Below are 512,500 nucleotides of genomic sequence, written 5' to 3'. Positions count from 1 at the left end.
AAGGGACCCTCCTGGAGACATTCTAGTGTTTACTTTTGTTTGTACAGAATGAAAAATCACTCAGGTGTAATTAAAAAATTCTGGTTGGGACCGCCCCTACGGTTCAGTCCCTGCCCTTCAAAGCTGTAAAAATGATGTTCGGAATTCACAGCGTGAATGTAACAAATTTTAAATATCAACAAAAGCAAATTAATAACAATCTAATTGGTTAAAGAAAATCTTCGTTATTCTATTATTGATTAAAAGAAAAGGCATGGATGGATAAAAGGAAAGAAACAGAGTAAGATGCAAAGAAAGGAGAGGGAGAGAGAGAGGAAGAAAGAAGGGTTAGTTGAATAATTGATATTTGCTGAGAGCGATATGAGTTTTCTTAATGTGCCTCACAGCATTAGCTAAGAGTGCCGCTGTTAGCGTCCAACACCACAGGGCCAAAAACAGACCCTCTCAAAAACACTTCAGCCGCGCGCTTAGTCACGCGCGCGCACACACACACACAAACATTAAAATGCATTAAATCTGTGATCTAATATGTATGAACATTCACAAACTTCATGAACATTTTACAGGCAAATGGTGAAAAATGTATTGGGAAAAACACAAGACATGCAATGAACATACACAGAAAGTTGGATAAGACCTGAATTATTAATTAATATACAGTACCATTCAAAGGTTTCATTTTGAATGAAATTAATACTTTTATTCAGCAAATATGCATTAAATAGACAAAAAATTATAGTGAAGACATTTATATTTGCTACAAAATATTTTAATTTAAATAAATGCTGGTTTTTTTCTGTTTTTTTCAAATAACCCACAATACAATGTATCGCGGTTTCCACAAAAATATGAAGTGTTTATAATAATAAATGTTTCTTGAGCAGCAAATCATCATATTAGAATGATTTCTGAAGGAGCATGTGACACTGAAGACTGGAGTAATGATGCTGAAAATATAGTTATGATCACAGGAATAAATTACATTTTAACATATATTACAATAGAAAATATTATTTTAAATTGTAATAATATTTCTGTTTTTACTGTATTTTTGATCAAATAAATGCAGCCTTGATGAGCAGAAGAGACTTCTTACATTAAAAAAATATTTTTTTTATTTTTTTTAACAGACCAAACTTTTATTGTCCTGATATTTTTTATTAAAACTAGAAAAGAGATGTTTTAGTAATCAGTGTGTTCAAACAATGTGGCTTACGGTTGTATCTTATTACAATTACTAATGTAGTTTTAATATAGCTTGTCTTTTTATCTCACCCAACATAAATACAGATAGAATTATTAGAATTATTATTACATTTTCTTATCATTATAAAGCATTCACAGAGGACCGTCAGAAGAGTGTGTATGTGTGTAATCTTCTTTGATAAATGTGTTGATATTAAAGTAATGATGTACCCTGTGAAAATGTATTACTGCACAGCTGGATCGCTGTATTGACCCAGCAGCATGTGTGTGTGTGTGTGTGTGTGTGTGTGTGTGTGTGTGTTGGCCTAAGGTTGCTCTCTCTGACTCATAATGAAGTTGAGCTGTCATGCTCACAGATGCCTGAACATACGGACACACAATCTCTACTTCATCTTCAGGTTCACACACACACACACACACGCACACACACAAATACAGTTCATTATCTTCAGGTACACACACACACACTGAATCAGTGAGCGGTTGAAAATAATGTGGAAAAAAGTGCCCAAGGAAATCTTCCAGTGCTCAGAGGATGCTCTTTCATTGCTCAAAAGACTTTGTGCGTTTCATTTATATACTTCGTTCATTAGGAGAAATAAAAAGACACAAATGAGACTTACAAAACCTATCAAATGAATGTGGATGGCAGCTCAGATCATGCAATCTTCTGAGCAATTATTGTTAATATTGCGATCTCGAACTTTGCAAACTTCTTTTTTAACAATTCTGAGCACAGTTTGAGACATTTCTTCTTAAACTCCAGAGGAGATTAATGTGTGATTAGGGTTTATTTTTCTCAGATAGTCCATGCAAGTCATGAACAAGTCATGCACTGCGAAAAATGATTTCCTTAATTGCGTTGCCAAGTAAAGTAATTCTTAAAATATTTGTCGTAAAACAAATATAAAACATCCTAATGTTGTTTTGGAGCCTCCAACAATAGGTTTACATGCATCCAAGGTCAAAAAGCACTTTAATTTTCTCACAGTGTCTGAAACTGTTCAATAAAGGATTCGGTCTCTCTAAACCCCTCCTGACTGAGACTCTGCTCTGATTGGTCAGATGGCCCCGTCTGTTGTGATTGGTCTACTGCTTAACCTACATTAGCATATCTGAATTTCAACACAAACCAAACTCTTCTAGTCTCAGCTACAGAAACTTTTACATTCAAAAACAGCCATATTACACAACATGTGAAAGGTAACATCCGAAAAAAGCATAACTGGGGCACTTTAAGAAGAAAAATGACTTAAGATAGCACACCTTGTTTAAAATTTAAAATGTATCAAAACTAAGTGAGTTTATGATTAAAACAAGAAACAATATCTGTCAGTGGGGTAAGAAAAATTAACTTAATTCAAAGGGAAAACAAGATTATTTTTCTTTCCCCACTGACAATTTTAAGCATAAACGTACTCAATTTTGATAATTGTTTCAGAAAAAAAGACTTCATATCTTAAGTAATTTTCCTTCTCAATTAAACGTATCTTGATTTAAGAATTTCTAGATATTTATAGCGGAAAAGTACAGAGCCCCTAAAGGGACATTGGTGGGGAAAAACATGAGCTGAAAGGAAAAAATAATAACTCAATGCTTTTGCTTTCCCGCGAGAAACTTTGCTTTCACTCGCAAAACGTTGTGCGTTCATCCAAGAAACTTTGTGAAACCTTTTGAGCTCTTTGCGAGGGAACGCAAAGTTTATTGGCACAACGCGAACATTTTTTGCGAGGGAGCGCAAAAAGCACAGACAAAATTTACATATATTTTTTATTCATCATGTCCCTTTAGGCGCTCCGTAGAAAACAAAACAAAAATACCAAGAAAATCTCACAGACTTAAATTTGGGTCAGTTCCTCGCTCAAATATATTACATGACTTATAGTGTACGGGTCATATAATGCTTTTTATGTTTGTTAAATGACGAAACATGACGGTGAGTCAATGACAGAAATGTCATTTTTGAATGAATTACTCCTCGTAAAAGCCCTATGTTGAGCCCGCAACAGAAGCAGGGTTTCCGGCTTTCACCTATAACTGGTAAGTTTCCTCAGTCGCCCCCTCTCTCTGTTTCCACAGATGGTTAAGCCCTACGGATCCCGCTGTCACAGTTCATCTCCTCTCGTGTGTCTGACAGCACGCCTGATCCTCCAGGAGCGGCTCAACCCCCCCTACAAACACACTGACATTTCTCAAAGGACCTGTGCTCATAAACACTCACAAACCATCGCTCTCTCTCTGTCTGAACGCGTGACACATATCGGTCACTGGGATCCTTCGGTGATGTGATGACATTAGCTAATTCCACATTAAATCATGTATTTAACAGACCCGAAACATGGCGGACTTCCATTGTGCACAACGCAAATAATGACTTTTCTTTATCAAAATAAGTATTTTAAGTCGTTTTCGTAAAAAGGATCCGATGACACTTTATTTTAAAGTGTCCTTGTTACACATAATTACTATAGTAATAACTATAAATCATGCATAACTACATGCAATTAAACCCTAACCCTATGTAGTTAGTTAATATTACTCAGTATTTAAATGTATAATTAAGGACACCTTAAAATAAAGAGTAACCAAAGATCCTCAAAACAATTGTGTATAATATTCAGCATTAATTGTGATGTTGTTCTCCTGTTTATTAATGTGAATTGTATAAAGTGCTATATAAATAAATGTGACTTTACAGCATAATCTTGTGACAAAACACATTTTGCATACGTAATTTAATTTAAATTGTTAATTAATTATTTTAATCCAATTCAAGATACACTCTGACAACAAGTCTTAATATATTATGCAGTTTTGCTTCTCAAATAAATTTACACTTTATTTTAGTGTCTTTGATACAGTTACATGTTGTATATTAAAAACAGTAAATTATGTATAATTACATGCAACTAGCCCTAAACCAAACCCTAATCCTAACCGTTACCCAATAGTAAGTACACGTTGTCAATTAATATTACACTTCATTGTATAATTACAGTGTAACAAGGACACCTTAAAAATAGCCTTAAACTTTCAATTGCATATTCACTTTTTTTTAAATGCCACATGCTAATACATGTGAGCTTAAAAAAATTATAAATAAACTTTGACTTTGACGTATATAATTCCCTTTGATTTTTTTATGCTACATTTTGAATAAATGTTACAAAAATGACTTGATAAAAGAATTTGACAAAACTGTGTCATTTACATCAAGTTATCTGACTACTGTACTCTAGATCAAACATCATCTCTATTTCCTCAGAGACAAACATTAACTCCTCACAGAGATGTCGTTTTTAACTATTGCAGTCGAGAGTGAATTTTGTGGCTAGTTTGCGTTAAAGATATTAAATTATGTAGGTTGTGGAGAGAAACCACTGCATTACGTTGAGAACCACAGATGGACACGACCGCAGAAACACTGATGAGAACGATACTGAAACATCTCAAATCTTTTAGGTTATTCAGAAAGCTTATTTTCATAGCTACCTTCAAGCTTTCTCCATCCAAACCGCATATATGTAATTAATGATTGATGGTGGCTGGCCTTTATTTACAGATCTGTCATGCACTGTTAGCAATGCACATTAAAACTTGATTCTGCAGCTTTATGCTCGTCTACGGACAAAAACTGGGTCAAACCGCAAACGCAGAGAGAGAGAGAGAGAGAGAGACAGAGAGAAGTCCATAAAGTAATGTTTCTGATGGAGACATTACATTTCACTCCTGCTCAAATGACAACGCTCACTCAAAAATCAATCATTTACTCACATTAATGTCGATCCAAACCCGTGTGATTTTCTTTTTCCTGTGGCACAAAAAAGGACATAAATTGTCATAAATTTATTCTGCCTTAGAATAAAAGTCAATGGCGAAAAAATACATGACAGAATTTTTTTTTTTTTTTGTGAACAATCGCTTTAAATGTTGCAATTTCTATGTATTGCTGTTAAATTTGCTAGTTGTTAATATTTTATTATTATTTATAAATTTTTATTAAATATTTATTTAATTTAATTTTAAAGTAAGTAATTTAATTAAATGTAACTATATCTTTAAATATGGTTTAATTTTAATTGGTAAAACCTTTTTTGCACTGCTTTTGGCATACAATATTTTCTTTAATGTAATTTTTTATTTAAATTTAAATATGGCTATATTTTAATAACCTTTTAGGACTACTTTGCCAATATAATATACATTTTTAATGTATTATGCTTATGTAAAATGCTTATCATACAATGAATACAATACAATATCTAATTTAATGTTTTTTAGTTTGTTTGTTTTTTAAACCTTTTTGCACTGCTTTTTCCAATATAATATTTAATAAAAAAAAATTAAATACAGTATTATATTAATTTGAAAGTTTATTAAAACTTTTTTTGCACTGCTTTTGCCAATATAATATTTAATAATAATAAAAAATTAAATACAGTATTATAATAATTTTAAAGTTTATTAAAACTTTTTTTGCACTGCTTTTGCCAATACAAATGAACAGTTCTTGTTATGGCAATAAAACACACTAAACTGAAACTGAGAGCTGCGTTAAGGCTGCTAAAGTTTCCACCAGTGACTTTAAATTGCACTGCGGCCCAATTAAGTAAACCGTCCCGCCACAGCGAGCCCGAAGTGTCTCGCCTTCTCCTTAATGGACTGAAGCGGGCAGGTTTCCTCATTTGGACCCACTTGAGCTTGTGCCAATAGCAGGGGAGGCAGGAGGGGCCTGTGCCTGATTGTACTGCCCCAAGGCATCCCTCCTAGAGAATATATATATCTGCCTCTCTCTCTTGTTCATCCATGTGTGTGTGTGCGCGCATGCATCTCTCTCCCCTCATAAAACACCGAACGCACATCAGCGGCCGCCTCTGGAACACAACATGACACAGACGCACAGCAGGTAAGTCAAGCCGTTATCTGCGGATAAAAGTTATTATGACATAAGTTAAGAGCTTTCTGTGTGCTACTGTACCGTTCTAAACATCTCATCTCAAGGTGAACTACTGAGATGCCAAAGGAGTCTTGATTCACTATTTTTTTGAAAAGGAGCTGTATGTGATGATATTATGTGACATAATGTGAAAATATGTAATATGATATGCTACTAAATGTGTAAAATAGACTTCAGGGATATAGTTGTTGCGTGTGTTTTACAGTATCTCTATATAAGGTTTTGAGTAAAAAGTCTGATTACACAATCTAAGAGTGGTTTTGTGTGTTGGTTTCAAATGTAAAGTTCAAAACTATCTTTAAATGGAATAATTGTGTAAATTCTATGTGGAAAACTAAAATTCCATAGTTCATTTTTGTAATATTTCTTGTGAACAACTGAGTATAATTAAATTACATGTGGAATACAAAGTCAGGTTCATCTGTATTTCAAAAGTTAATTCCAAGCAAAAAGTTTTTATTTTTTTCCATAAATGTTTGGTCGGGCCACATTGTCAGATTTATATGGGGCATGTTGTCACATCCGTTTCAAATGTTGCAACTGCATAGAATTAAGCACAATATTTGTTGACTTTTATTCTGCTGTTTCATTTATTTCATACTTGTCTTTCTGTTTAAATTTTGCTGTAATATCTAGTTTGTTTAATGGCAATATGTTCAATAGCAGCTTTTTACAGGCATGTATGCAACCATACATAAAACAAAAAGATCCGTAGAAATATTTACTCGAGTTAATATTCAAAGAGCCCTGGGCTCTTTATATGAAATACATAATAATCTATCTGACATTGTTAATAAATACATGAAACTGGCCATCATGGCCTTTAAAGAACAATACAGAATTTCAAAATTAATACCTTGTTTTTAATGAATTGATCTGCATTTATTTTATTATTAAATACAAATTTTAATTCATAATTAATATAAAAACGTATTGTTGTAATCAATCACATACTTGAGATAGAGTGATGAGAGATTGTTTAACATTAAATCTAGACTAAATACTTAAATCAAATATGACCGAATCAAAGCTGAGATTAATTTTAGATACTCGTTTATTTTCCAGATTCTGCATAAAGAGTCAAATTAAGAAAACTTCAAGTGTCATGATGCAACTCATTCTGCTGAACCACTGTGGAGGTACGACACACACACACACACACACAATTTCAACCTATTCAAACATGCTGTGCCTCACCATAATTCACACAAAGAGCGTCCAAAACAATGCTCTAATTTCAAAACTTTCAAATACATTACATGCCAATATATCTTAAATAGACAATTGGCATTTCAATCAATCCATGCGTTTTGTCTGCTGTTGCCCTGTGTTTGTGTGTGTTCTCAGTTCTTGGATCCCACCACAGTATGTCGATGCTTTTAGCAAGCGTCCCTATTTAAACGAGACAATACATATTTAACACACAGCGATCAGAGTGTGTCCACGCGAGCGTCATTGGCCAGCGTCCGACCGGACCCCGAGGGCCTTAAAACTGACACACACATGCACACCACAAAGAACGTCCCGCAGTGAGAACAACTCTAAAATAATTCTATTGATTAACGCTAACAGCAGCATTTGATGTCCAGTTAAAACCACAGAACGGGTTGAGCATAACTGCAATATGACCAAAACACACACACACTGTAAATTAACATGCAAAACTCCCATAGATCCGCTGTTAAAATACAGCCAGGATTTAAAGACAGACGGATTGCAGCAGAAAGTTGCAGAAGTGATTTCACTATTTCTTTGAGTGCTGTAATAGATGAAAGATCGGTGAAATTCCTCGCCACTCGTCTTCTTTAAACCGAAATCACTTCGGGCTCTCGTTGTCTCAACACCGCGAGACACGAGCAGCAAAACTCATGCCTCACAGCGGGACATTTCATCCTCCTCCTTCTTTCCTGCCTGTAATGTGCTTCATTTTCCTCTCTTTTCATTCTCTCTTTCCACCCAAAGGAAAATGCCAGAAGCAAAAAATAAATAATCAAGAATAAAGAATATTTTTATCATAACAGAGAGGCGTTTGAGAGATATCATAGCCTCATGCGCTTCTCCTTTAATTACACCATTATTTAATTGCTTTCACCATCTCCTATTCTTAATGCTTTTATTAATAACAAAAAATAGTAGTTAAATTACATCAGTCTAAGTTGGTTCTTTCTGAAAGACTGTAGATGTAACAATTAAATGTTGCTAATTAAATAGTTTTGCATTGTACAATAGTATACTAAACTGCAATACAATTAAATTCCAATAGAGTGTTAGAGTGTTAATAGACTTCTGATTCTTAATTGTGAATGAAAATATTTAAAACATTTTTAAAAAAATAGAAACCTGAAAAGATATGTAATGTAAATGTAATGTAGAGTAATGTTAAAATAAGTAAAATGGAATATAATAATAATGTAAATATAATACATGAATTAGTCAAATTAATTAGTTTTATTTAACAAATGATCTTATATTTGAAAACCAACGATCAGATAATCTTTAAGGCATTAATGCATGTTATGTGAAGTTGAATATTTTAAGACATGATAATAGATTATACTATGAAAAAGAAAAAGTAATTCAGTAATGCTTTATAATCTTTGGGGGGGAAAAAAGAAAACTCAAAGAATGACTTTCCTCTTATCTGATACATTCAAAATGCAGGATTAAAGTAATTCCCTTAGAACTTCTTTGATTGTAGAAGACAAAGAGAGTGTGAAACAAACACAAACACAAACACACTCTGCAGGAATGAGGAGGAACAGAGAGACGCACGAGAGAGAGACAGATGATCGTGGTGGACAGACTGATAGAGAGAGTGGGCAAACGAGCAGTCAATCTGCCTTGACCCACATTCTTCCGCTAACGATGCCTCGCGGGCCTGATGCCAATCTCTCATTAACACACACACACACACACACACACACACACACACACACACACACACGGGTCCCTCTGCCCTTTGTCAGGATGTGCCTATAGCTGACCTTCAGGGTCCTGCTGTAAATACTACACTGAACACAGGTGCAGACCCCTCCAGAAACACACACACACACACACCTCGCTGGTGCAACCCTGGACGTAATGAAAGGTGGCAGATAGAGGACTTTCGGCAGTTCTGAGAAACCAAAACGTCTCTCATCATCTCTTCTCTTTGTTAAAGTCTCTGTGTAATCAAAACTGGCTCTATTTACTTTCATACGACACGTTCTGGGGCTCATTGTGAACAATTCATCAATACACAAGCTTTCATCAAAATGTAAAAACTTCAGAAGTTACTTTTCTGGTGTCTTCAGTTCAGACCTTATTTTTCAACCACCTGTCACACAGAGACACTTCTCAATGTGCAATCAATTCATAATTAATAAACTCAAATCCTGTCCAAGTATCCAATATCACATGACGAAAGTAAAATGGGTTGCAAACGCTATAGTTTCACAATGACTTTAACTTACAATCTTTTAAATCTGATTCTGATCATGAAAATAAATATTTCATTTTCTACTGTTGTCTTTGTTTAATAATATTCTCAAATTTAAAATATTACTACATTATTAAAATATTTACCTGTAAAAATATTTAATTATTAAATACAATAATTTAGAATATTATTAAATTATTAAAGTAATAATATTTTGTTTTTATAATGATCTGAATAATTAAAAATAATTATTTAAAAAAAAAAATAATTATAATATTTGTTTTATAATATTCTAGATTATTAAATATAACAATTGAAAATATTTAAGTAATAATTAATTAAGTAATAATAATATCTTATCAAAAGTTTAATCATATATTTTCTTGATTTTCTCAACAGCTGAAATCTGATGGCTGCGTTCCTGCGTCCCAGTCCTGACCAAACACAAGTTTACTGTTCACACACAATTCATCCTACAAACACACACTCAATGTAAACCTGTCCTCAAACGCACACGTAAACAAACACACAAGCCCCTCAGAAATTTAGCTTTGAGAGAAACCTGTTTTCATATCTGGGACTGATTCTGATCGCGCGCCATGTCGAAGGACGACTGTAAGGTGGGCTGTAAACACAAGGAACGCAAGCCCAAAAAGCCTCACTACATCCCGCGGCCGTGGGGCAAACCCTACAACTACAAATGCTTCCAGTGCCCGTTCACGTGCATGGAGAAATCCCATCTGTACAACCACATGAAGTACAGCCTGTGCAAAAACTCCCTGTCGTTGCTCATCGAGTCCGACTGGCCGTATAAAAAAGAGCAGCTCCGGCTCCAGCAGGGGGGCGTTCGCTCCCGTAGCCCCGCCAAGGCTCACGCCGAACAGGCCTCGATGGCGGACGAGCCCTCGCATTCGGCGGCGAGTCTGGAGGTCGATGAGGCTGAGAAAAGAGAAGCGGAGAAAGACGACGAGGCAATGGAGACAAACGGCTCGGCGGTTGTGAGTCCCGAACCGGCGGAAACGTGTTCCCGAGGGAGCAAACGATCAAAGCAAGAAGCCGAACTCGTGATGTCCGATGTGTTCTCGCTCGAGGAGCAACTTTTACGAGCGCGCTCAGTCGAGGTGGAGTCGAAACTGAGACATTATAGGCTGTCGAAAACGTGTCTGTCGGGATCGGCGGCGTTGCTTTCAGAGCAATGGCGAATCCTTAGCAATCAGACTTCTGGAGCAAAGCCCAAATCAGACCCGGTGGCGTCTTCGTTGCCCTGTTACCCTCCACCGGCGTCAACGGGTCAACTTGAATGCCCCGACACAACAGGTTTCAATCTGTCTTTGCTTGGCGTTGGATACCCACTGGCTCCTGGACTCCTTTCATACCTAAACCCGGCCCTTACGACAGCGAGCGCAAACGCACAAATGCCTTTCTTAGCATCAACCGCGCAGCTCGCACACGCGCAAAGACACTCAGAGCGTCCTTTACTTCCTCCTCACCTGTATTATCCGTTCCTCTGCGAGCACACCTTTGGTGCTACACCCTCTTCTACGTCCTCCGAGACGAGTAAACTCATCAAACCACCCGCCGTAAGCCTTCCGCCACCTTCGTATCCTCCTAAACTAAACCTGTGGAAGGTCCCGGCCCTGCGGCCCAGCCAGACCTCGCCCGCAGCCTGGCCATCTCCCATGTGCTCCTCCCCGGAGCCGGGCCACGCCGTAAAGGAGAGGATACGACCGAGGGAAGGGAAGACAGACTGGCAGCAAGACGCTTCCTTCATCAGAGAGCAAAGTCTGAAGAGATCGGCAGCATCACTGGACTCCCATGGTGCACCTGGAGAGAAGAAACCTGCACTTGAGTTTGCCCTCGACTCTCTGAAAAACACTCACAAATCTACATCCATCGCCTCCCTGGTGTCCAGCAGGATGTCTATACACAACAGGTAAGACAAGAACCCTAAAAATGAAAAGATTTGAGGCCTATGTGATCCTGATCACAGTTAAGGGACAAAATTATTGACTACAGTGGGACTTTAAATTTAAGTACAATCAACTTGGATGTTTAAGTCATTTCAACTTAAATTACATTAAACTGACTTTGTATAACTTATCAAAATAAGTTAAGCAAGTAATAATAAAAATAAGTAAACTCAACTCAACACAACTTTTCAAACTCAAAACCATTAGAATGGACCAAAGTGCTGTCCATAAATGGTAAATAACTCTAAAATACAGAGAAACATAAAATAATATCAAAACATGACACCAAGAAAAACATACAACCAATCACTCACAGTTCGCAGACCTTATAAAAGCTATCAAAAACCTTAAGACCAAAAACCAAAAACTTAAAATAAGATAAAAATACCCATGCTTGATGAGGATTTTAAAGATAATGGCAACACTGTAAAAAAAGATAAATATATGCATTACATCTGGTATGCGTATTCCTTCTGTCTATGCATTACACACTCAGGACAGCCTTGATGAATGTTATTTAGATTCAACAAAACTGTGTTTCCGCAGCCCCCGCAGTGACGTGTCGTCCCCGCTGCACATGTCTGAGCATCTGGAGGCGAGACAGAGAGGGATGGAGAGAGACGTGGACCCGGCAGCTGCTCTCCTGCAGGATTTCTCCACGTTACTCCAGCAATACCAGAACACAGAGCAGCGCGTCACATCTCTGCCTGAGCAGTGCCACCTGTGGGCTCACCTGGGGAAGATCCGCTCCGAGCTGTCGCACATCCAGCAGGCGCTCGAGCGCACGGCTCGCACCAACGAAGGCCCGCTCGATCTATCCCTCAAAAAAAAAACTGTGGGAATCACAAACAGAGGCGTTTTGGGAGACACAGGAGATGAAAACTGCTCAGAGAGCGAGGAGGAAGAAGAGGAGGAGGAAGATAAAGACGACAGAGACACGGAGGAACGAGGAAGCAGTTTTAAAGAAAGGCAGAAGTGCTCTCTGGACGCGCTGATGAAGCTGAATCCCGTGGTGAAGACGGAGGTGCTGTCCGACGGTGGGATGGCCTTACGGGCCGGGACGGCCGAAGCTCTGTGGCACAGCAGAACCACGAAGTGTGAAGCCGACTCAAGTGTCCTTCTCTGCTCCAAAACACCCAACAGACCTCCGTCCATTCAACATCTGGACACGCTGTGTCCAACCAGCCCCTTAACAACCACCGACACGATGGTGTAGCGAACATCCACAGGAGGACAAACATGAACTTGCAGAACATCATTTACATGTTTGGAAACAATTGACTGACATGTTTCTTCTTATGATCATAAAACTATCTGATCTAAAGGCTTCTATTGTGAAGCCTTATGCATTCAAAAGTTTGGGGTTAGGGAGATTTTTTTTTTTTGTTGTTGTTGTTGAAAGAAATTCAGCAAGGATGCATTAAATTGATCAAAAATGACATTTATAATGTTACAAAAGATTCTATAACAAATAAATGCTCTTTTGAACTTTCTATTAATCGAAGAATCCTGTAAAAATGTGTCACAGTTTGCACAAAAATTGTTTTCAACATTGATAATAATCAGAAATGTTTCTTGAGCAGCAAATCATCATATTAGAATGATTTGTGAAGGATCATGTGACACTGAAGACTGGAGTAATGATGCTGAAAATTCAGCTTTGATCACAGGAATAAATTACATTTGTAAATATTTTACAATAGAAAACACGTATTTTAAATTGTAAAAATATTTCAAAATTTTTACAGTATTTTTGATCAAATAAATGCAGCCTTGGTGAGCAGAAGAGACTCACAAAATCTGACACACTCCAAACTTTTGAACAGTAGTGTATATAAGTACACTGTAAGATTAATATGCTATATAAAACGCTATTCCATATACAAAATAAACGGTAGAAATGACTATGAAATAGTCTGTTATGAAATATCAAGTAAAGCGAAGACAAAATCAAGCACCTTATGCCAAAAAGAGCGGATGGAGAAGGACAAATTACATGCACTGACTTGATTATTATTTGATTATTAAAATGATTAAGGGTCATGGAACTACAACAGTATTTAATGTATGTTTGTAATTTATTTTTATTTTTTTGACATATTTGGCACATATTTAATTTATTTATTTATTTATTTATTAAGCATTTTATTACTCAGTTCTGCCATTATTTTTCTAGGACGTTATGTGTTTTAAGACTTCTTGTCTTCTGTAAATAATCAACATTTTAAATAAGATAATCTAAAGAGATGATTGTTTCACTGTCACACGGACGATACTGCAAATCTCACATTATTGTTTCATCAGTGTGCATTAAGTGTTCATTTAAGATGCTTACAAATCTGTACATAAAACATCCTGCAATAAATATTTCAAATTATATTATTGCTTGTGTGAATTTTCTGCGTTGTAAGACAGCGGTGGAGGAAAAGATTTAGGTGAGGTGCGGTAAACAGTTTGACTGGCTGACACACAGAATATATAGTGATGGACAGATTATGTGAAAGAGGTTAATGTTCGGGTTAGGAGGGCTCTGGATGTGGGGTAATGCGGTTTGAGCTAATGCGTGGTGATACGGTGCTTACAGGTCTACTGTATAGGTCGTGACGTGTTGCTCTGCTGTGATAAAGGTGAACTCTGACCGTGAGCCGTACCTGAGCCGAAGCTCCTCCACACCGAAAGGTCAAAGCTTCAGGGACGAGCATCACACACCCGACCCGACACGACCCGACACATGCACCTGAAAGGTCACCTGCCACAAACACAAGAGTCAAAGTGCAGGTGAAACACAGACGCCATCTATGATTATTATTATTATTATTATGAATCTGGCATCAGTAAAAACTTTCTTACTTTTATTTTAATAAAGTCAGTTAAGATTAATGTCTCAATATGTTTAACTTTAGAACAATTATTTACTACAGAAAATGTAAAAGAACTAAAACTGATTTGACATTTGCCAAGGCAAATTGTTAAAAACATTAAAATAAATTTGATTTTAAACATTGTAAACATAATACAGCAAACTTTAAACCGGTTTCAAAAAAAATATCTAAAGAATAATCAATTATAATAAATAAATAAATCGTAATTTTTCTCTTTGTGGTTTTAAATTGATAAAACAAAACTAATTAGATTATTTTCGCTAAAAAAAAACCCCTAAAATTCTCTATAAATAAATTTCAATTACAAAGAATCGTCAACCAATTGAAGAAAAAAAAAACACAACAACAGAGAACAATATAATCTGGTATAGAAGGACCTTTCATAGTAAAGCGTAATGCTGTGGCATCTTCTTCATTAAATAAGACAGAAAATATCGATAAAATATATAAATATAGCAATACATAAGATAGCGTAGATATATAGGCCTAGCCTACAACATAAACTCATTTTCTGAACATTTAACATGTAAAATACATGTAAAAGGTGGTACAACAACATTTTATCAGCCTAATGTTTTCCCCTTTGGTTTTAAGGGTATTGTTTAGTAGCCCTGAATAATAATAATTAATCTTTACGACTTTCCTGAGGTAAATATTCATGCTTACCTGATGCAGGTTGTGAACAATAAAGCTCAATCGCACCCTCTAGTGCACATGAAGTGAAGAGGTCCAGCATTTGCCAAAGCTCAAATAACCCGTCATGTTTTAGATGTATTTTCTGAAAGTATCACATATGAAACGGTTTAACTATACGCTACAACAGTATATATAACTTTAAATATCTATACACGCCTCTGCGTGACTCTATGCGACTGTGTACATTTCTAAAATTCTCCAAGTTTCCAATATCACATATCAATCGCGTTTCATACAGTGAAGTTATAGCATTAATTTGTAGCCACGCGAGATGACAACCATTAGAAGCACATTTCTGAAACTTGAAGGTTTTCAGGTCTTCGATATTGGGTGTTCAACGCATTGTTTATGTCTTTTTCATGTTTTATTTTGCAGTCACCTTGTTATTCCACCACAGTGCTGTAGAGGGCGCTGCAGATATATACCTGCGGTCACCCACCAACAGTACAACACTCGTTTCCGGCGGCCTTTTAGGGGGAAATAATCTCTTAAAATACATTTTTCACACTCTCAATAGTTTACTTTATTTGTCTACAAACTATAAACATTCACCACAGGGCAATTGTGTCGTATTTAGTCAATTTTTCCAAAGAAAAATTTCCAGCACATCTAAAATTATTTATTTTGTTGAACACGTTCTGAGGATAGAATATTAAATAGAAATACTCATTCGTCTTTTTACTAGTTATGATTTAAACTTTTAATGTATCTAAATACACACAAGTATTGATTAAAACTGTAATTTGTTTACTTACAGTGCTGTTTGTGATGGTTGATGCCACAACTAAAGGAAGATACAGTGTAGGCCTATTGTTGTAAATCACTTAGTTTGAAAAGTAGCAAAAATATGAAGGCATAGAAGAGTCTGAACTGTTTAAATTAGAGGAGTAAAAAAGACGTAAGTTAACCCTCATGTGTTGTTTCTCTTATGTGTTGATCAATCCAATCATCCAGGAATCATGTCCGAAAGGGTTTTCAAAAGATTAAATGGACTCCAGGCTTCTCCTTTCATTTAAACTGGCTCCAGATCTGAAAGACAAAGAGCAAAATGTGGTTTATGGTAGAGTATCAATGTCAAAAACCATAACTTAAATCTCCAAGCATTCAGTCCTTTGAAAAGACTTGAGAAAAATGGAGCATTCTGGATGATGTATTCACATTTCACTTTAAGAAAAGAAACTTAATAGATGGAATTTCTATAATCACATCTCTACAGATCACATTAAGATTCTGTGCACAAAACAATTATCATGTGTGTCCAGTTCAGCAGCAGGATTAAGACTCTGATCCCATAAGCAAACACACACATAAACATAGACACGCACTGTCATTGTGATCTGCACAGCTGTGATGTTCAATCCCCGGCAAATCCCCCAAAACGCCAAGGCCTCAATTCTAGATTTGCAGAATCACGTAAAAGAACTGACACAGCAGACATTTATAACATCACCATGATGGATATTCACATATACATTACATACATTACATCTCTCTTATGTAACATCTCTCAACTAAATCATCTCAACCCTTGGCAAGTTGTTGTTTAGGTAATTAACACTGTACAGTTTCATGTTCTGTAATTGAAATAAATATACATTTTAGATGAAAAACTTAAATGAAAATTTTTAACTAACTGGTAACTAACTGAAATAAGTTTTGAATAAGATGAAGCTATAGACATATTTAAGGAAAACTATAAAAAATAACAAAAGCACATAATATTTCAAAAACGTATATAGCAAAACATAGCAAAATCAGAATATTATGCAAACCTGCAAAAATTAATTGTTAAATTACACAAATATACTTTATGTATTTAATCTCACTTTATTAAGCAATGTCTTTGCTGCTGACCTTCGATGATCCAATTCAACCATACGAATAAGCAAAAGTGACTTTAGTTAAACATCACATTTGTGTTTCATTTTTTGTTTTTATTGCTGAAGAGTGTTGAACTTTGTGAATTTGCATTTCCTTCAGCCTGAGGCTTATTCAGTTCACTTTTAGTGTGAAAGGGCCTTTACATTTGCCAAAAATTGAACTTTTTTGGTTGTTGTTATTAAAAAACAAACAAGAATGCATAGCCCAGAAGAGGAAAAAGCAACACAAAAGTAATTTAACAGATTACTTTCCATAAAAAGTAACTACGCAATTAGTTACTTTTTTAGGGAGTATCGCGAAATATTGTAACGCATTACTTTTAAAACTAACTTTCCCCAACACTGCCCCAAGTATAGCTAAGTAAACCCACACACAATAAGCTCCCAAACCCTGCCGTGTTCATACTTTTGAACTTTTGCACACAGACTGTTTCCTTGAAAACTGGAGGAAGGAAAGAGAAAAGTCTGTTTCTGTCCGTTTGGCACAGTTTCAGGTAATCATGCTAATCTCAACAAGAGGTGCCACTTCACTGAGCAGGACACACAAAAGACTGAGTGTGTGTGTGTGTGTGTGTGTGTGTGTGTGTGCGTGCGTGTGTGTGTGTGTGTGTGTGTGTGTGTGTGTGTGTGTGTGTGTGTGTGTGTGTGTGTGTGTGTGTGTGTGTGTGTGTGTGTGTGTGTGTGTGTGTGTGTGTGTGTGTGTGTGTGTGTGTGTGTGTGTGTGTGTGCGCGCGCTTTGGCAGCCTGACAGAATGTGACGAACGGCTCATTCATTGACACTCATTCAAGTATCAGAGTGTTTCATCAAATCAAAGTGTTAATTCACTTCAATCTCCATTGACTGAAGGACAGTGTGTTCAAATGCATCCAGCTCTCAGTCATGTGTGTTTTTGTGAGCGTTCTGGCATGAGTTTTTCCTTCCTGTACTAGCGAGGGGTCACTTCTGCCCTCAGCTGTGGAGTCAAAGGTCACACACACCCTCTAATTAATGTTTCCTGTTTAAGGAGGAGTATAAAAACTCCCTGCCCTGGGGAGACGCTTTCAGTCACACCGATCGAGCGCTCACGTTGGTTTATTAGTGAAGCTTGCTAAGACAAGCATCCCTTTTATTAGTGCTCACAATTAGGGTTAGTGATTTGAACAAACCCTAGACCCTGAGGATTAAAATTGATGGGTGAAAATACCTACAACTAATCATTTACACAACTTTTTTTTTTTTTTTGGCTTTTAAAAAAGTTAAGCAACATTTAAAAAAAAAAGAATGCACAATGAAAAAAAAAATTCCCCAACACATGCATGCAATCATATAATTAGAACAATATTAGAATTAAATCACACTGTGTACGTATAATTATACCTCACACACAAACACACCGAACACAAAGATAGCAGGATTCATTCACAATAAGGAGGGAAGGGAATTCCCTCTAAAACATGAGCCCATCCCCAACACACACACACACACACACAGAGAGAGAGAGAGAGAGAGAGAGAGAGAGAGAGAGAGAGAGAGTGAGTTCCAATTAGAACGTAGATGTTTCACATTCTGATGTCACTTTCCAGTTCTGTAAGTAATATTATTCTCTTGTTCTTGAGAAAACATCTACTATTAGTGTTTTAAAGAAACCAGAAACAAAAACACCGACCTGAAGTATCTGAATAACGAAAAAACTAAACACAATTATATATTGTATATATTGTAAAAGTGACAATTAATCAGCAGCCAGATGCAACAAACCCCTTCATTTAATACTGGTCACAATACACAATATACAGATTTCTTAACTTAAGGGTTTGATGCATCTGCACACAGAGAATTAATAATTGGTAACACCTCCATTTAAAGCTAAAGCTTGAGAACCAATAAGAACATTCAAAACAAGTGCCAAGACCTTTTCAAGACAAGTGACGTGTTAAAGTTAAAACACAGTTTAAATAAGTAGTTGATATATCTATATATATGTTTATATATGATAGAATGATTTCTGAAGGATCATGTGACACTGAAGACTGGAGTTATCAAATAAATGCAGCCTTGGTGAGCATAAATGTTAATTATTCCAAATATTTGACAACATGAATATATCTGTGCAATAGGATTGTGAATGCATTTTAAAACTAATGCATGTCAACTTCAGCTGTGTTAGTTGGTCGAGCAAGAACATTATTTGTGATTGTGGAGATCAAGGCGGATCTACGTTTCAGTTAATAATAAAAAAAACCTGGACCTGGGCAGGACATCATTTCAATACACTAACTGATGTATTTGTGTATCAGCTGTTTATAGCAAACGATCCACACAACACAAGCTTTAGTCAGGTCAATTGAGCTTCCACTCTTGTACATTGTAAATGTGACAAAAGAAGCTCTCTTTCAGTTTGCAATCTTTTCAGAGGTGTTTTCAGAAAGAGTGGCGGTAGCATCTCTCCCCCGCTGTGTCTGCAGCGGTGAGCCCCTGTGAGGCTAAACACACACACACACACAGTCGTCTAAAGGAGGTGTGTGTGTGTGTGTGTGTGTGTGTGTTTAGTCCTTGAGGGAGGCGGCTGGGCCGATGAATGAGAATAGACATTTTGGAGGGAACTTCTTGTCGAGTCAGAAACACAAAACACACCCTTATAAACACACACACACACTGTTGTGTCTGGTCAGACAGGGGTTTGACCCTAAGGGCGCAGTGTATGTGTGTGCCACAGATGTGCTATCGGTTTCCCTCCAAAATTTACTGATTTACAATGTATCAATGACAAAAGAGTCAGTCAGTCACACAACACAGGCCGAATGAAGGAATAACAGGCAGAAAACGAGGGTTCAAAAGAGCCGAACATCTGATATTCTCTGTTGTTCTCGCTGTCAAACTTTATCACCGACTGCTCTCCAGCTGTCAGGACATTCATTAGCATCATCTCAACATTTTAATCTTCATTTAATGACATCATGGAGGGAAAAATACACTGCCGATCAAAAGTTTGTAATATTTTTTTTTTTTTAATGTTTTTGAAAGAAGGCTTTGTTTGTTTGTTTGATTAAAAATGCAGTCAAAACAGTAATATTGTGGAATATTATTACAATTTAAAATAAATGTTTTCAATTTGAATAAGGTTAAATGTAATTTATTCCTGTGATCAAAGCTGAGTTTACAGCAGCTGCAAAGAAAAACAATTATTTTAAATTGTAATAATATTTCACAATAAATAAAATAAAGAGTATTAATAAACACAAATAAACACAAAAAGAGTGATCAGAAAAGTGTCAGATATTATAATTTTGAGACTGCTTAAATCCTTTTAATTAAAATACACTGATGAGCCGATAAGCCAGCATTCTCAATCAATGAAGTAATGTTCATTAAATATTTTAAGAATCAAAATTCACACAATTGTTTTGGTTGCCCACAATCTCACAGCCATGATAAAATCTTCAGTGTGAGCATCTGTCAGATAAAGTTTAAACTAATAACCTAAATATGAAACAATTTAAATATTCCTTACGGAATTGGAAAGTGAAACTGATGTGAGTTTAAATCCAAAGGATTGAAGACGAAAATACGGGACATTCAAGACAAATTACTTGTATATCTCAAAATCAACTTGCTGTTAGACATTTCTCTCAGAGAAGCAACTGTGAAGTGGTTTTGTGACGGAGATATTCAGTGTTACAGTCGCCCGTCCGTCTCTCTCTGCTACATTATATGAGTCTCGGTCTGTAATTCAACACCACTGATGAAGCTCCTTTGAAGAGCTTAAACACCGTCCTGGTAATTGGTCTTAAATGAACATCTATTCCTTTTGAAACTATACTTGTTCTCCAAGAACAGGTTGCTTTATAGTGCAAAAAAGAGGAGAAAGTATAGAGAAAGAATAGAGAAATTGAGAAAAAATAATAAAATGAAATAAAATAGACAGACATACAAACAAGTAGCCTATACAAAAAAATAGACAGGCATACAAAAATGCAAAACAAAAGTACACAAAGAGTAAAAAAAAGTAAAAAACAAAATAAAATAAAATAAAATAGACATACATACAGATGTACAAAAGAATTTAATAAATAAATAAATAAAATAAACATGCATACAAACAAACATACAAAAAGTGCACACAAAAATATATAAATGAAAAAAATTACATAAAATAAGAAAAATTTAAATAAAAGAAATAAAATATTAAATAAAAAATTAAATAAAGCACAAAACTAAAACAAAATAATAAAACAAAGCTAATTAATAAAACAAAAACACAGTACACAAACCATAAACAACAAATAAACAAATACAACAAATAAAAAATAAAAAAGTTAAATTAAATTAAATAAATAAATAACTAAAAAAATAATAAAATTATTATAAAATAAAATAAAATAAAATAAAATAACTAACAATTGACTCATTTGAGTAGATTTATCCAGGGACTGTAAAGGAAAAACCTCAGGAGTTTCTTTAGCTATATGAAAAAGCAACATCAGCACTATAAAACTGGTAACTTTTGGTTAATTTAGTAACTGAAAAAAAAAAAAACTGTTGAGGAATAAGGAATTAGCGTGGGATGGTGTTGATTGTGTCTTTGAGCAAAGGACTGTTTATATTCTGTCCTCAAAACACATTCAATCCAACCCAAACAGAGCCGGGAGTGTGTAGGTGTGTGTGTGTGTGTGTGTGTGTGTGTGTGTGTGTGTGTGTGTGTGTGTGTGTGTGTGTGTGTGTGTGTGTGTGTGTGTGTGTGTGTGTGTGTGTGTGTGTGTATGAGTGTGTGTGTGTGTGTGAGGCTCTTTCACATCTTCAAAAAATGCGGCAGAATGTGTTTTCTGATTGGCTGATAATTAGATAAATGAAACGCACTGACAAGTGATCTTTGTGCAAGTCGGCCAGTGTGTGTGTGTGTGAGTGTGTGTCTGACTAATGATCTCTGACAACACAGACTCAGGGGTCAGTCGGGGTCAAGGCAGGAGGTCAAAGGGCAGCTTTTCAGAGACACTCAATTGCACTGTCATTAAATCGTGACATGCTACCATTACCTATCGTGAGCGAGTGTAATTCTTGTAAAATCGTATTCTCTCAAAAACAAGGTTTATCCTCCTGCACTTCACCTTGCATCCCCTCGTTTCTTTCGTTCAATCTCAGCTCTTGCGTTTTGCCCGGCCAGCTCTTTTGTGCTATTATTGATCAACTCAAGCACAAACACACTCAAATCCCCAGGGAATCCCGGGCAATCTATTCCTGAATTCCTCAGGAACTCAGAAATGGCGGTAAAATGGTCTTCTGGGTTTGAAATGACTCTGACTGACTCTTTCAGCGTCTCGTCTTTGTATCCGAACCCCTTCCATACGCATTACCATCACAAACACCAGAACCTCGCTGACCTCCGTCACAAAAATGAGGCGCTCCATTAGAAAACACACACATATGCACACACACACACACACCAGTTTTGTTGGTCAATTCGGTGGAAAAATATTTGGCTGAATTGAGAAGAAATGGCGGCACAATAATGAGTCTCAGGATCAGGCCGTGACTAAATCAAATAAATGATTGTCTTAAGCATGTCGCCTTCATTTACAAAACCACGTCTGATGAACTACACTGTAAAAAAAAAATGTTTTACATTAAAATTATATTTCAGTCTTTCTACTTCAAAATTTCATGTTTAATTCAATCTCATTTCTTTGTAATTATTTGTGAAATTCACAAGCAATATCGGAAGTGAAAATTGTTTCAAAGTAACAATTTTCAGTGTAGAATGAAAAACAGAATGTTTGCTTGTTACCAGGGTGTTGCTATGCAGTTGCTAAGATGTTCTGGGTGGTTGCTTGGTAAACACTCAAGATCTCTGTGATCTCTTTTAATGTGTGTGTGTTTTTATTTTTTTATTTTTTATGTTTTATGGTTCAGAAGGTGAAAGTGGTGCATCTGATCACTTAAAGTAACAGCACAGTTCTCAACAACACATGATCTGAGGAATCATCTATATTAGATTCTGTATCAGTCTTTCTTGAGGCTTTTGAATCTCACTTAAAAATCTCTTTTCACTGTTTAATCTGTGTAATATATGCATGCATTTGTTCTGTACTTGGCCTCATTGTTAGGTCCTGGTATGAAAAGCACTTTGGCCAGCATATGTTGTTTTTAAATGTGCTTTAGAAATAAATGTGATTGATTGACGAATGTATGGAGCAAAAACTGGTTTCACAGAGGTCCTTTACAGCTTATGCAACACCTTATGTTTTATTTCTGCTCTGCTTGTGTGAAAAGACCACCAACTTGCAAGGAAGTCTTTGCAAGAAAAGGTCCTGATAATGGTTTAAAAAAAAAAAAAACACTCACATAGATGCATTATTAATTGCCAATAATAGAAATGCATCTTACATTATTTAAAAAGCACAAGAAAGTTTACTGGGCAAAAGTACTCATTTCAAAGCTTCATTACCAGGAGAAAGTTGCTCTCTCAGCTCAGAGGACTTAATGTAGTCCTCAGTTTCATTTAAGTCTCTTGGTCTCAGATGTTTCTCCTAATGGAGACATAAGAACAGACACGAATGAGTCAGTTGAATAACATACAGTAAGAGTATAAAGATACACTCTTGAAAATAAAAATTACGTAAGAGGGCATTCTCAGTGATGGCATTAAATAACCATTTTCATTCTTATTGTGAAGAGGATTTTTTTGTTTGTTAAATATACAGAAACTTTTTTCCACTATAAAGAATGTAAAGGTTCCATGGATGTTTGAGGTTCTTTATGGAACCATAAATGCCAAAAAATATAATTTATTTCTGAGAGTGTACATGTAACTCAATGCTCTGTTTTGGTTTAGTTTCATTGTGTTTTGGTTCTGTTTTCCCTGTTCCTGTTTGCCTGTGTTCCTTGTGCCTGGTACACATTGTAGGATTTTGTGCACTCCCAGAGGAAAGATGACCAATCGTGTTGATTTCTGTGATCATGGCTCCTAAACGCTGGTCCTACGTAATACAGTGAGAGATTTGTCACGGTCTTCCGACCAAAGATAGTCTGCAATAATTTACTGAGAGTGTCATTAATTCAGCACGATCATCACAGCGTGTTTGCTGCTACGACCTACATCTACAGACTAGCCAATCAAAATGCAACATGAAATGGCACTTAAACTTAAAACTACTTACACCTCAAGCTCCATTTACAAAATTGCATAACGAGTTGGCCTCTTTTCCCTATAACGACCGTGTCCATATTCGCTTCCTCTTTCAGCGCACAAAAACCACAATCGCCAAAGTGTGATTCATCTTGATGTATTTGTTTACCACTAGCACACTGATGATGTTTTATTCTTAAACTTGCGTCGTATTCAATAGATGGCTGTACAGTCTGCATACATGTCGTACAGTGTGGTTTATAATGATCTTATAGGACAGAATCGCACAGCACTAGTTCATTTACTTGGTTGTTAATTAGTTCTACACACCTGTTCCACTTTATCTTGATTACTCTCATGTATTTAAGCCCTGAGTTTCTTCAGTTTGTTTGTCCGTTATCATCTATCTATGTTAAAAGTGGTTGTGTTCACGTTTTCTCCTAACCTGGAAATCCAGACCTAAATCTGAAAGATGAATGGTCTGGCATCGACTAATGAAAATCGGCCAGCTCGAGGGGCGGCACCAAGCATGCATTTGAAAATCTCACTGCACGCAATTGGATAACACTACGACCAATCACAACAATAAACCCCATACGCTTAGCTACCAGTGGAGCTAACTGGTAGATTAGACTCTTGCCGTATCCGGTCGGCAAAACAGCAAAAACGCCCTTCTTGCAAAGGAACGATTCGAGCGCCGTCTTCTGTTCCTGTTTTAGATAAAAAGCCAAGTCTAACTCGCTCATTGTAGCGGCCAAAGCCGTTTCAAACAACTGGTGTTCATCCATAGCCATCTTGCAATGTTTACTAATGACTGTCGTCTTCTGTTTAGCTCGCCTCTGGCCGCTTATATCAGATAACCCGATGTGATTGGTGCAGCTCGGATACAAGGGCATATTTAATGAGCATCATTACTCGACGCCAGAGTAAACTCGCTGAGCAAATTCAACTTGTGCTCTCGCGAGAACTCTGGATTTCCAGGGTAGTTTTCTCCTACGATCTCCTGAGTTTTCCATTGTGGATTTAATAAAAACTGGATTTAATCGTGCGCTCTCTATATAGCCATACATGACAGTACAAAAACAGCAGCATTTGGTGTAAAATGTTTGAGCTCATATTGAACATTTTTCAATTGCACATTTTGGGATCTTGGAAAATCTGAGCATATCGTTGAGATCTCTTCTGAAACTCTAAATGAGATACATCACTAAGGTCTTTTGCTCAGCAGGACACTTATGCATGTGTTCAGGAGATGTTGAAAAGATCATTTGTGGCGTCTTGCTGATGCGGCTTGTGTAAAGAATCCTGACTGACTTTTCTCTCAAAAGACTGAAGATATTTTATACGGCGGCGCTGACGGCAGGGGGAGGAGATGCGGGTCAAATGGCATGCGTTCATTGTCCCTGAATACGGCTGTGTGAACGTGTGTGCGAGAGGGTGTGAGCTAATCATGCTTAATGTGAACCGACACACAATGAGAGAGAAGAGTCCAGACTGAGGGAGGGACGCGGAGAGAGAGAGAGCAGAGATATATCCGTCTGAGTCAATGAAGAAGAAAATGAGTGAATGCTGGAGGGGGAGGGATAGAGGATGGGAGGATGGGTGGACACACTTAAACTGATGAAATGCAGAAATACAGCTTTAGAGACATGGGGGAGATGGAGGGAATGATGAGACACAACTAAACTTAAGAAAGATCCAAGGAGTTTTTCCCTCATATTTTGTTTGCGTGATGAAAAATAAATGGGTGCAAGAAATGCTGTTTAAAATTGCTAAATAAATTCAGCAAGGATGCATTAAATTGTGTAGTAAATATATTTATGATGTTACAAAAGTTTTCTATTTCATGTAAATGTGTTTAAGTGAATTCATCAAAGAATGCTGAGAAAATGTATCACGGTTTCCACAACAAATATGAAGCAGCACAACCGTTTTCAGCATTGATAATAATCATAAATATTTCTTGAGCAGCAAATCATCATATTATAGTGATTTGTGAAGGATCATACTGGAGTAATGATGAGTAATTGATCACAGGAATAAATTAAATTTTAAAATATATTACAATAGAAAACAGTTATTGTAACAATATTACTGTATTTTTATCAAATAAATGCAGCTTTACAAACATTTTTTACAAACTTTTTGCATGGCAGTGTACTTCAGTTACTACCCAAAAATACATTTTTCAGACTCTAAATTCTGACTGGTTGCACCAAGTTGGTTGCTACATTTCGCATATAAACTACATTACCAGACAGAGTAATTGTTGTTGTTTTTATTATTATTATGATTAGGAATAATATAGTTTACTATTATTTAACAATGGGGTTACACTTTATTTTAAGGTGTCATTGTTACAGTGTAATTATACATGTAAGTACTGAGTAATATTAACTACATGTACTTACTATAGGGTTAGGGTAGGGTTTGGTTGAGGGTTAGTTGCATGTAATTATGCATAATTTACTGTTATTACTATGGTAAGTACATGTAACATATGTAACAAGGACACTGTAAAATAAAGTGTTACCAACAATGGTTATGGGGATTTTTTAACCAGTGTCAAAGCAGTAATAAATCTAAATAAATAAAGTTTATTTATTATTTATTTATAATAAGTTGTTTCCTTTTTTAAGCTGGATTTCATATAAGGATTGTAATATTAAATGTCATGCAAAACCAGTGGATGTCCTGCAGCTGTGTGTGAAATAGTTTCTTCATGATTGACAGCGATGTGCTAAAGTGAGATTAAACATTCTTACAACATTTAAGAGGAAAGAGAGTAAAGAAACGTGAGCGCACAGCTGTGGTGTGTATCTGTGAAAGTACACTATTACACATGTGTTAGTGTGAGTGTGTGTGTTTAGTGTCGGTTGTGTGTACGGAAGTTTGGCCTTCTCGTCTCTCCCGAGCTCTTGTTTACACACTCACTCATTTTCCCGAATCAAAAAGCAGTGTTTGAAGTTCTCAAACACACTATCTATCACACAATCACATCTAAATGTGCTTTTCAGACTAAGAAATGTCCTGAGAGAAATCTATATCCATATTTAGTCAAACATCACTTTTACAATTGCTCATATTAAGTTTAGTGATTTCAAAGCAACTATTAACATCAAGTATTAAACCTCAGATGCAAATGCATAAATGTTAATGCAAGCAATCAGACTTGGGACATGATAAAACAGTGGGGGAAAAAACACATTGACTAACACTGAAGGAGAGGCAACTATACCTAGCAACCACCCAGAACACCCTAGCAACCACAAATTAACACACTTTAGCATCTGCATAGCAACGCCCAAGTAACAGCATATCAGAATGATTTCTGAAGGATCATGTGACACTGAAAACTGGAATAATGATGCTGAAAATTCAACTTTGATCACAGGAATAAATTACAATATATTCACATAAAAACAGTTATTTTAGATTGTAATAATATTTCACAATATTACTGTATTTTGGTCAAATAAATACAGTCTTGTTGAGCGTAAGAGTTAAGAAACTTCTTTCAAAAACATTAATAAATCTTATTGACCCAAACTTTTAACATATCTACTGTACGTACAACTCTGTACAGTAATAAAGTTACCCATAAGCCAAAATGCATCACATAAAGTTGTACCCAGTGTTATGGTTTTCAACAAAAGAATTAAAAATGTTCTTGGCTGAAAAATATAGGCTAGACAAACTTTTAAGCCTAAAAAGTTTAAGCCTTTGTAACTTTACACACAATGGAAGTGAAACTATAAACAGAATCTTTCTGCCCTTTCTACTATATATATATATGACCCTTCTCTCAATCTCACTGTCTCTCCGTGTCCTTTAATCTTTCCATTATAGCAGCGTAAGAAGTGCTTTCATTGAGGAAACACACACAGTGCTGTATTTGCTGGCAAACCCCTATGAGAGAGCTGTGAAAAATGACACTGTTGTTCTCATTGCTCTTTCTCATGTGAGTGTGTGTGTGTGTGTGTGTGTGTGTGTACGACTGCAAACACAGCTGGATCAAGATCTGAGGAGACCAACACTATTGCACCCCCAAACACACACACACAAACCAATAATCAGACTTGAGGAACATGCTTGAATGAGAGTGATAACACAGACCAATCATATTAAGGATCGAGAGCATTTAGAGTTTAAATAATGTCTAAAGCTTATTTGTTGAGGGCCTAGATTTGAGTGATCGATCGCTTGACTTTGAAAATGTTGCAAGCGAGTTCTCTCAAAAATCAAACCATCCTTAAAAAGCTATGATAACATATATAATGTATCAACATCAATGATCACAGTTAAGTTGTATTTCACTATTCCACTGATAATCAGAGCATCATATTTCTTAGTTTGCAAAAGATTTATGTGTGCAAATATTGGAAACCGAGACTATAATGATCAAAAACTCTTGCTAAACATACAGATGCACACAAAGATGCACACATGCATGCACGTTCACGTTAGCTTTCATGTGTCTATTCTTTGAAGTGGCCACTAGAGAACAAAAGCCTCAGTTTATACACAGCAGATCAGCAGGGAACACAAAACACACACACTATATACACACCTCAGCAGGGCTACTGGACATGAGGCTTTGAATATGTCAAAGGTCCTGTCATAACCACATCAAAGGCACATACTCGCGTACACACACATGCACACTATCCATAAAGATAGATTGCAGTGGTGATACAAAAGAATATTTGATTTGCTTATAATGCAGTAAGATGAAAGAGTCCCTCAGCATGGGCCACAGAGAGGGCAGGCGTCACGCGGAGCGCTTCATTTACCCCCGACCAACCCGGCCATCCCCCTCTCCTCTACCTCTCTCCAGAAGTTTAAGTCGTAACATTAGAGTGGATTATCATGCGTTCAGCTGATTCCAGCTTCAGCTTTAAACGGATCTTGCAGTTTACTATTCAGTTTTCAAGCACTTTGCATCTTGTTTTTAGACTAAGAGAAATTAATCAACTTCCAGCCATCTTAATTAGATTATAATTAAGATCGATTGCATTACAATTGAACTTTTAACTACATGGTAATGTAAAGCCGTTAACCGTGTTAAATCAAACTGAAAGGATTCTTGCATTTCGCTCTTACAGTCCCACTGAAGTGCCTTGAAATGCACAGCATTATTCAATGTGTTGACGTAATTTCCACTGAAACAGGGACATATTGAACAGCTCCTCCCATTTTTTTAAAATAGCCAATAGTGTTACGTTTATATCACAGCTCGGCCAGAGCCGTTGAGCTCGGTAAAGCCAAAGTTTCCTCCTAATCTCTTCCATAACGCTTTAAAATATAGCATTCTGTGCAGAATTCAAATGTATTCGATTTGTTTCGTGGTCTGCGCCGACTCGCGCATATGATCCGCTCTGTTAATGTTGCTTGACGCTAACGTGAAACCAGACTTCATTCGCCCCAATGGCAAACATATTTACACGGTCTGAATCGTTCCCTATCCCCTATAGTGGACTATGTGCCATTCATCATGTAGAAAATAGTAATTGTGTGAACAAGTGACCGATTTCAGCAGCAGCAGCTTCATAGTCTATTTATAATGTAGGGGGCGGAGCTTCTGATTCTAGAGAGCATTTGATTGGACAGAAAATCTGATGAGAAGCTGAAGTGCAGAATGATGTCATCAAAATCATTGATCCATATTGGCGGAGGAGAGAATGCTTATAACTTCTAAATGCGAATTTTGTCATTGTTTTGGAGCACACTAGCTTATAGACAACAAAAGGCTAACATATTCATAATAAAAGCAAAAAACAAAACAAACAAAAAAACTTCAATTTTGATTTCATGTGGAATTTAAAGCTGTAGAGGAAACACAAAATGTGAGGAAAAACTACTGATTTGTCAACAACATTTTTTTTAACCGACTATAAAAACGATTCTGTTACGATTCTGTTGGAATAGACAAGCATTTGTTTGCAAATGACTGACTTAGTATTAACAATTAACATTCTTGATTAAATATTAATCATATTGGGAAAATGCTACCGTTAATTTTGCCGTTAATATCATTTAGAAACAATAAACAACACAAATTCAACGCAATTTTAAAACAGTGATAAAAAAAATTGTATCTAGGGATATGGCGAAAAAGAATTGGTGAATCATTTAATCGGTTCATTGAACAAACCGCACGAACCAAATGATTCGCTAAAATGATTCAGTGCTACTGCCAACCCCGTGTTATGTTTCAAAATCCTTCACATAGCCTACATTCAGAAGAAGCTGATTAAATATTCTTCTGTCGTAATCCTTTACCCAGTGTGAATAGACGAGATGCCATTCATTAGTCTCAGCCTCAGACGTCACGCCCACGGAACGTTGGCTGAACGTCTGATGCATATGGCACACTTTTCTGGAAACACTTCAGGAGTTTCGAAGTCGCGAACTGATTGGTTGAATTCTACAGGATGTCCGGGAGACGTGTGTGTCGCATTCTTTATCGGCCCGCCTGGAAACAAATGCTGTGATGCCAAAACCCCTCGTGGAAGAAGAAAGCCGTTGTGTTTACAACTGTGGCAATGAGCGCTTGCCAGGATCAATTAAACGCTGGATTTTCAAAAAGTATATGAAGTTCGCGGCTCCATTGTTGCAGTAAACTTGCACAACGTTCTTGAATGAATAATTTATTAGGTGCACACCGGTCTGTTATTGTAGGGACGTCGACATTATATTGCCACGCCCCTAAACATGACGCGGAACAAAGCGAACTGTGATTGGTTGCGTTACATGTCAGTCAAACGTCCTCTTGGGCGGTCCTTGGCCAAGAAAAGCTGCGATAGAGTCCAGACCTTCAGCCGTCAGTCTGAAGGTCTGGCTACGCGAGACTAGCCATTCATTGGACTTTAACTGCGGTGAAGCCACGCCTCCTCCTGCTGGTGTGGGCGGGGCTTAAAGTTTAGTCCCGTTCTCAAACTCTTGCGCTGGAACTCAGTCAGTCAGTCAGCAGTTGTGCACGCGCATTGTCAGGCAGCTCACTGCTCAAGCCGTACGGACTGATCTGCAGAAAGAGAGGGAAAGTTTAGTTTGGACAGGTCTTTTACATCAAACAACAGTATGGAATCAGTAGTTTTTTGTTGTGTTTAAATATAACTTTGTAAAAGCAACGAAGAGAAGGAGTTGACGCACGCGCCTCTGGATAACCGTAGCGTCTCTGCGCAGTGATGGAGGTTTTGGGCTTTATGGATTTTGCGCTTTGGATTTCATTTCTCACGGGCTTCACGATGGCCAGTTACTCCGAAGACCAGTGCAGCTGGAGGGGAAGGTAAACTTCATCAACACAGAGTTAAATGCTTTCTGCTGGTTTTTAATTAATTGAGAATATTTTTACGCTTTTTTTCTGGAATGCATTGATTTTTCCTGCTAGCTTGCATGATTTCTGTGCAATTTTAAGAGTGCAAAAAGCATGCAAATATTTATAATAGTAACCATTAGTAAAATGTTTTGTATAATGTAAGTGCAATACTTAAATCTATCTATCTATCTATCTATCTATCTATCTATCTATCTATCTATCTATCTATCTATCTATCCAAGCATAGTTTGTGGATATAGTCAAGTTTGGATTATCATTTTGTGCAAATGGCAAGGGTAAATGTGCGCAAAAAGGGTAATGTGAACACTTAATTTATAAAATATAAGGAAGAAATAAAAAAATATAATAGGAAATGTGATATGAGAGTTGCAACGTCTGTTTCTATTAGTGCGGTAAGTTTAAAAGACTGCAGTGAAAGTAACCAGTAGGAGGCGTTGAACTTTTCCTGCAACTTCAATACCCGCTGGACAAATCCAAGCTTCAAGTTTCAAGTTTATTTGTCATGTGCACAAAAAGTCAGTGACAAATAGTAAATTGAACTGCTTGTGGTGAGGCACGGGTATTCTTACAGCAACACAATACAGGGAAAACATCAGAAGATATCAGAATTATGACTCAACTTTTCAGACCTCTTTCCAAACTCTGATTGTATATATATATGCGCATATATATAGTGTGTTTTCCCAATGGAGAAAGATTAAGTTGTGTATATAGCCTGTAAATGTGGGGCTGAGTATAGACCTAACTATCCATTATGTTATAAGAGGAGCAAAAAATAAACAAGATATAAATAAACAAATCTTGATGCATTTACTTGTTTTGTGGACAGTTCAAAATAATTTGACAGTCAAATAGAGAACTTAAAGGGATGGTTTACCCAAAAATGAGAAAAAGTAATTGAACTTTTATGATAGTTGTATGCTTGCACCATATTTAATGTGGATGAAGGAGTGTTTTGGTGCTGCTCTGGTTAACCTCTGGTTTGCATCTCTGCAGTGGTCTCTCTCAGGCGGTGAAGAACGTGGAGCAGGTTTGGTTGAGGTGTGCGGAGGGTTCGGTGGAGTGGCTTTACCCCGCTGGAGCGCTGCGTCTCACACTCTCGCCCCGTCTGCCGTGGAGCGCCATGGTCCCAGGAGAGTCCAGCAGGAGCCCGGTGTCGGCCTGCGTCAAGCCGGACCAGCACTGGGGTGGAGCTCAGCTTTACCTGGAGAGAGACGGGGTCCTGGAGCTTCTGGTGGGAGACGAGACATCCGAGACGCCCGGCCCGGTCCAGGTGCGCTGCTTCAGTGCCATGCCTGGGGAACGAACAGCCCTATTCCTGCAAGCAACGCCTCACCAAGACATCAGCAGACGCATCGCAGCGTTTCGCTACGAGCTGAGAGGGGATTGGATGGCGCAGCCGTCAGTCAACACGGATCCGACCGGCAGTGAAGGTGAAGATATAGTAGTGATATATAATACAACAATGAAATTGCTGAAAAGATTAAATAATCTTTACATGGTCATTTCTGAGCATTAAAGGGATAGTTCACCCAAAAATGAAAATTATCCTCATCCTCAGTGTATATGGTGTATACAATCAGAGTTATATTAAAAAAATGTCCTGGCTCTTCCAAGCTTTATAATGGTAGTGAATGTCCGTTTCTGTTTTGAAGTCCATAAAAGTTCATTTTTATGATGGATAGATGCACTTTTATGATGGATGGATGCACTTTTATGATGGATAGATGCACTTTTATGGACTTCAAAACAGAAACGGCCATTCACTGCCATTATAAAGCTTGGAAGAGCCAGGACATTTTTTAATATAACTCTGATTGTATTTGTCTGAAAAAAGAATGTCATATACACCGAGGATGACTTGAGGGTGAGTAAATCATGGGCTAATTTTCATTTTTGGGTGAACTATCCCTTTAACCTGCAGACGAGTCCTCAACCCATTCAAACACTATGAAACTATGCAAGGTTGGAGATGAAGTTCTCCAAAATTATGCTGAGTTTGAGTTGCCCTTTGACCTTTGGGAGGATGGGGGTGCAGAACGAGGATCATGAACAGAGCATTCATTCAAACTTTAACGAGACTTGAACTTTAGAGTAATGCAGTTTAGAGTAGATCCACCATGTGAAGAATCCCACAACTTGCTTCTTGAAAAGCACCAATTCGTCACTTTTACTTTTTAACCTGTAATCGTAGCATTGCAATGATTTAAATGTAACGTTTTAGGTCATCTCAGCTGGGCAGCTCCTTCCAGCCAGTTGTGAGAAATGGGGGAGGGAGCGTTCGGATTCGAGGAGCGGAAAAGACGAGGGGGGAGGAGGGGGGAGGGAGAGAAAGACAAAAGCTTAGTATTGGGGGGGTTTGTCTCCATAGTGAGCCATTTCAGAGAATTGCATGAGAGCACAGTCGCCGTGGTAACGGGGGGGTTGGGGGGGAAACCACACAACTGAAAAGCGGATCTTTTGTTCTGAGTTTTGGGAGCAGAGAGGAGACAGGGAAGGACGTTTAAAGTTTTAAAGGGCCAACAACTTTCTCTGTCTCACACCCACACGGACACCTGTTGCTCAGTGTGAAAGTGCACATGTGGAGAAATGAGCTCGAGCTGCAGTCGTTTCAACTTCTAATAATCATGACTTTAGTAGTGAAGCCTTGAAGTATGGCCGATATCTAGAGTGCAGAATGGATGCTGAGTTGAGAAAATGTTATCAGTGCCAATAATTTTTATATATATATGTATATAATTTCAGCTTGTTTCTCATTTTGGTTAATTTCATGACCTAAAATTGTAATAAAAAGGAATATAAACTTTATAGACATAAAAAACACTAATAAAAATGACAAAAACAATCAAATTACAGAAAATTTTACTAAAATTAAAATGGAAAATATAAAAATAAAAACCAATTAAAAATATTAATAAAAACTATGATAGTATATCAATGATACTAAAATAACTCTGATTCAAGAATGTGTGCCAAAACTACTTAGCACATATTAATTTGTGGTAATTTTAACAACTACAACAACAAAAAAACAAATTAATTTGAAATTAATTTTGGAACACTTTCTGAATCTTATATATTTCAAGTTCTTAGAAGTTTCAATGTTGACAAATATGAAGTTGAAACAAAAAAACATACATGTGATCGAAGACATTTAGATTAGCATAGCCTATTGTCTCATTTTCATTTGTTTCAAATGAATTCAGCCATCTACCCTGACCTAAAGTCTGGTGTTTTGACTAGAAACTATAGTTATCATGGTCAATTTTTGTAAACGCATCTATACAAACATCCTGCATCTTCCAAAGATGGGTTTTAAAAGATCAGCTGTTCAGTTCGCCTACTTTACGAGCCCATATAGATCAGCTGAAGGAACAATAGAGAGGAAGAGGGAAGTGTTAGTGATCTGGATTCATCACACACCTCTCTCATGAGCTTTGATGAGGTGAGATGGCTCACACCGATCAGAAGGTCATTCACTCCATCACACCTCCACCGTAAAGTAGCAGCTGTGTGTTACACCTCATCCCGAGCTGTTCCTGTTCTCCGGTCTCATTCTTCTCCTCTCTCTCTCTCTCTCAGGAGCCTGCAGGCCGTGCAATAACACCGAGATTCTGATGGCTGTGTGCACTAGTGACTTTGGTGAGTATTTGAATTTAGTTTTTCTTCCACTTTATTAGGATAGAGGCGTCTTTATCCAGGACGTTTCCACTAAGGGTGGAGAGCAAAAACCTCAAATCTACAACCTTAAAGGGATACTCCACTTTTTTTGGAAATAGGCTCATTTTACAACTCCCCCAGAGTTAAACAGTTGAGTTTCACCGTTTTCGAATCCATTCAGCCAAACTCCGGGTCTGGCGGTACCACTTTTAGCATAGCTTAGCATAGATCATTGAATCGGACAGGACCATTAGCATCTCTCTCAAAAAAATGACCAAAGAGTTTCGATATTTTTCCTATTTAAAACTTGACTCTTCTGTAGTTACATCGTGTACTGAGACCGACGGAAAATGAAAAGTTGTGATTTTCTAGGCTGATATGGCTAGGAACTATACTCTCATTCCTGCGTAGCCATATCAGCCTAGAAAATCACAACTTTACATTTTCCGTCGGTCTTAGTACACGATGTAACTACAGAAGAGTCAAGTTTTAAATAGAGGCTTTTGCATCTGAACTCTTCATATATAGTCAGTCTTAGTTTTTTATATTTCAGTTTAAGTTATTTTTGTATTTTATTTCAGTTAAAGTTGATTTTATTTCAAATAATGCAAATAGTTTTTAAGGTTTTAGTTTTAGTTTGCTTCACAGCATTACTCCTTCCAAACTTGGACTGTAAATTGCTTTGGATAAAAGGCGATTTTCTGATTTATTCGCACCAAACCCAATCTGCATTAATCCAATGGGTTCATTTAGCCTCATCCAGCTTTAATTTCTGGTTTGGAAGGAAATCGTAAACCAACCAAAGTAGCAAAAGCTCAAATTTGATGTTAATTAGCAATATGTAAGGTTTATCAACAATCCATCCATACTAATGGAGCTTTCTGTGTTTTTAGTGGTCCGAGGGAACATCCGTTCAGTGGAGACGGACTCGAATCTGAAAGCGGCAGTGATCAAAGTGAGCGCAACTCGAGTTTACCGGCAAAAGTTCTCCTTGTTCCCTGAGTCGGGGCGTCTGACACGGTCCGGGGAGATCCGGACACCTCTGCAGTGTGGCGTTCGTCCCGGCGCGGGGAGCTTTCTCTTCACCGGGCGTGTGCACTTCGGGGAGGCCTGGCTCGGCTGTGCTCCACGCTATAAAGACTTCCTGAAGGCGTACGAACAGGCCAAACAATCCCTGATGATCCCCTGCACTCTGGTGAACGACTGACGGAAGAAGAGCGAGCGCGTGCCAAACGTGACGGACCCTTGATTCCGATTCGCAGGGTCTGGGATGAAACTCCTGAACGCAAGACAGAAACAAGTTCAGGAGAACGGAGAAAAGACACTGAGACAGAAACAACCAAGAGGAATTCTCAGAGCCGATCACTGGATCAAGATGGACATCGGAATAAGGACATCTGGGGTTACCGTGTGTCTGAATCCACCGGTTTAACCCTGATTTCGGAGCCTCTTTTTTTAAACTCAGGAAATCGTGTCTTTGGACACTTTGATATGAACGTCATATCATTGAAATATCCAAAGTCCTCATGATGTTGGGGACAAACTCTGTTCCCATCTTGTGGGTTGAGTTGGTAAATAAGCTGAACGCAATGCATGTAGCGCAGTCGTCTTTCGCAGTATTTGACGCCACGAAAAAAAAAAACCCTATTGATCTGTCATCCTTTATATGAAAAAGTTTTTAAAGATTTTAAACACTGTTTTTGTATTGAGAGTATATATTTTTTCCACATTTTTCTAAATAATAAAAAAAAAGCATCTATTTTCTAAATTTGCACTGGTGAAAGGAAGGGAACTGGCGATACCTGGATGCTGCAAGCACTGAGAAACCAAAACGCATCTATATGTAGCATAGCAAAAGATGTTTTATATAAATATATTCTATAATATGAAATCAGCTTTGGTTTATATGCTAACAGGCTGAGAATAGAATGCAGCTAACACGAAGTAATGATACAAAAGCGGATACAATAGCAATAGTATATTAATTATTCCGTGTCTACGGATAGCATGTGCTGATTACCTCATGGTTAACGTCAACACTCGTTCGCTTTGATGTTGCTAATGTTATCAAGCCGATAGCATTTACCAGTCGAGTTCAGAGCACTTTTACTCTGACTCTTCTGTTACGAAAAAAGTGCGTTCACACTCGCAACCGAACATCAACGACTTTTGCAGACTGTTTGCGTTCGGACAAAGTTGAGCAGTTTATGCAAATGAGCAGCGGCGCAATGACCAATGGGAGTGCAGATAGAGAAGGTCATGTGATGCTGTATTCTAACCTCTCACGATTAATCTGTTGTCAGTGTGAACGCACATTAACAGGGTATGCTCACAAATCTGGATTTTAATTTTAGTTAAAATGTGCCTGTGATATAATCTATAAAGATAATTTAACTTTAAAGCTAAACGTCTGAAATAACACTCATTTGCTGCCTCTCAAACTCTCTAAAGCTTGTCGACACGCTCAAATTGTGGACTTGTGTACCAAAACATTGACTGCTGGTCTCAGGCTGGACTGCAAGCACTGTCCTGTTTCTAATTCTGGTTATCTGCTATTGTTTATGTCTTTATTTTGTTCTTCACATCCATTCACTGTCAGCGATGTATGTGCACTAAACAAACGAGTGGAGAAACCAAACGTGGAGAGCGAACCGACATGCCAAGCTGCCATATTTTATGCTGTCCGTGTTTGTTATTAGTGTGTCTTTAAAACCAATGTGACTGCTGTGTGTAAAATAAATGTATATGTGTGTTTATGTGTCGATATCAATGTATATAAGATGTTTTAGAGTTTTAAAACTGGATGGAGAAATATTCTGTTAACATTGTAGAGTTTGTATGAAAGTTTGGTTAAAGAATATACAATTATAAAGAACAAAAATCAAATTGAATTTGTGTTTGTCTGGTTTCTGAATTACTGAGTTGTGTAGTAAAAAAACAAGGTGTGATATAGTCTGAAATATCACAGTATTTTCTAATATTAAATAGAAAATTACTTGAAATAATATAGTGTTAAACTAAATACTTAGATTTAGCTGCAGTGTGAATATTATCCATACATATACACTTTTCTATTGTTTTTGAACTCTCACAAAGCTTGTATTTATTTGATAAAAATAAGTAATGTTGTGAAATATTACATTTTAAAATAAGTTGTTTTCTATGTGAGTATATAGTAAAGTGTAATTTATTCCTGTGATCAAAGCTGAATTTTCAGCATCATTACTCCAGTCTTCAGTGTCACATGATCCTTCAGAAATCATTCTAATATGATGATTTGATGCTCAAGAAACATTTATGATTATTATTATCAGTGGTGAAAAAAGTTGCTTCATATTTTTGTGGAATTTTCTTTCTTTTTTCAGGATTCTTTGATGAATAGAAAGTTCAAAAGAACAGCATTTATTTTAAATAGACTTTTTTGTAACATTATAAATGTCTTTACTGATCAACTTGATGCATCCTTGCTAAGTAAAAATAATCCTGACCCCAAACGTTTGATGGGTATTGTAACTATAAAAGGATGTTTGTCAGCCGCTGTCACACTGACCATGTTTCACTTTATTATTATTAGCATATGTATAACCTTATACTGTAGTTTTAAGGTGAATAACAGGAAAATGAGGAAGGGTGTTGGTGAGCTGTGTAGGGTGTGTGTGTGTTCAGGTGTACAGTGTGTGTGTGTGTGTGTGTGTGTTTGGCCTTTGAAGAGTTCCAGAGATAGAACAGGAAATGAGTGCGACCCAACCCGCAGACACGAGCTCTCTGACCTGGATTGTGTTCATTTATATCTACAGACACACACACAATACAGACACAGACAAACACACACAATACACATACACACACACACACACACACACACACACACACACACAGACAGACACAGACACAAACACAGACACACACACACACAGACACAGAATACAGACACACACACAATACACAATACACAATACACACACAGACACACACACACACAGACACAGAATACACACACAGACACACAATACACAATACACACACACACAATACACAATACACACACACACACACACAGACACACACAACACACACGCACACACACAATACACATACAGACAGACACACACACACACACACACACACACACACACAGACAGACAGACAGACACACACACACACACACACAACACACACACAATACACACACAGACATACACACACACACACACAAAGACACACACACAGACACACACACAGACACAGACACACAAACACACACAGACACACACACACACACACACACACACACACAGACAGACAGACACACACACACACACACAGACACAGACACAGACACAGACAGACACACAGACACAAATATACACAAATATACACACACACACACACACACTGAAAACTTTGATCACAGGAATAAATTACATTTGAGAATATATTCACATAGAAAACACACAATCTTTTACAATATTACTGTTTTTACAATATTTTTGATCAAATAAATGATCCTTGGAGAGCAGAAGAGACTTCAACTACAGACCCTAAACTTATAAGGCTATTAGATAAATCAGATTAAGATATTACAGATGCAACACAATGTTTCTCTACACTGCAGTTGGGAATAATCATGATTTGGGTTATCATGAATATCTTCTAAAGGCACTAGATCCCTGCTGTGTGTTAGTATGGTGACAACACTTCAACCCCCAAGAGAACACAACTTCTCCAGAAACACACTTTTGTTCCTGAAGGGTCTGCAGATGGCTCTAATCCCATTAAAATGCGGAGGGAAACCCAAGTGTGTGTGTGTGATTAGCAGAGCTCCTCGGGTCGGCGTGGGCAGTGTCTTTCTTATTTCCCGCCAAAATTACTCTAATTATCACCTCACACAAAATATGCATTTAAGTATGTTCATATAGTCCTAAAAGTCACGACACAAAGCGCATATACAGACACAGCTTTCTTCTGGTATCCCAATTTCTTTAAATCTTTAGATTTACTTTTTCTCACCTCAATCTTATATAAATGTATCATCTCATAGATGAATAATTGTGTAATCATAAACATATTCCCTCTCCTTTTCCACTGACATTCATTCAACAACTACCCTAATATTAAAAACAACACTGTCTTCCAACTTCCACAAGAACTTATCACTCAACGTCTCAAAAAAAAAAGAAGCTTTTATGTTGACAAACATCCTTTAATACCCATCAAACGTTTGGGGTCAGATTTTTTTAAAGAAATTAATATTTTTATGTAGCAAGGATGCATTAAGTTGATCAGTAAATATAGAAAATGCTATTCTTTTCAACTTTCTATTCATCAGAGAATCCTGTAAAAAATAAATCATGTCCCTTTAAGGAACAACGGTGCTGAAAAACCTCTCTGAGAAAACATTTTTTGGCTTGTGTTACTGTTGCCACAATATTTAAATAAATAATAAAAAAAACATCTGACATATACAGCGACAGAAGATGAAATCAGATGCACAAAAACTGCCATTAAGAGTTAACAAAACACACTAAACACGTCTGTTACAAATCTTATCCATTCATTTATATTTTCACATGCAATTTTTCATTAGCCAGCCGATTTTATCCAAAGCGACTATAACAAGCAATGCCATCTTAATAATTTAAGTGTTATTTTGCAGCATAAAGATGATAGTCCAGTCATTTTATGAAAAAAGGTTGAACAAATTGCAACAGAAGCAAATTTTGTATTCTCAATATGTCCTGAGTAAGGAAAAAAAAAGTCCTGAAGAATCCCATTAGGGGAAAGTTTCGAAAATTTTCGAAAAATTTTAACCTTTAGATATCACCATGAAAATTACTGAGTTGATTACTTATATTAAGACAAACAAAAAATATATTACAAGTTTTTTGAAATTGTTTGTTAACATGGACAAACGGTGCACAATCTAATTACGTATGTGCTAATTTGCATAAATACCACAACAGATCTAAACATTGGGTCTAGCCAGGTGAAAATGTCTTGTTGAATCTTGTTGACACATAACAGTAAAATACTTAATATTAAGGTCTGAATGGAGCCCATTTAGGCTACCCATGAGCATTAATACATAGAGGCAGGAAGAAGCACTTTAGACCAGCCTTTATTAATTATTATTGCAGAGATGGGGTTTGGGGCTGGGTCCGTGGGACTGTTTCTGGGGATTCACTTTTTATTTTGCCTACCTTTTGTCTTCTGCATTCTCCTTACCATTGTCTCCTGTTCTTCCCTCAGACTCGTCCCCCAGAAACAGTCGGACCCAGCCCTAAACCCCATCTCTGCAATAATAATTAATAAAGGCTGGTTTCTAAAGTACTTCTTCCTGCCTCTATGTATTAATGTTCATGGGTAGCCTAAATGGGCTCCATTCAGACCTTAATATTAAGTATTTTACTGTTATGTGTCAACAAGATTCAACAAGACATTTTCACCTGGCTAGACCCAATGTTTAGATCTGTTGTGGTATTTATGCAAATTAGCACATACGTAATTAGATTATGCACCGTTTGTCCATGTTAACAAACAATTTTAAAAAACTTGTAATACATTTTTTGTTTGTCTTGATGTAAGTAATCAACTCAATAATTTTCATGGTGATATCTAAAGGTTAAAATTTTTACCCTATTCACGTAAGAAAAAGAATGCATAGGCGTATGAATAGGATATATTTGGGTCTTTTTCAAAACTTTCCCCGGGACTTTTTTTCCTTACAAAGGACATATTGAGGATACAAAATCAGTTGAGTTTGCTTCTGTTGCAATTTGTTCAAGGTTGACCCCCATTTTGGATTAAAATGACTGGACTATGAGATCAGTGTTTAGTTTAAAAACTCTTTACTGTAATATAATGAAAAAATAGTGATTTATCAAAACTCACTGCAAATTTTTAAATGTCCAGCAACAGAAAAAGATGATTTTTCAGTGTGTTACGATATTAACCGGCCAAACCTTGATCTTTTTTTCATCATCATAATCATCATCTCTCACCCAAAATTGCAACTTGAATAAGCCAATCGGGTGAGATTTGAGCGGAACTAGTGTTTAAGAAACCTGTCAGGAAACAGTCGGTGCACAAATTAAACGTGCAGTGTTTTAACATCACTGTGCGTTTTAATTCAACCAATTGATGTACTATAAAAACACGAGCACTGATGGGAAACGTGAGCTGATGCTACCTGTTTCTCAGGTCAGAGAGAGAGAGAGAGAGAGAGAGAGAGAGAGAGAGACTACACCAGTTTTATGTCCGGCATCCGAAAGCCGTCAGTGACAGACAGAGGCAGATCTGCGGTACGGGTGTTTAAGAGTTTCCCTGAGGTACAATCACTGAATCACTGCGATAATGGACAGAATGTGTGAACACATGCAAACGGACTGTGAGAACAGGAACACAGCCAAGACATGAGGAGCGCTCCACGTTCTGTTCATGTGCGTTCGAGAGAGAAAAACCTCTGTTCTTTGTCGAGGGGCTACAGGAGGGCGTCTGAATTTTGTCCTAATGATGACACGGATTAAACCACAGAAGTGTGGGAAAAACGTTCACACCCCCTCCTCTCTCCTGCCCGTGTACTTTCAAACTTTCCTTCAGGTTATTTTCCTCTGGTTCCCTTGAACCGCTCAGCATGTCATTTCTCTCTATCTCTTCACTCAATCTCTTGATGTTTTGTATTTTTTCTTCTGTCCTCAGCGTTATTGTTGTTCCTCCCCTTTATCCACTCGCTCCTCAACTCCTCCAGACACGCTAAAGAGCTGAAAATCCCTCTGAACGCTTGAAATCAGCCAGCAGGTGTTTCTGACAGCGAGAGAACGAGAGGAATCACAGCTAAAGTCCCTCATCACTGCTGAATAAAGATCCGAACAATTATTTTATAAAGCAACAGGGCAGTTTCTAGACGATTCAATATTTCATACCTGAGCATAACTAGAAAAATATATAGACTATTTAAATTTGCATTCATTTTATAATTAATTAAGATTTTATTAATTCCTGATGACATTTCAAGGGCTGAAAATCACAAGTTTCCTGTGACCATGGGAACTGTATATGAAATGCTCAAGCTAGACAATTCACTTACATTTACATTCAAATGATTTGTTTCTGGAAAGGTAAAGGTTCATTCATTTTTTTTTTCCTGGTTCTCAGCCTGTCTGTCTGAATTCACACACTCATTAATTTGATAGTGAGTTCTTCTGTCTCTGCTCACATTCCTCTCTCACGCGTCCCACATTCTTTCGCTTTTGTCACTTTTTTTCTTTCCTCCGTCTCTCCCCCTCCAGCCTGTTCTCATAAATTACTGCCGTTCACAAGGCTTGTCCCGTCCACTTACACACACACACACACACACACACACACACACACACACACGGCCTGCCAAAGTTTATTAGACACATATCAACCTATCATTAAAAATGACAAAACCAAACAAACAGCTAAAGCAGCGCTTCTCACACACACACACACACACACACACACACACACACACACACACACACAGGTTTATAATTGTGAAGTACTTCCCGTTGAAGACGTACCAGATACCCAGCTGGAATATTCCCTGGCATTCCACATTTTCCCACAGCTCGTGGTTTCAGACACACATTCCGAGTTCATCTCGATGTCACTATGGGCTCAAACGATTAGAGCTGGATGATTCATGAATGTAAAGAATGGTGAAAACTACTATATTATACTATATTGATGTTTTACTAAATATAAAATAATATTCTAAACAACAACATAAAAAATATCATATAAAATATTCACATGTAAATATTTTAATATTTATTAATGTTAGTGTTAATGATTTTTTATATATTAAATATATTTTTTATATTATTTATATTATTATAATTTTATTTATTTATTATTAATTGAATCTAATAGTGTATATATAGTGTGTGTGTATATACTGTATATAAATATTTTTCTATAAAATACATTCAGTGAATTGAAATCTGCCAAAAACAGTGAGGTATTTAAACCACTTTGTTCTTTCTCTTTCTTTCTAGTTCTCTCTGGTGTAACGTTCTCATGATGTCAACGTGCCGGTGCGGATGCCACCCAGTGTGAGCTGGCACACAGTCGGCCGGCCGGCCGGCCCCCGAAACCCCCCACCAATTACCCTCTCTACCCAGAACCCCCTCCCCGCTCGTTTCCCAGGGGTTCAGGGGCCACTGTACTCACTACACCCCGCTTCCCATACGCATAATCGCCATTTTTCCCCCCGGCTCATAAAGAGGCGCTCGAACCCTCTTAGTCTGCAGCCCATTTCCCAAACACTCTCCCTTTATCTGACAAGCCCACAACTCTTTCTGTCTCGCTCGCTCTCTTTCTGTCTTTTCCACGCTCTCTTTCTCTGGGTAATCCGTGCTAGTTTTTTCTTTCCAGTAATATGCTTTCAAGTTTGCCCTGCAGTATTTCCAACTAGGATAGATTCATGTCTCCTTCACCACAGTTTTAACTATATGTTTGCATCTCTATTTACTATAAAAATAAGAATTTTATATTCTAACAACACTAAACTAAAACTATTTATCAAGTGTGAAAATCACTAATATGACTAGCTCTGATCTCTATTAATTATATGTCCGAATAACATGTCTGTCACTCAGTGTGGTGTGTTTCTCAGGGATCCGCATGTGTGTGTGAACTACATGCTCTGTAATTAAATTATCTTAACCCGTCAGACAATTAATTGTCAGCAGCCTTTCATTCTCGCGGCCCGTAAAATTGACATAAGCTTTACAAACATTCCACGCATAGTTTCTCAGGAAGGAAGAGCAAATTCAGTCGCACACACACACACGCATGTGCTAACGGAGTAAAACACAGCAGTGCAAGACATATTACTGTGTTTTATTTTGATAATTTAACTATAAACGCACACAATCAATAACAAAATAGCAATAGTTAAATATCAACTATTTAATCTGAATCAGCAAGTGGAAATCCTAATAAACAAATCTCTTGAAATAAAACAGTGAGCTAAGCATAAATGCACTTTAAATGCAAATGACGGCATTAATGAGTGTTTACATGTACAACAAAATGCTGATAATGATCAAAAAATCCCGTTTTTAGGGTTTACATGCAAATCAATGAACTGACAAGATAGCCATTAAACTTAAACAGATGATAAAGGTGTTTACATGCAAAACAAAATTGAAATAACAGCAAAAGATCTACATGTTACTAAAATATAACTTTTCCCTGATAAAATGTAATTTGGTGTAAGTTTGTGCATGTAAACACATGTGCTCATTGATTGGCTAACACTGCTTACAATTGCTTAAGAAATCATATTACACCATTATACTTTCTTATTCTGAGCTGAAATTGATATTTGAATCATTTTTTTGCCAGGTGCAAAAAAACGGCATTAACACAATTTCAGCTGATTATTTCATAACTGCTGTTGTTGATTGATTTACAGAGTGGGTGGAGCTTATGTAATGTAGTAACTCATAAATGTTGTTGATTGATTTATGGAGTGGGTGGGGCCAATGAAAAAACATATTTTTAAACTGCTGTTTTGACTGATTTATGGAGTGGCTTATGGATTGCTGCTCTATATTTCATAACTTCTGTTTTTGAAAGACTTGTGGAGTGGGCGGGGCTTATGGACTCGTGCACTATTAGATCTTCCCTCCTGTGATCCCAGAAGCCTGCGCAGACGCGTAATCTCCAGTTTATACCTGCACAAAGACGCCACACCTGAAGACCACACACCACCTATAAAGTTTTTTCCATATTCTCACGGGTGTGTGTTGAAATACCTGCCCAGGTGATTGTCCACATACTCCTTGAGCTCAGACACCTGCTCCTCAGCAACCGTCGCTCTGGTGATCAGAAGGACACGCTCCTTCTCTTGAGATTCCTGCAGGAAATTTACTGTGATTACCAGTGTGATGATAGTGAAGCTGTTGTAATAATTATATGTGGGGCTACTTGTGTTTGCTTAGATTATATACTGATATATTTCATAAGACTGCTGCTATTGGATATGGTTAATTGGGTTATACTGTCACATATGGTTTGACAGGTACTTTGATTCCCATTATATCACCAAATAGGACATGATCTGGATCAATGTCGCTGTTTTCTATACGATTTTAGGGTTAGAGTTCAGCTCAGGGTTATTATTGTTAACTAAAACTGAACTAAAACATGTAAAACTTTAATTAGAAACAGAAATAGGTTTAAGTTGAAGCACTAAAATTACTAAGTGGGGGAAAAAAAATCTAATATAAACTGAAATAAAAATAAATTAAACCTAATTAGTAATATTTAAAGATGATATATATTAAAATGAAAACTGAAAATATAAAAATCAAAGCTAATTCTAAATAATAATAATAATACTAAAATACCACGGGTTCAGCTTAGACTGAAGGCTGGGGTTGGGGCTTGAACACGGTCCAAATGAACCAATCATTTCCATCAGGGTTTATGGGTAGTTAATGGTCAGGGTTTGGAAATCTGACTGTTTGACAGAAATGTTGTTCCAGGACTAACTGGTTTCAGTTTGTATTAATTACCTGTGTGGAGTTGGTTATTTCTCTGAGCTGCTTTTTAACATCATTCCAGGCTTCTTGGGTTAGTCCAGCCCTGCACAAATGTTCAAGTGCAACACATAAAATAAGCCAGTAAACAGTATTGTTACAATATTTTTAACTGATACTCACCTCTGAGAAGACTCTGACAACACAGCCATCTGAAATACCAAGCACATAATCAAGTCACAGAACTAATCCATTAAATAGCACACACACACACACACACCTGTTCTCGAGCCAGTTTCAGTTGGCTCTCCAGGCGGGCTTTGTCCTCTCTCAGTCTATGTATCTCTCTCTCAGTGTCTCCTCTCGGTTCGGGCCCCGCGGGACAGAAGTGGGCCTCAGGGGGTCCGGCCTCTAAAGCGTGTTCAGGGAGTGCCAGGATCTGCTCACGTTGCAGTCTGGGACACAGAGACACTACTTATCAGACCCAATCAGATCTAGTGTGTGTGGGAGCAGGCTTTGCTTTTTATACGGGGCTGAAATGTCTGAAAATGTCGCAAGATAATTTGCAAAACCTGATCAAACTTAATCCAATATCATTTGATGAACCCTATGATTTTAGGGTTAGGGTTCAACTCAGGGTTATTATCGTTAACTAAGTATTAAAAACATTTTTGTAAATAAAAATAAAATCCAAATATTAGATGAACTAGACGGTAGAGCATGTTTTGCGTTTAACACAGGGCTGAAATGTCTAAAAAATGCCACCACAAAATGTGCAAAACCTGCACAAAAAAATTGAGAAAAAACTAAACAAAAGTGTGATTGAGTGGATGTTCATGCACCTGTAAGCGATGAGTAGCTGTTGAAGGGCATTGCTCAGACCCTGTATGCGTTTGCGGTATGTTCTGGCGGCTTTGGTGAGCTGTTCCTCTCTGGAGCGATAGGATGTTTTCACCTCCTCCAGCATGGACTCAACAATCCCCTTCAACTTCAGTCCCGAATCCCCCCCACCGGCTGCAGTTACACACTCCTACAGGCCCAGAAAACACACCACATCAAAACACTCTTTAAATACACTACCACTCGAATGTCTGCTGCAAGGAAGATTAAAAAATAGAAATTAAAGCAACACTAAGGAACTTTTCCTCTTCGGTCGCCCTACAGGTTGGAAGCGGAATTGTCCATTACCGCTGTCGTAAATAATTTCGCCTCCCGCAGCCTAATGTCACACACACACTCGCTGTTTATCCAGCACCGGCTTTGGAATGAACGATGTCCACAGACAAGGTAGAGTATGTTGCATGATTTCATGAAAGTATGATGTATTGCGACATCAGAAACGAAGGAAAACTAAATAATGACTATTGTAACGCTTGCCGTAAAGCAAGTCAAATTTGTAGTTTTCTTATGCCTCATTCGAACTACAGAAACGCGACCCGGTCTGGCAATCTTGCATAGTGTGGTTATAGCAGATATAGGGCTGCAAAGCGAATCCAGAAGTGCCTTTCACCCTGTTACGACTTGATGAACCACTGATATGATTTTGGAAACATTATTTTAAGGTAAAAAATGTTCCTTAGTGTTGCTTTAATACTTTTATTCAGCAAGGATGCAGTAAAGTGATAGTAAAGACATTTATAATGTTACCAAGATTTTCTATTTCAAATAAATGCTGTTCTACTGAGTTCTATTCATCAAATAATCCTGAATTAAATGCATTAGGCTTCCACAAAAATATTAAGCAACTGTTTTCAACATTGATAATAATATTAAGAAATGTCAGCAAATCATCATATTAGAATGATTTGTGAAGGATCATGTGACACTGAAGACTGGAGTAATGATGCTGAAAATTCAGCTTTGATCACAGGAATAAATTACACTTTACTGTATATTAAAATAGAAAACTAAAAAGAAATTGTAATAATATTTCAGAATATTACTGTTTTTATTGCATTTCTGATCATAAATTCTGCCTTGGTGAGCATGAGAGACTACTTTCAAAAACATAAAAAAACGTAATTATTAAAAAAAATTGACAACTCAACTTTTTCTGACATAAATGCACCATTCATTTAACCAAATGTCTGCTGGCTTGTACACATACTGTAACATCCTGAATATAGTGTGTAAGTCGGGCCCTGTACTCTCTGTTGAGTTCCTTCAGATGATTTTGTAGTTCAGAGACCTCAGTCTCGGCCTCCTTCAGCTGATGTTGGGATATGATCAGTGTCTGCATGCAGACGGGAACAAATCAGTAATCAGAAACACACATACAGCATCTCTGTGTGTGACTGATAATGTACTCACTGCAGACTGCTGGGATAGCTCGTGTCGGGTGTTTTGAATGGCTCTCTTATTCTCCTGTTGTTCTCTGCCCATGGCCACACTGTGAGAGAAAGACAACACACACTCATCAGCTGACCTTCACCGCCCACGTTTCATGACTAAACCAGTGACCACATGTATCAAAGATTTTCCACTCATAAAGATAAAAGCTCCACCACATCACTCCTGATACAGCAGGTGCACAGAGTTTGGTTTCACTAGGTCAAACTTTAAGCAGACACCATTGTGCCCTCGTCTGAGTGTTTACACAAAACCCGCCTCGGCCAAACCGGTCGCAGGTGGTCAGGTGAGAGAGATGCTATTAAAATACGTCTCCTGTGATCATTTCAGATCAGATTTCGAAGAAAGGGTCTAGGATTTTGTGACTACAATCAAGTATTATTTTAGTATTATATATATGATATTCTAGTACTGATAAAAACTGAATTATCTATTATATGACAGTTCAAAAGAACAGCATTTATCTGAAATAGAAAGCTTTTGTAAAATAAATGATCCTTTTGATCAATTTAATGCATCCATGCTGAATAAAAATATTCTAACATCAAATTTTTGAACGGTAGTGTTTAATGTTACAAAAGTTTTCAGAAAATGTTGATCTTTGGAACTTTCTATCAAAGAATCCAGATTTTTTTTTTTTTTACACAACTGTTTTCAACACTGATAATAATAAGAAATGTTTTTGAGCAGCAAATCATCATATTAGAATGATTTCTGAAGGATCATGTGACACTGAAGACTGGAGTAATGATTTTCCAGTAATTGTAGTACTATTTTATTTCAATAAGCTGCAAAGGCAACATTTCTAAGTTCAAGTTTAAGTTTTTCATCTAGTATTTATATTTTGTTTATTTCAGCTTGATTTCAATTAATGAAAACGATTTTTAATAGTTTTGGATTTAGGTTTACAACACATGCATGCATACATCACTTATTACATCACTTATTGCATCAGCACGCTGGGGCCGTTCACACAGAACGCATTTTTCCATTCCACTTCGTTACTTTTCCATTGTTTTTCACTGTAAATATGCGCTAGACGGACGTCTGTAACTGATGTGCTTTTGTCTTGCATCTTTTGCAGCATCTGGTGCATGACACAGCATTGTAAAAATGCGGCACTCCAGTTAAAAGAAGTTCAACTTTTAAAAACGCGTCTCTAGACCGTGCACTTTTATCCATTTCACTGACCTGCGTCCTGCGGTTTTAACAGCAATAACATGTTTTTTTCCACAGCTCATGTTGTTTTGTCTAATGACATTTCTTGGAAAGATTTTTTTCCAGTTTTTCTTCAGCAGAACAATCCAAAAACATTAAATAACAGTACAACCAACCGAAGAGATGAAAGTCTTTCCCTCACAGCCTCGCTTTCATTCCCGTTAAAAAGATGGCTCTGCTGTGAATAAGGTCTGTAATCTTTTGCATGAATATGTATTTGTGCTTTACCAAATGTTTTCGACAGAAGGAAGTTTTCTTTTACAACAGTTACCTTAGCACAGTCGCTCCTTTGTTTTTGTACACGTCTATTGGGTCACATGTATTTCTGACTACATCCAAATGCGGATTCAGAGATCACAGAACATTCTGGGCCCTGCTTTCATGTGTATTAAGTGTTTGTAACCCAAGACGGGGCTTGTAGGCCAAACGTCAGCAGACGTCATCGTGTGTCTCACACTTTCTCCTCTAGTTGTTGTTGGTGCCCCTCGTAGCTTTTCCTCAGGTTTTCTAGCTCATCCCTCAGGTTATTCCACGCTCCCTGCATTGAAAAACATCACACATGTATTAAATCACCACCATATTACAGAATAACTAGAGAACCATTCGCACTACTGCCAGTACTTTGCACCACAACTGTATCTTTATCGACATCTGTAAAACACAATGCTTTATTAACAGTTCTTCATACTATACTGTATCAGTAAAACACTTTTCATCACTAGTATTATTATTATTATTGTATTTTACACTGTGTACAACTGCACTGCAAACCTTGTGAAATGACATTACGCTCCACTGTATATGGCCAGAATGACAATAAACTCTAATCTAATCTAATCTATAGGCATATTACAACAACAATAAATATTATACTAAAAATATGTCACAAAATGTAGACTATAATGCCCTGCTATATCTGGATATATGGATATATATTACATACAACTTTACACGCATACATACAGTACACTAACAATATATACTATGTAGCAAATCTCAGATGCGTGATCATATATATTTTCGCAAAATATAAACTGTGTAGTCACCCAACAATATATTTAAAGCTGGATATTTAGTACATCCAACTTAATTTGCATTCATATATTATACTTGTGTTAAGGGATATATGCTTTATAGCAAATCTCATTATGTCATTGCAGAAAGTAAAGTATCTTATTGCACAGATCTAATCTGCAAAATGCAACTATAAGGCATGAAGGTATTAAGCTAAAAACATTAACATCACGATTTTCTGTAAAGCTGCTTTTCAACTCTGTGTATTGTGAAAAGTGCTATACAAATAAAATTGGTTACACTTTATTTTAAGGTGTCATTGTTACAGTGTAATTATGCATTAAAGTACTGAGTAATATTAAGCAACTACATGTACTTACTATAGGGTTAGGGTTAGGGTTAGGATTCGGTTTAGGGTTAGTTGCATGTAATCATGCATAATGTATAGTTATTACTATAGTAACTACATGTAACGTGTAACAAGGACACTGTAAAATAAAGTGTTACCATAAAATTGACTTGTTAAACAAATAACATACTGATGATTTTCTTACGTTTTTTTCCAGTGGGCTCTTGCTCTGTTCAAACTCCTCTGGCTGTTAAAATAGACATCAAAAACAGAGTATTTAAATATATAACTTCTAAATGCACTGTAAGTATTAAAGGCATAGTTCATCCAAAAATGAAAATTCGGTCATTATTTACTCTCCCCTCATGTCGTTCCAAACCCGTAAGACCTTCGTTCATCTTGGAAAACACAAATGTTCATCTTTTTGATGAAATCTTGAGAGCTTTCTGTCCCTCCACTGACAGTCTACACAACTAAAGAAACATAAATTTACATAATACATTAATCTTTACTGAAAGTGTCAGTTGCGTAGACTGTCAATGGAGGGACAGAAAGCTCTCAGATTTCATCAAAAAGATCTTCATTAGTGTTTTCCAAGATGATAAAGGCAGAATTTTCATTTTTGGGGTGAACTAACCATTTAAACTACAGCGTGAGCTTCAATATTTGTGTGGCCTTTTAAACTCAATTGTATTCAGTGCCCTGTAAAGAAACAAACTTTGCTAGCGGAAGTATTTGATAAAGCTGAGCATGTGTGTGTGTCTCACGCTGACTCTGTTCTGTGACGCCCTGCTGATGAGCGCTCGAACCCTCTCCACCTCCAGCGTGTGTCTGTGCGTCCGCTCTCTCTCCTGCAGGAGTGTGTCGTATGTGTGCGCGAGGGCGAGCAGCTCAGCGCTGAGCTCTTCGGAGTGTGTGCGTTCTCTGTCATAAGCACTCCTCAGCGACAGGAAGTTGCTCTTTAGCACTGCGTACTCTTCGGCCAGGTCACGCTCGTTCCGCTCAACGACTTCTAAGTGGGCGGATGCTGCGGACACTTCCCTTCTGAGCCGATCACACTCCGTCTGAAGAGAAGAGGCCGTTCCCTCCTGAGATAAAACCTGGGAAAGAGAGCATGACATATAAATGTAGAGCTGCTTTGTAGCTGGATTGAATTTGTTTCATATTTGACAAATTTTGCAACATTGGCAGGAGATATGCTTCCATCCAAAGTTGCAAATTTAATTTATGCGGAAAATTGGATTATCGCATAAAACATTTGCAAAGAAAGCACTGTTTCCATGTGTTTAAAAGAGCAAAATCGTCACTTCCTGGGAAATTGTCCCAAAATATCTGTAATAAAAACAGAAGTTGCTGCAATCGGGGAAGCCAGAGTGGCTCTTTTTCTTACATCACAAAAAGACGAAACACACTAAACGCTGTCATGTTATCTTGAGTTCGGAAACTGATGTTCGGGAACTTTTTATTACATTACAGGCATTTCAGAATGATCAAACCAACATTTGAGATGATGTGCGATGCGATTGGTCCACTGGTCCACTCAATTTATCCAATCACATCCTCTGTTGAGGCAAGGTCACGTGAGTTTTTTGTTGCGCATCGAGGGATTTATTCGGTAAATGTGTTTCCATCATAGTTTATGTGCATGTCTTCTTATCGGATAAAAAATTATACGCCTCAAATGTTTTTTTATGGGCATTTTTAGAATTCATGTGCATCTTTGCATTTTCATCCAGCTTTTTTATGCAATAACCCAAAATTCACATAAAAAGAGTTGAGTTATTGATCTGAATAAATACTGAACTGACACTATTGTCTTTTTAGAGTTGCTTTACAGCTGAATTAGTCTCATATTTGATGAAGTTTGCAGCACTGATTCTGTTATTTCCCTGTTTATTACTGTGAAGCTGCTTTAAAACCATGTGTATTGTATAAAGCGCTTTATAAATAAAGATGATTTGACTACTTTATCTGCTCATTGATCATGAGTGTGTTCTGCACTTACCATGTTTTTCAGTTCAAAGATCTCTGCTTCATACCTCTCTCTCATTTTATTGGCCTCAATCTGCACATCAACAAGGTCTTTTGAGATCTGAAACACATACACATCATAATATCAGGAAAATCCTGAGTGCAGATCCCGTATTTCCAGGCTTGTTTCAGTTCTTACCTTCAGTTTGTCTTCCTCACACTGGACCAGTTTGACGGACAGGTCGCTCTTTGACGCAGTCTGCTGGCCCAGTTTGTTCTGGGTCGAGTCAAGCTTACTAAACAGCACTTCATTTCGTTCCCGTAGCTGTCCCTGTACAGTATATAAATCAGTGCAGTTAACACTATAATCAACATTCAACATGATATGGTTTAGTGCAGGAGGTGTCAACCTTTACAGACCATACAGTACCATTACAATTTGGGGTCAGTAAGACTTTTTTCCAAAAGCTTTTTTTAATGTTTTTGAAAAAAAGTCTCTTATGCACCAAGGCTGCACTTATTTGATCAAAAAGGCAGTAAAAACAGTAATATTGTGAAATATTATTTCAATTAAAAAATGTTCCTATTTGAATATATTTTCAAACGTAATTTATTCCTGTGATGCCAAGCTGAATTTTTAGCATCATTGCTCCAGTCTTCAGTCACATGATCTTTATTTTGCTGCTCAAGAAACATTTCTTATTGTTATCAATATTGAAAGATCTAACAGCATTTATTTGAAATAGAAAGCTTTTGTAACATTAAAAATGTTTTTTCTGTCACTTTTCACCAATGTGCACATGCTTAATAAGAGTATTAAGATTAAAGAAACACTTTTGAATGGTATATCTTTCTCACTGACTGACCTGATTAAATACACTGCGTTTATAGCGCACTATAATATTACAACCGAATTATTTCCTTCATATGACAAGAAAATAACTTACATTTTCGTCAGTCAGAGAGCGAATTTGCTCTTGAAGTTCGTTAATTGAGCTCTGTTTACTCGTCGAGTCCATGTTCTGCAGCTGTCAGAGGTGTGTCTGGTTTCTATAAACACACGAGTCTCCATGGGCGTTTATAATGAACTTCACTCTCACAAGGAAACAGCAGACTGTGTAAGGGAGCTCCATGATTCTCATTAAAGTTGCTAATTTAAATTCTGTTAAAGTCCCTCTGTGGTAAAAATCAAGATTTTAATGTTGTTTATTATACAGGTGAAACTCGAAAAATTAGAATATAGTGCAAAAGTTCGTGTATTTCAGTAATTCAAATCAAAAGGTGAAACTAATATATTTAGTATAACTATATGCATTATTATACTTTTCAGAGGGCCGACATTTTAATCCTTTTTTTTATTGATTTCATGTAATATTCTAATTTCCTGAGATTTTGAATTTGGAGTTTTCATAAACTGTAAGCCATAATCATCAAAATGATAACTTCTGCACGATATTCTAATTTTTCGAGTTTCACCTGTATGTCTATGTGGTGTTTTTAATATGCTTAAAGACAAACCATGTGCAAAATCATAAGACAACACCATTGCTTTTTTCCCCCTTAAAACTGCAGTGAACCAAAGACAGTCTCTCAAAAACACCGTTTGAAATTGCTGGTGTTTCTGACGTCACAAACTACCTTTTAACCAATCACAGCTGCTTTGAGTGGAGGCGGGGCTTATTTGCATATTCATAAAACCGTGTATAACTAAATGAGGTGTAGAGTTACAATCAAGCTATTTTAAAGCATGCAGAATATTTTTTTCCCTTAACAACAGGGGGGCTTTAAAAATAGACACGTTTATCAATATTCGCAACCATTCCATAAACATTTAAAATATACCAAAAGTACATGAAGTAAATGCTTGGAGGAGCAGAATGTAGTCAAATCAGACTGTAATTACATTTACTATCAGCTCTGTTTGTTGTGGAAATAGTTTTACTGAATTGTTCATTCTGTTTGGTAAATGTAATATGAATCAATGACTCTTGTGAAAGCTCAAAACCTCTTTGTCCTTTACAGTGTAAACGGGTTGTAAATCCAGAGCATTTATTGTTTAGTTTGACTGCAGGCCTATCGTTAACCTGAATCGTGATAAACTGACACTACTTGAAAAATCTTGATTCTTGGTATATTTGCCTTGTTAATGCATGAAAGTGAATTAATTGTGCTAACAATTTTGGGTATATTGACTCTTTGAATCTATTAACTGAACAGATTAATTGAAATCAAATTTGGTTAACGGAATCCCAGTTGTGTAAATATCTTTGTCCAGTTTTAAGGTTAAATACAGTTTAATTTGAACACATGTATTAAAACTAGAAATTCAAAATCGAACACGAATTTTCAAAAATAGGTTCTGCAACAAACTGAACTGAAATTACAATAAAGCCCATTATTAATAAAAACGTATTCGGAAAAAATAAAGGAATAACTGAATCACTTTTGAAAATTTTTTAGAAAGACCCTCCTCGCTGAAAAGGATTTGGAAAAATGGGATACGATACGACCACGACCATTACCGTTCAACCATCGTCTACGAGGAACAAGATCTATCGCGATCTACTTCAACTGATGCAACATGTTCTATATCTTACACAAAAATTTATAAACTTCTTGTACATTTGACTATGAGAGATGTATTGTAATTCACTCAAAAAAGCAACATGATTAAGTAAATGTGTAGAAAATTTATTAAAATGTATACAAGATATATGATACAAAGGTAGCAGAACAAGTCTGGTCATTAAATAATTTGTAAATTGTACAAAATGACAAATATAGTGGTCCAGCTGGATTGTTGTTGAAAAGGCCACACACACATCACATACATAAGTGCATCCTGGGCATTCACACACAAGCTACTCTACTTAAGGCAGCCTGCAAAGCAGCTTTAATGAAATCACACATCATCTTTCAAAGACGTCCCATTTACTGGCCGTCCCATAGAAATATGGCACGTTCTTTAAAAATGGGGCAACAAACCAAGACTCAGACAGGCAGACTTCTGCAGGCTAGTCGTGTGCATTTTTGTATGCATTGAGAAATGTGTGTGATTATCTGCAGGTATCTTGATGACCACCCTTCTAAGTCGATCTCTCAGTGATTGATGTTCTCATCTTCCTCCACCTCTTCATCATCATCGGCAGCATGGGCAGCGTTTGTATTTCCGTAGACCAGGCGGATTCCAGCAGCGTTTTGTAGAGCCTCCAGACTGGTTTGACTCACATATAAGCTCACATTTATGTTGGGACGTGTTGCTCTCAATTCCTCTACTTTACTCCATGCCTAATAATACACATAGAAAAATTGGAAATGAATATTAAAGAAATAGTTCATCGAAAATTAACTATAAAAGTAGTACACAAAACTTGTATTTGTAACTTCAGTGTGCATGGCTTCCGGCGTAATGCGCTTATTATTATTTTAGTCTTGATAGTGGAGACTTGTATTTGTTATTATATTATTTTAATTTATTAGCGTAAACATAAATACTGGTTTGTAGTGCAAGTAGTTTTACCATTGACTGCACTTGTTATTCTTCTAGTTATTTACCTATAGAGGCTAATGAATCTCGCACATTCACAGAAAATATTTTGTGATTTGCGTGAATATATAAACAACTCAAACTTGGATCGGCACTTCTTTAGGAAGTAAGGTAAAATGTGCATGCTTTTGAGCTGATGTTATTAATTCAATGAAACATGTAGGGGATGACAGTGGTGATGATTTACCTTAGATGTGAGTGAGAGTGAGCGTTCAGTGTAATAGTGCAATAAAAGCAGCTAATGAATGGGTCGCTATGAGCCGACTCCTTAAAGAGACCATTTGCAAGCAGCAAAAAGCCACTTTCATGTGACACACATGAAGTACGTGTTTGTAATGATGCAAGATGAATGCAAATGCACTAAGTTTCGATAGAATCAACCAGACCAATGGGACGCCGGGAACAATCGTACTCGGATTCGGACTGAAATCTCCATAAAACACAACATGTCATAAACCTCAATGTTTAGATACCTGCTGGAAGTTGCCATGATGGCAGTAGTATTCCACCAGGAACCCATACACATCTCCAACACGCACTGCAGGGTCCAGATCCTTCTCTTCCAGCAGAGACTCGCACACACGCACCGCTTCTACTGGATCCTCTTCATGCATCCTTGACACACACACAAATACATTTGCAAATGCATGCATGGGTGTTGAAAGAATGCACAAACTAAATGCTAGTATTTCATCGGTACCTGCGTGCCTGAATGAATCTCTTGATGAGTCCGAGTTTGTGTGTCAGTATGAGGATCCTGCTGTCAGCCTCGTCTCCACTGCGACCCTTTGCTTTAGTCAGACACTTGCATGCCTCCGTCAGAGCTCCATACGCCTTCTCATAATTCTGATAATCATCGATTTCCACCTGTAAACAAACACCGCAGTAAAGTAAAGTCATCACTGTGTTTAAGAATCACTGACAGTGCTGCTGGACACACACTGGCTCTCAGTACCTCAGCACAGGCCTCATAAAAGCCAGCGAGCAGGTCGAGGGCACGTCCTTTTGTGTAGAAGCTAATGATGTTCTTCATGATCTCCGGGTCGTTCCTCCAGTCTAGAGACTGCAGGTAGTTGGCTGCCATTATGTAAATTTCCTTCTGTCTGGAAACGCCTGCGAAAAACACTATTTTCTCTGTGTCGCCGGATTTCAACAGCGCTCGCATCGCCTGTCAAAGACAAGAACAGATAAGAAGAGAAAAGCTGGATATCTTTGCTTTTAGAAGAGGCTGGTGAAGACCTATTTCAGGATGAGAGAAGATATGAATGGATATAGATATAAACAAGAAATAAACAGCTGGTGAAAATGCATCAATTTTATCTTAGAGGTCCAAAATGTGCAAATAAAATGCAATTTGGTGCTGATGTTTTTGATTATACTGGCAAAAAGTAAGATTAAATTTTGATAACATTTCAATATGAAACAGACTACTTGCATAAAATACATATATTTTGCAGTTATCATTCAAAATCTCTCAATATATCTTATTAAGATTATATAAATGCTTAGTTTAATGATCAAATTTCTGTAGCTTTAATAGTGTGTGTGCTGGGGTGGGGCACACATAATGCAAAGCAATATAAAGATGATTGAGAGATAATAAACATTCTTCAACAAACAAAGTTTTGATCATTTGGATAATTTAGAGGCCTTATAAATTCATGTATCAGATATGATACAGTAGAAGGTTTTATAGTGTTAATTTGAGCAGAAATTATTTTAATTGAAGAAGTGATTAGGAAGAATGTGAAATGATATGAGTAACATGAAACTAGCTCAGTGTAGGAAATTGATTGGGAAAAGGTCAATAATATTTAGCATCATTATATAAAAATATTTGACCGCAGAATGCCATGATTGACCAATCAGAATCATGTATTCCAGGTCATAAGATTACGCAAAATGACAGATATTTGATCTACTCCAATCTTTGATGATTAAATCCTCTGTTGATCTGAGCAGAAGCCAAACCTTGATCTTGTTTCCAGCTTGTGTGTATTTCTTAGTCGCTAGGTGGTAGTTGCCCTGGCGCATGCAGCAGTCTGCGATTTTCTCCAGCAGCTCCTTTCGCTCGGCCTCAGACAGATGGGTCGAGTCTTTCGACACCGTCAGACTTTCCGCCAGATCTTCTGTGATGTTCAAACTCTGGTCCAAACACAACTGGAGCGCCTCATGGTACTACACGCACAAATTCATATGCATACAGTTAGAAAACACTCCTACAATTAAAAAGGTTCTGTTTGCATGCATAGATGTTATGAATATGACTGGATGTATGACAGTACGTGGTCTGTGTTAACCTTTTTGGCAGCCACCAGCAATTCCACAGCTTTCTGGTACTGAGCATGTTTTATGAAGAAATCTGAGCAGCGTGCTAGTAAGGTAGGGTCGCTGGTCTCATTCAGGTCCTCTGCGATCAGCTGCAGAGCTCCAAACTGCTCTGTGGCAAAAGCTAGCTCTAAAGCCTTAGAGACGTGTCCTGCCTGGAACGGTGGAATGAACATGTGTTACATAAGTGATCAGCACCATCTAGTGGTAAAGTTTGACACAACACGTATCTGAATGTAAAATGACACATCATAGTGAGAAAGTACCTTATGATAAAGCATAACAGCTCGGTCCATGTGCGTTCCTTTCTCTTCATAATACATGGCCGTGTCCATCATGTCTTCTGGATTGCTAAGCAGCGCCAGATTCATGAGTTGCTCGTCCAAGTTATTCTCTTTACACAGTCGGATGGCGTTGTTATATGCTTGTGCTCGCGTGTAGAAGTGCACCGACTGGCTGATTTCATCCTGTCCCTCGTACTGTCGTGCAACATGATAAGATGCCGCTCTGTTCCCCGTCTCATTGGCTATCTCACTCGCCTGAGAAATATACAGATCAGCATGAAGCATTCAATACATCAGGGAAACCTCAATCAAATTCATTAAACATACCTTCTGAATGTTTCCTAGATAACAGTGCACGCGCACTTGAGACAGGTAGTCCTGAGCGAAGGCGTAGTAATGCAGCGCAGCCTCCATGTCTGATTGGCTCTCCAGATAATGACCCCACCACTTATACAGATCCCTATCCAATCACACACACCAGACATCGGACAGTGGGAATATGAAAAACAAGGTCAGACTGCAGGGGCCATAATCATGAATCATCTCTGCATAGTAACTCACTTGTCTTTCATTTTATTGATGTAGATCTCCAATGAAACATTGTCATCCATCAGCATTCTCGGAACTTCAAACCGATGTGTGTCTGACTTCTCAAAACTATCGAGTGAAAAAAAGAAAGAAAAAAAAAGTAACAGACCACAGAGATTTTACTTATTTTTTCTATCTATCTGGAGAAGCAAATCAGCATATCAGAATGATTTCTGAAGGATCATGTGACACTGAAGACTGATGTAATGATGCTGAAAATTCAGCTTTGATCACAGGAATATATAACATTTTACTATATTTTTACATAGAAAACAGTTACTTTAAGTCAACATGTACCACTGCCAAATTTTCCATGTATTTTAATAATTATGTTCACAACTTGTAATAAATACTTTAATGAGCTCATTGTTTCTGCCAAAAATGAATACATAATGTTATCTAACTGCATTTGTATTATCTTAGAACTGTACATTTCTGACACCTCTGATAACAAATCACTCTAAATTGTAAAGTAGACAAAGCTGCTTTGAAATGATATGTATTGTGAAAAGCGCTATCCAAATAAATGTGAATTAAATTTGTACATTATTTCATTACTGTTTTTGCTGTATTTCTGGTGAGCATAATAGACTTCTCTCAAAAACATAAAAAAACCTTTTTTTAATGGTAGTGTTTTGAACTTCTGAATGGTAGTGTATGGTGTCCCATGGCATTCTGATTTAATAAAGAAGTTACAAAATATAAATTTTGCACAAAAAACAAATCCCTTTGTCCCTCAGTGTGCATGTCAGCAGTGATTGTGTGTGAACGTGACACTCACTACACCAGCGCTAGGTTCTTGTCCCCCATGGCCTCCAGGTGTTTGGCGTAGCTGTAGTATGTGGTTCGGAGATGAATGCGGTCGTGTGTTTCTGCCGTCTCTACCGCCTGTTGCCACTGACCCGCTGCCTGATGAAACTTATTCAATAAATCAAACCTCCCGCATGACTTATACAAATGCTCGGCATCCTCCTGCGAAAAAAAGAGAGAGATGCTGTGATAAACCCAAATGTTTAAATCCAAATGTTTAGTTCTTGTTATTGTACTGAACGAGACAGAGAGGCTCCAAGGGCACAAGGTTTATTTAGATAACGCTGTGTTTGTGCTTGTGTGATTTAAACAGCTTCCATAATGTGACATACCTCAGAGTGAAACATACACTACATAAAAGTTGTTCCAGAGGTGGAGAAAGTTATTAGATATTAGATACAAGATTATGATAACAAACTTGCCTTTCTTTAATAATAATGCATACTTCTGAATGTGCAAATGAGAACGGGAACATTTATTAGGTTAGCAAAATAGGTCATATTTGTCAAGCTTTGTCAATTTTTGTGTCTTACCAGCATGCCCAGCTGTGTCGCCAGCACGGCCACCTGTGCCTCCAACTCCGGCTCTTTTTCAGCGTCCCTGAGAGCACGAGCAGCCCGTGCGTTACCCATGTTCCCCAGACACACACGCGCCACGTCCAGGCGACGACTCTTCACACACATACGCGCCATGTTCTCCCACACCGCCTCACTGGAGATTCAATCATGTACATGCACACATTTTACATTAACATGTCTGCATTTGGCAGATGCTTTTATCCAAAGCAACACTGCATTGAAGGTATATATTTTATTTCATGCATTCCCTGGAAATCTAACCTATGGTCATAGGTTCATTACTATTGACATTCTCTACTGTTTGAGCTATAGGAATTAAAGGGATAGTTCACTTTGAAATTAAATCTCTACACAACCACGTCCAAGTGATCTGAGGGCGCGCACGCTTCCTGGTGTGTGACGTGTGCGCGCGTTCTGGCTTAGTCTGCGCAAGCGCCGAAAAGTGTACAAGAGGTAAAAACGATATAAATACTGTTCGTTTTCTCACACAAACCGCTCGTTTCGTGTCTTAGGCCATCAATGTGTAATTTGGACTTCTCTGTGCATGCTCTCTGAGGTGGTGACCATAGACCTGCATTATATGACTGACAGACAAGAACGGTTTGACCTAAAAATATCCAAATTGAAACTACTGCGGAAACAAAGACACCTACATCTTGGATGCCCTTGAGGTAAACTAAAACATACCAAAATTTAATTTCAAAGTGAACTATCCCTTTAAAAACAAACAAACCAAAAAAACATTATATATAATATTCAATGTCTTTTTTCTCATCACTTTAAGATCTGCACTGTATTAAAGTGTGGATGCATGCACTGAAACATAACATGAAACATCAGACCTGTCTTAAAATGGTGTGAGGATGTGTTAAAGAGTATATTCGCGCAGTCTTTTGTCTCTTCAGCACTCAGCAGCTGCACTTTGAGTGTTTCTGCTCTTTCTCCTTTCGTTCCACCTCATGAGCGAACCGTTTCAGCTATGCAAGGAATGACCCCATCAACACCCAACACTCTCTCTCCCACATTCCCTCTCTCCCACTCACTTGGCCCTTCGTGCCCTCGCTCCTTTTTTCATCCAGTCCCATCTGGTCTTTATTTATCCAAAATCCCCCTGTTCTCTGGTCTTTTTCGCTCCGTTCGGCTTTAGTAGATACAGATGTGGGCTGTTTATTAGAGTTAAGCAACAGGAAATTCCCTGAATCTTTAGGGGCCCAGAACTGAGCAAGAAACAACAGAAAAGTAGAGAGAGAAGCAAATCCAACCAGGATGATTTATGATTCTCCATTTTATTGGATAAAAATGTAGAAATTAAGTACATTTTTACATTGTTCTGGGTATGTGGCTTCTTCAATGTACATCTGTAGGATTTCTTCACTTCCCAGCAAGCAATTTTACGTTTAAAAGACATCTAATAGCCGTCCAAACACAGCTCAGACGTCTAGGCTAAAACAAGGGAAAATTCGGGCTTAATTTTATAGACGTCTAAACCATAGCCCAAGAATAGACTAGTCATCAATTAGATTACAATGAAATGAAATGAGTAAAGAAATGAAACCAGACGCCTTGTAATCACTGTTTACTTTGCTTACATGATGGAATATCATACATCTCTCAAGTTATTTTGGCAAAAACAACATGTAACCAAATTCAAGGTTATTTTGGCTAGAAATGGGTAACTCATAGCCGGACTATATCGGGTGTATAGTTAACCTAGACTGTGAAATGACGGCTATTGCTTGCTGGGTTGTTTTATGGTCCAGCAGGTGAAAATGGTTCATTTGATCACTATAACAGGACAGCTCTCCTCAACAACACACTATCTGAGGAATCATTCATGTCTAGAGTGCAAACGTTGCAGGACGATGCACAACTTTAATACGGAGTGCTACAGGTAGATTTCACTAAATACATGATATTACATCTCTCGCTCCATTAATAACCAGCTCACTGAGTCAAAGAGAGAAAGGGGACGGCGTTGCATTCTGTTCTGTCTGTTTTCCTTCCAGGAAACACATCCTGTAGCTGGAGTAACTCGTTTGCCACAGAGAGAAAGAGAGAGAGAGGTATTCCCAAGTACTCCCTACCCTCCCAGTTCTTCTGAGCTTTTCAGGGATGAAGTGCACACGCTCGCACGTGAACATGGGAAACTGCTTAGGATGAGTAATCAGAGATAAACGAGTGAAGAAAGAGTGTGAGAAAGAGCAAAAAGCACAGAGACCGCATCACACAGACATTCCTCAGCGTTCCCAGCAGGGAGACGTGGAGAAAAAACGACCCAGCGCACATCTGCAGGAGAAAGGGGGAGGAACAGACCTTAGAGCCGGAGACAGAGAAAGGACGAGGATTTAAAGAAAGCGTGCTTGTTTATGTGATGGCCTTGGAGGTCCAGTGTACAGCCCTACGAGCAGCATCGGTCCCGGACTCTGAGGAAGAGGGCTAGAGACTCCTCAGGACACAAGAATGAGTGGCGATGTCCTCTAGCTAACCTCTTACAGCGTTCATGCCGCTCTGCGTTTAGCGTGCACGTGTACCCGTGGACGTTTCAGGTATTTGAGAGGCGTATGGCCGTTCGCAGGCTGGTGGTGGTGGCGGCGGCGGTGGCCCTGCTTTCTCTGGTGCTCAATAACGTGGCGACGTTCAGCTCAAACTGGGTGTTACAGGTGCTGGAGGACGGACGCAGGAGAAGCGTTGGGCTCTGGAGAGCATGTGCGCACGAGGACACACACACTCACGAGCTCACACCCTGCCAGAGACTCAGCTGGGGATCGGAGTTTGCGGGGTACCAGGAGTCACGCAGCACTGTCAAACGTGAGTCTCCGTGATACAGCGAGAGCGTGTGTACTGTGTGTAAGGGAATAGACTTCTGCAGCAAATCAAGAGAATTACGCACTTTTTAATGCCCTTTGTTCCTAAATTTAACAGAAAAGGTTAACACTTTTATTAAGAAATATTATATTAATATAATAATTTTCAACGTAACATGTACATTAAATTAGAAATGTTACTAAACATAAATCAATATATTTTATCTATATAATTTCAGTGCCAAGCATGATACAAAATTAATGTCTTATGGAAAGACATTAAACACTGAAAAAAAAAAAAAAAAACACTTAAAATGTGACTAACAAGTACATAATTTTTAGTAGATCATTTGTGAATACATTAAAAATTATATAAAATGTCATTAGTGTACATGTTTCATAAATATATTTCAAATTTAAGTGAACATCAACTTTGCTAATATGTTTAATAGAATGTTACTTTAAAATAACTTTCAGTAAGTAATTATTGAAAGCGTTACCACTCCACAAAATGTTTTAAATGTTATATATATAATTTTGTGAAGGGGTAACGCTTTCAAGAGCCACAAAATTTGCCAAAACGTGTTAAAAAATTGTACATACATTTTGTGTATATGATTGCGTGCTCTTTTATTTAGAAGTTTGGCTAGTATTAAACAATGGCAACTATCACTGGAAGAACCTGGCAGATTTGCTGTAGCATGCAGCCTGGCACGTCTGTCCATCTATCCTGATTTAGAAATAGGAAACGGATGGACACAGTGAAGGATTGTGTCTTTCAGGAAGTGACACCCACATTGGCAAAGTTGTGTCTTATGCACATCTGCAGCTGGATCTTCCTTACAATGATTCAGATGTTCTACCCACACACACCCACACATCTGCTCATACACAATGTAAAACATGTTTTTTTTAAAAAGTTATAAATAAAAGATTACAGGAGTTCGTTTTACAAGAAAATACCATTTCATTCTTTAGATTTCATGCTTAATTGAATGTGTTACTTGCCATTTCTTTGTAATGACTTGTGAAATTTCTGAGTGAATTTTATTTTCAGTGCATGTACATGTTGGGTGTGAATCACTTAAAAACCACTGAGCAATAATATTTTTTCTTTTCTGTTTACAGTTCAGTTTGACATGATGCGGGCATGTAACCTGATGGCTACGGTGGCTCTGACCGTGGGTCAGCTAATCTTCCTGTTTGGGTTATTGGAGATAAGCCACATTACCCAGGATTCTCAGTGGTGGGAGGAGGCCATCGCAGCCCTGTTCCAGTTAGCCAGTGAGTGTTCAAGTCTGTTTGTACAGTCAGTAACAAACACTAACAGCCTCTTTGAGGAGCTTCAATAAGCCTGGCAGAAATACAACACGCCCACCCTCAAATAACACATTAATTCTTCAATATCTAAGCCGTCTGTCCTTAGAGATACGGTCTCTATTGTCCTATGTTTGTTGTTCTGCATTTTGGGAAAGGAAAGATGGAGCTTTGTGGATCTATAACAGAACAAACATCAAAAAAGCACAGCAGTCTGAGCGCAGCGACTACACACAATTCAACAGGAAACAACAGAGTCCTAGCCAGAGGCCCGCTGACAAATTAAATGAACTCCCATTTGGGACGAACGCAGGCCCGTCTCTTTAAAACTTGCTGCTGATGTCCCATGAAAGTGTGCTGGCCGTGATGTTATCTCGTTTTATCACTTTGAATGGTTTGCCATTCATCTGCATGGATGTTTAAATGCTGACTGGCATTCTTAATGTAAAGCCATGCTTGTTGATGGGTTACTAGTGAATGTGTTAGTTGTGAGTGTTGTAAGTAATGATCTGCAAATAAAAGAAAATTACAAAACACCCAGAACATTCTAGCAACACCCAAGCAACCGCTCAGAACACCCTAGTTACATACTAGCAACCACCCAAAACACCCTAGCAACCACATAGAACATTCCAGCAACACTCTAGCAACCTCCCAGAAAACCCTAGCATCCACCTGACAACGCCCTATTACCCACCTAAATCACCCAACGTGGTGTATCTTATAAATAAATAAAAGAACATTACAAAACACCCAGAACATTCTAGCAACACCCTAGCAACTCCATAGCAACCACACTGAACACCCTAGCAGGTGCAACCACTTAGAATACAGAAGCAACTGCCCATAAGACCCAACCAACAACCTAGCAACTGCCCATAACAACACCCTAGCAACAACCTAGAACACTCTAGCAACGTCTTACTAATGACCCAGGATTACATTAGGATTAGACAAACAAGATTTGGGGGAAAAATCTAATTGCAATTTCATATTTTAATTACTAGAATTTTTATTAGTAATACTACATATAATATAATATAAATATTTGTTTAATTAAATCATAGCCGTGGCGATTTAATTATTCGCACTAAGCCATGTTGTGATTTTAGTTTTATTTTAATTAAACATGCTGCCCTACTACAGCACCCTAGCAAGCACCTAGCAACACCTTAGCAACCACCCAAAACACCCCAGCATGGGGTGGCACCAACTTTTGCACAGGCAAGCACGACTCACGTTTTATTTATACATGTAAAAATGTAGTTAATAAGAATTCTTTGATCACAGCCACTGTTTTCTTAACCTCGGGTCATTTTTTATAGCCACCCTGTACATTTCCTGTGTTATTAGAAAAGGTTATTTTCAAAGATGTTTGTGACTCCATGGTCTGGCTTTTGTGATGTAGTGCTTCGATGGTGGTCTGCTACTAGTGTAGTATATCAGTACAGCAAATAGTGCGCACTGCATGTGTATGTGTGCGTTGTTTTAAGTGTGACAATAGTTATATTTAGCTAAACAGGGTCCAGAGCACCAGCGGCTGCCGCACAGTTCCAGAGAACGACAGTCAGGCGCCAGGATATCCCTGTTCAGGACGAGGAAGTGTCTGTAACTACCTGTTATGCAAACCCAGAGCCGCAGAGGAAAGACGGGGAGGGGGTGTGTGACAGTAAGGAGTGGGGTGGCCGAGTGTCAGAGTTATTAGACATGGACTTGAACGGGAATTTATATTTTAAGAAGCGCAGACCGATAGAGAAGAAAGAAAAATGGATGTGTGTGACGCCACGGAGGAACATGTTTCATCAGGACAGTTCCACAATCTCTCAAAAAGTAGTGTGTGTGTGTGTGTGTGTTATGGGTGGAGGAAACAAGTGTCCTGATTAACTGTCCCTGCAATACTGTGTCTGTTTACACAATCTCAAGGAACCGACTATGTCTGACAAAATGAAAACAATTATGTCCTCGTACTGCCATATCAATTATAAACAAGCACAAACTGCTTCCCTGAAGTAAACGGGGGAAACCCAATCAGATGCAGGCAAACCATCAAGTCTTTATAAACATCTATACGTAACCCAGACTTTGCAACTGTAACATACAGCACATGCAAAGGCAGTTTGCATAGTTTAAGTGCGCTGACTAGACACATTCACACAGCGGTGTCACTGAACAGGGACTTTCCCCAGGACAGTTGCTCAAGGGCACAGTGATGATTGTTCAAGGCTAGTTTCTTGTGTCCTTAATTTCAAACTCATTATAGAGCACTTTGTGTAATATTATCCCATTATTTACTCACCCTGAAACCATCCTAGGTGTATATGAGTTTCTTCTTTCAGACAAACACAATCTGAGCTATATAAAAAAATATTCTGGCTCTTCCAAGCTTTATAATGGGAGTGAATGGTACCACAGATTTTGAAGCCCAAAAAAGCGCATCCATCCATCATAAAAGTAATCCATATGACTCCAGTGGGTTAATAAAGGCCTTCTGAAGCAAAGCCATGTGTTTTTGTGAGAAAAATACCCATATTTATAACTTTATAAACTATAATCACTGGCTTCAGGTAACGGCCGTACACGAGTCTAGGTCCGGTGGAAGAGTGACCTCTGACCCGACGCATGATGTACGCGGAAGCGTAGTGGATAGAGCAAAACAAAACACTGGTCACAAATTAGAAATCTAAAATGTGAATTTTTAAAGAGAATTGTCGGAGGATTTCGATATAAGAGAAGAGGACCGCGAGAGGCGTCTACTCTCAACTAAACTTACGCTACTCCTACATCCTTCGTCATATGTCGGGTCAGAGGTCACTCTTCCATCGGAGACTAGACTTGCGTACGACCGTTACCGGAAGCCAGTGATTACCTAGGACAACAACAGAATTGTGACATCCTTATGCAAGAAAAATGATAAAGAACATCTGATTGATGTTTGTCTGAATGCTGGGCTGTTTTAACCCAATTTTGAGTCAAATATGGACAAACCCAAACATTGGGTTAAAAACTTTCATTTAAAAATTTAACCCAACGGCTGGGTTTGTCCATATTTGACCCAAAATTGGGTTGAAACAACCCAGCAGTTTTTAGAGTGTGGATAGAACACCCTAGCAAAGTCCTAGCAACCACCTACAACATAGATGCTTCCATCCATAATGGCTGACAGGAAGTCAAGTGCGTCCCAATTAGTTAGAAAACATCCTGTTTTCGGTCGAAGTCCACAGTAGTCGATTGTCGAGTTCACGCGCGTGATCATAGATAACTAAACCTATGCGCGTGAACTCGACAATCGACTACTTTGGACTTCGACCGAAAACAGGATGTAAATACAGGTATGTGCGCTGGCTGAATTAACATCACTTTTATTCATATCTTTCACATCTACTGCAGTCAGATTCACCCGTGTTCACTCTGAAGGAATCATCTAACATGGCTGTGCACTTGTAATGACACATCAAGGATGTTAAGAGGCTAAAAGCAGGTTTAAAACTTGCCCCACTGAAGTCAACAGGGTGCAAATTTTAAAAAGAGGATAACACGGTGTAGGCAACACCGATTTTTGTCATTGTTCTCTGTATTGACAGCACTCCAAATTTACAAAAAAATGAGCTCAATGTTAAAATTGACCGGAGTTCTCCTTTAATTAACTGAAAAAACGAAGTGTGGAATATTGGACACTTCATGCACTCGACTGACACAGCTTTAATTATGTAGCGGAGGGGGAATGACAAAATAACCTTATAAAATTCATACACTATTCGATTGAGTACATAGTGCATAAGCACACTGTGTATAGTGTGTCATTTTGGATGCAACTAATGACTAACTAAATGTAATATTACTTCATGAAAAATCAGTCGAATAAAAAACTATAAAAAAAATCTGATTTATAAGCAGTGTAATCTACAGGACAGAATTAAATACATTTGTTCAGACAATGTTCGGTGTATCTACATTATAGTTATAAAAGAGAAATTTCATCATGTCTAGTCCATCATGACATCTCACCACAGTACTAAACTCATTATGTGAATTAGACAACATAAGTGTCAGAGTCTCCATTTACATTTTGCAACTGAAACCACACACCTGTTCTCCAATTCAACTTTAAATACACACTGAATGCCACATGAGTGTAAAAGAGTGAATTCAGACAACTGTATATACGACTGCACTCTATGTGTGATGTTAGGGGTCATGTCGTGCCAAAATGACAAAAAACTTGAAATATAATCTGACGGAAACACATTTCTAAAATTGGACTAGGGTGGATATATGGATGTGATTTGGATCAGGTCTGATCAGGACTACAGTCTACAAACAACTAAACAGATCTGAAAGGGGTTTTCTTTTGATATATCAAAAACAAAGACCAATTTTTGCTGTCTGTCTCAACAAAACTGATCAAGAATAAACAATCCATGAGAAAGAAAGTGAGGGAGAGAGAGAGAGAGAGAGAGAGAAAGAAATATGTAAAGCAAAGAGAAAAACATCTGCTCCTGATATAAATTTAATCGAGCCTGTTATTGTACATCATGTTCTAGTTCAATTGTACGAGTGTGTGTGGGTAAGAATCGTCAAATGAAACTGAATGAAATGGAGGGAAGGAAGGAAGAATGGAAGGATAGAGCAGAAAAGGAAGGAAAGGGGATGACATCGGGCCAAAAAAAGCTGCATTCAGAATAAAAACAGAATGAACAAATGACTCGCTCGCTCTTGTTTCTGCCTAAATAAAACGCGCGTAACATGATCTGAATCCTGTAACTTTTTCCATTCCATTGCTGAGATGATTCAATTCATCTCACATCCTCTGCGTTCTGTATTTCTGGGAATCTACCGTTGTGTTTTCAGGCCGCAGTTATTAATAACACATGTACTCGGAGTCTTTACAGGAAGTGGGAGACGTACTACTCCTATTAGCCAAAACCAGCTCAAATCAATCAAAAGGGAAGAAGATTGAACTATTATTGTGGTTGTGATGAATTAAAGGAATGTTTCAGGTTCAGGCTCTGTGGTCAGCTATGTGACATGCCGTCTAATACCAAAGAAAATAATTCAGTTAGTAAAAAAACAAATACAAATGGTGTTTACAGTAATGCACTTACAATAAAAGTCTATTGAGAAACAGCTTCAGGAGTGTGTAAAAGAAAAATGTGCAGCTCAAAAATATGTGCTCTCACTTAACTGAAGACCAACATGGTATACGTCAAGTGAGCATATCACAAGAAATACAAGCTATGACATTTTGATTAAAGTTTTTCATATATATATATATATATATATATATATAAACTGCACGGAAGAATTGTTCACAACAAGACCAGTAACATGCATTAAGAAAAATAAATCTGAAGAATATTAATTTATAAAACTGTATAAAAGTGCAAATTTCCCAAATTTTAAAAGTTAAAAAAGTTCAGGCAAATTAATTATTTCAAAAACCTTAAAATCTAGGAAAAGGCCATTAAAGAAATATGGTCAGAATTTTTTTTCTTTGATCGCTCCCTTAAATATGATGTCAAAAATATCCTTTTAAATGAGGAAGTATGATATTCAACACCCTTAATTCAATAAAAGCCTAATTTAGGTATAATTTGATTTGTTTTATTCTATATAACCTATTGCAATTTAATGGTGATATTTGTACAAATCGACTGATTTTAATGATATATATATATATATTGTATTTTAAAAGTTATTTTGCATTACACATTAAAGAAGAGCTAAATCTATCAAATAATGTGCTAAGTCGGCATGAAATGAAAATTCACTCTATTTTCTAAATGCATGCATCCTAAAAATTACAATTTACAAATTACAAATGATGCTTTGGCTATACTTTCTTCTGAAACTAAGTCCTGTCTCTCTGTCTCTGCAGGTTTTGTGCTGGTGATCGGCCTCGTGACATTCTACAGGATCGGCCCCTACACTTACCTGTCCTACTCTTGCTACGTAAACATCGCTGCGTGCTTGTTTGCCACGCTAGCAGCCGCCATGCTAATCTGGAATATTCTGCATCGCCGTGACGACTGTCTGTCACCGCCTGTCATTGTCATCAGTCGATCTTTGACCACACCCTTCAGGCCACGCCTAGACAATGACTACGTAGAGTCACCGTGCTGACACACAAAGACACATCTCACCTGAGACAAAAGGCATGATGGATATTTAGATGGGATGGACACAAAAGCCCATGGAGAGGATTTCAATCATTTTATGTGAAATTCATCTTCTGCTTAAAGGGACAGTTTACGCAAAAATGAAAATGTGCTGTTAATTTACTCGCCCTCAGGCCATCCCATCTTTTTTCTTCAGTAGAACAGTCGAGGATTTTTAGCTGAAACTGAAGTCATTGGTGATTCATATAATGTAAGTCAATGGCTACCGTCACTTTGAGTAAAAAAGAAAAAACACATACAGGCAAAACAAAATTAATACCAGTGGCTCCTGACGATACATTGAGGTCTTATGAAGCGAAACGATCGGTATTTGTTTTTTTGACTCTCAAAGTGACGGTAGCCATTGACTTGTACATTATATGAATCACCAAGGACTTCGGTTTCAGCTAAAAAACCTTTTTAAAGTTCTACTGAAGAAAAAAGATAGGCCTGAGGGCAAGCAAATTAACAGCAAATTTTCATTTTAGGGTGAACTGTCCCTTTAAGGACAAGGGTATTGATCATGTGACTGAAAAAAGTGACCTTGCTTCAGACTGAATGGAAGACTTGGAATGGAAATTCCTTTAAACACAGAAGAAGGACTGTGGATTGTAAAGAATATAACTGACAGATAAAGATCAAGCTGGATCTTGACACGTTTATGTTCATAAGTGCACTTATGAGAAAGTAAAAGCACATGTATCTATTATAGTTCTATGAAACATGGAGCATCAGATTTCAAAAGAAGTCTAGCATTGAATATTGCTCCCAGGTCATTTGGATATAGTCATTTACAGACCGGCATGGAATCTGCACTTCTATACACATTTTCAGTGCTAATTTAAGAGGACAAATCTGCAGGATGCATTTAAATTGGTGAATTTCACACATATTTTATGTCCATGCCCAATCACATTTTGCTCCAAAAAAAAAAAAAATGTCATAAAGAAAATAAAGTCTATTTTAGGACTATTTAAATTAAATTTGTTTTTCCAACTTTTCAGGTAGAAATTTTGACTAAATTTGATTAATTGCTTCATTTTGTTTAAACAAAATTTTCATCTTTTCTTTACTGTGAGGAGATATGACACCCAAATATGGTAAAATGTGTTAAACAGAGTTGATAGTATTATCAAATTATTCCAAAATATTCAATCTAATATGTGAGAAGATGAGATGGAAATCTGGTGGAGCAGATTCTGTGCAGGTCTGGGCATTTGGTACCAAAATTATTTTAGTGACTTCTGCCTGTTCATTTATCTCCATACATCTCCATGTGACGATTCATCAGATATTATATAATCTACAAGACACCAATGAGGAAACTCTGCATAGTAACCATTAAGAAGGAGATGATCTGAAACTGGTCATAATTGTATGATAAACTGGAACTATATCAGTTCAGTATACAGTAGACACAATATTTGTTAACCTGTGCCTGTGGTACCCATATATGTGTATAATACAGAGGTATATTAAGTATATTATTAAAATTTCACATTTCACCCTGAGCGGGACTGATATAATATTATTGAAGTAATAAACAAAGACATTCAACACACAAAAGGGTTGTTCTGGGATTGACTGTGTGTGTGTGTGTGAGATCGGTGAGCACAGAGTCAAGGACAGTCTGAATGAGAGGAAATGAATGGACACACACACACACACACACACACACACACACACACACACACAAACACGCATACACTAAGGTGACCCCCAGATTCCAGACTGACACTTGGATGACGATAACATGAGGCTAATTAATGTTACTACGTGCGCAGAAACTATTCGCATTATTAAGGGATAGTTCACCTGAAAATAAAAATCCTATCATTATTTACTCACTTGCATGTTGTTTCAAGTCTGTATATAAACAACATTTTTGATTTTTAGGTGAACTATCCCTTAATCATGCACAAAGTTTTTTAACAAAATGTTTCACGTTTCCCACAAGTATATTAAGCAGCACAACTGTTTTCAACATAATAATAATAATAGTAATGTTAAAAAACATTATTAATAATAATAAGAAATGTTTCTTGAGCAGCAAAACATCATATTAGAATGATTTCTGAAGGATCATGTGACACTGAAGACTGGACTTTGATCACAGGAATAAATTACATTTTAAAATATATTACAATAGAAAACACTATTTTTTTAAAGTGTAATAATATTTAAAAAAATATTACTTTTTTACTGTATTTTTGATAATAGACTTCTTTTAAATAACATAAAAAACTTTTAAATGGAGCTGTATATAGACACATCATACATTCATATAATTAATATATGCATATGTAGAACATTACATGAATGTATGAGGTGAACTGATATTCCTGCTTTTTATTCTTAGTTATTTTATTGACAATTTATCAAGAAATCAGCTTTGGTCAATTTTTTTGTATTTTATTGTATTCACACTTGCTCTTTCCCATACAGTGAAAGCATGAAGTCACCAGGGTTTGTCTTGTCAATCTCCAAATAAGACAAAAAAGCACCAAAACATATAATAAAAGTGGTGCATATGACGCGTGCATTATATTCCAAGTCTTTTGAAGTCATACAATAGCTCTGCGTGAGAAACAGACCGAACTTAAACATTTATTTTCTGTTGTAATTCTGAAACCTTGCTTCCTCATTCATACATGGCATGGCGAAATGACTTGCAAATATGATGTATCTTGATATGCCATATTGAATATATCTGTGTATTACTTATAGGAATATAGCACACAAGTCATAAGGAAAATACTTTTATCATACTTTAAAGGTGCCTTTTAATTCTTATTTAGAGCTTCACAGCTTCTGATCACTTGCTTTTATTGTTTCGAGAAAATCATACAGATTTGAAATGATATGAAGGTGCATATATAAATGACCGAATTTTCACTATTAGGTGAACTAACCTTCTACAGGGGTGCAAACACATGTATGGTCAAAAAAGAGAGAGGTAATCGAAGCCCTCGTCCCGCGGCAAATATCCAGATACTACATTGCCACCATCCCCAACCCACCCCTATAGGCACATGAAAATTTAGTTAAATGAAATTTAGAAAAACTATCTTGCACTTCTTCTTGCTTTACTGCTACTTCCTGAAAACAATTTCACCTGATGATTTGAATAGCTCTTTTTGTAAAGAATTAATAATTCTAGGATGATTGGGGTAATTGTGTAGGGTAGGCCTAGTGCATTTGCATAAAAACTAATAAACAAAATACAAATATAAATACAATAAAACACAAATACACGAGAAATAAAGCAGTGCTTTATGTTTTTCAGGTAAATTAACTGTATTAAGTATTAATACAGTTTATCTTTTGACAAAACGTGATTTTTCTCTTTCTCTTTTGTTGTTTGATTAACTTTGGTGACACAAACAGCTGCAGGTATATTGGGTGCTGTCCCTTTAAGACGAATGCGCGTATCTAATACCGGTAATGGCACGCATCCGTTTTATTTTGACTGCGTTTACGGGGAAACTCGTTGAGACGGACACTGGCTTATTTTTTCGTGCACATGTCTGTTCAAACACAAATAGATAAGAAAGAAAAGGGAATTCGGTGTTCACGAACTTCACGTGCTGTCTGCGACTGCGTGGCTCTGTGCGCCGACAGACCATCTACATTTGGATGTTAAACATATTATATAGCCTGATACAGCAAAGACAACGTCGGCTGTTTTAAGGTCAAAATAGGCTACAGAATATTTCGTTCTGTAGGCCTATTGACAGGGGCAATATTTGAAAATCGATAATTAGGCCTATTTTTTAAATTACAATTATATATGCATTTGTCAAAAACCGAGAGACTTTCAAGCATCAAAATGTAATTTATTAATATGTTTTTGCGCCTTCTGTTTTGTCTGAAAACTTCCAACACTCTTGCGTGTCGCGTGAAAAATAGGCGTCGGTTGCGGTTCTATTTCTAGCACGCGGTTTCGGCGCGGCTCGAGAAGTGTGTGTGTCACGCAGGCATTGTGCTCTAACCAGTTAACATGAGAGCCGACATAAAAACGGACACTCCACGCCACGCAGAGAGAAATGTGATGCAGTGGCAGATCCAGAGTGAGACAGAAACACTAGTGGTTCACGCTTGCGCACATACTGCTTGTTTGGCGCGCAGTGTTCTGATTCGCTTATTTCCTATTTACTTGTTGGTGGACACAATCCAGAATTACTGTTGGTTAAATTATAATCAGACCCTCTCAAACCACCCCACCCCCCTCCTTAAAAAAAAAAAACTTCGGATCTGCACGATTCACACAAGTCACCCAAACTGACGTGAAAAAAGCGGGAGGCGCCGAAAAGCGCGCTGTTTGCACCCTGCCCTGCTTCTAAAGAAGGCCATTAAAAAAAATCTGCCAGTATGTGTTACAGGGATCCGTCACAGTTCTTGAGAATTTAATTGTTAAAGATAGGAATCAATAGATCACTCAGCTCAAGCTCTTTTCCTCTCCTCCGCATTTCATCTGTTGCTAAAATGAACTAAAACAATACAGCCGGAATGTACAGTACACACACCCCATACAGTCATGGAAATCTGTGTCTTTTACGGTAGTGCTCTCATACACACAAGGCGTCTTTTAGGAAGCCGCTACACACACCTACATATAAACACCAGTAACCTTACAAGCACGCGAAGTACAATTACAATTCCCATTATAAACATGAAACACACAAAGCCCTTTCTGTGTATTTGATTTAAACCGGGAGACGGCAGTGTGTGTGCGTGTCTGTTTAGATCACTATATCCTCTCTGGAAATATGACTGGAACTGCATTTTGTATTGTCTGAAACCAATGACAACACACATACAATATATATGCCTGGCTCACCGTTACCTCATTTATCATTAGTAAATCATTTTTATGATAAAGATCATTTTCATAACATCTCCCTTTTCACTGTAACGGCTGGTCAATGGTAAGCATGCCATCTGGCACGTCCTCCTCCTCACACACCCAGAATGCAGGCAGGCAGAACGCAGAGGATGTTTCACTCACTCACAGCGACTCGTGTTTGTGTTTCAAAAACTAGAAAATATTTCGATTTTTTGAGATTATTAGCATCAGCCAATTACCTTTCATCTGCTGACATTTTTAAATATTTTGAGAATTCTGAGCAGTGTTACTTTACTATCATTTATATAATACTATATTATGTAGTATTTTGAATTAGCTTTTTTTATTTACATATATATATAAATACACATATATTTATATTTAGCATTAACTGATATTTATTTCTTTTTTTACTTCTAACATTTTATATCAGTTAGTTATCAAGGAAACATTTGTAATTGTTAAGCTTTTAGGTTTTTCATCTAATCTTTATTTTAATCAAAGACATTTTTAATAGTTTTAAGTTAACAATAACACTGATTTTGAGTAATTGGCAATCGATCATCCTGCTCTATACATATCAGAATCTTCCACTATAGTAGTTTTTTGGCCATTAAATTCATGTATGCAGCTCACTAGGTATAAAAACACAACATCTATTATCACACAACTATAATTTCATATACTAAAGGTCACACGCATCTAGTCTTTGATACGTAGTACATTAGTAGAAGTACTTTGATATGTACAAAAAATAAGTGCTGACATCTGAAGCAGTTTGGCGCTGTTAAATGGAAAATAAGGTGCGGTTTTTTAAACTACTTTTAACCTGACATGGCGTCTTAAAATGCAGTATTCATGCACAAGGCGCTGAAAAGAAGTCGAAGACATCTTTCTAGCACGTTTACATAGAAAAACAATTAAAAAGTAGAGTAGGCTGAATGAAAAAAAGTGTCCCTAAAAGTATGAAATCTGATTACTTATTATTTAAAAAAGTGATTAAAAATACCTTGAAGTGACTTGGACGTACACTTCTTATAGGTTCTGTTGTTTTGGAGTAACCTGAGGTTGTATCTTGATCAAGGTCACAAGTTCACAGATCAGCTCTTGTGAGGTTTGAACATACTCTGATCAACTCAAAAGCTCAAACACTGATAAAGCTCATTGCTCTGGTTGGTAAGATGTGAGTGCACGAGTACATGTACCTTTTGATGAGTTTGATGGCTTTAAATGCTTCGTCCATGTCCCCTATAGTGAGGTAGAAGCTGAAGTTCAGCATGGCGTCTCGGGTCTGCTTCTCGCAGCTCTCCAACCCCACAAAGTCTCGTAGGGCTCGTCGTACCACCATCTGAGGGGCCGACGGCACCTGGGGCGCTTCGGCAGGAGTTGAGACCGCCTGGCCCTGATCTCCACCCTCACTCAGCTGAGAGGACAGAGAGAAACATTCATTAACGATAAACCTTTAGCAAAACGCAAACACTCTTTTTGAACCAAATTCAGAAAGGTGAATGAAGAGAGAAAGAGCGACGTGAATCAAATGGATGATTCTTTTGCCAAATGACCGCTGGGCGATTGTGATGGTACTCACTTCAGGGAGAACGAGTCCTCCCCTCCGAAATAAGAGCTTAAGAGCAGCAGGACAGTCAGAAGGAAAATCAGAATAAGAAAAATAAAAGGATGCATGCAAGAAATACAGAAAAATGTATGTAAAGGGGTGAGAAATAGAGATGCATAAAGATTCACAGAGAAGCAGGAAGAGGGGAATGAAGGGTTCCTGTGTGTTCATACCTTACAAATATAATAGTAATACGGTGTATCTAGAGCCAGCAGAGAGAGCAGCGCAGCTGGTTTAGGCTGCGAGTCCTGCAGGAGGAGACCGTGTTCCTGTGTCACAAAGAACGTCACCACCATCACGTCCTCCTGTCAGGGAAAACAAAAAACGTTTTAAGTATATTTTAACTCATTTATTTAGCCCTCATAATGCCTTCAGTTTTAAATTTTCAAATTCCAAGAAATAAAATTAAAATGTCAAAAAATTATATATATATATAAAGACCAGCTAACAGGTTAAACTAATTCATTTCATTTTCATTATGTAGTGGTTTACCTTCTCTGTTTGTGATTGGCTACTTCTGAGGAGGTCAGAGTTCACAGGAACTGTTTCACACACAAACAGACGTGGCTCATTCTCGTCCCAGAACTGAGAAACAGGGCAGCGGGCGGCCAACTCCCCCTCGCATCGAGTTCTTAAATTTAAATAATTTTTCACAATGAAAGATTGCTTATTTTTATGCACTTGCATCATCTCTATTCCTGTGAGACCACGCAACGGTACCTTTGACTGTCGTCGGACAGTGCGAGACTGCTCTCTGGCCTCCCTGTGAAAAAGTCGAAGTAAGACAGCGTGTCCAGCTCGATGTCATAGAAATACACTTTGTTATCTGGCCGCCCGTTCACCTACGATGCACAAAACAAAACATAGACATATTAAAGGATCTATCTATCTAACTATAGCGTGTTTCAAGCTCCGTTTGGCAGCCGGTTTTTGAGTCTGTCAGTAATGTGCTTATCTCAATGATTAAGACATGCAGGTGTAATTGTGAAAATAAGTGTAAATACTTGCATTACTGACGTTGTATCAAGAGGATTGATCCTTACATAATAAAGTGATACCAAGTGTTAACCTTTAATTTTCTTACCTGGACAGCATTCAAAGTGAATGTGCTAAATAAACTAAGTGCGGGTAAAATTAACTGACAGATTTCAATTATACTGTAATGTTACAAATTTCATCCCTAGAAATTGAGAAAAAATCCATTTAATAGAGACATCAGTAGCAGTATTAGTTCTCTATACTTCATAATATTTCTTAAAAAGAAGCCATTAAACAAATATTCAAAATATACCATCTTCATCAATTAATTACAGAAAAATGTGCGATTAATTAGTTACATTTTTAATTGGTTGACAGCACTAAATTAAATTATCTAAATCACACAATGTTTATTTTTTATTATTTAGTCAAGGTTTCTTACAGCCATGATTAAGTTTTTCATGACCATTTTCAACTTGCTGCATTTCTGCAGTTTAGTTTAGTTGCAGTTTAGACCAAAATTATCTTGGTCGACTTTCATTGTGAGCATCAAACTTGTAATTCAAAAGAGCAAAATCCTGTTTTCCATTATATACTTTTTATATACAGGTACTTTTTCTGTACCTGTGTAACGAGGACGCTCAGTTGACTGCCGCTGGCGTTGCATTTGACTGATCTCAGAGCGCCCAGGTCAGGAATGAGCTCACAGAGGTTCTTTGTGACGCCCAAGGGTTTGGCCTCCCTGTGCACACAAACACACACACACACACATTATACACACATATATACATTTACACATGTTTGTGTAGAACTGAGTGTGTGTGTTTACCTGCGTGTGAGGTTAAAGACTCTGACGTGAGACGTATCTGTTCCCACAGCCAGGTGAGACCCACACACACTCAGCAGTGTCGGGTTTCCTTCCACTTCAGAAAACACCAGCAACTGTTTCACTGTGCCCTGGACACACACACATACACTTAAGAAACACAAACTTGGAAATGTGAACATTCACTGTGTACAATGTGTATTTTCATATGTTAAAGAATGTGTACGTGAGTGTAGAGTTTGTGTGCATAAGTGTGTTTAAGAACATCACTTCTGTGTGTGTGTGTGTACCTGTGGTGTGCGGATCTGGACGCGGTTGGGTTCTATGGTATAAATGTTTTCATCATGTAACGCAAGAGCAGCAGACTCACACTGGAAAGAACCTGATGAAAAAACAACAGAATTCATCAGAAAATGAGTTCACAGTGTGGTGCTGCACATCTGTCATGTGGTATTAGTACCTGTGCTGTGTAGTGTTTGTCCTGATGGCTCATACACTGTGATACATTTCCCATTCCACACCGCAACCAGATCCTGTAGAAACACAAATAATGTGGATTTATTTATTTATTTTGCATATAAATACATATTAAATATAATAAATGTATAAATGTTTTATTTTATATATAAATTTATTTTCTTGTTCTGCAAAATTGTGGAAATAAATTTCACTGATCTGGCATTAAAAAAGACTGAGTCTACAATATCATCTTGTGAACAATGATGCTGACTCTTGAATGTTTATGGTAAAGTCATTACAATATGTTTGTAGAATGAGGTGATAATTAGAACGAGGAAAGACTAGAAAAGGGATTTGCGTGAATGTGTTACCTTGGTGACTTGCACGGCTCTGATGTGTGTGTCTGTGTGGAAGGTGATGTGTGTGTTGGTGTTGAAGTTGGCCAGGCTGAGCTGTGTTGGTGTGAGCTGCACTGCTGCTATCTGCTGGCTGTAATGAGAACACATCACATGTTCTGACAGAATCACCACACAGCTGCTGCTGCACACGGCCAACAGATGAGAGCTCGAGCCCCACTGCAGACAGACAGACACGGGAGAGAGACTTCAGACATGCTAGTAATTCATGTTATATTTATAATGAGTTTATATACATTATTGGTATTTTTAACAGGAAATATTCCTGAATACACCTCAGAAGGATGCTGTACCTGAAGCTGTGAGATGTTTCCTTCCACCTCTGCTGGTGTCTGGAGTTTCCACTGTGTTTTTGTGTCACCTTTCTGATCGCTCACCGTCACCATGTGCCACAGAGCAACACGGCCCATGCTGGTACCTGCCGCAAGAACTTCTGCAAATGAAGATCAGATTAGTTCTGAATAAAAACACATAGCCTTAAACATTTCCTTATCCCATTCAAATTAAACATACAAGGCTGCAAGTCAAGCATGTCAAAATGGTGAGCAGAAAATCATATGCACATTTACATAATATTTTATCTAAAGGTATATACAGTGAATTTAAGCTATATGTTTTATCAGCACAAGCACACCCTGGGAATCAAACTAATGACCTTAGCGTTGCAAGTACAATGCTTTACCAGATCATAAAGAACTCATTCTATCAAATATGATATTTTTGTGATTTTTTTTCAGTACAAATATCTAAATATCTTTAAAACAAGACATATTTACTTGATAAACTAAACTACATAATACTTTTTTTCTTGTTTTTGCAAAACATTTATCAAAACTTGTGTTTCAACTTTTTTCTATTTCAATATTTTACAATTTTATTTTTTAATCCAGTCTTCAGTGTCACATGATCCTTCAGAAATTATTCTAATATGATGATTTGATGCTCAAGAAACATTTCTGATTATTATCAATGTTGAAAACAGTTGTGTGCAATTTTTTTTCAAGATTCTTTTAATGAATAGACAGTTCAAAGCATTAAATCTTTTGTATCCTTGCGGAGTAAAAGTATTCATTTCTTTCCAAAAATGTTTTTTTATTAAAATTCTTCCTGACCCCAAACTTTTGAACAGTAGTGTATAATGTTACAAAAGCTTTCTATTTCAGATAAGTGATGTATAGAGATAGAGTTGTCACAGTGAAAGTCTTACGTTTAGAAATGCAAAAGGACACACAGTTGAGCAGCTCTCCTTTCTCAAAGCCCAGAGACTCATCCAGCGACAGAGCGTAATGATCGTCCAACTCCACATCCCACAACCTATACAAACACACACACCATCATCAGAACACTGAGAACATTTCAGGGCATCTGTTGAGAAACTATGAAATACTTTTATATACACTGTAAAAGCAAACACAGAAGACTAAAATTTTATGATAACCTGATGTGTTGTTCTCCTGATGCTGTGATGAGCAAACCATTTTCTGTCCACACAATGTCTGTGTGCTGCCCACCTCTGCTACTGAGCTTCACCTGCACACACACCAGGGTTATTATAGTTAACTAAAATTGAAATAAAATATTAAAAAACAAATTTAAACTTATTATTGAGATACTATAACAGTATCTTAATACTATTAAAATAACACTAACACACACACACACATTTATCTCAGCAATCTGATGTTTGTCTGGTTTTTGCAGCAGTATACTGATATCTGATTCGTAAAGCCCTTGTATATGAGGTGTTATCTGATTGGTTGTTACCTTACTGATCTCCTGAGTGAACCCTTCTGGCCCAACACTGAACTGAGAGAGCAGCAGAGATTCAGTCACCACGGCGAGAACAGCTCTCCTCTTAGAGTACCACATCTTCTGTACCGCACTCTCAACAGACAGCAACGCCACACTGCGCGCCTGCTCATCCACGCTGTACACGCTCCCTAAAACACACACACACACGGTTAGAACAAACCCAGAGTGACTGCACATCATCATCAGTAAACGTCCTGTGTCTCTCACCATCAGCTGCACTGATGTAGAAGGCCAGTCCTTCCTGTGATCCCAGCGCAAACACTGCTCCTTTATTGCTCTTCTTCCAGTTAAACATGTCCAGAGCGCTTTCATCCCCGCTAACAGCAGCGCGGGCCAGCATCGCCACATCCCTACAGAAAAATTTAAACACACTCAGTAGGATTCTTATAACGGATAGATACTTTCTTACCAAAGCAACTAACAATAAGAAGTGGATACACAGTGTAGCAACCCTTGTGAAAAAGAGGTAAACTGTAGCATACTTTTAAAAAGAGTACTTAATATACTTTAAAAGAAACTTAATGTAATGTTTTCAGACACTCAATTGAATGTTACTTTCAATTAAATGAAGACGTATTATAGTTTGCATTTATATAAAATGCAATTAGCTGAAATTTAGATGGCTTTTTGACCCACTTACAGTAACACTTAAGTCTATATTAAGGTGTAATTACATAGTTACTTCTATTGCTTTTGAAATATGGTTAAAGTGTACAGCCGAATATACTGAAAAGCATTTAAGGTTAACTAAAATATATTTGAATGTCATTCCAATTAAAACTTGTCTGTCATGTATTTACATATATTTGTAATGGCACATTTGTATGATCAAGTTGCAATTTAGTACATTGACAAAATATTAACTTTACATGTAATATAAAAAAACACAGTTAAAATTATAATCAAGTACTTTACATGTGCTTTAGTATGTTAGTCAATGCATTTAAATAAAAGCATGGCAAAAAGATTATTAAAACATAATGATTTAAAATGTACTTATAAAAAGTGCACTTTGTAATAATTGTCAAATGAAAAGTTTTACTTTAAAGTGTTCTTAAGTGTGTTAAGTCATGAGAGTGTAGTCTAAGTACATGGAGGGACAGAAAGCTCTCAGATTGCATTAAAAAGATCTTCATTTGTGTTCTGAAGATTGGAACGACATGAGGATGTGTAATTAATGACAGAATTTTCATTTTGGGGTAAACTAACCCCTAAAGTGGCCTTTTATTTCATTAATATTATATTATCTGCAAGTATATATTTTTTTAAAATACATGTTTAAGGTACACAACAAGTGCACATTCAATTATGCACTTCTTTTTCACAAGGGAAACTAAGGTCAAAGATCCAGTCAGTTCACAGTAATGATTCATATGCAATTTAACTGAAATACAACTTAAAACTTCCTCTCTAGTCCAGCTAGAACATTACTGACACTAAACTGTTCATGGTATTGATGTGGTTAAACGAGACTCACTCAGCAGGCGCTGTAGGTCTGAAGATGCAGCACGTCAGTGGTTTACTGTAGTCATGTTTAATCAGAGGAGATCCCTGCAGTTTCCCTCTAGCGTCCACTCTCCACACCGCCATTACACCTGCCTACAACATACACTCACTTTAGCATTTATTACATTATATATATTTAAATATACGTATGGAATGGAGGTGAATGTGTGTGACCTGATCCCCCGTGACCAATCTGCTGCCGTTACTGCTCCACTCCAGCACTGTGATGCAGGCGGTGTGTGTGTTGTTGGGCAGGGGTGTGTGTTCTCCGGAGGGGTGTGAGAGGAGAATGGTCTCGCCCGTCTCCCACCCCACCGCCAGCAGGGGTTTAGTCGGGTGCCACTGCAACAACGAAGGGCTGAATCCCCGTTCCACATGACACAGCTCAACATGCTCTCCCTAATGACACAAACAGACACACACAGATATTACAGAGCACATTCAACGTCATCACTGATACTATTTCATAAAAGAATTTTGGACCTTTATTATAAAATAAAACATTCAAATTGAAAAGAGCAATCTCTGGTTAACTATTAAATATTACGTTAACTATTTATTTATTTAGGTTAGGTCTGAAATAATAAAACAATACATTCACTACTGATCAAAAGTTTGGATTATTCAAGTTTTTTTATGTTTTTGAAAAAAGTCTCTCATGCTCACCAAGGCTGCATTTATTTAATCAAAAATACAGTAAATACAGTAATATTGTGAAATATTATTACAATTTAAAATAACTGTTTTCTATGTGGATATATTTATAAAATGTAATTTAGTCCTGTGATCAAAGCTGAATTTTCAGCATCATTACTCCAGTCTTCAGTGTCACATGATCCTTCAGAAATCATTCTAATATGATGATTTGCTGCTCAAGAAACATTTATTATCAATGTTAAAAACAGTTGTTGTGCTACTTGATATTTTTATGGAAACTGTGATATATTTTTCTCAGGATTCTTTGATGAATAGAAAGTAAAAAACAGCATTTATTTCCAAATATAATCTTTTGTAACACTATGAATGTCTTTATTGTCACTTTTTATCAATTTAATGGATCCTTCCTGTATTTCTTAAACATAACCCAAACTTTTTAATGTATACCACAGTTTTCACACAAAAAAATATATATTTTGATCACAGGAATAAATTACATCTTAAAAAACATTCACAAAACAGTTATTTAAACTGCAATAATTTTTACATTTTTGATTAAATAAATCTAGTAGACATCTTTTAAACAGCTGTGTATTTACTGTATTTCTGAAAACGTACATTATTGTTTAGTTTATAAAGTTGCCTGAGTATTGCAGAGAATGCATGAACAAGCAGTGAGTGTGTGTGTGCAGAGATCATCTCACACCTGTTGCAGGTAAAGATCCACACAGCCTCCGCTAGAGGCATTCACAGAGCCCACGGCCAGCACACACACACTGGAGTGCCATGAGATGAGGACCGCTGCTCCACTGCTGTCAGGGGCCTCCACACGGTGATCAAAATACACAGCCATGACTTACAGATCTACAAAAATAATGATTAGCCTGTATTATAAAGCACAACTTACAGCAGTCATCTGCTATTGATAATATTAATTGAGAACCTAAATATGACAGCTACTACATCTCTAGATGGTTTAGTGTGGCTAACTGCCCAAATTGAAAAGTACTGTAGTGGTACTATGGTACAGTGAAGGAATCAGATGATAACGTTACCATGGTATTTTGATACATACTAACTGTGTGTTTACCATATCCATACACATCCGTATTTACATGGTTCTGTAGTGTACTTAACATGGTTTCTTTATATGGTAGTATCCAAAAACATGATATTAGCATGTTACTATGAGCAAAACATGGTAACGTTATTTCTACATAGGTGTGACTCCTCAAGTTAACGGTTTGCTGCTCTGATAAAGTTGTAGATAAGATGCATTTCTACAGCTGGGGAAACTATTGTGGAGATATCTTGTGATTTTTTTTAATGTCATTGGCGAAATGTAATGCAGAATGTTGTTTACATGTGTTTAATGTTAGTAAATCTACCGCTAGCTGTGTTAGCTAATCCACACCGAGGCCTGCCGCTTTAAAAACGCTTTAAATAACGACTGTTTAAATAATTTACCTGAGACCTCTTTCGCTCAGCACTGCCGTTATGACCGTGTGTTTTTCGCGCAGCATATGTATGATTTTGACAGTAAAAAAATGAAATTAGCCCTTCGAAGTTTACGACGCGCCTTTAGCCGTGAAGCGTCTTTTTCGGTTGCCCAGACAACGCCGAGAGGAAGAAGCGTATGGCAAGCCGTTTTAACTTTTATCAGAGAATGTCTAATAGGAAGAGAATTGGCACTCTCTGGTTACTTCCGGTTTCTGGACTGGCTGCAGTAACAAGTCTCTGTCCATGCGGGGGCCCTCGCAGGCGAGTGCAGAATGAATGGAGGTCTATGGCGCTATACCCCTCAAAATCCACTTTTCTCAGGATATAATTTTTTGTCTAGTAATTTGAATGTTGTATTCAAAAGGAGATGCAAAGAAATTACACATTGCTGGGTGTTAGATTTTTTAGAGTCACTTATTTGCTTTAAAAAGTCTTTTAAAGTGTCAATGACGTCATACACATCGTACGACCAGAGATACTGCTTTGCGGCAATCCTTCAGTCGCTTTGGTGCTTTCGCGCTCTGCACTTTCTTTTCTCTCGAGGCATCGACAACACAGCTGACACAGGTAAATACACGTGCTAGACGAGTTTTTGTTTTGTTTGTTTCTGTTCCCGCTTTGGATGCCACGATGCCATCAAGCGGTATCTCTGGTCGTAATCAGTCCTTCACTGACCAATCAGCGTTCATTAGCAGAATGCTAGCGTGTTATGGGCAACAACAACTCAACCTGTAAGAAATCTGCAAAACCTACAATAAAATCTGAGATTTCTCAACGGCAATCGGGTGAAAGAGACAAATTTAGCCGTATAGCCCCATTGACTCCCATTCAGTCTGCACTCGCCCGCGATCACCTCCAGTGGAATTCTAATGGAACTGCAACCAAGATCTATACAATAGGACTTAATAGGAAGTGCCAAGGCTCTCCGTAGACAGGCTCTGCTTTTATTAATTTCCAGGATATGAATTCTTGATATCAACAATTCAATTTTCACTAGTTCAAATTATAGTTACTGATATCAGGAATTAGATTTATACTAGTAGGCTAACAATTATTAACAATTAATATTCGTTTTTTACTAGTAAAAATTCAATTGTAGAGCTCTCTAATTGGAATTGCTACTAGTAAGAATTGAATTGTAGAGCTCACTAATTGAATTGTTACTAGTAAAAATGCAATTACCGGTACGACGAGTAACGCTGGGTACAATTTAAGCTAAAACGGCTTGCCATAAAAGAATTGTATTTCTGATATGTGAAATTGGAATTTCAACTAGTAAGAAATCAATTCTTGATATCAACAATTGATTTTGAATGGCAGCCTATGGTGACATTTCACTAGTGAAAATACAATTACAGAAATCAAGAATTAGCATTGTTACTAGTGGAAATGTAATTTCTGATATCAAAAATTGCCATTGTTACTAGTATAAATCTAATTCCTGATATCAATAACTATAATTTGAACTAGTGAAAATTGAATTGTTGATATCAAGAATTCATATCCTGGAAATTAATAAAAGTTAAAACGGCTTGCCATAGGGGCTAAACGCGTGTGTTGCGTCTCAACCAATGAAGTGAAGCGAGTATAATGGCTAATTGTTATTATGGTTTCAGCACATGTGATTCGGAGTCAGAACAAATCTAATCGGATTCGGAGGGCATTAGGGTAACCAGGAGATTAGATTAGACATCACCAGAGTGAATTTGAGTTACAAATAAAGTCGTCCTGTGTGAAATAGTGGAGATTTACAGATTTCAGTAACTTGTTACGCTGTTGTCGGATTTGCTGACCCTGCTGTATGACTGTTGCTTTTCACATCAGAGCAAAATGCTTTTTAAATATATTAAATATAGAAGGTTAGACATCATTAGAGTGAATTTGGGTAACAATAAAGCTATTCTATGTGAAATAAAGGGGGGTAACGGATTTCGGTAATCTGTTACACTGCCAATTTTGGAATTGGTGAACTTGCTATTTGTATGCTACTGTGCACATCAGACTAAAATGATTTCTAGGAAATAAAATAAATAACGTTACATCACCAGAGAGAATTTGGGTAACAAAGTAAAGCCATTCTGGAAGAAATGGTGGGTAACAGATTTGGGTAACTTGTTATGCTGCCTTGTCGGATTTGGTGACCCTGCTGTATGTCTGTTGCTAAAATGCTTTCAGAGAAATATGCTTTCTAGTACAAAAAAAAAAAAAAAGGAGGTTAGGCATCACCAGAGTAAATTTGAGGAGCACTACAGACAGTCCGTCCAGTATAATAATAATAACAACAACAACAACCTAAATTAACAATTTAAACTCCCAGCTTCATCTGGATGGACTTGACCATTTTAATGCATTTCATGTATAAATAACAATCAGAAAAGTAAAACACAAACAGAAAACAAATAAAATAATAATAATAATACAATCATAATGACAGAGCAAGCAATAGCACTCAGAAAGCTTGTCTAATTTCTTGAGGTACATTAGCCGGTTTGAATTGAAAGTTAAAAAAAATAAAATTCTAAATTAATGTAATTTCATATTCTTATTGCATTCATACTTCGGGGTCCAGAAGTATGACATCACAATTGAAAATGCCTTAATTTTACTTTCTTTTCTAATTATTTTTCTTTTTCCATCAGCACTGGAGCTCAGCTACATGAACAAAACCTGATGATCGTGTGTTCAATCATGATTTGAGAATATTTCAAACAGCATTTTGAGCTTCAGCAAGAACCTCTGACCTTCTGATCTAGAAATCTGTGTAGTAATCTGAACTCTCTTTTACCATTTATAAAGCAATTATGGAGATTTTTCCCTAAAAATCACAGCACAAAAATGTAAAAAATTGTTTTGAGGGCAGAAATATTAATGTCCATAAAGAGTTCTTTATTTTACAGTCACTAAAACATTAAGTACAAAAACAAAGTACATGAAATCCAAAGAGCAATGCCACATAAATTATGGATGCATCAGGTCAGAATCATAAAATCTTCCAGATCTTCACAACTCCAGACAAGTGTGTGATATTATCAGCATCTCTAGAACAAATTCCCCTGTTATTCTTGCCACGTGTGATAATATATCTGAGGCATCAGAAGTAGAGAGATGCACTCGTCATGTTTCCGTGTCTGGGATCTGCAGCTGAGATTTGAGGTTTTTGTCCAACAGTATTAAACTCTGTACCGCCAAACTCCTGCAGTCTGCGTCACAATCATTCTCTGCCACATCTGTACACAATAACACATTTATTATAACATACAAATACTCACACGTATAAAGAGTCATAAAAACCATCTCTACCTGCTAGCCAGGCTCTGGTCTCCATCAGGTCGTCACCGAGCTCGGTGAGTAAGTTCTCACTGGGCATGCTCAGAAACACAGCACACACTGCGAACATAACACCCCTCCTCACCATCCTACAGTTAAAGCAAGAGAGAGCATGAGATGACATGTATACTGTATGCTTATAATATAATGCATACTGGAACACAACTTACTGGTCAGTGTGGAAGCGCACAACCCAAACAAAATCCAGTAGAGCTCTGCCCATTTGAGATGCAACCTGACAAAAAGACGCCAATGATTATATGAAGGATATATCGCTCATAATAGGGTTGCATGATTTGAGAAAAACAATAAAAATTTGATCAAAATTGCATTTTAAAGAGACCATATTAGGTCATTTTTCAAAGTCTTGATTTTGTTTCTGGGCTCTACTAAAATAGGTTTTCATGGTTGAATGTACAAAAAACACATTATTGTTTTACTAAATATCATGAGCTGCTCATGTGTAAAACACAGCGCCACGCTTCACTCTGAAAGACGCAGTGCATATACTGTATTTCATTAAGTTGCAGCCTTTGCAATTTGATAATCACTCTAAATCCATATTGCCATTTTGGTTTTATTTCAATTAATTATACAGCCCTAACATTCATTTATTTAATTAGCATTCTATAATACTGCTCATAATTAATACTGTGAGTGTGCACGGCATGCAAATCTTTTTTATGCATGGAAAACCCTATCATTTACAAAAAGGTGCAGTAAACATTAACATAGCATACTATGTTGGAAGACTGTATCCCACAATGCAATGTGCTTGATCTTCCTAAATAACTGCATTCATTTCCAAAATGATAACTGGAATGATGTTGGAAGACTGTATCCTGTAGCTTGTTTAAATGTGTACATATTGTGTAAAACATATTGTGTTTGTGTATGCTTTTACAGGTGCATTGATGGCCAGGTGCATGAGCAGCCCAAGTGTGTGCAGCAACCTTCCTAGCACCAGATGATCACTCCCCAGAAGGTCAAAGGTCACCTGCGACCTATAAGAGACATGAAATCATTGCGATAATGCTTGTTTATTTAGCACTATTCTAGATGATTATCACATGGTTCTTCACAATATTTAACCACTAAGAGACCTGTCATAATTCCTGAGCAGCGGGAAGAAGAAAAATCCAGCGACTGGAGCATAACCGTTGGGAACAGCTTGGACGGGTTGAGTCCCACCCTGAGCAGAACAAACACAACACATTATTAGACATCAAATCGCTGTTGATGTGCAATAAGCACCTTTCTGAAGCTGTCTCACTTTGCTAATTCGTCTGGTTTTGCTCTGGATCCGTTTTTCCACGATCTGCCGCCAGTGTGTGATGTCATCACATCGCTCTATAGCTGCTGCTGCAGTGATTGGCTGAGCTCCAGTGTGCTTATTCCTGATTGGCTCAGACAGTTCCTGGGCAGAGAGAGCAAGGACCTGAAAGAGTAGAGGTGTTCGTTTAGTTAGTTTAGGTTGCAGGTACAATAAATCTTGTTCCATCACAATAAAAACAGTAATATTGTTAATATTGTTAAATATTGTTAAATATTACTACAATTCAAAATAACTGTGTTCTATTATAGTATATTGTAAAATGTAATTTATTCCAGTCTTCAGTGTCACATGATCCTTCAGAAATCATTCTAATAGGAGGATTTGCTGCTCAAGAAACATTTGTGATTATCATCAATGTTGGAAACAAGTGTGCTGCTCTCTCGATATAAGCATCAGTAATTAAAATTAGCCTAATCTAACATTTAACTATCATTGCAAACATGAATTATGAATAAATATGGCATTTTAGGATGAAAGTATGTCAGTTGTCTGTGTGCATTCATTTTGACATTAGTCTGACCTCCAGAATGTCCAGTCTCTGTCTCAGGTTGTAGTTGAGAGAGTAGAACTCTGTCGTCCAATAATCTACAACCTACAGAGAGGAAAAAAGGTCACTTGCATCTGCATCTATGTAGAGCTGAGCTGATGTACTCGTCTGTCTGATGTCTTACTGGTTTAATGTCGGTAACAGTGAGGGCCACCATGGCGTTCTGCCGCAGCGAGTGGAAGCGCGGCGTGTTGAACCTGTCCTCCAGGTGGAGCAGCACTTTACTGAACTGAACACTGACCTATACCACACACACACAGACAAACCAGTGAGTAGTGAGATACACAAGAGATTCAGTCATTACAAGTCTGCTGTGATGACCTCTGACCTCTTGTGTGGCCTTCACGTTCTTCCTAAGAAGAGAGTCCAACACTTGCAGACTGAGTTCAACCTTGTCAGCATCATCAGACGACATTAACGCTGCAAATAAAACATACGGCCGATACAATAACCGCAGATAATATTCTCAGACAAAACGTGAATTACAAGTAGACTGTTCTTTGATTGCAAGGTTATTATCATTAATTGTGTGTGTGTGTATATTTATTTACATTTATTTATATATTTATTTATATATATATATAGACATATATATATATATATATATATAGATATATATATATATATATAGATACAATATATATAGAGATACAATATATATAGAGATACAATATATATAGAGATACAATATATATATATATATATATATATATATATATACACACACACACACACACACATACATATATATATACACACACACACACATACATATATATATACACACACACACACATACACATACATATATATATATATATATATATATATATAAGATGAACAATAGTAGTAATAATAATGATAAATAAATAAATAAACCTAATAGTAATATTAAAAAGAAAAAAAAAAACTAATAAAATTGACAAAAGCACATAACAAAATTACTTAAAATTAAACTAAAAATAAATTGAAAACTGAAATAATATAATATATAAAAATAAAATCTATTAAAAAAAAAACCTATAAAAGTACATAAATAATTTTAGATCACCTTCCAGACAGTCCCTGACATAGCGGGGCGGAGATGATTCCTTCTTCTCCTGATCAGCTGACATGTCATATGGAGTCAGATCATCATCACTTAAAAAAGAATAGTGATGTCGTTTCAAGTTAAGTGTTATGAGCGAGAAAGGTACAGTTCTCATGTGTTTTTAGGGTAGTGTAGATGTACCTGTCCAGTTCAGAATCACTCCCTCGACCCGGCTCTGATGTCACTGACCGACCCTCTGAACCCTCAACTTTGGGCTCTGGTTGAAGACTGGAACAAATTACAAGTCATACAGATGTCAGAAAATAAGTTACACTTGGTCAAAATTGCAAAACAGAGAAGTCGCATCAGTATGCAAGTCACATTTTATTATTATAACTTATGCCACTATAATTTATGCTTGTTTTTACTTGTATTGTTCTTTTGTGAATACTGTTAAATAAGATTTGTTGCAGAGTGAGGGGAGTATAAGCTGCAGCACATTTCAGATTCAACTAATAAACCAGAAAATATGGTAAAGTGAGGTGTGTGCTTCTACCTGCTGGAGGCATCAGGCTGATGTTCCTCGTCGTCCTCCTCAACAGATGCAGACTCCATCAGTGACTTCAGCTCTCTGATCTCCTCATCCGGCTCATACTGACACAGAACAACAGCTCAATTAGCATTAAAACAGTCAAACGTTTCATTCCCTCTATGAACCACACAGGGAATGAAACATTAATATATCTCAAGTTCACAGTTGTAATGATGGGCACGTCTAAAACTTTAGCTTGCTGCAAATATGCAAGATGCTTTCAGGTTTGGTAAGGATCAGTAATTCATCATCAGAAGAGGTTTTCATTGGCTGTGTCTGAAATCGCCCCTATCTCCTTAAACAGGACACTATTTGACAGTCATTTGTAGTGGTGTCCGAAACCATAGTGGATGTTATCGAGTGCACTCATTTAATCCCATAATGCACCGCAACAACGAGTGCACAACTGATGTATGCTCAACGGCTAGAGAATACCCATAATGCACTGAGAGAGTAGCGAGACAATGAATGAATTCCCTTGTCTGACCAGAAGATGGCGCCGCAGATGAAACATCCATCCATTCATTTTACAAACCACTGGTCTACTGCCAAACAGGTTAATTATGTTTAATTGCTTATTAAATAGGTTTATATATGCTAGTTTCAATGGCAGAGTGCAAGATAAATCTTTTCATTACTTCTGGAGCTGCCAGTTTGCTATGTTTCAAATGATTATTAACAGCAAGAACAGACTATGGAAAAGTGGAAGCACTTCCGCCGCATTCAGTGTCCGAAATCGCTCACTCGTTTTCATTCACTTCTTCAAGTGGACTATATTAGTGGAGTAATGTAGGGAATAGTGAATGAGATTCAAACAGTTTAAAAGTGTCTCACCTGAAATTTTAATTGTGATCCAGGTGTGTCTAATTTATGGCTAAGACACTCGCCCACGGCCATACCCATCCGACGAATACGCACAATATTGCTATCCAGACGACACTGGACACCTCCCAGCATGCACTGCAGCATCTCTGTTGAACAGAAAACCTCATAATACACTAGAACGGAGCAGTTAAAAGTCTGGTAAGTGGAAAAATATCCTTGTAAATAATTTGGATACAACTTTATTTGAGATCTACAAACACTTGTGCATTACCTTGTCGTAGTTCTTGTATTTCAGAATCGGTGAGTAAAGCCACACACAGCAGTAAAGCTTTACTGACATACAGCTGCTGTTCCACAGACGTGTGTTTCACGGCACTGCTGTTACACCACACCTGACACACACTCCGAAGGACCTACACACACACACTTCTCATTAAGCAACTTCTTTTGCATTTCATACAAAAATGACTGATTAGCACAACTAACACGGTAGATCATCACACCTGTTTAAGCAGCATCCGGCGCTCGGAATCCAGAGCCAAATAACCAAGAACAGACTTTACCAACCGAGTCTGAGATCAAGGGTACGGGAGAACGAGAGAGACAGGAAAAATAAGAAATGTCCATGTCATGCAAATAAAGAACATCTTATTAATCTCATGCACATGTACACTATCATTCAAACGTTTGTGGTCAGTAAGATTTCCTTTCAAGAAATGCTTTCATTCAGCAAGGATGCATTAAATTGATCAAAAGTGACAGTAAAGACATTTATAATGTATAATGTTACAAAATATTTCTATTTCAAATAAATGCTGTTCTTTTGAACTTTCTATTCATCAAAGAACCCTGAAAAAAAAAAAAAAATAATTCCACAAAAATCTGAAACTGAAGAATGATTTCTGAAGGATCATGTGACATTGAAGACTGGAGTAATGATGCTGAAAATTCAGCTTTGATCACAAGAATAAATTGTATTTTAAAATATATTACAATAGAAAACAGTTATTTTGAATTGCAATAATATTTCACAATATTACTGTTTTACTGTATTTTGATCAAACAAATATAGCCTTGGTGAGCAGAAGAGACAATAAAAAAAATCTTAGCGACCCCAAACTTAAGTTATGCTTTCAAAATTGAGAAATTATGGTATCTGAATACCATGGTACTTTGATGTAAATATGAAGGTACTGAATACCATAATCATATACCATAGTATTTACATAGGATCATATTACTATTATGATGGTGCCTGTATTACTTTTTAGTAAAGGTTGTAAGATTTGAAAGAAGCATTCTTGTTTATTAATAATATGTTCTGCGGTTAGAGACATTTAATATTTTCTGTTGCCACTCACTGGATGCTGGTACTGCTGCAATAACAGTTTATGAGTGAGAACAAACTGAGCTTTCTTATTGGTCACCACCAGGTTTCCCATCAACCTGGACGCAGCAGTGGCCCTGAAACACACATATGAGTTAGAGTCGACTAACAAACAACTATTCATTCTGCTCTCTGGAATCAAGCACACTCTCTTACCCGCTGAGGCAGCGTATGAGTCCTGTGATGACACACTCCGTGCACCTCTCCGGAACGTTCTCCAGGAGTCTCTGCGTCACACGCTGCCACAGCGGGTCCACGCGGGTCAGAGACGAGAGCCGGGGGGCCAGTATTTCAAATATCTGAGCTACAAAAACATGCACACAGAAACAAATGCAGGTTGACATATAATTCAGTGGAAATATGAAAATAAATGAATTAGTTTCACTACAATCAGTGCAGCTAACCTACTAAAGTTTAAAAAAGAAACTTACAGCTGTATCCTTGAATACACACTTTTCCCAACACCTGAGCAACAAACTCGAGAGAGCAGTCCCGTCCCGCTATATCAGAGAGATACACATGAGTGAGGCAAAATAAGACGGATGGACAACAAATATGCATTCATATATGCAGTGGTCGCAATGATGCGTTAAAATATGTAGTGGTCGCAATGACGCATTAAAATATGCAGTGGTCGCAATGACGCATTCAAATATGCAGTGGTCGCAATGACGCATTAAAATATGCAGTGGTCGCATTAAAATATGCAGTGATCGCAATGACGCATTAAAATATGCAGTGGTCGCAATGACGCATTAAAATATGCAGTGGTCGCATTAAAATATGCAGTGATCGCAATGACGCATTAAAATATGCAGTGGTCGCAATGACGCATTAAAATATGCCGTGGTCGCAATGACGCATTAAAATATTCAGTGTTCGCAATGACGCATTAAAATATGCAGTGGTCGCAATGACGCATTAAAATATGCAGTGGTCGCAATGACGCATTAAAATATTCAGTGGTCGCATTAAAATATGCAGTGGTCGCAATGACGCATTAAAATATTCAGTGGTCGCATTAAAATATGCAGTGGTCGCAATGACGCATTAAAATATACAGTGGTCGCATTAAAATATGCAGTGGTCGCAATGATGCATTAAAATATGCAGTGGTCGCAATGATGCATTAAAATATGCAGTGGTCGCAATGACGCATTAATATGCAGTGGTCGCATTAAAATATGCAGTGGTTGCAATGACGCATTAAAATATGCAGTGGTTGCAATGACGCATTAAAATATGCAGTGGTCGCATTAAAATATGCAGTGGTCGCAATGACGCATTAAAATATGCAGTGGTCGCAATGACGCATTAAAATATTCAGTGGTCGCAATGACGCATTAAAATATGCAGTGGTCGCAATGACGCATTAAAATATTCAGTGGTCGCATTAAAATATGCAGTGGTCGCAATGACGCATTAAAATATGCAGTGGTCGCATTAAAATATGCAGTGGTCGCAATGATGCATTAAAATATGCAGTGGTCGCAATGACGCATTAAAATATGCAGTGGTCGCATTAAAATATGCAGTGGTTGCAATGACGCATTAAAATATGCAGTGGTCGCATTAAAATATGCAGTGGTTGCAATGACGCATTCAAATATGCAGTGGTCGCATTAAAATATGCAGTGGTCGCAATGACGCATTAAAATATTCAATGACGCATTAAAATATGCAGTGGTCGCAATGACGCATTAAAATATGCAGTGGTTGCAAAGATGCATTAAAATATGTGTTCCTTCTTTTCCGCCCTGAACATGTGATACCTCTGAGAGCGTGGCATGTCTTCTCCAGTGTGTCCAGTATGCTGGCGGCCAGCAGTGGGTAGTACTGCTGTGGCAGGAAGGCGTCAGGTGTGTTTGTGTGCAGATGGTTGGAGGTGATGGAGGGTAAAGCTGCAAGGTGGCCAATGATAATCTCTCTCAGCTGAGGAGTGTCTGCATAGGAACCACCTCCCTCACATCTGGACCACAGCAACACCTGGAGACGACCAGCAGAGAGGAACTTCTCCAGTACAGACACACATCGCTCCAGACCCGCACTCTCACTGTGTGTACGAGACAGAACACATCATGAGTATATCATTCAAACCTGTCCATCAAAGGCAAATGTATGACTAATTCATAAATAATAAAGGATATCTTAGACAGATAGATGGATAGATGGGTAGACCAATAGGACAGACAAATGATGGATGGATATATAGATAGATATATAGATAGATAGATAGAAGGACAGACAGACAGATATAGATAGACAAACAGACACAGATAAACAGACAGACAGATAGACAGATCTCTCACACACACCTTGTGGAGCTGATGGTGTCCAGCAGAAGCAGGAGTGTCTGGTCCGGTGGACCCTTGAGGAACATCTCATCCCAGAGCTTCTTGATCTCCTCATCATCATCACGTGATCTGTTGAACCAGTGCGAGCTCTGCGCGCTCACCAGCACCTGAAGCGCGCGAGTGTAGTGTAGGCGCGTGAACTCGTCGTCCTCCAGGTAGTGCGTGAGTGTGCGCAGCGCGTGCACGATCTCCCCGGAGTCTCGTGAGCTGGAGAGAGTCCTCAAACACGAGCACACCTGCAGTCGCACCTCGGACCCCATGACGTCACGGAACCGAGGTCCAGTTTAATGCAGCATCACTTTGACAACATAATATACAAAATGTCACTGTGTGCGTTTGGCAGGTGGACTCATATCCTGATCATTCTAACCTCTATGTCAAATAATCATTTAAATTAACAAATAAGATGAAACCATTGATTTACATTAACTTAAGAATCAGAGCTGCAGATGTACAAACCTCATATAGAATAACCAAATACACCCTTTATAAATAGCAAAATGTAACATAAATTATATAGTTGCAGCGACTCCTGCCTTCAGTTTGTTAAAGGTTTAAAGTCATTCAGATATAGCAAAATATGAAATAACTCGCAGCATCAGTCGTGTTGACAACCCCATGTGATTGCGCTCTAATATGTGTCCGTGTAGATGCAGATAGCCAGAACAAAGGTTCCTATCGGAAACCATTTATTCCATAATAGTTCACTAGATGGTGCAACAGGGCATGTTAACCTTCTTAAAACCATAGATATCATATAATAAAGGCTTTATTATATGATATCTATGCTTAAAACCACATCACGAAATGGACTATAAATCTTTTTTAAATAAATGTTGCATGCCAATTCATTGTTAATAAAAAAATTAATCGTTTATGTTATATTATATTGTTTAACTTATTGTTTGCTGGAAAGCACTTTAACGGCTGTTGTTTTAAATGTGCTATATAAATAAAATTTTAATTGTAGCTATTGCATTTACAAAGTTTATTAACATTAAGTTAATCAATCCTTATAAAAACATATTTGATCTCCCAAAAACTGAACAGCACTTCAAAATAATCCCTTTTTCATTTCTACAAAATAAGAGGAATCATAAAAACTGCATGTTTTTTATTTATTTAGTACTGTCCTGAATAAGATAGTTTAAAAGATGTCTTGTGGTCTACATGTAAACATCTTTTATGTAAAATATCTTATTCAGGACAGTACTAAATAAAAAATAACAAGTAGCCTATGTTTTTATAATCCCTCGTACATTGTTAAAATAATTAACATTTAATAGATTCTGCAAGGTGTATGTAAACTTTTGACCACAACTGTATGCATGTATATATATATATATATATATATATGTGTGTGTGTGTGTGTGTATATATATATATGCACTACATACATGTGCATTCTATGATGGACATCAGCATTCATATATGATATAATAGGACTGAATACAACAGAACCCATGTGATTTTTATGAAAGTAAACAGCTGTTCAAGTGCTAATTTTAATTTAAATGTGGTTATAAATATAAAAAATAATAATAATACATGAAGTATGTTCTAGAATATGTGCTTTGTTTAAGTTGTATATCCAGTCCATTCTATTCTTGTTTAATGTGCATGTATAGGCTCACACAAATGAAGCATTTAAAAATGACCAAAACATCCACAAAGAAATTATTTGCACTTAATTTATTGGTGACTAATTTTCTCACTTTTCTTTTAACCTTCATATACAATAATTTGAAAGACCCCGTACAGTAAAAGATACATCTTAGAGGGGCATCCTCAAAATAAAGCAAAACATTCAACAAAAGACAATACTGATATCTCTCATTTATACAGTAACCTCAACAATTAGAGTAAACATTTTTACAATTGTCTCCTTCATTACAAGGAGTCCTTCAGTCATATTTTTCTTTTGTATTAACAACTATTTATAATTATTATTAGTCTTTTAAAGTCTAAGTGGCAAGCAGAACTCCTAAACTGTGAATTTTTGTCTTTGGACATATCTTAAATCATATACAACAGCTGTTTAACATCAGACAGATCAAGAGCAGTGGATTCAGATCTTCCCTTATTATTGTCTCTGCAGAAACAGCAAAAAAGCACACGACGCGTGCGCGCGCACCCACAGTTCACAGAAGCAAGGTTCCCGCGCTTTAATGTCCAGTTACAGTAGCTCGAAAACAGCAGAAGAGGCAGAATCGTCCTCAAATGTTCTCCAGCATCGTCGTGTATGAAGAACTGATCGGACGAGTTTTAGCAACAAAAACGAAGAGAAAAGAAAAAACAGAATATAAACTGCAGCGTGCTTTTCCACAATCCAAAAAGAGGAAAGGAGGAGGATTAAGTCTCCATAAAGGTTTGAAGTGGAAATCAAACATGCTCGTCCCAGAGGAGAGGAAAGTCCGCTGGAACAGACGAAAAGAATCAATCAAGTGGAAGACAAAATGAAAAGGAATCTCATTTCCTGCTTGCCATAAAAATATGATTCCAAGAACGAAAGTTACAAACGTTCTAGATTGATATTTACATCCAAAATCATCAGAGAGAGAGAGTGTTTTAAGATGCAGAAATGAAGCACAAGTTTTTCCCGCGTTAAAGGTTTTCGTATCCGTCAACGGCTCGATTTCCCTTCAGTGCTTGAGTGTCCGCTTCTTTTTTCCCGCCAACACTGATAAAACAGCGTCACAATGTTTTTCTTTAAAACTATTTAAATAGCAAACAATACTTCCCTTAAAAAATAAAATAAATCAGAGTGCAATGAACATTTCCAGTGTGTTTTGAAAGAGTCTTTTCTACAAGTTTTTTGGGAAATAATCCAGGAAAGGAGACAGACGAATATCCTCAGCGAGGAATCACGCTGGACCAATTGCCTTACCCACAATGCAACACTGCAAACTCCCTTGGTGGGGATCGGTCTCGCTTGATCCTTTGCGTTCCGCATCATCATCGTAATAAATAAGAATTTGAAGGAAAAACAACATTAGATAACTAACATTCAGCAAAAACTCGTTCACGAGTTAAATTGTTCGCACACGCTCAACCCTCAGGTCAGCAAATGTCCCTCACATAGGCTAACGGTGTGACTGCTTTACCCAGAATTACACTGGTAACTTAAACTGGTTTCTTACACTGAAATTCAATTTATGAATCATAAACATACATATACAGAGAGAGGGAACGGGCGCCTCAATCCCAAAACTCTGGGAAGTCACAGGAACCAGAAGACAGGGCTAATCTCACACACACACGCACACACTCACACACACAGTGCTATGGATTATTAAATCATTTGATCAACATAGTGATTGTATTCTCCACTTCCTCTCCAGACTCATTCAATACGCCTGTGTCAGTTCATAAAACAGGAAAGGTCGTCGTCATGGCGATTATTTGACCTCCAGGATGGAAGGATTGGACTCCATGATGGCGACGATGATGCGGTCGATGTAGTCCTGCAGACGGAAGTTGATCTCCTCCTGTTTGTGTATGGCCTCCATCAGCTGCACACACACACACACACACATTAAATATCACACAGCATTCACATTTAAAGCAGAGATAAGCGTGATGGTGTGTGACACTGACCTCAGTGCGGGAGACGTTGTTGATCTCGGCGGCGAGCGACTCGGAGAGAGACTCGGTAAAAAGGCTCTTTGCTCCCTGGATGCTCAGATTAATGATCTGTCCGTTCAGCTCATCGTTCTGCTCCTTCAGACTGCGGTTATCCTGCACACACACACACACACACAGAACCAAACCCGTGTTTAAGACCAGTCTTGGTTCAGTCTTTTCCTTTTTTAGACTGTGTTGACTAATTTTAGTCCGTCTACCTGTTTGAGTCTTGAGTTTGTCTACCAGTTTGAGTCTGTCTTGGATCTAGTCTGTTGACTAATGTGAGTGTGTGTTTAAGTTTATCTGTTTGAGTCCGTCTTTACTAGTTTGAGTCTGTGTTTTCAGCCTGAGTCAAGTGTTAATCTGTTTGTTTTAGTCTGTGTTGACCCGTTTGAGTCTATGTTTGAGTTTATTTTGACCTATTAGAGTCCGTTGACCAGTTTGAGTTGAGTTCAGATCTTTACCTGTGTGTGTCTGTATTTCAGTCTGTTTTTACCCAAGTCTTTTGAGCCTGTTTACCTGTTTTTTAGTCTGTGTTGACCAGTTTGAGCCTGTATTTATGTCAGTTTTCACCTGTTAGTATCCACCAGTTTTCTTAACTAATTTGAGTCTGTCTTTATCTTTTTGAGCCTATTTTTTTTTTTTTTTATCTGTTTGAGTCTGTTGATCTGTTTGAGTCTTTTTAGTTTTAACCTGTTTAAGTGTGGTTTTTTTACTAGTTTAAGCCTGTTGTAGCCAGGTTGAATCTGTTTTTACAAGTTCAAACCTGTGTTTGAGTCTGTTTTTACTTGTTCGAGTCTGCTTTTAACCAGTTTGACTCTGTTTTACCAATTTGAATATTTTTCATAACCTGTTTAAGTCTGTATTTACCAGTTTGAGTTTTTACCCATTTGAATCTGTTTTTCATAACCTGTTTAAGTCTACATTTACCAGTTTGAGTTTTTACCCATTTGAATCTGTTTTTCATAACCTGTTTAAGTCTACATTTACCAGTTTGAGTGTTTTTACCCATTTGAATCTGTTTTCATAACCTGTTTAAGTCTACATTTACCAGTTTGAGTGTTTTTACCCATTTGAATCTGTTTTCATAACCTGTTTAAGTCTACATTTACCAGTTTGATTGTGTTTTTACCCGTTTGATTGTGTTTTTACCCGTTTGAGTGTGTTTTTACCTGTTTGAGTCTGCGTATCTCCTGCTCCAGTTCGTTCTCTCTCATGTGAGTGTTGTATTCCTGTAGGCCGGAGCTGGCTGATCTGCCTCTTCTCGCTTCAGTCTCCAACTTAAACAGCTGCAGGTGTTCCAGCTGCTTTCTCAAGTCCTCTATCAACTACACACGCAGAGAAGCCATTAACAGAGACGAACACACACACACGACTCCACCTATGAAGACAAACAGAAGACCTCTCACCCCCTGAGTGCACTCCTTCTCTTTCTGGTTCGTATGACGTTCATGGCTCATTTTGTCTGACATTTTCGTGCGAGATTCGATTTCTTCATTCAATCGATCTGTGACGTCTTCCACCTCATCCTGAAGTTTCCTCTTTTCCTGAAAAAATTACTCCATCTCAGAGATCTTTTGGACAATTCTTTGCAGGGTCGGCATCAAATTAATTTAAAATACTGAGTTAAAATGAAGTGAAAAACTAATTTTTACTGGTTTGATGGCCAATAACTATTCTTAATTCACTCGTCTTTGGCAGAAGTGATAAAAAGGACATCTCTGAATGTGATCTACAGATGTGTATTAGACTGTGTGTGTGTGTGTGTGTGTGTGTGTGTCAGGTACCTCCTCCAGTCTCTCGATGTTGGCTCTCAGACAGGGAACACATGACCTCAGCTCACTGTTCTCCTCATCCAACTGATGCAACCTGAACACACACAGGCACACAGACAAAAATGTACCGTGATATTTTCTTTTTGGGCAGAGTGCACAATGAAAACAATAATGGGTGTGAGGAAACAAAAGTCTCTGTTAACACAGCCGGATTGTATTAAACGCTGAGCCAAGTAATCTCAGAGCTCCTTTGGGCAATCAAATCAAATTTCTGCTGTTCTCCACTAGATGGCAGACAGATCTTACCCAAACACAGAAGAGCTGGACAAAATAACACAGACATCATTAACTGTCTGATGGCTTCATTATTTCTCTGCTGTTATGAGACACTGAAGTTACCTGAGCTAATGAGTTCCTCAGCCACAAAACACTGTTGTCGTGCAAATGAACGGCCAGAGCACATTAAAAGTTTTCTGTTTTCAGTTAAAACGGTGTCGTGTATGCTAATGAAACTAATGATCTTTGCAACGGAAATGAATCAATCAAAAACGAACTTTATTCTAGAGCTGCTGTAAAGCCAAAACAATCTCTGTTACTTTAATTTCCTATGATCACTGTAAAGCTGCTTTGAAACAATCTATATTGTTAAAAGCGCTATATAAATGAAGGGGGCTTGACTCAGGAGGAGCTCATAAAAAAATAAAATAAAATAAAAACTCTCAAATGGGCTCAAAGGATTGTCATCATTTGCTCACCCTCATATTCTTCCAAACCTGTTTTTTTCCTCCTTAAAATACCACTCTACATTAATCATAAATGATCCATTCTGTCCGCACTCACCTGGCCTGGAGGTTCTCGATCTCCAGGTCTCTCTCTCGCTGGAGTTTGTTCAGTGCATCTCTGTGTTTACGGGTGTATGTGAGTAAATTCTCCTCTGTGCGCAGCTCTTGCTCCTTCAGCTGTTCCTCCAGAGCGTTTGCACGGTGGACGAGAGTGAGATTCTCCTGCCGCAAGCGCGCGTGCTGCTCTTCACTCTCAGCTGAGTCCTTCTCCAGCTCACACACACGCTTCTCCAACAGCAACACCTGCGGGACAGACACTTGTTCCTCACGCAAATCACTTCTGCTGTTGTTCATGCATTTACAAAACTATCCGTTATTCTATTCCATCTATGGAATCATGTTAACTGCATATTTTTTCATGGTAATATTACCATTTATTAAAGTGCTTCTATTATGCTTTTTCGGATATTACCTTTCACGTAGTGTGTAATATAGCCGCTTGTGATTGTAAAAGGTGCAGATAAATGGAGTTATTGTCTCCCAAAAGGAAGAACCGATTTCTCATTTGATGACGAAACTAATGTACAGCACAAACTAAAGCCACAAAACCAGAAGTCCACATCAAATGCACCATTTGAACCAGGGTCAGAAATGTAACACAAATTGGATGCAAGTTTGATGCAAAATATTCATATTAGTTTCCGAACCTTGTCTGTGATGTCACGATCCGCAAGGTCCAAAATGTCTGGAGTCAGATCTCCCATGACATCCAGATTGATGGACTGCTGCAAGTGTCTGAAAAACACAAAACACTGTTTAAACATATGCAACATTTTTAACATGTTCCCTGCTAAATGTGCATGCAGCAAAAACTTTTTGCTGTTTTTTTTAGTTGGTGGACCAGCAAACTTAGACTTAGTCGACTAGCATGATGCTGATTGACCAATAATGTTTTGTTGGTTAATCTAGTTGGATGCTGGGAAAACCAGCAGACCAGCATCCAAAATGACTCATCAAAAAACATTGCCAAAGTTTTGAGTTTTCAAAATGATGAGTTTTCAATTTCATTGTGTCCTTAAATTGATGTTTGGTGCATTTAGAGGGAGGATCTCACCTTGCTGCTTTCTTACTGGACATCCTTTTGCTGGAACTGTAAAAGAGAGAACAAACAGGAAATGAGTCAGGAAGAGAACGGGAAAAAGGGAACAAACTCTCTTTCCATTCATGACCTGTGAACCACAGGTCAAAAACACCCAGTGAAGTGCTGAAGTTTGGGCCGTCAGCTCTTTCTGGTGGTTGAAGGCTGAATCAATGCTCTTCTTTCAATGGCCATGACCTCAAAGCACACGGAAATAAACACACTGTTTTATGGAGGTGTAACATGGATGCGTGAAAGGAGATTCTGTTCCTGTTGAGCAAGTCTGAAGACAGAGAAACTGCTTTGAACAGACTTACATCAACTGTTCCATCCTGGTGCCTGGGACAATCCAGGATTTTCCATGAACAAAACACCATTTATTAATATGTTAACATAAACTGGACTCATATTAAAGTTGGAGAAGTTATGTTTCCTAATTTAGGAAAAGGCTTATTTCCTTTGGTTTTGGAAAAACAGACCCATGCAAGACAACATTGAATATTTAATCAGACACGTCAAAAAGTCTCTAAGAAACTTTCTTACCTGTGAGTTCTTACAAAACGCTCTTTTACTTGCATTTGTATTATGTAGACTACTGTATATTATACTGTTAATATTTACCTCACTAACAGTTAGACTATTGTGCATGCATCAAATACACACACATAAACAACACACACCACAGCAGAGCATCTATGTTCACCACACACTTCACCTACAGATTGTACAAACACTGAGCTTTGACACCAAAACCAACAAGAGTAATGTGACACTGCATATTAATGAAGCACACACATGCAGAAAGTGAATGTGTGTGTGTGTAGTGGTCAAATTCAACACACGCAAGGGAGGCATGCACACGCTGTGAGCGCGTTACCTATTCATCTCTAGTAACTGCAGTCGCGTGGACAGATCCTCCAGACGACTGATCTGCTTATGACAGTGAGTGCAGAAAAACTCCAGCGACTCCGACTGAAGGAAACTCTGGAAACTAGCAGGAAAAGAGCTGGGGCTGAGGAGACCAAAGGAGAGGAGAAGAGGAGGAGATACAGCGAGAGAAATGAGGAGAAATGAGCAGAGGAGATGAGAAATAAAGAGAGTGGAGGAGAAATGAGTAGAATAGAGGAGAAATTAGGAGAAATGGGTAGAGTAGAGGACAAACGAGTAGATGAGAGAAGAGGAGAAATTAAGTGAGATGATGATATGAGCAGAGGAAAGGTGAAATTATGAGAAATAAACAGGAGGATAGGAGAAAAGAGGAGATGAAACAACAGGAGAAGTGTGTACAAAAGAGCAGAGGAGAAATGAAGCGAAAAAATATTGACAGGAGAAATTAGTAGGAGAGGATAAATGGGGGGGAATTAGGAGAGGAGAAAACACAAGTAGAGAAATGAGGAGAAATTATCAGAGGAAAAGAGAAATTAGGAGAGTGGAGAAGATACGAAGGCCCAGGATACGAGTAGAGGATACATGAGGAGAAATTAACAGACGAGAGGAGAAAGTAGAAGATATGAAGGGAGAAATGAGTAGAGGATCAATGAGGAGAAATGTAGGAGAAATTAGAAGAGAGGAGAAGACGTGTTGGGATAAATAAGTAGAAGAAAAATGTGGAGAATTTAGAAGAGAAGATATGATGGGAGAAATGAGTAGAGGAGAAATGAGCAGAGGATAGGAGAAAGGAGGAGAACGTAGAAGATACGATAAGAGAAACGAGTAGAGGATCAATGAGGAGAGGAGAAATGCAGAGAGAAGAGAAGATATGATTGGATAAACGAGTGGAGGATCAATGAGGAGAGGAGAAATGCAGAGAGGAGAGCGTGTGTGTGTTAAAACGAGGATGAGCAGAGGAAGGCAGAAAACGGGGAACATTCAGTTGAGCCGGTGAAGGGCAGGAGAGGCGAGTACTACAGTGCAGCAGGAGCGGTGTGTGTGTTTATCTCAACAGGTTTGAAAGTGTATCGTGTTTCCATGCTCTTTTCTCTAGTGTATGAGTGTGTGTGTGTGTTGGACCTCATACGCCTGACAACACCAGCACTGCAGTAAAACAATAACCACAGTAACTCGACCTTTACCCAGCGATAATAATATTTCACTACGGAAATAATGATACATACATCATAACGTCTCAAGAGACACACAAACCCCCATACGCGTTTTGTTTTGTCTATCACACACAATCTTTGTCGTCTGTGGTCAGGATGTCGCTCTACAAGGTCTCATTATGCACACGACTTTCGGCTTACACAATGTGCTGACTCACATTCTCTTTCCCAGTGTGGAAACTCAAAATAGAATGTATTTCTATTTGTGTCTGCAGTCAAGGTGCTCATTCAGTAAAGCCCAGATAAACATTTACAGTAACTATGTTTATTCTTGCCAAGTTTAGCTCAAGATACATCAGTCTTATAAATATATGGAGTGTATCAACAACACAATTCTTAAGAAATATGTGAAACTTCTGCTTTAAATAATCTAGTATGTTTGTTTGTTTGTATGGGTTACCTAGGTGACAGCAGCATTAGTGGGCGGGGCAGTGGGCTTTCTGAGTGTGGGAGGGGCTCTTCATCTCCCTCCCCATCTGGCCCCGCCCTTCCCTCTTCCTGATTGGCCAGCAGCAGGTCTGAAGAGTTGTTACTCTCACCGAAATCCTCAAAGTGCTCCTCCTCTCCTCCAATCACGGCCACCACGGTGTGACCATTCAAATCAGAGCCCAGTGTGAACCTATCACAGAAGCACATGGAAAATAATGTGTTATCAGTGCATATTTAATTAAACACTGTGAAAAACAACAGGCTAATATTTTCTTTTTAATAAGGATGTTTAATGTTTAAATCTGCCTGGACATGGAGGATTCACTTTTTGTGAATAAAACATTAATTTTAACATAAAAATAAACATACTACTGTTCAAAAGTTTGGGGTCGTTAAGAATTTTTAATTGTTTAAATGAAAGAAGTCTCATCTCAACAAGGCTGAATTTATTTGATCAGAAATACAGTAAAACTGTAATATTGTGAAATATTATTACAATTTATAAACAGTTTTTTATTTTAATATATTTTAAAATGTAATTTATTTCTCAGCTTTTAAGCTGATTTGCTGCTCAATTTGTTTGTGCTTTGGTGCTCATCACTATGATCTTAATGTTTTATTCAATTTTAATAACTTTCTTGAGTCTTAAGGAGAAATCATAAAACTTTACCACATCATATTTATAATGTCTTTAATATCTTTATTATTTAAACAGATTAACTGTTTGTTCAATGTCTGATCTTTTCTATTCTTACTATAAAAAAATATAGAACAACTTCTTCTTAGTGTTTTTGTGTGCGAGACAGAATTTGAACAGTTTGTCTTTAGGATGATAATCTGATAATTCACTTTAATCTCTTGGCAACCTTAAAAACGTCTGAGGAATTCCAGATTAAATGAAAGAACAGCGTAAAACATAAACAATTCACACAAAAACAGCACATCATCACTGGTGTCTTGATAGACAGCCCAGTGCATGTGTTTGATTGGTGAACTCAGTGACCGCACTGTTTAGGCTCAAAAAGATTAAAAAAAAAATTAAAAAAAATTAATACTTTGATTCAATAAGGAGGCATTAAATTGATTAAAAGAGACAGTAAAGACATTTATAATGTTACAAAATATTTCTATCTTGAATAAAATACTGTTCTTTTAAACTTTGTATTCATCAAAGAATCCTGAAAAAACAACATTTTCAACATTGATAATAATAATAAATGTTTCTTGAGCAGCAAATCATCATATTAGAATGATTTCTGAAGGATCATGTGACACTGAAGACTGGAGTAATGATGCTGAAAATTCAGCTTTGATCGCATTAATAAATTATATTTCAAAATGTATTAAAATTGAAAACAGTTAATTAAATTGTAATAATATTTTACAATATTTTTACTGTATTCTTGATTAAATAAATGCAGCCTTTCTGAATACAAGAACACACACAAAAAAATGATTTCTGAGTACAAACATTTGAACATTTTAAGAAATAAATGAAAGATAAATGAAGGTTATACGCACTCACACACAATAAAAAATAACTGTAACTGATTCAACTTTTTTCTACATTAGCTTTATATCCAACAATAAATCCCTCAAAGACTTACCCTCGCTTCACTGTAACATTGCGGTTGGTCACACAAAGCACGCGTGAAGATGGCGACCGCATCTTAAAGCGATTCGGTCTTTCTTTGGCGATTCTGAGCAACTGGGCACACAGCGTGTCAGAGCAAACTAAACTCCCACAATCGATATTAAACTCTATTTACATGTAGTTTCCCAGTTTCCCCTGTAGAGTTCAATCCACCGGACATTCCTGCCGGACGTTTGTGACCCGGTAGATCTGAATTAACAGCCAAAATCTCCTGTGCAAGCAAAACTACATATGCTTAAATCGTACGTCTGTGTGGCGGTGTGTGTGTGTGTGTCTAATCAGATTTAGAGCTCAGTAACGGTGACTCAGTGTGTGTGCTAGCATGCTTTACAAGAACAAGCATCTGTTTAATCGGTTTAATCTCCATATGCAAGAACTTACATCGCCCGGCTGACACTCAAACACATTAAACACAGAAGCACATCACTCAGGACTTATAAATTATTAATAATGCAACAAAACTGACTAAACAAAACATGGATAACCAAGGCTAATCTTATGGATCTGAATAAACCACAAATGCAAAGTTTTGACATCTGAACCAGGATGTCAGAGTTCCAGAGAAAGTTATAGTAAAATTAGATGACGCATTTTTCCACAACTCTGTACGTGAGTTTCGGAAGAGTCAGCGCTGGCGAGACGGCGTGACCCTGACACAACAGGAACGCTAAATCAAGAGAAACACACGAGGGCTGAGAGCCAGGATATTTTACAATGACAGAAGCAAGTAAGAGAGCGAGAGAGAAACAGACCCTAGAGAGTGAAAGATGGATAAGCTTTGGGCAGCAGGAAGGCAGAAAGAGCAAACTCCACACTTCCTCCGACTGGGAAACAGGAAAATAAAGACTGACACCGATAACACGGGAAACAGGAACACCTCGGTCAGCTGACCTGATGTTAACGGCTCTTGGGGGGAAAAAAAACTCTAGTCAGCAGATTCTTGCATAAACATAAATAAACAGGCCTTACTTGTGTGCGCAACAACACTGAGCACAATTGCATGGCACAAAACTTGCAATGCAATAAAATAAAATGCAAAATTAAGGAGGATCTTGGTCGTGATCTAGTTCCGTGTTATATCCAGACACCTTTACTTAACACTTGTGTGGCATTAAAGTTGTTTTCGTGATGCTTGCGTCATAAGACCACAAAAAGTGAAACACCAGACGGTGTTTTTGTAGAGAACACCGTGTCCTGAGTGGACACACTGTATCAGGAAGTTGTTTTATTTGTTAAGATTATTGCGGATACATTCAAGGCTACTAAAACATGAAGTTATGACATTATTACTTTTATAGTTTATATAGAAGCCATTAACATTGAGAGGAACAACACTGACTCTTTCAATTCTTGCTCATTTCCTGACCAGTGATTTGTGATTAAAATGGTTAAGACCATTAAAAGACTAAAATACACTCAATATTTTGCCATTTTTTGCCCAGGTGTGTGTATAATATATATTTATTTACACTTTATTTCAATTTACTTTTTAGTTTTACTTAACAATAACAACAACAACTGCATTTATGGGTAATTTTGAGTGATTTATGAACCCAGTCTCTTGGTGCATGTTATTTGACAGCTGTGTATGGGTGCGTTACCTGTTGCGGTCGTCTCCATCTGTGAGTGTGTTTTCAATGCCGCTGTCAGTCTCCACGTCCTCATGGAGTTCTGGATGGACCAGAGCCGTCGTGTCCTCGTCCGTGAAGGTTTCACACTCGCTGTATGCGCTCTCAGAGCCGAGATACGCACTGTCAGAGACCTCCGCCTGCTGCAAACAAACACACACTGATTACAAAACTTTTATTGCTATGAAGTTGGAGACATAATGGTGTTCTTGGTTATGAGGTTTCTCCACAAAAAAAAAAAACCCGATTAAATCACACTGACACACTATGAGTCTAAACCTATAAAATGAATGTGGATAGATTTGGGAGAAATGTTTGAGTTCATAATGAGATTTTAGACCTTTTAATGCAGACTTTGCATTGCATTTTTGTCCATTCTACCTGCTCATGCTATTTAGAAGCACCGACATGCAAACACACACGGGCTTGAAGGTTATGAATGTGTGTGATGAATGTTTAAGGAACAATATGATCCGACGCGTTCAGAAGTGGTTAAAAAAATGTGACCGCATTGCATTTGTTGTGTAAATGCCAATCCATCCCGATGTTTTCCAGATAACAGTGAAGGACCGCCTACTCACCTGTCAATCATCCACTGCACTAAAACAAAGGTTTTAAACTTTAAAAGACCCTCAAAAGACATACAAACCTTTGCTGTTATTTTTTGCTGAGTTTGCATGTTCCTTGAAGATGCATCTTGTCTAACGTGACTATTTACATAACTTCATGTGAGATTATAGAACTCTGCCTATAATACAGCCGTACAAATCATAATAATAACAGTAAATGGTAATTTTGGTACATTACAAAGATCTAGGAAAAAAAAAAAAGAAACGCAACAATAACAACCTGGAAAACTGTGAAACTTAATGTTCAACAGAGCGTATACTCTGTACCCTTGTTCTACTGTTTATTATTATTCTTTTTTTCCCTTTTTTATATGTAAAACATTTTTCTCTTGAAAAATCAATGTTACAAATAAAAATCAGACCTTGATCTACTGTTTATTTTTCCTTCAGTTTTATACTATGCAAAATTTTCTTGAAAAATCAATAATAATATAAAAGTTACAAATAAAAACAGAATGCAAACCCCATGTTCTACAGTTTATATTTTCCTTTTCCCCCTTTTTTATACTATACACAGCAGCCAAATAACTGGGTTAACATCCCAGATATTATGATGAACATTACAAATGATTAAATTCAAGAGTGAACCTCAAACCTTCAGTTAGTCAATCGGTTCTGACCAAAAGAACAAACTCCATCAGAAATCCACTTAAACCTGCATCTCAGAAACGTACCTGTTTGAGTCCGAGAGGAGCTCCTAGAACAGGAGAGGCCATTCCCAGAACCATTCTCCCTACTTGAGTACCACCACACGGGAAAAACAGGTTCACCAACTAACCGCAAGACTAACAAATGCTTCCTGTCTCTCCACACAGAAAGAGTCAACAGAGATATATATTACTCCTACTCCGCTTCTTTGGAAAATGAAGAACAAAGTCTGAAGGGCACCAGGACCAGAAATGGGTGGAGTCTGTGCCCGTAACCACGCCCCTTTTCACCCTCATGTGCCAACAGAACATCTCAACACACGTCTAAACAGCATGTGTGCATATATTGTGTGGATGTGACTCAAAACCTAGTGAGCTGCCGACTTAGTATTTTAGTGCATCTATGATGACCAAAACTGATGTCTAGTTAGACGGCTCACTAGGTTTAATGACACAGACTATTGCTGTTATTCATCTGTTCCCAACTTCCCATGTAGCAAAACATTAACGCTTCACACCCAACACACACAAACACTTATTCAGTGTTGCATGTGCTGACACAATCATATGTTCTGATGAATGAAAGGTGCGTGTGTTATAAAAAAAATCTATCACCAGCCTGTCCTGTATATTGTCAAGCATATGTGTGTGTAAGTGTGTTTGTTCCTCTGGATGAGGTGCTACACACACCACCTCGGCCAGTGTGTTTTGAAAGCAAACATGGAAACAGCACAGCCATTCATGACCAACAGGAAAACACACAGGTGTGTGTGTGTGTGTGTGTGTGTGTGTGTGTGTGTGTGTGTGTGTTTCATTAGAAGTGACGGGAAGACCGGAATGAGAAAAAGGAAAATCAAATCGCGAAAAACAACACTCCGAAGTAGCACATTTCTATATTTACAGAATAAATATGCTAAATATTCCTGTGAATAATGAGTTGCATATGCATTTTGGAAAAGAGTTTGTGTTTCTGTAAACACAATTTATGAATTTACTACCAAATTATAACTTTAAAGGCTAACTCCTCATTATAATTAAAGCTTATGATAGTCAGGTCCATAAACACTGAGGGGTACATGTTAGGATAAACATAATTTAATATAGTGAAACTAGTCGAGCTAGCCTAAAATATGTTTCCAGAGAATAAATATATAATGATAAATCAAAAACATAATTTACCATCACAAAAAACTAAAACAACATGATTACTAACAAAACAATAATAATAATTACTTTAAAACCTTAAATAGCCGTATTTAAAATAGAAAAACCTACATAAGAGACACAATTTCTATCACAAAAACACGTTTTTGAATGAACCTCATGAATCTCAACAAATCAAAATTTAGAGGAAAATACTAAAATGAACTAAAAACCTAGAATACACCCTAATTTTCATAAATGAGTTGCAAATATAGTAATGAACAACAGCATTTACCAAGAAATTTCACTAAAAGAACGGTTTCATGGACCGTAATGCAAAATAGTGTTTTTGCTACGTGTTGAAAAAACCAAAATCTGCTGAGCTAAACCAGCAGGTGGCGCTGTGGCGGAACAATGCACATGCTCTGCTTCTCATGTTCTCAGCAGCTCGTCTGTGGTCTTTCAATCTTTTGGGGAATGTGTGGAATGTGCTGGTCTGGATTCCACCATTCTGCAATAATGGGGTCCTAAAATTCTGATTTATTATATTTATCATGACAAGAGGGAAGGAGAAAACGGGCCAAATAACCACAACCAATGTGTATTACCTCGTCGTATTCCTCTGGAGGTCCATTGGCTTCCACTGCGCTGAGATGAGTCTTGTAGAGGTCTGGATCAGAACCTGATTAAGAAACAAAAAGAAAAGCATTTCCTATTTAAAACTTACGAGTTATGGCAGTGGACTGATGGACAAATGTTTGTTTAAAATGGATGTATAGAAAAAACAACTACTGGGTTGATCAACATCACCATGATTTGGAGAAACAGAGGTTTATGACACATTAACCCCCGGTTTCACAGACGAGGCTTAAGCTAGTCTCAGACTAAAATGCATGTTTAAGATGTTTTAACTGAACGCAATTTCCGCTGACAGATCTCAAAATATGCCACTCAGAGCCATTGTTTTGTCTCAAGATGCACATCACATCAGTAATGTTCTTTTCTAAGGCACGTTTATTAAAGCTACTTAAATGTCCTAATCCTGGCTTAATCTGAATCCTGTCTGTGAAACCGGGTCTATATTTTTCATTTGTAAACAGTCACCATGGATGGATTACACGGAGCATTTGGCCTGTCTGGAGTCCAGGAAACTTTATTTATGTAAAGTCTTTTTCAGATAGCTGGAATATTCATGAATGAGAAGAGGCTGGATAGAAAAAAGCATATGTTTTGGTCTGGATTCAGACCCACATAAAAAATAAAAAAATATAAAAAAAAGACCTCTACTGTAAAACTGTTACATTTACATACAAAAGTACAAAATTTCCCTAATGTATTTCCCTTTTACCCAAATGTATGCTTCTTGCTATGAAGAAAGCTAACAACACGGTCCAGGGGTGCATTTCCCAAAAGTATCGTTAGCCAACTATAGCCGTAAGGTCCATCATTCCCAGAATAGATTAATGATTCTGTGTTTCCTGAAACCACAGACCCAATGAACATTCACAAACAGCATCACTCAAAAAGTTGTAAGTTGTGTGGTTGGAACTCCAGCTCTCTAGCTATAGAGTTAGAAGCATAGTTTCTTGTTGAAATGACATTTGGACCTAAATAAGCAAAACAAGCAAGCATAACCTTGAGTACTTTCTATATCTTTCATTCCAAATATATACAAATCCTGTTATACTTCTTTTAGTTAGTCAAGAGAATGAAAGGCCTGATTTTAAACAGCTCAAGTCATTAGTCATTAACTATACTGTTGAACCAATGTGATTTCAATTGATGGATGTGCGACAAAGTTACAATGTTTTCGGGAAACAGTCATGACTAGCTAGTGCATCGATGCATCGTACTGGTGGTTAAGCAGCGAGTTACGTCTTTGTACCCCAGATTAGTTCATTTGAGTTCAGTTGTAGATCCTCCTAATGGTGTGATTTTGCCGCCACTGATGCGTGTTTATTTAGTTGGTTGGCACACCACGGCAACTGTTTTTTTAACACATAAAAGCAAGAGTTCAGAAATGCACAGCCACGGAAATATCTCAACCATCATTTCTAGCAAGCATGTTATATAATTTCCACCTTAAAATGTTGTTTTCCATGACCTGGTAAATGCTATTGAGCACAAATTGACAAGCAGAGAGAGGTAGATGCTCCAGTAACTCATCCATTAGTGATGAGCGAAATCTGACTCGTGAAACACAGAGCGCCGTTAGAAACATGACCTCATCCTCATTACTGAAGTGATATCAGTAGAAAACCCAAGCAAAGTGCTTCAAACTATTCCACCATCATCATGATCAATCTAAAGCGAGATGGGGAGTGTATATAATAGTGAGAAGCCAACATAGACCACATTTTAAGGAAATAAGCATGTTTAAATATTTGATACAAATGCTTTTTATGTCTACTACCTAGATAGTACTTTAAGTCTAATGAACTCAGACTAACTATTCTGAAGGTTTAGAGCAGATTCAAATGTACAGCATCTGTGTCTAATCCAGGTGTCTTCAAGAAAACATCTGAGGATGATCAGACCAGGTTCTGTCAGATATGTTGGTGTGATTTCACTATGCCTTTCGTTTGAATGTTTAATCTAGCTATTAAAGGTGCATTGTGTAATATTTGGGAGGATCTGTTGACAGAAATGCAATATCATAAACATAACTATGTTTTCAGTGGTGTATAAAGACCTAACTTAATGAACCGTTATGTTTTTATTACCTTAGAATGAGCCATTTCTATCTACATGCACCGTGGGTCCCCTTACATTGAAATGAGCCATCATGTTTCTGTGTTTCGTCACTATGTTGTTCTTCGTGCAAAGAAGCTAGCTAAAGTCAGCGGATGAAACACTGACTCAATGATGAACAAGTAACAATAATATTCGCAATAACATATCGTTTTATTGAATAATTAGGTAAACCTAATTTCTTAATTTATCTTTGTAAAGAAACCTCATTGGTTAACTGGCTTCACTCTGCTGTCTCAGACGACGACATCACTTCCTGTCGGCCACCGTAACTTCTGATGGTTGCAATTCGCAACCTTAGCACTAGATGCCGTTAAAAATTACACACTGCACCTTTAATACTCTTAATATCAGTATTGTTAATGCTTCTGTGCGGATTTTGTTTATCAGCAATTGAGACTCTTTCTCCAAAGAAATTCAAAATTCCCAATTGAGCAGCGTGATTCACTGTGCAAAATAATGAGTCAGAGCATCTGTGAATTACTCACAGTGTTTTTCTACACAGTATTTCAGGAGATGTTTTCATCTGAAAAATCGTTTTCAAATAGTGTCAGATTATGATTTCTGACTCTGCTATTCTTTTGAGGACAGAACTGATGATGAATTTCCTGGAGATGATGAACTCCTTTTGGAGATGAAAAAATTAATAAAATGAATTAATGCTGCATAAAGGTTCAAAATATATTTTTCTTCTGTTCTGAAAATGACGAAAGTTGTATTTTAGAGTTTTGGTTAGACTATTATATAATTAATCTGTAATTAAGAACAACAGATGTTAATGGAAACTCCCAGCGTGATTTAAAACACGACTTGAGTGTGTGTGTGTGTGTGTGGCTGTACCTTCATTGCTGATAGCACTGATGCCTCTGTGGAAATCCTCAAAACTGATCACACCCAGACCGCTGGGATCCAAGAACCGTGTCAGATCCTTCACCTGAAACCACAAGCAAACTATTCATCTTACACAAACAAACTATCCATCTTACACAAACAGAGCAGAGATAGCGATGTTATCATGCAGTTATTGACAACAAAACACACTTAAATTGATTTACCCACAAGATAAAGAATGAAAAACGTAGGAGAAATTTGTAATCTTAAAAGTCTTTCTTTTTCTTTTTCATTAAAAAAAAAGAGGATTTTTGAGGATTTAATATGTAAAGATGTTAACTTCTCCAGCACAAATTAAAATAATCCAAAAGATGTCAAGTGAGAATAAGAGACAGTTTATGATATTCAATAAAAGTGACACGGGCTCATTTAGTATTTTTCTTATCCATCTAACCTTCTATTTAGGAACAAAACATTACTATGATATCTTTTTTGTAACTTACGGACAAACAAAACACAGACAAAAATCTGTCAATCCCTAACATATAGTGACAAAACACAGAACACACATTCCTCCCCCCCCTCTCTCTCTCACACACACACAAGCTACACTCCAGTGAACAGACACAATTGCACAGTCGGTAACCAGGCAACAGCAGAACTTACAGTTGTGAATTCTAAAATCAAAGTTCTCAGAGAACACAAGTGAAGAGAAACACCAAACACGCTCAAATACCTCCGACTGGGAAATCAAAACATGAAACTGGTGCCTACACATTTACCTCTGATTGTGTGTGTCATATTTCAGCCCTAATGTCATCAAATTACACAACTACTTATCAAATACACACACACACAAACAAACATTACTTTGAGTTTAAATTACCATGTAGGAAACTGTTGGACTAACTGAAGTGCTAAATGAGCTGCAAAAATCTGCATCATAGGATCATACACTCCTGGATGATATCAGCTCATTTCAAGTCAGGCAAATATTCCTTTAATTAACCAAGCGATTGCTTGAGGTAATGAGTAAGTGTAATGTGAGTCAGCTTTTTTAACCCCAGTACAGAAGCATCTCAACTCAAGGCCTGAAATATGGCGAATCACGAGTCAGTTGAATTACAGATTAATTATTCTACCTTTATTACATTTTAAAATGCACTGTATCAGCTTTCTCATAGATATGGACTGAGTCACACATGGACATTTTTGCACAGTAACCTGATGCCAATTACAGTTCCTTCCTGGCAAATACTATTTCCGGGTAAGAATTTGCATCTAACATCATGCAAACCCATAGCAACCGTACCATTAAAAGATAAAATGACATGGAAACAACATCATAGTGTATAACAAGCACAGACACAATCACTCTCCAGTGTGTACAGTACTTTTGATCAGTTTCGGTCTACCTGTCTCTCTCCAACTCTTCAGTCATAAATCATCTCAGTGAGCCAACCAGCTGAGCAAGCTCTTATAATGTACACTTGAATCACGAGAAGAAATATCTGAAGATTTGAGTCCAATCACTGTCACGCAGACAAAGGAATGACCCTTGAGGCTAGGACTTAATTTGGCGTGCAGTTTCCTTCCTGAAACCATAAAATACCTTTTAAAGAACACGCAAACTTGCTTACAGTTGCAATTATGTGATGCTTTTTCACATAACAGGGGAGTTAAATTTTAAACCTGTATCACACGGTCACAAGCTCATTACAAAATAAATCTGAGAAACTCAAAAATTACAATTTTGCACAAAGAAAGAGGTCATATGAAACTTTAAATATGTACAGTGCAAGGTGCATCTGAGGAAAGATGAAAAACAATGACGAAAGACAAATAAAAGCGTGCATTTGTACATGCACCCTCCCTGACGTTCATCTGGCCGTTTAACCTTTCAGCTGATCGGATCAGCAGTTTTAACAGTCACAAAAGATACAGACTTCCGGCATCAAATCCATCCTCTCTTAAACGCACAATGGCGCATGTCTGGGGGATCAGGAGTTAAAGGGAAACGCAAATCTATATTCTGATCTAAATGGCAAAAATAACCACAGAGGGATTTTAAAATTGGTAATCAGTGCTTGACGTTATATGTCTAAAAGTTTAAATATAAGGTACACCCTAATGAATATACAGCATCACTCATCTACTGACCTGCACAGACATGAAGCCCATCTATAAACATTAGTGTGCAACATCATTAACACTACTCAAACAGTAAAGATCACATCACAAACACAAACCAATTCATACATTCCAACTATTATTGATTTACCTTCAGTTTAGGTGTCAGTGAGGTGACATCCAAACTCAGTTAAACGGGTTTTAAAAGTAATTACCTAAAAGTAATATTCCTGTTTTAGTACAAAAAATGAAGCACAATCGACAGAACCTGTGAATTAATATCAATAATAATAACAAAAAACTGCCACTTTTTCTTTAAAATAAGAAAATATTGTGACACTTATAATGGAAGTGAATGGGGCCAATTAATAAATGTTGCAATATTCTGTTTCAATAGTATAGCCACACAAAAAAATACGAGTTTTAACATGATTTCAGTGTAAAAAAAACAAAACTTGCAAACTATTTTTATGCAAAGTTATACCCAGTTGTACAACTTTAAATAAAATGTCTGTAAAAACTATGATTTAAACTGTTTGAAAGCTCAGACAAGTTTTAAAAGAAATGAAAAAACTAAGCTTCACATTTCTGCTTTTAAAATTTCAATTGCAAATGCCTCTACGTAATCAAAATTTGCTCTTTTTTTAATTAAGAAATAACATAGGACAAATCAAAATATTGTCAATTGAGCTTAGCTGGTATTGAACATGTAATATTCCTTTAAACAGTTTTTGTTCAAGTTAAAGTATAGCAAAAACAAAGTCACGACGTAACTAAACGAAACGAAGGTAAGAGAAAAATACCTCAAAAGTTGCAAAACTTGGGTATGAAGTTTGAGTGATTATTACAAGGCACTGAAAAGTGTATTAACACTGTTAAAACTTATGCAAAGCAGCTGATAGTTAAAACAGGACAGACTCCATGAGAGATACAGGGCAAGAGTTGTATTCTGAGTCTTTGAGGGTTTGAATAATAAAAGAGCAGTTCTTGGGTGTCACCACGATCAAGTTTCACTTGGAGCTTTGGGACTCAAGGGAAGACACACACTGTCCTGTAATCATAAAGCATGTTTATAACATTCACCCCCACCTCCACCCACCATTTATCCACCCACAAACTCACACAAATAGACAAAGATACACCAAACACTGACCTGTTCAGCTCCATACGCTTTCGCGAACTCGATGAACTCCTCAATATGGACAAATCCATCTCCGTCCTGATCCAAAGCCTGGAAAACTGCTCGGAGAGCCGACTGCTCCTCGCTTCTATGGGCTGTTGTGGAAACTATAGGCACGTTTATCAAATCCACGGGGACCCTCTGGTCATGATGCGATTTGGTTGGCAGCGAGTCTGAGGCCTTGCACAAATCCAGAGTCATTTCTGCATGTTTGGAAATGTTGGAAGTTTCTGGAGTATTTTCCATCAAGGTCAGGTAGGCCTCCCCATCAAGGCTGGATCCGCAGGGAAAGACATTTCTATGCAAGGGAGGAGAACTGGGGGAGACTGAGCTCACTTGTTGCTCTTGTGCCAGGTCTATTGGTGATGGTGTCAGCTGATGGAAACCCTCCTGATGTGTAAACTGAGCTGCAAACCCCACCTCTCCCTCTTCTGTAGCTTCACACAATTGGCTTGGAGTTTCTGTGTTGTCGGTAAGATCCGGCCCCACAAGTCCACCCATCAGAGTCAGCTGATCACACACACAGGTAAAGGGAGTGGACTCTAAAGAATCAGGATTACTGGCACAATGAGGAATGACTTCATTCTGAGTTGACATTCTGCAATCCAGTTCCTCCCCTCCCTGTAAAGACATTCTTTGAAGTTTCTCTTTGACTTTGAGTGGTGTATTATTACTGTCACGGTGAGCTGACACATTTCCTTCAGGCGTCTCTATTACAATTGCACTTGATTTTGGAGTCAAAGAGTCATTCAGTTGGTCAACAAGTGTGAGGTTTTCCACGAGTACACTCTCTTTATGTTGAGCATGTTCCTGACAGGCTTCTATTGTTGCATTCAGTTCTTGATTGTTGTCAGATTTACTGCGATCTAGATTTAAACAATCATTTTGCAAGTTGTCCGACTTGTTTTTCAGATTGGTTGCCACTTGATTTTGATGCAAATCTGAGGTCTCCAAAACTTTGAGTGTGTCTGGATCCTCTGTGTTTTCTGTTGTATCGTCTCCATGCCTCTCCGTTGCCTCATGGTCATCATCTAGGTTGCCTAGGTTGCCTGTTTCTACACTTGCTATACTATCCTGAAATTCAAGTGTGAGTGCATCAGGTGAGTCTGCATCACATTGTTCCTGATCTGTTAGCTCAAAGGCATCCGTCACAGATGGACTTACAACGTCTAAAGATGGTAAAGCTTCACAAGAGACGCTGTCTGTTAAGATCTCAAACATGGCAACAGGAATAGGGTCTCCATGATGCGCCTCAGATAAGGCTTCAGCCTCAGGTGAGTGTGTGGGCTGGCTGTGATCCTCAGGTAAGATGTCATCTTCTGGTGAGAGCTCAAGTAAGGCATTATGCTCAGGTGTGTGGACCGGTAAGGCTAATGTGGACTCTTGTCTGTCTATATCAAGCAGGCTCTCAGTTGAAGGACCTTCTGCTTGTAAATCTATAAAAGCAATTGGTGTGAGTTCTGTTTTAGCTTCAGAAAAAACATTATCAGGTCTAGCGCTGGGCACAGCCTCCTCTCTTACCTCTTCGCCAACCGTGTCCAATTGTACACCAAATGAGCCTTCTGTGGATAAATCACGTAATGTTTCTTCACAAAGTTCAGGTGATATGCAAGACTCACCTAATGGACTCATACAGGCAGTCTCTGCTTCAGAGGATAGTTGTGTTGTTTCTATGTTAGCGCCGGTTGTCTCTTGGCTCTGAAGATAATCATCATGGGTGTCGTTGCTAGCTGAGGGTTTACTACTCTCCTGTTCAGAGTACAGACCTCCAGCCAGCAGCTCGGGTAACAACATCTGTCCCTCATCCATTTGAAGGGGTGCATATGGTGAGCCAGGTGGATCTGAACATGTCATCGAAGGGATTGGCTCATGGGAAATGGCTGAGGATGGGAGGTAGATGTCTTTAGACGTAGCCTGACAAATAATTGAAGGCTTGGGATTTGAGTTTGTATCCATACACGCCACCTCCACGGGAGAAACGGGCAACAAACCTTCAGATAACAGAGTGAAATGAGTCCCGTGTGGAAGGAAGCTCTGACCGTCTTCAAATGTCTCAAATGTTCTGTCCTCTAGGGAATTATGCTTGAACTCACAGTTTGTTAAATGCGTGTCCTCAAGATTGAGGTGAGTTTCTTGTAATAATGTTTTGTCAGTCTGAATGGTAGGGTTGTTAATAACCAGCTCACCTGTGTACACATCTAGAGGGTTTAAAGTGGCAGTAACCTTCTCCGGTTGCAGGAAATCAGGCACCTGTTCAGGATGATTGTAAAAGTTGTTTTGATTCTGCATGGGTAAGTTTGAGAACGTAGGACTAGTCGATCTAGAATTAAAACTGATGAGATCTCCATCCACAATTTCCAAACTTCCAGGAGAACCCTCTCCTTTGAGATCTTGGGAAGGAGGTGGCGGAGTCTTCCATTCGGGATAGACACATTCCAGATCATTTTCCCAGGAATACGTCTGCCCAGAATACTGAGAAGCCCAAAATAAGTCATCAAGGTTTATGGCGTTCTCCTGAAACATTTCATTAGTAGAATCACCAACAGAACTGTTATCTTTATCCATAAGGAGAAATCCAAGGGGATTCTGTTCGGATTCCCACTCGGCTTTCCCACTCACCTCCCACTCAGAACACCCCTGAGGGCTGGAGAGAACTTGCTCCATTGAAAAGAAGAGTTCTCTCCTCTGACAAATGGAAATATTCCAGAAATTCCTTTGTTATGATCCCACAAGGTAATGTTCGGAATTCAAAAGTAATTGATGGCCTCTTCCAGCATACGCACCAAAAGAAATATCCTTGTCGAGACCCATGCGTAAGCGTCCACCTCCCTGTAAATGATCAACTACTGTTTACTTTTGCGGACACAAGGATAATGTTTCACTGCGTAACACAGCTCCATGTGGTGCTGAGATATTTTTTTCCGATATGCAAACCTCTCCATGAATAAAAAGGTTGGCCTTGTTTCCCTGTTCTGCATTCAAACTCACATCTAATCCATTTAACATAAGACTTCTCAAAGCGTGTTGATCCACATCCCAATCAACACATAATAACAACAGGATTACTGCAGTATTTAAGATTACCGTCCATAAAAAACTCAGAAATTCATAATGAAAAATACAATCTTAGAATAGAGAATACATGAAACTACATAAAATAGAGAGTTATATCATTGCAAATATCACAATGCACATCCAAATTACACGAGTTGATTTTGTCAGCCTTCAACTTCCTAATGTTAAAAAACTGAGCCTGCCTCATAAGCAAATCATTTATAAGGTTACATTAATGGTTTGACACTTCCCTGGAATAACAACCAAGTATTAAAGTCTGGTTGTAATGAATAACACCCTGTAAACAATTAATCATGTTATGGGGCAGTGTGTTCAATCATTTCACTCAGATAAACAAGGTTGTCTTGCAATCTGAGAGAGTAAAGCTTAGCATATATGTAATTTTTAATGTTAATACAACACGCTGTACTTTAAACAGCTGTCATTGTGTTGTCAGACTTAAGAAAAATAAAATAAAACCCTTAAATCATAGAATGATCTAGCGCGGTTAGCATCAGCATCCTCCACAACTGATGTAAACCCAATGGCCGACTAGCTGGCCCAAACGACCCCCTCTCATTTTAATTTCCAGTTTGAATAAAATAAAAGCCTTGATATGTTTCTGGTCCACCGTCAGAGTTGATTTAATCCCTTAATTTGATTTGGTGCTGGGTGATTTATTCTTCAGTTTATCCTTAAACAGGCCAACATCCAGGTCGAGTCTTACGAGTCATCCACCTGCGCTTGTTATTAGCCTGTTAGCGGGGATAAAATCAGCTCGAGACCCCCGATAATCCCACAAATCCTTCGGCGGCGATTTATCCGTTAATCTGAAATCCGAGATTTAAAATGAGCTCGTGAGATCTTGTTTTTTTTTTTAGTCGAAGAATGATGTTTCAGTTATATCTGTCTCTCGCTCTCTCATCAGCAGCCATACACAACCTCTGCTGTCTCATTCACACATACACACTCGCGGGTACACACACACACAAACCGACGTCAGCAACACGCATGCGCAGCGCCGGCGCCGCAGTCTACAGCTTTAAACCACAGGCGTCAAGAATCTATTCCTCGCGCTGTTATCTGTGCATTTGGTTGCTTTGGTGATGATGGAATGTAGATTTATAACGGCATTTTTATGTCACATTCACGCGCCTCTGTTAACTGGCGACTATAATGCCATAATTTGTTATTAAAAAACACTCCTGGAGGTAAAATAGTGGCTAACATTATCGAGAGAGTTCGCCAGAATTAAATTAGATAATCGACTACTTAGAAGAAATGCTTATTTGTGTTATTTTCAGTAATTTAATGTGATTTTCTTGCGCCCCCTTGTGTCCGAACAAAGCATTACAGCTAATAACATAGATTGAAAAAGTAATATGAGCATTATAAAAGATTTATTATGAAAACTGTTAAGTATATACTGTAAGAATACAATATTTACCTTTCTTCACAATGTTTTGTAGCTGAAAATTAAAAAAGGCACTCATTTACGTAGTGCTTAGAGTGGTTATTCATGCCATCAGAAGTAAAACAGACATTTTGATGTATTAAAATTACTAATACTTTGTGGTTAAACATAATTGAAATATATGACAACTGCTATGTAATAAGAATGCACAGTTCAGAGGTATCTATAAATAAACCAGGTGACTCAGAGTTTGGTCAAGAACACATCTTTCATATCTCACCTCAAAATCAAAAGAAAATTTGAAAATATATTTGCATGAACTGCAGTCTATTTTCTCATTACCACGAATGAGAGAAAAAAATAATGAATCGGATTAAAATTGTAACATTCATAATTCATAGTTTTATTTGTTGTTCTGACATTAATTTAAGCCTTAAATCTCATGATTAATAATTAACTCAAAAAGTATAACAGAGCATTATGAAAATTAGAATTGGGGCGGAAATCTACTTAATTTTAAAGTTTAAGTTTTTAATCGTCCTAAAAATAGGCTTATTTTTCTTTATGCAGAATATAATTTCTCTTTTTTTCTTTGGTTTTTGAGGGTGAAAATAATCTGGGCATGTTTTTGTGAGCTTCAACAATATCTTCATACAAGATGTTGGCCTGATCACAACTGGTCCATTGCGGTTATTTCATCCACTTTAGTCGTGCTATTTATCCTTTCTTTTCTCTGCAGACCAAAAACCTAGAAACACAAGGGAAAATAAGTTACAATGAGTTACAATCCACATATTTACAGGTCAATCATACAGTGGCAGAAAAATGGTTAGCAAATATGATTATTTTGCTCACCAGAACACATATTTGGAAAAGTAATTCTCATAATTGTGTTTGAGCCTTTGAATAATTATAATTAATTATATTAAATGATTTTAGTTAAGATTCTTATAAAACACCTGTCTTCTACCTCACACACACACACCTGTGTGCGGTGTTGTCTGTTCATAGTTTTGCAGAGCGAGATGAGATAATACCCAGCATCCGTTCCATGTCATTGGCCGAGGTAAGCCACGCCCCTCCGTCGGCGACCAGTATAGTTCCAGTGACGTATGAAGCAGCGCGGCTGGCCAGGAAAAGAACCGCATGTGCAATCTCCGTCTTATTGCCGGCTCTTTGCAACGGGATGCCGCGGAAAGCCCCTGCTGTCTCGGCATGAGAACCACCTGAAACAAGAGGAGGATAAAAATTGATAGTGAAAAAGAAACAAAGACACTAAAATTTGGCTACACACACAACTGGTCTTACCCAGTCTACGGTATCCCTCTGTGCCAGAGATGGGCCCTGGGGCCACTGTGTTCACCCTCACACCACTGGGGCCCCACTCCACCGCCAAGTGCCTTGTCATGGCATCTACAAACACACATACATATGCAGATAATTAGTCATTTTTTTCAGCCTATAGAATATTTCATATCCTTAAAGGGATAGTGTGTATCTGTCAATGGAGGGACAGAAAGCTCTCAGATTTCATCAAAAAGATATTCATTTGTGTTCTGAAGATGAATGAAAGTGTTACGGGTTTGGAACGACATGAGGGTGAGTAATTAATGACAGAATTTTCATTTTTGGGTGAACTATGCCTTTAACAGTCAACATGAAAAAAATATTGCAACCAACATTATGGGGTCAATTATTATTATTTTTTTAATATATGCATGTATGAATCATTCACAATAAGACCAGCAACATTAATTAAAATAAATAGATAAATGGGGGTAATTTTGATTTTAATCACCAGATGTAATATGGTTTTATTTAATTTACATTTTTTAATTTAGTAGACGCTTCTATCCAAAGTGATTTGGAGTAACATCACCCTTCATACTACCTTGATGTATTAATCTGCATACTATTGTTGTCTTATTGTTGTAACACTGTTAGTCATATAATACTTGAATACTATATATTCTAACATTTATAAAAGCAATCATACGACTTAATAAAGCACTCAAACAGACACTTATACCAGAGCATCAACCAAAAAAGGACACTGACCATTTGCAGCCTTTGCTGACCCAGCATGCACCTGGAGAGCCTGACCTCTGTACCCCAGTGTGGCGGAAATGTTGACGATGGAGCCGCCATGATCCTGAGGGAGAAAAATAAAGCCACAAAGTATGAGACACTGACTATTAATCACTGCTCGATACAAAGTGAGGAACAAGTGAGGAAAAAAGTCAAGATGCAAGATATCTTGGTAATAAAAATTCTTGGTTCTGCAAAGGTCAATGTACATCTTTACCTTGAACCATTTGTCAAACACCACTTTACTAGCATTGAAAGTTCCCATGGTGTCGATCTCCATTACTGTCTTGAAAGCGTTAAATGACAAGGATGTAGCTGGGCACAAGAAATTACCAGCAGCATCTGAGAAAGAAAAATACAATCCACAAAACATACATAAATAATATATGTATGCATGCATGAATGTATGTATGTATGCATGTATGTGTGTATGCATGTATGTGTGTATGCATGCATCCATGCGTGTATGTATGCATGCATGTATATATATATATATATATATATATATATATATATATATATATATATGTGTATATATATATATATATATATATGTGTATATATATATGTATGTGTATATATATATTATTATTTTAAATATATATTGGAAACAAATCCATGACTGTGACATGACGTTGTTACGGCATGCATGTATTGAATATTTTTTTAATATGAAAGTAATGGAAGAAACTGTCTATACTATAACTACTGCATTAAAGAAAAAATAATTGATAAATGTAATTTTTCTGGAAAAGGAGTCCTGATGTAAGAGTACCAGTAGACGGCCTAACTACGTACACTATATTATGTAATCACATTAGAGAATGATAAAAGAAACTTGGTCAGAGGGTGTTAGCTGGTCCATATCTATATCTATCTCAAGATCTCTTTTTGTTAAGGCACTGTGTTTGACCTCTGGTAACTTCTAACTTAAGCCTTACTGTTAATAAGTACGTCAACACGTCCAAATGTCTTCAACGTTTCATCCACGGCAGCAGTAATTGTCTCTGGTTGACGCACATCCATTACTATCGGCAAACATCGCTTGCCTGTAGCGCTGGTTAACTTCTTTGCTGCCTAAAACACACAAACACACACACACACACACACACACACACACTCAAAGATTAATAACTCTTCATCAAAGAAATTCCATAAATGAGTTTGGAGATTTGATGAGACAGTACCTCAGAGAGTTTCTCCAGATTTCTGCTGGCAATGACCGTGTCACACCCATGCCTGAATGAATTGTTAAAGGAAGAAAAGTAAAAAAATACAATAAATAAATAAATAAACTTCAAATAACTTTTGCAAGAACATCAGAAAACATATTCTGATGAATTTGAAGATGCAGGCTTGAGAAAACTACATGCTACCGAAGGTCACTCACAAAGGTTAAAGATAAAAGGTAAGTGAGTGAGTGAGTGAGTGAAAGTGTCAGATTAAAGGTTCAGTCTTGACAAAGTGTTGACAGTGAGAAACCAGTGGAAAATTACTGAAAACTCACCGCATAAGAATTTCTGCTATTCTAAATCCAATACCTGAGCCTCCGCCGGTTATGAAGGCAACCTGATCACTGGGCAAACACACAAAAAACTATCATTATAAAAAGTATTATAATTATACTGTAAGAATATATATATATATATATATATATATATATATATATATATATATATATACATATATATATATATATATATATATACACACACACACACATATATATATATATAAACAAATACAAAAATAGAAATAATACATAAATATGGATTTATTAATTAATATTCAAACACTATACTATAATCAAATACTATAAATACTTATACTATATATGCATATATTAGAATGCCCTCATTAGTCTTTGAGCAATAGGGACTTACAATGCAAAAATGAAAACTCAAAGTAGCTTACATGAGCAGATCAGGGCTGTAGATGTGTGTGTATGTGCGCAAACACTCATCAGTCCCGATGTCCTCTGGCGAAATACTGACCAGCTGAGGTTTCTCTGCCATGATGCTTCTAAATAACCACACAAACCCATAAAACCATGTAAAAACTCATCTTTTGCTCACACCGCATTAGCAAATAACAGTTGAACTACTAAAAATCCGCATCTACTAAAAGTAAGATGTGATTTTGCACCAGCTCACTTACACGACCGTGAGGGGAAAAGTCACAACAAAGCGTGAAATAAAGTTCAGAGTTACATTACCCAAAATGTGAATCCGTTGACGATCAGCTCCCTCGCTGTTAATGAAATTTAAGCAAAAGTTGTTTTCATTCTGCACGATGGACTTCTGTACCTGCCGAGATGCGTGTGACGTCAAAGGAACGTGCAACGCACGGCATTATGGGAAATGTAGGCCAATGTTACCAGCGGTGGATGTGACGCCAAGCGTAAAAGTTATGTATTATTTGAACGTTATTATTAAAAAAAAAACTGTTTACATTGTGCCCAGTTAATAAACATAAATGCTCTCCTGAACGACTTATCGATTTAGGAACAAACCGTGTACGTTCCTTGAGATTAAACCTCATAAAAGTACTGATGGCATCAGTATGATTAGCACATTCATGTACCATGGTATTTACATAAGGCAAAATAATATTAATGTACTACTACCATGGAAGTTAGCTAACCTAGTTACATTTTAAGACATGATTAAAAAACAACACAGCCAATGGGTAAAAAACAGTAATCATTTTATTACATGGAATGTCAAGTTTTACATATACAAACTAAGACATTATGACTACTCATTTGAATGGGTGAAAATGTATAATTTATACAGAGACAGAAAACGTTTCATTTTGATGTTTTGTTTAATGATCGGGTCCATCACAGCATCTGGACGACCTGTTTGGCTCTCTGTTGCCTCTTTTCAGCATCTGCTGTATCTGCCTCTTCCCCTTGTCCTTCCCAACGCACAATCGCTTCAGCTTTCTGCAGTGTGGAGGATCGTGCCAATCCTTGTAGACCGTCGATATACGATAACAGCATCTCAAAATGATCATCAGACACCTGAGAGAGAGAGAGAAATGCATATGCATTTTTGCCACAAAAAAAAGAATATGATCGCTGTGATTAGGAAAGCATGTGTTCCATTTTTTATTACTGTAAAAAGTGTGTAAAGCTGTAGATGATTGATGTTTCTCATACCTTCACGCTGTCATACATGTGTTGCAATAACCACGTTTGCCTGGCTTTATTAAACTTCCACGCTTCTCGTTTCTTAGACCAGCTAACAAACATAAAATAAATCAGTTAAAACAATATTTAACAATCTCCGATAGAATAAGGAAACATTTACACATATGAAAATAACTGTTTTTGTACTACCATGCGAGGTATTCCAGCGCCTGCGTCTCTGCAACATTGGTCTTAACCTTCTCTGATTTTATGTTTTTGCCTTCTTCCTTCAGCTTCCTCTTCTCCTCCTTTTTCAGAATCTTCTTCAACTTCCTCTCCAGCACTCGTCTCTCCTCAGGACTCAGTTCTTCCTCTCCATCGAGGCCGTTTTCATCCTCCACTCCAGATGTGTTCACATCTCCAGAACTCTGAAAAATCATGTGCTGTTTAAAATTCACATCGCTTCAAGATTCACTGATAAATAGAAAGATCTAAAGAACAGCATTTATTTGAAACAGAAGTCTTTTGTAACATTATAAATGTCTTTACTGTCACTTTTGATCAATTTAATGCGTCATTGTTGAATATAAGTACTTTTTTTTTTTTATATATATATTATCTTACAAACCCCAAAATTTTGAATGGTATTCACATGTCAAAGAAAGCAAAAAAGCATTTGTTTTATAGAACTGCTTAATTACATTAATTGCATTTATTCCTCAATTTCTGAATGATTATCATATTCAAATACCATTTACAAAACATTTATTCATAAAGCAGATGCTTTTATCATAAGAGCCGAAAATAGTCAAAGTATCACTCTAAAAAATGCTGGGTTGTTTAAACCCAATTTTGGGTCAAACATGGACAAACCCATATGTTGGATTAAAAATGCATTATAAAAATTTAACCCAACAGCTGGGTTTGTCCATATTTGACCCAAAATTGGGTTAAAACAACCCAGCATTCTTTAGTGTACACACAATGTGAAGTTTAAGACGTTTAAGATCGAAGCCAGTAATATTTGAGTATTATTTCTACACTATTATAGTATTTTTTCATATTTTGTATACTTTAGTTTTTACTTTTATATTTTCAGGTTTGTTTTAATTTTAGTTACATTTTTGGTAATTTTGTTGTGCTTTTGTAAATTGTACTGTTTAAAATAGAAGGTTTTAGTTATGTTTAGCACTTCAACTTCAACTTCAACTTATTTCATTTCAGTTTGTTGCCAAGACATACAAGTTTTTTTTGTTTAAAGATTGACCTATTGTTAGTGTAACTAAACTTTATATTAATCTTGTCTAAAATAACTGAAGGAGAACAAAAATAACCAACACAGTTAGCCAAGAAATTATATATACAGTGAGGAAAATAAGTATTTGAACACCCTGCTATTTTGCAAGTTCTCCCACTTAGAAATCATGGAGGGGTCTGAAATTGTCATCGTTATGTCCACTGTGAGAGACATAATCTAAAAAAAAAAATCCAGAAATCACAATGTATGATTTTTTAAAACTATTTATTTGTATGATACAGCTGCAAATAAGTATTTGAACACCTGAGAAAATCAATGTTAATATTTGGTACAGTAGCCTTTGTTTGCAATTACAGAGGTCAAACGTTTCCTGTAGTTTTTCACCAGGTTTGCACACACTGCAGGAGGGATTTTGGCCCACTCCTCCACACAGATCTTCTCTAGATCAGTCAGGTTTCTGGGCTGTCGCTGAGAAACACGGAGTTTGAGCTCCCTCCAAAGATTCTCTATTGGGTTTAGGTCTGGAGACTGGCTAGGCCACGCCAGAACCTTGATATGCTTCTTACAGAGCCACTCCTTGGTTATCCTGGCTGTGTGCTTCGGGTCATTGTCATGTTGGAAGACCCAGCCTCGACCCATCTTCAATGCTCTAACTGAGGGAAGGAGGTTGTTCCCCAAAATCTCGCAATACATGGCCCCGGTCATCCTCTCCTTAATACAGTGCAGTCGCCCGGTCCCATGTGCAGAAAATGTTCCTCCAAACACATTTAGTGGAATTATGACCAAAAAGTTCTATTTTGGTCTCATCTGACCACATGACTTTCTCCCATGACTCCTCTGGATCATCCAAATGGTCATTGGCAAACTTAAGACGGGCCTTGACATGTGCTGGTTTAAGCAGGGGAACCTTCCGTGCCATGCATGATTTCAAACCATGACGTCTTAGTGTATTACCAACAGTAACCTTGGAAACGGTGGTCCCAGCTCTTTTCAGGTCATTGACCAGCTCCTCCCGTGTAGTTCTGGGCTGATTTCTCACCTTTCTTAGGATCATTGAGACCCCACGAGGTGAGATCTTGCATGGACCCCCAGTCCGAGGGAGATTGACAGTCATGTTTAGCTTCTTCCATTTTCTAATGATTGCTCCAACAGTGGACCTTTTTTCACCAAGCTGCTTGGCAATTTCCCCGTAGCCCTTTCCAGCCTTGTGGAGGTGTACAATTTTGCCTCTAGTGTCTTTGGACAGCTCTTTGGTCTTGGCCATGTTAGTAGTTGGATTCTTACTGATTGTATGGGGTGGACAGGTGTCTTTATGCAGCTAACGACCTCAAACAGGTGCATCTAATTTAGGATAATAAATCGAGTGGAGGTGGACATTTTAAAGGCAGACTAACAGGTCTTTGAGGGTCAGAATTCTAGCTGATAGACAGGTGTTCAAATACTTATTTGCAGCTGTATCATACAAATAAATAGTTAAAAAATCATGTGATTTCTGGATTATTTTTTTTTGATTATGTCTCTCACAGTGGACATGCACCTACGATGACAATTTCAGACCCCTCCATGATTTCCAAGTGGGAGAACTTGCAAAATAGCAGGGTGTTCAAATACTTATTTTCCTCACTGTATATAAAATAATACATTTCTCTGGTTTTGAGAATTTGCCCATCACACACACAAATAATCGAGTTCTCCTTCACTGTGCAACTTTATATCTTCAGGGGATCTAATGGAGCATTTATCCATCATATTGTTTGGTGTAAACAAAGGCGGCCATTGTCCGTGTATAACCTGGCCGTCCTGTATTTACATATTTGTACATGAGACAGCGAGAATTCACCGGGAGAAACGTCTGCAGAACGAAGGAGGAGAAGGAGAAGAACGGAGGAAAAAACAGAAACAACAGCAAATGTCAGACTTCTACATTTATTTCTCCATGACCTTAAAGGATATACACATGTATACAAGAACAAACCAGGACAACTTAAAAAATATGGATAAAAGTCTAATACAATACACACGGTAAGATCATTATTTTGACTATTTCATTTCAAACTATCAGCGGATTACTAGTGAAAATAAACAGAAAATCAGAAAAATGCACATTAGTAAAATTCTGCAGGCAAATCCATTGTCTGTTGTAAATAGCGTAGAGATGTATAAAGTGCAGCTCGCATAGAAGGCACTTTCAAACCAAGCAGCTTTCTGTTGGTCAGCGTGAAACATTCATGTGAACGACTTGAAAATGTGCGAAATCTGCATGGGGAATATTTTCACCCTTTTGCAAAACTACCAATCGCACGGATTCCTACTGGAATAACTGGATATCGCCAAGCATAGTAAATGTGACTAACTAAAATTAGTATTAACTAATAATTTTTAGATTTATGATTTTACATTTAACATTAACAAATAATTAATAAATGCTGTAGAAGTATTGTTCACCATCAACTCACCGAGCAACAGTAAATGTGACTGCAACTTAAATACACATATTTTGAAACCTGCATCAAGATTAGTAGTTTAACATCAATGTGCATGTGTCTTTGTGCATTTTAGTACTTGAAAAAGAGAAGAAAATGCAGAAAGCTCCAGTAAATTTCCACACTATGTGACAATGGAAGTGATAGAAGGGAAGATGATGGAAGATCCGATGACCTTTGACCCCACCGTTCGACCGAATCACTCCAGCCTGCACTGGCCAGTTATTGACGTCAACGAAACGAACTCCACTTTCCCGGACACCTACTCCATAAATCTTCTCCTCTCCTGCATCTACACCGTCCTGCTCTTCCCGCTCGGCCTCGTGGGTAACATCCTGATTCTGCTGGTGAACTTTGACCCTCGTCAACGCATGAGCCCCCCTGACCTCTACTTCACTAATTTGGCTCTGGCTGACCTGGTGCTGGTGCTGGACTCGCTCATCGAGGTGTTCAACCTGAGCGAGCACTACTACGACGACGCAGTGCTGTGCTCCTGCATGGCCATCTTCCTGCAGGTCAACATGTACAGCAGTGTGTTCTCTCTCACCTGGATGAGTCTGGACCGGTGCGTTGCGCTGACCGGCCTCAGCACGCGTGCGCTACCCGAGCACGTTTCCGTCTCACACCATTCGCGCGTCGCCCGTAGGGCTTGCGTGACCATTTGGGTGGCGGCCACCCTGTGCACGCTGATCCCATTCGCTACTGCGCACATGCATCACGGCTGGGGGCGTGGCTTCTGTTTTGCGGGTGTGGCCGAGGTGCAATGGCTGGAGGTGACGCTGGGATTCGCCCTGCCTTTTTGCGTGATGGGCATCTGCTACACCCTGATCGCACGTGTGCTTCTGCGCTCTGATAGGCCGCAGCGAACCAAAGCCCTGCGCATGATCGTCGCGGCCGTGAGTGTGTTTTTTGTGTGCTGGCTTCCGGAGAATGTTTTCATCAGCGTGCATCTCCTGAGTGGCGACACTGAGGCCTCACGGCGGAGAGGAAACCACACATTATGGCAGCGCTACCCGCTGACGGGACATGTGGTGACCTTGGCGGCCTGCGCCAACAGCTGCCTGAACCCGCTCGTCTACAGCCTGCTGGGAAACACGTTCAGACAGAAACTGCAAGTGTTTGTCACACACCACATGCGCTGCCTGCCTACATGCGGGCAGAATTTGAGCACGACGCCACCCTGTCTATGCGTCGCTTGCACAAACGAGCACCATTCGTGCTCGCATGAGAATAAGGAGGAAGAGCGAGACCTCAGGAGCGGCGAGGAGGGTCGAGAGTTTGTGTGTGACAGAGTGGGATAAACAGTCATGTTGTAATGACACGGGACAAGTTCTTGATTTTATCCACTATCTTTGTAAAAACTTTTTTGACAGAAAATAATACTTATATTAAGCAAGGATGCCTAAAAAGTGATTGAATATGACAGTAAAAACACTTATATTGATTCAAAACATTTCTATTTCAAATAAACGCTGTTCTTTTGATCTTTCTATTCATCAAACACTCCTGCTCATGGTTTCAACTAAAATATGAAGCAGCACAACTGTTTTCAACATTGATAATAATCAGAAATGTACTCACCTCGGCTGTACTTTTCTTTCTCTTCTTCTGTTTCTTCTCTTCAGTAGTGTGTGTGTTTGTTTCTTCTTCCTGTGGCGTCACCGGATCTGATTCAGGAACAACAGCTTCAGAGTCCTGCTAATTCAAAACATCTATTACAATATATATTCACAGCATTCAAATTAAATCATATATAAAATATTAGCTCACAAACAGCAATTTAATTCACCCAGAGAACCAAATGGATTAGAGAGGACTAGAAAATATGAATGCTTCTGTGTCGTTATAATAGCATCAACTCTCTTGATAGCATTTCCCATCATTCTGAAACTTTGACAAAAATAAAATATAAAAGCAAAGTATTTCTCATCACCTTGTGTTTCTTTTTCTTTTTCTTCTTCTCCTTTGTGTGATCTTCCTGCTTGTGTGTTTCCTCCATCGGTTCATTGTCCTGCGGTTCCTCTGTGATGTTTTCTACAGGAACACATACCTGAAAACACACACACAAGAGAGATCATTTCATATATATATATGCTATGTCTATTAAACCTTTGACAAGTATGATCACAGTGAACATTCAGATCTGCTGCTGATCCAGAGAGAGCAGTAGTCATCTATAGATGTGAAACGGCTTCACAAACATTAACAGTGCATGTCGGAAATGAAACCCCCATTACCATATCTGAATTTAAGCTCTTCATCAGCACGTGACACACAGTGATACGAACAGTAACGATTGCGTTGGTTTTAGCGTATCAATTCCATCCTTTAAAGTGGATTTGCTTTAGAAAGAAAACAGTTTCTTCTCAACGTGTCAAAAACACGAACTAGGCTCTTCCAGTCTCAGCAACAACTACAGTGTTTGAGGGGGCGGGGCAAAGTAGGCATTGTTCGCAGGCAGCCAATGAAAACCACAGGCTGGCATTATGCAAATTTGTTACAAACCTACATAGGTTTGTGCAGGAAATAAGACTGGAATTCCTGACGACTCGTTACAGGCAATCTATTCAGAATCAGTTCTTTATTTTAGGAGACAATAACTTGATTTATTGTGCACTTCGATACTTTGCAGACCTTTACAAATCACAAACAGCTCTATTACACACTGCAATAAAGATAGTATCCAAAGGGGTGCTTTAAAATTGAGAGCATCATTTTTGTTGTAGAAAAAAAACGTTCAAATATCTTCAAGTAGTGTTCACCACAGACATTATGTTGTACTCTTAAATTGAAGTTTCTGAGAGAACTCATGCATGGACGATTAGCCTTCCAGTGTGCCTACAAACTCACATCTGAACATTGTTGGTTTTATATATGAATAATGATATAAGTGACATAACAGTATAATGAAAGTGACACACTGATTTATCCATTGGGAAAACAAGCTTTACAAAATTACATGTTACAGGATATGTTCATATTAGACATGTAATATAATAATATTTTATGCATATTACATAACTACTACAAACTAATCAAGTACATTATTATTATGTTGCCTTTATCATACATGCTAAACATAGACATATAGTGGTAAAGGATGGGAAGGAATCAGTTTATTTGAACTCACCTCAGCTGTACTTTTCTTTCTCTTCTTCTGTTTCTTCTCTTCAGTAGTGTGTGTGTTTGTTTCTTCTTCCTGTGGCGTCACCGGATCTGATTCAGGAACAACAGCTTCAGAGTCCTGCTAATTCAAAACATCTATTACAATATATATTCACTGCATTCAAATTAAATCATTTATAATATATTAGCTCACAAACAGCAAATCAATTCTTCCAGAGAACTAAATGGATTAGAGAGGACTAGAAAATATGAATGCTTCTGTGTCGTTATAATAAAGAGATTCATGCATTTTACAGCACAAGTATTCAGCATCAACTCTCTGGACAGCATTACCCATCATTCCAAAACTATGACAAATATAAAATATAAAATAAAGTATTTCTCATCACTTTGTGTTTCTGTTTCTTTTTCTTCTTCTTCTCCTTTGTGTGATCTTCCTGCTTGTGTGTTTCCTCCATCGGTTCAGTGTCCTGCGGTTCCTCTGTGATGTTTTCTACAGGAACACATACCTGAAAACACACACACACACACAAGAGAGATCATTTATATAAATATATATAAATATATATATATTATATTATATATATTGTGTGTATGTATGTATATAGATATGAAACGGCTTCACAAATAGATTTTTCAATCGCATCAGTATTATATCAATTACAACAAGTAACAACATTTGTCATTCAATCATTCCAGGAGATTTGTTCAAAAACACTGATTCATCCAGTAATGAAACAAGTGAAGTCTTTATGAGTGAGTCATTGAATCATTCATTCAAACAGATTTTTTTTTAAATCTAGGGTTAATCTAATTAATTAAATATTTTTTAAATAGACTGCAGCCATTTACATTTTGTCAGAAACTCTAGTAAATTACATTTTATTTTGTATAGTTGTCAAAATCGTGACCTCTGTTTTAAACAAACTAAATTGTGATACTCAATTTATCCAGAATCATGCAGCTCTAATATTATATATATATATATATATATATATATATATATATATACATACACAAACTATATGGTGGTTTATATTTATGATATTCATATGCAGTCATATAATACATCCTTTAAAAAGGGAAATCACTTTCACTCACTTCAGACTTCTTTTTCTTCTTGCGTATATTCTCTTCTCGATCTCCATTTAATTGTGTACTTGTTTCAAGCCCCTTTCATTTCCAAAAAACAAATAAATATAGTCATGAGTGCACAATATTAAACGCAGAGTAAGCTTCTAACATTAATTTAAACAATCATATATACATGCAGAATAACAGCCAGTTACCTCAGCTTTACTTTTCTTCTTCTTATGTTTGCGTATCTCAGTGTTTTCCTCAGTAGATTGAATCATCGGAATATTCTCCTCTGAAATGTTTTCTGTATCTTCACACACCTGAGAATTATGAACATCAAACAAATATTGACTTGCATTATCAATATGCATTATGAAAAAAATCATCTTCTGGCTTATAGCTCATTTGATATGTGGATATATCCATTATTATCCAACATTAGATGGAGTACTATTATAACCACACACCTCATCGTTAGCCTTTCTCTTCTTCTTTTTCTTCTTTCCATTCATCTCCTCCTTTCTCTCATCTTGTACACATGTGATTTCTTCTACATTGAGTTTAAGTTTCTTTTTCTTGTGAGAATCAAACTGAGGTACAAGAGCTTGACTCTTCGTCATGGCGCCAAATCTGAGTGGAAAAGAATAGCACATGTTAATTTGGATTTGATTACAACATACATTTACTGTACAAAAGTGTAGAATTTGTCACAAAAGTGACAGACATCTATAATGTTACAAAAGATTTATATTTCAATTAAACACTGTTCTTTTGAATTTTCTATTCAGCAAATAATCCTGAAAAAATGTATCACGGTTTCCACAAAAATATTAAGCAGCACAACTGTATTCATCATTTATAATAATAATCAGAAATGTGCAGCAAATCTGCTTATTAGAATGATTTCTGAAGGATTATGTGACACTTAAGACTGAAGTAATGATGCTGAAAATCACAGGAATAAATTACATTTAAAAATATATTCAAGTTATTTTAAATTGTAATAATATGTTACATTATTACTGTGTTTACTGTATGTTCAAATAAACGCAGCCTTAGTGAGCCTTCTTTCAAAAACACTTAATAAATCACACCACCCCCAAACTTTTGAACAATAGTGCATATAAACCAAATTAATCCAAACATATATCAAACTGTAAGTAAAAATAATCATAAACTGCTTCTTAGATGCACAAACAAGATGTTGTTTTTGTAGGTCAATGATGATTTAATCATATAGTAATATAGCAGTAGAAATGCATTCATGGACTTTAAACCACCCAGCACACACAAACTAATTTACTAGTCGAGTAAGTTAATAGTTGCGTGTTAAGTTTACTTACAAGTCAAACAAAAAAAAATCTTCCAATGCTTCCTCAGATTCACGTGTGAACGGACAGCGCCATGAAAACGGAATCTGGACCACGCGTGATGACGTTTCTGGAGCTATGCAAAATATGCATCGCTGATTGGTTGATACTCAGAGCTCTGGGTAATGTAGTTCTTAAATTCTCTGTCACGTAATCCAAGAATACACTTTATTACATTTACACTTTATTAGAATACGATGATGTTTTTATAATATTTGTATTATGAGCAGCCCTATAGTATATTTGAAGTGATTAGACAAACTATTCTCTTAAAACGTCTAAAGATGAAAGCGGAACTACATTTCAGTGAATTGTAGTTTCCTCCCGGGTGGAGTTTACAGTAGCACTCGTTACATGACCTGGGAGAGTTACGTTTCTTTTACTGTCTATGGTTACGTCTGATATGAATAAGCTCTGAAGATGTCAAAAGCCTGCTTTCATTTATCTCGAATTTCTTTAAGTCACAATGTTTTTACAAGGCAAAGGAATGTGAATTTAAGGCAAGTGAATATTTTGTCCTTGTATTGATTATGAAATAACAATCATTCACCTCGATAGGGTTTGTGCTGTCAAATTGCTCTGCGTTGGACATTAATGAAAACTTTTAGTTAATTGAAACATTTTTGTTGATCATTGAAATGTATTTCTTAAACAGATTTCTTTTTTTTCGTTTAACACTCTTTAATGATCTCTTAAATTGTCAGCTGACCTTGGCTGGAGGGATATCACAATCAGTGGTACATCATTGTTTTTGACAAAAATAAGCACTGGTTGTATTTATAATATCTCTAATGTTGTGATATTAAAAAAAAAGTAATGTGTTTTATTAAATGTTCATTACTTTTAAACCTGTAGACCATGTGCCACAAGGATGCTGTCCATTACATCACAGCTTTATGCAAAGTCCAGAAAACCTCCGGATGACGATGAGGATGATGAAGTAATATCCAAGCCCATCAAGTTCTCAACGAGCAAAGCCAGTCACCGCACCTGGAATGTGGACCGTTCCCTGGGGAGCAATTACCAGCGTCCCTGGTGGAAAGTTGTACCCATCAGCATCTTTGGAGTGGGGTTCCTCCTCTGGTGCGCGTTCAGGAAAGAGACCGAGATGGACAAGACTCTGGATAAAAACCTGTACGAACATTTACCAGGACTGCTGTCCGATGATGAACAGGAGCAAGTCGCTGTCAAAAACAAACCATCATAGTGGCTTAAGAGACATTTTGCATTTGTGATGTTTATTTATCATTGAATGATGCCTTCAGAAGTAAAAATGCATTCTCCAAAGAGTCGGAAATAAGAAAAATTGAAATATCAAACTGACCGTCCAGACACTACGAGTGCAGTGAACCTGTAGTTAGATTTATATTGAAAAGTCAGATAGGAAGCTAATGGAGAAACTTCTGAATTGCAATTGTGGTGTAACTCCCAATCAGGGAAACTCATGATCAAACACATTGAGAATGGGTCTTCATAAAGTAATGCTTGATCTGTATAATAAAGAGTGTAAACTTATTTTAGTACTTGGTTTTTACTTTAAGGCCTGGTTTCACAGACAGGGATTAGATTAAGTGAGGATTAGGCATTAGTTCAACTAGGACATTTAAGTAGCTTTCATATACTTGCTTTAGAAGAAACATTACTGGTGTGCATCTTGAGACAAAACAATGGGTCTGACATTAAAGCTACACTGTGTAGGATTTTCTCCCGACTAGCGGTGAAATTGTTTACCAACTGAATATTACTTTCTAGCCCCTCCCATTCCGAGGGCTTTTTAACTCCTACGGTGGCCGTATTATTTCAAATCAACAGGTGTTGTGCCAAATTATTACCCCCCTAGTATTGGTAGGTTTAGGATTAGTTGTGGGGGAGGGGTTAGGATTAGGCAATCAGGTACTGACTTCAACGAGGGGGTAATAATTCGGCACAACACCTGTTGTCGCGAGTAATCTCCCCCTCGCATTTGTCACAGTGCCACTGAGTATCAAAACGCGAAAGGTGAAGCTTGAATTTCCAGGTATGTCCCTCTTTGGCTAATGTATTTTCAAGATGGAGGCGCAACATGGCTGCCGCCATTCAAGCGACTCACTCGTATGTATTCTAAATGGCAGATTCTACGCTTATGAGAATACTTGATTAGTTGGTAGAAGTAATTACACATTGAGCACTCATTTTGAAAGAACAGTGTTTTTTGCTAAGAATCAACTTAAATTACACTGTAGCTTTAAGATATGAGTTGCTTCCAGTTAAAACTGGAACTTTATTCTGGGACTAGGCCTAAGCGTTGTTTGTGCAACCTGGGGTAAATGACATTGAATTTTAAACTAAAACATGACTTGACCCATTTTCAGAACCTAGAGGGCATCAAGTCCAAGTAAACTCAATTTTATTGGAGCTTTGAAGACATTAGCATCTAGATCAGGGTTCACCAGTCTCGGTCCTGGAGGGCTGCTGTCCTGCAGAGTTTAGCTCCAACACACCTGTTTGAAAGTTTCTAGCACGTCTAGTGAGACCTTGATTAGCTGGTTCAGGTGTGTTTAATTGGGGTTGGAGCTAAACTCTGCAGGACAGCGGCCCTCCAGGACCGAGATTGGTGAACCCTGATCTAGATCATGGAAGTGCAACTTGGGCCAACTTTTGTAATCACACCTGAACAAGCCAATCAAGGTCTTCAGGATTACTAGAAAAGATATAGGAAGGAGCGTTATCAGGGTTGGAGCTAAACTCTGCAGGACAAAAGTTCTTGATCTAGACATCCATGATCTAGATGCCTCAAACCTCAAAAATATGCCAAAAGAAAAAAAAGACTGACATGTGAAACCCAACTAAAGACAAAATGAGCAGCAAGATTGAGGTAGTGGAAAGTTTATTTACAACCAAATGGCCACAATAGAAGAGAAACCCAATATAATAACGATAGAAATCAAATGGACATTCTAATTCATCATGAAGCATGCAGACTAGGCAGAGGTATATGAAAGTCTAAAATACAAACTTTAAAACCCTGAGGAGCTCCCGGAATGTTCTGACGCTGCCCCCCCTACTATCAGCTTTAACCACAAGATACCCCTCCCCTACCGCAACTACCAAAAAATACAAAAAATAAACTTAAACTACACAGGCATTTATAGTCAAGAGCATAAGAACCCCAATGCCCCTCCCACCCAACCCACCCACACAACAAACCCATCCCTCATATCTTCCTCCACACACAAAAATAAAGTTGAGTAAATGGTAAAGTTTAAGCACGCTCTCCACGGATTCGACGGGCCAACTGGATGTCTTTGGGCATGATGGTGACACGTTTGGCGTGGATGGCGCACAAGTTAGTGTCCTCAAACAGACCCACCAGATATGCTTCGCTTGCCTCCTACAAATCAAAGACAAAACATTAGGAGAGAACAAAAACAAAAAAACTGAAGCATTAGGTCAGTGGATCTCAGGGTCCACTAGGGGGCCTCAAACTGAATTAAAATGAGCCAAAACTACAAAAAAATAAATAAACATTTGGTTATTTTAATAAATATACAACTTTGTAGTTATGCCAAGCTCTAAAATATTTTATTGGGTAGAAATCGAGTACAGGGGGCTGTCAAATATTGTGGACACTGGGACAAAAAGGTTTCGATCTGCTCCATTAGATGGAGCTATACAAAATCCACAACTAGAACACACACCTGCAGGGCACCAATGGCAGCGCTCTGGAAACGCAAGTCAGTCTTGAAATCCTGAGCAATCTCACGAACCAGACGCTGGAACGGAAGCTTGCGGATCAGCAACTCGGTGGACTTCTGGTACCGACGGATCTCACGAAGAGCCACAGTTCCTGGACTAGAAAAAAAAAAAAAAAAAAAAAAAAAAAACTGCATTTAGTATCTATTGGGATTTTTACAAAAATGCAAAGTACCATTTATACACATTATGCAATATACATGCAAGAAATTATATGCAATGGTTTACATGTACATATGCACTATATACATAAAGCATACATGCTAGGGGTGTAACGGTACGTGTATTCGTACCGGACCGTTTCGGTACAGGGCTTTCGGTTCGGTGCACGCGTGTACCGAATGCAATATTTTGTGTGCGGAACATAGGTACATTTTCGGGTTTCCACACGAACATTAAGTGGCGTAAGTCTCCGCGTTCAGCGCAAATCCCGTCCTGCAGCTGATTCTAAAGTTTTACCCGTCATCACTGTAACCTAAACCAATGAAATCGACTGCAGGGCGAAATTGGCACTGTAGTTTTGTTAAAAAGCTGTGGTATGACGTCTCTGTGTTTATCACAGAAAAGGTGCTCTCTAATTTTATTTTGCTTTTTGAAAATGTAGTTTTTGGATATTTTACTCAGGATAATGCGAATAACGAAGCCTTTGTTATTAATCTGTTTATTCTTTTAGTTAAGTTTCACATCCATAAGTGTAAATTTTCTAATAGAAAACCCTGTTTTACAGTGTGGAAAGTGGAAAATTACTTTTGTACTATTGCACTAATAGAAAGGCTATTAAAACTGTCCGTTTATGTTCGGTCTTCAAAATATTTGAGTAATGTAAAGGTCTTGCCTTTTTTTTTCCCCTTTTCTTTTTTTCTTTTCTTTCCTTTACTTTCCTGGCTTTATATTGTCTGCTGTATTGTTCTGTACATGTTGTTTAAGGCATAATAAAAAAATAAAAAAGACTGCAGGGCGAAAAAAAGCTTTTCCGCTCCGTGTGCGCAAATCATGGACCGATCACGCACTAGAAAAGCAAAGTCCGCTCAAATAAGGTGAAATTTCTCAGTAGTAGACTTCTGTTTGCTGAGCTGGTATAGTCATGCTGGCAACAATGGTAAAATGACCTGCTCTGATCACATGCTATGGTAATAATAGCTTTGTAGGACTATATTTTATTTTGATAATTAGTAAAAAAAAGAAAAAACCTTAAATTGATTATGTTGATTGATTATTGAAAAATAATAATACATTAATGTATGCATGTTTAATATTTTAATATAGGGCTATTTTCTGTTCCTTTTTTCCCCCGGTGTTTCATTTAATTAGGTGATTCTAAGTTTAATTATTGATTACAAGCTTGGAGGAATTGCAGTTAATTACAGCAAATTGTGAAATTAATTAGTTCTTTTTTTTAATCGATTCCCAGCCTTAATTTTTAAATATGAGCAGGCCTACAAGCTGGGATTGGTAATGCTGCACTGTAATCATAGTTATTTATTTAAATTTCTCATTAAATGTATTATGTGATATTGGTTTGAGACAGAGTATTTTATTTAGTGGAGAACTTTGCAGCAGTATTTTATTTCTTATTCTTTTTTATTTTATATATATTTTATTAAAAAGTTTTTTTTTTTAAAAGTGTAAACAAATTGTTAAAAAAAAGTTTATAGTAATAAACAACCTGCAGTTTAATGTTTGCATTTCTTTCCCTTACTGTACCGGAAATAAACCGAACCGTGACTTTTGCGTACCGTTACACCCCCAATACATGCATATACAAACAATATATTACACAATGCATGCAAGTGTATACACTTGCATAGTAAAAATGTGAATAAATGTACATGCATATAAAAAAATTCTATAAAATGTTTACACATACAAGCACATGCATATATAAACAACTTGTGTCTCTCACCGGTATCTGTGGGGCTTCTTGACTCCACCTGTAGACGGCGCACTCTTCCTGGCCGCTTTGGTGGCCAGCTGCTTCCTGGGGGCTTTACCACCGGTGGACTTACGGGCAGTCTGTTTGGTACGTGCCATGGCACTCTAATGAAGCGGTCTAAAGAGGAACAAGAGCCGATGAGAACAGCAGCCGCGGGGAACTACGCATGCAATGACGCAATCAACAACAAAACTCTTTCGGTCCCGCCCATAATAAAGTCATGCATAAAGAATTTACGGTTTAGGGAAGGACCGTAGCAAATTAGCAATAACGTTACCCTATATGCTAATGTACAACTTGCTGGCGCCATTTAGGAGATCGAATATAAACGTGAACTTTAAAGCTGGCAAAATAATTTATAATTTTAAAAACGTACATTTTATGAATTAATTTGCGAGTAAATTGGATAAATAAGCAGGTAACGTTAAGTTAGAAACGCGTGTTGTAGCGAAACAATAAGCTGAACAACTCACAGTGGGACACTGGGTCACACACACACATAACCGAGTCCCATTCAACGCACACACATTGCCTGAAGGCAAATATCTTCAACGGTAGTCGGTTTCATTCAACCATTCAGCAACTAGTACTACAAATACGCCATGTCCGCTTCGATTTTAGCGAAAGAGATGAGAAACAACCGGCAAATTGAAATATAGAAGCGCTGATTTATGCAGTAGTGAAGTCCACCATCTCAGGATGAGACACATACACGTTTCTGCCTTTATGTGTAACATGGCGCCCAAGAACACCAATTATAGCCTTCTCTTTGTCTACACCGATAATTCAGTAACTCCATATAAAAGTGTTTAAATGAAAAACGACACGTGTTGTTAGATTACGTACTAAAAACACATAATTAAGGCTAAAATAGCGAAATAACTTATAAAAATAAAGCACAAGTAAGTATGAACTCACGCTCGTTAGCTTAGCTTGTTGCTACCGCGACAAAAAGGATCTAAAACCGTCGCTTGCGAATTCAAACACCGAAAACAGACTGAAACATTACCGGTGTTCTAAAAATATTATACATACGATCTTTAGTGTGTTAAATACACGATACTATAGGCGCTTATTAGTTAAAGACCGAATGTTAAAGATACTTACGATTTTTTGTTTCGGTTAATCCGTCAAACCCAAAACAAGGAACGTCGGTCACGCGCAGAGAGAGCTGCCCTTTATTTATACAGGCACTGACGTCTGTGCGCGCGTTGGGCCACGCCCACGCCGTCGCTCATTGGCTGAAGGGCCGAGGGGGAGATTTTACCCTTCTTTAGTATTTATTTATATTAGTTATAGCGCGGTTTTGATGTAATTGTTTAAACCCTTTTCGTCTTGTTTCTGCAGATGAATTCATATTGTTTAAACAGTTAAGTGTTTTCAAATGGCTTTATGACTATTTATCAACACTCTTCATGAAACATCGGCGTTAGATGCTTTTAAAAAGCTTTTCATTTCTAGTCATGTTGGTGTCGATTACATAACCATCGTGTAAGAACAACCGTCCCTACGATTCCTTATAATAATAACTAATACAAAATATTATTGATACATTATTGCAACAATCGTTGCCCTGAAAACAATGAAGACAAATGCTTTTGAGATCATCTACTTTTTTTAGTGCAGTCTTTGTGTGTTACCATTGTAAATTATATCACGCTGCTGTAGGAACGTTTGGAACAGCGGATTTGTTATCGGCGGAACCCTTTGATTGGTGCACACACATGGGATATTAACCCACGAGTATTTTATATTTGTAAACATCATGCATTTAAAATTCATAAGTAGTTACCTGACTCTGTCACATTTCTGTTAATTTTTTTCCTTAAGTGCTGCACACTTGATAGTTGATCGTTAGTGTGCAGACTACGAGTGTATTTGGTTTTCAGAAGATTAAAACTCCAGCTATGACAGAGTCGTCAACTGAAACAGGTAAGATTTCTCTGCAAAGCAGATCATAAACCATTCAAGGTGAATTTATTGAATATACGTGCAGACTTTTATTTTTAATTTATCTGTATGGCTTAGTAACATCCACATAAATGCTCTCAATTTGTGTATTCTTTCCAGGAACACCCAGAATGTTGGGAAATGAGAAAAGCACGGAGGGCAAGAGTGGAGAGGCAGAGACTGACACAGTGCTGGACCCCAAAACAGCTGAGGCTCCTGCCAGTGCTAAGAAACACAAGAAGAAGAAGAAGAAGAAAACAGCAGCAGACGGGAAAGACGGTCAGCAGAAAGGAATAACAAGCACAGCTGATGAAACATCGAAACAAGAGACTACAGAATTAGTAAGCACAAACACAATTGCATGCTTTTAAAATTGAGCATGCACGCAATCATTTTCATTAGGAATCGTTAAGGACTGTATAGAAAATATATAAAAAATATGTACATGATATTTACAAATACTTTATGTATACATTATTTATCAGTGTGTTTGCATGTATAAGCTGTGGCAAAGAGAGTTAAATAAGTTGGACTTTATAACTGTGTGTGTTAGACTCCTGATGAGCAGCTGAACCGAGAGCTGGACTGGTGCATCGAACAGCTCGAGCTGGGCCTGAGAACTCACAAAACATCCAGCAAACAAAGTGAGTGTGACTGACAACACTACAAATACAACATATATATATATATATATATATTTACACAAACTCTGGACAAAAATACTGGACTTCTCGCTATACATATGCTGCGCTCACGCCATGTCGTAATTACTGTAATTTAGAAATTGTCAGACTGGGAATGTTACGTTCCTACAGCACCACTATCAACAACCTAAATGAATCTGCAGCAGTCAGGTGGTACAGCGGTCAGGTGGTACAGCGGTCAGGTGGTACAGCACACAGGTGGTACAGCGATCAGGTGGTACAGCGGTCAGGTGGTACAGCGGTCAGGTGGTACAGCGGTCAGGTGGTACAGCACACAGGTGGTACAGCGATCAGGTGGTACAGCGGTCAGGTGGTACAGCGGTCAGGTGGTACAGCACACAGGTGGTACAGCGATCAGGTGGTACAGCGGTCAGGTGGTACAGCGGTCAGGTGGTACAGCGGTCAGGTGGTACAGCAAACAGGTGGTACAGCGGTCAGGTGGTACAGCGATCAGGTGGTACAGCGGTCAGGTGATACAGCGGTCAGGTGGTACAGCGATCAGGTGGTACAGCGGTCAGGTGGTACAGCGGTCAGGTGGTACAGCGGTCAGGTGGTACAGCGATCAGGTGGTACAGCGGTCAGGTGATACAGCGGTCAGGTGGTACAGCGGTCAGGTGATACAGCGGTCAGGTGATACAGCGGTCAGGTGATACAGCGGTCAGGTGGTACAGCGGTCAGGTGGTACAGCGATCAGGTGGTACAGCGGTCAGGTGATACAGCGGTCAGGTGGTACAGCGGTCAGGTGATACAGCGGTCAGGTGATACAGCGGTCAGGTGGTACAGCGGTCAGGTGGTACAGCGGTCAGGTGGTACAGCAAACAGGTGGTACAGCGGTCAGGTGGTACAGCGATCAGGTGGTACAGCGGTCAGGTGATACAGCGGTCAGGTGATACAGCGGTCAGGTGGTACAGCGATCAGGTGGTACAGCGGTCAGGTGGTACAGCGGTCAGGTGATACAGCGGTCAGGTGATACAGCGGTCAGGTGGTACAGCGATCAGGTGGTACAGCGGTCAGGTGATACAGCGGTCAGGTGGTACAGCGGTCAGGTGATACAGCGGTCAGGTGATACAGCGGTCAGGTGATACAGCGGTCAGGTGGTACAGCGGTCAGGTGGTACAGCGGTCAGAACGTACAAGTTGGACCTCTCAGAAAATTCCTATCTTGTGCCCGGTACACATTGTAGGATTTTGGACCGTCCCAGATGAAAGATGACCAATCATGTTGATTTCTATGATCATGGCTCCTAAACGCTGGTCCTATGTCATACAGTGATGGAGTTTCAAAGACGGCCGTTGTCACGGTCTTGCGACCAAAGATAGTCTAATTTACTGAGAGCATAAATTCAGCATGATCATCTCAGTGTGTTTGCTGCTACGACCTACGTCTACAGACTAGCCATTTACAAAATAGCATGCCAAGTTGGCCTCTTTTCCCAAGCCATGACCATATTCTCCTCTTTCGCTTCCTCCTCTTCTTTTCAGCGCACATAAAAACCACAATTGCCAAAGTGCGATTCATCTTGCTCTATTTGTTTACCACTAGCACACTGATGATGTTTTATTTTTCTATTCTAACCTGTGTCGAAGCCTACGATTCTACATAAGTCTACATACATGTCGCACCCAAGTTTACTAGATCCATGTCATGCAGTGTGACTTGTAATGGTCTTGTAGGATTGCCGAAATCGCACAGTCTGTAGCAGGCATTACAAGTTGTAATTTCGAGCGCTACGAGGACATGAACTCTTTTTACGGTAATTACGACATGGCGTTAACGCACCTTATATGTCTCTGTTTAGGGGAAGAAGCAAGTCGTGCTCTGAAGACGTTACGAAGCTCCAAAGCTCCTTTGGTGAAGAAGAGGCAGGTAATGCGAGCGATCTCTGGAGACTACAGGAAGAAGATAGAAGAGGAAAAAGCCAAGCAGTTCAAACTCATACAGTCAGGTAAGGCAGCGGCATACATCTACATTTATATATTTGTATATATTTTTTTTTTTTTTTTGTGGTGTAATTTACAACAGGGTTTTTTGATGGTTTACATGCCACAAATGGACCCCCAAATATCCTTGTGTGAGAGACAGATATTTTCATGTATCAAAAATAAAGGAACATATTTAGTTTCTATTATGTTTTTTAATGTTTTTTTTATGTTCACTGTAGTACTGTGCTGTTAGGTATTATTTATTTAAATAATTTATTTCACCATTTACTGTTAATTTCCTTTACCAGGGCTGTCAACTCTCAAAATACAAAAATACATAGAGGAGCAAAGAGGAAACTGACAACTTGCTGATAGAGAGCAGTTTACTTTTGATATAAAACTAATTTTATTACGAAATTCAAACAATAAATGTGTTCTTTAATGTGGCGTGAGAGATCGCTGTATCTCTTCCTCTTTTCTGTAGTTATAGATTAAAATAAACATGAACATGATCAGAAGGTTTGCTGAAAGATACAGTACAACTTATTGAAAAGTCTCATGTAATCATGTTTCAGCAGCGGAAAATAAAACAGCTTTAAACAATGTAACGTAACTTTACATTTACCTCAAGAAAAGCCACTCAGTGTCCATAGTATGTTAGAAAGATTAGATAGAAATATGATCTCTAGAGAGGAGCATTTTGCACACACACACAAAAAACAACGCACTATATTACATTCCTTATATCAATAAAAAGTTATTATTATAAAAACTGCCTTATATGCAATTGTATACAAATCTGTTGTTAATTTTAACTTTTAAAGGGATAGTTCACCCAAAAATAACGTACTGTACCTGATATACAGTATCGAAATTAAATTGAATCAACATTGAATCTAATTGAAATCGAGATCGGAATCGAATCAAATTGTGAAATTTGTGTGAATACTATAATTCTCACTCTAAGCTGAACTAAGTTGGCAGCCCTGCTTTAATCATTTTTTTTAATCATTTTTTTTTTTTTACATTAATCTATTTAGGTTATTATATCTTCTTCTTCTTTTTTTTTCTTTCTTTTTTTACATTTGATTTTTTACATAGTTTTTTCCCCTAAATTTGTTTACTGACCCCTTGCACTCTTTTGTGGCCCCTGAAACCCCTGACAGTATGATATTAAAATTGCTGTCTCTGTTTCCATAGCAATGACCTCGGCCCGGGTCACCACTGTCTCTGAGTGCAAACCAGTGTTCCACCGGAGAGCTGAGAGGAACACACAACCCACAGACAAAGCAGACCCATCTCAAGAGCTCCGGGAGACAGATGAACACACAGAGACTGATGACGGCACAAAACCTTTTGTTTTCACTAAAACACATGAAGAGTTTTGCTTCAACTTCAATTTGTGACTGTACCCATTAACATCAACCAGCAGGATTTGTGCCTTATGTAGACACGTGGTACTTCTATTGCATGATTTTGCTGTACATTCTTTATGAATTTCATTAAGAATAAAATTTTGCTAATCATGTTTTACGTTTAAAATTTACAAGCCATTGAAAACAACCATGGAAAAAATGCAGTTAAAGTGAATACAACCAAAGCTTTGCTCACTTTGTGTGAAAAGTTTAATACTATATATTTTTATATAATATTTATTATATATACCTTGTATAATTTATTATATGTACCTTTTTTCTTTAGCAAATACTATTAGTATTAGCAGCTATATCTGTGGCAGCGTGTTGACGATGTAGTGTAAGATGCTATGACAACGTATTTAAAAGGCTTAACGTTACAATAGAATTATCGGCTTATTTTAAGTGCGTTATTTCACCTTAAGTCAACCCTTTTCGTGAAAACAAACCTTTAATTTTATGTGTAAAATTCCTTTGCAGTTTATCAACAAACGTGTTGCTGTTTGAAGTCGTCAGGCACGTAAAATAGCAGTGCCGGAGCAGAGGCTCATGGGATATGCAGTCCTCCATTGCGCACTTGCGGTTCATACTGTATTATGGGAAACAAACAAAAGACTACAATTCCCTGTGTGCTCCATACTACATATTCAACAACACTGCCCGGTTGGAACACAAAACTTCCTTTGAGTTGCCGCTGCTGTTGCGATTTCTGAAAAAAACTTTGAATATTGCAAAGTTTTAATTATTTCAAGGTTTGTACGCTTTTAGTTGTAGGGTGCTTTATTTAGTTATTGGGTTAAGCGTTTATGGCATTAACTGTTGTTGTAAAAAGTTGTAATTTCCATATTTAGTGTTTGGTTTAACTAACTTTCAGCATCATAACCATGATATAAACATAATATGGATATGGATACGAGTATGAGATAGCATAATTGAGTTGAATTGATGCACGGACAATAGCCCTTTAAATGTCCGAGACCAAATAACGGAATATTATTTCACTGAATAAACTGCAAATTATTTGGAGAGAGATAAAATAAATAATAACATATACATACTGTAAATATCAAAGCTCATTTGCAGAGGAGCATGTCTGAACTGAGCGACGAGGCCAGCAGTGAGTCGGACCAGTTGGGCGCGAGTCTGTCCGTGTGGCTGGCGGACGGTGGAGATGCTCTGATCGGCCCGGAGGAGCTCAACGTGCCGCTGGATCTGCACACCGCCTGCTCTATCGGACAGTATGATGTGGTGACCGAATGCATTCGCAGGTAATATTGAACACGTTTGATGTTCATGCATGTTACCTAGCTGGCCGTATTTTGACTTGTTTTAGTACAGTGTGCTTTAAGAAATAGATTTAAAAGAAACAGTCCTGGTTCTCAAAACGTTAGTTTTTGGTTGTAAAAAATAAAACCTAAAAAAAAAACATTAATGTTAAAACTAACAATCAGGGATGGCTGTGTGAATACAAACAGTGGAGAATAGATACATGCACTGTTATCATGTTTCAGAATCAGATGCTGCACTGTAAAGTACATGAAACCAAAACTGACAATTCTTTTTTGATGGAATATTGCAGAATTTATTATAAATAATTTATCCGTGCATATCATTATTTTTTATAATTCATGTGCCCTCTAATCCTTAATCAAAAATAGTCCCCTCCCTCTTGCAGCAACATTTCTTCTCTGATGACGTGTTTACTGGCGCGAGGGCGGGGCAGCCTGTCACTCACATGAGATCCACCAATAGCAAACCACAACCATCCAATCAATTCCCCATTGACCCGCCCTACTTTTTTTTCTCATTCAAGAAGCCATTTCACTCTGATATACCTCACAATTGTGAAGAAAAGACGTTCAAGACTTTAATCAAAATAGATTTTATAGAAAAGGTTCGGTCGTCAGAACGTTTTTGGTTGTAAAAACAGGGTTTCTGTGGGTCTTAAAAAGTCTTAATCCTCCCTCACATTATTAATTAAGACCTTAAAAAGGAAAACTAACTGGAAGACAATTTTTTTAAAAACTTTTTTTTGCCATGTGATCAGAAGATACAGTAAAAGTAATTTCCATATTCTATTGGTTGGGAGCAGAGCGATTCAAGCTACTTCTTTGTAAAATGAATTAACAAGTTTTATTTTCAAACTTTGAAGTCTAAAATGACTCACTGTGTTTTACATTTCGAGAACATATTGACGTATTGTGTTCCCTTAAATCTATTCCTTACATTTTCTTTACTTGGTCTTAAAAAGATCTTTAAAATGTCTTAAATTTACCTTCATAAAACCTGCAGAAACCCTGAAAAAAAAAAAAAAAAACCCTGAAAAAAAAATTCCTACAATGTTAACATTAATGTTAATACTTACATTACAGCTGTTATTCAGAATCTATTCAGTACATACAAACAATGCACTGTTATCATGTCTCAGATGCCACACTTTAAAATTTGCCCTAATAAGGTTAATTTACCAAACGTCACCAAATACGACAATAAGACTTATTTACAAAATCTCCACTTTTTTATTGTTTCCAAATGTTATTTCAGGGGAGACGTGGATTTGGATGGGAAGAACATTGGTGGTTGGACTCCTCTGATGTACGCAGCGTATATCGGTCACGATAGCATCGCTAAGCTGCTGCTGGAGACGGGCATCAGTGTCAACACCACCACGTCTAAAGGACTCACACCCCTGATGCTCGCCGCCAGCTGTGGAAACGAGAGCATCGCCCACTTCCTACTGCAGGTGAGATTCATGTTGAGAATTTGTTAACAGCGACAAAGAAAAGTTGTGAGTTGAATTATGCAGTTATTATATTATTCTTAAAGCCACTGTCACTGTACAATACTGGATGAATCGTTCTCTCTGTACAGCAAGGAGCGCAGCTTGAATGTAAGGATGTGCACGGATGGACGGCTTTGTTGCACAGCACGGCTACTGGACATCAGCAGATGGTCAAATTCTTATTAGAGCATCACGCCAATGCAAATGTCAAGTGAGTTAAATTCGCATTCATTAATACCATCCTACAAGCAAATATAATATCCTTCTATAATATCCTTCTTACTTTCTTACACACGCAAGCTTGGTTCAGAATAGCAGACAATACTGCTTTTGTAGTATTTATACTTTGCACAATATACACATTTTCTGTTGCATGGGACATTTTAAAATCCCACAATGCAGTGTGCCCTAGACATTGACTTTTCAGTTTGGATATGATGAATAAATTGAAGGTGATATCTTCAGTATCTTGACCTATTTTTTTATCTGATTTATTTTTAATTTTTTTGTGAAATGATACACTGGCTGTCTAAAGTTTGGAATAATTAATATTTGTTGATGTTTTGAAAGAACCCTCTTCTGCTCACCAAGGCTGCGTTTATTTGATCAAACATACTGTAAAAACAGTAATATTGTGAATTATTATTACAATTGAAAATAACTGTTTATTTGAATATATTTTAAAACGTAAACTAATTTATTCCTGTGAAGAATGGAGTAATTATGCTGAAAATTCAGCTTTGCATCAGTGTCACATGACCCTTCAGAAATCATTCTAATATGATGATTTGCTGCATTTACAACAATACAAAGTTCTGTCATGAAACTCTAGATGGCTCACTGATAGGTCCTTAACTCAATCTGCTTGTAATCACGTTGTTCTCTATAGGGCACAGCTGATTGGTTCCTGCTGTATCAGTAGCCAATGAGCTCGCTGCTCATCCTTCAAAAACTTGCTTTCAGAAAACCTTCTCCTTCCCCAGCTCCACCTGTATAGATCTGCTACGGGTAGTTAATGTACTCTATATTGTACAGCGGCAGCATGTCTTACTCGCTCACAGCAGTGTGTGTGTGTGTGTGTATTGACAGTAGCAAGTCCCGTACTTGTTCTGCAGCAGATCTGAGCAGATCTACTCCGCCAAGACCAAACATATCAACATCATCATATCCATTACCATGCCAAACACTCAGAGATGTCATGACAGAATTACAGTTCATACATTAACAATACATAACTGTCAGTAAACACGTGTCCGTTTGAGAGCCAATGAATGTTTGACCTCTGTCCTCACAGAGAGCCGCTGTCAGGATTCACACCGCTCATGGAAGCAGCAGCGTCAGGCCATGAAATCATCGTTCAGTACCTCCTCAACCATGCAAGTGTGACTTTACTATGAAATATTATAGATTTAAAATAAAAAACTGTATTTTTTATAATAATTTTGGTTGTGCATTAGTCTGACAAAGAAAACTCTATGCATCCATTATGAAAAATGATAATCGAGACCTATTTCCCCTGATCCAAATCTACTTTTTTAGTATGAACTGTCCCTCTAATTATTCTTCGCATAGTTTTAAAAAGTTATACTACATTGAACAAAAATAAATAAAATCAAACCAAATTGTGACTGAATTTCTTCTTTCATGATATCTCACAATTCAATTATGAGTCTGTACTAAATGATGCAAGAGCATATATTTACACCCCTTATATGAATATAATAAATGCATGTATGTTTTTCAGTATTCTTGATTCTGTGTATGATTCAGGGTGTACGAACAGAGGAGAGGAACATCAAGGGAGAAACGGCGAGAGCTCTGGCCATGTTGTACGGACACACTAAGGTCGCCAGCCTCATCGACATGCACGTCATGAGAGCCAAATCATGTCAGTCACACACCTTAGCGTTTGTAATCTTCCTTTTTCATCACACATGCAGAGAATAACACAACCTGATCTCTCTCTGTAGCTCAGTATGAGGAGCTGAGTTCCTCTGAAGAGGAAAGTTCGAGTCCTCGAGTCCGTTCAGCTCGCTGTAGAACCAGAGGACCCAGCATTCACGACGGCCCTCAAGCTATCGCACGCTTCAGAGTCGGCTCCAGACACGGTACTCAATACACGTGCTCAAAAGTTTGGGGTCGGGAAGATTTTGTTTTTGTTTTTTAACAGATGCCGCCTCTCCTCACTGCATTTATATGATCAAAAAAAAATTGTGAAATATTATTACCATTTAAAAGAACTGTTTTCTATTTGAATATATGTTCAAATGTAATTTATTCCTGTGATGTAAAGCTGAATTTTCAGCATCATTACTCCAGAAATCATTCTAATATGCTGATTTGCTACTCAAGAAACATTTATGATTATTATCAATGTTGGAAACTGTTGTGCTGCTTAATGTTGCTGGAAATCGTGATAATTTTTTTTTCAGGATTCTTTGATGAATAGGGTTAAAAGTTCAAAAGCACAGTGTTTATTTCAAACAGAAATCTTTACTCTCACTTTTGATCAATTTAATGCATCTTTGCTAAATAAAAATATTAATTTATTTTTTCTTTTCTTTTTTTAATCTTCCTGACTCCGTTTAAAAAGTTTGGGGTCTTTTAAACAACGAATCCTGAAAAAAAATCAGTTTCCACAAAAATATGAATCAGCACAGCTGTTTTTACAGCATTGATAATAATCAGAAATGTTTCTTGAGCATCAAATCATCATATTAGAATGATTTCTGAAGGATCATGTGACACTGAAGACTGGAGTAATGATGCGTAACATTCAGCTTTGCATCACAGAAGTAAATAATGTAAATAATAAATAACCTTTTAAAATATATTCAAATAGAAAACAGTTTAAATCGTAATAATATTTCACTGTTTTTACTGTAGTTTTGATCAAATCAATGCAGCCCTGATGAGCAGAAGAGACTTCTTTCAAAAACGAACGGTAGTGTGCGAATGTTCTTTGATTACAGAGGTTCCTGCGGCTCCACCCGGGTACATGACCTCACGTGAAGCTGGCGATCAGAGCGAGGGAATCTGCAATCGTGACGTCACTTCCCCCATCAACGAGCTGGACGGCCAGAGCAACAGCAGTAGAGGTGAGCGGTTCAGCGAGATGTCCATCATTCCCACCGATGCATCCGCTAGAATGTGATCTCTGTCCACTGTCTGTGTAGACGAGCTGATCTTTGATCACGACATGCCCACCATGAGGAGCTCCAGCAGCAGCAGTGAAGGTCTGTCTCATCTCCTCGGACTCAGCAGAGAGGCGTCGCTGGAGAGCAACGAGGTCCGAACCATCATGCATCACTGCAGATCACAACACGCATCTCCGATAACTGTTCATGTAACATCTCATTCATGTTTGCAGGACTCTGATCAAGCAAAGAGGAGTTGTCCACGTCGGTCCAACAAACTCCAGCACTCCAAAGGCAGGATTCCCCATAACAGCTCAGGATACCGTGAGGCGCCGTGTTCCTCTGGAGCTCCTCCTTCATACACTGGACCCAAGGTGTGTGTGTGTTAGTCACTTGCATGTGGGTGTTATGTAGAGATGTGTCCCTGACCTGTAAAGTGTGTGTGTGTGTGTCACAGGATCTAGCAGAGTTTCTGGAGCAGATCGGGTTCAGTAAGTACCTCCCCCTGCTGGAGGACCAAGACATCGACCTGAGAATCTTCCTCACACTCACTGAGAACGACCTCAAGGAAGTTGGCATCACGTGAGTCTGCCTTCACAGATTCAGCAACCCTTCATTTAATTCAATTATTTATTTATTTTATTTTTTTATTTTTATTTTCTTTCTTTTTTTGTTCCAGCATCCCTATGTTCCTACATGGTGCAAATGGTTTAGAGAATGGATGGATGGAAATTGATTTGATTGATTGAACTTTACTTTTTTTTTATTATTATATTAAAATGTATTTGATTTTATTGTATTTTTTTTAATTAAAATTGTATTTGATTTATTTAATTTGATTAAAACTTATTTTATTATATTAAAAATGTATCCCATTTAATTTTATTATTTTGTATTTTATCACAAATGTATTGTATCTCATTTAATTTTTATCATATTTAATTATTGTATAAAAACATTTTTTTCATTTTTTACATTTTTTTTAAATTATTCAGATTAATTGTTATTTTATTTTATTGTACTTAACTAGTTGTGCTTTTCTTTTCATAGTCTATTTGGTCCTAAGAGGAAGATGACATCAGCAATAGCCCGTTGGCATAGTAACGCCCGGCCGCCCAGTGATGCGTTAGAGCAGGCGTACGCCGACAAACTGGAGGCCGAGATGCAGGAAATGGCCATTCAGCTTCATAAGGTACTGACCGCATCACTTCCTTTCACATGAGCCAGTGTTATGGAAACTAAAACTACAAAAATAGTTGAAATAAATTAAAATATTAATATAAATAAGACTTTAAAAAGTTGTAGTACTAAAAAAAGTTGTAGTACTAAAATTACTGATACTGAAATTAATATAAATTAAAGCTAATTAGAAATATATATATATATATATATAAAAAACCAGACAAAAGCACATACAAAGCAACTAACATTTTGAATTTGGACTGAAGTATCCATTTAAACCACTAGCTGTCAATATTACAAACAGCACCTTTAAAACATAACAATAAAAGCTCATTCAAAATACTTCTGTATATACTATTACTATAAAGCAACACTGGCATGATCTTTACTTCATAAAGCTCATTTGCATGCAGAGGATTTTAGGGCCGTAGATTCTGTCAGGAATGAGAATTAAAATCGTCTTGTAATTTGCACCTAGCTTGCTATTATTTAATGCACTTTAACATCAACAGTGTCAAAAAAAAAACCGAGATTGCAGTGACAAGCTTCTGTCCTCTAGTGCACTTGTTGACCTTCTAAACCTAATGTTCACACACTAATGTTATAATTGTTAAATGTTAACAGGGAGTGTTCAGGTAGCTTCTTGTTATATAACCGTATTGTTTATATGGTTTAACTGCTTTTAAACGAATCAAATCTTAGAGCATAACTGTACTTTTATATTCATTTAGTTGTGTAACAGGTCACAATAAAACAAACAACATGCTATAAAATATATCCATTCAAACACGTTAAGATTAAAGTTTGCCATGCATACAATTGAAGTTGTAAAAAACGCTGTTCTGGCAACAATTTAGTTTGCTTTAGTTATTGTGTGTGTGTGCGTGTGTGTGTAGCAATGTGTGGAGGTGGAGTCTCTACAGGCTCAGGTGTCTCAGGAGAAGGAGCTGCGTGCCGTGATGGAGGGATGTCTGATGGAGGAGAAGATGTCGTGGAAGAGTGTTCAGGCAGAGCTGCAGGAGAACACACAGCGCGTTCAGACGCTGAGCGGGAAACTACACACACTACGCAACACTCACACACAGCTCACGCAGGAAGACACGCGAGCGGCGGGGAAAGGTGTGCAGAACCTGCCAGTGCTTTTATTGAGGAAAGCTATAAATCCATGTACAAGAGGACATTCACTAATTACTTCCCAGAATGCATTGCAATCTAAACACAGTTGTAAAAATGTTATTGAAATCACACCAGATTATGGTTTTATAGAGTATGAAGTATGCAGAAAAATATTTGCATGCAAAACTACTAATAATTTTGTTTAAATAAAAAAAATAAAATATTTATTGATATATTTTGTAATGGCTTGCTGAGAGTTTTGCTTGAGAAACTATTTTCAGTTCATTATTTTGCAATAAAAAATAAAAAAAAGGGAAAATCATTGGTGTTTTTGCTTGCAAAAAATAAATAAATAACAGTAAATTAGATACACAATATTAACTCCAAACCACAGAAGCATATTAGCACTTGCTACATGCATCTCATGCTTGATCCATCTTGAAAGTTGTGTCATTAACACTTTCATTTTTTGGTAACACTTTAAATCAGGGTCCAATTCTCACTATTAACTAGTTGTTTATTAGCATGCATATTATTACTAGGACATTGGCTGTTTATTAGTACTTTATAAAGCACATATTAATGCCTTATTCTGAATGACCATATTCTACATCCCTAATCCTAGCCAATACCTAAACTTAACAACTACCTAACTAGCTATTAATAAGCAGTAATTAGGAGTTTATTGAGGGAAAAGTCGTAGTTAATAGTGAGAGTTTTTTTAAATAGAGATTTGAATGGCGTTTTCTTGTGAGCAGACTGATGAGCTAACAGAAGTGTAACAGAAGTGTCATGTTGTCTGAAGTCTCTGAGGCTGTTTGGATGTCTCGATCTTTCAGACCTCAGTGTTTTAATAACCGCTGTGATGTTTGTGTCGTAGGCGACGCGTTAATGTGCTCTCAGCTGCTGTCTAACATGGAGTCTCACATGGCAGAGCTTGGTAAGACTTATGTGTGTGTGTGTGTGTGTGTGTGTGTGTTTCCTTCATGTGGATGTGTGTATTCATATTGTGTGTCTCTGTCCAGCTGACAGCCTGAAGGAAGTTCTCCACAGTCTCCAGCGTCTGAGCGCTTCAGAGAAAAGCTCACACAACTGGGAAGAATCCTAGTGGCTGCCAATGGGTCAGTTTCACACACACACACACACACACACACACACACACACACACACACACACACACACAGCCTCAATCAACATTATGTGTGCATAAACATTTCTACGAAGCAAAACAATGGGGCAAGTGTACACAAACTCTTTTGACAGTATTTCTACAAGATTAAGAAATTAATACTTGTTCAGCAAGAATGCATTAAGTTGATCAAAAGTGACAGTAAAGACGTGTTACAAAAGATTTCTAACTTTCTATTCATCAAAGAAACTGTTTATTTAAAAAAAATATATATATATATATTTTATATACATTGTTTGCTAAAGCACTTTTAATTTGAAACCTTTGGATGGGTCGGCTGTAAAACTGAATTGCCCCCTTGGGGACTAATAAAGGTATCTGAATCTGAATCTGTTTTCCGCATTGATAATAATGATACACGTTTCTCGCAGCAAATCATCATATTTGAATGATTTCTGAAGGATCATGTGACACTGAAGACTGGAGTAATGATGCTGAAAATTCAGCTTTGATCACAGGAATAAATTACATTTTAAAATACATGCAAATAGGAAAGTTATTTTTAATTGTAATAATATTTCATATTTTTTTACTGTATTTTTGATCAAATAAATGCAGTCTTGAACATAAGAGACTTTCAAAAAAAATTTTTTTTTTAAATCGCACAAACTTTTAGAAGATTTTTTTTCTGAATTATTTTCTACCTGATCTGTTTATCCTTGCAGGACACTCGCTTTTACTGACGGAGGGTGAAAAACCACCCTGAACACACAAACGGCCACAGGAACGGGCCAGAGAGAACGACTCGTGTCGGTCCAGTGTGACATGAGTTCGGATGGAGATGACAGGCCGAACGAGGAGCAAAGGGTGGCCAAAAATGACAAGCAGGTCATCTCACCTGTGCTCCAGTCACATGGTACATAACTGCATCATGAGAACTGACCAATCACAGACAGAGCTGTGTCGGACAGGGCGGAGCCAGAGAATCTGCCTGTCAGGAATTCAGTGTGAATAACACAGAAATACATGTGTGTGTGGACACTGCAAGCACAGATGCTGTTTATTGCTGTACAACCAATCAAACCTCTTGATTAGATTTGTTTTATGCCTATTTAAAGCCTAATAATGTCTTCTTTTTTTAATTTTTTCATATACTCTCATTGGGTCTCGACCTGCCATATTCAGTTCAATTCAATACAGAAATGTGCACAGAAATTAATTTATCTGGTGTTTCATGAATAAGGCCACAGCTGCACATCCAGGTTTATGGTTGTATTGCTGGAGCTACTGTCAGTTTTATATTTTTAAAAGAGCTTATTGTCTTTAAAATGTGTAAAAATACAATGAATATCAATTTTATATGATCATTTTTTTAAATGTAAATCTGCTTGTTTGTCATTATTTCTCAATTATGAAAAAGTCTGTTTTGTAATTATGTCACATGATGTACATAAATCGAGTCTGGAAATAAAGCATTTAAATCTGTAGGACATATTGCATAGCGTTTGCATGAGCATCAAACTCATTGCATAACAAAATATGAAAGAATAATGAAAAATATGAAAAAATATATATATATATTATATAATCAGCAAACATTCAGATCAAATTCTGCCAAAGAAAGTCACTTTAAAGTCCTCATGTTCACAGAATGGCACAGATGACTAGCAAAGACTGGCTTTATTGTTTATTTCATGTGTTGTTCATTTACACAATTTTCCAGAGTATTTTCAATGTGAATGAATCATATTCCCAAAGCCAAGTGCATCTTGAGTGTAATTCAATTACATACATTAGATTGTATTTATAAAACAAAATCTCCAAAAACTAAAAAAGCTTACTGATTGTTTTAGCACACATTCGAGTGAACAGATTCCCTTATAAGTGTTTGATTATCATCAGATCATTAGTTATGAGTAGCAGCCTGATTGGTCCTGTGTTTAGAGTGTCCAGTGTTTGACGTCAGGTGTGTGTGGTGTCAGGTGTATTCACACAGGTGTCCACAGCCGGCCGGACAGTGTTTCGACTGTTTCAGCCACTCCATCACATGTTCCAGGTGTCCTCCGTGACTGCAGCCTTGACACCACACAAACAAGCCTTTGACCACGTGATGGCAAACCGCACACACACTCGCACACTGGTGGCACCTATGGAGGGTTACAATACACAACATAATATTAGAGAGATATATATATATATATATATATATATATATATATGTATATAGATAGATAGATAGATAGATATAGATATAGATATATAGATACACACACATATACACACCCTTTGGGTCCACTTAGTAAATAAATAAAATGAAAGTATTTCATTTTAAATTAAAATTTACATTATAATTATACATTATTATAAATGTATTTATTATAACTTATTTACTATTATATCATTTATTATTTAATTTTATTCCATTTATTTTTATTTTAAATTATACATTAAAATATCATTTGGAAATTTTACGAAAATGTATATGTATATGTATATGTATATATATAAGCATTTTTTGTTGTTGCCATTTTTCCAAATGATAGTTTTTTTAAAATAAAGTAAATATAATGAAGTAGTAAATGATATAATCATAAATAAACAACAATAAATATATTTGTAAAAACGTATATTTACAAATTAAATGTATAATTACAATTTAAAATATTAATTTTATTTATTTATAAAGCACTTTTAAACTACAATGAAAACCCAAAGGGCTAATATCGATATATTGATATACTATTATAGTTTTTGTTAATATTTTTAATCAAATTTTATTTTTATATTTTCTGTTTTCATTTTAATTTTGGTAAAGGTTTTTAGTAATTTTGTTGTGTATTTTATTTAAAAAAAAAAACTAAATGAACTAAATGATTTTGAACTGGACAAGGAGAAAGACCAGGTAAAAGCCAGAGCTTGGAGGTCGTACCTGTCACAAATCCAGCCCTTGTTGCTCATTGGTCGCTTGCAGTTGCTGCAGTTGATGTGTAAAGTGGTGGACGTTTGATTGAGACACATGATGGCGCCGCACGTGCTCAGTTTGATCACCTCGTTGCTGACGTTCCACAGCTCAAACCGCTGCAGCAGATCGATGTAGGACATGTACCAGTGTTCCTGAAACACACACACAAACACACTGAGTAAACCATCACACGAGTGAGGGATCATGTTACCATGAATCAAAATGGACAATTCTTATTTTTTCAAATGGAATATTGCATTATTGCATCACTGAGTGCATCATTATTGTTTTTAAATTAATGTAATCTTCTCTCTGACGTCGTGTTTATTGGCACGAGGGCGGGACAACCTGATACTCACAGGAGATCGACCAATAGCAAACCACAACCATCCAATCAATTCCCCATGGACAAAATCAAGCCCCGCCCTACTTTTTTCCTTGTTCGAGAAGCCGTTTCACTCGCATGTATGTCACAACAGGGAAGAAAAGACTATCGCAACTTCTGTTTTATGCTGACTTTAAGAGATAACGTACCATCGTATCACTTACACAGATTTCCATCACATAAATAATGACGGGGACATGAAATATTGGTTTGAGAAAAAACATTCCTGATTATTATCCATTATCTTATAATCCATTAGTGTACAAAAATCATTTTAGCAACAAGACAAACACTTCAACAATACTACCGTAAGTCTACTGAAGTATTTCAACATTTCTTTTCCGCTGAACCCTTTTGCAGTTGCACAAGTTGCAGGGAGGTTAAAGGGATACTTCACAGATTAGCATTAAGCTTTGTATCAGTAGAAACCCGGTAGTATTTTCGAATGACCGTGCTTCCCTCCCTCATGTCCCCCTGAGACGAGAGATTTCTGGATTGTGTGTCTGGAAAAAAAACTCTGATGACACAAAAATTGTCATTTAGCATCACTGGAGGCTTTTCTGTCCAGAGGCGAGAGACTCCAGCCAGTAGGAGGAGCTCGTCCCGCATGTCTTCAACCCGCCCATAGGGGGATCTCACGATAAAACACCGTCTTTTCAGTTTCGAGTCGACTAGTCGCCTAGCTGTATAATTTCTCCCGATACTGCCCTCTGTAACCGGTAGGCGTGGCTTGGGCGTGGTCTCGTAGGGCAGCGAAGCAAGTGCATTCTGGGAGTTGCTGTCTTTCATCCACATGAGCCAAAAATAGATTTTCTGGCTTTTCTCAGTCTAGAAGGCACCAACTTCTAAAATAATTTCACATTTCTACTACATAAATGACCCAATTTAAATACACATTCATCTTTCCAGTGGTGAAATATCCCTTTAAACTGTAAACATGTGACGTGTCCTACTGGCTGGAGTCTCTCGTCTCTTGGTTAAACATGCCCATCTAGTGTGTTTGCATAGAAAAACAATGGAAAAGTAGGTATGATACGAAAGACATGGAAGAAGCGGCGGCCTCAAATACCTGGATGAGCAGTGATTATACAGCTATTGACGAGGATCATTATTAGGGAATAACTGACCTCAGAATGTTGCGACTGACCAATCAGAATTAAGCATTTCAGAGAGACATGCAATGAAGAAATCTACAGTTTCTTCAAGTTTTTTTTTTTTTAAATGCTTATATTTTGTGTGCTTGTATGGTTTCCTTTTATGCTTTCCTTTTATATGCTAATTTTTTTATTGTACAGCACTTTGGTGCAACTCTGTTGCTTTTAAATGTGCTATAGATATAAATGTTGACTTGACTGGCAGTTCTTAGACACACATGCTCTTCCTCACCTGCGTGAGCTCGTCGATCTCCTTACGGATGCGATCTCCCAGCACGATCAGCACAGACACGGCCATCTGCACGTCGCCCTGCTCGGCGTAGTAACACAGCATCTCCTTCACAATGGGGCAGAAGAACTTGGGCGGCAGGTGGGGCGAGAAAAGCAGCTGCGAGACAGAAATGAGACTGATGGACTCCATGGGAGTCAGGCACATGCTCTCGGCCTCGCTGCCGCTCACGTGGGGCGACTCGGGCTTCTCCTGCACCGGCTCCGGGGCCGAGGGATGGTCCATGATCTCGTGGCGTAACGGGAACGCCTCCTGAGGGAGCAGGTACTCGGGCTCCTCGGCTGGAGAGACCCAAATCTTGTTTTTTCTCTTTGTATATCACGGATCTATGAGATGTGTTGGGGTGTTGACTGACCTGCCTGGTTATCGTGCTCCATGCTGTAGAGATCATCATCATCAAGTTCAGCATCTCCAAACAGATAATCCTGCTGACCCTCGCTGCCCTCCGTCTCCTCGTTCTCTGCGCACAGAAACACAGATCTTTATCTACAGCTTTAGTGTTTGTAAGGTTTTCCTGGCAGCTGAAGAGACCGTGAAGCATAATTACAAGAATCAAAATCTGAGCCAAACCATTATCCCTGGGGTGTTTAAAGGGTTAGTTCACCAAAAAAAAAAAAAGAGACAATTCTGTCATCATATACAGGTTGTTTCCAACCTGTATGACTTTTTGTCTTCTGTGGAACAAGTTTAGATGAAAGTCCAAGTTGTTATTTTCAATAAAATGAAAGCATACAGTACCAGTCAAAAGTTTGGAAACACTACTATTTTTAATGCTTTTGCAAGAAGTCTCTTATGCTCATCAAGCCTGCAGTTAAAAACAAAAAAAAACAAAAAAAACAGTAATATTATGAAATATTATTACAATTTAAAATAATGGTTCTCTTTTTTAATATACTTTAAAATGTAATTTATTTTTGTGATGCAAAGCTGAATTTTCATCAGCAAGTACTCCAGTCTTTGGTGTCTTATGATCCTTCAGAAATCATTCTAATATGATGATTTGATACTCAGTTATTATCAATGATGGAAACAGTTGTGCTGTTTAATATATTTTTTTGGAATACTTTTTTCAGGATTCATTGATGAGTAAAACGTTAACAGCATTTATTCATAAAAACAGCATTTATTCAAAATAAAAACATTTCTAACAATATAAATCGTTACCATCACCTTTTATCAATTTAACGCATCCTTGTTGAATTAAAGTACTAATTTCTTTTAAAAAAAATAGATATTGTTCCCAAACTTTTGAACGGTAGTGTATATTGTTACAAAAGATTTCTATTCTAAATAAATACAGTTCTTTTTAACTTTTTATTCATCAAATAATCCTGAAAAAAGTATCTCAGGTTATAAAAAAATATTAAGCAGCACAACTGTTTCCAACATTGATCATAAATCAGCATATTAGAATGATTTCTGAAGGATCATAAGACACCAAAGACTGGAGTACTTGCTGATGAAAATTCAGCTTTGCATCACAAAAATAAATTACATTTTAAAGTATATTAAAAAAGAGAACCATTATTTTAAATTGTAATAATATTTCATAATATTAGTTTTTTTTTGTTTTTTGTTTTTTTTAACTGCAGGCTTGATGAGCATAAGAGACTTCTTTCAAAAACATTAAAAATAGTAACGTTTCCAAACTTTTGACTGGTACTGTATATGGATTGCTTTTCTAGAAGAACAGACTGAAATTTAAAGGAACATGCCGACTTTTTGGGACTTTAGCTTATTCACCGTATCCCCCAGAGTTAGATAAGTCCATACATACCCTTCTCATCTCCGTGCGTGCCGTAACTCTGTCTGACGCACCCACCGCTAGCCTAGCTTAGCACAAAGACTGGAGGTAAATGGCTCCAGCTAGCACACTGCTCCCAATAAGAGACAAAATAACGCCAACATTTTCCTATTTACATGTTGTGATTTGTATAGTCACAGCGTGTACGAATAACAAGGTCACATGAGACACAGCCATCTTCTAACCGTATACACACTGGGAACTATATTCTCAGAAGGCGAAGCACTGCTACTTGGGCGGAGTGATTTGCTCGCTACTAGCTAGCTAGTCACGTTGGTTTTGTTGACGGTGACGGGCCTTTTCAGGTGTTGCGCTAATCACTCCGCAGAAGTAGCAGTGCTTCACCTTCTGAGAATATAGTTCCCAGTATGTATGCGGTTAGAAGATGGCTGTGTCTCATGTGACCTTGTTATTCGTACACGCTGTGACTATACAAATCACAACATGTAAATAGGAAAATGTTGGAAAACGTAAATAGGAAAACGTTATTTTGTCACTTATTGGGAGCTGTATGCTAGCTGGAGCCATTAACCTCCAGTCTTTGTGCTAAGCTAGGCTAGCGGTGGATGCGTCAGACAGAGTTACGGCACGCACGGAGATGAGAAGGGTGTGTATGGACTTATCTAACTCTGGGGGATACGGTGAATAAGCTAAAGTGCCAAAAAGTCTGCGTTTTCCTTTAAGACATTTCTCAATGACAATCATGATGTAGGTTTGGAACAACATGAGTATATTCTTCATAAAAATGCCCATGGAGTTTTAAGATTTTATTAATTGACTTTTCTTTATTCCAAAAGGACATGGTGATGGAAAAATGAATTTCAAAAATAGAAAAAATATATAGGAAAAAAATATTTCAATGCGTTCTCTTTCGCATTCACTCAAAACTTTGCACTCGCTCACAAAACTTTTGAGTTCATTGCGAGAAAGTGCAAAGTTTCTTTTAGTGCAAGCGAACACAAAGTATTTTGGTAAAAGGCAAAGGTTTTATGAGAAAGAACAAGGTTTCTCAGGGAAACGCAAGGGTTGTGCAAACAAATGCAAAAGTTTCTGAGGAAAGGCAAAGGTTTTGGAAGCCAAAGCAAAGTTTCTCTGGGAATCACAACATTTTGTAAACAAAAGCAAAGTTTCTTGGGGAAACACAAAAGTTTTGAGAGCAAGCACGAGGTTTGCACTGTAAACACAATCTAACTGAGTATAACTTGGTAAAAAAATCAACAAACAAGTGGCATTTCCATCCTGGTTACTCATCAGGATGCAGATGCTTCCCTGCATGTTATACATCTGTCTCACCGTCATTGTTGTTGAGGTTGGTCTCCAAGCTGTGTATGTTGTCTTGTCTGTTTTCCTTGTTTCTCTCATTGAGAGCAGCGCTCATCTCCTTCATACTGAAGCTACAGTGCAGGATGCAGGGAAAAGACACAACTGAGCAACCATGAACAGTATAAGAGGTTGGGATTCAGAAATCCAAAATCACAGGTTAATATCAGTACCTGTTGACGAGTGGAAGGTTTCCTGACTTATTCAGATTGTGATTGGTTGACAAGGACGGATTAGCCGGCTCGGAAAACATAATTCGCAGCATCGTCCATGTGGTCGATTCCTGTATAGCACACAAACACAAATCAAAACTCATTAAAAGTCCTCTAAAATGGTTTATGAGGAAACTGCAGGGCGGTTGTGAATTGATGAAAAGCTAATAATTAAAAATGACAAAAAATATATTAATATTTATTTTGTAAATATTTGCTTCATTTTACTTTTAAAAATAAAAAATGATCACTACAATAACAAAACTTTAAATCAAAATGATACACTAATATGAAATGTTTTATTTGTTTATCTGCATGTCATGCGACATCAGAAACATCAGAGCTGGTGAACATTATACATTATACGATTTATCAGCAATGACAAGTTTTGATTTATTTAGGAAAATATGGAAGCCTGTATTAAACCACTAGAGAATATACTCTTATGAACTGTATAAGATTTTGTAACTTTTTACATTTTCTATTTATTTATTTATTTTTTATTTAGTTCATCATGTTTTTTGTTTATGTCTTCTTGATGTACCTTTTAGTATTTTACGTATCAGGGATATTTTTGGCAATTTGACAACTTTGACAATTTTTACATTATTCTATTGCCACATTTGATATGTTAGAATGTACCGTACTGTTGTTTCACATTTTTGGACCTCATGTTTGTTAAAGTGTATGCCTTATCAGAAAACTAAGTAAAGTTTAAAAATATAGAAAAGAAAACCATCACTAGAGAACCTTGAACATGTGAACGTGTTGTTAAATTATTACAAAACCAACGTAAAATCTCAGGGGGGACTTTAAGTTAATATTTTTAAGACAAATGGCGGTTACACTTTATTTTAAGGTGTCATTGTTACAGTGTAATTATATATTTAAGTACTGAGTAATATTAAGAAATTACATGTACTACCTATAAGGTTAGGGCAGGATTAGGGTTTGGTTGAGGGTTAGTTGCATGTAATTATGCATAATTTACTGTTATTACTATGGTAAGTACATGTAACATATGTAACAAGGACACTGTAAAATAAAATGTTACCAAAATGGCTTCAGCGGCCAAAACAAGTTTAAACAATACAACAACAAAAAATCTGTGTGTACCTGCAGTCTGTTGAGTCTCTTGGCGACCTGAGCGTTGTGCTCACAGAGTTCGGCGAAGGGTTTTCCACTAAGTAGGTAACTCTGTGCAGTGTTAATGAACCAGTCCATGCCGATGCTGCTGCCCGCTTCACTCTCAAACACACTGAGCGCGCTGGACACCTGCGCAAACTGCTCCGTCACATCGGGCTTCTTGAAGAAGAAGATGGGGTACCGCCGATCGCCTCCTGGGTAGGTTTTACGCCCCACCTCCCCTACAGAAGGGGGAGCTATGAAGAAAGACAATATTCTAATAAGAAATCAATGTCGATAAAGAATTTAAAGGTGCAGTCTGTAAGAATGACAACTAGTGGTCGAAATAGGTACTGCAGTCCAATTCAAAATATCGGAGATCGTCGTTTCTCCCGCCACCTGCTCCTCAGACTGGACGGCGCTCACATGGGTTGCCAGTTTGAGCACACGCAACAGGAACGAGTGCAATGGACAATGAAAATTGGCAACGTGCAGTATCACACAGATCAAAACAATAACAAAGCCTGGAAACGCACATTTCAAAGTAAAATAACTGGCTGCAAAAGTGTTTTTCAGAGAAACGAGTATGTGAACTTAGCATGTTTCCTCAATATATGCAAACGTATTATGGTATTTTTATGCTTTAGTAGAGTGAAAAGGTTACATACAGCACCTTTAACTGAGTCACACGGGTCACTCACCGGTCATCAGACTCTCTTTAGCAGCAAACGCCAGGTCGCCGAACAACCCGAAGCAGAGTCCTTCAGGGTTGGCGCGGTCGACGGGCCTGCTGGCGTCTTTAAACATGTGCTGGTACAGCGTGCTGTCCTTGGACCCCGACAGAAGGAAGTAGGGGTCATGCTGGTGCCGCCACACGATTCCTGTAGTAACGTCTTTGTGCTCCTCGAACGTGGCGAAGGGGATGAATGGCCGACGGACGTCCCACACGTAGATGTTGTGGTCCACCATCATGGAGCAGGTGGCTAAGTGAAAGCGCCGCTCCGGACGCCACTTCACCCTGGCCACCGACGCAATGGTCTGAACGCAGTAGATCTCCTTCACGCGACTGGTCGACATGTCCCAGACTTTCACCATCTTGTCACGTCCGCCTGTTGCGAGCCAACCCCTACAAGAGACAGACGGGACTTATATATATATACACACACACACAACTGATCCAAAAAGAGTGAGAAAGTTAATGTGTAACCTTTTACCAATTGAAATTAGACAAAAAAACATTTTTTGACCGTGAACCAAAGACAGTCTTCAAAAATGTGGTTTGAAATCGCTGGTGTTTCTGACGTCACAAACTACCTTGTAACCAATCAGGTCAACGTGTGATCGTCAACGAGTGGATCTCTGAGCTGCTGTGAGTGAGTGGAGGCGGGGCTCATTTGCATATTCATAGTGCTGGCAAGGGTGTAGAGTTACATTCAAGCTATTTTAAGGCATGAATAAATTTTTTTTTTAAGGAAAATCTTTTAAATATGTCCTTTTGGTGATCAAAGATGAGTTTTAAGGCATAAAATTGTTGACTACAGGGGGACTTTAAGTCAAGCACACACACCTGTCCTCAGGGTGCCAGTCACAGCAGAAGACGGGGCCGGTGTGAGCGGTGAACATCCTCTCGTAACGGTCGGGTCTGCGGATGTCCCACAGCTGCACGTTTCCATTCTCGAACGAGGCGGCGAACGTGAAATAATCCTTCATACTGAACTGCACATCTCTCACGCTCTCAGACTGACCTGCACAAACACAGAATGATGTTCACATTGTGCACAGCTTCCATATCTCTGTAGCGTCCAATCAAAATCTGTTTAGTGTCTAAGAAGCTGCAGATTTGCTTCTCATATTAAAATGCATTGAAAATAGCTGCTCGGATGGCTTCGTAGAGTGAATTATTACTTTTAAATGATACTTTTTTGCATTGCCTAAGCAGTAAATGCTTCGACTTGTGCCGATGTTGTAGAAAACTCAGAGATGCTCATCTGCACAAGTTTGTACGTACCAGAAAACGTGCTGACGCTCTCCTTCTTTCGCAGGTCAAAGCACTTCATGAACCCGTCCTGAGAGCCGGACAGCAGCATGTTGACCTCAGTAGGGTGAAAGCAGACCTTGTTGACCGTGCGCTTGTGTTCTGTGAACAGTTGCTCCTGTTTGTTACGGCACGGGCGCGCCAGGTTCCACGTCACCACGGCTCCATTGGTGGCGGCGGTGGCCAGCAGGTTCTCCTCCATCTGATGCCACATGACGTCTGCGCAGCTGAAGTTCAGCGAGGGTTTGCGTCCCACGCGCAGGTTCAGACGCTCCACGAAACCATCTTCCTCCAGACCGTATATCTTGAAAATATTCCGCCCTGCAACCACCACCTGAAACATGTGATCAATCACAAGTTCACTGTATCTAATGACATTACCCAAAAATAGAATTTTAAATATATGAATATTTATTACTGACAATTTATTATTGATTGACACATTGAATATTAATTTACATATTAATAACAATATAAATTACAAATAAAAATCTAATTACTTAATATTAATTAATGCATTAACTAACAATAAGCATTACAATAATCTTTATTTAACAAACATTTAACATAAATGTTAGCTCAAGTCCATTAAATAACAATTACTGATACAACTTTTAGATTTTAATAATGTATTAGTAAATGTTGAAATTAACATTAACTAAGATTAATAAATGCTATAGACGTGTTGTTCATTGTTAGTTCAAATAACAAAAGGAAAAGAGAAAATCATTCACTGCTCTTGACTGAATAACTTTTCTAGCTTTAATAAAATTTATCTATATTTAATTGATAATTTATGTAGTGAAGACTGCTAAGGGTTTGATAACTTTATTCATTTTCTGTAAATGTCCTGACTGTTAGATCAAATATTTAAAGCATACTGTCTTTATGTTCGTTCCACATTAATTTGGAGATTAAATGTTAAATTATTACAATATAACAATATATTAACTTCAATGTTAGGTGCAATCAATCACGATTAATTACAGAAAAATGTGCGATTAATAATTATTTTTTTTAATCTAGTGACAGCACTAAAAAAAGTTAAATAAATTAAAATATTGTTAAATTATATAAATAAAAAACATAAGAATAATTTCATCTTGTTCCCTTTATTTCACTTTTTTTTTCTTATTCATAATTAGTTCATAAAAAGTGAACTGCCTGGAGTAAGTTTTACAAGAAAATACCATTTCAGTCTTTCTACTTCAAAATTTCACATTTAATTATATGTTACTTTCTTTGTAATTGTTTGTGAAATTTACTAGCAACTAGTGCAAAATCAGTTTTTGTGTGTGTTTTTAGTAATTGTTGGTTTGGTGCCCGTGAAAGAGACTGTGAACGCATTGAATTCAGGGAGCAGGCTAGGTTACTACAAATGATGGCCGTGAATAAAATATAATATTCAGAAGTAAACAGTGTAGCTGACTGAGTGTTTATGTCAGAATGTTTTTTTTGTTTTGTTTTTTTAAACAACAATTTTATTTGTTAAAAATTGTCACACAAGTTTAAACAGTGTTTCCATTTTCCATTACAACTGGATAAAAAAAAAATATATAATAATAATAATAATAATAATAAAAATAATAATAAAAAATAAAAATAATAAAATAAATAAATAAATAATAATAATATATAAAAAAAAACATTAAAAAAAAAAACATACAGCAATAACATAGGCTGCTTGTCTATATACTCTCAATGTCCATCAGTTCCACGAAGGAGTCACCATCTAGACTCTCCAAAAAGTTATAAAACACTTTCCAGATGGACCAAAAGGTATGTGGCTTATTTTTCAAAAAGTAGGTAATTTTTTCTAAGGCAAGGTGTGAGATCATCCCCTTTATCCATTGAGACACGCCGGGACTTTCTTCTTTTTTCCAAGTACATGCTATTACACGTTTAGCTTCTAGCAAACAGAGAATTAACAATAATCTTTATGTCAGAATGTTTATTTTTAAACCACAACCTTCTAAGTGCTTCTTTTACCGATATATTTAAGAAAACGCTATGCTTGAGCAAACAGCTTGTGAATAGGCAACTACAAATGATGCCCGTGAAAGAGACTGTGATCGCATTGAATAGGATATGTTTAGTTGGTGAATAGCATAGGCTACTATTACACAGTAGCGATAACGTTAAGCGCACCAGAATCTATCTATAAATTACAGAAGTAAACAGCATAGCTGACTTACAGATTCAGTTTACATCCACAAATGAATATGAATTACATCCACAATGAATTACATCCACATCCGTCGATCCAGGGAGCAGTGCCCGTGCAAAATCAGTTTTGTGTGTGTTTTTAGTAATTGTTGGTTTCTTGGTAAAGAAACAAAATCAGTTTTTGTGTGTGTTTTTAGTAATTGTTGGTTTCTTGGTAAAGAAAACTATAATATTCAGAAGGAACCAAACTATAATATTCAGAAGTAAACAGTGTAGCTGACTGAGTGTTTATGTCAGAATGTTTATTTTTAAACCACAACCTTTTAAAAATGATATATTTAACAATATCTTTAGCATTTCTCATCCAAACAACGTCAAACTTGGCACTGCACTTACTCGTGCCCGTGGCAAGACACCTGTCGAATTTGAAATCCATCGGACTAACGGTTCGAGAGATATGCGGTTAACAGACACACACACACACACACACACACACACACACACACACACACAGACAGACAGACAGACGTTTCTGTAATTTATAGATAGATATCTAGCTTTTTTTGGTGTACCATTGCTTCTATTTTAAAATGGGCTACATTTAAAAAGTCATGTAAACAACCACTTAAAATTTATATATGAGCTTGTGGCGAAAGAAACATAGTGTGATTTTCACCTGCGTAGCATCCCGACACACACTGATGGCGTTGGCAGGAGCATCCAGGTGACAGAACATGGTACGGCCACTGATGGTGTTGACCCTGTTCATCTTCTCCATCTCAAGCTGAAAGACACCGAGAGATGAAGCTGCTGCAGATCCTTCTCTGGCCAGCAGGTGGACAGCAGATTCATCAACTCCAACATCTCATGGTGGACGTGCATTTATCAGATCTTATTCATTTAGCAACACATGTCAAAGCATACATGAATATGATAAGCAGTTCACACTTACGCTTTGTGTGTTGAGAAAAACACTTCAAATAACCTCCAACTTTCTCATTCGCTCCACGCTAAGACCTGTGGGAAAACGAGGCCAGAAACAACAAACACATTCCATCAGTGTGTTTATTATTTAAACACAAATATACATGAATGATTAAACTATGCTTTATAGATTATATCTGAATAAGCAGATCATTTAGATGTTTATATAAAAAAGACTATTCTAGAAATGATTAGTGGTGGTAAAATGACAATCATCTAAGGGATTATTAATGTTATTGCAACATGACTTTATATACAGGTATTTTATCTCACCATCTGTGTTCGTCACGCACAGCTCAAGACGAAAACTAATCCACTTCACGTGACCGTCTGTGCGTGACGTCACGCACACATCCACACCAACGAGTTTAACATCTTCATATGGAATTACACACTGACCTGCAGAACAGAAACAAGGCAGCAATATCACTAGCAGAGAAGCAATATTAATGAAACAATGCAATTTTAGAAATCATATTAGCAGTAAAACTTAATGAGATGTTTTTAGATTTTATAAAACCTTTTTTATCTTTTATGCAATTGATATAATCTGAATCATGCCATTTATTTTTAATAATAATAATAAATATCTTGTTCAGATTATATTACGGTTATATAATGACCATATTTATTTTTTTCATTGCATGTTGTACATCTGCTGCTGTCTGCCTGCAATTTTAAGGCACTGCAATTCAGGTTTATATATTATTTATTACTGTTATTCTTATCAATTTCTATAGACTGCAATGTAGGTTTATATATTATTACTGCTATTCTTATCCATTTTACTGCACTGCAATATAGGTTTATATATTATTATTGATATTCTTATCTATTTTACTGCACTGCAATATAGGTTTATATATTATTATTGATATTCTTATCTATTTTACTGCACTGCAATATAGGTTTATATATTATTACTGTTATTATTATCCATTTTACTGCACTGCAATATAGGTTTATATATTATTACTGTTATTATTATCCATTTTAAGGCACTGCAATATAGGTTTATATATTATTATTGATATTCTTATCTATTTTACTGCACTGCAATATAGATTTATATATTATTATTGATATTCTTATCTATTTTACTGCAATGCAATATAGGTTTATATATTATTATTGATATTCTTATCTATTTTACTGCAATGCAATATAGGTTTATATATTATTATTGATATTCTTATCTATTTTACTGCAATGCAATATAGGTTTATATATTATTATTGATATTCTTATCTATTTTACTGCACTGCAATATAGGTTTATATATTATTATTGATATTCTTATCTATTTTACTGCAATGCAATATAGGTTTATATATTATTATTGATATTCTTATCTATTTTACTGCACTGCAATATAGGTTTATATATTATTACTGTTATTATTATCCATTTTACTGCACTGCAATATAGGTTTATATATTATTACTGTTATTATTATCCATTTTAAGGCACTGCAATATAGGTTTATATATTATTATTGATATTCTTATCCATTTTACTGCACTGAAATATAGGTTTTTATATTATTACTGTTATTCTTATCCATTTTACTGCACTGCAATATAGATTTATATATTATTATTGATATTCTTATCTATTTTACTGCAATGCAATATAGGTTTATATATTATTATTGATATTCTTATCTATTTTACTGCACTGCAATATAGGTTTATATATTATTATTGATATTCTTATCTATTTTACTGCAATGCAATATAGGTTTATATATTATTATTGATATTCTTATCTATTTTACTGCACTGCAATATAGGTTTATATATTATTACTGTTATTATTATCCATTTTACTGCACTGCAATATAGGTTTTATATTATTACTGTTATTCTTATCCATTTTACTGCACTGCAATATAGATTTATATATTATTATTGATATTCTTATCTATTTTACTGCACTGCAATATAGATTTATATATTATTATTGATATTCTTATCTATTTTACTGCACTGCAATATAGGTTTATATATTATTACTGCTATTCTAATCCATTTTACTGCACTGCAATATAGGATTATATATTATTACTGTTATTCTTATCCATTTTACTGCACTGCAATATAGATTTATATATTATTATTGATATTCTTATCTATTTTACTGCACTGCAATATAGATTTATATATTATTACTGTTATTCTTATCCATTTTACTGCACTGCAATATAGATTTATATATTATTATTGATATTCTTATCCAATTTACTGCACTGCAATATTGGTTTATATATTATTACTGTTATTCTGATCAATTTCTCTAGACTGCAATGTAGGTTTATAAGTATTACTATAGTTATTTTTTATTATCATTAAGCAAATCAACGCAGTGTTTTCTGTGTGTTATTGTAATGCACAGAAAGGTCAATTAAATGCGATTTTCTATAAGGATTTGAACTATTGTTATTCACCATGTTAACTGTCCGATTGGTGCTTCGAGATAATAAAAATGTAATTAATCTTGCAATACTATGACATTACAGCTGTACTATTTGTAAATGGAATAATATATATAATACTGAATATGAGTAAGTTTGTCTTTTAGAGCTCGTCAATAGAAGTGTCACACTGCTCCAAAAACACCTCAGTACAGCAGTAACAACTCGACAGCATAATTCAGCTTATCATGTTTCCAAACATGAATGTTCAACTGTAATATGAGTTTGGATATCGCTGGAATAACCGCGCAGAACTTACCCTTTTAAACACAAGTGTGTCCGTTCATGTGAAGCGGATGTAGAATTATTGTTTACGTTTGTCGCTGCCGTCACTTCCCCTCACGAGGCGCGCGCTGCTTCAGTCACGCCGCTCGAGTTTGTCACATTGCAGGAGGACTGGATTTTTTTTTTAAACGCCGTTAAAAGGAATATTTATCATAACATATCCTGGTATGATAATATGCTGTTATTTTACGTGCTTGTTTGAGATCTGCAGTAAATGTTATAAACTGTGCGCGCATTATCTCTCTCAGTCATGCCTGTGGATGCGAGACTGTTTACCTGTGAAGATCCCGCTGTGTGGAGAGGGGTTTATGGAAAATACTGGACTGTGATACAAGCTAAATCTGCTGGAAAGGGAAAAGCTTCTGGAAAGCTCCTGCAACTGGACAAATGGTTTGAGTTCTTACAAACACAGACGAAAAATGTCTTTTTATGTTCATTATTGTATTTGCACCAGAATTAAATTGAATATTTATTTATATATTAATAATCCAATCAATTACAAATATAAATGTCTAAAATATATACATGTAAAATAATAATAAATTGTATAAAATAAAATACTGTTAATTCTAAATTATATAGATTTTAATTCATAATTTGTGCCTAACTGCCTACCATCATAATTAGACAAATTATGCAATTTGACAACTAGCATTGCCTCTATTTGATATGGAAAACATTTAAATGTTCACATGACATGAACAACTACAAAAAATATATATTTTGAGTTCCTAAAATGATATGAATGATAAATTATAGTAATTAAAAAAGGGTTAAATTATACATTTGAAAATATTTGTATTCATTTTTTCGTTAATTTTATTTCATGTTTGCCTACTTATAATTACTATCTAACATGCAGTTTGACACCTTAAATGCAGCTTCACTCGAAAAACAACCACAAAAATAGACTTGAGTTCTCAGAAATACACACCTACAGTGTATTTTTTGTTCATTGTTGTATTTGCATCATAATATAATACAATTGCAGGAAATCTTAGTGACGTTGTCTGTTTTTCCCAGGTTTCAGGAGGAGCTTCCCGCAGCAATCTCAGCTCGATCCCAGCATTCCCTCACACATGCTGAGCTCGTCAAGATCATGGAGTGGAAACTGACTGTAAGCACAATAGAAATAGATTCATGCCCTGCGTAATTAGAGAGAAACACAGAAATAGGCTAGTGGCTCATTGGCTGCACGCAGTGACGATCACTCCGTTTCACACACATATATGACTCTTATGCACAAAATGCATTGCTCTCTTTGATGATGATGATGGCTGCTTCCTCTCAGAAAGGGAAGTTCAGGCCACGTTTGCAGCAGCTCATTGGCTCGAACAGCGAGGAGGCGGTTCAAAGCTCCACCAGCAAAGCATTCGGTTTGTTGCCCGATGTCCAAGCGGCCATTACAGAGCTGTGCAAACTCAAAGGTGTCGGGCCAGCAACGGCCTCAGGTACACACACACCTATCCAGTCATGCAATAACTGTAATAAACCACATTTAAACCGCAGCAAACTGTCTCCATCAGCCGTGTTGGCGGCCGGCGCTCCAGGTGAAGTGGCCTTCATGGCTGATGAAGCCGTGGAGAGCATCGCAGAGCTCAGACCGGTCGAGTACACGGCCAAACATTATGCACTTTTCCTCCAGAAAATGCTGCATAAATCATCCCAGCTTAATAAAGGTACGATACACACATTAAGCTTAAATATTTCTTTATTAGGATCTTACTATAGTATTTATTTCCGGTCTAGTGGACGGTCAGCAGGACTGGACTCCTCACCGGGTGGAGCAGTGTTTGTGGGCATGGGCCGTGGCCAGTCAGATTCAGCCCTCATTAATACAGGAGTTCAATCTGATGGATGCAACACAAGCAGTGACCAATCAGAAGCCAGAGAAGAGGAAGACTGCTGATGAAAAGCCATCAAAGAGACAGAAGAAAACTTAAACTCAGAACTGTGCACTTCTCTGAATTTTCCTAGTATATAGTACATGTAATATTAGTTAGAGGGCGTTGTCAAAATATTCCTATGCAAAAGTATCTCTGTGTTTTTGAGGCACTACTTCAAGATCACGAAATGCAACATTTCACAATTGCTCTTCTGAATTTGTAATTGTTTATGTATAGATGTTTTAATAAAGCAATATTATAAATGATATTTTCTTTCATTTATGAGAAACTAATAACAGGGTTTATATATATATATATATATATATATATATATATATATATATATATATATATACACACACACCTAAAGGATTATCAGGAACACCATACTAATACTGTGTTTGACCCCCTTTCGCCTTCAGAACTGCCTTAATTCTACGTGGCATTGATTCAACAAGGTGCTGAAAGCATTCTTTAGAAATGTTGGCCCATATTGATAGGATAGCATCTTGCAGTTGATGGAGATTTGTGGGATGCACATCCAGGGCACGAAGCTCCCGTTCCACCACATCCCAAAGATGCTCTATTGGGTTGAGATCTGGTGACTGTGGGGGCCATTTTAGTACAGTGAACTCATTGTCATGTTCAAGAAACCAATTTGAAATGATTCGAGCTTTGTGACATGGTGCATTATCCTGCTGGAAGTAGCCATCAGAGGATGGGTACATGGTGGTCATAAAGGGATGGACATGGTCAGAAACAATGCTCAGGTAGGCCGTGGCATTTAAACGATGCCCAATTGGCACTAAGGGGCCTAAAGTGTGCCAAGAAAACATCCCCCACACCATTACACCACCACCACCAGCCTGCACAGTGGTAACAAGGCATGATGGATCCATGTTCTCATTCTGTCTACGCCAAATTCTGACTCTACCATCTGAATGTCTCAACAGAAATCGAGACTCATCAGACCAGGCAACATTTTTCCAGTCTTCAACTGTCCAATTTTGGTGAGCTCGTGCAAATTGTAGCCTCTTTTTCCTATTTGTAGTGGAGATGAGTGGTACCAGGTGGGGTCTTCTGCTGTTGTAGCCCATCCGCCTCAAGGTTGTGCGTGTTGTGGCTTCACAAATGCTTTGCTGCATACCTCGGTTGTAACGAGTGGTTATTCCAGTCAAAGTTGCTCTTCTATCAGCTTGAATCAGTCGGCCCATTCTCCTCTGACCTCTAGAATCAACAAGGCATTTTCGCCCACAGGACTGCCGCATACTGGATGTTTTTCCCTTTTCACACCATTCTTTGTAAACCCTAGAAACGGTTGTGCGTGAAAATCCCAGTAACTGAGCAGATTGTGAAATACTCAGACCGGCCCGTCTGGCACCAACAACCATGCCACGCTCAAAATTGCTTAAATCACCTTTCTTCCCCATTCTGACATTCAGTTTGGAGTTCAGGAGATTGTCTTGACCAGGACCACACCCCTAAATGCATTGAAGCAACTGCCATGTGATTGGTTGATTAGATAATTGCATTAATGAGAAATTGAACAGGTGTTCCTAATAATCCTTTAGGTGAGTGTATGTGTATATATATATATGTATGTGTGTATATATATGTATGTGTATATATACGTGTATATATATATATATATGTATGTGTGTATATATATGTTTATTTATGTATATTTTTGTACATGTATATTTTTGTACATGTATATGGGGGCGACAGTGGCTCAGTGGTTCATGTAGGTTATCTACAAACCGGAAGGTTGGTGGTTCAATCCCTGGTTCCACCTGACCAAGTGTCGAGGTGTCCATGAGCAAGACACCTAACCCCAGCTGCTCCCGACGAGTTGGATGGCGCCTTGCAGACTAATTATATTTTATACATTTAAAATACATTTATACATTTATTTTCTGAGTTGACTAATCCATTTCTGACGGTTGAGCACAATTTCCTGAAAAAAAAGTTAAGTTCACGAGGAGATTCAAGTACTTCATACCTCATCGGTGGAAAGTGTCTGACTGTGGGCACACAAACACACGCAGACGTCTCTCACAGTATGTTCTTTATTTCATACAGCTGAGAAATGAAAGCAAACACAAAACCATACAAAATAAAACTACAAAAAACAAATTGCCTCAGGTCCCAATATTTCATAAGTACAATACATCATGAAATGATAAAGAATTTAATAGAAACTATCAGTATTTACATCTTTTTTTTTTTATCTTCATCTGATCCAGAGAAAACTATTAGCCTTATGTTATATTTTTAGTTTTAACTTCTTTTTATGTAAACAGAATATTTCACTGCAAGAGTCGTCATCTCTCGTATTTTGGCACCATTTTGAAGTCTGTACATGGACTACGATTCTCAGTAGGACTAGAGTTGTGGCGGCAACACAGACGCAGCGATGATCTCAAAGCAAAACTACACCTACATCATGGAGAAATTAAACTCCGGACACCATGATCTGCGAGAGCAGCTATTGGCTGGGAAGTAATGTGGGCGGGAATAAGGGGAGGCCCTTGGTAAATAGGTTTGTTCCCAGTTTCAAGAGGATTGATTGAGCACACTTCTTCACCGAGAGTATGTTCAGAGTGGCATACTACTATACTACCCATACTATATGCAGGATGCAAATCCTCAGTGTGAATGGCATACGTGGACGACTTATCTGTAACATTTGCTAAAATGTGCAATATACAACAGCATAAATGTAAAACTATCCCATGATGCAATGTGCTTGACTTTACATTCTGAAACAGTATTAACTAAAGCTATTTTTTGGGAATGAATAAAGCTGGAATTAAAAGTTTTGCATTCTCCCAAGTAACTGTGTTCGCTCGCAAAAACTAAAATGGTATGTGAGAGAATGCAGAAACCTTGAAATATAATTTTTTTCTCCCATCTCATATTTTTTTGTCCTTTTATGGGCTCCGTATGTATGAAACCAGTGCCTAACTAACCGTAGCCACACCTGCCAATGGCTGGAGACCTGAAAATGTACTGGCCATAAATATTTTTTACCATAATTATTCCTTATTAAAGTTACAAAAGTTATTTAGTCTAGAGCATTGAGTGATTGTTTTTTGTCTTTTGTTGTCTGATTAACATTAAAAAACACAGACAGTCACAGGAATATTAGGCTGCTGTCTCTTTAAGAGCGGATGCACGGATCCAATATACTGATATACACATGCGTTTACTTTCTCAGCTGTTTACGTTCACTTAAGACATAACCGACTGTGTATACAAGGATACTTGCCGGGTATTTTGACATAATTTGTGTGGATTTGTCCGTTCAAGCGCAAGAAGAAGTTAAAGAGAGCTCAATTCAGTATTCACGGCTTTCTGAGTGATGAATTGAGTCCCCTTTCACGTCTTTTCGCGCATGGATATTTAAATTGGCAAGGCTTAAACCTTCGTGACGATGCAGCGCTGTCCCGAGCGTTGTTCCCGTTCATGTTCTCACAGTATTGCATTGTTAGAATTCATATAAATGCTACCGGCCAACGGCAGTTTTTACATTTTAGGCCCTGTACGAAACAAAAAAAGTGTAAAATGCATAGTTCCACATAATATTCTTTAAAATTAGTAGGCAGGATACTGTATAAACTGCAAAGTATGCATTCAGTATGCTAGTATTCCACTCTGAACACATCCCAACTGTTTTAGACCATGGTCAGTGTTTCCCACACTCACCTAAGACACACACAGACTACTGTGTGCTTGTAACAGTCTGAAAACCAACAATGGTCATACAGCACATTAAAGCATGTTTAACACACACACACACACACACACACATACACACACACACTTCCAGAATCCATTTGATGAGTGTTCAAAAATAATACATCCATCATTCGCTGTTTTCTCTCCATTTTCCATCATTTTATCAGCTATTTCTCGCCTTATTTTCTTCTATCACACATCCCAATACAGCTCTTAGCTTTTTCATTACATTTCTCTCTCTCTCTTTCTCACTGTTTATATGCGCGTCTAATAAATATTCATCAGCTTTTCATTTTTCACCTGTCTAAAAGTGCCAGCCAGGTGGATATTACAGGAACTCTATAAATTTCACTATGGTGCGACTCTTGCATGCTGGATCAGAACATTTAAAGTCAACTCGAAACCAAACTTGACACTATTTAATTTATTAAATCATTTTCTGCTGTACTCTCTTTATCCTTTTCACTTGCAAATATCTCACAAGTATGGCAAGAAAATGCGAGTGCCGTTTCATGCCGACTAAATATTCAAGTGACTCACTTGTTCCCTCAAAAGTATTCATGTTCTATGTTACATAACCGTGACCTTTGAGCACAGCAAAGCCAGTGAGAATGTATTAATTAAACATTTCATATTGTTCATTTTCTTTGCATTGCATCTTCCAGCACTTTCTGTTTCTGTGGGTGACTATGTAAATGCATTTCATCTAGAGGTTTGAATCATCAGTCTAAGACCATCTTTATACACGCCACAATCCAACAACGACAGCCACTCGGGAATAAATATAAATATAGGACTATGGCATAAAAATCCACAACATTAAATAGACACACGGTCGAGCTTTTCGAAAATGAAAAGAAATCAACTCAGAACACAGCAATCTTTCCAATAGCTATTTAATCAATTCCCCTTAAGTATCTTTTAGCAGCTTAGCGAATGATAACTTGGCACCACTGAATTGTGTCATTATTTGCTTTGTCTTAGGGTTAAGGGTCATAAATGACTCTGTGTCTATCTTCTCTCATCTTTCGCAGTCTTGTCATGAAAAGGATTGTGGGTTGTATTTTTCCATTTTAAAACTAAATATCCAGTCTTAAGCATCATTATTCTTTCACTGAAAATGTAGGCAGACAGAATTTCCCCATGACATACGGTACCGGTGGTCGCCACATCCGTTTCTATGTTGAAAGCATCTTTAATCGTGTTATGGCAGTTACCATAACAACTGCAATCTGCACAGCAATAACTGAAGTATTCATTACTGTGTGGCACAGACATATTGTCTTGTAAACTTCTAGCTCACTCACTGGCTTTTGTTTATGTGATCACTGAAAATATTTTAATAAGTCAAGATAAAAGGTCAGGTGTGTACTCTGTTCCAAAACCTAGTGAGCTCCCTTGTTGTTCACTGCCAACATAGGCTAATAAAACAATTAATAAGCATAAAAATACAAATATTATTAGGCAGAATAGTTCATTTTTAAGTAGTTCAAAAGTGTGAGGACAGTAATTTAGACTAAATTTAGACTTCTTCAGCAAGGATGCATGAAATTTATAATTTATAATATTTCAAAGATTTCTATTTCAAATAAATGCTGCTCTTTTTCAAAATATGAAGCAGCACAACTGTATTCAACACTGATAATAATCAGAAATGTTTCTTCTTGAGCAGCAAATCAGCATATCAGAATGATTTGTGACTCCGAAGACTGGAGTAATGATGCTGAAAATTCATCTTTGATCACTGGAATAAATTATATTTTACTATATATTCACATAGAAAATCGGTATTTTAAATTGTAATTATATTCTACTGTTTTTACTGTGTTTTTGATCAAATAAATGCAGCACTGATGAGCAGAAGAAACTGAAGAGACAGAAGAGCAGAAAATATTACGGTAGTGTGTATATATATATATATATATATATATATATATATTATACACACACACTTTGGAGCTTGTTGCAATGAATTCTGGGATTGCTTTCTCTGACATAGAATGCTACGTTCACATTTAGCAAAAAGAAGTTATCTTAGAAGGCAACATAATGTGCACATGATGCCTACATCGACAGCCCACTATGATTTGGAACAGAGATAATGTTGGACCAGAGTAGGAACAGATGAGGAAATGAGGAACAGAGTAAAAATGAGGAACTTCATCAGAAACATCACTTTTTACCCTTGAAACAAGTTGTAGCTTGTTGAAAAAGAATACTATTCATAATTATCCAACAACAAACATCAACCCCCTACCTCAGTGAGGACTTTACCGTGTCTTCAAGCGTAAGGCTTTGTTTTTAGTCAGCGAGATTCCTGGATTCAAGTAATGGCGTTTCATCTACTATGGATGTTATCTGTAATGCATAACAGGCTTAGATGAGGCAACAAATCAAAACAATACAGAAAGGCATCATGAACGAGCCTTGGGCTGAAACTCGCACTCAGAGAGCAAAACAAATCTGATGTACGTGTGTGTATATGTGTGTGTGTGTGTTCAAATAAGCTCACCGGACCCTTGAGCTGCCTTGGAGTGTTCATTAAAATACCACGCTGTTTATGTTGGCTGCTTCTGTATGGAATGTGAGTTTGCGTTTTTCATTTCACACCTTCCATGTTTTTACACCCTTTTCTCCGCTGCTGGTCGAGTGGAGTAGATCGAGGTCGGGCCTGTGTCGGACAGGGGGCGTGGCTTTCTGCACCCGCCAGGGGGTGTGTCATCAGGGAGGGGTGGGCGTGTCATCAGGGAGGGGGCGGGATCTGAACCCCGAGCAGCTCGTAAGCGAAAATGTTCCAGAAGATGGCGAAGAGGAGGAAGGTGATGAAGGAGAAGATGAGCACCCACCAGGAGCACTGTTTATGCAGAGATTCCTCATAGCTCCGCAAGATCAGCAGCCCCATGCTGATGCCCACCACTGCGCCCGACAGATGAGCCATGAAGCTGGGCTGCGGACCGGAAGAGGGCAGCGGCGGAGAGAAGCGCAACCATACGGCACGACCCACCTCAGAACTCACTGTTGAAGACAGAGGGAGAGATTGGCAGATGTTTGGAATAGTAGCATAATGCCATTTTACTTATACTATCGCTGCTCACTAAGGATGCATTTATTTGATCAAAAATACAGAACAAAATATTGTGAAATATTATTACAAAATAACTTTTTTCTATTTGGATATATTTTAAAATGTAATTTATTCCTGAATTTTCAGCATCATTACTCCAGTCTTCAGTGTCACATGATCCTTCAGAAATCATTCTAATATGCTGATTTGCTGCTCAATAATTATTTATTAAAAATATATGTAGAGGTCATGTGAAAACAATGTTGCATACCACTATTTGAAATGATTATCATTGCATTGCATTGCATTCATATATATTACTATTTTTTTAAATAGTATGCAGTATTTAGTGCATATTTAGTATTTAGGTAGTGTGTACTGCATAGTATGCAATACAAACTTCCATTCTGAATATAGAAAATAAACAATAGTACACAGTAACTGGCTAGTATGCTACTGTGAATTAAGCCATTGCCTATTTAAAAAAAAAAAAAATAGTATTCAGTATTTAGTGTATACTGCATAATATTTAACATGCTAGTTTTCCATTGCGAATATAGGTAATTTCAGAAAAAAACAATAGTACATACTAATTTGCTAGTATGCTATTGTGAATTCAGCCATAGCCTATTTTTTAAATAGTATGCAGAATTTAGTATTTACTTCATAGCATGCAATATGTTAGTCTTCTATATTGTAGGCAGTAATAGTATATACTGTGATGAAAGCTGTGTAGTGTGCAGTATGCAATAAAATGTCCGTTCCAAAACAAGCTTTACTGAACTGAAAGGCAACTCATAAACAGAACAAAACAAGTGTTTGTGTTCAGTCTGTTCCTCTCAGATGTTGCTTATTTAGCACAAATTTAGAGAACTAAAATTACTTACTGCAAACAAGTGCAAGAATCATCCGCAGCAACTTGTATGGACACTTCATACCGGCCCAGTTCTGAAACACAAACACATGCGTGTTAAAAGGCGTTATGAAAAACCTTAAAGTCGTCATGACACATGATGTACTGTATGCCACTTCTTTTTTTAAAGCAAAAATGTGAAGCTATTGTAAATTGCAATCACTAAAAATATAAAAAATTATTTCGGTAACTGAAATAAAGCTGAAATCAAATCAAATATTAAAACAAAAAATTTAAACAAAAATTGTAAAACTAAATGAAATAAATTGCATTTAAGTTGAAGTACTAAAACTGAAATAAAATAAAGCTAAATAGAATTTCTTTCTTTTTTTAATGGCAAAAGCACACAATTGAACTACTGTAATCTAAAATAAAAATATAAAATCAAATTCAAAATACTATAATAGTATAAAAATAATACTAAAATAACACTGATTGCCAATGCAATCCATTTTTACTTTCATAATATGATATTTTCTAGTAAAACAGAATGTTCAATGATAAAGCTGTACGTCAAAATGACTAAATAGCTATTTGGCTACACATGCACTGATGAATTGTTTTCAATAAGACCAGAAACATGTAAAAGTCCATTTTGATTTCATGCTGAATTTGTGCTTGTATTAAGTCTCATGCACAAAAATGTGTTATTTGAGCTGTAAAGCTTCTAAATCGTCCTTAAATTCCCCACACACAAATGAAAAGGCACTTATATTCCCATAAGAGGACGTTCAGAGCCATCCGTCAGCACACACAGACGCTGAAGAGACTTTAGGACTCTCGCAGGCCTGTTTGTATGTGCGAGTGATTACAGACTCTTTGATCTTTAGGGAAGCCGCAATATAAAGCATCCGGAGAGATTTATCCCTCTGCCTGATTCCTCCTTTTCATTCATTCTGACACAAGTCGCCATGGCAGCAGTTAGTTTGGGTTACCATGACAACGTTGGCGAGATGTGCCGAGCAGAGAGCATAGACCCCGCCGGACCCACCGACCACTGGAGCTCGCATATCTGTGATGGACACCGTCAGTGAACCTGAGGAAACACACCGGCACAGGTTTAGTCTTCACTAATGACAAACAGTGGGAGTATGCATTATATTCTGTCTTGCAAATCCCCCCACCAAGACAAACTGTAGTGAATTATGACATCATGTGAATCGATACATTTGAAATTCCAGTATGCGATACATTGTTTCCTTTGATTGTGATTCTGTGTAAATGTACCTTTGTGTGCGACATTACAAAGTCTGTTTGTTGCTTTCATGAGGCTTTTATCAAGTAAACTTTCTCCTGATAGGCAAATTTAATGTTAATATAATTGGCTCATAATGACATGAGGGGGTCCCTCCTGTACACTAGTGACGCACACCCATTTTTCTGGATTATTTGAAGTTTAATAGAGAGTGTCTTACTGTCTTTAAAATAATTTATAAAAAAACTAAATTAGAATTTAATAAGGATTGTATTCATTAAAAAAAAAATCTATTTAATATTTTTTTAATATTGTAAAATGTGATAAAATAATTTAATTCAATACATTTACTTTTTATTTAATTTAATAAATGTATTTAATTTAATACATTTAATAAAAATCATTTTAAATTACATATATATACACATCAAACTTAATACATTAAAATGACATGCCAAAATTTGTCAAATAAAATGTAATAAAATAAATAATTTAATTTAATACATTTAATATATATAATACATTTTAAAACATCATAAAAACCCCTACTGACCTGTATTTCTGCATTCCTGGCATCACTGTTGTTGACCCATTTAATGAATGTAATAAAGGTAATTAATAGTTGTCATGTAATTATAGGATAGAGCTGCTCTGCTGCAGACTAACACTAAAGCACTACAGGAACTACATTTCGACAACCTACCGCCATGATGCTAGGGTGTTGCTTTTAGTACATTGCGATGTGGTTGCTAAGGTGTTGTGGGTTGTTGCTAGGGTGTTCTAGGTGGTTTCTTACTAGCCCAAGTGAAAAGAGTCCACCTAATTTAATACAGAACATTCAAACCCACAGCGGCATAAAACACACCCAATAAAGCTAATTCTGCACTGTAAACTAAAACCTCATTGGAAAGCGAACATGCATGCAAAACGGGTGCGATAATTGAATATTGGCAATTCCTGTGTGTGTGTGTGTTAGATCGTCTACACACTGAGCTCTGCTGCGCTCAGCACTTTACCTCTACCACCATCTTCATCATCCTTCTCTTTTTTCTGTTTCGTTTTCTTGAAACTCTTTCTTCTCGACATCCCTCTCACTCAAATCCTCACATTTTCCTTGTCTTTTCATCTCTTTCTCACATACAGTCTCTATGACTCTCCTCATCTGTTCTTGCATACTCTATTTTCTCATTCCTTTAATTTCCATCTGACTTTCTCTGTCCTCAACATGGACACTTGCTCGTACAGTATGTCAAAACAACACGTGTGTGTTGTAGGTAGTGATGATTTGGCATTTGTAATGGTTTTTGAGTAAATATGATATAACACAAGTGTGTATTTAATTTCATCATATTAGTGTTCATCTCATTTGCTATAGTTAAGCTGTATTATTCTATATCACGGCTATTCGAGTCTGTTCCTGGACTGGAGGGTCACGTCCTTCAGGGTTTTGCTCTGACTCTAATTAAACAGACCTGAACCAGCTAATAAAGGTCTTCAGGATTACTTAATTACACACAACTGTTTGATTAGGCTCTGAACTCAGCAGAACACGGCCCAGGAACCAAATTAAACAGCACTTTATATGACTTTATATCTCCTACAGGTGAAACTCGGAAAATGTGAATATCGTGCAAAAGTTAATTTATTCCAGTAATTAAACTTAAAATGTGAGACTAATATATTATATAGACTCATTACATGCAAAATGAGATATTTCGAGCCTTTATTTGTTATATTTTGATGATTATGGCTTACAGCTTATAAAAACCCCAAATTCAAAATCTCAGAAATTTTGAACATTTTCATAAGCTGTAAGCCATAATTATCAAAATTATAACAAATAAAGGCTTGAAATATCTCACTTTGCATGTAATGAGTCTATATAATATATTAGTTTCACCTTTTAAGCTGAATTACTGAAATAAATTAACTTTTGCACTATATTCTAATTTTTCGAGTTTCACCTGTATATCACACACACACACACACACACACACACAAAATAAATGAAAAGAGAAAAAAGAAAGAAAATGATTTACAATAAATAAAAAATTATTTCATAATAAATAAATCATTTCATTACAAATTTATTTGAATTGAATCGGAATTTTATTTAATTAAATTAATATTTTAATATGTAACAAAATATGTAATTTTATTCATATTTAAAAAAATAAAATGTAATAAACATTCATTTATAGAATTTACAAGGTCAATACTATTTATATTATTGCTTTATTTTAATTTATTTTATATAAAGTTTATAATAAAGTTAATAAAAATACATTTTAATTTAATAGGATTTTATTTAGTGTGTGTGTATATGTAAGCCTAATCATACACACTTGCCCTGAAGACCTTTAATTAATTGGTTTGGGTGTGTTTAATTAGGGTTGGATTAAAACTCTGTAGGACGCGTGTGTGTGTGTGTGTGTGTGTGTGTGTCTGTCTGTCTGTCTGTCTGTGTGTGTGTGTGTGTGTGTGTGTGTGTGTGTGTGTGTGTGTGTGTGTGTGTGTGTGTGTGTCTGTCTGTCTGTCTGTCTGTGTGTTTGTGTGTGTGTGTGTGTGTGTGTGGCTGTGTGTGTGTGTGTGTGTGTCTGTGTGTTTGTGTGTGTGTGTGTGTGTGTGTGTGTGTGTGTGTGTGTGTGTGTGTAAATAATTCACAGATTATTGATTAGGTCATTGCCCACTGGTGACATGTCCATCATAAATATGAGCACATTCTCCTGGTGAACTTGTCACAGTGCAAGGACAGCAAGAATTATGCGGACACACACACACACACACACACACACACTAACTCACCAGCGACGACTCCTGCCATATACAGCAGACTGATCCTCAGGATCCCATGAACCATCTCCAGAGGAACTCCAATCATAAGCTGGAGAAGAGCGTTGAAGCCCAACTGCTCTAACCTGCACAGACACACATCCAGAACGAGAGACATCAGCTGTTCTGGACGGCTAAACACAGACTGAGGAACACATGAGATTCTCATCAGCCTCAGAACAAAGTCAACTTTTGTCTCTCATCTTTTAAAAACCTTTCTAAGTTCCCCTGGAATACCTGACAGAACTGATCCTGCTGAGCAATCAGAAGAGCACTTCACATCTACTTCAACAGTGTCATTTTTCTTCATTAGAAAGAGAGATTTGTGATGAAATTTCTTTACTTTACAAACATATGTTATGCTCTACAATATGTTTCTTGCATTAACGCAAACTGCATGTGGTGCATTTAAAGTAAACATGAATGTGAAATAGGGTTCACACTCACAGCCCATTTTACTTTTGTATTTCTCAGTTTAAAAAAAAGATATTCTTAGCGAATAATGTGGGCGGGAGCCGCGGGACCTAATTTAATCCATTAGGAATTCATTGCATGGTAAAAAAGTATCTCAATATGACATGATTGGAGGAGATGGGTTGAACAATGGTTTTCATGACATCAGTTGATAAGTAAAATCATTTCAGAGGTGGAACATTTTGATAAAAGATGACAAAGACACACTGTTTTCTTTAAAATAAAGTGCACAATAAGACCAGAAACAAAGTATTTCACATTTGAGTTCATGTTGAAATGTAAAGCTTGTAAAACTCAAATAAACAGATTCTAAACATGGATAAACAGTTTATCCAAGGAACAGTTTCCAGTTGCATAATACAGCTGATACTCATTTATCTATAAACGGAGATCTAAACACTAGTTTGGGAGGAGTTTGTTCATCCGTCTACTTACCCAACATGCATGAACATGTAGCTGAAGAACCTCCAGATCTGCGCGCGGTGTCCGGGATGATACACCAGCGGACTCTTCATGAAATCCGGCTGGTAGGTTTGCAACACCCATTTATTGAGCATCACACCGTAACACATGAACACTATGATCTGGAACACACAAACACACAGACGTTCAACAGTCTTGACCCTGTGAATGATGACATTTATTGAGCATTTAGACAAAATACTCAAATAAATCTTTAAAATGTTTGCATGTGTTCTATGATGTTGAGAATCATATTTGATACAGTACATCAGGGCTTTTATGGCTCTTTAAGTATGATATAGGAGAATATGGAGATCACACTCGAGGAAAAACACCTTAGTTTTATTTAAAATATGCAGTTTAGTGCAGTTGTTATTTGCATTGCCAAAAAGTAAGATGAAATTCTGATTGCTTATAATATAAATCAATGATTGAATCAGACTACTTGTATAAAATGCATATGAGATTATATTTACATGCTTAGTTTTATGATCAAAGCTCTTTAGTGGAGGGGGGAGGGGGGGGGGGGTAAAACATATAATACAATGCAATACAATTATGATTGAGAGATGAACAAATAAACATTCCTAAAAAGATCATATTTGATACATCTTGTCATTTATTATGATAAAACAAAACAAAAAAAGATGTATAATCAAGTAAACCTAAGCTGCTTCAGGCCAGTAAGTGTTCATCTTGAAATAATACAAAGATATTAAAGCTATTATGTTTGTAAAGATTTCACAGTAAAAAAGACAATAACTATAAAACCCGAAGGGGGACGTTTTTAAAATGATGCCTTTTATTTGCTTAAAAAAGTATGAACTATCAATCAGATGACAGAAGGCATGAAAAGTTTTGATCATCTTGATAATTTAGAAATTAGTTTAGTTTAAAAAAATAAGGTTCCAATTACAACCTTTGGTTACACTTTATTTTACGGTGTCATTGTTACAGTGTAATTATATATTTAAGTACTGAGTAATATTAATTAAGTGCATGTACTTAATATAGAGTTAGGGTAGGATTAGGGTTTGGTTGAGGGTTAGTTGCATGTAATTATGCATAATTAACTGTTAATACTATTGTAAGTACATGTAACATATGTAACAAGGACACTGTAAAATAAAGTGTTAGAAAGCTTGTGATGTAGTTACATTGTATTTACACAAATAAGTACTGAGTAATATTACTTTACTACATGTACTTACTATAGAGTTATGGTTAGGGTTTGGTTTAGTTGTATATGCATAATTTACTGTTATTACTATAAGTACATGTAACTACGTCCCCTCTAGTTCTTTAGAAAACCTACAGACTGGTGTATTAAAGAACGAAGAAACAAATGAGCTGATCTGATGAACCTATAATGCAACCTGAAGTAGAAAGAGCCTTTAAGCAGCTCAAGAGTTCAGTGAGTGTACCTGTACTATGGTAATGATGGCCATGAACACAGGGGGGGGGCAGATTCTGTTCTGATGGAAGTACCACCGGCGGTCCGTCTCACATGGCAGAATCTCATAGGCCACATAGCGCACAAAGCGCTTGTACACGCCCAGCCCCGTCTCATCCAATAGGATCTCTCGCTGCAGTGTGCGACGCCCATTTGCAATGGCTCTGCGAAAACTACTGGAGCGCTTGCTGTTCAGCTGAGAGAGACAGAGCGAAGAGCTGTAATATCTACAGAATGGCTTGCTTAACATATGTACATCTGTTACAACATTTCATGGCGCACACTTCATTAAATCATTAAATGAGAATGTTTACATAAAAACATAAACTTAAACAAAACTTTTAAATATATTGATAACCTCAAATGCATCAACAGTAGACAACTTATCAAAGTGTCCTCTCCAGTGTTATACCAGCTAACACAAGCCTCCATCAGGGCAACACATGGCACTTAAAAATGCTATAAACATTAACTAAATAACAGTGTATACAATACCCTAATAGGCAAAACTAACAACAAAGCTTTTTTTTTTAATTAAAATGTAAACAAACTTGATGAACCTTTCAAGGATTCTGGCAATGCGCCCTACATTAAGTATAAGGTATTAAAAGGTATAAATAAAAAACATGCATTAAATAATGTCATTTTATTCTATATTTAATATTTTTTATATATTTTAAAATATAACTATTAATTCATTAATTTATATATATTTTATATCTAAAATATTATTTGATTATTTCTTGTACTGTCTTTTAAAATAAATACTTTTTCACCACGTATGATATGATGACTTACGGTTGGGTTAATCAATTAAATTTAGAATTTTAATCGGAATTTTCCAAATATAAAATTTCTAACATTTTTTACATTGTATTTATGTGTGATTGTGTATATACAGTCTTAAACAGACCTCACAATAGCCACATTTTAATATTTAATTGTTAAAAACAGTATTTACAATTACTGTATTTACAATTAATATATATATTATGTACTTTCTTTTAAAATATATCACCAAATATTTTTCACCAAATATGATAGCTTGCAGTTAATCAATTAAATTGAGCATTTTAATATCTGAATTTTCCAATTATAAAATTCTAGTGTATTTCCTTGTGATATATAATATATACAGACACTTTAACAGACCTCACAACAGCCACACACACACACACACACACACACACACACACACACACACACACACACACACACAATCAGAGACATGACCAGTTTAATACTGTGACTTTCTTACAGATTACTCCATGTATGCAGGATTTCTCACACTCTCTTCTTTCTTTTCCCTGTTTCCTTCATCTCCCTCATGCCCCAGATTTACACTTCACCCAAATCCTTTTAAATTCATTGCTTTCTCTCCGGCTCAGTCTCAGTCTCTCTTCCTGTAGAACATGGTTTTAAATCAACGTATGTCTTGAATTCCAGCAACAGAAAAGTGCCATGCATCTTCGTATCATATTTCTGAATGAGTCTAGCTAGATCACCAAAACTGTCAACACAGAGCACCGCAGTCATGTGTGTGTATGTGTGTGTGTGTGTGTGTGTGTGTGTGTGTGTGTGTGTGTATTAAAAGAGCCTGCGGCAAAATTGATTCAACTGTCTGTGCCAGAGTGAAAACACTTACGCCCCCTCGTATCAAGAGTGAGGGAGTGAACAAGGTCCTGAGAGGAACACAGTTGGGTTTGTAAAGGAAGCACGTGGAGGTTCAGCAATTACAGAGCTGAGACCTGCAGTCTATTACTGACTGTGAGAGCTTTTCATTCATGAACACACACACACACACACACACACACACACACACACACACACACACACACACACACACACACACACACACGCAAACGGCATTCATCTGCTCTAGGTCTCATAGAAATAACGTGACAATCAAATATCACACTCGATATTTGTGCATCAGAGAATCCATATGGTTGCATGAGCTCACACAAACACTCTGCAATGTGCATGTATGTGCAAATGTGTTTCTAAACTAGCACTAAACTAGCTAAATCGATACTAAAGTGCTAATTCGATCACTAGTTAAATGACTTCCAATACACAACACTGATATATAATAGATAGATATAATAATATCTAATATATATATATATATATATTACCATTCAAAGTTTTGGGGTCAGTAAGATTTTAATTATTTTTAATGGTAATTTTTTCCCACAAGGATGCATTAAATTGATAAATAAATTCAAAAGCAAGAGTAAAGACATTTATAATGTTACAAAAGATTTAAATTTTAAATAAATGCTGTTCATTGAACTTTCTATTCATCAAAGAATCCTGAAAAAATGTATCACTGTTTCCACTAAAATCTGAAGCAGCACAACTGTTTTCAACATTGATAATAATAATAAAAAATGTTTCTTAATCATATTAGAATGATTTCTGACGGATCATGTGACACTGAAGACTGGAGTAATGATCCTGAAAATTCAGCTTTGATCACAGGAGTAAATTACAGTATAAAACATATTCAATAGAAAACAGTTATTTTAAATCAAAATAATATTTCACAATTATTCTGTTTTTAATGTAGTATTACTGATTAACTAAATGCAGCCTTGGTGAGCATAAGAGACTTCTTTCAAAAACATTAAAAAAATATTTTAAAACACTTTTATATGGTACTGAAGCTCAGAAAACAAAGCAGAACATTTGTGGATATCTAGTTTATGTGTGACTCTTGCATGACTCAAAATGAGTGCAGTCCATATCCGCAGTGCATGCTTATAATGCACACAGTAACACAACTGTGTTTCTCAGCAGACATATCCAAAAATCCTGGAAGTTGCATGTGTGCGTCTCACCAGTTCTATGAGCTCCTGGTAGCAGACGTGTCCGTGTTCGTTGCTCTGTACCAGCGCCAGCAGCATCTCCAGTTTACTGGGGTCCAGCTGTAACTCATGGTGCTCAGCTAGACTGGTGAAGTTTTCCACTGCTATGAAACCAGTCTGCTCTGGGTCCAGCTGAACACCAACAGAAAGAGAGAAGCGGCACATGATTAGTTTATACGCATGCACATACAGTAAACATTCAGGACTACCATGCACAAAATAAACGTAAAATGCTCCATGTGCTTTGCATTTGCTTTATATTTGTTATACAAAAACCATGTGATCAAATTGTAACAGTATGATTCAACATTACACTAAGGCATAACTGGAATGACTCCCAGTGGGTGAGCAATGAAATCTTTTTGCAGTACATGGGTGAATCTGAGATGGATAAACATACAGAACGCTCTCAACAGAATAACAGCAAGATGTCTTTATAGTGCATCAAACTGTTTGAGCAAGAAAAAGAGAAAATCCTGTTTTCCATGATATGACCTCTTTAACATGGATACACACACGGTTTGTTCGAGCAACTGCGGTTGTGACTCAAACGAAGTCATTCTGCACAATTCATCTGTCAGCTACACACACAAACACACACAGTCGAAGATTCTGTAACCATTACCGTGTGAGTGTGTGTGTGTGTGTGTAACTATCAGCCTGAAGCTTTTCCCTAACAGATCCAAGCAGGAAAGACAACCCAGGAGAACACAAACACGGCTATTTACTCTGAATTACTTCTGTATGCTATATTTAAATTTCAGAAGACAGATGGGGTAAAGATGTGGTAAGAGGAAAAGGAAGGGGAGGAAGAAAGGGAACACGGTAAGAAGAGAAAGGAAGGAGCCTAGGAAATTTAAGGAAAGCAATGGAGGAAAATTATGGAAGGAAGGAAGGAAGGAAGGAAGGAAGGAAGGAAGAAAGAAAGAAAGAAAGAAAGAAAGAAAGAAAGAAAGAAAGAAAGAAAGAAAGAAAGAAAGAAAGAAAGAAAGAAAGAAAGAAAGAAAGAAAGAAAGAAAGAAAAGGAAAATGTGAGTAAATTAAAGGAAGGGATGGAAGAAAAGGGCGGAAGGACGGATGGACAGACAAATGGATGTAAGGAATGATGGAAGTAAGAAAAGAAGGAAAGAAAGGTAGGAAAATCAGGAATAAAATAAAGAAAAGATAAGGAAAAGGAAAAAAGGAATGAAAGTCGGAAAGAATGAAATGTGGGAAATGAGTAAATGAAAGGAAAGGGAAGGAAGAAAAGGGTGGAAGGACGGACTGATGGATGGAAAGAATGAAAGAAAAGAAGGAAAATTTGTGGATATTAAAAGAAAGAAAGAAAGTAAGGACAGAGGGAAATAAGGAAAGGAGGGAATAAAGTAAGGAAAGAATGAAAGGTAGTGAAAGGAGTAAGAAAGAAAAGAAAAAGAATGGAAATGAGGGGAAATTAAAGTAAAGGGAAGAAACAACGGACGGAAGGAAGAAATGAAAAAGGAAGGAAGGAAGAAATTGATAGAAAGATAGAAAGGAAGGAAAAGGGAGGAAAGGAAATTAATTTTAATGAGAGGAAATAAAAGAAATGAAGGGAGAAAATTATGGAAAGAAGGAAAGGAAGAACTGACAGATGGAAGGAAGAAATTAACAAATGAAAATAAGAAAAGAATAAGGAAAAAAGGGATGGAAAGTAAGAAGGGAAGGAAATGAAAGGAAGGAAGGGGAAGGAAGGAAGGGGAAGGAAATAAGGAAGGAAGGGAAGGGAGGGAGGGAGGGTGGAAGTAAGGAAAGAAAGAAAGAAAGAAAGAAAGAAAGAAAGAAAGAAAGAAAGAAAGAAAGAAAGAAAGAAAGAAAGAAAGAAAGAAAGAAAGAAAGAAAGAAGAAAGGAAGGGAAGAGAAGGAACAGAAAAAGAAAGAAAGAAAGACAGACAGACATGCAAACTAATAAGTCATCTGCTTGGCTGTAATGATGTAGACACAGACAGGAGAAAGAGGGAGAGTGAATGTGAGGGGTCTGTTTAATGAGAGGAGGATGAAGGATGGAGGGATGAGAGCAGCAGACACATGTGGAGAGAAGGATGGAAGTGAAAGAATCATTTAGTGAGGCGATTCAGCACATAGAGCCGCTGCCGTGTCACCATGGTTACAAATTACCAATGTCACCATGAGAAAGACTGACACTGTGTGTGTGTGTGTGTGTGTGTGTGTGTGTGTGTGTGTGTGTACACCGCCAGCGACTGATCTAGTTCTGTCACCTCACTCCACATGATCATGTACACAAATCACAAGCGTCACAACACACCACGTTACAACCACAGCTCTAGCATGTAAATACCATGATATCTGAACACAGTAATCACTGAAGTGTGTGTGAACAACATCTGTGTATTATTACAGCTGTGCCAAAATATCAGGCCAGTGTCCGGGGTCACGTCGCTGAGCTCAGTGCATCTGATGGCCTGGTCATTGATTACATGAGCGAGAACAAAGCCTGTCGTTCGGCTAAATGTGCTAAAAAGAGCCTTACTGTTGCCATGGTTTCTGATAATACACACCATATGGCTGAGCGCAGAAACATCTGAGCAATGATATGGTGTTAGTAGTAAAATATGTCAGCTTTCTCATTACAAATGATCTTAGTTTTACACTGTAACCCTTACAAAACAGCACCGGGGCGGTACCACGGTAAATATCATACTACTTTGATAAATACCATGGTTTGTGTATTTTGAAATAGAAATCTATTAGCAATTTAGATCGTTGGATCTGGAAATGAGATATATTGAGATCTCATTTTGAAACTCTAGAGGAGTCACTTTACGGGGGTGTTTTTCTCAGGAGAAACATCTGAGAACCAGGAGGTCAATTCAAGTTCTTTTCTTCTATCATTGCATCTGGTCATAGAGGAAGAGTCTTAGAGGACGAACCGCTGCTGTTTTATGCTAATATAATGCTAAATATGGTGCGGCAATCCAACTATCAACTGCCCTCTTTCTCTCCGAACAGCTGGTGCCAAAGAAAATACTGCTTACACACACACACACACACTCACAATATCACACACATACTCAGAATATCACACACATTCATTCATTCACTCACTCACTCACTCTCACACACACACACACACTCACAATATCACACACATACAGAATATCACACACACTCACCCACACACTCACCCACTCAAACTCACTTATACTCACTCACTCACTCACTCACTCACTCAAACTCACTTATACACACTCACTTACTCACTCACTCACTCACACACACACTCACTTACACACACACACACACAATCACAAACTTACTTACATACTCACTTACACACTTATTCACTCACACACACACACACACACTCTCACTCACACACATACGCACACACTGACTCAACTCACACACTGACTCACTCACACACACACACACTCACTCACTCACACTTACTCACAAAATCACTTATACACACTCACTCACTCACACACACACTCACTCACTCACACACACACTCTCTCACTCACTCGCTCACACAAACTCTCTCACTTGCACTCACAAACATACACACACACACACACACACCTTGACTTACTCACACACACACACACACACACACACCCACTCAAACTCACTTATACACACTCACTTACTCACTCACTCACACACTCACACAATCAAACTTATACATACTCACTCACTCACACACACACACACACACACACACACACACACACACACACTCTCACTCACACACATACACACACACTGACTCACTCACACACACACTCTCTCTCTCACTCACTCACTCACACATACACACACACAAACACACTGACTCACTCGCTCACACAAACTCTCTCACTTGCACTCACAAACATACACACACACACACCTTGACTCACTCACACACACACACACACACACGCACACACACACACACTCACTCACTCACTTACTCACTCACTCACTCACTCACTCGCATACACACTGACTCACTCACACACTCGCAAACAATGAGATTTTTACACCTTCTGAACAAAATGTCGACTGTGCAAAAGTTCCTGTCACGATGCTACGGTGTTGTGAGTGGTTGCCAGGGTGTTGCTATGCAGCTGCTAAAAATACTCATCGATGCGCTTTTCAGATTTCAGCTAATGATTTGATCATTTTTAATATGAAAATTAATGCGTAAAAGTGAACAAAAAAATAGTGTGAGCAAATATGTAGAATAGGAACATTATAGGATCCACAGTATAGGACAGACCACAGTCGTCGGTCACATGACAACATCATCTGCCGTTATACAGTCGGGCTCCAGAAGTAATAACTCATAATTAATTTTCTCTAGAGGGAAACTTAAGGTTAGTAACTAAAGTAATAGTAAGTATAAGCAATCGCGATGCTTACCTTCACAAGCACCACTAACTAAACTCCAGTCGGTGAGAGAAGACACTGCGTAATTCACTCATTTAGAGCTGTCTTCCATTAATTCAGTTTATCACACATTGCGTTGAGTGTGTGTGTGTGTGTATGTGTGTGTGAACTGTGTGCGTGTGCATTCGAGCCAGAAATAGTCTGAGCTCAGCACTGCTTCCTGCAGCAGAAAATAAAAAAAATCATAATAAACTGAAAGGTTAAGCATCTTGCCTTCACACAAACACACACACACACACACAGTGGCTGCAACACACTCACACCATATGTACACGAACACACACACACCCACACAACACAACAAAACAGTCAGGCATCGTATCCGTCTGAGAACACACTTACTGTACACACAAAATCAGAAGCACAGCACATGTGAAAACATATGAAACACACCCACACAATAACAACACACACACACATACACACTGAACTGATGACTGTGTGTCCCTCGTCCCCTGAAGGCAAAGATCAATTCTGCCCCTCCGACTGAATGATTGCCTTTCCTATCCATCAATCAACCTAATCTCACAGCATCAGCATAGATTAGACAGCAAAATCAAACACACACACATTCACATTCACACACACACACACTGATATTGCCTGATATAACTTCCAGCATCCTCAAATTATTGCTTTAGAAATACAGTGTGCATTTACAATTCATGTACAAACTCTTCTAAGTTTTATGAGAAAACACACTTATTATATGACTGATTATTTAGAAAGCATGGATATATGAAGTGGCCACAAGGGTTCTAAGATGGTTGCCGGGCGTTGCTACTGTGTTGAGAATGATTTTACACACCTTAGATTAACACTTATAATAAGGGGAGTGTTCATAACACTAACTCTAAGTATGTGCAACAATAGTAACCAATATCAATCACACATCAGTTACACTCTAAAATATTTTGAGCTGCTACATTGTTTGGTGGGTTAATGAATTAAAAAAATATTCAAATTATTATAATCATTATTAAGTAATTTGGAGAATGTATGAATGATGCATATTATTATTATTATTATGCATCATTCATACATTCTAAAAACTACTTATAATAATAATTATGTTTTTTGTTTTTATTCAATTATTCTATATTAAACTAATATATAAATATACACTCACCTAAAGGATTATTAGGAACACCTGTTCAATTTCACATTAATGCAATTATCTAATCGACCAATCACATGGCAGTTGCTTCAATGCATTTAGGGGTGTGGTCCTGGTCAAGACAATCTCCTGAACTCCAAACTGAATGTCAGAATGGGAAAGAAAGGTGATTTAAGCAATTTTGAGCGTGGCATGGTTGTTGGTGCCAGACGGGCCGGTCTGAGTATTTCACAATCTGCTCAGTTACTGGGATTTTCACGCACAACCATTTCTAGGGTTTACAAAGAATGGTGTGAAAAGGGAAAAACATCCAGTATGCGGCAGTCCTGTTGGCGAAAATGCCTTGTTGATGCTAGAGGTCAGAGGAGAATGGGCCGACTGATTCAAGCTGATAGAAGAGCAACTTTGACTGAAATAACCACTCGTTACAACCGAGGTATGCAGCAAAGCATTTGTGAAGCCACAACACGCACAACCTTGAGGCGGATGGGCTACAACAGCAGAAGACCCCACCGGGTACCACTCATCTCCACTACAAATAGGAAAAAGAGGCTACAATTTGCACGAGCTCACCAAAATTGGACAGTTGAAGACTGGAAAAATGTTGCCTGGTCTGATGAGTCTCGATTTCTGTTGAGACATTCAGATGGGAGAGTCAGAATTTGGCGTAAACAGAATGAGAACATGGATCCATCATGCCTTGTTACCACTGTGCAGGCTGGTGGTGGTGGTGTAATGGTGTGGGGGATGTTTTCTTGGCACACTTTAGGCCCCTTAGTGCCAATTGGGCATCGTTTAAATGCCACGGCCTACCTGAGCATTGTTTCTGACCATGTCCATCCCTTTATGACCACCATGTACCCATCCTCTGATGGCTACTTCCAGCAGGATAATGCACCATGTCACAAAGCTCGAATCATTTCAAATTGGTTTCTTGAACATGACAATGAGTTCACTGTACTAAAATGGCCCCGACAGTCACCAGATCTCAACCCAATAGAGCATCTTTGGGATGTGGTGGAACGGGAGCTTCATGCCCTGGATGTGCATCCCACAAATCTCCATCAACTGCAAGATGCTATCCTATCAATATGTAAATGTAAATAATTGTAAATAATTTAATTATAATTTAATAATTGTGTATGTACAGTATGTATGTACACACACATATTGTATATATATATATATATATACAAACCGTTATGTTAGATGTGATTAATAGCAATTAATAAATATATTAGTGCTGTCAAATTGATTAATTGCAATTTATATATATATATATATATATATATATATATATATACAGTATATCAATATTTACATACGTGTGTGTGTTGTATTATATTATGTATTATTTTAGGGAAATAATCAGTAAAGAGCAGAGAACTGATATCACTGCGGATGAATTATCAATGCAAAGCAGATATAAACCAAGACCAGAAAGCGTAACCTTTATTCACACTCCTTAAAGCCTTACATTTCTGTCAGAGGAGCTGCTTTTGCTCCTAAAACTAAACCAATTAGCATATACTCATGCATATGTATTCAAACAAGCTGTTGTCCGAATCCTGATGAATTTTGAGTGCAAAAATTGTGCTGCCAGGACTTGGAAAGAGTTTTCAAATGTTAGTTTTGCCAAGAAAACTCAGTGAGAAGAAGCACTTATCCAGCCCATCTGAACATTAACCGCTCTCACAGCAAACTCTGGAGAACTGTTCGTCAGAGCTCTTCCTGAAGCACTGTACAGTGTCACTGACCTCACTGTATTTCTTCTGTTCCTAGAGAGTAATGCATTCTGCAAGCTGGGAGGTCAGACTGACGGGATAAATAAGTCATGTTTTTGCACACAAACGGATTGTAACCTGCCAGGTGGTAAAAGAATAAAACAAAACAATGTGCGATCTTGTCATTTCGTGACTAAACATATTTTCATATTTCTTGGTGTCTGTTGCTTACACTAAATCTCTTGAAGTGCTCTGCTCTTTTCTGATCAATGGCGACTTCTTTTGAGTGTTTCAAGGTCTCCTCTTTGAGTTTCCCTCCTTTCACTGAAGGAGTTTTTCCTGTTCTTATCCAGTGGATGGACTGGACGTTTGTGAGCGCACGGCTACTCAAGAGACAATCTGTGTTATTAAAAGCATCAATGAAACTGAACTGAAATGTCAATATCAACATTAAAATGACCAATAGAGTTCAGTGCCACTTTTTCAGCGGCGTTGGTTCGGAAAGTATTTTTTCCATTCACTTCTCCCAGAAGTCTTCATTAAAAGCGTTATAAGCCAATAAGCAATGATGTAAATCATAATATATTTCAAATATTTCAGTATTTTGAGAGTATAGGGAGACGCAGTGCTTCATGAAAATGGGTTTTTGAGGCGTGTTGCTTGTTTGGTGGAATTTTCTGTACAGCATCATGGGTAATGTAGTTTTTCCACCATGAATTCTGCTGTTAAACATGATTTTCACACTGAGTTGAAACGATGGGGGCTGACGGCTTCAACAGAAATAAATAAATTTGATTTGAACAACCTTGTGGCTCACAGTAGGGCTGTTTTTAAAGGTTTATCATAAAAACAATCTATTTCCCTATGGAGAAAATGAAGTGTGTGAAGAATTTAACTGAAATGGGCTGAATTTAACAATCAATATTGTGAAAAGACATGATGAAGTTTAATTGAACTGATCTAAATGGAATCGAGTTGAGCAATCTATACTGTTAGAAGTGCTAACGAGTCAGACTGACCTAAGTGAACTGAACCGAATTAATCTGATCTGAAATTTCAAGTCACCAAAAAAAAAACCCACACACACACCCAAAAAGCTGCATCACCACATCCTTGGATTTAATATCTGCCAGTTGCAGCTTTGAAAATGATATAGGAACATATATCATATTGAAAAAATAAATACTTTAATTCAGCAAGGATGCATTAAATTGCTCAAAAGTAACAGTAATGACATGTATTATGTTAGAATGATTTCTAAAAGATCATGTGACACTGAAGACTGGAAAAATGATGCTGAAAATTCAGCTTTGATCACAGGAATAAATTACATTTTACGCTATATTTAAATAGAAAATGGTTATTTCAGCAGTATTTTTGATCAAATGAATGCAGATTTGGTGAGCTTAAGAGACTTCTTTCACATACATAAATAGCATCCATATAAGTGTAATTTCCATATATCAGCAGACACAGAACCAAGCGAGTGTCGAGCATCTTCAGGAGCAGTGCTGATGTCTAGTGTACTACTACCAGAGTAACAGCCACTGACTGAACATGAGGACCTCTCTCAGTCACACACACACACACTCCTGTACTCATTCATTCCAACTGTCCGTCTCGCTCCGTATCGGCCTAGAAACACATGCACACACATGCACATCGACGCACGGGAGGATGCAGTAACCATAGCAACCTGCTGCTGCTTACCTGCTCTTGTATGAGCTGAAACAGAGAGCTTCTATCCATATACTGGGCCCTGGTGCACACACAGCCACAAAAAGAAGGACATAGGGGGATTTCACACACAGAGACACGTCCACACACACACACGTTCGTCCGTCTGTGCGGCACGCCTCCCCAACGGGGACAGAGACCCCTTGCACACACTCTAGCGAGGGCCAGGGGTGTATCTGCAGGATTCCCTCCAGTGAGGTTTGGTCCAGCTTTGGTTGATCCCAGATGGGTTAAAATCCAAAGTCCCAGTCAGCATCCAGAACCCATAGATCTTTGTGACACTTTTGCACCCGCTTCCATCCAGCTAAAAAAAAAAAAAATCACCTTCAGCTTGCAGTCAATGCACTTTCTGTCCCTTTCCTTCCTCTACTCTACCCTTCCGTCCCTCTCCGCTCGCCCGTCTCGTTGTGCTCGTGTCGCCTTTACCTATGTAAATCTCTCCCTCTCTCGCCCTCTCTCTCCTCTGTCCTCCACAAAGACTGTACTACCTGAATACCAATGAAGGAGGGGAAGGAGGCGGCGGTCTGCGGCCAATCAGAGGCCAGGGGGGCGTGTCCAAAGAGCTGCAGCTCTCCATCTACCCTGCAGGAGTCTTAAAGAGAGACTAAACACACAAACACACATTCACTGCAGTGCACACACACACACACACACACATACACACACAGCGCAAGCGCACTCAGGATTCCTAAATCAGACATTTATCACACGCAGCAGATACTACAAACCCTAAAACACGCTGTTCAGTCACAGCTTGTGCTTGTAATATCCCGGTGATGACATACATATACTGAAGTCATTTGGCTTAGTTATTATCTCTGAGGACTGTTTAACTGTGGTAATAAATGTAAAGATGAATCTCTAAAGTCCAAAATGCATCCGTGTTATTCATGATGAAAGTAATCTAGTTGATTTTTTTATGGCGGTCTAATGTTATGGAACGTTTAGAGGATTATTATCATCAGTTGTGCAAAAGTGTGGGATTTAAAAAAGAAATATATTAGGTTTGCTTATGATGAGGATCTGGTCTGGTTAGCAGTAGTACTGACCCCTCGTGTGAATATACTGCTCTTCTTGGATATCTGGGTCATGATTTTAACACAGTTTGTTTCAGATTGACTCAACTCAGACTAGGAAGCAGCCAAACTGGTAAAAAAATAAATAATAATCTTTGCATTAAAGCCTGTAAAAAATCTCAACAGATTTTCACCCGAGGCTAAACAGGCTGTGCAGATTTTCTTATTAGACACAAGACTGTATGACAATACGCTCTAATTGTTGGTGATTTTAAAGCTCACAATGATTTGATTTGACATACAACAAAAAATATATAATTATTTAAATATATAAAAATATAATATATATATTTATATCAAAGTATACAAATATATATATATATATATATATATGTGTGTGTGTGTGTGTATATATATATATATATATATATAATATAGATTTTAAATTATTTTTACATAAATATATTTCCAAAATTTTTTGTCCATTTTAATATAATTGTAATATATTAGAATAATTTAAAATATATATATATAAATATATAAAAATATACTATATATCTCTAATATAGATTTTAAAATACATTTACATATATATATATTTATTTTATTAGGAAAATAAAATAAAAAAACTGAAAAAAATATACTGTTTATATACTTTAAAAAATAAGTGTTAAAAACTATACTTTTTGCCGAATGGGTTTCTGTAGCACAAACGGTTTGGGATGAGCTACACACCAAAATCACTGTGTTAGGGGTTTATTCAAATCTCTAACCCTAATCATGAACAATGTCGTGATGCCAGTCTCAGCAAACACCACTGACAATCACAACAGATTTTAACCTGGAGCTAAACTGACTGTGGAGATGTTCTTCTTATACAGAAGTGTTTATGACAACACGCTCTAATTGTTGGTGATTTGACAGCTCACATGGAAATAAAAACACTATCTTGTGGGTTCACCATTTCCTGGTCTCTTCTAGAATGAACATAAGCCAGAATTTTGATTATACGCCGATCATGATCATCTTTATGAATATGTCTGGTGTGATTGAGACTGCTGTAACACCTGGCTGTTACATCTACAGCGTCTCCATCAGGTGTCACGGTGGATCAATGACGCTGACGGACACTTCATCAACTAAAGAGTCCATTTGTGACTTATAATATTCATTCTTACTGATACTCGTGTGCTATCAATCCATTACTGGCCTCATGTTTATGAACTTCATGACCTTCACGACTCCGGTTGCATAATATAAGACAGACAGTACTGACCTTGATCAATGAGCATAAATCTGTTTTTCAGAGGAAGTATTAATCAATATATTTTCCTGCATGTAATCACATTAGCCCGCTGACTATGAGGTGTGGATTCAAAGTGCATCAGCAAAATTGCCACATTTAGATTATTTATATGCATATTTTTTATTTGTTGATTTGTAAGCAAACTAATTAAATAAAATATATTGTTAGAGCCAATTAGAGAGGGAAATTATCATTTTTTAATCTCCTATACTAATGCCTCACTTACACACACAGTAATCGCTGCAGAACAGAGCAGTGCTGCCCTCTCTTGCTCAAACTAATGCAAGTCATTCTCTACACACCATATAGGACACAAAGACTTTTATTACACACTTGCATGCACACATTTCTCTTTCTGGACATTTTAAAGACATATAAGTATGACGCTGATCAAATCAAAGTTTTCAACCCAATATCCCCTGATCAATTCACGATATTAAATTAGCAGGGTCCAGTGCATTACAAAAATCTTTGAGTCCTTTATAATACTGCTTTCTTCAGTCTGTTCATATATATACACACTATTGTTTGTGTCATATGCCTATTCTCAATCTGTAATTTCATGTATTTTACCTACTGTTAATAACTAACTTTTAACAGACCTGAATTGATAAGCTTTTGTGCTTTATGTGCAATTCCATACTGCACAAAACCATATAATTTTAAAAGAAGACATTTTTATATAGAAAATTGCACTTTTGTCATGTAGATATAAGCCATACCGTATTTAACAGGTATCTCACGTGACGGCTGCCTTATAGTCTGATGTCATGCAGTGATGTAAGTGCTCATCTGCTACAGATCTGCCTAGATAGGAAATAAAATTAAAAAATGTTAATTACAGCATATTAAATGGCAAAATACAATAATTCTGACATTGAAACTACAGTACTCAGTGGTCAGTACACTGGGTTATTATTGCCATTACAGTAATATGGCAATATTACTGTAGTAATATTAGAGTAATAGAGTAAATATAGGCCTAATAATGAAAAATGCATATATGTAATTATTACCTGGAGCAGTTTACCTTGGTATTTCTAGTCCTACTGTTATTATGTCAACATGTGATATGTGCATCTATCTATCTATCTATCTATACATATGATATATTCATCTAATTGACATGGGTTGAGTGCACAGACTGAGGGAAGGTGCTGTTTTTAGCACTAGACACCTTACACTATGTCACAATGAGAAGCTGTACGTACAAGCCTGTATCAAACACACACACACACACACACACACACACGGGAATGACAGTGACAGTGATCACAGGTGTGCGTCATGTGCACTGAGTTTAATACCTAGGCTACTATGATGCAATTCTGTTACAATAATCCAGTGCAAGTGTAACAAAAGAAGCCATATCTTTAAGAGTTCATGGCTGTCTAGCAGAAACTAATAATCAATATGATAATAAAATCATTTTTTTTTCCATTTTGAATGTTATTCATGAGAGAAAACTGCCTGCGCGCAAGAGTTAAAGCGTCACGCGCTCAAACTTGAGTACAAAGTTCAAATAAAAAGGCTATTAATCTGGTTCATCAACTTAAGTTTAATTACAAATATGTAGTAGTCTAATTAAAAGTTTTGTAAAGCGGGCTTACAATAGATGTGAACAGAAAACCCTGAAGTGAAGAGATTCAAGATGGCGTTCTGACTGAAACACCATCCAGCCTGAAAATGTGAATAACAGAACAAGCAGGAGCGATAGAAATATAACTGTGCATCAGCCCGATAAGAGCCTGAACTAAATTGATGACTTAATAAGTGAACAGTGGGAAAATAAGGGAAAATAAACCGACGGGGTACGTGCTTCCCTGCCAAACGGAGAGATAACAAAAGAATGCGCGAGCGTTTAAAGCATCCAGCCCAGTTTGATCAGTCTTAATATGTTTATCGGATCCATAACGCACAAACCACCGGGAATGCATACACAGATCGATATGTTGAACCTGACCATGGTACCGGTGGGTTCTGGTCGGTAAAGCTGGTCTTTGGGTCGTTGGCAACTTTCCTAACATCCGAGCTCTTCTCCCAGAACACTCAGCATAGGAGCTGCTTCTTTATATACTATAACGTTTTACTCGTTTATATCTATAGCTCATACATTACACCGACACCCCTTAAAATGTGTGAATATGACCCACAATATGAGAGCCACTTTATTTCGCGCACATTTCATTTATAGAAGGTTTAACAATAAATAATCGGAGAAACGTCACGCGGACTCAGTGGCCAGACTGTGTTAGTTCGTCAACTACTTCAGCTTATTAAAAACGAAAACGACGTTTTATATGAATCAAACCCACCCTGTCCTCCAGTGTGTTGATGGGGCTTTCATATACATTCGGTGTTTTCCGGCTCGGTTTCGTTGTTTTGGGCTATTTTTACGCGAATTCTGCAAAATCCATCACCACGCTCGCCGGTTTGAGCTGATTTTCAGGGAAAAAAAGTTCATGGCGCAATGAATTCAGGCTAAAACGACACACGCACATGAAGCCCAAAGCCTCCCCTCTCAGACCGTGGCGTTGGGAGGGTCGGTATCAAACGAGTCCGGCTGAATTCGGCCTCAGTTCGAGGAGGAAGAAACACAAACCAGCCCGCGCAGATTTCATGGAAGCCCGCTTGATCAGCTGCTGGCAGTTGGTGTTCTCAATCACGTCCGCGTGGAGGCTTCATATATAGTACAGGCGCACTTCGGCGAATAATATACACACTTTCAACGGCACTCATTTGTAGCTTATTTGAATAAATATTTTAATTCAAAACTAAACAAAGACCAAGGTGTGACGCGAAGGTAATTTCATTAATTTTTAGCAGCTCCTCAAGAATTTCCTCTCACTTTCTCGTGAGAGTTTTTGACAGTTGTGTTTTTTGTCTGAAATCCTCCAGGATCGACCATGGCTGAGACGGCAGCTACCCCAGCATCCAGGCCCAAGAAGGCGAAAAGCTCCAAGAAAGCGGCGTCGCATCCCAAATACTCTGACATGATCAAAGCGGCCATCGCCGCCGACCGGAGCCGCAGCGGCGCGTCGCGTCAGTCCATCCAGAAGTACGTCAAAAACCACTACAAGGTGGGAGACAACGCCGACTCCCAGATCAAACTCGCCCTGAAGCGTCTGGTGGCCGGCGGGCTCCTTCGCCACACCAAGGGCATCGGAGCTTCGGGATCCTTCAAACTGGCCAAAGCTGACGACGTCAAGAAGCCAGAGAAACCCAAACCAGCAGCCGTGAAAGTCAAGAAGCCAGCCAAAGCCGCTGCCAAACCCAAGAAAGCCCCCAAGCCCAAGAAAGTGGTGAAATCCCCAGCGAAAACTAAGAAAGCAGCCGAGAAGAAAGTGAAGAAGGTGGCGGAGAAGAAGAAATCGCCTGTCAAAGCCAAGAAAGTTGTGAAGAAGGCGAAGGTGGCCAAACCTGCCAAGGCGAGCAAAGCCAAGAAGGCGAAAACGGCGAGACCCAAACCCAAAACATCGGCCAGGAAAACGGGGAAAAAGAAGTAAAGTGATTTACAACCGACCGGACTGATTCATTCAAAACTCGGTGTAAATAAAACTTTTGGAAGCAAATGTTTTTTGGTATATTGTTATTTTTCTAAGGTCTTTGTGCGCGGACTTTTACAGCGTGTTTCTCCAGAAACTTTTTTTGTGCGCAATTGTGACTCTATAAAGAAGATCCGAGACATCGAAACGGCTTAACTATTTATTTTTTAAACTTTTTTTTTTTTTTTTTAAACTTCTTTATTAAGTTGAACTGTTGCACATTATTATCATCCTCATCCAGAGACATACTAATTAATTTGCCAATTAGATATGTCAATATATTCTTATTTTAGGTCATTCTAGGACTGTGAAGAACAATAATAACATGTCTTTGTATGAAGAACGGTGACTTATATGATGACGATGTACAGAATCAACTTGTGACGTGGACTGTTGTAATCTAGCTCCATTGCTGTCCATACTGTGCATCAATAAACTTCTCTCATTTGAAAAGCAGTAGTTTGTCTGGTGTTTTCATGGAGTGCGAGCAGATTAAACGGGTACTATGACACTCTGGTGCCGCGAGAGATGGGGGTCTTCAGGACAGGGACCGCAACCTCCAGTTCATCTCAGAGCGAAAGGTGAAGCGCATCTTCGGGTTTGACTCACTGCTGCCCCCGCGGTCTCATCGGGGAACTGCACCTGTCAGTGTCATCCTGGGGCACATGCAAATGGTTTCATGACGTTAATGCGGTGACACGCAGGGTCATTGTCGAGAAGTACAATCCAAATGAAAACAATTTCATTTGAAAACAATGAAAACAGAAAAAAAGAGTAAACTGAAAAAAAAAAAAAATGCAAATATTAGTTTTAGTTTGATACACAGCAACATGATGATAAAATAGTTTGAAGTGCTACATATTCTTCTTAAAGACTTAGATGTATTTCTTTAAAATAGTTCAATTAAAATAAAATGTACCGAAACTTATATATAAAAGTATAAAACACACACACACACACACACAAAACTAAAGACCAAACTGAAAATAAAACTAACTATAAAAAGTAACTATAATTCTGCATTATATACTATTTTGAACATAAAATCTTCATAAACATAAACATTCATTTGTGATACTGCATGACTATTCAAGTAAACTCCAAAAACAAAGTGATTAAAAAAGCGAATGTAAAATAAATGTGCTTTCCCTTATACATTTACAGTAGCCTAGTCAATCCAAAACAGATTTTTTTTTCAAATAATCCTGGAAATATTAGTGGTGGTTGAATATGATTTCACTTTTCTAACTTTAGTTAGTGTGTAATGTTGCTGTTTGAGCATAAACAACATCTGCAAAGTTACGACGCTCAAAGTTCAAAGCAAAGGGAGATATTTGCTTTTAAAGAAATCGCTTTTTAAGGACTACAACAAACGGCTGGTAGAGACTACACGACATTCCTCCCGGGTTAGTGACATCACCAACCCTAGAATTTACATAAACCCCGCCCCTGGGAACGCGATTTATAGATTATCAAGACAGAATATGCTAATCAATGACTAAAAGATAACCTTTACGTAAGATAAATACACATAAGCTACATAACTTCATCAAATAACCATTCAGAAATGTCTACATGTCTTCTTGAGTCTCTCCATCACTGTCTGAATCCGGATTGAACATAAAAGGCTAAAAGTTTTTGAAATTTCCAGTGCATGTGTGTGTGTGTGAGGTAAAAGGAAACAAGCTGTTGTAGCTCCGCCCCCTGTGCCGGGAACAGCAGCTCATTTGCATTTAAAGGAACAGACACAAAACGGTGCGTTTTTGCTCTCCCTCAAAAAGTGACTTTAACATGCTATATACAAATACTGTGGGGTATTTTGAGCTAAAACTTCACATACACACTCTGGGGACATCACAGACTTATTTTACATCTTGTGAAAAGGGCATTATAACACCACTTTAACTTTTTGAAACAAATTAAAATCACATCACGTTGAAATATTTCAGATTTCTGTCTCAGTACATCTGTACAGATGGTCAGATTTTCTTTCTTCCACTGAAGCTCAAGATGCTCTTTAGAGTTTAGATCATCATAAATCAAGCTGGAGAACATGATCATCAGCTTTTGTTATTAAACACTTTACTCAAAAGTTTATGCCAATAATTTAATTTATCTCAGATGTTTGGACACCCCTGTATAACGTATAGACGTTATATCTTTTATTCTTGATGTTGGACACAAGTCAACTTTCCAAACTCGCATCAAGCATCTCTCTATGTATTTTGCAGTGTTCTTGAAACATGATTCTGTATCCAGTCTGAACAGAAATGAGATACTGATACGAGAGGGCCTGTATCAGGACCTGCCTGACACATTTATGCATTAAAAGTTGATTTCAATTACAGAAATATATAAAATAGCTGAATGGTAATGACACAAAACAGAATAACATGAAAGACCTCAACGAGAGGTAATCAGCCAATCAGCGTCTTGGGCTCAGAGTCATGTGATCAATCAAAACACACCATTTTCCACATGCTGATGTCATAGAGCACAGTAAACAAAATCACCAGAAAAAAATGCTAGTTTATTACAAAATATTTCTATTCAAACATTCTGGCTTCATTCCAAGCATCTCATTTGATACTGAAGCTGGGAGATCATGTCAGACGAGACACAAGCCTGGGGGATTTTAAAGTTGAGCTCACCATTTTTAATACTGGGCATTAATACTGAACAAAATATTGAAATTATGAAAATTAAATCAATGAATCAGGACATCCACAGTCAGATCTGAATATCTTACCATGCAAATTCTCATGAATAAGTAAGACAGTCCTTCAGTGTGGGGTAAATGTTTTTAGGCTGAAATAAAACCTTTTTTTTTTTACTATTTGGCCCAATAAACAGTAACAGTTCTGAGATTAATCCAGTTTGGACAATATTATAATTAAATACAGTCAGCCAAATCATCCTCTACGGTCTATCCTGATCTATAGGACGGCCAAAGCATCAGAGCATTTCCTCTTCTTAAAAGATCATTTAAAATACACTTATAAACACCATCCATCCCTACTGCATTTTTAAACGAAATCTGAGATCATTCACCCCTACAATCAATATAGGCAAAGCAAGATTTTGGGCCCAGTTTAGCGATGACAAAAATCAATAACGGGTTTTGCCTCGGCATCTTAAAAAAAATAATAATAATAACAGTAATTTGTCAGTCATGGTCCATGCATATAAACAGCAATCTGAGGAACATGAAATGGAAATTTATTCCGCTTTAATATCAGCCAATTTAGAAGATGCACTTCATTTAGTTGATTGCTTCCTTTAAATGGGTTAAATACAAGTGAAACCGAGTCAAAATGGTTATTTTCAGTTGACATCATCCGTAGCATATAACTAGAGCTCAACTTCTATTTCACCCAGAAGTTACTTCAGCTTCTCATGAATTAAATTGAAGTGCATTTCCTGAACTGGCTGAGAAAAAAACTGAATTGAACCCGACACTGTTTCAGAGTTTGAATACATTCACATGGAATATATTCTTGATCTATACTGATTTCCCAAACTTTTAAATACATTACAAACTCTGTACAATTCAAAACATAACCTGTTATATCATTTCTTAATATTGTTCCTCTCGAAACATGTTGGAAAACGTCCCTTGGGGTCGACCGGTGCAGGTCATACAGTAAAGTCGGCAAGTTTTCGTAGTGAAAGCAAAGCATGTGTGTGATACTTTAGTCCAGCTGGAAAAGAAAAAGAAAAAACAATGGACTGCTTAATTGGGTTGTTGTCACTGTAACTAGCAGGGCTTCACACCCTTGATAAGCCACAATGACTCTGTAAGGCCAAGACAGAGTGCCGGAAATGAAGGAGTGTGTGTTTATCTGTATTGCGTAAGAAACGCGTGAGCATCATTTGTGTCGGCTGAAGGCTCTGAACAGAGCGAAGCCCAGCATGGCAGCTATCGTGGCACCCAGAGTCACACGCAGCCAGAAAGACGTGCTGCTCATGTCTGATCCGTTCAGGTGCCTGCAGACAGACAGAGAGAGAGAGAGAGAGAGAGAGAGATTTAAATACACGCAGTATTTCTAGTGACCTTGATGACACACAAACAGTCAAGCAGGCTAATTTTAGTCTGGTATCCGCAAATCTTTGAAGTCAACATGCAATGTTTGTAAGCCATTTTACTCAGCAGAAATATTTACGAGTGGCTTGTGATATTCAAATAAAAAAAGAAGGTTGTTTTATGCAACAGGAATTGACTGGATCATGAGAAGTGGGCGTAAGAATGATGCTTGGCATCAACTCGAGAGAGAAAAAAAAAGCAGGTTCTAAGTCGGAGCAAGTCATAACTTTTTATTTTCATGAAAGGAGTTTAATTCAAGTGCAATTAAGCAACTTAATTAAAAATGTAAAAAATTATTTATATGCATGTATATTTGTTTTTATGACTCTACAAGTTTGATTAAACCATCAAAATAGGAGTAAAATATTTTATATTCTTTTAAATATTTTAAATATAAAGGTAGAACAAAACACTAAACTTGGTTAAGGTAATTTATTTGGCAAACTACAGCTACATGTTTTATGTTTGCTATGAAAAAAAAAAGCATAGAAAAACAAAAAGCTTACATTGACAACAACATAATCGGTTATTAATATTTCATTGGTTCTCTCGTTTTTCATGTTTTCATAGTTTCTTTGCATGACAGCCTGGCCAAACACTATGACAATTTGACGTTTCATTGCGTTATCAATAAATAAAACAATTGACTCCAAGCACAATATGTTTATAAAATCTTTAACACATTTTTTAAATAATATTTGAATAAAGGGTGAAGTTGTCAATTTTGGCTTCTTGTATATATTTAAAAATAAATGGTAAGATGCGCGTGTACTTACGGGTACATGGCGGCCCAGATGAGCTTGCTGTAAATGTGTGTGTGAGTGTGTGTGAGCAGCGTGGAGAAATGGAGGGGTGAAGGCAGCCGGTGTTTGTAACAAAACTCAGACGGGCTCATCCCATGATGCTGTTTGACTTCTATCAGATCAGCTTTGGAGCCCACCACCACACACGGGATCCCGCTGTCCATATAGTGCTGCTGCAGGGGAATCATGCAGAAATGTCATTGTTGGATTTAGTCAGCTCTATTGGCACTTAAATCAGAAACCCTGTTAAACCATCTGTGGTTTATCACAATGACAACGAGGGATCACAGACCTAGTTTAATGACATGGACTTTAGGAAACTCAATAGTCAAACACCACACACATTAAAAATGTGCCATTTAGTCATTAATAAAATTGAATTTCTGTCATCATTTACTCGCCCTCATGTTGTTAGGGTTAGACTTTTGTTCATCTTTGGAACACAAACTAAATTATTTTAATGAAATCTGAGAGCTTTCCGTCCCTCCATTGACAGCTAGGCAACTATGCTTCAAAAAGAGATTGTAAAACTAATCCATATTAATTGAGCGCTTTAGAGACTCGATCGCTTTATATGATGAACAGATTGAATTTAGGCTTTTACAACGGGTGAGCAATTAATGACAGAATTTTTATTTTGGAGTGAACTATCCCTTTATGCTGAAAGAAAATATTAATTCCTTTAAAAAAAAAAAAATCTTACTGACCCCAAACAGTAGGTTATGTAATTTAATTTTTACAAAATTCTGTGAAATGCACTATTTAAGGCCCAAGAGATCATTTCAGCTTTCTATCAATGAAGGCCATCAACATGATGAGAGTTCAGTCCAGATCATTAGATGGGCCATACATTTATTTAATAACTTAAAGTGCATGTTAGCCAAACTGGTGAAATTAATAACTCATATCATCATATATTATTCACTGACAGATGCAGGTCATTATGGGTTATTAAATCATTTGGATGATCTGATATTTAAATGTGATTAATGATTATGAGCAAGGAGTGTGTCAGAGTTTGCCAAGCATTACTCCACAACTAAAGCATCTTGTTTCTTACCTTATATATACTAGCACAATAGTTGAACGAGTCCGGGTCGCTGACATCATACATGAGACACGCCACATCACACGCTGCATCTGCTGCTTTTAGAAACTCTGTTTCCACGTCCACCTCCTCCAGCTGCGAGCAATAACACGCACGTCAGGGGGGAGACCAATAAACTAGGGCATGTGTACAGCTTGAGGCGGCACTTACGATGAGGTACTTCTCCTGATTGGCTACTGAGATGGTGTTGATGGTGTATATTGAAGGGGGAACAGGGTCACAGTCGTTTCTCTGAAAATAAACACATCATCAGCATTGTAAATATTTGGTGGATCTAAATGAGACTACTGGGAATCACACAATGGATAATTATTTCCTAGACAGACTATAAAGTTGAGGAGGAATACCAAAAGTAAAGCAAGAAAACCTCTTTCTAGAGTAAAACCCGTCACAAGTGCTGTTCTCTCGGGCTGTGCACTAATAGTCGACAAAAAAAAGTAAAAATAAAGTGTGGAGATGACGAATGAGCATTGTCAACTTTATCTTTGCAGCTGACAATGACTCTACACTAGTTTATTAATAAATTATTAATGTTCAGACAGTCTCATTTGTTTTTTATGGACACATTCATAATCATTACTTTTGCCAGTGTCGCTGTTGCAAGCTTTATGTGTGTGTTCAAGTGCTTAATTTATATAAGGCTCATTGTTATGGTCTATAATTTCTCTGTAATATAGAACAATGTTAGCAATGTTAATATGCTTTCTTCCTGTAGCCCTGAAACTCATTTTCCAATGCAACCTCCTATAGTATATACAGTATTTATGTAATTAAATTAATATTATAAATGTGCGACTAGTCGACTAATGGCTTAAATGAATGACTACTAGTCGACTAGATAAATCTTTAGTCGGGAGACAGCCCTACTTTTTTGTGCTCATATTAATATTAATGTTCTTTCTTTACTGTAAAAATCTTTGTTGTGTGTTTTAATTTGTACAAATTAAAGAAGTCCAAACATTTGCTTGATAAACAGTTGAAAATCCACGATAAAGCAACCTTTTGTATTTAATGCATCAGCCAGAGGTGAAATCTCATTGGTCCATTAAAATATATTAAACATTATATACGTTTTGATTCGACTGCAGTTTGTTGTGACTATACACAGCAAAATCCCCAGTGTTAAATTAATACCGCTCAGTGATTATATAATCCACACTCAGAGTGTTATAAGAAACACTGAAGCAGTGTTAAAGTCAATGAGATAATTAAGTGATTAATTGAGTGATGATTGAGCATTATTGAAGACACCTGATGTTAACAAGCAGAAACACTGAATAAGAAAATAAAAAATTGTAAGTCGTCATTATGATGATCAGTGTTTGCTTTAGTTGGGCTCAAGACCTTTAAATTATTAACTTTAGATCTAGTTTGGCTGCTCTAACTGAGTTATAACAGCTAGATGAACAAAGAGAAAATCTGATGGTGTTTGTTGTGTTTTAACAATCATTAATTCACAATCATTTGACCTGAATCACTAAAATCATATAGAGCATAATTTCTGAGTTAGGTTTACTTTATTGATTATAGCAGTACTGTCCTTGAACAGCATAATTTAACATTTACAATGTAATCCAAATGATTTCTTAAAAATGTTTTTTTTTTTTTTAGAGACAGACATCAAGAATCAGCCTGTGAATCTCAACAATGGTGACAATTATAAAGCATGTTGCAGTGCATTCTGGGTGCCACCAATCAAAACTCATTCATGGCTCCCATCATGCATTGCTGCATGAATAAATAATGAGCTAATGTTTAGAGTTGATCTCTTTATCTGAATATACGGTTTGTCACCATTGCTGAGATTAATACGCTAATTCTTGATGTCTGTGTGTGCCTACATGAAAGATTTTTTAGAAGTTTTTTTTGGTATCAGACTATTAAGAAGAAATCATTTAGATTTCTTTGAAAAAGCAAAAAATGTTAAGCTATACAAGGACAGTGCTGCTATAATCAAAAAAGTAAACCTAACTCAGAAATTAGGCTCTCAATGAGTTCAGTGTTTCAGGTCAAATAATGATTATGTTAAAACACAACCAACACCATCAGATCATCATAATGGTGACTCACAAATTAAAATTTTCTTATTCAGTGATTCTGCTTGTTAACATCAGGTGTCTTCAATAATGCTCAATCATCACTCAATTAATTACTTTATCTCATTAACTTTAACACTGACTCAGTGTTACTTATAACACTCTGAGTGTGGATTATATAAACACAGAGCAGTGTTAATTTAACACTGGGGATTTTGCTGTGTAGCTTCATGCAGAATTTTGCAAAGTAAAATTACAAATAAAAGTTTTGCTTTCAAGCCATTCTCTCACCTCAGTGCTTCGCTGCAGAAAAGCTCGAAGAAAGTCTGTCTTTCCCGTTCCGCGTGGACCGATCACTTTGCAGAGGAAAACCGTTCGCTGTGTCTGTCTCTTGTCCAGGTCTAATGCCTTTTCTCTTGTTACTAATATACACACACAGAAAAAAAACAGAAATATTCTTTAGTATCCACTTGATTAAACATAAGTGGAGTTTAATCAGGTCTGTGTGTGGATCTCATTACCCGTGATGGCGGAGGTCTGGGACTCTCGCTCCATTAGAATCGGATACCCGAGGTATCCCAGATGCTCCAAACACCGGTGCACATCCAGATAAGCAGACAACCTGCAGTTCATCCAATAACACATCATATTTAAAGGAATGTGGAATAATAATACAGAAACGTTTTCATAAAAAAAATTTGTTCTGTTTTTAGATTATGAGTCAGATACAAATTTTGGATTAAACGCAACCTCTTGCACCACTCCTGCTGAATCTACAGGCAAAATACGTCTAATTTTACCCAAGTTTGCAATTCAAATTTAATGTGAAATGAGAATACCAAAAAAGATGGCATGAACACAAATCTTAATATAAAGCTATAATAAATATTTCAGCAATTAACAAACAATTCGTTTTTAGTGGTCCAAATACACACAGGGGAACTAGTCTGATAAAAAATATTGTTTTTTTGTAGAAAGTCATATATTGTACATACGGTGCAGCCAGTGTAGTCTGATTCGTGAATCATAAAAACAGATTAGTGAATGATAAAAACCGAGCAACGAGTGTAGTCTAATTTACAATCAGTTTTTTTCTGGGAAATCATAAACTTACAGCACCGCCTAGCGTAGTCTGACTCCTGAACAAATGACTCTTAAAAACTGGTTATTTTTAGTGAATCATAATAAAGATCAAGTGTAGTCAGTTTCACAAATTAATGACTGTTATTAACTGGTCCTTTTTAGTGAATCAATACAGCACAGTGTAGTCTGATTTACAAACAAATGACTCTTTCGATCAGGTCCTTTTAATGAATTCTTCTAAAATACAAAACACAAGAATTACTCTGATTCAGTCTGGTGATTTACTGAATGATTTCGACACAGTGGAAATTGATGGAGTATTTAAAATAAAAGAATCAGAATTTAATAGAACAGGTTCAATGTGTATCAATACCATCAGCTCTTGTGGGAAAGGGCACAAAATAATCATAAAAAAACTAAAAAAGTGACTCTCAGAAAGAAAAATGCTCTATTTAAACGTGTATTGTGCAGTTTGAACGTCCACTCACATCCATTGGCAGAAGTAGCCGTGTTGGGAGATGTAGTTCTCGTCTGTTAGAGGGACATTACTGTACACCGCTGAGCCCCAGGGCATGTAGGGTAAAACACTAAACAGATTCTTCAGCTCTGCGGGAGACAGGGCTGAATCCTTATCCTGCAGGAGGACACACACAATCATAAGCCCAATGAAATTCTAAGCACGCAAAGTTCATTAGAGGATCAAATCCATCACCATCGTCGCTTACCTCATCATACTTATCAAAGAGCTTCTGGAGGAACTGATGGCCCAGATGATTCAGCTCCGTCGTACAGCCCACCGATACTCGCAGTCTGTGAACACACACATAAAGGTCACTTAAATGCTGATTTCCGTTCATGCAATCATATGCTTTAATATGCACAGACGTACGGTGGGTAGAGGTAGTCATCCGTCAACTCAAGCGTGTCATCATAGCCGAATTTACGCAGGATGGTCCAGGTGGTCTCGTGACGTCCCCTCTGGATAAAGAGAGTGTTCAAGAACAGGAAACCTACGGAAAACACACAAAAGCAAGAGTGTGTAAATTATAATTAAGATACACAAGAGAGTGTGCGTAAGGAATATGAATATACATGTGATGTGTGTTACCGTTGAGTGTGAGTCCGTTGTCCTGGACTCCTTCACTGGTGTTCTTCCACACGACTGTTTTCACGTCCTCCAGAGCCTGAGGAGCCAGTGGATTCCCGAAACACAATTTCTACACAAACACACACACACACATTGGGTTTCCATGTTTTATAGGGACTTTCTATAGACAATGATTTTTATATTGTACAAACTGCATATTCTATGTTACCCTGAACCTACCCATCAAAAAAAAAATCTGAATTTTTTAATTTTCAAAAAACATAATTTTGTATGATTTAAGCTGTTTTCCTCATGGTGACAAAAAAAATTCAAAAGGTCAAAAATTAATGGTATTATTAGCCGTGTGGGGACATTTGGGCCATATAACGTAGGGTTTACCAGGAACGAACACACACACACACACACACACACAAACACGCACACTGCCATACAAATATACTGTATATATCACTGCTGTTATTGTTAACTGAAACGATTAAATTTATTTTTTTCGTTAATTGAAATAAAGCTGAAATAAATAAAAGCTAAATATTAGATGAAAAATAAAACTTTCAAAACTTAAACAAAAATGCAAACTGTTGCCTTAGCAATTAAATGAAGTAAAATTAGTTTAAGCTGAAGTGCTAAATTTACTAAAACAAAAATTGAAAAATTAAAGCTAAATAGAAATTTAAAAAGAAATTAATAAAAATGACAAAAGCACATAACAAAATTTCTAAAACGTAAACAATTTAAAATGAAAGCTTAGAAATGTCAACATTTTTCATAATATTTCATGTAACTGTAATAACTTTGTGTACCTTTTAAACAAGTTTTCTGCTGACTGATAGGCGAGGGAAAAAACGTTTAGTAAACTTCACATGTTTGATTCAATCAAATCCTGATGGCTAAAAATCCTGCCTCACATTATTTTCTGCTGTATAACTGGCCACATTTAAAAAGTGAAACGTGTTGTGGATGTTGTTTGGTGTTTGTTAGCTCACCTGAAAGCAGTTGAGCTCAGCGTCACTGAGTATGTGGTCATTATCCTGATCAGAGATGCTGAAGATTCGACTCAGAGCTCGAACACACTGCGGCTTCAGCTACACAAACACACACAAACATTCATAATGCCGTATGTACTCGCAAGGAGAGATGTAGTGTGAGTGTGTGTGTGCGCACCTGTTTGTCTTCGGGGTCGTAGAGCGGAGCAGTCGGGTGTAGAACGGCCTTCTGGGCGTAATAGAATAGCTCAGAAATATTCTTTAGATTCTTAGCAGAGCACTGCGGACACAAATACATCATCATGTAATCATATATAACCATATACAGTACTCTTGGCCACCCAGACTAAAAGGCTGCCGTCTAAGCAGACAGCTCACTAGGTTTTAGTCACAATGACATCAAAATTGACAAATCTATCTTTTTTTAGGGTATATTGTGTATTTATTATGATTATTAAATGTTTAAATATTTATTAAATGATTTATTCGTGCACATCATTCTTTTTTTAATTCATGTGCCCTTGTAATTTATAATCAAAATATCTTCCTTTCGCTCTTGCAGCGATATCTCTTCTCTGATGATGCGTTTACTGGCGAGAGGGCGGGGCAACCTGTCACTCACATCAGATCCACCAATAGCAAACCACAACCATCCAATCAATTCCCCACGGACAAAATCAAGCCCCACCCGCATTGGTTCTTGTCCCAGAAGCCGTTTCTATCGGATATACGGGAAAAAATGATATATTGATGTATATTATTTCAATAAATATGTTTAGCAAAAAAAATTATTAATGAAATAATATTGAATTATGATATTTATATAAATTATATTTTGAATTGTGAATTTTATTATGAATACATATTTTATGAATATAATTGTATATATTTATTTATTTTATATACATGCTACTAAAATTGTTAAAACTAAAATAAAAATAAATTCAAGATTAAAAAAATAATAATAATCTAAAACCCCCCCAAACAAAACAAACTAATAAAAACGACACTTTAAATTCCAGAAAGTCTAACAAGTCACGCAGAGTTGAATGAATGATTGTGGTTGCATATGCTAATCTATACACTATGCTGCAGATTATATAGTTTAAGAGTGTTGGAATAGGATTTTGATGCATTAGCTCACAGCTACGGCAATCCAGCGGGTCATGTCACGGAAAACAAGGGTTTCTTGCGCTTTTGAAACACTAGTTTAATGTATTAATCCACAGCAGCAAACGAAGTTTGTGTAATTCTCGTCATCAGAGAGAGGTCATCATGGAAAACTTAATTATGACTTTCTAATGCAGGAAACATTGACCAATTTCTTAAGATGACTTCAGGGGAAAACTAAACTAGAATAAGTGTGATAAACAACCCCTTTCACACATTCATGTGTGTGTCTATAGGAGATGTGTGTGTTTGAGTGGTCAGTGGTTCAAACCTCTACACAGGTCTCAATCTCCGAAAACTGGTTCATGATTGGCAGGATGGTTTCCATGGAGCTGCCGGAGCGCAAGTCAGACTTGTTGCCCACGAGGATGATGGGAATCCTACAGCAAAAAAAAATTGACATTTTTCATGGAAAGTCCAAAAAAACACAGGTGTATTTACATGGGCATCAGAGACATACTTGCTTCCTTTCTCAGCGCCGCCATTGACCAGCGGAATCCATTTAGTCCTGATCTGAGAGAAAAGACAACGATAAAATCAGTTCAGAGGAAATAAAAGATAAAAATATAGTGATAATGTTAAAGGACACTGTGAAAAATCCAATACCTTGTCAATGGTTTCCTCTTGTGTGACATCATAAACCACACACACGACATTGGCCTACAAATGAGAAATCAATCATCTTCATACAGTCAACAATCATATATACATACACTACTGGTCATAAGTTTGGAATAAGTAATATATTTTAATGATTTTTAACATTTTTAATGATTTCATAATCAGAAACATTTCTGATTATTATCAATATTGAAAACAGTTGTGCTGCTTCACTCCACTCAAAAGTTTGGAGTAAAAAAGAAATTAATACTTTTATTCAGCAATAAGGAATTAAATTAATCAGAAGTAACAGTTAAGCCATTTATAATGTTACAAAAGATTTCAATTTTTTTAAAATGCTGTTTTTTCGACACAAAAGTATGGAAGCTTGTTTCCGCCACAGAGTGAAAAATAAAAAAAGGTAATTGCGACTTTTTAATCTCACAATTCTGACTTTTTTTCTCAGAATTACATGATATAAAGTCGCAATTGCAGGTTATAAAGTCAGAATTACGTGATATAAAGTTGCAATTGCAAGAAATATACTTGAAATTGAAATTCAGAATTGCATGTTTATATCTTGCAATTCTGACTTTATAATACGCAATTGGGAGATATGAAGTCAGAATTGCATGATATAAAGTCGCAATTGCGTGTTATAAAGTCAGAATTGTGAGATATAAACTATTCTGAAAAAAAAAAAGTCTGTCTTTTTTTTTCCTTAGAATTGGACTTTATATCTCACAATTCTGAGAAAAGATGTCAGAATTGCGAGATATAAAGTCGCAATTGCGAGAAAAAAAGTCAGAATTCTGACTTTATTTCACGCAATTCTGACTTTATATCTCGCAATTCTGACTTTATTTCACGCAATTCTGACTTTATATCTGGCAATTCTGAGAAATAAAGTCAGAATTGCGAGATGTAAACTCGCAATTGTGAGATAAAAACTCGCAATTATGATTAATGATTTGTGAAGGATCATGTGACACTGAAGACTGGAGTAATGATGCTGAAAATTCAGCTTTAATCACAGGAATAAATCAGTTCAAAATAACATAATTAGGACACGTCTTACCTTTACAATTTCCTCCCTCAACACTTCATCAGTCTGTTCACTTTCTGAAGAGAGACACTGAGTGTTAGTAAAATGCTAAAGGGCACGTTACATGTCATCTAACACACACACACACACACACACACACACACACACACACACACACACACACACACACACACACACACACACACACACACACACACACACACACACACACACCTGAGTAGTCGACTATATGTGTGGGCACTTTCTCAGGCGTGACGTCAGCAGGTATGGTGATCTCCTCCGCCCGGAGAGGAACCTGACGGCACAAACAAGTGAGCTTCCTCTTACTGCACCAGTCCAACACACTACCAGAGAGGCTCATGGGTAAACTCACCTGCTCCGGAAACTCCTCTCCGACCAGAGACATGATGAGAGAGGTCTTTCCCACTTTGGCTAGTGGATGACAAAGAATAGAATAAAAGTTATTCCCAATAAATGCATTCCCACCGATTCATTCAACTCTGGATTTGTGAAACGTCACATGATCAACGGCCGCACCACAAGCGCAAACTCTTCTGCTGTGATTTCCTTTGCAAATCAGTGTGGCGTGAGTTTGATTTCCAGTTTTATTCTAATGAATCTCAGTCAGGCTGCACACACGACATGTTTTGGGTTAAAATTGTAGCCACTGTCAAACTTTTATAAATGTTGCTCTTAACAAGCGCTCTTCAAAATAACGGGTCACTCCTACAGGTGTTGTTCACCTTGAGCTTATAAGGTCAGATAAGAGATAATACTAATAAGGACACCACTTGAGCCCAGCAGGCATGGAATTAATATAACACTAATGCTGAAACAAAGCATGTGTGTGTGTGCTGCCAAAGAAATGACACTTATATATAGGCTATACAATTTATGGAAGCATGTTTCTGACACAGAATAAAAATTAGAATATAATATATACAGTACAGGCCAAAAGTTTGGAAACATTACTATTTTTAATGTTTTTGAAAGAAGTTTCTTCTGCTCATCAAGCCTGCATTTATTTGATCAAAAATACAGAAAAAAATGTAATATTGTGATATATTATTACAATTTAAAATAATTGGTTTTCAATTTATTATACTTTAAATTATAATTTATTTCTGTGATGCAAAGCTGAATTTTCAGGATCATTACTCCAGTCTGTCACATGATCCTTTAGAAATCATTCTAATATGATGATTCATTATCAAAGTTGGAAACAGTTCTGCTGCTTAATATTGTTTCATAACCTGTGATACTTTTTTAGGATACTCTGATGAATAAAAAGTAAAAAAATAAAAATAAAAATAAAAAAAAGAAGCAAATTTTTTAAAAATAGAAATCTTTTGTAACAACAATATACACTACTGGTCAGTAATTTGGGGTAGTAATTTTTTTTCTTTCTTTTTTTGAAATAAATCAATACTTGTATTCAGCAAGGATGTGTTAAATTGATAAAAAGTGCTAGTAAAGAAGATTTATACTATTAGAAAATATTTTTTTATTTCGAATAAATGCAGTTCTTTGAACCTTTTATTCATCAAATATATTAGGCAGCAGAACTGTTTCCAACACTCATAATAAATCAGAATATTAGAATGATTTCTAAAGGATCATGTGACAGACTGGAGTAATGATGCTGAAAATTCAGCTTTGCATCACAGAAATAAATGATAATTTAAAGTATAATAAATTGAAAACCAATTATTTTAAATTGTAATAATATATCACAATATTACATTTTTTTCTGTATTTTTGATCAAATAAATGCAGCCTTGATGAGCAGAAGAAACTTATTTCAAAAACAATAAAAATAGTAATGTTTCCAAACTTTTGGCCTGTACTGTATATATATATATAGTATGCACATTTCTTATTATCAATGTTGAAAATGTTTTTGCTGACAGTTCACCCACAAATACATCATTATGCGACAGGAAGCTCTGAAGGATTACAGGTAATAATGTTGTAAATAATGTTCAGTTTATATGTTCAGACTGATCGTTTCACTTCATAAGATATCAGTGTGTTATCAGATCAGGAGCCACGGGTGTTTTGCCTGTACATGTTTTGACTCTCAAAGTGACGGTAGCCATTGACTTGCATTATATGAATCACAGAGGACTTCGGATTCACCTAAAATCCTCTTTAAAGTTCTACTGAAGAAAAAAAGACACCAACATCTCGGATGACTTGAGGACGAGCGGATTAACAGCACATTTTCACTTTTGGGTGATCTGTCCCTTGGATATTTTTTGTAGAAACTGAGATACACTACCGTTCAAAAGCTTGGGGTAGCAAAAAAAGATTTGTTTCAGCAAGGACACATTCAATTGATCAGTGACAGTAAACTTTTTTATTGTTTATTATTGTGTTTATATTTGAAATAAAAGCTGTTCTTTTAAACTTTCTATTAATCAAATAATCCTGAAAAATGTATCGAGGTTTCTGTAGTAGCATAAACTGTTTTCAGCGTTGATAATAATAATCAGAATGTTTCAAATCATCATGTGACCCTGGACCACAAAACCAGTCACGAGTCGCACGGGTATATTTGTGGCAATAGCCAACAATACACTGTATGGGTCAAAATTATTGATTTTTCTTTTATGCCAAAAATCATTAGGATATTAAGTAAAGATCATGTTCCATGAAGATATTTTGTAAATTTCCTACCGTAAATATATCAAAAATTTATTTTTGTGAGTGAATTTAGCACAGTCGCGAACATAAATGGACAACTTTAAAGGAGATTTTCTCAATGTTTCGATTTTTTTACACCCTCAGATTCCAGATTTTCAAATAGTCATATCTCGGACAAATATTGTCCTATCCTAACAAACATACATCAATGGAAAGCTTATTTACTCAGCTTTCATATGATGTATAAATCTCAATTTTAAAAAAATGTACCCATGTGACTGGTTTTGTGGTCCAGGATCACATATTAGAATGATTTCTGAAGGATCATGTGACACTGAAGACTGGAGTAATGATGCTGAAAATTCAGGATATAAATGAAAACTTCAAAAATATTAAAGTAGAAAACAGTTATTAAATTTGTATAATATTCCACAATATTTGTACTGTATTTCTGATCAAATAAATGTAGCCTTGGTGAGCAGAAGAGACTTCTATGAAAAACATTTAAAACACCAGCTCAGTGTAAATGCTCAGCATTATCATCAGGTTGAAGTCTCTCTCTATGAATACGTGCATTGTGTCACAGCAGCAGGAGGATGTGTTTACTCGTCACTACACACACCTTGATAGTTACCATGCCAACACCATTATCAATCACTCACCGAAGAATTAATGAGCAGATTCGGACTGAATCTGCTCATTAATTCTTCGGTGAGTGATTGATAATGGTGTTGACACGGTAACTATCAAGATGTTCTAATATAATAATTTTCTATATAATTAGGACACGTATATAATATTCTAATATAACCAAGAGGTTGGAGAAATAAAATAAATAATAAATTATTAATTAAATCTGTCAAAATGAGCAAAACTACTCAAGACAATCGATACTTTGATGTGTCATGACATGAGTTTAAAAAATATGAATATCTATCACATGTAAATATCTATTAAATAAAACATATATGCGGGTGTTTAATTAATCAATATATAGTGTCTAGCTCAACTTCTAGAACTGTCATTAGCCTGTAACATGTGTTAAGAACTTGCTCGCTTGTTAATAAAGTTAATTTTCGTGTGTTTTGATTTTGCATGATTGCAAACCACAAAAAATGAAAGCACTAAATGAACGGATGATTGAAGAGTGCAGTGTGTTTACTTCAGATCATTCCTGCAGCAGCTCAAGGTTGAGGGTTAGCGCTCTCTAATCATGCTAACTTTCATTAAACTGTCACATTTATTTCCCTTGATATTTAATAGACAAAATCATATCTTACGTTCCCCCAACAGCAGTATCCGGACATCGCGTTTCATTTCACTCCACTCTCTATTGAACTCTGCGGAAAGCTGCGTCTATCTTTTCCAAAAACTTCAAATTCAATTCAAAGCTCAGTGCTAGTTTATGACTAGCCCCATTCCAGTCAGAGAAACTGGCACCGCTGAGGACTTCCGGTTGGAGCCCAAATGGAGCGCCCTCTACTGGGCATTTCCGATTTACTTCAACTTATTTAATATCATTATTTATTTTCTATATTTCTGCATTATAAGTACAATATTAAACAATTATGTCTTATAATCTTATTTAATTATATTATATTATATTAATTAAGCTTTGCTGATTCTGACCGAATTAATCATTTAAAATGAATTAGATTAATATCTTGGATATATTGGCCCATACTGGTAGTAATTTATGGAAAAATACTTTATAATTCCATTAAAACATTAATCATTCATATAATACTGCATTATATTAAAAAATAATATTTTATATAAAATGAAAAATATAAAAAAAAAAACATTTCAAAAACAAGCTATATTATATTCTTATCTTATTTGAATTTACATGAGCCAAAGGTCTGTGTTGCATTATATAATGTTTGTTAAGGACATATTAATGAAAGTTATTTTGTAAGTGTAAAAATAAGGTTGTTTTACTGTAACTGTGTGCCAATGGCTTTATTTAATGCAGACACGAGTACTTCAGATTTTTTTATGAATTTTATTTATCAAAGTGCATGACAATTTCACGGTATTTCTTACTAGCAAAATAATTTTAAACAGAGTAAAAAGTATTAGTAAAGTACAAAGTTTTTTGAAATATTCAAAAAAATATGAAAAACAAATTAAAAGACTACAAAAACTGTTAATTAACAAAAGTTCAACTGGATACAAAACTGCCATGTTTGCTCTGCAATGCAACATTTCTACTGAACAAAGAAGTAAAATCTGAAATCGGAGTAACTACTGCAATCCAAACTATTAAACCCTGTGGATGAGCAGCAGCATTAGTGTTCTCCTGACATTATAAGCCGTGTACAGCCCACAGTAAGAGCTCATTATGAGCAGCAGTGAAGAGCTGAGATCCAGACCAGCTGAAGCTGCACACGTGAACCGAGTCACTATGAGACGGGAAATCCTGAAAACGACCGCTGGAGGAATGGATCAGCTTCAGGACGCGCTCTGAAACACAAGGCAGCGCTGTTAGATGACTGTATGACTCTCAAAGACTTTGCTTTCATGTCGTGAGTAAACACTGACGGTTTGATCCAACAGCGAGCAGCCTTCCAGTCGAACACAGACTGAGACACAGAGCCCAATCGGCCAGAGAGATCGTCCTCAAAACCTAGAAAATAAAACACCAATGCATCATTATCTCACAATCTCTCAGGATGACTTCAATTGGCCAATGAAACTGTGTGGAGAGACAACTGAGGTGTACGGTCATGTACAGTCATGTGTTGTTTTACATCAGTCCATCAATGTTTGAGAACCTGTTTTTTGTAAAGACAGTAAAAGATGATCTCTTTTTCCACAGCGTAGCCGGTGTAAACCACCACTCCTCTCTCACTGGGGCTGAACGCTGCCAGACTGGGAGGTAATGCAAGTACATCCTGATTTAAAAGACAAAGTTGGGCCAAACGTTACTTCTTAAGACTTTTCAACTACATTAGTAACCTCTGAATGATCAGAGCAGCTCAATAAGACAAAGTGTAACTGTACATAATATATGAACACGGTCAGGGCATATTTATTGGCTTGATACTCATGAATATTCAGTGTGCCAATCACCTCTGGTGGGGTGGGTGCTGGGAATGTCAGCCAATCAAGCAGCTCGCATTTATCCTTCGTCCAATCAGCAGCCCAGATGCTGACACGCCTGTCTGAGCTCACGGCCAACCAGAGCTCATTTCCTTCCAGACCAAACTCCTTATACTAGAAGACATTTATATCAGCACACACACACACACACACATTAAATCACTCAGAAGTAGAGCTGCACGATTTGGGTAAAAAATACAATTGTGATTTTTCTGATAAAAATTGTGAGTGCAATTTAAAATGTGATTTTAAAAAAGCTACAAAATTGCTGGGCTTGTTTGTAGGGCTGCACAAATGTTTGATAATATATTAATATGACTATAATAATAATAATAATAATAATTACTATTATTATTAAAATATAATAATAGTATCAATAATAATTCTAAAATAAAATAAATACAAAATACTAAATAAGAATAACTAAAAACAAATATTTATTATTATTATTGTAATTATATATTAACATTATAGTAGATAAATAAACTATAAATAAAAATAATTATAAAAATAATAAGAAATTATTGTTGTTATAATAATAATAATAATAATAATTATAATTATAATAATTATTATTATTATCATTATTATTACAATAACAATAATTAACTTTGACATAAATAAACAGCAAATAAATAACATTCTTTTTATTCAGAAAATATTAAACAAAACAAGACATTTTACTATGGTAATATTTCACAGTAAAATAAAATAAAAACTAGTATTTAAAAATAATACTATTATAATAATATCATTATTATTTTATTTTTCAATACAACTGGTACAACACTCATATTTATGGCTGTTTTCATTTCTTTCTTTTCAAACGTTAAACCATTGTGAGCTGTAAAAACACAGTTCTGCACTTCACTTGAAACACACAGAGCATATATTTATATGATTAAATCACAGCCTTTGCAATTAGATAATGTGATTTCGGTTTAATTCTGACTGCAGCTCTACTCAGCAGTTCATTCAATGACCCTGTAAGTATTTGGACACTTAAGTAACACTTAATTGTAACTGCCATTGTATATATATATATATATATATATGTATCTCTGTGTCTCAAATGCTGCAGAATCTTTTCTCTTCGCTAATGTTCACTTTTCTTCTTCACGTTTGAGGTCTTAATGTCTTTGAATAAAATTCATGCATTTCTTTTTTGTGTGACTTAAGTCCTCAGATACCTTTTGGGTATGGCCCACAATTCCACATCATAATGTTGAGTCATTTGCCTTGCAAAACAGAAAACTAAGGACACGCATACACGCACAAACCTGTTTGCTGGTGCACTGCACTGTAGTGATGTGCGCCCCCTTGTGGTCACTGATGGTGCGTACAGTGACTCCAGTGGCAGGACTGCTGACGGTAATGAGACCATCATGACCAGCGGACAACAACACATGACCTACACACACATGCATATAGTGAACATAAACACACAAACACGACCAGACACAGGACACTGAGTCTCACACACACACTCTCTCACCGTAGTGCGAGTACTGCAATGCACACACAGACATAGGCTGAGGCTGTAGTTTCAGCACCATTTCGGCCGACTCCAGAGAGAAGATCCTCACAGTACCGTCACTGTAACCGCCTGCAACACACGTGTGGCCGCTCGGCTCATACACACCCCTCGGAGGAGTCCAACACACACACTCACAGCTCTGCAATACAGAGAAATCACCACATTCAAACACACAATTAAACAATAACTGCGATGAAAAAGAACTTGACAGGAGATAAGAGAAAGATCATTAGCAGTGTTTCACTACCGGATTTAGCTTCGATTTTTTAATGTTTTTGAAAGAAGTCTCTTCTGCTCACCAAAGCTACATTTATTTGATCAAAAATACAGTAAAATCAGTAATATTGTGAGATAATATTACAATTTAAAATAACTGTTTTCTACTTTAATATTTAATAAGTTGTAATTTATATCCTGTGATCAAAGCTGAATTTTCAGCATCATTACTCCAGTCTTCAGTGTCACATGATCCTTCAGAAATCATTCTAATATGATGATTTGCTGCTCAAGAAACATTTATGATTATTATCAATGTTGAAAAACGGTTTTGCTGCTTTATATTTTTCTAGAAATCATGATACATTTTTTTAGGATTCTTTGATGAATAGAATGTTCAAAAGAACAGAATTAAAAAAAAAAATCGTTATAAATTATACATTATATATGCCTTTACTGACACTTTTGATCAATTTAATGCATCCTTGCTGAATAAAAGTATAAATTTTTTTGTACTGACCCCAAACTTTCGAACAGTACTATACATCAAAGTAGAAGGTTACGAGACGACTTATGCAAATTTTAGATTATCGCATTAAAAAACGCTGGATGGAAACACCGAAATCTGAATAAAATTTGCATTAAAATCTTGTTTGAGGCGGATACATTATTCAGTACGAAGTCATGCACAAAAGTAGGTTGGAAAGCCTTTAAAGGGATACTCCACTTATTTTGGAAATAGGCTCATTTTACATGATATGACGCCTGAAAATAGTCCCCTGCTCGGTAACTTCCAACATGACCGGGACTAAGTTTGTCTAACCTATTTTTTTTATTAGACCTATTTTCAGGCGCTGCGTCATATCATTACGCCTGCTGGACTCATGGTACGACAGCAAAGTTTCTTGATTATTACGCAGGAATGAGATTTTCAGCCTAGAAAATCACAACTTTTCATTTTCCGTCGGTCTTAGTACACGGTGTAACTACAGAAGAGTCAAGTTTTAAATAGGAAAAATATCGAAACTCTTTGGTCATTTTTTTGAGAGAGATGCTAATGGTCCTGTCCGATTCAATGATCTATGCTAAGCTATGCTAAAAGTGGTACCGCCAGACCCGGAGTTCGGCTGAATGAATTCGAAAACAGTAAAACTCAACTGTTTAACTCTGGGGGAGTTGTAAAATGAGCCTATTTCCAAAAAAAGTGGAGTATCACTTTAAAAAAATCTAGGATGGCATTAAAAAAAAGAATAATGATTGGCTACAATGAAGAACTGTTGCCATCCCAGACACAAGGCATCTAACATGGAGTTCATCAGTGTTTTGTGAATTCATTTTAAAGTGTGGCGTCCTGCACACATATAGCATCAGTCAGCAGGCGTGTTTTCATTACAGATTTGCACAAAACTCTTGCGATTTTTTCTAAATGTCCACAAAAAACTAATGCGAAATGACGGTGTTTCCATTAACCGATGTTATGCGATCTTAATTTTTTCCTCTCGCAATAGATACGCCATTCCAAAAATCATAGCAACAGACGTTGGTAGGTTTATGTATATCTCAGCCGCAGCACTAGCCATTATTATTAATCAAAGGAGACGTATATGTGTGTTATCCAATCATTAATGGCAAGGAAAGACCCTTATACTTTGAGAGCGGCACATATGAGGTGTTTCTGGGTGTTTCTCACTCATTTCTGCTTCGAGGTCTTGATTGTGGCATTTCTTTGAGGTTTAGAATCCATTATTCCTGTAATTCTTCTGTCTTTTATGAATTTAATAAAGAGCTCTGTCTCGTATTCTGTCCAAACACACCGCGTCATCTACGTCAGGTGACCTGTAAATGCGCAAAAACTGTTTCCATTGCAGTTTTGCGAAATATTTCTTTTTCGAATTGCCTGAAAAACCTCCTCATGCGAGCGTAAAAACTTGTTTGCGATAAATGGGAGTTTTTGCAAAATTGACGCGTTTCCATTGGCCGTATTTTCAATCCGCGCAGTTTGAAGGGTAATGGAAACGCGGCTAGTGTGTTTATCCTCACCTGGTTCAGCACCTGAAACTGCACCAGCAGCTCGTGGCTCTGCAGCGCCCAAACTCTCACACTGCCGTCCTGCCCACACGTGACGAAATGCTCCTCATCTGGACTACAAACCACTCCGTTCACCTGGGGGAGTTTGAGTAGAAGTAGCTGCTTTAGAATCGTTTCGGATTCATTTCAACTTTCTGTTTCTGGAAGGTTTTGCTATGGATGAACTTAAGGCTATAGGTGAATAGGGTAAAAATTTTAACTAGCAGATATCACCATGAATATCACCCAGTTGATTTACCTACATTAAGATGAGAAAAAAATGTATTACAAGTTTTCTGTAATTTAATGTTTAAATATGCAAATTAGGCAATATCTAATTAAATATGCACTAATTTGCATATAGTTTAAAAAAACGAAATCTGAGTATTGGATAAAGCCAGGTTAAAAATTATTTTTTCATTGTGTTCACATATTAGATGGGAAAAAAATTACAGAGGGATTTATGGATATCTACTTTTGTTATCCTGTAAATCAGAATATACTGTCAATAGCCTTAAAAAAAAAGATTTTCGCCATGTTTTTTGGAATAAAATGTTATAAAAAATCAGGCTAGGAATAATATATTTACAAATCCCTCTGTAAATGTCTTCATAATATAACTAGGTACAAGACTGGAAAGTTTTATATAGGTGCTACTGAAGTGGAGATTTCGGACTTTGAGTATGAGAGAAAAGTCATTTTGAGAAAACGGGCTTTAAAGATTTATCATCAGCCAATGAGATCGCGCATTCAGCCCTTTTACTTTCAGGATTGGTTGCTGATAAAAAGGAAATGACCATATTTGGATCCGACAGGATTGTACAGGAGAGAGAGAGCTTCCTAACGGTGCATGTTGTTGATTAAGAACGCCAACTTTTGTTGAATTTATGAGAAATCTACAGACGCAAACATACAAAGTGTAATAAAATAAAGACCTAAATGTGTATTTCAGACTTTTTTTTCACCACAAGTCTGAAAGAAGACATGTTATTGAAGACAAATATCCAAAAATCAAAAAAAAAACAATGTTTTTGCCTGCCGTGTCTCGCCGTAACAGCTAAAAGTAGGTCTAATCAGATTGGCAGGGATAAAATGTACCTTGCTCTTATGCCCGCTGATCAGACGTATACTGGTGCTGTCGGCCCAGTTGATGTACCACAGTGTTCCCGCTGTCGTTCCCACGATCCCCATGTCCATGGCATCATCAAACGCTGCACTGACCACTGTCCCATCCAACAGCAGCTCTTGCTCTAGCTGCACCTGAGCTCTTCCGGGTTCAAAACAAGTGAAGCTCGTTATAATTGTTTGTAAAAAAGTGAAAGTGACATTTTTTCTACAAAAAATAATACAAAATGTATTTCTCATAATCATCATGACTATATTTCACAATGTAACACTATTTTGACTTTGAATTTTTGCATTGCAACTTTATTTCTCATGATTGAGATTACAATTACATTTACATTTTTGTCTACAGAGGTGGAAATGGGTTTCCATGTGTAAAATGCATTACCATTTAAATGTTTGGGGTCAGTAAGATTTATTTTAAATAAATTAATAGTTTTAAATTACATTTTAACATGTATTCAAATCGAAAACAGTTATTTTAAATTGTAATAATTTTTCACAATATTGCTATTTTATACCAAATAAATGCAGCCTTGATGAATCTTAATTTAAAACCATTATTATTATTATTTTTTTAATCTTACCGACCCTAAACCAAACAGAAGTGTGTATCTACAGAGAGAACCTAAAGCATTGTTGAAGGAGATAAAGTGAGTGTTTGCATGTTTACCCATCATCCCGTCCTGCGCTGCTCTTGTTATTTGGGTTACTGAGTTTCTGGACTGAAGCTACAGACCACAGTCTCAATTTTTTGGTGTTACTCCCTGTGACCAGCTTATTCCCACGGCAAACTACCACACCTACACAAATGCACACAAAAACACTTATTTATGATCACTTCCCATTCCCAACGACCCAAATGCGATCAACATTTCTCACACACACCTATCTCTCCACCGTCTGCTTCCCAGGTCACAAAGCAGCGCTGTGTGTTACAGTCCCACACACACACGTGGCCGCTGTTTGTGCCCGTGTACAAGATATGGTGCGTGTTATAGCACAGTGATGTCACCTCTGCCTGCCCTACTGCATCCGGTAAGCCAACTTTCTGCACCTTCAGGAGGAGGAAAGCTTTTTACCAACTTACTTCTTTGCAATGGTGTATGCATGTGTGTATGCAGAAGGATTCTTTTCATGTATACAGTGCCAGTACATACCCGAAGTTCAGTGCCGTTATCGCGTGTTTGAATGTGTGTAAAAACAACAGCACTGCTGCCGACGAGCGTCAGCTCATTAGCAGTAAACGGGCAGAAAGAAGCATCATGCAGCGGGACGGATATCTGAACGGTACAGAGCAGCTCAAATGATCGAGTGCTCCACAGCGCCACCACCGGCTCCGAAAAATCACCTAAGAGCATATTAAACCACATCATTACACATGATTCATCATAAAAGACAAGATTTATAATCTGTCTGTACTGAAGAAACTCAATTGATTTGCAAGGAATAAAATGTGGTTCTAGATTTTGAAAATTTTTAGACATGTTTTTCCTTTCAAATTAATTTACAATTTATCTTAATTTTAATTTTTTAAATAAATAACGTAACTACAGTAAGCAGGATTTGTTTTGTCCCAGTATATAATATGCTGTCGACTGTTACTAAAGACTTCCAATATAAGTGCATTAATGCATAATGTTTTTAACAGGGCTCAACAGTTCGAGCATTTCACTTACTAAAAATAGATGTGTGAAAACTGTCAAATATTTTTAGAAGCATGTGTGTGAATAAAAAGTAGGTCCCCTGGGTCCTTAGAAAGTCATCGGTTCAGATTTTTTTTCTTTCCAAAATTAAAAAGACTTAAACATCTTGAATGGTTTAACAGAAGTCTTTAATATAATTTTAAGAGGTCTTAAATTTGGGGTTGGAAAACAGAAATGCTATGATTTCATTAAATAAACGTAAGCGCTGCAGTTGAATAGCGCAGATTGCTTAAGATTTTTGACAATGTTTATACTGTAATATGTTTTAGATGGTGCATATAAGAATGCATATTTTATGCAATAAAATTTTTTTCTGGTTATTCTTGCTATTCTATCTACACAATAAACTGTATCTGTCATTGAATTAAATATTTTAAACCCACACAATTCCATAAATATTAAATAAATAGTTTGAAGCAAAGAAGTGTACTTTTAGTATTCAAATAAATTAAATAATTTTGCTTGTAAATGTCTCCTTGTATCCCTTTAGTATGGAAAAACAAATGATATCATAATTTTTCTTTACATCCCTAAAGTTCTTTATGCACTTCTACATTTTTCAAATTAGGAAAATGTGGGAAAAACATGACCCCATAATGAAAAATATTAAACACTGACCCACTGAGAGGAGGTACATGTCATCCCTGGAAAACGTAAGGCTCTGCACTGCCCCCTTGTGATAGGAGAGGCGGTTTCTACAGGAACCGTCTGAAACGTTCCATATGCAAATGAGGCTGCTGTGTGAAGCTCCGCCCCCTGATGCAGATGCAACCGTCTGCCGAGCAAATTAGACAGAGGTTTCACTCTGAGGCTCCTAATGTTTGCTAACAATCATTAGTAAAGCATCACCAACTGGTGGAAACAGAGGAAGAGTGTGTGATTTATATATTTGTAGTATATACTAAATCATGCCTGTGCATCATGGGTAACAGCAAGCGTTGAGATCTCCTCTGTGTGACCGAACCACTGTCTCTGTGAGCCTGTGTGAAGATCCTCAACGACGACGACACACCCACAGGAGTACACAAATAAACCTGCAAACACACACAAGATGTAGCTAAATAACAGTTGTGTACACATACATGCTGAGAAAGGACACACATAAGCACCACCACAAAGCGTGCACATGCATTTTATGTGATGGACATTTATACTTAGATAGTATTTACCCGTGTCTGGATTCCAGACCATATTGTTACGTCCATTGCCATTATAGCCAATCACAGCCTTTAGACTCAGGCCCGCCTGTCCTGAGGGCGGAGCTACTACGGTCTAAAAAGCGATTGATTGTAGTGGAGAAGAGAAAGACACAGTATACAAAAGGGTTTGAATTGTGTTCTGGTTTGAATGTTAATAATGCATAATTCACTTTTTAGATTAACATATTAATGAATAATTGATAAAAAAAATATACACCTGATCTAGCACAGGAGTCTTAAAGCGTGGAGTGAAGTGTTTATAACAGTCTGGACGGATTGCCGTGTGACCATCTCCTATTTTCTCCGTCCTTGATTGGTTGGCTGGGATAGTGGGCGTGTCCTCATTCGTCACCCATTCGGTCACTCTCAGGAAGGAGGTGTGTTTAGGGGAGTGTGTGTGTCCTGCTGTGGGACTGAGGTGAAGTTCAGCTGTAGAATCGCACAGGAAACCTAGAGGAGAAAGTGTCTGAGATAAAACACTGACACATGAATGAGGTCAAACGCTCATGAACACGTACCTTCCCTGTCCTTCACAGCAGGCGGTGAAGACGGCTGAAATAATGCCTCTCGAGGACTCTCATTGGACAGCTCAGCTCCATTTAGCTCCACCCAACTGTGAGCTGAACAAGAGGAGCTCATTAAGGATCATCATACATGGTGTATGATGTATAAGAAAAGAAATTATGCTTATGGTTATTCTTTTATGGTTGTTTCTATGAGTCATTCTTTCAAAAATATTATTCTTGTATTAATCCATTTATGCTTTTTGTCTATTGTATATTTTAATATCATACACTCATATTTACATGTTCTATTCAGACCAGACATTTAGTTCACCTCTACTCTGAAAATGTACGTTTATATTTTGTGGCTGATTCTCAATTTCCGTCTTCTGCAAAGTGTGTTATATGTGTTATATGTCTAATATTACATTTCTTAGAATTAAGGTACAGCTGTATTTGCATAGGGTTAGACATGCTGAATTTTTTTGGCTCTTTCTGCTGCTGAGGTGGTGAAACCACAACGCTTTGCCTCATTTCTGCATAGTTGAAACCAAGAGACTAAAGCTGAGTCTTAGAATAGATGTTTTTGACCTGAAACGGTGTATACATGCTTGGGGAGTTCCTACATCTCTAACATCTCGCTCATAGGGCCCTTCTTCTGCTCTTTTACTCTTCTGGCAACATTATTCATAGGTTTTTGGTTAAAGACTTCTTGTGTTTGAAAGCTGGCTCATACGTACGCTGTCATTCATGTCAAGTCAAGTCACCTTTTTTTATATAGCGCTTTTTAAAATACAGATTGTATCAAAGTAGTGATAACATGAAAATAATACAACAAAGTTTGTTTCTAGAAGAAAATTGCATGATTGTCCACCTTAAGTAAGTCAGATCAGTAATATTGTTGAATATTATATGATTCCATTCGCATCTTCTGATTGGTTCTGTGAACAGAGGCTTTTGCTGGCAAAAGGGAAGTGCCGTTTAGAAGTGTCTGCCAACGAACCGCTATTTATGAATGGCCTGAGGCTGGGATTTAGCGGGTTTGAAGCAAAAGTATTTGATGAACGTACACTACGTGCGGAGAGCATTCGCTCAATATCATTCTGGTGGCATTTAGCAGCTTTTGCATCTGAAGTCTTCATATATATTTATACCTAAATCTGTCTAAACATATTGAAATGATTAAAATTACATTAAATATAATCCATTAAATTTTTTAGTAAAATTGCAAAGAAAAAAATGGTACTTAAAGTATGTTAAAAATAAATGCTTCAGGATCAATTACAAGATAAAATGAACAAAAACAAAAGTAAAGAATAATTTAAATGTGCTTAATTGTTAAAATGCAAAATAACTTTTGAAGGTCATATAAACAGGCTTTATTTTCTTAATGCAAATTATCATATTTATTTTTATTAATTTGTTTTCGGGTGATATGAATGTGTATGTGGGTATGGTAGGGGGATGTGAATAAGGATTTGAAGTCAAGACTCTAGAATTTAGTATAAGAATAATATTAGATTACTTTCTATTGATATATGTTCATATTAATTTTCTTTTATTTATTTATTTATTATTATTATTTTTTTTATTTTATTTTTTCTCGTAGATTATAAGACTTTGGAAACAGGATGATTATTGCAAATGCAAGTTTTGAATACTGGAGAGGGGGTAGGATTAAATAAGTTTTTTACTTCTTCCAACCCCTTTTCAGACATGTTAAAGAGTGTTAGTGTGTATTTGTTTGTGTGTATATGTATGCGTTTGTGTATATATGTAAGCGTTTGTATATGCATGTAGGTATGTATATGTACCTGTATATGTGTATATGTATATGGGTATGTATGTATGCACGTAGGTGTGGGTATGTGTGGATATATATATGCATGTACATATGGATATGGATGAGGGTTTCTATGCACATATGTGTCTATGTGCTCAATTTCATGTGGGAGTTAAAGACTGGCTGTATGTGATTGAAACAAAGTGTAGGAACTTATTAACATGTCTCAAATAAATTAAAAAGAAAGAAAGAAAAAAAAAAGAAAAGATTGACCTAAAAATTCATAATCTTCCAATAACAAGAGACAAAGTTAATATTTTGCTTATCGTACCTGATTTATGAGGGGAGACCTCTAGAGCTAGAGACCTGGTTGGAAGAGAGAAAGTCCTAGTTACTAACAAATAACTAACGAGGAGATTACAAAAATGTACAGTATTATGGAAAACGCAGGTCTGACCTGCAGTGTGAAATCTCTTGTGGGGGTGCCAGGAAGTCCCAGAAGAAGAGGGCGTCGCCTACGGTGACCACGCCCATCTGATCAGGCGTGAACCTCACCTGTCTGATGGGCTCAGAGTGACCAATGAACACCTGAAGGAGAAACAAACACATTCTTGATCTCATCATGTACTCTGCGCATCATCAAATCCAGTGTTCAAACAAACATACCTGTGAATTGACATCCAGGTGCATGTCATAGTCCCACACCTTCAGAGAGTTCTGACCGGCCGTCAGCAAATAACGTCCATCTTCACTGACAGCCAGAGACACACACTGATGCTTATGCACCTCAGACACCTGTAATTACATTAATAATGATTCCAATATGTGATACTTGATGTTCTCAGAAAGTGTTCGGCCTTCAGTCTTTCACCTGTCTTAGAAGTTGTCCTGTGTGTGTGTCAATCCAGAGGATCTTATTGGCTGAGGTGGTGACGAGCAGGTGTGACAGTGACGTGGGGGAGAAACACACATTCAGGGCAGAGTCCAGCGTTGAGCTCTCAACATCCAGAATGCTCACATCAACCCGAAGTATCTGACACACACAGAAACACATGTTATTTAGCATGTACAGCATGTCATACTGTTGTAATTGTTAACAAACTATTAAGAATGGGGTCACACTTTCGTTTAGGGTCCAACTCTCACTATTAACTACGACTTTTCCCTCAATAAACTCCTAATTACTACTTATTAATAGCTAGTTAGGTAGTTGTTAAGTTTAGGTATTGGCTAGGATTAGGGATGTAGAATATGGTCATTCAGAATAAGGCATTAAATGTGCTTTATAAAGTACTAATAAACAGCCAATATCCTAGTAATATGCATGTTAATAAGCAAGTAGTTAATAGTGAGAATTGGACCCTAAACTAAAGTGTTACCAAGAATAGCTTTCGTTGACAGAAATAAAATTAATAAAATATAAATATTAGATTAAATTTGTTTTTGTTGAAAAATTAGGAATGTTGCAAAATGGCAATGGCAACTAACTGAAATAAGCTATATAATTATTAAAACTTTAAAAAACTTCCATGTTAAATAAAAATATCTATCCATGTTAAATAAAATCTTACGAATAAAACTGACAAAAGCACATACAAATATTAAAACTAAAATTAAAATTATGACTAAAAAGCTAATTCAAAATATTAATAAATTATATAATAGTATATAAATACTAAAATAACAGAAATCATTGTTTGAAATAATAAAATGAAGGAAGAAAAAAACCACAAAACACACACAAAAAAAGTGAGATTATGTCCCAGATTCAACAGAGCTCAGCACAAAAATAATGATTGAAAAGTTTTTTACATTTATTCATTTATTTACAGATTTATTTGAATTTTTCTCAGAAACTGTGAGAGAGATAGGAAGGGATCAGAAGTTGTGATCCAAATGCATGTGTCAAGCAAGTACTAAACCTCAGCTCTGACAAATATTATGGTCTTGATGTACCTCATTAAGTGACTGTGCCTCCATGATTGTGACGATGTGTTCGGTCGGTCCAACCAGCGCTAGACAGCGACTGTCAGAACTCACGGCCAAAGTCTCCGGGCCACGCCCCACGCCCCATGCAACCGCATTACCTTAGACAAAATATAAATAATTCAGAATGCTGCTTCCACATAGTCCTTTGGATATATCTACAAATAAATACAGAAAGCTGAGTAGTTCATCTGAATGTGCTGTGAAGGGGAATTTGTGCTGAAAGAGCGACCATTTACTCACCCAGAACACGGACCACATGATGGTCATTTTGAGAAGAGTTGTAAAGTACCAAGTATCCAAGAGCACCAGCACTAAACAGACACTGACCATCAGGAGAATATATCACACTCTCAACTGATCCCATGTGCTGCCTGCAAACACACACAAATCAATATACACTTTTAAGAGGAATTTCTTAAAAGTGTAAAGAATAGCTTTTTGTAGTTTAAAAAATGTTACTACAATATACACTACAGTTCAAAAGTTTGGGGTCCGTAAGTTTTTCTAAATCTAATTTTTCTAAAGGAGTCTCTAATGCTCATTGCTCACCAAGGCTGAATTTATTTTATCAAAAATACAGAAAAAACTGCAATTTAAAATAACTGTTTTCTATTTGAATCTATTTTAAATGCAATTCATTCCTGTGATGAAAAGCTGAATTTTTGGCATCATTACTCGAGTCTTGAGTGTTAATATTTAATATTTTTGTGGATTCTGGATTCATTGATGAATAGAAAGTACAAACGCAAAAACAAAAAAAAGTACAAAAAACAGCATTTATTTGAAATTTTATATCATTTTGTAACATTACAATTGTCTTTTTAATGTTTTTGCAGTTTTGCATCATCAGTAGAGATACAGACATTACACAGAAGACAAATGCGTATTTGAGAGTGTGCATGTACCTGTGCTGGGCGATTAAGCTCGACGTTTGAATATCAAACACTCTGACGGTTCCAGAGCTCGATCCACAGGTGAAGAGAGGCATGCTGGGATGGAATGCAACTGAACAGGGACTTTCATCATCATCAGAGACAAAATCATAGAGCTGAAACACGAATTAGAGGCCGAGTATATTAACTTCATGGTAATATCAGCAGATCTGGTGCATGTTTATGCATGGCCAACAGTATGCAAAAGCATGTATGCTTTAATGATAAACATTCCCGTAAATGACCTGTTGCATGCTGTCCATGTCCCACACCCGTACGGTGCTGTCTCTGGACACGGTGGTCACACGCCGTCTAACTCCGTCCACACTGAAGCCTAAAACACTCCCTGTGTGTGACCTCATCATTGTACGGTAACCACGGCTGGCAACATCCAGGTACCCAAGATTCCCAGCGGTTGTTGCCGCTAGAACTCTCGAGCCGTCCGAGGACACACACACCAAACTGACGGGACCCTCGTGCTCTACAAACACACCAAAAATCTCAGTAATTCATAGAGTTAGTTATAAGCAAGGTAATTGGTTGTGAGAGTGATTGACAGGGGAGTACCAACCCGCCTCTAAAAAAACTGATGAGAAGTCAAGAGGCCACAGACGCATGAATCCATCTTCTGAACCGGTCACACAGAACTCAGCACACACACTGATGCTGTTCACCGCAATACCGGCACCTGAAAACACATTTATAATATAATACAGTCAATATATTCAAACAAACAATAAATAAATAAATAATTAACAAACATATTCAAATAATAAATAAATAAATAAATGTAAACATTTATAATACAGTCAGTATATTCAAACAAACAAACAAAAAATAAAATAATTAACAAACATATTCCAATAATAAATAAATAAATGTAAACACATATTTATAATAAAGTCAGTATATTCAAATAATAAATAGCAGTAATAATAAAAATAATATAACAGAATATTGCTAAAATCATGCAGCAGTCCTCAAATTCTAATTGTGCGTTTAGTAGCTGATATTTTATACATGCTGAGCATCAATAATAATTAACAATAATAATTAATTAATTAATTAAAATATTTAATTTAATTTAATTTAATTTAATTTAATTTAATTTAATTTTACCTGAATAACTGGGATGAATTAAGAATAGTTTTGAATTCCCTGAATCAAATTCGAAATCAAATCAAATAGTGAGGGGTCTAAAGAGACGCCCTTTGACAGAACAGAATAATATTAAGTTTTTAAGGCCTTTTTTACACATACTGCCGAAAACATTGGGGAGGCAAGAAACAAACAGGTAGAGATGTAATGAGGAATGAATGGAGCAATTCCAATAGGGTCCTCACACCATCGGTGCTCGGGCCCTAATGATGTGAGCCATAGCACAAATTTTCACCTGCGCTAAAGGTCTGTTTTTCTCTTTGGTGGGCGTGGCTTTCTTGAGCTGGGAGGAGCCTCCTGATGTTTTTTATCGCCACGGCAACAAAGTCGATCTCCATGATGTGACCACTCCTACTGCTGACAAACCTGCTCCAATCACAATAACACTTCAGGATGAGATCAAGATCAAATTACATAATTAAAGAGTTAGTAGAGGGTGAGTATTAGTATATTTTTGGCTGAACTAACCCTTTAATATCAGCAGGTCTGTACAGCTACATTAATTACTCTTATTTAAATAGTTTGTTGGTCATGATGTCACATTTTTCTGTGCACTCACAGTGTGCGTTCATCCACCGGACGGTCCTGAGTGTGTCCCTGCTCAAATCCAAGGTCAGTAAACTCCAGACTGTGATACTGTCCAAGATTCACAGGACAGGAACGTAGAGAACCACCACGCACACGCCATAGTCGCACGTTACCTAAACCACACGACACCATGCTGCACAAACAAACACAATATACACACCTATAATCTGCCAATATGATTAAAAACTGAGGTAGAATTGAGGTTAATAACATTAGCTAGTAACCCTGTTAATGATATTGACCAACAAAATCCCACTCCACATTAAACCTCAAACATGTTTAGATTGGGTATAATTACAATACAAGTGTGTATGCGCACCGTGTATCATCAAAGAACGCTATCTTCATCATCTGGATGTCCACGTCTGTGTGTGCTTTAGCTAAAACTGGAACAACACTTCCTTCTGCCGCACGCCGTGTGTTCCAAAGGATCACCGTCTAAACAAATTAAATAATTAATACAAACACTCACAATAAAAAAGTTTCTTTAAGCAAAAAACTCACGGTTTTGTTGTGACTGTCTTTCCCTACGCCACACAGCACTCCTCCACTCTGAGAGAAACTAAAACAACAACAACATCACCTGATGGGCCTTGAGAAATCCAGCTGCCATGGAACTGTGTTGTACATGTGTGTTTGGTGTACCTAAGCAGATTCAGAGCATGTGTGTGTGTAGGAATGATGGTTTGACACACTCCTCCGCTGTAGCTCCAGAGACGAATCAGACTATTTGAGCCCGTCTGAGCTGATGCCAACACCGTAGAACTGGCATTTAACGCCAGAGCTGAGACCTGACAAACAGCAGGTACACATCAACAGGAAAATCAAGGCCAGATAACCTAACTATAGCTAAAATGCACGATGAAATGATCACTGTTATTGTAAATCAAATTCTAAATACGAATTGCATGAACAATGTTATACAATAAACGACACACACAACAACTGTGACAATCATTTAGACTCCATACTAATGTGGCAAGTTGCTACATTGCTTAGTATTATAATAACAACATATTTTTTAAATATTCTTTGTACATAATATCTATTATTTATATATATATATATTAATATTACTATATAATATCATGTATAATAAAAATCTAATATTATGTATTATTATTAGGGCTGTTTTCGACTAAGGATTTTCATAGTCGAATCTGATTCGTTAGATTTTGCCATAGTCGACTGATAGTCGAACCTTTTTTTTATTTTATTTTTTAGATAGCAGCTAGATTTTTTTCCATTTCAAACAAAAGAGCTAAAAAAAAACTAAAAGAAAAACATGGTGTGTAACAAATACCTTCTATTCATTTAAAGCCAGATGAACAAAACATATCACACATATATCATAACATTTCATAAACATGAGGAGCAATATGAGAGAGAAATTTGGTGATCGTTGTTTAGGTAGCATTAAACCACGTAAAGCTTTTTCACGCCCATGAGAACCGTGTGGAGTCAACTCACAGCCGCTCCGCTGCCCTGCTGAAAATGTGAAGCAGAAACGCTTAATATCAGATAACGTCCATAATAATTGGACTCTGGGTTAGATTTTTTGACCATTTTCAGTGGTTATGAGGAGCAATATGAGAGGGAAATTTGGTAATCATTGTTTAGGTACATTAAACCACGTAAAGCTTTTTTCACGTTAGGACTTAGCCTATATATAAAGCCCATGAGAACCGTGTGGAGTCAACCCACAGCCGCTCCGCAGCCCTGCTGAAAATGTGAAGCAGATTTTTGAATACATTTTTATTTATTTACATTAGTAAGCTACAGGACATCGTCTTTCAAAACATGACCTGCGCGAAAGCGGAAAATATTTTTTTGTACCCAGCCCTTCTGAAAATGCGAATGCGTCTCTGTCCCCAGCACATTTCAAACCAAACTGACGCCCATGTATTCGACTATGAGGTTCATAGTCGAATCAGACCTCTCCGAATCGAATCGTCGAATCCTCGACTATTAGAAGTCAGCCCTAATTATTATTATTAATATACATATATAATTTACATTTTTAATTTAACTTTTATTAGGTTAGAAATATAAAAAATATTAATCATAGGTATCTTTTATCATATTGCTATTGTAATATGACTTTACTTTAAGTCATGCATAACACCACTAAACCATGGTAAAATCATTAAAAAATATTTAAGTGTGTGTGAGTGAGAAAGACCTTATCTGTGTGTCCGATGAAGAATCTCTGTTGTCCGGAGGAAAGAGTCATGCTTATGATAATGGCATGACAGGGATACACAACTTCCTCCCCATCTGAGCTCCATACAGCCTGAGAGTGGGACAAGATGAAAGAAAGTGTACCATATGATATTCATGATATTAAAGCAATGCATCCATCAAATCATTCTAATAATTTTGGTACGAAAATTATTTTCATAAAAATATGTCAAGGGAAAATGTACTGTCCCTTGGTTTCACATTCACAGACTCAAGAACTGTATTTTGTCTGATATGTCTGAAGACTCTCAGTTATCTAGGTCATTGCAGAATGTTCTAGTAGATTTATTCAGGTCATAGATGTTTTTCATGTTTCTTCAGTAACTGCATTTACACCCTAATGTTATGTGTGTGTGTGTATGTGTGTGTGTATGTGTGTGTCACTCACACATCTCATTGTAGCTCCTCCGAAGCCAATAATTCTGTTTAGCTTCAGAATGGGGTCAGGATACAACTTCTGAAATATATACAGAAACCCTTTACATGACCATAGCACACACAAAATGCTGAAGATATATGTACAGGCTTTATCATGTAAACCTTTGATCAGCATACATTTATGTTCTGTTAGTCTGTGTTGTCCAGGGGATAAATAAGTGTGTTTATGCATGGTTAACCTGTGGCAGCTTCACTGGTTGGTCAGAAGATAGAGAGATAGGTCGAGGACACGCTGCATTAATGACCTGAGAAGAAACATTCAGATTGGTTCATTCACAGTATTTATGCTTTTAAAAAGCAAATGTCCACAATTACATGCATTGAGGAAAGTGCAAATTTATTATGAAAGTAAAAGAAGGTCAAGTTTAATTCAACATTGACTCAAAGTAAGACCCAGTTGTCGTCTTCTTAGCTTGTCATTGTTAGGATTTCAACGATCTTGGATCTACAGTACTTACTGTGATTTCCTCCTCACTGTCTGTCATGTGGGCATAGACGTCATCCTCGCAATGGGCATATACGTGTACTCCAGCATCATCAGCACACACTACTGTGACCTCTTCACCTGCCTGTGAACTCTGACCTGGTGACCCTGGGCTCTCTGAGCCTCCAGAGGGTGTATAAATCAGCTCAGGCAGTTGCTTTTTCTGGATCAGTGAACGCTGCTTAGTGCTCTACACAGAGAGAAAGAAGCCATTAGGGCCTGTGTGTGTCAACATTAGCTGCATTTGAATGAAGGTCAACTGAAGTTCACACACAAACACTTGTGCAGATTTTGGGGTGGTGATCTGCTGGATGAGGGAGACTCGGTCTTGTACAGGTTTACTGAGGCTTACGATGCGACTCTCTTCTCTTTGAGGGCTCTTTTCAGTCGAGACTTCTGCAGAGTGACCACACGGTTTCATCAGATAAAAACGTACGTTGTTGTGTGCGATTATGTGTGTTTACATGCATAAGACTCACTTTTAGCTGCACTGTTGGATCCTTTCTGTATGGAATCAAATGGTAACTTTGTTCCATCTGAGGGAAATCTGTCAATCACACAAGATGTTCTATTTTGCAATATACATTCTGAAACAATGAAATAACATTAATATGTGAATCACTGGCCAATGTTTACATGCACATGAATATTCTGATATCAATCAGAATTTGGCAATAGTCCTATTAGTATTCTGTCTGATTCCACAAATTTCAATTCTCACCCATGGACTCGGTTTTAATCAGAAATGTAGACACCTTATTCTGAAAATCCATTAAAATGAGACATATGCACATGCTCAGTCAACAAGGAACTTGGACGGTGTTGTGGCGAAAAAGTGTTTGAAAAATATGCTTATTAAAGTGAAAAAGTAGTACTAAATTTCTCAGGAAACAAGAGCCGGAAAGGACACATACATGGATAGATTGAAAGACTTACATCAACCAGGTTGTCATGACAGTGTTGTTATTGTTAACTCAAACTAAAAGTATTAAAAATCATTTTCAATAATTGAAATAATTATTAAAAAATAAATAGTTTTTATTATTAAATATAATAATTTTAAAATAAAAATGATTCAAAGCTCTACAGAAATATAAAAAAGCTAATAAAAATTACAAAAGCACGATACATAAACTAATATTAAAAGCTTAATCAAAAGGTGTCCATTTAACAGGAAATGTGCATTCCCAATGTAGTGGCACTCACCTAATGTAATCATATAAGTGGTGCCAGCTCTGTCCTTTGGGTACAGGGAAACTCATTTCTCTGGGCATCGGGGCAGTGCCATCTGGCAACATCACACCAGACTGCCTGAACTCAGAGAACGACAGATCTAGAAAGAAGAAAAAAAAAGTGTAATAATAATTAATTTAGTTTACACAGCACCGTTCCAGAGCTCAAAGACGCTTCACAAGATTGATATTACATGTTTTACGATTCACAATCTGCAAGTGTAAAAGGAACAAAGTCAAAATGTACCAGGGTCAAACAGCAGGTCACTGGTGATGATGTTTTTAACAGACATATTGGCACAGAGTTTGATGCTCTTGAGGTGACTGTGTGTTCGGTTCAGATAAACCGAGAGCACGTAACGTAGGTCCATCGTCAAACACGTCCACCTTGTGCTTTGCGGCGCTGGGCCCACCAAACCTGAGTATCAATCAGTAATCACACACACAAAAAAAACACCATAATAATATAATATATAATAATGAGATGATAATAAATCAACAAATGTCTACCTTGTTTAGCAGTACTGGCTGTATTCTCATACACTGAACAGTGTGCCGCTCCACACAGAAAAGGGAACTGCAGCCATGTCGCCGTGGACTTGAACTCTTTGAACATGTTAGAGAACGACACACGAATCACCTGACCCTCCTAAATGATGAACAAACCAAGAATATACAGTGATATAGTGATATACAGGACAGTTTTGTTATTGATAATAAAAGCTAAAGCTGAAAACATAGAGATGCACATGAAAGTCTGTATCATTAAATAGATAAAACTACACTCTTCACCTCAGCAGTGACGTCCAGGTGCACGATGAAGTGTTTGCTTGGGCTGGGTCTGAACAGCAGGTACAGGAACTGGCCAGTGAGGCCCAGAGACTGGCTGCTGGTTTTGGGAAGCAGGATGTAGTTACTGGCCGGAACGGAGCCACGGATCCGAAACACAGAACATTTCAGCTTCTTATCCTAATAAACAATACAGCATGATAAATACATACAAACAACATATAATGAATGCTAATGAGAAGCAGCAACAACATAGTATAGTTTTATGAGAAAGGATTAAACCTCCTACCATGTATGTGGTGACGTCTCCCTCTTTGCTGACTTTCTTCCATTCTTCTATCTTCATGTGTTTGAAGACGTTTACATACGGCTGCTGCCACAGAGCTGACGGAGAGATGCAGACACAATCATCATTCATCACTGATGGATGTGTATTTAGACACACTCCACCCTGCATGTGTGTGTACACTGTTAAAAGCATTGAGAGCGGGAGTTTTCAAACTGGGGGCCGCAAGGGAGAGCTAGGGGGAAAATTTTTATTACAATTATTTAAAATTGTAAAATACATTTTATTAAAATGAATGCATTAATTAAAATAATAAATTAAATAAATAATAAAAGTACCAAACCCTAACAGTACAGTAATGCAGTGAGTAGAAAAACAAATATTAAAATGAACTAAATATTTTCCTAATAATATTGTACACATATTTATAATTTAAACTGGATATGTACACATGAAAACATAGCTGGCTTTAGTTTGGTTACATTGGGGTGTCCATGATGGTATGTAAAAGACTTTACTGCACTGTATATTTCAAATTGTATTATTCTGTGTTGGATATTGTGCTATATACAGTATCTTCCGTCTTTTAAAAAAATAACTCAGTCCAGGTCCAGGTTCAGGTGCTTAATACTCAGTGAAGTGATTTAATGGGTCATGTAATCTTACCTCTGGAAGACATTGTTTACTTCACAGATCTGATTCACCTGTTGACAGCTAACGAACTGTAGCTCACAAAACAAAATCAATTCACTTCCGTTTCCTACATGTCCAGAAAGGTTTTATCCATCACAACACCGTAGTTCATCGTTCATCATAATTTTAGATTTTAAACATGTTTTGAGAGTTTCGCGGGTCTGCGAGTGTGTTGTGTTGTTGATGAACCGCTCTCCTCCTCGCGCTGCAGAGACCGCCGCGACGCGTTCGAACGGCATGACGTAGGGCTAACGTCATCATGTCTACAACTGTGAATCGCCGAAAGACAATGCAGATAAAGACATTTTTATCTTATTTATAAGCATATTTTAATATAATGGGGAACCTTCATGTACATATACAGAAAAGAACAGGCTCTGTATGTGATTGTGTAAATTTCTCCTAAAAGTCACAGAATAGACGACAAAAAAATTATATAATAATGCAAAGAGAACTTTTTTGTGGTTTATTTCTCATTTTTACCATTCATATTTTAACTGTACATTCTCGATATTGTCTGTGTATTTTTCATATATTATCATCTAAAAATATACTTTAAAATGATTGACTGTATTGAACATTATATCGGATTATTGTTGAGATCGTTATAATTATGATATACCATACCAGACGTTAATGGTTCTTCTTTAATAATTTCGCAAGAAAATAGTTTTTAGATGAACATCCTCAGAAAACGCGTTTCTCATTTGTAATTTTGTTTGTCCTTTCTGGGCTACCATAGGTCCATCTGGCTGCTATAGTGACGAACACAGTAACAGACGCTTATGCAAGTAAGAATTCCGCTTTTATGCTAATTATCCCTCTTATTTGACATGATTTACAACTAAAACGGCAACAGGTTTGTTATAATTCTCGATTGTCAGCATTTGGACATGAATTTGACAGGGAAAGTAAAAGCCGATGATCAAGCAAGCTAAGTTAGCTGCTTTTATCTGATGAGGCTTGTTGAAATTAGTATATTTACCCCTCATCAACACCAGTTGTTAAATATATTATATTTTATATGTACATGTATTAAATATACTATCTTGTATATGTATATATATATATATATGTATGTATATATAAGGTTCCATTGAGATTTGAAATCTTAACTATGTGTACATTAACAATTAAAGTGTATTCCTTTTAGTGGAATGTCATTTTTCTTCTTGTCTAATAGGCGACAGTCGAGTGTGCACTGGTTTAAAAGACAGCAATCATGTCTTTTAGAGATCTGAGAAGTAAGTGAACCTAAACCTAAGCACTACTGTAATATTTGCAGTATGTAGTGTGTATGAATATTTGTTAAAGACTTATGTTATGATTTGGATATGTAGATTTTACAGAAATGATGCGAGCGCTCGGATATCCTCGTCTCATCTCCATGGAAAACTTCAGATCTCCAAACTTTCCTTTAGTAGCTGAGATTCTCATCTGGCTCGTCAAGAGGTAATACATATTAACATGTGAGAGGCTGACAGAGAGACATTCAATTACATTCAATTCAATGCTAAATATGCATGAATATAAAAATATATATTTTTATGTATCTTCCCCCAGATATGAACCTCAGATGGAAATTCCCAGTGATGTTGACACCGAATCAGACAGGGTGTTTTTCATCAAAGCTGTGGCCCAATTTATGGTAAATTATATTATTGTGTTAATAATCATCATATTTGTTCACTTAGACTTTTTTGTCTAGAATGGGTGAAAAATGTTTCACAGCATATGTTGAATTCACTGCATGTTCTCTGTGTTTCTCTAGGCCACCAAGGCTCATGTGAAGCTGAATCTTAAGCGTCTATATCAGGCAGATGGCTACGCTGTCAAAGAGATGCTGAAAATCACCAGCATCCTCTATAATGCCATGAAAACCAAAGAGAACGCCAGTGGTGACCAGAACAATGACGAAAACAGCAAGTTCAAGTTTGATCTGGGGTCAAAGGTGAATTGAGTTAGACTTAAACATAAGCAGACTTTTCAAGATGAGTTAGTGTCATCATAATTCATTTACATGATGTTTTGTGTATGTGTGTGTGCAGATAGCTGATTTAAAGGTGGCACGTCAGCTGGGATCTGAAATTACAGCAAAGGGAGCAGCTCTGTTTGACCTGCTGGGGCACGAAGAGGACCTGAGAGAGAGCAGGGCGACTGCGATAGCCCGACCGCTGGAGATCACCGAGACAGAGAGAGCCCTGAGAGCGGCTGTCAAAGACGTTACGGTAAAACACAGATCCTCGCAGGTTCACAATCACAAGATCCTGTTTTTCATGTTATGATCACTTTAATTAGATGGCTTTTCAATACTTCCAAAACAAAGGCTCTCATTCACTAAGCATGTGTACGCACAAATTTGTGGATGAAATCTGTGTACGAACGTTTTCACGAACAAATCATGATTCACCAAAAACGTTCGTACTAAAATGTATTCAAAATGTACGAAAAAACAACTGAAACCACACGTACACAAAAATGCCACATGATTCCTGTATTATATTTCATCTTAACACAACTTTAATTATATTATATTTTATAAATTAAATTATATAATAAAATTGATAAATAATACAATTTAATTTCATCTTAAATGCGAGGTTTCTCTGAAAAACACAGATATATGCCTATGTACAGCTGGCTAATGAGAGGTCTGTAATCTTTGTCCGTATAAAAGGTGTTTATTGTGTTTTGAAAATTACACACTTGGCATTGCTCGTCTGCAGAGAGCGGCGTATGTTTGACGAGAGTGACGAAAGGCTGTAAAGGAAAGGTTGTGTGGGAACTTAAATGTCGTAGATTTTCCTAAACCTAACTAAGTCCTATCTCATCTGACCTAAGTCTACCGGGGCCGTCTCCAATCGACGATCTCCCTGGGCCGTCTCCAATCGACGCTTAATAAATACCTGGGCGGTCTCCAATCGACGATCCCTAACGTCTCCAATCGACTCTTCAATATATAATCTATTTCTCTAAACTATCTCACCTGCTGCGCAGCAGAAAATGACAGACAGACTTCAGCAAATGTCCTTTGAGTTCTTTATTTCGGCCGGGAGAGTACTCGAGCAATTCTCAGAGAATCTCTCCCAAGTAAAAGAATACATCAGGTTTTATGGGACAAATACAGACACATCAAAATAAACTCAGCGTGACTAAAATCACTAACATAACGTCACCTTCTATCAATATGATTGGTTCAATTTGTAAAGCAAGCCCCTCCCTTCTTTACCCTCTGTTACTGGCATAAGCAAAATCATCATCAAAAAACATTGTAAAGGGTTAACAGTCAGTTGATTACTCAATATATATATCATGACATAATGCAGGCTAAAACAAAAGGTTAGTAAGACCTGTCCTAAAAGAAGAAGTAAAATTTAGTTTGTTATTTTTGTTAGACCTAGAAGAGGAAGGTAGGTAAGTGTTTGTCATAATGTTAGACCCAAAGGAGAAGTCAGGTTAAAAGTTTAACAGGTTGAATTAAGGTTAGAAGTTTAACACAGATTAGATTCAGAAAAATTAGTTTACTATCTTATTTATTAAAAATCCACCACAGAAGCCCTTATATGGACGTGGGTTGGGCGTGTTTTATGCAAATGACTATCCTCACTTACATTAGAATGAGATTAAGAACAAATTCACGTGCGTACGCATGTGTTGTGAATTAGGCAGAGATTTTTCATCAGAAGTTCTCCTGTGCGTAAAATACGTAATAATCCACGCAATTATTACCGTAGTGAATGAGACCCAATATTCAGAGGTCCCACAAGATATTTCTGGTACTTCTGCTGTAATGGCAAAGCTGCTTATTGTTAAATAAATCAGTAAAGCTTGACATAACTAGAACAATTTATATTCATTATAAAAATGCCTATAAAATTGTATTAGTGGCTTTATAATGAACAGAAATCACACTTTTTAAAATTCCATGATATCCAGGTCTTCCACGACCGTGGGAATTCTGCTCCTTAAATAAAAATGACAGTTGTTGAGGGAATTAATTAAATAAGAAATGTAATAATGTAACTTTACATATTGATTTTTTAGCTTATTTTATCACAGTTTTTTTATTTTTATATAAATATATAATTTCAAACGGCCTGTTCTGAGAAATAACCTGAGGAAAATCCTGCATAAATGTTGCATAAATGTTCTTTGAAGGTTTGTTAAGCGAGTCTCTAGAGGGCTACGAGAACTCAAAACACTTTCTGTTTCAGGTCAGTTCTTGAAAAGGATGATTTTAGTGCATTCAGCGAGTAGCGTACTTGAATTATTTACCAAGCAAAAGAACATAAGGAACGTCTTTGGAGAATTGTGATGTTATTTTGGGGTCTGAATGGCATCTGTCCTTGTGTATGTTTGTTTGTCTGTGTTCAGGAGAGCATCCAAATGACGAAAGACCTGCTCAATAACGTATCGTCAGATGAGGCCAGTCTGGAGGCTAAAATCGAGAAGAAGAAACAGGACCTGGAGAGAAACCAGAAGCGTTTACAAACTCTACAGAGTGTGCGGTGAGCTGCTGCTGTGGCGTTTCACTATCATTCATATACTATTATTTTTTGTTAATATTTTCAATTCATTTAATTTTTATTTTATTTTAATTTTAGTTAAAGTTTTAGTAATTATTTTGTTTTTGTAATTTTCATTAGTTTAAATAAATAAATAAATAAATAAATAAATAAATAAATAAATAAATAAATATATATATATATATATATATATATACATATATACTTTTTATTAAGTTTTAGTTATTTTAGTACTTCAACTTTTTTTATGGTTTTAGTTTTAGTTAACCCTTGCTGCACAAAATATACAAATGCACAAACTATTAAAACACTCTCTGTCACTGTTTCAATATGTAGTCCAGCGTTTATGGATGAGTATGAGAAGATCGAGGAAGACTTGCAGAGACAGTACCAGACGTATGTGGAGAAATTCCGTAACCTCAGTTTCCTGGAGCAGCAGCTCGACGACTATCACAGAGCCGAGCAGGAGCGCTTCGAGGTACGATCAGTGGAACTTCCCTCTGGTACTCATATGAGGCCTGTACCTAAACCTCATCATTTCACTTATCCAGCTAAATATATTAATAATAAAAGACAACAATGAGTGGAACTCTTGAAACCTGTCAAGAATGTGATATTTCTGTCATATTTCACCCAAATTCACTTTAAAAAGTCAATGCTGATGTTTCCCTAATTAATCCTTTGGCTGTTTTCTTCCAGGAAGCAGAAATGGCAATGAAAATGAGACAAAACAAATTAAAAGAGGAGGAGAAGAGACTCATGAGGAGTGGAGGTGGGTCAAACACACGTTTGAACTCTGTCGAAGATGCAGAACCTGATTTCGTCAACATCTTTGTTGATCCTGGAACAACTTTCCATTCAACCAATCAGATTTGAGGGACAAGTTGACAGGTTTTTTTTTGGTCAAGTTTAGACCTACAACCAGGGTTAGGTGCTTCTACATCAGTGTATTCACCATCATTCCCCTCTGATTTTAGGGGTAACTCATGGGTAGGGTTAGGTTTAGGGGTAGGGATATGGTTAGGATTACATTTTCAGACAGGAATGTTGATCCAGGAATGCGTCTAAGATCTCACGGGTTCTCTTCCTCTGTAGCGAAAGATGAAGACTCTGATGTGGACATACCAGAGGATGAAGGATCTGACAGCGACATGGATGACGGACAGCAGCCCAGATCACACCTCGCACGACACGCTCAGATATCAGGTGATGGAAGACGTTCAGCATAAGTCCCACATCATCTGCTGCCTCACTCACACACATTTCTGAATTGTGCTTGTGTGTTCCTGATGTCTGCAGGTCGAGGTGGCGCTCGATTCATTGGCAGTATGAGAGGAGAAGACAGTGAAGAGGTGAGAACACACACGTTCACATACATCATACATCATACCGACCAAAAGTTGTTAGTTTAGGATTATCCTTAAACATTTGGAATATTTAATCAATATTTTGAATTAGCTTTTATATAATAGCTTTTATTTAGTTTTAGAAATGTTGTGCATTTTTCTGTTTTTTTGGTAACACTTTACATTAAGGTTCCATTTGTTATCATTAGTTAACTAAATTAGTTAACCTAAACTAACAATGAAACATACGTCTAAAGCATTTCTTAATCTTAGTTAATCTTAAAGTGAACATTTACTAATACATTATTAAAAACTTAATTTAATTTTTCTTAATATTATTTAATGGACTTGAGCGAACATGAACTAACAGTTAACAGAGATTAATAATAACAATAACAATACCAACACTGAACCAATTCATTTCCTCATTTATTCTGTTATATTCTTCAGATTATTTAGCCAATCATGGTTTCCAAGCTCTCTGGCTTTCTTTGTTTCCTTCACATTTCCCTGTTTTTCCTCCATGATCTCTACACTGATGCCACCAGCTCTCATTTCATTCACTCTGTTTTCACTCCATCTCTCTTTCTCTTCCTCTGCACTCGTTCTTCAAGCCCAGAGTAAAGGAACGAGCTCGTCTGTCCGGCAGCGGCCGGAAGCAAAAGAGAAGAAAGGTGGTGTGTGTGTGTTTGAGTGCGTGTTTGCGCCAGTGTTATTTAGTTCACCCAAAAATAAAAATTCTGTCATCATGTCGGTCCAAACCCGTAAGACTTTCGCTCATCTTCGGAACACAAATGAAGATCTTTTTGATGAAATCTGAGCCACCCGTTGACAGCCTAAGCAACTACCACTTTCAAGCCCCAGAACGATAGTAAATACATCATAAATTAATCCATGTGACTCCAGTGGTTTAACCTCAGTTTTATAAAGCAAGTTTGGTGTGTTTGCGCAAAAAAACATAATTTACCACTTAATTTACATAATATTAATCTCCAACGCACTTCCACACCACAACTATAACAACAACGATGGAATCACTTTCACAATGATTTTTTTTCAGCTGATGAACCATAAAAACATTGACAGCCAATCAGAATCTACCAACTTAATAGAGCTCGTGCATTTAAAACATCAGAAGTCAAAACTACAGAGCGTGCTTATAATAAACATAATGATATTTTGCATTGGTGTGGATGCTAATATAGTTATTATTCTTTGTGTGAGCCGGCCTCTATAGTATTTAGTAATATTTTAAATTAGCTTTCAGTTCACATTTTTATGTGCTTTTGTCATTTTTATTTTTTAAATATTTTTATAATAATTTATTTCAGTTTTAGTAATTTTAGTACTCAAACTTATTTTATTTCAGTCAGTGTTAAGCTAACTAACTGAACTTGGTCAAAGTTTTTTAAATTTATGTTTTTCATTTAATATTTATATTTTATAATATAGCTTTCAATTAAAAAAAAATATATATTTACAACACTGGTGTGAACTCCTGGACGTTCTCATAATTACTCATTCTAATAATTAGGGGTATTAATTGAGCCTCGTTCCAGTTACCATCCACTGACCGCTGTGTGTGTGTGTGTTCTGTTATATAATTCACAATGTATTTTGGTTTGCAGTCAGAGAACAGTGAGATTGACGTAGATGATGATGATGAAGATGGTGAGGAAGACGAAGATGAGGAGGAAAACGAGGATCTGGACGAAGACAATGACAGTCTGGAGGGCTCCTCTGCCAAAGCCGGACGGTCAAAGCGATCGCTACACCCACAAATCCTTGAGGAGAGCGACAATGATTTTTAACATGCAACTTGATCATGCAGTTGCTTGTAAATGGAAAAACATTAATACGCTAACATGGAAAAATACGCTCAGTTGGCCTTCTTGAATTTCTTTAAACTTTTCAAGAATCAATTCTTATGTAACTTGCTGCATCAAACTTAATGTGACCATTTACAATAAATGTTTTTTTCATGACATGGAAAAAAGTTAATATATGTAAATAAATACCAAAATGTAATTTCCCAAAAATGAATATATCTTCTTGTTTGTATTCAAGTGTTCAACTGCCTTTAAAATTCTCAGTTATTTGTATTCATTTGAGTGAAAGTTCAACAAAATTGTAATTTTATTATTCTCTGTCAGTTCTGTTTTATAAAATAAACATTTATTATTACACAACTTTAATACATAAACAGAAATATTTACATGAATAAGACTCTAAATAAACATGTTTTTTGAACATTTGTACGTGTGCTAGATATCCACCACACAATCTGGTGCACCAGCTTTGATGGCGTCTGACACGACCTTTGCCCCCGACTCCCCGATGCCGTTACCCTGGAGACTGAAGAGAAAAACACAACACATCACAGACAAATCACACTCGAGAACATGTGCCATTCACTGCAAAATATAAATGCTCAGTCTGCAGAATCACAGCCTTACCCACGTGCCATGCAATCGTAACACTCTGCGGTTAAACCTCTCACTCATAGACAGTGGTTCACACACACACACACACACAGACTGACTTGATGTAGGTGAGCTGATGGTTTCCTCTCAGCGCAGTCGCGATGAAGATCGCTCCGTCCATCCCCAGAGAATTCTCCTGTAGACTACAAGCATGTGCAAATGTTATTTCAACATTCATGTTCTGTTTGGGAATAGAGATACAAGCATCTTCTCACATGCTAAGATTCATTTACTTCACATGCCAACATTTATTTGCATTTGTTTTAATGTTTAAGAAAATAATACTTATTTTCAGCATTGATGCATTAATTTGATCAAAGGTGACAGTAAAATATTTATCATGTTACAAAAAATTTCTATTTCAAATAAATGCTGTACTTTAAATTAATCAAAGAATAAATAATGTATCACAGTTTCCACAATAATATGAAGCAGCACAACTGTTTTCAACATTGATAATGATAATAATAAATGTTTCTTGAGCATCAAATCATCATATTAGAATGATTTCTGAAGGATCATGTGACACTGAAGACTGGAGTAATGATGCTGAAAATTCAGCTTTGATCACAGGAATAAATTACATTTTAACATATATTACAATAGAAAAAAGCCATTTTAAATTGTAATAATATTTCATTATATTACTGTATTTTTGATCAAGTAAATGCAGCCTTAGTGAGCAGAAGAGACTTTAAAATAAAAAAAAATCTGAATTACTACAAACTTTTATAGAGTAGTGTAATATGTTTTGCAAATTTAAAAAATTAACCCCAAACAAAAGCATGATTACTGTACTGGATACCAGCCGCAGTTCTGCAAAGCGCGAGTGCACTTAGTGATCCAACAGAGGGTTAGAGGTTATCTGTCAGATCTGTTTAGATTAGGATGTAGGAATATATAGAGAAAATAATGTGGTGTTGGTAGACATACTTCAGACTTCTTAAACCCCTGTTGTTCTTCAGAGCGCTGGAAAACGCCTTCGCTCCTTCCATCCCAATGGAGTTTCCACGCAGACTAAAACAACAACAAAATATAGGATGGATGGATAGATAGATAGATCAACAGAACAACGGATAGATAGATAGATAGATAGATAGATAGATAGATAGATAGATAGATAGATAGATAGATAGATAGATAGATAGATAGATAGATAGATAGATAGATAGATAGAACAACGGATGGATAGATAGATAGATAGATAGATAGATAGATAGATAGATAGATAGATAGATAGATAGATAGATAGAACAACGGATGGATAGATAGATAGATAGATAGATAGATAGATAGATAGATAGATAGATAGATAGAACAACGGATGGATAGATAGATAGATAGATAGATAGATAGATAGATAGATAGATAGATAGATAGATAGATAGATAGAACAACGGATGGATAGATAGATAGATAGATAGATAGATAGATAGATAGATAGATAGATAGATAGATAGATAGATAGATAGATAGATAGATAGATAGATAGATAGATAGAACAACGGATGGATAGATAGATAGATAGATAGATAGATAGATAGATAGATAGATAGATAGATAGAACAACGGATGGATAGATAGATAGATAGATAGATAGATAGATAGATAGATAGATAGATAGAACAACGGATGGATAGATAGATAGATAGATAGATAGATAGATAGATAGATAGATAGATAGATAGATAGAACAACGGATGGATAGATAGATAGATAGATAGATAGATAGATAGATAGATAGATAGATAGATAGATAGACAGAACAACTGATGGATGGATGGATGGATGGATGGATGGATGGATAGAAATAACAACGGATAGATAGATAGATGGATAGATAGATAGATAGATAGATAGATAGATAGATAGACAGACAGACAGACAGACAGACAGACAGACAGACAGATCAACAGAACAACTGATGGATGGATGGATGGATGGATGGATGGATGGATGGATGGATGGATAGAACAACGGATAGATAGATAGATAGATAGATAGATAGATAGATAGATAGATAGATAGATAGATAGAACAACGGATGGATAGATAGATAGATAGATAGATAGATAGATAGATAGATAGATAGATAGATAGATAGATAGATAGATAGAACAACGGATAGATAGATAGATAGATAGATAGATAGATAGATAGATAGATAGATAGATAGATAGATAGATAGATAGATAGAACAACGGATGGATAGATAGATAGATAGATAGATAGATAGATAGATAGATAGATAGATAGATAGATAGATAGATAGATAGATAGATAGATAGATAGATAGAACAACGGATGGATAGATAGATAGATAGATAGATAGATAGATAGATAGATAGATAGATAGATAGATAGATAGATAGATAGATAGATAGAACAACGGATAGATAGATAGATAGATAGATAGATAGATAGATAGATAGATAGATAGATAGATAGATAGATAGATAGATAGAACAACGGATGGATAGATAGATAGATAGATAGATAGATAGATAGATAGATAGATAGATAGATAGATAGATAGATAGATCGATCAACAGAACAACTGATGGATGGATGGATGGATGGATGGATGGATGGATGGATGGATGGATAGAAATAACAACGGATAGATAGATAGATAGATAGATAGATAGATAGATAGATAGATAGATAGATAGATAGATAGAACAATGGATGGATGGATGGATAGATAGATGAAATGAAAATGAAGACGTACTCTAGTGTATGAAGGGTTTCATTGACGACCAGAGCGTTGGCTAGTGCAACAGCCCCTGATTTACCTGCTGATACACCCTGGAGACTACAAAACACACACACACACACACACACACACACACACACGCAAGGTCAGACACAACCAGCTTTAGCAAATAGCCATGAAATATGAAGACAGCTGAAGTGAGACTCACTAGAGCACATTGAGAGAAGAGTTTGACCTCAGAGCACAGGCCAGAGCGATGACACCATTATCACCAAGAGCGTTCTCCTGCAGACTGAGAGGAAACACTCATCACACACACTTCACTATACAATGAAGTGGAGACATGCACTGTATAAAAATAACGGTTAATTCCAACAAGAACCACAAGGAGTTATTTTGGAGTTCTTTAGTACATCTTCTGTGTAGTAGTGCTTTAAAGGAACCAAAACACACATCTGAAGAACATGTACACTTATTAAAATATACAAAGGGGAGTTTTAGTAGCGAATGCCATAGAAGAACCATTTTTGGTTCCCCAAAGAAACTTTCCAGTGAACAGATCTTAAAACAACCATTTTTTCTTTGTGTGAAGAGCATTTTGTGCAATGGAAAGATTCCATGGATGTTAAATGTTCTTCATGGAAACATCGATCCCAGTAAAGAACTTTTATTTTTAAGAGTGAAGAATATAAGGTGCTTCAAAGCACCATTGAAGAACCTTTTATTTTTTTCAAAAAGTGGTGTTGATGAGAAAAAAAAAAATCTTTTTGCACCGGATCACACTGATAGAGGTTGATGATGCATGAGGAAGTAGAATAGACAGTCTTACTCCAGAAGCTGAATGCAGGTGTTGCTCATGAGAGACTGAGCTAAAGCTTTAGCAGCTCCAGCCTTCATGAAGTTCCACTGGAGGCTGAAACACACACACACACACACAGCATGACATCAGATTATGACATCACATCCTGACCTTCAGTAGATGATATCATTTCCTGACTGCCAGTCACACAGTTGATCTTTAAGGTTCTCATTAGCTCGTGTCTATTGTCTTAAACTCGAGTTAACTCACTGTAAGGATGTGATCGCTCTGTTGACCCTCATGGCTTCAGCGATGGCTGTCACACCCTCATCATGAAGAAGATTAGCGGTCAGACTTCAGCACAGACACAGATAAAACACAGATAAATGATCTGTAATACGTTCAGCTCAATGAAAAGTGTTGCATTATGAAGAAGTGAGTTGTGCGGATGACAAAAGCTCAAAAGATTACCAAAAATGTAAATTATTTCTTCTTCTGAACACAAAAGAATAAATTCTGAAGAATATTGGTAACCAAACAGTTGATGGACCCCATCGACTTCCATAGTATGATTACTACAGAAGTCAATGAGGTCCATCAACTGTTTGGTTACCAATATTCTTCAGAATTTATTCTTTTGTGTTCAGAAGAAGAAAGAAATTCATGCAGGTTTGGAATAACTTGAGGGTGAGTAAATTATGACAGAATTAAAATTTTTAGGTGAACTGTCCCTTTAAGGTAATCATTTGATAAATGGTCAGCACACACATTTATTTTTTAAACACATTTATTTTTCTAAACTCTAATTTGGGGGAAAAACTCTCACAAGTTAGATAATCTGACAAAATCTCTTCAAAATCAAAAATTATTACTGTATATAAACTATACACATTTATAAAGCTAATTATAATTATGAAAGACTATAAAATATTTAGTATTATTTAATAAATACACATTATATTTATATGTTTTATTAAACATTATATTTTATTTAGTTTTTATTTACTTTTACTTATATGAAATATTTTTAATATTTGATTTTTATTAAAAAAATATTTTACTATAAATATGTATGTGTTAATTATAATAATTTATCATATTAAAATCTAAAACATTTATAATATAATAAATGTGTGTAAATATACAATATATACAATATATACAATATATATATATATATATATATAAAAATCATGTGTCTGTGTGTACTTACTCAAGTTCTCTAAGACACGTGTTGACTTTTAAGGCTTTGGCGATGTCTTTGGCACCAGAAACTCCTATTGAATTCTCCCTTAGACTGCCACCAAAAATATACACAAAAACAGCATTATTTCTTAGTCAGAACATAAATGTTTAATAGTTTAATACTGTGATGTTTGAAATGGCCATGTATTGACATACTTCAGACAGCTGAGTCCTCGGTTTGACTGAAGAGCGTGTGAGAGCGCTCGAATGCCTCTGTCACTCACAGAGTTACTCTGAAGACTAAACCAGAGAGACACACACTCATTCAGAGCTGCTTCTGTAGTGGACAGTTTCAAATGAACTCGCTAACTGAGTGTGTTTTACCTGAGCGTGTGGAGAACGTGGTTGACCATAAGCGCTTGAGCCAGAGCCACTGTTCCCAAATCACCCAGATGATTGCCGGACACACTGTAGAAACATTCACACACACACAATTATTCTCAATTGAGAGTTTCATCTCTCCTTTAATCACTCAATCAGACTTTAAACAGACACTTGAGAATCTTACTTGAGATCCTGTAGAGTTTGATTCTTTGTGAGGGCGTCTGCAATTTTTTTCATTCCTTCTGCTCCAATGCCGTTCTTCTGAAGACTGCAATGCATGAAGATTTGCATTTGCATGATGCTCTATTAAAGCACACACACACCCACACACACAAACACACACTGAAACACAGACTCACTTCAGTGTGGTGAGCTTTCGGTTTGACTGAAGAACGTCCGCCAGCGCACGAGCACCGTCATCCTCTATGTGATTACTCTGTAAACTACACCAATCAACACATAAACACACATATTAAATACTTTAGGACTTAAATTTACACATTCAAGTTGTTTTTTATTACTTTATTAAATTAAATAAAAATATATTTTTTCAATTATTTAATAAAAAAATTACATAATTAATTATATTATAAATTTTCTAAACAATTTTGTTATGGCTAATCAGAATTCACATAAGGACCTCATTTGTTATTTTATGAATATAATTTATGAAATTAGAAATGTAGCATTTTTAAATAATTCAATATTATATTATATTACATTTAATTATATTATAGGCTATTATATTATATTTAGTGCTGTCAAGTCAATTAATCGCATCTAACATAAAAGTTTGTAAATATATATCTGTATATATACTGTATTCCAACAAACACACACACACACACACACACACACACATTTACAAACTTTTGTTAGATATGATTAATCGCGATTAATCAACTTGACAGCACTAATTATATTATATTATATTATAAATTACAGCTGTCACAATTCTATAATGGTTTATTAGAACTCACTTGACTGACACGAGGACCTGATTCATTTTTAGTGCCTCGCTCAAGGTCTTTGCTCCCTTGGCGCTGATGTTGTTGCCTCGGAGGCTAAGAGAAGAAACGAGATCTATTTTATTTAACATCCTCAATTTCCCTTGTTGATTCCGCTTATAAGGATCAAGGGCAAAGGAAAGGACATATCACATTAGTTTGCATTTTATTATTCAGTGACCAAGTTAAAGTATAGTATTGAAAATACAATATAATGCACAAAAATACAATATACAAATAAAAAACAAAACAAATTTTTGTTAATAGAGTCACTGACTCCAGGGTCGTGAGGGTTCGGTTGACGAGTAGAGCCCGACTGAGTGGATTAATTCCTTTACTGCTGATTGAGTTGTCAGCCAGACTAGAAAAGAGAGAGATAGAAGGTTAAACAAGTCAATAAGTTTATGTGTAAATGTGTGTACCTTACAGGGTTATTAAATCTAAAATTAAAATCATAAAAAAATCTTTTTGTTACTTGAAGAAAAGAATGTTAACATAAATAAGCTAAGTATACTACAAATACAGTATATACTTAATATAAATACCCTGCAATTGTACTTTTTGTATACTAACAACTAATTTTGTACTTAATGCACTTATGTATATTTGATTTTGCTAAAATTGAATTATTGCAAGTATACTTTAGGCACACTTTAAATATCTTGCATTTATAGATTATATACTATCCTTATTAAAAGTGATATTAAAACACTTTTTAGGCTTAATATTAAGAAATGTGCATTGTGCAATAAAGAAGTTATCTAAATAAAGTTTAATTTAATAAGATTTATTTATATCATATCAGTAAGCCTCAAGCGATATGTCCGTAAGTATGGTAATGGATTTGTAGTATACATAGTATGAAATAAATCTACTTTAAATACTTTTTGATATTGTTTTTTTTTTAACTAGGGTTAAAAGACCAAATATAATAAAACTTACACACAACAAAATTACTCGTTGACTAAAATTAAAATAAAAACAATTTCAAAGTATTAATAGTACATCAGTAATCCTAAAATAACACTGGTACCTGAGCATCTGAATATGACACTCTTTGGCACTCAACAGACTTCCCAACAGCTCCATGGCACCTTCCTTAAATTCATTGTTTTCCATTCTGTAATACAAAGGATACACAATATATTTTAATTGAAAAACGTTTTGTTTATTTCACACACAAATCTAAAGTGTCGCTGAAATATATCACCTGTAGAGATACTTTTACTGTCTTTTAATAATTTGTGATTGCATTTGCCAATGTAAATTGTAGGATGTGTTAAAGGATTAGTTCACCCAATAATTCTGTCATTAATTACTCACCCTCATATTGTTTTATAATATTATAAAGCGCGTTCACTTCCGGTCTTGATTCAACACAATACACATGCGTCGTGGTGCTCCCCCTACTGGATTGCAGGTAAATATTTTCTTTTTTGTGCAAACAAAGTACTCGCGTCGCTTCATAAAATCGAGGTTAAACCACTGTAGTCACATGGATTACTTTTATGATGTCTTTCCTATCGTTCTGGACATTATTTATTAAGTGTCAGTTGCATAGCTGTCTATGGAGGAAAGCTCTCAGATTTCATCAAAAATATCTTCATTTGTGTTCCGAAGACGAACGAAAATCTTACGGGTTTGGAACGACATGAGGGTGAGTAATTAATGACAGAAATTCCAGTTTTGGGTAAATTAACCCTATAAGGGCCTTTTCTTTGCAAACATCTAAGAATATGTGTATTTACATGCACGTTTTACCTCAGATTACTGCAGTACAGCAGCTGTGGGAGGAGCCTCTTTAGGGAGGAGGAGTCTAGGCAATTAGACAGTTGCGTTTCTTCTGTACATGCATCTGATACTTGCAACAAGTAAGCTAGCACAGAGCAAACTCCACCCTTCAGTTTTCCCCGCAGGCCGCAGTTAATGAGATCCTCCTCCACTGACCGTAGCCACTCCCCTTGTTGCAGCTCCGCCAGACACGTGACCATTGTGACGCTGCGCATACTTACTGCGTCGCCTCCTGTCCCCGTCACCGTATTCTGAAGCAAATTTGTCGCCGTGGTGCGCTGGGTCACCTGCTCCTCGCGGGAAACGCCCAGAGGACCACCTAGCAAAGCGGTGACCGCCGGAGACATCAGCCCTGACAAGAAGCGCATGAAGAGGTCGAGGTTGCCTTGCGTTGCGGCGTCCGATTGGTTGGTTTTCTGCAGCGCTGCACGGTAGTGACTGTGGAAGCCAATGCGGGGCCAGGAGACACTACTTTCGGAGAACAGATCAAACATCCCACGCCTTGACGAAACGTAGTAAAAAAGGGCTCCCAGGAATTCCTGCACTGACGCGTGCGTGAACTGCCACACCACGCTTTCGGACGACCAGCTTTGCTTGCGCTGGAGGATGCGGTGGCCGAGAGTCCCAACCTGAGGAGGTACGTCAACACCGTAAGTTCGCAATTCGTTCTCGCTGAATGTATAGCGTCGTCGTAAAAGGCTATAAAATGCAAGACGACCCAGAGAGCTCAGCGGCTTCCTGATGCCGCCACTGGCCGGGTCTGATCCAGAGAGGTGTGGCCAACAGTAGTGGGCGTAGACTTCTGTTAGAGTCCGGGGAAGGGGCGTGGAATCTGACTCCAACTTTATAAGGCGCGATAATGTAGTCACGATAATGTGGCAGACCGCGGGGACGGAAGACAAAATGAGCAACGGTTTCTGAGAATTCAGGTAAGTCCACACGTGAGAGGAGACATCCTCAGGTATGTGCGTTTGAGATGATGAGCTCTCTTGTGATAAAGAGTGCACATCTAATGTGTTCGTAATACAATGATTAATATAGTTCTTGATTTGCGTTCGCGAAAGAGGCGGGGCTTCGGTCACACGATCGACCAATCCCGCGGGAACTTTCGCTCCAACACCAGGCCTTGACAAAAGCCAGAGTGTTGCCCATGGCAAAAGATTACCTCGTACAATATTCGCAATGAGGTCCGATACTGGAATTTCGCGACGAGGGTCGCTAGTGGGCGGAGCATCTGCGAAATCCAACGATTGGCGAAATTCTTCTAATCCATCCAAAATTAGTAATATTTTGCAGGACTCATTAAAAATAATTACATCCACGTTATCATACGGAACGAACAACCGTAGCAAGCGCTCAACCGATAACCGATCGAAACTGCTCAATTCCCAGCATGCAATGGGGATCGCAAGACTCAGCTCTGGATAGATGTGACCGCTGCTCCAAAGTTGGACGAAACGGTGGACCATTCGGGTCTTCCCGCTGCCAGCCACGCCCACGGTCAGCGTCACACGTGGGGCGGTGCTAACCCTCGTCAAAGGCACGATCAGCTTGTCCAATCCCAGTGCTCGACCGTGAAGAGGCCCCGCCCCTCTGTTGACTGACACCTGTACGAGGTCGTGTTCTCGCTGCTGAAGGTCAGATACGCACTCAATAAGGAGGAAAGCGGAACCGTGTGAGCTTCCGCCGGGTTGCGCAAATGTTTTTTCATCTTCTTTGAGTCGCTGAAGTAGAGCGTCTTTATGCGGTCGAACCACAGAGTCTGCGGAGAGAAAGAGGGAGAAGTGAGGAACTCAGGGATAAAAAATAATTGGAAAATAACAAATAAAGTCATGCATACCATGTATAGTTATAAGGTTGTACTCAGTCGGGTGTGAACTTTGAAGATAAGTCTGAAGGGTGGCGCCATGTGGATCAGTGACAGACAGGAACTCAACCAATAAATGCACTTTATCCTTTAAAGCCCCCATTTCCTGGATAAGCCCCGCCTCCTGGGTATTGAGCAGGTCTGCTTTTCTCATGTGATGGACCACATTTACCAAGATAGAGGTGGATAAGAACCTTTGCAACAAAGCCTGGTGTCTGCGTAACCACCCGGGATCTGAAGAACAAACAAATACATACACAAAGAACATGTAGCATAAGCTTTTAGAGATAGGGATGCAAAGATACTGAATTTTCTTCTAGTACTGAAAATTAATTCGATAACACTTTACATTTATTGTACACTTTATTAGTTAATGCATTAGAGCAATACATTTGTCACAGTATTTATTAATCTTAACATTAGTTCATAAAAATACAACTGTTCATTGTTAGCTCAGGTCCATTAAATAATATTAATATTATTTAATTTTAATTTACTTTTAATTTTAATAGTGTATTAGTAAATGTTGAAATTTGACATCAACTAAGATTAATAAATGTTTTAGAAGTATTTTTCAGTGTTAGTTTATGCAATGTAATGTTAACAAATGAAACATTATTGTAATTATTTTTTTTTTTTAAATGTAGCCTATACATTTTAATATTAATAGCTGTTATTATACAAAATAAGAAATGGTTTGTATTAAAAATCTATACTACTTTTTTTAATTAAAAATATGAAATACAAATATATTTACAAATATAAATATATAAAAATATTACCAAAACAATTATGCACAGGCATGCATGGATCATATTCACTATTAATGGCTGATATTGCTGATGACAGAGAAATTGTCAGTATTGTACATTTATACTACATTATGTATAAAAAATATTCAATACAAATATTCAATACAAATATATTTATACATACAAATATACAATAAACAAAAAACTATGTATTTTATTAAAATGTAATATTTTTGTCATTTTTATGCACAGACACTCACAGATGTGAGTTTTAAAATGTGTTTGTGGGCTCTCTATCTTTACCTTCCATCCTTTTGCTAGTCTCTTGTTTTTGAGCATTGGACTTCAGATCCAGGTAGCAGTATTCCTCCCATGGGATATGGTCATGTCTAGCCATCCCAGCAGAGCGCTAAAAGGAAAGCGTCTCCGAGTGTGTGTGTGTGCTGGGTATCAGACCATCAGTGTGATTCAGTAGGATCCATTCCCCTGTAACACACAAACACAACACACAACAATCAAATGGATACGGCATTGTAGATGAGAGATTTGCACAGACAAGTAATGCTCACATTTTCTTAATGTATATTTTGTAATTAACTAAATGTGGAATAGTGACACTCTGGCTTTTGTCATGGTTTCTGGTGATACTAGTAAATGAACGGGGTATTCTAGCACATATCAGTTCAGTGGAAACCAAGACCTGACCTCATTACCCACATGCATCAATAAACATTGTGTTACTATGGTTACAGCACGAGAGCTGTCTGAAACAGATGTGAGGCGCAGGTTAGAAGCCAGTAGCGTATAAGGTATATTTCTATAAACAAAACAATCTGCATAGCATGTAGACTCAAAAAAGCACAAGCAGGAGTTCAGGTGAGGTAGAAACTGCAACCTCGACCTTCTCCTCAAACACATATAATGAGTCCCATATGACAGACACACAGCGGCAGAAAGAAACGGCGAAGTCAGCAGAATGTTCTCAAGCGTTTGCGTCTGCAGATGTTATTCAGCAACTGCTGAGAAACCCCTGAAACCTCACAGTTGAGCCGAAGTAGCCTATAGATTTAGAAGAGTTGGCAGCAAATTTGTAGAAGCAAGTGATAGAGAAGTACATCCGTCATAGCTATCGATAATGTGGCTTCCATTTAAAGTTAAAACAGACCTCAAATTAAGTCTAGTTAAAGGAGACTACTGTCGTTGAATGAATGAATTCATGGAAGAGGTTCATTGATGTTGTTAAAGGCAGGGTAGGTGATTTGTTCCAGAAAACATTTTTTGTTACGCTGGTTAAAATCACTTCACATCCTGATAGCAATCACTAAGTTAAGTGGTCTAAATGTGTATATATATATATATATATATATATATATATATACAGTACCAGTCAAAAGTTTGGAAACACTATTATTTTTAATGTTTTTGAAAGAAGTATCTTATGCTCATCAAGCCTGCAGTTAAACAAAAAAAAACAAAAAAAAAAAACAGTAATATTATGAAATATTATTACAATTTAAAATAATGGTTCTCTTTTTTAATATACTTTAAAATGTAATTTATTTTTGTGATGCAAAGCTGAATTTTCATCAGCAAGTACTCCAGTTTTGGTGTCTTATGATCCTTCAGAAATCATTCTAATATGCTGATTTATGATCAATGTTGGAAACAGTTGTGCTGCTTAATATTTTTTTATAACCTGAGATACTTTTTTCAGGATTATTTGATGAATAAAAAGTTAAAAAAGTACTGTATTTATTTAGAATAGAAATCTTTTGTAACAATATACACTACCGTTCAAAAGTTTGGGAACAATAACTATTTTTTTTTAAAGAAATTAGTACTTTAATTCAACAAGGATGCGTTAAATTGATAAAAGGTGATGGTAACGATTTATATTGTTACATGTTTTTATTTTGAATAAATGCTGTTTTTATGAATAAATGCTGTTAACGTTTTACTCATCAATGAATCCTGAAAAAAGTATTCCAAAAAAATATATTAAACAGCACAACTGTTTCCATCATTGATAATAACTGAGTATCAAATCATCATATTAGAATGATTTCTGAAGGATCATAAGACACCAAAGACTGGAGTACTTGCTGATGAAAATTCAGCTTTGCATCACAAAAATAAATTACATTTTAAAGTATATTAAAAAAGAGAACCGTTATTTTAAATTGTAATAATATTTCATAATATTACTGTTTTTTTTTTTTTTTTTTTTTTTTTTTTTAACTGCAGGCTTGATAAGAGACTTCTTGCAAAAGCATTAAAAATAGTAGTGTTTCCAAACTTTTGACTGGTACTGTATATATATATATATATATATATATATATATATTTTTTTTTTTTTCAATATTTATATATATTTATATATATATATATATATATATATATATATATATATAATTTTTTTTTTTATCTAATATATATATTAGTGCTGTCAAACTATTAAAATATTTAATCGCGATTAATCGCATTAATGTCATAGTTAACTCGCAATTAATCACACATTTCTATCTATTCTAAATGTCCCTTGATTTCTTTTTGTCACATTATTTTTTCTCATTTTAATGCTCTTATCAACATGGAAAAGTGGATCGGCTTGCTTTGTGCAAATGTTTTTTTTTTTATTGAAAACAACATTGGCATATACTGTAGCGTTCAATTTCACACTAACATTCTCACTTGGAGCAGTCATTCATACTTGGAGCAAATAATCGCATCAGAGAATTCACATCCGCTGTGTGCTTGGCCATCAAGTGGTATTTGAGACTGGACGTTCTGCGATGATAGCTCAGTTCACAACGACAAAACACACAGATCACTTTGGTCTTGTCAATGGAACTTGGAAAGTAAACTTTCCATTCAGAATCTTATTGGCATCCATTTCGGCGTCTCGCGCTCGCCATCCACTCAAAACGTAACGTTAGCCTTCTACTCTTTGGCCGGTGTAGTGCCGAATTTCTACCCCCGCCAAATTATTACCCCCCTAGTATTGGTAGGTTTAGATTAGTTGTGGTGGAGGGGTTAGGATTAGGGGTGGGGTTAGGATTAGGCAATCAGGTACTGACTTCAACGAGGGGAGTAATAATTTGGCAGGGAGTCGAAATTCGGCACAACACCGGTCTAGCTAGATCCGGTGTGGTGTTGTAGTTTTTCTAACGTTACTAGTTGTTGCAACAGCATGTGAAAAAAAACCTACAAAGTTTGCTAGGCCAAAAAGAACGTTAATCTCGCGCTAAAAAAATTGACGCCGTTAAAATGGGGTTGCGTTAACGCCTTTAATAAAGCGTTTTACTGACAGCACTAATATATATATATATATATATATATATATATCGTTTGGAAAGGCGTAGGACCATAAAATGTTCATCCAATCATTGCATTCAGTCTGAATGCAACGATGCGATCTCCCACCTGCCTGTCAGCATATGCATTTCCATAACTCCACGCACAGACATCACACGTCATGCTATGCAGAGTTAGACAGACGTCAGTCACCGAGCACCGCAACCGAAACAGCAGCTGCGTAACTACTGTAATTTGCAAGAGATGAAAACCGAGACATTATACTCGGAGTGGTTCGTGTCTCGAATTTATGCGTTTCAATGTCAACACTATCAACGCCAAAATGAATCTGCAGCAGTCAGGTGGTACAGGTAAGTTGTTTGCTCATTATTATTATTGTGATGTTATGTGCTTTGAGACATGAGGTAGTTTACGTGACGCTTTTATTGGCTCCCTGCTGTACGCGTTCATGTGTTTTGAAGAGGGCGTGGCTTTGAGACGCTCTGAAGGAAGGGTGGGATCTTATCATTTCAAAGCTAATTTGCTATTACTAAGCACTCTCTGAAAATTGCCTACCCTACCTTTCAAATGTACTGTAATATTGTGGAATATTATTTCAATTTATAATAACTCTTTAATATTTAAATATCTTTTAAAATGTAATTTATTCCTGTGATCAAAGCTGAATTTTCAGCATCATTACTCCGTCTTCAGTGTCACATGATCCTTCAGAAATCATTATGATATGATGATTTGATGCTCAAAAACATTTCTGATTATTATCAATGTTGAAAACTGTTGTGCTGCTGCATATTTTTTTGGAAACTGTGATGCATTGTTGTTTTCCGGACACATTTATGAATTGAAAGTTCAAAAGAACAGCATTAATTTGAAATAGAAATCGTTTGTTAACATTATAAATGTCTTAACGGTCATAATTCATTAAGATGTATGAAATGTGCATGATCAATTAGTAACAGAACAGCAGTGTTTGTGTCAGTCGTGTAACACTTTCACTCAAGGTGTAAACTGGCCTAAACGTCTTCACACATTAGTATGTAACTTCCTAAAATTTTAATAAAATATATAGAAAACTATGTTTTTTCCCCACGATTGTTTTTTTAATAGTAGCTGAAACCTGACAAATATTCTGCTGTGGAGTTATTCTGGTGCAACTTCACCAAATCAACAAGGTGCGTGGAAGGAAAAAAGCAAAAGTATTTTTTGAACATTTCCAGCAACACTTGTGAAGTGGAGTCGTCAAAATAATCCGAAAATGAAGCTGGAAAATAGTTTATCTTGCCAATGCAAAGCATAACAATCATGGCTGTGAGTTTTGCACAGGCAGTACCAAAGAAAATACAATTTTTCTTTAAAATACACAAAAGAAATTTTACTGGATTTTGTAGTAATATTAACTGATATAACTATGGTTAGTGATTACTATTTTACATTTATGTAAGATTGTGTCTTCTAAAAAACTCTCAAATCATTAAAGTCATGTTTATGGGCGTACACCTGTGAAATATATTTAATACACAATATGGATAATAAGCTCATATATATACATATATATGCACAGACAGACAGACAGATAGACAGACAGACAGACAGATAGACAGACAGACAGACAGACAGACAGATAGATAGATAGATATAGATAGATAGACGTTGTTATCAATATTTATGACATTTAGACAGTCAGCTGTAGTGAGGAAACTGAACACTCACCGTTGATTCAGTTCGTCTCGTTGTTCTTCAGGTTTAGAGGCTCCGTCTAAACACACGACAGAAATAGCAGGTGTTTTTGAGTTCCGCTCGTCTCTATCCTCCTTCTCACAGACCTCATCCTCCATTCGACACTTTCTCTGTTTGAGTGTCTCTGTCACGCACCGTCTGTCTTTTTCTTTCCCTCTCTTTCTATCCTTCCTGTCGCACCTCCTTCTCTTCCTGTGCAACAGGCCACAGATGCACTTTTGACGTGAGCATCGTCTGACATGCTGCCATTGTGTGCACAAAACCACATACAAAACACACACACACACACACTTCCAAACGCTTGCTTTACATGAAGCACTGGACTGTGCAAACAGAAAAAAACCCCAGATATTCACACATGACTACAGTTGTGTGACGATCATTACATAGATACACTAAGGTTCAAAGCAAAAACAAAAAACAAAACAAAAAAGCTTATGCAAAACAGGCTGGTGAACAATAAAAAGTGAATGAAGGCACTATATTGGGGACTGTGTCTTAAGAAGATGTCACATCCGATACAGACAGGACAGGAAGTGCTGATTAAAGAACAGGAAGAGACGAAAGAGTGTGATGTGTGTGTATATATACACATGCTGTATAAGAGCATACACACACACACACACACACACACACACAAAACACCTTATAACTCTATAACACATTTGGAGTTCCCTGTTAAAAATGACCAGCCTTTTAAAAATTTCTTTGTAAATCACCCATTATGCTATATTATCCCCCAAATATTGGATTTAATCTTTTTGTTAACGTGTTTTCTTTAAATTAGTACAGGTTTTGTATATATTTTTGGAACTAATTGATCTAAAAATAAATATATCATGTTTTTTTTTTTACAAAAATATGAAGCAGCACGACCTTTTCAACATTGATAAAAATAAGAACCATTATTATTAATTGAGCACCAAATCAGCATTTTACTATGATTTCTGAAGGATCATGTGACATTGTATTTTTGATCAAATAAACGCAGCCTTGATGAGCGTGAGAGGCTTCTTTCAGAAACATTAAGCCCAAACTTTTGAACGGTAGTGTACAGGGCCCTTGTACAGTGTTATATAGAAGAGAAAATGACTTCATGCACAGCCAATGTTAAAAAAAAAACATTTATTGTGATGGTCCTTTTTTAAAAAAAAGAAAATTTCCTCTTACAAATGTACAAAAATCAATGATGCAAGACTAAATCAATAATCAATTACATAAAAAGAACCTACAAGGAACCAGTGAAAATGTAAAATTGGCAAATTGTATTTTAGTTTTGAGAAAACACAGCAAAATGCAAAAAAAAAGACCTTTGAAAATGAATACAATGGAACACATTGCAACTCTACACACCGACACTAGTAATCAATATAATACTTTGTCATTTCCACCCTTTATTTCCTGCATGTGTGTTTTCTGCTCTGTCTAGGGTGCTTAAAATTGAATGTCATGAGCACTTGCCAGGCCTAGAATGAGATTTAAGTGACAGAACAGTCAAATATCTAATTACCAGCCAAGATCAATATAACTAATGAGAATGAGAATGAACTGAGGGAACAGTGTGTACTGTAAGTAACAAGCTGGACAGTTTTTGCTCCGTCTTACTGTAAGCGACACACTGAAATGCTTCTGTGGTCAAATGCACTCAAACACTGATCTGATGACCCTGAGAACAACTGATAACGCTTTGCAGATGCATAAAAGAAAATCTGTAAACACATGAAACAAACACAACATTTGGAGAAAGACTCATGAAGGAGGCACGTACGGAAATCTGCAGTCACAAACGGACGGACTTTAGCAGTGGCACAATGTCAGATGCTGGCACACACTGATGCTAAGGTTTTAAATCCATGTGCAAACATGGGCTGCGTCCGAAATCGCACTCTCTTGTGTACTAGGTACTGTTTTTGGATGAGTACTTACTTCGTACGTGCTAAAAAAAGTATGTACTATATACTTCAAAGTCAATAAAAGAACATTTTTTGGAACATTTGATAAAACACTAAAGAAATTAAACATCCTGACACTTTGATAAAATCTTGAGAATATCAACATTGCATAATCAAAACCTGTGAGCCTGCATTCATCTATAGTAAAAACACACAAACACGCAAACAAAACTTCACACACACTCAAGCAAACACACTAAAGTTCGAGTGGCGTCTCGACCTGTTCGCTCAACTGCATGGAGAGGTAGTCAGCAGGACGCCTGCGAAAAGACCCGCACACAAAAACATGCACACATAATGAGCTGAAACATGTTTGAACATAGCTTTTTTTCTTTTCTCAAATGCAGAAGGTGAGCAAGAGCACATTCATTCTACAAATCGGCTAATCACACAACAAAAACTAAATGAATTATGAATATATTCTTTAAAAAGTATATCCAATGAGATGGTACTTTGATATATTGTGTATTATGGTACAAAATTATTATCATGTTCATGGTACCACAGTATTTACCATGGTACTCCAAGGTACTTGAAAGAATGTTGTGGCTTTACTGTGTTAATCGCCTAAATAACTATGGCTATAAACCATGTTATATAAGTGTAAAATGTTTTAAATGTGGAATTTTAAAATCCACATTTAAATTATTAATTCTGCCGTCAGCATGAATGAATGTGTTTGGGATGCTCTTTTTTTTTCAGGGGGGTCCCCCCCGGACCCCCACCAATACGTTAAAACTGCACATTTTAGAGTGGCCTTTTATTGTGGCCAGCCTAAGGCACACCTGTGCAATAATCATTCTGTCTAATCAGCATCTTGATATGCGACACCTGTGAGGTGGATGGATAATCTCTGTAAAGGAGAAGTGCTCACTAACACAGATTTAGACAGATTTGTGTACAATATTTGAGAGAAATAGGCCTTTTGTGTACATAGAAAAAGTCTTTGAGTTCAGCTCATGAAAAATGGGGGCAAAAACAAAAGTGTTGCGTTTATAATTTTGTTCAGTGTATATTCATTGGTCAGTTGAATTATTATATTATATATAATAATAAAAAAGTTTAACTACTTTTAATTTAAAAGTTGGTCAATTCTGTTTTAATATTACATACTTTTTATTTCTACCAATTAATTAACTGAATTAATATTAATATACATTTTATTATATTATAATATACAACTACATTAATACATACGTTTTAAACAGTATATTGATATTAATTAAATTTCTATTTGGCACAAATAAACAATATTTAGTATTAGAAAAAAGCTTAACTACTTTTAAACTCTATATTGACATGAATTAAATTGGCAAATAATTTTAATATTTATAATACATCTTATTATATGCATCACCACAGAGAGCTTAATGCAAAACACACACACACACACACACACACAAACTGATCTTTCCTCACCTTTTTTTGTACAAGTAGACAAACAGCGCAGCACCCAGTGCGAACAGCAGAAGCGCTGCGAGTACAAGCCCGACCTGCAGTGCGACCGGTGACCCCGCTGGACATACAAAATAAACACACACACACACACACACAGTTAGTTATTTAGGCCAGTATAAACCCAGGACTTCCATAAGAGCAAACTCTAGCAGTTATCTGGCACTAACATCTGTGTGTGTGTGTGTGTGTACCTCCATGAACCAGTCGCTCCTGTGCGGGTGAACATGAGAGCTCGTTGTTGTTCAGTGTCTCAGTGATTTGCTCCCTCTGTTGGTCAGAAACAGCAAGAACAGGCCCCCGTGCGTCCAATATACCCGCCTCGCAGGACACATTCACACCTAACATAGCGTAAAGACAGGACATTTCCATCAGTATCAGATCAACTCAATTCAGGTACATTTTAACACCCTGAATGTGTGTTTTATTGTGTCTTACCTTTAACATGCAAGCTTGAGATCCCACAGCCACACAAATCTTTTAACAAATCAGCCAATTCCTTCTGGTCACAATCTGAGAGAGACAGATGAAGAACTCAGTGAACGGCTCTCAAGAAATACTGATTTTATTTAGAAGAGGACATTTTAGAAGAGGACATTTTAGATGTATCTCACATTAAGTGCCTACTGAAAAGTGCAGACATTAGTACAGTAAATACAGTAAAAACAGTAATATTGTGAAATATTATTACAATTTAAAATGGCTGTTTTCTATTTTAATATAATTTGAAATGTAATTTATTCCTGTGATCAAAGCTGAATTTTCAGCATAATTACTCCAGTCTTCAGTGTCACATGATACTGCCACCATTTTTCAAATCACAGCATTTATTTGAAATAGAAATCTTTTGTAACATTATAATGTCTTTACTGGCACTTCTGACTATTTCCATTAATATGTGACTTGATGTATTAATTTGGATGACTCTACAGGCATAGAAAAATCAACATTTGAAATGTTTCCAGTTCTTCTGAGGACCGTGGGAACACTTTAACTTCCTACCAAGTGCAAAAAGACTGACAACCTGGAGGACAATGAGGGATAAGTCATCTCTCCCATCTTCTCTGAGTCACATGTCATTCCAGCAGTTTTAATTGTCTGGGTGTGTTCAACATGCTTGTGCGTGTTTTGTGGGTTTTTGACACACATACAGCAATTCTTCAAATGTTCTCGATGAGTGTTATAGAGCATTGCAAAATAACAGATAGATGCTACTGGCCGGCATGAGAGAAATTAATTTGAACCTTTCCATTTTTGTGTGTGATCATTTGAGTTCAACACCGCTGTTATAAAAAAATATGTGTTATGCATTCTGGGTTTTCAACAGAAACCGAATATTTTTTGTATTTTAACGGCTTTACCAGAGACAGAGGCAGATTTGATAGATTGATCTGTGGCTAATATAGTGTTTGCCAAGCCACGTTATTTTTAACTTGCGCTTCTGGTAGATTGCATTGGTCATAATGGAATTGAGCTGCGGCATTAATTTTGTCATTATTTACTCACCCTCAAATCATTTTAAAGCCATATGCTATCATTTTCTACCTTGGTAATCCGGAGTTATCGCGAGAGCACAAGTTGAATTTGCTCAGCGAGTTTACTCTGGTGTCGAGTAATGATGCTCATTAAATATGCCCCTCGATCTGAGCTGCACCAATCACATCGGGTTATCTGATATAGGCGGGCCAGAGGCGAGATGACGCCAGCGCTGTGACGTCGAAGTCATTAGTAAAAATTGCAAGATGGCTATGGATGAACACCAGTTGTTTGAAACGGCTTTGGCCGCTACGATGAACAAGTTAGACTTGCCTTTTTATCTAAAAGAGGAACAGAAGACGGCGCTCGAATCGTTCCTTTGCAAGAACGATGTTTTTGCTGTTTTGCTGACCAGATACGCCAAGAGTCTAATCTACCAGTTAGCTCCGCTGGTAGCTAAGCGTATGGCTTGTTGTGATTGGTCGTAGAGTTATCCAATTGCGTGCAGTGAGATTTTCAAATGCACGCTTGGTGCCGCCCCTCGAGCTGGCCGATTTTCATTAGTCGACGCCAGACCATTAATCTTTCAGATTTAGATCTGGATTTCCAGGCTAATCATTTTCTACTATCCCTTTAAAAACACTTACTTCCTGGTGTTGATTTTCTCTGCAGGCACACATCCATGGAGCTGGAGAAGGCAGGACTCGGGCAGAGGTTCTGGAGGCCTGGAGTCTCCTTGGATGTGACCCAGAGGACGGCCCCGTCTGATGCACATCGAGAGAAGGACTTAAATCTTACAAAAACACAAGCACACAGAGCATGAAAACAGCGTACAAAAACGGCTGATTCCAATAACACACTGGATTCAAATACAAAAGCAGCTCCCAAACATACTCAGTCAACATGATTTCCCCAGGTGTTGCATTGTGCTGGAGAATTCTTTGTAACTTTGGGTCATCGGATAAAACAAGCCAGTCCAAACTGCGCGAGTTTTTCCCATAAACACCTGATCCTGACGGCTCAAAACACAACAGCATTGCAGCAAATGGCAATTCCAGCGCTGGAAAACTCTGATCTGCACAAACACAAAGATCCATGAGTAAACAAATGAATTTGACTCTTTAGAATTAATCTGCCGTTTAATAAAAATCACTGGTTTGTCTATAGAGAACATCAGTCTCTCAGAAGTAACAATCCCATTCATTTTCTCCATTGAACAGTTTATTTATTTAACTTTTATTGTATTTTATTTGAGGTTGACTATCTATGCTTCAATCATGTTTATTAGTCAAATTACCAGTAAAGAGTAACACAGTAGCACACTAGTATCCCAATCCAAACACAGCACACATTAAAGGCAAAAAACAATCCAAAACAAATACTTAAAAATAAAATGACTTTAAAAATGAAAACAGGAGTAAAATGACTTTTCCCACAATCCTGCAGATGTAAATTCCTCACATACTTGAATATTTAACAATTGTGTTTATATCGTTTTAGACTAACAATCAATGATTTTATCATTTTTAATGTTTATTCCCTAATAAAATCATTTTAAGTGCACAGATTTTCCTATACTTTTCTGCTTTAAATCAATGTAATATTGTGATTCATCTCAGAGCTGTTATTCAGTCTTTAATGAAGAATTCTCAGAAATGTCAATGGAGAAAATGCGTTTCAGAGACAAAAGTTAAAATGATTTTCGGCTTTATTTTTGCACACATCAGTCTACTTTTTTTTTGGACCAAACAACTTCAAGCTGTGCCTCACAATGAAGACATTTCCAGATCGACACACCCACCTGCGTTAGACACGTTCCCGATGAGATAGAGCCCGTCTGTTCCTGTGCTGCCAGTGAGCGGGAGACTAAAATCTTTAGCATCATCCTCAAAAAATACTAAAACAAGTCCATTCAATGGAGTCAACGGTGGGCCTTTCAACTCCACAAATACACATTGGATATTTGTGCAGTTTAGAAAGTTTAATTCATTGATGAGGAAACCCTCAGGAGGTGGAGGTATAGTGGGTTTCGTGGGACAGTTATTCTGCTTCCTTGGTGTGGGAGAAGCGACCTGTGGACACATGATGGAGGGTTAATATGGCATGCATTTGATGGGTCCAGCACATAAAATCCTAATGCCTCGTTTCCACTGAGCAGTACGGTACGGTACGGGACAGTACGGTACGGTTCGGGTCTGTTAACCATGATCTGGCTAGCGTTTCCACTGCCAACAGTACCCTTACTTGATAGGCGTGGTGTTTCGATCAACGTCATTTTCGCGCGAAGAAGAACATAGAGCATGTAGAACATGCTACAATGGATGACATGCAGCAGATCTTGTTCTTGCTCCTCGACATGTTTGTCACAAGAAGACAAGCGCCGACATTAGGCTTTTCTCAATATCAAGTACGCAAAGTTTGTACTCACTACATGCAAATGGTAGCGCGTTTTTAAAAGAGTCACTCAGCTCGCTCTGCTACTCCGGTTATCTCTGTTAACTTGCTCTGTATGTACATTTTAAGCAACAATAAAACGAAATATGTTATAAAACACCACTCTGCCTCTTTTCGTTTTCATTTAAATAAATTAAACATTATAGGGACACAAATGTGGTTCATGCGCAACGCATATTCATTATTGACTGCACGTTATACGTTATTCTATTTATAACAAAACGAAAATTAAAACACAACCCTAACGTTACCTCTTTTCGTTTAAATAAAAAAAAATTAAACATATTCCAGGCAATATATGCGTTTGTACAAATGTTGCAATAAACATCAGTGATAATCTTGTAATAAAAAAATGACAAGAAACCATATTTCTTTTTGTAAAATTTCAGTTTTATCAATAATAGCCTATATAAAAGTTTAAGTAAAAGGTACAAGAAGCTATACAATAAGAAATAAAGCAAACAATTCAGTCAAATATCCAAATGCAGCGCTCTAGTCTAACATTACAAGTAAGTTAAAGTTAAATATAAATAGCCTATAACGTTAATATGAAACTAAACTTAGCCCTCAGCCAAAACGATTGACAGGGAACTCATTATATATTCACGAGAGCAAAGATCGCCCGTTAGGTCTACACAAGACGAATTATATCTCATGTTTAACCACTACCGTCGGAGTAAGCGACGAACGTCAGAAGATTAGCCGAGGAAAGGCTCATCCAGCCGGGAAACATGAGCGCCGAGCCCCGCTGACCGCATGGATCTCACAACCGGGAAAAAAAAAAAATCATCTTTATAAATAAACCACAGATTTGAGCTTTAAACAACTACATTCTCGCCTGAAAAACTCTTAAAATTACATTTCGTGATACAGTAACAGTAGTATTATATTAAACTGTATATTAAAAAATGGCGCTTCTTATGTTGTCATTCCCCTTGTAGCACGCGCAAGTGACGATTCTCTGTCAACCAATCAACGTCGTGCAGTGAGTCTAGCTCCACCTTTTAGTACCGTTCCACTGTGCTAGGTACCCCAATGGAAGGGTACCTAAAAAGTGGTACGGTACGGTTCGGCATTTTGGTACCATTCACAACTTTTGATAGTGGAAACGCAAATAAATGCGTACCGTTCCGTACCGTACCGTACCGTACTGCTCAGTGGAAACGAGGCATAAGAAAGCAGTGTCACCCGGCAAAATAAATCCTGATAGGCTACTTACATAAGCATCTCTTCATAGTGTATAGTGTGCACAGTGAGTAAATGCTATGCATGCATTCAGTGCCTAGACGACCTTTTGTCTACATTTGTCAAAATGTGCAGTTTACAAACTTTAATGCGCTCATCCTCTATCGCCTGTGACTCTATCGCCATTTCAACTTGATTTATTGTATAATTAGACTGCCAGAAGTTTTTAAATTTTACTCAAAATTGATATTTTTTTAACTATTATTATTAATGCTCTCTTTTCCTGGCAATGGTCTTGCTCTTTACTATGTTTGTTTTGCTTCAACATTTCTGTAAACAAATGTAATTTGTAATGTAATTACAAATGAATCAAATCCATTTTGATTGTGGTAATAATGTTTGAAAAACATATCACTGTATATGGTTTGAAAGTAATATACACATTTTTAAAATAAAATATCATAAATAAAATAAAAGTAAAGTACAGTAAAAAATAAAAGTAAAGAAAAGTGAAATAAAATGAAGTAAAGTGAAATAAAATGAAGTAAAGTGAAATAAAAAAGAATAAAAGTGAAATAAAATAAAGTGAAATAAAATGAAGTAAAGTGAAATAAAAAAGAATAAAAGTGAAATAAAATAAAGTGAAATAAAATGAAGTAAAGTGAAATAAAAAAGAATAAAAGTGAAATAAAATAAAGTAAAAGTAAAGTGAAATAAAATAAAGTGATAGTAAAGTAAAATAAAGCTAAAGTAAAGTGAAATAAAGTCAAATTAAAGAAGTAAAATAAAGTTAAGTGAAATAATATAAAGTTAAAGTAAAGTGAAATTAAATTAAAATAAAAGTAAAAGTGAAATAAAATAAAGTAAAAGTAAAGTGAAATAAAAAAGAATAAAAGTGAAATAAAATAAAGTAATAGTAAAGTAAAATAAAATAAAGTTAAAGTTAAAGTAAAGTGAAATAAAGTTAAGTGAAATAAAATAAAGTTAAGTGAAATAAAATAAGGTTAAAGTAAAGTGAAATTAAATTAAAATAAAATAAAAGTGAAATAAAATAAAGTAAAAGTAAAGTGAAATAAAATAAAAAATAAAATAAAGTAAAAAGTTAAGTGAAATAAAAAAGAATAAAAGTGAAATAAAATAAAGTAATAGTAAAGTAAAATAAAATAAAGTTAAAGTTAAAGTAAAGTGAAATAAAGTAAAATTAAAGAAGTAAAATAAAGTTAAGTGAAATAAAATAAAAGTAAAAGTAAAGTGAAATAAAATATAAAATAAAAGTAAAAAGTAAAGTGAAATAAAATAAAATAAAAAATAAAAGTAAAAAGTGAAGTGAAATAAAAAAAATGTAACAGACCTCAGAGGAATAAATTCTACTAAACACTTTGCACATGGAACAAATGAGATCAAGTAAGTTTCTATGAGAATTCGGCATGAAGCTCACATGAACAGAAACACAAGCTCTCACCCTGAAAGCACCGAGTTTGAGTCTCTCGGTTCCACATCGACTGAGGGTCTCATCGCCGGGTAACGTGCTGATGTCCTCCAGCAGAGGGATCTGTCTCGGTGTCAGCGCTTGCGTTATCTCTGAAACCCTTTTATCAGATCCACGAGTACGGTAAACTACTGCATCCAGCAAACCGCTTCTCGGAATATTCTGACTCTCCTTAGAGGGCGGAGACTTGCTGCGATACAACACTACAGCGTCTGGCCCATTCTGAATAGTGTTCGATGGGATTCTAATGTCAGGGCCGACCTTAGCACTGCCAATCTGGAAGAACAGATTCAGAAAGATTTTAAAAGCGGTCACTTTATGTTTGTTTCAAGGATGCATTAAATGCATTAAAAGTGACAGTAAAGACATTTATAATATTATAAAATACTTCGATTTCAAATAAATCTTTTGGACTTTCTATTCAACAAAGAATCCTGAAAAAATGTATCCATGTTTCCACAAAAATATGAAGCAGCACAACTGTTTTCATCATTGATAATAATAATAATTGTTTCTTGAGCAGCAAATCATCACATTAGAATGATTTCTGAAGGATCATGTGACACTGAAGACTAGAGTAATGATGCTGAAAATTCAGCTTTGATCACAGGAATAAATTAAACTTTATAATATATTCAAATAGAAAATAGATACTCACACTTATTACAGTATTTTTGGATCAAATAAAAGGAGCCTTGCTGAGCAGAAGAAACTTCTTTCAAAAACATTAAAGGGAACCTAATGCCTTTTTCAATGTCTTTTGTTTTTTTGGGGATCTGTTAGAAAACACATTATTTTTCCCATATTCTCCTCTCTTCCCAGTCTGTCAGTAACGCTCTGTTTAGTCCCTGTCTCTCTAAAGCTCCTTCTGCTCAAAAGCACAATGTGCTCTGATTGGTCGGCTAGAGCAGGGTCTTGTGATTGGTCAACCATAACCCCCTTACCATAACCGCGAGTTTCAACCCACTAATAACTAAGTCAACCAGGCCCCGCCCCTTTATTTGCATATGCCTTGGGCAGAAATTACTTAAATGAGGAATACTGTGACGTGTTCGTTCCCGGAAGAAAACCCCAAGACTACAATGGAGGCGTTTCAGGGAGTTCACACAGTGCGCACTGATATTAAGAATAACTCCCTTTGGAATGACTTTGTAACTTTGTGACTTTGTAACCGTTCATTTTCAAAGTCGTCACCTGATTGGTTATATTCTACACGATATCCGGGAGACGTGTACATGCATTGCGTTTTTTAATGGTCCGCCTAGAAACAAAGATGCCGTGATGCCAAACCCCCTCATGGAAGAAGAACGCCGTCTTGTTGCAACTATGACAACAAGTTGCACACACCGATCTGTTATTGTAGGACATCAACGTTACATTTTCATGCCCCTAAACATGACGCGGAACAAAATGAACTGTGATTGGTTGCTTTACGTGTCAGTCAAGGCGGTCGTTGGCCAATGAAAGCTGCTATGGAGTCCAGACCTTCCGCCGTCAGTTTGAAGGTCTGGCTACACGAGACTATAACTTTGCAGACCTTTTTCATGCTCAAAGAGCAACATTACCCACTAAAGGAAGTTGAAAATGTTTTTAAAAAAGCATAATACGACCCCTTTAAAAAAATTTAAGACCCCAAACTTTTGAATGGGAGTGTAAATAATTGCCTGTTATCACTACTAAATGGAATTCAAACATGACTTTTGCTCTTCTTTTGCAAGCGTTCAAGTATGCAGCTGCTCACCAGGAAGTATCCGTCATCATCTGTGAAATATCCATTCAGCTCCAGCTCATAGTACACCTCTGTATTCTGTCCATTGATCATCACCAGCCAGATGAAATCCAGCGACATACGGGAGCCAGACGGATGCCACAACTCTATAAACTCCTCGTCCTCGGCTACTCCTGGTGTGTTAGTGTTGATCTCATTAAGCAGGAAATCAATACCACTATGAATCGAGGGAAAGCTCGGTCCTCCCACCGTAGAAAAGGCTGAAACAACAAGGCAGAACTTAAAAACATGACCGGACACAGTTCTTTGATACGCATAATGGGGAACCCATTTATATACATTACATATTTATTCATCTTATACATGGTATGGACTTGTTTTTTAGGTATTCGCTTGTAGCAGATTATAATTAACATGTATTCCGTGCACATTGTGTTATTTATTAAATGTATGATGCTTTTATGTATACTGTTTACGTGGCCTCATTAATTGCCCCTCGGGGACAAATAAAGTGTTTTGAATTGAATTGAACCCTAAAAATGTGTCCTTAACATGGAAGAGAAAGAAAGTTGTAAATATGGTTGTTTCGCAACATGAAATCAAGACCTACTCATGTTAAGCGGGCAGGACTGAAACCAAGCGCAGTCATTGGGTTTATTGGGACTCCGGGGCCTCGTAACAAACAGTCCCGGATCTCTCGTCCATTCGGTAACACCACATCGACTGGCATGAACACCTGCAGTGTGAAAACTGCAGCGTACAAACAGGGGTAAATATATATTGAAATACACAATAACACATTGTATGGCACGTGCTGATCACCTTTCTGTGAGAATGAAGGGTTTTCTCCCGGGTATGAGTGTCTCTGTGAGGTTCTCACTGGGCATGTGCGCAGAGTCACCGTAAACAAAGGCATCGATTGGCTGTTTGTGGCTGAGGGGGTCGCCCTTAGGGAAGTCTGTTGGTGGGCCGTCATACAACGCAAATGCTGAAATACCAAATATTACATAAAATGTATTTAGTTGCATATGAATATTTCATCACTTCATTTAAAAAAATAAAAAGTAAATACATTTTTTGATTAAAGATGGCCTTATTTTCATGACATTGAAAATCTAAACACTCAGCAGCATACTACACTGAAAAAAGTTAAATAATAATAATTATTGTTTGAAATGTAAAGTACATTTATAATGTACAGTTGTTATGCTATTCTGCTTAATAAAAATAAAATAATAATAATTATATCAGGATGATTTTCATTAATTCTGTTTTTTCCCCATCACATTACGAGAATTTATAATGTACAGTTGTTCTGCTATTCTGCTTAATAAAAAATTATAATTATATCAGGATGATTTTCATTAATTCTATTTTTTTCCCATCACATTATGAGAATTAAGAAGAGAATATTTGTTATGAAAATAATGCAAAACACATCCTCCAAAGTTTTAAAATGGTCTTACAAATTCGTTTCATTCCCTTTATGCAAAATATAATTCCATTTTTGTTTCTTTTGAATCAGGGGTTATATGTGATCTGGACATTTCTAAGATTTACCCAACAACATTCGAGACAATAAACAACACTAAATTGTTTGAACAATTAACCATTGTATTGTTAACTAAACCACAAGTACAAAAAAAAAAAAATATTTAAATGAAATAGTTGAAATAAAATAAAATATTAGATAAAACTTATAACGTAGAATTGTTGCCTCGGCTAAAATAAAAGCTAAAGTACAAAAAAATTAAATAAAACTGAATAAAAATAAATAAATGTAATAATCCAATTAAATGTTTAAAAGTTAAATTTAATAAATTAAAGCAAAACAGAAATATATTATTATATTATAAAAATTAATATTACATAAAATTACTAAAATTGAAAAAACTGAAAATGTAATTCCAAATATTAACAAATACTATAATGGTGTGTAAATAAAACTAAATTACACTGGTTTGGAACAGTGATTTTAAATAAGTTTATCTACAAGTATCCGATTAACTCTACCTGCCAAAGTTTCAGTCTGCACAGGTATGGTGAAGATCCTAGCCTTGTCTGCGGAGACCTCCATACTCGAGCTAATAAGGTCTGTGGTGACGTCATACAGCACCAAAGAAAACGTCCAGTTTGCCATGCCAAGATCGAGTTCCACAAGACCCTGTCGGTACGGCCCGTTGATGTCGACTTCGTTGATCCAAACTTTTACAGGGGTCGGCGGTGGGCAATGATTGACCCAATTAGGGGTGGGGGGGCCAGTGTAAAACGTCCAGAGGTTTCCCGACTGCCAGCAGCGCTGAATGGACTCGTCCCCCTCCAGAGCCGCCTCATCCTCCAGGAACGGAACCGAGCCGGGAGTCAGAACTGACGCGAGGCCATCGGCACCTTCTGTGGATTTACGAGAAGTGTACACCACTGCGTCCAACAACCCCACTCCTGAAACGTGTCCCCCAACAGAAACCGGGTCCCAGTTGGGACCGTAGAGTGCGATGGCGTCAGGCCCGTTCTGAACGGAGTTGGGCGGAAGAGAGATGGCGGGTTGGGGAGTCAGTTCAGCAGAGCCAACTAAGAAGAAGCCTCTATTATCCGTTTGCTGTCCGCTCAGATCGATGACCCGGTAGGCTGTGTCTCCATTGCCGTTGTAGAACACCAGTGTGTATCCATCCAGAGAAGTGGGATTCACGCCATCATTGTACAACTCCACAAATTCATGAGTGTCCAATTTGGGATTGTCACAGTTCACTTCGCTGATTATTAAACATTGGGTCGTTTCTTTAAAAATGCACATTAACAGCAAAAACCCCAAACTCAGCTCCACACGCATGGCTGCTGCCCTGATAAAAACTCTCAGCATTTCACAATAAGCAAGTGGACCTGTGGAAGGAAAACAGAAGTTTCATTCCAGATGCATGCAGTCACTTTTCAAAACATCTTAAGTTTCGTTTCCATTCAATCCAGACACATTGCTTCCCCAACAGTTGCGATATTGGCAAATTCAAGGACAACCGATGAACTGGAAGGCTTGAAAACACCCAAACACGTGAAAACAATTCCAAGGTCTGTTCAAAAAGATATTCAATTCTCCGCTTTCATTTGACACTGACACAAGAGATCATAACAAAGAACAACCCATGAAACAACATTACAGGTCTTCTGAAGTCATACAACAGTGTTGCATGAGGAACAGACAACAGTTTGGGGGGGTTGAACTCTTATTCCTAGTAGCTAAGGAAGTGTGGTTCTTGAACATTACTTAAGTGTGAACTCTGGCTTTTAAATACGCACTTGCACAACAGCATCTATCTGAGTCATCAGCAATAATCAGCAAATCTAGCTCCTGACACAGTTATAAATGCCGACCAGGCAGCAAGTGTTCTGAACTTTTCAGAAAAACCTTTAATTTCACCAACATGCAGTACATTGACTGCAGAGTGCATTTACACTATGTATACTTTTTAAGGTTTATGAAATAGTATGCAAGCAGTAAATGACAATAAACATTTGAGAAAACTCTGGAAAGGGCAATTCGGACTGGAAAGGGAAAACAAATTAAAAAAAACTTTTAGAAAGACTATAGAAAGGAACAGTGTACACCCATTTTTTAATCCTTGGTTATTATGGGAATATTGGAACACAAATGAAGATCTTTTTGATTAAATCTGAGTGATTTCTGTCCCTCCATTGACAGCTACGCAACTACCACTTTGAAGCTTCAAAAAGTTCATAAAGAGATCGTAAAACTAATCCATATGAATTGAGCGGTTTAGTCCAAATTTTCTGAAGAGACTCGTCGCTTAATACGATGAACAGATTGAATTGAGGCTTTTAGTCACATATAAATATTCATTAATTCACACATCAGTTGTGGTAAACTGAAACGCAAGCATGTTTGCTTGACGAGCGAGTTACGCATCACGTTTGAGCTTCGGCAAGAGGTTTGTTCGCGCACGTCAAGCAGGTTCAGTTGAGCTTCTGTTATGTTTGCTGATCAATGTTTATATGTGAATATAAGCCTAAATTAAATATGTTCATCATATAATTCAAGAAAATTTGGACTAAACCCCTCAATTAATATGGATTAGTTTTACGATCTCTTTATGAACTTTTTAAAGCATCAAAGTGGTAGTTGCGTAGCTGTCAATGGAGACCGAAAACTCATCAAAAATATTTTCATATGTGTTCTGAAGATGAACGAAAGTCTTATGGGTTTGGAAAGACATCAGGGTGAGTAATTAATGACAGAATTTAAATTTTTGTGTGAACTATCCCTTTAATACTGAGTACAGTCACAGCATGCAGTGCACTAATATGCCATTCAAAACATAGCCTAGCCTACAGCACTATCATAATGTATTCAAAGGATTGTTTACAGAACACAATAACGATGGATACAGTAACTTTTTGCACACTCCAGTGAAGAAGACAAAAGTAGCCTATCCAAGTAGAAGTACAACTTCACAACGTTAAGTTAGAAGTATCTAACTTAACATCTACACAGACTATAGCCTATACATTGTTTATTGCTGAGAAATAAACACAATGAATTTAACGTACTTAAAAGTTACTAGCAACTTCGCCATCACAATGAGAAACGATTTCGCAATTGCGAAGTTAAAATCCTAGCAGATTTTATCTGTTTAACTAAGCCTGAGCGAGAAGATCCGCATTGCAACTCGTGTGGTTTAATGGAGAAATGTTGCTTACCGTGACGCCCGATGCTCGATTGAACGGGTTTGAAAGTGTTTTGTGAAGTTTCAGTAACTTTTGCTGTGTGGGGGAACCGATTTGATCCGGTCGGTATCTTCCACGCGAGTGTGGGCGGTAAATCTGGATGAATTCACGCACATTCCCGGAGACATAAATCCTGGTTCCCAGAAAGATGCCTCTGTCCTTTGTGTGCAACAAGGCTTTTCCTACACGCATTGCTTCACAGTGGATGCATCATTTCCCGAGTTCTGCAATCACCCCAAATCTGTTTCGACATTTAAGTTACACTTGAAAACCATAGGTACAAAATATCAAACCAAGTAATGTATTTTAAAGAAAGATGATGGTGATGGCACAAGCTTGGAAAAAACACTTCACACTTCACAAGAAAAAATACAACAATGTAAGAGTGTTTTCTCAGCTACTGATTCTTGATTTCACAATATCTTCATAATTTATTATAAAAGTCTTCATAATTTATTTTCGCTACATTTCTTTAATGTAACAGCCTATAGAATTACTGTTTTGATTGCCCCAGACCCCGTAGCCTACTTTTAGTATTAAAGGTCCCGTTCTTCGTGATCCCATGTTTCAAACTTTAGCTAGTGTGTAATGTTGCTGTTAGAGCATAAATAATATCTGTAAAATTATAAAGCTCAAAGTTCAATGCCAAGCAAGATATTTTATTTAACAGAAGTCGCCTACAGCGAACGGCCGGTTTGGACTACATCCCTCTACTTCCTTCTTTAATGACGTCACTAGAACAATTTTTTGACTAACCTCCGCCCACAGGAATGCTCCCTCAACTCTACCGAAATTCGTTTATGTACTTGCGCACTTCTTATAACTTACTGTGTTTACTCAGCTCTTACAGTGATTTTCTGAAGTAAAACTGACCTTCATCTTTTGTGTGATGTACAATAAACTTTATTAAACTCATCAGTATATGTTTGATCATCATTCAGACAGCAGACTTGTAGGCTATTAATAAATAATGGATACATACAAGCAGATGACAAATACGTTATAATAACCGTAATTAAACTACTAAACTAAACCTGTTTCATCTCTATACAGCACTCTGACTCTGTAGGCATTATTGTCCGACTCGAAATGAACACCGTTACTTAGAGTTTCTGATATTATCATCATTCCGTGAGATGAAATTTCCCTCAGACTGAGCGCGAGCTCATGAAGCTCCGCCCCCTGGGTTGTCCAGCAGCAGCTTATTTGCATTTAAAGGGCACACACTAAAACAGCGCGTTTTTCTGTGCCCCAAAAAATGACAATTTAAACATGCTGTAAAAAATGATCTGTTGGGTATTTTGAGCTGAAACTTCACATACACACTCTGGGGACATCAGAGACTTATTTTACATCTTGTGAAAAGGGGCATAATACGGGACCTTTAAATTTATAAAATATTAAATTCATAATTAAAAATGTAGTATGTAGTAATGTCACACAAGTATTGTGTGAAAACCATTTTTTTACACAAATTACGACTTTCCAACAGTTGTGACGTCACGCCAACGTGACCAGTTTTATGAAAAGTGTTTATCGATTAGATAACGGTGTCAGTGAAGAGCCTGAGGTGAAGTATGGAATATGTGATATGAATATGTGAAGAAAACAAAGACAATGTAGGTACATTTTATTTGCGAACAGAATATTTTAATCCACCTTTTTAAACTATAGGCTACACACCCAAAGCGTCATTTCTAATCATCAAGGTGCAATTTTGTCATGCTATTCGTACTTCAGGGTATATTAAAGGTCAAATGTGGCTCTTGAGTAATTTCCTTCATCTTCACGTCTAGGCATGATAGGTAATCAGTATTTTTGTTGACCTTATCATATAGACACTTGATAGAATACTTAAATCAATAAATTCTTCTCCCCAGAATTCCTTTTGCGGCTGTTTTTCCATGATAAGAAAAAGATGTGCATTATCTGTGCATACAGTGCACTTCCGGCATGGTAAGTGTCCCCTGAATTTTTCAGTCCTGACCCATTTTTTAAATGGGATAAGTTCTCTCAAAAATGAAAAATTTGTCATTACTTACTCACCTTCAAGTTTTTCCAAACCTGTATGAGTTTCTTTCTTCTGTCAACACAAAAGAAGATATTTTAAAGAATGTTGGTAATCAGACAGTTGACGGCACCCATTGACTTCCATAGTATTTTTTTCCTACTATGAAAGTCAATGGGTGCCCTCAACTGTCTGATTACCAACACTCTGAAAAAGGGAGCATCTTGGTCAGGGTGATCTAATCCAATTTTGCTTTGAAAAGCAAGCACAAAAGTAAGATGGATCATCTGATATGCAGAACATGGGATTTCCAAATCCAGATCATTCTGATCCCGATTAAACTTTCTAAACAACTGGGCCCAAGGGTTCAAATCTTTTTTTACAGTCTATGGATCAAATACAGTCAAATCTAGACCCATAAATTCTCACTTGCAACACCAGAGGTTGCTGTCTCCACAATATTAGGCGTACCTTGTCTTGGGCTGTGTTCAGAATAGCGTACCACCATACTGTTCTTACTACTGCAGAAGTATATAGTATGTATGCTGTCCACAGTATCTAGGTATATTATACTGAATTTTCTATGCATGGAATACTCAAATGACTTACTACATTTACCAATATGCAACCACTACTTTAATAACAATACAAACAGGTAATCCAGGGCAAACAAAGAAACTCAGGACAGGAACATTGTACAGCAAACAACGACTGACAAACCACAAGAGCAATTTATACACAGGCTAACAAGGTAACAAGGGTGTGTGGTTGATCGTCATGGGAACACACGAGGGTAACCAAGGCAACAAGACACACCTGGAGAGACTAATCATCATGAAAAACTACAAAACATGGCACAATAACACAAAAGTCCTCACACAAGACATGAGCACAAGCTGACAATAAAATTGACCGTTATTCCTTTTAAAGCGTAAATAGTTGTAATAGTTCTTTATGACTTTGGAATGTAATGGTTACTTTACTGAAATGAGGCAACCTCAATGACAAATGCGACCTTCGGAGGACGCAGCCTTCGAAATGAGACAAAGCATACGTCTACTTCTACAGCTGCGATTTTTAACCTTTCAAGCTATGTTTGGGATGGCATCCTAGTATACTGCTTAATGAATGCTGTGCATACTGTATTGCAGGCGTTCTCAACCCTGGTCCTCGAGGGCCACTTTTCGTGTAGAGTTTGGCTCCAACCCTAATCAAACACACCTGAACCAGCTAATGAAGCTCTTCAGGATTACTAGAGAGCTACAGGCAGGTGAGTTTGTTGGAGCTAAACTCTGCAGGAAAAGTGGCCCTCGAGGACCAGGGTTGAGAACCCCTGCTGTATTGTATACTCTCTACGATTTAAAAAATAGTATGTGAAATGCAGTATGCATGCAACCAAGCATGCAAACAGTGGACAAACTGTCATATGATCTCAGTGGATTGGGTCTAATTGTGTATAAAAATCATGTATCGATATTACTTCCAGTTCGTTCATCACACTTGAAATTATAAATGGGAGGATTTTTTATAAACGGGAGGATTTTTGATAAAAGGTCAAGTCGACGGCATTGGAGTAGCCAGCACACTTTGGCAAATGTCGTTGGTCAATCAGGTATTCATGCTCTAAATGTTGCGGAAACAGTGCTAGTAGTTTGGTAGTGTGCTTTTCTAAACACTCCCACGGCACATTTCTGGTGTCTTATTTAACGCATCCTTTCCGGATCACAGAGTCTCTGCTAATGAGCTGATGAGTTGAATCAGATGTGCCATATAGGCGAGACCTCCAGTTCAATTCTGTCTCTCTGGAAAGTCTGCACATATTTGATCTTGATCACTTCCTTGTTCTATGTATAATTCCTGCACTCTTGCTGGTTCTTCATGTTCTACAGAAGCTGCCAAAAGCTGTTTTTGGCAGACGCATCACACCCAAACCAGCCTACACACTGACACCAGTAAACACAGCCCATGTGTGTGGTGGTGGAGTGATTTACGCTGAGGTTTTTTAAGGTCTTTGAGCAGATACATCACTTGTGAGCTGTGATTATCACTGCCACACAAACTCATTGTAAAGTGGAGTAGAGCTGTTGAATCTATTAATCTTTTGTTAAACAAATGAAATCAAATTTTTGGTTGTTTGGGATGCATATTATTTCAAACTATACTTGTCTTAAATTTCGCAGTACCCAGTTAACAGGGAACGTTCTCTGAATGTTTTGACAAGGTTCTGTCAAAGTTATGAACAAAGTTCTTCCAGTAACATTAATAGAATGCTTGTTCAAAGTTAATGTTCTCAATAAATTAGCACAAAAACCTTATTTATGCAATATGCATTGTTATTATGCAATATGCTATTTATAACAAAACATATAAATAGTCTTGTTGTTTCTTCTGAAACATTTTAGTTGGTAAAACTAAGTTTGTTTAGTTTAGTTGGTTTGTTTAACATTTTTTAAATGTTACTACTTGTTACTACTTGAACATTCAAAAGTAACACTCAAAATGTTTGCAGGATAATAAAATGAAATGTTTCCTTAACGATTACATAACCAATAATTTTTTTGCAACATTTAAAAAACTAGAATGTCAGAGAACATTCAGAAATAACATTTTCATGACTTAATGGGAACGTTAGAGAAATGTTCTTAGAATATAGTTATTTTTTCTATTGCATATAAAAGAGAACAAACTATAACACCATTTACTTGTCACCATTTACAATGTGGAAAAATGTGTCATTGTTATCTGTTGGATTTCTGTAATCAAATGTAATTATTCTTGAATTCACTTTATTGTATTCAATTACATATGAACTTATTTACAGTATAACATTTTGTATGGATGATAAAGTAGGCCAAAAATTAGTTTCATGAGGAGTTTTCAGCATAATTGTTGATAATGATGCAGGCTGGTGCAAAACTAGGCAAAAATATAAAACAACAATAAGAAAAACAAAAAGCAGCTTCGCTCACGGATAATGAGATGATTTCAGATGTCAAGTAGAGGAAGTATAAGGTGGTTTCGAGAGAATAAAGGTGGCCCAGTTTTTCTGCTTCATTCATCTAGCTGTGTTAAATCATCTCATTGTCCTGTCATCTTTCTGGGATTTACAGATCATATCACAATGAGTCTGAGCTCCATTTAACTCTAATGTTCGTTCTCTCTTTTCCTCTAGCACTTGTTCTCGTTCTCGAGTGGCTTTTGATGGCAGTTCAGACCTGATGGCGGGACATCTGGACCCTTATGTTGCTGTTGATCTATGTTTGAGGAAATAGACTGGAAGATCTCTCTCTCTCTCCTCCAATCCTTCTTTTCTCTGTTTCTCCATATGGAATCTGCAGGTGAGCTCAGGAAACCTGGGGGGGTTGACAGGCTGATTAAAAGAAAGTGTTGCTTGTCATGTTGAACGGGGAGGCTTTGAGGCGTCTGGGTATTTCAGGATGTGTTTGGCTCACTCCTCAGCGTGTGTATGCAAGCATCTGTTCATTTATTTGTGAATGAGACGTTGACTCACTCTGGCAGACAGGATGTTTGAATCATCGAAGTGTAACACATAACAGACTGAAGTGAGACAAGCACACATGAAACACTGCAAATTAGCTAGCTGTAGTTGTATTACAGACAGTGCATGCATGCATGTGAAATGTTTGAGATCTCGCCTGCTTTTCGTAAAAAAGAAAATATTAAATCATTGAAACAATACGTCGTTGCCGGTTCCTGTAATGCATTGTATTGTCAGGGCATCACAGCTGATGCATGTTTAGAGACAGCTCTACATTTCTGCCGGTTCTTCGTCAGGACTTTCATATTGTCTTTCTACTTTTTCATTGGTCTCCCTCTCCTTCTTATACCGCCAACCGTGCCCTGGAGAATGGTTTTGGCCCGCCTGGAGGATCTGGTGACATGTCTATACTCTATCGAAAAAAGAAGCGTAAAAATAGCTGCTCCAAATGAATTTATTAATAGCACAACGCTTCGACCCTCAGGTCTTCATCAGGCACAATGTAGAGTAAAGTCAACTTTAAATAAAAACAGGTAATCACTTTAATTGGGCCCACACACAAAAACACGTGACAAATAATACGTCATGTGACAACAACAAAAAACTAAAATAATAATAGTATAAAAAATATAACAAAATCTATATTGCTGGAAAAAAAAATTATAATTCTTTTTTCATTTATGTTTCTTAGTTTTCCCGCACCTGAGCCCAATCTGGGTGTTTGGGAGTGTGCACACCAGTTTTGTATTTTTTATGTCTATACTCTATACCACTGCAATTTCCTTCTTTTGACTGTTGCCAGGAGTTCTTCATAGAGCCCAGCATGATGCCTAATGGTGTTGCGTACTTCCTCCTTGGTCACATGGTCTTTGTAGCTGATCCCCAGAATCTTTCGAAAGCATCGCATTTCCAAAGCCTGAATTTCCTTCTCAAGCTGTGTCCACGATTCACATGCATACAGGAAGATAGAGATAAGCAGAGCATGCGTAAGTCTGAGCTGATGTTCTTGTCCCTCCATACAGGCTTCAGTCTAGCAAGTGCTGTTGTAGGCTATCCTGATCCATAATTTGGATCCCTCATTGGATATCATAGTGCCAAGACATTTGAACTGGGATATACTTATATCACTTCAAACTATGGCGGATATTTGACCGCTACATATAGCATCTGACCAATCAGCAACATGCGCTGTGTAATCTTGTTTAAATAATTTATTTAGCCGTATAGCACCTTTCATACCTCAAATGCAGCTTCACAGATCAGATTTAAAAAAACAAAAAAAACAAGAATGGCAATGAAACATAAAATTTATTCAAAAACCTAAATTAAAAGATAATCCTAAATGAAATGACTATTTATAGATAAGCTATGCAAATTATATTAATATTAAAAAGAAAAGCTAACTTAAAATATAGTCATATTAAAAGCGAACCTAGAATATATTAATCTAACTGGAAAAATACATTAATATTAAATAAAAAAATGTTTTGGTTATAAAAGCTATCATTAAAATGACATTATTTTTATGTAATATATTTTAAACACCTAATTTAAACCTTATTATAAAAAGTTAAGCTAGAATATATTAATATTAAATAAAAAAATAAACTTTAAAATATATTAAAAAGAAACATTAATATATTTACAAAAGCTGGTCTTTATAATAGTCTTTATAGTCTCAATGTCATTGTAATGCAATAAAACTGAACAGTTGTTCTCTTTGTGTAAAACACACAAAGCTGTGCTTTTGTGCCAGAACTGGCACATGTCTGGACAGACTGCTAAATTTAACATGTTTGTCGTGTCTATATTTAGTCAGAAGTAGAAGAGAGTGTGAGACTGTATCGTATCGAACACGTGTGTGTGTGTAAGTGTGTTTAGTCCTGTAAGCAGATGGTCTTCGGGTGTTTGAGTTCATACGAAACATATGTAGGTCAGGTGCAGCATGGGCTGTCGTTACCGTGGAAACTAGGAGTCAAACATGACTGCAGTCTCATCACCATGATGCTTTGGGACACATAAACACATGTAAGGGGACCTTATTAAAAAACCTATATGATTTGATTATAATTCTTGCAGCTATACTGCAAATTGATCAGGATGCAGCCAGAGCGCCGTAACACCTTTTCTCCGCTTTACCTGTTCACCTGTTCCTCTTCTGGGCATTCTGCTATGCTTTACTGCTCTATCCATCATTCAGAAACCAGCTCGGGTAATAAATCATGTCTGACCCAGAAGGCTCATGGGAAGACTCTGTTCTATTTTACTTCTGAGAGGGAGAGAAATAACAAAGTAGAGCAGAGGAAATAAGGGTATGTCAGGTGTGGGTCTATTGCTACTTTTCAACTTTATAATTCCAAAAGCAATTTAAATTAAATAGTGTTGATGTTAATGTAGATTTTATAGGCATGCATGCACAAAAGTTCTGTTCTAACAAATGTAAATGCTAATGCACGTTGTTTAAAAGTTAAATTTGACTTGATATTTGATTGCAAAAAGATCGGATTTTACAGACATTCCCCTTCGGGATTTTTTAACATATTATATCCTCTATTTATATTCTGTTTGGAAAAAGTATTATTTTATTTTTAAATCTCTGATGCTCCTGGGAAATTTAATAAAGTAGAATGTACAGATGAATTTATTTGACAAATGTAATTTTAAGAAGTAGTTTACGTGAAATGCAAAGTCTGTCATCATTTCATTCTAAACACATCTGTCTTTCTTTCAAAGAATTCGGAAAGAGTTCATCATTTTAAGCTCCTGAAACAACAAAACATCACCGTTAATGTCCTGGATTTATGTAACTGGATTCTTGATGACAGCTTCTGGAACAAGGGCGGGGCTTGATTTTGTTTGTGGGGAATTGATTGGATGGTTGTGGTTTGCTATTGGTCAATCTCATGTGAGTGACAGATTGCCCCGCCCTCACGCCAGTAAGTCACTGCAAGAGGGAGGGGAACTTATTTTGATGATAAATTACGAGGGCACATGAATTCAAAGAATAATTATGTGCACGGATAAATCATTTCTAATAAATATTGCAATATTCCATCAAAATAAGAATTGTCACTTTTGATTTCATGGTGAGATTAAATCTGCACAAACATGAATGTGCCACTGACAAATAAATAATTCAGGTTTTGGATGGACATAAGGATGAATAAATGATGACAGAATTTTTATTTTTGGTGTGAACTATTCTTAGGTAAACATTATTTAGTGTCTCAGAACAAAATGATTTAGCCTAACTGAGGTACTTCTTTTAAAGTAGAAAGTGAAGTGTAGCCATTGAATCATCACATGTTGAGTGGAAATATTGATCACAATATTACTACAAAAGCTCTAGAGTCACAGACCAGCTGTTATTGACTCTCGCTCAGTGAACGCCAAACACATTTACTGACTGACTACTTGAAAATCAATGCAAGTCAGAATTAAATGCCAAGTATAGACCTGAGTGGGGACATTATGTTGACGTACATACATGATATGTGACTTGTAATGGTTATACGCAAAGAAATAACAAACAATATTTCCAGGAAGCACAGGTACATCTTTAAGCTCATGAAGGACACAGATTGCATGTTAACTTCTGTGCTGACTATGAAGTGACGTCAAACACCTTCAGCATGTGTTCAGAAGAAGAACATACTGTTGGGTTGGGGAATCTAAAAACAACCCTGATATCTGGGGTAACCCACTTTGGTTTAGCTTGATTTTTAGCTTGTGTGTGTTTATTTGAGATGTATTTATATATATATATACTGTGGGGTTCAGTTTTGAGGAAAAAATGAGTGAAAAGTTAAACATTAACATGAATGTCTTAGTATTTGGTGTGTTTCTTTTTTGCTTTACTGACACAGATACAGAGACTTACTGACTTTGGCAATTTATGCATTTGGAAGATACTTTTATCCAAAGCACCTTGCATTGCATTAAAGGTACACTGCCATTCAAAAGTTTGTAATGCATTTGAAAGAAGTGAATTGTAAAATGTTATTACAATTTAAAACTGTTTTCTATGTGAATATATTGTAAAACTTCATTTATTCCTGTGATCAAAGCTGAATTTTCAACATCATTACTCCAGTCTTCAGTGTCACATGATCTTTTAGAAATCATTCTAATATGATGATTTGCTCAAAAAACATTTCTGATTATTATCAATGTTGAAAACCTTTTTGCTGCTTCATATATTTGTGAAAACCGTGATGCATTTTTATTTTTAGGTTTCTTTAATGAATAGGAAGTTCAAAAGAGCAGCATTTAACAAAACTCTTTTCTGTCATTTTTGATCAGTTTAATGCAGCGTTGACGAAGCGCTGCTACTCGGCCGGAGTGATTTGCTTGCAGCACCTGAGAGGAGCAGAGTTCGCTCAGAGTTGGAGTAAATCACTCCGCAGAAGTAGCAGTGCTTCACCTTCTGAGAATATAGTTCCCAGTATGTATGCGGTTAGAAGATGGCTGTGTCTCATGTGACCTTGTTATTCGTACACGCTGTGACTATACAAATCACAACATGTAAATAGGAAAATGTTGGTGTTATTTTGTCTCTTATTGGGAGCAGTGTGCTAGCTGGAGCCATTTACCTCCAGTCTTTGTGCTAAGCTAGGCTAGCGGTGGGTGCGTCAGACAGAGTTACGGCACGCACGGAGATGAGAAGGGTATGTATGGACTTATCTAACTCTGGGGGATACGGTGAATAAGCTAAAGTCCCAAAAAGTCGGCGTGTTCCTTTAAGGTGATGATACACAGGGCAACTTTTTGAGCAATGTTGCTGAGCAATCTTGCCAAGTGATTGTTGCCATAACATTGAAAATGGGCAATCAATTTCTATCTGGATAATTTAGATCGGTCGTGGGCCCTGTGTCTCATCTGGTTGCCTGTTGACGGCAACATCCCTGTGTATCATCACCTTCAGCCTCGAATAACACGGTTATTTCCTTCTTTTTGTTGTTTTTTCCCCCCATTACTTAGGAATCACACATACGGAGTCTTTTAAAAGAGTTACTAGATGAAGTAAAAGGTATTTGCTGACAGTACACAATTTCAGATTAATGAAATGGATTTTTTGGAAAAAAGACAATCTGTGTGTGTGAGGAGGCAAAACAAATGTGCTCACCGTCTCTCTCTCTCTCTCTCTCTCTCTCTCTCTCTCTCTCTCTTGCTCTCTCTTTCTCTCTCTCTCTTTCTCTCTCTCTCTCTCTCTCTCTTGCTCTCTCTCTCTCTCTCTCTCTTCCCTTGGGGTCTCACTAACTACAGCCATGCCTCGGTTTCTTAGAGGATGCAGAATAACAATGCTGAAGCTAAGTGAGGGAGAGATAAGAGGAAATGGAGAGAGAAGAAATGGGAATAGGGAAGCAAAAGTGTTCGGCTCAGGGTCTCCGTCAGACGTTTATCACACAAACACTTACGCATTCTCCAGCCAGCCGGAACTATTCCCTTTATCTAGAAGTAAACGAGATTTTTAGGCTCTGTGGTTGCTAGGGTGTTCTGGTTGGTTGCTTAGTGATATTCTGGTCTTTACACGTGTTTCATGTCTCCTATTCAATGATATTTTTTGTCTGACCACTTATAATTATTATAGCTCTTCTCTCCTCATTTATAGTATGAACAATAATGCTTCAAAAAAACAAAAAAGAAACTAAACATACAGAAATATTTCTCCTTGCTGTGTTTCAGGGTGATTTGCAATGTAGAAAGGTTCTGTTCACTGTGATAGTAACAGGATTGCTCAGTCTACCATGAGAGAAAATCTGCAAGGGAACAAGAAAGAATACGGGAAAGTGAGATTATTATTAAATGCATCTGTGAACCAAAACTGGAAGTTGTCTGCAGTTGTTGCCATGGAAATGCCTCAGACTCACTCCCTGATTCTGTGTGTGCGGTCGTGTATGTGTGCACAAAATAAAATGAGTATATTTAATGTCAGCTTTATTGCATTATAGCATTAAACCTTGTTCACAAACTCTCATACTTATCAAACATGGTGGTAAAACACTGCACTGTGATGTAGAATATATATATATAGCAACTGTTTTTAACATTGATAATAGTAATCAGAAATGTTTCTTGAGCATCAAATCATCATATTAGAATGAGGATCATGTGACAATGAAGACTGGAGTAATGATGCTGAAAATTCAGCTTTGATCACAGGAATAAATGATATTTCAAACTATATTCAAATAGAAAACGGCTATTTTAAAAATGTAATAATATTTTACAATATTACAGCTTTTACTGTATTTTTGATCTAATCCTTGCACCCATTATGAGACTTCTTTAAATCTACAGTAATACTTTTGTAAGCTAACTTACCAAAGGAAGGAAAAATCACCTTTAATATCTCTTTAATATCTCAATTGTTTCTCCTAAACATCAGTGATATTAATAATAGAGCAAAAAATCTACCGCACAAATGTCATCACACTTGTGTCTCGAATAATATTCAAATAATGTCTCAAAACAAGATTCTGCAATCACAGGTCTCAAATCAGTACAGGCACTTTTAAAATTGACTTGATATTAATTTCATAGCACTGTACTCTTACTTTGTCAACAATCGACTTTATTTCTGCTAAATCAAACAACTTTTTTATTATCAGACGCGTGATGAGTGTGTTTGTGTGCATGCGTGTGTCGCTTCGGTCTCTTGCGGATACAACTTGAGCAGAAATCATCAGCAGTTTTAATTACTTTGATTAAGCTGCATGATGAATCTCTGTGTATGTCTGTGTTGGGTTGAAATGTTAATTATCCACACAGATAGCTGAGAGTGATGAAGACCAAAAGAAGTCAAACTTCAGAAAGGTCACAGAAAGGTTGTTCGTCTGTTTGTGTTTACGTGTAAGAACCAAAAGATAATTTGCAACCAATCAATATTGTTTCCTCAGGTGAACCGAATGAGAAATTACAATATGCCCTTGACTTTGATTAACCTGATTCATACAAGCATTAAACTTTCATATTCAACAGTTTAAAGGCACAATATGTAACTTTTTTTGCTTTAAAAATAGCAAAAATCACTATATCTATGTTATATATTTTTTTTAGTTGTGTACTTACATTATCCCGACTGTTTCCAACAACTTTCAAACCAGGAGAAATTTGTAATTTAATTCGAGAAACGTCCCGTTTCTTTATTTCCGTTTTGTCGCCGTCAATGCCGTCATATCCGCGTTGTCCCTGGTTTCCGCTCGTGCTGCCATAGCAACCAGAGCTATGAACCAGAGCCCTCTGATAGTAACCAAAGCGACAGACATGGACAAATGTGTAGTTCGCAATGTCTATCTGCACGCTGTTGTTGTTTCGTTCAAACATTATGGACCATGGCAAGCAGACTTTGGATAAAAAAGGAGAACTAAAACGAGAATCAATATCAGCGCGGTGTTTTCGAGATGCCGAGAGCTCCCATAGACAGTATATAAACGAGAGCTCCACGTCCGAGACTTCGACCGCTCCTACATGTACTTTATTAAACAGGTGAGCACATTTACATAAAACTAATCAATGTTATATAGTTCAACAATGATAAAATGTCAGAATATGATCTGTATGTTATTCTAATGTTGATCTAGTTTACTGCTAGTCTCATACAGACAGACTAACACATTACGTTACATTTCAACACATTCAAATGCAGTTTAGTGTGCTAGTGTAATGTTAGACCAAGTGAAACAGCGCTGCGTTACCTCACAAGTTTAATTTCTCTAATAAACTGACCTGTGAGTTGTAATTCTGCTTTGCGTGTAGTTTGGTAGAATGAAATGTCCATATTCCTTTTAAAACTGTTATATCCGCGGGACTCGTCGCGTGTGGAGCTGATAGCTGTCTCTTAGCAATCCCGAACTGCTTCATATTACAGTCATGATAAAAGCATCGATGTATTCAGTCATCCATAAACATTATTAGATCGGTCGGCTTGACGTTGACGACATGATCCATAAATCTTAGCAAATGTTGCGTCATCAAACTACGCCTTTGTTATTGTAAGACGTTAGTGACCCCTAGCGGCGAAAAAAAATCCATACTGTACGTTTAATAAGGAATTAAAATGGCAAACTGTGGATTCACTCTGTTCAGGACAGACAGGTACAAACTTCTCAGCTACAGTTTTACGATGTCATAAAACCTGCTAAAAAAACACCCCTTTTATGTTTTCTTTTTCACTTTTCAGGTAAAAATTATGTTGAATGTGTTAACTTTTATATTAAGCAGTATAAATATTTAATACGCAAGAACAAATTAGCATTTTTGTTTTGCTTGAATTTTAAAAAGAATCTTTAAGCTTTATCGTGCATATCTTTTTATTTATTTTGGAAATATGCCTGCATGTATATTTTTATTCTTCTTAGTTTTTTTATGCAGTGCTTACTGTTAAATATAAATAAATGAAATATATAAATATTCTTTCTTTCAAGTTTTTAAATTTTGCATTGTGATGTTTTTATTTTAACTGAACACATTTTCCCACCAAATTCTGATTATCATAATGCATCAAAATCCTCAATACTGTAATGCAATTTGCATATGTTATACTTCCATTAATTTATGCAGAAAAAATCCTAATCATGTAATCATTGCACAGAAAGTGTGCTGGGAAAAATATTCTCAATGCACACACACACAAAAAAACTTACTAGGCTAGATTTTCATATGCAATTCTTTTTTCTGTTTGATTTTGTTTGATTTTGGTGATGTTTGTAGTCGTGTGAGATTCACCCTATAGCGTGTAACTCTGTTTACCGCCTGTGCCGTCGTGTACTTTGTAGATAAAGACAAAACTGGAGGGCAGAAAAAGATGTTCCGGATTACACCGGACATCTTCAGGACAAAATAGCTTATACTGACAAAACATACATGGTAAATTGTTCCCATTATTTCTAGAAAAAACCCTCAGAGAGATGAAAAATTCTCCAGCTGCTTTATTCCCCCATTTGCAAGCGTTTCATTACTGAGGGATATTTGAAGGATTCGAAATGAGGTTTTTGTCCTTTTTTTATTCGCTTCACTCTTTTTCTTCATTCTTTTTTCTCTTGAACTCCCTTGTGACTGAATCTAACCACCCCTTATCACCACAACTTAATGAGCTCCCAAGCATTACCGGCATCAAACACACTCACACACACACTCACTCACTTTATCAGGCTGGTAGCGTCTACCGTCTATTTAGTTTTCTAGTTCCCCTCAGTCTAATTGTGCATTTATTCTTTTACTCTCTAAAACAGCTCATTAGTGTTTTATATCAGAGAGAGAGAGAGAGCGAGAGAGAGAGAGACCTAGTTTTAATGACCTTCAGAAAAGCAGCAAAAAATGATGCAAAGCAAAGTAGGATAAAAAAAGATGAATTAAGTAACTGGGAGAAAAGGCCACAGAAAGAGAGCAAAAGATCCGCATATCTCGCGTCTTTAATGATGTGTGACTCATCTATGAAAGACTTCCGTGCATTTCTGTAGTGATAAAAACATACATGCACATATCAAGACATTAGCAATAAAGTGACACGGTGAAATGTCAGGGAATGCTAATAATGGACGGGTGAATGATGCTCTTATCCAGTTTAAAGTGTTTGTGTCTACAGTATGCACTGAACAATTGTGTCTTCATTAGTTTTGTTGATTGACATAATGATCAGGGAATACTGAACTGAATGGATGAAAACTGAACGAATACAGTAGAGATTCACATTAGCTCACTATTTATTTACATAACCTTCGTTTTGATGGCATACTTACTTTACCTCTCTTTGATGGTGTTAATAATGACTTTACCCTTGTGATACTGTAAACATTTACTTGAGTGTAATCCTGTTACTATTTACATGATCTCAAATCAGTGCTGTAACTATTTACATGATCTCTCTGTGAAGCTGTAAACTTACATTAGCTTACTGTGTTGCTGTAAATATTCATAGTATAACACAGTAAATATTTACTTAACATCACTGCAGTCTTGACTAAAACTAAAACTATTAAAATATATTTAAAAAATAAATCTGAAATAATATAAAAAATAAATAGATGAAAAACAAACGAAATTCTAAAAAATCATTATTATTATTATGCATTTTATTTATAGGCGCCTTTCTTGACACTCATCATCAACAAGACAATAACAATATTTAAGTAAAAACAATGAAATACAATACAATTAAATGCAGTTGTGATCAGTGTGATGAATAGAGGGGGTACGAGTGATAATACGAGCAGTTTTGGAAGTTTATGGAGGGTTTTATGCGGGAAGCCAAACAAAAGGGAATTGCAGTAATATAAATGAGAAGTGACTAAACTATGAACAAGAATGGCAGTGGAGTGAGGCGTGAGGAAAGGACGCAAACGGTTGATGTTTTGAAGATGGTAGTAAGCAGACCGGGTACCTATAAGAAGCAATTCTGTTTTATTGCTATTTAATTTGAGGAAGTTTGAAGTGAACCAGGATTTTATGTCAAGAAGACAGTTAGCAAGGGAAGATGGTGGAAGTTTTGAATTAGGTTTGGTTGAAAGATAGAGCTGGGTGTCATCTGCGTATGGAAGTGAATCTGATATTTACGGAAGATGTAACAAGGAGGGAGAAGATAAATAATGAACAGCAGCGGCCCCAGGACAGAGCCCTGAGGCACTCCTGTGATGACAGGGACTGAATGAGAGTTAAATGATTTTAACTGTGTGCGGCCTGAGAGATATGAATAAAACCAGTTATGAGGTGTGTTAGTGATACCAATAGAGGAGAGTCTGTCTAGAAGGATGGTGTATGAAATTGTATCGAAGGCCCACACAAAGAAGGAGAATGGATAGTAAACCAGAGTCAGCAGCTAGAAGAAGGTCATTAGTGATTTTAAGGAGGGCTGTTTCTGTGCTATGAAGAGGACGGAAACCAGACTGGAATTGTTCATATAGATTATTGTAGGAAAGATGAGTATGGAGTTGAGCAGCAAATATTTTTTTAAAAATTTTGGAGATGATGGAAGATTTGAAATAGGATGAAAATTATTAAGGTTGTTGGGATCTGAACCAGGTTTCTTAAAGGGATGGTTCGGAGTAATTTCAACCTAGGGTCCTTTGCACCATGACCTCGAGCCAAACACACCCCCCCCCAGAAGCTTTTTTTCCCTTGGTCGAACATTATTAAAGTTAGAGCTTATTTAGAGATATCAGCTTAGTGCAGGCGCTAATGGATCCAAGGTTATATCTCGTAAATTACCCCACTAATAATGCCCGGAATGGTACCAAACTTCTACAGTAGTACAAATAGGTTCTGTACCTGTAAAAGTCCTGGCAGAAAGTGCAAAGTGCAAGCATTTTTTATTAATTTTTCCAAAGTGTTGACAACTTAGTGTTAACTAATAATTGTTGCAAATTGGTAATACCAACAAAATATTAGTGCATTCCTGGAACTGGGCATCGTTACACTACATCCTTATGCATCGCTTTCTGCCAGGACTTTTACGGGCTTTTCCCAAATCACTGAAGTGACGTCGACGTCCGGGTTAGCGGTAGCATAAGCCATCAGGCAAGTGTTATTTAAATAAACTCCTGATGTACTTACAAACTTTCCAATGCTTCGTTTTATGAGTACAGAACCTATTTGTACTACTGTAGAAGTTTGGTAATCTTTCCGGGCATTATTTGTGGGGTAATTTACGAGATACAACCTTGGATCCATTAGCGCCTGCACTAAGCCATTCGGCTGATGTCTCTAAATAAGCTCTAACTTTAATAATGTTCGACCAAGGGAAAAAACCTTCGGGGGGGGGGGGGGGGGGGGGGGGGGGGGGAGCTGGGGGAGCTGGGGGGCTGGGGGGGGGGTTGGCTCGAGGTCATGATGCAAAGGGACCCTAGGTTGAAATTACTCCGAACCATCCCTTTAAGAAATGGAGTTACAGCAGCTGTTTTAAGAGAAGGAACAATTCCAGTGGTTAGAGAAGAGTGAATGATGTCTGTAATGAGAGGGGACAGAAAAGGGACAGTGGCAATTATGTCAACATAACTCATCAAAATAACGTTTTCAACTTATAAGGTTTAATAAAATCAATAAATCATAATTTTAACTTGCAACCATGCATGATACATTTATTTAAGTTGTATTAGGTCACCTTAACTAATGTTTATGCAGTGCTGTAGTAGTTTTAAACTGTGACACACACACACAAAATTATAGAGGCAAAAGATGCAATTCAGTGTGCATTTAATCTGTTTAATTAGCTGTTTATCATTCAGAACAATCTACGACTGTATGACAATCCTTACAACAGCTAAATAACATCTAGTTTTATAAATGTACTTTTTTTTTTTTAAATAAAAAAACACCAACTATTGTAGGTTGATATTCCAAGTTCGTTTGAACAACTTTTATAACCATGAAACAGTCCTATAAAAAGACCCAAATCCATTATCATTAAACCATTTTATGATTGCTATTATCTCATACTAACCACAACAGAGAACTCCTTCAGATTATGTCATATTCTTTTCGTCTGTTCTTGAGTTTGTTTTTGATGAGAAATTGGCAACATACCTCAAACGTTAACATTAACTGCTCTAAACCACCTAAATCACTATCTAATGCATCCTATGTAAACATACACTTTAATTTAAGACTAAAAAGAGTCTCTTTAGAAGTTAGTTAATTGATCGTTTGTTCTCTGATACAAAAGAAGCTACAAATTAGCACTACCTGACGAAACACAGTCACAATGTTCTAGGGAGCAGACGCTCTCGTGTTCTTGAATGATCCCTTGAGGCTTTGCTTACCTAAATGACTCTTTATACGAGAACTCGGAAGACGGGTCTCAATTGAGCCGTTAAGATCGCCACTCCTGATGCTTTTCTTCAGAAATCTCATAGAAAGGTGTTTGAATGCACACTTCAAATACAAAGATGCATAATAAAATCCCTGTCTTTACTCTCGAAGACTGTTTAAAAGTTCTGTGTCTCTGTTGAAGTTCATCTAGGCAGTCTCCAGGTTATCGCGGATCTTCCATTTTTCTCGTGAAACTAAAAAAAATCTAGTATAAAATATATCTTCTTCTTCTATTGGTGCACATGTATGATTCTGTCGTAGGCTGGTTCAAAAGTCCCATGATGATGAGCCTCCGTGAAGAAAAGATGGCGATCCGTCTATTCACACCATCAGTGTACTTCCCTGTTTGCCGAGTTTCAGTGCACTATTGAAAAGTTAAAAGGATAGTTCACCCTAAAATAAAAACTAAGTCATCATTTACTCACCCTGGTGTTGCATTTCTCAACGTTTCTTATTTTCGTTTAGTAGTAAACTACTAAAATAACTAAAACTAAAACTATAGACATTTAAAAACCAACAAAAATAATTAAAACCTTACCTAAAATTAAAAATATGACAATCTATTATAGTATATCAATGATACTAAAATAGCACTACAAAAGAAGTCTATACACTATATTCTAGCCTAAGTCTTGTAAAGCCACACGTCCATCAGCTTTGAGTGAGTATCTCTCAAATATCATTCAATTTAAATACAGCACATCAAGATGGATCAAATTTGATGTCAATGACCATCAATGCATCTTCTCTTTTAGAAAATGTGTGCAAAAATCGTACACCTCTGTACCTTATCTACTCCTAAAAGGTGTATATTAGTAACTTACACAAATAATATGCACTAATACACACCTTTTAGGGCTAGATATGTTACAAAATTGTTCCTTTATGGGTACTGCCTCAGTCACAAGCTAAAGGGATGATTTTTCACATTCTTTCTGACAGTGAAGATGTATTTTAGAAGCAAAAATCAGCATCAATGCAATTTTTGGTTAACAATGACTTTTCCTCACATAAATCTATCATATGGCTTTAGAGGACTCAGACTATGGTACTTTGATGTGATTTCAGGATCTTGACATCTAAAGCACCCATTATGGAGCATTGTGCAGTATTTCTTCATTCGTGTTCAATGCAAGAAAGTACGGAGCCTCTAAAGGGACAAAGCGATGGGGAAAAAAATATGAGTTGGGAGGAAAATGTATATTTCAGTGCTTTTGCATTCACACCCAAGTGTTTTGTGTTTCCCTGAGAAACTTTGCATTCACTCGCACACCTTTTGAGTTCTTTGCAAGCGAACGTAAAGTTTCTTGGTCAAACGCAAAAGTTTTGCGAGCAAATGCAAAGTTTCTATGGGGAACGCAAAAGTTTTGGAAGAGAACGGAAAAGCATTGACATATTTTTTCCTTCCCATCTCATATTTTTCCTTCACCATGTCCCTTTAGGGACTCCATTAGAAAGAAAGACATGTTAGTGTTTTTTGAGTGAACTATTCTTTTAAATTAAAAGCAACTATGTTTTTCCTTGCAAAACTAAATAATTTCTAGAGCTAAAGTGACCTACCAAAGTTATTTTGATCCTGTCGATCTTCTTTTCCTCTAAATTAGTGAGGTTTCAGAGTCACAGAGTAATAGTTTTGCTAGTTCTTAATAACCTACGGCGTTCTTGTCATTCTTGTGCAAGCGTTTTTCCAGTAGTTCTCCTGAAGTAATATTGCTACGAGTTTTGCGGCCGTCCAGTGAAACCCGTACACTTAGAGACTCAGTTTTGTCTTCATACACAAATCTCAATAGGAGTGGTCATCATCACTTTGCTCTTGTCTTGGCGGTTGGGCGACGGGCTTTTGGAGGACTCTTCCCTTGAGGAATGTGGTTCCGACAGGATGCTACGTTTGAGGGGGGTGGGGCGTAGACAGGAAGTGCTTGAAGGGGGGGAGGGATCTGTGTGTCTGTGGGCGGAGCAACGTGAGGCTCCTCCCCTCGGGGCCCTACAGGACGCTCTGCGGCGATGATGATTCAGCAGGTCGTATTTAAGGAAGTAAAACACCTCTTTAACCCCACAGCGCCGCTCCGGCTCCAACGCCAACAGCCGGCCGAACATACGTAATGCATCATCAGAGAAACGCCTCCACTGGGAGGGAACGGCTCCTGGAGGACACGCCCCCCGTTGCCAGCGCTGAAATTCCGAAAAGAATGCGTCGCTAGGCAACGCTGCCTCCCATGGGAAGTTTCCCGTGAGCATGCAGAAGAGCAGAACTCCGAAAGCCCACACGTCCTGGGTCGTCGCCACGACGATGCCATCCGAAACCGAGGCCTGGCACACCTCGGCTGCAGTGTATGGGATGGTGCCACTGATCCGCTTGATCCGGCTGCCCGCCCGCCGTGTCATTCCCAAATCTGCCAATTTCACACGCCGACACTCACGGTCGAAAAGCAGAACGTTCTCTGGCTTCACGTCACGATGGACGAGACTCTTGCTGTGCATGAAATCCAGAGCCAAACCCAGTTGCTGAACACAGCGTTTGACCATCTCCTCCGGCAGGCCGGCCTGGAAACACACGGGAACACAAGACGGCACAGTTTAGAGCTGAGGAGGTATAGAGAGTATATAAGCTCATAATCTATAAGGGAGGAAGTAGAAACTTATAGTTGATTCACAGTGTTTTCTATAATCAAAAGCAGGATCACACGGCCTGTAGAACTCCACAGATGTATGTAGAATTAACATAGGCTACCTATCAATCATAAAGTTATACAAATTCCCTGTGCATGTTTTGGATATAAACATTTTTTGGCCATTTTTCCCCCCCAAAATAGCACAGAAAATGTGAAAAAAGAAAGATTCTGCGTGAGTCTAGATAACGGATACATACAGATAGTTGGTTTTCTGTACTGTTCATGTCATCCAGACTAAATAAGTTTGAGTTCGGTATGAATTTTTTTTATGTTTTTGAAAGAAGTCTTTTCTGCTTACCAAGACTGATCAATAATACAGTAAAATTTGGAAATATTATTACAGTTTAAAGTAGCTGTTTTCTATTGGAGTATATAGTAAAATGTAATTAATTCCTGTGATCAAAGCTGAATTTTCAGCATCATTATTTTGGGTTGAAATATGACCCAACCATGTGACAACATGCGTGTGCGTTCAGGATTCCAACACACTGAAATACTGATACAGGGGCCGGTGTCATAAAGACAGACTTTGACTATGGCTTAGATATAGTACATAGTCAGACTTCAGATAGACATCTAAATCAGACCGTTGCACAAAGCACTGAAGACTCTGACTATCTTAAGTAGGACTACACTGCAATGCATTCTGGGTAAAATAAGACACTTTTCAAAACAAAAAACATGGCGGATCGAGTAAGTGCATTCAACCGCTCAGTGCAGTTTACCCCAGCGGAAAATATGTGTTTGTTGGAGGAGTAAAACAGTTACAAGGACATTTTACTTGGGAAATTTAGCGGAGAATGTAGTAACAAGAAGAAATGTTTAAATTATGAGCCATTTTCCCTTTTCTTTGGGCTGTTTGTAATGTAACTGATTGTTACTGCTGGTTGCCAAGGTAACAGAGTCTTAGACCTAAGTTAGCCTGGGGGTAAGGTGTCTAATTTTTTTTGGTCTAAATTAAGTCAGTCTTTATTTTTGTGAAACAGTCTAACTTGCATTAGACTAATCTATGAGCAAATTTTAGACTTGTCTTACACTATAGACCGGTCTAAAATAGCTTTGTGAAACTGGCCCCAGGTGTTGAACAGGTGATATGAGGCGCAGTGATACCTGAGGTGGGATGATGTCGAACAGGTCTCCCGCGGGCGCGTACTCCTGGCCGAACACGTAGCTGTCCTCCGTCTCAAACAGGACGTTCAGGACTTTGATGATAAACGGACTGCAGCCCAGAGCCGCCGTCAGACTGTACTCGCGCAGAAAACTACGCAGCTTCGTCTTGTTCTTACTCACGTACTTCAGAGCCAGTTTAGTTCCTGCCAATACACAAAACAGCAATGAATGAAACATCATGATGCATCAAGACCTCTATATTTGAATATAGAGGAGCATTTTGAGCACTGCCTCATTTTCATCCAGACTCACCCTGTGTCCGATGCACACACAAGTCGACTTTGCCGTAGGTGCCCTTCCCCAAAGCAGCGATCAGCTCATACTGCTGTTCTACCTCTGAGGCGGAGAGAGACGTGATGGACAGCGCCTGCATGTCCTCGACCGGAGCCCCGCTCGTCTCGCTGCCCCGTCCCGCTGCGAGAACACCCACCTGGGCACTGAGAAACACACACACACACATCATCTCACATGCACTGACAGACTTATTTCAAGAGGAGGTGTGTCCTGAGGCCAGATTCACACAGCTTAGTAAGGTCTTGCTTAGTAATTTTGTCTCGTTTTCCATTAAAAGATCTCAAAATTCCTAAATCAAGATATATTTACTTGAGAAGCAAAATGACTTAAGATATTAACCCCTGGTTTCACAGACGAGGCTTAAACTTATTCCAGACTAACATGCATGTTTAACTGAAAGCAACTTGCACTGACAGATATGTCACTCAGAGCCATTGTTTTGTCTCAAGATGCACATCAGTAATGTTTTTTTCTAAGGCATGTTTATAAAAGCTTCTTCCCACGTAAATATATCTATTTTAAGAATGGTTAGATACTTTCACTGGAAAATGACAAAAATACTGAGTAAGAATTTTTTTTTTTTTTTGCAATGCACAAAATTCTTAAGAGAGATGTTAAAACATTTCTTATGATTTTTGATTTTTCAAATATTTTCTTAAACCTCTGATGCTGTTCGGTTTTACACTTTATTTTTTTACATTTTTTTACTTTATTGGAATGATGCGAAACTCGGTTAAGGTTTTGGCATTTGCTGGGTGAACAAAAAATAAAATAAAAAATCATGGACATGATTCGAAAATTCTAGATTTACCAGTTTAAATTTCATTTTCAGGTCTATGCTCATATAGTGATTAACAGCTAATAAATGGATCATAACTATTCCATAAATATAATTTGGTACCATAAAATCCCCTAAAAATAAAAAATATTGAAAAAATAAATAAATAAATGTAATTTTTTTTATCTGATTGTAAAATCTGTTATCTGATTGTGTGGCCATTCTTGTTGAAGATTTGCTGCTCAAAATCACCTCAAAGGTCATATTTTTTTGTGTCATATGCAAATTACCTTAATAATAATAAGCATGCACACTATTTTTGGAGTCATGTTTTCTAATGTGCCATGTATTTTAAATAGTTATTAATAGTGGTCCGTTGCATTCACAGCCGCCCCCTCGGTTGAAATCATGTTGTGTGTGTGTGTGTGTGTGTGTGTGTGTTTGGGTGTTCGTCACCACCTTTCGCCCCGCTAGTGACGGCCCTGCTCGCTTGCACTGATGCTTTGACTGAGTGGAAAAGTACCGGTATCATGTGAGAAGAACACTAAAGATTAATATATAGAAGTGCCGGGCCACTTCAAGCTCTGCTCTGAAGAATGTTTTGTGAGACCGGCCCCTGGTGAGTAACTCTCTCCGGGTGTTATAGACCTCCTTGATGACGTCTTTTGTCTTTTGCTCTGTTTATTCTTCTCCCTCTACCGCTTGTGTCCTTATTTCTTTCCTCTTGTCAGCACTTCTACACTCCGACGAAGCAGTCAAATCTTTGTAAATATTTCAACAGCAGTAAAGGGCACTGACTGAATCACGGTCCTGGCGTCCCGCAGAGCTCACGGGAATAAAGCAGTGACCTAGAATGAGTCCTCATGTTATCAGCATCATGCATAGTGACAGCGCAAGACCCTCCGCTGAGCATCACTGCTACACAACAACAACAACAACAACAACAACAGATGACCTTAAGATGACCTCTCAGGAGTTCTGATGTGCCGAACCCCTGCTATCCTGGACACTTTAGCCCCTGACTGAGAAACAAATGAGAAATTGATCCGTTCTCATTTTCTCTAGAGGTTATCGTCTACCTCGGCTAGATACCTGTTATTTTTACTGCATTAACCCACCTGTCGTTCTCTCCCGCCCTTCATTCTGTACCTCAACCGGTTGAGCAAAGAGAATTTTGGTATTTCCCTTCCCAATGTCAATTGAAATAGCCATAACACACTGGATATTGAATGGGAATGACAGGAAAATTAATTTCCAGAAGGATAATTGGAAGAAATGCACATTAATCCTACAGAACAACAACAAAATGAGCTGGAACAGAAACTTTCCATTTTATAAAACTGCTTGATTTTAATTAGCTCCATTTTGAAGACTGAAGTAAATTTTTTATATATATATATATATTATAGAAAGAAATAGCCCATATATTTTGTGTATGACTTCAGTTTGCTTTCTCTGAAAGGAAATTTGATATAGGATTTATTTTGAAACATTTTTCACTCAGATATTGCAAGTAAATTTCACAAATAATAAGAAAGAAATGGCAAGTAAAACATTGAATTAAACATGAAATTCTGAAGTAGTGTTTTCTTGTAAAAATGCACTCCAATAATCAGTTTAATTTACTGATATATAACTTTGAAAAGTCTTGAATGCACTTTACTATAGTAAATCATAATTGCCCCACTTAATAAACGGGACAATTTGTTCCTAAATTTTATCCCAAGTTCAACACCTGAAGGTGACCTTTGACCTGCCCTCCCTCACAGGTCACACACAACATTCTTGCTTATACTTACAAACATGCAAACTCATGTTTACAGGATTTTTTAAAACGCTAAATGCATCAGCATTACACAAAATAAAACAGTTCTGAATTCATTCTCATTAAATTCTATTCCTTTTTTATTATTTTTTTAAATTAATTTATTTTAGCATTTTTGTCTACCCACTTTCTCCTCTATTCCCCCTTTATTTCCATTCTTTTTTCACCTTATTCAGTAACTTCACATGCTTTGGCGATATTATAAATGTTAACAAACACGCCTATAATTTCAGACTCTGGAGACATCAACAAGAATGCCTGAATGCATGCCGTGCCACCAACAGTGCAAAACAAACAGTTGAGCCCTCAGCGGTCTTCAGACAAAAGAAATCAATACAGGCGTCAGGCTTCAGTTTCCCAGCGATGACCTGACGCAGGAGATCTCCAGGACTCACCTGCTGGTGCCCTCTCTCTCTCCCTCATGTTCCTGCATCCAGACGCCGCGTCTACCAGTTCATCCCCCCCCAGAAAAGCATGATCTTCAATCACAAAGAATGAGTTTCCTCAGCGTTCCTGAAGGACGTCTGGCTCAGAGCTCTGTCACACACACACACACAGTGCTCTGCTCTACATCCTCAGCTTTGCTTTCCAGTCCTGCGCTCATGTGGAAAAATCACAGTCCTGTTCAGTGTTTCCTTTGTGAAGGTTCTGCTGGAGCACGAGGAGAGAGGAGCTTGTGTGTGTGTTCAGTCATCAGTGATGTACAGTGTGTGTGTGAGAGAGAGAGAGAGAGAGAGAGAGAGAGGGGAGGGGGTTGTATCTGTGCGTGAATGACCTACTTCATTGCGTTTGCGCTCCTGGATGCTGGAAGAACGGCGTCTGTGTCTCGCAGCATCCAGGGTCCTTTAGGGATGTGAGATGTGCTCAGCCAATGGCCTGTGTTCACATGATCACAGAAGCCCTCGAGCCAGCAGCGTCCCAGCATCCAGGCTTCATTTTCACCCACAATTTAATGCAGAACATCAAACCTATTTTTAGATTTTTTTCACATTCTGTGACATTCAAGCACATTCTCCTTCCAAGTTCTTATTCCAGTAATGTGTACTGTTTTTTTTTTTTTTAGTCGAGATACACATTTTTATAAATAGGTTTTCATGTTTTTATTTTTATTTTAGGTATTTTTATACTTTTTTGTCATTTTTATTAGTTTTTCATTTTTTTATAGTCGGCTGAAATGGAAGGGATAGTCTTTTCTTCCCTATTGTGACGTATATACACGGCTTCTCGAACAAGAACAAATGAGGGCGGGGCTTGATTTTGTCCGTGGGGATTTGATTGGATGGTTGTGGTTTGCTATTGGTGGGTCTGATGTGAGTGACAGGTTGCCCCGCCCTCACACCAGTAAACGCATCATCAAAGAAGACATGTTGCTGCAAGAGGGAAGGGAAGTTATTTAGACTAAAGATTATAAGGCACATGAATTTAAAATATAATTATGTGCACAGATAAATCTTTTATAGCTAATAAACGCTGCGATATTCCATAAAAACAAGAATTGCCAGTTTTAAAGGTGCCTTGTGTAAAAATAAATAAATTCATACTCCACATTCCATACCAGATGGGGGCAGTATACCTCCAGAAAGTGAGTTGGTCTACTCTAGAGTATGAATATCTTCAAGCTACTCCCCTTCACCTTTACCAGTGAATATGTTCATATTCGTTTTGTTCATATTACATTTTTATTGTTAGTTTGAATTACATTAATTTGACAGACAGCATTCGCTGATGTTGACCAAGCTAGCGCCAACGTAACCAGAGCTTCCAACTCTCACGCATTAAAGGCAGGGTAGGTAGGAATGGTCTAAAAAACTTCTTTTTCAAATTTGTTTAAACTTTATGTACATATCAATACATAATTAAAATGTAAGTACTCTGAAAAAGAAAGTATAAAAATCGAGTGTCTGTAGACCTCTCACGACTGTTTTAAAGACAGTTCATTATTTCCATTCACTCCACCCCCTCCCTTCTGGGCTCCTTCCAAAGCCACGCCCCCAAAACACATGAACGCGCGACTCCAACCGCTGAGCTGAAGACGCATTATTTACCTGAGACAAGCAGAGAGGAAGGAGCACAGTGCATGTAGTGACATCATGTCAGAATCACATGTAATAAAAAAATCTAACGCTAATTGCTTATGAATATAAACAAATAAGATGTATTTTAGTACTCACTATCAAGCTTGCATATTGATATTGGTAAATTTAAAATATATATTTTTTGATTCGCTAACGAGCTAGTTATATAAGCTAAAAACAGGTTGCATTGATACACTTTTTTACATTACCATCAGTTATATTGTGATGAAGATGAATTTCGTGTAAGATTCATAACATATATGGTGTTCTGCATGTAGGGGTGGGAGATATTGACAAAAATGAATATCTCGATATTTTTTTCCAATATCTAGATATCGATATTCAGGCGATATTTTTGCCATCCTTCAAAGAAATGTGAGCAAACTGGCAAAGAAGGTCCAGTTGGTCTTTTGACTTGCTGCATTTGACCTATATTATTCTAGGCTATAGAAAAAAACAATAAAGGAGCTAACTAAACATAATCTGTGGCAGCCCCTACTTTTTCCACTTAAAAAAAAAAAAAAAAAAAAAAACTTAACTAGGCACTTCTTGCAACAGTGATTATTAAATCAAACAACAATATTGTTGATGATCAATTCAAAGTAAAAAAAAAATAACATTTTCAAAACGGTATAAATCCATTCATTTTTCCCCCAAAACACTATAAATCCATCTTTTTTTTTTTTTTTTTTTCTAAATTTATGGTTTGTCTTTTTAAAAAAGTTTTTGTCTTTTATTTTTCGTGTTTGCATTTATGAGGAAAAAACAATATTACTTGACAGTTCTCCATTATGGACGCGAGCGCTCTGAAAGCTGCACTAAGACTTTCAAACTTTAACAGAGACCTCAAAACAGAAAGCACAAAGCCTTTCTTTAAAACGAATTTCGTTTTGTATTAATTGTATCTTAATTTTAATATTTTTTTTTTTCATTAATTCATTAATATTTTCATTCCTGGATTAAATACATAAAGTAAATATAGGCTATCAATCACAACATAAGGTGCTTGAACTGGAGATTATATCATCGTGAACCGAACCGTAGCCTCGCCTCACAGGCCTAAAAAATGTGGAATATATTTACAGAAATCTGGTTCTAAACAAAACCATCCAAAACAAAATAAAACTATGTAGCCTAAATGTGCATTTCTCCGGTGCATGCGTTCACTAGCCTACTGCGAAGATCGCGAGTCAAATATCGTCAACTTCATCTTTGCAGCCGACACAGAAATTAATAAACAATTAAAATGTCTTATTGCAATATTTTACACATTCATAATCATTACTTTTGCTGGTTCTTTGAGGCAGCTTTTTAGGTTTATGGCGTTTTGGAAAAGAGCTCTTCACGTACGTACAAACACAGTTTCACCAAGGCACAGCAGCCCTTCAGCACATAAGAACAAAAAGAGAAAAAGCACGGACTTACTAATTACGAAACTTTGATGTGGTTGAACAGCTGAAACAGTCACAAATTCCTCTGCAACTCAAACATTCTCAGTACGAGTTATGAAGGAAGAGAACAGCATTACAGTTTTCAGCGCGTCCTCCTTTGATTGCTGTGTTGTGACTGGAAAAGTGCATGCAGGAGCACATGCGCAAAATGTAGGTTTGTAAAATAAAAATAATTTTAGGGCGAAGCAGAGGAGGTCGTGCAAGAGGCCGTGGCGTGCAACTAGGGTCCGAGGAAGTAGAGGCTGAGGACGGGGTGGTCGCTGGAAAGCCACGATGATATTGACACGCGTTTTATTTCTTTGTTTATCCAAAGACTTTTTGTTCATTACCTTTTCTTGTACTGTCTTCTTTTTTTGCCTTGTTTGCCTTCACTAACTGCATGCCGGTAATGTGAATTTTGATTGCTCTTTCTCTGCCATTGTTTTGCTATTCCTAGGTTCCGTGCCTCTCGAATTCCTCAAATCAAACGTGCGCGCGCAAGTGGGCAGATCCCGTGGCAAAAGGGTGGTTGCCATGGTTGCGAGAGAGAGTGACAGTCGCCTAAGCCAATCCTTTGATTCGTCCCGAATCGAAATAATGAGCTGTGTTTAATACAGATTAAACGGTCTAGAGTCACTTGATTTTTATACTCTTTTTTTCAGAGTACTTACATTTTAATTATGTATTGATATATATAGAAAGTTTTAACAAATTTGGATCTTTTATTTTTATATAGTCCTACCTACCCTGCCTTTAACCGTGAGACACACGCAAACACTTTTCACACGCTCTCACGCCACACATCAATTTTCTCACGCACAGAAAAATCGCGAAGCAAAGAGGACACGGAGACCGACAGACTAGACAGAGCAGGTTAGTTATGATATAAAAAAATCTCAGCTCTCAGATTCTGTCAATTAAATACCGTTTTGGCGCTTGTAAATGTTACACGACAGATCCCTAGCGCATGTGAACCGATCATCTCTACTAGCTAATAGTAAAAAAATCACGAACACTGAAAGATACAGTAACGTTAGGCTACAACTTACCAAAATGTATTCCTCATACATAATATCGACCAATCAGTGTTTTTTATCATCGTGAAGAGGTCAATAACACAGCTGGAGAACAATTATGTCAGATTTACCTCAGGAAAGCCATTTAATATACATAATATAGGTCACGTAGTTGGCAAGAAAAAAAGAGCAATAGAGATTGTGCTATGTGTACTATATTACAATACTGTATTTATGAACGTTATATACGTTTATCGAACAGCCTTCGATACATTTCTATGTTATAACTTCCCGAAAATCTACACAAACATATAATACAAACTTCTAACGAAATACTAACAGCATCTTACTTACCAATCCAAAAGAAATGTTGCAAGTTCGAAGTCAAACCTCATTTTTTTCATGTCCATTAGTTGTCTCCAGCGATGGAAAGCAGTGCCAATGTTTACTCTGGTTCTGTTCCTTTTTTATCATATTTTATTTGAATGTAGTAGTGGGCTGTAGGCTACTTTCCACACGATTGACATCAGGTTCAAGTACGCCCACAAGCCGTGCGAGTTATTCGTGTATTGCATGTTTGGCTGGTGGTTATGTTGCCGGCATACCGCCTCCCATGGCCGAAACTGGTATTACGACACCTGTCGGGCCGTGGCTATTAATGCTAATGCTAATTCAGGTTGATATCTCTGCAGCACTATAACTTGACATTTTTTTAATGACATCATCGCCCTTATTTCTTCTCATTCTTTTGATGCATGTAGCTCATTTTTTGGATATTTTTACCTCAATTTTTACATAAGGCACCTTTAATGTCATGGTGACTTAAAATATCTGATAAAAAATTATTTCAGTTTTTCATTAGATTCTCATTAATGTAATACAATAATGAAAAATCATGTTTATTACTACAATTAAATTAAAGGCAGCACAACAAATATCATCATGATGCATCAAAATTTCCCATTGACATTCATTGTTTAGAATGTTCGTTATTCAAAACCTATCCGACATCATTGTGATATTTACATACTGCATTGTGATTGTTTTTTCTTTTATGATCTAATATAGTGTAACAGACGGGGTAAAGAAGTAAATGTGCATTTATGTATTTGCCAGATGGTTTTATCCAAAGCGACTTCCACTGCATTCAAGGTGTTAAACCTCAGCCTAAAACGAACATTTCAGGAAATGTAAATCTAGTAAAATAACACTGATGTTTCCACACATTCACAAGAAAGGAAAGAAACCGTTTTAAACATCCTTCTGAAAGCCCAAACACAGAGTAATCTCACCTCTCCTTTGTGTTACGCCTCCGATTCTTTTCATTACGCTTTCTCTCATCTTGAGCTTGCACACTCTTTGTCCTAGTTTAAGTTGCTGTCTCCTCACTTTATCCAGGTCGACATGTTTTTTTTTGGAAACACTGTCTTATAAAATATGGGCTTGAACGTGGAATCCTGCTGCAAATGTCTGCCCAGTAAGCCCATGTTTATGCACAATAATTAATTTATAATCATTTTATAATATGGCAACTACTTTGGTATTAATCTTGTGCATTTATAAACTTTTATATAAACAATACTAATGCTAAAAAAATATAATTACATTGAAATATATAAATGATTACAAAAATTATAATTATTAATTTATTCATGATTAATTAATTATTTAGTAATAATTAATTAATGATTAATTTAGTTATTAATTAGTGATATAACAATTATAATATAATTGCTTATATATATATATATATATATATGTTATTATTATATGCCACCTAATAAATTATAATTACAATAAAAATATAAAGTTATTACAAAAATATAATTATTAATGTAAACATTCTATCCATTTATTTTTGTTATTATTATAATTATTGTTGTTGAGAGTATACATTATTTTGTTGAACAACGATGATGACAATTATTATTATGATTATATTGTTGTAATATAGTTTATTTTATATAATAAACTATATTTTTCACATATATATAAAAATAATTAAAAATAGTAATATATATTTATGATATTATTTGTAATATAATATCATACTATTATTAATATAATATTAATATCAATAATTATTATTATTATGTACCACCATTATAATATTATATTAATAATAGTATGTAATCTTTGTAAATAATAACTATTAAGTATTATTATACTTACTAAATAAGTAGTAGTATTATTACAGGAAAAATATGATGTAAACACCCTTATTAATAAACATTAAAAAAAAAATCTTTTATCAATGTGTTCAAGCCTGTTTTGCATGCCGGTGCACATGCTGGAGGAGCGTCAGCGTCACGTGACTCTCTCTCCACAGAGGCCTGTTGTCTCAGTCTCTGTCTCTCGTCCTGACGTCCCTCCTTAAATGAAATCTGTACATATATAAAGAAAGATTTCTGGTTTATATACTCGCTTTTATGCATTTATTAAGAATTGGTCTTGTCTTGTTCTCAGTCTTGTTCTCGCTGATTGACCGCAAGCTCATTCAGAGGTCGTAGATCTCTCGAGAACATTTATGAGAAGTTCTTCAGTTCTGAAATTAATAGACAAAACTGTGAAGTTCACGGATTTCATGCTGAATGTCATTGCCATATTTTGTTGTTTAGATCTAATTAGATGAAAGGCCTTAATTGCCCTCCTGAGGTTTGAGTGACAGTTGCTGAAGTTCATCAAATGCATCTGTCATGCATGCGCCTGATGGAAACGTCAGCACTGACCTTTTTGTGTTCTACATGCATTTGTCAGCGTTACATGTTTTCCTCCAAAATTGATCCGAACAGCTTGTGCAGAAGTAAAACTACTTGTTTGATTGTGAAACGCCCATTTAAAGCAGTCTGATATTAGGGAGGGGGCCGTATGAGTCATCTGCAATCCTGAAGTGACTGAGGATCTAATGTACACAACCCTGAAATAAATATCTGCACCCTTTGAGTGCGTCATTGTGAGGCAGAGGATGTCCTGCAGGCAAGAGCTTCATCTCTTGAGAGAGAGAGCTTTGTAATAAGGTCACTCGCTCTCTATTTCAGAAGCCAGACGCCACTTCAGTCTCAGATCAGGTGCCATAAATCAGTCTTGATTGTGCGACTACAGATATGAATGAGCTCTCAAATCGTGTGATTTGTTGAGGAGAGGTGCACTATTACGGTGATTAAAACTACAGTATTGCCTTGATGGTGATAAAACAGATCCTAGGCAATTTGCACAAATTAACCCATAAGAACCCGTGGTGACGTGGGTGTCACAAACACTGGTGATTATATGGAAAGGTCTTTTTAAAGCATTATCCCTTACTTTCAACCCAGGAAGTCCCTAAGTGACATTTAAGGAACATCCAGGTTCAGTCATGTGACAATCTGTGCATTTTTGTTGCCATGGTAACATTTCCAAAATGGTGGCCTGTCTGGTGTGCACATGTTGCAGTGTCAGCAATTTTTAAAAACGCTTGTTTTTGTTACTAAAGGTATGTTTCAACCCATGCAACAATTCTAATGTTTTAATAACATATCCTAGATTACACTTGACCTGATTTTAAAACATATCTTGTACAAATTGATATAAAACAAGTTATGGAAATGTTGTGGTGACATATGTGTCACATCGGGCTGTTAACCTTAAAACAGTAGGTGAAATTTTGATGTGACGTATGTGTCACATTAAGAAAAATGGTAATGAGCTGCTCAAATAATTTAGCTGATTCAATCATTTTAGTGTTATATATAATTCTGCTGCTTAATTAAAAGCATATTTTAACATATAAATGTAAAATTATACTAAATAAATGTAAAATTAATAACATTGTTAAATAAACATTTTTTTTGCATACCTGTAACTAAAACAGGTATGCAACATATGGTATAAAACAGGTATAACATATGTTGATATCATATGTTGGTTCTATTTTAAGGTTATTTTATCTTTTTTGTAGTGAGAATAACATGAATAGATTCAGGAAACATCTTGATCTTCAGAATGTACTGAAGATTATCCAGGGAGACGACAGCGAGTATGAGGGATGTGACAGTGATTCGGATGAAGACTTTGATGACCCTGATTTCACTCCTGCCAAGAAAGACATGGAGGAAGATGAATCAAGTGAATCTGATTCAGATAGCGGATCCAGTGATTTAGATTTAGAAGCTGCACAACCAAACATAAACTCTGGGAAGCAAAATACAACCAGCCAGGGTAAAAAAACATTTTCTTGGAGAAAGAAACATTTTGAAACCCCTGAGTGCACATTCAAAGGGCCGAGCGTCACACCTCCAGAAAATCTTCAAACGCCCCTGGAGTATTTCAGAAAGTTTATAACATCAGAAATGCTTGAGTTACTAAAGGAACAAACTAATTTGTACAGTGTGCAAAAATCTGGAACTCAAAAGAATGTTAACACCACTGTTAAAGAAATGGAAATTCTCATTGGTATCTATCTGCGCATGGGTCTGCATCAAATGCCAGGAAATCGTGCATACTGGGAAAATGACACAAGGTGTCCCATGGTGGCTGACAACATGTCACGCAACCGTTTTCAGACCTTGCTAGCATGTCTACATTTCACTGACAACAATGATTTGTCAAATCGGCAAGCAGGGGATAAGTGTTGGAAGATCCGTTCATGGCTTGATATGTTTCGCAAACAATGCCTGGCTATCACCCCGGAGGAGCACAACTCTATTGATGAGCAAATGGTGCCCTTCAGAGGGACACACAGCCCAATAAGGCAGTACGTGAAGGGCAAACCCCACCCTTGGGGGTTAAAAATTTGGGCCCGCTGCTCCTCCTCTGGAATCTTATGTGATTTTGCGGTCTATCAAGGTGGCACTGGGAAAAAAACACCACTTGGCATAGGAGGTGACGTTGTGGTTGAGCTGTGTGAAAGTCTCCCATCAAATCAAAACTACAAAGTTTTTGCAGACAATTTTTTTTCCTCTCCAGCACTGATTGTCGAGCTTCTTTCGCGACAGATCTACTTTGTAGGAACACTCCGTTGCAATCGTTTGGCTGGTTGTCAGCTTGAAGATGAGAAAAGTCTTGCCAAGCGAGGCAGAGGATCTGTTGAAACCATGGTGGAGAAGGAGGAAAGGATGGTCATTGTCAGGTGGTACGACAACAAAGCTGTTACCCTGATCTCCTCCTACTGCGCAGTTGAGCCTCAAGATAAAGCTCGTCGCTGGAGCAAATCAGACAAAGCTTTTGTGGAGGTCAACAGGCCACACATTGTGAAGGAGTACAACACATTCATGGGGGGAATAGACCTCCTTGATGCATGTGTTGCAAGGTACAAATACCACATGAGATCACGTCGGTGGTACATCTACCTGTTCTGGCAAACCATCATGTTGGGCCTTGTTAATGCATGGTTGATCTACCGCCGTGACTGCAAACAACTTGGTGTCCAAAAGCCATTGAAGCAGAGGAGCTTCCAGGCAGAGGTTGCCACTAGCCTAATTCTTGTGCAAGCACAAAGAGGTCGGCCAACAATTCACCGCACGTCTTCACCACCACCACCACGACCCAAGAGAGTTCGTGTTGGAGTACCAGATGATGTGCGCACTGACCAGGTTGCACATTGGCCTGCAAAATGTGACACGCGTGGCCGTTGCAAATTCTGCAAAGTCCTTGCAACCACCACTGTCTGTGAGAAATGTGATGTGCGGCTTTGCTTCACTGAGGACAGAAATTGCTTCAAAAACTTCCATCTGCCCTAAATTGCCAAAAAAGTAAGAAAAGTGATAATGGTTTGATCAGAGTGAACAAGTTTTTTTTTTCACTGAGCATTGTATTGTTTGTTTGTTTACAGTTTTATTGCACAATATACAAATTTTTGCAATGTTATTGCACTACATGCATGTTCAACATGTTTACCTCCATGTTTACCTCCAGTGTGAGGTAGTTATTTATTTTTATTCAGTTTGCACATTTTCGAGTTGAGAAAAAATAATCTACAAATGTATTTCTGGTAAAACCGTATACTTGAAAAGGTAAAATTTTGCAATGTTATTGCACTACATGCATGTTCAACATGTTGACCTCCAGTGTGAGGTAGTTATTTATTTTTATTCAGTTTGCACATTTTCGAGTTGTGAAAAAATTATCTAAAACTTTATTTCTGGTTAAACCGTATACCTGAAAAGGTAGAATTTTGATATGTTACAAAAGAGGAGTTGTAAAATTGAATGGTCACAGTTATGTGGTTTTGAAATATGTGGCAAAGCAAATAAAGTGCAAAAACTGTATTACTTCTGAAAAAGTTTTTTTTTATTTATCTTCCCAGAAAAGTTCTAATTTTGAAAATAACGTGGAAAAGAAAATAAATAGAAAAAAATTTTATTTAGCAAGAAAACTGACAAAATGTTTTTTTTTTTCAAATGAGAAATAAAAGCCCAATGTGACATATATGTAACATTAAAAATTTATCATAAACGCCCAATGTGACATATATGTAACATTACAGATCTTTGACAAGGAGGGGTTGTATTTAAAAAACAACTGCAGAAACATGTTTTATGTGGTCCATTTAGTCTGTTTTATATGCCCCATAATTTTCCTATAAGGGGAAATTGGTCCGGGTTCTTATGGGTTAATTTTGAAAATAGGATTATGCACTTAGTTCAATAAATTAGTTTCATTTATGTATGACTGACAAATATGCATCACGTTAAATTTATTAGTTTGTTTATGTTAAAACTAATTTAAATGAATGGAAATTTTATATGCAATTCAAATACATAAATCTTAAATTTAGGACACACACACACACACACAGCATTTAAAATACTGTTTATAATATAGTGATTTTTGGTGAATTGGTCAATTTGACCTATGACTTTAAATGTTAAGTTAACACAACTTGCAATTAGTTAGAAGATTCTATTGTGTTCGATATTTTTTAAGTAAAGAATGTTAAGTGAACTTATATATTTAAGTACAACAAAAGTTGGCAAGTTGGATTTACTTAAAACGTCTGTTGCAAAAATATTGCATGTATATTTTAAGTAAAATCATTTTTTTTTCAGTGTAGAACATTGTGATAAACCACAGAACACCTTAGAAACCGCATAGCAATCATGGTGGCACGTTTTGCACGGGCAAACTCTGAAGGAGAAGTAAAAAATATAGTTTTATTTGCTCTCTGGTGAGTTCGGCCGTCTCTATGTAATTGGATTTTATTTTTCATGGTCTGGTCATTTTCAGTTGAACTCTTCTCTTCCCTTTTCGGCTTCTAACAAGATGCGTCTCGACACACGGTTGCTACATCCTAATTTAACATCTTATTTACAACTGAGGAAAATGCTGCCCTGGAACCGATTGCTCGAGGGCTTGGTCTGTTATTTGCAGCTGGATGTGGGCTGTTTGTTCTTGCCAGTGATGTCTAGTGATGGCAAAGAAAAGAGGAGAAATTGGATGGGAGCAAATAAGAGACTGGAGGGCGTGAGAAGGGAATTTCTGTGTAAATGACAGAGGTATTTCGGCTAAAATGCTTGGTTTGTTTACACACAGCAGAGAAGTGCGTCGAAAAAAAAAAACGATAGAGCTTTGGATGCTGCCATCTAGTGGTTCAGAAAGAGTATTTCAAATCTCAAGTCACCGGATCCTGGCGGGACGTACGATTCATTTTAGCGAATCGGTTCGTTTGGACAGTTCATTTTAACGCAGTGTTGATAGATGATTGATGACAAAATGATTTATCAATTACTTTGCGTCTTCACTTCACTTTACTCCGCAATGTTCTCATTTAGTCGAAAAAAATACGACGAATAATTCCTACTATTTATTCATCAGTCAAACATCAACACTCGGTCCACACACCTTCCCAAGGCAAGGCAAAATTATGAATTCAAATCTCTACTCCATTTTTAACTACTGTTATAGTCATGCAATAGTTATAGAATTTCATAATTTAAAAAAGGCCAGCCTAAAAACCTAACTTTTGATTTTAAAGGTACAGCATTTATTTATTTATTTTCCACTTAGAAACGAATACTTGTATAAAAATACTACTAATAAATATGCTTAAATATGCTTATTCTAGTCATTTCAGTGGCCTTGAAAAAGCTGGTTCATTCTACATGAAGGGTGGTCTGCCCTCATGGCGGCTGCCATTTTGTGATGATAACGCCTGGTTATCGAAGCTTTCAGTTTTGGAATAAATCATGGGTGACACATATTCTTATGAACAGGCTAGATTATTTCCACCATAGTATTAGTAATCAAAAACCTCCAATCCAAGTAAAAGATTAAATGAAGTCCCACCCAAACTTTTTTCTCATTGAATATCCCGAGTGAGTCACTCAGAAGCACATAATACTTTGGCAGAAAAATAGGTTGTAAACATGTCATGTGAACAGAACATTAAAGTTGCTTTTAGAAAAATATTCACCATTGTTTGACTTTGAGCCAACATTGTTTAGAGGTTGTTCACGCATAATGTATTTTATGTGCTAGGCAGGCGTGTTTGACCATTGCGACTTTTTCAGCGTCTCATGCATAACACTAAAAACTTGTTAAATTTTTTTAGACCTTGTGTTTTTCATTCCACTGCCATGCAACTCATCTTTATTAAATACAAAAACACATTCTGTGTAAAAGGCTTCTCAGGCTGGTTTTGATGATCAAACAACAAGGCTCACGCAATGTTTTCATAGTAGCACACAGACAAGTTTTTACGCAAACAGAAAGTTAAAAAAATTACATCACCCTTAAGAACTGATGGCACAACGTTGTGAGAACTCTGTCATGTGATAAAATCTTTATTTTTCAGGTCAGACGAAATCAAGTCAAAATTAAAACTAGCATTATCTCACAGTAATATTATTTTCCTGCATGTTTTGTGGTCCTGCTGGGCATGTCAGTGCAGATCAGCAATAAAGCCGGTGTCCCCGCGCAGGTGCTGCTCCTGGAGGGGCGAGGGCTCGACGGGACCCTGATCCTGTGTCCTGTCTGAGAGAGCGAGAACAATTCCATTGGTGCATCTATCCTGTTTGAGCATGCTCATGGCATCATCAACTAATTATTTTTGTGAAATATTTAGGCTTTGCTAGCTTTCTTTAAACTTGTGAAGTCTGACATACGGAATAATAGTAGTCAAACATGTAATGGGACAGTTAATTGAGTTTTTAGACCAAAAAAAGTTTGCTTATGTGCTTTTTACATTGATACATTGTGAGTATCATATTTGATACATCAGGTTTTTACGGCCCATATAGGAGAATATGAAGCTCATTTCTGAGAAGGGAAAAAAAAACAGCAATTTTATTCAGAGGCACAAACTGAGCAAAAATATGCAGATGTTGTTATTTATATGGCTAAAAGTAATATGAAAATCTGACAACTTGTAATGTAAATCAGTGAGATTTTATAACTACTTACATAAAATGTATATAAAATCAGTTGTCACTCTATATATCTAATAAAAATAAAAATAATAAGTCTCAGAAAGATGATATTTAAATGCTTAGTTTTATGATCAGAGCTCTGTAAATTTTATTGTGGAGAGTAAAACATATAATGCAATGCAATACAATGATGATTGAGAGATCTTCCTCAAAAGCCTGATGCATCATATTTGATACTCACATTTTAACATGATTTTTCTACAAAAATTGATGTATGGATAATCAAGTAAAGTTGCTTCAGTCCACTAAATGTTCATCTTCAATAAATGTTCAATACTAACAACATAAAAAGTGTATTCTTACATTTACTTTATAAAGTGCAGATTTCAGAAGATGGACAGTTCTAGAATTTTACTAAAATGCCTTTTACTTGCTATAAACTATCAATCAGACAACAGACGGCATGTGGTAGATTGTGTGCAACAGGTTTTTCAGCAAGTTTTAATCCTGTTGATCATTTAGAAGCCTTAGACATTTGCATATCAAATATTACACAGAAGGCTTCATAGGGATAAAATAAATGACACATTCAGGCATTTTTAAAGGCCAGGACACACCAAGCCATGTGCTCCAAGTTTTTTCGGTGTGTTCCGCACCGTTGGCTCTCATCGGATGCCATCTGGATTTTTTGGGCAGATTCAGCGTGTTGAATCGCCGTCGGTGAGAGATTGGATGTTCAGCTTAGCGAACGAGTCAGTGCACGAGAATAAAAGCGAGCAAAGACACAGACAAATTATGGGCATAAGGCTGTTATAATGTTACATCATTTACCTGAGCATTTGAATGCAGGAATATTTTCATAATAACATGAGCTGCCTGGAATAAAGAAAGTGATCAGCATGATGCAAAGCTAGCGCTGCTTTGTTTACGGTGTGTATATCTGCAGTCCTAGTGTTGGTTTCCTTATTTTGAATGACGAAAATAGACTATTGATACCTGCTGATATTTACTTTACACGCAGATGCAGAACACATGTGCTAGTCGACAGTCACCTTTAGTCCTTTTGGTGTGTTAAAGCGCAGCTTTATGGCCGAGATGCAGCCGACAACACAGTCAGCTTTCGTCACCGCTAGTTCTTTGGCTTGGTGTGTCCCGGGCTTTTGTGCCTTAAAGCTGTTGTGTCCACCTGAGCCTGTGTGTCCTGTGAGCTAAAGACTGTTGCGTCCACCTGAGCCTATCAGATGAGCTGAAGAAGTGCATGCATGTCTCACCTGTTGTTGTCGCCTCATAGGAGATGTTATGTTGTGTTAGGAGCGATCGTAGCCGTTCTATCTCTGCTTGCTGCTTTTCAAAGTCCTGTTCAAATAAACAATAGTTAGAATAGGTAAGGTAGTGTGTCAGAGGACGTGAAGACTATTCATTTCATTATTTTCTTTTTGACAGGTATGTTAGAGATTGGGCCGCAAGTTAGCTTGGTTTTTGTTTATTTCTTTGATTTGGAAGCCGCCCGCGTTCCTTCTTCAGTTCTCCCTTTTTTCTCATATTTGCAAGTGCCTGTTTGTTATCTGTATTTTTCTTACTTTCCCATACTGTGTATATGTCTGAGGTGTGTTTAAAGCTACCTCCTATTGTAAATATTTCTACTCGTGATATATATTAATATATATCACCTTTTTGTAAACAAAACAATCGATTGCAGTTCAGTGGTGGTGTTTATTTGCCTTTACTCCTCACCTAGTTATGCTGTGTGTCTGCGAATGTGTGTTTCTCCCAAATTATTGTTATATATACCCCTTGATTGACCATCTCAGGGGTCGTAACACATGCTGACAGCACTAGCATGACTAAAGCTGAGCGCAGCATGTCCTGCACGCGTCTCTCTGACCTGTTTGCACTGCTCCAGACTCGGTTGTGTGAGGGACGTCGTGCTCTCCTCTGTCTTCTGCTGCTGAGCTCTTCTCAGGAGACCCGCCTCTTCAAACAGCTCCTTCAGCAGCTTATTATAACCCTAAACACACACACACACACGCCTCTTATTATTATGTTCTCAGAGGCATGAAGAGTATAACAGTGTGTGAGTTTGTTGTCACCTGTTCTGTGAGGAGATCTTCATATCGAGCTTGCGCAATTTCATCCCACTCCTTCTGTAATGGCTCACTCAAAACTGGATACACTGAAAACACACACAAGTGCACAGTGAGACTCGGTACATTGCAGATAGAGCCTCAACTAACTTTCAAAGGTCTCTCAGGATCACATACAACTATTTAAAATAAGACAAGACGAGCTAAAAACTATAATAGTACCTGAATGATACTAAAATAACACTGCGGTTGACTCACCTAAGAGGGAGTGTGAATGGCAAACCAGTGGCGTCTCAAACGTCAGTGAATAAACACACGTCTGCGGCTCTGAAACACTCGAGAGTTTACTGCTGTTCCCACAGACCAGGAGAACCTGAATAGAGACACTCAACATCCTTCACACGTCACCATTTACTGGCAAAAAAACATCCATAAAGTCACATTACAATTAACACAAAGATAGTGTTCATGAAAAAACTAAAAACCTTGGTCTGTCTGTTCTTGTTTCCACATGAATCTCCTTCTCGCATCCACATGCCAGTAAACGTGTTATTCTGAATCTCCCATTCCTGCCAAATACTACACATACACAGTGATTTCAAATAATGCAAGCTTAATTAAATAGAAGAAAGCATAATACAAACTTTCATAAAGTTCATTACCCCAATATACCGCTGTATGCGTTCCATCTGAAACTCTGTTCATGCTGAGTCACATTATGAAATGGACAGAATACATATTTGTATCTAAAAATAATTAAAAATACATTTATTTTAATTGCACACAATTCATATTCATAAAGATAAAGCAAGTTAAATATGTATATTAAGCTACTACACTTTTTAAAAAATGACTTTTCAATAGTTTTAAAGATGTGCAGATGTTACATACAGGGCCTCAATATAGTTGAAGCATTTCCCTGCCAGTCTGTGCAGATGTGAAGGTCCAGACACTGGAGATGGGCTGATCTTTGCCTGCAGCCGATTGCTTTGAGACATAAGCTGATTGTTCAACCTGAAAAATCAAAGGAAGAAGAATATAAGTAGATCTCATATTTGAAATGAAAATTTTAGAGGGTTTGCTGGAATCCTGACCCAAATGTATTAGGTTCCTCAACTATCTTCATCTTCCCTCCTGATATGACAGCCACTGAAACATCAAAAAACACCACATAATGGATACTGACATTATTAATATTTAACACCCTAAAGACAACAGAGGATTTTGGGAACACACACATTAAAACACTTTCAGTTCCACATGCTACAATATTGATAATATTTAATAAAACAAGACTCAATTTATTGGACTTACCCAGTGCTGTCAGACATAACAAGCACAGTTTTAAAAATACAGACTCCATAACTCTTGAAACCGTGGGAGTTGTAAGTAAAACTACATTTCTTTTTATCTTTCTTCTGTCTGTTCATGTGACACAACCACAACTGAAAACACTACCGAATGGAGAAGATGTTATGTTTTATGAACTTGTGGCTTGCGAAATGCAACACTTATCGAGAAAAGACCTCATATTTAAGAGTTTTAACATATATGAAGATATAATTACATTTAATTGGTAAAATGTGTCCCTTTTGCTGTTTACATTAAACACAAAGGCGAAATATGCATCAAAATGTTCGCGAATGTAGGAAACGCGGCGTTGCAGTAAACCAAAAGAATATTGTACTATATTTCCGGGGTGTAATTCTGCCTAAATAAAAGTCCTCTTCCGTTTTTACTTTATCGATTATTATGTGTCTGTTTTCTATAATTTATCGATTGTGTTGAGCGTAAAATATAAATTTATATTGTTTAACTGAATTAATAAAATATTAATATTGATGTAATTTAAATAAATGAGCGTCTTTTGTGCTTGGTCACAGTAAGAGCCATGTTTTATTACGTCACCGTGTTTTGGCCTCACGAACCAGCGTGTCAGAATAAATCTTTGGGATTTTATTTAAAGGCATTTGTATGCCGTGATCAGCGTAAAGTAGATACATTTTTGGTGTGTTATAATTTGTAAGATGGTTAAATAGGTTATAATACAGTCAACCCTTTAAATAGCTTCTTCACACGTCTGAAAGTTTTTATTCCTAAAACAAAAATAAGGTGAATTTCAGATATGCGACGTAAAAAACAGGGTAAATGTGAGCGAGCGGTTCACAAGGGCAAAGACACACGACACAGGATGAAGGGGAAATCATTAGAAACCTTCACAGAGGAGATGCACGAGGCTCTGCAAGGTCTGTGGTTGTCATGCCAGTTTGGATAGATAACGTTATGTTAAAGGGAGAGTTCACCCCAAAATGAAAATTCAGTCATCATTTACTCGGCCTCAAGTTGTTCCAAACCTGTATGAATTTCATTACTCTGCTGAACACAAAAGAATATATTTTTAAGGAATGTTGGTAACCAAATAGTTGATGGACCCCATTGACATCCATAAATACTAAGGAAGTCAATGGGGTTCATCAACTGTTTGGTTACTGACATTATTCAAAATATCTTTGTTTGTGTACGGCAAAAGAAAGAAATTAATACAGGTTTAGAACAACTTGAGGGCGAGTAAATGATGACTGAATTTTCATTTTTGGGTGAACTCTCCCTTTAAGGGAGTGCATTTAACATTGTCATGTTTTTTAAACATATCAGCTCAGATTTATGTCACAGACTGAATTACTCTCTGTAATAAAGCTTGACCCACATGAGGTTATATGTTGTCAGTGTATGTGTGTGGTTTTCTTTCTTCAGCCAGTGAGGATGCAGATTCAGGGGCTTCAGGAGGTGTGAAGTTTCCCTGTCCATTGGCCATGTGGGATCTGGGTCACTGTGACCCTAAACGCTGCACAGGACGGAAGCTGGCCAGGAAAGGTTTAGTGCGCTGCCTTCGACTCAACCAGCGCTTCAATGGCCTGATCCTCAGCCCGATGGGAACCAGATACGTTACACCTGCAGACAGGTCAAGTCAAGTCACATTTATTTATATAGCGCTTTTTACAATACAGATTGTTTCAAAGAGATAACAGAAAAATAATGCAAAAGAGTTTGTTTCCAGAAGAAAATAGCGTCACAGTCCAGCTTAAGGAAGTTCAGTGATGTTTCATTTTTGTCTTAAAAAAGTTATTTAGTTAATTTATATATATATATATGTTATATATATATATATATAGCCGCTCTGGTCCATCCATATCAGGTCCACCATCTGATCTGGATACGGCCCGGATCCGGTTAACTAACATTAACGTAGATGCCACTTTTCTTATGATGTAACGAGTACATCGGGTGTTATAGGAAGTGTTCCCGGTTCCGGCTGACCTAATTTATGCTGCCTAATAATCATTTAACTGATTTGAATAATAGGAATGTATAATTTTCTATGTGTATGCCAGGTTAAAGAGATGTGTTTTTATTCTAGATTTAAACTGACAGAGTGTGTCTGTCATGTGGGCCACAGGAAGCATTTTCACAAAATCACTGTGACTTTTGCTTTGTGTAATCCATTCACATTTACACAGACAAAGTATCTACATGAAATTTGTGTATCACATTTTCTAAAAAGATATTAGGCGGCGCAATGGTTTTTAACGTTGTTAATAATAATAAATATTTCTTGAGCAAGCAAATCCTCATATTAGAATGATTTCTGAAGGATCATGTGACACTGAAGACTGGAGTAATGATGCTGAAAATTCAGCTTTGATCATTCACAGGAATAAATTATATTTTGAAAAAAAATTCAAACAGAAAAGAGCTACTTTAAATTGTAATAATATTTCACAATACCGACCCCAAACGTTTTAACTGTTGTGTAGATAAAAATGAGAGAAAATGTCTCAATTCTGAATCTGTAATATTCTTCATTTCCAGGGAGATTGTGGCACAGGCTGGGCTGGCAGTGATTGACTGCTCATGGGCACGGCTTGAAGATACGCCTTTCAGCAAAATGATTGGCTCACATCCGAGGCTTTTGCCGTTCTTGGTCGCGGCAAATCCTGTAAACTACGGAAAGCCGTGCAAGCTGTCCTGCGTCGAGGCTTATGCTGCCACCTTCTGCATTGTGGGTAAGCAGCTCCCAGCTTTAGCTTTCTCTCTCCCTGCTATTGTCATATGTGTTTGTATGTATTATTGCAGTGGTTAAGCATTATGCATTTCAATGGCGGATAAAACTGACTAGAGAGAGTGGTCACAAATGGCCAAAATGATGCTGATATACACTATGTTCAAAAGTTTGGTGATTCAGCAAGGTTTATTGGTCAATAATGACAGTAAAGACTTTAAAATTGTTACAAAAAAATAAATGCTGTTGTTTTAAACTTTTTTTTATTTTTTATTTTTACAAAGAATCATAAAAAAACTGTTTCCACAAAAAATGAAGCATTTTCAACATTGTTTATAATCAGAAATGTTTCTCAGATCAGCATATTAGAATGATTTCTGAAGGATCATGTGACAGTAATGAATTGCAATACAGGAATAAATAACATGTCAAAATGTTTTTTTGCATTTATTTATTTTTGACTACATATATGCAGCCTTGGAGGGCACAAGAGACTTCTGTCAAGAACGTAATATGTAATAATTATAGCAACTGATGGACATTTATTTGTGTATTGACGTGTATGTGTCTTTATGTGATCATGCATCAGGATTTCGTGACCTGGCTGTGCTCATGCTGAGAAAGTTTAAGTGGGGTTTGGGATTTTTGGAGCTGAACAAGACTCTTCTAGAGCGTTACGCTTCCAGCCAATCCGAAGAGGAACTACTGGCTGTGGAGAAAGAGTTTCTCAGTGAAACTCCTCAGGAAGAGGAGATAGGTACGTTCCAATGGGGTGCTATTATGCTTTTTTAAATTTACATCTTTCTTTAGTGTGTAATGTTGCTGTTTGAGCATGAAAAAGCTCTGCAAAGTTCCACAGCACAAAGTCCCTCCAAAGGGAGTTGGTGCGCACTGTTTCTGAACTCCCTGAAACGCTGTTGAGTTGCGTTAGTAGTGTGTTGAAACTCCCGGTTATGGTAACAGGCGGGACATTTCCCAAACACGTTCAAAGCGGTTGACCAATCACAACACACTGGTCTAGCTGGCAAACAGAGCACATTGTGATTTTCAGAAGGAGGGGAACTAAACAGGGGTGCGTTTCCCTAAGCCAGCTATGGTTGCAAGTTCCTATATTACCAACAACCGTTGTTGGCTAATGATGCTTTTGGGAAATGCACCCCAGAGCATCACTGACAAACTGGGAAGAGAGGAGCTGCAACAGTGTCAAGTATGGGAAAACACCTATTCTAGGAGACCAGTAGACTTTGAAATGGGCCTCTTTAAAACAATCAAATATACTAGGGTTTTTAAAATAACTTTAGTGTTTGTTATGTGTGTTTGTGTCCAGATCCTTTCGATGTGGACTCAGGAAGAGACTTTTTGAACCTCAACAGGCCAGTCCAGTGAGACTCTTTATTAATTATTATGATTCTACTATGAATTTTGTTTAATTTCAGCCTGAGAAGTCAAAGTAATCTGTGTGTGTTTGTTCTCTCAGGGCTGAGGATGATGATGACAGTGACGAGACATCAGAGGAAGAAGAAGATGATGGTGAGGAGGAAGAACAGAAGAGTAAAGCGGAAGAGGATGATGATGAAAGTGATCAGTAGTCTTGGTTTGTGTAATCTTAAAATGAAACCTTTGGGGAAGAAGGACTATCAGTGACTTATTTAGTAACACCGACCTTCACTTGACATAAGCAGACTTCTGTTTTCTGAGTGTTTGCAAATGTTGAAAGATGGAACTAGTAAGTTAAACAAACCAGAGTAATCGGATGGTGTAGTCAATGTTTCAGTAAGCAACTTCCCCAAAGACTTTTTATTATGTGCAAAATGTGCTGTTTGTTCATGAGAAGAATCTTCTCAAACTGTAATAACATTATTATTGCAAAACAAATTGACTGTTGTTTATAAGCAGAATTAAATGTTTAAATAAATATTTAAATGATGTTTGTAATATGCTGCATTCGAGTTACGTTTGCAAAGTGTTTTGCTGATTTGAGTTCCACTTTCTTTAAACCAGCCTGTGTATTTTAAGTTAGTTACATGTAAATCCAGCATCAGCTAGTGAACTAGTCATGGTATATACTCTATACGAGGGGTCTTCAATCTTAGATGCCACAAACCCTCAAATATGATAAACGAGGGAACCACACCCTAACATTTAAAAGGCAGCTATATATTTTCATGCATAAAGACCCAATTTATACTTAGAAAATTAATATCATAAACTCACTTTGGTGCTGTATTGTTAGATGTGTTAATTATTTATTTACTTTAATTTTTTATCATTTTAATCTATTCAATGATTTTAATCAAATGTATTTAGTTTAATTTTATTTGTCGTTATGGTTTAAACTGTTTTCTGAACTTCAAAGAAAACAATGACATTACAATGGTAATGTCCATAATATTACTATAAGACCATACGTCCAAAAAACATTAGAGTACGTTGTGTTAGTGGAGTGTAGGTAAAGTAATACAAAATAAGGGTTACACAGATCTGCTGATGCACAGTTGCAAAATGCCTTCAATTAAGGGTTAGTTCACCCAAAAATTAAATTACTCAGCCTCATGTCGTTCCAAACCCGTAACACTTTAGTTCATCTTCGGAACACAAAAGATCTTTTTTTGATGAAATCTGAGAGCTTTCTGTCCCTCCATTGACAGTTCAGCTAAATTAAATCTGTTCATCATATAAAGCGATCGAGTCTCTTCAGAAAATTTGGACTAAACCACTAAATTCATATGGATTAGTTTTACGATCTCTTTATGAACTTTTTGAAGCTTCAAAGTGGTAGTTGCGTAGCTGTCAATGAAGGGACATAAAGCTCTCAGATTTCATCAAAAATATCTTCATTAGTGTTCCAAAGATGATGGTGAGTAATAATGACAGAAATTTTATTTTTGGGTGAACTATCCCTTTAACACTGATCCACCTTTTGCCTAACGAGACTACTGTGTTCAAGTAGATTATGGGTGGCACTTCCGGTTTGGGGAAGTTCCGCTCAAAAATTCAAATCATAAATTTGCTCTGCAAATAATCCTTATCCCTCAGTTTGACTGAATGAGCTGGGAAATTACCTTCATGTTCTATTTTCAGACTTTCAGAGAATAAGTTAACGCTTGGTATTTTAATGTGACATGGTATATCAAGAATTTTTCTCCCCAAATCCTCACGTTTCTTTCCAGGTTTATTTTCACATGGATTCTTTCAAATGTAGCCTAATTGTCTCCTCTTTTCACTTCCAATCGCTATTAGCAGTATTTACTTTCTAAACCAGGTAATACAATATTTATTGTCTGACCTTTTTAGCATTGTAAATTCTGCAGTTTTTTATATTTAAATTTTTAAATAAATGTATATATATTACCGTTGCATCCAATTAACAAAAAAAAAAAAAAAAAAAAAAAAAACGAGTTAATGCTGCTGTGAGGGTGTGTGATGGTAAAGTTGATATCTTTCTCTCTTCTGACTGCCGTTATCAATCTCTCTCTATTTTAGCAAATGGAAACATTAAACATTTATTTAATGTCTCTCAGTCATTCACCACTTTAGAAGTTTACCCATCTATGACGACTTCCGCTTCTGAGAAACCCGGGAATGTGAAAAGTTTTTTTTTTTTTTTTTTTTTTTGAACAAAAAGCACATGGGATACAATATCAAGCACACAAAAAAAAATAAAATAAATAAGACATTAAACTCAAAGTAAAGCAAGCCAGTAGATAAGGGATAGTCTACTAAAAAAATAACAATTCACAAAACATTCATAGAAACTACAAATACAAAAAATGAATACAAGTAATTAGAAATAAATAACATTGGGAATACATAAATAAATAATAATCTTCAGAAAAACAGGAAGTAATTTATAATGAAACCATAATTTCTTTGAGCAACAAAGAAGTTTTGGCAGCTTTCTCATTAGCTGATAAACAAAGAGAGTCATAAAATAATTTTAAATCAACACAAAAAAGTCTAAAATTGGGCTTCGAAACAGTTACTTTACACTTATGAAGATAAAACTCGCCACATAAAGTAAGCAGTTTTAATCTGTCATCCATCTGCTTTGACCCGGAGTCCCAAATCAAAAACAACACATTCACAACCTCAAAAGTAAAGAGTTTGTAATAAGCAGAAAAAATAAGCCAGGCTACTTTTTTCCAGAACTCTTTTGCATAATCACATTCAAAAAACAAATGTGGTATTGTTTCAAGATTAGAATTACAGAAGGGAATGTGAAAAGTGTCAATCACTCAATGTTGCAGTTATTTTTTTTTATTTTTTTTTAGTAAGGCAACGTATGATACATAATAAATACATTACTACAGTGATATTTAACACGTCCATAATATTGCTGCGAAAATAATCGGGGGTTATTTATGGTCAGTTGTAGTTATTTGTTAATGCTTTTTTACACTTTTAAATATCCGACGGTTGAATGGTGAATAGAATAATGAATGTGAATGTCATTGTACCCAGTTTTTGAAAACGAATCTTACGCTGACTGTTTAACGTAAGTTAAGTTACACCCATAATTCGCGCAAAGCGTCATGGGGTGTTGGAAAAAGATGGATGTACATGGAATTTTGGGGATTCGCCGTTTGGGGGCGCGCGGTATTTTTTTTTTTTTTATTCCTCTCGACTGCAGTAATGTTGTTGTGGCGTGACGTCACAGCCGTGAAGCGAAGGCGCAGAGAGGGCGGCCATGACTCCAGTCTTCACAATTATTTAATCCCAAATAAATTACCCGCGGAAAACTTCCATGGCAAGAGCCACGAGTCAGATTGTGAGTACCGCTAGCGTCTTGGGAACGCGTGCTCGAAGCCGTCTCGCGCCGCGTTGCGCGCGCTGCTTGTAACGGCGTTTTTTTGGGGGGTGGCGCGGGACGCTTGCGACCCGACTCTTTTGCTTAGCATTTAGCTTCATTAGCCCGCTAGTCCCCTAAACAAGCGCAGGTCTATTAACCAGGAAGTGTCAACTTTTGTTTCTTATCGTAATTTATACAGGGATTTCTGAATGAATTATTAGGCTTGATGTTGATATTTTTAAAAGAGCATTGTAGATAAATGCTCATATTGTTATGTGTTAGCGCTGCGAGCTAATTCTATCAACAAATGAAGTTGCTTGTTTTCTTAGCCGTTAGCCTGACCGCTAACTCACGGCATAGGGTTTTGGTTCTAGCTGTCTTAAATCTGCTCTCGATTTACACAAATCATGTTTATTTCTAAGAATTAACTGAGAACAGCCAGGGCTTGTTCTTAAGTCTCTGACAAACTACAACACCGTTTTTGTGTCGGTAGCGCTTCTAGCATAAGTCGCCTCAGGTTGTTTTGCCTCATTTGCTTATCTATTTGCTATCAGTTTATCATTTTAAACCGTAACTAAGGGATAATTAGCTGTACTACATGTCTATAACGGTTTATTAACACGTCCATGTTATCACTGACTTAGTTAAGCATGTTATTTCCACTGAAATGAACAGACTCAGAGTTGCGGCCTATAAAAGTGGCTTAGAGATTTTTAAGGTTTCACCTTCTCATGTTCTTTTGACAGCCTATTATTATTACGTATAACGTCATATAGATTGCTAGACTAAGACAAAACCCTTATGAATGTGATTGGTGAATTATCAGGCTCATTGGTGGGCCATTTTCAGACACAGCATATTAAACTGGGTATGTTGGTTTAGATTTTTCAAGATGTAAATCCTGTAATGTAACTTGCCTCTGTTATTTCTGTTGCTGTTACTATTGTTGTTTCTTAAGCCTCGTTAAGTGTATGAAGTATGAATTAATATTGTGGTGCGTGGGTTGCAAAGGGTAGTTAACAGGATTATTGCCGGAGATTTGACCAAAGTTCTTGTTGACGTGTGACTCATGTTTTATAGAGGTGTTTTGAAGTTCATTATTGTAGGAATGCTGATTATGAATAATGTGAGCTGCAGTTACAGGTAGTGATGGGAGAAACGAAGCTTTTCAAAGCTTCGAATCAATTGAACTCGCGAAATGATTCACTGTGTCGAAGCGTTCGAAACGCCAGACGCTGGCGACCCCTGCTGGCCAGAACAGTGTAACTGCAACCCAAACTCAGGCCAAACATGCATAAAAATAGCTTTTGCAAATGTTTTATTGAAAGTATAATCTATCAAATGCAATTAACTGATCATGTAATCTTGTTTTGTTTGTTCTATGGATAGCTCAGCTAAACAGGCCATTAAGATACTATTTACTACTATTATTCATTTTAATTATACAAGTGCCTCATTAAAACGTCTACAAATTTGTTAAGCTGATCAGGTAAAAACCATAGCCGCTGGGGGTTGATCTCAGTGAATCTGCTTGATTCATGGGTTCACAGAGATCGTATTATACCCTTATCCACTATTCCCTACAAGGTGATTTCGGACACAGCCTTCGAAACATTTATGATATAGCGAAGCCTCGATTACTGAAAACACGCGCTTCGAACCACTGATTTAAAACAAAATGTTCGTAAAAAGGTTTCGAAACTTCATGAAGCAGTCTTTTGAAAGCACCCATCAAGCAGTGTGAGAGAAAGACAGTGCACATTGATTTGTAGTGCATATTAGTTCACTTTTTAATAGTTTAACAATGATATCCAGTATAATTATGAATATTCAGTGTAATTTAGGCAAAGCCACAAATTTAAGTCGTTTTAAAGTAATTATGTGTGCACGTTTTCATTTATCTAAAACTTGTAATGTAATCGTTTGTGTTCCAGGTGAGCAAATAATGGTTAATTATCAATAACTTTAATATTAATACATAGAATATGTGCTCTCATCTTGCTGTCAACTATGAGTGATGTCATTGCACTTAAAATGAATTTACATAAAGTATAATTTGCATATTAGATAAACTAGGTATAAATATTTTTCTCTAAAATATTTAAATCATTAATACAAATAATAATTGAAGTGATTAAATTAAAAAATGCAAAGAAATGGTGTACCATCTTTCATAAAAACTATCACAAGTCGTGCAATAATTACATCAGAGGCAGTAGTTCAGTAACGTGAGTAATACACTGACTTCCTCTTTCTTTTTCTCGTCAGTATGATGTTGCATCCCTCCACTCCTCTGTTCTCATCTCCTGTCCACCCATGGTAAGAGGCCAGCAGGACACGCCCCGTCTCCACGGCAGCAGCATGGAGGGACAGGCACTACCCCCCCAGCCGACCCAGCCTCGCAAGAAGAGACCCGAGGATTTCCGATTCGGAAAAATATTGGGAGAAGGCTCCTTCTCTACCGTATGACGCACTTTAAATTTATCTGATGTACCTCAGATACTATTATGCATTTAATGTACTAACCTTTGCCCTCTGTTCTACTTGCAGGTTGTCTTAGCAAAGGAACACTCGACGGGGAAGGAATATGCAAGTAAGTCGTTACATCATTTATCAGTATTACATTCGACATGAAAACACTGGATGGGAGCATGTACTAAAAGTGTTTGTGCACGTGTTTCAACAGTTAAGATCCTGGAAAAGCGCCACATAATGAAGGAGAACAAAGCGCAATATGTTAAGAGAGAAAGAGACATCATGTCACACCTGGATCATCCATTCTTCGTCAAGCTCTTCTTCACCTTTCAGGATGAAGAGAAGCTCTGTATCCTTCACACACATGCTAGTGGTCGACCGATATTGGCACTGCAGGGTGGTCATAAAATTGGTTACTGATTCGAAACAAATCACGATACTAAACCCACGATACTATCGCTGTTTTATTATTATTAAAAATCAATATCAAGACCCTCAAATATTCCCCCATTGCATTATTATACATTATATTCAACATTATATATAGTAGTTTAATGTAGTAATGTCACTGAAACTCATTGTTTTCCTCACGCTGTGGCATTCGTTGGATCTCTTACACAGACAAGCCACGCTCTCACAGACTCTCCCGCTATTAGAGCACTATATATATATAAGAATAAACCATCTAAAACGCTTTGAATAATCCTACTACTAAAACTAAATGTGATGTGGTGATTTAAATGAGGTTTGTGCTTTCCATTTGAGGAGTGCCGTTCCAGCGTGTATGCGCTTCAGATGATCAGTGCAGTCAATCACAGTTCTAATCGCAAGCATGTCAAAATGATTATTCCCAAACTGTAAATGGTTAGTTCATCCAAAAATTAATACTGCATTTTCTCCCTCATGTTGTTTTCGCACGTCACGCAAGCATTTGAACGTCCGTGTTTACTACAGTATATGTTGTTGTAAATCTGTTCATCATCATGTGAAGCCATCGTGTTTCCTCAGACGTCTCGGATTTGGATTAGACCACTCGATCGATTATTTTTACGATGCCTTTGACTTTTTTTTGTGGATCTTTTAAGTTTTAGAGGAATGGACTTTAAATAGAGGGACAGAAATCTTCCAGGTTTCTTAAAAATACCTTCATTTGTGTTTGGAAGTTGAATGAAAATCTTTTAGGTTTGAAACGACATGAGGACAGAATTTACTTTTTGGGTGGATTATACTTTATAAATACTGTAAGCTGAGTCTTGGATAAAACTAACTCTATATCGCAAATCACACATACGTTTACATCAACGATACATTTCGTCACATTTTTATATCTCATTATCTTCTTGATGTAAGATATATCTCAATATCTTAATGTTGACACTGAGATTAAATCGAATGCTTTCCTGAATGTACTGTCAGATTTTGGATTGAGCTATGCTAAAAATGGCGAACTGCTGAAATACATTCGAAAAATCGGCTCGTTTGACGAGACCTGTACACGGTTCTACTCCGCTGAGATAGTTTGTGCTCTTGAGTACTTGCATCAGAAGGGCATCATCCACAGGTTAGTAGGTTCTTTAAGGCAGGGATAGGCAACTCTGGTCCTGGAGGGCCACTGTCCTGCAGAGTTTAGCTCCAACCCTAATTAAACACACCTGAACAAGGCAATCAATGTTTTCAGGATTACTACATAGATACAGGCAGGTGAGTTTTTATCAGGGCTGAAGCTAAACTCTGCAGGACAGTGGCCCTCCAAGACCGGAGTTGCCTATCCCTGCTTTAAGGTGTCTGTCAATAGTTTTATTTGTCCTTTTCTGTAGTGTTTTTTTTTTTTTTAAATGTGTGTGTGTGTATATATATATATATATATGTGTATGTGTACATATATGTGTGTGTGTGTATATATATATAATATATATATCTTGACATTGAGTATTTCTGTTACTGTGGTTTTGTTACAGAGATCTAAAGCCAGAGAATATTCTGCTCAGTGAAGAGATGCACATTCAAATAACAGACTTTGGCACGGCCAAACAACTGTCCTCTGACAGCAAACAGGGTAATGCATATACTCCACATAACAATCATCCTCTGACAGTGTAAACCATTCATGCACAAGTATCCTCTTTTGATAGTGCTTTTATTAAGTGACATTGTCATTCTGACGTTTCTCCCCGCAGCAAGAGCAAACTCATTTGTTGGTACGGCTCAGTACGTCTCTCCAGAATTACTGACTGAGAAATCTGCCTGCAAGAGGTAAACCCCACTGATGAATATTTCATGGTTATATTTCATGCTTTCGTCGTAATGAAATGGGCCTAATTCAGCATTTATTTAGTGGTTCCTCCTCTTCTGAATCCCGGAGACATTATGTGCAATAACTAAACAAGACCAAGAACAAGAGTTTATTTGATGTTTTGACTAAAGGTTTATTTTATGACTGTTATTTGGCTTTCTTGTGTGTTTATCTTGATCATCTTTTTTTCTTGTGGCAGTTCGGATCTCTGGGCATTAGGCTGCATAATCTACCAGCTTGTTGCTGGTTTGCCGCCATTCAGAGCTGGGTGAGTTTCTTTTCGGAGTACTAACGATGTGCAAAACTACATATTGATTTAAAGTGGATACGCGTGCTCCGATCAGAGTTTTTGGGGCCAATTACCGATAACTGGAAGCAGTACTGGCCAAAACTGATCACCAAAGTAAATACTATATGATAAATAGACGGCTTCAAATAGACTCACTGGGATTATTTAGCTATTCATAACAACAGTGTGTTTCTAGTAGGCCTATGAAAAAAATTAAGATGATGAGAAACTATCATGAATTGACAACTCTTGATATATTGGCAATCAACATTGTATTCATTGTAAAACCACTGCATTGCATTCACTGTATAAATTATAGATTAATCCGACTAAATCTACTAAAGTTCTTTGTCTTTTGTTGTTTGATTAACAATAATGACAGACAGCAACGGCAATATTAGGCGGCTGGCACTTTAACCTGTTAAGCTGCAACCCCACTTTTGAAAAATCCCAAGAAATGACATACCCAAACTGAAACAGATACAGTTCATGAACCCTTTGTACTAAAAGCACAAGTATGATCTCATTTGAAAGCTGACACCTGGCAGTTTATTGTAAATGTAGAATTAATTATTGTCATAATGACAAAAATTGTTATAAATAGCTTCAAAGTTTTGTAAAGTTATTAGAAATTATTTTTTATGAAACATCCTCATGAAAAAAAAATTGAAGTTGGCACTGGAGCAATCTAGAAATGCACTACAGCTAATGCCACATGTCTAAACATTTTATGTTTAAAATCTTAAGATAATAAGTCCAAAACTCTGTATTTAGTGAAATGTTTTTCAAGACCATGTCATGTGACTTTATTTTGATTTGACGCTAAAATGCTACTGATGTTTATTGTCATCTTCTAACCATCTATCCAGTATATTGTCTTTATTGTTTTGTGGTGCAAACGAGCCCCATTCAGTCTCAGTCTCCCCCTGCACACATTCACACCTCTCCAGCCCGGTTATGGCTCTAAATATGCATTTCTTTTGTCTGCATTATAGTTACTAACGACTGGCTATTCACAGGCTATTCATATGGTTTCAGTCACTAATTTCTTTTCTTAAAGTTCACCCTTACATTTTAAACTGTATCAAATGCATTTCTTGAATAAAGAAACATTTCAGTAAGCATTCAAAAAATAATAAAAATATAACTTCTAGGTGGCAGCCTGGCAGGTGCACCTAGGGCTAGCTAGCATGTTAGCTTAGCACACCATCAATACACGACAATTTATGAGATTAAAACCATGTTTGTGCTTATAAACTTACTTTATAAAGCAAATCGAGTATTTTAAATAATTTTTTGTGATCTAATTTGGCTTCAGATAAAAAATCAGACAGAAAATATACTATTGGATAGTGTTCTGCACAACGATTCTATATAGATTAGCATTACATTATAAATATAATCTATTATTATGGAAATACCTGGCATGGATTGAAAAACACAGGTAACTCAAATATCATAGCAAACATGTTTATTGTCTTCAAAACTGCATGTTACAGCCATAGTTATAGCGCGATCTCTTGTTAGCTTTGTGTGTGTTCGAGGCTTCCTGGAATGTCACATGATCATGGCTCTTCTTCATGTTCTATATATGGACTAATACTGTGCACAGGGCGGCGAGGGCGCCCTCAGGCTATTGGTATGAATTGAAAACACAGTATCAGAGTTATGCAAACGCTCATAATGATTACATCGACGCATTTGGGTATAAATTCAATAAATATTATTCCTGTCTATAGAAATCTGATGTAAACCTATGAGAATATATCAATATTTCTCCAAATCTGCACATTTTTGAGCTAAAGCCCTGAGGCACGTTGTTTTGTGTATCGCTGTCATGACGACGGCACGGGAGTTTTTTTATGAATGAAAGCGGCTGACGCGCATAATTCATATCAAAGGTATCGACTAATTTTTTCATTTCATAACTCCTGACACAAATTAAGAAATAACTGTCGCTATAAGTTTCTCAGAATACAATAGTGGTCAAATTCTGAAACTTGAGTCTTATATCTTTTTAATGATGTATAGTTTGTCAAGGTATAACATTAAATCTGATAGTAACTTTGAACTATATATAAATAAAACCGCTTCAGTGCGTCCGCGCTCTGGCAACGGTTAACAGGTTAAGACTGATTGCACGGATCCAATATACTGTTACACATGACTTTTCCCCCCCAACTCTTCATGTTCACTTAAGACATAACCAACGGTGTTAAGCGAATACTCACCAAGCCAGGCATTTTGATATATCACTGTGTGTATTTTACCATTTAGGTGTGATCCTAAAGCTCAAAGTTCACTTTGCTTGTCCGTACAGAAAGCCGCTTGGAGAACAGTAACTTTTTCGCAGCTTAACGGGATAGTTCACCCAAAAATGAAAATTTTGTCATCATTTAGTCACCCTCAAGTTGTTCTAAACCTGTATGATTTTCTCCCCTGTTGAACACAAAAGAAGATATTTTGAAGAATGTTGATAACCAGACAGTTGACGGTAGCCATTGACTTCCAATAGTAGAAAAAAATATAGAAACTATAGAAGTCAATGCCCTTTAATATACTTTTTTAACTTTATTTATTTTTTTAAACGTGGTACTCGTATAGTGTGATATATTATACTACTGTCAAAAAAGTCCAGAGTTTGAAGCATTGGGTTTTTCCCATGCATATTGTCAGCGCAAAACACTTTTTAACCTCATGATCTATCCCTAACATCAACCCTGTCCATATGAAGAAGCTTAAACCTCCAATTACTAAACATTGTTTTCTTTTAATCCATCACAGGAATGAGTATCTAATATTCCAGAAGATTATAAAACTCGAGTACGAGTTTCCTGAGAAATTTTTCCCCAAAGCTAAGGACCTTGTGGAACAGCTTCTGGTCAGCCTTATTTAATCATAAATGTTTGCTCTTCTATTCATAGTGTGGGTGAGGATCTGCTGTGTGCTCATTGGTGTTTTACTTTCACAGTCACTGGATCCGTGCAAGCGGATTGGCTGTGATGAGATGGGCGGCTACGGACCGCTGAGGTCCCACCCTTTTTTTGAAACAGTCGGCTGGCATGATGTACATTTGCGGACTCCACCCAAACTAACAGCTTATCTTCCCGCCATGTCTGAGGATGATGAGGACTGCTATGGAAATGTGAGTCAACACAAACGACTTGTGGAGGAGTCTTATTTTCTTCAGAAAATGTCAAATTGAGATCATTCTTAATCTCTTTTTCTCTTTTATTTCCAGTATGATGATCTCCTGAGCCAGTTCAGTTGTATGCAGGTGGCACAGCCTGGCCCTGCCCCTTTAGTTCCCTTGACAGTAGAGACAAGTGCTCCTACGTATAACCCCTCTCCTAGTGTGGATCAGTTTATACATATTCATGAGCTGGACAGTAATAGCATGGAGCTCGACCTACAATACAGCGACGAGGAGAAACGCATCTTATTGGACAAGCAGAGTGCTGCAAACCCATGGTACACACATACACACTGTCTTTTTATGTGGCATTCTATCCGTACATGCGTTCTGTAACTTTTTTTGTCTTGTTTTTTATTTTATTTTTACCAGGCACCAGTTTGTGGAGAATAACCTCATCTTAAAAATGGGCCCAGTGGACAAACGCAAAGTGAGTAACTGTTGGTAATCTGTTAATCTGTAAGAGTATTCAGTCAGATAGAATTGTTTTCCATACAATTCTTGAACAAATGACTCTTGAAATGTTTAGGTGTGTACGAACGACATCTAAGTACCGTTAGAGAGCAGACGGCTTCATATGCTTTCAAATCACCCTCACAATAATTTGATGTCATGCATCGATCGGTCTGCGCAGAGCAGATTTAAGTCGAGCACATCTATTGTTTTTAGTAAAACCATACAACATGATCAGTGTAGTCTGACCAATTGCTGATCGAATGACTCTTATGATTCAGTTCTTTTTAGTGAATCAAAACTGTGTGAACAGTGCAGTCCATCCAGTTCACTAACAAATGATTCTTATGATTTGATTATTTTTGGTCAATCAAAACTATACAGCATGACCAGAGTATTCCATCCAATTCCTGAATGAATGACGCATATTATTCAGTTCTTTTTAGTAAATCAAATCAAATCTGATTCTGATTTTGTTCATTTTAGTGAATCAAATCCACGCAGAACAACCAGTGTAGTCAGACCAATTATTGAACGACTGACTCGCATGATTTAGTTATTTTTAGTGAATCAAACACTGTTGGAAGTTCCAGGACAGGAACCATATGTTTCATAATCGTACTTTATTAAAAGAGTTGATGTTTTTTGTGTTTCATTGTGTCTTTCCCTTTTGTGTACATGTGTAGGGTCTGTTTGCACGGAGGAGGCAGTTGCTACTGACTGAGGGTCCTCACTTGTACTACGTGGATCCGGTCAATAAAGTTCTGAAAGGGGAGATTCCATGGTCACCTGAACTACGGCCAGAAGCAAAGAACTTTAAAACCTTCTTTGTCCACACGGTAACAGCAGTCCCAGCAGTCTATTATCTTATAATGCCACATCTGCATGATTTAAATCGGATGTTTAATGACGCTGCTTTGTTCCCGTAGCCAAACCGGACGTACTATCTAATGGACCCAAGCGGCAACGCTGATAAATGGTGCAAGAAGATCCAGGAAGTTTGGAGGAAGATCTACCACAAACACCAGAGCCCCAGCCTATAGGACTACAGTGCTCCTCCCCTTTGGCCACGCCCCCACAGCTCTCCAACCAATCACAGGACGGGGACACGCCCCTGTAGAGACGCCTCTCCAGCTATATATTGTCTTTGTCTCCTCATATATCAGTCCCGTCGCTCCCAGGCACTTTCTCTGTTCAGATTCAGTTGTTTCACACGCCGAGGGTGGAGTCTTCACAACCAAAAGCAGCAAGGCCGTAGTCAGCATGTCATGTCGGCAGGCAAGCCATAGAAAACCTTTATCACACGTTTAGACAAAGTCTTTCCATCGGTTTAAAGCAATGCAGGAAACGAACCCTTTCGAATCCTGCAATCTCCACCCGCCCGTTGCGGAACAAGTGCACACGCTCTCTTCTTTTCTCGCTCGACGCGAACACACACTCATCTCCTTACATTGAAACGCCTAAACGCTTTGTAGTGTGTGTCGCTTTAGTCTGCGTTTAGAATTAAGGCGGGTCCTTTTACCCTTATTGGCTACAGTAGCTGGTCTTGCTGATTCCGATTGGAGGATGTGGTGTCGAATCTCTCAGCATGTTCACGTTACGAATAAAGCTTCAAATCGCACCAGGAGACGGCACCACACCGCCACGAAAGCCACATGGGTAATGTGGTTTGAGAGGGTAATTTGTCGCCCCCCCCCTGGCCCTATGCTGAAAGCACGACTGAGTTTAGCTATTTTCCTTTAAAGCGCTTGCATTGTGACGGTATGCTTTGCTGATTGGAGGCTTGCGACGGAGGGACAATCTGGTCGTGTGCGTGTGTTTGGCTCCTCTCATTTGGCCGTTTTTAAACAGGAAGTCCGTGGAGTGAGTGAGACCGACAGACTGAGTGTGTGTGCGCGTGCGTCTTCCTGATCGGTAACAGATGACTGTGATGTACAGTTGATGTAAAATTGCAAATGGGAGGTGAGTAAAGAGGTGACTCTAGGATCCAGGTTTTGTATTTTTATTCTTGTATAAGGTTATTGGGCCGCTCCGTTCTGGCCTGGCTTCTCTGTGTTATTTAAATTCTAATATATGAAAGCATATTTGGATTGAAGTCATGTTCCAGGGCCTTGCTGTGTATGTATTGAATATGTATAGCCTTTGAATGTGAAGAATTATTGTAAACTATGATATTTTACTGCTTTTGTTTTCTTACTATATCATATACATTTTCTATTTGCGCAGTGATTGGCTCATTTCTGATAATTTAATGCCTGTATGCGCACGGCCCCACTTGTCTGTGTGTGCGCGCATGTGTGTCTGTGTGTGAGAGAGATATGGTTTGTGTGTGTGTGCGTGGGGGGTCCTTGTGCGTGTAGGCAATGTGTGTATTCTTCTTGTCGACCTTTTGCGCTCGGCAAAACCTAGAACTGAAATAAAGCATGTAGGGTTTTAGGCCAACAAACGCAGTCTCTTTGGTTTTTCTCTGTTTGAATGGTATTCATTTTATTTTGTTTTAAAGTTGTTCCCTTGACAGTCAAAGGCTATAAATATATATGTAGTTTCTTGCATAAAGTAAATAAATGAAATACTTTTAGGATTCAGAACATTTTAATTATCCTAAAAATCTTTATGAAATGTATTTATTCATTTCTTTTTTACTTTTTGGGGTTGAATAGGATCAGGACATGTTTTTGACAGGCTTTGTTAGATCTACTCTTTAGATTAATTAGTAGGCTAGTATTTTCATCGCCTAGTCAGATTCAAAAGTAGCTAATCAGTCAGACCCACTTATTACAAACTAACTTCATGATACCAGTATGGCAATCTGAATCATCCGCCCTCTGTAGTGAAAGTGAACTCATGCAATTTCACAGTTGTTCGTGCAGCTCTTCAGTCTAAAATAAATGGGCTTTTAGTCTCAACCTAGTGGGCATTTTTTGGAATCGCATGCATCATGTGATGACCTATAAAGATTTTTACTACAAGTATTGCAGGCGCCATTTATTGGGCCCTAAACTAAAGTGTGACTGGCATTAAAACTCGTTCACATCCGGATATCCTTTTCGAATAGTGTTGAGAAATCCGATTCTGTCTATCGAACCGGTTCTATTTGAGACTTAGGACGATTAATTTTATCTCATTCACGAATTCTCCTCGCTTCATATTACATTTTTGTTCTAAAATCGCTGTTTATAGTTGTTGTTGTTTTTTTACTATTAGGACTCAAATTATTAATAGCCAATTCTAAATTGGTTTTAAATGTTAATTGTTGTAACATTTCTAACACTATTAATAATGTTAATATTACAAAACAACATTATTTAATATTTTAATAATGTTGATGATCACATTAATTATTCCCAGTACTATAATTATTAATATTGTCCCCGTCAATCAATTTTACTGGTAAAGTCTCTTTACAGATGAGTGATCCCCAAACGCTTTGCTTAGCGGTTCGATCGAATCACTAAAAAGTATCGGTTCAAACGAATGATTCCTTTTCGAATCACTAGAAATTCAGTCGCGATTCACTGACTATACATTGGAGTTAGATATCGGAATAAAGAACACAGCCCATGTCTTTTCTCTGTCTCGCGCTCAAAAACAAAACTGAGGGGTGTTTCTCGCGCCGTCAGTGCGTGCGCTCTTCGCGCGTCTGTTGGGTTAACTTGGTTATATTGGAGAGGCGCGCGGTCACCGTTACGCACTTCAGCGGAACACCGAGCTCAGGATGGCCGAGAGTCACGGCGAGATCAGCGGCCACGACTGTCGACCGGCTCAGACCTTCAACCACAGATCCTCCAAGTGGGTCCGTTTGAACGTCGGCGGCACGTATTTTCTGTCCACCAGACAGACTCTCTGCCGGGACCCCAAATCATTCCTGTTCCGACTGTGCCAAGCAGAGCCTGACCTCGACTCGGATAAGGTAATACAGTTTGATTTGTTTCATTTAGAGATCATTTTTGCCAGTTCAACTGAGATAAATAACTTGGCATCTAAGACAGACCATTTATTTATTTAGTTCATGTATAAGTTATTTATAAAGAATGGGTGGGAAAAGTAGGTTAGAGAGTGCAGAAGTCTGTAAAATGATACTCAAACAAAGCCTCTATCACGTAATACCGTTATACTGACAATGTATTTTGACTAGTAATTATGTAATTTGATATAGTTGAATTATAAAAATGATAGTTATTCACACACAGGACCGTTATTAAATAAGATATTGTATTATGGTAACCTTATGTAAAAGTGCATCTACAGATAATGTATAAACAAACAGCTAAACAATGTTTTAAACAGCTGTAATGTAAACAAAAGCAAAACTGACAGCTGTACAGAAATGAATGTAGCTTATCTATGTTTAAAAAACACTTATCATTTGGCATTAAGCATGCATAAACCTGTTTTTGTTCAGTTTTTGTAATTATTCACAAGACAAAATATCTATTTCTGCTCAGTTTGGAGGAGATGCTTTAAAATGGGTCATCAGTATGAAGCTATCTCTAGCTGTTATTTCACTTCTCTTCAGTTCATAATCACTTATATTGTTGCATGGAGTTATTTGTATTGTTTCTATGGTAATTTGGGGGGGTTGTCCAGATGGCTGTTTTTGTCTAGAGTTGTTTTCCTGTCGGATGGACTCGAACAAACACACTTTTACCGTCCGCCCCACCCCTCCTCTCCCAGTCCCAGAACAAGCTCTCTACTGTTCTTCTCCACGAGTGTTCATGGGAAGACGTGCAGGCAGATTGTGGCGTCCTGGGGTGGCCATGCCGATGACATCATCAGCACATCTGCCCCAGTTTTGCTCTGTAATCTGGACACAATCCCGCTTATGACACCTGAGCTGTGTCCGAGATCAGGGTCGAAGGTTATGGGTCAGATCAGGCAATGATCAGTGTTTGATGCAAGCGGGAGGTTTTTAAGTGCAGGCTAATATTGTAAAAATATTAGAATCTGTTTTCAAAAATATTTTGTATAACCTAAATATAAAAAAGGTGCATTACAGCTGGTAATTGGTTTTATTTCCAAGTAAAAATTTGTAGCCTATTATTATTTAATATGATTGAATCGATCAGACTGCAGTTTTTAAGAACTAAAAAAGAACTTTTTGCATTTTATCCAACCACTTTTATTTATATTTATAAATTTCTAAAAGCAGAAAACTGATAATCTGTATCAAAATATAAAAAATATATGATAACATTTGAAAACTGAAATAGCTTTATTGTGACATGGAGAAAAATAAAGATGTTATGAGGATGAAATGATTGTCTTCAGTCTACATGATTATTATTAAATATTACTGCCTAATATTTGAATGTATCATTAATGCTTAAGTGGTTTTGAAAATGTAATGTTAAAATGTTTTCTCCTAGTAATTATCTCATAATATGCAGAAATATTTCCATAGAAATACCATTTCTAGTTTGATTCTTTGGAAGAAGTGTAAGCAGCACAGACGTGTCAAAACATTGCTGTTTGGAGGCGGAGCTACATGTTTGTTCGGGGCACTTGCTGCGTTCAAGTGTTCGGGAAACATGTATGAAACTATTTTTGCATTTTATTTGGTGACAACAAACATTACACGCTTCTTTAAATCGCTTCATATAATGAGTAGTTGAAGTGCACACTTAAATTAAATTATATAATTTCACTGTAATAAATTAAATACTTTTTTTGCCATTTGAACAGCAGCGTGTGTCACATTCTTTTGGGTTCCCGCTGCTCCTGCTGTCTTACCTCCTCTCATCTCTCAAATCTCAGACGGTAATCTCAAAATAACCCTAATCCAGAATAATCCTGCTCTCTAGGGGTTTTAACCCTGTAAAGAGCAGGAGTCTCTAAGGCTCTGGGAAATCACTCCACGCTGTTTGTGCCCCAGATTTGATAAAAGGCTGATTTCAGCCTCACACACCAGGTCCATTTCGCATCTGGAAGTGTCCTGGTTGAAGCTTGAACAGAATATTGTGCGTGTGTGTGTGTCACATAACGTTTATTTTTTTATGAATGTGGCCTGCATGCCATTAAAAACAGATGCCGAGTCCCACACGCACACGCGCACAGCTCATTAATGTTTAAACTCACTTTCCTCTAATGGATCTCTTCTCTTGGTGTTCCCTGGTTGCACGCAAAGTAAAGTAAAAACATGCTGTTTTGTAATAATAATGATAACTTGATTTTCACATTTTCCGTTGTCAAAACTCTCAGGCATGTGGTTATCAATTGCTATGTGGTTGCTAGGGTGTTATGGATGGTTTCCAGGGCATTGCTATGCATTTAGGGTGTTTGCCGGTCATTGCAATTTGGTTGCTGAGGTTTCTTTCTCTGTCCTTTTCATTTATACTGTAGGATGAGACAGGGGCATATTTGATTGACAGGGATCCGATGTATTTCGGGCCCGTACTGAATTATCTGAGACATGGAAAGCTGGTCCTCAACAAGAACCTGACAGAGGAAGGTACGACAAACATGCACCGTCAAACTGACATGATCGAGACTGTGATTGTTGCTCTGTAACTTTAACTGGGTTTGCATGTGTATCTCAGGAGCTCTTGAAGAGGCGGAGTTCTACAACATCACATCATTAATTAAACTCATCAAAGAAAATATCAGCGAAAGAGATGCTAAGACGATACACGTAAGGGAGCAGGAAAACACACCATTCACTATAAATTAGGCTATGTAAAGTTTCATTATAAGGTTATGAAATTTCATTCTGGCAGTATGCAAATCTATATGTGCCTTCAGGCATACATTTAAAGTGGACCTATTATGCTCTTTTTTACAAGATGTAATATAAGTCTCAGGTGTCCCCAGAATGTGTCTGTGAAGTTTCAGCTCAAAATGCCTCACAGATCATTTATTACACCGTGTTGTTTAGTATTTTTGAGTAGAAGGAAAAACATGCTGTTTTCGTGCACGTGTCTTTAAATGCAAATGAGCTGCTGCTCCCCTTCCAGAAGAGGGCGGAGCCTTTACAGCTCGTGCCTCGCTCTGATACTCTGGCACAAACTAAAACATCTGTTTGGGTTTGATTATCATCTCTATCGCGGTCACGCTCACATGACATTACAGTTCTTCATCATCATGAAAGTTTATTATCTGCATGCGTTTTAAAGGGGTGGTATAATGCCCTTTTCGCAAGATGTAAAAAAGTCTTTGATGTCCCCAGAGTGTGTGTGAAGTTTTAGCTCAAAATACCCCACAGATATTTTTATATAGCATGTTAAATTTGTCACTTTTTGATGATGAGTCCCTTTAAATGCAAATGAGCTGCTGCTTCCGGCACAGAGGGCGGAGCTTCAACAGCTCGTTCTTAGCAGTTTCAATTACCTCACACACACATGCACTGAAAATATCAAAAACCTTTAGCCTTTTATGTTCAAACCGGAGTCAGACAATGATGGAGAGACTTAAGAAGAAGTGACAACATGTAGACAACATTTCTGAATGGTTAGTTGATGAATTTATGTCACTTACTTGAAGTTATCTTCTAGTCATTGATTAGCATATTCTGTCTTGAAAATCTATAAATCGTGTTCTGGGGGCGGGGTTTATGTAAATTCTAGAGTTGGTGATGTCACTAACCCGGGAGGAATGTCGTGTAGTCTCTACCAGCCGTTTGTTGTAGTCCTTAAAAAGCGATTTCTTTAAAAGAAAATATCTCCCTTTGCTTTGAACTTTAAGCGTCGTAACTTTGCAGATGTTGTTTATGCTCAAACAGCAACATTACACACTAACTAAAGTTAGAAAAGTGAAATCATAATCAACCACCCCTTTAAAGCCATATCAGTCTAAACTTCTGATATATGGTTTTCTGAGCGCACACATCTGAAGCATGAGAACAGAAAGCTGGATTTCAGATGGCGCGTCCCGTCGGTATTAAACTGTTCTCTTTCACATCTTATTGCGCTTAAACTGTAAAATACACAGAATGTTATGTTATAAACACACAGAGTTCACATAAACACAGTCGGTTATGTCTGTGAACGTAAACAGCAAGTAGTAAAATCGCATGTGTACATTAGATCTGTGTATTTAAGTAAAAAGCAGTGTAATATACAGTACTTATTGCTATATATGCTGTTATAAATGAATCAAACAACAAAAGAAAAACAGAAAATCACTCCCTGCACTTGACTGGAGAACTTTAGTAGAATTTCGTACTCGAGCACTGCTGTTAAATGCTCTAGCGAGGAGATAAACATGGCGGACTGTGTCCATCTCACTGAGGGTGGGTCTATGCTAATAAGACAGAGTCCATCAGCAGTCGTGGGCGGGGCCTAAGCTTACCGTACGTGACGTCACTTTGCATAGAAACTGCAAACAGCTTATTCTGAGACACGGCTTATGATTTATGAGGATTAAAAAAAAGGAATGCATGGATTTTTACCATTATATGGTGGTTGTGTACACATTTATGTTCAAACACCATATTAAAGTGAATTTTGCATAATGGGTCCCCTTTAAATGAAATTAATTTACATTTAAATGACATTTTCATTATTTACATGTAGCATGTAAATGAAGGACAGATGTTTTACCACCCTTGTCTCTGTCTTCAGACGCCAGTCAAGCATGTTTACAGAGTTCTGCAGTGTCAAGAGGAAGAACTGACGCAGATGGTCTCAACCATGTCAGACGGATGGAAGTTTGAGCAGGTAAATCAAACCCGGCATCAGTTCATCTGATCATTCCAGCTCCACAACAATCAGAATCGCTCCCGCCGGTTCAGCTGACCTGCGGTGTGTGATGCAGGCCCTGCCTTACGCTCTGATTGGTTGTTGCAGCTTGTCAGTGTAGGTTATGGGCGGGCCCAGAAGTCAGAGTTTTTCCTGATTGTGTCTCGGGAGGTGAAGGGGGAGGAGTCAAGCCAAACTCACCCCGCCCACAGTGGAGAGGTGTGTCCAACAATCCCCTGTCCTCCCACTAACCACTGCATGCCCTCGCAGTTTTGGTTTTCATTGCAGTGGACACAGTGAATGTGGTTGTCCGGCATGTGACTTGCATGGATGTCGTGCTTTCAATCTGCATGTTTATAAGTGTTAGCATGCTTTTAACAACGGTGAATCTCTGCATTCTGATGCGTTCCCGAGCATGTTGACTATTTAAGTGCACCATGTTATATTTAAATTTAAAGGGTTTGTTCACCCAGAAATGAAAATTATCCCATAATTTACTCACCCTCAAGCCATCTCAGGTGTTCATGACTTTCTTCTTTCAGCCAAACACAAAAGTTATATTAAAAAAATATCCTGGCTCTTCCAAGCTTTGTAATGGGATTGAATAGTAATTGTAGAAGCGATGCGTTTTGTAAGAAAAATATCCATATTTATAACTTTATAAAACATAATCACTGGCATCCGGTGAAAGGTCAGAGGTCACTCTTCTGCCGGAACTGGACTCGCGTACGGCTGTTACCGGGAAGCCAGTGATTATAGTTTCTAAATTTATAAATATGGATATTATTCTTAAGAGAACGCATCGCTTCGCTTCAGAAGGCCTTTATTAACCCACTAGAGTCATATGGATTACTTTTATGATGGATGGATGCGCTTTTTTGGGCTTCAAAATCTGTGGGCTTGGAAGAAAAAGCTTGGAAGAGCCAGGATATTTTTTATATAACTCAGATTGTGCTCGGCTGAAAGAAGAAAGACATGTACACCTGTGGTTTGAGAGTGAATAAATTATGGGATAGTTTAATTTTTGGGTGAACAAACCTTTTAAGGCAAGACTCCCCTGGTGAATAGGGTAAAAATGTAACAAATAGATATCAACATACTTCCCTAAGTGATTGATGATTTTAAGAACTACAAGCATTTTTTTGTATTACAAGTTTTTTATAATGTATAAATATGCAAATTGTCTATTTGCATACATTTCCAGAACAGATATCTTAACATTGGATTAAGCCAGGTTCAGAATTCTTGTTTCATTTTGATTTTTGCATTTTACAGAGGATTCCTTTTTATCATTCCATAATTCAAGAAATACTGTCAACAGCCAGAACAAAATACATTTTCACCATGTTTTTAGGACTAAAATGTATTAAATCAGTCAAATGATATATGAAACAAACCCCTCTGACTCATTTTGAGAAAACAGCTTTTAAAAAAGATGAATTGTAATTGATATCTATAGATGCAAATAGATAAAGTGCACTAAAATAAACATTTAAAAGTATATTTTGGATGTTCCACTAGTCTGAAACAACTCTTAAAATTGACCAGTGCATGACATTTTTTTTTTTTTTTTTGTGCCTGTAATGTCTTGCCTTAAACTGATTATTCATCCAAAAATGTCAGTTCTGTCATTATTTTCTCACCCTCATGCTGTTCCAAACCTGCACTTTATATCTAAATATTGTGCGCAACATTCACACTGTACAGTGAAAGTGAATGGGAACGGATGTTGTCAAGCTCCAAAAAAAGCATCATAAAAGTGTGATATAAGTGGAAATCACAATTAAATTACAACCAAAAAAATAGCTCTTGAATCACAATTGTGCGTAATATTTAAAATGCCGTCTTAAGATGTTAGTGACACCAAATTGTCACTAATGTCAAACCTTCATTTGAATATAAGCAAGTCTCAAAAATGAGTTATGTTTTCAGTGACTCATGACATAATTAGTATTTTTGGGTGTACTGTTTCTTTAATCATTTATAGTCGCTCAATGAGAACAGTTGCTCATCTCTTCGTGTTTCTCTCCGTTTCTGTCTCTCGTTCATGTTTTATGTAGGTGGTGAGTATCGGCTCCTCCTATAACTACGGTAGTGAAGATCAGGCGGAGTTCTTGTGTGTCGTTTCTAAGGAACTGCACAACCAATCGTATAGCAGCAGCTCCCAGCCCAGTGAGAAAGCCAAGGTAAGCATGTGTGTTCGGCATGTGTGTTTGGCTGTGTAACACCTGGATTACTAGCATTACTGCTTTATTTTACACAGTATACACTGAATACCGCATAAAAATAGTATGTGAAACAGTATGTTGCTGTTATGATGGCCTTCTTACGTTGGTCACATGTTTGTAGAATTCTGTCATTATTTTAGGAATAAAATGTATTTATTTTATAGTTATTTAGCATTTTTTTTAAAAAATCTACATGTAAAAATGTTTACACATTTATTTATTTTACATTTATTTTAACATTTATGAAGTGATATATGTTGCATAAATTGCATATAGCATCATTGTAGAAATAATTTTGTATTTCTATTTGAATTATTTTTCAATTATAATTCATAATTTTGTGTATAAAAGTTAAAAACGAACTCATAATGCGTCTGGTTCGTTTAAAGAATGAAATCAGAAAATCATGTCAATCATGCTGCATTGTGGGATACAATATAATCAAGCAGTGTGCCCTATAATGTAGTACATCATCCAGGTATCCCATGCATACTGAATATGGGCATACTATGCACACTATACATAGTATATACTCCATAGATTATAACAGTAATATTTTAAGAAAGAGTCCAAAGTAATAATGTCAAAACAGATCCTATTTTTGGTATGCTTATACAAATATAGTACCTGTAGGTTATCTTTGTATTCTATGCATACAGAAAATTCATACTATGCACACTACCATTCAAAGGTTTGGGGTCAGCAAGACTATTAATAATCTTATTTAGCAAAGACGTGTTGAATTGTTCAAAGGTGACAGTAAAGACATTTAAATAATATCACAAAAGATTCTTATTTCAAATAAATGCAGTTCTTTTGAACCATCTATTCATCAAAGAATCCTAAAAGAATGCATCACAGTTTCCACAACAAATATTAAGCAGAACAACTGTTTTATAATAATAATCAGAAATGTTTTTAGACCAGCAAATCATCATATTAGAATGATTTGTGAAGGATCATGTGACACTGAAGACTGGAGTAATGATGCTGAAAATTCAGTTTTGATCACAGAAATAAATTACATTTTACAATATATCACAATAGAAAACAGTTATTTTAAATGGTAATAATATTTCACAATATTACTGATTTACTGCATTTTCGATCAAATAAATGCAGCCTTGATGAGCAGAAGAGATGTAAGAAAAAATCTTACGACCCCAAACTTTTGAACAGTTTATAGCGTACGCTGTAATTCTTCAGAAATAAAGTATTTGGTTATTCCAAACAGAGCCGTTGTGTTGCAGAGTATTATTGACAGTAGCTCAGTGCAGATTAGTAATCTTTTGTTGTATCATGTAAATCCTCTGCTGTTTTCCCTCAGATTCTACAGGAGCGCGGCTCTAGAATATGATCATCTAGATCCCGTGTTCTGAGACATATCAGTTCTTTCTAGAACATTCCATGCGCTTGTTCTCTTCACGCGCACCGACAAACTGAAGCACGCAAGCAACACGTGAAGAGCACGTCCACTTACGGTGCCTGGAATAAAAACTGGGATGCTTTATTATTCACAGACTGATTCTGATCTGAAGAACTGGACCATTGTAAATCTCAGGGATCAAAAGGAAACGGTGACGTCACTCTGAATCACTGTCCACCTGTTACTATCACAATCACTCTGTTTAGTACAGTGGGGTCCAATAGTGAGGATGTTTCAATTGTGCATTAACAAATAGTTTTAGTTACAAATGTACAAACAAAACCTGATGCTCATGTTCTCCTGCATGATATGAGATGTTACAAAAGCACACTGAGCTTCAGTATGAGTCACATGATCAACGACTTTTGGACCCCATTGTCATTTGATAAACAACCAATAGTTAACAATAGTGATTTTGAAAATCGGTACTAATTTTGCAGTAGCGCCAAGGTTGAGCACAAGATTTTTAGTGCTGAGTAACATTCCCTAGTGTGAGATTTCAAAAGTTTGGGGTCTGTATTTTTTTAAAAAGTCTCTTCTACTCACCAAACCTTAATTTATTTAATTTAAAAATACAGTAAAAACAGTACCATTGTGAAATATTATTACAATTTAAAAGAATTTTCTATTGTAATATATTTTTCAGCATCATTACTCCAGTCTTCAGTGTCACATGATCCTTCAGAAATCATTCTAAAATGATGATTTGCTGCTCAAGAAACTTTTATTATTATTATCAATGTTGAAAAAGTTTTGTTTCTTCATATTTGATACAGTGATTCATTTTAATCAGGATTCTTTGATGAAGTCGCAAAAGAACAGCATTTATTTGAAATATAAATCTTTTATAACATTACAAATGTCTTTTTTGACACTTTTGTCAAATTCAATGCATCCTTGCTGAATAAAAGTAATCTTTTCTTTAAAAAGAAAATCTTACTGACCCCAAACTTTTGAACTGTATCTGGAATGTTTTTGTTTTTTTACTCCTTTTGAACATCATTGCTTTTGCACTACTGCTATTATTGTTATCATCCAGGCAATATTTCAGAGCTATCAGTAAATGCATCCTTGCTGTTAAGAAAAGTGTTAGTGTATCTTATTACCTTATGGCTGGGCCTTAAAGGGAAAGAGCTTTTCTGTCTGTCAACCAAGAGGAAAGACGGGATCGGGAAAGCCTTTAAATGACACCTTGCACATTTTTGATATATGGACAAACACTATTATATATCCTGTAAGGTAACAATAGATGCATTTGTATGTCATTTTTGAAAATGCTAAACACATTTTTGTGTTTTGGTAACTAGTAAAATCTATACCTGTACTGCAAAATCTCACGACACTATAATCCAAGTAGCTGAATGCAACACACATTCACACACTTTTAAGATATAAATGCAGTTTTAACAAATAGTTATGTGTCTGTCTGCTTCTTACTTTGGAGAAAGCACTATTATCATAGTGTTAAAGATAGGGATGGTGTTGTTAAAACTAGAATGGTTAAAAATAATATATATCCTGAAATGAAATCAAATATAAAAACTAAACACTAATTTTATTTCTCATTTTCATTTTTTAACTTGATAGGGTTGCACGGTATACTGATCCTACGGTAATATCGCGATACTAAAGCTTAAAAAATACTGCCAATGCCTCTGTATTTTTTTTAAAACGGTATTATTGTGAATGATGTTTTATTGCCCTCTAGCCAGAGTTGAACATTTCAAGATATGGGGGCAGAAAATGCTCCTGTATGCGTTCTTGTTTTTTATATTTAGGCTATAACATGATAGTTCAGCAATATGACTCGAGCAAGAGTGCCGTTTTCATTAACAATTACAAATGTCATTGATTTTATACAATAGTTCACTAAATTTAAAGGAAATTTTAGATACAACATTGACAATATTGATGTTTTCGTTCTATTTCACCAATGAAAATAGTTTTAAACAAAGCAGAATGGTTTCAACACAGCGGTGTTTGTTATGTTTCTGAATAAATCCGTGTTTTTGAACAAATCGGATTCAGTGACTCAATCATTAAGACTTGCTGCCACCTACTGACGGTTTTAGTTTCCAATTTAAACATTTTAATTTTCCAACATGTTCGCATTTCTATGTTCCGAGTTTTATTGTCTATTTAAAACATTATTTAATCTCATAACATTAGGCTATTTATGCAATTGAGTACCATTAAACTGTCAGTGTAAATATCTAAATGTCACTTTATGCTGTTTCTGTGCTACTTTGGCAGTGCTAAGATGGATTTTGTTTACACTGATTATATTTGATAAGTAGCAATAGCCAGTTATTTATTCGCATTAATAAAGTATTTGAGGAAAATCTTGTCTGTTTTCATTTACATCTAACGTTACGTAGGCTATTTATGAAAATTTGGTTCATTTTGTAGATTTGAATAATGAATTAACACGATACTGCATGGTATCGTGATCAGCTGGTTTAGTAGCCTATCATAATATGTTTTTATGGTATCGTGAACCGGTTACTTAACAAAAACTAAAACGTAAATAAAAACTAGTGATACATATTCTTTTTAAACTAGCATTTAAACTAAAATTAAAATTCAAATAAACAAAAGCAAATTCAAAATATCAAAAACCTAAATATTAATAGTAGCCTACCTATCTCAGTTATGTCTGTCAAACGGGTCACGAGTCACGACGTGGTCATGTCATGATTTGATTAACATCAACATAATTTCAAACATTGTGTAATTCCGGCTCAGATGCTAATGCTTCCCCATGCGTAAATAGCAATAGAAAGCATCATTTGAATATTAAGATTCCCCTTTCATGCTGAGAGATTAATCCAAGAGTCGCTGCTGCACCATCTGTGCACACACGTGACCGGCACTGCCATGACAAGAGAAAGCGGCTGTGTCCCAATCATAGGCTGTAAAAAGGTCCCAATTCAAAGGCTACTGCTTTTTTCAAGTTTTTTATTATTTTTTTTTTTTTTACATTTGTATTATTAGATTATTTGAGTAAATTGAACCCCAATACTTAAGTTTAAAAGTGTAATTCGAGAATTTCTCTTTCTCTATCTCTATCTCTCTCTCTCTCTCTCTCTCTCTCTCTCTCTCTCTCTCTCTCTCTCTCTCTCTCTCTCTCTCTCTCTCTCAAAAAAATAAATAAAATAAAAATCCTGTAGTCACTGCCGTGCAATGAATTCTGGGGTAGGCAAGGCCGGTGACGCAATCGGCCCTCGAAAGATGCAGCCTCTGAATTGGGAACAACAAGTCATTGTATGATAAATATGTGTGGTTTTCCACATCACTGACGTATATAAAGTCATTAATATCAGCAGAACACAAAATGCTTGTACTGTTACACCTCTGTAAACGTGAGCTGAAAAACGACTTCATGTCATTCGCTCCATTTAAAAAAATAAAAACAAATTTTCTTCAAAATTTTCTTTATTTTTCTTCAAAAATAATTTTATTGCCACATGATGCCAGTATTTATAAGCCATTTTTTTTTTTTTTGTAGCCATCAAACTGTATTCTGCATTTTATATTTGTGATTGTGATTTTGTCTCTGATGGTTTTGTTTTGGTGAATTTGTTTTACTATTCCAATTTCACATAATGTAGCAAGCATCATAGATAGATAGATAGATAGATAGATAGATAGATAGATAGATAGATAGATAGATAGATAGATAGATAGATAGATAGATAGATAGATAGATTTTTTTTATTCTGGTACTGTCCCTTTAAATTGTAGCCGTCTAAAGGAATGCCTGCTCTAAATGTTTCCACGAGGGAAAAGACAACGTATCATATTACCAAACAAACACACGGCGCCCATACGCGTAAGCTAAAATATTTCAACAATTCGATCGTTTAAACGAACAACATTAGCGTAATTTCAATTGATCCGGAATTTTCCTGCAGGCGATCTGCGTGTAGTGCCGCTGGTCCTGATTAGACTGCTTCACTCAGAACCGAATGTGTTTTCGGGAGGGAAACTTCACAGCTTTGGTACCGAGTCAAACACGGTTCGAGTGAGCGGGCCCAGAAGACGAATAACACTGGGATTCACAAGGTAAGACGGTTCTGTCCACACGGGAGAGGCATTATTGTGTTTTGGTAACTAGTAAACGGTCGCATCGGTTTTGTTTGGTACGGTTGCTGTGTGAACGCGCGCTCGCGTTAAAGGAACTCGAGTTTCTTTGTCCTGCGCGCTCATGAACAGCGTTCCAGCGCTCGACTCCATATTTATTGACATTTTATGATGTCATAATGTGAAGTTAAAACCTTTCCTTGATTATGGTGTCATAATGTGGAGTTAAAATCCTGTTATATCATAGTGTAGAGTGAACTTATATTATGAGCACTTAAAACCCTGAATTATGACGCCATAATCATGATTGTAAACTTAATATTATTACATCATAAGCTGGAGTTTTACCCTTTATTATATCGATGCAATAGGAGATTAATAATCTCAGTTTTCATTAATATATGTGATTGATTACATAGTGTGACGTAACATCTTGATTATGATGTCAAATTTTCAGATCAATTGTACATACATTTTAGTCGAATCCTGTGAATTTAAGAAATCGTGGTTATGATTTGATTAGAAAGTGTTTGGGTAAAATGTCATGTCAATGGCTAAATTGAATCATTGGGAAACATAAATAATTTATACTTTTATGTAATTAAAATAATTACATTTGCTATATATAGAGTCTAAAATCCCTATTATTTGAACCACTGGCACATCTTACCCCAAAGCTACCATATTGGCAAAATGATTCATGGCAAACTATAGCCAATTAGTTTTAGAAGGTTTTATACATTGGTAATTCACCAACATGTATGGTGTATCTTTTAGAACTGGATAACATTTATTTGACATAATCATATAGAAAAATTAATTTCACATGCAAAAAAAAAAAGATAAAAATCTTTATATTGGTTCTCATGTGTGTCTCTCAGTCACAGGCAGGTGTATATGATGGGCAATTTCTAAGTAGGCTATACATTTTTTTTTCTGGTACTGTCCCTTTAAATGTTAGCCATCTAAACTTTTGTTTTGGTGATTTTTTTATTTATTATATATATTCCAGTTTTTCACAATGTAAATAGACTTCCCACAAATAGATAAACTGATGGATGGATGATGGGCTCTTAAACACGTACTCAGATTAATGTGCATTTCTCCATAGGATCAGTGGTCATGTCTGGCATTGCTCTGAGTCGACTTGCACAAGAGCGCAAAGCATGGAGGAAAGACCATCCATTCGTGAGTAGCACTAATATTCTTTTAACAAATGCACTTACAATCTCTACACAACCATCAGTTTTAAACTGTGCACATTTATAATCCTACAAGTAATTACTAGTTTTATATACCACTAAATAAACCCTGTAACACATGTGCTTGTATCCTCTGGTCAGGGCCGTAGACAGGGCTTTATAATCACTGAGGTCCAACATTTGAGCTAGTGAGGGGTGAACCCTCGAGAAAATATTGATTTCTCTGATCTACATATGTGCTTTTAAGACGTTTGAAGGCCAAAAATATGAATAAGAAATAGCTTTAAACCCATGTCAGTTGGCGGTAGATTATTTGTCAATTCCTGCTCTCTCTTCGTCTCCATCACTCTTTCTTTCTCTTACTCTTATCTTGCCCTGTCTCTTCCCTTCCTAAAGCTGAGCTTTACATGATAATCTTTTCATTTTCGTCTGTCAGTGATGAAAGTAAACATAGGGTCAACTGATATTTAGCCTATATGTTTTATTAATCATTTTCTTACACAAGTTAATTTACTGAAGTCTATGAACGCTAGGTAAATAAGTTTACTAAATTCATTCACTATGTAAACATTAATGTTATTCCTAATATGATGAAAACGGCTTTAATGTTTCTCGTCCTCTCACATTGACGGTTACTATAATTATTACATAACAGGAATGCTGCGTTAATTAAATAGGCCTATTTTCAATTCAAAATGGCAAAATTAGACAAAAGTTTATTAGTTTGCCTGATTATTTTTGTCAGTCGTTTAACATTTCTATCCTAAAACAGCTGTCAAATATGGGATGTTTAGTTTAGCTACTTGCACTTTATGACCGTTTACCGTTTCTGTGAACATTAAGCCCGCCTACTTTGATTTGATTGGTCATCTCACATATTTTGACTTTGATGAGCGGCGACAGACCAATCTTGTGCTGTGCGGTAATCTTGCAGAACTAAAGTAGAGTTAATACTATATTAGGCAATTATTTCACAACATTTATTGTATACACCTCGGAAAAATACGGTGACCGGAGGTCCGGTGACTTAATCGCCGGATACGGCCATGCCTCTGGTGCTCACTTAATGCTTTTGTCCCGACCAAATGTTCCCAGGGCTTTGTTGCTGTGCCGACGAAAAACCCTGATGGCACCATGAATCTCATGAACTGGGAATGTGCTATTCCGGGAAAGAAGGGGGTAAGACTGTTCATTCAAGCTTTAGTTGGATCAATCCGCTGTAGTTATGAAGCATCATGTGAGATTTCTCTCCGTCTCTCCCTAGACTCCATGGGAAGGAGGGCTGTTTAAGTTAAGGATGCTGTTTAAAGATGACTACCCCTCATCACCCCCAAAGTGTGAGTTTTACACAAACATATTCAGTCCATGTTGCCTGAACCACACCTCATGAACGCTCACTTCTCTTTTGTAGGTAAATTTGAGCCTCCGCTCTTCCACCCGAATGTGTATCCGTCAGGAACAGTGTGTCTTTCCATCCTGGAGGAGGATAAAGACTGGAGACCTGCCATCACCATTAAACAGGTCACCTAAAACTACAATCCACTCTGGTCAACGGTATTCCAGTGCTTTGTTTTCTCAAATGTGACCCTGGATCACAAAACCAGTCACATGTCGCACGGTTATATTTGAGGCAATAGACAACAATACATTGTATGGGTCAAAATTATCAATTTTTCTTTTATGCCAAAAATCATTAGGATATTAAGTAAAGATCATGTTCCATGAGGATATTTTGTAAATTTCCTACCGTAAATATATAAAACATTTATTTTTGTGAGTGAATGCAGCACAATCGCCAACATAAATGAACAACTTTAAAGACGATTTTCTCAATGTTTCGATTTTTTTGGCACCGTCAGAATCCAGATTTTCAATAGTTGTATCTCGGCCAAATATTGTCCAATCCTAACAAACTATACATCAATTGAAAGCTTATTTATTCAGCTTTCATGTGATGTATAAATCTCAATTTCATAAAATTGCTCCAAGTGACTGGTTTTGTGGTCCAGGGTCACAAATACACTATTCTAAAAACTCTTCTTTCTTTTATTCCTCCTTCAGATCCTGTTAGGGATTCAGGAGCTCCTAAATGAACCGAACATTCAGGATCCAGCTCAGGCAGAGGCGTACACTATATACTGGTATGTTTCACACATGCAGAGAGGTACAGTACACACTGAAGGGTTGCATTGCTCGTCTGCTCGTGGTCAATGCACATACCAATATTAGGCTTCCATATATAAAACTGGACCATTTTCATCACTTTAATGAATATGAAAAATCATGCTTGTTAAATCATAATTAACACAATAGCTAATTATGACATGAAAAGTAGATTTCTTTTGTCAATTGGCAGAATTGACATTTCGCAATTTTGACTTAAAATAATATATCATAATGCATTTTTAAATCTCTTATGAACTTTTTGTCTAAATTTCAACATTTCATCTCATTGGAAAATTATGACATCACATAATTTACTAATTTTTCATTTAAAATTTTATTTCACAATCATTTCCACTGCATAAGTGAATCTTAAAAATATCATGTTTGGTAAACCATAATTATGATATAGGAAGAATTATTACATGACTATCTCATGGTTTTGACAATGCTTGTGGTCTTCATAAAAAAAAAAAAAAATCACAATTTTTTTTAATCTCACAATTAGGACTTTTTATCTAATATTTATGAGAGAGTCAAATTCTGACAATTTTATATCATAATTATGACTTAGTATCTCATAATTTTGACTTTTTATGTCATAATTGCATATTTTTTTATTATATGGTGGAAATGGGCTTCCATAGTTTTATTTAAATAGTACGGTGACCAGGAGGGGACATGTTCGGTTCACTTATTTTTGTCGTGGCCACAACATATAAACTCGTGGGAACGTCATATTAAGTCGTGGCCACGAGATCATTTTGTTGAGGTAACGACATCATTATGTCGTGGCCACGCGATGCAAAGTCGTAGCCTCGAGATCATATGTTGAGTGAACGATATATTTTTTCTCGTGGCCACGACTTCATATTTTGAGAGAACGACATCATTTGTCGTGGCCACGAGTTGAGGGAGCCACAGCGGCCAATACTGTAACCGTACCATAGCATAGACTGGGCTACAGCAGAGATGGAGATGACAGAAGAAATAACATTTTACTTTAAATTAGGAATGTCATATAAAGATATAGTGCGGTCTTTGGCATTAAGACATGGGTACGATATAAGTGAAAGACACATTCTTAGACTTTTTTGTTGCACGCATATTTAGGGACCGTCTCAAAATTACATGCGACATTGGCATAAACGTTTCTAACTTCAATAGCATTTGAAGACAGTGACTTACAGTCATAAAACCAACTGTACATTGTTCATATAGGTCTCATGTATGATGCACACCTTTAATATTTTTGATATTTATGACAGTAAACTGCTAAATCATATGCAAATAATGCTATGTATTTCACTACTGTATGGGATCATATACAGAATATGACCATATTTAAAGCTCAATATCATTTGAAGACAATGACTTACAGTCATAAAACCAACTGTACATTGTTCATCTAGGTGTCAGGTATGTGACAGTAATGAAATACATAGCAATGTTTGCATATGATTTAGCAGTTTATTGTCATAAATATCAAAAATCTAAAAGGTGTGCATCATACATGAGACCTGGGTGAACAATGTACAGTTGGTTTTATGACTGTAAGTCATTGTCTTCAAATGCTATTGAAGTTAGAAACGTTTATGCCAATGTCGCATGTCATTTTGAGACGGTCCCTAAATATGCGTGCGACAAAAAAAGTCTAAGAATGTGTCTTTCACTTATAACGTACCCATGTCTTAATGCCAAAGACCGCACTATATCTTTATATGACATTCCTAATTTAAAGTAAAATGTTATTTCTTCTGTCATCTCCATCTCTGCTGTAGCCCAGTCTATGCTATGGTACGGTTACAGTATTGGCCGCTGTGGCTCCCTCAACTCGTGGCCACGACAAATGATGTCGTTCTCTCAAAATATGAAGTCATGGCCACGAGAAAAAATATATCGTTCCCTCAACATATGATCTCGAGGCTACGACTTTGCATCGCGTGGCCACGACATAATGATGTCGTTACCTCAACAAAATGATCTCATGGCCACGACTTACAATCACGTTCCCACGACTTAATATGACGTTCCCACGACTTAATATCACGTTCCCACGAGTTTATATGTTGTGGCCACGACAAAAATAAGTGAACCGAACATGTCCCCTCCCGGTCACCGTACAATAGAACTATTTTCTGTTAACTTTATTCAGTATTAGCACTGAGCACCATTGCAGTGGATATTTCTAGAGCAGCATTATTTTGCTGCATAGGAACAGCCTTTGAGAGCAGACATATGAGGACTTAATGTTGCCTAGTTGGCATTGCACTGATCAATGAGTTAGTTTGTTAGTTTACCTCTTTTCTATATAGACTATATATATATTAGGGGTGTAACGATACCTTAATTTCACGATTCGATACATATCACGATACTGAACTCACGATACGATATTATTGCGATACTCCAAGACATATAATAAAAGGTTAAGAAAAAATGTACTGTTGGTTAAATGCTAAATTTGATATAACATTGTGGGTGTAAATGAATAGGCTTGGACAATGGTGACACCAGAATAAATATATTCATGATTCTGAACCTGAACATACAGAATTATTTTAGACGAATATGCTTGCACTCTGTCACTGGCTAGATATATTTAAAATAATGTAGGCCACTTTTTACTGGTAACATAAGACTTATAACATAAGCATTATCAGGACCCACTAATATTCCCCCATTATTATACATTATATTCAACAAAATATATTGTAGTTTAAAGGGATAGTTCGCCCAAAAATGATATTTAAGCCATGATTTACTCACCCTCAAGCCGTTCGAGATGCATATTTCAATCTTTTTTCAGACGAACACATTTTCAGTTATTTTAGAAAATGTCTTAGATCTTTCAGTGGTTATAATGTGAAGCAATGGGGTCCAGCAGATTCAAGTCGCAAAATGTGCATGCATCCTTCACAAAAATAATCCATCCGGCTCCAGGGGGATAAACGAAGGCCTTCTGAGGGTAATCCGTGCAGTTTTGTCGTAAAAAATATACATATTTAAAACTTTATAAACGAAAATAACTGGCTTCCGGTGGTGGTCGGTGCGCGTTCATGGAGATGGTTGCTGGCATATGACGTAGGACGTAGCGCAGGAAGCGTCGTGACGTAGAACGAGCGTGACAGCGCAGCCAGAGAGCAGAGCAAAACAAAACTCTACGTTCGTTCTACGTCACGACGTCATTCATCTCCATGAACGCGTGCCGACCGCCACCGGAAGCCAGTTATTTTCGTTTATAAAGTTTTAAATATGTATATTTTTACGACAAAACTGCACGGATTACCCTCAGAAGGCCTTCGTTTATCCCCCTGGAGCCGGATGGATTATTTTTGTGAAGGATGCATGCACATTTTGCGACTTGAATCTGCTGGACCCCATTGCTTCACATTATAACCACTGAAAGATCTAAGACATTTTCTAAAATAACTGAAAATGTGTTCGTCTGAAAAAAGATTGAAATATGCATCTCGAACGGCTTGAGGGTGAGTAAATCATGGCTTAAATATCATTTTTGGGCGAACTATCCCTTTAAAGTAGTACTTGCTCTGAAAACTTCAATTTTTCCTCACAGGGTAATTTTTATTTTGGGTGAACTATCCACGATACATATTGTTGCATTTTTGTATTGCGATATATTGTGACACGATATATTGTTACACCCCTAATATATATATAAGTAACATCGTGGTCCTGTGAGGAATGTCATTTCGTTCCTATGTAAGTCTCTACATATAGCAGAATGACAATAAAGCTCACTTGACTCGCTAGGCTAGGATCTGGAAGAGCGAGTGTGAGATGTTTCTTGTATTGATTCCTCTGTGTGTTTTTGTTCACAGTCAGAATAGAGTGGAGTACGAGAAGAGAGTTCGTGCACAGGCCAAAAAATTCTCCCCGTCGTAAGCGAGACAGAGGCGAATGGAAAGAGGGATTATGTGAATACTCGTGCTATCCTCTCACCGGGACTAAAAGGACTTAAAATATGATGTCTGTGCCATCAACCCCAAACCCTTCCCCTGCACCACAAAATTTACACTCTTATTCCTCCCTTTTTTCCCTTTTAATTTCATTTGCTCTCCGTTTTTCCTTAGAACGCAGTCACCAATTCAGTATCCACAGGTTTTGTCTCGGATCAGAATGGACTGTTGGGATTTTAGCTCCTTATTCATTTGGCGTCTGTCTGTGTGCTTGCTTGAGCTCGTCATTTTATTACGTTTGTAAAGCTTTGTTTCCTCTTGAAAACATGCGAGCGAGTGTGTGTGTGTGTGTGTGTGTGTATGTGTTGCTCTGGTTTTGGTTGGTTTATAGTGTCTTATATGTGGGAGAGCGCCTCATGGTGACATTTCCCCTCAGAATGCTGATCTAGGACCAGTTTCCTCTCCATTGGGCCTGTTTGTACTTGACCAGCCACGTGGTCTTAGATCTTTCTATGCTGATTCGTTGAATAAAGTCCAGAGTAATTGCTCTTGTGAGCAGCAGAACCAGAGTCCAATTCTCTTAAACATGCTGTACATGGTTTCTCGTTTGTTTGATGGGAACATGTCCTGTGTTCACACTGATTGTGTCTGTTTGTTTAATAAAGCTCTTTCTACATAATGCGTCTGTAGACTGTGTGTGTGTGTGCCCTGATCAGACGTGCATTTTGTAGATGCGTTCTGGTGTTCAAAAATAGCTAGATGGTGCAGAATGCAGGGGTGTTTAAACGTGAATGCTCATGGCTACTAAAAACAGAATGGTGACACATGACAGCCAAAGATATTGTTCTGCGTAATGCTGAATGTAGAGTTGTTGACTGACTTGAAACATCACAGAAGTTTCATACACATTGCGTTTTTATTTATTTAGACAAAAAAAAGGCTATAGCAGTAAAATTACAGCATTTTAGAATAGCTTTAAATATAAAAATAGAATTAAAAATATTATACATTTTAGATTTAGCATTTTTAGCAAGTATTTAAAAAATCTTGGGTCAAAATTCCTTAACTTGTCAAATGTTTGCAAACAAGTTTTTTTGCTTAGTTTAAAAGTCATTTTGACTGATTATTTGCTACTTAACTGCATGTAAAATATGGCAAATAAGCTGCATTGTTCAGCAATATATCCGGATTTGCTAACAAAGCAATTAGCAGATTATACACGACTGAATACATTTTCATTTATACTTTTGTGCAAAAGCGCATATAGTATGTAATATGCAGTGTTGGGTAAGTTACTCTTAAAAAAAAAAATATTACTAGCTACTATTTACATCATCAGTGTAACTGGATTATTGTACTAATCACTCTCTAAAAAATATTGGATTGCTTATTACTAATTCTATTTTAAATCCCATATCAACCCGTCGAACAACACAAGGCAAGACACAAAACTGCACTCATGCTTCTTTCAAATAAACAATGTACAAAGTGTGTCAAGGGAGACGTTACATTAAAAACATAAATTTTAAGATTCAAATTTATGTTAAATCCACTATTGTTTTATGTAGAATTATTGTATTTACTGCAATTGTATCAGAAGTAATTAATTAAATGACATAAAAAATGAAGAGTAATCCCTTACTTTTTTCAAGGGAAAAGTAATTAGATTACTTAGTAATTAATTACTCCCAAAACTGCTGTGAAGATAAAAATCCATTAATTGTCGCTCAAATTTAGCATTTTCAACACACCGTTCAAAAGTTTGGGGTTGGTACGTTTTTTAAATGTTTTTGAGACTCTTCTGCTCACCAAGGCTGCATTCATTTGATCAAATATACAATAATATTGTGAAATATTATTACAATTTAAAATAACAATTTTGTATTTCAGTATATTTTAAAATATAATTTATTCTTGTGAATAAAGCTGAATTTTCTGAAAGCTGAAATGTTTTTCAGAATTCTTTGATGAATATAAAGTTCAAAAAGTTGAAATAGAATTATTTTGTAACATACATTTTCATCACTTTTGATCAATTTAAGGCATCCTTGCTGAATAATGAAAAAAATCGTATTGACCGGTAATGTTAGATGGCATAAGTGTGTGAGTTGGAGAGTCTGCAGTAGTCCTCGCTGCATGTGATGCTTCCTCTCTCTGTTACAGCAAAATCACGAATCCAACAGCCCGAGTCGACATCTGACCCCACAGGAGAATGGGGCATGCTGGGAGACTGGGGCGTGGGGTCATCCTGGTCAATGGTTCCCATCTCATAAACTAAGATGGTCTGTTGAGGGGGCGTGTCTGTGCTCTCCCTCAGAATGTCAATCTGGAGAGACTCCTCCCCCTGCACTGCATCTCTCACCTTACCGGATCGCATTGAACTGATCTGAAAATACACACACACACGCACTGACCATTAACAGTGATGTATTAGGACAATGCCAGTTCATTTGGTCAGGACCAACTGTTTCCACCGTTTTGATATTGATGTTGCTATTTACTCGTTTCAAAGAAATGTTATTTGCTTGCTTTTAAGTTGTACTTAATGCTTTAAGTACTGATATTGATGTGGAGTATAAAAATATACTTGACTTCCTGTATAACAGGATGAAATGAGCAATATGTGTCAAAGTTAAATTCATGAACTTAATGTTTGCAACTAACCACAGGTTAACTAGAGGCCACAAGGGTATGACGAGAAGGTTTCCAAACTACAAGCGGAGATTTGTGAAGATGATAGTAAAGAAGGAGAAGAGTCTAAGACAAACAACACATAGTGTAGGAGAAGGGTGAAGGACATGTGTGACCCTGGACCACAAAACCAGTCACGAGTCGCACGGGGATATTTGTGGCAATAGCCAACAATACATTGTATGGGTCAAAATGATCGATTTTTCTTTTGTCAAAATCATTAGGATATTAAGTAAAGATCATGTTCCATGAAGATATTTTGTAAATTTCCTACCGTAAATATATAAAACTTTTATTTTTGTGAGTGAATGCAGCACAAACTTTAAAGGCGATTTTCTCAATGTTTCGATTTTTTTGCACCCTCAGATTCCAGATTATCCTGGTTATCAATAGAAAGCTTATTTATTCAGCTTTCAAATGATGCATAAATCTCAATTTCAAAAAATTGACCCATGTGACTGGTTTTGTGGTCTGAGCCTCAATAAAGAACAACTACAAGGGAATCTACGTCATTCAACTTCAACCTGTGTGTACTTTATGCTTTAGGCTAGATTTGACTATCCTTATACCTGAATAATCATAGGGTTAAATGTGTAAGATGAAATGTCACACCAAGTAACACCACCAATGCAAATCTTCAGATCTTATTAATTCTAACACCAGAAACCATCAAGTATATCTATCAAGATCAGCCAAGAATCATGGGAGGAGGCCACACAGTGTAAGAATGAAGATCATTAATTAAATGTAAAAGGTTTACTTGTGCTGAAACAGAATACCACATTCCTATCTGAGACTTGAATTTAGAAGATTTGAGAAACATAGCAAGTGATGGATGAATTATTTATTTGCAGACTATAGTGTCTTTCTCCAGCTCCAGCATTGACCACAATCACAAGGAGAATTGACACGTTTCTGCATTAAGAGAACTTAACATAAATCTAGCTAATTCTGCGGTGTTCAAATCCCCAAATGAGGTTGCAAAGTCAGAAACGTGTTTGATATCTTATATCTTATAACACACCGAAAAACCCTTCTCATATCTGATTTGAAAAAGCTTCCTTTATGTACTGTTATAGTATTTCTGAATATTTTGAAATAGCTTTTATTATATTTTTCATACAGTTTTCATTTTAAAATTGTTTTAGTATTTTTTTGTTTTAGTTTGTTGCATAGGCAACATTTCTAATATCGAGAGAACTTTTTCAATTTAGATTTTCATCTAATGATTCAGCATCATTTCAATTAAAGAGAACAATTTTTAATAGTTTTAGTTGACAATAACAACATTGGTCAAGACAAAGAGACTATTCCAGATCTGCATTCCAAGAAATCTAAGTGTATTCATCCACGGAAAACCATTATTTTGCTGCAATATAAAACTTAATTACAGTCAAGCATCACTATTATTGCTTATATTTAGGGTTAAAAACTTTGAGCATAACTTGCGCAACAGACATTAATTCCTCAAACTGTTACATTGGCAAACGCCAATCACATCGTCAGAAGATGTAAAATTCAACAGTTCGTTCATACAAGTTCATTTAAATGTAAACAAACTAACTTTATTTATTCACAATTAACACTAATTTTGTAAATTCATTAATTAATATTAATTTTAATAGTGATTTCTCTGGTTGTGTGTGAATTTGTTTTTTTGTTTTTTTTGTAATTATTATTATTATTATTATTATTATTTTTTTTTTTAATTTGATGTGTATATGTGTGATGCTCTGTCTCTGTTTTTAGGGTGACCTTTTAACATTCTGTCAAGGGTCTACAGATGAAAAATAGCCTTTTGGGCTAATTCTGGCACGTTTACATTTATGTTTATTAATGTGCATTGCCCCTGTAAATAAATAAAACATAAACACAATTTAAACAATGAATCAATACATCATCAATCTTTCTTCCAAAACGTGTTTTTGTCTTACCCTGATTCACTATGGTAAGCATATTACAGGTGTTTATATTTTAGACCTGACGGGATGGTTTTCGCGGGAAATTGCGTACATACGTCACTCGCCAGTGCGTGTCTTGTCATATCCATAAATAGAGTGGCATATGGCAAGCCGTTTTAGCTTAAATTGTACCCAGCGTTACTCGTCGTAATTGCATTTTTACTAGTAAGAATTACATTTACAGAGCTCTCTAATTCAGTTATTACTAGTAACAATTCCAATTGACCCTTCGCTAAGCCACGCCCGAAAACCGCCACAGGCCAATCGTGGCTTAGCAACCGTAACTAGGCGCGGGAGGTCTGGCAAGCTTTCGAGCGAGAGGGAAACATGCCGCGTTGTGCGTATGGATTGTGCAAATCTGATACCCGGTATCCTAAAATTTTGGACGGGGTGGTGGATTTTATTCCCTTCCCGAAACCTAAAACCCAAGGGGAGAAATGCCAGGCGTCATCTTCATTTATATAGCGCTTTTAACAATGTAGATTGTTCCAAAGCAGCTTTACATTGATAATAGGAAATTAAAAGTAAAGTGTTTTGGCTTTATAGCAGCTCTAGAATAAAGTTATTGTCCAGCTCGTGGATCAAGCAGTGTGATTAAAGGCAAGACGGAGGCTCACTGACATAACTTAACGTTACTTAAAAATATATTTCAACATTTTGTTAATCGACGGCCAAACCGTTACCCCAATCCGATCGCGACTCTCCCGTTAGTTCTAGTAAAAGTAAAAGGTAGTTAGTAAAAGGAGGGAACATCAGGGGTCTTGCCGGAGATCTCCAAGAAAAAGGTTGGTATGCAAACTTAATCAGTTCATAACAGTAAGTTAGTCCGACGTGTGAGCAGTAGCGTTAGCCTGGCGCGCTAAATATATAAGCGGGAGAATATTATCATTGCAAAGTGGTCAGGCTAATGTCTTGTGTTTATTCCACAATACATATGGATAAGCTGTTTGTTTTATAAATATTAGAATATTTTCACATTTCACTTACCCTGCTGGGCATGCACACAGCTGTTCCTCAAATTTGTGTGTTTCCCATTTGAATGGTCAGCATATGAGGCGGCTGCTGCTTGCGCTGGGACCTAACGTTATGCTTTAACTTCAATTTTGATGAAATTATTCTCTAATCGTTTGCATATTATGTCGTGGATATAGCCCTCGAATGCATACTGCAGTATTGCACTCATATTTTCACCTGTTTGCCAAAAATGACTAATTATCTCCTTAGGAATGTCTGAAACCAGTGCATACATACTGTAATAGACGTGCCAGGCGCAAAAGCTTGACAGGCGTAGCAACAGTAACTAAGGAGGGCGGGGCTTAGCGAAGGGTCAATTAGAGAGCTCTACAAATGAATTACGACGAGTAACGCTGGGTACAATTTAAGCTAAAACAGCTTGCCATAGTGGCAGAGGTTAGTTGTCACGAGTGAGAAAGGTTGATATTGAGCAGCTAAATCTCAAACCTCCGGGGAATCACGCTTTAAACAAACACTGAACCTGTGTTGGCAAAAAGAGAATGAGACAGAGCTCGTAATAAAACAAGAATTAATATTGGTTTGGCTTTTCGAAGATGGCGAGAGTTTTTTCGTTCCAGAATGAATCAGCATTTTTGAATGAATCATTTGAGTGAATGATTCTAATGACTCACTAAACACAGTAACATGTCGCCATCTACTGGTAAAACTATGTAAACTGTTTTGGTGTACGTTTATATGTTGGAAGTTACCTGAACATCTACATCCCAGTCTCTGAAATAAGGGGCTGGTGATGGTATATAATCATCCTTTCTCCATCTACAACACAAACATCCATCATTTATGTAGGCTACATGACTAAAGATGGAAGAAATCAAAGAATTTCAGGATGTTTCTCACCTGGAATATGGGATGCAGGACAGAAGGACCAGCAGCAAAGGCAAAGGAAGAAAATACCAACCAATATAGGAAGATCTTTCCGGAGTCTTTTCTAAAACACAGAAAGTGAGATGAATCTTAATCACAGTATGTAACTGCAGCTGTCATCTTTACTGTTTCTCCTATGCATTTGTTTGCCTGTTATCCAATCGGACTCACTGAGAATATCCCCTGACCTCCAGTGTATCGCAGGGGCCCACGGACTCCACACGCCTTTATAATGCTCTTGATCCGGCCGAGATCTCACACGCACTGTGTAACTTGTGTGAGGTTCAAATCTAGACTCGTCCACATACACCTTCAGTTCAGCAGCTTCTGCCTCATACAGCTGAAACACATGCATTGTCATTTATAACAAAGAATTTATAAGCATTCTCAAACATTTACTTTAGAAGTTCAGTGACAAATGAGTGACATTTTCAACTAGTTCATAACAAGAGGTGTAGTTTGACCGTTACACAGGGTAATCATGTTTCTGCATTTCTTGCTACGCTTGTGGTGTAAAATAGACACTTGTGAAAAAGAGGTGTTATTAGAAATGGATAGAAAAAAACTCATTTTTAAACCAGTCAGTAAGCAATAAAGCACACGAGACTTCATGAAACGATTTTCACAACTTGTTTCACTGTAAAATATATACTGTAATATATATATATATAAGAAAAGTTTACCCTTTTTTTCTGGAGTCTTGACAGTTGAAGGTCACTATATGTTTTGGATGTATGAAAAAAGCAACCTCAATTCTCTATTTCACTACATTTTAAAACATGAAAATTACAGGTTTAAACATTTATTAATTTGTCAATAACTAATTTATTTCCATTTTTATGTTTGAATTATTAAACTTATAACTTAAAACTTGTCCCTGATATAGTCCTCCATGCTAGTTGGATGAGGTGTTGAATGATGTATACACTTATGATGGATAGAATAGATGCACTTTTATGATGGATAGAATAGATGCACTTTTATGATGGATGGATGAACTTTTATGGACTTCAAAACAGAAACGGCCATTCACTGCCATTATAAAGCTTGGAAGAGCCAGGACGTTTTTTAATATAACTCTGATTGTATTCGTCTGAAAGAAGAATGTCATATACACCGAGGATGACTTGAGGGTAAATCATGGGCTAATTTTCATTTTTGGGTGAACTAACCCTTTAAGAATATAAATACCAACGTTTTTATTCTTTAGAATAACATGAACTGGTTGTGAAATGTGCACTATAAGACTAGGAACGTTTTAAGAAAGTGATTTCCTATTCAAATAGATCACCCAAAATCGAAAAAGTAGTAATATATATATATTTTAAGAATGAAAATAATATAGTGTTGCTATTATTCGCTATCACACACCTTGTGCTCGCTGTACACGCTGAGCTGGTACTGGAGGTGGCGAATGAGGGTCGAGTCTGAGTCTGGATCATATCCGCTTTCCCACTGGAAAAGAGCCCTGTCCTTCTCCCACAGTATAGACAGGTTAGACGGAGGGACCGGGCGAACTACAACACACACACACACACACACACACACACACACACACCAATGACGAACTGTGCAGTTACTGTGGACTCGCGTGCCAGACATGCGTGCACTTGCTCTTACTATGTTCAAGAGGCATGAAGTCCTCATCTAGTACGACGGAGTTGTTGCCATGGTAACCGGAATGGAGGGAGATTTCGTAGCTGTCCGTATCGGTGAATAACACATTCGGTGATAAATCCAACTCACATAGTAATGACTGTTTTCTCCTCTTCAGTGTGCAGTTATGATCTCTACACAAAAACAGATTCTTTATCATTACTTCAAGCTAGCATGCACGCGAGTGTTTGATTGTATGTTTGTGATTTGATTGATTGATTGATTGATTGATTGATTGATTGATTGATTGATTGATTGACGTGTGATTGTGATTCAGTGCTGTATTCTCACTCTTCATGTGCTCTGAAGTGCAACCAGTAAGACGATTCGTTGCCCAGAGACTCATCCGAGATGTTCAGAGAGCAGGTGATGATGGATAAATAATTACTGAGGCACTCCAGACTACGTTGATCATCTGAACACAGTTTTATAGACGACATATAATACATCACAATAAACACATAGGATATATCCATATATATAAATATATATATATATATATATATATATATATATATAATATATATATATATATATATATATATATATAAATTTTTACCCAAAGTGATGAAACTTGACAAAACATCAGACAAACAAATCAGAATGAAAGAAGAGTGATGCATGTTGTCTTTAACCTGTAACAAACAAATAGACCAATCAATATAAAAAGAAAAGTAAAAAAAATATATAATCAATAAGTTGACTACATATGTTTTTACATTGCTTTAACTCGATTTTCAATCCTTTTTTTATGTTATACAAGATTCAATGCATTTTTTTTTAAGTCAGCTTAATGTAGTTGATTGTCCTTAAAATTTTAAGGTAGAAACTTTTTTTTGTAGTATAGACCTTTTACAATAAAAACAGGAAACTGTTGATTTGACATTTTCTGAAGCTTGCATGAATGCATTCTTCATTGTAGGTTCCACGCAACATTACTGCAGAAACACTGCAAATTTTACATTTGAATCTGTTAAAGAAGTAGTATGGAAAATACATCAAATACCACTAAAGGATCAACAAAAGAATGAAACTAAATTATTTTCTTTAAACCAAAGCAAACACACTTGGCAGAAATAAAAGAATGTGGCATTCTGTTGAAATATAAATGCAAGAGTGATAAAAAATCTACCTGAAGTCGCTGTTGTTTCTGGTTAAACACGAACAGAAAAGAGTTTCAGTTGTGCCTCTTTCTTTCTTTCTCTCTCTCTCTCTCTCTCTCTCTCTCTCTCTCTCTCTCTCTCTCTCTCTCTCTCTCCCTCTCTCTCTCTCTCCTCCCTCTCTCTCTCTTTCCCTCCACCCCCCCCCCCTCTCTCTCTCTCTCTCTCTCTCTCTCATCCTTTTGATGATCAAGTCGTATCAGTCATCTAATCTCTTATCATCTCAAACCTTTTCACACTTGAGCATTCAGATCAGCAAACTCTGACAAGTTTCAGACGTTTCCTAACCAATATTATCACACTTCTGTTTGGTGCTTTAAACTGCTTTGAAAGCCTTAAAACATTCATCCACCGCTATATAAAGAGCTGGGTGATAATATAGCTAATATTATCGCCCAGCTCTTTATATAAAGATGGATATATAGGGAGAAACCTGGGTATGGTTGTAACCCTTTTTGTTTCAGTATCTGTAACTCACTGAATTATTAAGCTAGACTGCTCAAACTTTTATACATAGTATCACATTTGTTCACTACAAAAGGCACCAATTCAAACCTCTGTAAGAATATCACAACACTTATGAGTTGATGTCAAATGCATGCTACCGGGGTTAAGTTGTAACAATTAGGCAAAATAAGCAAAAACAGTGGCCATCCAATACAATATGCTTCAAAAACAGATTTATCGAAACAATCCAAAAGAACAATATGCTTCTTTCTTGACTGACCACAGCTAAGATTAATGTCTGTAAAGAGTCTACTTACAAGAACAAACATCCTTAATAACAGTATTTATGCTCAATGAACCCTCGACTGCAGTGTACCTGTGTAAGGAACGTAGATCTAACAAAAAAACGGTGTACATTTGTGTGTCTATGTTTGAATATTCGCAATCAGAGTAACAATGGTCAAAATCAGTGTTTTAAACCCTGGATTGCAGGCTCGGTGACCCCAGAGATTGCATGGGGCCCATTTTACCCTCACTTCCTTTGAGTTGCCAAATGGCTCCGTACAGACAACATAAAAGTTTTCATTGTCTGATGTCTCAGAATCCTCACCACTGGATTTCAACATTGTCGTCGCAAGTGATCTGACTGACCTAGCCTAGCTGACCCAACCTCATCAGTTCCTTTTATTTTAAAGCACTGGCTGGCACACATCTATCTGTCTTTCTTTTACACCGTCATTGAAAACCATTCATATGTGATCTGGGAGGAGGTGGGTAAATAATTGATATGAGTATAAATATGTTTATCCGCATACATGTACAGTATCACATAGGTTGATTCAACAGTTTGATTGCATACCGTCTCAAAATATGAACTAAAAATAAAGGTTCTTTATTGGCATCGATGGTTTAATGAAGAATCTGTAACATCTATGGAACCATTCCATTGCACTAAAGGTTCTTTATAGTGGAAAAAGCTTTTAGATATTAAAATGCTCTTCACACCAAGGAAAAAAGGTTTTTTTCAAGAACTGTGCATTGAAAGGTTCTTTTACAAGTATTCGCATTACAAGTATTGTGTAATCATGTAATCAGATTACTTTTCCAATCGCGTCATGTGTAAACATAATGGTTATAGACTAAATGTGAGCGTGCATTTACTCATTTCAATTGCACAAAAACGGAATCAGTATTCCCTAAAATTAATAAAAACGGTAAAATGTGAACTCAGAATATTACGCAATAATTAAATGTCAAATAATACTAATAGCCTATACTTTGTGCATTTAATCTCACTTTATTAACCAATGTCTTTGGTGCTGACCTTCAATGATCCAGTTCAACCTTACCAATAGGCAAAAATCTCTGAAATAAGATAAGAATAATATAACCTTTCACACCTGAAAGGTTAGTTTGAGCTGCGCCCTCTACTGTACAGGTGTGAATTTGCATTTCCTTCAGTCTGAGACATTCATTTCAATTTTGATGGGAAGTTACATTAGGCAAAACTTTTTCTTTCTTTTTTTTAAACAAAGCAATCCCAGCCCTAAAAAAGCAATGCATAAGTAACATAAAACATTACATTTCATAAAAAGTAACTAGCACAATTAGTTACTTTTTAATGTAACTGAGTAATGCAATATTGTTAAACGCATTACTTTTAAAAATTACTTTCAGTGATCAACAGTTTAAGAGTATAAACATTAACAGCATGATTTTCTGTAAAGATGCTTTGAAAACTAAAAATACATTTAACTTAACTTTACATGTTGTTGTATTTTGTTGCATTATTTTAATGTTATCACTGTGAAGCTGCTTTGATACAATCTGTATTGTAAAAAGCGCTATATAAATAAAGGTGACTTCACTTGACATGTAATGGTAAAACCACCAAGATAGATAGAGCAGCAAGAGAGCTTTTAAAATAATTGTTGTGAGTCTACAGTTCAGTTTTAGACATGAGAATAGGCGTATGGTTTATATTGTTATGATTGTTGTGATGAGTCAAAGTTGAGGTTAAATTTGAAACTACACACTTCTTAACCCTACGCCTACGTTGATGAGAATCAAACCGAGGCCTATATTTATTCACGCGGCTTTAGATGAGCTTCTTTGATGGCTAGTTTTCTTTGTAAGGTTTGTGCCTTCTGACCAGACATTCTTTCAGAAGATCAACCGAAATAAGAGTTGTTTTCTCCATAATGAGTCATGCACTTTTACGATTAACAGTAGTTTTGCATTGATGATATCAGATCAATCTTTCTCAGGCCCTGAGGTGAGTTCAATCTGATCGTCCTAAATAGCATCTTTGGATGGCAACACCTAATTCTGCCTTATGATACGCGCTACACAGGCGTCCTACTTTCAAGCGTGCCCTACAAAGTAACAGATGTCTTCGCAAAAGCAAGTAAACACATGGCAAACGGATGGTGCCAGTATTTAGTTAGTGCTGTGCCAGCGTTCCAACACTTTGGTAAACTTGATATCACTTGATGTGATGCTAGACATTATGTGCCAGACATGTGCTTGTGTTTGTGGTTTTTTTTTCTTATCTAAAAATCAGCTGCTGAGGCATGAAAATACCAGCAAAAACCTGGTCTATTCAGGATTCAGATGGTTCAAACTCAGTCTGCACTATTCATACACTATAATGAACAAGTAATTGAAGATTTCTAATGCATCATTAGACAGATTTCTAATGCAACAACAGAATTGCAATATTCCAACACATTATCAACATGACAGATCTGCATTAGTCAAACAAGTCACTTCATTTTGAAAGTTGCATTGCATTTATTGAATTTTAAAGAGATTTCTACCCTTACAGCAACATAATGTTAGCCCAGATCCGGCCCACATCTGGTACACATGGATTCCACACGGCCCAGATGTGGGCCGGATCTGGGCCGACACTATGTTGCTGTAAGGGTAAGTTACTCTCCAACATGTTCTCTGTTAAGAGCATGAATGTATTACACAATATTCTCTGCTCAGTATTTATTCTTCAAGCGCCATGCGTGTCATTCTGGGTTCAACGGGCCCAAACTGATATCGTCAGCGTTAACTATCTCTTGAACAGAAAATGGTTGATTCTTATCTGATGAGGTTCTGGAAGTGTTGAGCTACAGGAACTTTGGGGAAGATAAGGACAGGAAGTAACAAAACATGCTGAAATGAGTAAAAATAAAAGCTGTCAGAGTCTATTTTAACTCACTTACTTTATATTTGTGTTCATTTTGAAAATGTGGAACACAATGAGGTGATTCAGGTTATATCACACTACTGAGTTTGACCTTCCAAATTTAAATGCAAAGCAAAGAATAAAAACATGTTACAAAAACATGTTTCAACGGAAGATTGGTTTATGCTATATTAAAAAACTCTGCTAATTTGACATTATAGGGATAGCTCTGTCATCGTTTACTCACCCTCAAGTTGTTACGAAACTGTATTAATTTAATAATAATAATTGTGCTGAACACAAAATAAGATATTTTGAAGAATGTGGGTAACCAAACAGTTGCTGGTCCCCATTGACTTCCATAGTTTTTTTTCTATAGGCCTATGTAACTGTTTGGCTACCCACATTCATTAAAATATCTTCCTTGATGTTCAGCAGAAGAAGAAAAAATGTATGCAGTTTTAGAACAATTTGAGGGTGAGTAAATTATGACAGAACTTAATTTTTTTTGGTGAACTGTCCCTTTAATAGGCTATTTGGATTATCGGCTTGTGTTTCTTCAACATGTCTGTCTTTAACGAAAATTTGATATGTGAGTGAGTGAACAGTGCGCACTTGAAATGGAGAAAATGTTTTTTAAAACACGTTCATATCCTTCAATGTCATTTGTAGAGATGAAATTGCAGCATTTGACCTCAAATGAAGGTGTAAATTAATAGTGAGGCAGCAGGAGGCAGCAATGAGCTGATAGATAGATGGTCTAAAATCAATGTACGTCATCCGTGAGTAAATTACAGCAGGAATAAAAGGTTTAGTACTAAAAATAAAAGGACTAAAAATCTTCAGGCTACATTTATACATAAAACGTAAAGTTTTTGTGTTTAAATGGGCGTTTTCTTGCATTTAAACATAATTTAAAATACAAGAATGTACATTTTTCCCTTTCAGTATTTTTTATTTTATTTTATTTTATTTTATTTTATTTTATTATTTTATTTTATTTTATTTTATTTTATTTTATTTTATTTTATTTTATTTTATTTTATTTTATTTTATTTTATTTTATTTTATTTTATTTTATTTTATTTTATTTTATTTTATTTTATTTTATTTTATTTTATTTTATTTTATTTTATTTTATTTTATTTTATTTTATTTTATTTACATGTCACCCGAACAACATTCGGTGCAACACAGCCACGTCACTCAAATGAAAGTTATTTTAATTACTTCAATGTAATGCACATGTTTATATACATCAACAATAATAGCAGTTGTCTACACTAATAGTTTCCGTCTATACACGGTTTTTCCATTTCACTAGGTTTTGTAAAACGGGTTTTGTCCATTAAACGTTTCGAAAGCGGAACGCTTCTTCATCGTATTTTTCCCCCGCCGGATATTATTAGGAAGAGCGCAACCAGGAAGCAGTGTACAAACACTGAAAACATCAAACTCAGAAACTGCATATCAGTTTTATTTAAAGAAAATTAACGCTGGAGGAAGCGATCGCACTGCTTGAACTGTATCTCGTGGTCATGGTTATATCTTTCTCATGGGCTGTTTATTTTATGTTCGTGTCTAAGGCTGGTGTGGGCAAGAATTATGGAATAGACTGGTGAAGCTGAAGAGATTTCAGTTGAGTAAACACATTAATATACACACCGCTTAACATTTACAACATGTCTTTTTATATCCGCTCCCTTTCTGCATGTGGTTTTGACTCTTTAAGATGGTGAATTCGGCTCTGTAGGGTCACTGAAGGGGAGAGAATGGACTTCTCCAAGTTCCTGGCAGATGATTTTGATGTGAAGGACTGGGTGAATGGAGCTTTTAAAGTGGCTCAGAAAGACGCGCCTGGTAAAACTGACGCGCACGCCTCGACTCTGGTCATGAAGCTGCAGCTCTTCATTCAAGAGGTCAATAACTCGATAGAAGGTGAGTGTGCACGATTTCAACACTTAAAGCTCACTTTCAATGTCATTAAAAAAAAAAAAGAAGTCTCTTCTGCTTGCCAATGCTGCGTTTACTCAAAAATACAATAAAACTGTAATATTGTGAAATATTATTACGATCTGAAATAACTGTTTTCTATTTGAAATGATTTTAAAATGTAATTTATTCCTGTGATCAAAGCTTAAATTCAGCATCATTACTCCAGTCTTCAGTGTCACATGATCTGATGAATATGATGCTTTTGTGCGGTTTCATATTTTTGATACAAGACCGTGAAACAAGTTTTTCAGGATTCTTTGATGAATAGAAAGCAGTAATTTAAAACAACTTTTGAAACATTATAAATGTCTTTATTTACTGTCACTTTTGATAATTTTAATGCTACTGAATAAAAGTATTAATTTCTTCCAAAAACCCCAAACAATAAAATGTTATAAATGTCTCTCTCTCTCTCTCTCTCTCTCTCTCTCTCTCTCTCTCTCTCTCTCTCTCTCTCTCTCTCTCTCTCTGTGTGTGTGTGCAGAGAGCAGTAATCAGGCTCTGCAGAATATGCCGCGTGTACTGAGGGATATTGAAGCTCTGAAACAAGAGGCGTCATTCCTGAAGGATCAAATGATTCTGGTTAAAGAGGACATCAAGAAATTTGAACAGGACACAGTGCAGTCTATGCAGGTAACCATAATACACTCATCCAAATCACTCTATACTCTGTGCATAAATACAGGGATATAGCTTGATAATTAATAACAACCATTAAATAGTAATAAACTAGTATTCACATTAATAAACCTATTTAAAAATATTTATTATACAATAATTAGTTCAAAGTGTTTTGCAAACAAGTCCAAAGAAAAAAATATTAGTATAAAAATGATAGTTGTGAATAGGAGACAGAGCAATTAATAGGTCATAATGCTTTATTGCAAATGTTCACTTTATATGGATTTACACAACCGATCAAAAGTTGTTTTTTCTCATCGAGGCTGCATTTATTTGATTAAAAATACAGTAAAAACAGTAATATTGTGAAATATTATTATGCAGCATTGGTGAGCATAAGAGACTTCTTTCAAAAACTTTTAAAAAAATCATAAATATTCCAAATTTTGGCGGGTGGTGTCTAGTATTGAGTGTTGATGTCCGGCAGGTGTTGGTGGAGATTGATCAGGTGAAGTCTCGGATGCAGTTGGCAGCAGAAGCGCTTCAGGAAGCTGATAAGTGGAGCACTCTCAGTGCTGACATCGAGGAGACCTTTAAAACACAGGTGAGGTGTTGCACGTCTGGTTTTACCTGCGTGTGGATGTCGTTCTGAAGTGTTCGTGTGTGTTTGTTGCAGGACGTGGCTGTGATCAGCGGTAAACTGACCGCCATGCAGGGTAGTTTGACGATGTTGGTGGACACTCCGGACTACAGTGAGAAGTGTGTTCAGCTGGAGGCTCTGAAGAACCGTCTGGAGGCTCTCACCAGCACACAGATCGTCTCCACCTTCAACTCGCTGGCTACAGGTGACGCACACAAAAACAGTCTCAGAGACCCTGTTTACACCTGCTATTACGATGCGTTTAAGTCGATCGGATCACAAGTAGATGAGGGAGACACATTCCAGTTCACACCTGTGTTTAATCAGTCTATTTTGTCCACTTTGAACCACTTCTGTGCTGATTTCTTCAAGGGGAGGGTCTATGGGTGGATAAATGTATGTGTTTTTCAGATCTTTCAATCTAATGGATGAAATAAGCTCACGCAATTTACACATGAACACGATGGAAAAACACACAGATGTGTTAGATATCAGGAATTTTTTCGTTACGTTTTTCATCTTCAAACCAAACTTAGGTCCCATCTGACTAAGTTTAAATGCCGTCTGGCTAGTGCGCTTCCCATAACGTTTATGCACTAGGTCAGTAGGTGGAGAGTAGGGGTATTTTGCGTCAGTTCGAACGCATTCGACCACATGAGTGTTTACACTACAAAAGCAATCCGGTCAAATGTGTTTTTGAAAGTGGACAAGCTCAAAACGTTTTAGGCCTCGTTTACACCTGTATTTCGAGTCGTCCACTTGTGATCTTAACACCAGGTGTAAACAGGGCCATAGTCGCCTTCAGCGGGTTGATGCTTTTGGATTAAAGGACATACATTTTTAATTATGTCACCATTCAAAACTTTGGGGTTTTTAATGAATACTTTTATTCAGCAAGGTTGCATTAAAAGCGACAGTAAATAAAAGTTTAATGATACAAATATTTCTATACTAAATAAATGCTGATCTTTTGTTCTTTTCTATTTATCAAAGAATACTGAAAAAAATATGAAGCAGCACAACTGTTTTCAACATTGATAATAATCAGAAATGTTTCTTTAGCAGCAAATCATCATATTAGAATGATTTCTGAAGGATCATGTGACACTGAAGACTGGAGTAATGATGCTGAAAATACATTTTACAATATATTCAAATAAAAAAAAGTTTATTTTACATTTTAATAATATGACTGTTTTCAATTAAATTCAATTGAGCAGAAGAGACTTCTTTTAAAAGCATTAAGAAATCTTAGCAAACCCAAACGTTTCAACAGTAGTGTGTGTGTAGCATGCAATCAGATACTAGAACCAGAATGATCTGTTTTATAATATGCTTTAGCAAGTTAATCTTTATTTGTATGTTCTGTTTCAGATCAAGCAAAGCTTTTTGTAAGAGTTTTTACTGAGATGGATAGAATGCCTCAGTTACTGACTTACTACTACAAATGCCACAAGGTATAGTATTTTGTCACTGATTTCAGTTTGGCTGTGGAATCAACCTGAGCTTAACACATAAATGTGTGTGTGTGTGTTTGAAGGCACAACTGTTGACCGTGTGGGAAAGCATCTGTCAGTCAGACGCCTCTCTGAAGCAGCAGCTCTCTGAGTTTTACGACACACTTCTGTCCACGTGGCACTCGCAGCTACAGTGGAGCAGCCAGGTATACACACACACACACACACACTCAGCCTCACTGCTGTGGAATGTTAATGGCTTTCACTGTCACACACACTCAAGCATGTGTATGTGTGTATGTAGGTCTTTAAAAACCCCTGTGAAGTGCTCACAGTGCTGATGATCCAGACGTTGGGGGCGATGGTGCCATCTATCCCAGACTGCATTGCTGTGGCATTGAAGCGTTGCTCTGGCGACTGTCGTCTGGATGTGCTGTTGGATCTTCATCAGACGGCGGCTAACTTCAGTCGAAGCCTGGAGGCAGCAATGCAACCACAGCTCGGTCTGTGTCTGTGAAAATCGAATTAAAAAAGATTTGTGTATATTATATACATTTATATGTTACACAGTTTAAGTTGTGAAGAACATTTGTAAAAGTACATCATTTACAGTACAGATTTTTTTTTTTCACGGTATATTGATGAGAATTTTAGCAAATGGTCATTTATTTTATTTAAAAATTGCATTAAAATTTTCCTGAAAATGTGTATAATTCTCTGTTTTTTAGTTAACAAAATGAATGCAAATTAAAATAATTAAAAAAATATTTTTTTTTGTGAGATTCAGTTTTAAAGAGGTCATTGTATTGCTTTTTCCTCATCATTTTCCTGTCTTTATGTGTGTGTTTCAGGCGAGTGTAACCTCCTGAAGGTGGCAGAGCTGGTATCATGTGTGTATTCACCTTATGCGACTTATCAGATGCAGTTTGGAGAACTAGAGGAGACAAACTTACTGATCCAACTCAGTGCTGTTCCACTGGTGAGCAAACACACGGTTTCATGTTTGATCTTGAACCTGTACAAGTACAAAGTATGTTTTTGTTTTTATTTTCTAAAAAATTTTTTTCGAGTTGTGAGTTTATGGTCTGATCTAAATGAGATACTGAGGAAAAAAATACAAAGACCATAAATAAGCATAGTTTATATTATTGCATTGACTGTATGGAGTCTAATTTGCATACAGATGATTCTTTTTTAGTGAATCGCACTCACAAACTCATTCTCAGATTGAATCAATCTAACAAATTGCTAACTGAATCTTTCTGAGCAGTTACTGAATTTACTAACTTACTAGATGCTGATAAGAATGTGTAGTCAAATGAGTTTTGTTGTATAACTATTAAAATTATTGTTTTTTTTCCACACCCACAGCATTCACCATGTGTTTTATTGATTGTTTGTGTGTGTTAGGAGCGTGGTGAGGTTCTGGACTGTGTGTTAGAGCTCACACACTCGGTTCAGAAGGTGTTTGGTTTGGCGGCTGCTGCCGTCGATCGCTGTGTGAAGTTAACGGATGGTCTCGGTGTGTGTGGGCTCATCAAAGCCCTTCGAGCGCTCTTCAGCAAGTATGAATCATGCAAGCATTTACTACACTTAAACGCAGAGACAAACACACAGCCCACAGGTCAGCCACACTCTCCAGCTTATTCTCGTTTATTTCTCAGGTACGTGTCCGATTTCTCTGTCACGCTTCAATCGATCCGGAAGAAGTATAAGTTGGAGGACACGCCCTCCTCTGAGGTGTTCACTGAGGATTGGACGGCTTTCCAGAACTCCGTCAGGTGGGTGGGGTTTCTTTTTTCATTAGTTTATAAATGTATATAAAGTTAATATAAATGTCTTTCAATTTGTTCCTGTATCTTCTAGAATCATTGCAACCTGTGGAGAGCTACTGAGACAATGTGGAGCATTTGAACAGCAGCTTTCAAATAAGTAAGAAATCTATTTTATCCATTGGTTAAATTCTATTGACTTAACCTTCAGAGACCCAAGCATTAATATTCATGATTTATCATTTTTCTCACCCATGATAAACGTCTTTAGGAAACCATTAGTCATTAAAAAAAAAACATTTCAGTCAGGCAAAATTTGCATCCGTGTATAATTTGGAAAAATGCAGCAAAATTGCAATTCTGGGAATTTGGGATTGCAAAAATGTCACCATTATTTTGTGATCCAATAAGTGAAAGTTTTGAATTTAGCACACAAATGTGTTTGAAAAGTATATTTCAACCAATAATGATACAGTCATTAAAAGTTAAGAAATGTTGCTATTTGACCTTTTAAATACTGTAATAAATATTCATATCAGAGTATATTTCATATAATGTAGTAATTGTAATGACAATTGTAATTGTCTATGTATGTTCTAAATTCCATGATATGTAAGACTCGTTCCAACGTCTAAGTAATGGAACGAGGCATACATATCATGGAATATAGAATATAGAAATAAAATGTAAACAATATTCAATGTCAAATTTCATACATGGATAATTTTGTTCCCAAAGTGTTAAGTATTGTGTCTGTTGGCTGGTGAATTTTGTTGCATAAATTTCAGAGTGTCCGCTATTAAAGGGATAGTTCACTTTAAAATGAAAATGCTGTCATCATTTACTCACCCTCATGTTGTTTCAATCCTTTATGAATTTCTTTCTTCTGCTGAACAGAAAGGAAGATATTTAGAAGAATGTCAGTAACCAGACAGTTTCTGGGTCCCACTGACTTCCATAGTATATTTTTTTTCCTACTATGGAAGTCAGTGGGACCCAGAAACTGTCTGGTTACTGACATTCTTCTAAATATCTTCCTTTCTGTTCAGCAGAAGAAAGAAATTCATACAGGTTTGAAACAACATGAGGGTGAGTATATGATGACAGAATTTTCATTTTAAAGTGAACTATCCCTTTAACCTATATTTGGTGAAAGTTATTTAACTGCATTATACAAATGAAGGGTCCCTGAGGGTTGAATTCTACCTTTACTATGCTTGTTACGCTACAATAATGGATTAGAAATGATTGTCTGTCAAGTATCATAGTTGTGCATTGTGATTGGCAGGATCCTGGGGAGGGCGGGGCGTTTCCTGTGGGAGGGGTTTAACCCCAGAAGTCTGAGTGGCTTACAAGAGGGTGTGTCTGAGAGGCGGAGCCAGAAGAACCCATGGCAGGAATACAACTATCTCCAGCAGAACAACACTGCGGAGTATAACACTCTACTGGAGACGCTGCACTCCCTCAAGGTGCACTTCATATATGTGAGCTTCGAATGTACAGCATGAAGTGTAGAGGTCAACTCTTACGCATATGTGTTTTGTGCAGGAGAAAGGAACAGGAAACTCAAGCTTATTGGCCGAGACTCGCGCTGCCCTGACGCGTCTGAACCAGCAGGCCAATCAGCTCGCGTTTGACTCGGTGTTCCTGCAAATCAAACAGCAGCTTTTCCTTCTCAACAAACCACAGGTGCGTTTGCACGGCGTGTTTTTGCTCACTGTGAAGGATTGAAAAGATCGTGTTTGATTCGATGTGCTTTTGATGTTTTAAGGCTTGCGGTTCTGCTAGTTTGGGTGGAACGCTAACTGATGATCTACCGGCCTTCAGTTTGTCGCCGCAGGAGTACATCACTAATGTAAGACAATATTAAGTCAAACATGTCAAACATGATGACAAATCACAAGACGCTCCTACAGGTACAAGGACAAACACAAGCCACTGGTGTTCACAGGACTAGAGGAAGCTCAGTGAGTGTTATTACACACTTTTGTGTTTTGTCTATAGATTGGCCAGTATATCATGTCTTTGCCTCTGCATCTGGAGCCATTCGTGGCTCAAGAGGATCCAGCGCTGGAACTTGCCTTACACACCGGCAAACTGCCGTACCCACCAGAGCAAGGTAAACACAAGCACACCTCCCAGCGGATGAATCATGAAACACTTTCCTACACTAATACATGCTGTGTATCTCTATAGGCGACGACGTCCCTGAGCTGGAGAACACGGCGGATTATTGGCTGGGTTCTATCGCCAGGGCGACCATGCAGACCTATTGTGATGTCATCCTACAGCTTCCTGAGCTGAGCGTACATGCAGCCAAACAGCTGGCAACTGACATAGGTGACATTATCGTTACGACATCACATCATGGCACCATTATCACCAACAATAATTAATATGTAACGCTTGCACACAATGACACTGCAAGGCTGGTGGCAATGTTTTTATTGTTCATTATTAAAATCAAGATTTGTAGTTCACATTTACAAACAGTTATTAAGGTAAAGTGTGTATTTTGAGTCATGATTTCTTTTAAGTTTCGGCCATTTTTATTAATTTTTTCTTTCACTTGTTGATTTTAAATGTTGATTTAAATATTTTATTTCTGTTAATATTCCAATGAAAATTTTAATGGCAATAACGTATGTATGTATGTATGTATGTATACATACGTACATACGTACATACATACATACATACACACATATATATATAATAATTATTGAGTAGTTATAGGATTAGTATAGATAATTCTAGTAAATATATATATTTATACCTTAATATTTTTTGAAGTGTATTAATTAAAAATAGGCCTTTGAATATTCCTTAGTTATTTGCCTGATTTTCTTTTCATAATAAATGATTTGTTATAATTTAGAGTGTGTCAGTAAAAACACTTGTGTATGTGTTTTTAATTGTCATTACAGAGTACCTGAGTAACGTGATGGATGCGCTGGGGTTGCAGACCTCTAGAACCCTCCAGAATATCGTCACTCTTCTTCGTGCCAAACCGGAGGAATACCGGCAGACGGCCAAACCCATCCCGCGCAGACTGACGTCCACCATCGCCACCCTGAGGGGTCTGGAGTACTGACAGCGGGACAGCCATGAGTAGGGTGTGTGTTCGTTGAAGGATTTTTGCTGTTGTTGAATCTAACACCAAAATGTGACCATAAACAAATCTATATTCCCAAACAAACACAATAAATGTTAATGGCACTTCGGATGTGCATCTTTTATTTTTGTTTTTAACAAATTTTATCAGAAGTTGACGGTTCGGGGTAATAAATATAGTGGGATTTAATTGTGCAGAAAAGAAAATGTTACATTGATTCAGTTTTACTTATTGCTGTGAATCCAGTGATTTAAATTTGAAAGGCACAATGAAAGATTGTTTATGCATATTTATTTTTTCGTGTTTTGCATGTTTGCCATTATTCCTCCTAATCAATATTGAACATGAGCACTGTTGTGTTTCTGCTTTATCAAGCTACATGGTAACTTTCTAATGCTTTTTATGTCTGGCTCTCTGACTTTGTATTTTTATTATTTTTGCTCACATGGGGACAGTTTCATACAGCATTTCAAGAATGTTTTCAATTCTGTTAATTTAACAAAATAAAACATCTGAACAGATTTTTCAGTGCATTGTTTTGTGTTTCACAGTGCATCATAATAAACATCACAAGCCAGTTCTGATCAGTAAGATCAGTTTTGCAATGCAAAAATATGTGGAAAAACAATTTTCAACATTGTAGTAAATTAATTCCTCAAGAAATTACCCAACCCATTATCCCTGGACTTGAAGTAAAAGAAACGATTGTTTAATAAAACATGATTTTTATATTCAGGACATATACTATTAAGCCATATTTTAACAAGTGTTCAAAATTCTTAATGTTTTTGAAAGAAGTTAATCAAGGCTGCGTTTATTTGATCAAAAATACAGTAAAAACAGCAATATTGTGAAATATTATTACAATTTAAAAGGAAATGTTTTCTATTTGAATAGATTTTAAAATGTAATTTATTCCTGTGATCAAAGCTGAATTTTCATCATTATAACTCCAGTCTTCAGTGTCACATGAGCCTTTAGAAATGATTAAATAAGATAATAAGGTTTCTTTGATGAATAGAAAATTAAAAAAAAAATTTTTTTATCTGAGGACTTGTCACTTTTGATCAATCTAATGTGTCCTTGCTGAATAAAAATATTAACTTTTTTTTTTTTTAAAGCTTACTTACCCAACACCAGTTTCATCTTGTCTTTCAGTATGGATGCAAGTGTCAGTGTGCATTAATACATATTTATGAAGTCTCATAAGAAGAAAAAATGCATAAAAACACATCAAGGTTGTTTATCACTTTAATCATATTGATTACTGATCATGTTGATTGATCGGGATGATTGGCAGTGGTCAGAGAGGTGGTGATTGCATATCTGTAATTCAAGTACATCAAATCAAACTTAATACACAAGAAACAGGTGATCAAACTTGACATTGGATACAAGAGCAGGCACAGTAAATCGAACGAGAAGAATCGGATGCAGACAGATCTATCATTCCAAATCATTTTAAGAGGGCAGTGTGCTTCAATGTGAGTGAAAGATGGCGAGACAAGCTTGACTTGCCCTGAAAAGAAAAGAAAAAAACGAACATGTTTGGGAATAAAACAAAATCAAACTGATGTGGATATGTGTCGTTGTGTTCTCGCTGGAAGCATGCTTTAAATTATTTATTCTGCGTTACTTTGTGACCCCTGGACCAAAGTGGTCTTAACGCCTTCTAAAATAAAACCAAACACAGGCTCTTTTATATATATATCTATATCTATATATATGTGAACAACAAAGTGGTCATAAAAAATATGAACAATCTTTGAAATGGAACAAAGAGATGAACTCCGAACAAAAACTCTGTATAAAATATAAATTATTCAATAAATTGATAATTATAAACAAAAGCATTTATAAAACTATAAATATGCACAACTTTGAAAAAACAAAGACCTATTTGGGCTATAAGGTTTCTTTCTGGGCTGGGAAAGGACCCAGTGACCCAGGCCGGAGACATCTCGTTTTCGCTTGGTAAAGTTTCGAAAATATAAGCTGTGTCATATTGTCTTTCTTCCTGAAGGTCGTATTGTCCACTTCCATCATCTGCATTCCATATATCAGAAGCCGCTGATATCAACACACCCAAAATATCACGAACCGTCCCTCACACCAGACACCGGACCGCTGCCTGCTCGAACCTTCGCAGTCTCTCATATTCATTTCATTCTGTCTTTCAGTCATTTCTGTCGACTTGCTAATTAGCAGAGGCTTTTCATCTACAATTACAGACTTGGCACATCAAGCATCTTTGTCAAGGGCTTCCAGCATCCATCTTTTATCTTCTATCTGCCCTGTCATCATATGTAGCGTATTGATTAGCACATCTGTTATATGTCAGTAGTCTATAAACCTCGACTCATTTGCTTCACATGTGGCTCAAGTGCGACACTCACTTGACTCTCACTTTTTGTGCAATCTTGAATAATATGAACATATAACTTATTAGTTTGTAAATGCCCTTGTGTTAAATGCTAACAGATTAGCTGCTGTGCTACAATGCTAAAGATGCTACTGACTGAGGCCCAGATTTGAAGCAAAAACTCAAACTGTGATGTTTTTTGCATTAGGCTAAAGCTAAATGCTAAAGGTTTAGCTTTAGCCTGGTGTCCTGAGATATAAAAAGAAAAACTTCTGTTGGGTAACACAGCATTTTAGGACACCACATAAGCATGATTAGAATTTGTAATGGAGTTTATTACAAAATACCAAACAGGCCTAAGCACGTTCATCTCAACTTAAATGTTTTACCTTAGCAATGCTAAAGATTTAGCTTGTGCCTCATGTCCTTAGACATAAAAAAACTGTTAGATAAACAAGTTGGGTAAAGCATTTTAACACACCAAATTAGCATTATTAGAGTTAGCAACTATAATTCTGTCGCCTTTTTAACAACTCAACTGTGATGTTTTGCATTAGCCTAAAGGTAAATGCTAAAGGTTTAACTTTAACCTTGTGTCCTTAGAACCAAAAACACCAAATTAGACATTTTAATTCTGTAGCCAATAATACAGAATGACATTCAAAATTGTTCTCTGAAGAATTTATTAGTTTGAAAAGTGTTTTTATTGATTTGGTCCAATGTACAAGCTGTCTTGTTTTGCTAAGCTAAAGGCTAAAGACAAATGGCTATGTATATAAAGGGATGAGCCCTGTGTCCTAACTTCCTGTTTTAACCGGAAATACATCAACAAACACCTTTCAGTGGATCTTTAAAACAATCAGACGAGATGAAAATGAAAAATGGCTGCACGGGCAGGCAGAGGTCTGGTGCGGAACTGAGCATTCACGTTTTTCACCTGAGATTAGAGACACAACGCCTCTACAAAAACACAGTTTCCCACACTGCATCCGTTTGTAAGGAAGACGCTGAGACTGATACGAGCCTCCACTTTGCCTTTGCTACATCTCCGTCGGATTATCATTCATATTATTGCCAATGAGAGCAGGTGAACTCAAACTGAGAATGAAACGCTATCAGCCCCGATGCATGTGGGAAAAGACGCCGCATCCCGCTTACAGAGGATTCTAGCATCAGCACAGTTGTTATCATGGCTACAGAGAAAACTAATGTTGTACGCAGACAAACATTAGCCAAACACTTAGATAGATAGACGACCCCACAAAAAAGAGAGATACGCAACCAAAATATACAGTCCAGGCGGCATTTCGATGGAAGAAATGAAACCGAACGGGAATGTCACATGGGGCAGTATGTAGCAGAACAGATTTTGGTGGCATTGAGATTTTTTTTTTTTTAAATCTAAAACTAATAAAACAGTTCAGTGTGTAACTCGCAGTCAGAATTTATTCACATTTTCTTTCTATTTCAAAACAAAATATAGCTCTTTTAAATATATTATTTTCTTAAATATCCATTGCATATCATGTTTTTTATTTTTATTAACATCTTTATTATTAATATCTTTTTTAATTCTTTTTTTTTTTTTAGCCCTCCCCACTTCAACTTCAAGGGCTAGCAGAAAATACAGTCATGCAAAGTCTCATGCTGGTAAACAAAGTTACAAAAATGCATTTTTTTTATTTATTTTTCTCTCTCCAAAGAGAGAGTTTTTCTTTTTTCATATATTTTGACATCCATTTTCTCACAGTTCAGTCTACGAGGAAACAATCTCTTTGATGAAGCATATCTCCCTCCAAAAGAGCGCGTTAATATTCTTTTCTCTATTCTTTTTTGTGTAAGTCGCTGCGGTTGTTCGTAGGGTGGACGGCATTGCATTTTTACAGTCGCATTTGGACATCGGTGGCGTCGCATGCCTCGTGAACCATGGAGATGTTACTTATCAAAATATAAATTTGTTCTTTTTTTTTTTGTACATTTATTCTTGATTCGTTTGGCGTGACCTCCTGCGCTCCCTCTGATTAGTTAAGAAGGAACATGCAGTCAAGCCAATAGGAGAGAATACGAGACAGAGATGGAGGGAAACTCTGAAGGCAATTTTAGACAAGTCGTACATAGACGATTTTTTTTTAGAAAGGGAGATTTTAAGAATGTCTCTGCATATCCCTGACCTTTATACCCTCTTTCCATGAAGACGAAACGCTAGTTATTGGTCCAAGCACTCACATGTGCATGTATATAATCTATGGCAGCATTAGCTATACTAAATCACAAAATAAATCACATAATAAACCTCTATAATCAGAGAGGATTCCCATGGGAAAAGTCCTCAATTTGAGGGTTGTTTGGGAATTAGAGACAGCACCCCTGGCAGAACAGCCAATCCGTTCATATTTAAAGGGACGAAAAGTTCAGATCTGACAGGGAACATCTAAAGTCATTTTGTGCCGTTTTAGCTTTCGTACATTATTTGGTCACAGTTGGGCTTTGGTCTGTCGGGACTGTGTTTTCGATGTTGCCTCCCCCGAATGTACGAGAAAAAACCTGGAAGACTGTTTGGGAATAGCAACGTACATCTGTTACCAAAGCAGAGTGCTGCGTTTCACTTTTCAGTGCTCTAGATTCATTCACAAAGAAAAGCTACTGTAAGACTCGGACTTTTCTCGGACGGGGAGTGGGAACTACCACACGGCAATACACGGACAACACACTTTGCTGCTAATATGCTGAGTTGGGGAAAAGAAAAAAATGTGCATGACTAAGTCATTTTTAGTCATTCTGTGCAAACGGTCGATGAATATCAGTCTGTAAAAAGTCTGTCGGAGAGTTCTCCCAGCCAAGAAATGCTACAGGGTCTTAGCAGAAATGCTACATAATTATTCTAACTTGGTCCTTCATTCTTACATATAGACTAATATACAGAAACTCAGGGCCCAGGTGAGTGCGGCAGTCAAAACGCCTGGTGTTTTGATCTTAAAACATTGGAATGTTTTTCCGTTCGTTCCTTCAAGAGTCTTTTTTCTCTTTCAGGTGTCAGTGCAATGTTCGGTTTTGTTGCTGTAATGTCAGTCAGTCTGTAGAAAGAGGAGTGATCCGGAATTTCGGTGAGGTTGCTTTGGTTACCGTGTGAAGATTCGGCATCGGAAATTTCCAGTTTCCTTTGTTGTTGTTTTTTTGTTTCCAGTCACACCCTCTTGCCACTCCGACATTCCTCACACGTCCCGTATGGATGGTGCGGTCCCATCTGCAAAGTTTTCAGGATTCAGCGACTAACTGTGTCTCCTTAAAAGAATTGCCAAATGCTAGAAACTTAACACTGTGGACAAAAACAGAAATACAATGATTTTGTTAGAAACAAGAATTAATTATGCAATGCTTTAAAAAATTGAAAAAAATCACAGAAAACGTAAGATGTAGAAATGCTTTTACAGAAACCACACAAAAACAAAGTTACAGACAAACAAAAAAAAAAAGAAGAAAAGAATTTGAGACAAACACGGTTAAAACTTTTCTACACACAGATCTCAAGATGACGATGCATGCACTGTGCAATGTATCTTCTCAGGGGTGAAAAAGTCCAGTCCCGGAGAAAACACACAGGTGCTAATTACAATTAATGGCGTCACACAGTGTTTAACCTGAAGTCTAAAGATGCTGAAGATTACACTTGACTAACTAAATGTGGCCAATTAACTTTCTAGATCAAGCAGGAATGGAATAGTCCACCCCAGATACATTCTAGATCAATTTAAAAATACAATAGGCTACTACATTATTATTGATAAAGGAAACTTATTGATTATATCTGAGAACAGTAGAAAGCTGGGGAGGGTTTACCTGTGAATCGCTGGTAAAAGTTAAGCATGTACTGCAAGAATTCAGTTAACAGATAATTCATTCAACTATATGATAATATAAGCGGAATAATTTGTCAGTTTAAGTCAAATTATGAGATTTGAACAAAAAAACATTTCAGGCCAATGAAATTATGCCTCAAATTATGCCTATGTTTTTGTACATTTTTTGGGGGGTTACACTTTATTTCGATAGTCTACTTTAGACATTTTATTAACTATAATTAACTTTGCAACTACATGTCACCTAACTCTCATTAACTTGCAACTGCACGTCAAGTGACTCTCAGAGTACTAGTAAACTGTTAGGTAAGGGTTAGTAGAATAAGTTGACATGTACTTGACAACTTACTTATAGTCAGAAACTAAGTAACTTTGCAACTACATGTCAAGTAACTCTCAAGTAATGAGAGTATTAGTAGACTGTTAGGTTAGGGTCTTAGATTGGAAGTTGAAGTAAATATAAGTAACTTTGCAACTACATGTCAATGTCAACAAACTCTCATTAATTTGTAACTACATGTCATCTAACTCTCAAGAGAGTATTAGTAGACTGTTAAGAGTTAGTAGTAGAATTAGTAGACGTACTTGAAAAGTTACTTATAGTCAGTAACTACAAGTAACTTTGCAACTACATGTAAACTAATTCATTAATTTGCAACTACATGTCATTTAACTCTCATGAGAGTATTAGTAGACTGCTAGGGTTAGTAGTAGAATAAGTTGACGTACTTGAAAAGTTACATATAGTCAGTAACTACAAGTAACTTTGCATCTACATGCCAACTAACTCTCATCAATTTACAACTACATGTCATCTAACTCTCATGAGAGTATTGGTAGACTCTTAGGGTTAGTAGTAGAATAAGTTGACATGCACTTAAAAGACTTATAGTCAGTAACTACAAGTAACTTTGCAACTACATGTCAACGAACTCATTAATCTGCAACTACATGTCATCTAACTCTCATGAGAGTATTAGTAGACTGCTAGGGTTAGTAGTAGAATAAGTTGATGTACTTGAAAAGTTACTTATAGTCAGTAACTACAAGTAACTTTGCAACTACATGTCATCTAACTCTCAGGAGAGTATTAGTAGACTTAAGAGTTAGTAGCAGAATAAGTTGATGTACTTGAAAAGTCACTTATAGTCAGTAACTACAAGCAACTTTGCAACTACATATCAACTAACTCTCATCAGTTTGCAACTACATGTCATCTAACTCTCATGAGAGTATTAGTAGACTTAAGAGTTAGTAGCAGAATAAGTTGATGTACTTGAAAAGTCACTTATAGTCAGTAACTACAAGTAACTTTGCAACTACATGTCAACTAACTCTCATCAGTTTGCAACTACATGTCATCTAACTCTCATAAGAGTATTAGTAGACTCTTAGGGTTAGTAGTAGAATACGTTGACATGCACTTAAAAGACTTATAGTCAGTAACTACAAGTAACTTTGCAACTACATGCCAACTAACTCATTAATCTGCAACTACATGTCCACTAACTCATCAATTTGCAACTACATGTCATCTAACTCTCAAGAGAGTATTAGTAGACTGCTAGGGTTAGTAGTAGAATAAGTTGACGTATTTGAAAAGTTACATATAGTCAGTAACTACAAGTAACTTTGCATCTACATGCCAACTAACTCTCATCAATTTACAACTACATGTCATTTAACTCTCATGAGAGTATTAGTAGACTCTTAGGGTTAGTAGTAGAATAAGCTGACGTACTTAAAAGACTTATAGTCAGTAACTACAAGTAACTTTGCAACTACATGTCCACTAACTCATCAATTTGCAACTACATGCCATTTAACTCTCATGAGAGTATTAGTAGACTGTTAGGGTTAGTAGTAGAATAAGTTGACGTACTTGAAAAGTTACATATAGTCAGTAACTACAAGTAACTTTGCATCTACATGTCAACTAACTCATTGATTTGCTACTACTGAATGTCTAAAGCGGACTATCGAAATAAAGTGTTACCTTTTCTTGTTAGCAGGCTTTAGTTTAGGTAAGAGGCAATAAATCGGTCAAAAAGTGTTGATTGTACACATATACAGCATTCAAACGTTATCTGGGTGAATGAGTGCATTTCAGTTATGGAAAGAAATAGTTTTTCTTGTTAATATGCAAACAGAAATTGAAAATGCACACACACAAATACACCATAAACAAATGCTCATTTACATAAATGTCAACATAACACATACAATCTTTAAAAAACAACCAGCATACATAAAGAGAAAGGCAGAGATGAGTTTAATGGGCATTCACTCGTGTAGATACAGATTTGTACAGATCAAGTTTACGATGTCGGCCTAGAAGCTTTGCTTTAACAGGTGAAGCTAGTTAAATCTAGCTAGCAGTGTATGAGTCTCTACAACAACACTGTAGCCTAAATTATCCTCATAGAGGGGTCTTGCTTTTTTAATATAAACATGTTCGATGTGTTTCAGTGACCTGACAGTGTTGTAATAGGGCACAACTACATGGAATACACAAGTCAAAGAAAAAAAATCAGTTCTTTTTTAAACATTTTTAAACATCCGATTACTACAAGAACAGCACAATATTAACTTCAACATTTACTTACAAATGGAGGAAAGAGATTATTTTTTTTAACTAGAGAATGAATCTTCTCAACTAACTAATCACTAGAGATCCATAATGGAGACTAATCAGTTTTAGTGGAAGAAAGTCTCTGGTTTCACAGTGTATGATAAGGCCTGGCATCCCGCAACAATTAAAAACATGTTAAAATACAGACATTTTAACAAGGGTTGCTGCCGATGTCGTGCGGGATTCAATCGTCCTGCAGATCTGGTATTGCGAGTACAGTATAATAAAAGTAAAATAAAGTATTAAAAAATTTAATTTTGTTTGGGTTCCTTATTTTTTGACATTTCGGTTCTGAATAGAAAATATGGCATTAACTATCATTTTAGAATTTAGCACAAAATGTATCTACTACAACTTTACTGTTATATTACCATTCAAAAGTTTGGGATGGTAAGATTTTTAATGTTTTTAAAGTCTATTCTGCTCACAAAGGCTGCATTTATTTGATGAAAAATACAGTAAAAACAGTAATACTGTGAAATATTATTACAATTTCAAATAACTGCTTTCTATTTAAATATATATTTAAAATGTAATTTATTCCTGTGATCAAAGCTGAATTTTCAGCATCATTACTCCAGTCTTCAGTGTCACATGATCCTTCAGAAATCATTCTAAAATCATTTTGTAACATTATAAATGTCTTTACTGTCACTTTTGATCAATTTAATGCATCCATGCTGAATAAAAGTACTAATTTCTTCAAAAAACATTTATTGACTATATGTGACCCTGGATCACAAAACCAGTCACATGTCGCACGGGTATATTTGTGGCAATAGCCAACAATATATTGTGTGGGTCAAAATTATCGATTTTTCTTTTATGTCAAAAATCATTAGGATATTAAGTAAAGATCATGTTCCATGAAGATATTTTGTAAATTTCCTACCGTAAATATATAAAACATTTATTTTTGTGAGTGAATGCAGCACAATCGCGAACATAAATGGACAACTTTAAAGGGGATTTTCTCAATGTTTCGATTTTTTGCATCCTCAGATTCCAGATTGTCAAATAGTTGTATCTCGACCAAATATTGTCCAATCCTAACAAACCATACATCAATGGTAAGCTTATTTATTCAGCTTTCAGGTGATGTATAAATCTCAATTTCAAAAAATTTACCCATGTGACTGGTTTTGTGGTCCATATAATTTTGAATCTGTGAACAAAAAGATGCCTTTTTGCTCCCATCTACATGTAATTTCTATCCCACCAAACTTTGGTTATCATAGAAACTGTAGCAATTCCAAATGGAAAACAGGACTGATTTGGGAAAAAAGGGATTCTGCAGGGCGACTGAATCTTGCATGACGCCGAGAACATTATGGGATCCAGGTTTGCATGACAGAGGAACCATGTTTAAAACAAAATGGCTCCTTACTGATACTGTATATTTACTGTCTCAGCAGTGGGTTGTTCTCCATTGGGGAAACTAAATCACATTTAATGATTAAAAACTAGATAACATACAGTTTCCTATAAACTACAACTTTGCAAGTATTGCAACATGTTATTTTTCTCTTTGCTATTTCAGGGAAGTATTTTCTCAGAAATGGCTTATTTACTTATAGTATCATCTCTTTTGTTTATGATTCTGGAAGCACTTGGTCACATCGACCTGAATACATATATATTTTTATCTAGTTCTATTAATCCAAAAAGAAACACAGTAACACTCAACGTATATATCATATACAAATGAAACTGTCGTGTAATGTTTTTGAAAACAAAAACAAATCGTCTTTGAAAAAACATTCAAAATATGATAAAAAAAACAACATCAGGACACTAACATTGACAAGACAAACAAGAAATGCTCTTAAAATCATCACATCCTTTTCGTCATCTTCCATTCTTTTAACCTTTTCATTAGGATTAATCATACGCTTGCACATACATTTAAAACACCACATGTGCAAGTATGTTTGCAGCATTATGAATTAGGGTGGAATATTGCACATGATTTGCATATGTGGGTGAGTTTGCACAATATTCCTTTTTTTCTGGAGCATCATCTTAAAATCTTACGCTAACACATCACAAACACTGTGCACAACGGCAAACAAAGAAAAATCATTTCATCAAATGTACTTTCCACACTTTTTTTGCTCCTCATATTCAGTTTTCGGACTGGAAGTCTTTGCTTAGAGGTGGGCGAAACTTGGCAACATGTTATAATGAGCAAAACAAAGTATGCAAACAAATAAACAAACGAAAATGACGATGAGCCAGAACGATGCGCAAAATAAAATAAAGTGATTATATGGCAATGAATGCTCAAATAATCAATTAGTCAGATTTATCTTTCACCCATTCAGTTTTGATTCAATAGGTTTGCAATTAAACTAAATTATTTGACAGCCAATAACAGTCCAATGACAAATTCAAACAAAAACAAACAAACAAACAAACATGAAACATTTCATTTTTTAACCCCTATGAACGTTTCTATTCAGAGTAATGATTGCATATGTACATTATTCTTGCATTCAAAATTCTGGTGAGTTTTCTACAGTCCAGAATTACATTTATTCACAGTAATATGAATCTTAATTCAGAGTTTGAGGGAAATGGAAGGTTTTTGAACACAAAGCAAGGGTAGTGAGTGCATCTGAAATGAAAATGCATTAATCTATATTCCTTGAGCATCAAAATCATTCCCTCTAAGACTATTGTGAAGCATGGGGAAAAACAAAGCATTTGCTCCATTCGCACAGTTATTGACCCGCTTAACCTGCCAAGTCCAGTTCAAACACGAACACGACCCGTGATCATTCACAAACCGTGTCTCTACCGACACGCTCACGATCAGTCATTGTTATTGCTGTGAATGTGAGTATGAGGCTGTCCTGCCTTTCTCTCCTCCTTTCCTGAGTCTTTCTGTCACTCTTTCCGCTTTTTCTGCTACAAAATGGAGGGAATGGGTGAGCGGCAGCGACGGAGGGGTCCCGGGGCCTCGTAAGGGTCAAAGGGCGTGCTGGTGATGGGGGTCAAACGCAGGGACGACCCCGCCATTCCTGATATGTTGTTCAGGCTGCGAGATTTCTCGTAACCAGTGGCTGCCAGATTGTTTGCCCACGTTAGTGACAGGTTGAATCAATTTAAAATGCGTGTTTTTCGATTGAACAGCATGAGCGATGGGGTGGATTGTCATTGGGCGTTACATGTTCGGTTAATATATCGGTTTGAGTGAGAATGTAGCCGACAGAAAATGAATTATTGGGAAAGGAACAAAAGAAAAAGAAACATGAGTGTAAAATTTAAACGTAGATATAAAGTGGAACAAACGTGAAGATACAGGTAAAAGACAGACAGACATACACAGGACAAGACAGGACAAAACAGGAAAATGAGAGTTATGAAAATCATCATACATTGGTTTACTAAAAATTCCACAACATATAAACACAGTTTCCCAGAACCAAATACTCCACAGATAAACGTCCACACATTCCCACTGGTTGAAGAAAACACTGGCTGGATTGTTTGCCACTAAGTTGTGGTAAAGTTGGGATTTGCGATGAAGTGTTTCAGTTAACCAGTGCAGTGTAGAGTAAGACTAGACAACACATAAGACAGAAGCTGAAGTGCCTTTCTCGGCCAGACTGTTGGAGATTGTTGAAGAAACCACGGGAGCCATTGTGAGACATTTCAACACATTTATAAACCTAAAAAACAGTATAAAGTGTTGTTAGTGGGTTTTGAATTTTTTTTTATTACTTTGCTCCAAAACCTGGTGAACTGCTAAGGTTATGACATGACACTCTTAATAAGCAATAACAAAGCACAGACAAATTTTGAATAAAGTATTTTTTTTAATTAATTTTGTATTAATTTTTTGTTTTGTTTTGTTTTGTTTTGTTTTGTTTTGTAATGAATGAATGAATAATTTATATAGTGCCTTTCCGAAGCTCCAGGTCAAAAATATATTGATACATTCTGGTATAAAAAAACAAACAAATAATAATAATAAAACAAATTCTATATAGCGCCTTTTAAAGGCTCAAGGTCAAAAATATATTGACGCATTTTGGAAACAAATAAAAATATATTTTATGGACTTTGTATTGATGCATTTTTAAATAAATGAATAAATAAATTAATTAATTTAATTTAATTTAATTTAATTAATTTTACTCAAGGTCAAAAATATATTGACACATTTAGCTAATAAATATATATATATATTTTTGACCTACAGCTTTGGAAAGGCACCATATAAATTAAATTATTTATTTTGTATTGATGCATTTAAAAAATAAAATAAAAAATAATAATAATAATTTAATTTATATGGTGCCTTTACAATGCTCTAGGTCAAAAATATATTGATACATTTTGGTATTAAACAAACAAACAAACAAATAAATGATTCTATATAGTGCCTTTTCAAGGCTCAAGGTCAAAAATATATTGACACATTTTGGTAATATATATATATATTTAATTTATATGGTGCATTTCCAAAGCTCTAGGTCAAAATATATAGATACCTTTTAGTATTAAACAAACAAACAAATACAAATATTTAATTTATAAAGGCTCAAGGTCAAAAATATATAGATAGTTTTTGGGAATAAATAAACGTTCATTCATTCATTCAATCATTCATTCATTGATATATAGTGCCTTTCCAAAGCTCAAGATCTAAAAATCATTATATACAGAAGGTATGTCTAGGCGACTCACTAGGTTTTGGAGCAGACTAAATGTTACTCACTGAGGTGAAGTAATTCTCAACCAAGTGTTTCTGTACTAATATTAAATATCACCCTAAGAAGCTATTAATACACTACAGTTGAGTTAGTGCACAGATATGCTCTTGTGGACCGCTGGCGGGTTTCTTTGACAACCTCCTGAACATCCTATTATACTTCACTTGACTGAAAGGTCATAAAGCCTGCATTTGTATAATATAATCATGACAAAAAAAAAAATTCATAACACTTCCACTGCATTCATGTTGTCGGAATTACCGTAATCACAAGATGACAACACAGAATCTATGCAATTCACATCTTAACAATCATAAAATGCCTACATTTATGGCTTTGCTGATGACATGAAAATACGCAACAACAAAAAAATCTTGCAAAATATAAAGCAACTAATAGTACGTTTTTTTTAAATATATAACGCCTACCTTAAAGTTGTCAGCTAAAATAAAATAAGCAAAAACAGTAATGTATCTACATAAAGCTCCCCAGAAACTCTGAATTACGGTAATTTCGATATAAATTACATTCATGACATTTATTTCATACATTTAGTGCATTATAATTCCATCTTTTGACATAGTAATAAAAAAGAAAATCAGACTTATGAGTGTTACATTGAGCTTTTGTGAGATTAGTAGTCAGGCTTTAGTGACCAAACATTTAAGTGAAGTGACTAGCAGCGACCTTCCACCCACATTTCAGATTTATTTGTCTCTCTCCCGCTTTCTCCCTATATGCGTGTTTGTTTGGGAGAGGAAGAGGTGAATGTGGGAAAAGTTTGCTGCACGTTGATCACAGAAAAATACTCTGGAAGAAAAACAAGGACGATAAGGAAAAAAAAAAGAAAGACAACTTTCCTCTGAAATTAGGACAACAGCTTGGACACACACACACACAAATGCATTCAGACACAAATGTGCTGAGTCAGGTCTGATATAAAATTCACACACACACACACACACACGTTTTTTGGGGACTTTCCTTAGACAAAATGATTTTTATACTGTACAACTGTACATTCTCTTACACTAACCCTACCACTAAACCTATCCATCACAGAAAACTTTCTGTATTTTTACTTCAAAAACATCACGTAGTATGATTTATAAGCTGTTTTCCTTGTGGAAAGCAAAAAATGTCCCCACAAGGACAAGGATTTCAGATATTGCCATCTTTGTGGGGACATTTTGTCCCCATAATGTAGGGTTTACCTGAATCACACACACATATTTTTCTTTGCCACATAAATGTGCACAAATTCACAATTAAACAACAAGCACACAAAAACTAGAGTCAACGATATGCAATAAATTTCTGCGCAAATAGTTTGTAAAGCCTATCTTCTGTAAAATGTTGCATCATTCTTATGTAAAATTACAAACTGTTCAATGCAACAAATTACATTAAAAAAAATAAATAAAAAAAAACCCTGATTCGACGGATGCACCAGGAGGCCTGACGGCGAACACAGACGGACTTAGGAACCATCGCAAAAAACAACGACTTGCACATACAGAACAGCCTGTGTTTATAATACAGTACAGCACACACACATCGCTACCACAGTACGACACAACCGCTACTTTATCTGCTGGCCTGAACAACAGAACAACAAAAACAACTGGATTGCTTTACCCGTCTGCCTGGTCAACATCGGTTCATACAGCCACACGCCCTTTTTATTATGTTTGCCCAGTAAGAGCTTTTAAAGGATTCCTCAGGAGACAGAGCGCATTAGTGAGGGTGGAATAAGACAGGAAGAGTGAATATATTTAATGGGACTGATGGATACTCGGTGTGTGAGAGAATGTAGCGCCACTAAAACAACAGGAAGTTCGTGTGACAGCACAGTGAAAAAAATGAATGGGCTGACCAATCAAAAATGCATATATCAAAAATATTGAAGACAACATGAAATTAAAATGGACCTCATTTACTGTATTAATAAATATACCTGGTCATTATATATATATCCATGATTCAAACAAATCCAGATGTTCCAAAAGTTATGTTATACATTATCGAAGTATAATGTGTTGACATCTCATGTTGTCTTTAAGTGTGCATATCTACTAAAATATGCCTATTAATACCTGAAATGGTTTATATAGCATATTCTTGCTACATTATATACTTAAAGTACAGCATATTAATGCCTATATTGCACTAAATAATGCAATGTAACACAAAATAGAATAAACGCTATGATTCCAACACATTTACCATGTTAAATACCCACAACAGCTTTGATACCTCTCATGCTAATGTAAGTGCGTTATAGTTTATATTATATTTCTTATCATGTACATGTAATATTTTATAATATTACCATGTTCAGATCTCTCAGTATGAGTGCTACAAGATTTGCATACCTACTGTGAACCAGGAAAACCTCATAAAGAAGTGTTTCCTGTTTGAACATGTACAGAACAATTTAAAACAGTTGATGTACCTACCCATGGTCACGCATTAGAAACTCTGGTGCTGCACTGACGGCCTGGAGGCGAATGAAGGATGAGATGAGTGTTAGTCACACAGTGGAAAGAGTTAAAAAGAGAGTGAATGACATGAAAGAACAAAAAAAAAAGGGGTTGTGCAAATATCAAAACCACATTTAGATGCCCTAATAAAATTATAATCTTTAATAAATGCCACAGCATCAGTTAGGCTATTGGATAATGATGATGATGAATGATGACGATGACACCCTGATAAGTTGAGGCAATAGTGGGTGTGATTGAGGTTACTGGGTGTTTTTGTTAGGGCTGGGTTGAAAATATAAATTTTGGCTTAATCAATCATCTTCACTAACACTCTTCACATTATTTGAAGCGCTCCTCCCTTCCACAAAATCCCAATAAGCTTTGTGCCTTTTTAATTTTTAATGAAGCATTTGCTAATATGCTGCCTCAACTATCTATCGGTCATTTCCTATTTCCCACTTCTGAAGTCATGATTACGAGCACATCGCATTAAAATTTTGACGTGAGAGGGCGTTCATGTCCATTTTGTTAGGAAACTACGTGAAGGCAGCATTAAAATCCTGAGCTTTCCACTCGTATTTACGACTTTGTGGTGGCGTTCATGTGCCTTCAATACGATCTTTCCGACAAGACTTGAACACACGAAAGGCTCAGCTTTCAAACTCTGTAAATGTTAATGCGAAATTTAAACAATAAATACCGTCTTGGCGCTCTTTATTGTGACGTGACAGATCTCAGTTCAAGTGAAGCGGCAGCGCGGAGCGCGCGTGAACTGATCATCTCTTCCGCTTTATTAAGCTTTACAACACGAAATAAACACGAACATCAGAAGTTATGTTGAAAGATAGAGTACAACTTTCCAAAATCCGCATTATGGCTCATGTAATCTTGTAGTAATAATGTTTTATTGACGGAAAGACGTCGATGAAACAATTTGTAAACAACAGCTCAACGTTAGCATACATGTAGGCCTACCTCAGTAAAGCCATTCAGTGACCATAAAGTTAACGTTAGCTAGATATACTCTAGAGAGGAGCATTTTGCTATATATGCACTAAATTACATATTCATTATATTTTTACTTAAACATTTCTTAAATATTTAATCTATGTATGTATAAATCCATCATTAAAAAGTTATGACAGCCATCTTTAAATGTTATTTCAACAACGAGTTTGAGTAGAAACATAATTATATCATTACAAAGTAATCCTCATAAAACTACCTTATGTACAATTTAAATGTTTGTATCCAAATCTGTTGTTAATCTTAACATTTAATATTACAATACCAAATGACAGGGTTTCTTATAGTTTACATTAGTTGATAGAAATTATTTTGTTCATTTACAGTACCATGATATGTATGCTAATTAAATTATATCAAATCGAGATTGGGACCTGAATCGAATTGCAAGCTTATGAAATTTGTGTCAATACCCAGTCCTGTTTTCTGTCATTTATGTTGTTTAGGTCTACATGTGTGCAGTGAAAGCTTCATTCCAGCTCAGGCTGTTCCGGCAGTATTCCGGCATATCGACCGCTGGACTGTTAGCAATAGAGAGAGCTCACATTACCCACAATTAAGCTCTATCGATCGGCTTGTGACCAGAACACAGAACACCACAACCATGACGGCCGCTCACTGCTGGAATGTGCTGTAACAGGAGAACACATGCGCTGATACTGTTCTGTTATCAAACTAGTCCTTAAACTTCAACAGTGCCACTTGTTAACTTTTAGCACAACAAGATGGCACAATAATAACAGAGATGCTTGTTTTTAGACAATATATAGGAGGCCTGTAAACAATGACACTAAATGTATAGATCAAAAATGGGTTTCTAAATGAGAAGTTGTGATATTTGCAGACAGGAAATGCACAGTTGCAAACACACACATGCAACATTAACAACTACACACATAGACATGGAAGGAATGTGTGTGTGTTTGTGTGAGTGTGTGTGATGATATGAAATGAGTTCAGTGATATAGTTTATGAATGATCTTTGACTAAATGCGTTAATTTAACAATGTTAATTTAATGCACTTATTCCAAAATGTAAGAATTCATTATACTTACTATAATAGCTAATGTTACAGTGTTATTAATTTCTTATGAAAAATCCAATTTAAATTGATAAAATCCACCAAATCTAATTCTGACACGAAAGTATTCGAACGTGTATATTTTTGAAAATAATAACAAATCATACCAATTGAATTGAACCAAATTGTGACTACTATTCAGATTTCCTGATGCACTGCACAATTGAATTGCAAATATTTACACGTCTATCTGTAATGCATAACCGCTTCACTACACAGACTAAATATAGACCTGATGGAGACCCTGTTTTAATGGAGAAAAAAGAGATTTCATGCTGTTGCCTTGACGGAACTAGAGCACACCTGTTTAGTTTTGAAAAATGTCCCGCTCAAGGCATCTTTCATAAAGACTATAACTTTGAACTTGTAATGCAACTTTAGGCTACAATTTGTGTGTATAATGGAAATATCAATAAACTGAAAGACTGTTATGTGAAAGACACCCACGCTTTACACCTTTCTTGAAACAGTTTAAAGTGCTTCAATAACAAAATATAATTAAATCCATAAAGGGGTCATTACGTATAACAGCAAAAACGTTGTTTTTTTTTTTTTTACATACAATGAAAATGCATGATTATCTCTGACTGTCAAGTTCAATTGCAATTTTGCTTGATTTATTAAAATCAGTATTACATATTCAATAAATAAATAAACAAATATAGAGCAATTAAAAAAAATTACCTTCATATTAAAGTTAGGAACACTTGATTTATTATGATATATAAACCTTTTTTTAACATATTTTTTTTAATGCATGGTGATCGCTGATTGTCAGTTGCACTTGCAACTTTGCTGGATTCATAAAAATAAAAATCTTAAAATAATAAAATCTTAAAAATGTTTTTTTTTTTAAATAATAATAATTATGAATATTAAAAATATATTACAATCAATATAAAAATATAAAAAAATAAAACATTAAAATATAAAACAATAAATAGCAATAAGGCTGATAATGAATGTTTTATCTCAAAAGATTGAGGAATATTTGGTTCATTATGATATGACCCCTTTAAAATCAGATTTGCTTTTAGTCTCGAATAAAAATACATGCATCATTTATGAAACTATTGTAGTTGCTGCAATGAAACTACTGATGTTTGCTTGCGAGTGTGGCCCACACTGATGAACTTTGACCAGTTGAACACACACGAAAACTGACCAGTTTGAACAACACACACACAAGACCATAAACATATAAGACAAACAACAGGACATGGAGGAAGACAACAGAAGAGAGAGAGACACACAGAGAGGGAAAGAGAACTCACAATGGCTTACAGAGATCCTTCACAGAGACTTCAGTTGTCTGATACTGACTTTGACTCTGAGCAAATAGCCTCATGCAAACAGCATTACAGCAGGGCAGGTCGGTGCGCGCACCCACACACACACACACACACACACACACACACTCCTCTAAGAACAGTGAACAGCATTTAGGGATTATATTGCACAGGAAGAGTTCGCTTTAACACCCAGAGCAATATGTGTGTGTCTGTATAGGTTCCACAGATGGCAGGAGTATATTTAGATGTTAAATCGACTCCCATTGGCACAGACTCACACACACAGTTTACACTCACTGTATCGTACCCAATTAACAGTCTAATGTCCGTTCAACGAGGCACTATATGGCTCTGTTCCAAACCCCAGTGCGCTGCCTTGCTGTCTACATAGTCTGTTAGCTTCTAAGGTAGCATCCTAGCTGAAATGGAACCTCATAAGTGACTGATCTGAAATGCTCTCCATGGCCACTAACTGTGTTAATGGTTACTCACACACCACACAAATAGTGCCGAAGCGCCCGGGAGACTCGACGGATGCTTGATTCCAGTGAGGACTGACGTCAGCAGTTGCACAAATAACACTCAAATAATGGGTGAAATAGTGCATTTTAAATGCATGAAACCATTTTCCATGTCATGTCTTTTTCGATGAAAATCACAATGCATTATGGGATTGTGTTTTTCATAAATGTTGATTCCATCTTATGTTGTGGCCAAAACAAGGTATCTTATCAAGGCCGCATAATTAGGGCGCTTGCCACGACTATTTAGTTATTTTCTCATCAATTATTTCTATGCTTATTTCATTATTTTATACCTAGAATTAGTGATTTGAAAAACCCATAACCCCAAATATTAAATGTTGGTGTGCAATTCGCTATTTATAATGCTTTTATACATTTTCAAACCAGTGTTGTTATTATTGTCTAAAACGATTAAAAATCATTTTGTTAATTGAAATAAATCTGAAATAAAATATAAACATTAGATGAAAAACATAAAACTTGAATGAAAATTTGAAATGTTGTTTTGGAATAAAGTACTAAAATGACTAAAACTAAAGTTGAAGTAAAAATAAATCAAAGCTAAATAGAAACAAAACTAACAAAAATGACCAAAAAAACCACGAAACTACTAAAATGTAGTTTTTGCAAAATGTTTTTTTGCAACGAAATAAATTAGTTGATTTTCACTGTATTTAAAAAACGACTTTATTTCATGGCGATCGCTGACTATCAAGTTAAACTGAAATTAATAAATATTACATAAATGAAAATTTAAAAATAAATATGGAGCAATACGATTATTTTTAAATGTAAAAATAAAAATTCATCTTTTTATTACAATTCCTCATCATATGACACCCTTAAATCAGAGAATATGAGAGAGATTTTAATTTCTAATGTCAATTGCAATATATGTAATTAATGAAACTAGCTCCATATGCTCTATATGTAGATGTTTGCTCACTAGGTTTTGAAACAGAGCCTGGCAGTTTAGCTAAGATGCCATATAACAGAACTCACACATACACATACATATCCTCAACAGACACTGGTCACTGGTCTTAACATAATGTCATTTCTGCATCTATAGGGTCTCTGGATGTTAAAAGTGATAGAGCGACTGCGTCCCAGAAGACGAGGTGTTGCTCAAGCCCAGGAAAACACGTGCGGTTCCTTCTTACCTGCTCTACATCAGTCTGTCTGTGAGTCTGTCCATATATCCCAGTGTCTGTCTGTCAACCAGTCAGTCAGACGTCAGTTACACAGCACACACACACCTCAAAAACAAGAGCTAACACACAGACTGTCACACACATGTAGGAGATTCCGGCTATACGCTAGTAGGAACTGAAGCAGGTTGAGGTCGTATGAGCAGATTCATAGGAATCTGTGCCACACATAAACACTCTTTCTCTCCATCCGTCTTTGCTTTTTCCCACATCATCCACTCAAAAAATATTTAGGCTAAATTTTTGATTATGTATTTAAATTGCATAGGAACTCAGTGTGTAAAAAATGTATATGCAATTCAAATATTTAAATAAATCTTAAATTTAGGCCCAAATATGTTTTTGAGTGAACGTTGCCCGCGTGGTGTTTGCAGCATGGCACAGAACCGAGAACTCGTGCTCATTTGAATTCACCTTGACCTCTATCGACCCCTGACCTTTAACCCTGAGGTGATTCGACTCAGCACAGCGAACACCCAGGCAACCTTCGAGTTCGTTTTTCTATGTGTGTGCGTTTTTACGTGTTGCCTTGGTGCGCACGTGCGGGTTAAAGGTCACCGGAAGAGTGAGGAAACACATTGAAAACACAATAAGCGACGTCACATCACAACAAACACAACGCACGCACACACACACAGCGAGGAGGAGGACGGGGGAGACAGTAGAACAGTGAGAGAATATATGAAGAAGCCAACATACAAACGCGGGATATGACACAACCTGAAGAAAAAGACAATACAGAGCGTGTGAGATCCCACTGAACACACACACACACACACACACACACACACACACACACACACACACACACACACACACACACACACACACACACACACACACACACACACACACACTGCAGCAGGTGCAGTTCCATTTGTAATTGCAGTGGATCTCATATGACATTGAAAACAATCTTTGTTACATCACTCTATAGTGTCCAACTTTGTCCCATATGCATGTTTTTCTCATTACAGAGTGTGAGGTTAGTGTAACAGACCTGAATACGTCCGAGTAAAGATTGGGTTTCTGCTCTCTTCTTTTGTAACATCGCAGAGAACATATATACAGTATATGCAACATTTCAAATGATCTTTAAAGGAATATTCCAGCTTATTTTCAACCTAATAATTTGGATTCTTTCACAGTCATAGACATGAACAGCACAGCAAATCAACAAAGTGCAACTATTAAATTGAATGAAACACTTAAACATTATTACATGTGATGGCTTGAGACTAGTGCCATAAAATGACCAATGCATCTTTCTGTGATACTCAAATCTGATTGGTCAATCGCTCACCAAGGCTGCATTTAATTGATCAAAAATACAGTAAAAACAGAAATATTGTGAAATATTATTACAATTTATAATAACTATTTTCTATTTGAATATCTTTTAAAATGTAGTTTATTCCTGTGATCAAGGCTGAATATTCAGCTTCATTACTCCAGTCTTCAGTGTCACATGATCCTTCAGAAATCATTCTGATATGATGATTTGATGCTCAAGAAACATTTATGATTATTATCATTTAAAAAATGTATCCAATTTTTTTTATCAGGATGAATAGATGAAAAGAAAGTGAGAAAAACAGCATTCATTTGAATTAGATATATTTTGTGACATTAAAATAGTCTTTACTGTCAATTTACTGTGTTGTTGCTGAATAAAAGTATTTATTTCTTTAAAAATAAACCTGGAATATTCCATTAAACACATTTGATTGCTAGTCTACTGTCCTCTACACACACAGTGTCAGAAAAATGCACTTTTACAGTAAGATTTGTGTCATCTCATTGTATTTGTGCTGAGTTTCTACATGCCAAGTGTTAAAGTGGGTGATAAATTGTCCCCAGTGCACAGACATTTTTGGCATTGACTGTCCAGAGTGGGACAGTCAGCAATTTAAGAGGTGGCCAATCTGCAAAAACATACCAGAGCAAATCTATGTGTCAGAGAGTGTGTGAAACCCAAACTTAAACTCATATTCAGTAACATCATACAACATTAGATTCATTTCCTTTAACAGATGAAACTAATGACAGTTTGTTAGGACAACAACACAACATCAACACGAGAAATTACACCCGTCAACAACGAAACACCCATGCAGGTGTAAATGTGTGTGTAATTGTGTTAAATATCCTAGATCATTAATTATCGGAGCATGTGTTTGTATGTTTCTATTTCTGTGGTTGGTCTTTACCTCTGATCACTATGGTTTGATCCATGCCAAGGTGGAGTTTGCATTAATATCCTTCCAGCTTATACCATTCGTCTGTGATGGGAGGATTTGTGGCCGTCGGCTGATATCCTAAATCTAACTGTGCCAAATGGAGTCGGGTTGTGTTGAGGGAACGGCAACCAGGGATATATCGGGTTCTGAGAATCGTGCGTGCATGGATCGGACATTGTTCGTGTCATTTGTTGTGCGTTTTTGTGGATGGAGAGGAGATTTATGTGGTTGTTGGAGGTGACAGAACAGGTAACAGAAGGTTTGACACTGAAAATGAAGACCAAGGAAAATGCAATGCAAAAAAGAAATTGAGAGAATGGAATATAGACGGCAAAAAGAAGAGGATGGTGAATGTGAGGAAAGAAACGGAGGAGAAATTGTGCATTATTATGGAAAATTAGAAAAAATAAAATAATAAAAAATAAAAATAAAGAAATTAAAGAAAAAAGAGAAGAGGAAAAATGTCAAAAGAGAGATTTTTCAGATGTCAGTGTGTTTTTAAGGATGTTTTCACACTTGAATCCTAAAATAACCAACTTCAGATCCCTTGAAGTGGAGCAAAAAACAACCTGGTTCACTCTGTATTCACACTGTTCCTGGCCTAAAATGAGGGGTTGGATCTGATTTTGACCCATTTTAGTGTTCATTGACTAGGATTGACTCAACCACTGGTGAAAGTTAACAGTGGGATTATATGTTTGCTGGACAATATTTCATTTGGTGCCGCTATTGGCTCAGAAATGACACACTTCACATTTAAATCTAATTCATTTATTGAAAATTGCTGTGGAATAATATTACATTTCTGTGATGATTTCCTCACTTTGATGACTTCACTGCTAAATGATTACATGTAAATGTAAAATATTTTATTAAAATAGCATAAGCTGCTCATGTCCTGCCATACCTTAAACTATGGAGCTAAAATAGTGTCAAAATTAATGCGTTGACAAATATGATACACAAATGCGTAAGCTTATACACATTAACAAAAAAGTTTATATATTTGCAAACAGCAATGTATAACTCAGTTTATGTTTAAAAAAAAAAGAAAAAAATCTGTCAAAGAGGTAAGATTTTTTTTCTTACCCCACTCATGTTTTAAACATAAACTCATTTACTTTTCATATATTTTTCAGACGTAATTTTGCTTCTCAAATAAATGTTTCTTGATTTAAGAAAGTTTAGATATTTCTACTGTAAAACATGACACAGATACAGAGAAATAAAATCATTTTCCATAGCGATTCACACACACTTGATGATTCACAAATGTAGATTCAACAAACAAACTTTCAGAAATGTGCAAAAGTGCTTGTGCATTTAAGAATTGTTGGTTGGTTGGGCATTTGCTAATAGAATTTTCTGAAATAAAAGTTATGATTTGTAAATTGCTGCTTGCAAAAGTATTTAAAAAAAGCAGCTGAAGTATTTGACTACACAGATGAGAATATAAAGTGATCCTGGCATGCTTTTTGATTAAAATGCACGATATAAGCGAACTGTACAGTGGGTTTAAAGTGAATGGTTCTTGGACCAGTGCTCAAAGGTCAGAGTTTATTTGGTGTGTTCATATGCATATGCATAAACTAAATTGCAATTCTCGACTGCTTGATTATTTCTATCACAAACTTTCAACTAAACTCTTGCACAGCTCTATATATACAGTATAAGCATATCCAACATTATGAAGTACACATGTAAAGCGATATATGCTAATCATCTCAGTGGCTTGATTGTTTATATTGATTATAAATTGATAGATTTCTTTGAAATGATGTGAATTGTGAAAAGCGCTATATAAATAAATGATTATAAATGCTCTCAGCCTCGTGAAACCACCCAAGTGTGAAAACACCCAGAGATGTTTATGGTTATGTAATCTGTATTTTTGGAGAGATGGACACGAGTGTGTGAGATGGGCAGGTTTTAGGGGATGCTTGTGTGTGCAAACTATGTTAGAAAGGGATCTTTAAGATCTAACACATCTTGCACAGAGGCTGGGATTGGGCCGAGACTGTGTGAATATGTGTGTGTAACTCGCTTGCCGAAGCATTTAAACATACCTTTCCGCACGTTCCCATCAGTGGGTCGAAACTCTCGCGTGTTGAGGAGGAAGCAGGCTCTGTCCTGCTGGTAGCGTTCTGTTCGGCCCACCGGGCTGCGCTCGTCCGGGCTGAGAACCTGATCGATTGTTGGACAGTCCTCGTTCGCTAGAGCGGCGCTGGCTGCGTCACCGTTCTGCTTCGAGTCTGAAGAGAGACATGAATCAACACAGAGAGCGTGAGACAGGAGAGAAGGAAGACATGGAATATTCAACAGGAAGCTGCTGGAAATTAGGTGAAATGTGACAGGATTACATGAAAATACTAACATTCTTTAAAGGAAAAGATCACCTAGAAATATGTGACCCTGGATCACAAATAGCCAACAATAGTTGGGTCAATAGTTGGTATCAATATGGGTCAAAATTATTGATTTTTCTTTTATGCAAAAAATCATTAGGATATTAAGTAAAGATAATGTTCCATGAAGATATTTTGCACATTTCCTACTGTAAATATATAAAACATTTATTTTTGTGAGTGAATACAGCACAATCGCGAACATAAATGGACAACTTTAAAGGGGATTTTCTCAATGTTTCGATTTTTTTGCACCCTCAGATTCCAGATTTTCAAATAGTTGTATCTCGGGCAAATATTGTCCTATGGAAAGTTTATTTATTCAGCTTTCAGATGATGTATAAATCTCAATTTCAAAAACTTGACCCATGTGACTGGTTTTGAGGTCCAGGGTCACATATAAATTGTGGCATTAATTACTACTACTCATTGCGTCCTAAACCTGATTGACTTTAATTTCTTGAGTCAGTGAGTTGAATTTGAGAACTGAATCGGGTTCATTTGTGAGCGAATCATTCACACCAGCTCTGAGAACTAATTTAATCGATTCATTGAAATTATCTGTCTCAAAACAAGCTTTAGATCACAGCTGTGTAGCAGTGAAAAATTCATTTTGACCTGTTCCTCACATTAAGCATATTGTTTCAGAAGACTTAAAGTATAGCACATGAATCGCATAGAGGACTTTTATGATACTTTCAACTGTTCAACAAGTTACTTTGAACTGGGTGAACTATTCCATTGTACAATGTGAAATAAAAAAAAATCTGATAATCCTAATGATAATCTGGTTCAGATATGGTAAATTCTGTAAGCTTCTAGGTTACTTTCTAGGTTTAGAGTTTATTCTTAAAAAAGAAAAGAAAAAGATATTTAATCTGCAAACAACAAATCTGCTAAATTGGAGATAAAACCAATGGTTGTTGCTCTTCCTTAAAGAGAAAATAGCATGTCCTGAATGAAAGAAATTACTATGCACCCATATCTGGAACTAATGCGAGAGCAAAAAGATAAGTTGTTAGGCAAAGTTATGCATCGCTCTTTCTCCTGTCCTGTACCTTATAGAACTAATAGTGACCCTATAGAACTATTAGAGACTTGCAGGTTTTAAAAACAATGAATAATTGATAATAGACATGACATTAGTAGGAAGAGCAGTGCATCTGGAGAACACACACACACACACACACACACAGTTGTACAGTGCATTATGTTGCATTGTACCATTTTAACAACATTTTAACAATGCACTAATACATATTCCGACACACCTCCTAAATATCTCTTTCTGAAGTCTTTGACGATTTATTTTTTATTTTTTATATGAGTTGAAGTTTCATTTGCAAAGTATTAAGTTCACAGAAATAAATATATATATATAAAAAAATAGAATAGAATATATAATATATAAAAATAAATTTATAAATATAAAATATAATATTTAATAGGCCTACATAAATCATTCACAATCAGTCAATAATTATCCAAAAATAGCTATTTAATATATAAATATAAAAAATATGTAATATAATATAATAATATAATATATAAAAACAATATGTAATATAAAAACACAAAGTTAGATATAATATATATTATTTTTTTCTGTTGGATTTCAAACTTTATATACACACACATATACATATATATATATATATATATATATATATATATACGCACGTTTCTGCTGGATTTCAAGCTAAAATAACTATAATTAAAATTGTAATATGATAAATATATAATATAATAAATATAATATAAAAATAAAAAATACATTTCTGTTGGATTTCAGGCAAAATAATCATATTTATGATATATTAATCATATCAACCACTCCAAAAACTTAATGTAATTCAGTACTATCATTGAAACTTCTTGTTCTACGGCTTTCACACGTAATAACATCAAAACCTATAAAATAAAAACATTATGGAATTTTTTTTCCATAACATGGTTAAAAACAGTCAATGAAAGAGTGGTGCACGATAAAATCTGCGTGTATTTGTTCTGTCTCACCTCTGTTAATCTCTATGATCTCCTCCTGAGCTAGAGGACAGTCACCCGCCAGTCCTCCCGCCAGTCCACCCGTCAGCCCGCTCGACCCCAGCACGCCACCCAGCACATTACCCAGGATCCTCTGGGGCGAGGCCGTCGCCATCGCCAGGGCGTCCGGCTTGCAGTAATTGGGCGAGCCGGGTTGCGGGGCTCGCGGGATGTGTTTGTTCTTCTTTTTAGGCAGCTTCTGCTTGGCCATGGCCAGAGAGTAATACATGCCGAAGTTGTTAACAATCACGGGCACGGGCATGGCAATAGTCAGCACCCCCGCGAGGGCACACAACGCCCCCACCAGCATTCCCGACCACGTCTCCGGATACATATCTCCATAGCCTAAAGTGGTCATGGTCACCACGGCCCACCAGAAACCAATGGGGATGTTCTTGAAGCTGGTGTGCACGCTCGCCGTAGGGTCGTCCGGACTGGCTCCTATCCTTTCGGCGTAGTAGATCATAGTGGCGAAGATGAGAACGCCGAGAGCGAGGAAGATGATGAGCAGGAGGAACTCATTGGTGCTGGCGCGGAGCGTGTGTCCGAGGACACGCAAGCCCACGAAGTGACGCGTCAGCTTGAAGATACGCAGGATTCGCACGAAGCGCACCACGCGCAGGAAGCCCAGGACATCTTTAGCCGCTTTGGAGGAGAGTCCGCTCAGACCGACCTCCAGGTAGAAGGGCAAGATGGCCACGAAGTCGATGATGTTCAGCGCGCTCTTGAAGAACTCCACCTTGTCGGGACAGAAGATGACGCGCGTGAAGACCTCGATGGTGAACCAGACCACGCACACTCCCTCCACGTACGTGAGCCATCTGTCCGTGACCACCTCGTACACGATCTCCTCTTTCGTCACGTTCCCTTCCGTTATGTTCTCCGTTTTGTTGTAGATGGTGTTGAACGCTTCGTGCGTCTCCATGCAAAAGGTGGAAATGGAGATGAGGATGAATAGCAGGGATCCAAACGCCACATACTGAAGAATGAGAAAAAGAGAGAAAGAGAGAGTTCAGCAGGGGAGACGAAACAAACTTTGGATCAACATACAAAACTGTCAAATATTTAAACGAGAAATTTATGTGCACCTGTTTTGAAACAATAAGAGCTATACTAATTGAACCTGAAATGAATTAACAAAACATGCATTGTTCCGGTAAGCAGATGCTTTTATCCAAAGGAACGTGCATTACACACTCATTACAGACACAGTCCCTCCGGAGTAACCTGAAGTTAAGTGCCGTGCTCAAGGACACAGTGCTATCAGACCAAACCAGCGTCCGGAAGTTTATAGTCCGGAGCTTTAGCCATTACACCGCAAACCCACAACCGTAGCTTCATTCTGAGACATCCACTGTGCTGGAACCCACTTTATGCATTATTTATTATTATATATAACATTTACATTTATGCATTAGATAGACACCAGTGTTATTTAAATATATTATAGTATTATACAATATAGTATTAATATTGTGAATTAGCTTATAATATATCACTATAATTTATTATAATATAATAATGTTTTTTATTTTCATTTTAGTTTCAGAAATGTTGCTGTGCTGTTGTGGTTTTTATTTGACTTTTTAGTGTATTTAGTTCTTTTTTTATTTCAGTTATTTCAGTTTTAGTAATGTCAGCACTTCAATTTCAACTTATTTTATTTTATTTATATAATAAGACTTCACAAACAACTTTGAGACATCAAATTAGAAACAATATCAGCAACTGATTTTTTTCTTCAAGAAGATTTATAGAGCAAAACTTGTATATTGTATGGAAAACTAGACTTGAGAATTTACAAGAAAATTATAGTTTAGTAAAAATTCTGTTAGATTCCAAGTTAAAATATCTTTAAATATATATATATATATATATATATATATATATATATATATATAAATTATGTAATTATATTTATGAATCACCTTTGAAAAATGTTGAAGCTATGCTACCTCTCTATATTGACTAATGCATAACTAATAGTTTGTCATTCAGATGTTTATTAAGGGATCTGTCCTTGACATCATTTAATTTACTCGAGAGTCTAGACATTGATCGCTCTGTGCACAAGATCAGTTTTCATAGCCTTGATGACTGTGCATATAGCTTCATATATCTGTGAAATCACATGAACCCTATAAATGACCTATTTTTCCAACACTGATCTTAGGTAAAACAATACGCTTCTATAAACGGAGATATACGTTATCATAGCTTTACATACAGATCAGTGGCAATGCAAGGAAGTGAACTGCTGATTCTTTCATCAATGCAGATCAATAAAAAATACTCCAAAGCATCACTTCACATAGAAAGAGGGTGGGTGAATGTATAGGAGAATTTCAAATAATTATGAACATGATTTTTAAAAAATGGTTAAAACTTAAAACAGGTCCTCATAAAATGAGAAAATTTATCATTTTACATTTAATATTTTAACTATTTTCCAAATAGTTATTATTAATACATGTCATATTCTACTATTATTTATAATAATATAATATAATAAATACATCATATTTATAAAGTTAACAGAAATAATTTATAATCCACATTCATATCTGTTTAAAAATGTTGCTTTCTACTAACAGTTTGACAAATTAAATAAAGATGACAATGATTTTGATGATAATAATGATATATACACTTTTCCTATTTACTCAAAAGTGTGCCAGAACCTTAACTAGGTCCTGACGCACACACACACACACACACACACACACACACACTTCGATCTACATTAGTCTCATATAATCTCTCACCTAAAATTCTCTTTTAAACACAGATTTACGTCCGACTGTAATAATAGCCCACTAAACACTCAGAGATCCAGGGTTGGAGTTTGATGCTCCTTTAGGAAATTACCCTGTTTTTATTAGTTTTACACATTAAATTAAGTGTTTAATTCAAGCTGCCAAAAAACATTATATTCATGCAATCATTTAGTCGTGGAAGCAAATTCTCTCTCAAATTCACAAGTCTTTGCACACTGAGTATAAGAAAGAAAGATCAAACATGTATTTATATTAAGATCTCTCTCTCTCTCACACACACACACACACACACACTCAGAGCCACTCATGTGCATGCGATGTTCCAGGCATTTAGGACACACAGGGTTGAAAGCCTCTCCTTCACTCCACCCCTCTATCTGCTCGCTCCATTTATCCCTCCATCCAAGACTGCTTTGTTTCACAGACTGCCCAGGATTTGTACTGAACCATCTACACACACACACACACACACACACACACACACACACACACACACACACACGTACGTTTCTCTATTACGGTGGAGGCTTGTGCATTGTGCTAAAGATATTTTCTCTATTTCTAAACTTTTGCATTTTAAATATTCACTAAAGTCACCATGAAATCACATTGACAATTGTATATGGAATATTGCAGTATTTTTTAATAAATAATTTATATACATATTTAAAGCACATATAAATCACTCCAAACCATCTTAAAAAGGGAAATATTTGGAATAATGCCATCAGGAATATGATTGCAAGAAAATTTTATTTTTACTGCAAAATTTCACCTTTAAATCGATGTGCTACAGTAATTTCTTTGTAAATATTTGAGAAAATTACTAGGAATTTCTGACTGATAATTGCTTCAAAGTAAATCCTGTACCATTTTTTTAAAACTGTATTAAAGATGAGCACATTTCTGCCTTATTACACATTTATAGCACATGTAATCACTCCCAACAAGGGAAATATGTGTAATTATGCAATCAGGAATATGAAAAACAAAGAAAACGAGAGGTAATAAGAGCACAGCGAACGACAGATCTAAAGAGGACAGGTGCTTATTTCAGGTGAACATGAACACACAACTCTTTTTAAAGTACCTGCCTCATCCCACAAGCCCCCTCTCTCTCTCTCTCTCTCTCTGTTTGTCTTCAGTCTCAACCTGACCTAGTTACAGACTGCTGCAGTAACCAGCCTCCTCTGCCCAGGTGTCTCTCGCTCTCGCTCTCTCTCTCTCTAATGATCTCTCATAGCAGTGCTCTGTCAGACTCCATATTGCCCGCTTAAACGAGGGAACTAGTCAATCGACAAACCAGTTGCATGTTTAAGTCACACTCTCTAGTACTTTACGCCCTTCGCAAAATTGATTTACATTTACAATAAATGCATGGAATACCAGCATATGCATACGACATATAATAAATACTGTAAACTGCCTACTATTTTACACCTAATTTATGAAACACAAGCAGAAATTTCTGTGTAATTTGTTCATGAATCTTTGAACTGATAGGAACAGTTAATGAAACAATGATTTATACTTAGCATGTGTTTCATGAATGAGGCTCAATATATGCAACAGTATACATTATGCCAAGATAAACAAGAGCATGCAACAATATCATTATATAATGGAATGTTGCATTGCATATTTAATTCAGTTTAATTAGCATTTTACCTTTTTTATGCTATGATGTCACTTCCTTCCTATATGATGCACAATCACGTCTTACATGCAAATCATACAAAGGGACAGTTATTATTATTGATTAACCATTCTGTTGTGAGTTAGTGTAATTTATATAAAATAAAACAAAAAGTGTTCATCAAGTATCATTAATACATTGATGGTATCAGATGGTTGTACTGCGGTACTGAATTATTACCATATTCACATACCATGGTATTTATACAGTACCACAAAAGAATGGCATGGTATTACAATCACAATTGTGAAACAAAAATATAGTATTAGCATGGTACCAAATTCAAAAGTATTCACCATACTATGATGTCAAAAACATAGTACCATGTCCTAAAATGTGGTATTATCATGGCTTTATATAAAAAAAACACACAAAAAAAACCCCACAATATTGCTATACTATTGTCACGCTGTGTTTCAGGCAGGAAGACGAAGACAGATCCAGTTCATAAAACTCCAAGTTTAATTTCAATACCTCAGACAGGCAATGGCAAACACAACTAAACATAACGGTGATCGGACAAGGTGTGAAGGTGTCAACACAAACGAGATAATGAGGGATACACAGCTGATCTGATGAACTCATAATGATGGTGACCATAGTAACGGAAGCAAAACAGGAACTGAAGAAATGCAAACTAAAAGTCCATGAACTAAACAGAACATAATGGTGACAACTTGTCAGTAAACATAGTTTTACCATAGTATCATATCCAAAAATGTAGTATTACCATGGCATCATACTCAAAAAACAGTATTACAATACTATGATGTCCAAAACATATTACCATGTCCTAAAATGTGGTATTACCATGGCACCTTATTTTAAAAAAAAAGCAAAATATTGATATACTATATTGTCCATAAACATAGTTTTACCATAGTATCATGTCCAAATGTGGTATTACCATGGCATCATATTCAAAACACACAGTATTACCATATTATGATGTCCAAAACTTAGTTTTACTATAGTACCGTGTCCAAAAATGTGGTATTTATGGCACCATGTTATAACACACAGTATTATCATACTATGATCTCCAAAACATAGTTTTACCATAGTATCACATCCCAAAATGTGGTATTACCCTGGCATCATATTAAAAAACCACAGTATTACCATAGTATGATGTCCAAAACTTAGTTTTACTGTAGTACCGTGTTCAGAAATGTGGTATTTATGGCACCATGTTAAAAGAAAACACAGCACTACCATTCTATGCTCTCCAAAACATAGTTTTACCATAGTATCATATCCCAAAAACACAGTATTACCATACTATGACGTCCAAAACATTGTACCATACTACACTGTCAAAAACATGGTATTTCCATGTCCCAAAGACCGTGGTATTTGGTGTAAGCGTGTGAGTATTTCTCTCTGCTCTCTATCTTTCTGTCTTTGGTGCAGGAAGGGGAAGCAAGCACAGTGGTTGTCATGGAGACAGTGATGAAGCTGTGCTGCGGTAAACACACGTCATTAGAGTCACGTTAACACTCGTGTGCACACACTTTCAAACACACAGATACACACACGCGCGTCGTGCACCACGGTACAGTGTGAGATGTTAAAATAAACGCAATCGCTCACAGCATGTGTGAAAGTCACTCGTCACTTCGTCTGCTTTTTTCCCTCTAATCTTTCTTTCTTTCTCTGGCCTGCTCTGTTAATCTCCTCCAACATAAAGCTGCAAACGCATGTTAAAGGGATAGTTCAGCTGAAAATGAAAATTCTGTCTTCGTCGACTCACTCTAATGCCATTCAACATTCATAACGTGTTAATTCTGCAGCGCGACAGGAGGTTGACTCTCGCCAAATGAATGAACAAATAAATGAAGTGTCAAGATCCAAAAAAGACAAAAAAGGACATGACTATTGTCAGTAAAACTAAAGTAATTTATTTTATCAAAAATACAGTAAAAATTGTAAAATATTATTACAATTTAAAAGAACTGTTTCTATGTGAATATCTTTTAAAATGTAATTTATTCCTGTGATCAAAGCTGAATTTTCAGCATCATTACTCCAGTCTTCAGTGTCACATGATCCTTCAGAAATCAATCTAATATGATGATTTAATGCTCAAGAAACATTTATGATTATTATCACTGCTGAAAGCAGTTGTCAAAGTTAAAAATACAGCATTTATTTGAAATATAAAATGTCTTTTCTAAAACTAACCGTGCTTTAAGGGAAAAAACAGAAACTGTTTTGTACTGCATCCCACAATGCAAAGCATCCTACTCTTCTATTTCCAGTGTAATGAATGAACTCGAGTTAATATATCCAGCATGATTTTTAACATCTCTTGACTCATTATTTCATCAGATCCAAATTAAAGGGATAGTTCACATTAAAAGTCATCATTTACTCTTCCTCTCCCTCATGTTGTTCCAAAACCTGTATGACTTTCTTTCTTCTGTGCAACACAAAAGATGATGTTTTGAAGAATGTTGAGAACCAAACAATACTGACTTTCATTTCTCAAAATATCTTATTTTATGTTCCACAGAAGAAAGTAAGTCATACACTTTTGGGTCCACATGAAGGTCAATATTCATTTTAGGTGAACAATCCCATCAATATATATATATATATATATATATATATATATATATATATATATATATATATATATAAAGCCAAATGATCTCATACAGTATATACGGTGCAGTAAGCAGCACACACATACACACACACGTCACATGCCACAGGCGTTCAGTTTGGTACATCTGACCGCAACCTGAAAACATCAGGAAAAAAACAATGTTTTACACCTGAAAACAATGTTTTAATGGATGCATTAAACTGCATATGGACTCTAAATTCTGATTGGATGAGCCACATTCAAAGACACGTATCTAAATGAATGCAACATTTGCAACACTGTAAAAACATTTAAACAAAAAGTATTTTGTTTTCTTTTTTAATATGTAACATTTATATTTTTATTTTAATATTAAGATTTTGTAAATCCAATTATTTTATTTTTTATATATATAGAATTTTTTATCTAATTATAATTATTAATAATAAAAGTAACTATTTATTGAACATCATGTCTTTTATCATATTGCTGTTGTGGTGATTAAAAAAATAGACTGATGGTTAAAAAAACCTTTCTATGGAAACTTGTTAAAAAATTTAAAAGATACTTGCGACAATTCTGACTTATTTTCTTACAATTGAGATTACAATTACAAAAAAATTAAGTTTTTTATTTTATTAAGTCTTTTTTATTTTTTATTCAGTGGCGGAAACAAGCTTTCATACCTTTATTTTAAAACTAAATCTAAGAATATATTTTTTATCAGCCATTGAGACTCTCACAAGATTTTTTTTAACAAAAAATACCAAAAAGTACTGTGGTACTGTCATGTTTAGTTTTTTCTGTTGACACTACAGTTCAGAAGTTTCTTCTGCTCACCAAGGCTGCATTTATTTGATTAAAAAAAATTCAGAAAAAGCTGAAATATTGTGAAATATTTTTTACTATTCAAAATGACTGATTTCTATTTTGGTATACTTTAAAATCTAATTTATTCCTGTAATGGCAAAGCTGAATTTCCAGCAGCAGCAATTATTTTTATTATAATAATAATATACTTTTAAATGTTTAATCCAATTACTAATTTTAATAATAAAACTTACTATTTATTTAACATCAGTGTCTTTTATCATATTGCTAGTGTGCCGTTTATTTTTTTTTATAGTGCTTTACCACTTCACATCATGCCTAAAAACACCTATTATCTCAAAATCCAAATCAACTAAAATCACTGTAACACGCGTCCCAAAGAGGCTTATTTTCTTAATTATCCGCTTCGAATGAATAATGAGTTTAACAATCTGAAATTTAAATGCATAATTGAGATTTATACATTTCTAGAGATGCATATATACACTGCGCAGACGTAAAAGTGCACACACTCATGCATCAGCAAAGGAGGAAATATATCAAGCTGCCCGTCACATGGGAACGACCCATAACATCAGGAGAGACACCTGAGAGAGATGGAGAGAGAGAGTGATCGGTCATTTGATGTAACACAGGACACTGCGGGATACTGAAGGTCATAGAGGGACAGTGTGTATGTGTGTGTGTGTGTGTGTGAAGGCATGTGTGCACCTCTATGATGACAGACAGCACCGTGCAACACCGGTTCACACGTGCCGTTGGTGCATTACAAGGATGTGTGAACGTTACTTCACATGCAGAGCTGCATGCTAACAACCATCTGAACGCACTGTCTTCCTGTAGTGCATCTGCTATTCTGATACGTTGTGTGTAAAACATGATGCACAAAAGCGTGCATTTCTTTGGCATTGCTTGAAAAGGCGAGAAGCTCACACACTGTTGCGTTGCATCTCAGCATCATGCCTGTTTTGTATTCTCTCTAGAAGACTGCAGTGTTGCCATGTACGTTTGTCCTTGCGCCACAGCCCACCCTCTTTCCCACCGCTCCCGTCTCATTCACTCGCAGTCTCTCTATCGCTCTCTATTTCTCTCCTCTCGCTCTATCTTTCTCCACTCTCGCTCTATCTTTGTCCTTAATCTAACAGAGCTTTTGTGACAGAAAATTGCTTTGTAAGAGAAACGGCAAAGTCACGGTGTGGGTATTCGCATTATAACATGGGAACTTTTTTTTCATATCGCCATAAAAACATTCACCTTTACATGCGTGTGTCTCTTGAACCGAGCAGAAAGTCAAAGTGATGAATTTAGCATTGGCTACGCTGGACATCTATCCTGTAGGAGCAGATGGCTAAATAAACAAACGCACACACACGCACACAAACACACACTGGTTTCCATGTTTTATGGAGACTTTCCATAGACATAATGATTTTTATACTGTACAAACTGTATATTTTATCCTCTAACCCATCACAGAAAACTTTCTGCATTTTACATTTTCAAAACACTTTAGTATGATTTATAATTTATATTTCATTGATTTCTCCGCATGGGGACCAAAAAATAAATAAATGTCCCCTTAAGGTCAAAATTGACTGGTTTTACTATCCTTGTGGTGACATTTGGTCCCCATAACGTAGGAAATAACAGGTGCATACACACACACACACACATTTTTCCTAACCCTAAACCCACCCATCAAAGAAAACTTTCTGCATTTTCAGATTTTCAAAAAACATCATGGGGACCAAAAAATATCAAGGACTTCCGAGGGTTTACCTGGATCACACACACACACACACACACACACACACACACACCTTAACATAACATGCACGCCTGAATGTGTGTGAGCATTTTTTTTGGGGGGGGTGGGGGGGGTGGGGGGGGGGGTTACTTTGCTATAGTTGTAAATCAAGTAACTATAACAAAATTTCCTTTGGGTATCCTCAAAAGTAAAATGTATTCATTAATAATAATATTATATTTTTATATATTATATTTAATTATATTTATATTTATATAAATAATTAAATATAATATATACAAATATAATATCATTATTAATGAATACATTTTATTATTATTTAATTGTATAATTTTATAAATTTTATATATAAAAATATATATATTCTATAGTAGCGGCCAAAGGTGATAGCATGTCTTAATTTAGGGAAATGCTTTGTTAACTTTGTAAAGGTTTTGCTACGTTGAAGTGACTCTGGTGTCACTTATCTACAGCGTGTCCACTGTCCAAGGTCAAGCTTCAGTAAAAGAACAAGTGTGTGTGTGTGTGTGTGTGTGTTGCCCTTGTCCCGTCTCCCAGACACGGACACGTCGGGACAGTTTCCTGACTCAGCAAAATAAATAAACAAATAAATAAGCAAACTAAAAAATGACCAGAGGGAAAAAAGAAGACAAATGATGTCAAAACGAAGAATTTAGATAACTAAACTAGTGATTATCAAATAGAATTCTGGTTAAAAGTCTAAATCTATCAGCCATTGAGACTCACAAAAGCCTTTAAAGGTATTTTTGGACACATTGTATATAGTACCATTCAGAAGTCTCTTCTGCTCACCAAGTCTGCATTTATTTGACCGAAAATACAGTAAAACCAGTAATATTGTGAAATATTATTACAATTTAAAGTAACTGTTTTCTATGTGAATATATTTCACATTTATATATTTGATCAAAGCTGAATTTTCAGCATCATTACTCCAGTCTTCAGTGTCACATGATCCTTCAGAAATCTGCTCAAGAAACATTTCTGATTATCAATGTTGAAATATTTTTTTCAGAATTCTTTGATGAACAGAAAGTTCGAAAGAACAGCATTTATTTTAAATAGAAATATTTTCATCAATTTAATGCATCCTTGCGAAATAAAAGTAGTGATGTATTTTGAAAAATACCTTAAAGTACCATGTGAATACTGCGGTACACTTACAAAAAAGTTAAGATAAAATATTTATGGCTACTTAAGGCTGAGAATTAAACTGCTCCTCAGAGATGGATGGAATTACTGATGTCAATAATTAGAGAACATTAAACCATGGCCACCACTTTATAGCTCAACTACATTTATCTGTTTATTGGAAACAAAGATGCCAAGGACAAACTTCCACATGAGCCTCAACTGAAAAACATTCCCAATATTCCACATCACATTAATGATGGAACGTCCTCACATATGAAGATGAAGCATCTGTGTGTGTGTGTGTGTGTGTGTGTGTGTTGAGCCAGACACCAGGGTGTGATGCTATTGCTCTGATGTGGCTCAGCAGGATATGATCTCATCGCCACAGGAAGTTCCAATTATCACCGAGATGAAATTACCCAGCAGGCCTGATCTCGGGTTCCCTGTGGAACAAACATGAAACTAAAGAGATTGACTCATCGACACACACACACCTGTGTCAGGGCAAACTGAAACCCTTCCTGTCGAATGTTTCGAAGCTCTGGCGCCAGTCACTCACACTCTCAAGAGTCTCAGTCTAGCACATGTGAGCACTTCTCCAATACAATACCAGTCAAAAGTTGAAAGAAGTCTCATCTGCTTACCAGGGCTTTTTACTGTATTTTGATCGCATTATTTGATCGAAATACAGTAAAAACAGTAACATTGACAATAGTAAGAAATGTTTCTTGAGCAGCAAATCAGCATATCAGAATGATTTCTGAAGGATCATGTGACACTGAAGACTGGAGTAATGATGAGTAATTGATCACAGGAATAAATTACATTTTACAATATATCACAATAGAAAATGTTATTTTAAATTGTAATATCATCTCACTGTTTTACTGTATTTTTGATCAAATTAATGCAGCATTGATGAGCAGAAGAGACTTCTTTACTAATTAATCCAGGTTTAGTGTACATGCAGTACACATGAAGATGAGCCTCCAGACCAGGATCATGGAGGTGCCCTTCGAGAACATCAGGAGGAATGTGGAGGGACAGCTGTGAAAATCGTCTGAGGGACATGACAGTATACTTGTCTTTGTCAATTAAGCAACCAGGAGCCCGAATGCAAGGCCCCTGGGAGACGCCAACTCCAAGACCGTCACATAAGAGCTGTTCATCTGCTCATCCTTTCAAGCCATGTCAAGACTGCCAATAAAATATTCATGGAGCAGGACGCCAGTGTCTCTGAGCTCATGATGCTGGAAGCTGCTACAGGTCAAGCTCCTCTGGACCTCAATGAAGAACACTGAGATCAGAACATCATCTCACCACAGGACTAGAGAAGTTTACTGGATTGCAATTGAAAGAAAATTAAAAACAGGTTCTGGGAAATGAAGTGTTCTTCGACTGTGACGCACAAAGGTTTATTAAATATGATGAAATCTGCCCTATCACTAAGTACGATTTTTGTTTTAACGAACATAATGCTTATATTCAGCAAGGATGCATGAAATGAATCAAAAGTGACATTTATAATGTTACAAAGACTTCTATTTTTTTTTTTTAAATTACGTTCTTTTGAACTTTCTATTCATCAAAGAATCCTGAGACGGATTTAAATCAGCACAAATGGTTTCAACATTGAAATGTTTCATATTATCTGCATATTAGAATGACATTTAACATCTTACCAACCCCAACTGTACTGTAAATAGTCCCATTAAATTTACGGTGCAACAATTTATGCAAGATTTATGCACAATTTACAAAGATATTAGTTCTGCTCATGTTTCATGAAAATGTATTTTACTCAAAATTCATTAAAAAAAAAAATGTGCACGATGCATTGATAAGGCAATAAACATTATTTCACGCTTATTAGACAATTTTCATAAAAACAAGGATTAAAAAAATCTGTTAAGCATTAATCAGTAAATCATTCATAAATTTCCACTGAATTTACATAATCGTTTTATGCACAATTTACTCTCAAATTAGTTCTACTTGGCCAGTTCATTTTTAAACCCCAAACTTCTGAACGATAGTCAGTCTGTTTATCTGCAGTATCTATCTTCAAACTTCAAGGCTTGTAAAACGTTTTTTTTTGTGTGTGTCTGTGTGTGTGTGAAAACTTTCAAACAATGTTTTGTCAAGCCAACTTTCAAAGTTTCATTAAAAACTTCACGCATGAATTTCTTAAAATTTCTATTAATTTTAATTCTACTTCTTTACATTCAAACGTACATTAAAGTTTGCTAGTTCAACTCAAATTCCTGCAGAAATGTCCTGAAAGTGCACACTCGACTCTCTATTTCAGGAACACGGATGAGATAAAACTTCAATCAAACATACAGCCACTTCTGTCCTCTGCATTTGTGTTCATTAAATACGTCAAATCTAGTTTGTGTGATTGGCTCGAAAGATATTTCTTTGTCTCTCAGAGATGCACTGCTCTGCAAAGGCAAAAGAGAGTAACTATGTATTTACGTAAAAATCGAGTTATGACTGTAAATGGGTCTTTTAAACTATGATCTGTCCTGTGACAGTTGGGTTTGGCTCCACTATACAGAGATTCAGAGAAAATGCAGTGTGAAATTGACGTCAAATCAATAAAAATGAACTTTGAAACCACTTTTCTCTGTTGAAGTGTTTCTCTGTTACGGTATTCTGCCTCTGTAGGCCATGGCGTATATAAAACAGCAAAACTCTGTGGAGTGAAGCAGTAATGTATGTTTATGAGACTGTGCATGCATGTTTGATGAATCTTTGAGTGTTTTTATGGCCCAGGGCTGAAAAACTGGTGCAAAAATAACTGACCAAAATTACAGCAGTCCTGGGATCAGGATAAGAAAGCAAGACTTCAGTCCTCTACCTCAACCAACAACAGACAGTCTAATCCCAATATTATTTCCAAAATTCATATTTCCAATCAATCAAATCATGCATCATTTTAAACCGTTCTCTCACATTCTAAAGTTTTCGTGCTCATGTAGTTCAAGCTTAATTTTATTCAACTCAATTATGATTAAATTCAATTCAAGTTTATTTGTAGGCCTATAGCGCTTTTCACAACACATACTGTTTCAATGCAGCTTTAAAGAAAATGATTATGACTGACATTTATTCATACATGCAATGTCAAAGATGTTTTATAGCAAAAGTTCAAAGCATTTTAGACTTTATTTTCTGAATAAATTAGCAAAAACCAAAAAAGTGTTACAATTATCCCTGCTGTGCATAAGTATGTGTTGAAGAAGCATGCAAGACTGTCAAGAGACAGTGTTTGTGTGCATTTGTGTTTAAAGGTGTGTATGTGTCAGCACAGCTCAGATTCCCTTCATTCTCAAGGCAAAACACAGTGTCCCTGGATTAACTTGCCAATGTCACAAAAATCTGATGCCCAAAGCAGTTTGTTTAATGCGACTGCTATGCATGGGACTCAAGAATCCCGTGGATATGATTGGGCCCGACGGGAAGAGGTGTTTCGGGACCGCGCGTCCCAGAACTGTTGATGGAGGCAGACTCTGTCAAACACTTATATGTGAGACTGGTCTAGATTACAAGATAATTACAGCAACCTTTACTGTAAGACATGACCTTCATGTCTGACGTGATGACATTGTCAAACACATGCAACTGCAGACATTATGCAGGTTACCATGTTACCAGAGTAAAAAGACAGTATAGTACAAGTTACTGGACATCAGTGTCAGCAACCGGTTAAAACGAGTTATATTTCCTTAAAGGGCTGGTATAATGCCCTTTTCACAAGATGTAAAATAAATCTCTGATGTCCCCAGAGTGTGTATGTGAAGTTTTAGCTCAAAATACCCCACAGATATTTTTATATAGCATGTTAAAGTCACTTTTTGAGGGTGAGCAAAAACGCACCGTTTTGTGTCTGTCACTTTAAATGCAAATGAGCTGCTGCTCCCGGCACAGGGGGCGGAGCTACAAGAGCTCATGTCCTTTTACCTCACACTGACATGCACTGGAAATGTCAAAAACTTTTAGACTTTTATGTTCAAACCAGATTCAGACAATGATGGAGAGACTCAAGAAGAAGTGACAACATGTAGACATTTCTGAATGGTTTGTTGATGAATTTATGTAGCTTATGTGTAGTTATCTTCTAGTCATTGATAAGCATATTCTGTCTGGATAATCTATCTATCTATCTATCTATCTATCTATCTATCTATCTATCTATCTATCTATCTATCTATCTATCTATCTATCTATCTATCTATCTATCTATCTATCTATCTATCATGCATCTGTAAGTGTGCCAACAGTGTCTCCTATATATGGAAGACAGATGACAAACAGGTGCTCAGTAAGTCTTTTTAAATCTCTGCTCCTTCTCAAGCAATATGTCACTTGAAATCAAGCCACAAGCATCACGTGATTAGTTTGTACCTTTTTCACACGTGCTTCCTGAGATCTGTATTCATGCTGCTGTAGTCATAACTCCATGACACTCATTACATTACTGTAGAAATAACAGTTTCTCCCTCTGTACATTACAGCTGAAGCAAAAAAGTATTTGGCCATTTAAGCCACACTTTAAACCATCTGAATGTCAGTGCATTAGATAATAAAATCACAGAGCAAATGGCATGTGCTGTACAAGCTTTTCTCTTCACAAACTTTTATCTAATGTGATGGCATTCACACATGGAATTGTGTCTTAAAGGGAAAGTTCACCCAAAAATTAAAATTCCTTATACAAAAGATGAATGCGTTTGTTCATACAATGAAAGTCATACTAATGTTTTTCTAAATATCGTCTTTTGTGTTACACATACACTGAAAAAAAAAATGGTATAGAAACAATTTACTCTCAGAAATTGCTAGTGAATTTCACAAACAATTTTAAAGAAACAGCAAGTAACCAATTGAATTACATGCAAAATTAAAAGTAGAAAAACTCAACAGTATTTCCGGTAATGCATTAATTATGCATTCAAATGCACCTTATAATGCATTGTATGGTCTCATGAATAATTGTAACATACATTATAATACTTGTCTATTCATTGTTACACCTTTAGAAAGTATAATGCATTAAAACACATGATAAACAATCAATTTCAGATGCAACAATGAATCTGCAAATATTATATTGCCTTATAAAATACATTATAATAATGCATTATACATAAAGTCCTTAAGTAAAATGTTCCTGTATTTTCTTGTAAATTGTACTCCGATAATGTAATTCATTTAATTTAAAAATCTATTTTTTACTGTGTAAAATTTTTCCTACAGGTTCAGAATAACATGAGGATAAGTGAATTATGTTTTTTTTTTGTTTTTTTTGGTGAACTATCACTTTTAAGTGTTTTTGTGGTCACTGTATGTTACCATTCCACTGTGCTTTCAATAAAACAAACCCATCGCAAAAAAAAAAAATCATACAAATGACCACAAAAAGGACGCCAAAAAATGTAAATATTAATGAGATAAGTTTTGATCTCTGCATGAGAATTTAGGATGCATACATTAGAGGATTCGTTCTCAATAACCTTCAGAAGTGTCATGTGCAACTGCACAGTATTACTTGCAGTGCAGTGCAGTCGGTGTGTGTGTGTGTTGATCGGATGCCTTCAGAGAGACAGAGACTTGAGCGATCGATAAACGATCAGTCAATAGTCCACAGAGAGTGAGGAAGAAGGGCTTCTGGTGCCTTTAGTCATAATTGAAGATGTTAAAATGAGTCCATAATGCATTCCTCTCCCCCCATCCTCTCGTTTCCAGCCACTCCCCCTCTCAAATATCCATCTCCATCCATCTCTCACAGCTCGGCTTCCTCCATCTCTGTCCCCCCCCCGCATTCCTTACATCTGACCCTCTCTCGCTCATGCTTTGCTCTAGTGCACAGCTCAGGCTGCGTGGAGAGCAGGATTGCAGCAGTGTTGCACGCCAGCGTGTGTGTGTGTGTGTGTGTGTGTGTGTTGGACTCTCAGAGAGGACTGATGTTGGTATGAAAAACACGAAGATTATCGCTCAGCTCATAAATGTTTCACACTTCACCCGCATGATGAATCTATAGCGAGTGGCTTTAAATCACACCTGCAATATCCTTTCTTTCACCTCTCTCATTCACCCTCCACTGTCCGTCCTTTTTGTCTCGTCTAGTCCTGGTAGGTTGGAGATCACTGGAGTGTTACTGCAGGCTACGGATCGGTGTTGTCTACTAATGCATGACCGGAGAGAAACAGAGCACTGTGACACCACTCGAATGCTTTGTGAGAAACCATGTTCTCTTTTTTTAAAGTGTCTGGAGAGTTTTGCATAAATACGGATAAATAAGAGTTGTTCGTGAAATACAAGCAGAATCAATTTCTGTGTAAAAATCTTTATGTAAATTTCTGCATTCAATTTAATTTAAACAGCAGAAAGTAGGATGGATTTATTCATGATTTACCAAGAAATGTGTTCTCCTTTAATTATGAATAATGTCCGAAAAGTGTAAAATAGTGTTTATTTAAATTCAGCATCTTATTTGCTGTCACTAAATTGTATTAACTTAGCCGACTTTTTATGGTGAATTTTGAGAAAATAGTGAATAAACTGTTGCATTGATTCAATTCAATGCAACAATTTATATGAATACATTTATGAATTATTTACTCAGAAATGTGTTCTTTTTGTTTTTATGAACAAGGCACGATAAGTGTTTAGTGCACATTTTCTTTCTTTTTTAGGAATCTTTAAAAAAAAAATCTCATGTTCACCAAGGCTGCATTTTATCAAAAATACAGTAAAATCTGTAATATTGTGAAATATTATTTCAATTTAAAAGAACTGTTTTCTATTTGAATATGTTGTAAAATGTAATTTATATCCTGTGATCAAAGCTGAATTTTCAGCATCATAACTCCAGTCTTCAGTGTCACATGATCCTTCAGAAATCATTCTATGAAGATTCGCTGCTCAAGAAACATTTATTATTATTATCAATGTTGACAACAGTTGTGCTGCTTCATATTTTTGTGGAACTGAGACACTTTTTCCGGAGAACTCTTTGATGGAAAAGAACAGCATTTACTGTACTTGAAATAAAATTCTTTTGTTACATTATGCATGTATTTACTGATCAATTTATTGCATCCTTGCTGAATAAAAGTATTACTTTGAGGAATTTTTTTGGTAATGGTAGTAAATAATTTAAATATGTGATTCAAATAAAAAAAATTCAAATGCATTCCATATATATCCATCAGTCACCTTGCTCTCTAGATGGCAATCAGCACTGGACATTAAAAACCTTTATCGCTCGACCACTAATTGATTGTGTTTACCATATACAAACATGCATGTTAATGCTTGCATGTGCTCAGCAACAACTATACAGTAAACCCCGGCTGACAACATGGTGAATGAACTGTGGCAAATATTGACCAGCGAGTGACATTTGGACAATGAAGATGCATTCCTCAGGTATCAGTCTAAATCCATCAGTAAGCGCACAAACACACAGCAGACAGCGATTGCGCACGTCTCGTCTATGTATGTGTGGACGATACTTTTAAGCTCTTCCCTAAAAATTCACACAGTAAAGTCATTATATCTAGTTTCAGATAGGAAGATCAGAGTACCTCTATGACACAATGTGTTGAAAAGCTTTTGAATTGTACAGCCATTCATCTCAATTTCATCAAAAATCATGAGACACGCTACAGCATGTGATAATCACCAAACATGCTGATAAAACAACTTTAAAAAGCATATGGCCTGCTATAAGTGAGTCACCATTGACAAATGCACATAGATTTTCTTTATACACACAACCTCAATTCACTTCCTCAGCTGAACCTGATACATCCACACACACCAACAGTGTATGCACACACTGGGGCATTTGCTTTCAAATATTTGACTATGCCTCTGAGCCAAAATATGAGTGATAGTCTATCATATTTGTGCAATATCAATCAAATGCACCCTGTCTCTGGAGCAGCGTTTCGTCCTGTATCAGCAGTTATAATCGCATCAGACTGAACGTTATTCGCTCTGAAAACACAAGCATTTAAATGAAAATGACCGAGGATGCGATTAAGAAACATGCGACTGTGTTTCCTGCGTCAGGCATCTGAAGCATAAAAGATTCATAAGAGCAGAGGGTTTTATGGGCTATAAATGCAGTAATGGTGGCTGCTACTGTAAGGTGCAACACTTTAAAACAGCTGAAATAAAGACTGCAGATGAATCTAAGAGGGGCGATAACATGCAATTACACGCAGAAATATGAGTAATGTATGTGTTTGATGGTGATGCAATGTGTGATTCTGGGGGAATATCCAGTTCATTTTTACAGCCCTTCAAAACTCATTTAACCAGCTTGGGTCAACTACTGAAATCATGCAACTTTCTCCAGTCACTGCAACAGTCTGATGATGATGATGATGGAGGAACTGCATACACACACACACACACGTTACTGCACGATTACTCATTTAGCTGATGCTGTTATCTATTCTACACTGACTTACAACCTCAGGTTAAATGTCTTGATCAACACTGTCAAAATATGTTTGAAATTGTGAATAAAATGAAGATTACAGGAGCACATTTGTACAAGAAAATACTTCAGCCTTTCTACTTTACAACGTCGTGTTCAATTCAATATTTGAATTGCCGTTTTACAAGCAATTTCTGAGTAAAAATTGTTTCAAAGTTCAGTGAAGGACAGTTCATTAAGTCCCACAACTTCTCAATTACCAGTTCAGATCTTTAACTACTCCAGAATGAACAATTACTAAATTAGCCATTATCTGACGCTTTTATCCAAAGCCACTTACTATAAAAAATCACTTACTGTACACTCATGACGTATCTTTGCTTCATGGCACAGTGATACTTCAACTCTCATGGGGTTTGAACCTAAAAATGTTCAGTTACCAACCCACTAGGCTGCATCACCATACAGTAGGTTAATAATCTATAATGTTACCTATATATCCACACTCAGATAGCATCTAGATTTACTAATTAAGTAAAAACAAGCATAAAGGCACAACAACCTCCTATCTCACAGTTAACTCAGTTAAAAGTTGAGTTAAATACAATTAAGTATTTAGCATCCCTTGTGAAGGAATAAGAGTGCACAGATTTCTTAATTACTCATTTAGTTGATGCCTTCATCAAAAGTGACTAATTACTGGTTCAATCCCTCTGGAGTAACCTGAGGTTAGGCATCTTATTCAAGGGCACAATGATATCTGATCAACGCTCATGGCGTTTGAACTTTCAGTTTCAACTTGTCCAACCTTTGTGTTAAACCATGCAAGTTAGTTCAGAGGGTTAGCAGAAGTGTATACTAACTACACTCGTAAAAATAAAGCGAGTTTTTACAGAGTTGCAGCTGAAGAACAATTCTGTTTCCTCAAAGAACTTTTCAGAAAAAAGTTTTTAAAAGAGACATTTTTTTTTTCTTAGTGTGAAGAACATTTTCTAAAGAACATTTTATGCAGTTCAAATGTTAAAAGTTCTTGATGAAACCCTCAATGGCAATAAAGAACTTTTATTTTTGCACTTGCAAAAGGGGGTGTTTGAAGCGATGCACCATTTAGGTTCCCAAAAGAATCAAACGTTCTTAAACAGAACCATTTTTTTCTTATAGTTTAAAGAATAGTTTTAATAATCTAAATAACTTATAAAGAACCACTAAAGAAGAAGAGAGTACATTTCAAACTCAAACTCAAGGGCACAATGCACAAACCCTTCTGATACTGGAACCTAAAACCTTCAGTTACCAACCAAACTAGTTTATGCATACAACATTTTGGGTCTTCAAAGAGCACGTAGATGTTCTAATCAGGTTCTAAGTTCATGGATTCGACAACATTTCAGCCCACCAGCACCATGAGTTAACCGAGTAAACGGAGCTGTCCATGCGTAAAGAGGTGCTGAACACTCACCCGCGCGTATTTGGATGAATAAGGGTCCTCGAAGAGCGCCCAGATCCGGGGTCGCCACACGCGCCACCAGCCCGCTTTCCTGTTGTCCTCCTGCAGGCAAAGCCGTTTCAGGTCTCCGTCCCCCGCGAGCGCAGGGTCGTCGTCCGGTACCTCCGGCTCGGGCGTCTCAAAGCTGTCCAGCGCCTCCTCCGCGTCCCGGTGCTGCCGGTAGTTCATCCAGCAACACGCCTCCACGTCGGTCTCATCGATGCCCCAGAAGGCGAGCTCCTCCTCGAACAGCGGGCCGCACACGTCGTTAGGGCAGTGCAACTTGCCCGTCCGGTAGTAGTTGAGGATGAACGAGAAGACGGACGGGTGCCTGTCGAAGAAGAACTCGTCTGACTTCGCGTCGTAGTCGAAGTTGCTGAAGGCGTCCGGCTCAGTGAGCCACGACAGGCGCGTCCCTGGAAGCGTCTTCAGCGTGCTCCGGTACGTCTCGTGCCTCACGCCGCCGCAGTTGATGACGATTTTCTCGCTTTCCGACGGGCAAGTCATGTCGGCGCTGTAACATGCTTTGTTGGACGACTTGTTCCCACCCTTGCGCCCTTTGAATGAGGAGACACACACCGAACTGAGCATAGGGGAGGGAGAGGAGGAGAAAAAACGAAGAGGGGAGGAGAGAAGAGCGGTCTGTGGGGGAGGAGGGAGGGAGGGAAGGAGGGAGGGGGGAGAGAAAGAGGGAAGATGTTTAGTAAAGGTATAAGGAAGGGATCTTGCACATCATACGGGGGTCCCGCTATTGATATGCCAAAAATACTGCAGTGACATGAAGGTTGCCATGTGACCTTGTGTGTGTTTTTGTGTGTGGCAAAAGTTGCTTCATGCGTGCGCGTAATTGACGCATGACTTTATCATCAAGATTATAAACAACATCAAGATTAAAGAATGCATGCATGCCATAAACGCTTAAAAATAAAGATTCCAGAATGGTCCCTGCATCTCACACTGCAGGACTTCCCAAGAGTATTTCATGTAAACTAATCAACTTATCTGTAAGACACTAAACAAGATCAGAGCACATCGAATAACAATCGTACAATACAAAGGGCTTTGATGCCGTTTTGAACACACAGGACACATTAAACAACAGGATCATAAAAACAATTGTCCCTTAGCACAAGTTATCCACGAGATTTACGTGTATTCATCTTAGAGGATGCTTTTATCTGATGCAACTCGCAAATGACAAATGCAAACAGAATCGATAAATGTAAGAGAGAAAACAATAAGTAGAGCTACTAGACAACAGAACAGAATGCAAGTTGAGCATTTTATAACTGGCAGTCAAACAATTCATTATTATTATGTTTCTCTCTCTATACTTCAGTGATCAAATGTAAAGCATGATAACCACTGAAAAAGGTAATTTTAGCATACCAAAAGTTATTAATGCATGAAAGCGAAGGAATATTTCATATATAATTGAATGTAATTGCATGCATGTCGACTACAGATACTGTCTGTCAATCCATCATTCATGCGTATTGCTTTCAGACATCCTTTGGCCCGCAACTCTCAAAGCTACGCCACTGCTAGACGCAACTGAGGGCGAGAGACTATTGCGACTGATTAGAATTCTATCTGTCTCTCTTTCCCTCCGTCTCTCTATCTCTTTAAATGAAGCAGCTAATAAGTCAAGAGCTTCACTGCAGCTTCATTGCATGGAGGGAATGAGAGAGAAAGAGAGACAGAGGGAGACAGAAAGGTGCTCATTATGCACACACAGCAGTACAGCACTGTAGCCGAGCGTCACTGAGCAGGAGGGGGTGTGAGCGAGAGAGAGGGAGAGCGAGCGAGAGAGGTTTGGAGAGAACAGTGCAGTTTTGCTGCAGTAAAACCCTGAGTTTGTGCATCTCCCTCTTCTTCCCCTCTCTATTATTGTAGTAGAGCCCTGTTCGAAATGGTTGATTTACTTGCTTTTAAAGTATTCATTCCATTTTGCTCTCTTTCTCTTCCTATCCCATCTCTGTTTGTGTCCCCCCCCCTTACCTTTCTCCTCCTCTCCTTCTGCCCCCCATCCCCCCATCCCATGCTCTCCAAATCCGCATTAAGGAATCACAATTCACTGAGAACGACTCTGGAGTCCAGCATCACTTACTTTTCTCTTTTCTACTACATCACCTCCTTTCAGCTGATTCCTTCTTCATTTCATTTCACAAGCCCTTACTCCTTCTTCCATTACTCTTTCTGCCTCTTGTTATATTTTTTTTCTTCCATTCTGTCTATTTAATCGCACTTTTCGGCAGCTTGAAACTCAACTCCTTAGTCACTTTCCTTTCTGTCTGTTCAAATTCTTTTCTAGGCATTCTGGTGAAAGTTAGTCAACTCTCGCAGAAATGCATTTAAACAGCTTGAGCAAGAAGGATCTAGAGAAGAAAGTCAAGAAAGAGGATGGAAATATTAAAGGTAAGACTATTTACTTCTGATAGCGGATGTATGCGATGTCTGCAAGAGTTGTGCTGTTTATGTTAGTGTAGAATAAGGTTGTGGTAACTTTATCATAGAAGTAAGTGCATTAAGTTATAACTTGTTTTTAAATTTTAAATACACTAAGTAAATGTAAAGTAAAACAAATATTATTGGAGCACATTTAACAAGAAAATACTATTTCAGTTTTTTTCAATGTGTTACTTGTAATTTCTTTGTAATTATCTGTGAAATTTGGTTTCAAAAAGATCTTTGTTTAATTTTGAACTAGTATTCTGAACTAGAACTAGTATTCACAGTGACTGACTTAAAACTACATGAGCACCAAAAGTTAAAATACTGTACTTGTGCTTGCATAAAAAATGATTTTGTATATCATATTGATTTTGTTGCATAGACACAGAGCTTTCAGATTCATGCAGGTAAAGCAATATAGAAATAGTGAGTTCAAAGCAGTTCAGGTGCATAAATGTGACTCAAGAGAGCATGTTAATGGAATAATGTGATACTTAAATGAACCCAGAGGAGGGGTTATTAAAGAAAACAATTAAAAAAGTGAGATAATCGAATGCACAGATGGAGGAAAAGTGAAAAAAGCTGGCATAGAGGTTGAGGGGAAAGATATTAGAGCAAAAATTAAGAAAAATAAATAAATGCAGACTCAGAAGTTTGAAGAGGGCTGATATCAGCACCTCGGACAGCAGCAGGACTGCGGCGCTCAGAGAGAGGGCAAAGAAAACTACACAAACAAAGAGAAAAGAGGATGTGGAATGAGTTACGGGTAGAGAAAAAGTAAGGATTGGGCCCAGGAAGGTACTTTCAAACTATGCACTCAAAATACGCATAAAAAACCCCCCATAAAAGACCATTTATTAGAATGAATTACGGTTTGGTAGATTAAGTTAATATTGGGGAAAATATTAAGAAATATTGATTACATGATGAGGAATATATGTGTAAATGACTAAAAAAGAATATGCAAAAGTTTAAAATGACTAAAAACGTAATCCCTGCTGAAGTACTGAAAAATTGAGAGGGTTAATATTCCACTGTGCCGTGTGTGTGTGTGTGTGTGTGTGTGTTTGCAAAGCAGGCACCAGAACTGAGCTCGGCAGCAGTGGTGATGTTTTATTTTATTTATTTATTTATTTAAATTTTTTCGGAAGGGGGAGGGAGAGGGGGTCACAAAGATAAGGTGAGAAAAACAAGTAGATAAAAGAGAAGTAGGCAAGAAAAAAAAAGAGGGTTTAGAGATCATGCGAACGGCATGAGAAATCCTGAAACACAGGGTGAGGGAGACGAGGTATAATTACCCAGCGCATTCACCCTCTCCTGTGTGTGTGTGTGTGTGTGTGAAGGCATGTGACACAGAACCTGCGCAAAATAAGACAACACAGTGAGAAGTAAAAATGCTGGTAGCACTGAAGAGGAAATGGAAGCTGAAGGAGAGAAGGAGAGGGTGAGCAGTGGAGGACTGCAGTGACGCTAATATACATTAGCAGTAACACTGCAGCAAGAGGGGGAGGGAGAGAAGAACAGATCAGGAGAGACCAGCACCGGCAGAGAGAGGGGGGAGGGGACAAGAGAGAGAGAGAGAGAGAGAGAGAGAGAATTTAAAAGACTGGAGAGAGTTAGTGACTTACGTTCCTGTACTTGGGAAAAAAATGGAAAGCCTGCTCATGAAAGAGAGCGAGAGATGGGAAGGGGGGCTGGAAAAGAAGGAACACAAGCAAATGAAAAGGAAAATGCAGGAGATGTGAAGACGAAAAAGAAAAAAGCCAATCGTTGTCATGCGTTTGATAAGTAAGAGTAGGTCTTAGCCATAAAACCTGAGAACTTAAAGGTGATTTTGATGTTAAAATGTTCTATTATCCAGCCTAACTATTAGTAAATCAATTGCAGGTTGATATCCTTAAAAACACACACAAAACTGTGAATCTGTGCTGCTTTTATAACATTGCTCTGTTTATTTGATCATCACAACCAGCCCTACACAGCAACACTGACTCCACCAATGGAGTGAGTTTGGGGTGGAGTGTCCTGTTTCTGACCAATGGCAGACAGGGGGCGTGTCATGGGCTGTTCCGAATAGAATACTGCGCAGTCTATTGAATATTATGATTGAAACAGTCTATATATGCAATAATCAGAATAAACAATTACTTCATCAATACAGTTAATTAGCATAACTGTAGGTTGTTTACTGTTGCCAAGCAATGTTTTAACTTGCTATTATAGTCACTGTCACAGGCATGTTTATTGTTAGGGGCGTGTTTTACAACAGTTTCAAACATCCAATCAGAATGTTGAGTCAGAACTATATCTATCTAATTAAGAACAGAAGATTACAAAAATGAACCTGAGAAATTAAAATAGCCATTAAAAATAACAAATAGAAGGAAAAAAAAATCAAGAAAAAAAAAAAAAATTGTACCCTGCTGCATCATTTACTTTACCTCATGTTGTTCCAAACCTGTATTACTTTCTTTCGTCTGAAGACATTTGGAAGAATGTTGGTAAACAGTTTTGGTTCCCATTGACTCGCATTGTATTTTTGTTCATGCAATGAAAGTCAACAGGAACCAAAACTGTTTGGTTACCAGCATAAGTTCACAGAAGAAAAAGTCATACTGGTTTGAACAACATGAGGGTAAGTAAATAATGACAATTACAATTTTTGGATGGACTATCCCTTTAAAGCAGCTGGTTTGAGTTGGTCTCCCTAGCCTGACCAGCTGAAAAGTGGCCAAAACCTCTTTAAAACCACCAACAGATGAGCCTGGCCAGACTGGGAGACCAGCAGAAGTATTTAGGCTGGTTTAAGATGTTTACTTTTTCAGCAGGAAAGGGTACATAAAGGACAAAATGCAAAAAAATAATGAGTAAACAGCAAGATAATATACCTTAAGCCATGGTCACACTAGACTTTGAGCATGTGAAATTTCTTCGTACATGATATGACGTCACGCTATGAAGCATCTTTTTATAAACATGAATTCAACATATTACAAGAAGTAAAAAAATATACAATCTACTCGACTTTACTGCAAAAATATTGTTCTTTTAATTCAGCCAAGAGGTCACGCCTTGACGCATCGATCTTCTATAGTCACATGTCTTCACGTGATGCGAATTCGCAGGTCAGAGTTCACCAAACTTGAAAATTGCAAAACATTTCGCTTGAGTTTGCGTTTCCGGTCTGACCAAGCGGCAACCTTCGTGTCTCTCTCTTGAATCCAACATGGAAGTGACTTAAACTGCAATTCATCAACTGGCCACTAGTGTCAGGCTCCAAAAGAGAGTCAATCCCATAGACCCCCATATTAAAATGCCCAACTTTACAGCAGAAAAAAATGTGTTTACAGCCTGGTACAAAAAGTGGTTTAGGTCTATATTGCTAAATTTGCCCTTCATGACAAATGTGGGCCACAAGGGGCAATTGCATTAGGGCAGTGACAGGTGGATTGCTGCTACCGTCACTACTAGTTGTTTGTCTGCTGTCTGTTAGCGTCACGTCACCTGAGCTAATCCGCCTCTTTGCCCATTTTTGGTTATCCGGAAGTGACGTGCTGCCAAGATGGCGACGGCCGGCTCCGCCCACTTTGTGCTTCAAAAATGCTTTTCGGACCCAAGGGTGACGTCATGGACACTGCGTCCATATTTTTTTAGTCTACGAGTCTGACACATTCGCATGTGTTTGAATGGAAGTCAATGGAACGAAAAGTGTAGTGTGACCGGCACTTTCGTCAGGTCAGATGCCATATTGAATTTACAATGGCAAGAAGTGTATAAAGGTGCTAGGTCACGTAATTTCCACAATTCACAACTTTGAGTTTTTGTCAACCAAATAGTTTTTTCCCCCAGAAAGACATTTCGTCAGCTGAACAATCAGAGTGTTTGTTAAACAATTTTGTCCAAACTTCTTTCCCTCAAAGCCTCATTTTTATTCCTGTCAAAAATTAAATATGGCACTACCCTAATTAAGGTCTATAATGTAAATGACAGAAAGCGATAGAAGACCTTAAAGGGATAGTTCACCCAAAAATGAAAATAAGCGCATGATTTTCTCACCCTCAAGTCATCCTCGGTGTATATGACATTCTTCTTTCAGACGAATACAATCAGAGTTATATTTAAAAAAAACGTCCTGGCTCTTCCAAGCTTTATAATGGCAGTGAATGGCCGTTTCTGTTTTGAAGTCCATCAAAGTGCATCCATCCATCATAAAAGTGCATCCATCCATCATAAAAGTGCATCCATCCATCATAAAAGTGCTCCACACGGCTCCGGGGGGTTAAAAAAAGGCCTTTTGAAGCAAAGCGTTGCGTTTATGTAAGAAAAATATCCATATTTAACACGTTACAAAGTAAAATTCTAGCTTTCGGCCAAACAGCCATACACAGTCTAATTGCGCCCAAAGCGCAACTTACGCAACTTTCGCATAAGGAATCCATATGTTTGTTTGGCTGGAAGCTAGTTATTTTACTTTATAAAGTTTTAAATATGGATATTTTTCGTACACAAAAATATGTGTCTCTAACGCATCTCTAACGCTTCGCTTCAAAAGGCCTTTTTTAACCCCCCGGAGCCGTGTGGAGCACTTTTATGATGGATGGATGGATGCACTTTTATGAAGGATAGATGCACTTTTATGAAGGATAGATGCACTTTTATGATGGATAGATGCACTTTTATGGACTTTAAAACAGAAACGGCCATTCACTGCCATTATCAAGCTTGGAAGAGCCAGGACATTTTTTTAATAAAACTCATACAGAATGTCATATACACCTAGGATGACTTGAGGGTGAGTAAATCATGGGCTAATTTTCATTTTTGGGTGAACTATCCCTTTAAGTTGCAATAGGCATGATATGTATTACAAAACTCTCCTCATCTTATAGCTCCCCATCTACAGTATATTAAAGTCTGGCAGCCCCTCACATGTTCCCGTCTGGTGCAGTGGAGCCCCATCAGGACATGAAGGGAACTGCACCGATGCAGAGTGCTGCAGTCGCCTCCCCTTTGCAGTGACACCACACACACACACACACATACTCTCTCTGTTCCCTGATCTGATCTTTGCGCCAACAATTTCAACCATTCTATCGAGACATTCATCAAAAACGCACACCGTCCCACGTCTTCCTCTCCCTCCTTCAAAGGTCAAAACATTAGATCCACTGATGCAGAAAGAAATATGTGCAGACAGACAGAGAGAGAGAGAGAGAGAGAGAGAGAGAGAGAGCACGTTAAAATGATATTTTCCCTGCCTGCTAGCAGTCTTATCTCGCGCACGCACGGGGTATTTATTGATACAAAAATACTTCAGCAATAAAACCCGAAATGCATGATTCACATCATAAAAATCCTCTCGGATAGACAGGACATCACGTGACGCACTGGTGCTGTGTCTATTTCAGCAGCTGTGAACACAACATCTCAGCAGCAGACTCTGTGATTGTGTGTGTGTGCGCGCGCGAGAGTCAGCGCGTCTCACATTTTCATTCAGCGACGTGCTACAGACCGCAGTGGAAAGCAGACTCCATATTGTCTGCTTCAGCTGCTGTGTAGAAAAGCGTTTCCTTCCTTAAGGGCAAACTATCATTCTGGGCTACCTGTGAGCACACATAGCAGCCTATTATCCTCCAAACAAAAGAGCGCGCAACTGCGCCATTGGCTGCCAGCGGAGCTCTTCCTCTTTTTGGAAACGTGTGCTGCACACTAAAAATGTTATTACATTTTACTAAGTAAACAGCTCGTAAACGTACTTTATGTCTAGAATTATTAGTAAGATATAAATTTTATATGCAGATTACATTGAAAGTAAACATTTTAAAATAATCAAAAGATCTAACTATGCTTTGGTAATCATAAAAAGTGAATTAAGATATTTTGTGTGGTTGAGAGAGGATGAATAATAATCCTTAATGAACACAGAGTAGCAAAAAATTTAAAGCTGAAAATATAATAATATACATAACTAACAAATGCTACAGCAACTCCAACAGAAGTATTTTAGGTTTCATACACTGTACAAAATTATATGATCAATAAGTTATGACAACATGTTTTTACATTGCTTTAACTCATCAAAATAAGTTAAGCAATTTTCAGCTTTTTTATGTTATACAAGATTCAGCTCATTAAAAAAAAAATCAGTTTAATGTAATTTAAGTTAAAATGACTTAAAGATTCAAGTTGGCACTTAATTTATGGCAGCAACTTTTTTTTTCAGTGTGGCTACCTTTGACTGTCAGTGGCAAACATAAGTTGTGTATAAAACAGAAATCTAAGCCTGCATAACCAGAGACTGAGAAATATAAGGGATTACGAGAAATATGAAATGAGTTAGAGGTCAAAGTTGCTAAATGAGGAAAGTGTATCATCTTACAGCAGTGTAACCCCTTCCTCACCTCTGCGTCTGAGAGCGCAGCTCTTTCTCAAGTTTAACAGCAATTACAGCAAAGTGTCTGAAGAGAGAGAGACAGAGAATCTATTAGCGGACTAGCAGAGATGGGGCACAGTGACATCATCACGTAAATGTCAACGGACCCGTCAGAACTTCACAAGGACTGTCTTGACTGAAATAAGCCAGTTAACTTAGCAGTATAAAAGATGAATGATGATTTAAAAAAATGTAAACTGAAAGGATAATACAACTTGTTGGGTTTTACTGGATCAATATGTGTTCTGAATCCAACAACCAACTATTGAAATGTTAGTTTTGTTGCTAATAACTGATATATTTCTGTAACTTAGGTTTAACAATTATATAAGATCATACTTGCTTATAAAGAACAATAATAAATAATAAAAAATCATCTCAGCATTTCAGCATGTAATCCACTGCCATCTGCAGTACATAACTTTTTACACTGTCCACGGATCAATCGACCCTAAAATCGGGATAATGGCAGACAATATTTTACAGATACCAATGAGAACAGAGCGTATACTTCAAGAAGTCTACAGTTTTGATATGTCGAAAGTAGCACAACTGTCTTCAACAGTGATAATAATCATAAATGTTTCTTGAGCAACAAATCATCATGTTAGAATGATTTCTGAAGGATCATGTGACACTGAAGACTGGAGTAATGATGCTGAACATTCAGCTTTGATCACAGGAATAAATTACATGTTAAAATAGATTCACATAGAAAACTGTTATTTTAAATTATTATATTTCACAATATTACTGTTTGATACTAAAAAAAATTAAGCCTCTGTGAGCAGAAGAGATTTCTTTCAAAAACATATCAATTCAATACCATATAAATACCATTATATCAATTCAATCTCACTTATGATTGTCCAAACAGACTAAAACATAAAAGCCTAACAATTTTTTGACTGCTTATTTACATAAGAACAGATAAATGTGGGAGAGAACTGGGAATAATATTGAAATACTTAAGCTATATCATTCACAACTTATTTTAATTCAATCAAGTGTAATTCTAAACCTGTATGTCACTCAAAAGTCATAACTAGCAGACGTTCCAGTATATCTGATTCCATTAGCTCGGTGTGTGATATTTAAGAGCATAAGTCTTTGTTTAACTTATAAGGATATAATGCATGTACTGTATCAGATCTTTCAATTATCAACCGGCTTTTCAGTTTTTGCAGCAATCATACCAAACCACTGGTCACCGAGTTCAACATCCACGAACAGCTCTTTAATTATTTACACCGCATATAAATAAAACCTGATGCCTCCCATTTCTGCCCTCTTCCATGCTTTTATTTCACGAGTTCACACAAGCTCTGCTCTGTTGTCCGTTTCTCTCTCTCAGTCTCTCCCTGATTACTCATCCCTGCAGAAAAGACATGACACTGGTTATCCACGGTTCTGCCTTACACTGGGCCAATAGGTGAAAATGATCCCGAGCAATCCTATTCCACCTTTTAATCCTCATAAATCTGGCACATATGCTCAAACAGACTGTGCAAAACATGTGGACATGTATGTAGTGTGTCCCGCATCTCATTTCCACGATATCCCACACAAATGCTGTTAATGCTATTCCACATCAATGCTGGTGTGGCCGGTTTCAGCATCAATGCATTTACCATGAACGCACCGACATTAAAGCAGCACAAAACAATACTTGTTGAATGTTGTGAAAGTAATGCTCACCGTATAAAACACCCTGAACCATTAAACACTAATGGAAACATATGATAAATAGACAGAAAGAGAGTTTATTTAATCCCATAACAGAAAATTGCATGCAACATCAGACACAATATACAGACATTTAGTGCACTACAGACACAGTGTAGACATCTATACTAAACAGCATACTCACTCGACCTGGGTTGAGTTCAGATCATATGTTAATCCATAAGCATAACCCGATGCTTTTCTCAGATCACGACATGTATGCTCCAGTTTTCCTCGAATGTTTTTAGTGCTGATAATTAAGAGAGTAGTAAATAAGATCATTAACACTAATGGAAACAACACACACTCTGTTATAGTGTATGTTACACCTTCCTCCCCTTCATAGGCTGCTTGCACAAATAATTTCACCACCCTAATTTGATCTTCCTGCTCCCTGGCGCGTGCGAACAGGTTTTCCCCGTGGAAGAGAAGGATGATGATGATGATGGTGTTGGTGGTGATTTTGCCCCGTTTTAAATCGCCCTCCTGATGTCTAATGCAAGCGGTTCATGTTTCAGACAGACGACACACACACACACATTCACGCGCACACACACTCACGGCTCCTGGCGGAACTGCACCTTACTCGTTTATTTATTTAATTCATTTTTTCTTTCTTTCAGATGTCACGCGTGGGCGGTGGGAGGACTCACGCGAGTTCGGTAGGTGACTGTGACGTGGCGCGCGCGCGAAGGGAAAACCGAGATCACGCGTGGAGATTCATCCAAAAAATGAGTTAAGATTAGGAAGACACCGACGTACAAATGTACAAATGACTGAGACCAGTAGTCATGATTCTAGGAAAATGCATCTATTTTACTCTACTTTTATATTTAATAATAATAATAATTAAAAAATAAAAATCTTCATATCAATATGATTTAAAATGTGTGAATTAGGGTCTAGGGTGTGAATTTTGAAGCCGCTTTTAAAGTCACCATGAAATCAAAATGGAATATTGCATAGTTTAAAGGGGTCATGTGAAGCAATTTCTTGTTTTCCTTTTTCTTTTCGTGTGTTATGTGGCTGTTTGTGCATGTATAAGATCTGCAGAGTTACAAAGCTCAAAGGCCCTGTCCCAAATGGCATCCTAAGCACTCGTGGTCTTCCTACGAGTCCGCACTTTCGTGACGTAATGCCGCTTTGACTGTCGGGAAGAAGTATGCAAAAGTGCGCATCTAGGGCGCATATCGACCGCAAAAGGGGCGCTCGCGAGCACCCTTCTGAGGCCTAAAATGACACATGGGACACCCTATGGTCTCATGGACTAAACGGACACGTGCACGCGGCAGCCATTGTCCACAAGTCCACAAGACCAAAAGTGCATATGAAGTGTGCCATTTGGGACAGGGCCAAAGTCTCAAACCCAAAGAGATATTCTTTGTAAAAGTTAAGGCTCAGCCACACTTCGTTTAAACACGCCACCACAAATCTACGTCAGTGTGTGGGGAGAGTTTCATAACACCGCCCAAATGTAAACGCAAAGAAATAAGGCGTAACTTTTATACTCTCTGCATTATTGTTGCGCCGGCGCCGCCATGTCGTGGAGACGCGGTGTTTTTTTCGTTTCGAAAGCCAAACTACTTTGTTTAGCCTTCCAAAAGAGGGCACACTTAGAACACAGCGGTTAAGCTTTATTTACAACACCGTTCCAGAACAGTACAACTAAAATATTCGACTGTGTGCTGCACATTTTTCGGAAGACTGTTTCCAGAACCTGCAGAGTATCCGTTACAAGGCTGGCTGTGCACAAAGGCTGATTCTAAAAAGTGGGGCAATTCCATCTTTGCAAGTACAGTCTGGCGCTTCTGACTCACAGACACAGCCTATAAGTATATTTTCATATTTTAAGAATTTGCTACTGACTATTCAAATGCAAGTTTTGAGCAGTATAGTCGCGCTTGTTAGTCATTTCTACGATCACAAATTCAGACATTTATGTTTACATAGTGCCCCCCCCAGTTGATCGATCAGCTTGGTCATCTGCATTTTCCGGATCAGATTCAGCTCGAATTGAAAAGGTAGTAATGACATTATCACCTGTCATTATTGCTTTGGGAGCTAATGTTCCAAATATGGTAAGGGCCGTGAGCCGCGTGACATTTCCTTCACATGCTTGAGGTATTCAGGCCAATCACAATTCACTGGATCGCTGACCAATCAGAGCACACCGCGCTTTTCAGAACGATGAGCTTTGTAAAATTCGAGGTGTTTTAGAAAGGCGGGGCATAGACGAGCAGCAATAATGTACTGTACCTGTATGTGTAAAATAATTAGACTTTTTTTTTAACCTAAAACAACGTAAAGACATTGCATTAAACCAAATAAACCAAATAATGTTCTTTTTATTTATTATTATTATATGATCCCTTTAATATTAAAAATAACCAATGCACATATTTTTTTAATTCATGTGTCCTCCCTCATGATCTTTAATCAAAATCGGATGTCGTGTTTACTGGCGTTGGGGCGGAACAAACTCACATGACATGACAGCAATTGCAAACAACAATTCAACCATCCAATCAATTCCCCATGGACAAAATCAAGTCCCGCCGTACATTTATTTCTTGTTTGTCACAATAGGGAAGAAAAGATTATCACAACATCAGTTTCATGCTGACTTTAAAAAACAAGCTGCTATCAACTTGCTAAGTAAGATCTACAACTAGCACAAGTATGTCAGTCTAGATGCTTTACAAATTGCAGCTTCAAAGTTCACATTTGAGGTATAAAGGTGTAAAACATAAAGGCATCTTCAAGTAGCCAACGTTAACCACAGAGTTATTTCATAAATTCAAAACTCGATTATAAAACAATCAATTGTTTTAACGCAGACCTATGGGTCTGTATCAAGAGTAATGGTGCGACTCCTCAGCCAAGGAATTACAGAGGTTTACAGTGGTTATTCACATCTGTGGATCAATATACATTTCTTTTAGATGTTTGTTTTTGGAGGGAGGGTGTGTTTTTGTGATTTTGTGATTGATTCCAGACTCCAACATGACACATCCATCAAGTACGGTAAATTAACACAAGGATTTTAAGATTGTTCTATTAACATGCTTAACCCTAATAGACCAGTAATAATATCTCCTACTTTTTTATGTTTATGTGTATTTGTACTTCCTGCGCATTCTGTCTCTAGATCTCTCTGGTGTTTGTGTTGTATCTCCTGGTAGTGTTGAGACTGATTGTGATGTTTATCTTTCTTGTACCTGTGACTGTATATCTGTGGATTCACTCTCTTGTCTCCTTTCCTGATCCATTTGCATTGTTGCTCCAGGGTTCTCTTGTGCATGTGTCCTAGCCATTGTAGGTAAAATGTCAAATTCTGATGTTATTTCACTTTGCTGATTCGGTGTCAGTGGGTTGAAACACTCCCGCGGAGTGGCAGTATTCCCTCCTCTTGTTCATCTTGTGTTTTGATCATGATGGTGTCTATCCACTGCAATATTGACACACAAGCAAAGAAACAGGACATGCTTAATATTGAACTAACCAAATCACAAAACAAATACAGCTGCAATGATGCTGTAAGTCAGCCTTCCACCTACAATGGACAGAATAATCTAACCAAACAAATACACTAAGGTTTGGTGTATCTGCTACCAACAGGCAATACTTGTCCTTTCTGTGGACAATGAGAAACTAACAAAATGCACTGAAACTGCTTTCTAGTGCACAGATTAAAATAAAAAGCATTTTAATTAGGGAAAAAAAGTAGGAGATGAAAAGCGTCATGACGGCAAGTGCATCCATCTTACAGTATATACCCACATGACACTTACAGTTTGGTGAACTTATACAACATATTCTGTCTGTAATGTATATGATATTTTGCCCAAACACATCTCAATGTCTCTCCTGCCATTGTATGTGACTCGAGTATGCCATCGTCTTCCACTGCAGACAATCACAAGATATCGATTGATAAAATATTATTTAAAATACAAAAATGACATTGCTGATTGGATTGCGAATTTAAATACAACAAAAATGAAGTGAACATCTCAGTAGTTACAGTAACACAATATTCTCTGATCATCCTCAAAATTTCAGATTAGAAAAACACATGCATGTAAAGTGATATCTTACTGATTATAGTATTTAAAAATAAATAAATAAATAAGCAATTTACTTAATGTATAGTTCACTTTTGTAATAATCTGGAGAATTTATTTTCTTCTCATTGTCTCTCAGATCAAAGTCATCTGGATCGAGCGTTTCTTAAAGCAAACCTAAGGTTCCTGTTAATAGTTGTACTTTCAGTATCAGAATGTCATCCCTTGTCTTAATAAGTCTCAATGTCTCAATCTAGCTTCATCACACTTCTGAATCCCTAAAACAAACCAAATATCAAGGTGATTTCTTAATGAGTCACAGCACAGCAGTTATGGCCCCAAAACTTGTTACACAATTTAAAATGTTTACATGTCTTTGCATTATATATCAATTCAAAATATCAAAAAGAGTGGCAATTTAGAAAGAAATATAGCACAAACACACTTTTCAATAAAAAATAAAAATAAATGTTTTATAGTATAAAATATGAGGAAATAGATAGATTGTTAAAAATAAAGACATAACGTTGCTGGTTGTTACACTTTGTGGAACATGTTCACATGTTAAAGGGATAGTTGACCTAAAAATGAAAATTCAATCATTATTATTTACGTTCCAAACCTGTACAATTTCTTTCTTCTGTGTAACATAAAATAAGACATTTTGAGAAATGTCAAGGTTTTTTTTTCTGTTCATACAATGGAAGTCAATGAGTTCCAAAACTGGTTACCAACATTCTTCAGTTGTAGAGAATTTAAATAAATTTGAGAAACACATCCATGAAACAACCATGAGAGCAGCTGATTAAAAATAATTGAAAAAGTGGCTCAGAAAAGTGAAGCCGGTCCTGAGAAAAGCTGTAGCATCATTTGTTTGCAGATGCAACTTGGTTTGATATTTTGTTTCTAATCCCATTTTCAAGCATGACTTAAGTATCCAAAAATGTTAGGGCCACTGTATGTTTCAAGTAAAAATATAACATGCTTTGCCTTTTTATATATTTTAACTAGAACAAAAAATTTCTAATTTTAAAATGGCAATGTTAACCTGCTATATTCAGTAAATATACAACAACAGACATGAAACAAGAAACAGTACGGATGTGTTTTTCCATGAACAAACAACAGAAATGAGCTGGAGAAGAAAAGTAAAGTAATGTATATGTATTAAAACAGCAACTTACCTTTCACTTGCAAGTGAACTATTCCAGTCTGCAGATATTCGTCATGAAGATAACTCCTGAAAACTTTACATGTGTATTTTCCTATCTGACTGCTGATCATTTCTAGAAGTCAGAGACAGATTTCCTCTCTCCAGCTCCTGGATGGACAGACTCAGTCAGTGCTATTCATAGTTATCAATTGTTTTCTCCTGCCTGTTCATGTTTGAAACATGTTTATTTGAATACTTACAGCTGAAACTGATAAAAATTGTATCTTGTAATGTTTGACATTCATATATGACTTCACAAATGCAGGCCTTTCTGTGATCTCCTGACAACTCTGAGAGTCAAAGACACATTAGATCCTGCAGTGAGAGACTCACTCGACCCGCATAGCTCTCTATCATCTGTCCATCCTTACAATGGCAGACCAGATCCTCCTTATTCCACCACATGATTTCCATCAGCGCTGATGGCTGGCTCAAGATGACATGACAGAAATCATCTCCAGGATTAAAATATGCAATGTCAGGCTGGCAAACAAGAGACAACTCTGAAGAAGAGAGAGAGAGAAAAGAATAATTAATAAAGAAAAAATATACCTGTCAGACATGTCATAATAGTGTTTAATGAACAGTGAGACTCAGCCAAAGCATTAGAGTTTTATAGATAATGTTTGTTTTGACTTGCCTTGCTTAGTTTCTGACATATCTTTAGCTTCAGCTGTTTTTAATATTTCTGCACACCTGAGACACTGACAGAAAATTCACTGTAAGCCTAGAAAACACTATAATATGAAACTGTCTGCGTGAATATCTTCACGCTTTTTATCTGAATAGCTTTTTAAAACATTATTATTATAATAAAACTTAACATAATATGATTCTTAACATAATTACTATACATACATTATTATTATATTTACAGTAAGTTTAGAAAAAATAAAATAAAATAAAAGGTAGCCTAACTTGTACAAATGCATGAAAATATATTAGGCATGATACTGCCCCCTACTGGCAGAACAGACAATGCTTTAGATATGATAAAAACAAAGAAACAACAGATAAGTGTTCACGAAATCCGTATATGTCTTTTGTAAATAATAATAATAGGCCTACATACATACATAAACGCTGCCGTTTGCTAGTTTTAATGATAATGAAATTGTGACGTTAAATATAAATATATATTTTTTTTACATACCCAATTTTTATTTATTTATTTGAAATAGAAATTTTTTTTTTTTTATTTTTTTTATTTTATTATTATTATTATTTTTTTTTTTTTTTTTACATACCCAATTTTTGTACGACTGAAACAAATATACACCTATTATATTTCTGAACGAGGTCCAGTGTTATGTATAACTTTTTTTCAAAACAAAGGTAATTTAAACATTTTAATTTCTGATGCCATGTCCCATTCTGAAGAGCAATTCATATGTGGTTATAGCTAATTCAACATACGATCCAATATATATAAAATATATATTCATAAGATCACTTAAGTGGAAGTAAATGTAGTAAATGCAGGGAGTTATAAAGCATTTAGTACAGTTAACTATTTTTGTGAGCTCATCTAAAGTGAGGACTATTTATGCCTAAAGCATTCATAAAATGTATATTTAAAGACTCAGTTATCTTCTAAACAGAAAAAGGAAACAAACACAACACAGTGATACAGAACATAGAAATATTTAACTGAGCCTTTAAATCTCCTTTATAAATGTTTTACAAGGCATAACTAGTCCTCACTTTAGATGAGCTCACAAACATAGTTAACTGACCACTACTAAATGCTTTATAACTACATGAATTAACCCTGAATTACAGTAGAAATAAGTGTTGATAAACACACTAAGTAACTATTACTGTATGTCTGAATAATAAGATGTATGAATGTACATTTAAATAGTTTATTAATCATTTACTCACACTTTCTAAGTGATCTTATGAACCACTGACAACTCCTAAATAACTGCTTTTATATCATACCATTGTTATGCTGATGATATTGAATTATATTTATCTTTTAGCCCTGATAGGTTGGACAAACTGTCCTTGTTGCACAATTGCTTAGCCTCCATTCAAAATTGGATGGCAGACAACTTTCTGCAACTAAATCCAGACAAAACTGAGGTGCTGATTTTTGCCCCAGACAACAATACTACTAAGATTAGGCAGGCCATTGGGGCTCAATCATCCTCGGACTGTAATGTTGTGCGAAATTCGGGTGTCATTTTTGATAAATCTATGTGTTTTAGCAGTCATGTTAAATCTGTGGTTCGTTCCTGTTTTTTCCGTCTCAGGAACATCGCTAAGATTAGATCTGTGGTTTCTAAAAAAGAGATTGAAATGCTTGTTCACACTTTAATTTCTGACTATTGCAATGTACTGTACACTTGTTTAAACAAATCCTCTATGAACAGATTGCAGGTGGTACAGAATGCAGCTGCAAGACTTTTGAATAAGACCAACAGGAGATCACATATTACACCTATACTTGAGGCTCTGACTTCCAATTAGTTTTAGAGTACAGTTTAAAATCTTAACCATTACTTACAGAGCCTTGCATGATCAAATATCCAGGATATACTGCATGTATATTCTTCTGGTCGCTCTTTGAGGTCTTCAGGCCAAGACGTTCCTAGAAGACGTTTTAAAACAAGAGGTGACCGAGCTTTCTGTGTGGTGGCTCCAAGGCTCTGGAACTCTCTTCCATTAGACTCTGTGGAGACTTAAAAAAAACACATCTTTTTAGACAAGCATTTAATTAGCAATATGGTTTTGTATGTTTGGTGTATATGTGTATATTTGTATGTTATGTGTATGTGTATATCTGTTATGTGTATATTTTAATTCTGTGAAGCACTTTGTGACCTTTTTGTCTGTGAAAAGTGCTATAGAAATAAAGCTTACTTTGTAAATAATGCTATATTCATTTAGAAATGATAAACTGATCATTAATAAAGTATGAAAATACAATTATTAAACACATTATAGATATGCTTTTGAAACAAGAATAAAGCATTTATAGCTGTATTTATATACTGCTTATTAATTCTATTAATGCTTTATAAATGAATTAACTGTTTACTAATGCTTAACTAATGATTAATAGCGTGGAGTTACTGAAAGGTCCAGAACTAACACATGTCTCTCTCTCTCTCTCTCTCTCTCTCTCTCACACACACACACACGTCTCTCTCTCTCTCTCTCTTTCTCTCTCTCACACACACACACACACACACACACACACACACACACGTCTCTCTCTCTCTCTCTCTCTCTCACACACACACATACACACACGTTAATGATATTAAGAAGAGGATCTATGACCTCTGAAGCATCTCTTTCAGTAGCTTAGTCGGTATATGGTCTAACATACATGTTGTCGGTTAAGATGATTTAATGAGTTTAGTGAATTCTTCCTCTCCTATAGCAATAAATGAATAAAATTTTTCCTCAGGGACACTGCAATACACTCCCTGATGCGATACTGCAGTAGACGGTTTCATAGTTATAATTTTGTCCCTGATATTATCAATCTTATAAGTGAAGAAGTTCATAAAGTCATTAAACTTCTGGGCTTGAAGCTTTATTTTTCATTAGTGTAGCCAATGTTTCAAATAAATACCTAGGGTTTTGTTTATTTCCCCCCATTTTCTGGGGATTCATCAGAAGAATTCATAATCATTTGTTCTCCATTTCCAATATTTATTACAAGATAAAAAAATAATAATGTTGAGTTAGCTGTGTTAAACTATTTAATGAACTGTAAGGTTAAAGAAAGTTAAAAGTTTTTTTTAGGCCCATCCTGGATTAACTAATGAGACAAATAGATGCAGTGTATTTATGTAAAGTCAAATCTTTAGTTTGAAGTAAGTCATGTTGTATGTTTAGTCAATTCTTTGTGGAACCATCCTAAGGCCTAGATGATGCAGTCAGCGGAGATGTGCCGAGGAGGACCATTTCCCCTTGGCATGGTGAGGTTGTGACCTGGTGGACGAGGACTGGCTGAGGAACTCTGCAAAACACATAAACATGATGTATGAAACGGTGCATTTGTGCACAACACAATGTTGTCTGTGTCCTAGAAGTTCCTCAACATGTGCTGACAGGGCTGGATGAAAGCTCTCTGGTTTTGACATTTTCCCAGTCTTCGTTTGCCACCATTTGTTCCATGTGGATTTCAGTGATTAATGATGATTATCATTTTCTTGCTCTTCCCTGAACATGTCTCTATCATGTTCTTGTTCTTCTACACAGTTTGTTCAGTTGTACCCTAACTGATTAAAAGGAGATGTGGTGGAGCTTTCTCTCAACAAACAGAACAAGAAGTTTTGATATCGCATTGCCAGATGGTCTCCAGTCCTGGTCTGAAAGTAAAACAAAAAAACACAAACAATTCAAATGCAGTAGTTTAATGGAGAGTCAGGTCAGCTTATGTTCTGCGTTGGCCCTCAGCGTCCACTGTCCTGCAGATTTAGCTCCAACATCACACCCACCTGCCTATAACTGTCTGCAAGTAAACCTGAAGACTTTGGTTAAAAGATGTAGGTGTGCTTGATTAGGATTGGAGGTAAAATCTGCACCTCAAAAGGAGACCTAAAAAAGGGTTGCCCGTTCCCGATTTAAATGTACAAAGCAGCAGTCAGTACACTATATTGTATACACATTGAAGTATTATATATTTAATATTGCAGCACATCATATTAGCTAAGAACTGAACAAAAAAAGCTAAATTTGTCTGGCTCACCTCTGGGCCTCATCTCTCTATAAATTACAGGAACGTCTGTCTGTCTGTGTGTCTGTCTGTGTGTCTGTCTGTGTGTCTGTGTGTTGTGTCTGTCTGTCTGTCTGTGTGTGTGTGTGTGTTAACCACATATCTCTCGAACCGTTAGTCCGATGGATTTCAAATTTGACAGGTGTCTCGCTACGGGCATGAGTAAGTGCAGTGCCAAGTTTGACATTGTTTTGATTAGAAATGCAAAAAATATCGGTAAATATATAACGGTAAAAGAAGCACGCACTGGCTTTTGCCACTCTAGCCGCTGGCCACTCCCCTCTCACACTGACACTGAGTGAGCACAGCCCAGGACCAGAAAAGCAAAAAAAAGAGGCAAAAAGTTTGCTGTATCCAGAAAGAGCAACATACTTGTTTGTCGAATTCCTTCATGGACAATGTCAGTCATTTTCAGATTGTTAAGCAGTTCCTTAAAGCGATGTCAAATCATATATATAACCGAAAGTAATAACAAAAAGAATAGAACATAGAAAATAACAGATGGCAGAAATAACATGAACCAAAGTAATAATAACTCACTGTCATCTAAACTGGAGAGATCTGGCACAGGCGGCAGCTCTTGATCCTGGAGGGACCTGGAACACAGAGAGACTCCAGATCTACTGGACCTGGCCTGGCACACACACCGACTCAGGATCTGCAGGATCTGCGTCCACCGTTGGCGTGTTCTTCTTTGCAAATGCACAGTTGGAAAGAAAATATATTTATAGGAACATTTCAGCAGGCTAAAGATAATTAATACAGAGATCATTATTCACTGTTTTAATCAATTGGCTGTCATAAAACATAGCGATAATAATCTGCATTTTCATGTGTGGAGGTGCGCTGAACGCTGACATGCTACATGTAAACGATATTATTTGTATTGTCCTGTAAAAATAATGCTGTTCATTTAAATTATTCAGCCTTTATGAGCAAGAAACTAATGCGCAACCGGCAATCTCATCGTTTTGATTTCAGCAAATCAGTTTGAGTGAATGCAGTGTTTAATATTCATGAGCAGAGGCCTCAGTGCTGTGCAGTGACCCTCACCGTCCTTCAGTGTCTTCCAGTGACCCTCACCAGCCCTGGTGTCTTGTGGCTACCTTTACCGGCCCCAGTGCTGTGTGATGACCCTCACCGACCCCAATGTCTTCCGGTGACCCTCTTCAGCCCTAGTGTCTTGAGGTGACCAATGTCTTTCAGGGACCCACACCGGCCCCAGTGCTGTGTGATGACCCTCACCGACCCCAGTGTCTTCCGGTGACCCTCATCAGCCCTAGTGTCTTGAGGTGACCCTCACCACCCCCAATGTCTTTCAGGGACCCACACCGGCGCCAGTGCTGTGTGATGACCCTCACCGCCCCCAGTGTCTTCCGGTGACCCTCATCAGCCCTAGTGTCTTGAGGTGACCCTCACCACCCCCAATGTCTTTCAGGGACCCACACCGGCCCCAGTGCTGTGTGATGACCCTCACCGACCCCAGTGTCTTCCGGTAACCCTCATCAGCCCTAGTGTCTTGAGGTGACCCTAACCACCTCCAATGTCTTTCAGGGACCCACACCGGCCCCAGTGCTGTGTGATGACCCTCACCGACCCCAGTGTCTTCCGGTGACCCTCATCAGCCCTAGTGTCTTGAGGTGACCCTCACCACCCCCAATGTCTTTCAGGGACTCACACCGGCCCCAGTGCTGTGTGATGACCCTCACCGACCCCAGTGTCTTCCGGTGACCCTTATCAGCCCTAGTGTCTTGAGGTGACCCTCACCACCCCCAATGTCTTTCAGGGACCCACACCGGCCCCAGTGCTGTGTGATGACCCTCACCGACCCCAGTGTCTTCCGGTGACCCTCATCAGCCCTAGTGTCTTGAGGTGACCCTCACCACCCCCAATGTCTTTCAGGGACCCACACCGGCCCCAGTGCTATGTGATGACCCTCACCGACCCCAGTGTCTTCCGGTGACCCTCATCAGCCCTAGTGTCTTGAGGTGACCCTCACCACCCCCAATGTCTTTCAGGGACCCACACCGGCCCCAGTGCTGTGTGATGACCCTCACCGACCCCAGTGTCTTCCGGTGACCCTCATCAGCCCTAGTGTCTTGAGGTGACCCTCACCACCCCCAATGTCTTTCAGGGACCCACACCGGCCCCAGTGCTATGTGATGACCCTCACCGACCCCAGTGTCTTCCGGTGACCCTCATCAGCCCTAGTGTCTTGAGGTGACCCTCATCACCCCCAATGTCTTTCAGGGACCCACACCGGCCCCAGTGCTGTGTGATGACCCTCACCGACCCCAGTGTCTTCCAGTGACCCTCATCAGCCCTAGTGTCTTGAGGTGACCCTCACCACCTCCAATGTCTTTCAGGGACCCACACCGGCCCCAGTGCTGTGTGATGACCCTCACCGACCCCAGTGTCTTCCGGTGACCCTCATCAGCCCTAGTGTCTTGAGGTGACCCTCACCACCCCCAATGTCTTTCAGGGACTCACACCGGCCCCAGTGCTGTGTGATGACCCTCACCGACCCCAGTGTCTTCCGGTGACCCTCATCAGCCCTAGTGTCTTGAGGTGACCCTCACCACCCCCAATGTCTTTCAGGGACCCACACCGGCCCCAGTGCTGTGTGATGACCCTCACCGACCCCAGTGTCTTCCGGTGACCCTCATCAGCCCTAGTGTCTTGAGGTGACCCTCACCACCCCCAATGTCTTTCAGGGACCCACACCGGCCCCAGTGCTGTGTGATGACCCTCACCGACCCCAGTGTCTTCCGGTGACCCTCATCAGCCCTAGTGTCTTGAGGTGACCCTCACCACCCCCAATGTCTTTCAGGGACCCACACCGGCCCCAGTGCTGTGTGATGACCCTCACCGACCCCAGTGTCTTCTGGTGACCCTCACTGGCCCCAATGTCTTCCAGTGACCAATGCCAGCCCTAGTGTCTGAGGGTGAAGCTCACCAGCCTCAGTGTCTTACAGTGCCGGGTCCAGTATCTTACACTGAGGTTCACCAGCCCCATTGTCTTCTGGTGATCCTCACTGGCCTCTTTGTCTTCCAGTGACCCTCACCGAGCCTAGTATCTTGCAGTCGGAGTCACCAGCCCCATTGTCTTCTGGTGATCCTCACCAAGCCCAGTATCTTACAGTTCACTCTCGATTTTGTTACTGTGTGGTGAAGTAATGAAAAAGTAAGAAAACAGATCACGTTTGTTCACTCAACACATTCATTACCTGTATAACTAAATCTAACTTTACCTATATCTTAACTTGTTCACATCTACCACAGTAAAACTTAATTTCAAAACGTCATATGGGTACAACCAGATCATTCTTAGGATAAAGATAAAAGATAAAGATCCTGCTGCATACCTGAGAAAACATGAGAAAAGCCTTCTCCCAAAACTGCTTAATCTTTTTCTCAGTCGCCCAAGTCGTCCAATTTTAGGTAGCTTTGCTCTGGAAAATACACAGAACAAGCATGAAGATGGACTGACAAGCACTCAACAATAAATGGTTCTAAATAAACCCATGTTTGTGGGTGTATGTGATCTGCATGCATTTGATCAACAACTGTTTGCCAGCAACCCAGGTCTACATGTGCTTGTGAGTGTGTGTTCAGCATATTCACCTTATTTCTGTGAGTGGCAGCTGTTTGACACACTCTTCGTCAGTCCAGTCCCCTGCCTCCTCAAACACACAAACACATTTCTAAGCATTTTCAATCTCTCATACATATACAAAACTAAAGAATTAGCCTATCTATTATCATTTTCACTCTTAAACACTAGCAATGTCAAATAATTTAATTATTTTTATGACACATTAAATTCATAAACCCAAGTCACATACAGATGCCACCATCATTTGAAACATAAACTTATAACACAGTATAAACTCACTGCTCTGTTGCCGGTGGGTACATGAGGATACATGTTCGGCAGCAAATGTTTCAGGTTGTTCAGCAGGTGCTCTGTCAAAGCGTTACACAACCCCTGTTCCTCAGTCATGGTGGGGCCGAGAGGAACGCTGCACACACAGATAACAAACGTGTCACATCACTATACAACAGACACCCATCTTTCTTTTATGATTGACTGCTCAATCAGACTGGTCTCTGTGTCTCATAGGATCCTGAAAACTTGTGCATGTAATTCTTGAAACCTCAGTACTTGAGTTACATTGCAATGTGCTTTGGAGTACAGACTATATCAGCTGAACACACACACACAAACACTTACTGAAAGATGGTGGGTCCAAAAACTATTGACAAGTTCTTGGATGTCATACGATTTAGTTGACTCTCAGCAGCCACACGGGACAGAAAGTACAACAGGTAGCAGAGGACGTTGAAATGTTCCTCCGGAAGACTGTTCAGGATCACCCTCACAGCCTGATTCAGTTCTTCCTCTTTTGAATCTGCAAGATACAATGAAGAAGATTCAATCAGATTTGTTTTTCTTATCCCAAAATGTTCACTCCTCACCACCGCAGCTTCACCTACCCCTGAACACCTTCAGCAGTTGTGTCCTGTGTGACTCTGGAATAAGTCCACCAGGCAGCTCCTTGAGGAAAAGTTTCAATAAGGAGGCAAGAGTATGAATATTCGCTCTATCAAACTCTGGAAAGCTTCCTTGATCAAAACCTTTCCTTAATTCCTGGCAGAGTTTCACTTTCCCGTTAACTCTGAACAGGCCACTCTGACTGAGACCTAAACACAAACACACATTTTAGAAATACACAATCTCAGCATACGTGGAGACTGAGAAACAGTGTCAAACACACTCACCATGCTTCTCCACAAACTCCACTATGTGCATGAGCGCTAGAGGAAGACCCTGCCTCATCTGTCCACTCTTCCTCAGGCCAATCAGAGGCACACCAAACACATCCTTCTGTGTTTCCACCTGCACAAAAGTTCAGAAAAAAATAAAAGTTTACTGTTTACTAGGAAATGTAACGTTAGGCTACTGTACAGGACAGACTGCATAAGAAAAAAACTTTACAGGAAGCTGTCTACCAAGTGTGCATTTTAAAGGATGTATAGTCATGAAATATTACATTTACAATAGCATTTCTCAATGTGGGCTACACTTACACCAATTTACGGTTTGTCGTTTGTTAATTTCAATACTTGACATTAAAAACAAGACTGAAAAAAATAAGAAAGCTGATTTTAACACAAATTTCTTAAGTTCTTTTACTGGAAGTCAATCTTTGACTTGATTGTGTTAGTATAACGTTAAGTCTACGGTGTGCATATACAGCATATTGCATACTTACACACACTGATAAAACTCCGATCACCTCCATTTCAATGAAAGGATCTGCTTTTTTTTCAATCGCCGAGCTGTCAACCAATCCGAGAAAAATAGCCAAAAAAATAGCTTTTTCAGGGCAGTAGCCAACTAATTAGAAACAGTGTTGATTGATACCAAATGTTTCAAACAAAAATGTTGCTATGGTTATCATATTCTCATGTTGCTATGGTTACTAGCAGCTATGTGAATCATCGCAATTTCATGACTCACAGGACTACATTTTAGCGGATTCACTCCCACATTTAAATGCAGTTATCACTCTTTATAAAATTGTATCTTAAAATACGTATCAATTATCTGCCAAAATAAATAAATGTACTTAGGCTATCTTCCTTCTGTTAACAGCAACACTCGTTTTCCCAGCTTGTTGACTAGTCAGGTGAGATTTCTGTTGGAAATAGTGTAATCTCGTCAGCTGATCAGGTGACATTTTTTACATTCTTCCACGTAAATGCTACACTGAATATTCAATGCAATTAATCATGGATATTTTAAAGTATATGCCTACCTGTATAGAGTGTTATAGATAAATTAAGTTAATGTAAAATATAATAATTTTAGATTGAAACTGAGCTTAGGTTTTCCTGAATCCCGAGTTTCAACAGGAATTCCCAGTGCGTTCAACGTTGACTCACTTGTCACTGACATTTGAGTAGGTAAGTTGGGCAGGTTTTGCATTAAGTAGTTAACTCTGTGACATGAATCTGAAACTGTAATTTTTTGAGTTCTTGAATCAAGACCAGTGCTTGTGTCCTGCTCTATTTTTTTATTTATTTATTTTTTATTTTACAGTCTATGGTCCTACTACTCCAGACGGCCCGCGCTTCCTGTTCCTGTTGCTAAGCAACCGCGGTCCAAGCATTAGCTTGCGTTTACCCGGATAGAGAAGCGAGAGGTGAGTTACACTTTGCTACATATTATATATGTGTTTACTACGTGGATTTTTGTTGTTTGTGTATAGTTAAACTGCAATAAACCAAAAGCTAACCAAAACTGCTAGCTAACCAAAATCCACAACAGTCCGCTAAGAAGGAGGATATTCAGGCATTATCCTGCTCGTGAAGAATGAGCGCCGGTCGGACTGTCGAGGGCGCGGGGTGTGTGACCTGGTGGGGATTCGGACCAGCACGAGACCTCCTGAACTCAGGTGAAGCATAAACCATCACAGTATCTGACAAAACACTGTAAATATGGATCAGTGCTCACATACAGTACATTTGTGTGATGTATTTTCTCTACAGAGAACACAGTGAGGTCAGATGGAGAGCTGAATGTCCTGCTGGTGGGCAGTGGAGATCCCAGGCACATCCTGAAGACCATCACTGGACTGACCGATTCTGATACACTACATGTGTGTGACCTCAGAATCTGTTACATACAGCATAATAATAGCCTTTATGGCATATTATTACCACAACATAAATCAACTGTTCTGTGCATGTTAATGATGAGACATGTGGCATGTTGCAGGTTTGGGTGATTGAGAACAATATGGAGGTTGTTGCCAGACAATTATTACTACTATATTTATCACTCCAGACCCCTGAGAACATGAGTCTACACAGTACGTACCTTCATATATTATGACATAGTTATAGTTATGTTTATATTAACCTATAATTCTCAGCATAGTATATGTATACACACATTTTAAAATATTACAAATGTTTTAAAGATTATAATAAATATATAATACAAATGAGACGTAATAGACTTAAATTTTATATTACATTTGGACAATTCCTGTTGTTTCAAGTTAGGGAAAGGTGTAAAAATACAAATGTACCTCTGTTTTTTTCTACATTGTTTTTAGTTTTTGTACACTGTAAATGTCACATATTGCATTCATGTTTGTATACTCAGATCAGATCAAGTCGAGGAAGTTTATTTGTGTTGTCTTTTTTTTTTTAGAAAAGACCGAAGTGTTTCTGGAGGTGTTTGGGAATTCTGAGATTCGCAAAGAGACGGAAGAGACTTTAAAACACGCCGCGGCTCAACTCTCTCTCTCCATCACAAACACTCTGTCCTCTGACTCGCACGCCCATCCTTGCCTTGATACAAGCCTTCTGAAGGTCCAGCAGACATTAATATGTGTGTTTATATACTGCATGTCATAATCAAACTCATCTCAGTGATATCCACTCCTCTGCTGTTTCATCATCAGTTTAAGGAGAGAGATGAGTTGGTCCGGATCTTTAAACTGTGGGAACGGCCACCGTCAGTGCCAGCAAGTGTGCGTAAGGTCTGGGACGCCCGTGTTCGGCAGCACCTGGGGACTCGCTACGACTCACGACAGGGGTGTTTCGACTGGGATCTCAGCATGAAACTGCACCAGAGAGGCGTATGTACCAAATAACATGACATTATTATACACCTGCACTCCGGAAGGCCAATCAGAGCCGTGCAATAAGACTCTGTAAATTACTCTATGTTACACAGTTATTTGCCAAATAAACTTATTTCAGCCCATATTTTATTACAAATGTGATTTCCGAATTACAGCACCTAAATTACATATTTATGATTCACAGCAGACACTTTTTCCATATTTCCATGTATAAAGAAACAAAAATTTAGTTCAAGTTTTAATAATTTCGTATTTCTTTTTTGTGTGTGTGTTTATACTTTTTATTAATTTATATTTCCATTTCAGTTATTTTAGTACTGCAAGTGAAACTAAACGAAAATTACAGATGTTGCCTTAGCAACTTGCTTGGAATAAAATAAGATTAAATAAAGATAAGATTTTATTTCATTTATTTGAAGTAACAGAATAATTTTTTTATGGTTTTAGTTAAGGATATTAAGCCTGCCTCACTACTGTTCTACAAAATCCTGTGATTTTTCTCTTAGTGTGGCGTCATCAGCAAACATCAGTATGTGAAATGGAGGGAAAGTGGTGTGGCCTTTGAAATGAGGGAGGGGCTTTACCAAACAGCCAATCAGAGTCTGCTTTCCACACGAGTGTTCAATCATGTGAGTAGATTGACTGTCTACAATAATAGTTGTGAGCCATGATACACTGTCATGCAACGGTGTGTGTGTTTGTACCAGCGTGGAGATCGGGTCGCTGTTAGAGGATATTGGGGGGACATCGTCTCCGGTCCGTATCTGTCCTTCGGCATAGAGACTGAGGACAAAGACCTGCTGAAGAAACAGAACAATCAACATGTAAAGGTGACAGGAACTATTTAATACCCCCTAATATCCCCCAAAATTAAGTTACAAGTTACAAAAAATGTCATTATATTGTATTACTTCTTTTCTCTGTCCAAGACCACATGTATATACTTATCTTTATAGCTTGTCATTTATACTGATATATATTATATTGCAATAACATTTCCATCATGATCTACCTTTCTCTGGCCATCTTTCTCTCTCAGACGGCTCAGGATATTTCAGAAGTGAATGTCCTGGCGTTGTTTGAATGTCTTGCCACTAGAGAGAGCTCTTTACTGAATGAAGATGTACCAAACTCTTCAAGTTCCTGCTGTCAATCCACAGACAGTCTCTCAACAGAAGAGAAGATACAGAATGATCCACTTTCCTCTCAAACTCACACAGAACCTGAGCAACAGACACAAGCGCTTGGTAACGTCCTATTATGTCAAAACAATGTACATCTATTGCCAGTGAAGTGCTGTAAACAAATCAAACAGTGCAGCTTTTAATAGTTTTGAGAGAGTTTTCCACACATTTACGTTGGGGTCTTGTGTTTTTGCAGATTTGCTGAACCTGAGTGGAGTGAAAGTCTCATTTCTGTCTCCAGACTCACTCAACAAACTTCCCCTCAAAAACAAATACAGGAACTTGTTCAACAGCATCTTCTGTTCAGCCAGGTGAAGCCTGTTCATATGCAGCTCACAGAAACAGTACTTGAGTTTGTGTGTGAGTGACCAGCATAAAATATCTGATGATAACACAATCTCTGTCTGTTTTCTCAGTATGGTTCATCAGCTCGATTCTTCTCTGAGAGAGATTGCAGCACCTGATGCTGCTCTGGTGATAGAGTTAGCAAAGTGAGTTTGTCATATTTCTCTCTCTGTCTCTCTCTCTCTCTCTCTCTCTCTCTCACACACACACACAAATCCAAAACATTGCCACTAAATGACTTACATTTGTGCTCATGATCTGTTCTTCTCGTTCAGCTTCCTGTTGGACCTTTCAAAAGAGCAAGTGTCAGGTTTTGCTGACAGAGTGAAGGAGATCGCTGAAGAATCAGGATTCACTGCAACACACGACCAGAGCAGCGACGTATACGCAGTATTCACATGGAAAAAAGACTGAAGGACTCGCACAGTTTCAGATACACACTTTATAAACTCTGCACTACTTCAGCTATACAAATAAAATCTACCATTTCAGCTTTGAAAACATTTGTCTTAATGGGAGATTTGATTAAACAAACACTAACACTTCATAACTGTTTCAAACATCATTAACAAATATTTCAATATGAATATATATGAAAATGTTTAAAATTATAGTTTCTAGCTACTTGAATGTACTTGAACTAATGAGTTGAAGCTCAATAAATAACTTTCCCTGGTGAAGAAAACACCCTTCACAACAGTTGGCCAGATCAAGAACACTCTCCAGGAGGTAGGTGTATGTGTGTCAAAGTCAACAATCAAGAGAAGACTTCACTAGAGTGAATACAGAGATGTAAACCATTGGTGAGCCTCAAAAACAGGAAGGCCAGATTAGAGTTTGCCAACCAACATCTAAAAAAGCCTTCACAGTTCTGGAACAACATCCTATGGACAGATGAGACAAAGATCAACTTGTACCAGAGTGATGGGAAGAGAAGAGTATGGAGAAGGAAAGGAACTGCTCATGATCCAAAGCATATCACCTCATCAGTGAAGCATGGTGATGGTAGTGTCATGGCGTGGGCATGTATGGCTGCCAATGGAACTGGTTCTCTTGTATTTATTGATGATGTGACTGCTGACAAAAGCAGCAGGATGAATTCTGAAGTGTTTCGGGCAATATTATCTGCTCATATTCAGCCAAATGCTTCAGAACTCATTGGACGGTGCTTCACGGTGCAGATGGACAATGACCCGAGGCATACTGCGAAAGCAACCAAAGAGTTTTTTAAGGGAAAGAAGTGGAATGTTATGCAATGGCCAAGTCAATCACCTGATCTGAATCCGATTGAGCATGCATTTCACTTGCTGAAGACAAAACTGAAGGGAAAATGCCCCAAGAACAAGCAGGAACTGAAGACAGTTGCAGTAGAAGCCTGGCAGAGCATCACCAGGGATGAAACCCAGCGTCTGGTGATGTCTGTGCGTTCCAGACTTCAGGCTGTAATTGACTGCAAAGGATTTGCAACCAAGTATTAAAAAGTGAAAGTTTGATTCATGATTGTTAATCTGTCTCATTACTTTTGGTCCCTTAAAAAGTGGGAGGCACATATACAAACTGTTGTAATTCCTACACTGTTCACCTGATTTGGATGTAAATACCTCAAATTAAAGCTGAAGGTCTGCAGTTAAAGCACATCTTGATCGTTTAATTTCAAAGCCATTGTGGTGGTGTATAGAGCCAAAAAGATTAGAATTGTGTCAATGTCCCAATATTTATGGACCTGACTGTATATACATACATAGCCTACATATATATGAAATTATATGTAGGCTATAGGCAAAAACAATGGGATTTTTTTTTTAAATCATCAATAAATGTTGGGGTTTCAGGATTTATTTTAACTAAAATTTGTATAAAGATGATTCTCAACTATGTTATGAAAGATATAACGGAATGAATTGATACACCATTTTACTTTATGCAATATGTGGGTAAAATGGCAATAAATAATATTACCATTCAATGCAATGTATATAGCCTATACACTAATTTGCACATTAATGTGTTCTTGGAGCAACATTTAATGAAAAAAAGAAGTGTAATAATTGGAGTAATAATTAGCAAATTTTTAATAATAATATCTAATATTTCATAGGAATATTGGTGTATAACTTATTTCCATATACACTTGTTGTGTCTCCCAAAATGCCTGATAAACATTACAGAAAGTCTTTTTATGATTTGAAACCACGTAACGTTTTCCGGGGATGTTGGTTTATGAAATACAATGTGAAAAGTAATCTGATTTAAATTATAATTGCAATATATTATCATATTTCCATAGAGTGCTACATTTGAACACTAAATTAATGTCAGATATTTTTAAAAACCAAGGAAAAATTGTTTTCATGGTGAAACCTCCAAACATTTGTCTCTGAAAAGCCCTGATTGTGCTCTTTACAGGACACCCAGGTGACATATGTGAAATGTAGCCTATGATGTGAGAAATTTCACTAAAATATAATGTCCACTACAGTGGACAAAAGTCTATTCCTGGGTCCCAGGAGGATATTAGCAACCATGTTAGCAACACCGTGGACGAGCGTGAATCCCGTGAATCCCGCGATATCTGTCTTTGATCAGGTGCCTGCACTTTTTTCACCTCTCCTTTAGGTGCCGCCTACTCTCGCCTACATTTCAGGTGAGGCAAAGCGCATCTCAAACAAGCTTGAAGTTTGATTGATTACATTAAGAATCGCGAGAACAGCTTTATTAGATCAGGCATAGGCTACTACTGGGGTCCTAAACTGGGACTCATCATCACTTCGCTGGGACTCATCTCTGCACCACAACGGAACAAAACCTCTTCGTATAGCCGAATGCAGTGTAAATAACCAGTAGGCCTAAGTAAAGTGAAAGTGAAAGAAAGTATCTAAGTTAGCTAAATTTTCTGAAACAGCACGGAACTAACTTGATACAAACGTTGCGAAACAAACAGAACAAATGTATCTTGTCTTTCTTTTTCTTTCTTTCTTTTTTTCGAAAGTTCGATGCGTCAGTGCAATTGACCCAGGCCTTCGTGTCTGCTGCTGGTAGGCTAGTGTGGTGGATATAAGCTTGTGAAAGTAAAACTTTTTAAATACCTCGATTAATATTTAGCTTTATTTGTTTATTAGTATTCTTGTTAGTATCTGATCACTACCCACAGTCTGTCTATGGCTCTACCCGTATGGGTCAGTAACCTAACATGCATTTCTTAGTGTTACGGATTTTTTTAATTTAGTAATTTAAAAGGTAAGCATGTAATGCACAATACATTTTATAATACATTACAACATTTATTATCTTTTTTTTCTTCTTTTTTTACATATCACTTTGACAAATGCTTTTGTGTAGGCCCACTACATGTAAATATTATGCTAGAAATTAATAATTATGTATTTCAGTTATTGGTTGGATGCAATACTTTGTAAGACTAACAGGAACAGAAAGAGAAGAAGGTGGATGTAATAGGTGAATAATAAGCATTATTTGACAGCTGAACTCTTTGCTGGGAATGAATTCATTAGAATAATAAATAATAAATTATTTAAAATAATAAAATAAATTAAAAGATATTTTTTTTATATTTAGGGAGTTAAAGATTGCCACAACAGAAGATATACTCCCTGGAGGGACTGATGTTGTGGTAATCCACTTAGTTTTCAAACTTTAAATTGATGGCTCTTTTGTTTGTTTTGTCTCACATTTTCTAATATAAATTCAAATTAATTTTTTATTTATTTGGCAAACATCAAAATAAAATATAAGTATGTATTTATGGATACATTCATATTGTCCGTTTATTTTCTAGGCTTACAGTGGATTTTCCATCTCAAATAAATATTAAAAATAGCTGAAACCTCCAAAATGTCAGAAACTTGGCAAGGCAAGTAAAAAAAAAACTGTTTTGACTGTCACATGCACTGTACACTTACACTAGTATAAAAATTACACATGAATAATGTTTAATTTTTTTCTTTCTCTTCTTCAGATTTGTCTCTTGTTTGTCCATCTGACTCTGTATTTTGTGATTCTGGAGATGATGTTGTTCTGTCGTGTCATCTTGAGCCAGCCATCAGCGCTGCTTCAATGGAAATTAAGTGGCAGAATAGGGCTGATCTGGTCTGCCATTATAAGGACGGGCAGATGACAGTGAGCGAAGACTATGAGGGTCGAGCGAGTCTCTCACTGCAGGATCTACACAATGGAAATGTGTCTTTAATTCTCAGAGATGTCAGAAGATCACAGAGGGGTCACTATATTTGTGAAGTCATCCATGAACGCCAAACGATGAAAGAATATATATTTCTCATTATCAGCCGTAAGTATTATGCAGATTTACTGGTTAAGACATTGGATTTTTCCACTGTAAGTTGCTTTGGAAAAAGTGTCTGTTATCCTGTTTAAATATAAAAGCAAAATTGTGTCATACTTGATTGATTTGGGTTTTATTTTTTACATTAAGTTTCAATCTACAGTGGTTCAACTTTTAATTAAAAATAAAATAAAATTGGGTAACACTTTATTTTAATGTCCTTGTTAGATGTTACATGTATTTACTAGTAATAGCCTAACTATAAATTAGGCATAAGTAGTGTACATGCAGCTAACCCTAAACCAAACTCTATTCCTACCCTAGCACTATAATACGTACATGTATTTAATTAATATTATTCAGTACTAAAATGTATAATTACACTGTAACAGGGACACATTAAAATAAAGTGTAACCTAAAATTGTAATTTAAAGTGTTGATTATAGGTGTGGCAGTGACTTCATGTCATTGACAATAAATTGTTCTTTCTGTCCACCTGAAGACTTTAGTCTTGTGATTCCTAATGGCACTGTGTCTGCTGACCCTGGAGCAGACGTCATCTTACCTGTTCATCTCTCATCTGAAACCAGTGCTGTGTCCATGAACATCAGGTGGTATAGAGGGACAGAGCTCATTTATCATTATATGAATGGACTGAAGATAACAGCCAGCGACTATGAGAACAGACTCAGTCTGTCCACCCAGGAGCTGGAGAGAGGAAATCTTTCTCTGACTTTGAGAAATGTTCAACAGTTAGATTCAGGAATATACACATGCAAAATTATTCATGATGGATGTCTGCAGACAGGAGTAGTTCACTTGCAAGTGACAGGTACAGTATGGTATTATTAAAACTATAGCTTTAATCTTTCTGGCACATTTCTGAAGTTCATTAAAACCTTAGTACTCTTACAACATATTGCAATATGTTTCATTTGTGTTGGAATACACGTTTCTCTGAAATAATTGATTTAGATTGATTTTGAAACTGTTTAAAACTGTTAAACTATATATTTGACTATACTTTCTATAAAATCGTTACGAATGTATCCCCTATTTCTCTGCAGTCTCTCTCTTTTCATACCAAGTTGGCGCATTAAACAAAAAATTTAGCATGTAGTAAATGTTAGATATTGTTTTTCATTATCTTTCAAATGCAGCTGCTATGAAATAGTAATGGACTCACCTTGATATTTTGTTCATTTTAGAGCTTCAGAAGCGTAAGCTTATGTTTCAGAAGCATAAGCTTCAGAAGCGTACATTGAGACAAACACAGACTGGTGAATCATCATTTCAAGAAATCAAGGATGCAAAGAAGAGGAAATATAAGAGTAAGTTTGAGATACAGTGAGCAGCTTTTTCCAGATTACTATAAAATGGCTATAAACGAAGGCCAAATTAACTGTTTCTGTCTTCCTGTTTCAATTTGGCAGCATGATTTAAAGTTATCTAGTGGAATGGAATAAATTCACCCACGCAAATGCTCATGCTTAGAGTGAATGTGTTTAATTGGTATCTGAAAGTATGAAGATGATCAGTGAACACTACAATATTAATCTAAATGATGAAAATCTAAAAATACTGAAAGGTTTATGTGAGTGTTAAGATTAGGGAAGAGAGATGTCATTAGTTCAGTGTAAAAACAATAGAAGTGAGTGTGAAATCCCCACCATGATTGAAAACATTTGTGAAAAAGTGTGCCTGTGTGCTTTAGTATATTCATCAGGGAATACTACAGTGTTCCTGAAACTGTAATGCAATTGTAATTATTTATATATTATGTGAAAAGCCACTGCTTATTTATTGTTTGATTGTTTTTTATTTTTGTGGTTGACGTTAAGTGGCGTGATTTGTCATTTAACGTTGAAATCTTATGTTTTCTTGCAGAAAGAAAAATTAGCATGCTGGAGGCACTGGTAAACATTAAGAGACACAAGAAAACTGGTGAGTGGGAATTGGATAATCTTTTCTTGCACACTTCTGGTACATTACATAGTAAAAAGCCAATTCTAAAGGTGTAAAACTACATGGCAAGGTTTCGAAATTTCCTCTGATTAATTTTGTTTACCCTTTTCAATTTTAGGTCCCACACCTAGACGTAGAAATAGTATAAGTGGAGATCGCCCCCTCAGTAAGATGTCACTACAAATGCTCATACGATTTTTGATTGTTTTACTGTACCAGCAATGAAATGTGAATCATGTACATTCCCATTTCATGTATTTGACTTTTTGCTGTATGAAAATTTGCTGGAGAATGATATGCAAAATATAATTTTCGTATTGTCTTGATTGTCTTCAGTGAGTGATGTCGTCAGACCGCAGAGTCCCCTAAGATTGGAGCCCATGTGTGGTGGGTGTATAAGATGCATGCAGTTGCTGTAATTTAGTTATAATATAAATAAATAAATAAATGTGGTTTTCTAAAACCATAATTAAATATGTTTGCTTTTATTAAACTTTGCATGATTAGTATTTTTTTTTTATCTGTCTTAGTCTCTAATGGTCCACACAGTAAAGACAAGTAGCACATCAGAAAAGATGTGAAGGGATGACTTACTGTACCATTACAGCTGCATTTGTTTTTGTGATTTAGTTCAAGTTTATGCAAATTATGCATGTCTTGTTTCTTTGCTTGTGTGTCAATATAGCAGCTCCACCTATTACGAGTTGGGGTCCTCTTCTTCTTCCTGAGCCAATTCCCACATTATCACCATTTTCACCAGTAAGAACTACTGCACAAGAGAACCCTGGAGCAACGAGGACTCAAGAGCAAGAGCGTGAATCCACAGAGCAAGAGAGATTCTCTCCAGCTGTACAATCACAGGTATATGAAAGAGAAGGAACATCACAATCAGTCACAGCAGAAGATACAACACAAACACCAGATAGACCAGAAGACAAAACACAATAGAGATGAGGTTACAGCAAAAAATGAATAAATAAAAAATGGCCAAATAATGTCATAAAACAAAGTAGGAGAAATACTACATAATATACTGTAGTAACTGACTCTAAAATGTTACAATGTTACAATCTTTGTTTGGTTAACCGACCATATTTAATTAGATTTACCTACCATTTAGTAGTGTCATGTTGGAAACATTTGGAGTCATTCTCAATTTTTTTGTGATGTTTGGTTTGATAATGTTTTTGATTAATGTTTTCTGATTGGATAAAAAGATGGGAGACCTAGTGATTTCTCATGCCACCTTTTTTAATGATTTAATGAAAAGAAACATTTTATTCCAAAGAATGGGTTACAGCTCCTTTAAAAAAAAATTTAAGTACTGCTTTTTTACACAAGGTCAAATTAAGACTTAAAATTAACTAGATTTAAGAATTAATATTCACAATGTATTTATAAAGTTTGAAAATGTTAAATGGGATGAAAGAAAGCAATGGCCAGAGGAGAAATAATTTGTCACAACACTTTTCTGTTAGTATCTCAGATGTTTTTTGATGAATCAGAAAAAGAAAAAAAACTTTCTTGCTGATGTTTTATCATTTGCCTATGTTTGATCATTTAATCAATGTCATCATCATATTTTTAGAAATCATTATTATCATGTTGATGTGTTTCTCATTACTATCATTTTGATGTGTTTACCATTATTATCATTTGAAATGTGTGTTTAATACTTTCTTTTATTAATCTTAATGTCTCAAATATAGCTGATTGACTTAGGGTGTTCTGCTGTTTAGATGAGGGCAAAAGTCTATTTGCGATAGACCACAAATGCTCAAATGTCTCAGAATAAAGTGGTATACGAATGGTATCTTAAGCTAAACATCTTGTAGTGTACGGGTTAACACTTTAGAGTGTGAAAACATGAAAACTAGATATGTTTGTGTCTTGTGTCTGCTTCGAAGCAATATACTATGAAAAGAGGAAGTTATCTCTGTTCCAATAAGCAAATGTATATTAGGGAGATCAATTTCTGTACAGGTCAGTCTATACCTTGCTCCGTCGCAACCTCTCTTTTCAAAGAGAGATCTCTTAATCAACTTTAATTATCTTTAGGCTAAGAATATTATACTCAGATTGTTTTAATTATGTTTTACTTTGAAATATTAGAAGGTTTTATTATAATGGGTGTGATTGACCCTGTTGTGATTGACCAGAATGGGTTTCTGTTTGATCAACTGAGTGTATCAACATGAAGACTAAACATGTTTTCAGGACTGATTTATTTCATCGTGTTTCATTTCATTTTCACTTTTTGTTCTCCTTTTTGTTTTGTAATCATTCTCACATTTGATTTGTTGCATTAGCCTATTTGTTTAGCATTTACCATTAGTTACTCTCAAGTGTCCCTATACTTATAAAGTTTGTTCTGTTGTCCTGACCTACGAAATGTATCTGTTTATTTACATTAATAATCATTCATGATTTAGAACGAGTATATACTCTTAAAGCGACAATGCGCTGCTTTAACAAATCATGAAAAATCATATACATCTTAAAGGGCATTATTATGCTAGTTTTTACTAGATGAAAAAAAAAGTCTCTGATGTCCCCAGAGTGTGTATGTAAAGTTTTAGAAATTTTAACATGCTATAAAAAATTATCTGTGCATGTTAAAATTGCCACTATTTGGGAGAGAGCAAGAGCTCATTCTCCGGCATACCAACAAAAAAAAAAAAAAGAGCCAGAGAATATATGCTGCATGGAGATAGAACAGGTATAGGTTAGTTTAATTACAGTTATAACTTATCCATCCGAATGATGGCCAAAACTTTACTTACTGTATAAGTTTTTATGAAGTTTATTGTACATCACACAAAAGATGAAGTGTCTGTTTTCACTCCAGAAAATCACTGCAAGAGCTGAATAAAACTGTACAAGAATGCACATTAAAGTCTTATCCATAAACTCTCCGTCTCTCCCTTTCATTATCATCAACATACACAGTGAATTACGCAAAACCACTCGTAACAAATTAAATCCCTGTTTCAGAACAAAACAAACTATCTATAGGTGTAAAAACACCTGAGGGGTGAGAAATGTTGCCTTGGCAACAAGCTGAAATAAAAAAATTAACCCTCAGGTTGTGTTCAGGTCATTTTGACCCGGAGAGTCAGTCAAGTCAAGTCACCTTTATTTATATAGCGCTTTTTACAATACAGATTGTTTCAAAGCAGCTTTATAGAGATATCAGGAAAATAATGCAACAAAGTTTGTTTCCAGAAGAAAATAGCGTCACAGTCCAGCTTACAGAGAGGATATTCTTTTTCCTGAAAATGCTAGTCAATGTTATCGCATTGGACTAAAATTTACTGACTTTACTCACCTAAGGTATAACTACTACTCCAAAAAAAAGAGAGAATTCTTGTAATTCTGTGTTTTTTCAGACAATTGTGATGTTCCTGGACAAAAATGACCAGTCTACAAAATGTTGCTTAGAAATCTCTCATTATTCTAATATTATCACCAAATCTTGTTTGTCTGTTAACAATGCTGGAGCAGCTTTTGTGGATGGTACATGCACTCAATGAGAGAGCGTGGCCATGGGTAACGTTGTGGACCTGACTTTCCTGCATTTCTAAGCAGAAAGTCACCTCTGTTGCTTCCCATCCTGGTCCTTCTGCTACTATGACCTTCCATTCCTCAGCACACTCTTCACTCCCGGTCGAGTTCATAGATGAGTTGTCAATCGAAGCATCAGATTTGCATTTGACTCGTCCTAGGGTCATCGAAGGTCACAGCGCAGGCATTTGGTCAGGCGATGTCCACTTTTGTGGTCCAGCAGGACTACCTATGGCTCATCCTTGCGAGGAAGAAGGATGCTAAGAAAGGACGCTTTCTTAATGCCCCATCTTCCAAGGGGGCCTATTCGGCGACACCATGGAGGACTTTTGCCCAGCAACAGCGGTAAAAAAATTAAATAAATAACCAGATGGAGATGATAGAATATCGTGGTGCAACCAGGCCACCAGCCTAAAAGGTGCTCGGGTTGATTTTGGGCCCATTTGAGATGGCACCACAAGGTGCCGTTCACTTGCAGAACGCAAGCTTCTGAAGGGCACTTAGTTCTGGAGTAGTGAGTTTAGATAAAAGGGAGCAGAGCCAGTGGTTGTTCTGTAGGCAAACATCAGTGCCTTGAATTTGATGCGAGCAGAAATTGGCAACCAGTGCAATTTTGTTAGGAAAAGGTGCCTTCGGCTCATTAAAGACCACCAGCTCTAGCTGCAGCATTCTGGATCAGTTGCAGAGGTTTGACAGTACATGCAGGAAGGGCTGCCTAGAGAGCATTACAATAGTCCAGTCTGGAGAGAACAAACGCTTGGACAAGGAGTTGTGTATCATGCTCCGATAGGAATGGCCTGATCCTTCTGATGTTGTATAAGGCAAATCTGCAGGACCGGGCAGTTCTAGCAATGTGAGTCAAGTTGGATTGTTCACACAGTCACACTTAATTGTTGCAGACTGATACTATTGCGGGGGTGTCTCAATGCCTTGCGGCCACCGGGTCAGGACACAAAGCTTCCTCTGGGAAGCTTCCTCCGTCTCACTACAAGATATCTACACATTTTAGCACAACTTTACAAAAATAGAAACACTTAAAGGGATAGTTCACCCAAAAAATAAAATTAGTCCATGATATGGCGCAAGTCGACTTGCTTCACTTCAGAAGGGCTTTATTAACCCCCCGGAATCATGTATTAACCCCCCGGAATCATGTGGAGCACTTTGATCATGAATGGATACATTTTGATGGATTTCCAAAGACATACACCCATTCACTTCCATTATCAAGCTGGGAAGAGCCAGGACAATTTTTAATATAACTCCAATTGTATTAGTCTGAAAGAAGAATGTCGTATACACCTGATGACTTCAGGGTGAGTAAATCATGGGCTAATTTTAATTTTTGGGTGAATTATCCTTTTAAGAGTATAATGTATTAATAAAGGAAAAGGTAACAAAAAACAAAAAAAAGTTTAACAGTCTCAAAGAAGAATATCAAAATGCCACTGTAATCATGTAAAATATTGTCATGCGCTTACAGCAAAATAATAATACCACTGAGTCTTTTAGGGAAATTCATTGTTTTTTATTTTTTTAAATACCCATTAAAAATTATATTATTAACATAACAATTACAGCACAAGAATTTCTGAATTTGTTTGGGTGAAGTGAGGTAAAATGGGCCAAGATTGGCCCTAATAATCATCACAAATACTGACCGCTTGCTCCATTTAATGTAAATCAGATGTACAGTATATCTGTTTTTATGAATGAATGAATGTTTTGAATTGAAATATTCATTAATGCAGTAAAAAAAAATTCAATTAGTGCAATTCAACAAGCTTTTTTGTTTCACAAACATTTGTCATTATTTTACTTCCATAATTACCTACTTACAAAATCTAAGAGTAACAATTTCAGACATTACAATTTAAAATGTAGGACAGTAAAATGATACAAAATATTGTTTAGATATGCAAAAGATTAATCATACATTTTAATTTACTAAGCCTTGCCTAAGCCTAGTAAAAAACAATAACTGAATCTATTACAAATTGGAAAAGGCTGATGTCATTTTGTCCATTTAGTTTAAAGCCTGGCAAACCATCACACCTGTCAGGGTTTTGCAGGTTGAAGACGAGGAGACAGGATTTCAATACATCTGGTTTATTCCCAAACACAGGAAACGGAACGGAAACGTGACAACACCACAGACTGGGTAGGTATACAATTGTTATTTTAGGTATAGTGAGAATATGAATGCTTCCATGAAAATGTTCTTGCATCTTATTGTTAAATGTATGCCCTACAGTATGTTAACTGTGCTAATACATATGATATTACATATTGCTCAATAATAATAAAGTACTCATTTGAAAGCTTTACTTTCAAAAGTATATCCACTTATGAACTTGTATTGATTTATCAAACATTCTTATTTTTTTATTGTACCTTCTATCTATTTTCCAATTTTTTTGGGAGCTCTTGCTCAAATGTCTTGCATTTTTCTGATCCACTTCCACTTCACTTTATGCCATGTGACAGACAAAGTGCAAAAAGATTATGATTTCTTACTTAAGGCCAGATTAAGTTAATAAAACCTAATTTCAACGCATATAGAGTTGTTACCCTTAATTTACTTTTAGATTGTAACATAATTAGATATAAGTTTAGCATATACAGGATGATGATGCATCAGTCATGTCATTCTCTCTCTCTCTCTCTCTCTCTCTCTCTCTCTCTCTCTCTCTCTCTCTCTCTCTCTCTCTCTCTCGTCATTATCACTGTTCTTCTTGTTCAGCTTCCTGTCGGACCTTTCAAAAGAGCAAGTGTCAGGTTTTGCTGACAGGATGAAGGAGCGACATATATAAAGTATTCACACAGAAAAAAGACTGAAGGACTTTTTTTTTTTTTTTTTTTGTACCATTTCAGATTAGAAACAGAAATTAGATACTGAAATTTGTCTTGATGGGAGATTTGATTAACCAAGACTTCTTAACTTTAACAAACATTTAAATATGAATATGAAAATGTATATAACTAGATGTACCGCATGGCGGTACAAAATATGACCGCCGCTCAGGCCTGCACTGGCTTTCCACAAAAATAAATGACGTGGAGCAATTTGGCTGTATTGTACGGTGACGCATTGCTGCCACATACATACTATTTTTTCCACTCAATTATGTCGTAATAACGAGATCTTATGTCGTTAAAACGACATCTTTTCTCGTAATAACGAGATCTTATGTCGTTTTAACGACATCTTTTCTCGTAATAACGAGATCTTATGTCGTTAAAACGACATCTTTTTCGTTAAAACGACATCTTTTTCTCGTAATAATGAGATGCTATGTCATTAAAACGACATCTTTTTTTGCCCTTATAAGGACATGTGTAGTCATATACAAAATATGCCTTTATCCACATAAAATTGACAGCCTATCGCGCCTTTATCACACTTCTACGTTCAAAAAGCTTAAGCAAATAGTAGCAGCCCCCAATCATGCAAAATTAATCAATGAGGCCCTTTTTTTTTAAATATATTTTATATAGGCCTATAAGTTTTTTTTAATATAATATTATATATAGCCTAAGATTTATTTTTGTTAATAGGCTATATCTCCATTACCTAGAGATATAATTAAACAAAAAGTAGTCAAAACACATCTAACAGAACATAGCCTAAGTTGTTTATTTTTTACAACATTGTGTTCTTATTTTGTTTAATTAACGAAATGTCAGTCTTCGTCTTTATAACAGAAGATACAATACAATACAAAAATCTTCAAGATACAGCCATACAATCTTCACATGTAACGGATTGTCACCTTATAAACAGTCCTTTGTGTGGTGGTGGAATAAAGAAATATATGGTTACCGGTATTATCTTAATTTAAACTTTATTTTATTATTTTATTAGTTATGCTAACTCAACTAATTTAATGTAAAGAGCTGGATACTAATTACTAATTAAATAATGTCAAATATTAAATGTAGGCTATTGATTAGAGTTGCCATAGACTAAAGGATTTTCTAGACTAGTAGTCATTCATTTAAGCAATTAGGACTAATCACACGTTTATATTAAATCCTGGGTTCATATATGGCTATAGCCTGTATTCCGCGCTCAAGCGCATGCAAAACTTGCCGCAAAGCACTGGCAAAAGTAGGCTAATGATATAATAAATGTGTCTGAAAAAAATAACGAAGCATTTTAATTGTTTATTAATGAACTAGTCTTTTATCAGTGCGGTTAGGCACCCTGCAAACGTATCTCCATACATCTCCGCTGTAATGTAGCCTATAGATGCGCCTTTCATACGGACAGGATTACATAATCAGATGGTACCGTATTTGCTTTCGATTGGATTTTTTTCGTTGGTGGACATTTTTTTAATAAACTTTATATAGTTAGTTATATTTCTCATGTCTGTGAGGCTTGTCTATACACTGTTTTTCAGTTCATTTTTGAGACGCGCTCCAATTCACAGATCATGAAAGCGCGCCCTGTTCGTTTTCTTTTATTTTACAAAAGCACAACGTTTGCTTGTTGTTGTGAGTTTATACAAATAAAAGTAGTTGCGACTGATGTATTATTATTTTCTGTATGACCAGTAATGATGGAGTATTTTAAGTTGTTTCCACTGTTGATAGGAAAATGCGAGTGATGGCACCGGCGCATCCATGTCATGCAGTGCGCGCTCCACACTCCGCACAAACACTCGGATATGCGCTTAATAATAGCGAACATTTAGGTTACGTTAGAGCGAGCGGCCATGCCAGACTGATAAGTCCTCTTCATGTTTAACAAATCAAATTCTATTGCATTTTCTTGCGCCAGTTTGAAAAGGGCGGCTGAAACACTTAGCCTATACAGATAAACGCCCAGCGCTGGTGTTTTTCTTTAAACAAATTCGTTTAGGCTTTAAAATAAATATTGTTTATGGGCTAATTAATGTCACAATAATTTGTTTATTTTATTGGCTCCTACTATTTTTCATTTTTGTTTTGCATTGAATACCATTTAAAGGATTTGCTGCACCGCAATCCCATCCTCCCATAGAAAGACACGTTAAGAGCCACCTTTATTTTCTTTATAATAAAGGGTGTGATAGCAATCCGTCTAAATTTCCATCTTTGTTGCTTCTCCGTCTTTGGGTGAGCGTGATTTGAACTCGAATAACATACCGTAGTCCAGCAACTTCCTTTCAGCAAAGTTTAATAACAAAATTAACTGGAAAATGTTACACGGTCAAAAAACTGTATCGCTCCAACATTGCATCACAAGAAAAAACTAACCGTCATTGCCGGAAATGACATCATCGTCAATACGAAATATTATATTACACATATAAAATTATTTACTCTTAATTATTTACTGATTGCTTGATACACACAATTATTTATTCCACATCTACATAAAGAAATGTGATTTATGGCTCTTACACATCCGGCCCCTAATTGGTTGGGCAGGAGAACAAACAATTACTATAAACATTCTAATACTAAAGAGCCATTATACTTGAACATTTATGCATAAGAAATAGCTTAGTTCTTCACCTTTTCTTTGATTATCTTACTCTTGATAGTTCTGTTAATCTGCAATCTTAAATTGCCTCTTGAATTAAGCACAATTTATTTACAGGTCTCTCCAGTGTATTTGTCTTGGTCTTTAACTTTACACGACGTACCGTTCCATTGGAGTCTGGTAAAGTTTGAATTACTCTTCCCATTATCCATGAATTGCGAGGTGAGGAACTGTCCACAACTAACACCACATCACCAGGTTCAAAGTTCCTTTTAAATCTTGACCATTTGCTGCGTTCCTGCAGAATGGGCAGGTACTCACGAGTCCATCTTATCCAGAACAAGTCTGCTAGATACTGGACTTGCCTCCAACGCTTTCTCACATATTGGTCCTCCTTGTTAAAGACACCTGGTGGTAAGCTTGGTTGAGTTTTCAACAACAATAAATGGTTAGGCGTCAGAGCCTCAAGGTCATTTGGATCTTCTGATGTACTAGTTATTGGTCTGTTGTTGATGATGCTTTCCACTTCACACATGATAGTATGTAGACTGTCATCATTGATAGTTTGTTCCTTTAAGAGAGTGTTGAGTATCCTTCTTACGGTACGGATTTGCCGCTCCCAAACACCACCTTGATGAGAAGCAGTTGGACTGTTGAATATCCATTCGATCCCTTTTTGTAACAGTGCATTTTCGATTTTGTTATGGTTCAAGTTGCTCAGTGCTTCTCGCAACTCTCTTTCTGCGCCGACAAAATTTGTGCCATTGTCCGAGCACATAACTGACACTTGTCCTCTTCTACTTATAAAACGCCTTAAAGCGTTTATGCATGAATCAGTGTCCAAACTATCAGCTATCTCAATGTGTACTGCTCTGATTGTTAGGCAAGTGAACAACACTCCGTACCTTTTTACAGTACTCCGGCCCCGTTTTACCTCGAAGGGTCCAAAGTAATCCACGCCCACGTTCGTGAAAGGGGGTTTATCAGGTATCAATCGGTCTTCTGGCAAACTCGCCATTTTTTGCTCTCCAATTCTTCCATTGAATCTGCGACAAACTGAGCATTTATGTATAAGCTTCCGAATTGCTGAGTTGGCTTGTGGGATCCAGAATTTTTGTCGGAGAGTGGATAACATGTAGTTTCTACCACAGTGACCACATCTTTGGTGAATGTCATTTAAAATGAGAGTTGAAACCCTGGAACCTTTTGAGAGGATTGCAGGATGTTTAGATTCCTCTGGCATGGCTGCTCTGTTGAGTCTACCACCCACTCTTAGTATCCCATCTTGAAGCACAGGATCAAGCTTGTACAGCTGACTTTTCCTCTTAACAGGAATATTTTTTCTCAAGGCCTCAATTTCATTCTGAAATTGTTGTTTTTGACTGTATTGAATGAGCTGAATTTCAGCTTGATTCAAGTCCTTCAGTCTCAGTGACTTTTTCTCCATTGTTGATCTGTATTGTTGCATCTGCTCCTGTAAAAGGGATGATTGTTTTTCTGGATCTTTCTCTGATTGTGCAATGGATTCTTGAAACTGTCTTCTTGCTTTACATAATTGTGACAGTGTTTCCTTGAGTCTTAACATCCATGCCACTGCCTTTTTCAGACTAAACCAGCTTGAGTAGTAATGAGTTAACTTACTCAGAATATCATTGTTTTCTCTAATGTTGAGAACGTTGACCTTAAATTCACCTTTGATTTCAGGGTCTTGTTGTGCACCTTGACTCATTTGATCCGGTCTTTGTGGCCATTCTTCTTCTGGTTTCAACAAAAAGTTGGGCCCTTTAACCCACGTTTCCTCTTGTATAAAGTCCTTCGCTTTAAGACCTCTGGTAGCTTGATCTGCAGGGTTTTGTGTTGTTCTGACATACCTCCACTGTAACGGAGTAGTAGCATCTCTTATCAGTGAGATCCTGTTTGCTACGAACGTTTTGAAGCGTGCACTCTCATTGTCAATGTAGCTAAGCACTGTAGTGCTGTCTGTCCAGAAAACAGATTGCTGTAATGGGATTTGAAGCTCTTGTCTTAGTATTTTGTCTACCTTGACGGCTATGGTTGCTGCTGTCAATTCAAGTCTAGGGATTGTGATTTGCTTGAGTGGGCTAACTCTTGACTTACCCATCAACAACGAACAATGTTTTTGATTTTGTTCATTGGTAAGTACCAGATAAGTTGCTGTGCCGTAAGCATTCTCGCTGGCATCAGAGAAATGATGCAGCTGCGCTTCTGATGTATTACCAAACTTCTCTGGTTTACACACCTTTTGATCTGGAAGTCTGAGAGGTAATTTAGATCTTCCAACCATCTGACCCACTTATCAGCACGCTTGCCCTCAATTTGTTCATCCCATCCATATCCTTGTTTGCACATATCCCTTAGAAGGAGCTTGATTGGTAGGATGAGTGGCACCAGAAAACCAAGAGGATCATAGATTGAATTAACAACCGAGAGGATACCTCTTCTACTCAACGGCTTCTCCTGTACCTTGATGTCGTATGTGAAGGTGTCTTTTTCTGTACACCACTGCATGCCAAGTGCTCTCTCGATGGGCAGAGAATCCTGATCCAAGTCCAGGTCCTTTATTCCACTGGCCCTTTGTTCTTCTGGGATGGACAATAATACTTTCCTACTATTGCTTACCCACTTTGTTAAGCAGAAACCTCCTTCAGCACACAAATTTCTAACATCCTTTGCTAAGTCAATTGCTTCTTGTTCTGTAGATACAGATTTCAAGCAGTCGTCCACATAGAAATTGTGCAAAACTGTTTCAACAGCCTTTGGAGATGCTACATCCTTTCTGTCCTCTGCTGTCCTTTTCAATGCATAAGAGGCACAGCTAGGTGACGAAGTGGCTCCGAATAAATGCACCATCATCCTAAATTCTTCTATAGGTGCGTCTAGATTGCCCTCTGGCCACCAAAGAAAGCGAAGCAGATCTGCGTCCTCCTCAGGAACCCTCACCTGATAGAACATCGATTCCACATCTGCCATCATGGCTATTGGTTCTTCTCTAAATCTGGTAAGGACACCAATAAGCGTGTTTGTGAGGTTTGGACCTTGAAGCAATTGACCGTTCAGAGACATGCCTTGAAATGAAGTAGTACAATCAAAAACCACTCGAATTTTGTTTTTCTTTGGGTGGTATACCCCGTGGTGTGGTATATACCACATTCTGCAGTCACTGCGACCAAGCTGTTCTGTGGGAACTTTAACTGCGTATCCTTTCTCAATTATGCTCCTCATAAAGCTACTGTAGTCTTCAAGCAAACTTGAGTTCCTTTGAAGCTTTCTCTTCAAGTTAGCTGCACGCAGTTCAGCCACACTTCGATTGTTTGGCATATTGACTGCTTCATTTTTCAATGGTAGTTTCACACAGTAATGTCCATTCTCAAACGTAGTCTTTTCCTGCACCGCTTGCATGAACTGTTTGTCCTCTAAGGACATTTCCTCTTTCTCTTCATAGTGGCGCTCTGGAAAATCAGAATTGTACTGCTGAATCAACAATTGCTCTATTTCCACCACTGAGAGCCGATTAACTGAATGATGAGGCAGTTTGGACTTTTCTGAAGTGTTGCTTTCTTTTTTGATGGGTCCGTTCACTACCCATCCCAGTGCAGTTTTTACAGCATACGGTCCGTCTTGTTGACTGTTTATGATGTACCACGGTTCCATTGCCTTTGAATTGTTGGCTCCAATTAGAAGATCTACATTTGCATCGATATTAGGTATGCTTACTTTGCTTAAGTATGGCCATTTTCTGATGTCTTCTTGTTTAGGAATGTTCTCATTTTGAACAGGGATACTGCTGTGTGTGAAGACTTTAGGTAACTCAAAGTACTTTGTGTCTTCCAATGCACACACTTCCAAGTCTGTAAGGATGAAACTGTTTACCAATTTCTGCTCTCCTGGCTTATCTTGACACATAGTGCTCAGTAGAATCTGCGTTGGCTTCCCTTTCAGGTTCAGTTTCCTTTGCAATTCCTCAGTACAAAATGTACTGTACTTCCTGCATCCAAGAAAGCATACGTTTCTACATATCTGTCACTCCTGTTTGACTTAACCTTTACTGGCACAATTGACAGCACACAGTTATCTCCTCCAGATTCTGTGTAATCACCTGATTGGTGGTTAAGCGAGACTTGGGCACATGAGATCTTCCTGTCTGGTATTTCAACATCTTTTGTTCCTTTTTGGTTCTCCTTAATGTGTAGAATGTCTGGATGTTTTTGGGAACATTCTTTACATTCCATTCTCTTTTTGCAAGTTTTACTAATATGGCCTTGGGTTAAGCATCCAAAGCATAAGCCTTTAGACTTCAGAAATTCCACACGCACCATATGTGGCTGCTCCTTTATTTCACTACATGACTCAAGAGCATGATCCTTTGTGCAATACATACATGGTTTCTCAAAGGCATTGAGCATTTTGGGTGGGCTGACCTGTTTCCTTGACACATATTGAGGTTTTCTTTCCTCCAAGCAAATGTTGGTAGCAAAGCTACTCCTTGTTATTCCTTTTTTAGTAGGATATTTCTCTTTCTGATTCACTTTAGCTGCCACAACATTGCGATGGTCTATTATGTCACCAAAGAGGGGGTCCATGGCCACTTTAGCTTGACGATCTATGTAGTCAACCAAATGAGTAAATCTTGCTCTTACTCCTTGTCGCTCTTTGATGTCGTAAGCCTCTGATCGCCACCTTTCTTTCATCTTGTATGGTAGCTTTGAAAGTATAACTCTCATATTAGTAGGATTGTCCATTTCCTCCCTGAACTCTCCATCTTCCATTGTATTCCGACAACCAATCAGGAACAGAGCATATGCACTCAAGGCCTTTCCATCATCAGGCTTAATCTGAGGCCACTTTAAAGCTTTATCAATATAAGCACTTGCTATGATTAGCTCGTCTCCATAATGCCTTTGTAGCAATCGTTTTGCTTCTTTAAAACCTTTGCTTGATGACATATATTCACAGCTTCTAACTATCTCTTGTGGCTCTCCAGCGGTGTATTGTTCGAGATAATATAGCTTGTCTTTTTCATTGTCTGTCTTATGTTCTATGGTATGCTCAAAGGACCTGATGAAGGATTTGAACGTCAGTGGATCACCAGTAAACACTTGGATGTCTTTACTTGGAAGCTGAATTTGTGTCTGCTGTTTCACAAGCAATTCTGTTAATTCATTTTGCTTCTGCATAATTTGAATAATGCTGTCATCTGCTTGACGATTACTACTGTAGTCTGTGACTCTTGATGTGTCTAATTGTAGCGGTGCAAGAAACACTGGACTTGGAATGGCCTTCATTTTACTTTTCTTCTCAGATAAATGACCTGGTGAATCATCAGTCTGCTCTGTTTTCAGTTCTTTTGGCTTCTGGTGGACTCCCCTTCTTGACTTAGATTGCATGCTGTGGCTGCCATCTTCTGAGATTTCATGTTCTTTCAGTACCTTTAATTTAGCATTGCTTTCTGCAAGCGCTGTTTCTATTTCAAGTTCCTCCATTTTGGCTATGAGCTGCATCTTTTCGATTTCTAGTTGTTGTTTTTTCTTTAGGGAAGCTGCCCTTGCTAGCAGGGCTGCACGTTTTGATTCTTCACGTGCATATGCAGATGATACGGAGGAGGAAACAGATCGACTTTCTATATCTGAATCACACTGCTTTTTAGATTTACTCTTGTACACAGATACTTGTGAGGCACTGTCATGAGGCGAAACATCATCCTCCATATCAACATTGTCATCTTGGCCTTTTTTATCACCAACAGCAGCAATCCAGTTTTTTGTTTTATTTTCAAAAAGTCTCATGGAATCCATTTTAGGCTGAAACCAATTTTGTTGATCTGCAATCCTTTCATCTTGAGGCAAAATATCTTGAACTTGTACATTTAAATCCTTAAACTCGGTTAGCAATTGTACAAAGTCAAATTGCATCAAATCTTGTACATTCTGCAGATTATCCTCATCAATCATCAACTTTTCAATGGTGTTGATTTTACTGGTAAGAGATGATAATTTCGCTCTTCTCTGTCCAATGCGTCTGTGTAATTGCTCCTCTAATGCTCTTTCAGTTGGTTTAGGCGCCCTCTTGTGTTCAAAAACTGCAACGTTATCCTCTTCTCCTTCAGCCATCTTAATTCCACTAATGCACAAACTGCTTGCACACGATTAAAAGCACGTGTGCATTTCAGCTTCTTCAAACATGCATTTGTAAATTTAATAGCTCAGTTGTTTAAAGTCCGTTACCTCAAATAATGGAACTTCGCTGAGTGACAACGCTTTTCTCTGTGACGCTGTTTAAATCCACCGTAGCATTTAAACACCAATGTCCACTATTCATAATCCACGATCATGAAACGTTAAAGTGTTCATTCACAGACGAGCCCTTTTTAACGTCCTTGTCACGGATTCAAATGCGCGCCGTCCGCGCACCTTCAGTTTCACTTTCCATATCCACCGAGCGAGTTTTTTGACTTTCAATGTGATAGCAATCCGTCTAAATTTCCATCTTTGTTGCTTCTCCGTCTTTGGGTGAGCGTGATTTGAACTCGAATAACATACCGTAGTCCAGCAACTTCCTTTCAGCAAAGTTTAATAACAAAATTAACTGGAAAATGTTACACGGTCAAAAAACTGTATCGCTCCAACATTGCATCACAAGAAAAAACTAACCGTCATTGCCGGAAATGACATCATCGTCAATACGAAATATTATATTACACATATAAAATTATTTACTCTTAATTATTTACTGATTGCTTGATACACACAATTATTTATTCCACATCTACATAAAGAAATGTGATTTATGGCTCTTACACAGGGTTTCTATGGAAGGAAACCGCTTAACCCATCCATCCATCCATCTTCTACCGCTTATCCGGGGCCGGGTCGCGGGGGCAGCAGTCTAAGCAGGGATGCCCAGACTTCCCTCTCCCTAGACACTTCCTCCAGCTCTTCCGGGGGGACACCGAGGCGTTCCCAGGCCAGCCGGGAGACATAGTCTCTCCAGCGTGTCCTAGGTCTTCCCCGGGGTCTCCTCCCGGTGGGACATGCCCGGAACACCTTCCCGGGAAGGCGTCCAGGAGGCATCCGGAAAAGATGCCCGAGCCACCTCAACTGACCCCTCTCGATGTGGAGGAGCAGCGGCTCTACTCTGAGCTCCTCCCGAGTGACTGAGCTTCTCACCCTATCTCTAAGGGATCGCCCAGCCACCCTGCGGAGAAAGCTCATTTCGGCCGCTTGTATCCGGGATCTTGTCCTTTCGGTCATGACCCACAGCTCATGACCATAGGTGAGAGTAGGAACGTAGATTGACTGGTAAATCGAGAGCTTCGCCTTGCGGCTCAGCTCCTTCTTCACCACGACAGACCGGTACAGGGACCGCATTACTGCAGAAGCTGCAACGATCCGCCGGTCAATCTCCCGTTCCATCCTTCCCTCACTCGTGAACAAGACCCCAAGATACTTGAACTCCTCCACTTGAGGCAGGAACTCTCCACCAACCTGAAGTGGGCAAGCCACCCTTTTCCGACTGAGAACCATGGCCTCGGATTTGGAGGTGCTGATTTTCATCCCAGCCGCTTCACACTCGGCTGCAAACCGTCCCAGTGCATGCTGGAGGTCCTGGCTTGATGAGGCCAACACGACAACATCATCCGCAAAGAGCAGAGATGAAATCGTGTGGTCCCCAAACCTGACCCCCTCCGGCCCCTGGCTGCGCCTAGAAATTCTGTCCATAAAAATTATGAACAGAACCGGCGACAAAGGGCAGCCCTGCCGGAGTCCAACACGCACCGGGAACAAGTCTGACTTACTGCTGGCAATACGAACCAAGCTCCTGCTCCGGTCGTACAGGGACCGGAGAGCCCTTAGCAAAGGGCCCCGGACCCCATACTCCCGGAGCACCCTCCACAGGCCGCCGCGAGGGACACAGTCGAATGCCTTCTCCAAATCCACAAAGCACATGTGGATTGGTTGGGCAAACTCCCATGAACCCTCCAGCACCCTGTAGAGGGTATAGAGCTGGTCCAGTGTTCCACGACCGGGACGAAAACCACACTGTTCCTCCTGAATCCGAGGTTCTACTATCGGCCGGATTCTCCTCTCCAGTACCCTGGCATAGACTTTCCCAGGGAGGCTGAGAAGTGTGATCCCCCTATAGTTGGAGCACACCCTCCGATCCCCCTTCTTGAAAAGAGGGACCACCACCCCGGTCTGCCAGTCCAAAGGTACTGTCCCCGACCGCCACGCGATGTTGCAGAGGCGTGTCAGCCAAGACAGCCCCACAACATCCAGAGACTTGAGGTACTCAGGGCGGATCTCATCCACCCCCGGTGCCTTGCCACCGAGGAGTTTCTTGACTACCTCGGTGACTTCAGCTTGGGTGATGGACGAGTCCGCCTCCGAGCCCTCAGCCTCTGCTTCCTCAATGGAAGACGTGACGGCGGGATTGAGGAGATCCTCGAAGTATTCCTTCCACCGTCCAGTGATATCCCCAGTCGAGGTCAACAGCTGCCCACCTCCACTGTAAACAGCGTTGGTAGGGCACTGCTTCCCCCTCCTGAGGCGCCGGACGGTTTGCCAGAATCTCTTCGAGGCCGACCGATAGTCCTTCTCCATGGCCTCACCGAACTCCTCCCAGGCCCGAGTTTTTGCCTCCACAACCACCCGGGCTGCAGTCCGCTTGGCCCGTCGGTACCCATCAGCTGCCTCAGGAGTCCCACAAGCCAGCCAGGCCCGATAGGACTCCTTCTTCAGCTTGACGGCATCCCTTACTTCCGGTGTCCACCACCGGGTTCGGGGATTGCCGCCTCGACAGGCACCGGAGACCTTACGGCCACAGCTCCGAGTGGCCGCGTTGACAATGGAGGTGGAGAACATGGTCCACTCAGACTCAATATCTCCAGACTCCCTCGGGATCTGGTCGAAGCTCTGCCGGAGGTGGGAGTTGAAGATCTCTCTGACAGGAGATTCGGCCAAACGTTCCCAACAGACCCTCACAGTACGTTTGGGTCTGCCGAGTCTGTCCAGCTTCCTCCCCCGCCATCGGATCCAACTCACCACCAGGTGGTGATCAGTTGACAGCTCCGCCCCTCTCTTCACCCGAGTGTCCAAGACATACGGCCGGAGGTCGGATGAAACGACCACAAAGTCGATCATCGACCTCCGGCCTAGGGTGTCCTGGTGCCATGTGCACTGATGGACACCCTTATGCTTGAACATGGTGTTCGTTATGGACAAACTGTAACTAGCACAGAAGTCCAATAACAGAACACCACTCGGGTTCAGATCAGGGGGGCCGTTCCTCCCAATCACGCCCCTCCAGGTGTCACTGTCGTTGCCCACGTGGGCGTTGAAGTCCCCCAGTAGAACGACGGAGTCCCCAGTCGGAGCACTTTCCAGCACCCCTCCCAGAGACTCCAAGAAGGCCGGGTACTCTGCACTGCCGTTCGGCCCGTAAGCACAAACGACAGTGAGAGACCTATCCCCGACCCGAAGGCGTAGGGAAGCGACCCTCTCGTTCACCGGGGTGAACTCCAACACATGGCGGCTGAGCTGGGGGGCTATAAGCAAACCCACACCAGCCCGCCGCCTCTCACCATGGGCAACTCCAGAGTGGTGAAGAGTCCATCCTCTCTCGAGGAGTTAACCGCTTAACGTATAGCCTAATTAAATGCATTGCGTTCATATTCTGGGCTCATCTGCTTTTCTGTGTGTACAGCATTTGATCTTTATCACTGAAGCTTTTTCTTTATTATAAGGGTTTATTATTCCATTCCAAAGGACTGTTTATAAGGTGACAATCCGTTATACATCTTGAAGATTTTTGTATTGTATTGTATCTTCTGTTATAAAGACGAAGATTGACATTTCGTTAATTAAACAAAATAAGAACACAATGTTGTAAAAAAATAAACAACTTAGGCTATGTTCTGTTAGATGTGTTTTGACTACTTTTTGTTTAATTATATCTCTAGGTAATGAAGATATAGCCTATTAACAAAATAAATCTTATTATATAGCCTAATATATCATATTAAAAAAAAAAAACTTATAGGCCTATATAAAATATATTTTTTTAAAAAGGGCCTCATTGATTAATTTTGCATGATTGGGGGCTGCTACTATTTGCTTAAGCTTTTTGAACGTAAAAGTGTGATAAAGGCGCGATAGGCTGTCAATTTTATGTGGATAATGCATTTTGTACATGACTACACATGTCCTTATAAGGGCAAAAAAATATGTCGTTTTAACGACATAGCATCTCATTATTACGAGAAAAAGATGTCGTTAAAACGACATAAGATCTCGTTATTACGAGAAAAAGATGTCGTTAAAACGACATAAGATCTCGTTATTACGAGAAAAGATGTCGTTAAAACGACATAAGATCTCGTTATTACGACATAATTGAGGGGGAAAAATAATATGTATGTGGCAGCAATGCGTCACCGTAGTATTGCGTGTTTATGTATATAGGCCTACCTAAAAAAAGTAGTAGTATGTGCATGTCTGTCTGTGTGTTTGTGTATGTGTGTGTCTGTGTGTGTCTGTGCGTGTATGTATGCGTGCGTACATGTGTGTGCGCGTGTGTTTGTGTGTGTGTGTCTGTGCATGTGGATTTGTATGTGTGTGTATGGGTGTGTGTCTGTGCGTGTGGATGTCAGTGTGTGTGCATGCTTGCGTTTGTTTGTATTCCTGCATGTGTGTGTGTGACAGTATCATCCTAAACCACCATCTACAGGCCGATGAGTGTACAGTCACTAAATGTGCACATAAATTAATTTATTTTATACCCCCCCATGGATGAAATTCTACGAAACTTAGCATACTTGTCAAGTTAATCATACACATGAAATATGGTGCAGTTCTGAACATCTCAACTGAAGATAGGGGCGATTAAAGCAGAATAATATTGCATTTTCATTTTTTATGGGAGGGGCGCAAATCACAAATGAGTGATTATGGGCTAGGTTGATGTGGGCCCTTAAGACCAACATACCATAAAAATTTCTTCATCCTCGGTGCCACGGTTCAGGTAGTTATTTAGGAAAAACTGAATTTTTGGGGTTTGGGGGGGCCCAGCGCGGGGGGAGTGGCCCCCGGGGACCAAACGAAATTTTTCCGTAAAAGTCTAGTGGGGCTACATGCCCACCAAATTTCATGTTCCCCGGTGTTTCGGTGTCCCTGGTATCGTTGACGAAAAAGTCAGTAGATGACGAAAAAAAAAAAAAAAAAACTTTGACAATCCCTATATAGTCTCAGCCTCAGACGTCACGCCCACGGAACGTTGGCTAAAAAAGCCGTCAGTCTGAAGGTCTGGCTACGCGAGACTAATCCCTATATGACCGCTTTCGCTAGCTATGCTAGCGGCGGTCATAATTATAGTTTCTACATGCTTGAATGTACATGAACTAATAATTTTAAGCATTATATAAATGTATTCATGTTTGTTAACTTTTTAATGAATGTTATTATGAAGTGTTGCCTAAATTAGCTTTTGAAACTAATAAATGACCAACAAATGCACAAACAAGTGTGGATGGGTGATTCAAGAAACAAATAAAATGAATAAATGCATTAATGACTATTAAATAAATGGATACATTTCTTAGGTCAAGATAACAGAACAAACTTTACAACAATGGGAACACTAAAGTAACAAAACTAAGAGAACTATAGGAAAAAACAACTACACACAAAAAATAAAAATGCTAAACAAATAATAAGTCCAATGTGGCAATAATTGCAAAAAAAAAAAAGGAGGACAAAAAGTGAAAATGAAACAAAACAACAAAAACCAAACCAGTTGATGAAATAAATCAACCCCGAGTAGGGATGCACGACATTTCGGCCATTTTCGGTCATTTTTATTGTTACCGTTGGCCAATATATCAAGGCCAATAAATAAAGCATTATTTCATTCAGATGCGCACTGTTCGACATGGTTTTGCTTGTAATATTGAAATCGCTTCAAAAAGGAAAATACAGTTAAGTGCAACATGTCTAGCGCAAGTCTGTCATATAGGCAACATATAATTATAATGAAAACTATGGAAGTAAAATAATGCCAAATGTTTTTGAAACAAAAAAGCCTGTTGAATTGCACTGCTTGAAAAAAAAAATAGGCATTACATTAACCATGCTTGCATTTTAATGCATTGTATTTTTATGGGCTGAAACATGGTTCAGATGAAACATCTTTATGGGCTGAAACATGGTCAATATGGTTGAATATTTAAGCTGTGAATATTTCAATTCAAAACATTTCAAACACATTTTCATTATTAAAAATTCAATAATCCATATTCACCTTTCATATTTCACTTCCAAAATATTCAAACTGTTTAAAAATACAACCTGATATTCAACAGGCATTTTTCGGTCTATTTTATTTCGCTTTGCAAATTCGACAGTAAATTCAACATTGACATCCAGGAACTGCAGTAGACTGCCGAGCATACTCTCCATCTGCTGTTAGTCTACCTCACCAGCAGGTGGTGCAAAAGCGCGTGTTGTTGACGAAGACCAGCAACAGTTAGAACCATAGCTATAAACACTAGATGTCGCCTTGGGGTTCTAAGCATGCATCAAAACCGCCACCATCTTGGAACAGGGGTCTTGTCATAGGAAGTAGCTGTAATGCTGCTATCTCCGCCTGTACTTCGAATTCATGGATGATACCAGACTTTTGTGCTGCGTATGGATTGTTCACACGAACGAAATCTAAACCAGACAGCAAGGGATTACATTTACTCTGTGGATGGTAGTAGTGAAGTTGTTTTTTTTATAAGTTAAGTGTACATTTCTCTGCTTGGAGGAAGAAAATGAACTGTGATTCTTGCACAGAAAATGAACTGTGAATGTGCTGTAGGCCTACTTTTTAGATATTAGGCTATTTGAAATAACCCTTGTGTTTAAAATGTACAATATGCAGGAGTTGATCCTCAATACCCACTTTTGGCTGTGTTGTTCCTAACTTTAGATTTTTTTTACCGATTGTACTCAAACTTTTTAATGAAAAAAAACAACAAAACAAAAAAACAACAACAGTGTGGCGCTTGTAACCTGTAAGTACAGTCCTAATAGTATGCTTGTCTTCTCCCTGTCAATCTTCAAACAGTACATCCATGATTATTATACATAGAATTCCACAAATCTTATGTATGTGTGCGTTTTGCACAAGGATACAGTGGGCTCAAGGGCTTGTTTCTTCCTGGGGACGGAGGTGTGGAAGGACACTGGAATTTGTGAAAATGTCAACTGTTTAAAGCCTTTCTTTAAAGTGATTTTCGTTTTGTATAAATTGTATATAACAAATATAACAGGCAAATTATCATGGAGGCGCCCGCGCGGTCACTTGCATTGCACGTGAACTGGAGCGCATCTCATCCTAACTTAACGAAACTCAGTGTATGCCTCACACAGACATGAGAAATACATCAAATACACAAAGCTTGAAATGTCTTTAAACGAAATAATTCAAAACGAAAAGAAAAAGGCAACTCTCTGATTATGTAATCCATTATGTGCATTTCTCTCGCGCGTTCACTACGGAGATAGCGATCGTCAACTTCATCTTTTGCCGAGTCGACACTGTCAGAAAACACTAGTTTATTAATAACAGTCAATGCACGCGCCACCGGATTTACAAATGAACATCTTGCTTGTGGCACGCACACATATTATGTCCAAATATGGAGATATTATGTTGAAATAACATTATTATTAATAATACATATTTTAGAATATTTGATTGAATGCTGAATGTTGCGCTTGTTCAATTTAATAAAATTAAAACTTTTTTAAATTAAAAATTGTGATCATTAAAATAATTGAATATATAGTGGCCAAGTTATATATATATATATATGTAGCGAATAGTTCATTCTAAGTTTAGGCTACTCAAGTGGAAGAATGTGACTAATAAACTTAGGCCTACTAGCACTATGCATTATATTTTGAAAAAGAAGTAGATTATCTTAATATCAAAACCTTACATTTTATCTGGACTCAATGGTAAATACATGTCAACGAACCAAAAAAACTAGAAAATCGCATTCATGACGATTTATGGGGATTTTATTTCCGTTAGACCTTTGCCTACATTGACGCTGATGCATTAAAGAGGAGGGGCTCCCCTGTTCCAAGATGGCGGCTCTATTGACGCATTCGTTCCAATGAACTGCTGTAGCCAGGCGACATCTAAGCTGTGTCTGAAATCGCTCCCTATCCACTATATAGTGCACTATTTAGGGTGTCGGCCATTTTGTAGTGGTGTCCGAATTCTGAGTGAACGACATCATTCCCTACATTCGTTCACTACTTTTACCCACAATCCTCTCTGAATTCGAGTGTACATCCGATGTACACTTGCTGAGACACTATTTCCCACAATCCAACACGATAAGGCGATAGAGCGCGAATGAAAAATAAATATGACTGACGGCAACAATGTCACCATGGCAACGGCGCACGCGAGATAGAAAACAATCATTTGAAGGACATTTAACTATCCTTTGACTGACTGGAAACCCCGCGAAAGTAATGAAAGTAATATTTAAATAACGGAGGGTTTTTTTTTGACAGTTTTATGTATGTATGTATTTATTTATATATATACCGTTATATCTATATTTGAATAAACAAATGTGTTGTGTAGTGTTTTGTTCTCTTTTATTTTCACATATAAATGTAAAAAGTAAATAAATATGACAAGCAAGTCTTTTTTAAAAAAATCAAATAACGCAATAAACGTGAAAAATATATACATACATACAATTCATTCAGCCAAAAAAGGAAATATCAAAGATGGGTAAGTAATGTTTATGATGAAATTGTCCGAGCTCTCTGGCGCGTGATAACAGTCAGCGTCCGAATTCGCTCACTCATTTTCGTTCACTCTTTGCTGATGTAGTGCACTCAACTGCCATTCACTATGTAGGGATTAGTGAATGAGTGAACGAGTGAGCGGTTTCAGACACAGCTCTAGTGTTTATATCTATGAGTTAGAACAAGCCATTTGTTGGAGCTATTTCCTTGTTTTGTAATAGGGCTTGGGCGTCGTGACGTCATACTTGGCGTGGCGGCCATGTTGATGGCCTCGCGAATGTAAACATACAGCAAGTCGAACGAGGAGAAGCAGAGTTGGGAGAAAAAAAATAAAGAAAAAAGATATTAAAGCCCCGAAAAGGATGTGGAATTTACGGGGATACGTTAAATAGGGAAGCCAGGGACCAGTAACGTTATGTGGACAAAATCGGCAAAAAAGTGTAACTTAGTTAGTAGCTGTCAACCCTCCCGTTTTTTCCGGGTTTCTCACGCATTTGAGCTCTTTTCCCGCTGTCTTCCCGTTTTAGTATTTTCCTATAAAATATCCCGAAAAATGACAATTTCAACATTCATCTTTCTGTTGCTGTCCCTCTGCTGACAGCAAAAATTCGTACTACAAAACTGCAGCATTAACTAAGCGAGTTGTTAAGCTAGATCTAACGTGACTTTGCTTACAGATTGGCGTGAAATCGTGCTCTCACAACAACCACGCTGTTATCTTAAAAAGGCCAATATCACGCTAAGGTTGCCTTCAAGTAAGCAAAACGATGCTTTGAAAACATCTGTTTCGCTGGAAGGGCAAGGGGGTAGCAACAGGACAATAGTAACGTTACAGAGACTGACAGGTCCGATGGAAGGGCTAACATTAATGTTATGAGAGAGTAAGGTATTAAAATACGGGATATTTTACAGGAAAATTTGTCCACATACTGGTCCCTGGTTTCCCTAACGTATCCCGGTAAATTCCACATCCTTTTCGGGATTTTAACATCTTTTTTCTTTCTTCCAACTCTGCTTCTCCTCGTTCGACTTGCTGTATGTTTACATTCGCGAGGCCATCAACATGGCCGCCACGCCAAGTATGACGTCACGACGCCCAAGCCCTATTAAGTTAATAATTAAATTACTTTTTGTTTCACCTTAATTTGCATGATTATTTTATTGATGTAGATACAGAATGTTAATGTTATTATTTTAGTTAATTTGATTTTGAGTATCTTTTTGGGACTTTTAATTTGATAGTACTGAGCACCTGTTTGTATGTATATATTGGTGGTTACACTTAGGACAGGCAGGCACTGGGAAAGGTTGTTGGTTTTTTACCAGGGAAAGAGAGGCTGCAGACGGCATTTGTTTGTATGCTTGCTCAAATGGAAATAAACCGCATGAACGATATGCTTGCCTGGACATTGGACTTATTGTGCCCTGCGTAAGATTCAATCTTTAGGTGCCCCAGTGGCCGTTTGATTTTGAGTTTGTTTATTTTATTTTTGATTTCTTGTTTGATTCAAGTTGAGGACAAATCGCCACTACAGACATTTTAAAATACTTTTTAAAGCAAATAAGTGACTCTAACACCCAGCAAGGTGTAATTTCTTTGCATCTCCTTTCGAATACAACATTCAAATTGCTAGACAAAAAAATTATATCCTGAGAAAAGTGGATGATTTTGAGGGGTATAGCGCCACAGACCTCCATTCATTATGCACTCTGCACTCGTCCTGTGAGCGCCCTCATATGGAACAAGAGTGGAACTGCAACCAGTTCAGAAGCCGGAAGTTTACTGGGAGTGGAACTTCTCCCCTTATTAGACATTCTCTGACATAAGTTAGCACATAAGTTTGGTACCATTCTGGGCATTATTAGTGGGGTAATTTACGAGATGCAGCCTAGCATCCATTAGCACATGCACTCTAAATAAGCTCTAACTTTAATAATGTTCAACCAAGGGGAAAAAGGCTTCTGTAGGGGTGTTTGGCTCGAGGTCATTGATCTAGGTCAGGGGTGTCAAACTCAGTTCCTGGAGGGCCACAGCCCTGCAGAGTTTAGCTTCAACCCTAATTAAACAAACCTGATCAGCTAAACTTGATTAGCTGATCAGGTTTGTTTAAGGGTTGAAGCTAAGGCTTCAGGCTTATTTGAAAACTGCAGGTGTGTGTGTGTGTGTGTTGAAGCAGGGTTGGAACAAAACTCTGTAGGGCTGTGGTCCTCCAGGAACTGAGTTTGACAACTGTGATCTAGGTTGAGGTCTAGGTTGATTTTACTCCGAACCATCCCTTTAAATAAGTGCCGTCAGGCAATAAGTTAACGTCACACGCCGCCACACGTTAAAATAGGCCTCGCCTGAAATGTATATGAGAGTATGCGGCTGCAGTGAGAGGAGGAGTAAAAAAAGTGCAAGCAAGACGGACAGTTCTCTGAACTTCTCTCTTCTCACAGTGGATCAGACACCTGTGAGATCAAAGACTGATATCCAGGGGGCCAATGTTTTGGAAAACACTGAAGTTTCCCCGGGCGCCGCCATTGGCTAGCGGACCATCACCTGCTGTTAGCATGCCATTGACTCCCATTCATTTTGGCGTCACTTTGACAGCGAATAACTTTACATCTGAGGCGTTTAAAGACTCCATTTGTCCATTATTTATTTCTAAAGAAACACGAAAATGTATAAAAGGCTCCATTACCTTGTATCTTACGTTATGGCACCGTAGAAGCAGTTTTTGTAAAAATAGACTAATGATTGCATCATAACCACACGACTCTCTGTCGCACAGTAGAGATTACCGTATGGACAGGAGGAGAAGCTCGCGGGCAATCAGGGGGACGTGGAGGCAAAATGACTAAATAAGTAATCAGAAAACTTAGCAAAAGTTGCTCCTAGCTCATGGACACCTCCTACTCACGCTCTCCGTCTCTGCAAGTTTCGGAAGGGAATGATTCAGATTTCTTTGGCACAGCTACTAGAAGACAGACGGGTTGCTCACGTCACATCTACGTCGTCAAGCTCAGTTTGAGTCTGCGCAGTACGCTCAGCCATCAGGAAGTGAGTGCTTCTAATTGACTTCACTTTTCTCTGTTGAATCCAATGGGGTCGCTGTGTCCATTTCTTTTACTGTCTATGCTGATATCGCGGGATTCACGCTTGTGTACGGTGTTGCTAATAAACTGGATGTAACTTATAAATATAATGAACAAGACACCCAAAGTTGTTATTTAATTGTTATTTAATTCCATTCCAAATAAGTGTTTATCAATCATTTTTTACTTTAATACATACATATGTTTATATATATATTTTTATAAAATGACATAGAGATCACTCTGTCAGAAAGTTTGGGAAAATTTGCTCATAATGTATAGGCTACACATAAAAACATGATATCAGAGTTTTAAAATCAAACATTTTAAAAGAGAACAATACATCACGTTTTTAAAAAAAATCTTTATTAAATCTTTACGATACAAGCAGTAAGAACACGCAAATATATTCATTAATACAGAATATATATATATAAATAATTAATCAGAAAACTTAGCAAAAGTTGCTCCTAGCTCATGGACACCTCCTACTCACGCTCTCCGTCTCTGCAAGTTTCGGAAGGGAATGATTCAGATTTCTTTGGCACAGCTACTAGAAGACAGACGGGTTGCTCACGTCACATCTACGTCGTCAAGCTCAGTTTGAGTCTGCGCAGTACGCTCAGCCATCAGGAAGTGAGTGCTTCTAATTGACTTCACTTTTCTCCGTTGAATCCAATGGGGTCACTGTGTCCATTTCTTTTACTGTCTATAGGTGTATTCTGGCTGGAAGGGGCATCATCCCCTACCTTTTATAAAAAATAAATTGTGTTCCAATTTCCTCAAATAGCAAAAGAAAAAATCCACAGAAATATTGATGGTAGCAGTCACAAAAGAGAAAGATATCAATTTCAATTTGACATCACTCCCACAGCCACAGTATCAGAAACGCCCTCATTTAACTAGTTAACTAGTATTTTGTAATTCAATGTAAAGTTAATATAATACAAAGTAAAGTGTTATTTAATATAACTGATGTAAAAAAATTAATATGAAAAACTTATCAGGATTTACAATGCAGATGGCAGTTAAAACGCGTCATCACGTGAAAAGGGTCCATTTAGGATTTTACAAAAATTTAGAATGACTGAAAACATGGTCAATTAACCACTACAAAACTGAGCACATTTTCTCTTTCTGTTCCTGTATCCTTTGAGTTCTCTGCATTCGGTCTCTAGATCTCTCTGGTGTTTGTGTTGTATCTTCTTCGGGTAGTGATGAGACTGTTTGTGTTGTTCTTTCACTTTGTTGTACCTGTGATTGCATAGTTGAGGAGGATCCCACTTGCTCTGTGGCAACACTCTCTTGTCTCCTTTCTTGCATTATTGCATTTACTGATGTGTGTTCTCTTTGCAAAACCAGTGATGACACAGCTGGGCCCAAAAATTCTTGCTCAGTGGCAGTATTCTCTTCTCTTGTTGGTCCTGTGTTTTGATCACCGCTCTCTCTTGCCACTGCAATATTGACACACAAGCACTGAATCAGGACATGTACTTTACTTTGAACTAAATCACAAAATTAAATGCAGCTGCAGTGGTGCCATAAGTCACCTCTTCACCAAAACAAGCAAACTCATACACCAATGTTTCTTTCCAGATAGGTACTAGGCAGTACATCTTTACTTGAACCATGCATGAACAGTGTTGGGGGGGTAACGTACTACACATAATGCGAGTTATAAAATCGGATTACTTTTTTCAAGTAATGCATTACTTTTAAATTTACAACAACATGTGTTACTTTTTCAAATAAGTAATTTCCCATTTATTCTCCTGTCCCCATGTTGAGAGAAATTGGAAGTGCAGAGGCATTGAGCAGACATTTACTCATCTCACTTGCAAAAAAACTCAGATTCAGATTCAGTATTCTTCAAAATGAATAAAAAAACAGTATAATGCAAACTCAGAATATTATGCAAACATATGATAATTAAATGTTAAAAATACAAATATACTTTATGTATACTCTTTGACACATACGATCACATCGGTGTGATTAGAACGTTCAGTGCATCGCTGTGATAAAGGAATAGAAGGATGCAGTCTTTGAAATACGTTTTCAAATAACGGTCGCCTTAAAAAAATTCACGCTGAGGTGTCAGCAAGAACATTTTAAACTTACGTGTGAAAGGGTTAATCTGACTTTATTTACCAGTATCTCTGCTGCTGACCTTCACTGATCCACTTCAACCATGCGAATAAGCAAAAATGACTTTAAATAAACATTAAATTTGTGTTTCATTTTCATTTGTTTTTATTTCTGAAGTAAGAGTGTTGAACTCATCTCCTGCATCCTATTCTTCTGTAATTGAGAATGGCAGCACAGCTGAAAGGTTAGTTTGAGTTTCAGTTGGTAGAAAATCAGATGTGTTTCAGTATGTTAGATTTGTGCATTCAGCCTTAAAGTGACAGCACAGCAGTCTAATATTCCTGTTGCCGTCTGTGTCATTAATGTTAATCAAAAACAAAAGACAAAGAGACCCCTGGTCTAAACTTACATTTTCTTATGTAGTATGTTTTTAATCAGTTATTCTTGTGGGGACGGTCCGTGTACTTTTTGATCATTTCATTTCCTGTTTGGAATGGAATAACGAGAAATGAAAACCAGCTCGTTTATTCGTCTTTTAGTTTAGTTTAAAAAACAAAAAGTGAGATTTTGGCTCGATTTTTCGTTTGTGGTTTACAAATCGGTTTATGGGTTCGATATTTAATTTGCACACGTGGGCGGTGCTGAAACGCCCCTTTCATCTGATTGGTCAAAACGCTCCGCCTTGAAAACTTGAGTACCTCTGTACTTTTACTTAAAGGAGAAGTTCACTTTCAAAAAAACTTTTGCTGATAATTTACTCACCCCCATGTCATCCAAGATGTCCATGTCTTTCTTTCTTCAGTCGCAAAGAAATTAAGGTTTTTGATGAAAACATTCCAGGATTTCCCCCCATGTAATGGATTCTATTGGGACCCAAACGGTAGAAGGTCCAAATGACAGTTTAAGTGCAGCTTCAAAGGGCTTTAAACGATACCAGACGATGAATAAGGGTCTTATCTAGCGAAACGATCGGTCATTTCCAAAATAAATAAAAAAGTTTAAGTTTTATAAGCACAAACGCTCGCCTTGCTCTGTTCTGTGATGCGCGTTGAAGACGTCACGTAATACGCAATTACGTTGAAAAGGTCACGCTTGACGTGTTTACGAATGTGCGGAAGGAGGACCATATACACATTTTCAAATGTATTTGTGTCAGTTTATCGTTTAAAATGCCCATTTCGTGTGCGTATCCTCGGTGTTTTAATATTAAAAAGCCAAAAAGAACATTTTCTTCAGGACAGAAATTTTTCAAGCGTGACCTTTTCAACGTAATTGCGTAATACGTGACGTCACGAACGCACATCACAGAACAGAGCAAGGCGAACATTTGTGCTTATAAAACTTAAACTTTTTTATTTATTTTGGAAATGACCGATCGTTTCGCTAGATAAGACCCTTATTCATCGTCTGGTATCGTTTAAAGCC

The 512,500-nt window shown here is 37.0% G+C and overlaps 35 protein-coding genes and 1 long non-coding RNA gene across 63 annotated transcripts in view; 17 read left to right on the top strand and 19 right to left on the bottom strand.

Moving 5' to 3' along the window:
- Positions 1-6,055: 6,055 nt before the first annotated feature.
- On the top strand, positions 6,056-13,927 carry prr35 (proline rich 35). The gene is made up of 4 exons (XM_084102036.1): positions 6,056-6,112; positions 7,229-7,302; positions 9,981-11,514; positions 12,098-13,927. The coding sequence occupies exons 3-4, from the start codon at positions 10,181-10,183 to the stop codon at positions 12,765-12,767; spliced, it is 2,004 nt and encodes a 667-aa protein (XP_083958162.1). The 5' UTR covers positions 6,056-6,112; positions 7,229-7,302; positions 9,981-10,180; the 3' UTR covers positions 12,768-13,927.
- Positions 13,928-31,068: 17,141 nt separating this feature from the next.
- On the top strand, positions 31,069-38,002 carry metrn (meteorin, glial cell differentiation regulator). Its single transcript, XM_084103508.1, has 4 exons — positions 31,069-31,400; positions 32,448-32,884; positions 35,034-35,093; positions 36,005-38,002. The coding sequence occupies exons 1-4, from the start codon at positions 31,300-31,302 to the stop codon at positions 36,316-36,318; spliced, it is 912 nt and encodes a 303-aa protein (XP_083959634.1). The 5' UTR covers positions 31,069-31,299; the 3' UTR covers positions 36,319-38,002.
- A 6,957-nt stretch (positions 38,003-44,959) lies between these two features.
- ccdc78 (coiled-coil domain containing 78) lies at positions 44,960-54,569 on the bottom strand. Of its 2 annotated transcripts, none has more exons than XM_084103027.1 (14): positions 54,473-54,569; positions 53,725-53,856; positions 53,560-53,646; positions 52,322-52,654; positions 51,760-51,801; positions 50,647-50,729; positions 48,935-49,013; positions 48,732-48,857; positions 47,467-47,654; positions 46,905-47,079; positions 46,808-46,836; positions 46,661-46,730; positions 45,899-45,999; positions 44,960-45,817 (listed from the first exon to the last, which is right to left on the bottom strand). In XM_084103027.1, the coding sequence occupies exons 1-14, from the start codon at positions 54,542-54,544 to the stop codon at positions 45,691-45,693; spliced, it is 1,644 nt and encodes a 547-aa protein (XP_083959153.1). In that variant the 5' UTR covers positions 54,545-54,569; the 3' UTR covers positions 44,960-45,690. The 2 variants fall into 2 exon arrangements, with proteins under 2 accessions (XP_083959153.1, XP_083959154.1); XM_084103028.1 differs by having other exon boundaries at positions 45,031-45,817; positions 52,328-52,654; positions 54,473-54,566.
- Positions 54,570-56,200: 1,631 nt separating this feature from the next.
- On the bottom strand, positions 56,201-86,676 carry ift140 (intraflagellar transport 140 homolog (Chlamydomonas)). 2 transcript variants are annotated; one of them, XM_084102899.1, is made up of 30 exons: positions 86,519-86,669; positions 85,758-85,915; positions 84,569-84,793; positions 84,366-84,487; positions 83,096-83,238; positions 82,841-83,016; positions 82,515-82,606; positions 82,284-82,390; positions 81,370-81,509; positions 81,032-81,235; positions 80,662-80,734; positions 80,492-80,583; positions 80,205-80,332; positions 80,000-80,117; positions 79,118-79,239; positions 78,890-79,028; positions 78,571-78,702; positions 78,371-78,406; positions 77,988-78,205; positions 61,616-61,793; positions 61,054-61,244; positions 60,246-60,341; positions 60,012-60,144; positions 59,667-59,939; positions 59,373-59,555; positions 59,044-59,250; positions 58,028-58,240; positions 57,773-57,939; positions 57,546-57,687; positions 56,201-56,813 (listed from the first exon to the last, which is right to left on the bottom strand). In XM_084102899.1, the coding sequence occupies exons 2-30, from the start codon at positions 85,902-85,904 to the stop codon at positions 56,625-56,627; spliced, it is 4,386 nt and encodes a 1,461-aa protein (XP_083959025.1). In that variant the 5' UTR covers positions 85,905-85,915; positions 86,519-86,669; the 3' UTR covers positions 56,201-56,624. The 2 variants fall into 2 exon arrangements, with proteins under 2 accessions (XP_083959025.1, XP_083959026.1); XM_084102900.1 differs by lacking the exon at positions 78,371-78,406 and having other exon boundaries at positions 86,519-86,676.
- On the top strand, positions 63,685-73,447 carry tmem204 (transmembrane protein 204). The gene is made up of 3 exons (XM_084102901.1): positions 63,685-64,468; positions 65,593-65,748; positions 71,657-73,447. The coding sequence occupies exons 1-3, from the start codon at positions 64,222-64,224 to the stop codon at positions 71,899-71,901; spliced, it is 648 nt and encodes a 215-aa protein (XP_083959027.1). The 5' UTR covers positions 63,685-64,221; the 3' UTR covers positions 71,902-73,447.
- Positions 86,677-89,416: 2,740 nt separating the features above from the next.
- Positions 89,417-98,601, bottom strand: telo2 (TEL2, telomere maintenance 2, homolog). The gene is made up of 21 exons (XM_084102325.1): positions 98,409-98,601; positions 97,911-98,247; positions 97,368-97,648; positions 96,027-96,095; positions 95,752-95,899; positions 95,570-95,672; positions 94,712-94,780; positions 94,480-94,621; positions 94,218-94,354; positions 93,348-93,445; positions 92,993-93,079; positions 92,813-92,901; positions 92,090-92,181; positions 91,886-92,002; positions 91,735-91,806; positions 91,152-91,316; positions 90,982-91,070; positions 90,783-90,882; positions 90,049-90,113; positions 89,852-89,967; positions 89,417-89,778 (listed from the first exon to the last, which is right to left on the bottom strand). Exons 2-21 carry the CDS (start codon positions 98,207-98,209, stop codon positions 89,666-89,668), a joined length of 2,451 nt encoding a protein of 816 aa, XP_083958451.1. The 5' UTR covers positions 98,210-98,247; positions 98,409-98,601; the 3' UTR covers positions 89,417-89,665.
- A 1,025-nt stretch (positions 98,602-99,626) lies between these two features.
- On the bottom strand, positions 99,627-124,396 carry rab11fip3 (RAB11 family interacting protein 3 (class II)). 2 transcript variants are annotated; one of them, XM_084102218.1, is made up of 14 exons: positions 120,366-124,396; positions 117,092-117,185; positions 114,109-114,182; positions 111,055-111,224; positions 107,771-107,989; positions 106,146-106,280; positions 105,245-105,280; positions 104,838-104,925; positions 104,189-104,433; positions 103,361-103,442; positions 102,983-103,120; positions 102,746-102,901; positions 101,547-101,687; positions 99,627-101,461 (listed from the first exon to the last, which is right to left on the bottom strand). In XM_084102218.1, the coding sequence occupies exons 1-14, from the start codon at positions 123,054-123,056 to the stop codon at positions 101,348-101,350; spliced, it is 4,383 nt and encodes a 1,460-aa protein (XP_083958344.1). In that variant the 5' UTR covers positions 123,057-124,396; the 3' UTR covers positions 99,627-101,347. The 2 variants fall into 2 exon arrangements, with proteins under 2 accessions (XP_083958344.1, XP_083958345.1); XM_084102219.1 differs by lacking the exon at positions 106,146-106,280.
- On the bottom strand, positions 102,237-102,725 carry LOC311075098. Its single transcript, XR_014604419.1, has 2 exons — positions 102,666-102,725; positions 102,237-102,604 (listed from the first exon to the last, which is right to left on the bottom strand). It is a non-coding gene; the product is annotated as an uncharacterized lncRNA (long non-coding RNA).
- Positions 124,397-124,829: 433 nt separating the features above from the next.
- decr2 (2,4-dienoyl CoA reductase 2, peroxisomal) lies at positions 124,830-129,301 on the bottom strand. Of its 4 annotated transcripts, none has more exons than XM_084102112.1 (10): positions 129,164-129,301; positions 128,863-128,970; positions 128,456-128,524; positions 128,136-128,187; positions 127,890-128,025; positions 127,166-127,290; positions 126,919-127,012; positions 126,169-126,273; positions 125,898-126,086; positions 124,830-125,608 (listed from the first exon to the last, which is right to left on the bottom strand). In XM_084102112.1, exons 2-10 carry the CDS (start codon positions 128,961-128,963, stop codon positions 125,574-125,576), a joined length of 906 nt encoding a protein of 301 aa, XP_083958238.1. In that variant the 5' UTR covers positions 128,964-128,970; positions 129,164-129,301; the 3' UTR covers positions 124,830-125,573. The 4 variants fall into 4 exon arrangements, with proteins under 4 accessions (XP_083958238.1, XP_083958241.1, XP_083958240.1 ...); XM_084102115.1 differs by having other exon boundaries at positions 125,820-126,086; positions 129,164-129,291; XM_084102114.1 differs by having other exon boundaries at positions 125,831-126,086; positions 129,164-129,291.
- Positions 129,302-129,638: 337 nt separating this feature from the next.
- Positions 129,639-139,460, bottom strand: chlsn (cholesin). 6 transcript variants are annotated; one of them, XM_084103501.1, is made up of 11 exons: positions 139,369-139,460; positions 138,493-138,655; positions 138,238-138,345; positions 138,050-138,121; positions 137,338-137,457; positions 136,953-137,069; positions 135,756-135,872; positions 135,404-135,520; positions 130,292-130,509; positions 130,112-130,193; positions 129,639-129,973 (listed from the first exon to the last, which is right to left on the bottom strand). In XM_084103501.1, the coding sequence occupies exons 2-11, from the start codon at positions 138,643-138,645 to the stop codon at positions 129,791-129,793; spliced, it is 1,287 nt and encodes a 428-aa protein (XP_083959627.1). In that variant the 5' UTR covers positions 138,646-138,655; positions 139,369-139,460; the 3' UTR covers positions 129,639-129,790. The 6 variants fall into 6 exon arrangements, with proteins under 6 accessions (XP_083959627.1, XP_083959628.1, XP_083959629.1 ...); XM_084103502.1 differs by having other exon boundaries at positions 135,404-135,517; XM_084103503.1 differs by having other exon boundaries at positions 136,953-137,066.
- LOC311075857 (G-protein coupled estrogen receptor 1-like) lies at positions 133,194-135,753 on the top strand. The gene is made up of 2 exons (XM_084103507.1): positions 133,194-133,361; positions 133,899-135,753. Exon 2 carries the CDS (start codon positions 133,957-133,959, stop codon positions 135,121-135,123), a length of 1,167 nt encoding a protein of 388 aa, XP_083959633.1. The 5' UTR covers positions 133,194-133,361; positions 133,899-133,956; the 3' UTR covers positions 135,124-135,753.
- A 274-nt stretch (positions 139,461-139,734) lies between the features above and the next one.
- On the top strand, positions 139,735-140,910 carry uqcc4 (ubiquinol-cytochrome c reductase complex assembly factor 4). The gene is made up of 2 exons (XM_084102725.1): positions 139,735-139,895; positions 140,251-140,910. The coding sequence occupies exons 1-2, from the start codon at positions 139,816-139,818 to the stop codon at positions 140,600-140,602; spliced, it is 432 nt and encodes a 143-aa protein (XP_083958851.1). The 5' UTR covers positions 139,735-139,815; the 3' UTR covers positions 140,603-140,910.
- A 1,334-nt stretch (positions 140,911-142,244) lies between these two features.
- On the bottom strand, positions 142,245-146,263 carry h3f3d (H3 histone, family 3D). Its single transcript, XM_084103126.1, has 4 exons — positions 146,168-146,263; positions 145,031-145,177; positions 143,073-143,226; positions 142,245-142,765 (listed from the first exon to the last, which is right to left on the bottom strand). The coding sequence occupies exons 2-4, from the start codon at positions 145,156-145,158 to the stop codon at positions 142,637-142,639; spliced, it is 411 nt and encodes a 136-aa protein (XP_083959252.1). The 5' UTR covers positions 145,159-145,177; positions 146,168-146,263; the 3' UTR covers positions 142,245-142,636.
- On the top strand, positions 145,117-151,164 carry cUnh8orf33 (chromosome Un C8orf33 homolog). Its single transcript, XM_084103125.1, has 5 exons — positions 145,117-146,992; positions 147,131-147,351; positions 147,564-147,654; positions 149,513-149,659; positions 150,837-151,164. The coding sequence occupies exons 1-5, from the start codon at positions 146,968-146,970 to the stop codon at positions 151,040-151,042; spliced, it is 690 nt and encodes a 229-aa protein (XP_083959251.1). The 5' UTR covers positions 145,117-146,967; the 3' UTR covers positions 151,043-151,164.
- Positions 151,165-151,687: 523 nt separating this feature from the next.
- anks3 (ankyrin repeat and sterile alpha motif domain containing 3) lies at positions 151,688-161,887 on the top strand. Of its 2 annotated transcripts, none has more exons than XM_084103122.1 (16): positions 151,688-151,803; positions 152,124-152,319; positions 153,596-153,794; positions 153,923-154,044; positions 155,128-155,209; positions 155,604-155,721; positions 155,804-155,941; positions 156,806-156,931; positions 157,010-157,122; positions 157,204-157,344; positions 157,428-157,552; positions 158,021-158,162; positions 159,049-159,271; positions 160,149-160,208; positions 160,294-160,389; positions 161,123-161,887. In XM_084103122.1, exons 2-15 carry the CDS (start codon positions 152,141-152,143, stop codon positions 160,374-160,376), a joined length of 1,851 nt encoding a protein of 616 aa, XP_083959248.1. In that variant the 5' UTR covers positions 151,688-151,803; positions 152,124-152,140; the 3' UTR covers positions 160,377-160,389; positions 161,123-161,887. The 2 variants fall into 2 exon arrangements, with proteins under 2 accessions (XP_083959248.1, XP_083959249.1); XM_084103123.1 differs by having other exon boundaries at positions 151,692-151,803; positions 152,135-152,319.
- A 171-nt stretch (positions 161,888-162,058) lies between these two features.
- wdr24 (WD repeat domain 24) lies at positions 162,059-177,647 on the bottom strand. Its single transcript, XM_084103121.1, has 14 exons — positions 177,566-177,647; positions 175,107-175,232; positions 174,802-174,866; positions 174,526-174,633; positions 171,657-172,017; positions 171,216-171,393; positions 170,350-170,774; positions 169,640-169,905; positions 168,485-168,594; positions 168,285-168,385; positions 165,543-165,647; positions 165,131-165,468; positions 163,327-163,511; positions 162,059-162,544 (listed from the first exon to the last, which is right to left on the bottom strand). The coding sequence occupies exons 4-14, from the start codon at positions 174,625-174,627 to the stop codon at positions 162,376-162,378; spliced, it is 2,340 nt and encodes a 779-aa protein (XP_083959247.1). The 5' UTR covers positions 174,628-174,633; positions 174,802-174,866; positions 175,107-175,232; positions 177,566-177,647; the 3' UTR covers positions 162,059-162,375.
- On the top strand, positions 177,632-179,743 carry LOC311075600 (uncharacterized protein). Its single transcript, XM_084103124.1, has 6 exons — positions 177,632-177,756; positions 177,840-177,981; positions 178,615-178,708; positions 178,883-179,042; positions 179,118-179,270; positions 179,341-179,743. Exons 2-6 carry the CDS (start codon positions 177,842-177,844, stop codon positions 179,532-179,534), a joined length of 741 nt encoding a protein of 246 aa, XP_083959250.1. The 5' UTR covers positions 177,632-177,756; positions 177,840-177,841; the 3' UTR covers positions 179,535-179,743.
- Positions 179,744-181,532: 1,789 nt separating this feature from the next.
- On the bottom strand, positions 181,533-209,829 carry rhbdl1 (rhomboid, veinlet-like 1). 3 transcript variants are annotated; one of them, XM_084102869.1, is made up of 9 exons: positions 209,402-209,829; positions 208,514-208,598; positions 196,455-196,613; positions 193,583-193,807; positions 192,132-192,280; positions 191,196-191,308; positions 188,131-188,231; positions 187,170-187,230; positions 181,533-186,233 (listed from the first exon to the last, which is right to left on the bottom strand). In XM_084102869.1, the coding sequence occupies exons 3-9, from the start codon at positions 196,518-196,520 to the stop codon at positions 185,962-185,964; spliced, it is 987 nt and encodes a 328-aa protein (XP_083958995.1). In that variant the 5' UTR covers positions 196,521-196,613; positions 208,514-208,598; positions 209,402-209,829; the 3' UTR covers positions 181,533-185,961. The 3 variants fall into 3 exon arrangements, with proteins under 3 accessions (XP_083958995.1, XP_083958994.1, XP_083958996.1); XM_084102868.1 differs by lacking the exons at positions 208,514-208,598; positions 209,402-209,829 and adding an exon at positions 205,443-206,003; XM_084102870.1 differs by lacking the exons at positions 208,514-208,598; positions 209,402-209,829 and adding an exon at positions 200,865-200,968.
- Positions 209,830-210,317: 488 nt separating this feature from the next.
- On the top strand, positions 210,318-211,792 carry h1-0 (H1.0 linker histone). Its single transcript, XM_084102871.1, has 2 exons — positions 210,318-210,594; positions 210,690-211,792. Exon 2 carries the CDS (start codon positions 210,698-210,700, stop codon positions 211,295-211,297), a length of 600 nt encoding a protein of 199 aa, XP_083958997.1. The 5' UTR covers positions 210,318-210,594; positions 210,690-210,697; the 3' UTR covers positions 211,298-211,792.
- A 2,053-nt stretch (positions 211,793-213,845) lies between these two features.
- On the bottom strand, positions 213,846-229,477 carry rhot2 (ras homolog family member T2). The gene is made up of 19 exons (XM_084103423.1): positions 229,304-229,477; positions 225,751-225,809; positions 225,591-225,672; positions 225,390-225,433; positions 224,318-224,371; positions 224,172-224,224; positions 223,983-224,091; positions 222,720-222,821; positions 222,542-222,640; positions 221,559-221,667; positions 221,340-221,460; positions 221,176-221,260; positions 220,939-221,084; positions 219,889-219,989; positions 219,659-219,789; positions 217,482-217,562; positions 217,284-217,406; positions 216,197-216,396; positions 213,846-215,323 (listed from the first exon to the last, which is right to left on the bottom strand). The coding sequence occupies exons 1-19, from the start codon at positions 229,338-229,340 to the stop codon at positions 215,206-215,208; spliced, it is 1,854 nt and encodes a 617-aa protein (XP_083959549.1). The 5' UTR covers positions 229,341-229,477; the 3' UTR covers positions 213,846-215,205.
- A 531-nt stretch (positions 229,478-230,008) lies between these two features.
- wdr90 (WD repeat domain 90) lies at positions 230,009-252,338 on the bottom strand. Its single transcript, XM_084102898.1, has 42 exons — positions 252,068-252,338; positions 251,405-251,499; positions 251,119-251,295; positions 250,837-250,975; positions 250,574-250,744; positions 250,301-250,427; positions 249,574-249,641; positions 249,369-249,490; positions 249,069-249,284; positions 248,790-248,855; positions 248,561-248,629; positions 248,114-248,224; positions 246,577-246,722; positions 246,436-246,493; positions 246,251-246,369; positions 245,903-246,064; positions 245,579-245,709; positions 244,757-244,873; positions 244,431-244,666; positions 244,159-244,301; positions 243,494-243,624; positions 243,221-243,351; positions 242,136-242,297; positions 241,931-242,059; positions 241,722-241,852; positions 241,596-241,630; positions 239,497-239,598; positions 239,196-239,428; positions 238,949-239,051; positions 238,692-238,813; positions 238,398-238,554; positions 237,234-237,424; positions 236,962-237,130; positions 236,747-236,876; positions 236,047-236,215; positions 234,922-235,044; positions 232,624-232,804; positions 232,409-232,539; positions 231,099-231,242; positions 230,801-230,920; positions 230,568-230,652; positions 230,009-230,489 (listed from the first exon to the last, which is right to left on the bottom strand). The coding sequence occupies exons 1-42, from the start codon at positions 252,078-252,080 to the stop codon at positions 230,332-230,334; spliced, it is 5,523 nt and encodes a 1,840-aa protein (XP_083959024.1). The 5' UTR covers positions 252,081-252,338; the 3' UTR covers positions 230,009-230,331.
- A 491-nt stretch (positions 252,339-252,829) lies between these two features.
- Positions 252,830-260,104, top strand: cluap1 (clusterin associated protein 1). Of its 4 annotated transcripts, none has more exons than XM_084102864.1 (13): positions 252,830-252,885; positions 253,278-253,338; positions 253,435-253,546; positions 253,658-253,742; positions 253,866-254,045; positions 254,143-254,322; positions 256,469-256,602; positions 256,957-257,098; positions 257,320-257,392; positions 257,716-257,826; positions 257,920-257,972; positions 258,581-258,640; positions 259,595-260,104. In XM_084102864.1, exons 2-13 carry the CDS (start codon positions 253,317-253,319, stop codon positions 259,775-259,777), a joined length of 1,335 nt encoding a protein of 444 aa, XP_083958990.1. In that variant the 5' UTR covers positions 252,830-252,885; positions 253,278-253,316; the 3' UTR covers positions 259,778-260,104. The 4 variants fall into 4 exon arrangements, with proteins under 4 accessions (XP_083958990.1, XP_083958992.1, XP_083958991.1 ...); XM_084102865.1 differs by having other exon boundaries at positions 252,849-252,953; XM_084102866.1 differs by lacking the exon at positions 258,581-258,640.
- On the bottom strand, positions 260,085-276,258 carry nlrc3 (NLR family, CARD domain containing 3). The gene is made up of 19 exons (XM_084102863.1): positions 275,976-276,258; positions 271,254-271,436; positions 270,172-270,432; positions 268,302-270,093; positions 267,574-267,660; positions 266,818-266,901; positions 266,514-266,597; positions 265,893-265,976; positions 265,718-265,801; positions 265,534-265,617; positions 265,366-265,449; positions 265,178-265,261; positions 264,235-264,318; positions 263,995-264,078; positions 263,374-263,457; positions 263,181-263,264; positions 261,383-261,466; positions 260,509-260,592; positions 260,085-260,321 (listed from the first exon to the last, which is right to left on the bottom strand). Exons 2-19 carry the CDS (start codon positions 271,345-271,347, stop codon positions 260,231-260,233), a joined length of 3,417 nt encoding a protein of 1,138 aa, XP_083958989.1. The 5' UTR covers positions 271,348-271,436; positions 275,976-276,258; the 3' UTR covers positions 260,085-260,230.
- Positions 276,259-277,107: 849 nt separating this feature from the next.
- On the bottom strand, positions 277,108-292,679 carry LOC311075436 (uncharacterized protein). Its single transcript, XM_084102862.1, has 13 exons — positions 292,450-292,679; positions 289,756-290,619; positions 288,565-288,730; positions 288,353-288,492; positions 287,755-288,002; positions 285,987-286,289; positions 282,687-282,957; positions 281,780-281,960; positions 281,533-281,678; positions 279,848-279,922; positions 279,604-279,750; positions 279,374-279,470; positions 277,108-278,214 (listed from the first exon to the last, which is right to left on the bottom strand). The coding sequence occupies exons 2-13, from the start codon at positions 290,597-290,599 to the stop codon at positions 278,151-278,153; spliced, it is 2,682 nt and encodes an 893-aa protein (XP_083958988.1). The 5' UTR covers positions 290,600-290,619; positions 292,450-292,679; the 3' UTR covers positions 277,108-278,150.
- Positions 292,680-310,155: 17,476 nt separating this feature from the next.
- sbk1 (SH3 domain binding kinase 1) lies at positions 310,156-318,303 on the bottom strand. The gene is made up of 4 exons (XM_084102571.1): positions 317,922-318,303; positions 314,882-315,066; positions 314,570-314,772; positions 310,156-313,331 (listed from the first exon to the last, which is right to left on the bottom strand). The coding sequence occupies exons 1-4, from the start codon at positions 317,957-317,959 to the stop codon at positions 312,558-312,560; spliced, it is 1,200 nt and encodes a 399-aa protein (XP_083958697.1). The 5' UTR covers positions 317,960-318,303; the 3' UTR covers positions 310,156-312,557.
- A 12,487-nt stretch (positions 318,304-330,790) lies between these two features.
- gnptg (N-acetylglucosamine-1-phosphate transferase subunit gamma) lies at positions 330,791-335,352 on the bottom strand. The gene is made up of 10 exons (XM_084102026.1): positions 334,790-335,352; positions 334,570-334,624; positions 334,367-334,489; positions 334,138-334,221; positions 333,961-334,054; positions 333,734-333,848; positions 333,482-333,564; positions 333,277-333,399; positions 332,663-332,747; positions 330,791-330,996 (listed from the first exon to the last, which is right to left on the bottom strand). Exons 1-10 carry the CDS (start codon positions 334,836-334,838, stop codon positions 330,905-330,907), a joined length of 903 nt encoding a protein of 300 aa, XP_083958152.1. The 5' UTR covers positions 334,839-335,352; the 3' UTR covers positions 330,791-330,904.
- A 227-nt stretch (positions 335,353-335,579) lies between these two features.
- On the top strand, positions 335,580-339,484 carry tsr3 (TSR3 ribosome maturation factor). 2 transcript variants are annotated; one of them, XM_084102028.1, is made up of 6 exons: positions 335,580-335,721; positions 336,230-336,437; positions 337,346-337,539; positions 338,125-338,292; positions 338,863-338,908; positions 339,013-339,484. In XM_084102028.1, exons 1-6 carry the CDS (start codon positions 335,601-335,603, stop codon positions 339,122-339,124), a joined length of 849 nt encoding a protein of 282 aa, XP_083958154.1. In that variant the 5' UTR covers positions 335,580-335,600; the 3' UTR covers positions 339,125-339,484. The 2 variants fall into 2 exon arrangements, with proteins under 2 accessions (XP_083958154.1, XP_083958153.1); XM_084102027.1 differs by having other exon boundaries at positions 338,863-338,917.
- Positions 339,485-342,150: 2,666 nt separating this feature from the next.
- Positions 342,151-353,608, top strand: pdpk1b (3-phosphoinositide dependent protein kinase 1b). The gene is made up of 14 exons (XM_084103118.1): positions 342,151-342,303; positions 344,593-344,787; positions 344,875-344,917; positions 345,011-345,148; positions 346,216-346,360; positions 346,758-346,855; positions 346,977-347,052; positions 347,292-347,360; positions 350,166-350,262; positions 350,353-350,526; positions 350,623-350,852; positions 350,947-351,004; positions 351,714-351,866; positions 351,957-353,608. Exons 1-14 carry the CDS (start codon positions 342,280-342,282, stop codon positions 352,068-352,070), a joined length of 1,614 nt encoding a protein of 537 aa, XP_083959244.1. The 5' UTR covers positions 342,151-342,279; the 3' UTR covers positions 352,071-353,608.
- A 906-nt stretch (positions 353,609-354,514) lies between these two features.
- kctd5b (potassium channel tetramerization domain containing 5b) lies at positions 354,515-364,766 on the top strand. 2 transcript variants are annotated; one of them, XM_084103119.1, is made up of 7 exons: positions 354,555-354,937; positions 357,367-357,475; positions 357,564-357,655; positions 359,583-359,678; positions 359,808-359,918; positions 361,760-361,885; positions 363,255-364,766. In XM_084103119.1, the coding sequence occupies exons 1-7, from the start codon at positions 354,743-354,745 to the stop codon at positions 363,282-363,284; spliced, it is 759 nt and encodes a 252-aa protein (XP_083959245.1). In that variant the 5' UTR covers positions 354,555-354,742; the 3' UTR covers positions 363,285-364,766. The 2 variants fall into 2 exon arrangements, with proteins under 2 accessions (XP_083959246.1, XP_083959245.1); XM_084103120.1 differs by lacking the exon at positions 359,808-359,918 and having other exon boundaries at positions 354,515-354,937.
- Positions 364,767-367,267: 2,501 nt separating this feature from the next.
- On the top strand, positions 367,268-375,400 carry ube2ib (ubiquitin-conjugating enzyme E2Ib). The gene is made up of 7 exons (XM_084102719.1): positions 367,268-367,418; positions 368,548-368,624; positions 369,734-369,817; positions 369,903-369,975; positions 370,050-370,159; positions 370,700-370,779; positions 374,644-375,400. The coding sequence occupies exons 2-7, from the start codon at positions 368,559-368,561 to the stop codon at positions 374,705-374,707; spliced, it is 477 nt and encodes a 158-aa protein (XP_083958845.1). The 5' UTR covers positions 367,268-367,418; positions 368,548-368,558; the 3' UTR covers positions 374,708-375,400.
- Positions 375,401-375,626: 226 nt separating this feature from the next.
- On the bottom strand, positions 375,627-384,194 carry LOC311075368 (interleukin-4 receptor subunit alpha). Its single transcript, XM_084102717.1, has 9 exons — positions 384,061-384,194; positions 383,488-383,563; positions 383,220-383,343; positions 382,893-383,062; positions 382,644-382,789; positions 381,444-381,612; positions 381,246-381,336; positions 381,098-381,164; positions 375,627-377,107 (listed from the first exon to the last, which is right to left on the bottom strand). The coding sequence occupies exons 2-9, from the start codon at positions 383,549-383,551 to the stop codon at positions 376,808-376,810; spliced, it is 1,131 nt and encodes a 376-aa protein (XP_083958843.1). The 5' UTR covers positions 383,552-383,563; positions 384,061-384,194; the 3' UTR covers positions 375,627-376,807.
- Positions 384,195-389,117: 4,923 nt separating this feature from the next.
- Positions 389,118-397,837, top strand: cog7 (component of oligomeric golgi complex 7). Of its 3 annotated transcripts, none has more exons than XM_084102389.1 (18): positions 389,118-389,354; positions 389,470-389,654; positions 390,196-390,344; positions 390,820-390,936; positions 391,009-391,177; positions 392,347-392,429; positions 392,513-392,635; positions 392,734-392,932; positions 393,281-393,408; positions 393,840-393,994; positions 394,094-394,210; positions 394,296-394,361; positions 395,490-395,670; positions 395,750-395,890; positions 395,973-396,056; positions 396,206-396,320; positions 396,398-396,541; positions 397,129-397,837. In XM_084102389.1, the coding sequence occupies exons 2-18, from the start codon at positions 389,489-389,491 to the stop codon at positions 397,293-397,295; spliced, it is 2,304 nt and encodes a 767-aa protein (XP_083958515.1). In that variant the 5' UTR covers positions 389,118-389,354; positions 389,470-389,488; the 3' UTR covers positions 397,296-397,837. The 3 variants fall into 3 exon arrangements, with proteins under 3 accessions (XP_083958515.1, XP_083958514.1, XP_083958516.1); XM_084102388.1 differs by having other exon boundaries at positions 389,449-389,654; XM_084102390.1 differs by lacking the exon at positions 389,118-389,354 and having other exon boundaries at positions 389,367-389,654.
- A 3,813-nt stretch (positions 397,838-401,650) lies between these two features.
- On the bottom strand, positions 401,651-457,121 carry kcnc3b (potassium voltage-gated channel, Shaw-related subfamily, member 3b). 2 transcript variants are annotated; one of them, XM_084102299.1, is made up of 5 exons: positions 456,716-457,121; positions 445,932-446,600; positions 425,171-426,176; positions 422,816-423,001; positions 401,651-402,994 (listed from the first exon to the last, which is right to left on the bottom strand). In XM_084102299.1, exons 2-5 carry the CDS (start codon positions 446,547-446,549, stop codon positions 402,981-402,983), a joined length of 1,824 nt encoding a protein of 607 aa, XP_083958425.1. In that variant the 5' UTR covers positions 446,550-446,600; positions 456,716-457,121; the 3' UTR covers positions 401,651-402,980. The 2 variants fall into 2 exon arrangements, with proteins under 2 accessions (XP_083958425.1, XP_083958424.1); XM_084102298.1 differs by lacking the exon at positions 401,651-402,994 and adding an exon at positions 408,943-409,232 and having other exon boundaries at positions 456,716-456,804.
- Positions 457,122-472,667: 15,546 nt separating this feature from the next.
- On the top strand, positions 472,668-477,403 carry dnaaf3l (dynein axonemal assembly factor 3 like). Of its 2 annotated transcripts, none has more exons than XM_084102301.1 (12): positions 472,668-472,794; positions 472,900-473,046; positions 473,141-473,250; positions 473,370-473,463; positions 473,811-473,971; positions 474,064-474,240; positions 474,753-474,875; positions 474,954-475,076; positions 475,286-475,493; positions 475,627-475,741; positions 475,847-475,921; positions 476,051-477,403. In XM_084102301.1, the coding sequence occupies exons 2-12, from the start codon at positions 472,965-472,967 to the stop codon at positions 476,187-476,189; spliced, it is 1,407 nt and encodes a 468-aa protein (XP_083958427.1). In that variant the 5' UTR covers positions 472,668-472,794; positions 472,900-472,964; the 3' UTR covers positions 476,190-477,403. The 2 variants fall into 2 exon arrangements, with proteins under 2 accessions (XP_083958427.1, XP_083958428.1); XM_084102302.1 differs by having other exon boundaries at positions 472,759-472,794; positions 472,920-473,046.
- A 976-nt stretch (positions 477,404-478,379) lies between these two features.
- Positions 478,380-484,264, top strand: LOC311075137 (butyrophilin-like protein 2). Of its 5 annotated transcripts, XM_084102305.1 has the most exons (11): positions 478,394-479,012; positions 479,165-479,231; positions 479,352-479,406; positions 479,572-479,646; positions 479,752-480,081; positions 480,579-480,908; positions 481,285-481,407; positions 481,964-482,020; positions 482,160-482,207; positions 482,378-482,428; positions 482,727-484,264. In XM_084102305.1, the coding sequence occupies exons 4-11, from the start codon at positions 479,628-479,630 to the stop codon at positions 482,987-482,989; spliced, it is 1,221 nt and encodes a 406-aa protein (XP_083958431.1). In that variant the 5' UTR covers positions 478,394-479,012; positions 479,165-479,231; positions 479,352-479,406; positions 479,572-479,627; the 3' UTR covers positions 482,990-484,264. The 5 variants fall into 5 exon arrangements, with proteins under 5 accessions (XP_083958432.1, XP_083958434.1, XP_083958435.1 ...); XM_084102306.1 differs by lacking the exon at positions 479,165-479,231 and having other exon boundaries at positions 478,380-478,419; XM_084102308.1 differs by lacking the exons at positions 479,165-479,231; positions 479,352-479,406 and having other exon boundaries at positions 478,380-478,419.
- Positions 484,265-509,333: 25,069 nt separating this feature from the next.
- The window catches only part of LOC311075141 (uncharacterized protein), a 6,763-nt gene continuing 3,596 nt past the window's right edge, over positions 509,334-512,500 (bottom strand). The window contains exon 15 of the mRNA XM_084102317.1: positions 509,334-510,441. Within this exon, the coding sequence (XP_083958443.1) occupies positions 510,098-510,441 (344 nt within the window). The 3' untranslated portion in view covers positions 509,334-510,097. The remainder of the gene's footprint in view (positions 510,442-512,500) is intronic.

The sequence above is a fragment of the Abramis brama genome, assembly GCF_963993115.1.
Source record: "Abramis brama genome assembly, chromosome: 24".
Lineage (NCBI taxonomy): Eukaryota > Metazoa > Chordata > Actinopteri > Cypriniformes > Leuciscidae > Abramis > Abramis brama.
Note: the sequence above shows the minus strand (reverse complement) of the source record. Positions and strands in the feature narration are given on the sequence as shown.

Bases quoted from the DNA above. Each gene is read 5' to 3' on its own strand.
- prr35 (XM_084102036.1), top strand. From the start codon at position 10,181: ATGTCGAAGGACGACTGTAAGGTGGGCTGTAAACACAAGGAACGCAAG. The intron at 11,515-12,097 runs GTAAGACAAGAA...GTGTTTCCGCAG, and splicing joins AGGATGTCTATACACAACAG to CCCCCGCAGTGACGTGTCGT.
- metrn (XM_084103508.1), top strand. From the start codon at position 31,300: ATGGAGGTTTTGGGCTTTATGGATTTTGCGCTTTGGATTTCATTTCTC. The intron at 31,401-32,447 runs GTAAACTTCATC...GCATCTCTGCAG, and splicing joins CAGTGCAGCTGGAGGGGAAG to TGGTCTCTCTCAGGCGGTGA. The intron at 32,885-35,033 runs GTGAAGATATAG...TCTCTCTCTCAG, and splicing joins GGATCCGACCGGCAGTGAAG to GAGCCTGCAGGCCGTGCAAT.
- ccdc78 (XM_084103027.1), bottom strand. From the start codon at position 54,544: ATGGACTCGACGAGTAAACAGAGCTCAATTAACGAACTTCAAGAGCAA. The intron at 46,000-46,660 runs GTAATTAATACA...AATTTCCTGCAG, and splicing joins AAATAACCAACTCCACACAG to GAATCTCAAGAGAAGGAGCG. The intron at 45,818-45,898 runs GTATTTCAACAC...GTCTTTGTGCAG, and splicing joins GTGGACAATCACCTGGGCAG to GTATAAACTGGAGATTACGC.
- tmem204 (XM_084102901.1), top strand. From the start codon at position 64,222: ATGGCCGTTCGCAGGCTGGTGGTGGTGGCGGCGGCGGTGGCCCTGCTT. The intron at 64,469-65,592 runs GTGAGTCTCCGT...TTCTGTTTACAG, and splicing joins GTCACGCAGCACTGTCAAAC to TTCAGTTTGACATGATGCGG. The intron at 65,749-71,656 runs GTGAGTGTTCAA...CTGTCTCTGCAG, and splicing joins AGCCCTGTTCCAGTTAGCCA to GTTTTGTGCTGGTGATCGGC.
- ift140 (XM_084102899.1), bottom strand. From the start codon at position 85,904: ATGGCTGTGTATTTTGATCACCGTGTGGAGGCCCCTGACAGCAGTGGA. The intron at 82,391-82,514 runs GTTATCATAAAA...GTGTTTGTATAG, and splicing joins TCAGGAGAACAACACATCAG to GTTGTGGGATGTGGAGTTGG. The intron at 80,735-81,031 runs GTAACACATTCA...GTGTTTCTACAG, and splicing joins GAGCCGTGCAAGTCACCAAG to GATCTGGTTGCGGTGTGGAA.
- telo2 (XM_084102325.1), bottom strand. From the start codon at position 98,209: ATGGGGTCCGAGGTGCGACTGCAGGTGTGCTCGTGTTTGAGGACTCTC. The intron at 94,355-94,479 runs GTAATGCACAAG...TCTGTTCAACAG, and splicing joins AATACAAGAACTACGACAAG to AGATGCTGCAGTGCATGCTG. The intron at 90,883-90,981 runs GTCTCTTAGTGG...TGTCTCTTATAG, and splicing joins CTGCTCAGGAATTATGACAG to GTCGCAGGTGACCTTTGACC.
- rab11fip3 (XM_084102218.1), bottom strand. From the start codon at position 123,056: ATGGAGCAAGTTCTCTCCAGCCCTCAGGGGTGTTCTGAGTGGGAGGTG. The intron at 105,281-106,145 runs GTAACGCGCTCA...TCTCTTTTACAG, and splicing joins CAGTTACTAGAGATGAATAG to TTCCAGCAAAAGGATGTCCA. The intron at 102,902-102,982 runs GTGAGAGGTCTT...CTGCGTGTGTAG, and splicing joins AGAAGGAGTGCACTCAGGGG to TTGATAGAGGACTTGAGAAA.
- decr2 (XM_084102112.1), bottom strand. From the start codon at position 128,963: ATGGCAGAGAAACCTCAGCTGGTCAGTATTTCGCCAGAGGACATCGGG. The intron at 128,188-128,455 runs GTGAGTTTTCAG...CAATTCATTCAG, and splicing joins ATAGCAGAAATTCTTATGCG to GCATGGGTGTGACACGGTCA. The intron at 126,087-126,168 runs GTAAGACCAGTT...CTCTTGTTTCAG, and splicing joins AGAGGGATACCGTAGACTGG to GTGGTTCTCATGCCGAGACA.
- LOC311075857 (XM_084103507.1), top strand. From the start codon at position 133,957: ATGGAAGTGATAGAAGGGAAGATGATGGAAGATCCGATGACCTTTGAC.
- chlsn (XM_084103501.1), bottom strand. From the start codon at position 138,645: ATGACGAAGAGTCAAGCTCTTGTACCTCAGTTTGATTCTCACAAGAAA. The intron at 130,194-130,291 runs GTAGTACAAAAA...TATGTTTGTTAG, and splicing joins GCGCTGGAATACCTCGCATG to CTGGTCTAAGAAACGAGAAG. The intron at 129,974-130,111 runs GTATGAGAAACA...TCTCTCTCTCAG, and splicing joins ACATGTATGACAGCGTGAAG to GTGTCTGATGATCATTTTGA.
- uqcc4 (XM_084102725.1), top strand. From the start codon at position 139,816: ATGTCAAAAGCCTGCTTTCATTTATCTCGAATTTCTTTAAGTCACAAT. The intron at 139,896-140,250 runs GCAAGTGAATAT...TTAAACCTGTAG, and splicing joins CAAAGGAATGTGAATTTAAG to ACCATGTGCCACAAGGATGC.
- h3f3d (XM_084103126.1), bottom strand. From the start codon at position 145,158: ATGGCACGTACCAAACAGACTGCCCGTAAGTCCACCGGTGGTAAAGCC. The intron at 143,227-145,030 runs GTGAGAGACACA...TTTTTTTTCTAG, and splicing joins AAGAAGCCCCACAGATACCG to TCCAGGAACTGTGGCTCTTC. The intron at 142,766-143,072 runs GTGTGTGTTCTA...TTTGATTTGTAG, and splicing joins CTGCCATTGGTGCCCTGCAG to GAGGCAAGCGAAGCATATCT.
- cUnh8orf33 (XM_084103125.1), top strand. From the start codon at position 146,968: ATGACAGAGTCGTCAACTGAAACAG. The intron at 147,352-147,563 runs GTAAGCACAAAC...TGTGTGTGTTAG, and splicing joins AACAAGAGACTACAGAATTA to ACTCCTGATGAGCAGCTGAA. The intron at 149,660-150,836 runs GTAAGGCAGCGG...CTGTTTCCATAG, and splicing joins GTTCAAACTCATACAGTCAG to CAATGACCTCGGCCCGGGTC.
- anks3 (XM_084103122.1), top strand. From the start codon at position 152,141: ATGTCTGAACTGAGCGACGAGGCCAGCAGTGAGTCGGACCAGTTGGGC. The intron at 154,045-155,127 runs GTGAGTTAAATT...CTGTCCTCACAG, and splicing joins CACGCCAATGCAAATGTCAA to AGAGCCGCTGTCAGGATTCA. The intron at 155,942-156,805 runs GTACTCAATACA...CTTTGATTACAG, and splicing joins CAGAGTCGGCTCCAGACACG to AGGTTCCTGCGGCTCCACCC.
- wdr24 (XM_084103121.1), bottom strand. From the start codon at position 174,627: ATGGAGAAGATGAACAGGGTCAACACCATCAGTGGCCGTACCATGTTC. The intron at 165,648-168,284 runs GTGAGACAGATG...TTCTGTGCGCAG, and splicing joins CAACCTCAACAACAATGACG to AGAACGAGGAGACGGAGGGC. The intron at 165,469-165,542 runs GTCAGTCAACAC...GGGTCTCTCCAG, and splicing joins GGAGCACGATAACCAGGCAG to CCGAGGAGCCCGAGTACCTG.
- LOC311075600 (XM_084103124.1), top strand. From the start codon at position 177,842: ATGCCTGTGGATGCGAGACTGTTTACCTGTGAAGATCCCGCTGTGTGG. The intron at 177,982-178,614 runs GTTTGAGTTCTT...TGTTTTTCCCAG, and splicing joins CTCCTGCAACTGGACAAATG to GTTTCAGGAGGAGCTTCCCG. The intron at 178,709-178,882 runs GTAAGCACAATA...GCTTCCTCTCAG, and splicing joins TCATGGAGTGGAAACTGACT to AAAGGGAAGTTCAGGCCACG.
- rhbdl1 (XM_084102868.1), bottom strand. From the start codon at position 205,481: ATGGATAGAAGCTCTCTGTTTCAGCTCATACAAGAGCAG. The intron at 188,232-191,195 runs GTGAGTTAGTGT...GTGTTTCCTCAG, and splicing joins TATGGCAGGAGTCGTCGCTG to GTTCACTGACGGTGTCCATC. The intron at 186,234-187,169 runs GTAAGTAATTTT...TGTCTTCAACAG, and splicing joins GATTCTTGCACTTGTTTGCA to TGAGTTCTGAGGTGGGTCGT.
- h1-0 (XM_084102871.1), top strand. From the start codon at position 210,698: ATGGCTGAGACGGCAGCTACCCCAGCATCCAGGCCCAAGAAGGCGAAA.
- rhot2 (XM_084103423.1), bottom strand. From the start codon at position 229,340: ATGAAACGCGATGTCCGGATACTGCTGTTGGGGGAAC. The intron at 225,673-225,750 runs GTGAGTTTACCC...TTGTGCCGTCAG, and splicing joins GAGAGGAGTTTCCGGAGCAG to GTTCCTCTCCGGGCGGAGGA. The intron at 221,668-222,541 runs GTGAGCTAACAA...GTGTTTGTGTAG, and splicing joins CTGAGCTCAACTGCTTTCAG to AAATTGTGTTTCGGGAATCC.
- wdr90 (XM_084102898.1), bottom strand. The intron at 232,805-234,921 runs GTGAGGATAAAC...TCTGTATTGCAG, and splicing joins AGTTTCAGGTGCTGAACCAG to AGCTGTGAGTGTGTGTGTTG. The intron at 230,921-231,098 runs GTGATTGGCACA...CTTTTAAATCAG, and splicing joins CAGCACCCACCCCACCAGAG to GATGTACTTGCATTACCTCC.
- cluap1 (XM_084102864.1), top strand. From the start codon at position 253,317: ATGTCTTTTAGAGATCTGAGAA. The intron at 254,323-256,468 runs GTAAAACACAGA...GTCTGTGTTCAG, and splicing joins CGGCTGTCAAAGACGTTACG to GAGAGCATCCAAATGACGAA. The intron at 257,099-257,319 runs GTACGATCAGTG...GTTTTCTTCCAG, and splicing joins CCGAGCAGGAGCGCTTCGAG to GAAGCAGAAATGGCAATGAA.
- nlrc3 (XM_084102863.1), bottom strand. From the start codon at position 271,347: ATGGCTAGACATGACCATATCCCATGGGAGGAATACTGCTACCTGGAT. The intron at 265,977-266,513 runs GTGAGTTCTAAT...TGATTGGTGTAG, and splicing joins CAGGTCCTCGTGTCAGTCAA to TTTACAGAGTAATCACATAG. The intron at 261,467-263,180 runs GTACGTCTTCAT...TTGTTGTTTTAG, and splicing joins GAAACCCTTCATACACTAGA to TCTGCGTGGAAACTCCATTG.
- LOC311075436 (XM_084102862.1), bottom strand. From the start codon at position 290,599: ATGCTGAGAGTTTTTATCAGGGCAGCAGCCATGCGTGTGGAGCTGAGT. The intron at 279,923-281,532 runs GTAAGTGTTTTT...TGTCTCTCTCAG, and splicing joins GAGAAAATCAACACCAGGAA to ATTGTGACCAGAAGGAATTG. The intron at 279,751-279,847 runs GTAAGACACAAT...ACGCTATGTTAG, and splicing joins CTCAAGCTTGCATGTTAAAG to GTGTGAATGTGTCCTGCGAG.
- sbk1 (XM_084102571.1), bottom strand. From the start codon at position 317,959: ATGCAGGAACATGAGGGAGAGAGAGAGGGCACCAGCAG. The intron at 314,773-314,881 runs GTGAGTCTGGAT...GTGTATTGGCAG, and splicing joins GTGTGTGCATCGGACACAGG to GAACTAAACTGGCTCTGAAG. The intron at 313,332-314,569 runs GTATCACTGCGC...GTGTGTTTCCAG, and splicing joins TCGACATCATCCCACCTCAG to GCCGGCCTGCCGGAGGAGAT.
- gnptg (XM_084102026.1), bottom strand. From the start codon at position 334,838: ATGGAGTCTGTATTTTTAAAACTGTGCTTGTTATGTCTGACAGCACTG. The intron at 334,625-334,789 runs GTAAGTCCAATA...TTGATGTTTCAG, and splicing joins GTTATGTCTGACAGCACTGG to TGGCTGTCATATCAGGAGGG. The intron at 334,490-334,569 runs GTCAGGATTCCA...TTGATTTTTCAG, and splicing joins GAGGAACCTAATACATTTGG to GTTGAACAATCAGCTTATGT.
- tsr3 (XM_084102027.1), top strand. From the start codon at position 335,601: ATGCGACGTAAAAAACAGGGTAAATGTGAGCGAGCGGTTCACAAGGGC. The intron at 337,540-338,124 runs GTAAGCAGCTCC...ATCATGCATCAG, and splicing joins TGCCACCTTCTGCATTGTGG to GATTTCGTGACCTGGCTGTG. The intron at 338,293-338,862 runs GTACGTTCCAAT...GTTTGTGTCCAG, and splicing joins TCCTCAGGAAGAGGAGATAG to ATCCTTTCGATGTGGACTCA.
- pdpk1b (XM_084103118.1), top strand. From the start codon at position 342,280: ATGGCAAGAGCCACGAGTCAGATT. The intron at 347,053-347,291 runs GTAAACCCCACT...TTCTTGTGGCAG, and splicing joins GAGAAATCTGCCTGCAAGAG to TTCGGATCTCTGGGCATTAG. The intron at 350,263-350,352 runs GTCAGCCTTATT...TTACTTTCACAG, and splicing joins ACCTTGTGGAACAGCTTCTG to TCACTGGATCCGTGCAAGCG.
- kctd5b (XM_084103119.1), top strand. From the start codon at position 354,743: ATGGCCGAGAGTCACGGCGAGATCAGCGGCCACGACTGTCGACCGGCT. The intron at 359,679-359,807 runs GTAAATCAAACC...TGGTTGTTGCAG, and splicing joins ACGGATGGAAGTTTGAGCAG to CTTGTCAGTGTAGGTTATGG. The intron at 359,919-361,759 runs GTGTGTCCAACA...TGTTTTATGTAG, and splicing joins ACCCCGCCCACAGTGGAGAG to GTGGTGAGTATCGGCTCCTC.
- ube2ib (XM_084102719.1), top strand. From the start codon at position 368,559: ATGTCTGGCATTGCTCTGAGTCGACTTGCACAAGAGCGCAAAGCATGG. The intron at 368,625-369,733 runs GTGAGTAGCACT...AAATGTTCCCAG, and splicing joins GGAGGAAAGACCATCCATTC to GGCTTTGTTGCTGTGCCGAC. The intron at 370,160-370,699 runs GTCACCTAAAAC...TTCCTCCTTCAG, and splicing joins CTGCCATCACCATTAAACAG to ATCCTGTTAGGGATTCAGGA.
- LOC311075368 (XM_084102717.1), bottom strand. From the start codon at position 383,551: ATGCATCACTCTTCTTTCATTCTGATTTGTTTGTCTGATGTTTTGTCA. The intron at 381,337-381,443 runs GTGAGTCCGATT...TCTGTGTTTTAG, and splicing joins GAGGTCAGGGGATATTCTCA to AAAAGACTCCGGAAAGATCT. The intron at 381,165-381,245 runs GTGAGAAACATC...TTTGTGTTGTAG, and splicing joins TCCTGCATCCCATATTCCAG to ATGGAGAAAGGATGATTATA.
- cog7 (XM_084102389.1), top strand. From the start codon at position 389,489: ATGGACTTCTCCAAGTTCCTGGCAGATGATTTTGATGTGAAGGACTGG. The intron at 389,655-390,195 runs GTGAGTGTGCAC...GTGTGTGTGCAG, and splicing joins GGTCAATAACTCGATAGAAG to AGAGCAGTAATCAGGCTCTG. The intron at 390,937-391,008 runs GTGAGGTGTTGC...TGTTTGTTGCAG, and splicing joins AGGAGACCTTTAAAACACAG to GACGTGGCTGTGATCAGCGG.
- kcnc3b (XM_084102298.1), bottom strand. From the start codon at position 446,549: ATGCTCAGTTCGGTGTGTGTCTCCTCATTCAAAGGGCGCAAGGGTGGG. The intron at 426,177-445,931 runs GTGAGTGTTCAG...CTCATTCTTCAG, and splicing joins ATTCATCCAAATACGCGCGG to TATGTGGCGTTTGGATCCCT. The intron at 409,233-422,815 runs GTATGTTTAAAT...ACAATCTGGCAG, and splicing joins TGATGGGAACGTGCGGAAAG to CCACTGGTTACGAGAAATCT.
- dnaaf3l (XM_084102301.1), top strand. From the start codon at position 472,965: ATGAGCGCCGGTCGGACTGTCGAGGGCGCGGGGTGTGTGACCTGGTGG. The intron at 475,077-475,285 runs GTGACAGGAACT...TTTCTCTCTCAG, and splicing joins AGAACAATCAACATGTAAAG to ACGGCTCAGGATATTTCAGA. The intron at 475,742-475,846 runs GTGAAGCCTGTT...CTGTTTTCTCAG, and splicing joins AGCATCTTCTGTTCAGCCAG to TATGGTTCATCAGCTCGATT.
- LOC311075137 (XM_084102308.1), top strand. The intron at 480,909-481,284 runs GTACAGTATGGT...TGTTCATTTTAG, and splicing joins AGTTCACTTGCAAGTGACAG to AGCTTCAGAAGCGTAAGCTT. The intron at 482,021-482,159 runs GTGAGTGGGAAT...TTTCAATTTTAG, and splicing joins TAAGAGACACAAGAAAACTG to GTCCCACACCTAGACGTAGA.